Genomic DNA, 562,022 nt, shown 5'->3' on the forward strand with positions numbered 1-562,022 from the left:
CTCAGTTTAATACCTCAGGGTCTGGCTTTCTCAGGGGTCTGCAGGCAGGACCTGCTGCTGTTTGCAGATCATACCTTGCTCCTTGGTGCTCTTTGACTTCCAGGGTCTGAGGTCCAGCTTTGGGATCTGACTGCAGCTCACAAAGCCATGGGGGTATCTGTTAGCCCGGAAGATATTCCTTGATACTTTAGTGATGTGGGTATTGTCACATATTATTCGTGACAAGGAGATTTTGGCCAATGAACAGCGCTGGCGAGGACTGAAAACCCCAGGGTTCTGCCACCAAAACCTGCAGGAGAAAGAAGACAAGATTTTTGCCCTCTGCCTTCTTCACATTGATGACTCCCACAATATTAATTCTCATTAACATTCGTTTCTTCTGCCAAAACCAAATTTCTGTTATTCAAATCAAGAGCCCTGACTCACCAGCTGGATAATTATCGTGCTTTTCTTTTGGCCATGAACAGGTAACAAAGCTGCAATTGAATTAATTGTCCTCAGATGAGGCCCAGGTACCCTCTTTCAAATAGGAAAGGCTGCACAGACTGTGCACAGGCTGTGATTACAGCCAAATGATTGCCATGTTGGAACAAGCCCTGTAATTATTCAATTTTTTGGAAAAGGGTTCATTTCTCGCCAAGAAGAGAATTTCTACACGTGCGACAGACTATTTGACTCTAAGCTCCTCATCCTGGGGTTTGAGCTCGTTCTAAGTCTTTCTCAGCAGAACTGCTTCCCAGAAACATGGGTTGTGATCCCATTTTCAGGCAATATTGCTGGCAGGTACAGGGATCTTGCTTCAGAAAGCTTAAAATGGAGAACATAACTCATTGCTGCACCTGAAGCCCCTGAGCCACCTCAGTGAGGAGTAGGAATTCAGGTGTGTTGAAACCTCAGCACTGCTGAAGTGATTTTGGCTGTCAAAACTCCAACCCATCACATCCATCACAGGCAAAGACCAAACAGAACAGAGGGTTCCAGTTCAGAACTGGGGGAGGGAAGAAGAAATAGTGAGATATCTCTTTGCTGGGAAGGGATCTCAGCCCAGGATCTCAACCTGGCAGGGAGTAAGAACATTACTACAAAGAGAATGAAACTTTTGAAGGAGTACTGAAAAAAAAAGCAACAAACAACTGAAGTAGTTTTCAGATCTGCATGAAGGAATCTGCATAAACTCCAGCCTCCCTGTACTTTAGGGTTGGGTACCCAGCTCCCCTCTTACCTGTCCCCGTCACGAATGTTCCTGAACTGGGTGCCAATGAGACAAGCCATGAGAGGCCCAACTCGGCCTCCTTTCACAAAGGGCTCTGCAAGTGCCCCAATCCAGATGTCAATGTTCTTCGGTGTCCCATAGAGCTGCAGGAACTTCCTCGCCAGGTTCTGATTCCTCAACACTTGACCAAGTGACTTCACTCCAGAGGGCTGTGAAAGCCCACAGAATTTTCTCCAGGAGCTGTAACCTGCAAGTAGTTGGATGTCAGAGCAGATAGAGCAGTAATGTGCTACCCCCTCCTGGAAAGACTTTTCACCCTTTTTCCCAAAGCTGGGACATCGGTAGGGTACCAAAATGTTTAAAACATTTTTCTGTATTTCTGTTACAGCTACTGCCTCCCCGCTCCTCCAGAGCCAGTTCCTACTGCCTGGCCTTTCAATGCTGTTTTGTGAGAGCCATGTCTTTGCAGATGGGAGTTGTTCCACCTCCTTCCAGCAATGTTCTGCTCCACTCAGCAGGGATGTAACTGATGTTACCTTCACTGAAAGTGAACAAGATGCTGAAGGCCCCTCTCTCTGTACAACAGTAGAATGACCAAGTGCTTCTCCACAGCTGGTCCCTGTCCAGCCATGGGGACAAGCCACCCACTTCACACAGCCCAAGTTACTTCAGCCACCAGACTTTGCCAGCTGGACTAATTTTTCTGGACTGCAAACAGCCAAAAATCCACTGGGCCACAACTGATGCATAATTCTGCACCTTGTGGGGGAGATGAGATGATGCTGCAGCAAATACCTCGGCTGTATGCAGGATGTCATGGAATCATGGAATTATTTGGATTGGAAGGGATAATAAAGTTCATCTCATTCTACCCACTGCCATGGGCAGGGACACCTTCCACTATCCCAGAGTGCTCATCCAATGTGGCCTTGAGCACTTCCAGGGATGGGGCAGCCACAGCTTCTCTGGGCACCCTGTGACAGGGCCTCCCCATCCTCACAGGAAAGAATTTTTTTCTGATATGCAATCCAAACCTACTGTCTTATGTCTAAAAAACAGGGAGCATTGGGAGCAAAAGACACAGCATATAGTACCTGGATGACACCACTCTCAAACAATTCCGGGACACTGAGAATTTGCTTAACTAGAAAATTAACTGGGGAGGGTTTTGACCTTCCTATTCCATCACCACCTTCATGGATGTCTAATACAAGGGAGTACAGCACACATAGGTGGGCTGAGACCTAAAGCTAAACCCAAATTCATTAGAAATACATGTCACTCCCACCATGTCAGGTCTGGAAACACAGGATTTGTGGTTCTGATCAAGTTCTGCATGATGGTGTTCCTTAATAAGGCACAGAAAAAAATCACAACCTTCTGTTGTGGCCAAGGTAGAGCAATCCTGTGCGCTGATGATGCACCTGGATGTACTGCAAAGCCTCTCATTTGGCTTAAAACCCATGGATCCAGCTCAGTTTTCATCCCAGTTTCAAACAGGAGCCCTGTTGCGTCTCTCAGGATGTTGCTGACACAGCAGCTCTGGGCTCTTACCTCAACCTAACGACACTGTTGGGCAAGAACCCACCCAGGAGCCAGGTCTGAAGTGCAATCAACAATCTATTTCTCAAGACCATCTTGCAATGCCATTACACTGGTTTTGCTCCTTTCAGAGCCCTGAGAGTGGTTCTGAAATGCTTGGTTGTTGCTTTTCTCTGGGACACAGATTTAATAGAGAAATTATGATGAGATTTTCTTTACATATTGGAATCTGCTCTTCCAGTCATGCATGGCTGGGGTGGACCACTACAGATGGTTGCAGAGAAGTCAGAGGGGACTTACAGCCCTAATTCCACTCCTCCAAACTTGTTGCTGAACTATTTTACCACTTTTTTTCCCACTTGGACAATAGAAATGAGTCAGTCACTGAACACCAAACTCTGGTCTGTACAACTCCCCACATTCTTCTGTCTCCATGTCTCTCATGCAGCTTCAGCCAGGCTTTGTCTTCAGTGCTCAACCTCCACCCACTTACCTGGGGTTGTTCAGAAACAAGGAAAAGGTTTGGGAAAGAGCACCACAGAACCACTGAATATCCTGCATTGGGAGAGATGCATAAGGATCACTGAACCCAAATCCTGAGTAATTTCAGCCAAGCATGGGCTGGAGAAGCTTCTCAATGTTTAATCACAAAAATGCCTGATTTCCACTTGTTTTTCATTGTAAGCTCTGCTCCCACAGCTGACTTACCTGGAAGGCCGTGATCCCGGCTGCGCTGCATATTGAGGGCCGCTAAATCAAACCCAATCCTTTCAACCTGCTCAAAGAGCCGGTCCCGGAGCTCACCCACCACCATCTGCTGCTGCGTCATCAGCTTGGCCGGGTTGGCCATGAGGCTCCGGAGATAGGGATCAATCCCACCTGCAGAGGGGGGGCACAGGGAAACTGGGATCAATTACACCTGAAGCAGGGGCATGTGAGCAGTGCAGGGAAGCCAGTGTGTGGCTAAAAGGCTCCAGAGAGGTGAGCATAGCTTATATTTAATTATAAGCTTCTACTACATGAGAATAAATTTCCCTGCACTTAAAGAATTAAGAAGAAATACTTTGAATAATGTTCTTGGAGGCCAGAGCAATGAAGTGATCAGACCATTCTGGAACATAATGGGCTGCCCTTGTCTACAGGGGACAGCTCTGTTGGGACAACTCTGGCTGGTAGTAAAGGCCATTTAATACATTGAACACAAAATGCTTTTAAATTTGACTGAAGCAGGAGCTCATAAAGAGAAGGCAGGAAAGGAGGAATGAAATAAACCCCCACTGCAGAGCTGCAGAAAAGGATTTACCTTCTCGAATGATCCTCCAGATGGCAAAGAAGGAGGTTCTGAGTTGAATTTCAGGAGTTATGGGTCTGTAATATTCATCTAAGCGGACAACAGTTGGAGGGACTGAGGCGTGAGCAAAGCGAAAAGCCAAGGTGAATACATTGGATATCCGAGAATCCACAGATTCGTTGTAGCCCCGGTAGTGAGGAATAAACGTGCGGAACCTGCATCCCAATAGGAGAGGCAGGTAGTCCCTGTAGGTTATGATCTAGAGGGAAACAAGGAAAGGGTGAACTGTTTATGTCTTGGCCATCAGTTTCTGTGGAAGCAAAGTTGTTTTTCACGTTCTCTCTGCCACAACACTCTTGGCAGGTCAGAGCAACATAATAATAGGTTGGACTCAATGATCTCAGAGGTATTTTCTAATCAAATTGGTTCTGTGATTCTGTGAAGATAAAAGCCTGCCAAATCCTCCTAAATATTGGCTCTTTGCCACCGTTCCCATCAGGTAGGCAGAATTGCACCCTTTGTGCCTCAGATAGCAAAGATAACATCGGCAGATAACGGGGGTAGCACCACCCATAGGGAGCTCCCTGAGTCCTCCCACAGGAGAGACTTCCAACTCTGCTCTCATGTCTCTCTGTGATATTGAGGAGGCAGCACAATATAATTTAAAAAAAAAAAAAAAAATCTGTGTCAGTAGGAGAAAATGGATTAACTGTCTGATTACCGCATGAAGATGAAACCATTGATGTAAACACAATGATGCAGATGATGCTTTTTAGGACAATCCTTTGGGTGTTTGCCTTGCCCAACATATTTTTTCAACAATACAACAATATTTAAATTGACAGCATAAAAACATAAACATTTTGATATTCCTGGGTTTGTTTTGTTTTTGGTGTTTTGGGTTTTTTTTTTTGTTAAAGCAGCTCAGAATACAGGCTTCAAAGGAGGTGCAGTGCCTTAGGAAACCCGATGTCCCTTTCTCTCATAGGATCTAGCCTTTCCTGCCAGATGTAAAACCTCATCTCGCTTTGAGGCGATTCCTGCTCCAAACTGGAGGCTGGACGAGAGACTTTAGGAGCTCCCTCCCAAACACAGAAGTGTTAGTGTGACCCCAAGATCGCATTCAGGGGATGTCTGAGTGCAGCCCAGTACAAAGGAGATACCATGACTGGCTGTACCCACCAGCACGTGGGGCTTCTTCATGGAATCCCAGAATGGTTTGTGTTGGAAGGGACCTTTAAGATCATCTCATTCCAACCCTCTGCCATGGGCAGGGAATCATTGAGAGGAGGGGATCCACAACCCGAGGAATTTTAATCCAAATTTCCAGTACTACTTTTACAAGGTACAAGGCACAGTTAGAAAAGCTTTTCCTCTGACTTTTCTGTCTGTTTCTCAAACAAAAATGTGCCATTAAAAATCTCATCAAGTACTTTGTAAATTTAACAGTAGAGGGACATCAAAGATTACAGGGGACCCCTCTGTGCTTGTCATTTCATGTATCTCTGTGTGACTTTGCTTTGCTCGAAAGCAGATGGTGGAAAGAATTTGGTCCTTTCACCCCAAAATCCTGCACCCTTTGGCCACCCCCCATTAGCACAGCTCAGTGAACCTTGTGAGACTGCAGGCAGGGCCAGGACAGGTGGGATGATGGCTGGTACCTGGATCATGGCTCCCAGGATCTTTCGTGCCTCCTGGTAGAGCCTCTCATCATTCCAGTGGGGATTGAGGCTCCTCAGCTTTCCAGCTAGGCGGTTGTGCTCCCGCAGGAAGAGTGTGTGCATGCAGGCCAGCTCCAGCATCTCACTGGCACGGGTGTCACCTGGGAGGGGCACACACAACACTGGAGTGGGAATGTCACATTGGGAAGCACACACAGAAGAACTTTTAGATGTCTCAATATTTGTGTTGTGAAGAAACTGGGTAAGAAACACAGAGGAGGAGAGAGAAACCAAGGATTGGACAGCACCAGGAAAAAGTTGAATTTCTGCTGAGGCAACAAAAGACAGGTGCTGTCCTGACTGTGCTGAGAATCACAGAGAGATGGGGAAAGTTTCAGTGAAGGGCCGGGAGCATTAACTTAAAAAGTTAAATACAAGTAGGTGTTCTCCAGGCTCCCATATCAGAGACATTTGGGCAGAGGGAAGTCAAGATAGCCAAGGAAGCACTGAAAGTCAGAAGGTCTTTTTCAGACCAGCGGAAACTGTGGCCAAAGCAAGGTGACTGTCACAAACAGGCTCTCTGGGGAGTAAAAGGAAAATCAAAATGAGTCAACTTGGAGGAATAAATTACAAAGAGCATCACAATGAAATATCAAATCCTTCTTCAAACATCTGGGGCAGGAAATGCAAGATCAAGCAGGTGATGAGAGTACAGACAAACACTCAGAGAAAAGTAAATATGTCATATGTAGTTCCCTTGTCCCACAGTAAATAGAGGGATTTGCTCCTGCACTTGGCACAGAGCCCTTTTCATCCACTCTCAAAGGCTGCCTCTGAGGAACTGCGGAAGGAGGAACAAAAGCAGCACTGTGAGGTTTCCATGAGCAGAATGCATCCAGCCAGAGCTTCCAGCAGAGCTCTGGGAGGAAACGCTGAGCCCTGGGAGGCAACTGCACATGTAAAACTCCCCCATTTCTCAGGGACCGGAAAAGTCACAAATAAGACACTGAATTTTCAAAGGCGCTTCTGAAGCAGCCTGAACTGATGAATTAATGGGTCTGTTCCAGCCATGGAACAGGAACTGCTCCTTGCTGAGAGTCCACGGGGGCCAGAAGCCCCTCCTGGGAAATATCTGATGCTGCTGCCCATTCTGCTTCTCACTGGGCACCTGCCTTTGGCCACAGGTCCTGCGCAGTCCTCACCAAGGAGAGATTTGCACAGAGCAGGTGTACACATGGAACAACTTGTGGGGCAGGGGGATTGCTGTTGGAGCCCAGAGGGAGCATGAAACATCATGAGCTTTAAAGGAGGGAGCTGATGGATTCCAAGGACCATGGGGATGTTCAGAGGAACTTCGGCAGATATGAAAGGGGCCAAGGGAGTAGAAAGCAGCTCCACAGCTGATGAGACCTGTCATGCCCTCAAGGTTTCTCCAGCAGTGCCACAAGCAGCCTGGTCTGGCCAGAACCAGCAGGAGCCAGCTGGAGAGCCTTGCTCTCCGAAAGAAATAGGCCAGGGAGTGAGATACTAATTGATGAGATACATCAGAAGCATCCCTCTCTGGGGTCCCACAGGATTGTGGAAACCTTCTGGTCCTCAGTAGCAGTACCAGGAGAAGGGAATAGTGCTAAGGATCCATAGGGTCAGTTTTGTCTGTGAGCTGGGGTCAGAACATGGCAAAAGGAGGCAGTGGGGGAGAGGGTAGTGGCTGTGCAGGGATTTGGCTGGAGGGAAGACTTGGCTTTGGGAGCCTGTCTGGCTTTAGGAGACCATGCCCGGGACCAAAGGAGTTATTTTGGGTTGAAGAAGGGGTCAAGGGGATACCAAAAGCATGACAAAGGATGAATGTAGCAGGAGGGTGTCCTGATGGCCTGGCCTAGCCAGAGTGCTCCCAGTGCTCCCGCAACCTTCACGGTGGTAGAAACACACCTTAAAAGGCTGCCTTGGTCTAGTATCAGCCTCATTCTCATTCCAGCTGGGATGTGAGCTCCTCTCATAGTACAGCAGGGACATACAAGTTTTCCTGCTGTGACCCAGCACACACATGTTCCCATCCTGCTGGGATGGAGACAAGTACAGAAGGACCAGTACGGACCAGCCATTGCCTCCAGGCCAGGCTGTCATTGCTGTGACTGCTTGACTCTGCCATGGCAGTGGTTCCTAGGTCACTCTGGGCCCTACACCAGAGTTGCTGAGCACGGATGGGACACCTCCACTTCAGGTTTATCCTCACAAAGAAGACTTGGAGATGGTGAAGACCTTCCTCCTACCTGTCAGAGCCTGTATCAGTCTTTCATGATTACTCCATTCTATTTCCTGCTTAAATTAAAAAAACAAAACAAAACAAAACAACAAACAACTAAAGAAGGGAACTGGAGCTGGTGGAATTGTCTGCTCCAGATTCCGTGCTTGGGGTGCAGGCACACAACTCACCTGCAAAAAAACAAGGGATTCGAGCTGTGCCGCTGGCCTTGAGGCAAGGCTCCTTCCTCATGGGACCAAAAGGCATGTACGCCCTGCCCCTGTCTGTGAAGTTGTGGTTCACAGCCAGGAGGCCCCTCTGGCTGCTCCGGTCCCGCAGCCGCTCGGCCACGGCCACCTCGCTGCCGTACACCACGCTGCCATCCAGGAACGAGGTCAGCGCGTTGATCTGCTCCCGGACCCCCCTGCCCCCCGTGCAGGCGGCAGCTGAGCGGAAGAAAGGGAGGCAATCCCTCCTGTTGGTGATTCGGGGGTCGTTGGGTGGGATCTGCAGATAGAGAAAAGAAAATTCATCAGTCACTCAGGAGATGGAGCCAGGCAGGAACCCTCTCACAGGGTGTAAGCTTCCAGCATAAATCTTGAGATGAAGGGTCAGATTGACAGCAGAGATGCTGCTTTTGGAGCCCAAATCCTAAACAGCCTAGAGACACTTAGATTTCCCTAAAGTCCTATGGATTCCTATAGCTTTTCCCCTGAAAGCAAATATATTGGATTGCATCTTTAAGACTCAGTTTTCTTATATCTGCACCGTAGACAGCTGTCATCCAGAACTGGTCACCAGAACTGTTGACCCTTTCAGCACTCTCAAATGCATGTCAGGGAAATACTCAGTGATGTTCCATCCCATCATAGTTTTCCTTGAGAGAAATTAGGAGGACATGTGGGAGTCAGAGCTGCAGCAGAACTTCAAAGGCAGGAGAACAGGGCTGCAGGAGGAACATGGATGTGATTTGAAGAAAAGGAGGCTCAGGGGGGACCTTGTGGCTCTACCCAACTCCCTCACAGGAGGAGACAGCTGGGGGGGTTGGGCTCTGCTCCCAGGGAATAAGGACAGGAGGAGAAGGAGCAGCCTCAGGCTGGGCGTAGGAGGAATTTCCCCATGGAAAAGGTTGTTGGGTACTGGAAGGGGCTGCTCAGGGAGGTTTGGAGTTCCCTTCCCTGGAGGAGTCCAAGGAAGGCCTGGATGTGGCAGTCAGTGCTCCGGGCTGGGGACAAGGTGGGGATCAGGCACAGGTTGGACTGGATGATCCTGGAGGGCTTTTCCAACCCCAATGATTCTGTGATCTACTGGAGCAGAGACCATGATGTGACCCCTGCTAATGCCACAGGCACTGCTGGGAGATCTCAGCACTCCCTTGTCCCATGTAGAGAGCACTTAAATCCTGTGGATTTTCTGGGGTTTTGACACTCTCCAGTGTCTGTCTGTGACACTTTCTGTTTTCCAGGCATCACCTGTGCTACTTTTGCACTACAGCGCCAAAGAAAACCACATTGCTGAGGGAGATGGGCAAATGCCTGGAAACCTGGCAAAGGCTGTGCCTGTGCCTGAACCCAGAGAGAGACCCTGGAACACAGCACTGCCACCACACAGAGTGCTCTGTTTTCCTTGGCCTGTTCTTGGAGGATGTTCATCCATGGCCAAGGACGGGGAGAGCCACCAACATCTCCCAGTCAGAAGGCAGATGCCCTCTCCCTTCCTCCCCTGGAAGAAGGAGGCTGCCTGTACCTGGATGGGGAAGCAGGGAGGCTCCTTGGCACAGCTGGTGTCACAGTCTGTCTCACCACCAAAGGGGACTCTGGCTGGGGTTTCTGGGCTGAAATCCAGGTCGTGGTCAATAAACTGGCCCCACTGCATGAACATGAGGGATCTTTGCTGGTCCATCCGCAGCTGCTCTGGGGGGAAGCGGACAATCTCATTGGACACTTGTCGGACCTGCAGAGATGGAGGCAGAACATGTTGGTGGGAATTGATGTGTGTGAATGGGTGCATCCAGTTGTGGGGTCATCAGCAAAAATTCCCAGGGCACTTCTGTCTGTGCAGGAAGGTGTTACTATCACCAAATGCCCTTTGCTGAGCACTACACTGCTCTGGCTCCAGGCAGGGTTCTGAGCCTCCAGGCCAACCAACACTGTCCCTTGATGGACTTAAAAAAACAGCTACACAAGCCTGGGAAAGGGAGACAAAACAAATTTTAAAAGACCTTTTTTTCAATAGAAATGTAGGAAAAATAGCTCCAGGGAATTTCTGAAAGTTACCTTGAAGCTGTCCTCCCTTCTCATCCCTTCCCCAGCTGTCACTGTTCCCCCACCTTCATTTGTTACTACAGAAAAAGTGGACACTGTGCTGTGGAGGAGGATTAGGAAGTACAATAAATCCATGAAAACAACCCCAGCTCCTCAGAGCTGTTGTTGCAAGTTCAAGTGACCAGCAACCACCTCACAGTGTCCCTGCTCACATCCAGGTGCCGTGAGAGCCACAACCTGCACTTCACCCACCTGGGCACCCCCACATAGCATTTCTGATCATACATCTTTTGTTCCAGGGATTCCCTGGCTCACTTCATCCTCTGGCATAATTAGTTTTCAGAAAACAACAACTGCCACAAATCAAATCAAAAAAGGTAAGTAAAATAATTTGGCTTAAATGCACTCAATTTAAAAGAATATATTGTGTAATTCTGTATTCTTCCTGTGATTCTTTAGCAATTAGATTAATTTTCCTTTGCTTTTCCTGAAGGCATGGGACTTAGAAAGCATTTCTAATAGATCCCCCTGGATATTCTCAGACCATCATCCTGCAACTGGTGAATTTAAGCTACTCCAACCTGATCTACGATTCCAGCTGGTGGATGAGCCCTTTGATGCCTGCAGCCTGTCCTAGAACTGACAATCCCTAGGCCTGACACTGTATTCTAAGACTGTTACAAACTTTACCAGTGGAAGGGGGAATCCAGAGAAACGCCTTCCTTCTGTCCACCCACGGGGCATGGACACACCATCCTCATATTCTGCTGGCAGCCACCTGGCCAGGGCTCTGTTGGAAGCTCCTAGGGATGGGTTTCTCCTGTCAGAGGCAATGGAAAAACAGCAAACAGTTGGAGCCAAGAGCTTGTAGATATAGAGAAGCACGGACCCTGGAATGGGAGCACACTGTGGCTGGGGAATTGCTGCAGCTCTAAAAGTTTGGTGCTTATAAACCTTAGGATTAATAACAATAACAAAAATAATTATAGAATTGTTTAGCTTGGAAGAGAACTTAAATAATTTGCCCCAAGCCTCAGCTTCTCCCAGGCAAGAACTCAAGTGCCCCTGATGTCATCCAGCCTGAATAAAGGCCCTTAACCTCAGACTGTGGTTGGAAAACAAAATTGGAAGCTGAACGCCAGGGAAAAGGGGAAGAGCCTTGGAATGGAATTACCTATAGTCTTGAACAGAAATTGGGGAACTTGGACTGTGAGGTTACTGTGCTAGGTGATTTTTTGAAGGTCATTACTGAAGACGTCCTTGCCCATGGCAGGGGTTGGACTAGATGACCTTTAAACATTTTCAAAATCACTTTCAACACAAACCATTCTGTAACTCTATGATTTTAGTTTGATTAGACCATTAAAACCTTAATTGTAGGACTAACACGCTTTCTTTGGAGTGCATCTCCAAAGTGTGTTCTGTGGTGGCCTCTCACCCACAAGGGGTGGTAGCACTGCCCTGGGCAGTAGAGAGATAGAGCAAAGCAGAGTACACCTTCCCCAGGGCCTCAGGTCTGGATCAGGTGTAAGGGACCTGTCCTTATCCCAGAGCCCACATTCCCCCCTGAAGTAGGAGGAGGCAGGAAAGTCTCTCCTTAGTTCTTATACAACCCCCTGAAGGCTAAAGCACCCTGGGGCAGGAAGAGCTGGCTGAGCTCCTTCCTCTGCCTCAGCTGCTCCCTGGAGCTTCCCAGCTCTGTGTTTACAGGGAATGTTTCTGAACCATCCCTATAAAACACCTCAAGCTCTGCAGCTTCTCATGTCTCTCCCACATTCCCATTCAAGCCATGGGAGGTGCAGGAGTGCTCTCCCAGCCCATATGCCCAGATTTCCTCCTACACTGTGGGGGCAAGGGGATGGCTAGATCATGCCCAGTATGGATTTAGGTCAGGAAACCCTTGGAGACCCTGTCAAAGAGTCTGTCCTCAACATGGGGCTCCTCCTGTTTTGGCAAAGAGCTGATTCAGGTACAACACCAGGATCCTTCCAAACAGGACTGGAATTAACATCTCTACACATTACTAGGAAATACTGTGGAGTGTGAAACCCTATAAACAAGGTGCCTGTGTGGGTCATCCCTAGGGAAGTGGGTCTAGTTCTACTTATGGAGGATGCATCCATCCATAGAATGATTTAGCTTAACAAGCAGCCCAGATCACTGAGTGCCACATCCAGTCCTTCCCTGGACGCCTCGAAGAATGGGGACTCCACCAGCACCCTGGGCAGTTCCAATGCCTGACCACCCTTTCCAGGAAGAAATTCCTCTTGATGTCCAAGCTGAGCCTCCCCTGGTGCAACTTGAGGCCATTTCCTCTCCTCCTCTCCCATCCAGCCATCCAACAATCCATCCTCCTGCTGACACAGCCCCTCACCTGTTGTTGCACTCGCCAGTGATGGTTCTGTAGCCAGAAGAGGCACAATTTATTTTCTTATCCTGCTGGTCACATCCAGTGGCCTTGAAAATCACCCCCATCTGAGCTGGAGTCAGCAAGTCTTGCAGGGAACAAGGGAGAAAAAAACATGCTGGAACATCCTGGCCCTGCTGGGTTTATTCAGAAAAAGATTTTCCTGTACCCTTGTACCTCTACCCAGAATCATCTGCACAACCACAATGTGCTGTCTTTTAAATCTTCCAGCTCAAAGATGTGTCGAGAATCCTCTTTGACCAGCAGATGCTTTTTCTGGTTTGGAAAGCAGCAAACCTGTGATCAGATCTTACTTATAATCACGTTAGGCTCATGCAGCAGCAGAATGATTTTCTATCATTGGCACTTCCTCTCCTATCCCTTTTTATCTCCACCATAAAATACAGGCACAGCCATCCTAGGGGCTGTTACAAGTTTCTCCCCCTGGAAGCAGCTTCCAGTGTGTGTCGCCCCTGTTTGGAGCTGCCTGAAAAAACTGCCATCATGTGGTTGGGCTCACCATGGGCATTGTGCTCTGCTGTGCACATTTCCCTTTGCATGGGAGCTAAGGGGCAGAGTTCAAGAAGAAAAGTCTTACAGGATCACAGAATTATGGAATGATTTGGGTTGGAGAGACCTTAAAAATCATCTTGCTCCAACCCCCTGCCAAGGGCAGGGACACCTTCCTAAGTTGCTCCAACCTGGCCTTGGACACTTCCAAGCATGGGGCAGACATATTTCTCTGGACAACCTGTGCCAAGGCCTCAGCACACTCACAGCCAGCAATTTCTTCCAAACATATAATCCAAATCTCTCCTCTTTTCGTTTAAAGTGATTCCCTTTCTTCCTGTCACGACCTACCCATGTAAAAAGTCTCATCTTCTTTTTTTATAAGCCCTTTTAGGCACTGGAAGGGGCTCTAATGTCTGCCCAGAGCTTTCTCTTCTCCAGGCTGACCCCCAGCTCTCCCAGTCTGTCTCCATAGGGAAGATACTCCTTCTTGGCTCCTGCTGCTCACTCCACAGCCTATCCCTCGGAGGTTTCCTGGTCACTGCTGCCACCAACAGTCTGGGTCATAGCATGGTTTAAAAAGCCACTGGGCAGGTGAGTGAGAGGTGGCAGCCAAGTGGCCCTCACAGGGCTCTGCAGTCCTGGAAGGAGAGGCTGGAGCTCTGCACCGTCAGTTCTGCCATCACCTTCCAGCTCATCCTGTCCTGGAGCAAAACCAGAACACCCCATGATGTGTCTTATCCCATCGGTGCTTTACTGTAATGTTGGGAAAGTGTTTGAGGCTAGGCTAGATGAGATTTGGAGCATCTTGTGACAGTGGAAGGTGTCCCTGGCCATGGCAGGGGTGGCACTGGATGGGCTTTAAGGTCTCTTCCCACTCAAACCATTCCATGATCCCCATGAGTTCATATTTACATGGCAAGAATCCTCCCTGTGTGTGCCTGAGCTGTTCCTCCCACTGGCCTTGATTTGCCTCCTTCTCTCAGCAGCCTGGCCTGGCCTGACTCCATCACACAGAGGATGTTGCTCCTCCAGACATGCACTAAAATGTCCTCTCACATCTCCCTATTCTCTCTTTGGGCAGTGTTGTGCCCATGACGTGACTTCAGTGCCGTCTGAGGTCTGGCTGAAGAACTGCCTTCCTTGAGGCCAAGCTGCTGGGAGTCATCTCTGGGTTTGCTCATTCCCTACTCAAGCAGCAGAATATCTACCAAAGCCTTCTATGTTTTGACCCATTGGAACATGAACCTCAATACAGAAGAAGGAACCAGGGAAGAGCACAAAACACTTTCATTAATTGAAAAATCTCAAAATAATATTTAAGATGAAAAAAGAGCACAGAAAAATAACTCAGCTTTGCTTCACTGCAGCCACATGGGAGAGATTTGTCACAGCCCACCACAACCCCCTTTCCTTCCCTCCTCCCAAGCCCCAGCAACTAAGCCCTGTGTTTTCCTCCTCTGCCTTCCTCCCAGAAAAGGGGGATCCTACCTGTGACATTGAAGTCCCCCCTCACAGCCCATTGCAGCCTCTTTTTGAGCAGGCTCAGGGTGGTGTGCAGATAATCTGCTGCCCGGACAGCCGCTCGTGTCCCCTCCACTGGCTGCTTAAAATATCTCAGGAGCTCTGCTGGGGTCAAGGCATTGTCCTGCAGGTTCTTCTTTATGCTGCAAGGGACAAGAACTCAAAATCTGAAATGGGCAGGGGCAGGGATGCTGCAGTTGCACACATCAGGCATGGCATGTCCTAAGTCTGAACTGCTGGAGAGTCACTGGGAGAGGCCAGGACTGCTCCCAGCACCTTCCACAGAGCAGTAAAGTGACTTGCAGGAAGGGAATCTCTGAAACTGCCCAACTCCACCTGCCAGAAGGCAAATCACATCCATGAGGCACCAAATCTTGCTCAGCTGATATCCAGATCACCAATAGCTGTCACTGCCCAAAGGCATCAAACGTCTGCAGATCACCTTGTCCTAAAGCTGCTGGAGCCTCCTCTCAGCTGGAGGAGTTCCCAAGCCAAGGAGGGGATTCAGAGTGTGGCTGCTGGCAGAGGACAGGTATGGGCAGTTAGGAAGCTGGATACTCCCAAAGTACGGCTGAGAGTCCTCACTGCAGTGTCCAGCTGTTTGCTGCATCCAGGGGAGGAAACCACTGGAAATAAGCAGGAGCCTGTGCTGATCTCAACTCAGGGCTCCTGCTCAGAGCACCCTGAAGGGTGCAACAGGGCCCAGCAATAGCATCAGGTACAGCTGTGAAGGTGGGCAGCCCTGCCACAGGTTGCCCAGAGAAGCTGTGGCTGCCTCATCCCTGGAAGTGTCCAAGGCCAGATTGGACAGTGGAAGGTGTCCCTGCCCATGGCAGGGGCCTGAACGAGATGGGCTTTAAGATCCCTTCCAACCCAAAGCACTCTGTGATTCTCTCAAAACCGAGCTGGAAGGAGCAGCATGGAGGAAGTCACAGCTCTTGGTGACCCAACAGACCGGTGTAAAATCAGAGTGAGCAGACAAACGCTGGGTGACAGCCTGTTGTACTCCCGGATTTCCCCACCCCGCTGTCCCTGTGCTGCCGGGAGGAGGAGAGGCGGGGAGCTGCGGTGCAGGAGAGGACAGGGGACAGGGACAGGGGACAGGGGACAGGGGACAGGGACAGGGGGCAGGGACAGGGGACAGGGACAGGGGACAGGGATGCGCCACACCCAGCCAGGCTCTCACCGGTCCCGTGTGCGCTTGTAGGCAGCATCCACCAGCTGCCGGGCCTCAGCCACGCTGCTCAGCAGGGACGTGTCCGACAGCTCCAAAGGCACATCTGAGCAGGGAAAGGGAGGAGCAGAGGTGAGGGTGCACGCAGGCTGCATCTCTGCGCCTCCAGCACCCAGAGACTGGACACGGCAGTGCCGGAGGCAAGTGCTGCTCATTCTCCAGAGATTTCCATATCAATATATTCCTTAGGGGAGTCTGAGAGTCTCTTCTGGGCATGAAAAGAGTCCCTTGGTCAGTGGAGGCTTCAAACAGCCCCAGACAGTGAGGGGTGCAGGCACCATCTGTCCTGCCCTTGACCAGCAGAGCATTTTAACAGGTTGTCCAGAGAAACTGTGGCTGTCCCATGCCTGGAAATGTCCAAGGCCAGGCTGGACAGGGCTTGGAGCAACCTGGGATAGTTGAAGGTGTCCCTGCCCATGGCAGGGGGTAGAATGGGATGAACTCTAAGCTTCCCTCCAACTCAAACCATTCTGAGATTCTCTGATTCTATAAACAGCCCAATTTCCCCACGGCTTTCCCCAGTCTCTCCTGCAACCTCCTGCCGTTTTCACTGCTCCCCTTCCTGCCCTTGGGAGGAGCCCTCAAAATGAATTTCATCTCCATCATCTGCTGGCTGTGGGTCACAAAAAGGGAGGGGACAGGCCCTGAAGGCTTCTCTGAGTGACAGCACTTTCCTACAGTTTCTGGGAAAGAAGAAAGCTTCAGAAAATAGCACAAAAGGATAAATATCTCCCAAATCTCCCCAGTTTCTTTTAAATATCTTCCCAGATCAGCTCAGAGCTCAGCTCTTGGACAGTTCTGATGAGAAAAATTGTTGCCTGGACCACCATTTGAGACAAATGAACAGCAGGTGTGTGCTTTTTATAAGGATTTGACATTGCAAATTAACAGATGGAAGTCTGTATATGTTTTGAAGCAGTGATTCAGGGCTGGAAGAGGGGGACTGACTGCTCCATCCCCACACTCCACAGGCCCCGGGAGCTCTCTCAGGTGCTGGCCCAGGGATGGTTCCCATGGGCATGGACCAGTGCTGGGAACTGATCTCCTTTTACCTGATTTTAAGGAAGCAGGCAAGATGTGAACTAGCAAAAACCTGAAAGAGCCAAGATTGGTGCCACAGGATGCACATACAAACTGTGCTCCTTCTGGCACCTTTTCTGGGCTGTGCTGCTGCATGACAGGCTCTTCCAGACACAGCTTTATCTTTTCCACTCAGAAAATCCCCCGATCTGCAAAGTCTGAGGGAAGGACAATACCGTAGGAAGAGGATACAGATGCCTGGAACAGGCTGAGGATCACCAGCGACTCCAGGAAGCTTTTTGCCTTCATCCCTGCAAGAAATGTAAGTGAAAACCAAGAACACGTGGATACATCAGGAAAGTCCGAGCCAAGGTGGAGGACAGCACGGGTCCAGGGAGCTCACGGAGCATCCCCTGCCCAATGCAACACTTCAGGAGGGAGCACTGCCTGAGAGGTGTCCTCAGTGCCATGTGGAAAAGGAGCAGGCTCCTGTCACAGACACTGCCAGCACTGCTGGGAATGTGCTGCTTGGGACTTTGGAGGCAACACAAAGGGACCAAAATCTGCTGCCAGGGCAGCACGCAGAGTGTGCAAGGGAGATCTGGTGGGGGAGAGGGAAGAGCCAGGATAGCACAGCAGGTCCTCTACACCTCTGTTTCTCTGCCTTTAAGTTCCAAGAGTCCTCCTTGCAAGTAGTCATGTCACACAAGATGTCACATAAAAACATATTCTGTATTCTCTTTATTTCTGATTAGCCTGGGATTGAGGATATTCAGATTAAAAATTAGACCAAAAGTTCAGAGGAAATAATACTTCAATATTTAAAATGTTGCTACAAAAATCACCATGAGTGAACTGTTTGTGCTCCTCAATAGAAGCAGAGTGAAGCCAACCATGAGATGGGTATCACTCTATCCTCATAATTATAAAATACAGCATTTATATTTGCGTTTTAATGAGAATTCATTCAATTATGACCTAGCTGTTCCCTTAGCATGGGCTGCAGAAGGAGTGGGAAGTATTTAATGGCCGTTTAATAGGCGCTTGGGATGTTTTTCCCAAAGCTGATGCACTCACCTCCCAAGGCTGCTCCAAGCAATCAGCTCCCAGTATGACCCCGGCGCTGTGGGCCGAGCACCCGCTGTGAGGCTGCCCAAAGGCGCCCTAAAACGCCGGGCTGAGCCCCGTCCCCGCGGAGCAGCCTCTGGAGCACAGGAGCACAGGAGCACAGGAGCACAGCGCCCCAGACCTCCCTGCAGCTCCAGCCGCGCTCCGGCCCGGGCGAGGTGGCAGCAGCGGGAACCGCAGAGCTCAGCCCCAGCCCAGCCCCAGCTCCCCAGTCCCGTCCCCGGCAGAGAAACGAACACTCTGCGATAGAAAAGCGGCTGTGCCCGGGCCAGACTCTCACCTGCGATCCGCCGGCTCCTCCCTGGCCGCGGCCCCTCCGCGCCCGCTTTTATCTGCCCGGCGTTATCAGCAGGGGCTGCCCCGGGGCCCAAGGAGTCCCTGCCGGGGGCGGCCAGACCAGCACAGCGCTCACCCCCCACCCCGCCCGCCGGGGAGGCTCCTTGCCTTTAACTGGACACACGGTCTGATGCTTCATCGGAGCTTCCCCGGATTATTGAAGGTGGAGATGTGACCACTTTGTGGTGGTTTGAGAGTCTTGAGCTCTTCTGGGGGTGTCTTCCAGGGACGATGTTCCTTCCCCCATGGTGCTCTTCATCCTCTGACACTTTTAAAGTTCAAAGCAACGCCTTCCCCCTGGAGACACCTGCAGTGCCCAGCACTCCCCATCCCACCTCCCGACGTGCTCTGCCCCACATCCCCTGGGGCTCCATGAGAGCTGCTCCTTCTTCCTGTGCAGGAATAGGCACTGTGGGATGATGGTTTGAACAGGCATCACCCTCCAGCTGCTGGTCTGGAGCATGGGGCAGCCCAGGGGGGTCTGGCCTCAGCCCAAAGTGCTGTTGTACCAGGAGCTCAGCTGGAAAAGCATCTCCTCTGCCACGGCCAAAGCCCCTCTCCCTTTCCCAGACCAAAAGCATCTGATGGACAAAACCCTTGCCATGCTGACAGGGCAGAGAGATATTGGTGGATCGGTGGGGGATGTGTTTGAGCATGGAAGCAAACAGGGAGGCAAAGGAGCTGCTCCTCAGCTCCTCCACACTGCACATTGCAATTGTGTTTGCCCTCATGGATGAAAAGTCCTTGTACCAGCAGCACATACTGGGAGCAACCGAGTTCCTGCCAGGGCTCCCCAAGGCTGCTTGGATGAAGGTCTTCACCTTGACTCTGCCCTGCATGGACACCCCAGAACCCACAGTAGCTGTGGAATGGTGCAGTGACTCTGCAGGTGTGTCCCCAAAGCTGGGATCCACCATCCCCAAAGTTGCCTCCTTGCAAGTGGAACTGTGAACTGACACTGGTCCTGGCCCTTTAATGTTTTAAAGAAAATCAGCAAAGTAAATTACAAATCTTGCAGTGAGGCCCAGGTGAGGCTGATCCTGTTTGCAGACTGATTTTGAAAATCTGGAGAAATCCACCTGAAGCCCAGGAGAAAGCTGTGTTTGGTCAGCCTGGAGGGAAGAAGGCTCTGGAAGCCTTACTCTTGACCTTGACTGTCTCATGGAAGGGCTGCAGAGTAGAGAGAACTGTTCAGAGTGCCCAAGGATGGGACAAGAGGCAATGACACGGGCTACTACCAAGAAAATTCCCAACAGATGTAAGAAAACACCCAGGATAGTGGTGAAGTGCTGGGACAGGGCCAAGAACAGAGGTGGGACCTGCATCCCAGGGGATAATGCTCCTTTGAATGAGACCCTGAGCAACTTCCCCCAGCCTTCAAGGTGACTCTGACCCAAGAGACCCAGGAGGTGTCTCCAGCCCACCCCTTTCAGTGTGTGAGACAGAAGCAGACCACCTGCCTGCAGTCCCAGCTTCACCACCAACCCCAGCTCAAGCTTGAGCTCCAGCATCAGAACTAGTTCCAGAGCCAGACACAGATCCAGCAGCAACTCCAGAACCAGCAGTTTGCACAACAGAGACCACAGCACAGGTCTTGTGCAAAGGGGCAGAGCTGGTGGGTTTGCAAAGCCACACTCTGAGCCCCTCCCCTGCTGCATCAGCACCAGATAGAGGAGGAGGGTTTTTCAGAGGCTATGGACAGTTAGTGCCTGTCGGTGCTGATAAATGTGTTTCACAATGAGGAACTTAATTCAGAGAATCATAGAATGGTTTGGCTTGGGACAGCTTACAGACCACCTCGTTCCACCCCCTGCCTTTGGTAGGGACACCTTCCAACGTCCCAGGCTGCTCCAAGCCTTGCCCAACCTGGCCTTGGACACTTGCAGCGCTGGAGCAGCCACAGCTTCTCTGGGCACCTTGTGCCAGGGAAGCCATTTCTTCCTCACAGGGAACAATTCCTTCCCAATAACCCATCTATCCCTGCCCTCTGGCGGTGGGAAGCCATTCCCTGTGTCCTGTCCCTCCATCCCTTGTCCCAAGTCCCTCTCCAGCTCTCCAGGAGCCCCTTTAGGTCCTGGCAGGGGCTCTGAGCTCTCCTTGGAGCCTTCTCTTCTCCAGGTGAGCACCCCTAGCTGTCCCAGCCTGGCTCCAGAGCAGAGGGTCACCAGCCCTGGAGCAGCTCTGGGGCCTTCTCTGGACTCAGTAGCCTTCTCTGGACTCAGTCCAGCAGCTTCACATCCTTCTGCTGTTGGCCCCAGGGCTGGAAGCAGCTCTGCAGGTGAGGTCTCACCTGACCAGGGCAGAAGGGCAGAATTTCCCCCTCCCCACAGTGGGGCATCAGACCAGGGCACAGGGGGGTTCTGACACACGTGACTGGGGCACATCTATGACAGGGATCTGGAAGCAGATGACCTTAATGTTTCTCCCAGCCCTGGCCATTCTATGATTCTGTGTTGAGCTTCTCATCCACCAGCACCTCCAAGTCCTTCTCAAGGGAGCTTTCCATCCATCCATCCATCCATCCATCCATCCATCCATCCATCCTCTTCCCAGCCTGTACTTCTTGGGCTTGGGATTGCCCCAACCTGATGTAGGACCGTTTACTTGGCCTTGTTAAGTGTCAAGAGTTTTGCACAGCTTCACCTCTCCAGCCTGTCCTGGTCTTTTCATGGATCCCCATCCCCTCCCAACACAGAGCTTGGTGTCACCAGGACACTGCCCAGGGTGCCCATGAGCCCCTTTGTCACTGGGGAAGATGTTAAACACACCAACTCCTACATCAACCCCTGAGAGGCAAACACCACAACAAACTGCTCTCAAAAAAAAAAAAAAAAAAAAAAAAAAAAAAAAAAAAAAAAAAATTCTCCCTCCAACTGCTTCAGAAACCATGGAAGTGGGGGGTTGTGAGAGGCTTTGTCTCTTGAATGTTCATTTTGCTTGGAGACTGTGACCCTGCTCCCAGATCAGGGTGAATGGGAAAGGCCATGGGCCTGGCTGAGCCTTCTGGTGAGCACCAACACAAGCATCAAACCCTTGCACTCAGTGACCACAAGCTGCTCATCTGGAGAATAGAAACAGGAATATTGATGCCACCAGCAGCTCCCCCAAACAGAGGGGTGCCATCCACCTGGGCTGTGGCACAGCAATTAGAAGCAGAGGATGCAAAGCAGAACACCTGGATTATATCTTTACTTTTTTGTTTTGTTTTGTTTCTTGTAGCCTTTCATGTTTAGCTATAACAACTTAAGGATGTTAATCTTAAATCTTTCTCATGGAGACTTCTCTGAGCTTTGCTGTACAGCCTGTATGTTATTGGGGAACTAGCTGAACTAGGGAGACTTTGCTGAATGATGGGTCTGGGTCTATCACAGCAAATTTTACAGGAGGTAGAGACACAACACACACCCTGAGGTCCCAGGGGCTCAGCTGGGCAGGGAGGATGGAAGCAACAGGAGCAAGGGAGCCAGGCAGGCACTGGTTTCATGGGGCCTCTAGCTCTGGGCACACCCCAGAATGTTCCAGCTGCTGCTTTCCTCCCTAAAGGTTTTGTTCTTCAATTCATTCCCTGAGGAACTGATAAAAGCAATGACAGTTTCTTTCAAAAGACCTTCAACAACTCACTTAAGAAACTCCAGTTGGTAAATTCAGTTAGAACAGCAACGACTTCCTCCATGGGTGGACAGGCTACAGATAAATCTCTGGGTTGCTGATGAGTTTCATCACTGAGTCTGCTCCAGAAGCCATGGAAATTCAGCAGAGCTGCAGCACCTCATCCTTTCAAAGCCTTTGGTTTGTCCTTGCCCTGACTCCCATCCATCACAGGACATGGTGCCTCACTGTGGTATCAAGATCCTCATAGAATATTTCTCTCTAGGGAGTAGCAGCTTCCCAAACAAGTACTTCCTTGTCAGGGGAATCCTGCAGAATCCCCCCAAAATCCCAGAGCGATTTCTGGCACCTTGGCTGGATTCCCAGAGGCTCCAGGTGCAGGACCACACCCCTGACCCAACACTCACACACCAGTGAAGCTGGGAGTGCAGGGGTTGAGCCCAAGCACTCTGGGCAGCCTCATGCCCACGGCCCTCCCTGGTGTCCTGCATCCCCAGGGCTGCCACCTCAGCCTCTGCCCACACCTCATACCTGGGGCACCCACAGCCACATCTGTCCCTCTGAGAAGGGGATGCAAAAGGTGCAGAACATCCTCAAGGTGTAGGTGGCTGGTATAATTTCCCCATCCCTCTGAAGAAGCATCACTGAATCTTTGGCTTTTGTAAGGAAAATGTATATTTGTGAAAATAGACTTTATTATAATAAAATTTGATATTAAATAAAAACATACCATACACCACCACTCATGGCCACTGTGCTGGCACCACTCACGGAGCTCACGGAACTGCCCCGCTCAGAACAAGGACGCACTGGAACATGCAGAGAAGAAACACAGAGAGGGACAGAAACCATGGCATATAAAACCCTCCATGCTTGGCCAGGGCTGTGTCTCAAACGCAGGAACACACTGTCTCCTACAAGAACAGTGCAAGCTGCTCAGCCCCAGCCCTGCTCTCCCAACACTCTGGCTCGGGAGCAGCTCATAGACACAGCTGAATGGAACCGCAGAGAGAGGCAGATGGACAAATAAATAAATAAATAAATAGGTAGATAAATCAATCAATCAATCAATCAATAAATCGATAAATAAATAAATAATAAGGCGGAGTCCCCAGCCAGTGCGTGGTCAAGGTGAACCAGGCAAGAGCAGCTGACAGCAGCCCACCCCTACGCTGAAGAACCGACTCCCACCAGGGCATCGCTCCTTCCCCACCCCGGGGATCCTCATGCTGGAAGCTGACTGAGGCAGTGTGGGATGCTCCGAGGCACAGCTGCATATTTACAGGGTTACAGTACAAATAAGAACTCACTCATCAGCCCAGAGACAGCAAAGGGGAGTCATAGGAACAGAAAAGTGCAAATTTTCTTTGCAGGAAGTGAAGGAGTTGACACGAACTCCTTTGGAGCAGAGAAATACCAGGGTGTGGAATACAAGGGATCTCTCCTAAGGGGCTGGGGCTTTGCTTGGAAAAGCCAGTTAGCTAACTTACAGCCAGAATATGATCCTTAAAATAAAATATTTACAGGGAACCGGCACACCAAGGGCTTCATGGAGCAGGACATGCTGGGTCCTGGAGCTGAGCCCTCACACCCCGGAGCCACTTTTTCCCCAAGGGCTCTCAGCTCCCACACCCTCCAGAGTTTTCTTGATTCAACACACTTCCCTATGAAAATAATCAGCTTATTGCAGAAGGCTTCTCCTGAACTCTCAGTCTCTGGGGCTGTGTGGGCAGCCCCAATGGAATAAACCCCTTATTAGTTTTTCTTATTGGACCCAAGTTTTTTGAAGAGGTTTTTCCCTTTGAAGAAGAAGCCTCTCTTCTTTTTACTCTGCCCAGTAATTGGTGCATCACTGCAGGTGAGGAAGGCCAGCGATGCCTGCTCTGGACACTGATCGCCTGGGACAAGGCAGGAAGGTGCTGGCGAAGGAGGAGATGGAGAGGAGTTGTTCTGATCAACAGATCCATCCAGATTTAGCTGGGTGAGAATGAGAGAAAACAAAAAACAAAAGCACAAGTTAGAACTGCCAAAGGGAGATCACATCAACATAAACCTCAGGCAGAGAATCTGGCCTTCTCTCCCCTATGCAAGTGCAGTTCCACTTAGGAAGTTTCCAGTGGATTTAACTTTTGTACCTACAACCCAGACCTTTCCTTAGCTAAGAATTCCTGAAATTCCTGAACTTTGAGCTAAGAACAGGAGAGCACAAAAGACCCACTAAGGACACGGTGAAAGATGCTGCTCCACAGCTAATTGAGTAAATCAGCTCCTGAAAGCATGGATGGAGACAGGTACTGATGAATCCATGGATGCCTCAGCCATGGAGCTTGCTGGGCTCCCAGCATGCTCTAGGACAGAAGCTAGGACATAAACAAATCAAATTTCCTAAGAACAAGTGCTCTGCAAGACCTCCAGAAGATCAAGGAGACTGGCTAAGCCCTGAAGCTTCTCAACAGTGGCCGTGGTGAGAAGAGGAACTGGGGGTCCTGCAAACATCCAGCAGATCCAGAGGCAGGAGGGGCAGAAAGCCAAGTCTGGTGCTCTGCAGTGGTACCAATGGAGAAGGACATGGAGAAGTCTTGGATCAAGTGGCACACAGGAATGTTCCTGAGCCCCTGAGTGTTTGACACGGTTAATTGGGACCCACCAGTCTCAAATAGTGCTGTTTCCTTTGGGAAAGGGCTTTTGGAAATCAGAATGTGCTCTAGTCCTGGGCTCAGGACTTTCTTCTTCACAAAGCACTGAGAGGTTGGTTCCTAGCAGCAGCCTTCATTCAACAGTCTCCTCTCATGAAGCTTAGCTGTCCAGACAGTGACAGTTACCAATCTGGCAGGTCAAGCTTTCCCAACAGGCTGTGAAATTCCTCAGGGAAGAGGCTCTGGGTTTCTGAGGCCTAGGAGAGCCTTAGTTACTGCCTTCTCCTCCACACAGCTTTTCACAAACCAGCAGCTTCCAAGCTCCACCTGTACATCCTGTCTTGGCATTACCCAAAACACAGGGTGAGAGTGGCTGGAGCTGTGCCAGCAGAGTCCTCTGGACACTGGAACACCACACTCTCAGCATCCCTCTATCTGGGCCCCACTGAGTCCCTCACGGGTCTGCAGCACCCACAGCCCCTTGAGAGAATGTGAGATGGTGACAGTGGCAGCAGGACCCTCTGCCAGAGGTGGAAGCACTCCTGAAGATCAGACTCCAGCCAGGAACTGTGTAAGGATCCCAGCAGCTGCCCCTGGGCAGGACTGGATGTGCTTGTTCCTGGTCCTGCTCTGTGTCCAGGGCAAGCAGCTGAATAAGGCAGAAGCAGAGCCTGGAGCATTGCTGCCTCACTCTAGCACAGCCATGCTCATACCCTGTGGGGACTTTATTTAAGGTCTCCTGGGATGGAAAGTCAAAGCAGCCATGCTCTGTCACCCTACTGCTGGTTCAGCACCCACCTCCTTTGGGATCAAGAGCACTTGGTGGCTGTGATCTCTCCTCCCCTCACAGGTGGAAACTGTGCTGGTCCAGGCTGCTGCAGGAGTGAAGAACTTCTGGCCCAGGATGAACACAAATCTCTGCTCTGGGTGGGACTCAGCACCTACAATACCCATGGAGTCAGTCCTGAGTAGGCAGGAACACAGGGAGCTCCATCTTGGGAATGAATTTGTGACCCCTCCCAACTCCACAAAGCTGAGAATCAACTTCTGCCTCACAGCAATCACTGAGCTGTGCCAGTGCCGTCAGACTCTCCCTTACCTGAACTAAAGGACAGAGCTGCAACTCCTCTCTGCCTCTCTCCCTGACAGTAACCTATCCCACAGCTGACTTTTCCTGACTCGCACTCTCTGTTCACCTAAAAATGTTGCTTTCCAAGGCACTCCTGCAACACTCCACGTGTGCAGCACTGTCTAAGGCCAGCTGCTGTCCAGGACATGCTGCAGGATGTCACACATGCTGATGGATTGCCCAGGCTGGCCCTTGGGAAAGCTGCACTCTGCCTGCAAGGTCCACTGCAACCAATGCTGCAGCAGCATTGTCTATCTGTCTATCCTGGCAGCTCTCTTGTGCACTTGGTGCTAATAAGCCCAGTGTTAGGTCTGAGGAGTCTGGGATAAACTCAAAGAAATCCAGATGAACATATGCAGTCAGAAATGTAAGATTTATGGAGGCAAAGAGAAAAAAAAAAGGTAGGTGAGGGCTAACTTGGAGCCCACTCTCTTAGCAGGGAGCAAAGAAAGAATCCCCAAGTTTTGCTCCAGAAACTGTTTATGATTTGTGAAATGAAGAATCCTTGGATTAAATGCCCAAAAGCACTGGGATAGCACCAGAAGGGGCTCGCCAACACTCAGGGAGTGATGTGGAAGGGATGTAAAGGTCCCTGTGCAGCCAGAGCAGTGGATGCTCTGTCCATGCACCATTGAAAAACACTTTTTGGGTAAAGGTGGAACAGTTTCAGGACAGAAGTGGCTCCTGAAGTGGCCCTAGAAACAATTTCTCCTCTTCTCAGAGGTCTCTATGTGGTAGGAAAGCAACAGAACCAGCTCACAGATTCATGTGGTAAGAGAGAAATCATACTAACATTGGGGGTTCTTCTCTAAGAAAAAGAAAGGAAAAACTGCTCTGTCAAAATCCTTGTACAAATTATTAGAGTGATAAACACGAGTAATGTCAGTTTTCAGGGGTGGTTTTAGTGCTCTCTCAGGTGTTACTGATTAACACAACTTCTGGAAAACAAACATTTGAAACTAAGGAAAACAAAGACTGCTCCTGCTGACCCCAAAACCAGGGGTCTCACCCACCCAGCCCCAGAACAATTATCCACACAAGGTTGGTTTTAGGGACTAAACGTTACTATTTTCTTAAATGGATGGTGAGCAGGGGTTTTTCAGGACTATTCTCAGGAAGGAGTAAAATCCAGAAGGAAAAAACCTCAGGCTGAACATGAAGTGCACTCAGACTGAGGAGGATCTTGCAAAGGCCAAATGACACTTTGGCTGTTGATGTGACCAGAAGGGCCAAGCTGAATTACAAAACAGGTCCTTCCCAAACCTGAATATCCAGCACAGTCCCATCCTGATCCCCAAAATCACCAGATAATTGTTCCAACCAACTGCACTTCATGTGCTGAATGGTTTGTCTTTACCACAGAACCCAGGTGGCAGTGAATGGTCTGACATCAGACCTGAAAGTGGATTTGCCACCACAGCCCCAAACCAGCCTGTCAAACTACAAGCCAGAAAAGGAACCAACTCCAGGTGCAGGAGCCTTTGAGGTGCTGGGCGAGGTGGGAGATTGAAGGTCTCACACACTTACATGGTTGCTCTCTCTATGTATCATTCATATCTATCACTGGACTCTTCTCTTCCTCATTCTCTGAAGAAAAGAACCGTCCCGGGTGCGTAACACAGGCAGAAATAAATACATGAAATCAATTAGAATCAAACACTTTCTGAAGGTACTTTAAAATCAGTCTTTGACAGAAACTGCATCTTACTGATGGAAAAATATTCCATCAACAGGGACAGCATTGAAGCAGCTGCTAACCATTAGTGTTTTGGGCCCTGGCTGTGACCAGAACTTCTTGGATCCTCCTTTTTGTGCTGTTTTTGTTTGTTTATTCTAATCCCCAAATGTTGCCAGTTTGTAAGTTCAATTGCTTCACCTTCTCAGTTGCCAGCATTTTAAGATTTACTCAGAAATAATTAAAAATGATCCACCTTCCCCAGTTCAGTTTGGAAATAAATTGTACTTATTCTCAGGCCTTTAGTAGGGCAGCAGGGAGAAGGGAAGTGTGAAGAACAGATAAGGTAAGAACACCACATCCAAGAAGTTACAAGTGATTTAAAAATGGAGAAGCTTCTGTTGCAACTGGAACAGGCTGTAACCGAGTCCAGAGTTCTGCCATGGTGCACACAAATCCCCCCTGAGGTGCCAGGGCTCAAGCTGGGACTGGGAATTTGCAAGGGAGCCTGCTCTGCTAACAGCAAATTGAACAAGCAAGTTTTCCTTAACTCCGAGGGGTGAAAGAGCTACAGGAATTTGGAAAGCCTCAGGCACAGCTGTATCACTGGGAGAGTTCATACCAGCTCAGAGATGGATATGGAATATGTGTTCTACAGGAGGTATTTCTTTCTCTTGCCTGCCCCATGAGGTTTTCTGCCCACAGGCTGGGATGCTGTGATTACTGTGACAGCCAAAACCACCGTGGGGTCAGGTTCTGTCTCCTCAGGAATCACTAAACACACTTAGATGCAGTTAATTAATACCAGATTGGCTCTGAGCAGGGTAAATATACCACTTTTAGCAGGGGGCAAATGTGTCCTTCCTGTTTGGAAGCTGTTTAGACAGGTATGGATTGCAAAGCACAACTGGGAGGAGTGCTGGGGGTGCTGAGCCAGGATTCCCTGGGACAGGTGTCCAGGAGAAGCAGGGAGGCAGCAGGACAGGAGTCAGGCTGGCATGATGCAGAAGCAGCCAAAGCACAGTCATGCCTAGGGAGTTCAAGCTGATGCCCACTGAAATAAAATTGGTTTAATCATCATTGTCTGAATTTTCCAGTCCCCCAATTACAGACAGAGAGCAGCAGTTCATGAATCAGGAGAGTGCCAAAAGTACCAAATCCAACAGGCTCCTGCTCTATGCACCCAAAAGTCAAAGCCAGTGTAAGGGGAGGCTCCATTGGATGTCAGGAACAGAGGACTAGAGACAAATGGAAAGGTTTGAAGGGCAGGCAAGCCTGAAATGTGTCTATTCTATGTGGGTTGTTTCCAACACACCTGAAAAGTGCTTCTGTTTAAAAAAATGTCATGAAACACAGGAAAAGAGCTTCCAACCTTCAGCATGTAGGGATATGTCAGCCAAAGTGCTGTCCAGGGAATCAGTCACCCACTAAACTCAGCAGCAGAGAGCAGAGATGAAAGTGGGCTTGACTTTGCAAACCCTTCACACCTGCAAGTGGCAGACAAGGTCACCTGAACTTCCCCTGGTTTGCTGGGGCTGGAATAACAACCTCTGGAATCTGAAACAGGCCTGGTGGCTGCTGATTCATGCCAGAGGAAAGGGGAAGATCTGTACTAAACCACACTTAGAATGCCACCTTTATTTTACTGATTGAGGTCTCCTTTTGCAGCCTTTATTTCAGATGAGTAATTTGGTAAGAGTAAATAATTTTGAGAGGGGAACTGAAGAAAGAACCCCCATCTGCACCCCAGGGAGCTTAGACTTGGGTGACTTCAGGGCTCTTAAACCCTGGCAGTAACAGCTGATTAACCTGTGATTCCCCAGCAAGGACTAGTATCCTCAACAGAGAAGTACAAGGACCCCAGATCGCTGCTGAGGTCAGAAGATCCAACAAACTGCCCACAAACCTCATTATCTGAGCCAGGCTGCTCTGCCTGAGAAGGCATCAAGGCTGGAGTGCAAATCCTGTACCCACAAAGCCTGGAATGCCTGGAAGCAAGGGATGGGGCTCAGGTTAAGAGAGACCAGCATCTGAATATAGAGAGATGGAAACAGGAGGAGCTGAGCATGAAAAAAAGGCCGAGAAATGCTGCAGAGAGCAGAAAAGCTGGGATGGAGCCAGCAGGGAGTTCAAAAGAGCAGGATTCAGGGATTCAGGGACACCTAACTCCCTAAGGATGGCTCAAAACCAACCTGTTCTGATTCATGTGGGTCTGGCACCACATGACATTGCCAACAACCTCTCAAGGAGGACTGAAGGTTGAGCCCATGTGAGCTGGGACCAAGCGGGGTCCCTCCTGTTTCCTACTCCACAGTGAGACAGCACAGGTGGTCTAGGAATGACAAAGGAGCTGCTGTACTTTTAGCCTTAGCCCCTGACATGGCCCAAATCCCCCACTTCAGCCTTTATTCCAAGATCTCAGCAACACAATGCAAAGAGTTAATTTAATCTTTGAATTCCTTGATTCTGGGGAATGCTTTTGAAAATTCAGGATCCATTCCTCAGATCTGTTTGGGAAACTCCTCAGTATGTTTTGAATTTGTCCAGAAGCACCTCAGCCTGGATTAAGGTCTATCTAACTTGGGGTGGATGGAAGAACATTGGTGTTTGGGCATTGCTAATTCCAGAAGCCTTTGGCATGGATATAATCATACTTAATGAATTCCATGTGCCTGGGAGCTGGCTGAACTTTCCTTCCAGTCAGACCATTCAGTGGATCTAAACAATTTGCTGGTGGGATTTGAATGCTCCTTGCTCCTTGCCCACTTAACCACACTGAGGCCCCAGCAGGTGTTGTTCTTTTGTTCTGTGACACTTTCTGCACTACAAGTAACTCTTTGGGAAGAGCTCCCAGCACTCCCTTGGGATGAACAGGCTGCATGCAGTTAAGTTTAGTGATCCCATGGGTGCTGCATGCCATGCAATGACCTGGCACATCCAGACACATCCCAGCCTAGATGGCAGTGCCATGCAGTCACACATCTCACCTGGCTCTCAGCATGCAGTAGAGAAGCTTCTTTATCTTTTGAGTGGAATTCCTCAGCCGTGTCTCCATCCAAAGGGACAGCTTCCAGGAAGTTGGATGGGACAAGCCCTCTCTTTTGGTTCAGCTCTCCCTGCAAGATCAACGTTCAATTCTCGCATCATCTTTCCTGGAGAAATAAATAACAACTCGAGGTGCGGTGCCCTGCAGAGAAGGTTGTGTCGTGAGCTGAGACAAGTCCAGAACACACCCACGTAGGAAGAAAAGACCCACAGAAAATTCCATAACTCACATCCTTGCTTAGTTGTGGAACAATTCAGAGCACAGAAACACAGAAGAGAATAAAGGAAGAAGAGATGACAGCAAGTTGTGACAAAGGTGATTTCTACAAACTCAAAATCTCCACCATACCGGAATAAGACTGCCGCAGGTGCCCTAGAGGCCTTTGATTTGCCCTGGTATTTACTGATGTCTTTAAAGAATGAGGCAGTACTGGTACAATGTCCTGCAGGCATCCATGATCACAGAAGCCCAGAGCTGCACTACTGTATTCCTACAAATATGTATCCCAGTTCAACAGGAGGCAGCTAGGTGAGACAAAACCCACCGCAGCAATGCTGTTTGTCCAACACCATAAAAGGATAAAGCAAAACATTCCCAGTGATGCCCTCAGACTTAACCTGGAGCTCAACCTGCAGTCTGATGTGTGAAGGCACACTGTTTCCCATGCAGGAAGAGATGGATGATCCAAGCACCAAGGCTCAACTTTGGCACACAGCTGAAGGGCAGGAACAGACTCAGGCATGTGTCTGCTTACTTGGATCACCATTCCAGCCTCTGGCCCAAGTGTCCGAGTGCCTGGTGAAATGTTAGCTCTGAGCAGGTGCTGCTTCAGCTGGTGTGTGCATGGCAAAATATAGGCAAGGCTTTGGGAAACCTGCAGGCAATTGATGCCAAAAAATAAACTCAGAACCATTGGGACATTTAAAGGCCATGGAGATCTCCCAGGGCTGGAGCCCCTCTGCTCTGAAGCCAGGCTGGGATACCTCAGGGTGTTAACCTGAAAGAGAAAAGGTTCCAGGGGAGACCTCAGAGCTCCTTCCAGGGCCTAAATGAACTCCAGGAGAGCTGGAGAGGGACTTTGCACAAGGGACAGAGACAGGACAAGGGACAACGCCTTCCCATTGCCAGAGGGCAGGGACAGATGGGATATTGGGAAGGAATTCCTGGCTGTGAGTGAGCTGAGGCCCTGACACAGAGCGCCCAGAGAAGTGTGGCTGCCCCATGATCCCTGGAAGTGTCCAAGGCCAGGATGGACAGGGTTTGGAGCACCCTGGGACAGTGGAAGGTGTCCCTGCCCATGGCAGGGGGTGGAACAGGATGAGCTTTAAGGTCCCAAACCATTCCAAGATTCTGTAATATTGGATTTACAGCAGGAGAAATGAGCACCAGAAACAAGCTGCCCTGCACAAAGTAGAGAGGGGTTTACTTTTTTTTCCCAAAAGCAGAATACTTTGTTCCCTGACTTCTGCTTCCCTGCCACTCCATTAACTCCAACCATTTCCAGTGTAACCACAGGACCTTGCCAAGCCTGGTACTTACATAGTAGAATCCATCATCATCCATGGACCCAAAGACAGTGATAATGTCCCCAGCACTGAAGGTCAGTTCAGCCTGCAAAGAGCCAGAGAAGAGAGGTCACAGAAGAAGCACTGCCTGGGATTTCTCACCAGGAACACAGGCTCCCCTTGGCTTCTTGCCCAATCTCACTCCAAGGGAGGGAGCCTACTGTTTTAGTCTTGTAGGACCAGGATGCAGAAGGGAAACTGAAGCGGGTAACTCTGGAATTCACTGCTAGGGAAGCATTTTATAAATTAAGACAAGAGCAAAGCCCATTTTTAAACGGATTTTAATAAGGTTTCAAAATAGTACCTACCACCTTCTCTGAAAAGGTGCACCGAGGATAAGCTCAGACAGCACCACAAATACCTTCAATTTCTTTAAATATAATTAGAAATGCTGCTCCTTTGGATGAGCCTGTTCTGTATGCAGGACTCAGGGATTAGTCACTGGCAGAAATGCATACAGACAGGGAGGTTTAACCTGGACACAGAACAGGAGCACAGCACACAGTGACCCTTTGCTGTCATACCCTCTGTCAAGACACTCCAGCACATGCTCCATGGGGCACAAGGCTAAAGACAAAGGTGTCACCAGTGGAGGCTCCAAACAGGCTGAGTCCCACTCAAGACACTCTGTCATTTTACAAGTGTTAGCTGGAAGGGATCTACTTCCAATATATTTACCATATTATATCCCTAGTCCTCAATTTTATCTCTTGAGGCTGCAGATCACTCCCATGGAGCATCTCCCACAGAACTGCACCAGCTTGTTTCAGTAATTTGAGCTCTTGTCCAGAAAAGTTCTACAAGAGCAAATCACTGCAAAAAGTACAGTCATCTCCTTGGTGACAAGGGTTCAAAAAGTGTTTGGTGGGTGGATATTTGCTCACATTGTGTCTCCCTCAAGATATTCCACCATCCCTAAAGCACTCTGCCCTTGGCTGTCTCTCTCTGGGCAGGAAACACAGCTTGGAAAGCAAGCATTCCCTGAACTATGCCCTCTATTGGCCAGATACTCTTCGTAGAAGAAGGGAAAAGGATGTGAATCCAAACTCGATGTTTATGTTTGCTCAGAGCACTAACACAGCTAACATAGCTTGGAGAAACAGAGAACAGAGCATGTGCTCATCTCCTTTTGCAGAAAGGATTCTGCATTGCCCCCTTTCTACCTGGAACAGACTTATCCACAAAAATACTGTTTGGATTGTATCCTTCCCTGTTTAGATTATATCCCTTCCTATCCCTGGCACTGTCCAAGGCCAGGTTGGAAGGGGCTTGGAGCAACTCGGTCTAGTGGAAGGTGTCCCTGCTCATGGCAGTGGGGTGGATGAGACGGGCTTTAAGATGTCTTCCAACCCAATCCATTCCATGATCCTCTCATTCTGTATATAGGAATTGCTTGAAAACAAGAACTTTGCAAACTAGTCCATTAAACTGGAGCTAAATCTTTTTGCTTGAACAAAGACCTACACAGATACTTAACTCAAAATTCATGCTCAAATTAAGTGTCAAAAGTGCTTTCAAATCCTTAAGCAGGTTTTTCCTTTTTGTCTTTCCTGGATCAGTTACTACCAGTAGGAGCTGCTTCCTCTCACCCTAGATCTAATCGGTCTTGTCTGATCACTAAAGGATGCCATGAATGCTCAGAGTTTCACTGAGACTCTGATTGGACCAAAGTTCTGAGTGTCTTGGGAGAGAAGGAAAAAAGAGATAGGAGGAAGAAATCTCTGAAAGGAGGGGGCAGATGGTGGTTACCTCCACATCTGTGTTCGGAGAGCTCTCCTTAGGATTGTAGTCAAAGGCAGCCACCATCCTGTGAGGAGTCAGGAGCTCTGCTTCAATGTCTTTATGTTTCTGCCCTGCAGGAGAAAAATAAAATATTCTTAAATGGAAATGCTAGGAGAAAATCCCAAATCACAGCAACTCCTTCACCATTCTTGTAGCAGTCTGAGCAAAAAGAATAGTGGGAGAAACTGAGTAGAGAGAGACTTAAGAGGAATTTGGTAAAGCAGTTTTCCAATCTTCTTCATTGCCTCATAAGCACAAAGGTTGGGACATCCCCTCATCACGGTGCTCTGTCTACACATATGGGAATGTTTTATTTTACATTTCCTATTTACACACACACACATATATATACACACACGCATACACACATAGAGGACAGTTGTCTCTTTACAGTGTCTTGAAAAGGCATTTCTTCTCTCATTACACAATGTTCTGCTATTAAGCTACAAAATTTATCCTTCAAGGGCCAGGGACCAGCACACAGGGAAGTGCAGGCTTTGCCATCCACAACCTCCTGCCTATTGAGACCCATTACCTACTGACCTGTCCTGAGCCTACAAAAGCCAAGTCTGGTGCTACAGAAACACACATTCATGGCTTAAACCCTGCTTTGGGTCAGCATTGGATGGGCTGGCAAAAGGTTTGCAGCTTGGCCCCTCTGGATATCAACAGAGTGTGCACCACAGCAGAGGAAATATCCTCTCAGTGTCCCTTGGATCGTAGGGACTACTGTATGTGATGAGTGAGAGATTGCCCTGCTCCTCCCACAGCACAACAGGTGCACTCTCCCTGCAAGCATCCCCTGCTCAACCAAAGCATTCTGCACCCATCACAAAACACAAAAAGAACTAAAACCTTTTGTTACAGTGCTCTGAAGCAGCACCACAAGGTGTCACACTGGCCCTTGAACACAAAACACATCTGTAATTCGATCATGCATCACCTACTCCCCAGTAAAAGCAATTCTCACCTGGCTGAGACTTGTACTCCTGTTTGTCCAGCCCTGTTGGGGAAGAAAATACCTCATCAGTAAGAGCTCATCTCCAACAGTGACTACATGACACAACTGACAAACAGTAAAAAGAACACCAAGACAGCAAACAACAGAAGCAAACTGTTCATGCAACTCAAAGCCTACACCAGTAACCAGGACTCAGGAACATAACAAGAAGCAGAGGTCAAGCTCCAAACTATAAAAGACATCACTGTTGTTAAAAACTTAACACCAGCACAGGGATGGGCTCTCTTTCCACTTCCTAGCAGTCGTACAAACATCTGGGGGTCCTGAAACCAAGTAGTAAAAATTCAATGCAGTCTGTAATCCTATAGCAAAAATCAAAGAGGAAGCAAGTGGGTGACACAGACCTTTCTTGGAGCGTCTAGGTTTTGGAGGAGGGACGGTTTGGTGGCGTGGAGGTGGAGAAAATGTGCCAATTCCTTAATAAAAACACAAAAAAAAAGCAAATAAATAGACGAGAGAAACACACAGTGAATGGAAAGTGAGAAGCATCTTGAATAGTGAACAGAGGACAGAGGAGATGACATGCCTGCCCTGGGAGGCTGACAACAGGATTTCTGTGGGCAAAGCCCTCTGGGCCTCATATGTGGACTCAGATGAGGCATGATCCACATCCCAAATACACAGAGAAATCCACAATGTATTTATGTCTTTTAGCCACTCCACAGCTCACAGCAGACAAACTTTGCTGCTCCTTAGCTTTCAGAAGCAGCACTGTAAGGATGAAATAAAGCCTTGTACCATTAACACCTGAAAAATCCCAGGTCTCTAGCTAAAGCTTCTGCACTAAGTAGGGTCAGAACTGGATCAAATCCCAAATGAACCTGTGGAGTGCCCAGACAAACCCCTCCAAGGCATTTCCTTAGTTACAAGGCTGTGATTGGGGTTTATGGCAGCAGGAAAACAGCAGAGGTACAGCCAGCCCGACTGCCAAGGAATCAGAGATTCACTACTGTTGGAAGAAGACCTTTAAGACCATCAAGTCCAACCCGCACCTGGCTGCCCCCTCTTATCAGGAAGTTGTGCAAAGGAGGAAGGTTCCCCCTGAGCCTCCTTTTCTCCAGGCTGAGCCCCCTTCCCAGCTCCCTCAGATGGTCCTGGGGCTCCAGATCCTTCCCCAGCTCTGTTCCCTTCCCTGGACACACTCCAGCCCATCCGTGTCCTTGCCAAGAGGGGCCCACAACTGTCCCAAGGATCTGAGGTGCTTCCCCCCCAGTGTCAAACCCAGAGTCTCCCCTGCACACACACCTTATTGACTACTACCACCTTCCTCAAAACTTTCAAACCCATCACGTTTAATGAACTCTCAGAGTTATTAAAATCCTTTGCTCTTCTAAGGCTATGCAGTGGAGCAGGGCAGAGAGTGCCTTGTACATCCACCAAGGGACACAGGCCACCCACAGGCATCCAGCCATCTCTGGCATATACACGGGAGAAAGAGTATAGATGTGAAAAACACCTTACTTAAATCTTTTTTCTTCAGACATGGGAGAGGCCAAAGGACAAATATATTCAAGAAATCACACAGTGAAAGCATCAGGCTCCTTCAACCCCTGTGCTCTTCAGGATCAACTTTCCAGGGATCAACATTTAGGAGCTGGGCACTTGTCAGGCCTTCAGAATCATAGAATGGTTTGAGTGGGAAGGGACCTTAAAGGTCTGTTAGAGCAGGATACTGGGTCTCTCTCCATGGAAACAGGAAAAAAATGGATTGCTCCTATTTTTTCTTAAGTTTTTTTATTTTTAGGTTGATTTGGGTTTTTTTTCCCAGCTCAGGCAATGTCAGGGCTTACCTTTGCCATGACCAACACTTGTGCTGTTTTTCACTGCTGAACTAGCAGGGAAACAGGGACCAGCAAAACCAGGTGTTTTAATAAGTGGAGCAGATCCAGCAACCGGCACTGGCAATAGAGGGTGCACACAGGAGTGCAGGATGAGAGGTAGGAGGCATGAGGGACAGGCACTGGGACACCAGTGCTCACAGCAGGCGCAGCTCACAGTCACTCAGCCAGACTCAGCCTGAGCTGCGCTGGTTGCACATCCCAGGGCTGCTCCCTCTCCTCTCTGAGTACATGAGTCGGAAGGAACAGGAAAGTCTCTGCAGTGCACAAAGCACTGACCACATACTTCAGGGAGTAAGTAAGGAGGAACTCAACCACCAGGTCTGCTCCCTGTACACTCCTGTCTGGCCTACCTTGTTGTCTCACACCTTTCCTCCCTCTTCCCCATCTCCATTCCCAAGTCATAGATTCTCTCACCCAAGAGCAGGGTCATCCCAAGAGTTCAGTCACAGATTTTTAAAACAAAGGAGAGAACAGAGTGAAAACTCTTGTTCACATACTTCAGCTGCTCTTCAAACACTTCTATTCTCTTGTCCCTAGCGAGGCTCAGCCTTACTTTGTCCTGAATTCACACACCTCAAGCCCAGGAGCAGCTGCAAATGCTGCAGTGGAGTCACGGATGAACTGAGAGCTTGGAGCACTCACATCCAGCCAGATTCCCCTGCTGTGGAGCAGCCACTAAACCAGGCTGCAGATCCAGGGACAGCCCTCCAGATGGGTTTCGTGGCTGCACTGGCCACATACGACAGAGTGAGCTTCCAACATTCCAGAAAAGAGCCACAGGAGCATGGCATACAAGCACACACTGTACCTGGGCTCTCCATGTCTGCAGGAAGGAACCCCTGCTTTAGGAGCTGCTGCTTGAGCTCACTGCTCTCCACAGGGACTTCTGACACCATGTTGCACGGAATGTATCCCTCTCTTCCAGCACACTCCCCCCTGTAAAAACCATCAGCATCCTTGTCTCCATAAACCTGCAAAGGGAAATAGACTGTTTATGCTGTAGTGACTGAGCTGCACAGAGAACGAATCATGGAATATTCTGAGTTGGAAGAGACCCCCAAGGATCATCCAGTCCAGCCTCTGGCCCTGCACAGACACCCCGACAATCCCACCCTGTGCATCTCTGAGAGTGGCATCCTCCCAAATGCTCCTGGAGCTCTGGCAGCCTTGGGGCTGTGCCCATTCCCTTTCCCAATATCCAACCTAACCCCCTCCAACACAGCTCCAGCCATTCCATAAGGTCACCAGAGAGAAGATATTAGCATCTGCACCCCTACTTCATTCGTGAAGAAGCTGCAGATCCCCCAAGGTTTATGCTGCCCCTGGAACACCAGATAGATCCATAGAGTAGGAGATAGTTCACTAAGTTCTTACTTTCAGGATCTGCCCCTCCTTAAATGGGAGCTCCTCTTCTGCTGCATCAGGATTAGGGGACATGGAGACAGGATCGTAGTCAAAGAGAGCCACAAAGATCCGAATGCCATCATCTTTGCCAGAGCTCTCAGGAGCAGTGCTCCTTGGAGGGCCTGTGCACAGAGGGGACAGAGCAGAGAGAACATCAGCCCTGCCCCAGCCCTGCATAGCCCAGGCACTGCCTGCCAGCCTCTCCCCAGCCATTTCCAGGAGCTTCCATCTCTCCTGCTGCCCACTTCCCTCTCCGTTCCTGCTCACCTGGACTAGAGAGCAAAAGTTTCTGCATTTGACTTCTTCTTACGCTCTTGCTCCGTCTCCTGCTAGGAGCCTGCCAGGTGGCTGTGCTGCATGGCTCCAGGCCCCTGGAATCTTTATGACTGGATACCTGCAATTGGAACCACCAGAGAATTAGTAGCAGCCTCTGCCTTCCAACTCCCTGTACAGCACTCAGCCCAAACGCACTCCACAAAGAGCAGTGTATCCAAATGCAACATTCCTCTTCAGGGACACTCTAGAGCTGGAAAGACCAAGGGAGTTGGAAAACAGAACTGAGGACAGGCAGGTACCCTGCCAGGCACCAGTGACGATCCCCTCGGTGACGGTGAAGATGCAGGAAAGGGCATTTCGAGGGGAGGCAATGACATTACAGTCAGCATGTACACAAAGCTTTCACCAATCTGCTTATTGCAACAGGGATTTTCTTTTGGGTCCCACAGCCTCCTGCCGTGGGGAGGAAGACTCAGTGTGAAAAGGAATACTGCATAGGTGACACTTGGTCAGGGAGCAGGAAAAGCAGAAGCAGCTACAAGAAAAGCCACAGTGCAGCACAGAACTACAGAATCTCTTAGATATTCTTCCAGATAATCCTAGAGGAGGGTCCTTTCTCTGGACAACACTGAACAAAGCAAGATACAGGCAGGCCAGGGAAGCAGAGGGAAGCCAGCGCCACTGCAAGCTGCTTCAAAGCCAGAACAGGAAAAGTCACCCAACCCTTTTGTGCAAGGAGGTGCTACGTATCCCCTTCGAAGAATGTTCGAGCCTCCTTCTCCAGCCAGGTGACTTACAGTCCAGCTCCCAGCCCTGCTCCTCAAAATTGCTTTCACACCTCGGGGCTTCCTTCTCTTGGCAGAAGAATTGTAGGTGCCGGCTCGGAGACCCGGCCCACTCCATACCCTGCTCTTCCATCATCTCCAGCCTGGTGAGGTCCCTTCTGCCACCTGGGTGGGCAACCTCAGATTGACTGGGATCATCACTCCAGTCCCCCTGGCAGCTCTGGGACCTCTCTGGCCACAGCCTGCTCTCTGGGGAGGATGCACAGGTTGAATCCTGATCATCTTCAGAGTCATATTCGATGTCTATTTCCAGGCTCCTGGGGTTGGGGCAGTGTGTTGCCATCGCAGCAGGTTCTGTCCCCCCTGATCTCGGTGCTTTTTTCCGTAAGGTGCCTTGTCTGGCCCGGCTGAACGGATCCAACCCCTCCTTTCCACCAGCACTGCTGACAACATTCAGCTCCTCCCTGAGACTGGGAGCTCTGTATAACCCACTCCCCATTTGGCTGCAGTTCCCCAGCAGACGACTGCAGTGCTCTGTTAGATCGCTCTGTCTCTTCCTACTTATCTCAGGCCGACTCCGGATCTTCTCTCGAGAGTTATTTCCCTTCTTCTTGCTCCAAGAGGGACTTGTCCCACTCCCAGACTTTGGATCATTCTCCTGATAGCTCCAGTTCCAGTGTGCCTTCTTTTGACTGCAAGCCAGCAGGCCATAGGCAGGATTTGCATGGTCAGCATCCGCTCTGCTTTCCTTAGCACTGTGCTCCCCCTGCAGAGTCTGAGCAGACACATCCATGGAGGTGTTATTCCCATCTTCCTTTAGAAATGGTTCCCGGCTGTTGGGTGGTTTCTCTGTTCTTCCTGAATGGTAGGTTTGTGTTTCCAAGGAGTCTTGAGGGTCTGTCTTTTCTTCTGTAACACCCTTCTTCTCATCCTCATCTTCATCCTCATCCTCAGTCACTTCAGGGATACTGAACAACTTCTTGCTGCGGTTCTTCTGAAGCGGGAGCTCCAGGATCCTCTCCAGAATCTCCTCATCGCTGTCAGTATCACAAAGATCCATCTGTACCCAGACCCCGAGAAAAGCCACAGCCAGGACAAGCAAAGGAAAAAAGAAAGGAAATAAACATTAAAACAAGTGGCAAAGTGACCCTGATTCCCTCCCAGCAGAGCAGGATGGAGCTGTGGCTGCAGCAAAGCAGGGGGAAGGGGCAGAGGAAGCAATGGATCTTCTGGCAAAAGCAATCACATGAACCAGCAATGTGGCGGGAAGCGAGGAAGGCAAATGCATGGAAGAGCTCCCTCCCAGCCTCTCCTGTACACACACAGTTACCTGCAGAACCTGTCATCCTGCCACAGGAATGATTCCCCACTGCTTGGCACCCTCGGGGTGCAATAGGGGCAGGAGAGGTGCTGTCCCTCCACAGCAGAGCTGAGTGGGTTCTTCTGTCCACAGCCTGTGCTCACTCATGGAGCCATGGGTCCCCCTTAGCTCTGTCCTCTCCCTGGAGCACAGGGAATGGCCTTGTGCTGTAGGACATCCCTTGGAGATGTTGCTGCCTGGGCCCTTCCCATCTCCTAGCAAAGCACAGCCCTACTGCAAGTTCCTGTATGCATATCCAGGAGCAGAGTTCCCACAAAAAAAAAAAAGGAAAACCCCTTACCTCAAAGGGCCACACAGACATGAGTTTCACTTGCAGATGGGTGAGAGCCTACCAGGTTACAGAAAATTTTGGGGACAACACTGCTGAATTTTAAAATTTGTCGTGGAATTTAGGGGTTTGTTTCTTATTACATTAGCACCAACATATAAGGTAAAATCCCAGGTGCATAGTGTCATTTTGGTAGGAAGATACTTCTGGAGGTCTCTTGTTCAACTTCCCTGACAAGTTATATCATTATGTGTTCTAAAGGCGCTTACAAATAGCTGACAAAGCATGTGTAGCTACTGATGTTTTAATCTACAGCCATAAGCAGGTCTGTTCAGAGATAATTAAAAACTGAATCACAGTGTGGGAGAAACAAAGGTAGTTGCAAGCTGTCTACTGATAGTTCCAACATCTATAGCTTTTTCCAGGCAAATGTTGGTCTTGAATTATATTTATAACTGCTTGAAGGGGTCTCCAGAGGTTTCCAGTTCAGTCTCCTAATTGCAGCAGGACTGTTCCCAACAATAAATCCACATCTTTGCTTAGATGAGATTTGAAAACACCAAAGAATGGAGATCCTGAACCCTCTGGGGACAAGTCCCACAGCCACACTGCCCTCCTGGGAAAGAGGTTTGAACTCATCTCCGGCATGAACATTCCAAAAAACAGCTCATGATTTCTGCCTCTTTTAATGTATCATCTCCCAGAAATAAGAATACTTTGGTTCTCATCCTTTTAACCATCATGCAAGTAAGTTATAGGCAGTTAAAAAATCTCCCACTCGACTCCTCTAGACTAAAAGCCCCTCAATTTTCTCGAACTCTTCTTACAGAACACATGCTCAGGGCTCCTGCATTGTTAGCACCAATTAGGAATATGGAGAATCCATAAATACAACCATAAAATAAGTTCAGTAAGACTTCTTTTAGCTGTTTGCAAAGTTATGGCTTCTGCTTTCGAGTTTTAATATAATAAATGCTTTCAGCAATTAAACAACTTATTTGAGGATAAACATTTTAAAAGCAGCACCCCTCCGTGTTTTCATCCTCTGGATCCTTAAAGAGTTGGCTGAAGAGTCTTGAGGTAACAGAAAATTTAGCTAAATATGCAGAATCCTAGAAAACAGCCCTATTCCAGTCATATCCCCTTCAATACACAAGGCAGTACTGGGAGCTCTGCACCCTAAAGCTTCCTGCCCCTCATGCCCTCTCCCGGTTCAGCATCTTGTCATCCTCACACTGTTACTGCCAGCATAGAAAATAATCACTTTATCCAATCAAGAAGTACCAGTCTGTTCAGCTCAACAGGACATGAGCAGGGTGTGTTGGTGTTTCTTTTCAGAAAAAAAACCCCAACCAAATAAAAACATTAAGGCAAATAAAATACCAGGGAAAAAAAAATTACAAAGAATAGTGTTCTCGATTGCTCTTATTTCCTTCTTTCTCTTTCCAGGAAACTTGGTTTTCTTCCATTTTTTCCCAACAATCCCAACAACTGGAAGCCCTTCCAAAACCTTCAGAGAGAGCCCCAGCCCCTCCCCAGGCTCTCCTGATGTGTTGCGCTGCGGGTCTAATCCCTCACCTGGGAAGCAGAAGCCCCAAAAGAAGGAGAAAAGGGAATTTACTCCAGAGCCACTACATTGTTTGCTACCATGTAGTGCTCGCCAGTCCCATCCCTGCAGACCAGCAGCCCCACACAGGGCACCATCAACTACAGATGTTCTTCGGTCATGAAAAATTAAAGAGAGGGTGCTTTCCTGCCATCCAGGCATATCACATTTCCTGCAAAGCTTTTTAATGTCCCAGTCCCTCAGTGCTTTCCCTCACAGACATTCATCCCAACTGCTGTAATCTGTATGGTTACACACCAGTTCCAGGCCATGCAGTTGGAATCACATTCCTACAGGTACATTCAGACCAGATTTAGCTCTCTGAGCATGAGTTAAGCTGGTCACTTACAGCTCAGCTAAGGCAGGATTTCATTCCTTGCAGCATTTGAACTGTAAAGCCACAACTCTGCTCCTACATGCCATCCCTGGCTACAGAAAGTATCAAGGCCTAAGCCAAATAATCAGAGAATCAGGAAATACCCTGAACTGGAAGGGACCTGCAAGGACTGAGGCAAACTCCTGGCCCTGCACAGGACACCCCAACCTCAATTGTGCCTGAGAGCATTGACTGTTGCCTGTTTACTATCTGTGTTAAGAACTCAATCGATACTATTGATTTTAACCCTGGATTTTAAACATCACATCGCACTGTGTGTTTTTCCAATTAATTAAATCCTGGCTACATGCATTACAAACAAACACCCTTCCCTCTCCCAAAGAATTTGTGTTTTTACTACCTTGAGCCAACACTGGAAGTAAAAGCAGAGTAGCAGGACCTCGGGAAAGGCTCAGCCCAGCCCCTCCTCCTGTGAGTTGATGGCATGGGATGGCTGCATTGGCACTCCCCGCAAGCAGCACTCAGGACAAGTTACCTTTTCCCCATCCTCCTGGGAACATGGCTCTCTCTGGTCCCATTTCTTCTCTTCCAGAGCTTCTGAAGACAGCTCATCTTCTTCCTCCTCTTCCAAAATATCTGAAAGGTCAGAACTTCGGTTGTGCTCAGTGAAAAGTGTCAACTGTCGGCGGCCCATTTCTGACAGTTTTTCTTCTTGCTGTTGAAAAGCAGAACACATTTTCTCAGTTCTCCCAGACTCTATTTCAGCAACAAAGGAGATTTTTTTTTCCTTTCTCTGAACACATACACAGCTCAGGTGTGGTAGGAAAGGAAGTGGGCAGCACCCAAGGGAGTGACTGGCACGTGTGGACACACACAACCATCAGCCTCACTTCACAGCCTGCAGAACAGCACTGCCTAAGGCTGGAAAACTCAGGAGGTCAAGTACAGTTCACATCCACCCATAGGCACACACATTCAACCAAGGTTAAACAAACCTCTCTTTTCACTCTGGAGATTTCTTTCATCACCTCCTTGCCAGGAGACAACCTCAGGAAGTCCTGGCAGCTGCTCCCACTTGTGTTTCCATCTTGAAAGGTGTCCTGTGTCCCCTCAGCCTGGCTGGAGGAGGATGGAGGCTCTGGACTCAGGTGCTTCTTTGCCTCTCTCTCTGTGTCAGCACTGGGACCTCTGGGTGTCTCCTCGACAGAGGACACATGGCAGGTTTCTGTTTGGAGCTTCACCCCGCTGTTGGTGAGGCTTCCCAGCTCTGGTGCTTTGGTTCTTGGCTGCTCCATCTGGGAAAAAAAACAACAAATGTGAAATCAAGGGGAGGTGTCTCAGACTACTTATGCACCAAAACGGAGTCTTATGACCCCAAATTCTTTGGCCCTCTGATGTGTTAATTGCTGTAGGCATATGAATATTTTGGCAGGCAACTTGCAGCTGGGAATGCCGGCCAGCTCTGGGACAAAGCCCTCCCTGTCCTCAGGTCCCAGGAGACACACGGTGCTCCCAGTGCTGCAGTTCAGCAAAGGCCCATAAGGGTATTTACCGTAACAAGTTTCAGAGCAGCAAGAAGAACCCAAGCTATAGAATGAGGTTATTTCCCACTGTCACCTGCCAGAGGAATGGCCTAGACACCACTCGCAATGTTGGGTTGAGCTGGAGATGAGAACACGTCTCCAGGACTTCCTGGGGTGTGAAGGGGAATTAATGAGGAATAATATACACAGAGAGTACAACAAGGTCCTGATTAGGTCACCTAGTGAGAATTAAAGAAAGTTTACATCTGTATTCCAACCAGTCCAAGAAAACCACTGGGAGATGAAGAAATGGAGCTCCAGAAGCAAGTAGGATAAGGCACGTGGGCCTTCATCAACCACATCTTTCTCTAACCAAAGAAGCCTCCCTGCATTTTGCAATGGAGCACAACCATGTCCTTATGGACCAGGCACACTTTAAAAACACTGAAGGATCAGACCTCAGGGACATTGAGACATTGCAGTGTCAAGCTTCTCAATGTTCCCTGGGCTCAGACAAAAGCCAGCCAGGTCCTGATCGGATGTCTCATCTCGCAGCTCAGATTTCCTGCCCTGTTTCCTTTTGCTGACAGCCAAGTGAAGAGATACACCTCAAGTGAGAAGGATGATTTGCATCCTGGGAGCATCTATTTCACTCATCTCTACAAAGAAGGCAATGCAACCACCACAAGTGCAGCCATCTACATCAGACACCTGAATGTCTGGAGGCAACAACACTGGAAACAGGTGAAGTACAGTAAGAGGCTCACAGAAAAACAAGGAAATCTGGGCTGGAACTGAAACCACTGGCTGACACATCATTCTCACAGAAACCTCCTGACACACTACAAACATCTGAAGCTGGGACAAATCCACCAGGACATTCCTCATCCCTGGAAGTGTTCAAGGCCAGGTTGGATGGGGCTTGGAGCAGCCTGGCCTAGCAGGTGGTGTCCCTGTCACGCACCAGGTGATCTCTAATGTGCCTTCAAACCCAACCATTCCATGAATCTATGACATGTGGGTAAATGAAACCAGCAGTTCACCCAAGGTACTGTGCAAATGACCAGGAGCTGATCCAACTGAAATTTTGGACCCAACATCTCAGTTCTTCTTGGTATTGAGCTGGCCTTTGGGCTTGGGCCCACCATGTTGCTGTTGCTTCAGCAATTCTGAGAAGTCTCGGCATAACTCTGAGCCTTCACAAAGTCACACTGCCATGATTAATAAAGTTGTGCTGAATTTAACAGTTTGAAGCACTCCCATGAGTTCTGATGTCAAAAGCCAGAATAGGAAATAGATCCTTTTCCTTGATGTAATACATCCCACACCAGGAGGGCCCACTTCCCTGTGGTCACAGAACAATCATTCACCATCATTATATGGCCCTCAGGCATCTTCCCTGCTGTCCTAAAAGAACTCTGAAAGCACTCACCCATCCTACTGGGAATTCCACTGACCCACTGGGAACTCCAAACAGCCAGTGTCAGAACAGTTTGCCAGTTCTGCAGCCATGGCTGCCTCATTCTGCCATCCACTAAGGTGCTCTACCACTGTCTTGTGCAAACCCACCAGACTAGGTAAGGTTCCTTCAAGTCAGAGAGCACAGCAATGCCAGACTAACATGGGAACATCTTTTAACTCTGTAAATTCCTCCTTTCCTCACTCTGTTCCTCATCTGCTAGCAAACAGAATCAAGAGGTGAGATGCATCTTCTAGATACACAAGCAGCCAAAACTCACTGACAGTTTGCCACCGCTGGATGATAGCCCAGAGGCAACATTGTGTCACAGAAAGGTGCTCAGTGGCATCTTGTCCCACTCCTCAAAAAGGATCCATTGCCTTTCCCTGCACACCTGGCACTGGGCAGGAGATGTAAACACTTACCTGAACCTCTGTCCCTTCACCCAGCTGTTGCAATCCCAGTTCCTGAGAAGGGCCAGGCTCTGTGCCCTGCCCTGTGAGCACTGTGCCAGCCTGCTGGGGAGACATACTCAGGCATTTTTTGTCTCCCACAGTGTCCGACCCCTGTGGGGAAGTGCCTGGAGCCTGCACCAAGGAAGTACTAGGGGAGGGGAGGTGTGGTGGGGAAGAGGCTTTCTCTGTCAGAGGCCATCCTGAGCCAACAGGGCTGGAGGAGGGATCAGTCAATTTGGCATCTGAGCTCTCAAGAGGAATCCTCTGTTGGAGCGTGAGTCCGGGCGTGTGCTGTGGGCTGCGGGCAGGCAGCGAGGCCCTGGGGCGCCCCCGGGGCAGTCTGGAGGGGACAGTGTTGCACACAGGGTAAGTGCAGTGGGTGGATTGCAGCAGGACCGAGGAAATCTGAGCTGGAACTGAATCCACGGACTCTCCATACTGAGACATTGTCCTCACAGAAACTTCACGGCACACCTGGAACATCTGAAGCTGGGACAAGTCCACCAGGACACTCCCAGCCGTTGGAGAAGTAACTTCTATCACCTGTAAGCAAAAGAACAAGAAGAAATTATTTATTGTGCACAGCTCAGCCCTTCTGAGAAGAACAATTCCCAACTCAAAGTTCAGACAGAACCCAAAGCTCTGAACAGCAGCTGTGTGGAATTCCCACCCTTCTGTACTGTGCCTGGGAAGAATGAACAGTTAAAGAGAAACTGAATAGTCTACAAAATGTGAATATATTCACTCTTATTCCAGATTTTAACCCTCCTTGTTTTCTAAGCTCTAAAGAGCTTTTCCTTGACTACTTTCCCAGACTCCTCCTTTTCTTGACCTGTGAAGAGGAAAAAGCATTTCCACAACAGAAGAGCAATTATCCAACATAGCATCATTCTGTTCTGGACTCTGCTCCTTCAAACAACATCATGCGTGCACAAGGCCACAGGACGCTTTTAAAACAGAATGTCCTTGGATGCCCTGTATGAGTAACAGTACTGAACCCTGGGGTGTTTGTACGTTAAAATCATTCAATGGTTTGGGTTGGAAGGGACCTTAAAAACCATCTCACTCCAGCCCCTGCCATGGGCAGGGACATCTTCCACTTGGAGCACACCACGTTGCTCCAAGCCCTGCCCAACCTGGCCTTGGACACTGCCAGGGCTGGGGCAGCCACACCTTCTTTGGACAATCTGTGCCAGTGCCTCATTACCCTCACAGGGAACAATTCCTTCCCAATCCCATCTAGCCCTGCCCTCTCTCTGGCTGTGGGAAGCCATTCCCTGTGTCCTGTCCATCCATCCCTTGTCCAAAGTCCCTAACTGGCCCTCTGAAGCCCCTTCAGGCTCTGGAAGAGGCTCTGAGGTCTCTCTGGAGCCTCCTCTTCTCCAAGTGAACACCCCCAGCTCTGCCAGCCTGCCTGTAGAGCAGAGAGGCTCCAGCCCTTGAAGCATCTCCATGGCCTCCTCTGGACTTGCTCCAGCAGCTCCACATCCCTCTAATGTTGGGGGCCTCAGAGGTGGAGGCAGCTCTGCAGGTGGGGTCTCACCTAAGCATGGCAGAAGGGCAGATTCCCCCCCTACCCTTCTGCCCACACTGTGAGGATGCCAACTTCATGCTGGGATTACTACACCTCACTCCTCACATTTGAGAGAAGGCCCCAGATTATGGCCATGTACTTGTCCTTGTGCTCTGTCCACACCCTGGGGCCTCACTGTTTGCCAAAGGATCAGGCCAGTGCCTGAGCTGAGCAGAGGAAGCTGTTTTGCTGCTGGAGGGTCCTACTCCAAAATCTTGACAGATGTCTTTCATGGTGTGCATCACACAGCCCAAACAATATCCCTTCTTAGATGTTACTCTTCTCCAGGCCAAGGACTGTCACTGCCTCCTCAGGACACCTTCCTGGATCCAGCTTTCCATGTCTTAAGGTCTGACAATTAGTGCCACCCCTGCGGCAGCCCCTGCCACCTCCTACACAGCCAGTACCTTCTGTCCATCCGCGTACACGGCATATCCAGTGACCCGGACCCCGTTGGAAGATCCCTCAGCGTCAATGGTGACAGGTAACCAGCTGATAACTAGGATACCTGGTGAGGGACCAGCTTCTACCTGGACATCCAAAGGAGCATCAGGTGTGCCTGTGAGAGACCAAACACAATTTCCTTTTGCTTATCTGGCTACAGCATAAAGCTCAACCCTGGTCACTACAACAGTCAGGCCAGTCCTGGGAAATGACAAACAGAACCAAAGAAAATAAGGTACTCTAGTTCTGTGAAAGCTTTAATGCGCAGAAAACAGAACTTTGCAAAAGTAGCTGAGGCCAAGATGCAGCAACCCTTGGAGCAAGGTCATGGCAAACCATCTCCTCCCTGCCCAACCAGCTGCTCCAACCAGCACAGAGGATGTTTTCCCAGAGCAAATGAAAGCAAAAGGGATAATCAAATTTTAAAATAAAGGAAGAAAAACATTAACACAAAATAGTGCAGCACCTCAGGCTTTGGGGACCTAATCAACCTTGCTTTCCTTTGCCCCATGGCTTTCCAGCAAAGGACTAGCTGAGCATAGCCTCTCCATGTGCAGAGGCCTGCGGTACCTGCTAGAGGGGTAGTGAAGTGTATCACAGCTGAGTCCTGCTCCTGCCCCTCAGGCACCTCTTCCCAAGGAGTTTTCATGGGCCGGGCCTCCAGCTTGGCCACATACTGGGTGCTGGGCTGCAGGTTGCGGAAGGTGTACCAGTACACGCCTGGCTTGGTCACGTCACACTCCTGCCCGTTGAGATACACCCCATGGCTGTAGTTGCTGTTGCAGGGAAGCCACGTGACCTCTGCTGATGTGGCCGTGACACTTCTGACTTTCAGCATTGTCGGTGCCATGCCAAAATCCTGCCCCACAAAGAAAGTGCAGCGCAGTTTATCAGAGCTGCCGTGCTCCGTCACCGTCTGCACAGACACGCGGTAAGCCCTGGTGTGTAAATCCAGCTTTTCTATCACTGCTTTGGTCTGAAGGCCACTCTTCACATTCTGACGTAGCTCTTCATCCACATAGATGTTGTAGCTTTGTATCTCTGGGCAGCCAGCTGGCAAAAGAGGTGGTTCCCAGCCTACAACTATGCTTCTGGCAAGCTGCTTGATAAGAGTCAGTTTTCTTGGATAAGGCACTGCTGTGTGACTAATGGGTTCCTCCTGGTCCCCTTCTGCTCTGCTGGCCAACAGACTGATGCTACTCTCTTCAACGGAGAACTCACTCTTATCTCCACTGCTGGTGCTTGCACTGACCAAACTTTTCTCCTGGTATGAGCTATGGGTGAGATCATTCAGCTCCGGAGGCAGAAATGTCATGAGGTCATCATCTGCAACTTGCTCAACAAAATTGGAGGGGACTAGCCCTCGCCGGCCATCCATCAGCTCCCCTAAACAAAAAACAGGACACCTGTTACCACTGCTCCTGCCACTGAGCCTTCCAGATCAGCTGTGAGGACTATGGGACAACATCTATGCCAGGGCACAACTGCTCCGCAGTCAGAAGTGGAAAAAACCTCAGAAATGATTTCCTGATTTCCTAGGGCTTCCCTTGTTAGGTCCCAATGGACACAGTGAGGAAGCTCACTCCTCCACACATTTCAGAGCCAACTAAGTAAAAATTTGGCTTTAATTAGCTAAAGGCTTTTTCCTTCTTCATTATCCCATTCTTCCTCATCACAGTTCTTTCACTAACTTTTTTAGCCTTCCCAAACTATGCAGATGGATGATTTTACATCTTCTCCCAGCCATTCAGATTTGGGGTTTGCAGTAACTTCCTGAAGAAAGTCTATCTTTTCAGCTCTGTATTTAGTTCTGGCCTTCCTTCTAGCTTCCTCCTTTCTGAAGTTAACTCCTGTACTAATGGTGTCCCAAAAAGACTTGTGGGGACAACAGACACATAGCACTTGGTCTGTGCAGACCCATCAAACCATGGATGAGCAGCACATAGGGACAGCGCTGCGTTCCCCATTCCAAACCCTACCTACTGCAAATCAACTGAAATCAGGGAAAGCAGAAAGGGTTAGTAAAGAATAAACTTTTTTAAACAATAAACAAACAAATAAATTATAAGCTTGGGAATAGAAAGAAAGAAAAAAAAATGAGGCAGAGCAGTCACAGAGCAAGCAGTGCAACACACATGCATTTGTCTCAACTCTTGCAAAGCACCTCAGGAAATCAGGAACCATCACCCCTTAAGCAAGTGGCTCTATAAAGAAACCCCAACACAAATTTACAGTCCACAAATCTTGGTTTTGATTCCATCCACCTCTCAATCAACCAGGATCAAGTTTGCAAAAGGGCCAAAACAGAAACACTTTGTGGTAGCAGCAAGGGTCGCAACTGTAGTTTGGGTTGATTATTGTATCCCCTCTCTGTCAAAAGACACTGAGGCAATGGAGCCCATCACCTGCTGCAGTTCCTGGCTCACTACAGTCACTGGAAAGAGGGAAACAGCTCATCTGCAGAAGGGGCTGAACACGCTCCTCTCCATGGTGAGGGAGGAACCATATGGGAGTTGAAACCATCGGGGATGAAACCTGGAACTTGCTGAAAGTAGTGGCAAAATTTCCACTGAAATCACTAGACCAGGATCTCATAGCTTAGACTTAATTTATTCATAACATAAACAAAACTGGTTCCAACAGGATCCACTCATCCTTCTAAGAAACTATCTTTGGGCAGAAACCCTTTACCTTGAGGTTTCAAGGGTATTCCCTAAATTTCTTTCTCATTTTCTGGAGAGAGATCAACTCTCCACAGCAGTTCAGTCACATTTCATTTTACTAAAACACACCTTCAAAGAAGCCATCTTCATCCATGTCTCCATAGATGTAAATATATTCTCCAGCAGTCAGCGGAAGCTCTGCCTCTGGATTTTCGTTAGGTCCATCAAAAGGATTGTAGCTGAAATATTTACAGTTGGAAGATAATTTGCATAGGAACCTTCTCAGCAACATATTACAGTTGTGATGCTGACAAGCTTTCAATTCACTGGGAATGTATGCACTTTGGCAAGCAGCGAATTCCAGAGACAAAGATCAAGACTGTAGTTTACATATAAAAATATTCAATAACAAGTAATTTCTGAGGAGCAGAACAGATGTCTTGTGACATCCAAAGGAACAGGGATATGAAGATGCCTGGAGAAGAGTCAACAGAAAGGTGGTTTTATCAATGCACAGGTATATCTAGAGTAGGTGTCAAGAGGAGGGGGCCAGACGCTTTCCACTGGTGCCCAGAAACAGGACAAGGGGCAGTGGGCACAAACACACAGGAAATTCCACCTGAATCTGAGGAAAAACTTCTCTGAGGCTGAGCAAGCACTGGAACAGGCTGCACAGAGGTTGTGGCGTCTCCTCCTGCTCTAACCCCACATTTTAAACAGCACTCCAAAAACTTCACCAGCAAGAAAATTAGAAATACATTGCTGATACGACTTGGACTCCAGGAATTCTAACCGGCCTACCTAGGGATCCTCAAACTAATCAGAGGGTCTCATTCCACAGGAAAATGCCTCATGAAAAACCTTATCTTTAAAATCACCTACTGCCAATTCCTGCTCTTTACCCCTTAAAAGGGATTTCATCATGCTAAAGCAATGTTTACCTCTGTGATCTGACTGAGACCTTATGGGCCCAAGACTGACATGAAGACACAGCCTACATTTGACGTGCTCCTCACAAGCACGGAATCATCCCTGTTCTTCTCCTCCCAATTCCCAATGAAGAAGGTGAAGGATAGGTAATACATTGAACTGTAGCGACTTAGGCTTGACCATGATGGCTTAGTGAACAGCATGAACAGCAAGAGTTATTAAAATAATCTGGGTTTAATCTGTGCTTTTTTTTTTCCTTTAAAAATTACATCCAGAAACATTTTGGCCAAAAATTTCAGGAATTCTAAACTGAATTTTTCTTAATTGTTGGAATAAGATCTCTTAGGGAAAAGTTCTTGCACTATTCTGAAAAAAATAGACAATTCAATGAATATGTCGGGTTGAACTAATTTTCAACAAAGAACAATATTCAAAGTTTTCACACAATGCTGTTCATTGAACAGCTAGTGAGCTTAATGTGCTTTTATTTAGCTAAGGCTGGATTGTGCAGGAAGTAACAGGTCTCAAAGCATGGAATGGTTTGAGTTGGAAAGGACCCTAAAGTTCATCTCATTCCACCCCCCGCCACAGGCAGGGACACCTTCCACTATCCCAGGTTGCTCCAAGCCCTGTCCAGTCTGGCCCTGGGCACTGCCAGGGATCCAGGGGCAGCCACAGCTGCTCTGGGCACCCTGTGCCAGGACCTCCCCACCCTCACAGGGAACAATTCCTGCCCAATATCCCATCTATCCCTGCCCTCTGGCAGTGGGACGCCATTCCCTTGTCCTGTTATTCCGAGTCTTGTCCCAAGTCCTTCTCCAGCTCCCCTGGAACTCTTTATGCACTGGAAGGAGCTCTAAGGTCTCCCCACACCCTTCTCTTCTTCAGGCTAGACTCCCCCAGCTCTCCCAGTGTGAAAATCCCATGGAGAAATAAGATAAAAGATGTAACCTACTATTATCCACTCCTAACAGTGATGAATCCTAGAGAAGATTGTGAAGTAGGGATCTGTGGATAACCTGTTAAACTTCACAGAGCACAAGCAATGACCACTCAGTACCTGTATCGAGCTAAGAACACCTGGAGCTTTGCAGGGCCTTGGCTGCCTGGCTCTGGCATGAGGGAGATGCTGTCAACATCCAGTTCTTCCATTTCACTTGCAGTGTCCACCTAAAAATGTTAAAGATAAGATCTCAGCAAAGGAACACTCTGAGTGTTTGTACATAGTGAACACATCCCCTAAACTCGTGGCTGGCATCAGTCTGGCTCCTGGGCTAAGGACCATCTCTAAGAATGATTTTTTTTATGTGAGGAAGTAGTAATAAGAGCCAACAGCCCCAAGTTGGAGTTTCAGGGCTTCCAGTCAGACATTAACAAAAACTCCTTGCCCAGGTGGGTGATACAGCCTTGGGAACAGTTTCCAGGGCTGAGGGATCTCCATTCTTGAAGAACCTGTAGCCTTAGCTCAGCAAAGCCATGGCCACACTGATCTAGTGGTGGTGACAGACCCACTGGAGCAGGAGATCAGACTAGAGGCTCTGAAGACCTCTTCCACCCCACATATCCGTAATTCAGTTGTGTTGATTATTTCCTACCTCTAAATGGTAGCTGAGCCTGTGTGCAACAGAAGTGTCAACCTGAACAAAGGAGCTCTGTTGGATGTTGGGGTCTTTAACTATTTCTGTCCTCCCCAAGACTTGTAAATGTTCTGTAAGATGTCTGTGTTTAGACAGAGCTTTGATTGGAACTTTTGATTTTAGCTGGCTCTGCTAACAGCACATGCTGAATGAAGTGTAAGAGTCAGGGCAGGAAGCCTCCCTTTCCTGTTACAACCTCTCCCTTTCTAGCCAGCAGATCCTTCTGCACTTCCTAAACTGAAAGCTGCACCCTCAAGGCATTTGGTGCCTACTGGCAAAGCACCTTTGAGAAATTTCTCTCAGCTGTTTAGATCACGGTGAAATTTTGGGATTTTACATCCAGTGGCAACAGATGGTGTAATGTAACCCTTCTTCTTGAGGCAATGCACTCCCGAGGGTTTGTCTGAACTTGTGCCAATGAACCAACTCATGCTGCCTTTTTAAAGCAGACCTCAAGGCAAATATATTTTTGATGAAGACCCACTGCAGGCACCAGAACACAAAGTATTTTTTCTGATACATGAAGAGTCAAGAGCCAATTCTGGGAAGAGTTCCAAGCATCTTTTCAAGATACTGTAGTTCTTGTAATGCAATCCTGCCCTGTGTCCTTGGAGAACATCTCTAACACCCAAATGAAGGGTCTTAGCCTGGAATGTTCCCACAATTATGTGCTGTGGAACCACTCCAGGCATTGGCTCTTTTCCAAGGATCCTGCACTGATCTCTGCAGGCATCTATCTCTCCAGGGAGGCATGGTGGCTTCCAAGGTATCTCTTGAGCTAAAAAGTAAGCATTTTTTTCTGCTATAGAATTGTTAACAGTTCCATATCTACTCTTCCCCAGGTGTGACCTTCACTTTGTCTCTGAACATGGCACTTCCCTGAGCTCTTACACAGTGGGAGGCTCTGCCTAGCATTGAAGCAGCCCTTTGTTGTGCGTGTCCTGACCTAGGCACCTCAGCAGTTCAGTGGCTTTAGTGATCAGGAAACCCCAGAAGAGCAAAAGGTGCCCCTCACCTGGCCCTGCTCACAGCACTGCTCTGCCCTAAACTGTACGCTCAAGTGATGCATAGGAAAGCACATCAACCCCTGCTCAAGTGAACCCCACCACCACAAAGGGGCTCCTGGAGAGAAGAAGCAACAACCATCGAGGAGATCCTGGTGAAACATACATGCAAAGCCTGTTAGTTCCATCCCTCAGCACAAACCTGGCATCTTCTCATGGTTTCATTCACCAAATAACAGCTTAGTAATTAAAAACACCAGACAAGAAGTTTGAGTTCATCATTCACAGCTCATGCTAAAAATTCCAGTTTGTAGCTTTCATGTGTTTTAGTGGCAGCTTAGCAAGAGCTATCTCACACATCCCATCCCACTCCTTCTCCAAGCTCCCAGACACTGCCTAACCAGTTGTTTCCTTCATGGAGCACAGCAATATATTCAAATGAGCTTTACAAACATAGCACCTCAGGTCATCTCAGTGTTTTCATACAGTTTTTCTCTTGTTTATCCCATTTTCTTCAGGCAGCCAGAAGAGAATGAATGCAACCTTACTGGTGAATGCATATGACCTTACTGGGGAATGAATGCAACTTTCGTGGTGCTCTCAGCAATGCATTTATTCCCTTCTGGCTGAAAAAGCACAGGCAGCAGAGGGGACTCCCATACTGACCTCTGGAGTTGGGCAGGATTTTGGGCTGTTCTGCATGGATTCAGATTTTGAAGAGCTGGACTGAGATTCCCCTTTCTTGGATTGCTTCTGAGCACTGGTGGGAGCACCTGAGGAGCCCATGGTGGTGTCTGGCCCCCGCTGTGACAGCTCCAGCTCATCATTCCCTTCATTGTGAACCTTTTTTGTGCTCTGGTGGGTGAGCAAACCAGGAACAGCTGACTCTGCAATAAAATCAGCTGTCCATTAGTTACAGCCATAAGCAGGATACAGGATCAGCAACGAGCATCCCAGCGAGCAGCCCAAGTCTCTATAAACGTGCCTAGTTCAACAGACTGGACACCTGAGCTCTCCCTGGCCACACAAATGCCAACTTCTCTTTACAAAATGAACCAGAAGTATTTACCATAGGGACAGAGATGCCAAAATTGCACTAAACATTGCATTATCTCCTTTAGTCCTTTTCTTTTACATAAATATCAATCCATTTGTCAAAGCCCTCTCAGGCACATCCAGCAATTACCCTTCTCCCAGCAGGGCTGCGGGGCAGAGCTGCACAGAGCATGGGGCAGCTCCAAAGTCACCAGAGTGGAGGTGAGAAGGTCGATTTTTCCTGTTTGAAGCCGGAATTGTTGAAGTTCCTGTGACAGGAGGCTGAATTGCTCTGTTTGACTGCGACACTGGTCTTCCAGATCCTTCACCCGGGCCTGCCAGGAGAGAACAAAGTGAGGAACAAACCCCTATTGAAACACTGAAGTTCCAAACAGGATTTGCTTTTGCTGCATCTTTTCCCAGACTCCGAGGAGCCAAAGGATGTTTTCAAATCCCCTGCCTAGGAACAGTCACTGTAAACTGGCAGCCTCACACCTCTACTTATCTTAGAAAAGCTGAGGCTCATCATCTCTAAGGAAGCTGACTACAAACTCCATTAGGATTTATCCCTAAAATTCTGGGTTTGAACTTCAGTACAATCTCTCAGCCCTGTGCAAGATCAGATGAGATAGGTTAGAGACGAATAAGCCTTAAAAAGATTCAAAAGACTCTGCATGGTTTTTGAAGCATCATGTCTCCAAAAGGAATAGGTCTCCCACTTTTGTCCATCACTCCAGAGGCTCCAGCAAGCTCCCAAAACCTTAACCTGACCTCCCCACCATTCCAGGCAGGACTACCAACTGCCCCTCCAGACCTTGGCTCCTCCAGGAACTAGGAAGGGCAAAAAGCACATGGGCTCATGTTGCAGAACTTTCCTTTGATGTGGGAAGCCCACACATTTTCTCTCCTTTCCATCCTACATGGATGATTTACTCCAGGCAAATGCATGCTGAGGACAAGCTACACCTCAGCAAGATGAGGTGTCAAGGAGCCTCAGGAAACACTGTGGAGAGGGAAGGACACATTCCTGCTAGAGAACCATTTGTGTTTTCCCATATTATCTTTTTACCATCTCTAGAACTTCCCCTTACAAAAAACTGCTGATTCCTGGCTGTCTTTTATATCCTCACATTCCCTGAGGCAGTAGGCAAATCAATTCCCAGGTGATTGCAATTGCTCTTTTCCCTCCTCTCACTGTTTCTTGTAGGTAAGATGCACCAAAACAGATGACTGCACTGCACTCTTAAAAAGTCCCCATTCTACCATATGTATTTGAAGTATTTTTTCTCCATCCAACTCAAAAAATAAATGATGCCTTGAAATATTACATGAGACAGAAAGTCCGAGTTTTTAAGCAGCTCTAAAAATAACATTTCTGACCTGAAAAAAACTCTCTCTGGGGTCTCAGAGTAACACGAAACCTTTGTAGCTACTCAGTAAGGATTTAGAATGGTCATGCATTTTTATTTGACTGTGACGTATCTGTTTTAGGCATTTCAGTTTATTACTTGTTCCCTGCACACGTCCAAAGGTGCTCTCATGCTCTAAGAAAAGCCTGGTGAAGTCTCTCAAGTTTGGCAAGAACTATGTCTGAACTGAATTCAGATGCCAGGACTAATTTCCAGAAGTGTCTGTGTTATCCACTTGCTCAGAGTCAACTCCTTGTTTACTAAGTTACGGTGCACAGGATTCCTCTGCCATTTTGAGTGTTTGAATTTACTTACAGTTTGGATTTTTCACATAAAGACTTCTCCCCTACAACATTACATCTTAATATAGAAAAGAAATCCTAAACAGTAAGAACAATTGCTTTGGATCAAAGGACAGCTTCCTCAAGTCCAAAATCCATCCCTGATCCCACCTTGGGACAGAGCCTACAACGGACAGGTACAGAATGACTGTGGGACCAGAGGGGGATTTCCTGTCTTCTCTGGAGACACGAGCCAGCAGATGCATCTGGATATTGTGTTTAATAGCATCATAATAGTACCTCATCCTGTAAATTCATAAACCACAGTTTAAATCCATTTACACTGGCGGCCAAGCCAACAGTCTGGATAATGCACAGTTTAATTCTAAGACACCTAATTGTCAGGTGTCTTTTCAACCTGTTATTCCAAACAACATACAAACATGCCTTAAGTACTACTACCACATCATACACAAGGTATACTTCTAGCAGCTACTTGCAGGGGACCGCAGACAGGTAGGAAGCAACAGGTTTCCAGGGCAGTATTGGGAGGCAGGAGGATAAGGAAGAGAAGGCCCAAGGATGTGGCCAGGAGGTTCAGGGAACCAGCTGGAATCAAGCCCCAGACACAGAGAAGACTTCTGTGTCTGTTCCCTGCCCAGTATGGAGAGAAAGAGGAGTCTCCCATAACTGGGACTGGACTTCCAGAAGAGGCTGCAAGAGCAGGAGCAGAGCTTGGTGGAATCAGTTTAACCACCAACTCAAGAACTGATTCTCCACACCCCACCACCACCAGTTCAGCCTCATCCTCTAAGACACTCCCATTCTTGGCTGGTCTGTTCCATTTCTTCAGCTCATGCTCTCCTTTCAGATGTCTCTTGTTCCCTTTCTCCGTATCTTCTGCTATGTACTCCGGAGATCAGAGAATCTCCATTTGGCTAGAAGGTTATTCTACGAGTGTGCAGTCCTAGCTCCTGCTAAAAGCAGGGCTGATGCCAAAGGAATTAAAGGAACATCCATAACTCCACAATAATGTGGGTTCAACTTCTACAGGATGTGAGCAGACTCCAATAAAGTTCTTTCCTGAGAGTATCCACCACTTTACTGCTTTTTTGACCAACTTGTGGCTGACATTTTTCTTAAAAAAACTCTACTTCCAATCCTGCACCTTCTGTGCCAGCAGGGAATTCTGAGCCCACCACCAGGCATGTTTAGTCCCTGCTTCCTCTCCACCGTGTGCCTTTGCACAGTCAGTGTCACCTGTATTTTATCTACCCATTCCTCTTGAGACCCCTGCCAGATCAGAAAGTTTTAAAGATGTTTTCTATCAGCTACAAACTCCAGCACTTCTATACCAGCCTTCTTTCCAAACCACCTGTGAACAGGCCAGCTAGCACAGCTCCCGGGCTGGAACTTCATTAGTTACCACCTCTTCTGGGAAAACTATTATCCACAATCTCTGCTTCCCATCTTCCACCCAATTACAAAGCCAGCAGGACCCATTTTCGCCAAAACACTCATTTGCAATGGTGTCACCACTGCCTTTGTGGTTTGAAGGAAACATTTCACTCTTGGACTGCAAAGACACTTAAATGTGGAGAAGGAGCACAGTTGGACAATTCTAAAAATCTGGAAGTGCCAAAAAAAGTAAGCTCCTAATTCTAATTGGTAAAGAAAGCAAGGCACTTAAAGAGAAAAGCAGCTGCTCCATCAAACTTGTAGCGGGAGCTCCTTTAATTCCATTTATTTCTTGGCAGTAACACTCTTGCAATCTTTTCTAGAGTATAGTTAAAACAAGAATAAAAAGCAACTATCAAAGTCAGAACAGAGGGGAAAATGTCCTGTTTGACAGCATTAGAGAAGTACCTGCATGCAATCCAAAGTACTCTGGGAGCAAGAAGAAAAGTAAAAAGAGATATCAAACCACATCAGCAGTTACACTTCGACACTCTGCCAAAGATAACCCAACCCTCAGTCTGAATGAAATTGTTTTCTCACCAAATTACAGTGTCTGCCTTGTTCCATACTGAGATTCCCACCTCATTGGGAAGCATCTGCTTGCCAAACAAAAGCTAAATCCTACACACTAAATACATGAATAAGATAACCAGGCACTTTTTGAGAGCCTCCAAATCACACTGTGCTTTGAGATAAATGACAATATGCTTAGAGTGGCTGCTAAATTTCAAGCTCCCTTTTCTGAGCACATTTGCACCCACTGAAAAATGAATGGAATGGACATTTTGTGCCCAGACCCTTCCCCAGATCTGAGATCATGGAGTTCTGGGAATCAAAGCACAGCTCAGAACCTGGCTGTGACAGGATCTTAAGCAGCTGACAGCCTGCTCAGTCCTGCATCCTGTTCCTAGGCCAGGGAAAACAAGCAAAGTTGAGCTCTAGTCCCCTCATTTTCCAACAAAACTGGATTCCTAGAAGCAGGCTGTCTCCTTTTTTATCTGTGCAGTGCCAATGGCAGTTAAAATATGTCTCATGTACTTTGGAACCACTGAACTCCCTCACTCCCATGACCATAATGCTCAAGTTTTTCTTCCTAAGATGGTGCTTCTCTTTATGGCATTTCTGCACACACCCCATTCCATACTCTTCTCATCCCTGTCACTGCCTTATCTCAGAACTACAGAACACCTGAGGCTGATTGGCAAGCTGATCCAAGCCCTCAGCTCAGAGCAGGGCTGGCTGCCGAGAGCTCTGTTCAGTTCTGAATATCTCCAAGGAGAGAGACTCCACTTACGACAATCATGGGACAGAACTCGTCAAACAGGAAAATGGAATACACTCATTCTTCATCAATATCACATCAAAAAGCAATTCAAGCACATGTAAAAAAGACGATACATAGCACAGGTATTTTGAACCCCCTAATTATGCCATATGCTAATGTTCTGGAATGACTATGATTATAATTAAGTAATTTAAATGACTGTTGCTCTGCATTAAATTGGCTTTTAATGACAGTTCCTCTTTCTTTGGACCATTTTATAAAATTCAGGGTCAGGTTGAATCAGGCTGTGAGAAACCTGGTCTAGTGGAAGGTGTCCCTGCATATAGCAGGAGGTGGAACCGGATGAACTTTAAGGTCCCTTCCAATGCAAACCATTTGATAATTCTGTGATCTCTGTACCAGTAACATGAAAACAAGAATATTTAACTGATAAGACCCTTGCAGAAGAACATTACCTTCAAACACAGAATAAGAGGACTGTCTCTTTCTTCCTCTGCACAGGGAGATGTCTGGTTTAAACCTAAGTAGCTTCTCCAACCCTTCATTGAGTTAGTTCAGAAAATGTTTGGCAAACATCATAGAATCATCAAATCCCAGAAGAGTTTGAGCTGGAGGGAACCTTAAAGCTCATCTTGTTCCATGAGCAGGGACACTTTTCACTAGACCAGGTTGCTCCAATGGCCTTGAAACAGAACCACAGCAACATTCCCTCCCCCTAAAGGCTGCTCAGAACCAATCTAAACACCAGGTGATGTACAGCAGCACCTGTTTGAGCTGATCCCATCTCTGCAGCCAAATGGAGAGGTTCCCAAAGGGCTGTGGCAAGGGCACAAGATATAATGTCAAATCCTCCAATACTCCCCCAGCCTGCAACACTTCAATCCTGTTCAACAGGAGCCCAGCACTCTTTGGCTCTACCGCTCAGACACTGGCCAGGCCCCATTCAAAGTTGGTGCTATTTGCAGTCATGGAGCAATCCCCTCCATCAAGGATACTTCTCATCTGCATCAACAGCCCTGGGCTCCCAAGAACCACAGAGCTGCACAATAGTGGGCACAGGGAGTTCACTCTGACAGCCCTAACTGTTTGTCACCACTGGATACAGAAGCATGGCCCCAAGAGATCTTACTGTCTGGGGGTACAGTATGACCTTCTGCTCATCTCAGATGTTTCAGTGCTCAGAAAACCTCTGAGAGAGCAGAAGATGGTTCCCTTGCCACCACACCCAACTCAACCATCCGGCAGTCACTAAATTGTCACATCAAGTTCCAAGGTTCGGTGCTGCGCCTTAGCAGCTCCAGGAATCCAGTGTTTTCTCCAAAGTCACCCTGACAGACACTGAGCTCATGCCAATCAACCTCAATGCAGTGCTCAGCATATCTGCCAGGCTGCATCAGTACACTGTCAGCCACCAGTCAAAGCACATTCCCCGTGTGCATGTCAGAGCAAATGGGACAAGGGAGCTACCTCAAGCTTCACCACTCCTTATGCTCAGGTTTTCCTATTTTTACCTTATATTTTTTCTTATTTTTCCCTAATAAAACAAACAGAGCACACATACACAAGAGAAATTTTAAATCCCATGGACACAAGTATTCTCCTTTCACATGATGCTGAAAAAACGGAACAGGCAGATCTGAGTTTGATTACTAAATACACCTCTAAAAGAGTTTTTGGGCATGATCTGAAAGAAGTAACCTATCTAAGGACTGAGAAGGCCAAGATATAATTCCCTGAACCTTGACCCAAATATTACTTTCACTGCAGCAACATGTTGCATCTGATCAAGGCACTACAGCATTTTGCTCAAGAACCAAAAAAACCCAGGGCACCCAAACTGATACTATAAACAAAAGGTATCAAATCTGGAGCCACTAATCCCTCTTGTTTCTTTCTGTCTTACCTCTAGAAGCTGTACTGCTCCCTCATGTTCCCTTCTTGCCTCTGCCTGCGCCTAAAGAAAAGTAAGGAAGGGAGTAAATCAGAAAGTAGCAAACCTGAGTTCACTTCTATTATCATGCTACCTTGGTAGTCCATTGTAGACTGGAGCACCAGTCTGGTGAGAAGCTGCTGAGGGAGCTGGGAAAGGGGCTCAGCCTGGAGAAAAGGAGGCTCAGGGCAGACCTTGTGGCTCTGCACAACTCCCTGACAGGAGGGGACAGCTGAGGGGGTTGGGTTCTGCTCCCAGAGAGCAAGGGACAGGACAAGGGAAGTGGCATCAAGCTGTGCCAGGGCAGGGTCAGGCTGAATATTGAGAAAATTTCTTCACAGCCCCTGGCACAGACTGCCCAGTGCAGTAGTGGAGTCGCTATCCCCGGGGCGGTTTAACAGCTGCGTAGGTGTGGTTCTTGGGGACATGGGTCAGTGGTGGCCTTGCAGTGCTGGGGGAACGGATGGACTTGATCTTGGAGGGCTTTTCCAGTCTTACTGATGCGTGATTTTATGACTTACACCACTCTACAGTCTGGAAACATCTCTGGGTTCTGGACATACAGCAGTGAGAGCACAGGACTGACATTCACAAGGAAAGTCCTTCACTTTTCTCAGGTACCAGAGTTCACCTGGACTCAGACACTCTTATCTTGTAAACTTGTAGACGTAACTCACATCTACCTCCTCCATGCACACTTCCAAAGGAAACAAGGTGCAGGAGTCCATTCAGAGAGGAAAAAGACCCCTGTCACACCCCACGTACCTGCTGCAATCGCCGGACTTCCTCCTGCTTCTCCTGCAGGACTAGCAGTGCTTCCTTGTGCTCCACTTCCAGCTGCTGCCTCCGCTCAGCCACATTTCTCATGTGCTGCAGGACAAGGCACATACAGCTGAGGGGTGACACTACTGAAATTCTGTCCTGTGTTCTACCAACGGCCAGAAAGCCAAAACAGGGCCTGTATTTCATGTCATCATTGCACAAAGAAATTCCCATCACAAGGCAGAGCAACGCTGTCACAGAAAAGCCTCAAATCAGTGATGGCCACCTTATCTCCCACCCAAATCCCTGAAGCAGCCTTTCCAAAGCACCTCTGTCCAGGATCCTGCAGAAGCAGAATTCCCACTGGAAGCACAGAGACAAAAGAACGGTCAAAAAAGGCAACCAACCACTGCCATTCAAAGGCAGCAGTAGGTGTTTGGACAGTCCTTCCAGCCATGTGGATCTTACTGACCTTCAGCACCTGCTCTAGATTCTCCAGCTTGGTTTGGAGTCCTTGATTCGTCTGAATTACTGAATCCCGTTCCTGAGTCACTAAAACAACCTGCAGTTTCAGGTCAGCATTCTCGGATTCAACCTGAAGGGAAATGATTTTCAGTGAGCGCCAGCAGCTATAGGTGTTTCTTGTAAAAACAACAGAGACCACTTTATTTCTTTATTGCATTCTGTTGGCAATGATACCAAAATTAGGAACCTCCTCTCCCTCAGGTTCTCATTTAAAACAAATAAATGAGCATTTGTATCAGGCCTCAATGGTTAACACTTTATTTGCACACTGCTTCTCTCCCTAGATTCATCTCCTCTCCCATTTTGCAGGAGGAAGAGACTGGGATAGGAACAGGCTACATAATGAAGAGATAAAAAAAAACCAAGCACAAGATCTGTAAGCATTTTTAACCCTACATGGTAGGATTAAATACAGAGAACATGACAAAAAATTTAGTAGCCTGCTGAAATCATCTTTGCCTCCCTCATCTACCACAAGGAATTTCTAGTTCCAGGGTGCACTATGGCTTGGCAACTACCAGCAATGCAAGCAAAGACAAACATTTCCACGTTATAGCAGTTACTGAATACGCAGGAAGCCTTATGCAGGGTGGCAAATTGACACATGGGACTGACAAATGACTTTCTAACTCTTGTGCATTATATTTGTCCAGAAAAGAAGGTGGGAACAGAAGCCCAGATCAGCATATGACCATTACTGAGCTGGAAACTTGAGAACAGCATGTTCTTCTCAGTAGAATTTTGCAGAAGCCAATGCTGCCAACCACACAAAGACACTGCTTTTACCTGTCCTGCCCATCCAGCCTTCTCATTCAGCTGCAAGTTCTCTTCGGCCAGTCGTGCATTTTCACTCTGCACCTCCTGCAGCTGGATCTCCTGTCCAGAAAGAGCAGGTATTACACCAAGGCACTCTGTCTAATTCCCCCAGATTGTCCTGCAGAGCAGCTCCACTGCTCTTGCTTCCTGATGGTACAGGATGCTGGTGGGATGCTGCTTGAGGACTGGGAAGCAAACAGTAAGCAGCACTGCTCAAACAGAACCCAGCCCTGAGCCAGTTGATGGGGTTGGACCTGGATGACCTTTAAGGTCTCTTCCAGCCCAAACCAGTCTGTGATCTCTTGAACAAAGCAAAGCAGAAACTCAAGGGAGAAATCCAGATGTTCTGCTACGAGCTGCAAAACTTCCCTGGAATTAAGCAGGATTTCAGCCAACAAGAAGCACAAGACAGTGGGATGGTGTTATTACCATTCAATAACTTTCTAGAGTGCCTGCAAAAATGGTTAAGTATCTCCCCAAATTAGCAAAGGCCATGGAATTTCATACAGTGATTTGCGCAGCTGTACTCAGCCCACAGGTAGCTGAAAGACTAAATAAACAATCCCAGCCTTAAGGAGCCCCAAATTTGTGACTCTATTCAAATAAACAGAAACACTGCCGACTCCTTATTAAGAAGAACTTTAAAAAAACAGAGGCACACAACAGCTTAGCTTCTATTCTCCTGTTATGCTCATAACAGCAGGCAACAAGAACACTTACTAGTTCTTTGCATCTTTTATGCTTTTTCCTCACTTCATGCTCAAGGTTTTCACATTTTTTGCGCTTTTTCTTGAGTTCAACTTCCTGCATGAAACAAGCAGAAGAAGATCAGCAAGGCTACACTCTTCTAATGCACATGAAATTCAAGCCCAGCCTCTCAGACCCAGTGCTGCATTAGTTATTTCTATTTTATTACAAAAATCTCATTGTGACAAACTTAAAACAATGTAGAAACCAAGGAAGATTTTTCTAAAAGTTAGGAAAATCAAAAAATAAAACGACTATTCCTCTCTTCCCCAAGCCTTCAGTCTGGAAACAGTTCTGTTCCCACATGCATGGATTGTTCCTATTTATATAGAACAGTAGAGAGGACAAGGTGTCGCGGACAAAACAACAGAGCTGTATAAAATTTTCATCTTTAAACACCAGCTGTGCTATTTTAGCTCCTATTCTAATTCCAGTGACACCTAACAGAGCATAGACATGCTCTTGATCTGCAGCTACTCACTATCCCTCAGACTGACAGGAGCTGCTAAACCTCCCTGTGCACTGTCTTAATTGGTGGAATAATTCACAAAGGACACATTCCTCAACCACATCTGTCCCCAGTTCACATGAGCCTAAATCAAACACAGCACAGAACCTACTGGCATGTTTCCCTCTCTTTTGAGTGTGACATATTCCCCTGCCAGCCCAGCACCTGGAGCTGCCACCCATCAACACTCTGCATGCAGATGGTCCGTGTTTTCCTACTGATTCCCCAAGCTTCCCACTTTTGCAGAGCAGCTGCACCTAAAAAGACTTCAGTCCCCAAAATCTCTACCTGGATTGCACATGTGAAACTCCCAATGAAAATAAGAAACACACTCCGTCCCCCAAACCAGGTTCACAACTCACCAGCTGCTGTATCTGTTTGCTGCTTTCCTGGTTTGTTACTGCATTCTTGGGAGGAAAATTTTCATGTCCTTCAGAGGCAGGTCCCAGTGGTTGTACACCTGCTTCCACCTGAAAGCGGAAGAGATGCCAGAGAGCTCAGGGACATCCTGAGACTACAGAGCGCACTAAGGGAAAAGGGACTTCCCTGGCAGTACCACCCAAGAAAGCAGTGCTCCACAGGGAACTCCTGATCTCTGAGCTGCAATGCTTGACATGGAGAAAGCTGGACACCTCGCTGGGAATCTCCCGGGGCCCAGTGCCAACCAGCCCAGCATGACTGAAGCGCCCACAAGGAACCGTGGGCTCCTGGAAGCTCTCAGATCCAAGCTCCCATTTGTGCCTCACCTAATGACTCAATGAGAGGCAGCAGCAACACCTTTCACGGCCCTCCCCAAAGCAACACAGAGAAGAGAAGGGAGAACAAAGCCCACAAAGGGCAAAAATAAGTGAAGATGTCAGAATCTAAAGGCAGGGAAGAGTAGAGAAACACTACCAACAAATGCAGCATCCCACCTCTGCTGGTAGCTGGGAAGGGCTGAAATAGCAGCAAGCCAATGGCTTAGGCGCCACCACCAAACCAGATGAAAGGAGACACTTTCTATACACATCTGAACACGAGTTTCTAACAAAATGCCTTTTCATTTGGGTCACAGACAAACACACCGTAATCCTCTGAATTTCTGCTCTCGACTGATACTTGATTTTTGCTCTCCTCTGCCCAGAATAAGCCCTGACCGCAGGGCAAGGACTGAGACAAACAGAAGCAAAAGGGCCTTGATAAGATTTTAAACATTAACTGTAAATTTATATTTGATAGACAGATTTTAGGGACAGATCTTTGAGATCATCAAAGTAAACCTGTACTGTGAGGAAGCAGTAGGACTTGATGAATCTATCTCAGCCTTCAGCTGACCAACATCTCCTCTGACATGGGGCTCCTCATTTCACACTGAACACCTCCAGTGCTGACAGTACCACGGGATGAGGTCTGAGCTCCCTATACAGCCAGTCAATAGGGCAGACTCTAAGCACTATATCTAGGACGTGATTTTTAACCTATTTTTGGCTTGAAAAACATAGGTTTTATCTACATCTATATTCATGGCTCTTCTGCTGAAAGCCTGAGAGCTCCAAGAGCCCACACTCAAGCCCAGGCTGCCAAGGATGTCTCATGTTTTGCTACAAAGAAAATTCTGAAATCACCTCCCACGTGAACCTCGTTCCCTATCACCCATGGAATAAAGTTCACTGCGGAGTCTGGCAGTCTGAGCACCGAGCAGCATGTGGAAATCTTGGGATCTCCACTCAACCCTCGGCACCTCAAGGGTCCCAGTGCTTGGAAGCTTTCAGGTCTGCTGTGAAAGCTGTATTTAACTGCGGAAATGTTTCTGAGACTTTCCTGTTTTTCAATCATCTTCCTCATACTAAGTTTCAAACTGGTATTTTAGAGAATCTCAGAATCACTGTGTTTGCAAAAGACCTCCAAGCCCATCCAGTCCCAGCTGTGCCTATCCCCACCTTGTGCCCAGCCCAGAGCACTGAGTGTCACATCCAGGCCTTCCTTGGACTCCTCCAGGGATGAGCACTCCAAACCTCCCTGGGCAGCCCCACCAAAGCATGACCACTCTTTCCAGGAAGAAATTTCTCCTGATGTCCACCCTGAGCCTCCCCTGGCCCAGCCTGAGGCCGTTCCCTCTCCTCCTGTCCCTGTTCCCTGGGAGCAGAGCCTGACCCCCCCAGCTGTCCCCTCCTGTCAGGGAGTTGTGCAGAGCCTCAGGGTCCCCTCTGAGCCTCCTTTTCTCCAGGCTGAGCCCCTTTCCCAGCTTCCTCAGCCTCTCCTGGGGTTCCAGCCCAGGGTGCTCCATGGTACAGGATTTAGCCAAGGGACTTCAGCCTTCTTGCTTCACCAGTGCTGTCAGATTTAGCCTTGCTGACTTGTCAGCCAGAAAATTTTCTGGCAGTGAGGACAGACTCTCCTGAGTCAGACAAAAAAAGCACATGCATGAGAAAAGCCATCTCGTCTGACAAAACCTGCAGGATCAGGTGGAAATCAAGGTATGGAAGGCTCATTCAAGAAAGGTAAGGGCAGGGCAGAGGGGAAAAAAAACATCTGTGCATCCCTCTTCATCACAGCAGAATCTGGGGGGGGAAATGGGGGCCGAAATCTCAGACTATGGAGAACAAGGCTGAGAACCTCTCTGAAACTGAACTGTCTATAAGAACTATAGAAGCCAAGAAAATAAACAGTACCAAACCACCAAGACTACATAATATTCACTTGAGGGTTCAAAAACCCCTTTGGCATGAACTGAATCCCTCACTTCAGCAGGAACTGAATCAATACATCCAGCAAGTCATTTCTCCAACACTGCCTTAACATATAATACGTGGTAGATGGCAAAGGCCATGCTTTAAGAGTATTCCACAGTTTTAAGCATATTCCAGTAGACATCTACAGAAAGACAGACCAGTATATTTGACACTAATTCTGAGCAAACTGATAGAAATCGCATAAAAGGCAAATCCTTTTAAAAAACCCAAACAAACTTATATTGTGGCAACAGGAAACATATTCACAGATATGTGAAGAGTGTTTTTAAGATGTCAGCAAGTAAGTGGGTGAGGGAGACCCAGCAAGAACCTGCTTGGGCACTCAGCAGACATTCAGCTGCAGCCCTTTAACAGGTGTCTGTAGACACTGAGCCACCACAGGGCAAGTGAGGGTTTTCTCTTGGGTAAATATTCAGTAAAAATGAGAGCCCTGAAAGAGGGAGCAGGAACCGTGCTCTGCAAGTACTGATGCAGCAGAAACAAACAGTGATGAGGGCCTAGTGACACTGAGTGACTACAGAGACCAATGATGGTTTAATAAAGAATGCTTAGACAAAAAGGTAAAGAGATCTTTTGGGAAAGGAAGAGAAAACTTCATAACGCTATCATATAAATCAATGCCACAGCGTCCGGCATGCTGCTTCCCCAACACAAAACTGACAGAGAAAACACACAAAGGAGGGAGACAAAAAATGATGAACGCGGAATAATGGAAGAGACTGGAAAGAAAAAAAAAAAAAAAAAAAAAAAACAAAACCAAAAAAAAAACAACACGGCTGAAAGAGAGGGGTTTATAAATCCAGGAGTGACTTGGAGGAGGCGCACAAGGAATGAATATTCAGTGCATCCGCTGTAAGAGCTGGGGGGAAATAAACGAGAGCAGCTGGAGGAAAGATGCGCAGCCCGATCTCCCCCGGGGGATATGGGATTCTATCACACTGAAAACACGGGAAGAAACCGGCAGAGCCCCCAGGAGCCAAATCCTCTGGAGCCCGCGGTTTGGGGATCCCTGACCCTCCGCCCTGGGGCTGCGGGCACAGCGGCACCCGCGGACTGGAGATCCCTGACCCACAGCGGCACCCGCGGCCCGGCCCCGCGGAGGCCCCGGCCCGACCCGCCTCGCCCGGTGAAGCCGCTCCCCGGCGGGGCCTCGGGGCACAGCCCGGCCTTACCTGGCGGCGGCGCGGCCCCGTCCGAGAGCCCGCGGCAGCCCCGGCCCAGCCCCGTTGGGCCCAGCACAGCAGCCCCGGTGGGCCCCAGCCCGGCCTTGGCGGCGGCTGCGCGGCCGCGGGAGGGAGGGAGCGGCCTGAGGCGGCCCCGGATCTGCCGGGCTGAACCACTGCGGCCCGAGGGGCGGCCGAGCCCTTGCGGCACCGGGCGGGGGCCAATTCTGCCCCTTTGCTCTGGGGACACTCCCTGGAGCCGCCTCCAGCGCGGAGGGCCCCGATGTTGGACGAGTTCAGAGGAGGCCTGGGAACCGCTCCGAGGGCTGGAGCCCCTCTGCTCTGGAGCCAGGCTGGGAGAGCGGGGGGGCTCACCTGGACAAGAGAAGGCTCCAGGAGCGACCAGAGCCTAAAGGGGCTCCAGGAGAGCTGGAGAGGGACTGGGGACAAGGGATGGAGGGACAGGACACAGAGGGCAGGGATAGAGTTCCCGGCTGGGAGGGTGCAGAGGCCCTGGCACAGGGTGCCCAGAGAAGCTGTGGCTGCCCCATCCCAGAAAGTGTCCAAGGCCAGGCTGGACATTGGGGCTTGGAGCAACCTGGGACAGTGGAAGGTGAATGAGATGGACTTTTAACCGTTCCATGATTCTATACAGAAGAAATGTTACCTGGTTTCCTAGGTAGAAAAACACAGCCCAGGAGCCCTATGCTGGGGAAAAGGAGCAGGACTGAACTCCTGGCACGGGTCAGTGTCCCTGTGCTGGTGTGGGCTGCCAGCAGCATCCACGTCCCTCCTCACTCTGAGACCTGGTGCTGGAATCCATCCCTTTGGAAACCAGCACTGTGCCTATTTGCAGCAGATGTGAACCACAGGCCTCATCTTCTCCAAGGGAAGTTCCCTAAGAACAGCAATTAACTGAGAAATTAAATAGCCAAACGTTCTGATCGCTGACTCACCTGCGTCACCTCCCTGCGAGCTCTCCCTCCCAGCACTGGGTCTCCCAAGGGATCCTTGGGTCGAGGTGCACCTTTGACGCAGGAGTTTGTCGGTCTCAGACACGTGGCACCACTGGGCACGGCACTGCTTGAGCTCATTTTGGAGGAACGCAGGCATTCCTTGAAATTCTTGAGCGCAATCTGCCTCTGGAGCCGCAGCACCTCTCGCTGGGATTCCCGCAGCAGGCGGTCAAACTCTATGATGTTTAGGCAATGAGGGTCGTCCTGTGGGAAACCAACCATGGCACCGTGGCACTGACAAGCTCCAAAAGGTAGGACATGTCACATTTAACATGCAAATTCCAAAAGAGGAGAGACTGGGAAAACCCGGGTATTGTGGTACACACACATGGCTGATTCCTGGCTCTCCAAAGCCTCAAAACTTATTTTACATCTTTTATGCAAATACATTACTCCTCGTGAAGATAAAACCCAGACTGTGATGCTCCTGCAGCTCTCCCAGCATGATGTGCAGGGCTTTTCCAAGCATGGGCCATCTCAGCACATGCCAGCAGGGAGCGTAGTAGGATATCATTTCACAGCCAGGCCAAAGCAGAGCTCTCAGTTTTCTTTACTCCTTGGTGTGGGTGCTGGCACTGGGCTTTGAGAGGTTGCAGCAATGAAGAACATCTGGGATTTGGTCAGTTCTTCCTCAGGATATTTGGTTTCCTAACATTCTTTTAGGAATTTTTCTCCTCTCAGGACAGTATGTGTGATGGACACCTACCTATAGCACAAGGGGTCACTCCCATCCACTCACAACCCAAACACAGCAGCTTTTGAAGGAAAACAGCACAATCTGACTCTCACAAAACCGAGGAGAATATGTCACCAGCTTGTTTGATTCTTCAAAGGTTCCCAGATTTCAGGAAGCTGAAGAAACACGTACCAGCGTGTCCATACATACAAAATCAGGTTATGAAAACCTGTCTTTGCAAATCTGCTGCTGGAAGAGACATTGCTCATTCCCCTGGAAAGCTCCTAAGCCAGAGAATTCAAGACATAACTGGTATCCAGGACAAATTTAATCTGTTTCCCTGTTTGCTTCTTATTTGCCCTAAAAATAGCATGTACTTTATAAATGCAATTTGGTTACTCTCACGCTGCAAGGGGGAAACCGAGGCAGCACTAATGGGAGCTGATGATAGGTTCAAGAAGTGAGCAGCTGGGCCCTCTCTGTGCCAGACCCATGTTCAGGCTATCAGGGTAGTAGTTTTTCAAACAAAATTGGCTGGGGCTATGTGTAAAATCTCCCTTCCCCCACAACAAAAAAGCAGCCATTTCCAACAGACAGCCTCTGGAGGCTGGGGGAACAAGGGAGTAGGAAAAAAGCTCACTCCTCCCCTCAGTTTCTATTATACCCATCTTCTGCACCTGTTCTCCTCAGTCCTCCACTTCCAAGAATCCATGCCACAAGAAATTGCAGCCTGGATTTAGCTAAACCCAGGGTTTGGTTGGAAGCAGATCCCTGGAGTATGATCTCAGGAAATTATTTTATTCCATCCTAGCAGTCCTGGCTTTGCAAAACAAGGCCAATGCATTTGCAGCCGAGGGCACAAGGTTGTGAGTCCTGCTACTGCAAGGGAACTGAGTGGATCCATTTCATGGCTACTGAAAATTTTCTACTGATTTAAATACCCAAGATTCAAATTGATTTGGTTACAAACTCTAAGCGTGCACATCATATCTCTGCATAAAACACCGTTCATTGGCATAATGCATTTTGCATGCTGCAGACAGATTAGAGGAATTTGGAATTTTAAGTAGCTGGAAATTAAAATTTAATGAGCGGTTTACTTGGAAGAGAAATGGGAAAAACAAGATCAGACAGAATGATCTATATTGCTCCCTTTTCTGTGGATTCTCTGCTCAGGCATCAATGTCCCGGTTGCTGGTGCCACAGACAGGGTCACCTTCTGGGACAGGATGGTCACTCAGGTCACTCACGTCACCCAGGTCAGCCTAGGAAGGCAGTGACTGAATTTGTCAGCCTTGGGGGTTGCACCCATGTGCTTTTTCTTGGCCAGGAACAAATCTTGCTCACCCACTTCTGTCACATTCCTTTGCAATCTGTCACTGTCCTGTCCCTAGCCAGTTCAGGTTGCCCATCACACTCCGCTAGGAAAATCAGAGTGCTTTGGAAAGAGTCTGTTCCCCTTTCTGTGGGGGCCTGAGGTGAGAAATCAAAGGAATGGGAAGGAAGCTTTTTGCTGACACTGCAGAGCACAGAAAGACCTGGATAAGTTTGTCCTGTGGTTTAATGCCGGAAAGATCAATGCGGCAGCTCTGTATAAACATCAAATACACCCCACTGTACTAATCCTGACTAGATCTACATTAGGCAAAGACTGAGAATCCACTTTCAAACCTGTAGTTAAACTGAACATATGGGGAGCTCAGGGACAAAAATAAAGCTGTTTTCAGTGAGGAAGCATTTGTCGCCTAAATACTATGTGAGTAGGACAGATAGAAGTGCAAGTGTTTAGCTCAGCTGAGGGCAGGGAGGTAGGGTGGCACTTGACCACATTTGTGTTAGCAAAACAGGGAGAAACCAGCATGGGCCCAAGTGTTACTGAGGTCCTCTGGAGATTTGAACTGATCTAAACTGCAAGCATCCAGTTTGGGATTCAAAGATGCAACTGAGATGCCCAGAACAAGTTGCTTTCGTCACCTTGAGAGGGAACCATCTCACCCAGCCCCAGCTATTTGCAGAGGCTCCTTTCAGAGCCATCACAGAGTGATGCAAGAGCGACACATCTGACCAGTCCTAGATCTCGGGATGAGCTGAATTACCACTTTAACCCACCATTTATATTGGCATGGCCTGTGCTGATAGTGGGGGAAATGCAGATCACCAGCCCAGGAACAGACACCAACACTGGGGATGGTTTCATGAACACCCAGCCCTGCCTGGTCATTTGTAGCCTTTGTAAACATGTCAGGAGGCACTAAGTTATCACCAGTCTCATGTGGCTGTGACTTCTCAGAAAGCTGCAGCTCAAGGCTTGGCATCTAGACTGGTTTTTGGGAATATGCTGATTGGTTTCTCAAAGAAGTGCTTTAAAAGGAGGCCCTGCTTCTGCATCTTGCTTGCAGCTCAGCCCTTTGAAAAGTCACCCTCTGTCTGTGGCTTCTGGGGGGTTTCCAGGGAAGGAGTTTTAGTCACTGCTGGAAATGGCAGCTCAGTTCCATGAATTGATGGAGGGACAAGCAGGGTGTCCCCCAACACACTCCTCTGGAGAGATCTGGACAGTCTCTGCCACATACTCCCCAAACTGTCCCCATTCAGCTCACGTATCAAATCCCCTCCCCTATTTCCAGCCTCCACTTGAGACTAATTCACCACTTCCCGGAGCCTGGCTTCCATCACAGCAATTGCACTTGTACCCAGCCCCGGAGTGATGTCCACAAAGTGTCTCACCTTCCCTGCCAAGAGTTTAGCCTGCAGTTCCCGGCATTCCTGCTGCAGAGCTTCAATTTGCTTGTCTTTTGCCAGGAGAGCACTGGCTTGCTCTGTCAGGTCCTTTGCACGCTGGCGAGCAAATGCTTTTTTGCACAGTTCCAGGCTGGAGCCCTTCAGAGGCACTGGAGCAGCTACCTACACCAGAGAGCAGTGAGGTGTGTTTGTGTGTGATAACCACCACGCCATCAGCCTTTGGTGTTCAACAACCACCACCCAATCACCCTTTGGTGTTCCCTAACACAACTCCACCACCCTTTGGTGTTCAATAACCACCACCCCATCACCCTTTCATGTTCCTTAACCACCACCCCATCACCCAGCACAGGGAGTACTGTCAAAAATGCAGCCTGGCCCAAAAGGACAGACAGACAGAGACAGAGGAGCAGGACAGACCTATAGAAAAGTGGAAGAGGAAAGGCTGGATGAAAAAGTGGCTCAAAGAAGAGGTGGGAAGGACAAGGTACTCAATAGGTACAGCCAGCATGGGGGTTGCAGGCAGTGCAGAATTGGGGAGGGGGAGGAGAGAAAATCAGGATGAGGTAAAAAAGACAGGAGAAGGCAGCAGAGAGGAGGGGAAAATGGAAGGAAAGATGAGCATGGGATCAAATAAAGCATGGGATCAAGGACAGAGGTGGCCAAACCATGAAGAGAAACAGAGATTCCATGTGTTTCTAGCAGGAAAGACCTTCAGCATGGGTGGGCAGAAGATAGAGGGAAAGGCAGAGGCTAAGGAGAGCCCAGCCAGGACCAACACAGCCAGAGTGAACTGGGAGAAAAGCAGGACTGGAGGAAAATCAGTTCTTGTTCACATGCTCCCTGGGAGAGAGGAAAGCATAAGGTGGGGATGGCAGTGTGCTTAGGGGGAGCAGGGCAGGCAGGGACAGGCAGCTGGCTGAGTACAGGCTCTGCCCTGCCCAGGCAGGAGCTGAGGCTGCCTGGCACAGTGTCCCTGGGGTGTCCCCATCCTTGGAGTTGGCTCTCCCACTGGGTACCAGCCCCACAGACTTGGATGAGCAGCTTAAACCCTCTGTTCACCCCAGCCCTATGGGCAGTGAGGATACATCCAGTCCCTGGGTTTATCTAACTCTACCTGTCTCTGCCCAGTTATTTTCGTCTGCACAAAGCCTGACAATCTGGGAAGGGGATCCTCTGTTGCCAGATCAGGCACACAGAATCCTCTGTGCAAAGTTTTCTTCCCCAGGTCTTCCAAGCATCTCATGCACATGCAGAAGATGTGTGGCCCTGGCTCCACAGGACCTGGGTACCAAGCACTGGAGGGATCTGGTGCCAAATTAACCCTGGCCTTCTCAGGGCCCCTTCTCTGGTCCTACCTCCAGCCCACCCTACACAAGGCTCAGCCATCCCAGCACTTGCTGCTGTCAGGACACCTGGGCCAGCACAGGAGCCCAGCAAGTCAGTTCTACAGGAGTTGCACAGGCCCTAAACTGTCTCCACCCCGAAGTTTCACTGGGGAAACAAATAAAACAGTATTTGTATATGTGCTGGAGGGTCTGCATAGTATGTCAAATGGTTTCTCTTAACATAGTATCTGACAAGTCCATCTGTTGCCTTGCAAGTATCAAAACTCCATGACAGAAGGGCTACACAGTGCCTGGGGACAGAGAGAGCAGCAGTGCCAGGAAATCCCCCTACCTTCTCTCCAGCACAGCTTTCACTTCCTCCTTTCTATCCTAAATGACTTGAATTTCCCATCACAATCCCTGCTTTTCTTCAGAAAGGTGTGCCCAAGATCCCATACCCTACAGCCTCCTCCCACCGCTGCTGCACCATGTCACACACTCCAGGGTTCACAACAACCTGCTGTTGGGTTGGAAAAAGCAGAAGCCCTTTGGCTCGTGCAACATTTCCAGCGAGGTGTGGATGGGACAGAGTTGCCTCTCACCCCTTCCTGTTTTGCTTCACCGCACTCCTTTTCTTATTCAAATCCTTCCTGTTTCTTTTTGATGAAGTCAGATGAATTATTTTCATGACTTGCCCAAAGAAAGCTGAGTTAATTACTTTAAACTATCACCTTACAGTAAGAAACCAAGCAGGAAGAGATCCCTCAAACCCGCCTCCAAGAGGAGTAGAGAAGCTGGCAATGGCTGGGGTTGGCGATTCTTGCTCTGCTACAACATGCAAAGCATGTTTGTTGTAGGTTTAAGAAAAAGAGAAAGGAAAGGTCTTTCTAGCTCAATGGAAGCAGAAAACCAAAGGTCCTGGTGGTAATATGCTCTCCCAGCCCGGTTCCCCAACTGTGGCAGGTCCTGGCACCCACCACTCGGAGGTTTGCCTCCTGGAGCTTCTGGGCTCTCTCCTCCAGGCGCTTGGCGATCACTGCCAGCTCCGCGTTCTTCCTCTTCAGGTGCTTTACCTTCTCCTCTGTCTGGGGAAAACAGCTCCTGCGCTGGAGAGCAGAAGGAGAAGTTGGAGATGAAGCCTGCTCAGGAGCCAACATCCCTGCCTCTACCTGACCTACATAAGGCACACAGGCCTTTTCCCAGCCAGGGCTTGGACTATCTCTTAGAACTATCCCAACTGTTGAACAGCAATCTCTGTTGCCTCTCCAGTCCCTGAAACCTGTGTTTTCCTGGTATTTTTGCTAATGTGACCTCTTGGTCCCCAAGAGATGCCCCCCACCCCAGACCATCCCACATGGTTCCTCTCCATCCACAACATCCCTGTTGCAGGCTCTGCTAGGACTCAACATGTCTCCAGCATCAGGATATCCTGCTCACCCACCCTTCGGGCTTTCTCTTCCAGAGTCTTCCCCGTTTGTTTCCCCAGGATTACAGGACTCAACACATCCCTGAGGATCTGTATTGCACCACTACAGCAAGCTTATCTGTGTCCTTCCTGTGCTGACACCAAAGCATGAGCAGGAGAAGGAGACAAAGGAATTTATGATATTTGCAAAGCAAATTTCCTTTTTCTTCCTATTGATTCTGTTCACTCTTAATCCCCTTTTGTTTGTTATCTGTCTGTTCCAATAAGCTGCCACTTGCCAATGGCTCCTTCTCCCAAGGTCGAACCCAGATGTGTTGTGCTGTCTTTTCACATCAGCAGAAACGTCATGTCGACTGATCCTCACGATTATTTCCCTCCCTCCCCCTGTGAGAGCGCACCATGGGTGCCCGAGCTGGAAGGCTGAGGCTGATTTTTGAGAGTCAAATTTGACACACAGGCTTGTGCTTCACTAAAATCTAGATGACTGATAAGGGGTAACCCCTCGGGGTGCAGGTCATGCTGAATTTATGCTTTTAGTGTAAGAAAATTATCTAAAATATGCATTTTGGATAGGATAATATAAATGTGAAATGCTGAGCAATCAAATTTGCCCAGTGTGGCTGGGCTGCACCCTCCACAATGCAGGGCTGGATAAGGGGTGATGCTCTCCAGGGAGGATGCAGGAGGGGAATATCACCTCTTTCCTGAGAGTCCTGGCAGCCCACAGAGCGGGGGACTCAGAGATGAGGGAGGGGGCAGAAGGCAGATGCTCCAGGCTGTGGCAGCCTGGCTTGGCTTTGGGGTGCAGCTGGAGAGGATCCTGGTGCTGGGCTGTCATGGGAGCAGGGGGCAGTGCTGCACTGTCACCCAGAGCCAAGGCTGAGCGAATCAGTGTTTCTGCTTTTCCAGAGGAAACAGGAGCGACTTCTGCTCCCCTGCCCAGCTCTGCTCTGCACTGCGGGGAAGGGTCCAGCTCCAGCTGACAGCTGCAGCATAAAGGGACCCAGGGGACCCAAAGCACCCAGACCTCCTTTGTCCTCTGGCCCTACCAAGATTACCCTGTGAATTCAAGAAGCGTTTGGACAATAGTCCTGCACATGGTATGACTCTTGGGGATGGTTCTGTGTGGGGCCAGGAGTTGGACTCAATGATTGATTCTTGTGGGTGCCTTCCCACTCAGCACGGTCTGTGATTCTGTGATCTCTAAGAGTTGGCAGCAGACAGCAGCTCTCTGTGTCCAGGACTTCCTCCCCACAGAGCATCCCACAACAGTGTCTCCTGCTCACCAGCAAGCTGTTCTCTTCGGCCAGGCTGGAGCAGCGGTGCTGCAGGTCCTCCAGTGCACTCAGGAGCTTTGTGTTCTGGCTCACAAGGAAGCTGTAGTCAGCCCCACTCTGCAAAACAGCACAAAGAAGCAAGGCAGGGCTTCACCTGCCTGAGGCAGGGAGTGCAGGTCCTGCAAGACCACAGGGATTCACCACGAGCAATGGCAGAGGGGCCAAAGCCTCACAAGAGCCCCAGCCCCGTGGTGAGCCTGGCCTGGCTGTGCCAGTGGCTGGCAAGGTCAGGGTGCTGGTGGCAAAGGGTGGGATGTGGGGGCTGATTTCAGGAGGAGGCAAGGGGCTGCATGTCCACTGGGGGACAACTGGCCTTTGAGGCCACACTGAGGGTGACAGCTGCCACCTCCATATCTTTAAGAATTCTTTAAACTTCCAGCCAGGGAAAAAGCCCAGACCCTTCTGTTGTCCTGAGCCATGCACTATCCAATCTGGCTCAGGAGAAACAGAGCCAGCAAGACCCAGGCAGGCAGAATACAACCTCTGGCCCCCAGACATGTGTGCTGCTCCCCACAGCTAAGGGACCCAGTGGCCTCCAGCACCACATGGCTTTGGAGGCAACCAGAACTCCTCAACCTCTTCCCAACATCAGCACACATGTTTGGCCCAGGAGAGTGCCCAGGAGCCAGACCCCAGATCTTCCTTCTTCTCTGTGTCAGCCTTGGCTCCAGAAGAAAATGACATGCAAGATTCTTTGCAAACACCACCTTCATTTTGCCACCTCAAAAGCAGCAGCAGCAGCAGCTCTGCTGGGAGCTGTATATAGAGTTTTGTGGTTGCTGCTTCCTGCCGAGAGCAGCTCACCACAGGCTCGCTACCAGAGCCGGCTCCCAACAAGGATTTCTGGGTGTTAGCAAAGCTTGGAGCCAAGCTGTTGCTTCACAGCTGCCATATGGCAGTGCCTCGAGAAGATCCAGCCACATGTTTTCCCAGCAGCCAGGCAGGTCTTGCAGGACCCACTCCCAAAGCCCAACAAGTCTCCACTGAAAGGCTGTGACCTTCCTAGTGTGCACAGCTCTGCCCTGCAGTTTTCCAGCCAAAGCTAGGGAAACATCCCTCCCTCCCAAAGGAATGCTGCTGAAGGAGGTCGAAAACAACAACAAAAAATCAGAAGACGACACCCAGACCTTCCCATCAGCCTCATGTGGTGTCCCCAGCCCCATCAACCCCTTGAGACACCAGGATATGATGTGCCACAAGCTGACAGGCTTTTGGTAGAGTGGTTTGCAGATGCCCACCCTCCCCACAAAAATCCCAGTTTGTGAAACCTGGAGTGAAATGCCCCTTAGAAGGAGACTGTACTGCTACCCACATGTAGGAAAGCAAGAATACATCTTCCTCTATTTTTTTCCCTCCTAGGCACTCCAGGCCACTGCTCTTGGGGACATCACACTGCAGAACCTGGGTGCCCTCTCCTGCTCTTCAAAAACTTAGGGCTGCTCCAAGGAATGGTCAAAGAGGAGACTCAGGAACAAAGGAAATATCTGAACCCAGCATCCCAGGGATGCCAAGAAGCTCCCCTGGTAGCTATGTGCACAGCTCTGTGTCCAGTACCAGGTCCTGCAGCATCAGTCCTATCCCTGAAGTTTTACAGGGACAGTGAGGTGTCTCAGAGACCATTTCCCCCATCACCAGCTCCAGGAACAGCAAAGCACTTCCTCAGCCTGGGATTCCACATAGGGGCAGGTGACAAAGATGGGACAAAGCAAGGTGGGTTCATGGAGAGAGGGGTCCTACAAGTATCTCTTGTGCTGTGCATGGCAGCACCTCAGGCTGGTCCCCTGCTGCCACACCCAGAGCCAAGCAGGCAGCCCTGAGATGAAGTCAAAGTGCACTATCCATCTCCTTGCCACTGCCAAGAGACCTCAAAATTCTTGTCTGTGGTTGCCCTGAGACAGGGCAAGCACCAGGAGCCAGCAGCACTGCACTGGGATAGGAGCAGGAGAGCTTTTGAGGAGGATCAGATGTGCTTCTGCCTCCTCCACCAGCCAGCCAGGACTTATGACATCAGCAGCATGGGGTTTTCATGGGGGACACCTCCAGCATGGCATGGGGATATTTTGGGGACCTACATTCAAATTTCTGCATTTGAGACCCCATTTCTCTAGCCATAAATCATTTCATCAGGGCAGGATGCAAAGGCTAATCTCACTCCCACCATGCCAGGCTGTCTCCAGCTCAGCCCCGGTTTCGTGTCACAACTCCAGAGCCCATGACATGGTAAAGGCTGGCATGTCCCTTCCCATTCTGTGGATGTTGCAGCCTCCTCAGGCAAGGTGCCATGGAGCAGGAGAGTGTGGCTGTGTGCTCCAGGCTGGGGCCAGGCATGGGGCCAATCCTCTCCTGTGCCAGCACGTCCCTCTGCGGCCACAGCTCCTTGGGGCTTTGCCCAGACAGGCACAAGGGACAGCAGCAGCAAGAAGACACAGAGGCAGGAGATCCTTGCTGTGCCAGGACGTCTGTTCCGTTAGGGGACCTCACTGCCACAAAAGCTTTGCCAAACCTTCCTGTTGGCCTTGAGCCACTGCTGGCTGCATCAGCTGAGCCCTCCTCCAAGACCACGGAGAGCCTGGAACCAAAGGGCTGTCTAGACGTCATCCCACACTCATTAAACATTCATTTCCTATAATGAAATGGCTTTTAATTTATCAACCACTCTGCAGTTCCTTAAGGATCCCTGACTACACAGCACAGCCTTGCTGCTGGCTGCACTCAGGGCTCCCCTGGTGCTTTTCATGGGGAGCTGGAAGACAGTGTTAGGGAGAAGAGACACAGAGGCTCCCCCAAAAGTGACTCATTCAGATGAAGACATATAGAAGTGTCAGCAGGAGCTGGAATCCAAATGCATTCCTCAGTCGGGGAGGTTTTCCATGAGCGGAGGCAGAGCTGACACCATGGGGCAGCAGAGAGGGTCTCCAGACAGCCGCATTCCCCAGATCAGGAGCATCCTTGGCCACTAAAAAAAATAACCTAAAAATTAACGCAAGTCACGTGGCATTTTGCCACAGGGGAAGTTTCTAAAATGAGAAGAAGGCAGGAGCAGAACAGCAGGGATGCTGAGGGAGGAGAGAAGAAGGCACATGGCTTTAAAGCCTCCATTACAGGGGTATCAGCATCATCTGTCATCTCTTTTGGCAGGTAGAGCTCAAAGTTTCTCCAAGATGCATTGAGAACAGTAGAGAAAAGCCTCAGCATTGCAGCTGCCAGAAAACTGCTGCTTTTTCACCTGAAAACTTCAAATGCACTGGAGAGAGCTGCAGTGGCATTTGCAGGGAGAGTTGCCCAGCCAGGCTGCTAAATGGGTCATGCAGGCAAAATCCCTCTGGAGCACCCAGCATCCAGCACAGTCCTTAAAGTCCTGCAGAAAACTTGCAGAAGGCCATTGGGGGACAGTAAATCAGCCAAGCACTGCCTGCAGCTGTGCTCTGCAATGCGGCTGGGGCTGTGCCGGCACCATGGCACGGCCTGGCACCCACCGGCCCAGTGCTCCCCCAGCCAGCCCCAGGGAACAGCCAAAGTCTAAAACCAGCCTTGCTTTGAAATCCCTGCTGAAAGCCAGACAGGGAAGAGGAATTTACCAGGTGGCCCCATGAGCAGGAGGCCTCAGGTAGCCTTTGGAAACAGGCGGGCACACAGCTGATTTGAAAATAAACCTAATTTGAGGGTGTAGAAACCACACACAATTTGAAGGTGTATAAACCACTGACAATTTCAAGATGCCCTGACTTCTCCATCTGCAGCTGATCCAGGGTCCAGTTCCTGGGTTTGCTTTGAAGGAGCTACCTCTGAACACAACCCCCCATCTCTGCAAACACCCTTCAGAGTGATTTCCCAGGTGAAGTTATCCCAGCTCTCCTGCTATCTTGGATATATTAAATCCACCACCTCTCCTTCATTTGAAATCATTGTCCCCAAGCCTTCACCATGTCAAAGCCCTTCAGCTGTTCGTTCCACTTGACTTTAGTAATTAGTTCCTCAATCCTCTTCACTTGGAAATGAAGCCTGTCGTCGTCAATTCATTTTCTCCTCTTCCAGGCAATTTCAAGGGAATCAGCCACCTCACAGTACAAAGTTATTTTTCATAGGCTGCTCTTCTGCAGTGCCCTCACTGCATGTCAAAACCAAGACAAAAATAGCCTCACCTCCTGTTCGGTCAGTGAGCAGAGCCAGCCCCAGTGCTGCTGCCGCCGCTGGCACAGCCAACAGCCAGCACATCCCCACCCAGGGAACAAGGACAGTGCTGCCAAAGGTATGGGAGAAGTAAGAGACATGCCTGGGATGAAGCTTGGTTATCCTGCCACTCCTCTGACAGGCAGTGTGTCCCACTGTGTTTGTCCTGCTTCCTTCCTGCATTTTGCACTGTTCCTGGTTTCAGACACAAACATCTCTGTTGTGCCTTTGCCTTTAGGGCACTTCCCCACAGCCCTGTGTGCTGCCAACTCCCCTTTCCATCAGTCAGCATTTTCTCTGGCTGCCCATCCCTCTTCCAGCCTACTACTTGCCCTTATTTATGCAATTTCCTCGTTTATCTGATTTTTATCATCCCATGTAACAAATTCACGGAAGAAAAAATCTATCCAAGGCTATTAACTTCAAAAACCCTGCCTCCAGCATGAGGAGTGCTGGAGCCATGAATTGGAAGATATTGAGGAAATATTCAGGGGAGCAGTCACTATACATTTGCTGTTCCTCTGCATTTCCCCAGGCATTCTTTCCTGCACACCCTCTTACCACTGCCAGCTCTTCATATGCTCCTGACTGGGTGTTTAAAATGAGATGCAGCTAAAATTGGAGTCTCACAAAACCAGGTCCTCTCTATCTTTAAACCCTCTGTGGAAGCACCATTATAAATCCCAGGAACACAGACCCAGCTATTCCAAGAGAAGAATAATCAGCTCAGTAGCTCTGGTGGCCCTGGCTCACTGTCCTTTGATGAGCTCAGCTTCTCCAGCCTCCCAGCCAGGGAGAAATTAATGTTCCTGCAAAACTGAGACGGGGAGGAATGTGAGAGGAAAATACACTCCCAAGACAGAGGATCAGCTCTCCAAAATCCAAGGCTGCAGCCGGGTACGGGGTGCAATGCAACACAATTCCTCACCTTTGACAGCAAATCCAAAAGACAGGGGGATTTGCAAGGAGATGAGAGAAAATTACACTGAAATACCCATGGCTGCTGGGAAGGTGGCTCTGAAATGCTCCTGAGGTGCTGCACGTGTGATTCTTCATCCTTCACCATCAGACAGAAAATAGGGCAGGGAATTATGAGGAATGGAGGGTTTGGAAAAGCCATGGGGGACTCTGGCAGAGAACCCGCTCAGGGTGCAGGTTCTCATCTGGCTGAACACTGCTGGTATTGTCAGTTCTTTTGTTTGTCTTTTTGTTTGCTCCTGGCCCTGCTCTCCAGTGGGCTATGGAGACGTGTTCCTGCTTCCAGATGGCCATGACCTGCCTGGAGCAGAGGCATGACAAGGTCTGTGTGGCCCTGAACAGGTTTTCCCCAGCTGTGACCCAGCTCTCTCCGTGTTAAGCACAAAGTGTTTTGCAATCCCAGGTTGTGTGCGGCCACAAACTGCAGCTGATCCATCAGATAACCTGCAGCAGCACCAGGTTGTGCAACACTCCTCAAGTACAGGAACATCACCCTCCTCCTCTTTGGGCCACTGTGTCATCTCTGGCCACTGCTGTGTCGCCTGCAGGGTCTTTGCCCCCTACACACCTTGTGAGAAAGATAACTGTATTTCGTAAGATGAAAAAAAGGTACAAAGCCTGTTCTACCAACTACCCTTTGAACATCGGTGTACAAGTGTCTCCCGTGCCTCTTACCAGCTTCCAGAATGATTTGGCTAAGTTCCACTCTTGATAAAGCAGGAATGTGCTCCATCCTCACTCAGGGGACATTGCTGTTTCACTGCCCACATGAGGAAATGTGTGGAAGACAGGCTGTGCACCATAAAATATGGTCAGGCTGTAACATTCTGAAGCCAAGACAGCTAAGCTTTTTCCCCCACTGCAGAAATTTCTGGGTGCTACTGAACAAATAATTGAATCTGCAGAGTATTTCAACTATATAAAAAAATGCAAAATGTAAATGTGGGAAGCAATGTATGAAAACCTTCAGTGCAAACACAGAAAGACTTCGCAAACTCTGCTGCTGTGTACTCATGCACGTTGCAAATCATTTGAGCTAAAACATGGGTACTGGCTTACTATAAGATATTTTTGAAGCTTTTGGTTGCTTAGCTCTAAGCAGAGGTCAGTCTGCAGCTCCCAGTACAGCAGGCTTAGGCCCAGACCACTCTGAGGTCTTTGTGGAGCATCTGGACTCTTGATTCCATGTGTCAGATAATTCTATTTTGTGAACATGCAAAAAACCCCAAAAGCCCTGGTGAACAATGATAAAATTTAGTTCTTTCCAGGTTTGGTATTTGATGGCTGGAGTAGGGATGATTGTTCTCTGATATCTCATCTTTCCTGTAACAGAAACTCTAATCCAAAGAAACACTCCCAAGAAAGGCATGAGACTACTGTCTTCACCCTGGGAAGCCACTGAGCAGCAGCTCAGTAGATTCCCTGCCCAGACAGAAGAGCCACAGCCCTCTAAGAGGATCATGGCTTGTAAAGTCAACACCAACTCTCCTTCTCACCACAGAGCCTCAGCCGCAACATCCATGATCAGAGGTGTGCTTTGATTAAGTGGAAATACTCGATTTCTCACAATGTTCAGCTCTGAAGAGGTATATTTGCTCCTCCACCTAGCAGAGTACATCAGGGCTGAGGGGCAGATTTCATATGTACGAGTCAGTTTCTGCCCAGAAATCTGCACTGCAGTGTCTCACCCACTTCTTCCTGTTTTCCAAATCACTGGCTGCTTCCCAGGGGCCGAGAACACCTTTTCTTTTGGGTTGCATTGGCTAAAACCCTGCTCTAGTTGCCCAGGCTATGGCATGATTAGATAGGAAGAAATTGCTCCCTGTGAGGGTGGGGAGGCCCTGGCACAGGGTACCCAGAAGAAGCTGTGGCTGCCCCTGGATCTCTGGAAGTGCCCAAGGCCGGACTGGACAGGGCTTGTGGGATAGTGGAAGGTGTCCATCCCCATGGCAGGGAGCGGGACTGGATGGGCTTCAAGGTCCCTTCAATCCAAACCACTTAGATTTTATAATTCTAGGTTGGGATTAGTGCTCTTGCTCATCTTGGTCATGGCCTGACAATGGCCAGCAGCAACATGGTACGACAGCCCTGTCCCAAATTTGGTTTATCTCCACCAGCCCAGAGGAGCCAAGTGAGGAGGCATTGCTTTGTGTCCCTCACCCTCCATGTCTGACACAAGTGACCTGCTCAAGCCATTTGCACGTGTCTTTGCATAGAAGGCATGAGCTTAATCAGAAAAAGAGCTAAAATGAGCATTGCCTTCCCCTTCCTAGTCTCATTTTGCCTTGTTATCTATTCATTTCTACAAATAGAGAGGCACTGGCTCTTCCTGGCAGGCAGCTGCCTGAGGTGGCCATCTACAGTGCTGCAGCAAAGAGCACTAAGGCATTTGCATGAGGCTGAGCGCTGCCAAGCCAAGGAAAATTAATTTACTCAGATTTTGAGCATGATGGAATACAATCTTCTAATTGGGATTAGGAAATGGCAAGAACTGGCTCCATTGCCCAAGGTCTCCCTGTCCTACTGCCATCTTTCATTCTGCTGACCTACCTTTCCCAGTTAAGGGTGCATCTCTACACACCCTCAGACAGCTTTCCAGCCTGCCAATGGAAATTTTGAAGCTCTTGAAAGACCACAAATTCCTGCAAAAGGCACTGAGCTTATCATTAAATGCAGCTTGGCCTGAGCACTTGATGTGGAGGATATTTATCAGCATTTTATAATTCTTGCTGTGTCTCTGTTTTGTTTTATTAAGCCCCACTGGGACCAACATGTTTTTGTGGCTATTTAAATTCCTACTCACTGGAGGGCTCCTTGATTTAAGCATTTTCAGTTGGGTTTACGGATTTATTGAATATTCTCAGCTCCACATGACCTCAAGGGAAGCCGAGGCTTCGATTTTAAGAAATTCAAATCCAAAGCAACCTCTTGGGATTGAGAAGAAGTCACAAGAACCAACTCAGAGCACCCTAACTGTGCCCCTTGCCTGTGTGGTTCTGGGATAGGAACAAGGGGAATGGTCAGCTGCTGAGCTCATCCCTTCCATGAGTGATCTGGGGAGCTTGGGGAGATGAGTAATCCTGGATGGGAAGGATGCAGGGAATATGAAGAAAGTGAACCACCTTGATTCTCTTCCCTTGTCCAATGTAGGGCAGCAGGAGGGAGCCTTCCCTTCAGCAACCTACTCCAAAACCACCATGAGTTTTCCAGGGCCAAAGCAGATCCCACTGGAGCAGCATCCCCTGGGAGATGCAGGCAACTGAGCTCTTGTGGATGTGCTCTAAAATCCATCTGACAGCATTCTGGGAACTTTCCAGTCTCCAGACAGACTGTATCTGTTCCACTTTAACCCCATTCTTCCTACACAGACAACATTTTTCTCCTTCTCTGATATTAATTATTTGGATTGGTATAGGTAGGGTATATCCTACCCCTGCAGTGCCTGGAGATTCTCAGCAGGAAAGTAAGTCCACAGAAATTTTGGGAAGCAGGACCAGAGCAATTCCAAAGACCCAGGAGGAAGGATACACTTGTGACAACCCCCAGACAGCATTATCCAATGGGGCCATGGTGGGGCACACTGCCCTGCTGAGGAGCTGGGAAAGCCTGCAGTGCCTTGCAGGATGTGACAAATGGATGGAGAGATATGGGCACAAATCTCAACAAGGAAAATTCCCACCAGGTTATGGAGAACATTTCTCTGGTGGGATCTCAGCCCCTGGTGATATTCAGCACTTGCCTGGTCAGGACATGATCAGCCTCTTCCATCTCTGGAGCCTTTTGGAGGCAGGGGCTGGAGGGGAGGCTCCAAGTGTGTCCCCTTGTCCCATCTCCCTAACTCCAGAGTTCCTCTGCCAGCACCTAGATGGGAGAAGGGCAACAGCCCTCCACACTCTGCACTCAGGAAAGACCCAGGCAAGAACATCAAGATTAACTTGACCTACAGACAGTCTTAATGCCTCTCCACAGCCTGTTCCTGAAGGCTGAGCAGTGGTGGCAGAGGCTGGGACACACAGCAAGAGCTTCATCATAAAATCAACATCTTTAATCAACTCTGTCAGCGACAAGCCCTCAGGAGGCTCTTCCCCACACCAGGAGAGGCCTCCCTGGAGGCAGCTGTCCTGTTCACATTATGCAGCTCTGACATCCCAAGGACAAATGTCCTAAAGGAAGCCTGGCAGCACAACACACAGGGCGTGTCCCAGCCTGGCCAGGAGCAGCAAAGCTTTGGAGGGAAGCTGTGAAAGCCTGTCTTGGCCCCATCTCCAACACAGAACCTTGTCCCCAGGTTGAAGGGTGTCAGTCCACAACCCAGCAGCACTAGCAGTTGTCTGCTGGGGACAACAGCACTGAGCTCCCTCCTGGGGTTGAACTGTAAGCCTTTTACATCCCTAAAGCACTTGGCTCCAGGAGAAACTGCTCAATTTTTAATTTTTTTTTTTCCCAGGAAAACACAAGATAACCTTTCTGGAGATCATTAATGTTAAGGATGGTACTGCCATGATACCACCAGCACTACTGCAATGACATCACAGTGCCACTGTGGCACTGCCATGATGCAGCTGAGTAACACTGGTCCCACAGCACCATCACTCTGGCACCACCAGTCCCACCACAGTGCTGCCCCAGTACATGGTGCTATGACAGTACTACCACAGTGCTGCCAGAATGCTATGAGAAGGCTCCCAGCCAGCCAGGAGCCTCCAGGATCACAGGAAAACACTGAGTGCAGCCCATGGACCAAGGCAAACTGGATGGCAGGTGCTCAGCAGTCACCTCCATAGAGACCAGTGGGGGGGACCCACTGCAGGGATCAGCAAAGAACTGGTGCACAGCTCCCACCCCACAGGTGCAGTTCAGCTGCTGGAGCACCCACAAACACCTCTCTGAACCAGCCACCTTCCCTCCTTCCAATCCCAGCCTTCCCAGCCAGGCTCCCACCAGGACACAGCACCCACTCCCTCCCTTGCCAGCCGGGTCTCCCAAAGGAAAGCCTTCCAGGACACACTGGGCAGGGCTTGTGGCAAGCTGGTCTAGTGGAAGGTATGCCCATGGCAGGGGCTAGAATGAGATGGTCTGTAAGGTCCCTTCCAGCCCAAATCATTCCAGGGTTCTCTGAAGACAGTAAGTCTGGCACAACCAACTGGATTCCTGAGATACAAAAGAGGGGTGGGAGCAGAAATCCATCCCATTCTGATGTCCCATATTTTGACTGTGGTGCTTCTGGGGTCAGAGTCAGACCAAGGTTCAGTGTGGTCTTTCCCTAAGCATTACGATAAACAGCCCTTCAGAACAGACCCTTAACAAACTGTGCTGGAGTGAAATCCTGTTCTCCTCGGTGGGTTCCCGGGGGCGCCGTTTCTCCCGCAGGCTGCTCCAGGCTGTCTCCAGCTGGGCTCAGCAGCACGGCACAGCCCTGCTCAAAACGCCCCTGCCAAACCCCGATCAGCACTGGTTAGCTCTTCTCCCCTGTGCTCAAGAAGAAAAGGTCAAGAGCCGTTTTCTCCCCCATTTTAAACGCACCACAGAGATTCCCCAGATCCCGGGAGACCCCAGGAAGATGACTAATGTTCCCCATGGGAAAGGGTGGCAAGCTGTCCTAAACGAGGTGAGCCGATGAACTTCTGTGACCTAGATCAGGGCAGGGAGATCCTGAGGAAGCCTTTTGGGCCGTTTTTAGGGAGATGCTGCAGGGGCCGGGCATTGCACTGCCCCGAGGTGTCCGGGCGCTACCTGCAGGGACGGGTTCTGCTGCAGCCGAGGTGCCTCAAGCCCTCCAGGGCTCCCCAGAGAGGAGAGGGGATGCTCTGGAAGAGGTTGGCAGGGAATAATTTCCCTGCCGCTACCTGCGGAGCCATTGATGCTGCGGGAGCGGGGAGATGCCGCAGGGATGGCTCAGCCTTGGCGAGTGCGGGGCTGTGCCGGCTCCAGGTGGGCTCTGCCCAGTGCCGGCCTCGTCAGGGCTCCGGCCAGACCCGGCTCCAGCGTCTTCCAGGGCAAAGGCAGCTGGAGATCCCTGGCGAAGGGCGGCCAAGGCTCTGTTCCCTGGCGCGGGTGTGACAGCGGCTGTGGCCGGTGCAGCCCCGCGGGGATGGGTTTGTGGGGGGCTCAGCCACAGCCCCGCGCTCCCGCTTCTCGTGCCCGGCTCGTACCGAGGGGACATCCCTCCAGCTCTCCCCCAGAATAACAAACACAGCCCGGCCCTCGCCTTACCTGGGGGGCTCTGTCTGTCCGGTCCATCGTTGGCAGCGGCCTGGCGAGCTCGGGTGCGGAGTGACCCCGCTGGGGGTCCGGGGGGGGCACGCCTGGGGTTCCCGAGGGCTCTTCCCGGGGCTGGAGAGCTCCGTCCCGCTCCGAGCCCCGGGACAGCAGCGGGCATTCGGCCGTCTGTGCCCCCGCGCCTCCCCGCGTGGCCGGCTCCGGGCGGGCGGGGGCTCCGCTCTGCCCCGGTTCCTGCATGGCCGGGCTCACTCCGCTCCGCACAGCCCTGCCCGGGGCCGAGGGGGCCGCCGGGGGAGAGCCGGGGGCATCACAGCGGCGGCGGGAGCGGCCCGGGCCGCGCTGCTCCGTGCCGGGGCCGGGGCCGGGGCTGGGGCTGGGGGCGGCCACCGCAGCAGCAGCAGCATCCCCGCACCGGGGCTGGCTCCGGCTCCGTCCCGCACCGGGAATGGCTCTGGCCCCGTCCCGCACCGGGAATGGCTCTGGCCCCGTCCCCGCCCGGCTCGCGGCTCCCCGTTCGGAGCTGTCCCCTCAGCCCCCCGCCGGCCCCATGGCGCAGAGGAGGGGCCGGGGGAGCCGCCAGCCCCCCGCCGCGGCCCCGGGCAGCCCCCGGCGCAGCCGCCGCCGTGTCATCAATAGGGAGCCGGGCCGGGCATCCCGGGGGGGCCGCGCTGCGCTCCGGGCCGCCAATGGCGGCGGCTCCGCCGGTTTCCACGGCAACGCTGCGGGAGCGGCTCTGGAGCCTATTGATGGGGCGGAGGGGGAGGAGGCCGGGCACGGTCCCCCCGCACAGCAGTGCCCCCGCACCGGGCCCGGGGAGCCCCGGAGCCAACGGGATGGGGTTTGGGGACAGCACCGGCCCTGCCCCTGCTCCGCTCTGCCCCGGGACTGTCCAGCTCCGGCCCCAGATAGCCGGTCCTGGCCCCAGGACACCCAGCTGTGTCCCAGAGATGCTCTGCCCGGGGATGCTCAGCTCTACCCCGGCATGCCCGGTTCTGCTCCAGGGACCCCATGTCTGCCCCTAGAACGCTCGGCTCTGCCCCACGATGTCTGATTTGCCGCAAGGATGCCCATTTCTGCCCCGGGCGTGCCCGACTTTGCCCTGGGGATGCTCAGCTCTATGCCTGGTTCTTTCCCAGGCGTGCTCGCACACCTTCCGAGAGAAACCTCGGCACCTCCCGGGCACACCGGGCTGGAAACAACCCCCCTCTGAAAAGGGCTGGGCCTCACCTGCAGCACGCCCGGAACAAGAGGCAGAGCATGGTGCAGGCAGCGAGGGAGAGGTGGTTGATGTGATCCTTGGCGACAGGAGTTCACAGCATAACACCACAGCCAAGCGGGCACTGCCGTCTCTGAGCACATGGAACGGGCAGGCGAGTGCTGCCTCTCCCTGCCTCTTCCCTGCCGTGCTGTGTCTTTGATGAAGATCACATCCATACATCAGGCTGCACAGTGTTAGTGATGCTCAGGGGAAAGCCACTGGACACCCTGGGGGACATGTCCCTGCTCCCCAGCCCCACTCAATGCTTGACCCACTGCAGAGCAAGGTTTGTTGATCAATCCCAAACCCAAGGGGGATTGATGATGCCCAAAGCCCTGAGCAGCTGTCCTGCCTCCTGACATCCTTGTGTGTGGCAATAGCTCTCAGTCCCACTGCTGGTGCCTCCCTGTTGCAGCGTGGGGGTGGCATTTGGCATCTCACTTCTTTTGTGCGTCTTTTGTGCTGCTTCTCTTCTGGCCGTAGAGAGGCTGGGAGAACCTGCCTGGAGCCTCCTTCTCCAGGGGAAGTACCATGGGGGATAAGGGCACCTGTCAGACACCACTTTGTAGTCATCTCATCTGAGCAGCTTCTCCAGCCCATCCAGATGTGCAGATGTGTCACCTCTTCAATCCAATTCCACCAGCTGTGTGCCACATCTGCCTGAGCCCAGGCAGCACAGGCAAATCACCATCAGGACAGTAAACTCACAGCTGACTGCCACAGGTGTAAGACCCACTTGGATGAGCCCTGTGTGTGGGGAGTTGTCACTGGGTCTGGCAGAGTCTCTCTGACATCTGGGTGTGGTTACAAGTCACCTCTCACAGCATGCAGGAACTCTGCCATCCCGCCTGAATCCCAGATCTCTGAGCCCATTCCTAAGGGGTGTTTGTGTGTGGTGGGGGAAAGTCCCAAGCTTGTAATGAGCAGAAAATGCAGCCAACAGACCAAAAGGAAGATTCCAGAAAACTGATCCCACCTTCCTGTGTGTTCTGGTACTCATTTACCTTCAAACCACCAGTTTACGTGGCTCCTTCTGCTGCAGGAACAGGTCAGGGTAGATCTCACCATCTCCCCTCACTGCTCCTATCCCTTCAGTTCCTGCCCATGGCTGTTCCCCCAGCAAGGTACCAGGCAGGCTCTGCAGGTGCTGAACCAGTGTGGAAGAATGGCCAGGCACTGCTCAGCTCCCCAGCGAGACAGAACAAGCAGGTTTCATTAGAAGGAGGCAGCAGCAGTGGGAGGAGAAATGTGCCCTGATAAGATCTCATGTGGCTGGCTGCCTCCTCAGAGCCCTGGCTTGCTTTGTGCTTCCCCTGCCTGTGAGTAGGCTCTGCTTGGCTCATCTGGGATGTGCTGCCACCACTATCCCCCGAGCATCTTTCCCCTTGTCCCACTCATCTGTGCCAGACCTACCTGGCTCCATGGCACTGCTGGGACCTGCTGCCCTGGAGAAAGAGAGGCCAGGGATCCCCCAGGCTCAAGTTTGGATTGTCCACAGCCTTCAGTAAAAGCCCCAGTTAGGTGAAGTGAAAGGCAGGGTGTCCACAACCCCCACACCATTCTTGGGGAGAGGATATCTCCTGGGGTCTTGAGCTTGGGAAACTGGAGATGATCTTTCACATCTTGGCCAGCCTACAGCTGGGTAAGTCCTTAAAGTCTTGCTAAGTCCCCATAAAAAGGAAAGAGGAAAAATTCATCTGGGCTATTGAAGACTCAGTGGGTCAAGAGCTCCCTGAGCTGTGAGTCACTAAGTTCTCATGAGGGCTACAGGGATGGGCTACTCCAGATCCCCTTGGTCCTCCCAGTCACCCAGGGATCTGCTGTGGAGCTGCGCTCCCTGCAGAGGAGACCTAGAAAGATCCTTGAAACTCCCCCAGGACAGGGGAAACCACAGGCTCAGGGAAACGAAGTGATGACATAGAGAGAATTAAGAGAAACAGTGACATTGGAGAGCTCAAGATCAACAGCTCAAATGTGGTGAGATGACTAAAGATCCCAGGAGAGCCCTCCAGGAGCTCCCACTGCTCTCCAAAGGTCTCCAGGGAGCCAGGCCTGTGCCTGGTCATGCAGGGACAGGGATCAAGTGCATGGTGCTCCCTGTGCTCGCCGTCAGGGAACAGCAATGATAGGGCTGCTCCACAGTGGGAAGCAAATGGGAACCCAAGTGTGATCCAGAACACACAGCATCCTCAAACCCCAGGGAGCCATCCCAGAGCTGCTGAACAGGACAGTGGTGATGGGGTCCATGGACAGCCCCAGACAAGATCAAATGAACCAGGACAGGGACATAATCCAGGATCAGGAGGAGACAGAGCTGGGTCTACAGATAAGGCTCCAGCAAAGGTGGGTCCAGCCAGTTGCAGGGCCAGAGACAAACTGCTTGGTCTGGGCTTCACATGTGACTGGAGACAAGATTCTTACAGTGATAATCCAGGGACCACTGGGGAAATCAGACCCAACAGAGCTTTACCTACACAAAAGACCAACCAAGACCTGAAGAACCAGGGCTGACCCTCACTGATGCTCCTGGCCCAGCACCTGAAGGTCCTGCAGGCAATTAAGTCCAGTTAAAGCCTGGTGAGTCCTACTGAGGTTCTCCCCTGGTTCAGAGGATTCCAGCAGGAACTGGAGTGGGCAGTGGGAGCTCTGCTGTGGTTTCAGCTGGGAAAGAAGCACAAGAATGAGCATGAGGGGCCAAGGCAGCCCTGAGGGACAACCCCAGGGTGTGGGGACAGTGACGGGCATCAACACTCAAAGGCACTTCCAGGCTGAGGTGAGTAGTGGGTGCCAACCTATCCCCACCCTCTTTCCAGCAATTCCCTGGGAATAATTCCAGCATATGATCCCTCCTGTCCCTGTGCATGAGCTGTGCTGGTGGCTGCAGGGACATGCAGTGACACCACTGGGCACCTGCTCTGCCAGCAGAGCCCTCCTGACCCTGAGGTCTGATGTGTTCTAAAGTAGCTCCAAGGAGGAGATGCACATGGCCACATTCCCCCTGACCCTGCCATCCCCAGCAGCACACAGACACTGACAGGAAATGGCTTCACACTCTGAAGCAGCACTGTGGTGGAACCGCAGTTAAAAATAACCTAGAAAAGAATGAGCTGGGCTGGCCCTGACAGGGGTCACGGTGAGCCCCAGCCCTGGTAGCCCCAATGTGGTGTGGCGTGGCGTGGCAACACCAGTTCAGGCACTGAGGCTGTGTGGGAGAGCCTGGCAAGAGCCTGGCTGGGCTCTGTCAGTCCCTCCAGCCCTTCCAGAGCCATCTTGAGAGTGCTGGGATGGGCACCCAGACCCTGCACTGTCCCCAGAGGGCTCTGAGCCCCAAACCCCGCCCTGCTTGAGACATTTTTGGGTACGCAGAGCAGCATAGCCTGGGGACCACCCAGCCTGTGAGGCATCAACCAGGGAATGGAGGAGCACAGCAAGGTCCTATGGAGACTGGGAGCTCACCCCAACAGGGACAGGACACATTTCCTTGCAGGAACCTGCTAAAATGCCTTTGGGATGAAGGGAGGGCTTAGAAAAATGGAGAGTTTTATTTAAAAAACAAACAAACAAACAAACAGGAAAAAAGTAGCAGTTTCTGTTTTGCTGCTCTCAGCAAGAACCATGTTTCTAACCATCTCTCCCAGCAGTGACCACTGAGTAGTAGCTGTAACCACAATAGACCTTGCTCATGAAAATTGGATATTTATCCTTCCTAATACTTGAATGCACATTATTAGGAGTAAATTTTCAACGCTTTTGCACGTTAAAAATGTGCATTTGTTTTTCCCTCCTGGTGCTCACAAACCGAAAGCTGCTCGGGGCAGTCTGCTGTGGCTGCTTGGAGTTTTTTTTAGCCCTTTTTCGTTTTTACTGTTTAAAAACTTGTCTCCTTGTGACCATGACGACAGTTTTGATTTAATTTTTTTTTCTTCCTTGTCCCCTTTGAACAGCCACAAAGCCAGGGAACATGGGAAAGCTGGGACAGCAAAAAGTAAAACACTCCAGTCCTTTCTGGACAGCTCAGTGAAAGAATAATACCACAAACTGAGTGATCCCCCCCAAATGATCCCGAGACCAGCATAAGAAGTTTTACAAAATGTAAAACCTTCCCCCAGAATTTGGATTTTAAAAATTAAAAAAAAAAAGGTTTTTTAGGTTTTTTTCTACCATTTTTAGATGCTCTCTCCCACAGGCAGGACATAGGGAGTCAAAGACAAAGGGAAGATGCCTGAAAGGGTTTTGGGAACTGGTTTTTGGAAACAAGGATCAAACCTCCTCTGTGGAAGCTAGGTTGATTTTAGACCTCCAGGAAAAAGAGGCCAGGGGTGTGCAGATGGAGGGAGACTGGGATTGTAGGAGTATTTTTTGGCTTCACGTGGTCTTGTGACCATGGTTGGGGGTGCTGTGGGAGCTTTACTGGTGACTTTCCAGGGACTGAAGGGGACAGTCCTGTGTCAATGGGCTGAGATTTGCTGGCCACCACCCCCAGCTGTGGTGTCCCCAAGGCTCCCTGAGGCTCCCCAAGGCTCCAAATCTGGAATGACCCCACTGCATGCGGCCCTGGGCACAGCAAAGAGCTTTTCCCCAGTTCTGCATTTCCCAGGAATTCCATAAAAAAATCCACAAGTCAATATCAAAAAAGTTTTATTTAGCAGTCCCTCACCCCACTGAACCCAGCAATCACCAGGACCCCCACTTTGTCTCCCCCAGTGCACATGGCCACCACTGCCTAGCTCTTCTCAGGGCTTCACCATGTGGACAATGAAGATGAGGAGGCAGCATTGGAGGCTTTGCTGCCTACCCAGCGAGAGGCTTGCTCCAATGGGTTGAATCCCTTCAGTGGCACTCATGGGACATTGGTCTGGCAGCCTCTCCCACCCACGTGGCCACCTCAGGTGCCAGGGGGACACGTGGGGACGGGCAGAGTGTCCCCAGGAGGGCGGTGGAGCCCTGGGTGGGCCAGGCAGAGCCCGTCGGCCGCTCTTGGCCCGCAGCAGCTCTCGATGGGCTCGTGGGTCCAGCGCTGCTCTGTGCTCTCTTCTCCGTAGCCCACAGTACACTCATCCATAAAGTAGGAAACACTACACCCTGCAGTGCTGTTTAGTAGTGCTTTCTACTTTATGGGTGACTGCACTGTCTCTCAGTCGCTGTCGGTGGCCGTTGTCTTCCGGTATGGAGCTCCTTCCCCCACAGGGGCCACTGCCACGCCCCACGTGGCCTCGCCATGGGGCACCTCTGGCCTTGGTGTAGCCACGGATGTGAATGGCAGATCTGGTCTGGCCCCGGGAGAGCCAGAGAGCCTCTGGCAGTGTCACCATGCCAACCACGGGGGAGCCGTACCAAGCATGGGGGACATCCTTCTCCTCGGGGGGAGATCCTGCTTTGCCCGCCCATGTCTCTCCAAAACCCCCATCCTGAGCACAGGGGACATCCTCACCTTTTCCCCATAGGTGAGACCCTATCTCATACCCCATAGTCCCACCTCAAGCCCTATCCTGGGCACAGAGGACATCCTCACTTTTTCCCCAAGGTAGGGACGCCATTTAATACCTCATCCCAGTCATAGGGAACAGTTTTGACTCATTCCCAAAGAAAGGACACTACATCAGACTCCATCCTGGTCACAGGAATAAGCTTTTACTTGTCCCTCAAGGGGGGACTCCACCTCAGACTCCATCTGGGTCACAGAGAACCCAAATGCCTGGTCCCTGTTGGTGGGGACCCCACACCAAGCCCCATCACCCCCTCTCAAACCTCATCTGAGGCACAGAGGGTGTGTTTGCTTTGACCCTATGGGGACACCTCCACCCCATACCCCATCCCATTCCCAAAGGACCCCCTTGCCTTGTCCCCACAGGGGAGATTCCACCTTTAACTCCATTGCCGCCCTTCAAACCTCATCCCAGCCTCAGAGGACCCCCATGTCTGAACCCCAAGGGTGAAATCCCACTTCAAACTCCACCTTTGTCCCTCAAATCCCATCTGCATCACAGAGGGCTCACCATGCCGTGTCCCCATGTGGGGATCCCACCTAAATGGCACCCTGGCCACAGAGGGCTCCTTTGCCTTGTCCCCATGGTGGCGAGCCCACAGCAAACGCCGTCTGCGTGACAGGGACCCCCTGCACTGCCTTGTTGCCATGGTGGAGATCCCATGGTACCAGGTCCCTGTTGAAATGTCTTCATGGGGACCCTCCTTGTTCTCTCTCTTCATTTACTGAAGTCCCCTTTGCCCCATCCCCTTGCCCTGAGGCCACAGGAGCGCCCTGTCCTGGCACTCCCCTTGAGCCCCCCCTCGCCCCATCTGCCAGACACACGGAGATCCTTCAGGGGCCCCCACAGTCCTCCGGGATTACCTGCACATTCCCACGATTGACACCACCCAGCCCCAAGAGCCTCACCTGCCACACCAGTCTCCATGTCCACCCTGTCCCGTCCTGGCCGCCACCAAAAACGCCCTGGGTGTCACTTCTGCTTTGGGCACTTCCTGCCTCCACCCGCCTGCCAGCATGGCACCTCCTCCCCTGCCACCCCACTGTGCCCCCCTGGTGGGGAGGACCCCCTTACCTGTCACTGGCCCCTGGCACCCACTGCCCCCCTTGCAGTGGCACCAGAGCCACAGCTGCCAGTGCCCCTGGTCACCCCATGCTGCCCCTCCAGCACCACCTCAGCGTGTCCCCGGTACCGGGTCAGGGCGCGGGTGGCCTTGGCTGGGTGTGGGTGACCCCCGCAGGTGCCGGTGGCCCCCACCGGGCGTGGAGGTGAGTGCCAGGTGCTGGTGGCCCAAGGCAGGTGCTGGTGGTCCGTGCTGGGTGCTGCTGCTGCCGGTGTCGTGGGGTGCTGGCTGGGGAGCAATGGGCCCCTGCAGGGCGCGGGGCTGCTTTTAACCCCATCCTGCCCACGTGGCCCCACCACAGGAAGAGCCGTCGCTGCAGAGCAGATAACGGTGCCGGTCCCACCCAGCGCCGCCCCGCAGCCCGACCGCAGCCGGCCCAGCACCGGGCCAGGAAGCGCCAGCCGGTTACGCTCTCTGGGGCTTTGCTGCTGACAGCAACAAACATGTTTGTGCAAAAAAAAAAAAAAAAAAAAAAAAAAAAAAAAAAAAAAGAAAGTAAGGGAAAAAAAAAAAAAAAAGGTGTTTGCACAGGGTGACAGTAACTGAATCCACCTCCCACAGCTGCTCAGCTGCACGAAGGCCCCTGGCCCAATCCTAGTGGCAGGACCTCCATGGGAGCAGTTCCTGCCCACAGAGGGTCCAGCAGCTGGTGGCAGGAGCTGCAGGACTCAGGGGCTGCCTGGTCATTGGGGTGAAGCAGTGGGGACACAGGTGCCAGTGAGTCACAGGCCCTAAACCTTTAGGAAATACATGGCACAAGAGGCTTCCTGGAGCCTCTCACCACTTCAGGGCTCTGCAACACCAAACTTTCCCTGGCCTCAGGTTCCCCCACTAAGAGGGATATGAGGCCCTGGGAAAAAAACTGAAAGCTGGGTTTGGAAGTTGGCACATCCAGGTCGCAATGGCCCTGGTGACGGCACTGGGATGGTCCCGGGACATGGATGGTCCTGGGATTTTGCACGGCCAGCACCATCCCATCCCAGTGCCAGGGTAAGCCCACCACTAAACTAAATCAAAACCTAAAAATGAAATCCCCAAAAGTGACCATAAATGGGGCTGTGTCATTCCCTGCACTGGTTTTCATGTGCCTCTGCAAAAGGCTTCTTTTTAGGTCAATGGGATTGACTGTCAACATTGATAATCTGGACAGAAATGTATAAAGAAACAGTACTGGTGAGGTTTGCAGGAGCCAGGAGGAGAGCAAAGCCAAAAATGACCAAGCAGCAGCACAGGCAGAAGTGATTTGACTTGAGCTGCATGTGTGCGGATGGGAGCAGGTAAAGAAAGCTTTAGGAGAGAGGGAATTGGTTGGGAAGCCCTTTCCAAACCAAGGCTGAACTGGTGGAAGTTTCAGTGGAAAAAAACAAACAGAACCCCGTGCCTTGGGCTCCCAAGGGCTGCCCTGTCTCTCACCCTTCCCTGGCCCTGTGCCCATCTCCATCTCTTACGGTCACGGGGGTAGGTTCCCTGTGCTGGAGACAAAATCAGCAAGGAATGTAGGTGCTGTTGGTGATGTCTGTTTTGGCAGCTCTGAGTCCAGGAGCAATGCACTGCCTCGCCAGGGGCCTGTGGTAGGCAGCCACTCATCCATAGCAGACGCCACCACGTGCAGGCTGCGTCCATGGCGTGGCCTCCTGATGCCAGGTGACTTTGGGTGCCTCCCAGACTGGCCCTCCTGGGGACCTGAAACATGTAAATATCATTTTTGGTGTGAATCATGGAATATCCTGATTTAGAAGGGATCCACAAAGATCATCAAATCCAGCTCCTGGCCCCGCACAGGACACCACAACAATCCCACCCTGTGCCTGAGAGCAGATTGTTGCCAACCCAGAGACCATTCTGGAGACATCCCCCAGTGCCATCAGCCACCTCAGTGCCATGGGACAGCCACCAGCACTGGTGATGCCATCACAAGGGGTGAAAGCTCCAAAGGGTACAGGCAACCACGATCTTACAGCAGAGGAAGGAGCCTTTTGGGGGGGTAACCAGAGAGATTTGGCCACAGAGGTGCTGCTGAGGGACTTTCCTCCTGTGACCCAGGGTCAAGGCCATGCTTCTGGCTGATGACAAACTGGTCCCTGGTAAGTACTGTAGGCTGGGAGGAGGGCACAGGGTGAGAAGTCAGGCCCAGTGAGGACACCTGAGTTTAAGGCTGACCATGGGGCAAAGCAGGATGAAGATATTTCCCAACAGAGGTAGCTGGGGCAGATTGCACCCAAGGACAAGATGTCAAGGGAGAGTGAAGTATGTGGCCAGAGCTGGGGATGTGCAGGATGGCAGCAGGGAGGGAGCTGTGCCTTCCCAAAATGGGCTCCCCACCCAGCAGAGCCCTGCCCAGCACCTGCTTGTGCTGCTGAGAGGCCATGCAGGGGGGCCACAGGCACTTTCCCAGCAGAGAAGTGGGGGGGAGGTGATGCTTCCTCTTTCCCCAGCCCAGCATGGATGGGGGATATGACATTTTGGGTCCTGAGCTGGTTTCCTTCTGCCTGCATGGGTTTCAGAAAAGGAGGAAATCAGCAGATCTGGTTCCTTGGACTCTGACGAGGTCTCTGAAAGTCTCCAACTGATGATGAACTTACCACATTCCCCAGCCATTGGTTAATTTTACTGGCTGGCAAACAAGGCTGCAGGAATTCCTACTCCAGCCCTCTGCTCTGGATCATTTGGTCCTGATCCACTTGTCTGTCTGAAGGAGCTCCAGGAACTTTTTGAGGTCAGGGTAGGCTGAAACAGCTGCGCTTCCTTCCCCTGTACCTCATGAGAATATCCGGTCCTCAGCTTTCCCGAAGCCCCTCTCCAAACTCTGCCCACTCGGCATCTCCTGGGGGTTTGCTGATGGACCCCAGGGTGCAGCTCCCTGAGACAAACCATGCCCCCCCAAGGCACCACTTCCCAACTCTGCCCTCCCCCGCCCTTGTCTCAGGGCCCTGGGATGCAGGTCAGACACTGCCATGCACCCCAAAATTCCTGTGCCTGCAGCACTGCAGGTGCCTTGTTGCCACCCTGCAGCACTGAGGTCCCCTCTGCCCACAGGGCTGTTCCTTTTCCAGTAACTCTCCCAGTATCAGGGAGCACAGGGGAGCAGCAGCCTGGGGTTGGGGCAGCAGCACGGCTGGGCCCAGAGCAGAGCAGGGGGAAGGGCTCTTGTCGGGCTGTGCAGCCCAGGCGCTGCGAAAGCGCTGATATTTCTTATCGGCCTTGCAGCAACTTCCCCTCCTCGCCTGCGGTTGTGGCACTTGCTGTCGGCAGAGGAAGTGCTGCCCTCAGCCCCAGGGCTGGGAGATGAGCTCCTGCCGGCACCTCAGCCTGGCCTGTGAACCCCACTTGATGTTGGGGACAGGCGACTGCCCTGCCATGCTGGTGTGATTCCCATCCAACCAGTGCCCCATGGAACCCATCCATCCAGTGCCCCATGGAACCCATCCATCCAGTGCCCCATGGAACCCATCCAACCAGTGCCCCATGGAACCCATCCATCCAGTGCCCCATGGAACCCATCCGACTGGCATCTTGTGGAGGAAGAGGAGGAGGAACAGACCGGTCTCACTCAAACCCTCCCTGAGCCGCCTCCACTGCCCTGGGGCCGTGCCAAAGTGGCCGGGTGAGCCACTGGATGCACAGCCCAGCTGCAGCATCTCCTGGCCAGGCCCCAAAGGAGCCACAATGTCTCAGTCAGGCCACTGTTAACAGCAAAGCCTAATGACAGCATTCCCAATGCACCACATCCCTCTGAGAACACAGGACAGAGGCGTGGGGGCAGGGGGGGGGACACAGCTCCCTCTGCTCGACAGTGCAAAGGGTGACCTCCTAAAGACCCCCAGGACAGAGGGGTCTGAGCTGGGACGCTCCCGGGGAGCAGGTGCCGGGGACATTGGCAGCACCAAAACATCAGGAGCGCCAAGGACTGCCCCGAGAGTTTTTTGGATGGGAAGAGCATTGTCTGCCACCATCATGGCAAACCTCCAAGGAAGAACTGCAGCACCAGTGGCAGGGATGAGAGGCCACCTCTGCACCCACAAGAAGCTGCGGTACCGGCGTGGGCCGAGCCCCGTTTCCCCCCGGGCAGGGGATGAGGCCCCAGTGGGATGTTCGGGGAAGGTCCCCGAGCGCTCCCAGCCCCGCACCCTGCCCTGCCCCGCCGTGCCCCCGAGCCCGGGCAGGAGCGGGGCCGTTAAACGTGACTCAACCAGAAACTGCCGGCCCGGGGAGGCGGCGGGCGGGAGGCAAATGAGAACGCCAAGGGAAACCTCAAAAAGGCGAAGTGACGCGAGCGGGCGGGGAACACGGCGCTGGATTTGCCCAAATATGGACAAAATCGCGGCCCGGGTGCGCCAATGGGGGCGCGGGGCGGTTGGGCCGGGCCGGGGCCGCTCTGTCACTTTCCGCGGCACCTGCTGCCCCGCAGGTGGGGGAAGGGGGCCCCACAGTGCCGGGGCTCTGGAGAGGCCCCCAAGGCATCCGGCGCTGCAGATGGGCCACTCCTGTTCTGGGCATGGAGGATGCTCAGGACAGAGCCCAGCAGGGACACCGGGAAGGAGGGATGAGAACCACCGGGCTGGGCTGTGGATTTCCCGGGGCAAGATGGGCTCAGGGGGTGCAGGGCTGAGCTCTGTGGTGACAGACCCTGCTGTCCCTTGATCTTGACCCTCCAGGACAAGTGGCAGGAATAGCTGAGCATCTCCGAGGGCCAGAGACATGGAGGAGGCGGGGACAGGCACTCAGGAAGGATCCATCTCCCCAAAGCTGACACTGATGGCACCTTTCCAGGCCAGCTGTGCACTTCCAAAGCCCTCGCCAAGGGGGAAGGTGGGAAGGGCACGGGGACAGATTCTGCAGCCGCTGGAGAATATTCCCCTGTACCACACACCTAGGCTGTTTGGGTGCAATGTCCTTTCCCAAAACAAGTCCCAGGGCTCTGTCTGGGCACTCAGTGGTTCTTCTGCTACTGCCCATGCAGAAGGACCACGCCCTTGGAGGAAAAAAGCCCCTTCCAGCCCAGCACCAGCATTAGCCTGGGTGACATGCAGCTGGCCAGGAGAAGGGAAGGACAAGTGCCACTTGGCATGCAGCAGGAGGTCTGGGAGAACTGGGGATGGGAAGATACAATCAGATTCTCAAATCCCTCCTTGGTTCAGCTGTGGTCTTATTCTGCCATGTGCCCTCAGGAAACGTGCCCTCAGCACCCCCAGCTGCCTCCACTACCAAGCTGAGACTCCACTCTGCCCCTCCCAGCCCTTGGCATCTCCCTTCCCATGGTGGAGCAGACCAGGGAGGTGAAAGCTCTGTCTAGAGGAGGGTTAGGACTCCCCAGTGTACTCCAGAACCCCAACTCTGTGGGCAGACCCGTGGGTTTGGAGGTATCCACCATGAAGTAGTTTAGGGCTCTTTGCAGACAGCCCTGAGCTCACATGGGGTGGATGTTCCACTTCCAGGTGCCCTTTGCAGGCCTCTGTCAGGAACCCACTAGTCTCTCCCCTTCACAAAGCAGAGTTTCCTCCCTCCACTGCAGTTTCTGAGGGGAAAGCACCCAGAGGACCCATCATGCATCAGAGCTCCCTGTTTCCTTGCAGATCCCTTGAGCAGGGAGCACATCCCAGTTCCTTGCTCACCTGCCCTACCCCCCAGTACACCAGGGAGCCTTTGGGATGGGCACATGGCACCTGGGGCTGTTCCTGCTATGCTTTGAGGGCTCTTTGAGAGCTCTGCTACACCCGCCCCCAAAACTGCCCCCATCCTGCTGCTGCTCAGATCTGGTCCTGGGCCCCTCCCCTCCCACCACATCAGACACAGGGGCCTCGATACCCATGTGCCCTAACACAGATGTGACAGGAAGGATGGGGCACCCATTCCTGGCGTGACCCAGGCTTTGCCATCCTCACTACAGCAGCATTTCACTGCAGGTATCAGGACAACTCAGGTCATTTTTCCCATCACCTCCACCTGCCAAGGTCTCCTCAGCCAGTTTCTAAGGAAAACAGTCTTAAGCTGGGGTTTGTTTGGGGCTTTTCTCCCACCCCTACCAGCTGTCCCCAAGGGTTTTGACATCACTGAGGTTACCAGTTCCCCCAGGCACACAGGGTGGCCAAAAAAGCACCTCGGAAAGTCCAAGTTCACACTGGACTTTCCACACTTCACTGGCTCCCAGAGTGGAGCCAATGAAGCAGGTGAAAGTGGATTTAGGGTGAAGCAAGAATGATTCTCAGAGAGTAGGAACACCTCTCCTATCAGGAAAGGTTGAGAGATTGTGGATTGTTCAGCAGGGAAAAAGAAACTTCAGGGTTACTTAACTGTGGTCTTCCAGTACCTGAAGGGAAATTACAGGAAAGATGGAGAGGGACAATTTACAGTGGGCTGGGTTAGGTGGAATATTGAGAAGGAATTGTTCCCTTTGAGGGTGGGCAGGCCCTGGCACAGGGTACCCAGAAGAAGCCGTGGCTACCCCTGGATCCGTGGAAGTGCCCAAGGCCAGGCTGGACAGGGCTTGGAGGTAATTTGTAACCTGGGACAGCAGAAGGTGTCCCTGCCCATGGCAAGGTAGGGAACAACATAGTCTTTCAAGTTCCTTCCAACCCAAACCATTCCATGATGCTACTGCCAGCCCCAGCAGCATCTCAAGGTACCAGGCACAGAGCAGCCTTGGGGCAGAATGGGGGAGTCACCCTGCCTCAGACCCCTGGGCAGGGTCCAGTGTGCTCTCATACACGTTCCCCTTCACCTGGAGCCCGGGTGGCCCAAGTGAGAGGCCGAGGGCAGGGCAGGTCCCCGTGTCCGGGCAGCGCCGCAGGGGCCCCGCGCAGGTGGGGCAGGCATTTCCCGGCAGCTGTCTCCGCAGAGGCACCCAGGGCTCTGCGGTTTGGAAAGTCGCTTTTCTCGTCCGCAGGGAGAGCCGGGTATCGGTTCTCAAAACCCGCACGAAAATCCACTGGCTCGTGCTTCCTGCCCCGCTGCCGGGACTGCCCAGGCCCTGTGGCCTAGAGCTGCCAGGCTGCTCGGCGTGCCAAACCTCCAGCATTTTCGGGCCTGGCTGAAATATTTGAGCGTCATTTGGTGCAGGGGGAGGAGCTGTCCTGACTCATATCTCAGCTCCCAACCCATTGACGCTTTTCTCTCCCGATTCCCACTCCAGCTGCTGCAGCACATTTTTCTTCCAGTTTCTTCAACGTGAGAGCTCCCTGCCCTACTTTTTGCAGCGAATAAAGCTCCGCATCGTTTGCTTTTTTGCTGGTACAAGCCCCAGACAGCTCCGGGTCTGGAGTCTCACTGAAGGGCTGCTTTTGGATGCTTTCGGGAGCAGCGGATCACCGGGGCTGTGCAGTGTGGGATGTGGGCCCGGCGTGGGTGGATGAGGGAGCTGGCAGGGAATGGGCTCAGGGGCCAGCCTGGTGAGAGGCACCGCGTTCTTGGAAGCGCTGCAGGAACAGGAGGTGCAGCTTTCAAGGATCACCACCTTCATTTTCCTCACTGGAGTGCCTCCTTTTCACCTGCATTGCAGCTCCTGCCAGTCTTAACTCTATGTATCTTGGAGCATTTGGGCTTCTAGCAAGGGGTGAGGTCTCAGCAGGGTTTCTCAGTTTCCCCGAGAGGCACAGTGACAGTGCACGCTGCTCCCTGGGGACAATTTCCTAAGCCAAGTTCCTAGCCCTGAGTGGTGACTGCAACTTCCCAAGAAGCGAGATGAGAACCACTGAGCCTCAGCCCCACAACAACCCCAGCAAAAAAAGCCCATCCTGCTCAGGGTCCTGTGCAGGGCCCTCTCATCACTTCCTCTGCATCATGGGCCAGGGGACAAGGGTCCTGGGTCCTCATGTTGCTCCAGCCTTGGAGTAGCTCCGGTATGGCCATTCCCTGCAGCCAGGGGAATGCAGTTGGATTGAAAGGTGCCGTGAAACAGCAGAAAATGGAGTTGTGCTTCAGTCCGTCTCCAGCAGTTCCCCAGCCCCAGCACAAGACTGTGCTGCCACCGCGTGGCACTGCCAGCGTCAGGGTCCCCGGGCCGGCCGTGGCAGGAGGACGGATGTGTCATTCTAAATCCTCCCAGCCTGGCTGGAGCCAAACCCTTGCTCCCCAGACCCATCCATCCAGCTGGAGAAAGAGCCACCCACCTCATCCTCCTTGCCCCCTTCCGTTCAGAACATGTCAGGCTGGCCCAGCTGCAGCTTTCCCAGACCATTCTACAGGGGATAATTGCATCTGGGGAGATCCCAGGTCACCCTGCACCCCTCATGGCACATCTGGACCAAAATTGCCCTCCAGAGCCCATAGGTCTGTGCCCAGAATGCCTAAACCTGAGCATCCTGGAGAGGCAGACCCTGGGCTGCTGGGACAGTCACACCTCTGTCCCACAGGCCTGACCTACTGGGAACTCCTATCTTCTGCCCAGACTTCAACTCAGCAAGCCTGAAGCATGATTCATCAGGCAACTCAAGGGCTTTGATTTCACCAGGGATATGTTAAAGTCATGATCAACTCCCATTTTTGACTGCAGAACCAAACCTGCTGCTCCGTCTACCCAAGAGGAAGGTCCAACCCCCAGACCAAGGGCTGATGTGTTCTCAGCTCTTCCCACAAAACGTGATCTGCACCTTGAGATATTTGCTGGAGCTCAGAGTTCAGAGCCCAGCAAGGACTTGACTTGGTCCTGGTCTGCACTGAGCAAGTACTCATTACTTTAGCACGACATTGGCAAGGGCCCGATGCAAAAGGTGGCTTAAGGCACCTTCCCCTCCAGCCCCCCTGCGCTCTAGGCTTCTCCCACCACACATCTGCTCCAGATCTCCAAAGGAGGGCACCTCTGTCTGACCTTGGAACCTGGGACTCATTTCTCATGGCCAGTTCTACAAGGGCATCACCTCTGCACTCCTGGCAGTGTCACTCAGCTAGTCCTGAATTCCCTGTGCTGCAACTGCTCTCATCCCAGACCAAGTGTAATTTTCAGGCTCTTCTGGTTTTCCACTATTTGTCTCCAGAAAACAAAACATGACATTTCCAGCTGAGATATCTCAGGGGGAAAAAGGAAGGTTATATTATAGAGTACTGATGGACAACTGAGCTCTTCGTGATCGGTGGCTGCTGCTGAACTGAAACAAGACAAGCAAGACCCATCAGCTAAGGAGGTCAATTTCCTCAGGAGTTCAAGTGTTACAGACACTAACCTAACACTTGTAACAGTCAGATCCTCAGAATAGGAGGCTGGATGGGTTTCCATCTCTGCTTGTCCACCCCTCCCATATGCAAGGCCTGGTGTTCCCTCTCAACCACACCAGCAATGGGCTTGTCCTGCTCTGTCTGTCCTGGAGCCCAGCAACAGCCAGTGGATGGTCCTGGAAGCTCCATCCTGCTACCACATCCCTTGTACAGGACCTGCAGGCCCAGGGCTCTGTGACCTCCATGTAACCACCTCCACAGGAAGCACCGGCCATCACCGTTTCTGCTCCATCCAGCTGGGAACTGCAGGTTTCCCACAGGGAAGGACACCCCGCACAGCCAAGGCAGGATCTCCCTCTCGAGGCAGGAATGTGCACATTGCCAGAGCAGTGACAAGCGCAGGGTCAGAACAGTGTGGCACAGGCTGCGGGGGGGAAGGCAAAGGGGGGCAAGTGTGAGGCCCCCACCGTAGCACCCTGCAGTGGTGAAACCAGTGACACAGTGACAGCTGGACCCAGCCCGTACCAGGCAGTGGGTTTTATTGAACTATTTACACAGCTATTTCCCAAATCCTCTCTTTCCCACACCAACTGTAAAAAAGCTTGGCTATCACTATTAAACACCCTTTCCCAGCCCTACTCACACTCTTCCCCCTGTCAAGGCTCAGATAAATGTCTGTGGTGTGGTGGAGTCCAGGAGTACTGAGCAAGGGGAGTTGAGCCAGCACACGCCAAGTCCAGCCCCACTTCCCTACAGGATTTAGGATTTAGCTCAGAGGTTTTGGAGCAGTGCCCACTGCCTCTTCCACACAGCACTGGGACCTCCAGGCAGCACAAGGGCCCTTCAGGTTTTTATGGCTGTGTCCCGAGACTTGTAGGCCACGCCACGGCTCTTCAGCTCTCGGACGATCCCTGGAGCAAGGAGACAAACATATTTCAGTCTTCTCTTGGGATGAGGAGCCCTGGGAACTTCTGGTGGTTCTGTCATGTAGAACTGAACAATCGTCTTTGTTTCACAAAATCATGGAATATTCTGATTTGGAAGGAAGGGATGCACAAGGATCATGGAGTCCAGGTCCTGGCCCTGCAGACACCCCAACAACACCCCCCTGTGCATCCCTGGGAGTGTTGTGCAAACACTCCTGGAGCTCTGCTAGCCTTGGGACTGTGACCATCCCCTGGGGAGCCTGTCCAGTGCCATACCATCCTCTGGGGGAAGAACCTTTCCCTGATATCCCATTTAAACCGTAACCCCGGGTATTTCAGATGTGCCTGGGCCGTGTCAGAAGGCCTTACCTTCCAGCCTCATCTTTCCAGCTGCTTCTCAAATGAGCTGTCAGAAATAAGGAACCTGGGATTCCAGACACAGGCATAGCTTTCCCCTCAGGGGTTTGGGATTCACTCCTAGGTTAGGAGTTGACTCTGGGGCTACATACTGGGCAGGAACTCAGCTGGATGGATGATGCCCTTTCTGCATTTCAGAGATAAAGCAAATCCTCTGTGCCCTCCATTCCATTTGTAAACACACAAATCCACCATGGAATGAGGCTTTACTGCAGGAGGAAGGGTGTGCTCACTGGGATTGCCACAACAGCACTCCATCCTGCAAAACCCTTTTCTATGAACAAAACTCCGTGTTTTACTGGACCTGAATGGTTTGAAATGTGCTCACTTTTCAGAATCATTTATTAATCCCAGTTTATCCCTCTGATAGCCAGGCTTTAGCCAGCAGTTTACAATATAAACTCCTGGCAGGTGCAGGGCTGAACCCTGAAACACCCTCTCCAGTCCAGCACCTCCTCACAATCACCTTTGCTGATCCCATCACACTGGGCTGATCCTGTCCCACCTGGCTGATCCCATCACCTACATGGCATGTTCCCTGTGTAGTGTTCACACACAGAGCCCCAAACCCTGACTCCATCACACAGGTACCTTGGGGCAGGCGGCCGGTCACGGACACTGCGTAGACACCTGGCTTAAAGGTACCTGTGGGAAAGAAAACCCCGAGTTACCCCACGTGGAGATCCTCAACCTGTGCAGATGTCCCCTCACTGGCAGGCAGAACCCTTTCCACAGCCCAACCAGCAGCTCTCACTGCCCCCGAGAAGGGTTTGCAGAGAAGGGGATCTCCAGCTCCCAAATTACTCACTGATTCGCTGCCACTTGGAGACCCAGCTGTCCTCAGGGCTCATCATGGCGATGATCCTGTAGGAAGGACAGCGGTGAGGGGACGTTGCCTGGCTGTGTGACCCCACAGTGCCACCTGGGTGCCCCCAGGCTGCGGGGGGACTGCGGCCGGGCCCAGCCCCACTCACCCATCGAAGGAGGAGCTGGTGCAGTCATAGACCATCTCACGGTTGCCCTTCATCTGCAGATACGTCTCGCAGTTGTCACAGCCATCGTACTCGAACTGGTCGATGGTCTGAGGGGACACGGGTGTCAGGGACCAGGACCGGGCGGCTGCGGGGCCGGGAAAGGGGAGAGAACCCCGGCACGGAGGGCTCAGGCCAGGGCCGGGGAGCACCCAGAGGCTGCAGGAGGCAAGGGAGGGCCGTGGCAGGAGCGGGGAGGCCGGGCCGGGATCGGAGGGACAGACCAGGCCGGGGAAAGACCAGGAAGATCCAGGCTGGGGAGGGGGACCTGGGCCGGGAAGGGGGGCCCGGGATCAGGAGGGCCAACACGGGCGGGGAAGAGGCCGGGAAGGGCAGAAAGGCGCGGGCCGGGGCCGAAAAGGAGAAGAGCCGGCCCTGCCCCGTTCCCAGTCCCACCTTGACCAGAGAGCAGAGCAGGCAGGCCCGGAGGTGCCGCAGGTCCTTAGGGACAGTCTCCAGCGAGATGGCAGCCATGGCTGCCCGGGCCCGCTCTGCGCCTGCGCCGCGGCCCGGCCCGGAACGGGAACGGGAACGGGCCCGCCCCGGGAACGAGAACAGGAACGGGAACGAGAACGGCCCCAGCCCCGCCCCGGAAACGGGACCGGGAACGGGGAGCGGAACGGGCCCGCCCCGGCCCGGGGGCTCCTGTCACGGACGGGCCGGGGGTCCCGCATAAAAAACAAACACAGGCAGCAGACCGGTACATGGATAAATATATTAGTAAATAAATATATTTCTGAGCACATTAGCATATTCACACATCTTTGTGTTTATCGGACATAAATACACGGTTTTGCATATATATAAAACGTGTTGGTTTTTTTTTTTTTCCCTGTGTGTGGTATTTTTTTTTTCCCCGGGTCATAATTTATTCCCAAACCCCAAGAGCCAGGACAGACTCAGCAAAAAAACCCCAAACGAAACAAAAAGCAACAACAAAACGAACCGATATTCACATTTCCAAAGGATCTGAAGGATTTGTGCGGGAGGGGAGACGCCCAGCCAGCCTGACCATCAGCCTGATCTCCTGGGAAGGGGGGCCCTGGGGAAGGGCTGGGCCTTCAGTCTGGATACAGAGGGAGCTCAGGATGCTCTGGCTTCCACCAGTTTTTGGCTGTGACTGGATGCAAAGAAGGAAAATGAACTCTGCGTCACTGTAAGGATAGTGGAGAAATTCCATGGTGGAACCCACAGGCACTGAGCAATCAAAAGCATAACTCAGAAGCCAGAGATAAAGAACTGTGAGGAACCGTTCCCTGTTTTCTCAGATTCTGCTTCTTCCCTTCGAGGCAGCCAAGGATAGTCATCCAACCACTGAAGAGGATCTTTCAAACCCAAGTTCCTGGAGAGTTCCTCCCTCTCATCCCTGTGAGCCCCCACTGAGGCAGACCTACACTCCAGCTTTTTCTACGTAAACAGGAGCAGCAGCATAAGGTCAGGAAAGGGAGACACTTGGAAGCAGGCACTGCCCTGGCAGCCTGGTAATACTGCAGTGGGGAGTGGAGAGGGTGCATGAGTGCTGAACACTTTCCCAAAGAAGGTTGTGACTCACAAATTCAGGAATCTCCTCTTTTGTTAGGGGTAAGGAGAGAAAGAGAGGACTTTAGAGATGCACTTGGTCTGAGCAGTAAGATGCAGCCGTGCAAGCTCTCTGCTTTTCTGACTCCTAAAAAAAGCAGTGGGAGCACCCTGACTTCATGACCCTCCCCTCTCTTAAGCCTCTGAGCCCTCCAGGATGCTCAAGGATTTAGGGAGCTGGTTCAGACAAGCCTCGGACCAGGAGTATAAGAAGCCGTATGGGGTGAATCCAGACCTGCTCCTGGATTTTTACTCTAGTTTAAGACTGACTTCCCTGCACAGGAGAAAACTTCTGAGCTTATGTCTTCTGCTTGTGCTATAGGACAAGCAAGAGCCTGGAAAGGTCTAAATGTAATTCTGCTAGGTTCTTTGATGAAAGAAATTCAGCTCTTCCTTAGACTGAAATGTCCCACAGGGGCCTGGTCATAGGAGACAAGGAATGAGCACTACAAGGGACTAATTTTAGGTTTAAAACAGTGCTATTGGGTGATCACTTGACTGTCAGGGACTGATTAGCAGCTGGGACAAACATGCCTTTTTCAAGGATTAAGGGCAGGAAACCCTCTAAAAAGCTTTCCCACCAACAAAGGCGGCAGAGGATTATCCTGAACTGGGACTGCATCACCAGAGTGCTCTCTTGAGAAGCTGCTGCTTCCAAGGAAGACACGGGAAGCTTTATGGAGCAGACGGGAAAGTCTGTCCCAACATCAAGTTTCAAATTGTTAGGAGTTATCTTCATCTCTAGTGCTGTATCCTCACCAATGCTTCCCTGTGCTTGGAAGCACTTGGTGCCACAAAAATGTGCACTTCACAAGGGAATCTGATGGCTGATTCTTTGGCCTGACTGATGATTTATGGAAATGAACTTGACAGGAATTCTCTGCTGTTTGAAATCTACATGGGTTCTATATGTTTTGAATTTTGCAGGTTTTGTTTGAATGTCTGCAAATTATGAGATGTAGGAAATAAGAACTAGTGACATTCAGAAAACTCCAAAATACTAAGAAATGGGGAGGGAGGAGGAAAGTAATAAACCAGAGCCTGATGATTTCTCAGGTTTTCTCCCTGAATCATCAAAATATTGGAAAAGACAGAAAAATCCTTATGAAGGACTTCAGGAGTCTCCAAATATGAAGTTAAGGCTTGGGTGACAGATAGGGCTCTGCTCTGCATTTCTTATGGAGGCTATTGCTGGGAATTTTTGCTGTGTCTTGGGGCAATGATGAGAGGAAGGAGAGAAGCAGGAGCTACAGGAACTCCCGGATTTTCCATGACTCCTGTGATGGGGCATCTGACATATGTTTGAAATATGCTCTTTACAGGGCTGGCCATGACAGCTGTTTGAGAGTGGCTGGGGAGTTAAAGGGCGAGTGAGAGACTTGTTCACATTGCCAGATGAGAGAGTGGATTCTTTGCAAGAAAGAGTCAGACCCAGCTCCTTCCCAGAAATGCCGATGTCCCTGTGTCTTCCCCTCTCCTGCTGCTGGCAAACACAGCCAGTGGGAGGAGATGGTGTCAGCTTAGGGACAATGAGGTGACCAAAAGTGGTGGGAGCTCTTCGTTTTCACTGAAGTCAGAAGCAGCACCTTGCAGGGCAGCCCTGTGAGTGGTGAGATGGAGAATAGCTTGTTCCTGTGTCTGAAATAAGCATGGAAAAGTTGATTGAAGAAATCTGGCTTTTGACCTAAGTGAGGAAATGAAGTCAGGAGCTACCAGGCCACAGAAAGTAATTTCTGCAGCTTTTGGTCTTGAAGGCTTGTTTATTTTTGCAGTGCTTAGCAAAACCTTCTGTGGCATGAACACGCCAAAATAGCAGCTTGCACTCACTCGGTGAGCTCTCCCTGGGAGCCCTGCCCAGCTCAGAGCGATGCCACAGGATGACGAGGGGCTGCCTTTGCCTTCAGAGGAGACGGGGCCTGGAGCGTCGGGCTGTGTGTGACTGCCAGGCTGTGGGGACATGTCAGGAGACCACGAGTCGCCCGTTGCTCTTGGCAGTCTGTGTCTCAGCAGGGCAGGGCTGGGCTGTGTCCACTGCAGCTCCCAGCAAGCAAACAGGCCAGTGTTTTGTTAAACTGAGTGTTCATGGACATCCTGGACCTCCTCTTCAAATCCTGCCATTCAAAGAAAAGGAGAAAGAAAAGGGTGAGCTACACCTGGCTGAACATTCCCAGGCTCTGTAGCATTTGGGGTCTCGATCCTGCAATCCAGAGAACATATGCTGCAGGAAAAAGACACTAAGTGAAAACTACTAAAAAAGCCACTAAGCCAGTGAAACAGGCTCCCCAGAGAATGGTCCTGGCCCTGAGGCTCCCAGAACTCCAGGAGCATTTGGACAATGCTCACAGGCACAGGGTGGGATTGTTGGGGTGTGCTGGGCAGGGCCAGGGACTGGACTGGATGATCCTTGTGGGTCTCTTCCAACTGAGGATATTGCATGATTCTAGGAAACTTCTCCCAATTTTTCAGAGAGAATTTTCTGGCCACCTGCCAGCCAGTTTTTTCTTCTAAGGTGAAGTACAATAAAATCTTAAGATAAAACATCAAGCTACTCCTTATGTATTTCAGAAGAGGCAGGCTAAGGGCACCCCAGGATTTACATCTCTACTAGGCAGTTGCTTTTGAGGCTTTTTGATGTTTGGTGTTTGTGAAAATCTGTACAGTTGATTCAGAAATTATTAGAAACAGAAAATAACACCAATCCATATCTCAGAGAGCCAGGGGGCAACAGAAACTCCAGGCAATAAGAGCAGAGAGCAGTGATGCAAGATAGGAATGACACATGTTCCACAGTGTTTGAGAGGTTGCACAAATTGCTTCTGAGTCCAGCTCAGGCTCTTTCCCAGCCCCTTCTGCCTGGAGAATTATTGACAGGCAGGTGCTGGGCAGTTTACTTGGAACCATCCAACAAAAGGGCTGCCTAAAAAGGTGTACCCAAGTCACTGCTCCAGACAGCCCCATTCTTTCCAAGTCACTGCCTCTTGTCACACAAACCATGGTCCTTTCTTAGATGTCTCTCAAGCCTGCCGAGAACTCTTACACAAGGTGAGCATAGCCCAGCATAGGCATTATTATTCCTATTTCCCTTTTCCTGAATGTTTCTGAGATCAAAGGAAAGATGCCAACTTAGAGATTAATCGAAGGCAATTTAAAACTTTTCAGAACAGTCACAACAAATTCTTGTTGGTTATATATCACCAGCTGTAGGAGCAGAATCTTGAAAATTAAGTATGTGGGAAGAAAACAAACAAATGAGATTCTGCTTGGAAAAGTGCAGCTAATCAATGTGGGAAAATGAATGCACATGGTGTTACACATGTACACACATGTGCAAGCACAGCACAGTACCCGAAGACAGAGTTTAAGCATATTAAACTCTTAATATGCTTTTGTGACTTGAGTCACAAGTATGTGGAATAAGCCATTTCCAACTGCTTCCCTTATCACCAGCTTATGTGCATCCCAAAAAGAAACTGTCCATCTTCAAGCCCTCTGTGTTTACATGGCTTCAGTCTCAAATAGCATCACTAAAGTATTTTCTGAAAGCTGTGCCTGCATATGTCCCCTGCTTGTGCTAAGAAAATACGAACTGGGAGAGGTGGGAGAACCTCGGCTGCTGGACTGGCCACAGCAGGGCAATGACCTGGAGCACACCTGATGACACCATAAAAGTTGTGTTATTTAGGTGTTAGGTTTTAAGGGTGGTCTTTTTCTGTCCTCTAATCCCTTTCCCCCTCCCTAATAAAGATCAGAGATGTGACATGAAAGGGACTCAAGATGAGCAGGAGGGACGAGACGAGGAGGATGTCGAGAGCACTGCAGGAGGTGAGATTTCCCAGGGAGAGAAATCAAGAGATTTCATCAGCCTGTGCTGGAGTAATGTGGCTGTTCTGGGAGGCATTCTGGGTGTGCCAGGGTGGTTCAGGAAGCCATCCAGCTGGAATTCACTGCCAGTTGTCTATCTTCCCTTAAGAGAGACCATCAGCATTGCTCCAGGATTGATTCTCCAGGGACACAACTCCCAGGTGTGGTCTCTCCCAGGCAACAGAAGAGTCAGGGATGCACCTTGATGCAAAGCCTGCCAAGAACAGCTAATGGAGGTGCTCAAGGAAGCGGCATAAATTCCAAGATCATGCAAGGCTCTTTGGGATCATCCACAGCATTATTCCCTGCAATGCCAGTGCAAGGCACTGCCTGCACAAGTGGAATTTCTCCAGGGGCTATGGACCAAGATTCGGCCTCACCTGGGAGCTGGGTGAGGTAAGCACACACCTGGAGGGTGCTGCATCCCACAGAAGCACCAGCAGCTTCTGGAAGCCCTGGTTTAGGAATTTCCTGGGCCAGAGGGTGGATTTGCATCTCTGCATTTGCTACCTCTTGATCTGGGCTCTCAAAACCATTTTACTTCTGGCATCTACACCCCCAGGGCAACCAGCACCAGTTTCACTACACACCATGTGTTGCCTTTTGGGTGTTTTAAAGCTTCTGGTTCTCGTTTGATGCCATCAATTACTTTGTTCTAAGTACTCTCTTATCTGCATTCTCCTCTGCTCTCCTAATTTCATACCCTCTCTTTCATATCCTCAGCTAATCACTTCTTTTCCCACATTAAAGTCTCACTATTCTATTTTTTCAGAAAAACCCATCTCTGGGATTGTACCAGATACCACAGGCTTACACAGCTGCATAAAGGCATTTCCTGCTTGTCCCACGTAGTTCCCAGCCAGCTAATGACAATAATAGTAACAACAACAATAATGATAACAATAACATGATTTTTTACTTAAAAGTGGCTCTGCTCATGTGTGTCATTTTGTGTTACTTACAGGGGATTTGACCCACCACTCTCTCACCCGACAGCTCAGCAGCAGGAGATCCTCCTGTAACACCCTGTATCCAGTTTTAATGCTGACATCCTGATGGATTTTATGTTATACACTTTGCTATCTCCTCTCCTTGTCCAGGATATTTATGAGCTTGCTGGAAGGTTCAGACAGTTGGAGAACTCCACTTTTTTGCTTCTCCAAGTAATTCCCCTCCATTAATTCTGATCTGCACTCGTCCCCTTTTTTAGTGAGTTATTTACCTGTGAGAGCACCTTCTCTTTTATCCTTTCAGAGCTTCCTTCCCCTAAAAGATCTGCCAGGTGTTATCTCTCCCGACAGAAACTGGGTTGCCTCCTCCCCTAGTTCTCACATTCAGCCATGTGCCTACAAGTCAGACCCTGTATTTGAATTTTTAACAATTTGCTTGGCTGGAAAGTCAGGCTCATTGTTCTGTGACTTCAGCTATTTCCAGCTGATATTGCCCTCAGCTCTTCCTCCTGGCTCTGGGCATGGATAAGAGATTGCAGTCCACATTCAGGATTTATCAGCTGTGTGCTTGAGCCCTGCAGGATGCCCAGTGGGTAATCTGTACCCCCGGCAATTTATTACTCTCCACTCTATTTCAGAAGTGCTCAAATTGGTGGTTTCATTTGTGAGGGATCCTGCCAGGTGAGAACCTCCCCAAGCCCGCCCCTGGTGATCACTAATGCAATAAAAGGCTCTTCTGTTCTGCACTTACAGCCCCTGAACATCCCTCAAACCCGTGTTTACTCCCTAGGTCTGAAGAACCCCAAGCAGCCTTCTCCCTTCTGATGGAGCTGAAAACGTTTGCATTAATGGTCTATTTTACACAAGCTGCTAAGAGAAATATTCACTGGCTTGTCTCTCCATGGCTCTGCACTTCACTTGGCATCCAGCTATGTTCTGATTTCCTTCTCCAGCCACACCTTGGCTTTAGAAGAGCAGTTTCCAAGTGCCCTCCCTGCCCAGCTGCTTGACTTGCCCTTTTCTGGGGCTGTAAATGATCCCTGTGCCCAAAAGCACATTTTGACTGCTTATTTTAGCAATATTTTCATAATACTTTCCTGTCTATGTAAGCTTGTCTTTGCAGCCTGTGCTGACACAGTGTTGTAACCCTAATGCCACCCTCCTTTTACCTGGGGGCAACTGGGGATTTTTGTGTCACCCGTCACTGGACTTCACACTCTCCTTAGTGCAGTCTCTCTCCCATGCCACCAGAAGAGACGCACGCTTCTCCTCTCTGTAATTTCACCTAGGAATTACAGGGTCCCACTGTTTGCTTTTCTTTTAAACTGGGTTTCTGAAAAGTTTGTCAAAACTTTAATTTAAAGCTGGGCTTTCTAATTCATCCACTTGTATTTTTAGCCTTATGCCATTTATCTGGAGGCAGAGATGCATTTTTCCTTGGTCTCCTTCTCTGTTTTGTGTCCTGCTTGCATGGGATGTCTATTTCTCTATTGATTTATGCCTTTCCCAAGATAAAGAACCAATGTGATTATAACTCAGAGGTTGTGTTATGTCAACAAAATTTTCAGCTTGGTGGCTTTTCTGCATAAGTCCTGCACAAGATCTGTGCTCTGTCCTCTGCTCTTAATAAAGTTAAATCCCGAATCTATGCAGTCTTTGAATCTTGCAAGGGAATTCTGACTCTCTGACTGGCCCTGAAAGCAACCACAGAAGCTGCTGCAGTTAACAGACATAGATTCACAGCACTTTCAGATATATTGGTCCTTCTACCTGCTGGAATGAGGTAGGAAGAGGGAATGAAGGTTTGGTGCGATTGGCAAAGCAGATGGCACTGGCTCTGTGTGAGGGTCAGAGGGTCATCAGGAGGTGGGCACAGACTAGGGCCACTGGGACCATTTCCAAAGAGAAAGAAGCATCCCAGCATGGACCTTGCAATGCCTAGCACCCTGTGTTAGGTGCACAGACTCCTGCTCTTGGAGCCCTCCCAGGTTCATTTGGGAGCTCAAAGCAAGCCAGGAGGGCTCTCTCCATGTGCGTTACCCTGGGAGGGCATCGGCACTCAGAGCTCCCTGCAACCAGAGACATCTCTGCCCTGCTGCCTCCTTATCTCTCCAAACACCAGCATCCCTCCAGGCCTTGGAAAAACCTCCCTATCATCTATCTACAGTGTCAGGCACTTCTGCACCTGGGAAAAATATCTGTTCCTAGGAGTCTGGGAGGCCAGAAGGCTGCAGGGAACCAGGACTGTGCCCATCCAGCCTCCCCTGCCCCACTGCCTCTGTGGCACTGGGAGCCTGGGCATGGGCTGAGGCTGAATAGACAAGCACTGGGAGGAAGTTATTATCTCTGCGGCACAATGGGCACAGTGAGTCACAAGTTTAAGGCCAGTGTTTTAACAGAAATTAGACAGCCAGATCTGTGTTTGGTACCTAAATCAAAAGGATTTGCCCGAGGACCCGCAATGAGTCAGTGGCAGGGTGAGGAAGGGAGCCAGGCTCTGCTCCCAGCCAGCACCTGCCCCTGCTGACTCGCAGGTTGCTGCCTTCAGAGGACCTGAGAGACCAAGACCTGGGAGCTAAACTCGGGTTCTTTCAAAGACACTTGTCTCAAAGGCATTTTCCCTCTCTTTGTGAGAGATGTGTAGCAGTTAGGCAGACAGCCAAACTTTAATTGCATCTGATTTCCAAAAGACACTAAAAAGCAACTCCCACGCAACAGAGGCAGGTGAGAAATGAGGGATGTGCAAATCCAGCAACTCAATTAGTCTGTTCTACTACCCTGGGCCACACACACTTCCCTTCTCATTGATTCCAGTTAGCTGGGCTTGGCTAAAACAACTGGAGTCCAAAAAGCCTTAATGGTAACAACTCTGCCAGTAAGACACCCAGACTGGTGCAAGGACACTGAAAAAGGTGGTCCCACTCCTTCCTTTGGGAGCTATTCCAGCTGCTAGAGATATTTAATGAAAATTAGCCACCTTATTTCTCAGTTGCAGTACTTCAGGTTTTCGTGTACTCTTAAAAACACATGCTTATCATTCAGGCCATTACCCTCACAGGTGAGCTCTGGAATGCTCCTGCAGTCAGTGCTCCTGTAGGAAAACACATCAGGAAGGTACCAAGTGTCCTGGCAGCTGGAGTTCCTTAAGCAACACTCCCCCTCCCCATTCACCTGCTTGCTGCCAGGAGAGGCAAAGGCCAGACTTACCCTGACCACCTTGCTGAGATGGGCAGTGAAGACGGATACTCAGACTGTGTCTGGAGGTGCCCGTCCCTGAGAAATCTGCAGGAACTGAGCGGTTTCTCTCCCGTCCTGACAACCCCTCCTCCTGCTTCCTCAGCTCAGAGCTGGACTGTGGCACTAAACACTTCCAGAGTGGCTGGGAGCCACTGTGCAGGGGAGCGCTTGGGATCAGGGGCTGGGCTTCGGGAGAGCAGCGGTAGCCAGCGGGGTGGCCAGGAGGAAGGTGAGGGTCGCAGGCTCTGCACTCAGCTGAGTCCTTGGGCAGGAGAGCAGAGTTGGGCTCCAGGGGACATTTTCTTTTCCTTCGGTGATGCCTGCTCTGTAAGCTGTGTCTGGGAGGCAGCAGTGCAGGGGGTGTGCCAGCTACTCCCAATTGTCTGTTGGCATCTACACTGAAGTCCAACCTGTTTGGAGAAGCAGAGGAGGCATGAGGGGGCTCCCAACCTTCCTGGGGATAGGTTGGCTGTCCTGCTGGAGCTGCCTCCTGCAGCACAGCACTGCTTTCCAGAGGCTGCTCAGAGTGATGGCTTTTCTCAGTCCTCCTTTGTGTCCGAGCACTGTGGAAGGCAACCTTGGCCCCTGAGTACCGGGATTTGCGTGGCCCTGGCCCCTGCCCGGCCCGCCCAGGGAGACACTCCACATCCTGCCTGTAGTGGTGGTGCTGGTGGTGGTGGTAGTGGACATGGCTGAGCACCTGGGGCTTGGCTGGAGCAGCCCCCGTGGGCACCATCAGGTCCAAGGACCGGGGCCGCCTCTCCCTGGGCGGCTGCAGCTGCTCCTGGCCGTGGTCTGTGGCGGGGCCCTCGGAGCTGCAGTACACGAAGGGATCGTAGTCGCTGCTGAGGGAGCTGCGGAAGGTGGAGCAGCTGCCGTGTATGCCCTGCAGGCTGACATCCGTGCAGTTCAACATGGAGTCACTGGAGGAGCCGTGGCAGGGCCCCGAGCTGGAGTCACTGCCTGGCCCGTCGGCCAGGTACCCGCTGTGCTCCGTGAGATAGCTCTCCCCAGAGCCACTGCTGTTGTGCTGGTGCCCGTGGCCAGGCCCCCGGCGCAGGGTGGGTGCACGGTGCTGCTTCTGTGCCAGGGCTGCCTTGGGTGCCAGACAGGGGGGCTGAGGCTGAAGGGGACATGTCCTGTGGGGTGCCAGTGCCGGCCCACATGCAGAGGGGTTGGGGTGCTGCTGCCCCAGCAAGCCTGGGGCCAGAGGGGCCACGTGGCCACAGGCCAGCAGGGAGGAGGCTGGTCTGTAGGGCATGTAGTGGATGGTGCCAAAATCCAGCTGGGAGAGCTCTGGAGAGTGGAAGAAGGAGTTGCCGTGGGCTGGCTCTGAGGGTAAGCTCCTGAGGTTCCTCTGAGGATATGCGTGTGGGAGGTGGTAAAGGGCATGTCCTGGATGCTGGCGGAAAAGGTGGAGCCGCCGCCCAGGCTCCATGTCCTGAGGAACCAGCCTGGAGCTGGCAGCCATGGCCTGGTCCCCCGAGTCTCTGGCTGTGGAGAAAGAAGGGAGTATCCAGCACATGTCCCACAGCTCAGCTGCAGCAACCCTGGCACTGATGATCCACTGCCCTCCCACCATGGTCCCACATTCCCATCCATACTCTGCAACTCCTCGCTGCCACCACCAAACCACCCTGATGGTCTTGCACACTCAGCACTCTCCCTGCTGCCGTGACCCTCAGATCCCACCTTCCCTTCCCCATAGGTCCCAGGACGGGAATCCTTCCTCTTGGTGCAGGTCCCAGCCCAAGCCCAGCACCTCACTGTACCCTGGTCCTCTGTCCACTCCATGCACAGGTATACGAAGACCTGCTGAGCCACCTCCCAAGAGCAACTGGAGCTTCTGGGCACAATCCTGCAACCAACCCTGTCCCCAGCCAGGAAATGCTATGTCTGAGCCCTACCAAGAATATTGAACATGCAAAGTGGACACGTGTGGTGTTGCTGCAGCCAAGGGTCAACACACTCCCGATGGAACTCGTGGGAGCATGAGATGATCCGCAGTTCCTAGAAAGAAGTGGAGAGGAGGAGGATGAGCAAGGAAAACCATTTTCCAAGACTTGGATGGGTCCTTCTTGATGGAAGTGAGCCTGAAGGACACACAGATGTCTAACAGTGAGGGATCTGCAGCCCAGCTGTGCATGGAGGAGGCTGTGGAGCACCTCTGGTTCTGCTCTGTCAACACCCAGAGAGGTGCAAGTAGGGAAATTTCAGGCTGGGTGCTCTGGAGCAGCAAACCCACTTTTACTCTATTTCAACCATGGGCATTTTATGGGCATTTTACCCCACAGCCACAGCTGGAGTACAGATACTTTACAGCCCAGGGGCTATAAAGCCCAGGGGCAGGCACGCCTCCATGGATGCGGTCCCATCTCACAGGCCTCTGCCTCTTGTCATGCTCAGCTCCCACTGCTGACCCCCCGCCAGAAACTGGGAAGCCAAAGCTGTGTGTGCCACAGCCCTGCCCAAGCCCTACCTGCCCCTCGCTGAACTCCTCAAGGCAGATGGCGCAGACCGGGGCAGAGCTGCAGCTGCTGGCTGAGTCCCAGCGCGGGGCCGGCCGCGCCCGGGGCTGGTAGCGGCGCGTGGCCAATTGCCCGATGGCCTGCAGGGTCTGCTGCTGCACCGAGTCCTGCAGAGAGAAGACGGGGCTTGAGGAGAGATTCAGCCTTACTCTGCCCTCCCGTATTCAAAATGGGATTATCAGAAATTTGGGGATGATACTCATCTGCAGAGGTGACTTTCTGTCTAAACTGACTCAGCCAGAGTAGGTTTTGTCACCAGCAGGAGACATCTGGCCCTAGACATTCAAATCACTCAACAGTGCTGAATTTTTGATCCCCAAAGGATTGTCTCTCTATAGGACAAATGGGATAGTCTCAAATATGGAAATACATCTGACTCTGGGAGGACGAATATTTCATTTGTTAATTTCTATTAAGAATACAAAATTATACAATCATGGAATCTTGGAATGGTTTGGATTAGACAGAACCTTAAAGCTCATCACACTCGCTGCTATCTTCCACTATCCCAGGTTGCTCCAAGCCCCATCAAACCTGGCCTTGGACGCTTCCAGGGATCCAGGGACACCCAAAGCTTCTCTGGACAACTTTTGCCAGAGCCTCACCACCCAGGGCAGGGAAGAATTTCTTCCCAGATCTAATCTAAATCTCTCCTCTTAGTTTAAAACTTTTCTCCCTGTCCTATCACTATCTGCCCATTTCCCCTCCAAAAGGTATGTTTATGATTTTCCTGTACCCCTATTTGCTCAGACATGTCTGCTCCATGAGATCCCTACCTGAGTCCTGTTCAGCTGGCACTTTGTGCGGACAACAAAAATCAAAATGATGACAACCACAGTGCTGACCACTGTGAGAAGAATCCACACGTCGTAGTCTGGCTGTTGGATAAAACAGGACAGAAATTACTCTTGGTGGGAGTTAGAGACTAGGGGAACCCCCATCTCTTCTGGACCACCAGCCTTGGGAAATATCATCCCTGGCCAAGCACTTCCTCTTTGCTCTTTACAGGTAAAAGAAAAAACGGTTCAGTATTTTCTGCACTTCCGTACAAAAATGGAATATCTCTGTCTTGCAGCATTTCAGCTCCCTTGAGACAATGGTCTAAGGTATCACAAGATGAGAAAATCAAGACTTGGTCTTACTTGAAGAGACAGAGAATCAATCCCCTTGCCTCACTTGTGACAATATAGCAAAAGAAAGTAAGTAAGCTGAAAGTGCTTTTGAGACTTTACTTGCAGCAGATCTGAATGCTACAGACAACTCCTGCAACAGGCTGTGATCTCCATCCTTGAGGAGGAAAGCTCAGCCTCTCTGGGAAAGTCCAGCAGGTTAAGAGGGAGGATACAGGAGGCAGTGAGAATCATGTGTCTCTCACCCAAGCTGGTGGCTCCTTGACCTCTATCTTCACATGGGCCTCTCTGTTCTTGTTCACAACGCCCATGAGGAGCTCAGCGTCGTGACCCCTGATCAGGACCACAGGCTGGCTCAGGCCTCTGGGCTTCCTCAACTGCAAAGAAACAAACACAGTGAAGGCTGATCCAGAACACCCTGAAACAAGGTCGATCCCGGTCCCCCATGCATGTCTCTTCCTCCTGATGCTTCTTGAAACACTTCAGAGACTGACTGCTCCCACAAGTTTACACTAACCCTCTATGATGAATCAAATGGAAGCTTCTCTTTTACCAATTTTCCAGCATGGATTTCTTAATTTTCCCTGCTGGTGACTTCTCATGCACAACCAGCCATTAATTGATGTCTCTTGAGTTCCTTTTAAGCCCCTGTCCAAAAGATCTTGGTCCCTCCTTATCCCTGTGGAAGTGCCAACACTGCCAAGTGCTGTCTTCACCACAGAAATGCTTCCTCTGCTCTGGACCCATCCAGTTCCCTTCTTCCCTAAGGACATCCTCCTTGTTCCTGGTCAATCTGGCAGTTTTCCACTGTAGTCCAGCCATCCTGGAACAGGCTGGCTCAGCAAGTGTACAAGCATGCTCTCCTCCAGACTGACTGGATCAGGGTGGCCTTAAGACCCAGTAAGCCCTTCCCATACCCTGCAGGGATACCGGAGGAATCCAAAGGTCAGTGGACAGGGATGGAGAAGTGAATGGAGGTGCAGATGGTCAAGAAGATCAGAGAGGCAAGGCCAAAGGCTCTGAGTTGTTGATAGGATTTGATACTCTTGGCTTTGGTGTACCAATTGGGAAAGCTGGAAATGTGGGAGACAAGGCTTGGGGTAGGGATCAGAGACAGGGATTTGAGTAACCTTGGCATCAACTCATGGACCTGCATTTGCTGCTGCGTTTCTTTGGCACCAGAAATTAAGTTGCAAGTGCATGAAAAGAGCCACAGGGGATGGATCCAGCAAGGAGTCAGCCCAGACTCTGGATGAGGCCTGGCACCAGACTCAGCTCCCATCTGTTCCCTACCTAAATCTAGATGTTTTTCATATTCCTGAATTATCTGGATTGATTCCCTTCCAGAGACAACAACTGTGTTGGGGAAAGGGACCTTTGGAGGTGTCTAAACCAAGGTTAAATCTGCGCCAACAGCAAAGCAGGAGGATGTGACTTTGGCTTGAAAACTTGAGAAATCACCCTTCCTGAGGTACACTGGGCTGTCTGGGCTAGATGGGATGGGAGGAAACTTCCCAAGAGGAAGCATCCAGCTCCATGTAGAAAAGTTTGATTGACCAGACAATTTTAAGAGCATGGATGTGCCAGGGAGAGTGTGTGTGTGGGGTAAGAGCCAACACCCAACACCATTTTCCTAGGACCTCCCACTGGTGCCTAGGGAGTTCTGCTCTGAGCGCATTTCAGGATGGGACAGGAGTACTGTGTTTTAGCTGAGGGTTATCACTGGAGTCTGTACCTGATCAGCAGCACTTTCATCATCAGTGATGTCGAAAAGGATCGCACGGGCTCCACGCTCCCCTGCCAGCTTTGCCTGTCCAAAACAACAGAAGCTTCAGTGGACATTTTGTACTGTAACCTGTGTCCACACCTGCCACTGGATCTGTGTCTGCCTCCTGGGCTCTTTGCAGGAGAAAGAAGCATCTGCTTGGACTGAGGAAACCATGCCCACCTTGGTTCCTGAGCTTGCATTGGGCTGCAGTCTGCTCTTACCAGAGCCCTTCAGGTCACGGGTGGTTTCTTCCCAAAGTTGTGAAGGTGAACTAGTTGGTGGCCTTGCAGTCACAGCAACACACAAACCTAACTGTTCCCCAGCTGTCCACATGCCAGGTGCTCCCTTGTTTCAGAGCTGGATTTGCTAGGGATGGACATGCAGCCCTGTTAGCCCTGCTCAACTCCACGGACAGCAGAAACTCCGGCAGGTCCCCTGTCACCTGGCAGCACCAGGGCTGTCAGACGGCCTGGCTTCCACTCATGCTGCTCTCCCTGGTTCCCCCTGCTCATCAGAGAGAAGCTCAGGTGGAGCCAGGGCTGCAGGTCTGCTCTAGGATTAGAAGTTTGACAGCTTTCCCAGCAGGGAGGGACAGCTCAGAGACCCACCCAGCCAAGCACACATGCCACCCTGGTGAGGTAACCAGCCAGGACCTTGTGGGTCACCCACCTCCTCCCAGGCAGCCCCTGCAGCCCTCTGGGCAGGCAGCCCCGGGAGATGGAACCTGAGCTGAAGGCTGGGCTGGGCCGTGGCTGCTCAGGCGGAGCCCTTTGATCCCTGTGTCCAGAGCACCCGAGCAAACAGGAGCAGCATTGCCAAATCCTGGCTGGGGGCCACGTGGCACTGCCCTGCTCCCAGCTGCGCTGTCAGACACAGGGAGCCGGCCGGGCCAAGGGATGCACCATTCCCAGCACGGCCAAGTGGCACCCTCCCTGCTCCATCCCTGCTCCTGGGTCGTCTCGGCAAGGAGCGGTGGGCCTGAGTCTGGGTACAGGGATGGGAATGGTGCTGCAGATGGTCGGGAACAGGCCGAGGTGGAGGCTCTGAGCTGCTGATAAGATTTGACATTCATAGGGAAGCTAGAAAAGTCAGATCAAGGCTCAACACAGGGATCAGAGACTGGGGTCCTGCCTGGGATCAAAGGAATCTCATTCAGTGTTTGCCAGCACTTTCAGGGAGTGAGTTCCATCTGACAGTCAGGCTTTCATGAACAACAAACAGCTCTACAAAAATTTTATCCTGCTAAAGACACTGACTGTGGGGCAATGAACAACTGAGACTGGACAAGTGACTTTTCCCAACATCTTTCTGACTCCTATTGCAAAGGACACAACTTCTGGTGACGAGGAACAGGGCCCAGGGAATGGCTGGAGCTGTGCCAGGGAGAGTTATGGTGGGTATTAGAGAAAGGTTCTTCCCCCAGAGGGTGCTGGGCACTGCCCAGGCTCCCCAGGGAATGGGCACAGCCCCGAGGCTGCCGGAGCTCCAGGAACGTTTGGACCTCTTCCAGGCATGGACAGGGTGGGATTGTTGGGGGTGTCTGTGCAGAGCCAGGGGTGGGACTGGATGATCCTTGGGGTTCCTTTTCAACTCAAGACAATCTGTGATTCTGTTCAACCTGCTTGATACAATAATTTTCTCAAGTGTTTGCTATCTCTGCGCCATATCCCTTCAGGCACATGGCACAACTGAGCTCCCTCTTTGAGGACTGAAACACTTCTGGTGCAAATAGGTATTTACAGGATGAGTTTGGAGATCTCACCAGTTGTCAGCCAGCCTTACAACCACTGGTTCACTCAGAAATAAAAAAAAAAGCCCCCCCCCCAAAATTTACAAATTATGATCAGAAAGAAAAATAAATCACTTTGAATTGATTCCAGAGGTCCTTCCCATGCTTTCCTCTCCTCTAATGCCTTCCCTGCTGGTTTTAGCTTTGGATGCTGAAGCAGTGATAGAATTGAGGAAGCAGGGAAGTGCCTCAGGTGGCTGGTGGAGTTCTCCTCGTGATGGGCTGGCCAGGGCTGTCCGTGTGCAGGGCTTGGCTGGGTGACAGCTGAAGCAGAGATTGTGATAACACTCTGCACATGGCTATTTTTATCATCACTGATATAGCCCTGCAATTCCACATGTAAAGCTCTGCCCCAAGACACACTTGCCAGGAAAAACAAGGTTCCTGCTCCAGTCAGCACTAGCCACATCCCACAGCTACAACCCTGCTCCAGAGGAGAAGCGTGGTCCTGGGATTTTGAGGAAGAGACCTCAGCATCCCTGCCCATAGCAGCGGCTTAGAATGAGATGATGTTTTAAGGTCCCTTCCAGTCTCAACCATTCCCTGATTCTCTGATCTGTACCATGTTGGAGGGAGGGAGCTTGGCAGAGGCTTCAGGAGAATAGAGAAGCAGACAGCCAGGAATTTCAGGGGTTGGAAGATCCACGATATAATGCAGGGCCCAGGGATGTGGCCAGCTTAAGGAGCATCTGCTCCATTTCATGGCTAAACTACTCCTGTTTGTGGGAGAAGAACTGTGAGCCTGCCTCCCTTAGTAAGATTTTAGAGCAGGAACACCTGCAGGATGGTGACTGCTGTCACATAGAGCTGGATGTCAAAATCCAGTGTTGGATCTGGTTCTGGTAACAGAGCAGTAATGACTGATGGCCAGTGAACGCAGTCTACCAGGTGAACTGAGGATTTGTTTGCTTTGGGGGGTTTAGGTGTCCCGGAGAAGGGATCACGGTGGATGAGCAGAATGCAGCAATGCACCATGTCTTGTCTCCCCTGTGCCAACCTTTCTCAGATGATCCTTGGACTTGGTAAAACACTGGTACTTCCAGTGCTGTGATCAGAGTCTCAAAGATGAAGGACAAAACTAACGAAAGAGCTAGAATCCCAGAATCCCAAAATGGTTTGGGCTGGAATGGACCTTAACGCTCATTTCATTCCACCCCCTGTAATGGCAAGGGACACCTTCCACTAGACCAGACTGCTCCAAGCCTCAGCCAACATGGCCTAAGTTTTGAAACCTTTTAAGGTTCTGAAATGGAAGATGGGCCTTTGCAGCTGCTTTGTCCTCCTGTTCACGATCCTCCACAGCAGCTGCACTGACTAAACATCCTGGGGCATCCTGGCACCACTGTCATGTGACCATCACATTTAGATGGATGTGGGAGAGCTGGAGGCACAGACCTTTTCCTCATGTCTGTCACAAGCTGCCCAGGCCATTTTCTAGGTGTGGGGGAACTGACAGCAGGCTGACAACTCCATCACGCAGGCTCATGCCAACAGCTGGCACCAGCTCCAGAGCAGCAGCATCCCAAATTTGGGCTGGGCAACCTAGGAAGGGATAGGTACTGCTGCCTGGCTGCCCATACAGCCAGCAGGAACCAGCCCTGGGATGACAAATTCACCATGGCATCACATCCCTTTCCTTGCTTTTGACGCCACAGCCTCCATGAAAAAACCCTGCTGTGCAGGAGCAAAAAACGGGTCCAAGTTTTGCCTGCCTTCTTTAGCTGAGCTGCAGAGAGCACAGAAAAGGACCCTGTCCCCATCTCCACCACATCACCAGCAGCAGCAAGAAAGCAACAAGGCAGAATCACCTGAAGGCAATCCAGGTAAAGCCAAGAAGTGCTGAACCAGGGGGCTTTCATGCTTGTATAACACTTGTACAAGCACAAAAATAGCCCAACATTTGGTAGAGAGACAATCAAAAGAAAAAGCCAAAGTCATCCTTATCCATGCAACTAATCAGAGTCACAAAGATTTTAAGGCTTAAAATGACCCTTGTTCCTACCTGACTTCCTTATTTCCAGAGAATTGGACCAGTGACCTCAGTTTTTGGCACAAGAACTGCTGTTTCACTGAGGTGCCTTATCCAAAGACCTCTGAGATCTCCCAGGGCCCAAACTGTTAACAAGTCATGACCCACCACTAGTTCAGCTGGTCTGCATTTATCTCACTGCTCAGCATTGACTCTTCTCATGCCTCATCCAGTGAAGTATTACAGCATTATTTTTGGAAACAGAGCTGCAGAAGATGTTTTCTGTGTCCATGTTTTCCCACAGGCCAGAGAACACAGAGAAACAGAAATCCCCTCACAGGCCAGGGAGCAATGTGAGGCTGTTAAACATGTTAAACATGAGGGGCACAAGGCTGCTGGGCAAAGAGTGTGGAATGTTGGGTAAGGCCTGAGCGTCCCAGAGCTGCCAGGCCAGGGGGAATTGCACACCTTTTACAAAGTCAGGCAGTCCAAAAGGTCAAGGGATGGGTGTTTGGGATGGCTGGCACAGCATGTCTCCCAAAGGACCCCTTCTGCCAAGGACCACTTCTGCCAAGGAGCCTGCTCTGTCCTTGTCCTTTTATCCACTTCTTAACAGCTCTAGGAAAGAGCTACCTTGCTGCCTCCTCCTGCCCTTTTCTTTGCTGCACCACAGGTTTCACTTCCTAGGCTGATGCCATTTCACAGATTTTTGCACTTACCTTGTTGGCCAGGGACAGGCAGGGGTTGGGATCTCGATCCGGTTGTTCCAGCTTGACGATGGTGATGAATCCCGACTCTGTGTGTTCATCCTCACTGGTGTTGCACAGGGATAGTGGGTGGGACTAAGGGACAAAAGCAAGGGCAAACTCAGATCCTGGGGCTCAGCACTGCAAGGGGGCTCAAGCCCACCCTGCAAACCCTCTGGATCTGCCCAGAGGTGTAGGACCCCCTGTTGCTGGGTGTCACTATAGCATTGCTACATCCCATGGCCCTGCCCGAGCCAGTGAGGCTTTGACACAAAAGAACAGTCACTGCCCAAGCTGAGTGTCACCACAGCCGCTCCAACCACCACGGTCCCCAGAGCCTGGCTGGACTCTATGGAGCTGGAGACCACAGTTCTGTGGCCTCCAGCTGCACCCCACTGACCTCCCTGGCACTGGGCTTCCCAGGAAGGTGGCTGGTAGATATTCCCATCAATCCCAGGGTTATAGCCATTAGAAAAATTCAAGGAATGCTGCTGGCAGTGATGGGGGCACTTTTTGCTTCCTGTGCAGTGATACAACCCAGCACCAATTCCACATCCACAAGCACCCAGCACTGCAGAGTTGGGAGACACCATAAAGCCACAGAGCTGCTTTGGGTAGCACCAAGTTTAGGTGCTAACAAAACCATGAAAATAAGTTAAAATCATCAAATCCTAAGATGATAGCATGGAGACCAACTAGTTCTAACATTTAGTGCAAATGCCTGTGGCTGTGAGTTTGTATCCAACTCCTAATCATGTCTGGAACTGCTTAAAACCAAAGTAAAAGTGAAGGATTTCAGTGACATTTGAAATATTTTAAAATAAAAGTTTGTATCCTTTAGTCAAAACACAGGTCTAGTGGAAGGTGTCCCTGCCCATAGCAGTGGGGATGACTGGATTATCTTTAACGTCCCTTCCAACCTAGACCATTCTGGGATGCTACAATTTAGATTTCAGACTTCAGGACATCAAATAGAGTGAAGCTGTACCAAGCCAAGAACCACAAAGTCTAGAAATCCAGGTTTTCAGGGAAGCAATCGGATCGGTTATGGCTTGGATCAATGGGAAGCTCCCAAAAAGCCCCTGCTCCCTTGGAGCACTGATGGGCACTGCCTTGACCAACACCGACATGGCATTAAAGTGCCCGTGATCCCACTGGATTCACCCAGAAGGGCATCATTTTGTGCTCTGCTTGCCTGGTTGGGAACTTGGGCTAATATGTGATCATGGCTTTGGGTTAATATGTGCTTGTCACAGCCACAGAAAAACGCCAAACAGAAAATGCAGAATGTGTCTCAGGGTAGCTCCAACAGCTCAGAGGGACCCCACCCAAGCCTTCTCTGGGCTGCTCCTGGAGCCTGGGGTAGCTGGGAAGGACCTTGGAGTTGTGTCCAACCCTGGCTGTAACACTCACAGGACAGTGACAGTCTCATGTGCTGAGCAGCCTCTCTGTGTCCAAGATTTCTGGGCCTGATCCCAGCATTAGGGTGAGGGGCCCTGGCACAGGGTGCCCAGAGAAGCTGTGGCTGCCCCTGGATCCCTGGCAGTGCCCAAGGCCAGGCTGGACAGTGCTTGGAGCAATCTGGGATAGTGGAAGGTGTCCCTTCCCATGGCAGGGGGTGGAACAAGATGAGCTTTAAGGTCCGTTCCAACCCAGGCCATTCCATGTTCCATGATTAATGGTGAACACCAGGAATATGAGCAATGGGCCAAGCTACTGCAGCTCCAAATGTGCATGGGGAGGATATGGAAAATGCTGGCAGCTGCTCTAGAGCAAGACCCAGATGATAAATCTGGAGAAGACCTGCTGAGGAATGCTGGTCCCTGCACCTGAGACCCTTCCCACGTGGGCAGCTGTCCATGGAGCTCAGGCAGAGTAGTGGCCCCTTGTTATTCTGTGCTGTGTCCCTCACAGACACAGATCAGGCTGGAGTCTGAGCCTGGGAGTCTTCTGAGCACCCTGCAGTGCCCAGGTGCAGCTCAGGGCCATTGCTGGGGCAAGGACACAGGCACCATCCATCACTGCCACATACTCCACTCATCTCTGCTCCAGAGATCTCCTCCCTCTCCTCCCCTCAGCTCCTCCTGTTTGTTGCTGTACTGGCAACTCCTCTGCCAGCAGCACAGCAGCAAGACATAGCTCTTATTTTCTAAATCCTTCAATGGCATTTCTTGGCATTCCCACTGCCCCATTCCTGGCATTATGAGTGAGGGATCCCGGCTGCACATCATGCTCACAGGACAAGAGCAGACTCGAACAATAATCCAAGGATGATGTGGAAAAACAAGTATTATGAGACTTCTTAATGCAGAGGACTTGTGCCCCATGCATGTCTGTGGCTGCAGAGTCAGGATCCATTGCTCCCTCCTGAGCCTGTGGCTGCAGATGGGCTACCAGGCAGGGCATTCCCCTCTTTGCTGGGCTGGGCCCCTCTGCAGCACCAACTGCCACAGCCAAGGCTCCTTAAAGACCCTTATCTGATCTAGGAGACAACAAAATCCCATTGCTGAAGAGAGGGGGTATGTTCATACCTCAAACCAGAGAGGCTTCACACATGCTGCCTAAATGCCACTGCACTCCTGATCCAGCACTCCCTGCTCCCAGGGGCTCCCAGTCAGCAGAGGGACCTCAGGGGTTATTATGCTGGACCCCACAATGCTGTTCCAGCTGGGGTTCCCTGGTGGAAGTCACATTGCTGCTCTGCCAGATCCTTCTCGCAGGACAATCTGTGCCTGGGCCTGTGCTGCTGGGATCCATGGTGGTGGGCGGGGATCAGCGGGCAGGGACCCACTCTTGGGTGATTCAGCTCTGCAGCTCTCTCCACACCCTGGCCCTGGTAAGACACTGTCAACCTGTCACCCCTGGCTTTGTCACTCCATCTATCTCTGTCACCATATCCCTCTTGTCACACCTTCAGAGAGGACACAGAGCTCCTCCTCATCCCTATCTTCTTGCTATCACCTTTTGATTTCTTGTTTCCTTACCTTATGGCTTCTCTTTATTTTCTACCTTTTCTGTCCGCAGTGCCACTCCTAAAATACTGAATTTCACTTTTTTAACTCCTCCTTGCCATCTTTACCACTTTATTCCTACCAGCCCCACTACCTTCACACCAATCTGTCCTTCTCAGCATCACTCACAGGTTGCACTGAGCAGCAGAAACATGGGGAAAAGTCCTGGGGAATCAGGCATGAAGAGGTGCCCGATTTCCACTTGGGAGCTTCATGTAGAAAACAGGAGGAAAAAAAGTGACCCTGAGAGTCCACTTTGCTGCCTGAAGGCAGGATCAGCCAGACCTAAAACATTAAAGTGTCAGAGACACTTGCAGAACCTGTTTTCAAGACCTCCAAAAAGGGGGACTCCTTACCCACTCCAGGACTCCTGTCTTCTCCATACCAGAAAGTGTATTCCAGTGCCACACTGGAATTGGTTTTGCTCCAGCCTGAGCCTATGAATTCTCACTGAATCAACCATGCCCACAGAAAAGAGATTATTTGTGGTGGGTTTTTTTTCTCCCCAAGGAGTCTTTAAACATTTCTGTTCCCCTTTCTGTTCACCAAGGAGTCTTGAGGGACAAGGGTTGCAAAAGGACTCAGAGAAAGTCCTCAGTTTTCTCCATAAGGGAACTCAGAGCTCTTCCCATGCTTTCTTCTTGGGGAAGGAATCAAAATTTGATCTGATCTGAAGTGGCAGGAGAAATGTTATAACCACCCCATAGGATTGGCATGGAAAAGACAGGAAGAGTACAGGACAGGAGAGTGTTCATCAAAGGGCTTAGGAAAAATCCTGGACTAAACTTTTCACTACATTGACCATAATCCCAGAAAAAACTGCAAGCAGCAAATATCAAAATGCATTTGAAATAGAGAGCAATGCAGGGAATGGCAGATTGATAATCCTGACTTCTCTGCCAAAAGAAAAGCCAGGATAAATAAACAGGCTAATGAAGAGAAAGGAAGAACTAACAGAGCTTTGGAAAATGAAAGAGATGGTTCACAGAGCCACAGGACTCCTCAAAGCAGTTAGTGAGTGTGGGACTAAAGGCAGTTCCATGAATACCAGACTCTGGTGTCTCCCCTCCTGTTCTTCTGCAAGGTCAAGGCTATGGAAGATGATGGAATATTGTGCAGTACTGCCCAGGGAGAAGGACTTTGGACATGGGCCTGGAGCAACAGAACAAAGGAGGATAGCTTTCCACTGCCAGAGGGCAGGGATAGATGGGATATTGGGAAGGAATCCTACCCTGGGAGGGTGGGCAGGCCCTGGCACAGGGTGCCCAGAGCAGCTGTGGCTGCCCCTGGATCCCTGGCAGTGCCCAAGGCCAGGTTGGACACTGGGGCTTGGAGCACCTCGAGATGTCCTTGCCCAAGGCAGGGGGTGGGATGAGATGGGCTTTAAGATCTTTTCCAATCCAAACCATTTCATGATTCTATGATCTTGAGAACCAAAAAGAGAATAAAGTGGGGCAGTCCTTACCATGAACTCCCCATGGACAGTCCTAAGGCAAACTGTGTTGTCCAAATATTCATAAATCACATAGAAAATGAGAGGGATGGTGAAATGACCCAGTTCTTCAGTAACGCATAAAAATCCAAGTCAGTAAATATTAAAACTGTCTAGCAAAGGATCTCATGATACTGAGTGATGGAATGATACAAGATATTAAAAAATGCAGATATGAAAAAAATTATCCAGGTACTTTACACAGGGAGGAGCTTTAGGTGAGCCGTTAACGAACAGGAAAGAGCTTGGAGTCACTGTGGAGAGTTTTATGGAAACTGTTGTTGAATCACCTAAATCAGTCAAAAAGCAAACAGGCATTACTGTAAAAAAACAAATGAAAAATGAAAATCCACTAGATAAAGCTGCAGTATGTCAACATCTTAATTATTACAAGGAGTCCTGCTCACTCCATCTTAAACAGACTTCTGTACAAATGATTAAGTGAACAAGAATTCTTCAGCTTAGTACAGGTGGGATATGTGACAGACACTCATTAAAAATATGGAGAATTAATGGATCAAAACACCAGGAAGAGCTGTTAAATACAGAGGTGGGGACACAAGCCTGGCTCTGGCCACAGCCTGCTGCCGTCAGGGGGCTGCAGAGGAGCATCCATTGGGATTTGTCTGTGCTTGGCACGTTTTGGGGCTGCAAGGGAACTGCACACACGGAGTTTGGCACTCACCAGGCAGCACCACAGGCTGCACACTCCCCTCCCCACTAGAAGACTTTTACCATGAATATTTCATCTAGGAACCAAGCCCCAGAATATAGCTGGGATTCGTGGTCAGCGGTGCCAGAGAGCCAGGAGAGCATCTGCTCCCAGAACACCAGCAGAGCCAGCTGCTGCTTTATCTGTGGGACAGTGCTGTGACTTCTGGCTGTGTCCCAGCACCAATTCTTCCCTTCCTTTCACTAGTATTCCAGCAGGTGGAATCTAATGCAAGACCTTGAGGGAATGCTCATGCATGCAGGGCCAGGAGAAGGGTGTAAGGATTCTGTCCAGGACAGCAAGGCCTCTCCTATCACATTTGGTGGTACCTTGAAGCCATGATGGCATAGTCTGCACATGAACGGCATTAAATAGCATTTCACAGCCTAAAGTTTTGCTGGTGAGGGAGACTGATAGGCCATGAGACACATCTCTATCTGAAATGGAAATCTTATTTTTTTTCCTAATTCTGTTTAGGAAGTCGCCTCTGACAGGACCTTCCAGGGCAGAGCATGGTGCAGAGATTAAATTCTGCTCTCGCTGAGTCATCCCAGGTGGCTGTGGGTTCAGGACCATGGGTAGGATGGACCCTTCTCTGCAGCTGCAGAATTTCCTGCTCAGAAGCAGAAGTCATGCCAGGACCATTCCCCATGTCATGCCAGGACCATTCTCCACTTGCCATTGGTGCCACAACCTTAAGTGGATGAAATGCCTTGTGGAAAAGCTCCTTCACAGATGAGCTACAGCCAAAGCAGCAGTGAGGGATGAGCCAGGGGCCTATAGCACCACAATGGCACCTTTGGTGACACAGAGCATCTTGGACATTGTCATGCCACATCGATGCATCCATGGGAGACATCCACAGCCTACTGCCCTGCTGGCTTCACCCAGCTGTGTCACATCACTGTCACCCAGCATGAGCTTCTGAGGCAGGATATTCCTGGATTTGTGGATATGTCTGGCTCAAGACACCTCTTCCCTGCTAGAATTCTGTCAGTGAGCCTCTAAGCTAAGTAAGGTTTATATTCCTTTGTAGGTTTCAAAAGGCAAGTGGAAGTGGTCTCCTACCACCCTCTCCATTTTTGTTGCCAGCACTAGCCTGGCTGTAGTAATTACTGGGCAAGATCCTCTGCTGGGTCTACGAGCAGATGGAAACAGGGCACCTGAGACAGGATTCCTGTGGGAAGGAGCAGGGCAGATGTCTCAGCTCTAAAACCCAGATGTGAACCTGCACAGTGCATCTCCCAGAGGTGTCAGAACGTGGGCACTGTCCCAGCTGCTGGCACCAGGGACATCTCCAAGGACCATGCACGGCTGGGATGGAACAGGCCGTGTGCATGTCTCAGTCACTGCAGAATGCTCCTGAAAGCAACACTGCCTTCTTGGGACAACCCAGTCACCAGATCCTCCTCTCCCAGCCTGCCCCAAAGCTCAACCTGATAAGAGGTTGGAGCCAGGTGGGGATCAGACTCTTCTCCCAGAGAAGTAACAGGACAAGAGAAAACAGCTCCCTTGTGTGCTGGGAGGTTCAGGTTGGACATCAGTAAGAATTTTGTCACATCAGGTATTGGAAGGGGCTGCCCAGGGATGTGATGGGGTTCCCATCCCTGGAGGTGTCCAAGGAACAGCATTCAGTGCTCTGGGCTGGGTGACAAGGTGGATTACAGGTTGTACTTGATGCTCTTCGAGATCTGTTCCAACCTCAGTGATTCTGTGACTCTGTGAATAATACCGTGTGAATGCCTTTACTGCTGTAAGAAAGGCTCTTCCCAGTTTAACCTCAACTCTCCAGCTTTACCAGCTGAACAGAAGCCCCTCCTACCCCAAGACCATTCTACTCTACTCACAGAGACAGCAGCAGGAATGACAGTACACTACCACAGGCACAGGAGATGCTGCCAGGAGGCTGAGACAGTGACAGCAGAGCTGGAAAGTGCTGTGGGACACTGCTAGAAGGACATGGGAGGATGAAGAGGGACAGGGCAGGGAGATGAAGTGGATTTTAGCCATGAAGAAGATGGAAATGGCTGGCTGGAAAAGAATGCCAGAGTGTTTCAAGAGGCCCAAGGAAAAATTGCCACTTCCATGACGCCCAGGTATGAAGCTCAGCCATCAGGATGTGGGGATTTTTTAATTTACCTGCATAAAGTTTCAAAAGCTGTTGTAACAGCAAACACACCTTACCCACATGAGTCACAGACAAACACATTCACTGATAACAGGTGCATTATTCTTAAAGAGACTCAGGTCCTACCTCAATGTGCGAACAGCTCAGACAACCATCTGAGTCCCCTGAAGGAGTGGCCAGAGGTGGGAGAGGAGACAAAGGACCTACAAGGTGCCAGTGCTTGTGCCCTTACTCGTGCTCATGAGCTTCACTACCTTTGGCCCGAGTCAAGGGTCAGCAGAGCCTGAGGCCAACAACAAATCAGTCCCTAGTCAAGAAATGACGGTGTTTCCCTCTCTTTTCATTACCAAGCTGCTGAGCAACAAAAGGCAGTGCTGAATCCAAGAGAGATGTTTATTCAATTATCACACGTGCAGGATTAGACAGTTTAGGTGAAGTCTGGATCTTTTCTGTTGCTCTCTTCAACTCCCTGAAGGGACTTCAGAGCCAGGTGGGGGTCAGGCTCTGCTCCCAGGGAACAAGGGACAGAACAAGAGGAAATGGCCTCAAACTGTTCCAGAGGAAGGTCACGCTGGAAATCAGGAGGAATTTCTTCCTGGAAGGGGTGGTCAGGCCTTGGAAGGGGCTTCCCAGGGAGATTTGGAGGTGTCCAAGGAAGGCCCAGATGCAGCACTCAGTGCTCTGGGCTGGTAACAAGGTGCGGATTTGGCATAGGCTGAATTTGATGGTCCTGGAGGGCTTTACCAACCTAAATTATTCCCATGGGGCAAGAGAAAACTCTCAAGCGCCCCTCACTGACAGCTCTGCTGAAGATTGCTCTCCTGCAGACAGAGGAAGCTCCAAATGAGGGAAGCAAGTGTCACTTCTGCTGGCACAGCCACCATGAGGATTGTACGGAGTCGCAAGAAAACCTCTGGCAAAGTTCCATAACAACTACTGGTTAAACTGTCTCTGTCTGCTCTACACATCCATGCTGGAGTATCAAAGGCAAAGGGAGTCTGGTCAGCCCTGACTCACAGTACTCAATACAAGTAAAGGCAAGGGAAAAGCGCTGATGCTCCTCTGCCTCAAGCACTCTGCAGGCAGTCTGGATCTCAAATCCCACGGAGAGCATCCAACCCACGCTGACCTGCTCATCTCACACAACTTGGAGGGCCCAGCCTGTCCCCACTCTGGAGCCATCTTTGTCCTTGAAGACCCTCTTTGTCATGACCCTCTGTACTGTGCTGGCAGTGGCTGGGAGGTTAAAGCTGTCCCACGGAACTCACACAGGTCTTGTCCCTCTGCACCCCTTGAAGCACTGGCAAAGCCCAAGCTGTGCTGGCAGCTTTCTCACCTCTCCAAGCACAGAGGTCCCTTGGGACCAGATCAGGGGTGGCACAAACACATGAGGACTCCCACAACTGGTCCCTGAAACACCTGAGACAACTCTGAAAGCAGCTCTCCAGTGATGGGCCACATACAGAGATTCACCCGAGCCCAGATTGCATTACTGCAGCCACTGGATGCTTTTCCTCAACCACCAGCTTTTACAATTGGTTTCCAAGTTAAAACCATGACAAGGGATGCCAGAAAGAGCATTCTTGATCTTCTGGAAAGGAGAAAGCAGATCTAGAAGAGCAAAGACTGACAAGAAAATTCCTTTTGGGGCAAAGGCAAATTAAGCAACAACTTCTTCTGAAGCATCACACATCGCCAGGAGGGCTGAACTGCTCCTGGGCTCTCCAGAGGTTGATGTCGACTGGGAAATTCTCTAAAACTCTCCTGAAGATGAAGCTCAGCAGCATTGCTGCCTGACAATGTCAGGACTCTAGTGTGGCCCTGAACCAGCACTTTGGCCATTTCTGGAGAAACCAGGAACGGTCCAGGGAAGCTTTACCTGCTCGTGGATGAAATGTTTGTTAAGATTGCACATGGAGCTGTTCTCAGCAGGAAAACACCACAGGCAGGAGATGAGCTGGGAATGAAGGAGTCCCCGCAGGGGAAAGCTGCCGGCAGGAGATGGGTTTGGGGTGGAGCAGCCGGCCCTACTGAACCCTCCCGCCTGGCGCCGGGGGGCGGGGAGCGCTGCCTGCTCCCTTCCCCCTCCATCTCGCCGGGCTCCACCGCCGAGCCAGGTGCAGAACAAAAGGAAAGTAATGATTTAGTTATTGCTGCAGCGCCGAGGGTTTGAAGGTCAGCGCTCGGCAGAGCCGCCGCTGCAGGGCCAGGCCGGGCTGCAGCCAGAGCTGCTCCAAAGGGGCCGGCGCTGCGCGGGGCCGGCTCCTGCGCGGGCACATGAAAGGCCTCTCTCTAATGTAATAACTGACGGCCTCTCCAGTGCCGTTTGAACTGTTTACAGACTGAGTTAACGATTACAGGCAATGTGTACCTTGGCTGCCGACCAAAATTCTTACCCGCCCGTCAGATATTATCAAAGAGCCCTTCACTGCTGGCCTGGAGTCCTTCCAAAGCGCAGTGCCGAAATGCTGGGGTAGAGTAGAGTAGAGGAGGGGCCTTGGGTGCTCCGTCCTGAAACCCAAGACAGACACACAAGTGCTCTGGAGAGGTGTCCTGGGATCCGGGAGCCAAGTCACGTACAGACACAGGAAGGCCTGAGGGTTCCCCGAAGCCCCCCCAAACCCCTCGCCCAGGGCCCTTCCCCACAGAACACCGGCCCCGGCTGTGCTGTGCTCCTGCCAGGCCCTCAGAGAGGACTCCACACAAGCCACCAGCCCTGGCTGTCCAGGCTTCCCTCCCTGCATGAGGTCACTGCCAGCCATCCCCGGTCCTTTACACACAGCCCAGGTGGTTGTGTTAATGCTGGTGGTTACACAGCTTACAGCTCCTCCTGCCAAGAGCATTTTCAATACCCTCGTGCCTAAGAGTGAGGACAAGAACAAACCAAGTGGTGGGAGATTAGATAAAATCACTTCCATTGTTACTTGTAGCTGCAGAAATGCAGGTGTAGGTATGAGGTCTAGCTAGATTTGGGCTCGAAAACAAGCCCCATCTCTCTGGGGCAAATTGCACCAGGTCTGGAAATCCCGCTGAAATGGAGGGATGAAATAAAGACCTGCCAAGCTGCTCTAATTACAGCTGAGTAACACAGAGCCACATCCCAGGCAGCACTGAGGCTGCAGAGCAAACTCTGCTTCCCAGCAGGAAATTCTGCAGCTGCAGAGAAGGGTCCATCCTACCCATGGTCCTGAACCCACAGCCACCTGGGGAGATTCAGCGAGAGCAGAATTTAATCTCTGCACCATGCTCTGCCCTGGAAGGTCCTGTCAGAGGCAACTTCCTAAACAGAACTAGGAAAAAAAAATAAGATTTCCATTTCAGATAGAGATGTGTCTCATGGCCCATCAGTCTCCCTTACCAGCAAAACTTTAGGCTGTGAAATGCTATTTAATGCCGTTCATGTGCAGACTATGCCATCATGGCTTCAAGGTACCACCAAATCATTGTTTAAAAAGTGCTGCTTCAGTCCATCCCAGAGTTCCAAACTCCCAGCTACACCAGCAGCAGGAACTGATGCATCCCGTGCCTATCAAGAGCCTGCACAGTACTGGTTTGCCATCCTCCCAAAGCTCTTGGTACAAAAGGCCAGGTGATGAAACTATGAAGCTGTAATTAAAATTTTGCTCCTGTGTTCCTAAAACAAGCTATTTTTTCCTGCACAAAACAAAACAAAACAAAACCAACAAAAAAAAAAAAACCCCACAAAAAACCACATCTCTTTCACAGGCTGACAGGAGATGGAATTTCCAAGGGATGCTTTCCAGAGAAGGGCTGATGCCTTCACTCCATGCCGGTTCTGTCTTGAAATATGTTTTATGTCAGCAGGTCCTGGGCACAAGGACAAAGATTGAACAGCTAAAGGAACAAATTATTTGCTTTTCAATCTCACTCTGCACCGGCTTCCCGCTGTTTTATTGCTCAGATGTAGTTTTCTGTAGTACGGATGAGCAAGTGGCTGGTGGAGGACACAAGTCTCTCTTGTTGGACATTATTGTATTCACAGAAGACAGAAATGTAGATGCAAATACATTTGCTGTGATTTGATTCAATGAAACTTGCTGGTACAGTGCGGTACACAACAGAAATTGGTTCCTCCCACGCTTACTTGCTAAGACATGAGTTCAGGCCCTCTGGGATCTGCAATTCCCTGGCTGCTATGATGACATCACTGACATCTAAGGAGCTGCAGGAATGCCGAGAATGCAGTTCTGGGCTCCTGGGGATGCTGAGCTCATCTGCTGCTGCAGGAGGCACCAAAGATGGGGTGCCTACATCGCAGTCCTGCCTCACTTCCAAGCTACACTCACTGCTCTTCTTGAGGCCACACAGCACCTGAGCTGCACCAGTTTAAACAGCAAAAGTGAAATTGCTTGAAAATTTATTCTACTGATATCTTCAGATGCTAAGCAGAAAACAAGAATTTCAGCACAGGCCCAAGGGGTCAGACCCAAAACTGACATAATCCTGTGACCTGGGCAGGAACTGATGCCCAGGAAGTTCCACCTGAATATGAGGCAGAACTTCTTCCCTGGACAATGCCCGAGCCCTGAACAGGCTGCCCAGGGAGGGGGTGGAGCTATTCCAGACGCATCTGGACACAATCCTGTGCCCTGTGCTCTGAGATGAGCCTGCTGAGCAGGGAGGTGGGACCAGTTGACCCACGGTGGCCCCTTCCAGCCTGACCATTCTGAGATTCTGCGAATCTGACCCGACTATCACAAGCCAGTGGAGACCACTCAAAGAGTGGTTTTCCACTTGGTGTTCCACTTGGAATATCTTCCCAGCATTACTGTAGTTACTGATCTGGGAGTTGTACCCAGAGCAAGGTGGTGAACGGCCTGAAGGATTTCACGAACACACCTTCTTCCTTTTAGCTCGTTTATACTTGTTCCACAACATTCCCTGCAATTGATCTCAACAAAGGATTTCAGAGAAGTCAGTAAAATACCCTTGCTTGGACTGAAGATAATTTCACAGGAAGCTTTCACAGGTAACTCTGTTACCATCCTTGCTGCATCATGGGGGACTCCAGCCACCGAAGATCACACAATCCCAGAATGGTTTGGGTTAGAAAGGACCTTGGAGAGCATCTCATTCCACTCCCTGCCATGGGCAAGGACACCAGGTGGCTCCATGGTGTCACAGGTGTTCAAAGAGCTGAGCTGGCATACTGGAAGCAGCTTGAAGCAGGTAAGCATGAAACTCTTCCCTTAGTTTCAGCCTGTTGGGAGCTTCTGGAGACTCCACCATTCACCACTAAAGGGTAGAGTCTCCATGTGGAGGTTCTTAGGGACAGGGATGACAGAGGTCTTGCCCCAAGACTCAAGAGACTGAGGCCAAAAATGTGGAGAAATTTCCATTTTCAGGCATCTCTGCTGCTGTGTCCAGAGGAGCACAGAGCAGTGAACATGCAGGATGAAGGACAACCAGGGCAGGAAGTGAAATAAAGTCCCTGCTCAACAGAGTGAGATCCAGTGGATGCTCTACCCACTGTCCTCATTCAATAATTTGATCCAACACGCCTTTGAAAGTAATGAGCTCTACGAGCTGTTTTGCTCCAAGGACCGGGAAGGGAGCCACTCACAGCCCATTTGTTTGGGGCAGTGAAAGGAGGTGAGTTGTGACATCACCTCCACTGGAGCATCCAGCCCTCCCCATCCTGGATCTCTGCGAGAGGGAACAGAGGAGGATGAGTGGCTGGGGTAATGAGGACATCTGGAGCCACAGTAGGTGAGACTAAAAGAAGATCAGAAAGAAGAAAGTTCTCCTGGTTACTGGAGGGAGGTCTCTTGCTCTCATCCCTGGTTCCTGTAGAGGAGGAGACATGACTGATGGAGTCTCCATTGGCACCTGCCAATTCTGCATTTTCCTGTTTTTTTCTTAACAATGACACTTGGCCCCTGCCAGACAAAGACCACTGGGAGAGTCAAGCACTGTCTGAAGCTTCTGCTTTGGCTGCCCAGCACTGAAACTGTACTTTGTTCTATAAAAATGAGCCATCAACACCTTGAGTTCACTCATGCAGACTCTGGTTCCTGGGCTCCACTGCCTTTTCTTCTGGTTCTGCAGGGTGGAAGTGGTTGTTGCAATCACAGATTCTCCCTCTCTATCTGCTGATTTTCATCTTGTGGTGCTCCCACTCCCAAGGCAGGATGGCTGAGGTGGGTTTATTGCACAGCCATGCTGGAAGCACAGGAAAGAGCTTTTTGGTGTGGTACCTCATCCCTCTATGCCGTAACACTTCCACAGTCTTGCCCTGATGGTCTGGGAACATGGCAGGCACCCATCTCCCAGGGAAGGAGAGAGCTTGTTGTGCTGGATCCCATGTCCAGAGCCACGCCAGGTCCATGCAACATGGATTTGCAACTCTTTGCAGAGAGCACACTCTCTGTACAGCTGTGCCTTGCTGGCACCATGGGGAATCTGCTGGTGTCTGCTCACGATTCTGCAAACTCTGCAAGGGACAATCCTTAGTTCCTTCGTTACAGCTCACTTGATTTCTCCCTGATCCAGTGCAGTTGCTTTTCCCACCAATATTCCCTAAAGTCACACTGAACAATATGCATTTACACTGCCCAGTACACTGAGCCCTTGGTTTCCTCATGCAACTGGCATCTCTGTCACGGGGGAAGGACAAAAAGCCATTGTAGCCAAAACCTTAAGAGCCTGTCCGAATGGTTTCTGTGGTATTCGGAATCAGTGCAGCACTTGAGAACACAGGGATAAATCATTAACAAGTCATTATTGTTCACAGGTACTTTTGGCAGGAAACCACTGGGGTCAACTTGGACAAACTGCTGTGGGGTAGTGGGGGTGGCACTTTTCCACCAGGAGCATTCAAATCCTCCTCTAATACCAAGAAATAGGCTGGAAGTGACTTTCCTTGCTGAATTTAATCGAGATGGAGACCAGCACAGCCCCTCCTTCCTGCTCTTCTTGGCCTGAGCTCCCTCCCAGCTCTGTGATCAATCCCTCGTGTCTGCTCTCTGACAGTGCTGTTCATCATAGCTCCCCTCGCAGAGCGGGCAGCCTGACAGCCCAAACATCACTCGTCATGTACCAACTCCAGAATCTCCCAGCTCCCATCAATCACTTCTGCTACTGGGAGCTGGGGAATTCCCAAACACTGCTGCTTTTCCCACAGACCTGTCCAGGGATGGCTGTTTCTCATGCTTTGGAAACCTGCGGAGATGCTGCTTCTGTATAACTGTTATCAAACTCCCTCATCCCCAGCCAAACTCACCAGCTTGGTGGGCAATGGGGCGGATGAATCCATGTGCCATCTGCTCCCCAGGCCATCAGCACTGGCAGCAAAAGCTCAGAGTGGTTAATATCCTGGAGGCTGATCCATCCTTGCAGCTTTCAGTGCCATCAGACACTCCAGCTTCTATGGAAATTCTATTTCAACTATTAATTCTTGTTGTCATTCAGTTTCCCACTCAGTGGCTGACTGGCTGCTTGACCCCACTGCTATTTAGTTGGTGTAAATCAAGCGCCACAGGACACTTCCAGAGCACCACGATGTGGCAATTCCTCCGAATATGGGGATGTGGTCGTTTAGAATTAAGTAACCAAACAATTTGGATACAAATAGCTTAAAGGCTGTGGTGTGTTGGTCAGTGCTAGCTCCTACCTGGGGGATACAACACTAACACGGGGCTCCCTTTAAAGCCCTAAAAAATCTTCCAGAAGATGCCATGGATTCAGCTCAGCTGCTCAGGCAGTTTTGTGCCCAGTCAGCTTGGGATGGTTCGGTGGTGATTTTTTTTAACTAAGAAAAAGTACTTTCAACTCTGACATTTAAAAATTGCCTACTGTAAGCACAAAAAAATTTCTTTCTAAACTCACTGGCTTCTGGATAAATTCATGGAAGCCAAGAAAAACAGTCAGGTGACTGAATCCAGCTCCTGAGGCAGTCCATGTTTCCATCTTTCTCTAAAGAATATTGACTCCACAATTACAGACCCAGGCAGGGACCCTTGTACTGCAAAGGGACACAGCAGCTGCCTTCCAAAAGCCTGAGGCATGGTCAGATAATTCAGAACAGTTCTTCTGCCCAGCCTGATCTAGAAGGTTCATGACAGGGCTCCCATCAAACAGGGTTTAACAGGACTGGTTTTCCCTGGAATGATAACAGTGTCCAAATAAAATCCTTCTGAGTTTGCCATGGTAATATTGGCTGAGGTACCACCTGACCTACAATCAACATTTCAAAGACCTTCATGCCATGGAGCACCAAACAGATTTTAAATCCAGCCAGAAAAGTTGCAGGAGTAGAAGACTTCTCAGCCTACCATGGCAAACACAGGGGATCCCTCACAGATTATTCCTTTGCCTTGCATTTTGTCCTATTGCTCCCACTCCCAGAGATGCACCCAAGAGTTTTCACTGGCTCTGGACTGTCCCCAAAATCCTTCCAGCCCATCCCAGCTGGGCTGTGCCACTCTCTGCTGTCCTCTGCTTCTACAATCTTCAGGCTCCATTTCCCTGGTCCTTCAAAACCCCTTTCATAGCCCAGAACTGGGGATGAACATCAAGTTGATTATAAAACAATTTCTTTTGTTGATAGAAAATTCTTTGCAGGGCGTGAACAGCAGAAGAAAGAAAGGACTCCTCTGAACTGCGAGCTGGCTGGAAACCCCCGGAGGGCAAGAATCTGATCGCTCCTTTGAGGAGCACAGACCTGTCTGTACAGGCTGCAGGAGCAGGAGAGCTCTGTGTGTGCAACTCCAACAACACTCATCAGCCCCTGCCTTGCCTTGCTCGGGACCAGCCTCCAGCTCATGCATGGGAAATGGTTCTGCTCCTCCCATTTGCAGCCCTGGACAGACCTTGTCCTTCTCACCCTGTTAATCCTCTCCTCCAGAGCCAAATCTCTGCTCCATCACCTCCTTATCCACCTACCCCACCTGCCCTTCAGCAGCCCCATCATCCACCCAAACCCAAATTCTTCTCTCCTGCTGCTCAGAACCACCCTGTGCACCCTTCAGAGCTGCTCAGGAGGAAGAAATCCTCCATGCAACAACCCCAGATTTGGGAAGGAACATCCACCCACCTATTATTTAATATTTACCAGTATCCCATCAAATCCTCTGCCCTGAATGCAGCCATTCTGCAGATGCAATAGCAACACTTATAAAGACATCCTGAGAATGGACAGGACATGTTCCTTAGGAGCAAGGAATCTGCCTATCAGCACTGAGCTTGAGAAGATTGCCCAAAGGTTTCATGTTTTCCAGCCCTAGGAAGGAACATCATTCCTTGGGCAGCAAGTCCTGCTCTGGACCAGCTCCATCTGCTTCCCAAGAGGACCAAAGTCCTTTAGATTCAGTAAAATAACAAATACAGAGAAAAAACCAAAACACCAACAATGCAGAATGGTTTGAAATCCCTCTGACACTCTCTGCATCCTAGTACAGGTAATACCACAGGCCCATCAGCATCTCCAGAATCAGCTGTGCCATCCTGAGCAGCCCAACTACAACAGAACCATTCCCAGCACCATTTGTGTCCCACATCCAGGAAAACCCATGGGTGTGCTGGTTACCTGTATGTTTCCTTTCTCCCACTGCTCCTAAAACACACAGCCTCTCACGCAGTGCTTCCACTACTGGTATTTACATAAAATATACAAAGAGCTGCTCCCAGCGCTCAGTGCCAGCATCTGAGCAGAGAGGAGGCAAGGTCAGTGGACCTGGACAAGGGAGGAAGAAGGTGAAAGCCCCCATTCCTGGACCTCAGCATTGCTAGCTAATGTGTGCTGCAGTTCCCTTTATCCCACAGACTGCCAGAGTGGGTCAGGCCTGAAGGGAGCACAGAGGGTCACTGGTGCCAGGTCCCTGCTGAGGCAGGGCCATCCCAGAGCACAGGGCACAAGATTGTGTCCAGAGGGCTCTGGAATATCCCCGCTGAGGAGACTCCAGCCCCTCCCTGGGCAGCCTGTTGAGGGCTGGGCACTGCCCAGGGCAGAAGTTGTGCCTCCTGTGCAGGGGGAATTGCTGGGCTCAGTCCCTGCCCATGGCTCTGGTGCCACTGCTGGGCCCTGGAGCAGAGCCTGGGCCATGCTCGGAGCTCACCCTGCAGATATTTGTTGAGGAGTTTCAACTGGAGCTTTGAACAGAGAGCTACTACCAATAGAGCAAAAACATTTTGGGAACCTTCCCTGGAGCAGTGCAGGATCTCAGTCTCTGAAACCAGAGACCAACATTTCAGATGCTTGAGAAGGGGCTCAGGTGGATCCCAGAACAGACACCTTCCTTCAAAAGAGAAAGAGCCCCTTGGGTACCTCCTGGGAGGAGTATGGGGCTGCTACCTGGCATCTCAGCTCCCAAGAAGAGATGTGAAAAGACTCCTGGAGACACCTGGTGCATCCTGGAAGATGCTTTCATGGCTTCCATGAAAGGAGAAAAATAATTTCAGATCACTTCCTTGAAGGAGTCTGGGATTGCTACCCAAAATATCCAGTGCCTAAATCAGAGATGAAGACTCCTGGAGATAGTGTGTGGGATATCAGCTGCCTGGAGGAGATATGGAAGGACTCCAGAAGATGCCTGGGAGGTGTCTCAGGTAGATCCTGGAAGATGCAGATTCCACAAAAAGAGAAAAATCATCTCAGCCAGCTTCCCTTGAGCAGTCTGGGGCTGCTACCTGGGATTTTAGGTCCTGAAATCAAGACACCAGGATTCCAGGAATGCTACCACCTCGTCATCTTTGAATTACAGTGGTAACATGGTCCTCAACAAGGCTGGGCAAGAATTTCCATAGCTGCTGTCTGGCTGATTCTGGTGGCAGCCCCCAGCTTGGGGTTCTGCTCACCCCAGTGCCCTCCAGCCCACTCAACCAGAACAGATAGCTCTGGGGGAGATTTCTCATTCTCAGTGTTTTCTGCCATTCCCATCCTTTCTCGAAGAAGCACCTGTGCTTGTCCCAGCTCCCCTGCCACAGTAAAGGAGGCCTTGGAATCAGTGCAGCTTCCAGCTACCCAGGGTCCTGCTCCAAACCCAGGGTGAGGAAGACACCGGGATGTCCATCCCTCTCTTCCCCACTGCACCGTGGCTGAAGAAACTCCTGCTTGATTCTCGCCCTGCTGGCTTTGCTCTAATGGTCACTTGCCCACTCCACTGCCACTCACACCCTCGCTAGGCTATCCGGACATGAGGGGTCTGGCAGGGAATAGAAGGGAAAGTCAGCTCAGGGGAGCTCAACTAAAGTCTGATTAGGACTGTGATGGGAGCTGAGAAGAAAGTGAAGGGTGGGGAAAAATAGGGAGGAGAAGGATTGTTTCGGAGGAGAATAGGTCCAGAGCTCTGGGCAGTTTCATTACAGGAATATTAAGTAAATGAGTCAGAACTTGTGGTGCCTGAGGCTCGGGAAAGCTGCTGCTGGAGTGAAGGATGGCGAGGGAAGATGAGGATTGTGGCGTGCTGTCTGCGAGCGAGATCCAACCAGGACACAACAAGAGGAAACTTGTTGCCTGCTCCAACTTTGATGAGCATTTGCAGAGATCAAGCACTGCAGATGTTCCATCGCCGCCTCTGTCTGTGCCAGGTTCCAGCTCTGGGCCAGGCACTCCACGGAGCCTTTCCCAACCCACTGCACTTCCCAAGGCACTGGAGCTCCCAGAGTGCCCCACTCCAGCAGCATCCCCACCCCACGCTGATCCCTCCGGTCCCTACAGTCATTTTGCAAGTCAGATTTATGTATCTGTGGCTGGTATCTGGGGTTAAAATTTGTCCCTTAATTACTGCACCTAAAAAACTGAATATTGCACTGATACCACATGCAGGAATGCTCTGGGTATCAATAATCCCTGCAAGTGTTCCAGGCCAGGCTGGATGGGGCTTGGAGCAACCTTGGTAGTGGAAGATGTCCCTGCCCATGGCAGGGATTGGAACTGGATGATCTTTAAGGTCCCTCCCAAACCAAACTTTTCTGGTTTGATGAATAAATGTATATCACGTATGTGTAAATGTATATGTACATACATGTGTGTATATATATCTATATGTGTACATATATACAGATATACATCTATATGTATAAATATATATAAATATTTACCTGTACTGCAAACACAAAACCCAAGCCTGAAGTTAAGATGGGTAAACCAAATTTCCTACTTTCAAATTACAAAATAAATTTCATAAGCACCTGGGAAATTCAAGGTAAAGAAGTTAATTCAGATGTTGTTGTAATAACAGCGATACAGGATTAATACAGTGGGCTGCACTAAAATATATTTAATTGTATAAAACAGTTTCAAGGATCTATAGGTTGAAATTCCATGCCAGTATGGAAAAAAATTACCAAAGCTACCAACTGATGACCTCTCCATGGTAATGCCAGAGACCAGGAAAGGCAAAGGCGGGTGAGAGAGGTTACAAAAGTAGAAAAGCACAGTATTAACCACAGAATCCCAGAATCACTGGGATTGGAAAAGATCTTCAAGGCCATTGAGTCCAAGCTGTGTCCAATCCCCACCTTGTCCCCAGCCCAGAGCACTGAGTGCCATGTACAGGCCTTCCCTGGGCACCTCCAGGGATGGGGACTCCAAACCTCCCCGGGCAGCCCATGGATGACTTCAATCATGGCCATACCAGCAGGGCAAATTTTGTATTGAAGTCTGATCAAAAGACAGATTTTGGTATCTTTATGAACTTCTTTATGGAAAAGTCTGGAGCAACATCCAAAGCAGGTGCAATCCTGGATAGTGCATGGGGGAGGGGGGGGGGGGGGTTTAAGACATTATTTCTCTAATAGTGTCTATTATATATTCAAATTCACCTATTTGTAGGAAAGAAAAATAAATAAATACATTCTCTAACCATTAAAAGTCTAAGAATAAGAAAAGTGGTTGGAAAAACATTTTAGAAAGCAAATGAAAAGGAAAAACGCTTTTGGGTTATACAGAAAATATTAAGATATTTCCTACTGGAGACTTTGAGTAAATTTACACCATTGAGCCCAAAACCCAACAGTAAATAATAAATGAAAAAAGACCAGAAAGAAAAGGAAACCTCTGAAAAGTGGAACTTGAATGCAAAGGATGAGAACAGCAAAGACTGTAATTCTGGCAAGTTAAGGAGACTGGTCAAAAGAGAAAAACATGCCAGGGGCTCCCATACAAACAATAAAGCCTTTTTCAACACATTAGAAGCAGGATGTCTATTAGTGAGTCTCTGTGGCCAACAAATAACTCAGGGAATGAAAGATGCACTCAAAAAATACTTGCAAAAAAAGCTCCATGAATTGTTTGCATGATGGGGCACCACAGAGGAAGTCAGGAAGTTCCCATGCAGAGTGTTTCAGCATGGTCATAAATCACTTGGGTAAGGGTAAATTAATGAGGTGACAAAATTTGCAGATTAAACAGTATTTTTTTGAGTTATCTTGAAATCCAAATTATCCAGTCTCAGACTGATTGGGAAGACTTGCATGAAGGATCTCAGGCTACCCAGTGGATGGTTTATTGAGCAACATGATGCCAACAGCTCCCACCTCCCCCCATGCTCCTGGCCACACATTCCCCACTACTGATTCTGTCCTTGACTCCTCCATGAGCTCATTCAGCTCATGAAAGTATCAGAAAATGAACCCAGCAAGTAAAATTGAGCACTTGCTGCAGTTGTAATGAGCTGGACAGGTTTGGGAAAGGGAATCGCAAGGTCACAGTAAGTGAGGGATGAGTTATGGCACAGAAAGTAGGAGAGGGGAAAGCAGTAATTAGGGAAAAAGAAGAGCAAGTCCTCTTCAGCAAGGAGTTAGGATCAGCCCTGTGTGCAACTGCTGCTGAAATGGTTCTGTGCTGGGAGAGGGGAAATTCAGTACCAGTGAGGACAAAGGGATGCACCTGGGAACAATCATTTGAGCTGTAAAGACAAAGATATAGACTTTAAAATAGCTCATTAAACTTGGGGGAAATCCCGGAATCATTCTGGAACACTTTCTGAAAGCATCACACTGTCGGTGGGTACTGTATATATATATATTTTAAATATATATATATATATTCCTGCCCTACGCAATAAAGAAGATAAAGTTAGGCATTTGGGATATGCTGTCCGTGGCACACTTACAGCCCAGCAGTCCATTTGGTAATGGTGACTCTGTCTCAACATGGGAAAATATGAAAAAGGGCACAGGTAGCAAAAAAAGTGGGAAATATGTGTTTAAGAGGAGCCCAGGGTGCTCCACCCAGAAGAGTATGGCACATTGTGAAGTTGTGAATATCGGAAATTATGCAAATACAGATTAATTATTCACTATTCTTCATAATGCAAAGAGGAAGGTGTCTCCTCAAACCACTTCCAAGGAAAACGTGTAAAATAAGAAGAATTCTTCTCACAGGCTCAGAGTGACACTCCCTGATGGCAGATGATGTGGAGATATATAAAAGATCCAGACAACTACAGGGCAAGATCCATTCCAGCTAAAATCCACGTATCCTGCCTGTCATTTCCAGCCTGGATGACCTCAAAACTCCTGATGCTGGGATTTTGGGAGGATGGACCCACCATGATAATTTTCTCCTGCTGCGCTTTCTCTCCTGACTCCAAGCACCTGCCGTGTTCACTGTGTCCATGTGTAGCCCACACCTGTTGAGCTGTTTTGCTCCATCTCCGTTTTGAGACAACCCTAGAACCCCTGGGCTCTTGCATGACTCCTCTGGCCTGTGACAGACACTCACACTTGTGGTTCAAGCAGTTGACTCAAGAAGTCCCAGTCCTTTCTAGTAACTCTCCACCAAAGAGGTAAAACTCTGCTGCACAAAGAACAGCCTTTTGGAGAGGTTGTGCCTAACAGCAGGGATTGGATTCCCTGAAGAAAGAAGCATCATCTCAGGTCTTATTTTTCACTTCTAGGTAAATCTTTTTCTTACTTCAAGTAAAGGCACCTTTGGCTTCATGTTCTCCAATAAAAGTAAGAAAGTTATTACTTTAAAACCAGTAAAGCAAGTCTCTTGTCAGTATGAAAATCCTGACCCTAAGGAGATGAGGACAGAACAGGAAGAAGGGACCTCAGAGCACTTCTGGGAGAGATTCAGTGCTATCTAATATCATGGAATCCCAGAATGGTTTAGCTTGTGGGGACATTAAAGCTCATCCAGTCCAATCCCCTGCCATGGGCGGGTACACATTCCACTGTCCCAGGCTGCTCCAAGCCCCAGTGTCCAGCCTGGCCTTGGACACTGCCAGGGATCCAGGGGCAGCCACAGCTGCTCTGGGCACCCTGTGCCAGGGCCTGCCCACCCTCCCAGGGAACAATTCCTTCCCCATACCCCATCCAACCCGGCCCTCTGGCACTGGGCAGCCATTCCCCCTTGTCCTGTCTCTCCAGGCCTTTGTAAATAGTCTCTCTCCACCCTCCTTGTCAGCTCCCTTTGGGTGCTGGAAGGCCACAATTAGGTCACTCTGGAGCCTTCTCTTCTCTTGGCTGAAATATAATCCCAATTGATTACTGTTGGTTTATTATTGCTGGCAAAAATCCAAAGGCAGCAGAGGTGTTACAGAATTAAACTCTTTGCTCAGGCTTTCATACCTCCTTTAAACCTGGCTTCAGGCTTTGATGTCAAGTAACTAAAGCAATCAGGCAGTTTAGCAAGGCTGGGTTGATCCTGGGTATCTCTGGGGGAGGCTCTCTGAGAGAGGCAGTGCAGTGGCTCTCCTGCTGCCCTTGGACTGGCTTGGCTCACCCTTGCTCACCTCCCTCTGCAGCACATCTGTGAGGCCCCTGGACACCTCGGGAGCACGAAGAAGAGCGCGACAATCTGCCTGTTTGGCTCCAGGCAGGATCACACCGATACAAACACTGACCCAACACCATCTCTCTAAGTCTGAAGCAATATAGCCAGGCAATAAGAAGGAGAAAAAGAATTATCAACTTGACTTTTGTTCAGTTATCTGAATTTACAACCTTGATTTCTCATTTGAGCCTGAACTTCCAGTCAATTGCAGGTAAAAGTACATTGCATTCCCATGCTCCTGCAAGGCAGCCATCCCTCCGCTTCCTGAGGAGATTGCATCACAGTTATCCAGGATTTTTATCAAACAAGATCACGAACTTGAACTCTGAGGATGCAGAATAGACCTGAACACTTGGTCAGATCCTTTTAAGAGAACACATCACATCTGGCTTCAAGAGACAGTTGTTTCCTTATTTCTTTGATGTAGAACCTCAATTATTGGTTTTTGATACAAATCACTTTATAGTTTGAATCTTACATATACTCAATCCCATGTCTTTTTTTTATTGCTCTGCAGCACATCTGAACAGTGGCAAACACTGAGTTGATAACAACTGGATTGAATTTTCAGGGGGCTAAATTATTTCAGTGGAAGAACTTTAGAAACCTGAAAGAAGCTCAATTCCCACCTCAGTGGCTGATGACATCAAATTTCCAGGCATCTGGTCAGCAGCTCTATTTACAAGTGTTGTGTCTTTGGGGAAAAACTTAGTCTTAAGAGAGAAATTAAGTGTGCTTTTTTTGTTCCATTTGCTGCTCTGAGAAGCTTTTAATGAACTACCTGAGATGATAATATGATTAAGTGAGGGCTCTATGCACTGGGCACATGGGCTGTGCACAGAGGTCTTGATACCTGAACAGAAGAGCACAAGAAATGGGTTACCAGAGAAGGCAATTACTAAATGAAGGGAAAATATGGAGAGATGCTTATCATGTTAAAACATGGTTGAAAACAAAGCAAAACAAACCAGTGAAGCTCAGAGAAACCCCAAAGATCTCAGCTTACAGGTGCAGTCTGAATGGAAATGGCAGATACATTTTCCCTGTAAATATATCTGAGGGACAGTTCAGTTTCTGAATTTACTCTGAACTCTGGCAAAACAACACTGAATATCCAAATTTAAAGATGAAAAAGAAATTACTTTAAAACTGAATTCTTCTCCTCACCAGTGCTCACTGGGTGTTCACTGAACTGACCTTTGCAAAACAGAAAAAGTTCTACAGAAATATCTGGTAAACAGGATGTTTCAGTTCATTTTTTACCCCAACATGTTTCATTTCTCAACTGGAGAGAGAAAAGGTAGTTTGGTAGAGATTTGCTTAATGAATAATTCAGCTACATGTAACAGTCAGGCTTCAAACATTTCTGTGGACAAGACTCTACACACTGAAGTTTCCACAGGTGAAGAATAAATCAGAAATGCATTTGAGATGCTCATACATTGTTCTGTTCTCTTCACCCTACTCTAGCATTAAGTTTAATAATTTAATAACTACTTATTTAACTGGAAAAGTCAATCAAATAGAGGAACTTAGATTAGTTCATCTCACTGCAGATAACAAACACCAAGTCTTGCTCCATCATAAATAATGTCAAAAACAAGGCTTGCCAACCAGCTTTGATGTCTCTTCCACATGAGAAATGCACATTTTAGTGTAACCAGACAGAGTCTCAGACACCAATACAGTCCAAGAACAAAGAGCTCAGAAAATACAGAGGATGAGGGACTTGAAAGCACTGACTCTGAAAACAACCAAAGGTCAATGAAAGGACACTATCATGATGAAATAACAAATTAACATAGACTGCCAGACCGATATCATGGTCAAAAGGTCAGATGTGAACCTCTGGGTACGATTCAGATGAGGAGATCGAAGATCACAGGAATTGCCAGACTGGATTAAAGGAAATCCGTAACAAACACCCAAACTACGGACTGGTTTGCATGGCCACGAGGCAGCCAAACCATCACTGACCTCTCCAGGCAATGTGACCCCTCCACCAGGACACAGACAAGATACAATTCAATACAAATTGAATTCAAATCTCTGCTAACATACACACATCCAAAAAAAAAAAAAAAAATCTTCAAAGGTCTTAAGATTCAGCAGCTTTCAGCTGGGTCCCAAAGGATTTTTCAGAGAAGCAAAGGAATACTCCAACACCCACAGTTTTCCAGCCTACCTCCTTAAGACCATGTTCACACAGATGCTTAGTTGGAGTTTAGAAGAGATTAAAAATCTCCTGAAGTTCTCAACGTGGTCAACCAAATTAAACAAACACAAGGAAATTTGTCTTCATAGAAACATCAGCCTCACTCCCTGCATTCATCTTGTTTGCTCAAAGCTTTATGGCCACTCAAAAATACCACCAGTTTCATTCCACCTTTTTTCCCCTCTCACTTCAGAAGTCATGGCACAAGGGTCCCAGTCCTGCCATGGAAGAAGGAAAATGTTCCCAGCATTAAGCAGTGCTCTTTGGGATGCGCGCTTCCATGTGTATGTGTTCAGAACAGGAAACAGGGACAGACTCCTCATTGTGGGCTGACAATTCACCCCAAGAACAAGACTCCAGTGGAAGCAGGGAGAGTAGTTCATGGGGAGTTGTACATGTCCAAGCAGCCCAATTACTATCCTTTTATCTCCATTTCTCCTCTAAATGACAATCCACGTACACATTCAGGAGGCAACTCCGTCCAGTAATTCTCTCTCCACAGTAAGTGGAGGGGGCATCTCAAGCAATTTAGAGTAGTCTGCAAGCCCCAGTCTGCCAAATTTGGTAGCATTCCTAAAAGCATCAGCAATAGTATAGTGTTTTATGATATACACAGCCATGCAGACAACAGGAATGGAGCCATCCCTGGATAGGCCATTGAACAACTTGACCTTTGATGGAATTTACTGATGGCTGGAGGCACAATACTTGGGCAGTATCACAACATCTCCTGATACAGTATATTATGCAATTATCAGTATCACTGCACCTCTTTATTTCCCAGCTCATAATACAAATGGACAGAAGCCTCCTGCAGGGTTTGGTCCTGGGCAGTCAGAAGGAGATGTTCTGCTTGATGTAAGTGCCTGAGGAAACAAAGCTATCTGTGAAGGTCTGGGGGTCACTGAGGGGAAAAGAAGGGCTATTTTCTGGCTCCAGCAACACTTAAGTATACCGCAGGAAAACATGTAAGAAACCTTATTTGGGAAGGGGAACCAAAGACCCTGGAGGTCAAAAATTTAGCAGTGGGTCCTTCCCACCCCCTGGAAGAAATTGGTGCTGCCAGGGAAGTCACATTTAGGCACATGGTTAGAATAACAAGATGCCACAGCCCAGTGGTGGCTGGATGGTGAGATGCTGCTTAAGATCTCATGCTGGGGTAGAAGTCAACACTCTTACCAAAGCTCCCTACAGAATTTTAGGACCACAGAGTTAAAACTGAAAATCCCTCAGATGAACAGAAGTAGTTGTCCAGGTGTCTACATTGATGTGATCTGTACGTCACAGCTGACCAGGCCCAGTGAGCCACTCAGGACTACTGAAACACAGTAGAAATGAGAGATCAAGAGAAGAGAAGCTGGTTCTAATAACAGCCACCAAAATCTGGAGGGGAGAGTTCAGAGAAGGGACTGGAGCAAATGTCTTGTCTTCTGTTCAAGTCAAGCTGGGAGAACAGGCAAGATGCTCCAGTCTCTCTAGCTTTAACTTCCCCCTGGCATGTCCCAGGCAGATCGAAGCCTGCAGAATCACCATCTTGCCTTATCTTCCACTCGGCTTTTTAGAAAGAATGATTAGACAGATGTCAGTTAATCCTTCAGGCTGCAAAATCAAGAATGTGATACCAGGATTCCAAGAAACAGGTTGACCTGTAGAGGCAACAGGGCCAGGACTTGGCACCTGGAGAAGTGGATTTTCCAAAGCCCCTTGTTTCTGCAAGCTGTCCTTTGTGACATTAGCCCACATTTCTCACCTGTGGCTTGAGAGCTAAACCATCTTTCTGCCCCTGGAACAGCCAGAATTCCCAGCACTGGGCTCCATCAGGCACACTGCATTCCCTGGCTCCAGGGCTTGAGACAGAAACTACAGGACCTCAAAATACCTTCTTTGATATTAGCTGAACGAGACCTAAAATGCAAATCACAGAAACATGGAAGTGTTTAGGTTGGGAAAGACCTCTGGGATCATCAAATCCAACCATTCCCCCAGCACTGCCAAGGCACCACTGACCCACGTCCCCAGGTGCCACATCCACAGGGCTGTTAAACCCCTACAGGGATGCGGACTCCACCACTGCCCTGAGCAGCCTCTGCCGGTGCCTGACCAACATTTCAATAAAGAAATTTGCCCCAAAATCCAATCTAAAATGGTATCGTTGGAAAGGGTTTGAAGCTATTTTTGACTTAACACCTCCCAGTTGGGGTGAGAATTTATGATCCAGAAGTAGTTATCTGATTTATTAATCTGATATGTCTAAAGGAAACATATCCTTCTAAAATACACAAAGTACTTATGGCCATTCAGGGCACATTTAGAGGCTTCAATTAAATTTACAGTGTAGAGTAATTCAGCTGATGACCATAGGATTATGGCTGAGTGTTTTTCCCAGTAGTATGATGTCTCAGTCCTGTTTGTTCCAAGATAAATGTTTATGGTTGCAAACGATGATTTTAAGTATCTTTTCCAACTTGAATGATTCTATGATTTGACATCAACTGGTTTTCTTGGTGATTAAATATCTGATGTTTGCAGGTTACCTTGATGCATTCCCCAGACAAGGAAAGGGGAATATGTCAACAGATCTTCAAAAAATACATATTCTCTAATAAGTAAAGAATTTGTACATCTCCAAGCAGCCCAATTACTATCCCTTTATCTCCTTTTACTATCCCTTTATCTCCTTTTCTCCTCTAATTCTTTATTTCAAATGCAGGAATATCTGACTGTTATTGAGATACAGCTCTTATAAAGAGAAGATAACTGCTGAGAGCATGCGCTGTACTCAAACTTTCCAGAAGGTATCAAAGATTCAAGTTCTGCTGCTTGAGATCCGCACACAGAATTATTATCTCATCAGTGGAACACAGCTGAGGGAACATGAATGATGAGAGTGACAATGAATAAAAATGGTATGTTCAGTGAAGCTGGATAGGACTTGGAACAACCTGGTCTAGTGGAAGCTGTCTCTGTCCATGGCAGGGGGTTGGAACAAGATGATATTTACGGTCTCTTCTGACCCACGCCGTTCTATGATATGAAGGCCAAAGTGCCAAGGCTTCAAACACTGATTAACAGCACCAGCTGAAAACCATGTGAGATTTTCAATATTTGAACCTAAGGAACAATGCAGTGCTTTCTATGTGAACAAAGCACTGAGCTCCATGTCAGTGAAGGAGAATGAAGGAGGTAGTTATGCAGTTTTTCCATCCAGACTCACCCAAACAGAGCAGAGGGGGACTGGAAGGGCTGGTGCTGAGGGTGGTGGGGCTTGGGCTGGAAGTTTTCTGCAGGAGGGGTGAATGCATGGGTGGATTTGGACCAAGGGTCCATCCAGCCCAGCATCTTTGCATTGACAGTTGCCAACAGTGGGTTACTGAAGGAGAAGTAAGAACAGGACAAGCTTGTAGGGCTTCTGTCCTGGGCATTTTCCAAGCCTCCAACATTTTATAGACTCCCTGAGGCAAAGCTGGGACCAGTTATTTCATAGCCATCGATGGAGCCTTCTCTCATTCATCAGTTCCAGTGGTTTTTGAACCTCTGTAAACTTTCAGCATCCACAGCGGTTCCTGCAGCAAGAGATTGTACATGTTAATTGTACAGTGAGTGAAAAGCACTTCTCTATGAACCTGATGCTTTGTAGCCTCATGCGATGCCCCATTATTTTCATATGGAGAGACACTAACAGTCAATCCCTATTCATGACTCTGTGGATCTTCTCCATAGCACCCTTTGGCTGCCTCTTTTCCAGCCAGAAGAGAGCTAGTCCAGTTTGTTGTTCTTTGGATAAAACACATCTTACTTATGCTTCCTTTTATTCTTGTGTTTTTCTCCAAACATCTTCCAATACAGCTGTTGTTTTTTTAGAGCTGTGGGGAACAGGACTTCACAAAGGATTTAACATCTGGATGTACCTGGGATTTCCACAGGAGCTCAGAGAGATTCTCTGACTTATTCTCTCATTTTGACTGCTAATGCTCCCTTTGTCTTCATGACAACCACCATATACCAAGCTGACATTTGCATAGACCAGTCTGCTAAAATCACAAGACACAGCTGTGGCCATGGGCAAATCAGAGCCCAGCACCTGAATGTGAAGAAATGACTGATTCTCTACGTTCTCCTGAAGTATTTGGTCTCATAAGGTCGTGCAATGATTCACAGATGAACCTTGTCTTCATTACTTCTAGTTAGATCATGTATTGGAAAGCTCTTGAACATTACCAAGCATTCCCATTTCCAGGTGCTCATCAACACTTGGGAGAGCACAGCTACAGCACACACAGCTGTAGCCACTGGCTCCTTCCAAAGGGAAAGTCTGCCAGTTATTCCTTCCACCTGCTTCTTCCTTCCAATAATTATTTATCCAGGAGCCTCCTTGTTAATCCACATCTTAGTTTCCCTGGAATTCTTTGCATTTGAGAAATTCAGTCAGATCTGCTCAACTGATGCCACTGTTGACTCCTTCACATCCACTTGTAATGTTCTGTGTTATAATTTCTGGGCTTTTGTGGATGAATTGGAGCTCAGAGAAAAACTGGAATCCCATCAGCCACCTTCTAGGGATTTTAAACAAGAGTTCATAGACAAGTTAATAGTTCAGTGATTTCATCCTCCCCAGTCCCTGGGTGAATACCATCTGATCCCAGCGACTGATAGTGGAAATTGTGTCTATCTCCATCACCATCTCATCATCAGACATTGCAGCCTGAGACAGATGAAAGCACAAAGAAAATTGCGTTCATTTTTCTGCTGGGAGTTTAGCTGCCCTAAGCACAGCTTTTAGACTTTAATTTTTTATAGATCCTACCAATTGTCAGATGAGCTTTCTGCTTGTACTGAAGAGAATCTAGCATTACATTTTTCAAATTATTTCTCTTTTCACTGCCTTCATGTATTTTTAGGCTGTTTCTCTTTTTTTCTAATTTTACCAAATTTCTTGCTTTCCCAGGATGCTTTTATATACTTTCTTACTCTTCTGTTGGTATCCTGACATGCTTTTTTCATTTTTCAAGTATTTTTTGAGAGGTACATTTTATCTTAATTCTTACTGTAGTGTCCTCAAGCACCTTGATGCAAAGCATGTAACTCCTGGTTACCCTCTCAGATTCTTTTGAATTACCTTATTTGATTTCAGGTCACCCTTTTCTAAATTAACACACAACTGTGGATGATTTTTGGCCTCTTAACATCTCAGCAGGAATAAAGTACATGATAAAGTCACTGTCCCAGAGTGGCTTTTCAGAAGCAGGATTTTGAATGAGGGCATGGAAAAGGTCAAGGCCAGCATGGCATTCCCCAGTTTGTTCTGTAGAGAAAGCAACCATGAAAGATGCAGCCAGAGAAGAAGCATGAAGAAAAGAGCTGCCACCAGCTCAGGCCACAACCAGGTGCAACTGCCAGAAATGATGAAATGGTGGTTTCTCAACCAAAAACCAACAGAAGTTGTTTGATGATCTTTTTTAACATAAGGGCTGAGTGCTGTACAAGCATGTAGGGTTCATCCATCACTCAAATCTGACGTGTTTCTCTCATGGAGAAGTTGTGCAAAGTTTACAAACAGCAGCTTTTGGTCCCCTACAGTGAAAAATGAGAGGTCAGAGGTCCTCTGAAGGAGGCAATGGAAAGACCAGATTCTCTCTCTGAGGAGAGCGAAGTGTTGGAAGCAAATGCTGACAGGCAACAGCCTAAACCCTTCTGTGAATTGCTACTGAACAAGAACAACACATACAAAAAAAGCAATTAGAGTAACCATTATTTTAAACAAGATGAAAATTATTGAAGATTAAAAGAAGACATTTGGGAGAGCAGATGAGGAAAAAAAAAATAGCTGAGTGGGGCTATATGGCCTGAGGCATGTTATGTGAATGAGACCAGGTGAACCAGAGGGTAGTGGGGAGGACAGTGGCATTTTGGCACACTCAGACAAAGTGTCCAGCACTGACACTCAGGGACAATGTGAACACACTGCATGGCTGCAGGAGTACCATCCAACAGGACACTAAGGGAACAAAGGAACAGTGGAAGTACAGCATCACAAGCAGAAGAAAAGGAGCTCTTATCTCTTCAGTATCTTGGGGAGGTTCCACTTATTTTGGAATAGAACTGTCCTAGTAAATAAAAAGTTATTCAGATCATTTTGCAAGGAACAGGACTGGAGCAGTAACACAAACACAAACACTATCTCTCTACTCTAAAAAGTAGTCAAGGCTGGGTTTCTGGAGATGTATCTCTACACTGGATGGTCATCTAAAGAGACCAACTTGCCAAGATTTAACTTCTGATTCAAACTGACACACAGGAAACTACAAGTATTATCACAACTCACTCTCTTAGTTGACTTTCATATCCTTAGAGATGTTCTCTATATTTAAACAATCTGAAAGCAACATTTTGGTGCAGGATCTTGCAAAAAACTCAACTAATGAAAGAATCAGTGTTCTCCACTCACTCCCTCGAACTTGTCTCTTCTGTTCTGCCATGTGGTCATTACCCCATACCCTTTCTAGACAATGTCTTTCCTGTGACTGCGCTGCTCTCTTTTTCAGCTTGTTAACCTTTGTAAGGAAAACTGTTTCACATCTCTAACAGGACAGGAGTGATGTTCATTTTTTACATTAGGATCAACTCAATCCCAGAGTCATTCTCCCCGAGTTTCTGCAATGGACGTGTCCCTCCTACAGTTCTGCACCAACACACACACCATGGAAACACAGCTGCTGAGGAGCTTTGGAAGTAGGAAGTTCAAATCTATCCTTTCATGTAGTTTTGAACTAGAATTCACATACCTTTTCCCAAAAAAGGAGCAAATTTAATCCCCAAACTGCTGTACTTACATTCAGAAGTAACATGTCATAACCAAACTCAGTCAAAATCTTTTGTTTCAGAGTTTATGGCCAGAGGAATTTATTCAACTCCCCAGTCAGAACTGCTGTGTTTGACAATCCAGTACATCTCAGCCACTACCCTGATGCTAAGCACAGTAATAAGCATTAGATTAACCCATTTGATCACTGGAGACCAAATTACTGAGATGGAGAACAAAAGAGAGATCAAAGGGCCACTAATGCCTTTAACTAGCCCCTTCAGGGATGGGGAAGTGACGAGGTGAGAGTACATCCAGTACATCCGTTGATTTAGGCAGATGATTCAGATCTCAACATGCACAGGAAGAGGACACACCCCCAAAATTTCAGGTAATTTGAATGGGGTGGCTGCAGGGGGGAAGAATCTTCCACAGAAATCTGGCGGCACAGGAGTAACCCATACAACCTAAGCGCATCCAAACCAATCTTCTCTCCTTTGAACATTGACCTACATGTTTGAGCGCCTTGTTCTGAGGTAAGGCAAATCCTTGATGCTCCTAAAAACAAGATGAAAAGGTCCCAAGACAATTCTTGGCCAACTCCTGCCTGAGCTGTGCTGGCAGCAGGCCCAAAGCTCCGAAGCATGAGATGTGATTACAATTCCTTAATGCAGCCTGAAAGTGTTGTGGGCAAATGAAAGGCTGTGCAGCGCTTCCTGTTCTTTACAGTCACGGAAATAAGGGGAAAAATAAATAGGTATTAAACCTAAGTAATAAATCACAGAGCTCAAAGACAGAAGAGACCACCATGATCATCCACACCACTTCTGTCTACTTTACACCTGTCCTACTGCAGCCAAGCTCGAGACCTTGAATGGAGGGAAGACCAAAGTGTAATAAAATATGAATGTGCATTACTCAATTGTGGTATATTCCCCTGTACTGAGATTCATTTTGCATTTCTGTTTTGTTTATAACCCAAAATTTCACTTATTTGACCCTTGGCAATCCTTGCAACATAGACTGTTGGGATACTGAAGATGACAGACCTGAAGGTCAAACTACACTGTACGTTTCCCATTGTACTTACTTGCTACTTTTCTCAGTTCAGGTTAAAACTTGCTTGTTTCCATACTATGACTTTTGGGCAAAGTCCACAGAAAGCTTTTAGGCAAGGTTGTGAACATTTTAGTCTTTTAGGTATATTTTTGTCATGTTTCACTGCATGGAAAGCCACTGAGGTATATTAAACAAAAATGCATGTCAATTTTTGTCCAAAATCTAGCCTGATACAATGAAGCCCTCCTTGATCATACTGAGTTGGTGTTGTTTGTATTACTTTGACAATTCAGAAAGTTTTTGTTTAAAAATAATGGATTCACATGCAGTTCCGAACTTCCTCAAACCATAGGAAATGCCCACCAAAGCTTCCACTTGATGGAGGCACAGAAAAAAAAAAAAAATCTCTAATGGTTCAGAAACATTCTAAATTCACAAATTCAGCCTGGCTGCAGCCTGCAAGCACCACAAGGGCCTGTTTCCCTTCTCCTGTAATCTCAACCCTCTGCCAGCTTATCTTTGGGAAATGCCCACTTGTTCCCTGGATGTATTCCAGGGTATGTGCATGGCCAGATGTCCTCTACTGACTGTCACTCACTGAACCCTGTGGGTTCAGTCTCCTGACCACAGATCTCTGCTTTGCTCCAGTCGGGAGCCTCCAGATCTGTCACCTTTTTAGTACTGAAAATCTTCAGTTCAAGATGGATCTGCGCACACCGTCATAAATAATTCGACTGCAACTGCAACTACAAGCAGCACCAGATGGTACATTGGGAAGCTGGGAGATTGAGGTTTAAAGTCCTTTAAACTCCTTAAACAGGGAACAGTTTCCTGTCACATGTTTTCTGGGTGAGGAAAGGAGAAGACACACCATGGAAAGCTCCAGCTCAGCCTCTGTATATGCTCAAGAGAGGGGTGGAGGTTCAGAAACAGCCTCCAAGATCAACCTTTTCTAGCAGCCAACTCTGAGGTTCCTACTCTGCATCTGGGTTTTAATGGCTCACCTTCCAGTTACACTTAAATCCTGCACTGATAATGAACTAATCCACATTGTGAGTTACACTGGACACTGCCAACACTGCACTCATACTCTATGTCCAATTTCTAAGAGATCTGTTTGGGCCAAATGGTTTCTTCAACATTAGCAAAGTCCCTGTGCTGGGTGACTGCAGCCTTTTTGAATCACTGCTTTGTGTGTTCCCCAAGTCAGCTTCTAATTTCATAGAATCACACAATCATTTGGGTTGGGAGGGACTTTGATACTCAGCTGGTTCTGCCCCCTGCCATGGGCAGAGACACCTTCCACTGTCCCAGGGTGCTCCAAGCCCCGTCCAGTCTGGCCTCGGGCACTGCCAGGGATCCAGGGGCAGCCACAGCTTCTCTGGGCACCCTGTGCCAGGGCCTCAGCACCCTCACAGGGAAGAACTTTATTCTAATATCGAATAAAAACCTACTGTCTTTTGGATTGAATCCATTCCCCCTTGTCCTGTCACTCCAGGCCCTTGTAAAAAGTCTCTCTCCATCTTCCTTCAGCTCCTTCCATCAACTCTGTCAGGTCAGTGGAAGGCCATGATCAGGTAACCCTGGAACTTCTTTTTTCCAGGCCTTCCTGAGCAGTATCTATGTGCCAATGTGGGGTTCTTTTCTCTGTATGAGCCATTCATCTCAGTGTTTCGGTGCAATATCCTGTTAATGGTTTAGTCACACTTTTTGGTACTTAGACACCCATTTTTATTGTGCTGCAGTCAGGCCAAGTGGTTCTGCTGTTGATGATTCTGAGGCAGTTCTTGCACATTACTTAATGCTAAGTCAAGTCTATGTACTGGAGGACAAGCTGTTCCAAGAGGCAGAAACTGCTCCTTTGAACTGCCTCATATTGTGCTATCTGACCAGTTTATTCACATGTAATTTAAGTCCCCATTATCATTTGGTTCAACTTTCCCACTTCTTTGATCTCTGTCAACATTATGCACTCAACATCCTTTTGTTGATGCAGGAGCTGGGAGTATAGAAGACTACTAAGGTATTTACTTTGGTATGGGTTGGGAGTTTAAACCTCTGCAAGCACTGAGAGAGGTAATTCCAATTCCAAGTGCTCGAGCCTTGCAAGACTGGGAACACTCTACATCGTCCAGGGCAATCCCATAGGGGTCATTGCAGCAATTCCAAGGGATAATTATCACTGCTTTTCTGAACATCACGCTCCTCCTCTAACTGGATCTGTGATTGATTTTCTCCTTCTGAATGGTACATGCCACCTAAAAAAAGGAATGGTGATTCAGGCTCCTCCTCCAATTCTCACTCAGTCCATCCTAAATAGATCAATTTGAATGTTTTTTAAATAATTTACTTTTTGAGGGGGGAAGAGGAGGAAGGAGGATAATCCTTGGTTTGGGGATTGAGAGCCTTTAGGGAGCTTTTTCTGTGGGTTTTTTCAAGTTTGTTTTTATTTTCTTCAAGGTGTTTTCCTGCAGTGAGAAGTTAAAACAATGCACTCTGTGGTTAAGTGGAAGTTGACTTTCTCCTACAGTCCCCCCATTATGAAACTGCTTTGTACAGAAATGGAATAAAGTATTGTGAGACTTGCAATGAAATAATGAATGTTGGGAAAACTAGTTCTACATACTGCCTGCTCAGTGAGACTGTGCCACTGTTTTACACATGCACTGGAATTTTCTGTGTCAGCATGTGAAGGGATTGCAATTGCTGATCACTCTGTCCTCCCTGTAGTAATGTGAGGTTATGCATCTCTTTTTAAATATCATCAACAGGAACTCTTCCCAAACTTTTAACACTTTTTCTCAAATACCCTAGAAGTAGAGACTGTACCAACCCCTGCCACTCTGCACAGACTAAAGGAATCATCTTTTCCCCTGTGTAGAAGATGGGGGTTATACACACTCAAATAAAGAGATATTAATGTTAAGTTTTAAAAATGCATCCTTGAATCTTCATCATCCTTGAACTGTCCTAAACAAGACTGTAAGTGATTAACTACATCTTAAATAAAAAGGGTTTTTTTTCTTCCACAATTAGATTTGCACATGTTGTAATTCAAATTAGAAAAATCTTCTTTCAAGTATCTCCAGTGACTCTCCTTTTCTTTCCATTTCTTTCTTTTCATTCCTTATGTTCCTATTTACCTTCAAACCAACATCAACTCTCTCCAGAACCAAGTGGAGACTGAATCAAGGGCAAGAAGGAAACTGAGACTTATTCCTCAAAAGTCAGCCAATAGAGCAGCAAAAGTATCAAAAAAAGAAGCTGAAAAAACTCTATAGCAATCATGTGAAAGAGAGTTCATCTGCGAACAGCCAGAGGAACTGCAATTCCGAGGGCATGTTGAATCCTGAGCTGCTCATGCATTGTCCATTGTTGGTAAGCTCCAAATATGTTCCTTCCAACATACTTGTCTAAAAGCTGTTCTCTTTTGTCTAAAAGCTTTGGTTCCTCCATCTGCAATAAAGGGGCAGTTTTTGACTCCCATGGCACTTTTAACAGCAGTTCAGGCTCCTGCAGTGGCCCAGCAGAGATCACAGAATCCCAGACTGGTTTAGGTTGGAAGGGATCTTAAAACTCATCCAGTTCACCCCCTGCCATGGGCAGGGACATCTTCCCCTGTCCCAGGCTGCTCCAAGCCCCAGTGTCCAACCTGGCCTCGGGCACTGCCAGGGATCCAGGGGCAGCCACAGCTTCTCTGGGCACCCTGTGCCAGGGTCTCCCCACCATCACAGGGAAGGATTCCTTCCTGATTCAAACCTCCAAACCTAAATTTCCAGTTTGGAAACTGCCAGTGAGTTCCTCAGATGCCTCCTGTGTCCAGCAAGAGTTAATGCTCAGAGCAGGTGCTCCCTTGAACAAGCTGGAGCACCACACAAGCCTGGAGATGATTTCTGCAAGAAGTCTGAGGTGTTGATTTTTTGACCTATAAAGGCTTAAGTGCCTCTGCCTGCTTGAGAAATTCCTCTCCCTTTGCATCACAAGGCAGCAGCAGTGTTGGAGTGCCAGAGGAACACTGCTGGGGTTACAATGGCAGGGGTAGCAGCTCCCTGGCATCTTCCTGCTCACCCACTGGGCAACAATGGAAATACAGAGACTTCCTACAAAACTGCTCCCAGAGGCAAAGGCTGTGAGGGTGAATTCAACACTGGGGCTCTTTTATTGTACGTAAAGAGGATATTGCTAAAGATGTAACACACCACAATCAAAGTCCATTTCTGTAGGTGATCTGGAAAATAGGGCAAGGAGAAACGAAACAAGAAGACATTCTGGTAGAAGTACCTTTGGTGAGGCTCCATCGCTTAAGTGCAAGATTTTCTGTATTAAATTAAGAACACATTTCTAAAAATATATTGACCAGAGTACTATGAAGATAATTATAAGTCATAATAAAGAGAACCTGACTTGACTACAGGGCCAACTCTGCACCACTGATCCTTGGGCAATCCTATTCTACCTCTGAAGGAAGCGAGCATTGCTTTAGAAATAGGACTGGGCCATCCATGCCTTTCCTCCAAGCTAAGTTCTGCAGTTTGTGTCCTCCTAGACAGGCTGACTGCACCTTACAGAGTCTGACATAACCAAGACCTATCCAAAAATGCTGTAAAAGCCCCACTTCTTGACTCAGTAACTTTAAATGTACCATGTCATGTCCCTAAACTACAGTTGAAGAAGCAATTGTGCAGGTATGCGTGCACAGCCGTAAGTTTATTTATTAAGCAGGAGTTCCAGTGACATCAAAGTTAAGCACGCGACTTTAGTTTTTCAAGATTAGGATGTTGAGAACAATGTGCAAAATGAGATGTCCCAATAAAGCCTGATTCTGGTGTGTTTAATATCCCACTGTCTAAAAGCAAACTGAAAAGTATTTGTCCCACTAATTTCTTACTTATATTGTACCTGAAGAGTTACGCCCCCATTTCCCATTTTCTCTTTCCAGAGGTGAGTACCCACCGCACGATCAGGACCCTCACGATTCTAAACGTCATTTTACAGGCCAAGGTTCAATATTTAGCAGCAGAATTAGAAACCACAGCATGCGATCTGCAGGAGAGGTCACAGGTACAATTTGCTAAGCCCTCTCAGAGCACAGTGCCTGGCACCAGGCAAACATCCTGCTGCTGCAGGAGGCACAGCCTGACCCCCTGTTCCCAGCGCTGCCAGCTGAAACCAGGACTTCCCGCACTGGATCCAGCGGGATGTGGAGCAGGAGCTCCCCTGGGCACACAGAGTGGCTGAGTCAAGGCTTGAAAACACACCCAGGGCAGGTCAGTGTCTGTGTGCCCAAACTCAACAGGATGGATTAGAGTTTTCCCAGCCCTCTCCATCTGGATGACTTTTAAAGGATGAAACTGGACACTATTCACAGTTTTTTATTCCAAACACCTAGTTGGTGCTGCTGTGATGGCACAAAATTCCCACTTGGTATTGCTGCATTTGGTTAGAAACCTCCACACATCCCTCGGGAGAGCTTATCATCCTCCCATTTCCAAAAGGTCCTACTCTATACTTTGTGCTCAGTTGCAACACCACTGTAGCTTTTGTAAGGAATAAATATTGACTTTCCTGGACATTGCCTCACAACAGAAGAGGACCTTGAGTGCATTTGTGTCAGATTTTTTTTTTCAGCCTGGTAATATAATTTTATAGCAGAGATTTCATTCTAAGGAGTTCAAAAGGCATGGAAAAACACACTTTATTCACAAATTGTCCATGTTCACTTTCAGACAGGTGACCACGTTCTAAAGCTGGTTCAACTGTCCTTCTCTTCTTCAAAAACTACACAAAAATTATTTCTTTCATTTAAATTTCCAGATTACCAATTTAATTAAGACTTCAACATACCCCATTCGGAAAGTCTTGAAAAAATCCAGGAGAAAATGAAGACTTAATGCAGGCTATTTTGTCATTTTTTTTGTTCTCAAGAATAAAGCACCCAATCGCCAGGCAGATGAGCCACAGAATGGAGAGAATGCATGCCAGGTCTCAGAAAACTTAGCTCCAAACTCAGTGTGTGCAGGAGATGGGTCTGCTCAGTGAATGGCTCAGCTCTGGCTGTGCAGCATCTGCACCTCCCGCCCAGGTGTGGAGATACTCTCCCTTTAATAAAGGTCAGAGAACAGCATTAATTCATCTAGAAAAACACCTGGTGGTGACACCAGTGGAGCTCTTATGTGGGTAACATTCACCCTTCAGGTACAGGCAACAAGCAGGGCGAGGGATTCTGGTGGGCACAACCAGGATGGATTCTGGGGCTGAAACAAAACCCCGACCTCGGCAGAGGGTGTGGAAAACCTCATGAATTTCAGAGAAAAAAAAAATACTAATCCTGTCTTCTGTTTCACATCCCAACATGTGACTTGACACACTCAGCTTTATAACATCAATTAAGATAGGAAATAATCTCCGTGGAATCGGCCGACCACATCCACAATTCAGCAGTAACGAGGCGCAGCCCCGGCTCGGCCCCGAGGGAAGGCTCAGCCCTTCGCACGATGCCGTCCCTCGGCCCCTGTGACCAAACCCGCGGGGGCGGCACACGGAGCACGGCACAAACCCCCGTCGGGGAGTGGAGGCAGCCGGGAGGCAAAGGGGACAGCCTGGGGACAGGCTGGGGCAGCAGAGCGGGACCAGGCACCGCCGCTCTTACCTGGAGTAGCTTCCCTTCGGCCGGAGTCACCTCGGCGACGTTGGCGAACTCCCCCTCCAGGATGATGGGCTCCACCTTGAGCGGGATGACCCTGATGATGGCTTTCTGCGCCGCCGCCCGCTCCGACTCCACGGCCGCCGCCAGCGCCAGCCCGGTGTGGTCCAGTCCCGCCTGCAGGGTCGCCATGAGCAGCCAAGGCCAGAGGACAGCCAGCTGCACCTGGGGGCCAGCACTCATGCTACCAGCAGCGGGCTCCGGCCGCTCATACCGCTGGGGAACGCGTCCTCACCCGGCGGCGCCGCTCCCGGGGCTCCGAGCCGGCTGCGGGCAGAGCAGGGGCGGCACAGGGGGCTCGACAGCCGGCCCGGCTCGGTCACCGCCAGCCCGGCCCGGTCACCGCCAGCCCGGCCCGGTCACCGCCAGCCCGGCCCGGTCACCCCCGCCGGGGCTCTCGCCGCCGCCGCCGCTCCTCTCGCCCCGTGCCACGTGCTCAGGAGCCGCCGGGAGCTCAGACGCATTATTTTAAACAAACAATCTGAAAACAAAACAAAAAATATAATCCTAAACTGTGAGTGTCTCTCTCCTCTGGCAGATAAATCCAGAAGGGTCGGCAGAACGGGTTGCGAGCAGCGAGTCAGTCCGGGCGCGCAGGGAGCATCAGGAACTGCCCGGTCTCACGGAGAGGAGGCTCAGGGAACTCTCCCCAAGGACCTGGGGGCCTCCTGTCTCCTGGCCAAGAGCTGGGGACATCCACAGGTTCCAAACATCCATCCCAAACAGCCTCGAGAGACACCTCACCTTTCCCACAGCGTGAGCACAACCCTGAGTGTTATCTTGGTATCCTTCCCAGAAAGCAGGCAGGTAGTATTCCCTGGATTTACGGTGACGAGGCGGCTCGCTCCGGTGCCGTGTGGATCCCTTCTGTCTTCCTCATGCCACAAGTGCTTCATTCAAGTTCGGAAATCAGCTTTACTTTTCCCTTAGAAATCCACGCTCACGGTCTGACTCCGGTAGAGTTCTCAGAGACAATTAATAAAACACAGAGCTCCTCTCCATGGCTGGACGTTCCCAGGAAATAAAAAGGCTCTCAAACAGTACCGAAGTTCAGACACGAAGCCCAGCAGGTATCAGGCAGAGAGTTACAGCGTATCTGGTTTCTCTGGCACTATTCCTGTGCGTGCCCCAGTTCCGGTATGAAACACTTCCAAGCACACGTTAAAAGATTCCCTACTCAAGGCCCCACAAAATAAAATATAAAGCTCCACAATCTGCCCAAAGGTCACACGAAACGCATCGAGGAGTCTTCATAACTGGGAGAATTAAGGCAGAAAGTGTTTTCGATTTAACCGAAGTTACAGTGATTGCACGGCTCTGGAGAGAAAAGGGGATTTACAAGAAAAAAAAAAAAAAAAAAAAAGCTTTGCAAACCTGTTAGGCAGTGAGCCTGCTGGAGTCCGCAGGGGCTGGGCCGGGAGGGAATGCTGCTGTAAATCCCAGGCAAAAGTTATTTCCAGTAGCTTAACAAAACCATGTGGCTCTGATGATGTTTGGCTTCGGTCTTAAAAAAAAACAACAACAACTGGAATTTATTAAAAAAAAAAAAAAAAAATTAAAACAAAGAGGAAAACCCTCTCGCAGACACGCAGGTAGGTGCAAACGGAGCTCCGCAGCCCGAGAGAGGATCCGGGGAGATCAAAGGGAGACAATTAGAGCAGGCAGAGAGCTCCCGGGGCGGGCACGGCTGAGAGTGAAGTGTCCGGGTGTCACGGCCCGACCTGCGCGCTCCGGGAAGGTTCCCCAGCGCCGCGGCCCCGCAGCGGGGGCGGCCCCGGCAGCGCCGGCAGCGAGCGGAGCCGGGACATGGGCAGGGACCCGGGGGCGGCGGCGGAAGGTCCCGGCGGGAGGGCGGCAGAGCCCCGGGCCGGCCGGGCGCTCGTACCTGCGGACACGGGCGGGTGGAGCAGCCGAGCCGCCGCCCCCGCCGGGCCGCGGGCTCCCCCTCCCGCCCCGCAGCCGCCTGCAGCGCCCGGGCCCGGCCGGGGACACCCGGGGGCGGGGGACACACGGGGGGGGCGGGGGACACCTGCGGGGGGGGCGGGGGACACCCGGGGGACACACGGGGGGGGGCAGGGGACACCCGGGGGGGGCGGGGGACACCCGGGGGACAGACACACAGGGGACACCCGGGGGGGGCGGGGGACACCCGGGGGACACACGGGGGGGGGGGGGGGGGCGCAGGGGACACCCGGGGGCGGGGAACACCCAGGGGGGCAGGGGACACCGGCCCGGCCCCACCGCCCGCGCTGCCCTGCGGGGCGCTGCCGTCGCCCCCGCGCCCGGGGAAGCTCCAGGGCGGGCTGATGTCACAGGTCCGGAATTCCGCCGCTCGGGCCCCGCGGGGCGGTGGAGGATGCTGCGGGCCGGGGCCGCGGGCTCGGGGCTGCGGGAGGCGCCGGGGACACACCGGGAGCCGGGACCCGCCGGGGGTCGCGCCGCTGCTCCCGGAGAAGGGGCTCCGGGAAAGGGAACGGGGTGTGACACCCCTGGAATCGCTCACGGAAATGAATAAATGATGCAAACCAGGAGTCGGTCCCCTCTTTTGTGAACTTGTCGCTGTGCTGAGGGTGATTTGTCGTGACAGCCGCAACTGCTGAAACACGGAGCGTGTTTTCAGCTACAACACACGATCATCTGCAATGTAAAACAAAGAGAAAATGCAAATCGGCGCCCATTTCTGTTAAAAAACTTACTGCAGATTCAGTATAAAATGTCCAGTTATCTATTCAAATATCCATATACTTATCTAAAGATCAATACACCTATGAAATATCAATATACCTACAGCCATATACATATATGTGTATGTAAATCTAACTATATAGACATATAACTGTACATAATTATTCACATATATCAATATGGCTATATATAAAAATATAACTATCCTATAACCATAGGCATATATAACTATAGCTCTATACACATATATAAATATAGCTGTGCACACATATAAATATAACTATATACATAGGGAGTCCAGCTGGCAGCTGCTGCACATTTTCACATGCTCTCTCTTGTTCCTTCCTTTCCAAAGCACCCCCACTTGAAAGGCACATCTGCCAGCAGATGGAGATCTAGGAAGAAGTGGGAATGCTGAGTAAATCTGGGGCCTTGTGTTGTCCCCTGGCACACACATGGTGGGTGTGCTCCTAACAGGAACTAAAAAATACAGCTCCAACTGGAGAATTTGAGGCCTGCAGTTGAAAGAACAGTAATCCTTCTGTTCTTCAAGCTTTAAATATAAAGCAACAACAAAGCAAATTATCAGCAAAGTGATCCCATGCTCCAAGACCTTTGCCTTCCCTTCCATGGGTGCCAGTTGTCCAGCATTAATTACTGTAAAGCCTGGCAGGACCTGCAGGAATGTCCTGCTTGTGGCACACACACCTTCCCCAATTCAGGAAGGGCTTTATTCCCTCAGCCTTGTCAAGGCTGGTGCCAAGACCCTACAGAAAACTCAAGGTGTGATGGAGAGCACAAACAAGAGGCTCAATTTTTTTTTTTTTTTTTTTGTAAATGACCCTAATTCGGGGCAATATGGGGATATTTCCAGTGTCTGGTCAAGAAAGTGAACACACACCCCTAAGTCCCCACAGCAGCTCTGGGAATGGCACCCAGGAGAGTCTCTCAGCAGAGACATTCACATCTAAGGCAACTGCAGCCCTTGTTCTTTCTCTGTACTGACAAAGACACTTCGTTCCTTCCTTAAATGTTTCTAACTGATGGGTGTTATGAGCTGAATTATTAACTAGCCCCATTATCTGGAATCTACAAACACCCCTTTGAAGTGAGCAACTGCTCTTCAAACTCCACCACCAGCACTTGGGTGCACAGCTGGGAGGGAAAGAGCTTCCTACAAGGCTGAAGGTGGCACCAACTTTGGCTCTAAAATGTATCCAGAGGGCTCCTGGTGTCCTCTTATGTCTGTCTAATCTGTGGACATTTAAGTTACTTTTTTTCATTACTAGATTAGATTGTTTGGCCTCAGATGTTCTGCTGCTGTTTTTTCTCAGGTGTTACAGCAGAGATATCAGCAGGCTGGTATAAAATTTATTTTATGATTTGAGATTAAATATTTGGACTTCTATATCAGCTTCATCAGTTTGGTGAGTTTTTTCCCAGTTATTTCCAAAGTCATCTCATTATTCAGGGTTTCCTTTAGAGCACTGTCATGCTCAGCAAACACATCTGTGGACATTAGCTCCAAATTGTGACATCCAGGTTTCTGGCAACTCCCAGAACTTCATGTTTTAATTACTAATTTAATTAATACCTTTTCCATGGAAGAGGAATTAGTGTAAGCATCTCTGCAGAAGTGTGTTGGTAAGAGCACTGAGACGCTGTACAAGTGTAATATTTTAACTGTAATATTTGAGGATTCACACTGCCACCAATAACTAAACTATTCCTATCTCCCCTTTCTTTACTAGACTCAAAGTAGTTTTCTTGGCAATCTCTAAAAAAAGGTCAAATATCTTTTTTACCAAGGGAGAGGAAATTGGTCCCGCTAGGTTTTGCAGCTCAATCTGTCCCTTCTAGAGATTCAGTCAGATGCCGAGTTCCTGAATATTCCTGATCACACTAATGTTCTTCTTAAAAAACCTAACAAAACAAAACCTAACAAAACCTAACAAAATGTAGGAGCATCTGTAGACAGCAGGGAGAAGGAACTCTGCAGACCTGAGATATTCTAGAAACACGTGGTTTTATTGCAAGGGTCGTGGATAAAAAGGGCTTTGCCTTCGGCCACCAGCCTGGGCTGGAGGGAACCCCAAAGAGAGAGGGAGAGAGAGAGAGAGGGTGTGAGGTGGGGGAGGTAAAAAAGCTAAGAGGGGTAAGAGAGGTAAGAGAGTGAGCACCTTATTACAATACATTACATCTCTTTTTGTGTTGAATATTCTAATTTACAGTGACCAACCGGTGCAAGATACAAAACCTACAAATTTTGCATGCAGTTTATAGAACTACTATATTACCATATCATGCTACATTCTAAACTCTAAAGACTACTTTTCTTATCGACTTTTTCCCTGATGCCTTGGCAGGGTGGAGAGGGGGTCCTTTTGTTTTCTGTCCTTCAACCTGACTCCAGGTAATCACCGTCTTCCTGCCTGCCATGATCACATCTCAAAGCTGCCCTTCATTTCTATTTCACTCACAGGTTTTACATCTCCAGTATTTCTTACCAGGCAATCATATCCACAAGCCCTTCCTGTCCCATCTTTCCCAACAATAAAACCTAACAAAACCAAACCAAACCAAACCAAACCAAACGGAAGGAGGGAAGGCCAAAGGTCACTCAGTATTTCCCTGTAATCACTTCATCATAAAATAATAACTATTCTTTTCCACTCCAAAAGGGCATCTAAGCTGATGTAAACACTGAGTGGATGTGTTATATAATACATTTCTAGCTCAGGATTGAGGGTGCCAGCTTGAAACTCAAGCTCTTACAAAATTAAGCAAAACACGGAGTCAAAAAAGTGGAACACAAGAAGTTAGAGTACATGTCCTCACAGTCTGAACATTGTCCTCAGCCATCAAACTGGCCAGAAGAAATAAGCCAGAATCCCAGAATGGGTCAGGCTGAAAGGGACCACAGAGGGTCACTGGTGCCAGGTCCCTGCTCAGGCAGGGCCATCCGAGAGCACAGGGCACAGGATTGTGTCCAGAGGGCTCTGGAATATCTCCTGTCCCTGTGTGCAGGGAGGGCAGAGCAGGGCCCAGGCTCTGCTCCAGGGCCCAGCAGTGGCACCAGAGCCACGGGCAGGGACTGAGCCCAGCAATTCCCCCTGCACAGGAGGCACAACTTCTGCCCTGGGCAGTGCCCAGCCCTCAACAGGCTGCCCAGGGAGGGGCTGGAGTCTCCTCAGCGGGGATATTCCAGAGCCCTCTGGACACAATCCTGTGCCCTGTGCTCTGGGATGGCCCTGCCTCAGCAGGGACCTGGCACCAGATGTGTCCCACTCACAAGTCCTACCAGTGTGGTTCCTTCCAACCCTACTAATTCTGTGATTCTGTGAGTTTATTCAGTGTTAAATATATATACACACATATATAAAATATGTCTATCATATTAATAGAATTACATATGCATTATTTGACAGTGTTATATAACAATATTTCTAAAGACCTGTGTGAATATAGTAACTGAATACTCCAAGATAGTTTGGGAAGAGGAGAAGAGTTAGAGAAAGGGTATTTCTGAAATAAAAGAAAGAATCTGTCTAACCAAAAGGCTGATAGTCCCTGAATTGCTTTTCAACACAGAATAAGCTCCAGTCATTGAGCCAGCTTGTGTCCAGGATCACCATCAGCTTTCTCACCAGTTACCCAAGACATAGGACCTCAAAACCAAACCATCTCTCCCCAAAACAGGGGGCTCACACCCCTGATCCTTCAGTTCTCAGCAAGGAAATTTGGACCCCACACTCCAAACACCTTCAGCAACAGAAAAAATGTCCAGTATCTGAAGGAGCCAACAGGAAAGATGGAGAGAGAATCTCGACGAGGGATGGAGGGACAGTATGAGGGGGAATTGCTTCCCACTGCCAGAGGGCAGGGATAGATGGGATATTAGGAACTAATCCTTGGCTGTGAGGGTGGAGAGGCCCTGGCCCAGAGAAGCTGTGGGTGCCCCATCTCTGGCAGTGTCCAAGGCCAGGCTGGACAAGGCTTGGAGCAGCCTGGGATAGCGGAATGGTGTCCCTGCCTATGGCAGGGGTGAGATCAGATGAGCTTTAAGAACCCATCCTGTGATGTAGTTCTGGAGCTGCAGCTCAGGAGCTGTCAGAGCTGGTGGTGTTTGGGGCTGGCCAGCACTGCACACAGGGAAGGGGTGCCGAGGGAGATCCCACCAGCTCCAGCCCCAGCACAGGGACGAGTCCTCTCCTGGAGCCTGTGTTTGGTGCCGTGTCAGGGACACCCAGCACGGCCCCACTGCACAGGGCACTCCAAACCTTGTGTACAAGAACAGCAGGCACAGGTACACAAAGTGCGATTGCAACTTGTCAGGCACCACCAAACATAAACCAGTGAGGATGCTTTATAGCAATCAAATGTTACTAAATTACTATTCCACAGAAAACAGAATCTTATCGTCTGTTTATCAGAAACAATCTGACCATTTATCTAAATTTTTAATGAAAATCTTTGCCTTCAGTGTCAAATCTCAAAATATCTTCTATATAGGATTAATAGGACTTTTAAAAGCTTCCACTTCACCATCATGAATTCATCTGCACTCAATTACCTGCCAATAACATTTTCTTCCTGTTCAAGGGTTTGTCCACGTCTACAGGGGAATGACTCCCAAGGATGCTTTTGCCATTACAGAGTAGGTCTGAACGCTGCTGAAATGTTCCCTGATCACAAACTGACAGGGCACAGTCACCTCCAATGTCTTTTTTCTTCAGTAGAATTCATATAGATCAAACAGCCTTCAAAGCAGAAAGAAGGAGGAGTTTCAAAACCAGCAAGTCCTACCCAAGGAAAACCATGAATCCCATTTTAACAACCAGTGTCTGTACTCCTTCTTCTGGAAATAAATCAGAGTTAAAGGACATTGGAAAGGTAATTTCTTTTGACAAAGATGAGTCATATAAATATGATGAAGAGAAACTCAGGTATACTTAAAATACACGTTTATTTTGGAAGACATCTAGGTATGAAGGATTAGTCCTTAGTGCCTGATTATCTTCAGACTTTCTGGCTGAGGTAATTATTAATAAAAAGCTAATTTCATAGATGAATTAATGAAAACAGGAAGCCACAGGATCACCTACTAGGGGAGTCAAATCCTGCTGTGGCCTATGCAGATGTGGCAGCCTGCAGACAGCCATCACCAGTGGAGTGGGGGAAAGGGAGGAGAAAAGCTGGAATTTGAGAAGTTAAGCAAAGCCTTTCCATTAAAGGCAAGCCATCTTTATATTTTTGTGATCTGGGTTTAAACGTAGTTCCTTTCATTTAAATTTTTTTTCAGCTGTATTTTTTAAACCATGAACAAGATGTTTCACTTTTGCTCCATTGGTTGAGTATTGTCTCATGCAGCCAGGATTTTAGGTAAGATCCTGGTTCCCAATTCAACTGTCCAGGGATGGATGAGCTAATCCTGCCAAAACCAAACCAATAAGCCCATCCACACTGCAACTTCTTCTGCCTCTTCTCAGGGACCTCAGATTGCATCTGCTGTAACACAGGTCATCTTCTGGGATGCAATACAGGATATCACATGCATTTCAAACTGGAAAAAGTTCCCAAAGTGCAATTTAAACCCTTTCAGTTTTGCTAGATAGGACAAACAAGAATGGGACAGGGGCAGCAGTGAAACAATGAAGGGGGACAAAAGATGGAGAAGTCAGGACTGATGGTTTGCTGGTCCCTTAAGCTCAAGAGGAAAAATGGTCAAATTTAGCCAAAGTGGTGAAAGGGAAGATGGGAATTTCATTGGCAACCAGCCCTTTTCATCGACTGCCATGGCTAAACCAAAAGCTTTGGAGTAATTTTCTATCCCAAACATCCATTCTGAGATAAGTTTTGTGATTGTGACTCCCATCACTCTTATCCTTAAGTCCTGGCTGAAAAAGAAACTCATGATGAAAGTGAAGAGGACAAAGCTGGACTGGGTGAAAAATAAATATTGGAATATCAGTGGCCTGACTGGCTGCTGGCTATTCCCATCCTTACACCAACACGTTATCCTAGCCATAGCCTGGCCTAGTTGGATATGGTTGGATAAACTTGGATAAGCTTATATTTAAATAAATAAATAAATAAATAATGAACAAAATACAAAGGTTGATATTTGCAAGGCAGGAAACTGGATGATCAAGTTTGGGTAGGTCAAACCTTTTTCAACACACATAAGCATAACTTGCTTTGCTTGTCCTTTGTGAGGGGGAGAAAAAAGGATAAGCATTATGCTGTAGTAGAAAAGGAAACTCTTGCATTTTTACTTCAGATCTTTTGATATCTGATAAGACAGGCCCTCCAAGTAAGGAGCACTTTCCACTGGAATGATATAAAGCCTTTAGAGTAAGCCCTGTAGTTCTCTTTAATAAGGCCTTGGAGGTGGGGCCAGTTCCAAAAGTCACCATAGTTTTTCTCATTCATCAAGTGAAACTCAGAGTTGCAAAAGGCTGTCTGGGGAAAAAAAAAAAAGGTGGAGCTATTTGACAGTCTTTTCATAATGATAAAGAATATTTTTTTGTCCAGACAAGGACATTCTTCAAAGATAAACATACATTCGTTAACTAAGATAAATTCTGGTGAAGTCAAGTAAAAAAATTTTGAAGAACAAACCACTGCACTGGTGAGGACACCCACTATGCTGCTGCCCTGGAACCTCACTTGAATTACAGAACTGCTGGTTTCATGTTCAGGGCTTCTTTGAAATAGAGATTTGTAACACATAACGCTTTCCCTTTCTCAAGTGGATCTATTTTCACATTTATAGCCTTCATTCCAGACGTGCAGAAGCCTCCAGTTCTCTCCTGCAGTCTCCCCTGCTCTCCTCTGCTCCCTGGGCTCCCCCTGGAAGGTGCTGCTGTCATGGCAGGGGAGCTGCAGAACCAGCACAGCCACTGAGGGCTGGGGGCTGAACAACCCTGTGCTGGGGCTCGAGGATCCAAACACAGGCTCCCAGAATCCCAGAATTTGTGCTCAGTTTGCAGAGTGCTATGGCTTACTTTGATTAAATATTTCAAGAGGCACAGAGTAAAATAAATTCCAGAAATGTATTTTTACCCAAGTGATTTGAAGACTGATTTCTTTATCGTTGAAAACATTTATTCTAATGTACATTATATATTCTATCTATTCTGCATATACAGTATTTATTTTATATCAATTCTAATAAATATTAAAAGTATACATTGGAAAATTGATCTACACACACGTAGAAACCCTGTAACCACAGTCTTTACCGTTGTACTATCAGCCTTTTGATTTGGCTGCTTGACTTTATCATCACAGAAAGTGGATTCACATAAGAATGTGGATTTTACTGTGAAATTAAACACTGATTTTATTCTAAAAATCAACTTTGTAGATAAGGCAGTTTTCTGTAGGTATTACTTGGTGATACACAGAGATAATTTAAAAGCAAATTTATTATTTTCAGGACAGACAGTGTTTATAATCTGCAATTATTCTGAGCGAGAGAGAAATCCTTGATGAAATCAAATTTAATCCAATCTTGTTAATCAGTAAATGGAACAAGTATAATTTGAGATGGGAAACAATTCAGATAATTAACTTGCAATGCCTGGCACTTAAATGGGATTTTACACAAGATCGTTGCTATCATAACAGAAAAGGTTTTTAATATCTCTGCCTATTGCCATTTTTAATAGGATGTTGCTGTATTTTTGTGCTGTTTGGAGAAACAAACCTGGGAGCTGAACAATACAGAAAGAGCTGGTGGCCATCATTCCAAAGCAGCAGATGTAGAAATGGCTCACATTACCCAAAAGCTAATTTCTGAGCAGCTTTATGATGAAATCATAAAATTATTGAGAACATAAATTGAGAACATTCTATGATCTGTGAACAGAACACAATTCTGGATACTGCCAAAACCCCTAAATGATAGCTGCGAATCTCTCACTGCAAGCTCCAAAGTGTGTTTGCAAATCTGAGAAACCAACAAAAGAAACCTTTGAAGGGCTCCAGTGAAGAGAAAGTAATGGCAAAGGAGAAATTTCTTGTAGCTTGTTGGAATGGATCCAGGGAAAACAAACAGATACTACAGAAAAACTCAATCTTCTAAGAAAAGAAAAGGAAAGACCTGAAGGGGAAAAGTGCTTGTGGAATAGGAGATAAGTGTGAGACATCAAATCCAGATCATATGCTATTAAAAGCTACAAGTAAAAAGTCAAAACCACTGAAGGAAGTGTTTGCTGAGGGCAGAGATATCAAAGGGGAAGGTGGCGATTCATTTCTAAGATTTCAAGATTGAATCAAGAGTCAACAAACAGACCTAGGAGACTTCACTCACATGTTCTCGTCTTGCCCTGTTAATTGGACAGAAGTTTCTAAGCTCTTTTGTCTAAGATATGGTTGATCCAGTCCTACCCAGGAGAAATTACTGGCTACAGCCCATTCTCTCACCGGCTGTTATGAAATAGCTGACAGGGAACAATGATCTCCTTTGAGGACTATGGAAACAGGGATGAATGGCATTTTATGGAATAAATCAGTATTTACTGATAAATTACAGAAAAAAACTCAAACCCACAGCCCCTTCCTTCTTCCAAACAAGACAGATCAACCTTAAAATAAATTTGGTTTGAGTCAGAAAGGAGATGTACTTGGGCCCACAGAAGCTCTGGATGGACTCTGCATCTCAGCAAGAACATACCAGGGAAGGCACATGGGTGGTGGACAGAACACTGTCCTGAAGAACAGTGAAATGGGACAGGACTCTCCATTCCAGAGAAAATGCAACTCAGGGAACTTAGACAGAAGTGTTTAAAATCTTGGGCAGTGAGAGGGACATGGCTGGAGAGCCAATCACACCAAAGCCAAGTGGAGATTGAATGCAGGAGGCCCAAAAGAGACAGGGGAAGGTGGCTCTGGGCACAACAGCCCCACGGTGAAGTCCTTGGCAGTCATCTCTGTGCCACTGTCCGCATCAGTTGGGACAAATGAATTCATGGAAATTAAATCCACCAAGGGATATTAAATACAACTTATGGTTTATTAATTCCCTCAGCCTACACTGAATCACAAAATCATTTGGATTGGAAAAGCCTCCCAGACCACAGAGTCCAAGCTGTGCCCAATCCCCACCTTGTCCCCAGCCTAGAGTGCCATGTCCAGGCCTTCCTTGGGCACCTCCAGGGATGGGGACTCCAAACCTCCCCAGGCAGCCCTTTCCCATGCTTGACCACCCTGTCAGTGAGGAAATACACTCTGTTGGAAATATTTTGGGAATGCATCAGTCCCTGCTTGCTGTGCTCCTGCCTCCTCCTGGGGCACTGCTGTCAGAATAGACAGTGAGCTTTGGGGTGGGACTTTGGTCTGACCAAGGGCAGTGTTCTTATCTGCAAAGAAGAGATCTGTTAATTAGAGATTATTCAGACATTCACTAAACCCTGCTTTCTCTAAACTAGAAAAAATTGGATTAATTGGATAGAAATAAGCATGTGAAATCTAGCTGGAGGGGTGATAACACTAACACCACATTATTACAGACACCTTCCTCTTGAGACAATATTATTTTGTGGCTCTCAGTGTTCCAGTAAAGAACAAATCAATCATCACTTTAACTGAAGGCACAAAGGCTGCAGCTTTACCAGCGACTGTATTCAGTTCCACTCTCTGGCACAGAGGCTGTTAATACTGGGAAAATCTCTTACTCTTCCATTTCAGAACTGCCACATCCAAACAGCCTGGTGGGAATGCCCCATGTCAAGTACTGAACTAAGCTCAGAACTTTTGGGGAGAGCTCTCACCAGTCCAATGCTGGGGCTGACCAAGACCCCCAGGCACTTTTCCTGGTGGGGTCTGCACTCAGGAGGGGCTCACATTGGTGCTGAGGGCTTTTCACAGGTCCCAAGGCTACCGGCAAGCTCAGGAAATCGGAAAGCCCAGAAATCCAGCCCTGGGGTCCCAGTGCAGCAAGGACATGGACCTGTTCAAGCAAGTCCAGAGGAGGCGCTAGGATGAGCAGAGGGATGGAGCAGCTGTGCTGGGAGGAAAGGTTGGAAGAGTTAGGATTGTTCAGCCTGGAGAAGAGAAGGCTTTGGGGTGACCTCATTGTGACCTTCCAGGTGCCCCCTCCCTCAGCTCCCCCAGCCTGAAGGAACCAACAAGAAAAGACGGAGAGAGATTACTTACAAAAGCCTGGAGTCACAGAACATGGGGTAATGGCTTTCCACTGCCAGAGGGCAGGGATAGATGAGATTTTGGGAAGAAATTCTTGGCTGTGAGGGTGGGGAGGCCCTGGCACAGGGTGCCCAGAGAAGCTGTGGCTGCCCCACTCCTGGAGATGTCCAAAGCCAGGCTGGACAGGGCTTGGAGCATCCTGGGGTAGTGGAAGGTGTCCCTGCCCATGTAAGAGGTGGAATGGGATGAGCTTTAAGGTCCCTTCCAAACCAACCCACTCCATGCTTTTATGGTTCTATAAAATAAATGCAGATCCAACATGACCAGCATCAGATGTGTTCCAAGCTTGAAGTAGCACGTGCTACATAATTTCTCCAAAGATCTGTTGGAAATTGAAGAAATGCCTGGATCATTTCCAGGCATTGTGGGTAGGAATAGGCATCAAAAGGGGTTATTGCCAGCTCAGCTGGGCCAAAGGACACAAGACTGACACTCTCCAGCATCTCCCATCCCACTTGAGCACACACTGTATGGGAAATACCAAGGAGGCAATTTAACACCATCCTTCCACTGGGAACTTACAAAGTCAGGTCCAAAAGTTATGCTTAAAAGGAGCTAGTTACTCATCTGGGGTCAACAGAACTCAAAGCTGTGCAGGAAATTAGGGAATGCAGCTGTGCCTGTTCCTGCCTGATCAATGAACGCTTGGGAATGGGTCTGGATACAAAATCTGCAAGCTCTGGTCCTGTATCAACCAAAGGACTGATGAAAATGAAAATTATCTCTTTACTGAAATGAAGAAAGTCACTTCAAGAAGGGAAAATGGGAGAGACAGTGTTGTCTGCACTTCAACAGCCAGGTGGGATTAATGCCTCCCTGCCACAGTCTCAGAGGTCTGGCAGCTGTCAACTCTCTGCACACTTGATGAACTAATAGGCTCATTGGAAAGAAATTAATTGTCTTCCAAAGGCATCCATCTAAGAAAGTTGGAGTGGCTCAAGCTCTGGGAGGTGCCTGTTTCTCTCCACTGACTCTCTGTGCAATCTCTGTGCAAGCCCAGGCACATCCAACTGACTATTACACATTCAGATGAATCTTAGGCAAGATGAATCCTACAACGAGTTTTACAAGTGCATTACTAATGCAGCTACTCTGCTTTTCTCAAGGGAAAATGTGGTGCTCTTCATGCTGCGTTAAAACAGATGTTTTCAGCTGCTTTTTATTTTAAGAATCCCCTTTTGGCCATGTGAATTTTAAGCCCTGCATACAAAGACAATTATTTATCTTAATGGGGGTGTATCACACAGAGCACCACAACTGCTCTGAGGTTACCACTCATCATAAAGGTGATCATGGGCAAAAGAAACCCTTGGCCACTGATGCATTTGAAGACATGACTAGACTTGCAAGGTCCGGTGCGACTTGCAACTCCCATTTCTGACACAGCCTCCTTGACTGATTTTTTGTTTTTCTCTGATAATAAAGCTTCACTGCATTTCTCTAATCCAGCCCTACCTCTAGGAAAGGTTTTGCCAATAGTAGAAAGCAAACAGAACAAAATCCTTCAAATAATTATGATCTAAGAGACCCAGGTGGGCATCTTTTCTTTTACTGCTCCCACAGTGAAAAACCCAGAGAAAACTTCTTGTTGCTGAAGTCAACAAAGAAGTTTGAACACACACACACACATATAAAGAAACCTTTTAACAAAGTTCTACTTAGAATTAATTTACTGGGACTTCAACAGTGACATGAAAAGAGTCAAGAATGAGACTGAAAATATATTCTTTAGTGCCCTCATTTAGCAAATACATATTTGCAGTATCACTTTGGAAATGAGCTAATCTTGGTGCTGTGCCCTTAAGATGTGGACACAAGAAGAAATAAGCTTTCAGCATTCTGTATGTTAGAGTGTAGAGAAGGAAGGAGAGCAGAGAGATTAAGGGATACATGAAATCACAGAAATAAAGAATGGTATGGGTTGGGAGGGATCTAGAAGCCCATCCAGTGCCACCTCTGCCGTGGTCAGGGTCACCTTCCACTGTCCCAGGCTGCTCTAAGCCCCATCCTGCCTGGCCTTGGGCACTGCCAGGGATCCAGGGGCAGCCACAGCTGCTCTGGGCACCCTGTGCCAGGGGCCCCCATCCTCACAGGGAAGAAATTTTTTTCAAGTAACTTGCTTCAGCTTCTCTTCTGAAGAACAATAATATTTCAGTGAGACTGAAAATTTTAGCAGAACCATTTTGGACAAAAGGAAAAAGTCAAGACTATTCTACTTTCTGCTTTTCAGTGCATAAAAAAAAATACAACATAAAGAAGTTAGGCAAGAAAAAAAATGTGAGCAGAACAAACTACAGATTATTCTACACAATATTTGTGACTAATCTTTTGCCTCTAAAAACATAACCTGGGAAAACATGAGACTGAGAACTTTCAACAAGTCACCAGTTCTTTATTGTCCAAATTTTGCTTAATTAAAAAAATATGTATGAATGTTAGCCTAACAGTGACTAGTTGTGGATAAATGTTTTCCTCCTCACCCTTTAATTTCAGCAGGGACTGTCTGGAAATCAGCAGGCAATGCTCAAAATCTGGAAGAAGGACAGGCACACCAAACAGAATCTTTTTGGTTTAAAGTTTTGTCTTTCATTTAGACTTCCCACTTTCTATCCAATTCTCACTTGAGATATATGCACAACACAGCATTGCAGGAATATTTCTGAAAGTATCACTTTTAACTCTCTTTTTAACAAGCAAGTGCAGAAATTCTTTTCATACCTGATGGACCCGAGTCCTGCACTGAGCATGTACAGGGTTGGAGAACGGAAGCATCAGTGGGCTGAGCCCATTGTTGAAGCAGCCAGAGTGGGAACTCATTTATCTGGAAAAGTCTGAGAATCCTCCTGCCTCTGGAGTGAAGTTGTTAAGTAAAAGCATGGAAAGAAAGAGCCCTGGTGATGAAAGTGGCCTGAGTCTGCAGTGCTGCAGGGGATACAGGAGAAAGTGAAATGAGTGTTGGGGAGAGGACTTTTCCCAGACAGTGAAAGGCAGCACGAGGAGCTGAGGCTCCACAAAGTTTTGGAGGAGTGGGAGCAAGACCACCTTTGCTGCAGCCCAGCTGCCCCAGAACCAGGCTGTGTCCCCACCCTGAGCACATGGTGCTGCTGCAGTGGCAGGAGGGCAGTGCTAGTCCACCTCTGTGCAGTGCTCAGTCTCCTCCAACCTCAGCAACAAGTCACCAGTGCTCAGAAATGCACTTGAAATCTCAGTGTGCAGGAGCCACTAAAACAAGGCAGTCATACCAAAAGTGCTGTGTATTAAACCTGACAATATGGTAAAAAATCCATGGAAATCACAAAGCCAGGCTTTACCAGAACTCTAGTGCTAGCAGCTCCTGGACAACTTGGAGAAGAGCAATGTCCAAATCCTCCAGGTGACCCTGAAAGCACTTTATGACAAGGCATTTTGTCAAGAATAAAAATTTGAAGTCAACTTTTTTCTCCTGTCAGATCAACTAGTTCAGTTTAGACAAAAACTTTGCCATTTTGTAATTTCGTAGATATTCTCTTTATTTTTTTCTCTTAGCTTCCTCTCTTGTTGATTATTTCATTAAATTAGCTCATAAGCTGTGATGGTTTGATTCCTATTAGAGGCTGTAGTGAATTTGTTCAGACATTGACAGCAACAGCCAGGATCCCTGTATTCACTGAATTCCTACAAACACACCTGCATTTGTGCCTTTTCCGCAGAGATGTCCCATGCCAAGTACAAATTTCAGGATAGTTTACACCAAAATGGTTCATCCAGCAGCCAGGCTTTCTCACCCTGAGGTTCCCAATTCTCACTCTAAAGGAATTTTTAAAAATACCCTCACATTTACCTCTTTCTGTCCTCTGACAGGCCAAGTTGGACAGGTACAACCTGGTCTAGTGGAAGGTGTCTCTGCCCATGGGAGAGGGGTGGAATTGGATGGGCTTTAAGGTTCCTTTCATCCCAAACCATTCCATGATTCTATGATGGGAACTAACTCAAGATGGACAACTTAGAGTCATCATTCTGCAAGTTCACATTAAATCATTAAAAATCACTAAATACATACAACTTGGCCCTGAAAATCCATCAAGAATTAACATTTAGGACTGATTATTTCCTGCTCAGAAAGAGCAGAAAGTAAGTATTTTTATTTCAATCAGTATTTTTCCCATATATTTACAGAGAATGACCAGACATCTGAGAATTCCCTTGTTTATAGTTTACTTTTGGATAGGGAAATTATGATTGTCAAGTCTTAACATATCAACAAGACACCATCCAGCCAAGCTAGGAAGCACAGTTGCAGGACAGTTGTTGTTCCTGGATGTTTAACAGAGTTCCGTGTTGCAAGACATTTGGAACAGACTGACATTTTGCAAACAAAAATATCTTTTATCTCTCAAATTACCTCACATTTACAGCAAAGCCATGCGAAATCATCAGGACAGGGATTTATCAGCCTGTCAGAACTCGGCTGTGCATGAAATCCAGTTTGCCTTGTTCTGTCTTTCTAGAAACTGAGACTCCAAGGACGAAAGCTCCCTAAAACTGCATCCCATACAAAGAAAGGCCAAAAAAAATCAAAAGGCTGTGTCGTAGTGTTTGCTCTACCACTGCCCTGCAGTGCATCAGTCTGAGCAGGCTGCACTGAAGAAGTCTCTAATGACTCATCTTCGTCTTAACAATGTTAAATCTTAACTTAAATTCTTCCTAACTTGGTGTTGAGGTGAGTTTCTTCCCTTGTCAAAGTTTTGGTTTCTTGGTATTACAGGTGAAGTCCCACATATACCACATAAACCTCAGGAATCCGATGGCAATTCCTGCTCTTAAACAGTAAGAAAAAAAAAAAAAAAAAAAAAAAAAGGGATTGGGATACCCTGAGCTGTCCTAAAGGCAGATGGTGCTGCAGGAAGCAGGGCGATGGTGTCAGAGCAGCACACGGGGCTGTAAGGGACGGGCAGACTGACCCGGGAAACAGCACACCCACCTCCATGGAGAACAATCCTTTCCCTATCCTGGGTACACTGAGCAGCCACCAGAGCAGCTGTCCCCTCCTTCCCTCAGCTCCCCCGGCCCTCACAGCCCCGCCATGGCCCCCAGGTCACATCGCTCCTGCCGTGTGTCCGGCCGGGGCCCGGGAGTGGCGCCCGGAAATGGGAGCTCCAGTCTGATGAGGAGCAGCTGAGGGAGCTGGGAAAGGGGCTCAGCCTGGAGAAAAGGAGGCTCAGGGGGGACCCTGTGGCTCTGCACAACTCCCTGACAGGAGGGGACAGCCGGGGGGTCGGGCTCTGCTCCCAGGGTGTCGTGGTTTGGAAAGCAAAACGAGTGAGAGGCTCCAAGTCAGAAATATAATTTAATAAGAAGAAAGGTAAAAAGGTAAAAATGAAATAAAATAAATGCAATAACACAAAGGACCACTGACAGAGTCAGAATACAACCTGAGCAGGGTGGTGGGAGCAGTCCAGGTGAGGGGCTCTTCCTGAAGCAGTGATCCCACAGAAAGGTCTGGGAGCTCTGCTCCTCTGGGAATCCAGTGGGTCAGGGCTGCTTGTCCTGTCCCAAATCCCAGATTCTCTCCAGGTGGGAATGCTTGGCTCCTCCCCCTGGGCGGAGCATCTCCCAATGGGATGAGGAGTGTGAAGTGGGTCCTTGGTGGCCCATTAAACAGAGAGAGCTCCTGGAGGGAGTTCCCTGTGAGTCCTGGGCAAGGCATTGATGGGCCATGAGCAGAAGAGCCCAACACTGGAGTACTGCCCCACTTGGTTTCAACAGTTCATGAAGATGGTGATAGAATAAATACTTTGTGTACATCCCACACTACAACCCAGGACACAGGGAACAGGGACAGGAGGAGAGGGAATGGCATCAGGCTGGGCCAGGGAAGGCTCAGGGTGGATTTTGGGAAATTTCTCACTGAAAGGATAGTCTAGCCCTGGCACTGCTGCCCAGGGCAGTGCTGGGAGTCCCCATCTCTGGAGGAGTTTAACAGCCCTGTGGATGTGGCACTTGGGAACATGGGTTAATGGTGTCCTTGGCAGTGCTGGAGAATGGTTGGACTTGGCAACCTCAGAGGGTTTTTCGAACCTTAATTATTCTGTGATTCTAAAGCTGCATGAACAGCCTAAGCTCATTGAGACTGAAGCTTTGCACTGCTTTGGGCAACTTTTTTTTTGTTTCAAAGTATAATAATTTTAAACATACTGGAGGCTGCATGTAGCATCTTTCATCTAGAGACAATTGTTTTATCTAAGGACACACAGAGATACCTGAAGTCCCATAAACAAATGGCAGCACCCGAAGTTCACTTTCACAGAAGCTCAAGATCTTGGGAGAGAAATGTGTGACCTATCACTGAAAATGGACTGGACAGACACTCACACACCTGAGAAAGCTCAGAAATCCTTCCTGCTTGTGTCTCTCACTTTGAACTGTCTCCTGCACAGCACTCTCAAGGTTGACAAAGCCACAAGTCATCTTCCTCTTCTTCCTCCACACAACTGGCCGTTTCAGCGTTATCCATTAACACACCTGAGTAACCCCAGCCTTCGCCAGCCTGACCTGGCTTCTCACTACACAGAAATGTGTGTTTATTTTGTTCAGTGGCTGCTGAGATAGCGTGGCACATCACACGCAGCCCCAGTTGTTAATTCACCAAGGATTCCTGGCAGTTGGTGCATGGATAGGGAAGGCTTTGATGTCCCTGTTTGTGCTGGGCTCAGACCCATTTCAGCAGGTATCGATTACCTCAGGTTGAACGTGTTGGCAGCGATGGCTTTATGTTCCTGTAGTGATAACACTTTCCTCCATGCTTAATAACCAGGGAAGTTCAGTACCCCTCACTGGGGTAGCCAGGCTGATGTGACACTAGCCACAAGTGTCCCAGGAGCTTGTTACTTAATAAATATTACTTATAAATAATGATCTATCCTTTAAATGTGCATGGGGGAATTCTGCTGTAGTATTTTCCCTGCTAGGGATAAGATGCAAAGAGGTCACACCCACGTCCCAGCAGTCAGCCTTCCTCTGCCTCTCTAGATGACATTGGAACTTGCTAGAGACGAAAGTTAATAATAAATGGATTTTTCTTGTAAAAATGCTGCTCATGACTAATATTGAGCAGTGTTGCTGTGGTAGAGTACACACCACAGCTGGGACCAGCCCCTCCAGTCCAGGGTCCTGCCATGGGCAGTGCCAGTGTGACCACCCTGTCACACCTGTGGTGGCTGTAGTGGGTATCAGGTCAGACCCCAGCCAGACATGGTTAACGTGACTGACCACAGCTCAGACTGGACCGGGCAGAGCCTTGCCGAGGGTCAGTGGAGTCTCATCCTCAGGTCAGCAGTCAGGGATCCTGAGGTTCAGTACATGCCTGAGAAGGAATTCCTCAAAGCTGAGCCCTCATTTTATTGGGGCAGTGACTGCACATTCCATAGAGAGGCTACCCCTCTAAACTCTTCATAATTCTCACGTCAGTCGAGTAGTACCAATTCCATTTCACATCACAAATCTGTATCCAAGTGTTGGCAGGGCTATAATTTCACCAATTTATCTGGTTTCTAGAAAGAATCTCATTTAAATACCTTCTTTGTCTCAGTTTTACAACCTCCAGCAAAAGCAGCCTCCTGAGTTGACCTTGTGTCACTGTGAGGAACAATGATTCACATTACAATGTGACAAACTGTCTTGTTCTCCACATTTCTGATATGAGGCCTTTAGGTATCACCTGCCTGACAGGAACACCTGAGCCGAACTGAGGGAGTAGTTTACCAGGGATCTGCTGAATTTCAACATCCCTGGATCCTTGAATTGAGGACAGGCTTACCAGGAGATTCTCTCTAGCTCCATCACAAACTATGAACTGACCTGCAGCACCATCCAGCTGACAAAGCACAACTCTCCCACTCACCATCCTGCACAGAGGAACCACCCACACATACACCTGGAATAGGTGCTAAGAAAATGTCAGTGAGGAGTGAGGGGATCATAGAATCAAGGAATGGTTTGGTTGGAAGGACCTTGAAGCTCATCCAGCTCACCCCCTACCATGGACAGGGAAACCTTCCCCTATTCCAGGTTGCTCCAAGCCCCATCCAGCCTGGCCTTGAACACTTTCAGAGATCCAGGGGCAGCTACAGCTCCTCTAGGCACCTTCTCCTAGGGTCTTCCCACACTCTCATGAAACAACTCCTTCCCAATATCCTTGCCCTGTGGCAGTAGGAAGCCATTCTGTGTCCTCTCCCTCCATTCCTTGTCACAAGTCACTCTCCAGCTCTCCTGCAGATCCTTTAGACACTGGGAGGGGCTCTAAAGTCACCCTGGAGTCTTCTCCAGGTGAACAATTTCAGCTCTCTCACCCTTTCCTCATAGCAGGGAATCCTGCCTAACAATGGTTCCTTAGAAAGAAAACAACTTCTCCCTGAGTCCTTAGAGGTGAGGCTGGAAGGCCCTGGTTATCCTGGGAAGGACATACTCCAGGTTTGTTTGGAAGAGGGCAGAGGTGTCCTGTGCCCCACCTGTGATTCTGATTGTGAGAAGGGATATTAAATCCCTAATACACCTTTATGGGAAAAGATGGTGAGTAACAGCAGCCTGAAACCCTCTGGACAAGCAGAACTCCCCACAGAGGAAAGAAGGGGCCAAACCCAGCAGCACTAATATAGAGATTTTATTTTGACTGTATTGAGTTGTACAGCACATTTTGTTTGTCACAATGTCATTGAACTGATTGGAGAGTTTTTGGCCAGCACATTGTGATGCTGAAACTCAAAAGAGCTAAAAGCAGTTTGGACTAATGGCCTGAATGGGAGGGCCAGCAGTACCTGGTTTCTGGCTTCCTCATCACTTGCAGTCATTCCAACATGTGCATAACAGGAGCAAATCCAGTTTCATCTGCCAGGCCAATGGTCACGCTTCCATGTCCTGCAATGACTGCAAGGTACAAGGCAGGGGAGAATCTGAAGCAAGGTGCCTTCTCTTCCCAGAGCCATGTTGGTTGTTCCCAGTATGGAAAAGAAGCAGAGTCTAAGTAAGTACAGGGTCTTCAGAGGATGAGCTTCACTCACGAATTTACAAAACCAGAGGCTGACAAGTCAAAGTGCAGGAAACAGTCCTTATTTAATTCCTTCTGATGGAGATGACAAACCATTACCAAAAGATCTGGGAGATCACAATAGTGTCAAGTCCTTTGCCTTGCTAGCAGACCAATGTCCTCACAGGTCCTCCCTGCCACATACCGAGCTCCATCTCAGCTCCTGAAGTGCAGAATATATTGGAAAGAAAATCTACATTTCTGCAAGGAAATCCTCTACTTTCAAACTCTTCTGAGTTTGAAATTCCTGACTAGTATCCACAGATGCCTTACAGAGGAGGCAGAATGGATGCTCCCCGAGGGACCTAGGGATTACAAGCCCACAGAAGCCCACTTTATAAACTTTTCTTCCTTTCTAAACCCAGTTTCTTGTCCTTAGGATGAGTTGGGATTCCTGCTCTCTAGTTTAAAGGAAAAGCAGAGAGGCAATTACAAGTTGGCAACTCTGAACTTTGACCACTGTACAGGAGACAAAAAAAAGAAGTCAAATGCAAGAGGCATTTAAGGTAGCACTGGGGCAAGTCAGAGAGATTGTTTCCACCACTGAACAGATGCCACATGTCATGACTACTACTGCAGCTTGGCTGTACATCCTAAAGTGAAAAGCACAGACTGTAGTGTCCATGTCAGCCAGTGTCCTTCCCCACCCCCATTTTGGTATCAATGCTTCATTCTCCCTTCTTCGGGTTACATTAAGTGCACAGAAATATATAGCAGCATTTGGACTGAAACCCTCACATACACCAGACAGCACATTCCAGGAGGTAAAACAACACGTTATGGCCTATACCTTCAAGGTATCAAGTTTTCAGGATAAAGAGCAGTAGGAAGTGGAGAGCTGAGGGCAGAAAAGGGGAGGAGGAGCAACACAGGAACACAAGTTCTGTTTCCATGCCAGGTGAGGACCAAGGTGCCATTCCTGTGTTAGCACCAGGCTGTGACACGACCGCAGACAAAGCAAACGGGCAGAGCAGAAGTGAAAAGCCAATCTCCCATCTCCCCATGGTGCTGGGGGCAGGGACAAAGTCCAGTGCGACACCGATCCCAGCGTAGCCTGAAAACGGGCATGATCCGCTCAGCCCTTTTCAGCTGGAATGAATTTCTCTTCAGAGGCCAAGAGAAAATCTGTTAGTGATGGCTAATAAGTCTTGTTCACCAAGCTGATAGCAAATCACACTCACGGAAAGAGAATCTACAGATCTCCTCCAGGCTGAGGCCCTTCCAACACCCGCGGGAGCTTGCCCTCTTCCTTCTTACACAGCAGCCTGTCTTTGGAGGGGGAGGTGGTTCTAAACATGCCTTTCTATTGCTTTGGGGGGACTTTGCACAGGCAAGAGCTGTGAAAACATTGCTTTCCAGCCCACAAAAGGAAGAAGGTGTGATCCTCTCTTAGCCTTAGGCCATCAGGCCTACAACACATGGGCCCACTGGCTCCGGGGCAGGGACACAGCAAACTCTGATCTGAGCTCCTCTGCTCCAGCCCGGCAGTGAGGCTGCTGCAGACAGTGCATTCCAGCTTGGTGTTCAAGTGTTGCACCAAAGGCCTTCACAGTTACCCTGGAGGCAGAGTCACCCTTCAAACCCACAAGAGAAAAGGCTGGGCTTAGACAGGTCCCTTGTCTGGCATTCAGCTGGAAGCTGTGGCAATGGGTTTCTTCATATGTTGGCTCATGAGCTCCCTGGCACGAGACACTTGGATATGGTCATAACAGGAGTTACAAACGAGGACAGGGTCATACAACTGCTGATCAGGGATGGGCAGCTTCAGATGGCAGCAGGTAGCACAGAACACATTCCCACAGTTCCTGTCAAGGAGCAAAAAAAACAGTGAGAAGAGAGCTGGGACCACCACAGCAGAACCTGAGCAAGCACAAAGGGTCCAGGTCAGGCCAAAGCACCAGCCTGACTGAGGATTGTAAATGTGTTTCTTATACTGTGGTCAGCAGTGCAAGCAAACTGCTGGTGTGGACAGGGACTCATTGCTGTCCCATAGAGGAATCAAAGGCCTTGGAAAAACAGAAACAAGAACCATGTAGAATGAATCTCTGCAGGGAACTGATGAGGCCTGGCATGTAGTGGAAAAACCAAAAACCTTCTACTGGGAGCTGGAGGGAACAGACCTGGCAAAGGGCATTTTGTGACACCAGGCTGAGGAGAGGAGGGGCCAAGAGCACTGACACTTTTACCTGCAGTGGTGCCTCCGTTTGGCCAGCCAGAATTCACAGTCGCAGTTGAAGCAGTGTGAGGCCATGTGGTCTGGGACCCACCGCGTGACCTAGGGCAGACAGCAGTCAGCTCCTGTTTGTGATCACCCAGTGACAGCTCTGGGCAGGCTGGGGGTGGCTTTGGGCACACCTCGCAGTGAGCCTACCCCACCCGAGCCAGCAGCAGCAGAGCATGTGTCAATGGTACGGGAGGCTGTTCACTGCCTCACTTCCAGACCACTCTCTGCTGCTGGGCCCACCCATGTTAGCTGCAAAAAACACTCCCTCCCACTGCATCACAGCTCCATGATAGGACACACACCTCAGTCTCCTTCTTATCCACAGGCTCCCAGCTTGCTTCTGACAAACAGTCCTCACTGTGGTCAGAACAGAAATCCTCTGTGTCACTGCCATCTGATTCCTTCAGACACGTCTGCAAAACGAGATCATGTCACCAATCCCCTCTGCTGCTGGGCACACACTCAGGGCATGCCCTGCTCCACACTCTGTGCTGAGGGGCACCTGGGTGGCTCGCAAGCCCCCAGACATGGGGCAAAGCATCCATGATTTTGTAGTAGTTTTGTCCTCGAGCAGCAGAGGTATCTCTGGGTGGATGAGGACATGGCCAGGACAAGGACATGACTGACAGAGGAACAATCTTTCCCACCCCCTCCCAAAGGGATAGAGAGCTGTGGGCTGGAGAGGGAGGTGTGCAGGATACAGGGACCTGGCACGGGGTGTGAGCGGCCTGTACTCACAAAGTCATCCTCGTAGTCCATGGGGGGCTCGGTCGGAGGGGCACAGAAGTGGCGAATGTCCAGGCGCAGCTGCAGCTCCCGCACCTGCCGGCGCAGCTGCTCCACCTCCTGCTTGTAGCTGGCCTCGATCTGCCGCAGCCGGTGCTGGATCACGTCCGTGGGGAAGGGCAGCCCGTCGTCGTCCAGGTAGAGAGGAGGCACAGGAGAAGGACATTTTGGTGGCACGTGCTTGGGACCAGAGGCTTGCTTCAGGTAGCAGGGCAGCCACAAACGGCTGGGCTTCCCGAAATATGTGTTCACATGGCCAGTGCAGGCCGAGGGCTTCCCACTTTCCCTGCCAGACCATGGGCCGCTGAGGCACAGGCCTGGGGCCCGCAGGGGTTTACTGCTCAGCCTCTTGCTGCAGCAGCCATAGGAGAGAGGGTGTCTGGGTGTGGGCTCCCCATTGGGGAGTGATGTCACCATGCCTTGAAAACTGTCCCAGTTGGATCCCAGGAAGGAGAATTCGCTGCTTTGGCTCTGGGAAATGGTCTTGCGCCATTGCTCCAGCAGGAACCTCCCTGGCCGGCCAGGCTCCTCAAAGGGCATGCTCTGGCCAGCATCACCTCTGCCCTTGTCTGCATCTGGGCATGGGATATCCAGGGCAGGGCCTGAGATGTCCTGAGAAGGGGTGCCTGGTGCCAGGGACTCCTGGCTGGGAATGTCTTGGCGGGTGATAATTCTTTTGGGACAGCCTCCTCTGTTGGACACCATGCCACCAGACTTCAAAGGTTCCTGGGGACAGATTTCCAAATGCTTTCCAGAACTTGTGGAAACCTTGTCACCATTTTCCTGTCTGGAAGGATTTGGATCTGGACCTGTGCCATCCAGTTCCTCCGTGAGTGTTCCATTTCCCTCTTCCACCTCCACAGGGACACTGCTGGCAGGCACAGCAGCCTGGTTGCCCAGCTGCCTGCTTGGCCCTTTGTGCTCAGCACAGCTGCTGTCTTGCAGAGGAGGGTTCTCCTTCTTCTCCTCTCTGGGCCGTGCCTCTCCTGTGGCCACTGCAGCACCTTCAGCCTCCTCAGTACTGGTATGCCGGGCTTCCAAGCCCACCCGAACCTCCTGACAGTGGTTGTTCAGGTTGGGGTCACTGGATGTGCGGGTCAGAGGGCTGCTGGAGTCACAGGCTGAGAGCAGGTCATCCACAGATCTTGTCTTTGGTAATCTAGAACCCAAAAGCAAAGCAAATATCACAATAACCCCCCTGAAACTCCCTTGGTTTCCATCAAAACAGATGAGGGCAGGGAAATATTCCCCATTACAGTTCCAGGAGTGGCTGGAGAGGGGCAGTGCAGCTGCAGGAGCTGAAATGCACAACACCACAGTGTGGCCTCCTGCCTTTGAGGTGCAGCAGGGACCTCAACTTCTCTGAGTGGCTGGGGCACTGCTATAGAGCTCTTGTTCCCACATGGAAGATGAGAACAACAACAGGGAAACTACAAGAAACTACAAGAAGACAGGAAGATCTGCGTGTATGCAACACCCTGAGCCTGAAACTCTACGCTCTCACCTGTCCAAACACCTGCCACTGAAGTCCTGGCTCTGAGATCCAGGGGGCATGTAGATGTCCATGTCCTCCTGTCCCAGAGGATGTGGTGAAGAGGCCGGGAGGTACACAGCTGTCCAGAGGTGCAGGGCACGCACGTGGCACACAGGATGCAGCACCTGCAACACCACCATGTCAGAACCCAACGCTATGGAAAGCCCTCCAGACCCCTCCCCTGTGCCTGCCAGGGGAAAAGCCTGGAAAGCAGGGCCAGGAGCTCTACTGACCTGCTCGGATCCAGGCATATAGAGCAGGTTGTGGAAGTTCTTGTTGCCGGCCCGCAGCAGGGACCACACGGAGCACGTGCGCTTGTAGATGTTGTGCATCTCGCGCTCACAGGGGCTGTTCCCCAGGAAGGTCCCGTAGAGGCAGGAATATGTGTGCTGCACCAGCTTCACCTGTGGCACGGAGGGAGAGCCACACTCAGAGCCACGGGGAAAAGGGGGCTCTTGCCTACAGGGGGCACATCTTCCCCTCCTCTGGGATGGCTCATGCACTGCCTACCCTGGGTGACCTCAATGCTGTCCTTGCCTCCACACTGGGCAGGACAGGGATCACTTAAATTGAAGGGAAGGCAACACTCAATTGATACCAAATCCATCCCTCTGGAACGAAATTACTCTCTAGAACCCTCTCCTGCATTTTTGGTACGACAGAGATTAATTTTTTTCCCTTATTTTTTTCAAATGTTTCAGACCCATATAGCTCTGAGATATGCAAATCAAACCAGTGCTACTGCTGGCATCTGAATTCTCTGGGCTGGAAAAGGACTGGAGAAAGGATTCAGAAAAACCAGAGTATATAAACCCTCCACCGCCCCTTCATGGGAGAACAGTTTTAAACTAAAAGAAACCAGATTTAGATGGGATGTTAGGGACAGATTGTTCCCTGTGAGAGTGGTGAGGCCCTGGACCAGGCTGTCCAGAGAAGCTGTGGCTGTCCCATCCCTGAAAGTGACCAAGGCCAGGTTGGACAGAGCAATCTGGAGTAGTGAAAGGTGTCCCTGCCCACAGCAGGGACATTTAAATTCCCTTCCAACCCAAACCATTCTGGGATTCTATGACCACATCACAATCTCCCAGGTTCTGCAGACCTCTTCTCTTTCAACTCCAGTACTGTATAACATCATGATCTTCCACCTGTCTATGTTCACATGTATGCACATGTATTTCTTACCAGAAAAGCTTCATTAAATTCAAAGAGGCAGGGAAATTGCTTCAGAAGCTGATGAACAGCATCCAACCACTGGAGAAAAACTGGACACTGCTCATTCTGATCTTCCACCTTTTCCTGGTGTCCACAGCGATCCCCAAACTTGTGACCAAAATCCAGCCAGTCCGATTCAACGAGCACCTGGAAGCCCTGTGAATAAAACAAGGAACAATTGCAGAGACTTTGCTGAAGACACGTGGCAGGACAAAGCAAGCTCCATCCATCAGGAAAGGCTGGGAAGGAGGCTGCTGCAGTACTTGGTCTGGGAGCAAAGCTCACCCGGGTTGGAGGTTTCCAGACACAAACAGTTGTTATATCTATGCAGTAACTAGCTCAGAGAATTTAGAGTAGGGAAGCAGCTGAACTTTGAGCACAAGATGGTATTTCCCACAGCACTTCCCTGGGCTGGGCAGAGGAGTGAGGAACAGTTCACCCAAAACAGGCAGGAAGAAAACAGGGAAAACTCAACACCTACCACAACATCTCAGAAACACCACTAAGCTTATTCCCAAATGCAATCCTGCTCCTTTCCACAGGGATTCCAAGACAAAAGCTGCCTTTGAACAGACACTAACTGCAGCAGGGCACAATTCTACCTCCATGGTCCTGTAGTAAGGGTCCAGGAGAATCTTTGCCAGTGCCACAATCTGTGGAGTCCTGTCCCAGCCGTCAGAGCAGTGAACCAGCACCGGACGCCCTTCTCTGTCCACGGCACTAGAGACCAGCACTGCTGCCTTCAGCATGACAGACAGGTGCTGCAGCCACTTGGTGCTCTCCAGGGCTGAAAGCCAGCTGCAAGGGGAAAAAGGCAAGAAAATTGGTTGCATAGCTGTCCCCTGAAGGAAAAAATAAAGTACATTTTAACTTCAGTTTTCTTGGAGTCCTCAGTGAAAATCAGTCTTTTTAAAAACATGTCCCAGAAGAGCCAGACAGCCTAGAAAAAGGGCAAAGAATCCAACCACAAATTTAATATTTCTCAAACACAGCCACATTTTAGAAACCTCCAGAGGACACACACAACCAAGTGACACTGAGACAGTGCCACAATCCCTGCTGGATTAAAGGATCAAAATTAGCAGCATTCAAGCTAAGCGCTTTCCCATCCCTCTATTTTCTCAGGTAGAAACGTGGGATATAAAAAGGCAAAAGGAGTGAAACTCCCCGAGGTCACTGACAGATATGGCATCAAACTCAGCTACAGAAAAGTCACTCACTTGCTGGGGTCTGGCACTTGACTGCAGACAGCACGCAGGTACTGGAAGCTGTTCCGGATAGAGTGGATGTTGGCCATGCCCATGAACACGACTTCACAGTTGGGGTAATACTCTGATACGAGAGACAGAAACATTTAGAGAGAGCTACAGCAGCTACAGAACATTCTGAACTGGAAGGGACCCACCAGGGTCATTGAATCCAGCTCTGCTGCTACTGCCTCCATACCCCAGTGTGTTGACCCTCACGCACCAGTTCATGGAGTCAATAAGGTTGGGAAAAACCTCCAAGATCATTGAGTACAACCATTTCCCAGCACTGCCAAGGCCACCAGTAACCCATGTCCCCAAGTGCCACATCCACAGGGCTGTTAAACCCCTCCAGAGATGGGGACTCCCAACATTGCCCTGGGCAGCTGTGCCAGGGCCTGACAACCCTTAAATGAAGAATTTTTCTCCCATATCCAACCTAAATCTCCCCTGCCACAGCTTGAGGCCATTTCCAGTCATCCTGTGCCTTGTTCTCTGGGAGCAGAGCCCAACCCCCTTGGCTGCTGCCTCCAGTCAGAGAGTTGTGCAAAGCCAGAAGGCCCCCCCAGAGCCTCCTTTTCTCCAGGCTGAGCTCCTCTAGCTCCCCCAGACAATCATGGTGCTCCAGACCCTTCCCTAGATCTTGGTCTTTCTTGTCCTGATGGGCACAAAACTGACCCCAGGATCGGAGGTGCCTCAGCAGTGGCCAGATAAGGGGGATGGTCACCGCTCTGTGAGCACACACAGCTGGTACAGCTCAGATGTCATTGACCCATTGCTCACCTGGGCACACCTAGGCCCATGTTCAGCTGCTGCCAACCACCACTCCCAGGTCCTTTTCCACCTGGCAGCTTTCCAGCCACTCTGCCCCAGCCCAGAACATTCCAGTGGGGCTGTTGTGACCCAAATGCAGGACCCAGAACTTGGCCCTATTGAACCTCATCCAGTTGGCCTTGGCCTGTTGATCCAGCCTGTCCAGATCCCTGTTTGGGAACATGCTCCCAGAGACCAAGTGCCAAAATATTGCCCCAATCCCTAGCTGTGCCCTAGGAGCCACTGCCAGGCCCAAGAGGAAGATGATCTGGGATGTTCTTGCCCTTGGTACCTTCGCATTCGCAGCCACCTCCTTTGGCCCTGTTGGCCACGGCTGCCGTGTAGGACCTGGCATCGAGGATCAGCAGCTTTTGAGGGGTTCCCGCATTCTCCACGCCCGAACACGCTGTCAAGGACGAGTCTGCAGGGACACACAGGGCATGAGGTCCTGGCACCTCCCTCCCTCCCTCCCTCCCTCCACCCCAGTGCCACCGTGAGTAAGCCCAGAGAGCCACCCACACACCACAGTCATGGCACGATGGGGCCCAGGTTCTCCCCCTGGACACAGGGCAAAGTAAAGCCCTGCCCTGGGATAGCCCTGACAGTCCCTCTGTGGTGTCTCCTGTTCAGGAGGGCTGGCAGGAGCCGTCTCACCGAAGTCGGTGTCGCAGGGCTCGCTGCCATCGCTGCTCCCGGTGTGCGGCGCGGCGCCCGATGTCCTCGCTCCGGGGTTCAAGGCACAGGCTTTGGCAATGGATGTCACCAGGTACTCGTCGTCAGCGTTCCGCCAGCCCCACCAGCTGATCTCGGGCTGGCTGCAGCGTGCGATCACCGCCCCGTTGCGCACGTGTCTGCAGGGACACAGAGCCTGGCTGAGCCCCCGGGAGCGTGGGGCTGGCCCGGGGCACACTCCCTGTGTACAGCCACACCTGAGCTACTCCTGGATGCAGCTGCTGGTCTGCTGCAGCAACTGCTTTGTCTACAGCACTGACTCTCTCATCAAGCAGTGAAAGAGGGTAGGGAATTTCAAACAACCATTTTTCACCACTGCAGCACTGACAGAGAGGCTAAACCAGTGTCAATTATTATTTACAATAATATAGAATAATTTAGGTTGGAAAAGACCTTAAAGTCCAATCTCGGACTTCTATTTAGTTATATTAATATATCCTGTAACCTATACATATATAATATATAAAATAGATATTATTGTATATAGATAGGACAGTATTTATATATTAAACCAGAGAGAAGAACTTTAAATCATTATGGTTGTATTTTGGGAAAGTAATAGTTATGTCGTAGAATCATGGAATGGTTTGGGTTGGAAGTGACATGGAAGATCATTTTGTTCAACCCCCTGCCATGGGCAGGGACACCTTCTATTTGATTTTAAGGCTGTTCTGTTCTCTTCTTCTCTTTTTTCTCCCTTAAATTACAGACCCATTGTTAAACCATTTCACTTATCACCTCTAAGCTGGGAAGATGAGCTCCTTTGGCATCAGACCAGGGAGTTTCTGGGTGGAGGCCTGAGCTGGTGTTTATCAACAACCCCTAAATGTGAACCCTACCCTGGCTGTGCTTACTGACACCTGGCAGGAGGCCTGAAGTAGGAATCAGTGCATTTCTGACATGAACACACTGGTCAAATCATTCCCAACGGCCTGGAAAGGGGCTGTGAGGTGACAAAGCTGCTGGTGATAAAGAATGACCCAGAGAGTGTGAAATTTTATATTAATAAGTGAAGAGTATGTACAGATGATCAAAGCATAACCCCAGCTGTGACACAAAACAGTTTGGTGCAGATCAGCAGCCAAATCCCAAAGGATTTGAAGTCACTGAGGAGCTCTCAAAAGCCTCAGTTCAGTGCCCAAGAAAGCATGAAGGTTAAGGATGTGCTAACAGTTATTGGGAAAGGAATAAGACATAAAATATTATGGCTCCACATCTTAACCATCCTAAAATGACATAAATTCTTCTCAAAAAGGATCATGTTGTAGACAAACCAAGCTCCAGAGATGGGTGGCAGACATGAGCAAGCACTGGTATGGTCATGCCATGCTTCAGAAACACAAGTATTTCTTGGACAACAAACAAAACTAAGAGTGGACTCACAATCACAGTGCAATGTGGAACTACTAACTGGTTCCAACACTTGGTGACAGGTTCACCAAGGGACAATGAGATGGTCACCCATTCTCCCAAGTGGGTGTAGGAAATCTAAGATAGTAAATGCTCCAAAGATGCACCAGGAAAGATCACTTGCATCCCTATCCTGTTTGTTATGTATCCCTGAGGTGCTGCTCCTGCTGCCTGGTCCTTCTTGGAGATGGGAAAATGAACTGAGCAGCCCTGAACCAAACCCACATACTAACCATGCTGAGCCATCCCACCACCCCTCTTGCAACATATATCTGCAGACCACAGAGTCAAGGAATGGTTTGTGTTGGGAAGGACCTTGAAGCCCATCCCAACCTATTCCTGCCATGAGCAGGGACACCTTCCACTATCCCAGACTGCTCCAGGCCCTGTCCAACCTGGCCTTGAGCACTGCCAGGGATCCAGGGGCAGCCATGGCTTCTCTGGGCAGCCTGTGCCAGGGCCTCCCCACCTTCCCAGGGAACAATTCCTTCCCAATATCGCATCTAAACCTGTCCTCTGTCAGTTTATGTAGCTTCTTTAATGACATCTCACAGATAATAACAGTGAAAACTTTAAACTGAAGCCTTCCAAAGAAATAGCGTTCATATTGGGCCAAATCAAAACACTATGGGGACCCTTTACTTTAAGTGCTGCTCTGTTTTGCAAGGTGACTTGCAGAGCAGTCACTCCCAGGATATCTATTCCTGCCTTCAGGATTACTCAAGGATGGATAACAGAGAGCAGCAAAGGCTTTGTTTATAGTAGTAAATGAAACAGAGCCAAAGTGTGGACTTAAGCACCAGCCTGTGATCATTCAAGCCTGTTTGTGAGCCACCCACAGCTTCTGGCCTGTGCCAAGAAGCACTTTCCCAGACAGCGCCTGAGCACGTTTTTGGGAAAGGCAGGTGCTGTGCCAGGGACTGCTCGCAGCAGCAGCTTGCGGGGCAGGGCAGGGTGCGGGGCACAGCAGCTGCTCCAGGCAAATCCGCTGGTGCTGCCAGGGTCGCATTGAACTCACAAAACTCTTGGTAACACAAACCTCTGAGCACTGAACAACTGCTGGGGACCTTCAAGAGACACGGTGACCTGCTGGTAAACAAGGAAATGTGGCAGCACCAATGAGTGTGAAGCCATCAGCAAGCAGAAAATACAGCAGGTGCCAGCAGAGGAACCAAACCACAGCTGAGCTTGCAAAGAGCTTCCCAGGGCAGGGGAGTATCAGAGCCTGACTCTGACTTCCCTGCACATCTCCCCAGCATGAGCACAGGAACCATTGAAGGCCTTTTCTTACCTGGGAGTTTCAGGGAGGTTTTCCTCAAAGGAAAAAGCTCCTTTCTTGAAACTGGAATGGCAGAAAGTGCCAGAGAGTGTTTTAACTTACATGGAGCAAATTATTCTTTAAGGATCCTCAGTTTAGTTTTAATGACTCAAGACCCTTTCATGATCCAAAGCTGCAATATGAAGTGCCTCTGTAGTTTATCAGTTGAGTTTTTCCTCACAGATTCATTCTGTTTACAAGGCTAGAGCACATATGATACTGTCAGCACATGCCATTTAATCCCCAACAATCCTCCACAATGAATTAACACCTGGTTTAGTGGAAGGTTTAGGGGGGTTGAAAGTAGATGATTCCCAAGGTCCCTTCCAACCCAAACCTCTCCATGATTCTATGACCTCCTAAGTCTCCTCTCTGTTATTTCCTGGACAAGTCAAGGAGCTTGGCTTAAAGCACAAGAAAGAGCTTGGAGAGGGTTTATTGAGTCAAGCCTAAAGGTTCCCAACTGAGATGTGTGTGTGTATAAGTGCTTCATTTCCCAGATCTTTGGGATAAACTCCCGTCTCACTGTGGCAGGATGTGAAAGCCCAAAAGCAAGGCTCAGCTGTGGGGTGGAGCAGTGCCCGCTGTCCCCTGGCAGGGGATGCCAAGAGTCAGGAGGAACATTCTTGCTGCCACAGGCCCAAGATCTCCTCAAGATGGCTGAGCAGACAGAGCTAGAACTGCACGCTGTGCCTGTCTGCCTCTCTACTCAGCTAAATAACTGATTGCATCCTTTGCCTTGTTTTAGAAGTGGATTGTGCCTGGAGGCTCCTGCATCTCTCCTGCACATCTCCACTAAGGACTGAGATGGAGACCTGAATTTCTGCTTTGCTTAATAGCTAAATTATACTTTTTTTAAAGAAATCTGATAATGGGGGACCTTTGGTGTCATGCTCTGACTGTGATCCAGTGAGATCAGCCTTATCCAAAAGCTCTGAGGTCTATCAGAGTCCCTTGGGATGTAGGCACTCATCCATTCTCTCCTGAACTCTGAGTGAGGAGGAGGAGCTGAGTGTCAGGCTTTTTATTTCCACACAGCACAGGGCACTGCTGAAGCAGCCATGACCCTCAAGAACCCTCCTGCTCCCAAGACTTCAATCTTGAGGACAAAGAATAAAAAATGTGCATGAAAATCAGAGACACATGGGCAAGCACTTGCCCCATCTTGTAACATCACTTGTCAGCATCTTCTAATCTGATCCCAGGCTGCAAGGGTTGCACTCAGCTTGTAAATTACTGAGTACCATTACAGAGATATAAAGCAAGGAACAAAATAATTGTTAGAGTAGGAAAAAGACATGGCTTTGCCCTTGGGTAGGGAGGCACAGTGGGACAGGCTCCAGCACCAGGTCATTTTTAGCAAAAAGAATCACAAATACAATTAACTTCTTAGCTGAGTTGGCTACAGTGAGGGAAAGGCTTCATCCGATAAGCTGTACTCATTCCCACTCTGCTGCAGAACTGAGCTCTAGAAGGAACACAGTGCTTTGCCACATCCAACAGCAAGCCGTGAAGTGTGAAGATGCAGAGTTAAGGTACCCGTAAATTCACTGGTTTTGCTTCCTGACTTTTGTATTTTCCAATACAGCTCTGATATTTTAAGGTTTTTTATATTTGGATTTGGTAACTGCTAACACAGAGTCTAAGGCTACAAACCATAATGTACATTTTACAACAGCACAACTGCCAAACTTTCCATCAGCCCCCTGTTGGTTTCAAACAAATCAGTCTCCTGGGAGACACATTAATGAGGAACCAGCCCCACCCTGCAGACCCTGTTCCATTGGCTGCCTGGTCTCCTGCATATCTCTCTAGATTATTTCTGGAAGGCTAGTCAGGGAACATTTCATAGAATTATAGATTATCCTAAACTGGAAGGCACCTACAAGGATCACCAGTCCAACCCCTGACCCTGCACAGACACCCCAACAATCCCACCCTGGGCATCCCTGGGAGCTCCTGGAGCTCTGGCAGCCTTGGGGCTATGCCCATTCCCTGGGGGAAGAACTTTTCCCAAAATCCAACCTAAACCTCCCAGCCACAGCTGCAGCCATTCATTCCCTTGGGTCCTGTCTCTAATCATCAAAGAGCAGAGATCAGAACAGCCCCTCCACTGCCCCTCATGAGAAGCTGCAGACTGGGACATTCCCAGGTCTGCCCAGGCCTGCACACCCTGCTGAGCACAGAGCACCCAGCAGGCTCCTTTTGGCTCAGACTTCTTTTCAAAGTAGCAGCCGGACAAGGACCAATGTGTGGAAAGATTTTGAAACTCTGAGAGAACTTTAATTTGACCTCATCTTGCAATATCTCCCATAGGAGGCAAGTCACCCACACCTTCAAATCTAACAAAGCAGCAAAAGACAGTTCTGGAACACTGTTCTCTCTTTCGGAAAACACCCTGCTGCAGATGGTGCTGGGAGGAGCCCTGGGAGCATCATGTTTGCAAAGGATAAACAGCTCTCCTGCCATTCCTGTCCCAAAGCCCCTTCAAGACTACAAGGACATGGCAGCTGTCATGGACTTGGGAGAGGGAATTTGGGTTTGCATTTACCTGTACACCACCACAGGGATCCTCTTCCATGACCTGAATGAAGCCACATTCTCCAGCTCCTTGTCAGTGATCCAGACAGGGACCAGCAGCTTCTGGGGATAACTGGAACAAAGCCTGGAGAAGAGAAAGCATGAAAGGCAGGATGAGGACTGAGCAATCAAAAATCTGCCCCAGAGCAGCCCACATGCCCCCAAACTCAACATGCAGAACTTTGGCTCTTCCTCCTTGTATCTGAGGAGCAGCCTCAACAAGTGAGCCAAAACATGCTGTCAGGAATGAGCTGAGAGAAGACAACCTCCTTTTACCTCAGGCCTCACCTCTGGGCTCATACTAAGTATTATAGTACTTCCCGGTATGCCTTTGGAACAACCTCTGGAGAATTCATGAGGGTTTACAGGAACAGTCAACAATTTACATGTAGTTTTTGTTTTCTTGTAGCAGGTACACACAGAGCTTCTGGTAAAGAATGGCCTACCACTTTCTGCCTGGCAGAAGATGATACCACTGCTCAACTTGACACACTGTTCAGTGAGTAAGACAAAAATCTGAGCAGAAATTTAGCAGTGAGGATTGGGGGTATGCAAACAAAGTGACAGGAGTGAGACCTAAATCATATCTTGTTTGGTGCAGTGCCAGAAATCAAATTCTTATAGATACCTGAACATGTACCAGCAGTGAGAGAACTCAGAGCAGACAGTACTGCTAGAGGGCAGGTTCAGATGGGATATTGGGAAAAAACTGTTCCCTGGGAGAGTGGTGAGACCCTGGCACAGGTTGCCCAGAGAAGCTGTGGCTGCCCCTGGATCCCTGGCAGTGTCCAAGGCCAGGTTGGACAGGGCTTGGAGCAGCCTGGGATAATGGAAGGTGTCCCTGCCCACGGCAGGGGTGGGTTGGGATAGGCTTTAAGGTCCCTCCCAGCCCAAACCATTTTGGGATTGTAGCACACGAAAAATTCCAGGAGCGCAGTGGGGGCTTTCTGGCTTCTGCAGATTCTCCCCTGCCCCTGCTGCTCCCAGCACAGGCTGAGGGCAAGCTCATATTACATTACAGGCTGTAGGTTGGAGACAGACTCACAACTGGATGCACCGATGATCATGAGACAAACAGCAGAGATTTATTATGGCCTGTTGCAGCAGCCCTTTTGTTAGAGGGTAGAAATGAGCTGAGACACAGAATTCTTTTTTATCACAACATGAAAAGGGTCCTGGTTTATTCGTCTTTACAGCTCAGCCATCGTGACTCCAACCATTCGCTAACTCTGGCTGCAGCAAGCTCCTACTCTAGGTTTCCCTCGTAGCCTCTGACTGCTGGTTATTCCCTGCTAAATTAAGACTTGCAGGTATTAGCGTGCAGACTGTGACTGCAGGCTTTTACCTTGCTAGACTATGACTGCAGGTTCCAACAACAGGCTCTGACTGCAGATCCAGACTGACCTCACAGCTGTGATTCTCTCTCCTCAGGATCATCCTCCTCCTTTCATGATCCTCTGGTTCAAGATCCTCCTCTCACCAGCTAATTCACTCCCTGTCATCACACTTATCTTTATTTGATATAGCTGTATTAGCAGCAAGGCTGTATTGGGTAATTAAAGCAGTTGTTACTATCAGGGACAAGGTCACTTGTATTCCCTTTTCCTAAAATTTCCTAAAAATTTTCAAAATTCTCAGACTTAGACAACTGATTGGTTGGGGTCTCAGCACCACCCAGCTCCCTGGCCTGTCTGCATTCAGGATTGAATGGGATTGCCTGTGGTCCCTGTTTGAGTTCAAACCTGTCCTATCATTGCTCACCCAGGGCCTTGTTTACTTCTAGGCTGGTTGAGTTTGGGGGTCTGTTATAGCCAAATTTATCTTTGCAGCTACAGACCAGCTGCAGCTGTGACAATTCCCCCTTCCTATTTTATTAAAAAATGCAAAATGTTCTTTGTCATCCTCTGCAGGTGCCTTGCAGACCAGATGACAAAGACAACATGATGACACAGATAATAAACTTAGTTTGAATAGGATTCCACCCAACTCAACAAGCCTAGTCTCCTCCAGCCCATGATGTATCTCATGTATCATTGGAAATGTAATATTCACATCTAGGAGCTGTCAAACAAGAACACCAGCAATACAAGTTTTCAAGATGGCATGCCACAAGTCATCACTTAGAAGTTATAATTTTACAACTTTACACTACAAACAGTAAACAATTCAATTCAAAACCATTTCAGTTGAAAATACACATCCTTCTGCCACTGATGTCTCCAAAATATTTGAGTCTTGGGGTTCAAGTAGGGTGATGGGTAGATTGTCTTACTATTGACAATCTTCTGCTTCTGAAAAATTGTTGGCTTGCTAGGGTATGCTGTGAATTGATTGAAAAACATGAGAACACTCAAGACTTTTGAGGGGGCAATACATCAACCCCACACTCTCCCCCTTCATCTTAACAACTTAACAGGAACATAATTTAATCCTAACAAAACATACACTTTTCAATTAAATTAACATTACAATTAACATTACAATTCAATTACATTAACATTAACATTACAATTTAACTTACAACTGCCTATATGCTTCGCTATCACCCAGGATCTGCTAAGGAGCCTTCTTTTCACAATGAGGACTTGGAAGGCCTCTTCCAGATGAGGTGTCCATGTTTACCTCAAAGGAAAGGGGTTCAGCTTCTGCAAAGCCAAATCAGCTAGTCAAAGCAACTTGCTTTCAATTTCAGCACAGAAACACGTGGGTTTGATGGCACACTTTTCCTGCCAGTCAAGGCCATAGCTTGGCCAGAGCTAAGACTTAGATGGGAGGGCTTCCTTCCTTTAAAAGAAGTCTTTCAGTAATGACTCACAGAACAGCTGGCTTTATCATCTATCCTTAACTAAATAACCAATGATGTTATAAATAACTTGTAAATAACTGCAACTATGTACATATATATACAACTCTTTTCAAAGTACTATTTACCCTTTTGTTACAAATGAACCAATTCAAAACTACCAAAGGAAACATTTCTTTATTTCAGTTAGGTTTTACAGGTCATATCCTGGTATATGATTAAAATGACACATCTTTGTGTTAGTAATGTCTTTAACATATTTGATTCTTGAGGTTGGAGGGAATTAAGTTACTTATATAGCTATTGTACTATCATCACTCTACTTAACATCATTGCTTAATGGCAGCAGTATAAATAATGAACCTTTTCCTTTTGTTACGAGTTTTGAAATTGAGTCAGAATTAGTCAACAAAAATAAAAAAGGAAGGTGTTCATTTGCAGTCCACATGGACTAATCAACAATTCTAATTAATTTAAATATTTTTGGTGTGATTATGCATCTTTAATGTTTCCTGCAGTACCAATTATTTTTGTTAATTAGAAGTTCTTTACCTTAAGAAAGTTAATACTTTCTCATGTATAGTTTTTAACTTTTCTGTAATTGCAAATTACCTCAGTTCTGTGATTATTACCTCTGTATATTCAGTTGCAAAAACTGAATATTAAAAGATATGTTTAAATTCTGGTTCAAAAATAAGAAAACATGTAAATGAGTACTTTAGTGATAGCAGTGACAGACCTGCTATATTCAGAAACTTGCTATTGACTTCAACAGCAGTTGGCATGAGTAAAATATGAAAGGCAGTTGAAAATTATTTTCAGCTTGAAAATGATTTTATAGACATTGTGAATAAAAATGACAGATGGCAAATCGTCAGTCAGGAAACTCTGCAACTTTGCTAATGAAACACTTCTCTTCTACACCAGATTAGTACTTCTATGTTTGCTTTTATGAACTTAGAATGTTATTTTTAGCACCTTTAAAACAATGTCTTTGAATTTTAAAATGTCACAAAGTATAACCTAAGTGTTATGTTGCTATTTTCTGGAGTTATTATGAAGTGTGTTCAGTTAGAGATTGGGTTTTATCATCTGTATTTGCATTTGTAAGCATCAACAGTGTAAGGTGGGGAAGTCTAGATAAATATTACTATGAATATTATATGAATATAGTGTATAAGTTCATTTTGGAAACAGTTTACTATGAAAAATTAGGGAAAAACATTCTAAACTTAGTATGCCTTATAATAGGGCCTTCCCTTTATAAAACATATTTACTACGTTTCTTTTTGATGTCATCTCAATAATCTTTTAAGCTTTAGAGCTTACATTGTAAATCCGGGTGATTTGCTATAGATTTGTTAATTCTAGATAAACCAGAAATAGTCTACAGTTCTCATCCTTGAATAAAATATTAGCACAATTTTAAATGACTGAGAACAAAATTTAATTTAGATTTTGAAATCCTGTAACTGAAATTGCAAGGTTTTTGGAAGAGGAAAATAAATACCTTGATGCTTCTTTTCCTCTGAAGAGTAAAAAAAGCCTGGAAAATTACTGTGAGTTTTATACAGAAGTAAATTATAAATTAAACTAAAATCCTTAAATATTACACAATATTGTACTGAAACTTCATTGCACATTTGAAAAGAAAAGAGCCCAGTATTGTCCATCAAAGCATGAGGACTAAAGCTGTTGAAGGTACAAAGAAACCAACATTAGAATGGGTGCTTGCCTTATGGCAATCATTTCTCGTGTTCGATTTTTGAAACCCTTACCAAAAGAGCTTTTTTAATGCATCTCAATTCTGTGGGTATTCCCTTTGGGCTTGCTCTGCACACTGGGCACTTGTATCGCCATGGGCGAGTGGGCCATGGCAGGCTGCGGGGGGCTGTGGGGCCGGGACAGCCCCGCCTGTCACCTCTGGACCTTGGCATCTCTTCAACCCGGCTGTGCCCACTCAGCTGCACTGCTGTGCCCCACGGCCCCGCTCCACCGCTGCAGGAAGCAGGAATGGGACCTGCAGCAGCCGCCAGATGACTCCCTGGTCCTGGGAGTTTGGGGTGGGGCTGCTCGAGACACGCCCAGCATGGTGGTTCTTGGCATGGCTGTGGTTGGTTCAGAGGTTGTGTTGGGCTCCGGCAGCAAACTGTGGTGGTTCTATGCAATGTAATTGGGCACCCGCCCCAGGACGACTCTTGGCGCTGGGTGACCCCACTCGGCTCTGCAGCTCCCTGTGGCTGCTCACAGCCAGCAGGGCTTTCCAGTTCCTTGGGCACTGGCTGCCACAGTGCCTTTCATGCTTCTCGAGCCTTGGCTTTATGATTGCAGTGCTCCACTGTTCCGATGCAACTTTTCAATGGCGCTTCTGGGTTTTGGTGCGTGCAGTTCCACACTGGCATTTCTGACGTCGCGCACCACTTGACTTCCAGCTCCTGCCTGCGTGCCAAAGCTGTAAGTGGGCATGCCAGGCATGACCATGGTAACGAGGGTCGTGTAGCAAAGCGATGGTTCTTGCAGCTGGGGCACGGGTGGCTCCAGGCATTCTGAGGATGCACCCAGTGGCAGCAGCTCAGGCAGTCACAGCACGGGCAAACTTGCGCGTGATGCAGATGTTGCAGATGCCAGTGGCGGCGGGGGAGCTCCTCCCTCGGTTTCTCGCTTGTCTACTCTGCTGGCATACACGGGACGGCATTCACTTCCCGGGACGGCATTCGCTCCCCAGGATGGCATTCGCTCCCTGGGACGACATTTGCTCCCCGGGACGGCATTCGCTCCCCGGGATGGCATTCGCTCCCCAGGACGGCATTTGCTCCCCGGGATGGCATTCGCTCCCCAGGATGGCATTTGCTCCCCAGGATGGCATTCGCTCCCCGTCACTGTGCTCTGCTCTCTGTCCTTGGTGGCTGTTTCGGCGGGCAGCACCTGCGGCATCTCCACTGCCCTCTCTGCATCCCACTCAGCTTCCAACCACCACAGGTAGTCTGAAACAAGCCTCCTGTGTTTTATAATGTCCATTGCAGCTTTCAGAGCCTGTTGCTCATAATTTACCCTCTGCTGAAGTAAAGAGAGGGTCCATAGCCTAAAGACTGGGTTTTCTTCCAGCAAAAACCATCCTCCCATTTTCTTTGCACCATTCTTCTATTTTAGGAGTATATACAAAAGGAATCTGGATTTGAATGGTTTTTTACTTCCGACAACGTTGCTCGCTGTATTTTTGCAGCTTTTTTCACTGTAAAAATGCTCTTCTCACCTTTTTTGGCAGATTTTTTTGCTGTGGACAGGTTTTGCATGAGCTGTCCTCTGTCTCCCCTACCCTGCTTGTGGGAAATGGCTGTGTCCTCATGTCAGGATCATCACTTATTACATTACAGGTCGTAGGTTGGATACAGATTCACGACTGGACTCATCGATGATTGTGAGACAAACAGCAGAGATTTATTATGGCCGCCTCCTTTTATAGGGGTTTCAAAATTCCCAGGCTTAGACAACTGATTGGTCGGAGTCTCAGCACCACCCAGCTCCCTGGCCAATGATGTCCTGCATTCAGGATTGAATGGGATTGGCTGGGGTCCCTGTTTGAGTTCAAATCTGTCCTATCATTGCTCACCCAGGGGCATGTTTATTTCTAGGCTGGCTGAGTTTGGGGGTCTGTTATCGCTAAATTTATCTTTGCAGCTACAGACCAGCTGCAGCTGTGACAGGCTCAGACACAGGAGTGGGAGCGGGACCAGCTGAGTCTCTGCAGTCCAGGCAGGCACACATGGGTAGATGACAGGGAACATCAAAGAGCAGCTCCGGCTCAAGGCTATCCTACATCATTTAGCAGGAATGTTTCAGGGCAGATGGGGAGCAAAGTGAGGCGGGTGAATGGATCCAGCCAGTAAGCTCCAGAGCGTCTGGTGTTCCTGAGCCCAGGCTATTCCAGCTGATGGCAACAGGCACAATCCAGTATTAGTTTATGGTGCTAGTGAAGAACTAGCCACGCTGGAACACGGCACTGCAGTGTCTACACAGCTCCCCTGAGAGCCCCAGGCAGAAAGCAAGGGTGCCTAAAGCATAAAAACAACTGGGTGAGGAATTCAGGAAGCAAAATTAAAGCTGTCAGTTAAAAAGGTTAAGACCAGGCTGTCCATGGCAGGATGTCTGGGCTTGGACATCTCTGAAATGCCTCGTATTCCATAAGTAAAGGTGGCCAGGAAATTAGAGAAGCAGTGAAGCGTGACTGAGGATGCAGAAATGTGGGATAGGGTTAAGACCTGTTCAGGTCTGGAGGAACTTCTGGAATAGCTGTGTCTATACATGAATGGGCTTCACTTAACTGCAAACAGTTTCCTTGCACCTCAGATGAAACATGGGTGATATCTTAAAAGCACGGACTGGGGAGAGATAGTCCAGGAGAGGCTCAGGAGTGTATCTTCCAAGAGTTAAATCACTAAAACTCTGTAGCCTTAGGAAAACAGTAAGATAGAAAGCAATAAAATTCAGGTAGGAAACAGGACATCTTTAAGAAGTGAAACCGAATTCAAGCAGGGTGAATAGAAACAGGCAGTAAGGTCAAGACAAAGAGACATGTCTTTCTAGGCTAGAATTTCAGAGGAATACAGTAGAGGAAGTGAAAATCCAGGAAAAGTAACTGCTGGCTTAACGGTAACTTATAATTTAATACAAGGAAGAATATCTGTGGCACCCCAAATTTAAGAGTACAAGCTTTTTAAGAAGGCTGAAATAGGCTGAGCTTGTGAACAAAGTGTGGGCAACTTCCAGGGGAAGGTGAGGGTAAAGGTGTGATGCTCATAGTGACCAGCATCCACCAGAATGTGCATGGATAAAACCCCAAGCCTAAAGTTGAGGCAACACTACCAACCCCTGGAGTGACAGGAATGACATCCACAGAGGCTGGAAGAGAAGCAGAAAGGCTGAGAGGGCAGAAATTCCCATGGGAGATTTGTGCTGTTCCACACAGAACACACCAGTGTCTGAATCAAAGGTGACATTTTCAGACACACACAGGTGTTTCTTGGTGCTACCAGCAAAATTATACAGAAGTCTCTGACTCTTCCTTTGGACCTAAGCAGCTCCAAAGTAGAATAACTGAAAAATCCTTTAGTTACAGCATTCATCACTCAGTAGATTCAATGTTTTTAGAGGGGATAAGGCTCCCACAACAGCAACAATAAAAAGGGTAAGTTCGGTGCACTTGGGTTTTGAGTCAAAATGGCTCTTTGGGAGGGAGGTCACCCCTCGTGAGTGAGAGCTACCTGAAACATCAGTGAATGAGCAGATAGGGCAGATTTGGATTTTCAGAAGGGGTTTCTGAGATTTTTTGTGTGCCTGTGGTTTTTAACAGGTGTGTCTCCACAGAGCTGAAGTGGGGTAGCCTGGAAAGCCCCAGGGACCAGGCTGAGCCAGACCACCAAGAGAAACAGTCTTGAACTTCTGAGGTTTGATGGCAGGAGAGGGTGGCTGGAACAACACAGACACAGGAATCAGCACTTATGAACAAGGATCAATGGAGAACCTTCTTACCACAGATATAGCAATGAGGGAAAGGAATCATGAAATACCCTGATTTGGATCCATGAGGATCAAGTCCAGCTCCTGGCCAGGCACAGGACACCCCAACAATCTCATCCCATCCCTGAGAGCCTTGTCCAAGCTCTTGCTTCACATAAGGCAAACACATGTACCACTAACAGTCCTCACAGACTTACTGTCCACATGTTCCTGTGGCAAATCCAAGCAGAGACAGTAATTATCACTTGCCAGTGGTATGGATAGTATTAAAATATATAGAGAAGTGTAAAAAAGACAGAATTTGAATTAAGAGCAGTCTCAGAAACCAGTAGGAAATACCATCTGGCTAAAGGAGTAACAGAACTCCAGGCAACTTTTTCCACATAAACTCAAAGTTAAATAAAACCACAACAGTAAAAAGATAAAATCTGAAAATGAGAATCAATATTGGAGGAAAAGTGTTGGGGTTTTTTTTCCTTTTTTTGAAGGAACTACATGTGTACCAAACGCACCAGTACTAAAGCTGATACAAAGCAACTACCCTGGAGAGCCTGTGTGGACCATTTGGGCAATGCTGGAGTGATCCCATTTCCTTGGATATAAGATCCCTGAAGATGCAAGAACCAGGGAGAGACTGTGTAATAATTTTATTATCACTGCATACTTTTATCAAGACTGAAGGAGTGGTTATTATAAGCTTGTATTGCTCTCATTTTACGATGTCTGTCGCCAGGAAGGAGATAATACTTCCCAGATAAGGACATCTCGGAACAGACTTGAAAGACAAGGAACAAAGCCATTACCTTGGAGTATCCTGTCTTTAACAACACTGTTTTGCCAATGCAGGAAAATAAAAGATAAAAGGACTATAAACAGTTAAAAAGTAACCTGATCCCTGTGAACAGAGGCAAGTGGTTATGATCAAAAGCCAAGGCAGGATTTAAAGCTACACTCCCCAAGCAGCAAGAGAGAACCGGTTTGAGTTGCACAAGGCAATTACACCACCCCTGAGATCCCAGGATTTCTGCAGGAAGCTGGGACCTGCGAGGATCCCCAGGGAGGAACTCAGCAGGTGGAGGGAAGCAAAGCCAGGCCTACACCCAGCTTGCTGAGGTTTGTTTTAAGTCCTTTATTCCCTGGTTTGGTTGGAAATCAAACACCCGTCTTCAGAGAAGGTGGCTAATGGCTGTGGATTTCTGGCCAGGAAGCAAAGCACAGATGGTCAATGGAAGCTGAACTTCCTGAAATAGTCAGAGGGAACCACACCCCAAGATCCAGAGGGAAGAAGGCTTGACATACAGAAACTCTAGGGCAGGGACCCACAGGCTGCGCACTCCAAAACTGAGCAGTTCAGGACAACAACTTTTGAATAAACTGTAAAAATGCCAACAAAGTCATGTGAACAGTTCCAAAGCAACGACATGGTGAGTAGGGCAGAGGTAAAATGGAAATCACCCCCCGAATTTAGTGCTTGTGGCCTGGATTCTTCAGGAAAAGAGAACAGGCAGCAAGCCCCAAAACTGGGATTTCCCCAGTCCAGTGTGTCTGAGGTTTCTCATGGTCTCCACAGGAAACAGTGACCTGGAGCTGTCCAATCCATAGATAATGGGCATGCCTGGACTGGCTGGAACAGAGAGGAAAGGCTGAGGGATACCAGTGATTTCAAGACCAGGATTATAGGGAATATTCAAATAAGTATGTCCATCAAAGTTTGAAATCCCATTGGCTTAATGCCACCTGCTGCAAACAGTGCAGCTGCCCTTCTCCAAGAGTCCTGTGCTTCTGCAGGAATAGAAGACAGGCTGAAAACAATGATTGTTGGCAAAAGGTCTCTTCCACTGTGAGATTGGGAAAACTTTGTAGAGATCTCCACCCCAATGCCCACAGGGACCACTTCCAACACTGGCTTACCTGAAATGTGACACCCCAGTGATGGAGAACACCCCTGCTGGGGATGTGCCCAGCACACCACCATGTTCCAAAGGAATGCTCTTTTCCCTTCCACATAGTGAACCTCCCAATGCGCTCTGGGGCTGTTACCTCTTGTTCTGTCATGTGCCATTGCCAGTTTTACTCCTGTCATGAGAATGTCCTGCCAGCAGCCGAAGGCAGATCACCCTTCAGCTTCTCCTGCTCTCACTGAATGAGCCTCACTCATTCCCATACTCTTGAGCCTCCTGACAGCTCTCCACTGGCTCACCCCAGCTCCTCACAGAGCTGAACAACTGCCTTAGTGTATAGAAACTGTGGTTGCTATGTCAAACTGAGCATTTTAGAGAGAAGGACGGACCAGAAAGACAAACCCACAATGGATGGACCTCCAGACCCCCAAATGTCTTCCCTGAGGAATTAGAGCCATCATATATAAACTACCTGAGTCAGCATTTACAGTTCCTGCTAGCTCTGATGTTTGGGCTGTATTCCCTCTCCAATTCCATGATGTGAAAGGCAGAAAGAAAAGGGATCTGGCTCATACTCTGATCTGCCTGAGGACTGTCAAGGCCAGGAAGGAGGATTAGCTGGAGTCTGACTCACCCACTGTTCTGCACAGAGATTACCAAGGGAAAAGTAAGGCAAAAGGAGAGTGAGGAGAGTCTAGTGATGAAAAACTCACTTGTAATTGCTGTTGATATCAGAGACGCGCCAGGCGTTCTGCAGGTCGAAGCCCATCCTCACCAGCTCCATCTCAAACCGGAACCTAACGTGGTCCCCTGAGGAACAGAGCACAGGGAGTTATTGACAGCACAGAGGAAATCTGAATGTGTTTGTGGAACCCCACAGCAAACTGTCACAGGCTGCTGAAAGTCACAACACTACAGAAAGGTTTAGGTCAGAAGGGACCTGAAGCTCATCCTGCTCCACTCCTGCCATGGGCAGGGACACCTTCCACTATCCCAGGCTGCTCCAAGCCCCGTCCAGTCTAGCCTTGAACACTTCCAGGGATCCTGTGCCAGGGCGTCTCCACTCCCTGATTAAAGAATTCACCTTAACATGTCATCTAACCCTGCCCTCTGTGACTTTAACACTGTTCCCCCATGTCCTGTCACTATCCACCTGTATAGAAAGTCTCTCCCTCTTTTTTATAAGCTCCTTCAGGCCCTGGAAGGGGCTCTGAGGTCTCCCTCGAGCCTTCTCATCTCCAGGTGAATACCTCCAGCTCTCTCAGCCTGGCCTATAGAGCAGAGGGGCTCCAGCCCTGAGAGCATCTTTTTGGCAATGAGAAACTCCAGGACAACTGGATGGCAGCAGGGACTATACTTCAGAAGCCAGAAAGTCTTGTCCCTCACAGAGGTTCCCCCTGCTTGTTTTGTCAAATCAGATCTCATCTCAGGGCACAGAAACAGACTTGCCATGTCAAGGGGGTGTGTGGGCGCTAATTTAATCCACTTCTGCCCGTCTGGCAAACAGCTTCCAAAGTGGATGCCAGGAACCCTATGGCAAGGAGCACTGAGCACCCTAGGCAGTTCCTTCCTCCAGACTGCTCAGACACTGACTCAGGGTTCTCTCTCTTGTTTTAGCCTTGCCTCATAAATTCTGGATGCCTTTGTTGCTCCAGTGTCAAATCTTGTTAATAAATAAATACTGTATTGCTCTTCAACTCAGCCATATCCTGCAGAAACAACTTGCACAGGTGAGTTTACTTGTACTAAGCACTTTCCCTAAAGGAAACACAGCAAGTATCTCTGATTTCTGGGGTTTTGGTAAGGACACAGAGCTTACATTTCCCCTATCAGCTTCTCTTGGAATAGCTGTACTATTGAACCTCATCCCTCCATCTAGCTTGTCTTTGGACATTCCATTCAGGCTACTGCTGCTGTCCTGTAGGATCAGCTCATTTTTCCGTCTAAAGCCAGGTTTCTCACTCATTTTAATTCTGTTTCTAAACAGTTTCATCATCAATAAGACAAAGCAACTGCAAGCGAACTTTGTGTTCCCAGGGAAGGGAAACTCCCAGTCCACAGGAGGGCACCAGCACAACTCCTTTTTTCTCTGCATGGACTCAAAGACTTGATTTGCATCTGTGTGAGGATGAGCCAGAGCTCTCCAAAGACCTGATCTTGGGAATGTCATGGCATTTTTGGGTGTTGGAGAAGAGATGCAAATAGGCTAATATTAATTAGGCTGCCTCAAAACTGATGCTATTTACCACTCCAGGACAGGTCTCTATCATTGCGATGAGAGAACTTAAGTATAGGATGTTTTCTCACAAGGAGAACGGGAAAAGCTGCTTCTGTGTTGCTGGGTCAGAAAGTTTTTGGTTGTGTTTGTAACTAATTCCTTTCTCTGTGCTTCTTATTCAGCAGGATCTGGCCATCACCTGGATCTCTAGGCCAGTTGCAGCATGGCCCAGGATGACCAGACAGAGTTTATGAACAAGAGCTCAACTGCAGTGCAGTGCTGCTGGCCAGAACAGCAGGAAGAGCCAGGCCAGGAGCTCACCTGGACGGCAGAGATGTGCGTGTTGATCCTCCTCATCCACACACACCCCCAAGCACCAGGCATGGTAGGCAAATGCAAAGAGATCCTCTGGCTTGGCAGGGCGGGCGATGGCTCGAGTCAGCCTCTTCAGCCACTCCTGGCACTGCTTGAAGGTGGAGAAATGGCACCTGCAAACCCAAAGGCAAATCACTCTCAGTGGGGAAGTTCACCCAGCCAGGACTGAGCTAGGAAAAGGAACACAGCCCTAGGCCTTAGAACTCTGACCATGGATAGGTCAATTCTAATGGCAGCACAGAGGGATCCACCAGAATTGGTTCCAGCCTGCAGCAGCAGCAGTTGTACCACAGCAATAAACCAGATACCTGATCACTTTGGAGTCCTTGCAGACGATGTGAAGCTGGAACATATCCCGACACTCCACACTTTCCATCATCCTCAAAGGCACCTGCGAGGGAGGGACAGATGGAGGGCATGACAAGGCACACCAGAGGCCAGAGCAGTACCAGCAGTCATGCCTGCAGGCTCCTCATGCTCCAGCACAGTTACAAGCTGCTTCTGTGAACTACAATCCCACTCTCATGGTTATGGAGCTCCATGAGTCAGCACAGAGCTCTTCCATGATTATTATTCTGATTCTTGTTCTCTCCCTTGGTAATCTCCCACTTGGGGCCAGTTCCTGACTCAATCACATCCAGCCAAGCACAGGTAACTGAGCCAAACAACAGCTGTAGTTAGAGACAGCAAGTCAAGGCAGTGAGAGAAAGCCTCAAGCTCTCACTGCTCGACTTTGTGTTGGTGAGAAGTCTCGTTGAAACTGGCCTACAAGAGACCTCAACAGCCTTAAAACCACCAAAGTTATTGCTTGAATTTAAAGAAAACAGCAAAGGAAAGACCTAATTACTAGCCAAAGGAAAACCCCATCCTCACACCTAAATACAGCAGCAAAACAGCAACCGTACACCCAGGCCTGGCATGCTCCAAGAGGCATCTTCTTGTGCCACAACCCCCAGGGGTATTCCCACCCCTCCCTGCTCTGAAACCCTGCGAGAGGTGATGGTGCAGGCAGAGCCAGACTCACATTGATCACAGAGTCCTTGAATTTGATATGCAGGCGGTAGTTGGAGATGGCGATCACAGCATCATTGGCATGGCCCAGGTACTCCACCCCCTCACCCTGCAACACAGTGAATGGCACCTGGAAAGGAGACAACACCAGGTCAGATCACTTTGTGCACTGGAATTCCCAGAGCCACTCTTTCCATTGCCTCTGCAGTGCATCTCCCAAGGAACCACACCTAGCAAGGTGCTCCCCTGAGAGTACCACGGACAGCACTGGTTCCACTGCTCAGCCTCACACATGGAGCTCTCCTCAAGGATGCCTCCAGAGCCAGCAAGCACCTCCTGAGGGATCACCTGGGTGCCATGCACACCTGACAGTGAGGGGTGGCCTAGGGACAGAGAAACTGACTGTTCCTGCTCTTCAGAGAGGGGAAACCAGCCCTGGCACAAGAGGCATGGAGAGAGATGTGACCACAGAACAGCTCAGAGAGAAGCTGAAAGAGCCCAGCATCATGGGGAAGCACTGCAAAGGGCTGCCCAGGGAGGTGGTGGTGTCACCATCCCTGGAGGCATCCAAGGAGCAGCTGGGTGATCAGCATGGCGATCAGTCACAGGTTGGACTTGATGGTCTTGAGGGTCTTTTCCAACCTCAGTGATTCTGGGACTCTGTGACTGATCAGAAGCCTCTGTCCCAGGGCAGTGTCCCAGGGCATGTCTGATCCTACTGTGCCATTTAAACATAGGGAGCCCTCAGCAGCCCTGTGAGAATCAGCAGAACCATCCAGGTAAGCAAATGAACCAAAGCTGTACCCAGTTACTGCCAACAAGGCTTTCAGGGATTCTCTGTGTATGGTTATTTATATGACTAAGGAAGTTTGTCCTGATTAAGCAAGAAAACTTCATTAAAGTTACCTGAATTTCATTTTTAAAAATATCTCCATAATCAACTGTCTGTTACTCCCCATCAGTCTGGACATGCCATAGTTATTTTTAAAACACAGGATCCTGGCAGACAGTCAAGTCTGACTTTTCTTATATTAGAAAAAAAGGCAGCAGAACAGCCTAAAATTCACCAAGCCCCTTTGTCCTTAGCTAATCAGGCATCTCCTGTTGCCTGAATACCACCTACACCAGGTGATGTCGGTAACCAATTATGCAAAAAATGTCACAATGATTTATCATTTCAGACAGAGCTGAAACCTGCCAGACAGGGCAGCTGATGACAAATTCATTACACTGTAATTAGTACAAGTCAGACCACCTTCTCTTTATTTTGAAGTTGTTTCTATGGCTTGGGTATAAAAACCTGAATTTCCTGGATTTCAGACTTCAACTGGCAACTGTACTAAGAACTTCTCTTCTCTTTGTACAAAAATAACCACCTTAGCCTGGCATCTATCCGAACTCTCTTGAAAAATATTAATTATTTGCCTAAGAGAATATCCTCTCTTTATTTCTGCAGTTGACTTCTGCACGCTTGCCAAAGCTTTTTTTATCTGGCATATGTCTCTCCTGCTTATGTGGCTCTTTCACAAGCAACAGAAGGGAGACAGAACAGAAAGGGGCTGGTAAGGCTGCAAGAACTGACCAAGGGAAATTCTAGAATAAACCAGCAGGTGCCCCAATACAGCCTGTTATCAACTAATAGCATCCTTCTAAAGTCACAGGATCCTGGAATGGTTTGGGCTGGGAGTGACATCCCAACCCAAGCTCATCCAGTTCCACACCCTGTCGTGGGCAGAGACACCTTCTACTAGGCCAGATTCCAATCCCCATCCAAGCTGGCCTTGAACATTCAGCTTTACAATAAATTAACAATTTACTGAAGGCAAGTTACACTTGGGAGGGTTGAACTTTACTTCTCCATGCAGCAAACTAAGGCAGAGTCTGCTCTTCTCAAGAAGTCTCAATTCAGAGTCGCCCCAGCAGGTTCAGACCCCAAAGCCACAGCCATGCACAACTCCCCAGCCTGTGGCTGTTCGTTCAAGCCATTAGCTCTCAGTCCTTGTTTTCCCCAGCACTGTTTGCCAAGGCAGTGACAGTCTCAGAACAAACTCAAACACTGCAGCAAGAACAAGGTGAGCCTGGCTCCAGCCCTAGGAGGAGGATGACGAGCACTGGATGATGTTAAAGGAAGCACCAATTCCCAGCAGGGAATGCTGTCCTTACTGCACAGGAGCAGCAGCACCCGGGACTCTTCCCAGGGCTTTTTGCAGCAGGAAGCTGGAATCATATGGAGGTTCCACCTTCCAGCTGCCGTGCAGCAGGAAAACAACAGGAGCCAGATGTTTGAGGGCAGAGCAGGCAGTGCAGCTGCACACTGTGGCTGCACAGAGTGTGGCCCCCCTGTTCCCCCTGTCCCAGTAATCTCCCTAGATGCAGGCTGCAGGGCTGGGCAGGCAGGGACAGGGCCTTGGGAACAGCCAGCCTGGCCCCCACGCACAGGGACCTGCTGCTCCAAATGTGCCCCTGGCACCAGCACACCCTTGGGCTCCAGGATGTGCTGAGCTGGAGAGCTGCTCTGCAGAGCCCAGCCTGCCACCTCCCAGAGCTGTTTGGGTGTTTTTACTTCCTTACCTGCAGTGACTCCTCCTCCTTTATGAGCTCCTTCGGGGGGAACAAGTCCTTGGCCTGGATGTACTCCAAACTGGGAGGGCCTTCCTCACCCTGCATTGCAAACAGAGCACACAGTCAGACAGCCTCACAACACATGCTGTGAAAGCCAAAAATTGAAGATGCTGGATACTCTTGGCACTCCAGGAGCTTGGGGATACCTGTGCATGGAAATAGCTGTTTTGCCTCCAGACCCCAGCAGTCCCTCTGGCTGTTGCAGAGTGCCCACAATACAGTGAAATGCTGAAGCCTCCAAGTCCTGCCTCTTCAGCTGAATGATGTTTGGAAAGCTAAGCAGACACACCTTGGCCACAGGGGACTGATGTGACAGTAACTTGTCACATCAGCTGTTCCCGTTACCTGCTCCATGGCACCAGAGCAGAGACACCATGACACAGAGGGTTTCCACCTACAGTCCAGTGTCAGCCTACTCTTCCTCCTCTTAAAGACTGCTTTGTTTCAGGAGTTTTCTTTTTCACTCTCACACCAAAGAAATCTGGGAAGAGCCTGATTCTTCTGGAGGAGAAGATACAACTGTGAACAACCTACAACTCTACAACAACTGCATCCCAGTGCACATAATTCACAACAGGCACTACTGACTGGTGCCAACACCGAGCCCAGGGCAGCTGGACATGTCCAGCTTGCTCAGATGGATAACCCAGAAAATTCACAGAGGCCTCAGGATGGTCTGAGAGGTCACATGGAACCTGCACATGCCATCCTTGACAAGTGGAGTGTATGTCTCAGTTTGGAACATAAGAATCCTCATAAAATCAAGAGTAGCCTGATCTGGAAGGGATAAAGATCATCAAGTCCCACTCCTGGCCCTGCATAGGACACTGCAAATCCCACCATGTGTCTGTCTCAGCATTGTTCCAATGCTCCTTGTGCTCTGGTGTGAACTCTTGGTGACAATTTTCACCAGCCCTCACCCAGGCCCTGTCCCATCACTGAATTGCTGCCCAAAGGAGTGGCACCTGAACATTCAGCTGCAGATGCTCACTGCTGGGAATCCAGGATGGTGCTAATTCCACATGTATTTGGTGTGGCAATACTTTCTTCAGAAGGCTGCTTGTCCTCTAACTCTAGCTCTAGGCTCTAGCATTTACCAGGAAACACTGTTTGTTCTCTGCAAGCACTGAGTAATATTTTAAAACAACATCTTTCTGGATATGTCACCCAAGCCAGAATCCCAATTTCAACCTGAAGAAAGGAGATCCCAATCCTTCTGACTCAGGAGTATTTAAAATGATGCTGAATCCTCTTGTGCTACTGACAGGGGCTGAAGCCTCAGCACCTGAAGGAACAGCCTCAACTGAAGTGCTCCCTGGACCTCAGACAGGAACAGCCAGACCCCTCCCACCCCACATCCAAGGAACCTGCCCACATGTAACATGTTGTTACAGCCTTCATAAAACTTAGCATCAGCCCCAGCAAAGGCACTGCCCCTGTCACCATGCCGTGAAGGACACAAGGCACAGCACCATCTCCAGCAGCAGCCAGTGCTCACTGGAGACCACAGGAGGCCCAGCACCCCTCCTGCCAGCGGCTCACTCCCAGGCTGAGGCACCAGCCCAGGAGAGCACAAAGGGAAGGTGCATGCCCATGTGCCGGTGCAGCAGCCAGAAAGCAGAGATCCTCTCGCATCGTCACTTTGCAGTTCACAGAGAAATCCCAGGGAGCAGCAGGAACTAAAACAGGGCAGCCTGAGCTCTCCACCCGCCTGGGTGTCCTTGAGTCCCTCCTCGCCCGCAGCACAGCGCGGGCAGAGGCTGAGCATCCCCTCTGGCCACAACCCCATCCCGGGTACCGGCACGGTGGGGGGCAGCACCCTGCTCTCTTCACAAGCCTCCTGAAGCCCTGGGAGCCCATCTGGCCAGGAGTGTCCTGGGGGGTTGAGGGTGGGTCTGCAGGGAGGGACAGAGCAGGAACCTCCCTCTCGGTGAGGTAGGAAAGGCGCGGAGTGCAGGCCCCTGTCTCAGCACAGCCCAGCCCCAGGCGGGTCCTGCACAGCCGCATGCAGGGAGGAGGCGCGGTGCTCCCGGGGCTCGGCTGCTCCAGCACGGTCATTTCCCAGCTCCGGGCAGGGCGCAGAGCCTGCGGGCCCCACACAGTGACCAGGCCTGCCGGGGCTCGGCCCCGGCACAGTGACCAGGCCTGCCGGGCTCGGCCCCACACAGTGACCAGGCCTGCCGGGCTCGGCCCCACACAGTGACCAGGCCTGCCAGGGCTCGGCCCGCGGCGCCGGGCACTGCCGTGCCCTTGGGCCCAGCCGGGGTAGCGGGGACAGGCCACGGTGTCCCCCGGCGGCATGCGGGAAGGGGGATCCCCCCTCTCCCCGGGCAGATCCAGAGGATGCCTCCGCCGGCGTGTGAGCCGGAGAGCGCGGGTGGCTCACGGCCCCGATTCCACGGAGGAGAGAAGGGGAATAAAAAGCAGCACTTACAAAGCAGTTGAGCATGGAGCAGGAGACGCGGCCTGGCAGACTCATGTTCATTTCCAGAGACGGCAACGGGGCCGGGCGGGCACAAGCAGCATCTCCCCCCTCCGGCTGCGAGCTGCGGCCCCGGCACTGCGGCAGCGCTCCCGCTCCGCCGGGAAGGGCAGGAGCATCCCGGCCGCCGGGGCCCGAGCAGGTGTCGCCGCCGCGCCGCTGACAATGGAGGGAGGGCGGGCCGCGGACGGGCAGACTCCACCTCCCTCCCAGGGCCACCGAGCGCGGTTCTGCCATCTGAGCGTCTCCGCGACGGGCGAGACAGAAAATGGAGCGGGCCGGGAGCGGCATTCCCGGCCCAGGGCGCTGCTCCCGCCGGCACCCGCATCGTGCCGCACGGATGGCGGAGTGGGAGCGCCGGGAACAATAGCGGGAGGGCGGCTTCGTGCCCCGAGCCCTCCACCCTGGCACCGAGCCCTTCACCGATCCCCTCGCCCTGGCACGGAGCCCATTGACCCTACACCAACACCTCCACACCGGCACCGAGCCCTCTGCTCCAAGACCTCTGCCCCAGCTCCGTGCCCTCTGCTCCGAGCCTTCCACCCCTGGCTTTGAGCCCTCTGCCCACCCCTCAACCCCAGCATCAAGCCCTTTGCCCGGAGGCCTCTGCACCAGCCCTGACCCCCAGCCCTTCACTGCAATGCCGAGCCCCCAGAAGCTCAGCCAGGACCTGCCACTGCCCCCCTGAGCCTGCTCTCCTCCCACAGCCCTTCCTGCCTGGACAGAGAGAGGAGGACAAAGGGGCTGCCCTGCTGCATCTCACCACTCAACACTCCCAAGACTTTAAGTCCTCCTTTCCAGGAGCTCCATGTGTGCAGGCAGTAGCTGGATGTCCCTGGCTCCCACCAGCACCAGCCTGGGCCCTGGCGGGGACAAGGCTCCTCTCGCTGACTGCTTGGACACTGAGCTCCCTTGTGAAGTTTCTTCAGCTCCCATTGGCAATGCCTACATGGGTGCAGGAAATGCTGTGGTTGAGCACCCACCTCCCCAGCCCCCTAAAAGCTCCTCTTTACTACCTGCTGTTTGTTCATCAAGCCCAGGAGCAAACAGCTCCCAGCTCACAGCCTATCCCAGGAACCACAGAAACAGCTTCCTGGGCAAACCCATCTCCATTTGTACCATCAGCTGCTGTTCTGCCTCCACCGCTGAGCCAGAGAGAGAATATCTTTGTTAAAATGCAAAATGAAAACCTGACTCTTCATCGATCCTCAAAGGCCCTACTATCTGGTTCAAATCACACCAACTTTTTGTTCCCAAAACACAAATCCAAACAGAGCACAGCCTATAGCCACTGAGCTCCTCTTAGGTGTGTTTGTCCCAAAGATACTATAGACAGCTCTCCCCAGGAATACCAAGGTGATCTCAAAGGGTTTTTCTCAAGTCAGATAAAAGACTTCAGCATTTCTCTGCAAAATTGTTCAGAGTTAGATTATTCAGAGCTGCCTCGGCTAAAGAGACAGCTTTGTGACACCCAGACATGGTGTCACTTGCAGGGCAAAATTCAGTTCCATGAGCTCCCTCGCTGACAAAACAATTCCACGGATTCACAGGGTTACACCAGCTTTACTACTTGGAATAAAAGACTTAGAAGAACATATAGCCACACCTGGAGATAAACCATGAAACCCCATTTCACCCCTGCTCTGCCCCACTCCAGCATTTACACAGAGTACAGTGGGTGGATGTCAGGCATTGCCTATCCTTGGGCCTCCTGAACCAGCTGGCAGCCACAAGCCAAAACACAGGAACAGAGGGTTATGGACACAAACAGAGGGTTACACATAAGGACAGAGGGTTATGGATGAGGTTATGGATTTGTCTTGGCCAAAAGTCAGGGGCCAGAAAGGTGCCCTGCTCCCTGCAGGTGACCTTTGCTTGGGTCACTGGAGGGAATGCTGAGAAACCAGAGCAGCTAAAGCTGAAGGAACCTTTTATACTGGAGAGAAAATGTGGCTATAAACACTGTAAAAAAGCCAATATTTATTATTTTTCTAACATGTAGCAGGGGAAAAGCAACACAGCACCTCCAGAGAACAGCTGAAGTCCGGGAGTCTCTTGGGCAGAGTGTGAGCACACATTGCTGTTAAGTGCAAACAGCACAAGACCAGAGTTTATAACGCACAAAACCACAGGCAAGGTAGGTAAGAGATTTGCTCCAACCCACAGTGAGATTTTTAGGGCCAAGGCTCAGTTCAGGGCCTGGTACAGGCATTGTTTGCAGAAGGACCTTTGTAACCCCTCTAAGCTGCAGCTGTGCAGAGTTAAAGGGCTGCTCATCAGATCAGTACTCTGAATTTCCAACCTAAGCTGACCCGAACATCCACAAATAGAACTTCTGCTTTCACTGAAATATTTTTGCACTTTTAGTATCAGAAAAAGACTCATGCATGACTTAGAAACTTCTGCCCAAGCACTGAGCCTGGTGCAGAGCAGAAACCTCGCTCTGAAGTTCAGTGGCTTCACAGACATTCAAGAGGAAGTTGATTCAGACTCGGCTTTCACTTCCTTCAAGAATTCCCAAAATACCTGCCCTCCTTCCCCTCCAGTGACCCAGGCAAAGGCAGGAGTGGTGCTGGGCAGCACAGGACTGCAGAGTTCTCCAGAGTCCTTAGCTGGCTTAGTCAGAGGGATTTCCTAAATGCCACCTTGGATGCTTCCCCAGCTGGGCTCTGCTGCACTATCACAAACCACCAAGGAAGAGAAGGTTATTTCACAGAACTGGGGGCCTCTGAGTGTTCTTAGTGTGTGTGTTCATGTAGGCAGAGAGAGAAATCGCCCTCATTTTCTTCTAGCTACCATTCCAAGTGTTTCTGAATTCCAAGGAAGAGGAGCTGAATATAACATGGGCAGCATGTTCTGAAGGGCAGCTGGCAGTGATTTGCCACTAGCACTGCCCACTGTTCCTGTGCTGCACCTCTCACCCCTCCAGATATCCCCAGATCCACTCTGCAGGTAAACAGCTTGCAGCCTTCTCCTGAAGGTCCCAAAAGGGATTTGGAGGCTTGGAAATGACCCAGTGCTTGGCAAGGTAGGACTGGCACTCAAGGCACTGCAGCCTCCAAAGGAGATGATATTCCCTCTGGAGACATGCCTGCATGCACCAGGAGCCCAGCCTGCAGCACAGGGTTCACAGGGAACATCTGACCTCCCAAGGCCCATGGAATCTGCATTGGCAGCACAGGACAGGCATCAGGATGCTGAAATCTCTCTCATGGTCTAGAGCCAGTCAGCATCCTGAAATTAATGATTTTGCCAGTGGCTGGTCCAGCTTTCTGCAAGTTTGGGAAAGTGTGGGCCAGGGAGCAGCTAATTCCCACCTGGCCAGGTCCCTTCTAACCCAAACCATTACATGATTATAAGAGAAAAACTGCTCCTATTCACTGCAGGGCATTTCCAGCATATCTGACTCAGCCTTCCACAGACATGTACACCCTTCCCAACCCTGGCATAGCTTTATCCCCTATTTCTTTTTGGGACCACAAATAAAATTACTCTCTCCTTAGGCAGAAGGCACTACACCCATGTCTTCTATGGATTAAGGGTGGGCTTTTCCTCACCGCAGCAAGGGGCATCACCCCACAGATGGAGAGGAGGGAAGGCAAGGGCTGGCAGAAATCTGCATGTGCAGCCCTGTCCCTGGTAGCACATCCATTGCACAGACTGTCCTGATCCGCCTCCAGCTGGAGAAAACTGACAGAAGAATTGGCAGGAGGAGGTGACTGCCCTGGGAAGGGAATTCCAGGACACAAGAAGTAAGTCAGAGGGAGCCAAGGAAGCTCTGTCTGACATCAGGGGCTCCAGCAGCAGAGGGGCCATCAGGATACTCTACTTTAGATCCTTCCAGGTCTGAATATTATTTTCAGTGAAGATCAAGCTAGGAACTAATTATCTAAATCTTCTTTTCCAGGTGAGATAGGGAAGGGAGAGACTTGCATCATTTATCTCATTCTAAAAGTTAAAAATTATTCTCTTTCTGCCTGGCAGATGCCTCTATTGGGTGAGATGAGCTGCACTCAGGCACATATTTCTTTCTCTCTCCATAAACTGATGCTGGGACTGATGAGCTGTGGCCAAAGGCACTTCTTGTTCTGCCTCCCTTACTTCTGTTGCACAAAGGGCATCTTTGTTTCAGGTCTCCCTACGTAAATAGTTCATTTCCTCAAAGCCTAGGGAGGTTTGTGGGTGAACTGAAAGCTGCTGAGCTTGAGGTGGAAATAAACCCTTAAACCTGTGCAAAGAGAAGTTACTGTTTTATATCCTGTAAATCAGCACTGGGATGGTGGGTGTCATCTTTTAATCTGGATAGGATGATAGAAGAGCTTACAGATCTGTAATACTGCATTTGGTATTTGTTCAGAAAGGTGCCCAGAGGTGAGCATGGAACTGAATATGCAGCAAGAAACCTTTGAGGAGAGGGACAAAAGGACACAAGTCATGAGCTGTCAACTCCATGCACCAGCACGAAGGGACAAAGGGTGGCTGCAAATGCCCACCTTGAATAAGTCATGGGCCCCTCTGCAGGGTAAGAACCAGATGCCTACAGTGCCAGTATCCCAGCAGTTAGGAGAGGGAATGCTGCTGTGGGAGCTGAGCACTGAGCTGCCAGCACAGCACCTGCACCAACCCACCTGCCAGATTAGTTTTAAGTAATGTATTAAGGTATCAAGTGCTCCTTAGGGCTCCATTAGCCGGAGTTAAGGATTAAACCAGCACTAGTGCTGTCTTTAAGGTCATTCCCATCAGCAGCTAGTTTTGGGGGAAAGTGGAAAGAGTTGTGCAATCCATGCTGTTAACACTAGAGCAGGCATCTGGAGCAGCAGAAAGGGGAGAGCAGCTGGTGAGGCACCTCTGGGGTGCTGCTGACTAAGGGCAAAGCTTATGGGCCTGCCCTTGCTAACCACAGGGCACAGGTGCTGCAGCCTCAGCCTGCCATGAACACAGGGAATTAGGGAAGCACTCAGCATGCCTGCAGGGAACGGGGATCCAGCCAGCCCCGAGGTGCCCCTTAACCCACAGCCCACCTCTGGCCCTCCTTGTGGTTAAGTCAGGAGTCACAGCCCTCCAGAGAGGTCACAGAAGGACTCCGAGGAGCCTGTCAGGAGTTTCCATCAGTTCTCTGCCTTCAGCTGCTGACAGAAGCTCAGGTAAGGGAGTGGAGGTAAGTGCTTTTTTTCTACAGCTTGCAATTACAACTTGCTTTCTCTCCCTTGCCATGGGAGACAAAAAGCCCATAGTCTCTTCACAAAACAGTGGGTGAAATGGGAGGGGCTTTTGGTGGTTGGTTTATTTTTTCCAAAATGAAAAAATAACTTTCAAAAAAATCACAGGAGCATTTTAACAAAATATTTTTTAAAAAAACTTTCAGAAGGTCATTTGAAGCAGTTAATGTATCTTTGGGTACTGATACGGAGCAGGAAACCCTCTCCTGTAGAAGAAGCCAAACAATGATTACACCTAAGGGTGGGCAGGGTCAGGTCGGGTAAGGTCTGTCCAGACATAGGAAAGGAGTTCAGGGAAAAGAAAAGCTTCCATGTTTTAGTAAATCCAAGATTCCAGTCTCTGCACTCAAAAACAAAAGAAGCAGAAAAAATTAACAACAACAACAAAAAAAAACAGAACCAAAAAACAACAACAACAACAAAAACCCCCCACAAAACCACCACAACAACAAAAAACCCCCAAAGCCGAAAGCCAAAACAGGTTCAGGGAGGGGTGATGAGAACTAAACACGGCTTTGCTACAGAGAATTTAAAAGACTAGAGCTCTTCAGATGTCTAAGGGGAATGTGTGGAGGCCTACAGAAAGGCAGGAGACACTCACAGGCAGCACCACACTTTATTGTTATTCCCAATACAAGAACCAGCCAAAACAACGCAGGGCTGGTTCCAAAACAAAGCAAGAGGTGCTTGGCAGCACAGCTTTGACACAACTGCAAATCTTCACCTGGTTTTTAAAAGCCTGATGAATTCATAAAAGGAAAACCTACCAAGGGCTCATAAAACATCAATAAATTGTTTCTGGATTACCAAGTCCCTGAGCTGCAGGTCCTGCCAGGTGACAGCACACACCTGAGTCACTCCCCTGCGGGATTCACTGGCCCTGTCACTCAGGTGTCTGACCAGCCTTGCCCTCAGGGGGGCCAACCTGGCCTTTTCCGTGTTTCCTGGGGGGATTTTTGATACATTTTCCATGTGTTTATTCCCTTTTTTTCACTCATATCTGGATACATCTGCATCCCTCTCACCTCCCACCCAGAGAAGCTGTTGGGTTTTACACCTCCAATGTGACACCAGGGCAGCTCCAAGCTTAAGTGTGAGGTCCTTTATCAGGTTTTGATAGGCAAGGACTTTCACCTCCCCACCCCAGACCAAGTTCCTCCCCGTGCAGCACCGGGGATCAGCTCTTCCAGCAGGAAACACGGGAGATCTTGAGGCAGCACCAGGGAGCATGAGGACAAGGGCTACAGCAAAAATGCTGTGTATCTACTCAAGCTGAGAGCTCAGCTAATGCAGGGAGTACCTTTCCTTTCCGATTCCAGTTGTTAACAAAACACATCAGGGACAATCCCTCAGGAGACATCACCATTTCCTTGAGCACTCTGCCAGATGTTTATCATTTGTTTTTTCTAACGTGTTTAACCTAAATTTTTATGTCCTCAATCCGAATTTCCAGCTCTTTGTCTGTCTCTGCAGTTCTCCTCAGCACCCCTTCCCCCACAACACAAAGCTGGTGCTGATCCATGTCACTGCAGCAAGTTCAGGCTCTGCCCACATGCAGATCACCCTTCTTCAAACTACCCCCCTCAGGACACCCTCAGCATATCTTTCAACGTTTCCAGTCTCCAGCTTTTTTCCTCCCAGCAGATCCCTTGTATTTTGGGTTATTTCTTGCTGGAGGCATTAGAGGTCCTTTATCTGAGTTTATCAGCAATCTGGCTGCTTTGGCTGTGGTTCAGATTCTTTGCTACCACATTTTTCTGCGACTAATTCTTGTGAAATTTTTGCTCCTTTGGTGGCACTGGAGCTGTAATTACCATGGTGTGAAATCCTTCACTGAGAGGTGACAGAGGAATACAATGAGAAACCCCAGCAGTAAGTTTTAAAGAAAAAATAAATCAGTAAGCTACAAAAACTGGATGACTGTCAGTAGTCCAGGGAGACAGCAGGGGGTTCCAGTCTTTCTTAGTTTTTTTCCCAATATATTCCAATAACAGGTTTAGGGGTAAATATGTCCTATTAACAGGATCTTGATGACAGTGATAAATTCTCTCTATTATATTATTGTATATAATACACAATACTGTTCCACTCTCGTATTTCTTCTCCTACATTTAGCAGCAGTACACGATTTGGACACACAGAGAACAAGACCACCCATAGAGGACAGAGGCAAACCAGAATCATGGAATCATTAGGGCTGGAAAAGCTCTCTAAGATCATTGAGTCCAACCATCCCCAAAGCACTGCCAAGGCCACCACTAACCCATATCCCCAAGTGCCACATCCACGGGGCTGTTAAATCCCTCCAGAGATAGGGACTCTACCACTGGCCTGGGCAGCTGTGCCAGGGCCAGACTACCCTTTCAGTGAGAAATTTCCCAAAATCCACCCTGAGCCTCCCCTGGCCCAGCCTGAGGCCATTCCCTCTCCTCCTGTCCCTGTTCCCTGGGAGCAGAGCCCGACCCCCCTGGCTGTCCCCTCCTGTCAGGGAGTTGTGCACAGGATCCCATCTGAGCCTCCTTTTCTCCAGGCTGAGCCCCTTTCCCAGCTGCTCCTGGGGTTCAAGCCCCTGCCCAACTCTGTTCCCTTCCCTGGACACACTCCAGCCCCTCAATGTCCATCCTGTAGAGAGGAAATAGGACATGGACTCACCATCCTCAGACACCGTCCAAACCCTCCTGGTTCAATCACAGTTCAGTCTCTCCTTGTTCCTTCACAAGTCTCTCCTGCAGCAAAGAGGAGACAAGCAGAGCAGAAGTTTAGCTTATATGATTTTAGTTAAGAAGTCTAACTTACAGGAATGGTACCCCGGTGTGAACATAGAGGAGAAAAAAATCAAGACCCCTGAGGCCAGTGCCCAGTCTGTACCTATGCCTGCCAACCTCTGTTTTGTACCCTTTCCAGGAGCTGCTGGAAACCAGACTCAGCATTAGGAGGAGACACCAAATCCTTTTGGTCACTCACTAACACAGGACCCAGGACTTGTCACATAAGAACACAGCAGCCTGTGCCCCACAGGTACAAAACTTGCACTTTGGGGGAACACAGGAGGGACCTGAAGGAAGACAGACTTGGTCACTGTGATTCAAGGACCCAGGGAAGATCCTCCACAGGGAACTTGAGTGTTTGGAGAAGATCACTGTGGTCCTGGGAGGAAAACACCTCTAAATCCAATTGGGTCCTGCCTGGGAGGTGAGAGAGGGTGCAAACACTCCAAGTACCAGGAAAAAATAGCAGGTCCTTCTGCCAGCTTTGCCCTGCTTGAGGGACATCACAGGAGGCATCTGTAGGAAGGGAAAAGCAAAGCAGCATGACTTGAACAAGGTCCTGCTCCAAGATCTTTTCCAACAGGACCAGATGCTTCCACAAGTGATCCTGGGAGCTCTATGGAGGAGAAGACCCTTCCTCAAAGTTTTCAGGTGCCTCCAATACAAGAACAGTTGATCACCAACATCTCTCTCGTCTGCTCACATTTTGCCTCTGCTTTGCTCTCCCAGTCCCACAGAGGGGATGGAATTATCCGCAATTAAACACTGGGACCAGGGATGGGCTGAGCCCTGGGCACTCCTGTCCTGGTACCACTCACCTGCCTGAACAGCCTCCCACTGCCCCACCCCGGCAGTGTCCAAGGCCAAGCTGGATAAGGGTTGCAGCAACCTGGGAGAGTGGAAGGTGTCCTTGCCCATGGCAGGGCATGGGATGGGCTTTAAGGTCCCTTCCCACCGAAACCATTCTGGGATTCTCTGAGGCAACACAGAAATCTGCATGTGTGTGTCCCAATGTTTTTTAAATATTAAAATTTAAATATTTTAATCAGGGATCTTCAGTATTTCAGTGTAGCTTGAGGATGACTCAGAGCACACCAAACAAACCTGATTTCTGTCAGTCTCCTGTAGCATGTCAGAACTCTGGGAGTGCTCAAGGTCTTCCACAAATTTTGCTACCATTAATTTTAACCTTTCTCCTCCTCAGGTCAAATACAAATGCCAACAAATGCGCAATTAGAGATGATCTAAACATCTCACACAACACACCCCAGCTGGGAATCCCCCTCCTTCTGCCACTCAGGAATTGTGTTGGCTACAGAAGAGCTCTGAATACCTGCCCAAGGCTTTCCTTTGCTCAGGGATTTCCTTCCCAGCCCAGAATTAAGTCAAGTTTGACATCTACATGTCAAAGGGCCAAGCTGAATGCCAGCACCGAGGAGTCATTGCTGAGATGTGATTCCCACAGTGAGACAGCTGCTCCCACTCTGCTCCTGCCATGCCCGGGTTGGAATCATTATCCTTGGCCTTTCAGGCCATCTCTCAGTTCCTGCCATGCACTTGACAGGAAAGGACAGGATAAATGAATGGGAGGTCAGAAAGGATTCCAGACTTCTGCAATATATCTCTACATTTAATTCTTATTTTTATGGAGCCATGGAGCTGCTCTGAAGGCTCGAGCCCCTCTGTGCAGGAGCCAGGCTGGGAGAGCTGGGGTATTCACCAGGAGAAGAAGAGGCTCCAGGGAGACCTCAGAGCAATTTCCAGTGCCTGAGGGGGCTCAAAGAGAGCTGGAGAGGGTCTTGGGACAAGGGATGGAGGGACAGGATAAGGAGGAATGGCTTCCCACTGCCAGAGGGCAGGGATGGATGGGATATCAGAAAGGAATTGTTCCTTGGGAGGGTGGGGAGGCCCTGCACAGGGTGCCCAGAGAAGCTGTGGCTTCTCCTGGATCCCTGGAAGTGTCCAAGGCCAAGCTGGATGGGGCTTGGAGCAACCTGGGATAGTGGAAGGTGTCCCTGCCCATAGCAGGAGGTAGAATGAGATGGTCTGTAAGGTCCCTTCCAGCCCAAACCATTCTGCCATATTACCTTACATTTAAAAGTAGATCACCAAGTTCCAGGAAACTATGAAAAAAACCACCTACACTGGGAATCAGATTTCCTATGAAAACAGAAAAGGCCAAATACTGCACTATCACCCTTCAAACCAAATCAGTCTGGCTCTTTTGAACTATAAAAGCCTTTTTCCCACTACTTCGCAAATGATCTCACATATCAGACTTCACAGAGGAAACAGCCTCCAGCAGGAGGCACCAGGAGTCACTGCCAACTGGTGACATACAAGTGACATGAGAAGCATAATTAGTTTGTGGGTAAGAAAGGGAATAAAAATATTAACTATGCTTTTTTCACTAAATCTGAAGATACTTGAATTATTGACAACATTGAACAAGAGGAGTACTGTTCCTGCAGTGTGCTTTGTACCAATGTATCCAATCACTGCTAATGGCCAGTGCAGTTTCTCAGTTCCTTCCTTGTAGAAGTTAGTAATGACCAGAAACTGAAACTCTGTGGCTGCGTCATGAGTGAGGAGGTTCCTCCTCGCTCCCATCCCCCAGCTCTCTGGACAGCCAGTTCCCCAAGAGGAAGGCAGGACTCCTGGCCCTACAAGCTCAGTCTACTAGAATGCTGCTGCTCCTGCGTCCCCAGGGCCTTTCTCCTCCTGTGGGAGCAGGGGCAAAGCTGAAGGGCTTCCTGAGGATTTATGGAGTGAGAAACCACAAAAACCCAAGTGCTGCTTGTACCTCTGGGGACTCCAGCCTTACCCGAATGACAGTCGGCCCAGGCCACCAGGCAGTCTTCCTCAAGCACTTGTGCAGTTCCACATGCTCTTATGCTGGCATCTCAAATGCATCCCCCTGTTTCAGGGCAGGCCATAGCCCTCCTCCTTTCAAAGCATGCTGTGTCCTACTGGCTGCTGGCTCTGCCCCTGTGGCTTCCAGCCCAGGGTCTCCAGCCCTTGAAAAAGAGGTGGTAGCTGCCCACTGCACCCAGTAATGCTATCCAGCACCTCTCAGGGCCGGACCCATCAACTTCTCCTGTGGAAGTCAGGTTTGGCACCTGCTCAAGGAGGTGCTTCCCAGGCAAGAGGCTGGATTACCCCAAAATCCAGGTGAGATGGTCCCCTTAAAATCTTGGTCACAGGGGATGGGCCAGGGTTGTCTACCTGCTATGCCAAGGTGGAGGCTGATGCTCCAGAATTAAATGAAGACAGGACCAGGGTCAGAGAAAGCCAAGAGAAAAAGGATGGCACTAGAAAGAAGATAAAAGAGAACAATGGCCTTTCACACACAGATGGAATCACTGAATCACAAAATGCTTTGGGTTGAAAGGGGCCTTAAAGCTCATCTTGTTCCAGCCCCTACCATGGGCAAGACCAGGTTGCTCCAAGTCCCAATGTCCAACCTGGCCTTGGACACTTCCAGGAATCCAGGGGCAGCCACAGCTTCTCTGAACAACCTGTGCCAGGGCCTCACCACCCTCACAGAGATTTCCTTCCCAATATATCTAACCTAAATTTCCTCTCTCAGTCTGAACCCATTCCTCCTTGATCTGTCACTGGTTTCTGGGTGACAGTGCACACTGATAGCTCATGTTGAGTTTTTTCACCCCCAAGTCACCCCAAAGCCCAGAGCTTCAGGCTGTTCTGCTGTTGTGCAGTCACAGGAAGAGCATGGGGCCAGCAGCTGCCTGCCTTGCTACTGCTCACTGGAGGGAGGCACAGGACAGTGCTGGTGCTGCTGGTGGGGCTGAAGTGATACCACCTGATACACCTGGGGTGGGGGAAGTAGAGAAAATAACTTACTTCTCTTGAGCATTTTTATAGCTTGTAACCTTCTCTGGAACACTCTGGGAGACAAACCCTCAGATAATAAAGCCATTGTCAAAGTTGAGAACACTCATAAAACCCTTCATTTGCTCTCCTGTAGCCTCCTGCTTGCGTGACTCACACCACACTTCCTTATGCAACCGCACTGCTGCCTCCAAGGATCTTTGCCCCTCCAGGTGAGAAACAGAAGGGCAGGGACTGGAGCAGTGTCTGGAAACCTCTGTCTCTCTTCCTTGCAGATGGTGGAAGAGGCTGCTGTAAGAATCTGTCCAGGACCAAGCTCTGCTTGCATCCTCCAGGATGCTCATCCTTGGCCCTGGCCAGACTGTCACACGCACGAGGAAAGGACTGCTCATTTTCCAAACTGCAGCTCTGTACTGCAACACCCAGGTCCCCTCTCAGCTGCAATCCAAGCTAGGATGTGACAGGAACTGGGAATCACAGCAATCCCCACAAACAACTGGGCTGGAAAAACCCAGGAGAATCACTTCCTCTCCCTCTGCCTCCCCAGGTCTCATGGAGGTGCCACAAAAGCACAGTGCTGTGAATTTACAGGAACCTCTGAAAAAAGCTGAAAATTTTGCCTCCAGCACAGTGGGATTAACAATGGTGAGCTGGGCATAGGGAACATGGAATAATGAGGAATAGTGAGCCAGGCATGGGGAACACAGAATAACGAGAAACACCCGCTCCCTGCCATCACCTGCCAGCACAGCACAGAACAGGGATCCTGTGGGAAGGAGGGAGGGAAGATGCCCATTGAGGCACATTCACACATGGAGCTTTGGAAAGCTGGGAAAGGGAGCAAGAGCTGGCTAAGGCTTCCTGGCTGCAGGGGTGTCGTGGGTGCCCCAGGCGAGGTGGGTGGCCCCTGGCAGCTCCTCACTCCCTGCTAGGAGACTCGATTTTAATTGCTCGTAAAACTCCAGCCATTGTTCGCAGTTGGAGCGGAGCTCTCTGCGCTCAGCATCAGCCCCGGGCAGAGATTTTTGCTTTAATTTCAGCTAAAATTGTAGAGTTGGTCCTGGTGCACTTAAAGGGGAAGAACAAGTCCAATATTAAATAGGGGATGTTAGAAGGAAAAAACCAGGAAACCTATTAGCTTTATTATGATCCCAGATGAAACAGAAACAGCCATCTCAAGCGTCTGGACTAATTAGAGGCTAAAAATATAATTGTCAGACCCCACAGTTACATGCAAAGCAGATTGTATGGGCCGGTCTTTGTTATTTTAAACAAAATTACAGCTTAGAGGGTTGTTTCTAATGAAGGCCACAACCAGCTGCTCTTCAACAACACAACTCTTTTACTGCTGAATAACTATTAAAAAGAAAAGATCAGGCTACCAGAGCCCAGAAATGTCACAGCAATACCAGATTATGGTGACAAGTTGCCAAAGTATTCAGATTGCTCTGCAGCATGAAAGGATCCTAACTTAAAACCAGGGGGAAGGGCTGAATCTCAAAATGCACCTATGGATGAAGGGCACCTGGAAGTGCAGCTTAGATTATCTCACAGGCACCCCCACATGAGCTGCATAACGGAGACTGGCAAAATGTCCACTGCAAAAACATACAATAGCAGTGATGGCAGAGGGGACAGATCGGTGGCACTTCTGTCCACAGCACTGCTGGGACCATGGCTACAACTGCCTGAGCTCAGCCAGCACACTTGGAGCAGGAAGATCAATCCCACGTACCGATCCAAAGCAAGATCAGCTCACTTATGCAGATTAAAAACTCAAAGATAATAAAATAGAAGAATTATTCAATATACTGCACTATTTATGCAAAATATCAGTCCTGCTGACAAGAACAGATCTCAATCCAATTACTGGCAGATGAAGTTTCAGAATGGAATAAATTCCATCAAGCTTATGGGAAAAGTTGTGCTTTTTGTTGCCTGGAGTATTTAAAATGCCATTAAATAGTTGTTTTTAGTCCAGGTCTGAATACATGAATCTTCACAGGCTCTGGGTAAGCAGAGCTGCCCATGGTGCCCTCAGCACATCCCAACCTCCAGTTACTCTTCCCATGATCAATGCCTTGGGATTCCAGATTGAGTCTCATGTTCAAAGTTATGGAGATGTGGGATGGGCAAGAGGAATTATCCCAGGAGAGGGGGCTACCTGCCATTGCACTGCATGGCCCATCCTGAGTTCCAGAGAATAGCCTCATCAGGCCACCGCCTCACTCAGCCCATGGCACAGAACCACATCCCACCCCAGTTCACCCACAGCCACCAGGAGAAGGTCATGATTTGCAAACTCTTCCTGCTCATTCAACTCAGGAGTCAGGTCATGATTAAAATACCCTGGAAGCATTTTTCTTCATATTTTAAAGTAATCATGACCTCTTTGAAGGCTGCTGAGGCTCCAGTTGCATTCCAAGTGGGAACATCTAGGTTTCAAACGTAGGATTGTTCCCAAGAGCTCAGGCCAGGACACATAAATCAGCTTTCTGCAGGACTGCAAGGTTAGGGAAAGCTGCCATAGCCAGGAACGCTCCTGACTGCACAGCACCATCCTACAGGAGAAAAGCCCTCAAAAACACACTCACATGTGCTCAGTGCTGGGCTGGCTCTCATGCCCATTCCGAGGGCAAGTACATACAGCTGTACAGGGAGGATGCTGAAGGCCGGGATCAGCCACAGAGGGAACACAGTGACAGAGTATCCAGGCCTGTAACTGACAGCCAGGCACAGGGGGAGAGGGACAGAATATGCCTGTGCCAGCTGCAAAAGGAGGGCAGGGGATGTGTGTGAGGATAAGGTTACATAAAGCAACAGGACAGAAACCAGAGCCCTGCTGGGACAGCAAATCCCCAAGGAAGTGCGGAAGGAGCAGCAGAGCAAAGGAGAGAATGGGCAGAGCAAGTTCAGGATTTCAGGAGCACAACTGTCACAGAGTCAAATCTCCCAAATGGCAAAGGCAGGGAGAATAACATCCCAATCTCAGGGTTTTTGCAGCAGCAGCTCCAGGCTGAGATGAGGGACTTCACTTGGACTGGGCTGTGTCCAAGGGACTTATCATGGAAGTGGGGAAAAAAAAAATTAGGCACAGGAGGTGAGTAGGAGCAGAGGTGAGCTTTGCTTTTAACAGGGGAGAAACTACACAGCATGGAGTTATTCAGAGACAGGTGAGAAACTGAGCAAGGGGGAAAAAGGAATAGTACAACAGGCAGGAACAGACAGCACAGGGGCAGAGATGAGAGGACAAAACAGAGAACTTGTGCCTGGTGCAGGGAAAGGAGCAGGGTGCCAAGAGGAATGCAGAGAGGCAGGATGGCATGCTGAACCGCATTTTGTCCTTTCCCCTCTAAAGAAACAAGGTCCTCAGCAGTAAAAAAGAAGTGGAAAGAAGGTTAGAGAAATCAGAGGTGCACCTGGAGCAGCCACAGACTTAATGCCCAATAAAAGCAGAGCTCTGATTTAGCAAAGCCCAGAGTAGCTCTGCCATGAGCCCTGAGCCTGCACAGCTGTGGGAAAGCCTGGACGCAAGAACTGCCATGGATACACCACTGCCAAAAAGGAGAATGAACAGGAGAAGTTTTGGAAAAGGAAATACGTGAGGTGGCCTGGAGATCATAGAGGGTGGGAAGAGCAGTGCAGACCCTGGGGCAGAGTTGCTGGAGGGTAAAAGGGTCGCTAAGCAGAGGTCACTGGAGCAAGAGCAGCACTGGAGTACAGGCAGTTTTTGGGGTTCGTGTGGCTGGACAGTGTGGAACTGAGGACTACTGAGGGTGGAGAGAACAGAGGAAGCTGTAGAAGGAAGGATGCAGGAATGTAGAAGAGGGTGTGGAAAGAGCTGGAGGGAGAAACAGGCAAACAAGACTAGAGTTTGAGGGAGGAAAATACCACCAGAATTCAAAAAATGTTGAACTAGATAGGCCGGGCCAGGGATACACCTGGAGCCATGACCTGCCAGCCACTTCTGTGTCAGGCTCAGGGGACAGCTTAGCCTGGGGACACTGTCAAAGCAGTCTAATGACAACTTGCTTTGCAGAAGAGTGAAGAAACCAGGGAGGGGGAGATCCTTATGGTGCATCCAAGCTGCAGAACCATATCCCCAGCAGCATTTTTTGTCTGTCCCATCCTTTCCTCTGTCACATCTTGCTCAGCCAGGAGTCAGGAGAGATGGATTCACAGAGGAGCCAGAAAACAGTTTATATCATGTGCAAGATGGAACAAAATGATTTTAAAGTCCTTTTCAAACCTTGCACTCTGTGATTCTATGGGATGGGGGTGCACAGGCAGATTCTGACAGACCCCAGCTGGAGGGTCCAGCAGTGTCACCTAGATGCCATCAAGGTGTATGGGATAATGAGGGAAGAGAACAGAGCCCAGCATGTTGCCAGACCCCTAACAAGCACTGCTATCCATCTCTGCAATGATTTTAAGCATAATTAATTTCAGCAGCCTGCCTGCCTGCCAGCTGACTCTGCTCTTTACATTAATGATAGTGAAATCGGAGTTTCAAGGGGAACTCAGTGACAATAAGGAAGCAGAGCCAGGAGCAGGAGTTTCTCAGCTCATCTCCTCCTGAGGCTGGGGCAGGCGGTGGCACCAGGTGGCAGCAGCACACCGGGGATGGTTCCCTGCCAGGTCAGCGTCTGCTTCCTCCTTCGTGTTCCGCAGGGACGGGAGCACGGCCCGGCAGAGGAGCTGCCACCACCGAACCGATTCGTTCCCCATCCCAGGCAGCCCGAGGCAGATGCAGAGAGGGACAGACCCCTCGGTCATTTCCATGAGGGCACGGGGAGGAACCACAGCCAGAGAGCCCTGCTGCTCCCGTGCCATGCCCACCCCACTGGCCTTTCATCCCGAGCTGGCAGAGAAGGAATTCAAAGCCAAGGCTCCGAGCTGAACTCCCTAATTGTAGGACTGACAGAGACAGGAAGCACAGCTTTGGCAAACATTTCCAAAGTTCCCTTGTAACTCCAGCCTGTTGTTCTCCAGCTTTGTTTGCTTTTCTTTAAAAAAGCAGTTGGGACATTTCAAGTCACAATTAAGCCTTTATTCAAGTACAAACAATTGCCTGGTTCCTACCCAAAGCAATGCAGATGGACTCATCCTAGCTGCAATCCAGGCTCCTGCCTGTTCCTCCTGCATCCTGCAGCTCCGGAGAGAGGGACCTGTGTGCCCTGGGCTCCCTCTCCTGCTGCCCTGGTGCCTCCCTCCACACCGTGCACTGACATCAACTCAGCCTCAGGAAGGAAGCAGCAACAGCTTCAAGGAAATGGTGCCTGCACTACTGAGGTCAATCCCAAGTCTCCAGGCCAGAAGAGTGCTGTCTAAACTGGTCTCTGTGCAAACACTCGGTTCTCATTATGCACCAGAATTCACCTTTAACTTCCATCAGCTTGGGGAGTCTCTGACAGCCACAGTTTTTTCTGAAAGGCAAACTTTGTGACTGCAGAAAAAAACTGAGATATGTGACCCAAACACACCAGAAGGCTCTGAAATCCAAAGATAAAGTCATGAAGTGTGCCACTTGCCCTCCCTACAAATTTTCCCAGCCAAGCTCAGGGCCTTCCCAAGCACCCATGTCTCATATCCTGGCATTCAACATGTGGGTATTTTAAAATCATTTCAACCAAACAGCAGCAACACAACTTCAGCCCTGTTGTTATTACAAATGTAACTATTATTCTTTTATACAAGTGCATAAACAATACCCATGTGGTATGACTTTAGGAATCCTAAGGTTTCTGAGGCACATTCCTGCAGCCAGAGGACAGGATGGATGGGGGAACTATAGCCCTTGGAAAAGGGCAGGCAGGACACCTTTGTCATCTAAAGTGGTGCCTGCCTGCAAGGATCTGGAATCTCCCCTGGGAGTCAACAGAAACAGTGTCTGAAAGCAGAAAATACTGCTTTTATTCCAGGTGATCACATGTCCTGTAACACTACTGGGATTCACAGCCCTGCAACAGCCTTGCTTCTAGTTCCAGCTGAGGCTCCTCAGCCCTGGAACCACATGCTGCTGGCTGGAGGCAGACCCTAGGCCACCATTCACCACAGGCAAAATTTCTAAGAGGGCCTGTTTTCTCCAAGGGTAGTTTTCTTCCATGGGAATAAAATGAAGCATCTTTTAGGATCCCACATAAACACATATGTGAAAAAGCTATGATCGAAACCACCAGCAGGTCTGAAAGGACAAGGAAGCATCAGGATTTATTCTGTTGACTCACCCAGACCAAGCCCAGTTTCCCCAGTAGCCTCCTCACAAGAGGATCCTGTGCCAGGCCCTGCAGCACTGACTCTTGAAACGTGGCTAGGAACACTAGGAAGCTCTGCTGAACACTCCTCCCTGCTCCTGGGGGAAAGCCAGTTCCTCTCCGAAACTTGCAATAACTGTGCCATCATCACTTTAAGTTCCCAGCTCCCCCCTTCACAGAAAGAACCTCTAAAACAGAGCAACAAACATCTCCTCAGGGCTTTTACAATCAAGCTACAGAAGACCACAAGAGGAGATGAAAACCCTTGAGAGCTGTTATTAGTAAGTTAAGAGCTCACTTTCAATTTCATGTCCAACCTGAGCACAGTCTGAGCTGTTGGCTCCCATGGAAACCCTGGATTTGTAGGCACTGTCTCCTGATGGTTTGTTACATCGACAGTCAAGACATCCTCCTTCCCAAGGAACCATCTCAGGGCTTTGTGTTGTCACAGCTGTTCTTCACAGCCAGGCAACAAACTTGGAAACTTGGCCTTCATGAGGCTTTTCTGGAGGTGGTATCCCTCCCAAAACCAAGCAATACCTCACCTGGTGTTTAATTCCCCTTTCCCACCCCAAGCCTCCAAAGTTTAAGAAGGTTAAACCAGAGCCTTTGGTCTTTAATTTCCAGGTATCTGGAGCCTTCAAAACTGGTTTGCACTTCAGCAATGGAAAATCCCATGAAGCCTTGCACACTGACCTGCTTTCATTAATAACCTCACCTCAAAGGATGTGGGTGGGTCAGCAAGTTCAGCTGAGCTTAAGTGCTCCCATCTCGTGCTCTCTCTAAGCACGAGCTTAACTGCTTCTAAAAACAGCGCTGGCCATGCCGGCCACTCCAAAGGCACTCTTAGAAAGGGAAATCCCCAGCCAATCGATACAAGGGAAGAGAAGGCAATTTGATATATATAGCAAGTCCCCAGCTTATCTAGCAGCAAGAGCTGCTCAAATTCACACATGCTGTCCCTTCCCTGCTGGCAGCTTCCAGCAGGACAAGGGGTGAAGGTGCCCACATGCTGAGCTCAGTACTGAGAAGAGCCAGAGGATTTATTCTCATCTGCTGCAATTCACACAGGGAACGGAACCTGGGATTTCTTCCCCTTAATAACTGACTATAATAAAACTCATTAAGGATCAAATTCCTACCCCTACAAGGTTTAGGACAAGACTGCAATGCATCAGACTTACTCTATTTAACACAAAGACAAATCTCAGGAAGCATTAGGATTTTTATCATCTTTGCCCAAACACAAAGCAGTTCCCCTCCTCCTGACACTGCATCACCTACACGCACTGATGGAACCCCATGGTCACTGAAACCAGTGGCAGCTCTATCAGCAATTCCAGCTGAATCCAAGTTTTCCCTAGCACTGTGTTTTCACTCCAGACCATGCTGCCACACAGGCCAGCATGCTGGGCTCCAGCCCCACAGCTCTGGAGAACAGACAGAATGACAAGCTGGATTCACAGCACTCAGTGAAACATGCCACTTCCCAGCTTCTACTGCTCCAGTATGAACCCTTTGCTGTGGGATTTTGGGGGGTGGGAGGAAGCAGGAGTGGCAGCACAAGGGCACTGGTATCCCACCCACTGGGGTGCTGCTCCCCAGGGAATTCCAACAGAGGAACTGGCTGCTCATTCCGGCTTCAGTTTTAGGTACTTCGTCATTAGTAAAACATGCTGAAAATGTGACTTCCTCTGCCACGAGACCTATTGAACCTTTTCACAGAAGTCTAAGAAACTTCCTCTTGTATGTCAATAAAAGACAAGCTTACAGGAAGAACAGTTCCTCTCAAACTTCTGGGAATTCCTTTAGTAAAAACACCTATTGAAGAAGGAACGATGCAGTGGAACAAAGAGAAAGAGAGGTGGGGGATTTACTTGTCCATAAGTCTGTGGTTTATTATAAAACAAAACTATGAATCCACTTCAGAGCACAGAACCACTTTTACTTCCTCTTTTTGCCTCATTTAGCAATGGCAACAAAAGCTCTCTGCAGAGTCTCCTAACGAGCCAAATCTGCACGGAACCTCTGCATTCAAGAGTTTCACATTAAAAAATAATCTCAATTTTCTCTCCTTGCTGAACAAAACAGGCTCTGTCTAGGATAATCTTATCCAGCATCCAAAGGTGCTTAGCTACCCGCTTTCATTTGGAAAGGTAGACACGAGACAGCAGAGAGGGATCCATCTGCTCACTGGCATACTCGGAAGGGTGGCACTCCCTGGAGAGTCCCAATAGATTAACTTTGCAATTCCAGAAAGGAGAAAGAGCAAAGAACAGGGTAAGGAAGACATAATCTTGTGTCAGCCCAAGGAAGTGCAAAGGACAGCAGGGAGGGAGGGATATGAGTCGCTTGCTGGCACATCCCAGCCCTGGCATCCACTCCCCATGGATCTGCATCCAGCCTGTGCTGGCTGCTTGCCGGTAACGTGGCATTCCCTCGGGCAGCTGCCTCCAATATGTCTCCAGGCTGCCCTATAACAACCACAGTACCTTGGATACTGGGAGCTACTGGCTCCCCAAGGAACACTCAGTGGTATGAGTCAGCCACAGGCACCAGAAAGGACGTGGCCAATTCTTCAAGCCATAGCAGGCCCATTCATTCATTCATTCAGTTCTTCTAATCATCTATGGTCTCAAAGTCCTGCAGAGGTTTCCCTGCAGCCCCTGCTCCTCCCTACATCCGTCAAATCTCAGCCTGAAGCAGCTCCACTAATTACCCCTTCCTGCACCAAGACTCATCCCTCACCTTCAGCAAGCAACAAAGCTCCTCTCCAACACAGTTCTTTGTGCTCCCAACCAGCTGTGGGACACAAAGGATCTGCTCTTCCAGGGCAATAATCCCCCGTATCATCACATCACACAGAAACAGCCAGCATCCCTGTGGAATGTTTATGGCAAAGATGAACTGTGCCCAGGTCACTCCTCCAAAAGACACTGCCCCAAACTACCCCTGGTGTTCTCACCAGGCATGGCAAACACCCACTCCAAGCATCCCAAGTGCCAGGAGGAGCAGAAGTGGAGCTGTCACAAAGCAAAGCTACTGCAGCAACAGCTTTGCTGAAGGGATCGATTCCCCCGCGGGCAGGAGCTGTTGACACAGCCCTGAGAGATGGTGCAATCCAGCAAAGCTGCAGGGAACACCTGAGACTTGCTCTTGATTCCCCTATGGGATTTCTGCACCCACCTCCAGTGCCTGGGAGTCTCCCACCACGGCCCCTTCCCTCACCATAGCAGTTCTAAAGAAAGATCCTCTATTCTATTCTTGCCATTATGTGCCCTTTCCCACAGGTTCAACACCCCCAGAAAATAGGGACTGCACAGCACAAACAGGCAGTTTTCCTTAGAAATCAAGGGACTTTCTCTTCCCATAGGCAGCTCTATCCAAACATAAAAGCTCAGGGCACAGCAGTAACAGACATTCAGAAGCCAGGGCAATTTCACCTGAGTTTTGCCTGAGTTAAGAGGCAGCAAGACCTTGAGCAGGGCAGCAGTGCAGGAGCTGGAGTGGGAACAGGAAGGATATTGTTATCCTGGGTATGATAAAACTCCCCCAAAGTAGTAATAAAATTACTTTATAAGGGCACTGTACCTTGTGAGCTTGTAGCATCAACCAAGGCTGGCAGTGTCAGAGCTAGCATCAGTACCAAAATTCCCAATCAGCTGCTAACCAATCAGTTCAGCTAGGCTACAACTTCTTCAGGAAGAGCCACTGCTGACCTCAGCTCTTGTCCCTCTCCCTGGACATGGTGTTATTCCCTCTTTCTGCAGAAGGGAAAGGGGCAGCAGGCAGAGTCCCTGGCACTTTGTGGAAACCAGATCTAGAGGAGATGTTTCCTTGCTGCAAGCAAGATGAGAATTCTTGTTGCCCAGGCTCCCTCTCACTGTATCCACTCTCCCCTGGCTGGGTTTGCACACACATCCAGGCCTCGAGATATCACCTGATTGTCGGAGGAGGTATGTAGACACAGGGAACCTTCTTTTCCCAGAGAAGTTACCTCTTGTGAAGGGGTGGATATGAAAAGCACAAGCCAGGACCTCTTGACAGCAAAATATTAAGCACTAGCACTTTCCAGGAGCTGCAGATCTCCCCTCCACAGCAGGCAGGTGATGAAGAGCCCAGTGCAGGTGAGACAGACTGTTTGCAGAGGACTGAGAAGAGTCTTGTTTAAGAGCACAAAGGATCCAAACACACAGAATGAAAAGCTGATACCCCAGAAGGAGGAGCCAAAGTTAATCCCGCTGTCCATTGGGATTGGAGGGAAATGGCTGTCCTGGAGCACACAGACAGACACTCATCACACCAGAACTCAGCAGCAGTTCCCCAAGTCACAAGGACCACAGCTTTTAAAAAAATAAAGCAGCACTGAACTATAGCATCAAAGGAAATAAATCCCACATATAGAGGACATAAAAGTCTCAGGCTGTAAGAAACCCTGCAGCAGTACTGGAGAGGGAATGTATGGCTGACAAGGGTCCAGACCTACCCAAAAGCATAGGAAAGTTGACAAGAGGATACAAATCATGAACTGTACCTCAGCACAACCAGAGGAAACTTTAACACCCCAGGCCACTGGGAATGTACCACAGACACAGCATCCTCAGTGGTACATAAAGCAGCTTGAAAAACATCTCTGGTGTTTCCAGAGGAGCTCAGCAACTCCCACTTTGGTGTGTTTCTTCCCACCAAATCCCCAAATACCTCACAGCTGTTCTTCCACCACCCAACACAGACTCCGTCCTGGCACATACAGGCTGCTCCATCCCACATCCAACTCCAGCCTCCCCAGGCCTCATGCCTGAAGAGACTCATTTCCACTGCCCCAAGCCTGAACTCCAGGGCAGCATAAACATTTTGGCCTGTATCCACATGCCATGGGCTTGCTCCAAAGTCTTCAGCAAGAACAGAACATTTTAGCCTTTGGAAGTTCAGTCTGCCATTTGGGAAGGAAGGCAGAAGTGCCTCTGCCTCTGGCTGCAGCCCCGACCTGGGGGAGGCAGGAAGGGGGTGTTGTCTGGTTGAAAAGCAGAAGTGAGTATAAGCCCAAACGATGCTGACTGGGGTGAAAAGTAACAACTTCAGGGCTCCTCACATCCTCCTAAAGCTCCTCCTGAGCACCCTGGGTCACGAGGCACCTGCAGGGTGATGAAGCTGCCAGGTGGTGCTGGCAGCCAAGCTGAGCTGCAGGAAGCATGGGCACAACCCAGGCTCCAGGCTGGCCTCCAGCCACGCCCTCCCAGGGCACCCTCGCTGAGATGTTCTTCAAACTGGGTGCAAGTGCCTCATGAAAGAGATACTAAACAGGACAATGGCTGCTCTCCTTCCCATTAAAACAGGTCCCACCTGGCTCTGCCACACTGGTGGCCCTGAGTGCTATGTGCCAGTCATGCTCCTGCAATAAGGAGACTTCTGTTGAGTCCTTTGAAAGATTTAAAAAAAAAATTGATTGTGAATCCAGGCAGCACAGTTGAAACAACAGAGACAACTGAATAGATTCATGCTGGATTGCCACAAGGCATTCATCCACTCGGGGGAAGCTGTCTACTTCAACAAGTTTCTAGAATAAAACAAACCAACAAAGCCCTCTGAAGCTTCCAGAAGGAACAATGCAAACTGCAGCCCTTGCTCACTCGGAGCAGTCCTTGGTTTCAGCAGGGAACATCAGGGAAAGGCTGGCAGAGCCTAAGCAATTGAACTGACTTTAGAGTAGAAAAGCTTTAAGGGTCCTTACCATAAAGCTGTTACCCACAGGCAGTGCCATGTCCAAGCATGTTCTGAGAACAATTCCACAATTTCATTTTGCAGTGAAGAACTGGTCAGGTTGGAAAAGGAACAGGGACTCCACTTCCCAGCCAGTGCTGTTCTGACAGCATGAAACGGCAGAAAGCTGAGCTCCAGAGAACACCCCACTGCAATTCTGGGCTTAAGTTCAGCTATAAGACTTTGCCCCCAAGCAGATAAGTTGTGAGCCATCTCTACCTCTGTCCCTGCTGCCAGCACAGGCTCCTCCAAAGCAGGGAGGAGCTCATAGTGGTCAGCAACCTCAGCAAGAATCACCAGATTTGGCTCCTGCTTCATCTCAGACAGTGGTACCCAAAACGTCACCTGTACTTTGCTATTAGAACATTCCCACCTATCTTATTTCTACCAAACCCATTCCCAAGGCTTAGGAAAACCTCAATCCTAACTGCCATCCTTCCTGTGAAGGCTGTGCCTATCTCTGTGGTGGGATCAGACCCGCACCCTTGTAAGAGACAAAGCAGTGTTTCTGTCCGCCAGGAAAACAAATGTTGGCAAAAGCAGAACTCTGCTGTGGCCAGAGCCAGCCGACCTTCCTGGGTGTGCAGTGCCTGAGATCAGCTGTACCACACACACTGCTAAGCAAACACTCCACCTAGAAGTGAAGCAACAGGATCCACGAGAGAAAGCAGATCAGGAATGCTCTCCATCCGAGACTAAAGGGAATAAAGAGCCTACAAATGCTCACAGCATAAAAGGAAACCTCTGAGGCCAGAAACTTGATACATGTTGAAACAGAATATACCGACATATAACTCTCCTCCCTTGGGATAAGCCATGGGCAGGCTTCTCCCTCTTGAACAAGAAATTTGAGGGCATCTCTCAACTGAGAAAGGGCAACACAGACAAAGTAATAAGTAACAACAAAGGCCTTATGGCTGTTAAAGGTGGGAACTGTTAGTTAAGTTCTGCTGATGCTCTGTCCCGGTAAAGTTGCCTCTGTTGGGAAAGGCCGAGGCTGCTCCCAGACCCACCACATACAGATCACTGCACAACATTGCAAAACACACTCCAAAAAACTATCCTCACAATTCAATTCCCACCCCACCGGGAAGGGGCTCCTCCAGCTCTGAGGCAAACCCATGTATGTCAGAATGACCAGAGGCTGCACATCAAACCTCAGCACATGTGTCACAATCTCTCAGCAGCCCAGGACTGACCAAACTAGAGAGAAAGGAAAGAAAGTTGGAAGGAAACAGGTAAGAGGGAATGTGTGCAACTCAAAGAGGACTCCAAGAGCTCAGGATCTGAAACAAGGGTGCCCCACTATCAGCACAGGCTTCCTGGCAGGAACACGGGCTCATTTAAACAGGATTCAGCCACTGAACATGTTTCAGATTCATTTCAGCTCACATTCCCAGAAATGAGCCAGTTTCCCAGTGCAGCGCCGGCACATCCAGCAACACAGTACACTGCTGCTGCCAGAGCCTCCCAGTCAATCCCCCCCCTGAGGCTCTGGCTGAAAAATCAAAGCACCTTGCACCACAGCAGTTTCCTTCTGGGCAGAAATTCAATATCTCAAGGGAAAGTATCCCCCTTTCTTTGGATACAGCTCTGGGCCACAAGGTGTGGACACAGTTGTACTCATTGATTTGAACAGGACAGGGACCAAACCACCCTGGAAAGTAGGCCTGAGCAGGCATTTGCTATTTATAAGCTAATCATCTGATCCCTCCGGAGGGAAATCCTATCCTTTGGGGCTGTTGGGAGTTTGTGGAACTGCAGGAGCGTCAGAAAGGAACAGAAGGGAAGCGATTACATTGGCCAGGAGTGTGCGCCAAGTGACCAGACAAAATTCCTCCCTGCTCCCTCACAGCCTCAGCATCCTCCCGAAGAACAGGCCAGGGACTACAAGCAGGGATTAATCTATTATGCTGATTTTCTAAGAGTAAAGTAATTTTTAATAGGTCTCAACTCCATTCATCATTATCTAAAAAGGGCCCTGAACTAGTTCTGCAAAGAGTGACAAGTCTCATAGTAAGAGCGAACCTGAAACCCAAAAATACAAGGAAACTGGCTGGCTGGAGCTGCCTTGGAAGGGGAAAGGTATGAGCTTTCATAAATCCTTGATAATTACTAATTCCTTGGGGGAGCGTGCCTGTCCTGGGAAGTTGAGTGTTATGTGCAAGTATGCAACATTGGTTTTTTTTCCTTCTATTCACTTTTCTCTCTGATAAAAATAACCTGGGTTAGATGACACTGCTGTATTTTCTCATGAAACAATGCTCAGTCATTTCCAACACCACTGCACACACTCAGCACAATGACACACACTCCAAAACAGTCTCAGTTCTCTCTACCCTCCTTCTTCGTCACCTACCAAAGTATTACTGAGAACAACACTCTCCCTCCACTGACAGCAGCCTCTGAAACAAACCGGACAGCAAAGAGGAATGGAACTAGCTCTGTCTCAAACAGCATAGACTAAAACTACTTCTCTTGGAGGAGAAGGCCCAATTCCCAGAGTAATCCTCACAAACAGGGCAGACTAGTCATCCAGGCCTGGCACCTGCCTCCAGGTGAGCAAAGCTCAGTGAGACACAGGCACCAGGCTGAGAAAAGGCTGCTCACATCATCCCTGTGCTCCCCCCAGTGCTGGCACAAGGGAGACTTTGAGAAGCCCCACATAAACAAAAAACAAAAGCAGGCCAGTGCATATTTGGCAGATTGAGATCACAATAAAAGCTGGCACAGCAGCATTCTCCAAAGTCTCTGTGGCAAGATCTGCCCCTAAAGCTTCCCTTGATTTGGGTTTTGGGCTTGTTTTGTTTTGTTTCTTTTAGCTTGTTACAACCGAATCTGACAGGTAAATTACACTGTTATTGAGATAGATGGGCTGAAAGGACCTTGCCACAAAACCCACAGCAGTGACACCTCTGAGAAAATTTCCCATTTAAGGCTGTTGAGAAAAATCTGTCACAGACAGATAAACAGATTCCCAAGAATGCAGCAAAGAAAAGGGGAACTCAGATGTTCCTAGAAATTTGTAAGTGAGACTTTTACATTTATTTCCCAGTTTACTTAGATGTCCATCTTCCAGAACACTCGCTGAAAGACACCACAGCCACCTCAGAGATGCCAAGCAGAGCAGACCCCAAACTCCTGAGGCTGTGAGCCCTGCTGCTTTTATTAAAAAAAGAAAAATATGGAGCCTCCATGTAAAAGCTGGCAGCCAATATAAAGTCATTGCTGACTTACAGAAGGAAGTTTGTTCTCATGCTTGCATCTCTATCACCTAAAGATAAACATTTTGGATTCCACATACACATCCCCAGACCATCCAGACTGAATTCCCAGTGTCCAGCCCCTGTTCCCCATAAGCAGATGCAGACTAGCCAGATCTTCTCTCAAGTTCTTGCTGGAGGAAGCAGATGGAGTACTCCCAGCACCACATGGCAGCTTTTTTCACCTTTAATCCCACCTCATACATCACCAAACTCTGCTTATCTTTCCAACAGCTTTGAACCACACACAAGCACCAAACCTGGGCAGAGCAGCTTTTGCACCAGTGTGCAAGCTGAGTTAGCACTGTCTCTCCTCCTCAATGAGGTACCAAAGACCACCTCCAGCCCAGCTCCCTGTGTTCAACATATTTATGAACTCAAGCAAAATTTCCTGCTTCCCAGGACAGATCCCACTTCTCCCTCGTTTCTCTGTTCCCATTTCAAACTCTTCCTTGAAGTCTGCTTTCTCTGGTAAAACACGCGTGGTCTCCCCAAAGTCCAGTGCCAAACTAACCAGGCCACAGCGTGGGATTCTCATTTCCCATTTTCTGCTCAGCACTCTGAGTTGCTCATGCAGTTCATTAGCTTTAAGCTGTCAGCTTCCTTCAAGTCATTACCAAAATCACCGTCAGGATCCTTATGAGACAGTTAACATAACGTGCCCAATAACATTCTAGGAACTCCCAATTTAACTCGGATTATTATTTTGAGTTCATCCCACTTCGGTAAATTCAGCAGGAAACCTCAAAGGCATCGCATCAGCTGCTTTAGGGAAGCCAATGTTTACAACACAGTTAGCTGAGGGGGTTCTAAATAAATGTCAAACCCGCATCACCATCTCCACACCAAACTCCAGCCCCCCGCAGTTCCAGCAGAGAACCAGTTCCCACCCAATACGGAGGCACCTGCTGGAAACAGCCGTGCGTGGCCTGCAGCGGGGCACCGGGCAAACCCCACCGCAGGCCAAAAAGAACCAGTTCGGTGCCGCTACTCGGGCTCTCTGTGGCACAAGAACCTCCCACCCGCCAGCCGCTTCCAGGCGGGACGTGCACGGCCCGGTACGGGCGGGCAGGAGAGGGAGGAGAGCCACGCCCGCAGCCTGGGCCCGGGAAGGGCTCGGGGCCCGGGGAAAGGCTCGGGGCCCGCGGCAGGGCCGGCCCCAGCGGGAGCCTCGCGCCCGGCTCCTCGGTCTGACTGCCATCGTGCCTCCCCCCACCGGCGGCACCGCGGAACCTCCGGTGCAGCCTGGCGGGGCCGCCGCCGCCTCCGCGCTGCTGCCACCGGGCGGTGCCGCCCCTCGCGGACAGGCCCCGGGGAGGCCACGCTCACCGGGAGGCGGGGAGTAGGAGCGGGGCCGTGGCCGGCAGCGGCCCGAGGAGCGGCGCCGGGTGCCGGGGAAGGCGGGAAGGGAACGGGGGCGGGGGGGTCCCAGGCAGCCCAGGCCTCACCTGTCCCGGCGGGTCCCGCCCGGCTCCGGCCGCGCCGCTCCCGCCTCTGCCGCGTGCAGCTCCCGCCCGGCCCTCCCCGCTGGCCCGCGCGCCCCGACCAATCAGCGCTCGGCACCGCCGGCGCCACCGACCAATCCGCGGAGAGAACGCGTCCCCGCCCAGCGCCACCGGCCGCCAGGCCACGCCCGCCCACCCTCCCGCCAGGCCTATCCCGTGACACGAGAGGGGGCGGTGCCCGGCGCCCGACGACCAATGAGAAATCACAGCGCGTCCCGCCGCAGCCAATCGGCGGGCGGACAGTGCCGTCCCTCAGAGAGGGCGGGCAGGCGGGCGGCGGGAGAGGGGGAGTGGCCCCGGTTACAGGGACACTCCCTCAGAGGGCTCTCGGGGCCCGATGGGCCTCGGTCCCGGGCAGCGCCCAGGGGAACAGCCTTTGGGCATCGGTGGAGCGCGGCCGTTTCCAGTGCCTTGGCCGGGACAGGATAGCGCGGGGTCGCTGCCTCCGGGCCAGGCCCCGCCGTCGACGGAAGCCACCTGAACGATCAAGGGGTCGTGAGGCCTTCCCCGTTCCATCGCCCCGCTCAGCCTCGGGCAGCTGCTCCTTCTGTCTGCCTGGATGTGCCTCCCCCGGGGCTGGAAGGCCACTGCCCCTCGCCTCGTCCTTGCGTTTCCCGATCCTTGGCGTTACTTCTGCCCTTCACATCCTCGGCCTGCCCTGCGGAACAGCCCCGCTAGTGTAGTTAGGGGGCAATCTCAGGCTTTCTCACAGCCCAGGTTTTACATTCCAGGATCCTGTGGGCTGCATCACAGAATAGTTGAAACTGGAAGGGACGTATGGAGATCACCCAGTCCAACCCCCCCTGCCGAGGCAGGGTCACCCAGAGCAGGTGACGGGAACGCACCGGGTGGGTTTGGAATGTCTCCAGAGAGGGAGACTCCACGCCCTCCCTGAAAGGCTGTTCCAGTGGTCTCAGCTGCCAGCATGAGGTGCAACTTCCCGAGGAAGTGCCTCTCTGCAGCCTCTGGAAATGATGAGCTGAACCCAGCCCCAGTCAGGTCTGGAGGGTTTGAGAGTGTGCACAAAGGGATGTTGGTCCTCGACAGAAGACAACCATCCCTTGCCTGGTGCCAGCTGTGAGCGGAGCTGTCCCGGCCCTGGCTCTGAGAGGTGCAGGAGGGAGCTTCCTCCTTGTCCTGCAGATGCTGAATCCTTGCAAATGCATTGCCTCGGGCGATTTCCCTGGGAAAAATGTGTGGGAAAATCGGGAGGTAGGCGATTGCAGAAAAAGCCTCTGGGCTGGAAAATGAAGGAGGGAGCAGCACCTTGAGTTGGCAGTTGGGCAGGAGTAGGTAGAGAGATGATGGAGAGGAGGCAGCACTTGGAGGGAGTGGTGGGACAGCTGGAGCTCTGATGTGGGGCAGATGGTGCCATCCTGAAGAGGAGCTGCTCCAGAATGTGCAGAAAGAGTCTGGAGAGCATGTGAGCAACCCACTGATCTCTGGGATGCTGGACAACCTGCTGACCCAAGGGGTTCTGAGACTGTAAGGTGGAAAAGGATCAATGCAGGATTCCTTGGATAAGGCTTCACTCATCAAACACTGTGCTTTGGGAAGGGCACCAGGACCAGCTAGATCTTCACTGACAGCCTCAGGATGGTGGAGCAGCTGGGTCTGAGCTGACTCAGGTGAGAGATGAAGGGCCGTGGTATGCTCCTGGCCAGAGCCTCCAGTGGATGCTAGTTTTGCCTGGGGAGTCAGCTGTATCTCTGGAGGCATCAGCACCCTGACTCTTGATGGGCACAGAGCTCAGTGAGTTGGTACAGCCTATGGCATCTCTCGTACCACCAGACACATACCTGGATGTGCCCCTGGGATGTCTCTTGATTCCCTGTACCCTTCTCATGTAGGAAACAAGAGCTGCTCTCACTTCTCCCTGCTGTCTCTCTCACCACAGGTCTGACAATGCTTCCCTATGCTCCCTGAGCAGATGCCATCGCAAGAAAGGACTACAGTGTTCTGGAAACTCTACCACTTCTCAAGCCACTCATCTCCTGCCATGGTGAGACTCTTCACCTTGCACCTTGTAACTGCCTTTTGTCTGTACCCCAAACCTGGTACCTGGCCAGCAGGAAGGAGTGGGGAGAAATCCCCCACTGATCCTGGGCTCGAGCTCATGGCTCGGTCCAAAGGTCTTGTGTGCTGATAGCTGGGGCCAGACTCCACCCCTAGCTGGCTAGTGGCGCCCAAGGAGCTCGTTTCAGTAGCTCGTGACTCTGGAGCTTATTGGTCTGATGTTCTTCACAGGAAAAAAATAATACACAGAGAGCAAAACTGTTTGAATTTAGGGGGATACAGATAAAAACTCAATGCCAATGCAACCCAGCTCCTAAGAGAAGCTGAGAAGGGAAGGGAAGGGAAGGGAAAAGGGAAGGGAAAAGGGAAGGGACAAGAACAGCTCTGCAGAAATGCAGCAAATCTCCAAAGCAGTCCCTGGTGCCCATTCTGCTAAGCAACTACAGCCAGACCTGGAAAAAAACATCCTCAGTCTTCTGCCTTCCCTCCCTTTTGGGGTCTCCGAACAACCCCAAACTAAGCAAACTCATCTCAGGAAGGAGGAGACACCTGGCTCTGGAGCAGCAAAAGCAGATTGTTAGTGTTTCTACTGTCCACACACAGAGAGTGTGCCCGTTTGTGACAGAGATGATATGTTACCCCCATAGTCACTTCTGCCCTGTCCCTGGCTTTGCCCATTGTCCAATAAAGGGATTTTTGCAGCAGACACTCTGCTCCTCTGCCTCCAGCCCATGGTGGGTGAGCATTATGCTGCCTCGGGAGAATGCAGAGCAGGTGGGAGGGGAGAAATTGTCAGGAGCTCTGCCTTTGGGACAGCCTGGGCAGACAGGCTCCTTGCTTAGGAAGCAGATTCCCCCACTCCCCAATCCTTAGACTGCCCCAGGCATAGAGCATGGATATGTTTCCCCCTGGGAGCCAAGGTCATACCTTCGTCTCACGTGCATTGCTCCCACAGATTGTCACATTAGGGCCCAGTCCAGCTGTCATCTCCCACCACCATCCCTGCTGCCAATGGAGAACCCCCTCCTATGCGCCCCACATGTGCCCTGCTCTCCACGCTCACACCCAACCCCTGTTCTGCCTTGGCACGGATTCAGCTTTATTGCACATTCTGCAAAGTCACAGCCAGATCCATGGAAGAGTCTGGGAGCAGAAAAATGAGAGGGTTCTTCTCCCTTTCTGTTTGCCTGACATCCCCATGCAGGCAATGTCCTGAGCCTGTGCCACCCTATGTCCCTCCAAGGTGGCAGGAGATCTCAGCAGGATGCAGGTGCCTCTCTGTTCTGGCTGCAGGAGGATCAGGATGGACAAAGATCTTTCAGGCAGGATGAGACTGCAGTGAGGGCAGCCAGGCCCAGCTGAGCCCATCCTCAGAGCCCAAGCCCTGTGTCACTGCCCAGAGCTCCTCAGGAACCACATGGTCCTTGCAGAAACCCTGGTCCCCAGTGCTACAGCTGTGGCAGGAAATTGAGGACAGCAGTGATGAATTCTTCAAATTTATCCTGATGGACTATGTGGCCTGCACCTTTAATATACTGGATTTCTGCTTTGGGGAAGAGGCGTTGGATCTCTGGGTAGTCTGTGGAGCTGCAGGACAAGGGAACATGCCATGATCAGAGGTCCCTCCTGGTGTCTTCCCCCACCCTCCCCAAGCAGAGGGTGATCCCAGGTATGACTCCTTCCCTGTTGGGAAAGCCCAGGGGGCCTCCAGGTTGCCCCTCACTCCAGCTTGTTGGTGTCACCGGCTTCTGGAGGAACAGCCCTTGCTCAGGACCTTCCCCCTCTCGGGAGCTCCTCCCACCTTTGGCAGCTGCAAAGAGCACAAAAGGTCAAACCACAGGCCTGGAATCACTTCTCTCCAGTCTCACCTGATATAGGGCGAGTCGGACCCTCCTAAGAAGAGTGCAGGACCAGGATACGGCTTGTGGAAGACAGGGAAGTTCATGAGATCCACCAGGTGCCGGGAAATAGCCTCCAGGTTCACCCGCCACACGTAGCGGCCCTCCACCTCCACCAGGTTGGTGAGGAGGAACTGTCTCAGCTGTGGGAGCTGCCATGGAAAGGGATCATGCGCTCTTCAGTAAGAGCAACAAAGCAGGATGTCCTGGCACCCTCCATCCTCCTGCATCTCCCACAGGATTTCCCACCTTGACCACAGGCTGCAGCTGGTCATCTGCCAGCTGGCGTGCTGCTGAGCGGGACAGCCCCGCCGGGACCTTCACCTCCTTCATGGCCGAGACGTAGGCAGAGAATTCGGACACGGGGGCAGTTGAGCCAGGACCAATGTCTACAGAGATGAGGCGCTCCACCAGGTCTGGCTGGAGACACAAGCAGAGCAGATCAGATGCCAGGATCTTCCAAGATCTCCCCAGTGGGAGTAGGCACAGGGCTCCACTCCCAGTCAGATTGCCTGGAGGCTCTTAGCTCGCTCCTGTCTCAGCAGAGACCTCCATGTGCCCCTCCCAGAGTCGTTGTGCTTGGCACAGATCTCCAAGCTTCCTCACAAAACGTGCTGGAGGGACAGGGCAGAGCATGGGCTGCTGGACATAGATTTGCTCCTGCTCCCGTAGCCTGGCTGTATGGGACAGCACCCACCCTGATACAGACAAGTCCCTGTGAAGCTGAGGCAAGGCTGGCACCAGTGAACAGTCTCAGAAGGTGCCATCCCCTTCCTACAGCCCCCCCTAGAACTACCTGAGGCTGTGTCCCCACTCCCACCCCTGTGCCTCCTGACCCGCTGCAAGGCCAGCGTCATGGCCGTCTTCCCCCCCATGCTGTGTCCCACGAGGATGCACTTGGTGATGCCCAGGCGGCTCAGGAGGTGCTGCACATCCAGGCTCATTGCTTCATATGTCATCACGGGGCTGTGGGGGCTGCTGCCATGGTTCCGGGCATCCACTGTCAGCACCTGCCTGGGCAGGGGCAGCGTGTCACCCCAGGGACTGCCCACCATGACTCCAGACCCCTCCCTGTGTGCTGTGCCTCCCCCCACCCACTGGGTCTCACCTTGCCACTACCACGGCGGACCAGTGTCTTGGCCACTGTCTGGAAATTGCCATGGCTGCCAAAGAGCCCGTGGAGCAGGACGAGGGGTGGCTGATCCCTGCGACCCTCCACCTCCACATGGGCCAGGGGCACTGCACTGTAAGGAGACGGGCATGGGGCATGGCCAGAGGTGCAGGAAGTGAGCCTGGTCCCTCTGCCCAGCCCTGGTGAGGCACATTTGGAGTGTTATGTCCAGTCCTGGGCTCCTCAGAAAAAGGGAGAACATGGAGTTCCTGGAGTGGGACCAACGCAGGCCGTGAGGATGAAGAAGGACAGGAGCATCTCCATGTCCAGAAAAGGCTAAAGGAGCTGGGGCTGTTCAGTGTGGAGGAGCCCCAGCTGAGAGGGGCCCTCAGCCCTGGGTGTCCCTGGTTGTCCCTGTGTGCAGGGAGGGCAGAGCAGGGCCCAGGCTCTGCTCCAGGGCCCAACAGTGGCACCAGAACCACGGGCAGGGACTGAGCCCAGCAATTCCCCCTGCACAGGAGGCACAACTTCTGCCCTGGGCAGTGCCCAGCCCTCAACAGGCTGCCCAGGGAGGGGCTGGAGTCTCCTCAGCGGGGATATTCCAGAGCCCTCTGGACACAATCCTGTGCCCTGTGCTCTGGGATGGCCCTGCCTGAGCAGGGACCTGGCACCAGTGACCTGCTGTTATCCCTTCCAGCCCGGCCCAGCCTGGGGCTCTGTGGAAGCGCGGGCAGAGCTCGGTCACGGGCAGGCGGGGAAAGGGGCGTGGCTATAGGGGGCGTGGTCACACAGCCCACCGCCCGTGTGGGCACCACGATAAAGGAGTGCGGCTTCCGGGAGGTGTGGCCAGCCCCCGTGTGACGGCCACGCCCCTGCTCACAGGATTTCCCCCCCCTCCGGCACCCCTTCCGCCCCGCCCGGGCGCGGCCGGAGCCTTACGTGGCCACGGAGCGGGCGGCGGCGGCGGCGGGGTGCGGGACGGAGCGCGGGAAGGGCGGCGGGGCGGGGGCGCGGAGCAGCCGGCGGAGCATCATGGCGGCGGCGGCGGCGGCGGCGGCGGCGCGCGGGCCCTGACGCGCCGTGGGCGGGCGGCCCCGCCCCTGCCCCTGCCCCGCCCAGCGTTGGCGGGCGCCCCCCCGTGGCGGGACGGCGGCAGCGCGCGTGCGGGGCGGGCCGGTGTCGGTGCCGCCCCCGCGGAGCGAGCAGCGGTCAGGGGGTCGGGCTTCGGGGGAAGGGAGCCGGGCGTGGCGGCTCCCCCCGGCCGCTGGGGTTGCGCGGCTCTCTGCCGCCCGCTGCCGCCCGCAGGCACAACGGGACCGGCCGGTTCAGCGCCGCGCTCGTCGCCCCGGGCCGCGCTTCCCCCGGGCCCGGCCCCGCGCTCCTGCGGTGGCTCTCGCCCCTTTGTCCCTTTGTCCCTGGCCGCTGGAGCGTGGCGGCGGGAGGGAGGGAGGGAGCGGCCGGGCAGGGCGGCCTCGCCCCAGCGCGGCTCCCGGGCGAGGAAGCGCCTGGCGGCCCCCCCGGCGGCCTCAGACTTTGCACTGCAATCAGGGAGTGTCCCTGCGGCGTCCAGCGGCTCCCTCCGCTGCTCCTCGCCCCGACCGCTCGCCGAGAGCTGCCCCTGGAGTGCGGGGGACAGAGGGTCCCCACCCCGGGCACGGACACTCGGTGCGGAGGGAGGGGGCTGCGCTGAGCCCTCTGTCCCGGCCCGGTACCCCTCGGGGGCTGCCGCAGCGGGGTGTGCCCTGGAATGCGGTGTTCCCCCTCCCCGCGCCCACCTGGACTGTGCCGCACATCCCAAGGACATTCGGGTACCAAAACAGGACACGTTTATTGACAAATGTAACCGGTACAGACCACGCGTAACAGGGACAGGCGGTGCCGGGCCAGCAGCAATGGGGGGGACACAGCAGGGGGGCACCGTCCCCGTCCCGTCCTCATCCCGCCCCATCGGCGTGGCGGGACCTCGCCGGGCGCCGCTTCTCCCGCCGGCCCGAAACTGCCTCGTGTTTAACCGAAACCGTCTCTATTTACACAGCCCGGCCCTGACCCCGCAGCCGTCCCCGTCCCCTCCTTCGCGCCCCCCCCCCCCGCCCCGGCGCTGCCGTCCCCGGGCCCCAGGAGGGCAATGAGAGTCCCAGGGTGGGTGGGTGGGGGAGGGATATCGAGGGGTGCCGGGGGACCCCGGGGGGGCTCAGACATAGTTCCTCTTGTCGTAGCTGGTGACGGCAGAGCGTGGGGCGGAGTAGGCCACCTTGCCCGTGGGGTACCTGTCCTCTTTGGGGGGGCAGGAGCAGCAGAGCAGCCCCCCCCCCAGCAGCAGGAGTGCCGAGGCCGCCCAGCCCACGTAGAGTGAGGTGCCCAGCTCCCGCTTCTGCGACTCGATCACCAACGGGTTGTAGAAATCCCGGATGATGGTGTTGGCCGACCAGCAGACAGGGATGAGAGTCATGATCGCAGAGAGGAGGAAGATGACGCCGGAGACGATGGTGATCTTGGCTTTGGTGCTCTCGTCCTCCACGCAGCGGGTGCACTGGGCGCCCACGATGGCCACCATCAAGCCCAGGACGGCCAGGATGATGGACACCACCAGCAGGGCACGGGCGGCTTGCAGGTCCTGCGGCAGCGCCAACATGGAGTCGTAGACCTTGCACTGCATCTGCCCCGTGCTCTGCACCACGCAGCTCATCCACAGCCCTTCCCAGAGGATCTGGGCCGTCACGATGTTGTTGCCGATGAAGGCCGACACCTTCCACATGGGCAACGCGCAGCAGATGATGCTGCACAACCAACCCAGCACGGACAAGGCCACGCCGCCGATCTCCAGCCCCATGGACATGGTGGACGGTTCAGTGACGCGCTCCAGGCGATGGCGGAGAAGAACCCACGGACCAAGATTGTCGCCGCCGCCACCCACCGCTCACAGCCAGGGGATCGGCTTACACCTGTGCACCCGTGCTATTTATACGGGCTGGCCTCGGGGTGGGGTTTCAGTGCTGGCTGCTGGACGCTCCTCTCTGCTCCTCCGTCACCGTCACCTGCGTCCCACACCCTCCCCTTTGTTTGCAGAGATGGCGCCGGGTAACCAGAGAAGGGCGGGAGGAGGAGAAATGCCACCTGCTGCAGCCATCCCCTGGTTTCGGCCGATGAGTATTGAGAAGCGTCACTACCGTGCTCATTCCCACCAAACACCTTCTGTGGGCCTGGAAATCCCAAGGGTTCACCTTTCCCCCACGGAGGTGTGGCAGGTCAGGGTTTGTTGATTTCTGTAGTGTTGTCAGTGCTCACGTTTAACTGGGGTTCGGTGAGCGTTGGGCACCTTTGCATCACCGTGCAAAGTGCAACCCCTTTGCCATGCTGTGAGGTTTGTGTCACTGTTCTATGGGACCTGTGGGTGCTCCCGGCCCCACAGGAACCCCTCCAGCCTGGCCTCTCCTGTTCCCACCCTGCTGGGCTGGAAGCACTGTCAGAGATCCTCTGACTGACTGATAAATATCTTTACTCATCCTGCACAAGTCTTGTGACCTTGAAGGAAGCAGATAATGCACGTAACCACCCCAGCAACATCACCCCGACAATCTGAGCTGGCACCCAGCAAAGGGAAAAATATCCCAAGGAATGAGCAATCTCTTCAGACCTGTCAGGAAGAGCCCCTGGCTATGGGGTGCATGTTTTCCCCCCCAGCCTTGCATGCTGGGGGTAGTGCCAGAGCTTCCAGTCCCCCTCCCCCAGGAATGTGGTTGCTGGACACAGGCTTGCTCCTACCTGTTCCCTGCCTGCTCCAAAAATCTCCTCTACAACTTATTAACTACTCAAGAGCACGGTGGGATGCTGGCAGCTGGCGCTGTACAGCCAGGAAAGGGAGGGGGGAGCCCAGCAACTGCCTGGCTGTACCCCACAGTACCATGACACCCCAAAGCCAGAGGGGTTGGAGCTGGGTGCCCCCACAGTGTCCCAACAGCCAGGGTGGTTGTATTTGGGTGCCCCACAGTGCCCTGATACCTGGTATCTTGTGGGTCACCTTTGATTGCCCTGCAGCACTCCGAACCACCATAGCCAGTGGGGTCAGCCCACTGATATCTGATAGTGATACCACCCTGATACCCCATATATAGCTGGGTCAGCTGTTGTCACCCCATGTCACCCCGGCACCCTGTATGCGCTTAGCTTGACCTCCAGCCCCCTGCAGCACCCCATGTCTGACCTCCACCACACTGTGGCGCCCTGATAGCCCCATATCCAGCCTCTGCCAACCCATGGCATCCTCAAAATACCCTGTACTTTGCTGGTTGAGCTTCTGCCACCCCACTGTACTGTGATCACCCCCCCAAGGACACCCAAAAAGGACACCGCCAGGGTTCTGTGCCCTTGTTGCTGGGGGTGCTGGGGGCCTCGGGAGCACCTGGGGGTGGGTGTCCACAGTCCAGTGCTGTCACAGTGACGGTGGGCACAGGGCCAGGCCTGCCGAGCTGCCAGCAGTGAACAGAGGTGGGGCCGGGCTGCCGAGGGCCCCCACGTGTGCAGGCAGGGGAGAGCCTGCGGGCTGCGGGAGTGAATGCACGGGTGAGCACACACACACGCAGGTGCACAGGCACACACAAACCACACACACAGGTAAACAAACCACACGCACACAAACCACACACACACACAAACCACATACAGGCACACAAACACACACAGGTACACAAACCACACACGCACACACAGAGGTACACAGGCACACTGGTACAGGTACACACACAGAGGTACACACACAGTTTGTGTACACAAACACACACAAACCACACACACAGGTGCAGGCACACACACACACACACATTCACCCCCTCTGCCGGCAGCAACGCCCCAGCATGCAGCCGCACACACAAACACAGGGACACATAGACACATGGATAGATACACAGACAGACTCGAACACACAGACACATAGAGACACACACATGGACAGATAGACTGACAGACACACACAGAGACTCACAGACAGATTCAGAGACACATACAGACTGTTACCCCAGCCTTTTAGAGGGGCAACACGTTGTGACGTGGGAGTGGACCTTGACAGAGGACAGCAGGCAGCAGCTTGGTGAAATATGGAAAGCTCTTTATTATCTGACTCCAAAGGCTTATATACATTTTGTACAGAGGGCCAAGATTGGCCCAAGGAGGTTACAACCTCCTGACTCCATTGGTCAATATGACCATCAGTCAAGTTCTCTCTCAGAGAACAAGAATGCAAAACATACAGATAATTTCTAAGAATACTTATTGTTTACATGAAGCAGCGTGAGAAAGCTGCTGCAAAGACTCAAACACTTGAAACCAAGAAATTCAGGGACGACACACAGACCTACAGACACATAGACATTCAGACAGACACACACACACAGACTCACAGATACGCACAGAGGTGCAGATTTGCATATACAGAGACTGACACAGAGGCAGAGGTGAACAGGCACATTCTAGTGGTACAGGTGCACACATACACGCTCTCCCACAGTTGACGCATGGCTGTGGGGCTGTGGGTAGGGGTTCCCCAGCAGGGTTCTGGGGTAGCAGGAGACCCAGGCAGGGCTTTAGGGTGTGGGAATATCTCAAGCAGGGCTTTGGAGCAGGGTTATACCCCAGACAGGGCTCTGGGGAAGGAGGGTGGCACCCCAGACAGGGCTGGGGGGGACAGGAGTAGGGGTAGGGTTATACCCCCAGGTCTGTGGAACAATGGGAATACTCAATACCAAGGCATGGCGCAGGGGCGATAACCCACACAGGAGCTCCAGGAAGTAGGAGGGAGAGATACCTCTCAATAGGGATATGGGACAAGGAGGATGCTCCAAGTAGGGTTGTGGGGCAGGGAAAGAGTGGGATACTCAAAGCAGTTGTATGGAGTAAGTGCTACTGGGGCAGAGGTGGAGTGGGACGGGGCAGTGAAACACCGCAGCCCCTGACCCTGTAATCAGAGCCCCACGCACAGCGTCCCCACTCTGTCGTCCCAAATTGCGCAAAGTACAGGCTGCGTCCAATATTGTGCAGCCTGGGGCAGCTGCCGCTGCCTGACGCACAATGGATTAAGGGGCAAATCACCGTGGCTTCGGGGTGCCGGTCACCCCCAGCTGGACGCATTATTGCGGTGAGCAAACAAGCTCACCGGTGTTTACTGAGGAGCTGAGCATCCCTGGGAGATTCCTGGGAGCATCCCTTTCCCAACTGCTGCATCTCCCGCCCCGGTGCAGTCCCTCTGCACTCCCACACAGCTGGGAAGGGATGAGGAGTATCCAAGTCCCTCGGGATGGGGACAAAGTGTGGTGGCTGTAAGAACACAGCGGTGACACGGGGACAGGTTTGCTCCACTGTGATGCAGAGATGTTAAACAAATGTCAGACCCAAAGGTCACGAGAGCATCACCGGTTTGGTGGCCCCAAAGGACGAACACTTCCCGGGGGTGCGCAGGAGATGACGGCAGAAGCTGCCTCGGGCACGCGGGGCCGCGTCCCACTCACGTGCGCGGATTTGGCGTGTTCCCCGCCGCTGCGGTCGGGTGTGCCGCGCGTTCCCCCCCCGGGGGAGCGGGGCCGGCCGGTAAATGCCGCCTCGGCTGCTTATATTTCAGGGGTTCCTGGCCAGGACACACAGCAGCCTATTGTTTGAGCCTCTTCGGCACGGCGAGAGCAGGTGAGGCGACTCCGAGCATCAATGGCAGCTCTGTCTGCCGGCGAGGCGAGGAGGGGGCTGCAACACACGGGGGCTGGGGACGGCGTGGGACTTGGGCCAGCGGGATGTGGCAGGGGGCTGGTGGTTCGCTGGGGGATGCTGGGCCATGACTGGGGCATCCCCACCCCGACGGCTTGACCGGCTTCCCCGGGACTTTGCCGTGGCATCCTGCTTCCTCTGAGCATCATCGGTGGGGACACCCCCATTGCACCGCCTGTCACCCCCTTCCTGATTCATCATCTCCCCCATCCCTTCGCCAACCACCTTGGCAGCACTTAGGAGTGTTTTCCCTGTTGGGAGCCGTTTGTTGCTCAGAAACTGGACAGAATTTTGACTTACAGAGCGACTTCAGGCCGAAGGTCACTTCTCTCCTGCAGGGATTCTGCAGGTCTCGGCGCGTGGCTCCCCTCTCGATAAGACTTTGCTTTCCCATAGCGAGAAACAACCTGACTGTGCATATTTGAGTCGGTCGGAGGGGTTTATGTTGGGCAAGGATGTTTTTTGGGAACATTCAGTCTCTGGGCTGTCGGTAACTAATCCTCGGCCTCCGGCGGGGAGAGGCTGCCCCACTCCTCACAGGCTGAGCGGGAGGGTTGTTGGCTGTGCCTTGCTTGGCAGATGTGAAGCCACAGATCCCGGTGGATCATCATTTGCTGGCAAGTCTCACCTGCAGTTTTGGGACCTTGAGGTAGCCAGGTTGGTGGGTCCATATGTGGGTCCTGGGGATGAGGAGCACTCGGCTCAGTGGTGTAGGGTATGTGAGGTGGGACTATCACCTGTGTCCCGGGTGGGGATGTCCCCAAGCCCTTTTTGGCAGGAGATTCATGCCCCAAGCCCTCTCTCTGTGGGGTGTCCTCTGCCCTGGGCAAGGTCAGGGTGACACAGCCTCTGCTGTGCACCCAGCAGTGCCTGGCATTGTGGTGACACTGTATTTAATGTCACCTCCCTGCCTGGGAATGGCCTCACTGCCCAGCTGAGGGGCTGCAATGTGTCCCCATGCTGATGAACTCTGGACAAATGTCAGAAGGTGTTTCTTGATGGATGTTCCAGGACAGGAGCTCTGTCCTCACCAGCTCTCTTAGTGCAGTATAACAGGGATGGGAACCCAGGCTCTTGCATGTCCTTCAAATCCCACTGGATTTGGGGCAGGGCATCCATACCTGTCTGGGTGCTGGGACAGGTGCTGGGTGGTGAAGGCTCAGGATGGGTTGAGTGTTGTTGAGCAGCCTGTTTTGGAGGACCTTCCTGCTAAGCAAGTGGGCTTTGGTCCCACTAGGACATGTGCCTGTGCCATGGCTCCTTGCAGGTGACACTGGGGAAAATCTGGAACTGGAGTCCTGCAGGATGCACTGGGAAAGAGCACTGGGACAGGGCTGTGGGGCTGGTGTTCATGTGGGGCTGGTGTCCATGGAGTGGTTGTCCTGGATGGCAAATCCTGAGGCACTTGGTGGTCCCACCTGTGCTGCACCACCATCCTCGGGCTCTAGGGGCTCTGGGGTCGGCTGCTGCTCCTCTGCACCGAGCCGGTGTCTGTCGGTCCTGCTGTCTGGCAGTGCTGGGGACATGGGGCTGGCAGTGATGTCCAGGTGGGTGTGTCACTGGGGAATGTGGGGAAGGGCACAGGGGCTGCCCCTGCATGGCAGCTGCCAGGTAGAATATATGTCATGTTCCAGCATTAATTACAGTAATTGGCTGTCAGAGGCTGTGCTGGTGCCTATTCTGCCTCTGAGGGGGAGTATGAGCAGCTCAAGCTTTGACGTTCTGTGTGCGGGGGAGTCCCTATCCCCACCTTGCCATTTGTCCCCAGCCCAGAGACACGTCCCCATGTGCCTGCAGGGACATGGCCCCTGTGAGCTACCTACACACGTGGGCATGTGCCTCTCTCCAACCCCAAATAATATGGTGGTTACAGCAGCTAGCTCTAATGTGAACGCCTCAGGCAGAGTCTGGCCTCGGCGGGGATGCTCTGGAGCCTTGTAGATTAAAGGGAGTCCTTGACCACAAGGCTCTGGCTGTAGGGTGGACACACTGGTATGTGAGCAATGTGGGCATTCCAGCAGGACAGAGGGATGGAGCCTGGGCAGCTCCTCTGGTACAAGCCGGACCCTGACCATCCCCTTAGGCTGGGGTCTGCTGTGAGACATGGGTGACATCAGGCATCCTCCTGGCACTGCAGTGCATGGACCACCAGGCTTGTCCCACTACACTTGGACATGATGCCCAGGAACATCTTGGCATGAGCAATAGCAGCTCCAGAGTCCATCACACCAAGCAATAAGCACAAATGGTTGGATTGTGATAGTAACACCAGTGCTCGGGAAAATGAAGATTATCTCAGTGCCTCTTACCTTTTCCAGAGGCCCAGGATTAAGTTGGGGTGATGAAACAGCACAATGTCCGTCTGTCTGTGCTGTCTGTCTGGTGTTGTGCTGCACCTGTGTAGGGACTTGGAGGGAGCAGGGAGGGAGCCTCTGTGGAAGTCGTGGATTAAAGGAGGACAGGTGAGCATCAGTATGGCATCAATGTTGGCATTGGTGCTGGCATCAGCACTAGGACCAGTGGGTATGGTACTGGAACAGCTGGAGGCCACATCTGCCCCTCACAGCCCCAATTCAGCCAACCCCACCACGCAGGCAGTGGGACACGGGCAGAGCTGGGGCTGAGGGTGGCTGTGTGAACCCTGGCTTGGCACTGGAGCACAGATGAGCTGGGTTTGAGGTCTGGCGCCCTGTTGCCCCAGGCAGTCTCCATGGGGAACTGGCAGCCGCTCCAACCAGTTTGTGGGTCTGGGCAGTGACACCTCCTGCCCAAAGCCTAACAGAGGACTAAAAAGTGCTGGTACAGATGCCAAGGAGCAAACAAGAGCCACTTGTATCCTGCTGGGCATGGAGCCCAGCAGCCAGAGGGGACAATGTGCTGCTCCCCCGGCATGGGGCCATGGGAGGCCAGAAGCTGGGCTGATGTTGGAGCAGTCACTATGAACTGGAGAGAAAATGAGGCATGAAGACGTGAAGGGACCCCATCCAAGTGAAGGAGTAGAGGATTCTGGAAGTGATGGCAGAGATCTCCCGGTCCCTGGACACTGACTTTTCTCCTTTAGCATCCTGGGCTGAGCCCCAGTGCTGCCGTGGGCATGTCCTGCCTTCCCACAGCAATGGGATGCACTCCTGCACCTGGGTGGCCTGATCCAGGTCCCCTGCATCCTCCTTCGTGGGAGCAACTGGGATATTATGTGTCATCACTGCAGGAAGAAATACAAGTGGAAGAATCCCGGGAAACTGGTTCTACCCCTCCATCTGGTGCCGGCGGCAGGCCGGCTGCTGCGGCGGTGCTCCTCCCTCGACAAAGGCATATAATGCCTGCCATGGTCCCAGCAGCCTGCACTGCAGAGCGGGAGGCGGGCAGGGGAGCAGGCAGTGAGCAATGGCCTCCATGGGGATGCAGGTGCTGGGCATCGCCCTGTCCGTCATCGGCTGGTTGGCCTCCATCCTCTGCTGCGCGCTGCCCATGTGGCGGGAGACGGCCTTCGTCGGCAACAACATCGTGACGGCCCAGATCCTCTGGGAAGGGCTGTGGATGAGCTGCGTGGTGCAGAGCACGGGGCAGATGCAGTGCAAGGTCTACGACTCGCTGCTGGCCCTGCCGCAGGACCTGCAAGCCGCCCGTGCCCTGCTGGTGGTGTCCATCATCCTGGCCATCCTGGGCACCCTCCTGGCTGTCACCGGCGGCAAGTGCACCAACTGTGTGGAGGACGACACCGCCAAAGCCAAGGTCATGATCCTCTCTGGCATCATCTTCATCATCGCCGGCATACTCATCCTCATCCCCATCTCTTGGTCGGCCAACAGCATCATCCAGGACTTCTACAACCCTCTGGTCTCTGACTCACAGAAGCGGGACCTGGGCTCGTCCCTCTACGTGGGCTGGGCGGCCTCGGCGCTCCTGCTGCTGGGCGGGGGGATTCTGTGCTGCACCTGCCCTCCCCGCGGAGAGAAGCCCTACTCTGCCAAGTTCACGGCTGCTCGCTCGCTGCCAGCGAGCAACTACGTGTAGGAGCCGCCGCGCCTGCCTGGACCCCCCCGGACCTCCCGGGACACGCAGCCTCCCCGACCGGGCTGGGACTGGCCGGGCTCGGGGGCGCTGCGAGGGAGGGCAGACAGAGGCGCCTTTGTTCCGCGGGGATTGAAGCCGGTTTTTTAATCTCGGTTGAAACAGGGGACAAGGAGATCCTGTCCTGGATGCCCGCGGTGGGGGTCCTGCTCCCCCCGGAGCATCCAGCTGAGGCATCTTCTCCGAGACATCATCTGATCTCTTCCCGGGGCATTTCCCGGCTCCCGGTATCGGGGTGTGCCGTGTGGTGACACAGCTCCCGAGAGCCCGTCCCGCGGGCGGCACAGCGCTCTCTTTCCCCGCGTGGAGCTCCCCGGGCCGTGTCTGTCTCTCGGGGTGGGTGGCGGTGTCGGTGCTGGGAGGGGCAGCGAACTGTCCCACCTGGTCACAGGGACGTGGTGGCTGTGCAAACCCCGGCAGGGTCCTGAGGGGTGACAGGGGCTCTCACCTTCCCGTTCCCTAAATTTTGACTTTGACCTACTTTAAGGGCTCGGAGCGACCGTAGAGAGTGTGATTTCTCGCGGCAGCTCCCCAGGGCGGGGGCATCATTATCCTGGGAGTGGGAAGGCAGCGGCCGGGCTGGGAAAACCGGTCGGGGAGGCGGGAGCGGCCCCCGCACGGTGGGGGGCGACTCGGACCCGAGCCCATCCGTGGCCCCAGAGCGGGGTGCCCGGGAGGGCGGGTTCTCACGGTACCACTGGCTGTGCTGCCGTCCCTCCCCGTGTCCAGCCTTCCCGAATTAAACGGCAGCTGCTCAGACCCCGCTGGGCCTCGTGTTTTCTACCCTCTCCAAGCCCGCCTCGGTGGTGCGGCGGCCCGGTGCTCCCGTGCCCCGGGCTCTCGTCCTCCTGAGAGATCGGCCTCGGAGCTGTCCCACGCCTGACCCGCCGCGATCTTCCCCCTGGAGCAGGAGGAAGGCGGCGGGCGCCGGCCGGGGCGGGTCGGGACGCGCTGGCCCCGGGGCCACCCCACGGGCGCAGCTGGGAGCGCCCCGGGGCCGGCGTGGGCAGCGCCGGGTGCTTTGCTTATCTCGCTTTCGGCACGGCAAGTGCTCTTCTGGCTTGGGAACATCCTTCTTTCCTACCTCGGGGTTTGTGGGGATGAGGGGCGACTCTGCCTGGCTCTTGGTGTTTCATCTGGATCTGGGGACTGGAGGGCTCCCAGGTTCCCAGTTCCTTCACTAGGCACGGTAATGGTGGAAAATATGCACGTAACCCTGTGGTGTTGGTAGCCAGGTGGGAACGTGAGCACAATGCTCTGTCGAGCATCCCTGGGGACCCACGGAGCCGCCGCTTGTCCTCCTACAGGCGGTCACGCACCCTGTGTCTGAGTGCCTCGTGTGGCCCAGGTCCTGCTGGCTGAAGAAGGGTGCCTGGGATGGCTCCCACCATCCCAGCCCCAGGCTGCTTGAAGCACGAGAGCGGCTGAGATTTTGGCCCGAAGGGTCTTTCATGGCCCAGGGGATGCAAAAGTCCCAGTGCTGGGTGTCCATCAGGCTCCCGAGGGATAAAAGTGCTGGATAAGGAGTGGGGATACAACGGGACAGGAGAGACTGGAGAAACTGAAACTGGGACAGGGGAAATGATGGTGAAACCTCTGGCAAGAGCCGCAGGGTGTGCCGGGCACAATCGATACCTGCTGAGTTCAGGGCCATAAAACCCTGCTGGTCCCAGCCGCCAAGCGTGGCACAGACACCCATGGGTGAACTCTGCTCCGTGAGGGGCTGAGTTGGATTTGGGCTGAGCCAGGGTCACAGTAGTCACATGTGACCATGGTGGAGCTGCCAGGGTGCCCAGCATGTGTCCCTGTATCAACCACCCCTTTCACAGGGACACCACTTGTGGTGACCCCCCTAGCCCCTCACCAGGGTTTGCCCTCTTGGCGCTGCTCCTGGGGCTGCTCCAGGATAGTATTGCAGAAGGTCCTGAGCCCCAGACCTGGGATTGTGCAGAGCTGAGCTCTGACCCATTTCCATTTTCTCCTGGAGAGGAGACCCTGGGTCCAAAGGGCACTGTAGCATAGCTGTGAGGGTGAAGCCAAACCAGAAGCAGGCAGTGCTGAGTGGCATGGGGAGTTGCCTTCCCTGCCAGTGCCTCTGCCACGAGGCTCGTACCCTGGGAGGCTGAGCACTCATGGTGGAGTGGGATGTGGGGTGGGCACTAGGGCATGGCCACCAGCGCAGGACATGAGGTGAGTGTGGGGGGGGTTGCACTTTGGAGCACTGGGGGATGGGCACAGCGAGCTCCCCACCCTGCTCCCCAAAAGCCATCCCTTCCCTGACACCTGCCATACCCTGGGAAGGGGTGATGGCAGAGGCTGAGCTGTGCTGTGGGGACAGTGTAGGGGCCAGTGTGACACATGGGGGGTTCTTATACTTTGGCCTGCTTGGAGCCTGGGTTCTCAGTGCCACATGTGTCCCCACCCTGTCCTGCAGCAGTGCCCCATGCCACTCATGTCCCCATGCTGTCCTGCAGCCATTTTCACCCTGGTGGGAAGCAGTACACACCACACGAAGCCCATGGTGTCTGTGGCTGAAGGCTGTGCCTGTGACACCCATGCCTGTTCCCACAGGAGCTGTCAATAGCGATGATGACAACGCAGACAGGAGGACTGGTGACGGCCACACTGGGCTGGCTGGGCGCCATCCTCACCTGTGCCCTGCCCATATGGAGGGTGATGACCTACATGGGCTCCGGCATGGCGGCGGCCCAGATGGTCTATGAAGGGCTGTGGATGAACTGCATCAGCGAGAGCACAGGGCAGATGCAGTGCAAGGCCTACAACTCCATGCTGGAGGTCACCCCTGAGGTGCAAGGTTCTCGTGCCATGGTTCTCACCTCCCTCTTTACGGCCTTCTTTGCCTTCTTCATCGCTCTCTTGGGAACTGAATGCACCCGCCGCATGGATGACAATGACAAGAAGAACAGGTTCTCCGGGGTGGCAGGTGCCCTCTTTGTCGCGGCCGGCATCGTGCTGCTTGTCCCTGTCTCCTGGATCGCCACCACCATTCTCAACAACTACAACCCTATGGGGGTTGACAACATGAGGAGAGAGCTGGGGGCTGCCATCTACATCGGCTGGATCTCCAGTGCCCTGGAGATCTTGGGTGGAGGTATCCTGTGCTACTTGGGAACCCAGTCCCAGCAGGACCCCTACTCCAAGAAGTACAATGTAGTGAAAACCTGCGGCCCAGTGGGCTATGCCATGAAGGAGTACATGTGAACCACTGTACCCAGGTGCCAGCCCAAGCCAGAGCACCACTGTCCCTGTCCTGCATCCCTGTGCCACCCCCTGCCCCTGCACTCCCTCCTCCTGCCCATCCCCATGCTGGCTGACCCTCAGCATGGTCCCCCCATGTACCCTTCCCCAGGGCAGGGACAATAAATATTCTGGTGCCACAAAGGTTGTCTAGCTCATTTTGAACAGCGCGGCGTGGGGAGGATGGTGGCCCATCCTGGGGGTGCTGTGCCCTGCCAGGAGCTGTGTTCCAGCGCCTGGAACATCCCCATCTTCCCATGGGGATCAGCAGTAGCCAGCCAGGGTGCTTCTGGCAGTTCCCTGCAACAGGAAACTGAGGCAGGGAGAGGATGCTGAGAGCTAAGAGAGGCACAGGGGGACAGCAGGTGCTCTGAGCCCCCATGGACTGGGAGGGCACCCCAGAGAAAGGCTGAATCCCCTCTCCCAGGCTCTTGGCCACCCACCCTGGAGGATGCACATTCCTATTGCTCTGGGAAAAATGCTCAACAGGCAGACAGCAGGGACGGGGTTTTATTGAACAGGCAAGTAGTGCAGAGCTGGGGCCAGCCATAACCCCCAGCTGCCCAGGGAATCAGTGCTGGAGACAAATGGGGAGGTACCAGTAGGACAGCTACTGATGGGCACAGGGACCCCAAACATGGGGGACAAAGCAAAAGGGTGACAAGAGCCACGGGGAGGGCGAGTATGGAAGACGTGGGATGCCCTGGGTGAGGGACAGGGACAGACACAGCCATTGCCTCACACTGAGGAACAGCTCCTGAGGGGAAGGATGCAACCTGTCCTCCAGGAACATGGGAACAGGATGAGCAGGAACAGGTCTGAAGGAAAGGAAAAATGAAAAAAATCCAAATATTCCAGCAAGAGATTTGGGTAAAAATCTTCCCAAGGGAGCAGTGGAGGAGGAATTGTGGAGGCAGCCCAGCAAGGGGCTGGGGGAACAGGCTGGGCAGGCAGTGCTGGGTGGGGAGCACCCACCAGCTCCCCAGATCCCTTCCAAACTCATTTCCCCACCCAGACCATTAACTAGAAAGCTGTGGGAAAATGAGAGATTCAAGCAGCTGTTATGGGATGAAAGGCAGATGTGGCACTTGGAAAACCTCTCCAGCTGGGAGCCACCTTGATATTATTGCTGCTTTGGCTTTGGATATGGAGGCTTTTCTACCTCAGGGATGGGTCAGTCCATAGGGAGTATGAGGACAGGAAGCCACGAGACACAGCAATAGGGACCCACCTCCAACAGTCTCCAGGTAAAGACTCTGGGGGTGGGAGATGAAGAAGGATCCAGATTTTGACCATGAGTGCTGAGGTGGGTGAGGTGGAGAGAAGACATCCCAGACTGGACACACCTCAGAACAGCCATGTGGGTCTGTGAGATGTCATGGTGAGCGTTGAGGTGTCGGGGTCAATATCTGAATGTCAGTGTTAAAGGTGGTGCCCAGGAGACCCCGATGAATCCAGAAGACTCTCCCATGCTGAGGAGGAGGACAAGGGCACCAAACCCAGATCTCAATCTCAGAGAAGGAACCAAGGAAGGGAATGGGGAAATTCCCCCAAAATATTGCCATCCCCAGTGGCTGCCCTTCTGCAGGAGGGGGTCACTGGGCTCGGTTTTATAAGGGGTCAAGTGCTCACCCCTCCCTGAGCCATGCTAGGTCTCAGCCCTCCTCGAGGTGGGGGACAGGGCACTTCTGGTAGATGTAGACCACTCCAGAGATGTAGCCGGTGCCCTGGGTGCTCTCCTCCTCACTGGTGGCTCTCTCCCAGTACTCCACCTCCTGGGCCAGCAGCTTCTGCCAGGCCCCGCTCCGCTCCAGCTGCCCCAGCGCCGCCTCCAGCTCCGCCTTGTACCGAAGGTTCGAGGGGTTGCTCCTGGTCGTCAGGCACAGGAAGCCGCCTGCGGGACGGGAGACAGGTAACACTGACACGGGGGGTCCCTCTCCGGGGACAGCATCCCCTGGAAAGGGTGGGGACATGGGGAGGCACTGAGAGCCTGCCAGGAGTCAGCAGGCAGGGGATGGGCACAGACAGGGCACGGACAGGACAGCAGGCAGAGATGGGCAGGACAAGGGGGCAGTAGTCAGGGGATGGGGCAGGCAACGGGCGGGACGTCGCGTCTGAGCACAGGCTGTCACACACCACAGCTGTCACTGCCACCTCCTACCTCGTCTCGTTGGCCAGACCTGGCAGTGGGCAGGGTCAGGGCCCCCGGTGCCATCGCCCGTCCCTGGCAGCGGGGACAAGGCCAGGTCCCCGTTCATGGGGGCATCCACCGGGGCCCGGTGTCCCGTCCCATCGCCCCGGGGGTCCTGCAGAGAGGGGAAACGACCCTCCTCCCCCCCCCTTACCCGGCTTAGTGACCCGCAGCAGCTCCGGCAGCACCGAGATCGGCACCTGCCCCTCGCCCAGGGCCCCCACCACCGTCACGGCGTCGTAGTGCTCTGCGAGGACACGGGACGTCACCGGGGAGCCCCGCCCGGTGCCGTCCCCTGCGGGACACGTGGGTGTCCCCAAAGGTCCCGGGGGTCCCCCTGCCCCCGTTACCTGCGGGCGCGGGCAGCGGCTCCCTGCCCAGGACGCAGAGCCGCAGCTGCTGGTACAGCCCGGTGCTCCGTGCCCGCTCCAGCATCCCCGCGCTGCCGTCCACGCCGTGCAGGCAGCGGAACCCGCGCCGGTGGAGCTGCGGTGACAGAGGCGGCGTCATCCCCATCCCCATCCCCGTCCCGTCCCGTCCCGTTACCCCAGGCCCGCCCGGCCCTCCCCGTCCCGCCGGTACCTCCCACGCCACGAGCCCGGTGCCACAGGCCACGTCGAGCAGCCGCGCCTCGGCGCGCGGCGCGGGGAAGGCGAAGGCGAGCGAGGCGGCGGCGAGATGCGGTGCCCGGTACTCCAGAGCCGCCACATCCTGCGGGGACACGGCGGTCAGCGGGGACAAGCCGCGCTCCTCCGGCGCTCCCGTCCCCGCCGTGCCCCCGGTACCTGCTCGTAGCGGGCGGCCCAGCCGTCGTACAGCCGCAGCCTCTCGGGCAGCGAGGAGCCCCGGTGCACCGCGGCCACCCGCTCCCGGAGCGCCGCCGGCGGCCCCATCCCCGCACCGCCCGCGCCGAGTGACCCGCGCCGGGCCCGCCTCCGCACCCATTGGTCCGCGGGCCCCGCCCCCAAACGCCCATTGGCTCCGCCTCCCGCTCGCGACGCGTCCCCAGCGCCTCATTGGCTTCTCGGCCCGCCCGGGACACGCCCCAACGCGCGTGTCCTCATTGACTCCCCCCAGGACACGCCCCATGGAGCGCGCGACACCGCCGCGGCCACGCCCCCGCGCTCCATTGGCTCCGAGCGCCCGTCTCGGCCACGCCCCCGCGCTCCATTGGCTCCGAGCGCCCGCCTCCGCCACGCCCCCCCTCCCCATTGGCCGCCGGCGCTGCCCCTCGGGGCGTTGGGAGCGACCACGTGCGCCGGGAGGGGGCGGGAAGGGCCGGTGTCCTGGGCTGACCAAGGGCCCGAACGGTGGCCAAAGGCCCCGGGGAGGGGCCAGGTGCCCTGGGGGATGACCAAGTCCAGGGATGGTCACACCAAATGCACTGGCGGCGTGACACCGAACCCTCACGGGGAGCGGATCTCACCAGGAGCTCCAGGGCCACCATTGTCTCCCAGCAGTGCCCACCGTTTCTGCTGCTCTGTCACCTGCAGGGGTCAGTTCCCATTGCATCACTCATGTCCCTGGACAGGTCACCTCCTACTCCGCCCCAACGCCGCGCTGTCACCTCCATCCTGCACCCGCATCTCCCTCCTGCACTCGAGCCCGCCGTGTCCCGCGGGGTGTGCAGGAAACACCCCCGAGAACCAGCGCGATGCACGGGAAGGGGCAGGGTGTCACCTCCGGATCACCATTCTCTGCAATGCCTGATCCAGGTGCCCAACATTTGTGCTGTTCCATATCCAGTTGGTTATCTCCCGAAGGGCTCTCCCTGGGAGGTCACTGCGGGACGAAGGACAAGCCACAGCTGTGCCCATCGCCTCTGGCTGTTTCCAGCAGCGAAATTAGTGATCCAGCCGCTAATTAGTGACGGATTCACCGCTAATTAATGACGGGAAGAAAATCGGTGACCTGACAGAGACGGTGGCCACCCCGAGGCGGCGTCGGTGGCCTCGTCACGTCCTCTGCGGTCCCCGTGTCCTGCTGCTCCTGTGCCTTTCCCTCCCCGGGGACCTGCCCGCTCTCACAGCCGGGGACGGGCCAGCCCCGCGGCCGGGCAGTGCTGGCCGGGCCCTGGAGAGGGAGCCCTCCACCCGCGGGACGGACCCCCAGGGTCCCGCTCGGGGGATTCTGGTGGAGCGGCACAAGACAGGTCCAGGCTGGGGAGCGGCCAGGGCTCGGCCCCGGGACAGCAGAGACCCGCCTGGGGACACGGCGATGGGCCCGGGCGCTGTCCCCGGGGCTGCAGCCCCGTGACAGCTCCTGACGCTGTTCACACGCGTTTTGTCCCCTCTGCTGCCACCATCGTGGGCCCGATCCTGTTCCTCGTGCTCGGTGTCCCGGGAGGGCTGCAGCCTCCGGCAAGGGCTCCCACAGCCTCATCGGGGTTCCCACACGAATTGAACCTTCCTCTACAAACCAGTGCCAGGATGCACCACCAGCCCCCCTGTCCCGACTCTGCTGGCCCCACGGGCCGCTGGGCCTTGCCTTCTGCAGCCTCGATCCCACGGGTCCAGCTCCAGTTTACCGGGGCTTTCCCAAGCATCCCCTCCCGCAGCCGGCTGGCTCTGTCACAGCACAGCTGTGCAAACATCTGCACCCCGTGCCACCACCCGGCCCAGGTGGGGTCAGCCCCGGCCCTGCTGCCAGCACTGCGTGTCCTGGGCTGCCCTGCCCCTTCCAAGGGCGGGGAATAGAGGTGGCAGCAGGTTGTGGCAGGTTGGAGTGTCCCGTGGCTGGGGCTGGTGTGAGGCTGGACTTTGTTCTGACATGTGGCCTGGGGCTGGCCGGCTCCCACTGGGTCAGAGGATGTTCCTCCCCGATGCTGCAGCTCCTTGGGGTGCTGTCCGTGTGCCCTGCCTGGGGATGGGGGTCTGTCTGTGCCCTGATGGGCTTCTGGGACTCTGGAGCTCAGCTCAGTTGCCCTGTTGGAGTGTCCCCAAAGGGACATGTGAGTCCTGATGGAGTGTCCCCAGGGGAGGGGCTGAGCCCCCCGAGCCCAGAGATCTCTGCTGGGACCTCACCTGTCCTCCCTCCCTAAGGAGCTGTTGCAGGGGTGGGAGAGTAGCTTAGGTGGGTCCATCGCCTTCAAATCTGCCACTGAGTTGGGACAGCCCAGGTCTGTGCTGAGTTGGGACAGCCCAGGTCTGTGCTGAGTTTGGGCCAGGCATCTCCACGGTGGGCAATGTCACCTGGCACCAAACCTGCCAGCAGGTTCTCCCTCTGAGCCTTCCTGGACCTCCAGGTGAAGTGTGTGGTGGCATTGGCACCCTGAGCAGGTCGGTTTGGGAAGACAGGTATCTGCCAGACAAAGCTGGAGTTTCCTTTGGAATGGAGAATGTAAACCATCCCCCCACCCCCACCCTTTCCGATTACAAATTTGCAATTAGAGGCTTTCATGCAAAGATTTGGGGATAGAAATAGCAGTTCGTTACTAGTACGTGTAACAAAGCAAACAAAACCAACAGCTACAGCATTAATAACAAAACAGTCTCAAGAACCTTGAGGGCTTTGCTTCACAAAACCCAGGGCACTTTGAACTCGGTGCAGGACTCTGAGAGCACCAGGCTGGAGCAGTGGAGAGCCCCGGGCTGGTGGCTGGGAGGGCAGGGTGTCCCGGCAGGGCAGGGGGTGCAGGGTCACACTGCAGCAAAAACAGCAGTGCTGGAGAAGCCGCGATGGCAGGGCAGGGCTGGCCCAGCTCCAGCAGGGCAGGTGGAGGAGCTCAGGATTCCAGGGCATGCAAGGAGATGGTGGTGGATTTCCCAGGACCGGACACTCTGGTGACAGTGAACTGCTCCCGCAGCCAGCAGCAGCCTGGCCATGTCCTCTTCAATGCCAAGAGTGAAGCTGCCTCCAGCTCTGTCCTTTACTTGCCCCAAAACTCGCGTTACTTTCGGCTCCCTCCGAACTTTCGGCAACCTCTTTGTCTTGGTTCCAGCACCCTTAAGCACCCAGTACTTAGTTTCCCAGTAACTTATGGGGAAAAAATTCTTTAGAGTGAAAAAGAACAAACCTAACCCCCAACAGCAGGTGGGCTTGCATGGCCCAGGGCCTGTTGCAGGGCAGCCCTGGCACATCCTTGGCACATCCTTGGCTCTGGACTGATGCTGTCCCCCTGCACATCCCAATGATGTTGGAATGTCTCTAAACTTCTTCACAGGAGTGAGTGACAGAATGATCAGTCCCACGGCCTTGTGTGCCTCAGAGACTTTCTGGGTGGCGCATTTATCGTTACAATTTGGGACGGCACAATAACGACACGTAGAATTCTGATTTTTTTCAGACGGCATTATAGCACCAGTTTATTAAGAGACACAGACTCTTTTATACAGTGTTTCGGTACAATCAATATGATTGGTTATTGAGAGCAACACTCCTCGACTGTCTTCTTACAAGTAAACAACAAGTTAGAAAAACACCAGGTGTCAGGAGGATGGGATCTGCAAGGATTGTTTTGGGTTCCTCCTTATGATTTCTCAGGCCAGACTGAGAGAGTTCTGTACTTGGCTTTCTCACAGGCTTCAAGCCACTGCCTGGAGCTTAAGAATCCATGCTCTGACCACTGTCAGTTCCTACACCCATACAGCCCCTGGGCCCAGTTGTGGTGTGTATGTCCCTGGGGCAAGGGTACAGAGGCTTGGAGGGGGACAGTCATGGACTTGGCAGCTTCTGGCTCAGAAAACTTTAGGGACAGTCATGGTAACTGTCACTGGAGGCTGTTAGAGTCATAGGGTGCATATCTGTGCATCTGTCCTGACTGCAATTTCTTGGTGGTGCAGGAGCCTACCAGCACCAGGCAATGTCCTCAGGGCATCCCAAGACATTCCCAGCTCTGGGAAAGAGCCCTTCATGGTCCCCTAAGCTCTCTGCTGCCTTTCCTGAGCTGGGAAAGCGTGGACAACCATCCTGTGGGGCATTCGAGCCACACGAGGTAGAGGTGGAATGCTCTGCTGGGTGCAGAATTGGGCAAAGCAAGGAAGGAAAACCCTGTGGGATGACAGCCAGGTGGCATCTGGAGAGCCCGTGTGGGGCAACAGAGGCAGGAGGGAGGTTCAGGTTGGATATTAAGAAACATTTCTTCCCAGGAGGTGTGGTCAGGTCCTGGCACAGCTGCTCAGGGCAGTGGCCGAGTCCCCATCCCTGGAGGGGTTTAACAGCCCTGGGGATGTGGCACTTGGGGACATGGGTTAATGGTGGTCTTGAGAGTGCTAGGGGATTGGTTGGACTCGCTGATCTTGAAGGGCTTTTCCAACCTCCTTTGATCTTTCCATGGCCAAGGAGGTGACAGACAGCAGGGCAGTGCTGGGGTGGCTGGTGGGGTTTCACACACCCTGGATGGGATTGCTCTGCACTCACATCCTTAGAGGACATTCTTTCCCAGTGTCCAAACATGACTGGAATCTGTCCACTTCTCCCCTAATCCCCATCCCTCTGGTGTTCAAAGACTGTGGATTTTGCCCCCTGAAACCCCACTCAGCCTCATGAGCCCACCTGGGTTGCTGGGCTCCTGCCCGACTTCTGAATCTGTAAATCTCGGCGTCGCTGTGACTGATGGTCACAGGGCTGCTGTCACCAACCCTCCTGCCCTGGTCCCATCGCCCGCAAGGCTCCGGGCCAGGTAACAAGGAGGGGCTGAGCTGTAAATCAGCACTGCCGGTGGAGCTGGGCGGAGATCAGAGCAGCTCACCGAGCTGATTCAGGAGCCTCACAAGGCTGGGAAGAGCTGTTCTGTCTCCACGACCCCTCCGGGACCCGGGGTATTCCCTGACTGTGGCTGTCATCCCGCAGGGCACTCACTGGCCATGGCCAGTGCCCAGGGCCAGCAGCAGCAAGACGCCCCTGTCATGCTGAGAACATTCCCTGGCTGCTGTGCTCCTACATCAGTCCCAGCCTCTGTACGTGTGTTACCTGCATCCCATCCTCCCTGCAGCCCCAATGTGCGGTGCTCCCCTCCCTCCTGCACCCCCAGTGCATTGTGCTTCCATCCCTCTTGCATCCCCAATCCTTGGTGCTCCTTTTCCCTCAACTCCCAGTGTATGGACTCCATCCTCCCTTTGTGCTCCTGGCACACAGAGCTCCACACTCCCTCTGCCCCCGGGACACAGGAGTCCCATACCAGCACATCACAGGGACATGGTGCTCCCACACTGGTGACATTCCCATTTCTCCTTATCCCCATCTCAAATGCCAGTGGCTCCATTCACAGGGTGTGCTCTAGTTGTAGTTCTCATCTGAGCTCAGCCTCTTCCTCACCTCTGAGGAGCCCCACAAATCACATCCACACCCCCAACTCGTGGACCTCATTCTTTGTCTCCTTTCCCCCTTGTTCCCTCTTGTCCCCATTGTCACCTGCTCCTTTCGCCTGACTGGGGACTTCACACCCTGACCATATCTAATACACCCAGTGACTTCAGGTCCCACCACTACAGGTCTGTTGCTCTCTCATGCCCTATCACTTCCCGGACCCACCTTCTATCCCTCACAGCCCTTCCCACAGCCAGGTGAGCTCCCCCGGTGCTGCCTCCCTGTTCCCATTCCCACAGGCAGTGCCATGACATCACTGACCTTGGTGCACCTCAGGCTGGTGACTCAGTGTCCCTCCTGGGACAGCACCTCTGGAACTCATCATCCTTCGTGGAACAGCACCCTCGTGACTCAGTGTCCTTTGTGGAACAGCACCCTCGTGACTCAGTGTCCTCAGGTTCATCCCAGGAGCTCCCTGTTCCCACCCACAACGTGACTTTCTGGTCACATCCCTGCCACTCCTGGGATTCCAGGTGTGGATGCGCCACAGCCCCCTGGCTCTGTGCAAGCCCACCCGACCGTGTTCCCAAATCCCCCCGACCACCTGCCCTGGCACCGGCCTGGCTACCCAGGGCATTCTTGTGAGACTCAGCCCCACTCCACATCTCCTCCCCGGGACTCCCCTGTTTCGTCCCTGCATCCTGGGAAGTGACTGCCACCTCCTGGGAAGAACAAGGGACAGGCTTGGGTGAGATCCAGGAGGTGGAATTTGAAGTCAATAAAGCCCAGCTCAGTAATAAGGTGCAAACTTTCTCTGGAACAGGAATTAATGAGTGGATGAGTGGCTATAAATAAACAAAGGATTTCTTGTGACTTGTAAAAGATGACTCAGTGCTTTAGGGAAGGCTGGCTGATACCTGGGCAGTCTGGACCTTACTGGCTGAGGTTCATCCTGATGATCCTAAAGCACTTCTGGACCTTTGGTGAGGTCAAGCCACCTCAACTCTGTCTGCACAAGGGCTGAGGTGGTGTTTGGGTATCTAAATCCTAAAAAGCAGTTTGCAACTTCCTCCACCAACTCACAACTCTATGAATATTCAGGAAGGAGGATGGGCTGCTGTGTCCAATTGCTGTTATCTGTTTTATCCCCAGGCTCTTGCATATTTCCTGGAGTCCAGTCCTTCCTTTCTCGGGGACATCCCTGAATCCCAGCTCTGTTGTGAGCCCAACAGATTGCCACTGGCAGGAGGGATGGAGAATCCCTATGCTGCTTCATTCCCTGCCCATCCTGCCCAAATGAGGATTTGAGGGTGGGTCCCTGTGAGAGTGGAGCCAAAGTGCTCAAAGCATTATCACTTTCTTGAGCTGAGCTGAACCTGAGCTGAGCTTTGCCAATTCCAGCTGGAACAAAATTACCAGACTTGGACCATGTCACATGTCCAGGGAAAGCAAGCTGAGAAGTTACACAAGTGATTTGGAGTGAGAGCAATGGAATAGGAAGGTGTCAGCGGGTTGGGTGATGATGACCATGGACTGAGAGTTCCTAGAATCCTTGAAAGGTTTGGGTTGGAAGGGACCTTAAAGTCCAACTCGTTCCTCGCTCCTGAGCTCATCCATCCTAGAGCTCGATGACATCTGTGCTTGTTTTTGAGATGATGTCAACCAATCACTCCTGGCTGTTGAGTCTTGCCCTCCCTGTGCCGAGCATTTCAGCTCTGGAGGACTTTGCTGGAGGATTGCATCTTTGGATTTCCTAGCTGGAGCTGCTCCTCTGAATGCTCTCCAGCCGATGTTGATCCAAATGACCTGGTTAGGCAGGCTAGTGGTGGGTCTCTCTGAACTGACAGTTGCAGCTGGAGGAGGGTGTGCAATGAGTCTTGGAAAAGGAGGAAGGCAGAGCAGCGAAGCGAAGGCTGCAGGCTGGAGCTGCTGCGTCACAGCTCCCGGGAAGCACAAGTGAGGGAGAGTCCTGCGGGAGTGCCCGCTCCTGCGGAAACAGAGTCAAGGGAGTAAGTTCAGGGAGTGGCCAGGAATCTGGCAAAATGGAAATCTTGGGAATTATCTCAAGAACAAGGAGAAGGAGTCCGGACAGCGGAAACAACTTTAAATCATTTGAGACAGGGTAACAGGAGTGTGTGGGCAGAGGCAGCATGGCCTGCTAGGGGTGACTGATGGATTTTCCAGGCTCCAAAGGGAAGGTGAAGGTGACCCCTGCTGACTCAGGGTGGTCCCTGTGGTTCTGGGGAGGCTGCTTGGTCACCTTCCTTTTCTACATTTAGTGAAGAGTGCAGGTAAAGTACTCCCATAGGGCTAAACTCAGCCTAGGCTGGGCTGGAGGCACAGGGAGCTTGGATAAATCCTGTATTTCCAAAAGCCTGATGGCACTTTGAACACTGGCTGAAGAAATCTCATCTATGGATTATCTCAAGTAACAATTAAACTGAGAGCTCACATGTGTTCAAAGTGTGGGTTCAACTCAAGTTCATGGAAAAAAAATCCCCCAGGGATTATCACAGTCAAAGGCTCAGCTCTGGCTCAGGAGGTCCATGAAAACTGCTGTAAGCTAGGCAAGTATTTGAGGCTGTGTCACCCTGTGTGGGTGCTGTGTTTCTGCTTTTGGGGGTGAAGTGCAGGGGAGCTTTGGGCACTGCCGCCCCACCCCCTCAGAAGAGGGCAAGGCAGGGAACCTCCTCCTCCAGCACTTGGAAAGGCAGCTGGGAAGAACACGTGTCCAGCCCTTGACTGCAGGAAGGGGTTTGGTGCTGTTTCACAGGACCACAGCTTTCCTGGGACCATTATAATGTGTGTGCAGTTGTGGTTCCCACAATCCTCAACACCCTTGAATCCACAGCCATATGAGAAGCCTTGAAAGACCAACTCAAAGTGAGCCTGACTTGTTGAAGAAATGATCTTTTTAAAAAAGACACCTCACAGCCCATCTCATTAAGGGAGATACCATAAGAGGAAACTCTCAGGCTGACCCTAGTGGAGAGCAGGGGCTGGAGGAGCCCCACCAAGGCTGGAGAGCAGGACTAGGACCGGATCAGGATCAGGATAAGGATCAAGGTAAGGAGAAAACTGGTCTGATCAGCCTCAGCAAGGGAAGAACAATTGCTCTGCTGCTGGGACATGGATTTGGGGGTCAAGATGGCACAAAGTACCAGTATCAGAGAAGACTTCTATGCCAGGACACAGGGAATGGCTTCCCACTGCCAGAGGGCAGAGATAGGTGGGAGATTGGGAAGGAATTGTTCCCTGGGAGGGTGGGGTGCCAGAGAAGTTGTGGCTTTCCCTGGATCCCTGAAAGTGTCCAAGGCCAGGCTGGACAGGGCTTGGAGAACCCTGGGATAATGGAAGGTGTCCTTGGAAGGGCTTTGAGATCTTTTCCAATCCAAACCATTCCATGATTCTGTGCTTCTAAGCCACCCAGGTCATGCTGGTCACTTTCTACCAGTTCCTGAAGCCTTGGCCAGTGTGGGGGTCCTTGCTGTGACCTCCCACTCCCTGGTCAGGCGTGCAGACCCCCCAGCCCCGGTGCCTGCAGGCTCTGTGTGCAGCACAGATGCTCCAGGCTGTGCCAGATCCTCTGTGTTTCTTGGCCCCCGGCTCCTTGGCCATCTTGCCAGGTATGTAACTATCCCAGCTATTTCCTGCTGTACTGCAAGGAAAAATGAAAAAATTAAATCATCCAACCTTTGGCCCTGTTTGATATATATCCAGGCTGCAGCATTGCAGACAGATTGCGTGTGGTGGCAGCACCACCAGCACCCAGTGCCCTGCCTGTTCCCTTTGGCAAGGGGAGCACGAGGGGCTGCCACGGACGTGGCCTGGAGCCAGCTCCCATCACAGCCCAAGTGATTTATGGCCTGCATTCCTGCTCCTGACAGGCACATCCTGGGATGCTGTGCTCCTGCACTGCCTGGAAAGAGGGACTGGGGCTGTCTGGGGCCGCCAGTGTCCCCTGGAGCTGCCCTGACCTTGGGAGAGAGGGGCAGCTCCCACCAATGCTGCCGATGGAGTCTGGGGTGAGGAGGAACCTCCCCATTTCCCAGGGATTCTTTATGTTTTCTGTCTCATGATGAGAGTGCCGGGGGTCCAACATCCCAGGATTACACTCCATAATCCCAAACTGGAAGCCCTGGCTACCCTGTTCCCAGGCTGGTATGGGGGCTGTACCAGAATGTGCCAGGCTGTTGCTCAGCACCTTTGCTTCTGGGGCTGAGCTGGGGCTGCTGGGCTTGGCTGCAGAGCCCAGAGTGTGTTCCTGAGACCCTGAGTCCCCCGGGATGTGCAGCTCAGGGCAGCACAGCCCAGCAGCTGCTCTGCTCCTCCTCTGGGACCACGAGCACTGAGGGGATTTGCCATCCCTGGTCTTGTCCTCAGTTGCCCTCAGCGAGTCTGGCTGATACTGGGGGAAAATGGACACTGCAGTGGGGGCAAGGCGAGCACTGCAGACATGATGGCCACTGGGTTTGCTGGTATTTTGAGCTGGTGGGAGCAATAGTTTCCTCATGCCCAGACATCCCTTGGGAAGGCCAAGCCAGGCTGGAGGCAGAGCTGTGTCTTGGGTGCTTTGAGGCTGAGGGTGGGATATAGGACAGGGTGTTTCTCCATGTGCCTCCAGATCCAATCCTGCCAGCCCCTGGTGACAGGGGCTTGGTGTCCTGTTTCCTCCTGGCTGGGCCTTCAGCAGCCCTCCTGCTTATGCAGGGATGTCTGCACTTATGGGACTCAATTCAAGATAGAGAATTGCCTCAGGTGGCCTCCTGTGGCCAGAGCTGGGAAGCACCTGGGATGCATTTTTGCTAGGGTTCCATGGCTGCAGTAAAATCTAATCCCATCCTAAGCTGCTCTGGGACATGCTGGGATGTGTGGGATCTCAGGCCTCTGTCTCCCCAGTCTGTGGGATCCACCCCAGGCTGGCAGTGCTCTGCAGAGCTTGGGTGCCATAAGGACCCCACCAAAGCACCCTGAGTGCCATCAGCCCCATCCCATTGTAGGCACAAACCCATGCCCCTGGCTTCTGCCATGGACCAGTTCTCCAGGGCTGTGTCCAGCAGGCTGTCCTGGCTGTGCTAGGTATTTTGTTATTTTTTCATCTTTTTTCCCCAGCAGAGCAGGCAAGCCATGGTCTGGATTCCAGTTTGGCTGTAATTGTGCTGTTATCTTTCTCTCAGCGTCTGGTTTCACTCATGCTAGGGGTCTCTGTGAGTGAATGGATGTTTCCATTAGGGCTGTTCCAAAGCCTCTGCCCTCTCCCACTTCCCATGCTGCCCTTGTTGACCTCTGCACTTCCTTTGGCCCCAACCCCCAAGCCCTGCAGGGCAAGAGTTCCTGGGAAGCACCTGCAGTCCTGAACCTGAGTGCCCCAGGGGCTACTGTCCCCTCAGGAGGGCACAGGACACTGGCTGGGATGATGAGCAGGACCATGGGGTAAGGAGGAGCCAGGCCCCAGCAGGGAAGAGCCCCTGGAGGCTGCTCTGTTTCACCTGGGTTCGCTGCAGTGCAGCAGGACCAGAGGTGACAGCTATGGCTTGCAACACAAGTTGTCCTGATGGAATATTTTTCCCTTATGATGGTCACAAAATGTGGGACTAGAGAAGAGGGTGAGGCTTTGCTCATGGACATGTTCAGGACTTGACTGGCCCCAGGCAACATCATTGCCTTGGACCTGCTGTGCTGGGGTGAGTGGGGCTGGGCCATACACTTCCACAGTGCCGTACTCCCACCTCAGCCACTCTGGAATTTTCTGATTGTACACAGCAATGCTTGTGACAGTCCCTGAGGGGCTGAAGGCTCTGAGAAATGGCACCAAGCAGGGCTGTAAAAGAAGGTCCAAATCATGAAGGAGGTTTGCAGAAGAGGGGAGGACAAGATTCAGAATGGGTCTGCCCTGGGATTTTGACCTCCCTGCTGAGCTCTGAGCTGTTCACTGCAGGCTCTGGTTAAAGCTGGGATATTTCCCTGGGATGTGACCCTCGTTTGGCTCTGGCACCTGACCCAGCACCAGGATGGTCCTGACTCATGGAGCTGGTGGAGCTGCACATCCTCTCACAGGTGCCAGAGCAGGTCGTGACAGGCTGATCCCAGACACAGTGCCTGGTGCCCCTGGGATGGTCCCACTGCCCCATCATGGTGAAGACTCTTCCTCTTCTCCTGATCTCAGGGTCAATCCCTGCAGTTTGATCAGACCCTTCAGATGATGTTCCCCATGGACCAGCCTTGGGAACCCAGGATTCAAGGGCTTCACTTTGCTGCTCTCACATCTCCCTGTTCAAGAGCAGCCCAGCTTCTCTGGTCCCAGTGTCCCCAGGGTTTGGGAATGCACCCTGACCCCCTCCTAGGATGGCTGATGGTCACACAAAGCAGGACACATCCCTGTGTCCCTGGCAGTTCCAGGCATTGCTCCACATGCTGGGCCAGAGCTGGTGTGACACTGCTTGGGACACTGAGATGCGTGTGGGTGCTAATCTTTGGGGCCATCAGGCCAGGCACTGAACCAAAATCCAGCTCTAATTGGCCTTTTCCAGTAATTCTTCCTGACAAAACAATTAAGTTTCTCAGGCAAGAGATGTTCTTTGCAAATGTTCTGTGCCAGATGCTTTTGCTTTTTTTATCTGTGGTATTTAGGGATCTTTTCCTAATACTCACTCATTATTTTATGAGGCACAGACTGGTTCTTCCTGCCCTTTTGAAGCTCAGTATCACACTCATGTTTGTTTGTTGTCTCAGGGCTTCCCTAACTGTATGTGAGGGGGGTTATGTTTCATTAAAAAAAAATTAAATAAACATTCTTGATTTGTAAAGGGCTGGGCCCTGTGAGACAGGGCAGGGAATGGGATGGGCTCCAGCCCTCCCAAGCCTGCAGAGGCTGCGTGTTCTGCAGTGGGACTGAGGTCAAAGCTGGAAAAACTTGCAAGGCAGGATCAAAGAGCAGGGCCCCTGCCAGGCATGTGGAAAACATGAGCTGGGGGTGGCTGCAGTTGGCACATGGGCTGGCACTGCCCACATTGCCCCCTTCATCCCTGCCCACCCCTGGAAGTCCTAAGGCTCTTGGGGGCCTCACGGTCCTTTGTCCCCTCACCTGGGAGCTTTGTGACTCCGCCTTCCTGCCATCCACTTTTAGTGGCTCTAATTCCTCATTGAAGGGAGCCCATCCCTTACCTTCGCATCCTGGGCCTGCTGAGGCTGCACAAGACGTGTTGGAATTCTGAGGAGCTGCTCTGCCCCGTGCTGCCCACCCCTGCCCTTCCTCTGCTCCCAGTGGTGTTTGTCCCATCCCCACAGCCCTCCCACCCACACCGGTCTCAGGGCTGGTGTTCCTGCTCCCAGGAAAGAGACGAGCCCTGGGGAATGGTTCAGCACCGGTTCTGTTGGCAGCAGCACCCCAGGGAGGCTGGCAGCTCTTGGAAGTGGAGCGTTGGAGGAACAGGAGAGCATCTGGATGGGGTGTGGTGTAGGGTGGCCCCAGCTGGGGTTTGGGGTGCCTCTGTGCTCCCTGTGGGGTGACTGGGCACAGTGCTGGCCATGCCCTAGTCCTAGTGGTCTCTGACATCTCACCCAGTGACTGCTGGCTGCTCTTACAGAGGATCTGGGCTGGGCTGGGTGTTTTGTGATCAGTGAGATCACAGGTATTACCTTGCCTGGCCTCTCCGGAGCCCGGAGGGTGTTTGCGGATGCTGCAGAGGGCAGGGTGGGGTTCTGGGGGAGAATGTCAAGGGTGCACAGCTGGTGTGCAAGGTGGGGACCCAACGTGACTGGCTCCACAGCAGGTCCCAGCCCTCCTCTGCCGCCAGTGTTTCCCCACGGGGAGGGCACAAACAGCTCTGGGCAGGAGGTGGCGACTCCCTCCTGTGTGTCCATCACTCGTGGCCCGGGGTCTGTGCTGGGCGGAAGGAAAACCCGAGGTGTCCGGGCTGTGGCAGGTGCTCCCGCGGCTCGGGGTGACCTCTCCCGGTGGGCCCCGGCCCAGACATTCAGTCACTGCACGGATCTCCCTCCCTGTGCCGCGCACACCGCGGCGGGGCAGCCCTGGCTCGGGGCTGGGAGCGTCCAGCTGCGGCCGCTGTCTCCTCCGTGCGGGGCTGCCAGCATTTCCAGCCCAGAGACAATCGGGCTTTATTTCCCTGCCACAGAGGAAAAAGAATAAACATTCCTCGGGTTTGTTTTCAGGCTGCTTTGTGGAATAAATCTCAGACTGTTGTTGTCTCCCCGGGCTCCCCGGCCCGCGGAACTGCCTGTTCTCATCCCGTGAGTCACCGGCGCCTGGCGGCACCTCCGAGACCCCGTGCGGCTGCCGGGGCTGCTCCGTGCCGGCTGTGCCGGGGACACCTGGAGCACAACTGCTCCGCATCCACGGGGAGCTCAGCCTGGCACCGCCGTGTGTCGGGATCCACGAGCCCCCCGGACACCTCTGCAGCCCGGACAGCCCTGGCCACCTTGTCCTCTGGACCTGTGTCCGGGTCTGGCAGCATCTTCGAGGGGAAGGGGCTGTGCTACGGGACAGGGGAGAGTGGAGAGGGGAGCCAGGGGCTATTCCTATTCCCTCTGCCCCGGGGGGAAGGAAATACAAGGGATGCTATGGCCTCTGTCCTTCCACCTGTGGGAACGTGTCAGCAACGCCCATTTAGAGTGGTGGGATCTACCCCCTTCACACGGTGCAGGAAGCTTGGTATGATGTTGACCCTCACTCTGGAGATGTGGCTCCGTGGGGAGGATGTGTCCACAGCCCTGCCCTGGCTGATCCTCATAGACACATCCTATAGCTCTGGGAGGTGTGTTGAAAGGGAATGGTGTGTGGAATGTGTTTGGAGCCAGGTTAACACTACTGCTGATGCACCAGTCGGGTCACTTGGGGGTGGCACACAGCCAGTGCTGGACTGGCACCTCCTGGAGCAGCAGATCTTGGTATGACCAACAAGCAGGGATGACCCACATCACCCCTAAAATGTGCCCAGTACCAGTGTGGCACCTAAACCTTGTCAATGGTCCTCCCACAAATGATCCCACCGTGGAAGACCACAGAGGCCCCGGAGCACGGTGTGGGCAGAGGGCTGAGCCCAGGCTGGGTGGTGCCTGCTGTCAGTGACCTGTGGTGAGGAGCTGAGCCCCTTGGCACAGGTTTGGGACACCTGAGTGTTGGAGCGGGGCACGAGGCAGGATGGAATAGGGGAGTGTCCAGTGTGTGCACAAGGCGGGATAGTGACCTCAGCCACAGCAGCGCCATGCACGAGTCCCAAAAATAGTTGGGCTTAGAAACACAAAGTCTGCTTCCGCTGTTGCCCAACACTTGTTGCAAATGTAGTGGCAGCTCAGTCCAGCGAAACTATGGCCAGAAACAGCATGAGTTTCGGCAAATAAACTGGCTCCAGGAATGAAAGTGGCTGGAAGGGACTGGGGGCCCAAGGCTGCCAAAAATGTGGGGAAGGATTCCGAGGTGAATAATGAATAAAAACCCCAGCCTCAAAGGTAAAGTTTTTAAGTGCCTCACATGGAGGGAAAATGAGATGAGGAATGAATGAAATGGTGTTGCCAGGAGGGGCTGTTCAAGCCCTGAAAGAGAGGCTGGATGAGCACTTCGACCCCCAGGCAGCAGAGGCTCAGGGAGATGGCTGGATCAGCCCAGGGGCAGGACAGGAACTGACACATCGCTGATGGCCCTGGATTCCAAAGGCAGCCCTGCAGGCAGCCCTTCTCTCATTAGACAGGGTCATTTAGGTAATTACAGATTGCAGGAAAGGCTCTAGGAGGGAAAGTCATTCCTTGGAGATGCTGGGTAGAGGCTTAAGGACTTTGTTGTGCAGTTAGCAGCACAACTTCTTCAGAGTTTCTACAAATCAGACAAGAATTGGTCTCTGCACAGAGCTCTGGGCACTGTCAGGGTAAGGAGTGAGGGGACTCTGCTGGTGACAAGTGAATTCCTGGGCTCGGTGTGGGGGATCCATAGGCACTGGAGAGCAGCACGACTGTGCTTGCCTTGGCCATCAATGAACAGAGTGTTTATTTGGACATCTGAAAGGTCAATTTGCTAAAATTCGAAACAATTGCTGGCGTGACCAACTAGGACTGTAAATTTAGAGTGGGAGGTGTTAGCAAAAACTGGGACTCATTCAAGGACATCTCAACAGTGCCCCAAAAGCCATGATTTCATAGCCCAAAATAATTCTCCCAGGGAAGAAGCTGTCAGAGGCGGTTTGGACGTGTAAGTGTGGTGGCCTGCAGCTGCAGGGGGAGGACCATGCTGCCCGAGTGCTGCAGCAGGTGGGGACCAGGCGGGGGCCTGGTCAGCATCTGGGGCAGAGGCAAGGAACTGAACGAAGGCCAAAGTGTTGACTTTGTTTTGCTGCCTTAGAGAGAGTAGCATGCCTTCCCCTCTTCCTCATCTTTCTGCCTCTGCCATGATTTCTGGAGGGGTGACTCATGCTGACAGGCAGCGTCGCATGGTGGGGAGGATGGTGGTGTGGAGCTGAGTGGCAACTGATGGGAAAGTGATGGGAAAAGAGACATTGGTGGCATGTCCTGGAATAGCAGGATGATGGCAGCTGGTGAAGACATCAAGAGGGATCTGCCTTAGAGCCACCAGAGCATCCAGTGTCCTGGCTGGACTGCTCCATCTACCTGGGAGCGGCTCCAGTAGATTGATTGTGGACAGAAGCAGGAAAACGCTGCAGGAGTGGTGATGGAATACCCAGGGTTGGCAATTCAAGCAGAGCCCATCCGGCCCATTGGACACTCTCATCTGTCCTGGAGGAGACAACTCCAACATAGAGGTTTCTGCTGAGAGCCTGGTGTGTGTCAAAACCCAGGGGTCCAGTTCATGGGCTGGATAAAGAGGAGCAACCCAGTGGGGGATGAGGAACAGGGAGGCCTCCAGCGATGTACGGAACTGCTGGTGGTAGGAGGGGAAGCCAAAGAAATCAGTGAGCTGTCACTGGCTGATGGCAGTGAGAAGCCTTTGAGAACATACATTTAGGACAACCAAGTGAAGCCAACCCTAAATCCCAGCTCTACGTAAAACAAATGGGGCCTAATCCTAAAAAGCAAACCCTCAGTGTCCAACAAACTACTCCACCCTGTGCTGGGTCAAAGCAGAGAGACACATTCGATCCTGGCAGGGTAAAGTAATTAAATCTGTAATGAGGGAGACCGGGGTAAAGCAATTATATCTGTAACAAGGGAGACTGTGCAACCGCAGACCAACAGGCCCGGTTCACTGATATCCTGGAGCTGGGAATGAGGTGCTGGAAGAGTCCCTGAAAAATGCTGACATTGAACAAGTCTTGGAAAGACTGGACAGTGCCAAGGGCTTGGATACCTGCCATGAGCCAGGACTCGATGGCCCAGGGAGGGGGCCTTGCAGCCGGACGTGGTTGTCCACTTGTCACGGACTCTGGTCCCAGGGGCTGGGAATGAACTGCAGGATACAGGGTGTGGTTTGTCCCACTTGCTCGAAGGAGCCTGGGCGGTGATGTCACCATTTTTATAGGTACTTGCACATAAAGATATTTCCTGGTGGGGAACGCTTTGGGGAGTGTTGACAATTGTACACCACGGCTCACTGGCTGCAAATCTAATTTAGACAAACTCAGTCTTGAAACAAGCTGCAGTTTCCCACTCTTTGAGGGTCACCAGGCACTGGAGGAGATTCTAGATCCTGGGTGGATTCACCGCTGCCTGGAAGATTTTTCTGTGAGTCAGGCTCCAGGCCAGGTTGTAGAGTAGTTTTCCAAGTAAGCTTTGCTGGCGAGGATGAAATCAAGGTGTTCATCCCATTCCTCTGTGGCCCTTGTGGAGAACCAGCTGGAGTGTGTACCACTGCTTAGAATCTCAGAATCACTGAATCACTGAGGTTGGAGAAGCTCTCTGAGATCATCGAGTTCAAACCACTCCCCAAGCACTGCCAAGGCCACCATAACCCATGTCACCAACTGCTACATCAAAACATCTGTTAAACCCTTTCAGGGGTGGTGACTCCACCACTGCCCTGGGTAGTTCCAGTGCCTGATCACTGTTTCTGTGAAGTTTTCCCCAGTATCCAGTCTGACCCTCCCCTGGCACAGCCTGAGGCATTTTTCCTCTTGACCTGTCCCTGTTCCCTGGGAGCAGACCCTGACCCTCACCCTGCAACTGCCCCCTCCTGTCAGGACTTTACCCTTTGGCAGAGGGCACCAAACTAAGAAAGGAGCAGGTGCTCACAGGAAAGTGGGTCCAATTCCATGTCCAGCAGCAAAGAGCTGCTTAGACTACAGGCCACCACAGAGGACCGTGAGACCTGGATGGGGGTGGACATTGAATATAATACAGGAGATGGACAAGGCAGTGCAGAGGAATGGAGGTTGTTATGGGATAGAGATCTCAGCCACAAAGGGTGACTGTACAGACAGGCAGCAGACAGATGCTGGGGACAAGGGTACAGCCAATGGCACTGACACCACCTGTGTGTCTGCAGGAGGAGCTTACTTTGTGTGTGAGAAACGTTCTCCCACCTGCCTGGAATCACCCAGGGGATGGCACAGACAGGATCAGGATCTTTTCCCAGAACACTCAGGATAAAGTTGGATGCTTGCTGCCCTTCTGCCTTGGGGGCACCCCTGTGGTCCCACCACTGCCCACTCCCTCCTCCTCTGCTCCATCCTCCCCAAACCCAAAGGAGAATGTGTTGATTCTGTACACCTTTGTGGCTGGGGCAGGTTCCATCTCCACCTTGTGGGTGCCCCTTCCTGCAGGAGCTCTGGGAAAGGGGAGGGCTCTGAAGAGGCCATTTTCATGATGGAATAATGCCAGGCATGTTGCCTGGTGCCATTTGCACAGCTCATGCTTTGGCCGGTCACCAGAGCCATCCAGAGCTTTGTTTCTGTGGCACTCATTCAACAGGCAGGACAAAAATAGACACTGAGAGGAGAGCAGATGAGAAACCACATCCTGAAGGGGAGGGGATGTGTCAGAGCAGTGCACCTGAGCCCCAGGGCACACTTTGTGAGAAGCATTGGATCACGGGCATTGGATCCACAGCACTGGATTTCAGACTGGCACCAAATCACCCCAGCTGTGGGGACATGGACCTGTTCCCCATTCCCCACTCCCCATTCCCTATTTCTTATTCCCTATATCCCTTGGGGATGGGACCAGATGAGCCTCAACTGCCAGGAGATGGTACCAGCTGCTTTGAAGCTCTGCCCAGCTCGTGGGAAGATGTTGTGGCAGCATGGGAAGGGACTGTGTCTCTGAAGGGTTCCAAACTAGGGGTGCCCCAGGGGACAAATGTTGGGGAAGATGCCTTTCCTCCTAGCACTTCCCAGGTTTGTGAAGGATTCCTGAGGGGCTGGGCTGGTGGTGGCACCCATGCTGGCTCACCCGTGTGGAGGCAGCTATCCACCTGCCCTTGTTCCTGGATGAGGGAGCTGTGCTTGGGATGGGACTCGGGGTGGTCTTGGTGACACCCACTGAGGCTGAGCTGCCCAGGGTTCAGGCTGCAGCACTGGGTCCCTGCCCAGTTGGGGCACTCAGCTCCCCACCCTGCACCTCCCTGGGGAGCTGCTCCGCAGCTCCCATCCATCCCCTTCCAGCCTCAGGAGAGGTGTCCGCTGCCCACTCTATCTCACTGTCTGGGAATTTCTCCTGAGACTTTGTCTGCATTTTGCTGTCCTTATTTGCACCTCTTTGGGCTCATTTATACCTTTACATCTCCTCTTCCCTTTGGTGTGTCCCCTTCCCTCTGCCAGTTGTGCTCAAGGTGTCTCCTGCACCTCCTCTTGGTGGCCCTGGGGCCATTGTCCAGCCCGGGTGAGGGGGGCCATCCACCATGTGCCTCCCTCCCTGCTGACCCCATCCCCAGAGCTGATCTCTGACCCCACCTCCACCCCCAGCCAGTTCCTCCCTGCCCTGCTCCATGCTGGCCACCAGGTCCCCCACCCTGTGGGCTTGTCCCTGATTTGTCCCCAACTGCAGCCCTTGGTTTTGAGCCTGTTTTTGGCTTTTCATCTGTTCCTGAGCTAAGGCCAGGGCCAGCTGGGTACCTGAATTCCCAAAGTAGGTGCAGCCTCTATGTGTTTGTCTGTTTCTCACCCCCCCCTGCAGCTCTGGGGTAATGCAGCACATCTGGATTCCTTGCATCCAGCCCCCATCTGAGGTGCCACATCTGGATTCCTTGCATACGATTGCTCTCTAACAGGCTGTGTCTGGCTTCCCAGCATGTGATTCCTAGATAACAAGTCACTCCTGGATTTCCTACATGTGATTCTTGGATAACATGGCATATCTGGATTCCTTACATTCAATTCCTGGACAATATGGCACATACACTTGCTGGCCAAGGCTGGGACTGGAACAAGACTTTCTCTTTACAGTTTAAAGGATTTATTCTTTTTTTTTTCTGGAGAAAATGAAGCTTTGACCTGAATTCCTGGCTGCCTCACAAAATCTCTCTTCTACCTCAGCTTTGGCTGCTCTTGGCTGGGAGCCTGGCTGGAAAACAAAGATCCTATCTCCCCCCACCCCCTGGGCTTTGGGACTGCTGGCGGTGGACATGCTGCCCCTCGCCAATCAGTGCTTACAATAATATTTTTCTCTAGGATTGAGCTTGGAATAACTTTGTTTTGACATAATCTGAACTAATGTCTCCCCGGCAATGACAGTAAACACTCGACAATAAGTGTCAGTGCAGCCCTGGAGCTCTGCACAAGGAGCTCCAGCAGCTGGACATGAGGGAGAGGGGACAGAGCACAGCCTCAGGGAAGGGTCTGGTGATGGCAGGGTGGACCAGAGCCCCAGAAGTCCACTTCTCACCCTTCACCCCCCCAGCCAATCCCTCACTCGCTCTGCAGAGGGTGATGGAAAATGCAGCCCGGGGCTGTTGCTAATCAGTTCCTTGGACACTGGGAATTATTGTGTCTGCACTGGTGGCAGGTCCAATTTAAACGCTGTCACTGCACTATTAATGGTCCTGGCATGTGCTGACTCCAGAGCTCAGCCTGGGACTCAGCAGAAAGAATGTTTGTGGAGCCCAGCAAGAGCCTCTGAGCTTCAGTCCCCGTCCTGTGCCAGCTGTGCCCTGATTCCAGGCAGGGCCAGTGTGCTTGGGGTGCCCTGTGCTGGCACAACAAGGCAGGATTCCTCCCCATGCCCTCCCTCCCAGGAGAGGGCTCTGAGTGGTCTTACCTTCATGAGGTCAAAGTAGCTGGACATGAGCATAGACCTGGACATGGGGAGCTGGGCATGGATCTGGACCTAGGCATGGATCTGGACCTGCACATGGATCTGGTCTTGGTTCTCCATAGGGAACTGGCGTGGAGAATTCTGTATGGACATGATTCTGGATCTGGACCAGGACCTGGCATTAGCCCCGGGGTGGTACCTGGGCATCTGAGCTCTCCACATGTCCCAGAGTCTCTGGTGCTGCTCCTTTCCTGTTTTAATTCCTGCACCGTGCTGATCCCGTAATCCCATCTGCCATAGAATCCCTGATCACAAACAGACACTTCTCAGGCCTGTTGTGATTTGTCTGTCCAAAGGCTGAAGCCATGGAAAAGTCTGTCTCTCTCCCTTCCCTGGAGGGCACAATTTCCCTGCTCGTTCCCATCCATCCCAACTGCACCTTCTTATCTCACCACATCCAGAGTGAAAACCAGTCCTGAGAACTTCCTGCTGTTTCAGTCTTGGGGATGAAGGAGATCATCCTCCCTCATCCCTTTCTCCTGTGACCCAGAGATCCCTCTCTGCCTCTTCACAGCAGCAAAAAGCAGTGACTTCCAACCCCAGGGATAAGGACACCTGAGGGCAGGTGACACCACTGAACCCATCCCTCCCTCAGCAAGGTTTGTGCTCCCTGGAAAGGCACAGCTGTAGTGGGAGACCCACTAGGGTAAGCAGGACTTCAGGCTCCCAAACACAGCTTTCCTGGGGACTAGCAGGCCCATCCCTGCTCCTTCCTGGGGACCATGGGTGTTCCCACAGCTCAGGAACTGGTTGTTATCCCTGCCTGGCCACTCAGCACTACAGCATGGAGTTCAGAACACCAGTTCTGAACATCTCCTGAGGGATCTGAGCTGGTTTCAACATCCTCTCCCTGGGCAGTGTGAAAGCTGTAACTCCTCTGGTTATTCTGGAAGATCACAGGTTGTCCACTGGGGTTTTTTGATGGATGAAACCATATGTTGATATTGGGGCAAGGAAAAGGAGCTGAGGAACAATGTGTAGAAGACTTCTGAATGTCAGTGGAGTGAGCCCTGGAGGACTGGAAGATGGATGGATGTGCCTGATGTGATTGGTGCCAAGGACAGCAGGAAAAGCCTGCCCTGGGCTGTGTTTCATGCAAAGAAAGCAAAGAGGAATTGCTCAGGGTGGATGCTAAAGAAGCACATTTTAGAACTGCAGATCCATTACCTGTTCCAAGTGGTCAGGGCAGAGGTTGGGAGTTAAGGAGCCATGTCCATGCTTTGCAGAAAGGAGCTTTTCACTGTTGATGTCCCATCCCTGGAAGTGTCCAAAGCCAAGTTGGACATTGGGGCTTGGAGCAACCTGGGACAGTGGAAGGTGTCCCTTCCCACATCAGGGGGTAAGATGGGATGACCTTTGTGGTCCTTCCAGCCAAAACATTCCATGATTCTGTGAGGTTGCACCCTGTGTCCTGTCTGAGTGCATGTTCCCAGCAGGAGGAACAAGGGAGACAGGCAGACTGGGACAGTTTGAGCTGAGGTTCCTCTCATCAAGGAAGTGGTGGGCTCCCAGAAAAGCCTGGGACCTGTCTGGGTGGCCTTATTCATCCCTGTCTCCTTTTCTTTCGTCTTTGTCATGTTCTAGGAATCCTTTTATCCATGTGTTTGTTTTTCTTTCCCTCTCCTTGCAGATGCTCAGTAATTCTTTGAACATATCAGATGGGTTTGTGTATCCCTGTTCTGTGGATTCCCCACAGAGGAAAACAGGCACCTCTGGAGCAAGTTGCACATTGGCCTGAGGTCATGTCTACGGCAGCCTGGCTAAGTCCCTCTGGAATTCTTGCTCTGAGTGTGGGGCAGGCGAGGGAGGGTGATGTTGCACATGGGAGCAGTTTCCAAAGCCAGGAGGGATCGTGGGTGCTGACAGGAATAAACACTGCAACACAGAAAGGATAAGGGAGCGGTGGCTTGTGAGTGCAAAGGCCTGGGGCCATGGTGGAGCCATGGACAAGTCTGGCAGCTCCTTTGGAATAGTGTATTTGGAGACCTTCCTCCCCTGGATGCCTTATGGAGCATCAGATGGTGACTCAGAGTGTGGATTTTCCTGCAGGCCCATCTCCCCTTTGAGGCCAGCCTGGGCCAGGAGTGTCCAAGCATTCTCTGCCCAGGGTGAGTGTCAGACACCAAGTCCTGAGGGTGCCTCTCATTTGGTGTCTTGCTCATACAATGTTCCCTTTAAATGTCTGAATGAAGATGTACCCCAAAGCCAGACTGATCCCTCAGAAAGCCACAGGCACACAGGCTCTCCAAACAGTGCCCAAAACAAGCCAGTCCACACTTCGTGTGTGCTGTGTCATGTCCCAGACCTGAGGGACAAGTTTGTGATGGATCAGCCAAGGATTCTTTCCAAGTGCCCAATCCTAGCCTGCTGGGAAAAAGGGAACCTGCTTTGAGATGTGGGCAGCCTCACTGTACTGCTCTGCAACCCAGTCCATCTCTCACACTCTGACCCTTCCTCCCTCCTTCCCAACACCCAATTTCTCTCTTGGGAGGGAGATAAATTTCTCCTTTATCTCCCTTCTAGGCTGCTGCTGCATCATCCATCACCTGCTCAGGGCAGGGACCACCTGCCCTGTGTGGATGGAGGACGTGGTGGTCACTGGTACTCAGGAGAAGAACTCTGAGGTCCCTCCCAGGACTTTTTCTTGGAGCAGGGAGGACTCAGGGCTGTGCTGGGGCTGGGTGGGATGTCAGAGGAGTGAGTGCATCACTGTGTGTGGAGAGCCAGGAAGGTGAGTGTGGTCCAGGGGACAACAGGTCACAGGATTCCTGAGGTGACTTCAGGAGGGACCCACAGATGGATCTGGAGAGACAAGTCTAGAGCTACAGTGGGGAAGCAAAGAGAACCTCATCACAGTTCTGGTGCAATAGACTTTTTTTCATATTTACTCTGAAGACTTCCATCTTCATGGACTTTCATATTTTTGGTGGCGAAACACAGAGATTCTCCTGCCTTCCATGCTGAGCAGACTTCACTGTCCCAAACAGGTGACCAAGAGGAGGAAAAGTACAGATCTGCCATCCCTGCCATCCCACCATCAGTGCCAGGGGTGGGGCAGGCTTGGGGCTGGCTAGAGGCTTCCAAGAGTAGCTCTGTGGCCCCCTCCTTTCCATAGCCACATGCCAGCACAGGCAGAGCAGAACCCACTGTAGCAGCTGGGGTCCCCCAGCACCCTGGTGACCTTTCTGCAGGGCTTTTCCTCTCCTGTGTCCCCGAGGGAACAACGTGAGAAGCATCCAGCAGCTGCCTCTGCCTGAGTGCAAAGGAGGCCTGAGGACACAGATGGAAAGGGGGGAGCAGAGGGAGGCAGCACAGAGGAACAATTGAAAAGAGGAAAAAGGAAATCCTCCTGGAGCTGTGAAAGTGTTTTCCCAGACTGTCTGGCCGCTCCAATGACCTCATTCTCCGAGGTGCTGTTAATTGGGCTGGAGAACAGGATGTCCAGCCCTGCCAGCCCCTCTGCCCGGTCACCTGCATAGCCCCTGTGCCCAGCAGCCCTCTCCAACCCCACCCTGTCCCTGAGGGGGTTCCCAGTGCCCAGGCCTGTGCCAGGGCTCGTTAACCAGGGTTAACAAGCCCCAGATTTCCATGAGTTCATCTCAACTGTTTATCCTGGAAACCTCCTCTGCAAAAGCAGTGATGCATGCACAGATCTGGAGTGGGGACTGGCACCAGAGTCCTGGGAAGGGAGAGAGCCTGGCCTTGAGTTCTGTGACCATCCCTGGGGTACAAGTGGCTCCTGTGATGGAAAAGGAGCGAGGGACCACTCACAGAGGAGCAGGAGGCAGCAGCTGGGTCATGGGTGCCTGGGCTGAGTCGGAGAAGCAAGACGGTGCATCAGATGTGATAAGGAACTCACTGGGCTGTCCTGTTCCATGCACAAAGTTCCAAGGGGATGTCTCTTGCTAGGTCAATATTTTAACTGAGATAAAGGAGGTCTGAGTAATGGATCCCCTCCAGGATCATCTCTTCTATAAAGCTGTGGGCACCAATGAAAGCTTTTCTCACATCCTTCCCTGGAGAAATTTTATGGGTAGGAAGAGAAACCCATAGAGCTTTGTTCCTGACACATATTAAAAAAAAAAAAAAAAAAAAAAAAAGAAAAAAAAAAAAAAAGAAAAGAATTACAGACTCATTGAATGGTTTGGGTAGGAAGGAACCTTAAAAATATGTTGCATATAGGTAAAACCTTACAAAGGGAAGGCCTTGTAAAATCATGACTCAGGCTTGTTACTTCAGCTAAGTAAAAAAGGACGATTAGAAATTTACTCAGCTGAATTAGGGGGTGGGAAAACGTTATGTAACTATTGAGTATTCACATCGTGATGTATTGGTTGAATTATGTTTGTTATGATTTGAAAATATGTAACTGATAACCTGCTACCTGCTAAAAAGTGCCTGGTTTTTACAATTAAGCACCTCTCCTTTGCACCTGCCTGGGGACTCTGTGTTACTTCAGATCCTCACCTCACAGCTGGAGCCTGAACTAAGATGAACTTATTACAACTCCCCGCCATGGGCTGTGACACCTTCCACTAGCCCAGGTTGCTCCAAACCCTTTCTGACCTGGCCCAAATCCTTACAAGCTCCTTCATAAAGCCACTAGCTGTCGTTCAAATTCTCCTGCTTCACACATCAGGAAGGAACGAGGGACAGACACAAGATTGCATCAGCCTCGCAAAATCCAAACACCAAGTAAGTACTTGGGAGCTCTTTTATTTAGCAGAGGAATTAAAATAACGAGACCCAAAGGCTGGGAGTTAAAGCAAGGCCTGCTCAAGTGTGGATTAGTACATATTTCAACACTGACCATGACTGAAACTAATTGCAGAGAGCAGAGGTTGGATTCTGCTCCATAGGAAGCCTGGCTGCCTTTCCAGCAGGGGGGCTTAAGCCAAGAGATCATTCCTGGCTCAGTGGTCATAGGACAACACTCTCAGGCCCTTGGTGTCCAAGTCATGTTCAGGTCTCATGGCCTTGAATTTGGTGCATCTGAAAGATGCCAAGCACAGATCACTGCCCTGCAGCTGCCTGGTGCCTCCAGAACAGGGATCACCTCCCATCTTCTGGGCTCCTTCCCTCCCCAGGAAAAGTGAGGGTATTTTTAAGGTGGGAAAAAGTTTCTGTGGGTTTTATGTTCCTATTAAAGAGGGCATTGTCAGAGCTAGACCCCTGGGACAGGGGCTGGACTGGGAGAGCTGAGCATGTAAAACATGACTGAAAGTACAAAGTGTCCAAATCAGGGTTTTTTTAACTTTTGTCTTTCAATAGTTAAAGGAGCTTCTATCTGCCATCAACATTTCTGATAAACACTTTCCAAAATGCCAAATGCCATGTACTTGTAGCTTTCTCTACAGATAAGAGTGGGTTTCCCATGGCATTGGATACTCTGTTCCCACTCCCTCTGGGAGCCTTTATCATGGTTTCAGTGCCATATTTGTTGGTTCCAAACTCCAAAAGGTCTTGGCATCTTGGTCTGTGGTGTGTTGCTCTGGGATCTCAAACGCCAGGGACTGATAATGGCATTCTTTTGTGGTGGAATCTCATCAACATTTCCTCCAGGGCAGACAAGGGCACACAAAGCCAAGGAGTCCTCCTGGGAGATGTTCTGTCAGCCATGAGCCGTGTCCTGACTGCAGTTTTGGGTTGGAATTACCATTTTGGGTGAAGCAGGCTGCAGCACAGCTGGCAGCATTCGCAGGCTGCTCACACCCGTCAGGATAATCATGGAGTTGTCCACGTCACATCCATGCAGAGCCACTGCTCTCCATGGACACAGAGTCTCATTTCCTTGTCTCCATTTTTGTTCCTGGATATCACTTTGCAACCCCCTTGTACGACTTCCTGGAATGTTTTGCAATTAAATGCAAAACACTTGGGATTTGACACAAATGAGGGCAATGAAGACAAGATTTGCAGATAAATAACAGATGCCAGCTGGTCCCTCTGGCCCCATACTTAGGTTTTTTTGCAGGATTTATTAACCTTTCCTATGACAGTCTTTGTGCTTTATTTTTTGAGTACCTTCTTTTAATCATAAAATCCTAGAGTTGCTAAGGTTGGAAAAGCTCTCTGAGATCACTGAGCCCAACCTTTCCCCGAGCACTGCCAAGGCCACCAATAACCATGTCCCCAGTGCCACATTGACACATTTTTTGGAACATTTCCAGGGATGGTAACTCCACCACTTCCACAAGAGTTTTGGTGGTTGCTGTTGTCACGTTGTTATGCTCACATTATTCTCTGGAGTTGGGTAATCTCTTCCAAACCTGGAAAGTTGAGCTCCGCTCTTGCTGACCTTCAGAATATCTTTTCCTTAATGGCTAGTGAGAGTTTTTTTTCTCCACAGGACTTGATTTTGTTGCAAGAGTTTTATTTTTTGACATTTGTCTTATCTTTACCTACTTTATTTCCTACTAGTTTTGCTATTATTCCCCTTGGAAATGGCTTTAGGTTGAGACTTCAAGCCCCCTTTATTTCAGAATACTGCTGTTTTTTCCTATGGGATGGCTTTAGCTGATGAGTTATGACTTCATCTCCATTTTTTAAACTACTTGGGAAGCAGCTGATGTTAATTGTTGAGTCTTCGTGATGTCATCAGATTGTATTTGGAACAGAGTTTCCATTATGCTCTGTCTCAACTTGAACTGCAGATTCTAAGAGTGAAGTCTTGTTGTTTTGCTCTCCAAATTTGTTTTAAAAGTCTCTTGCACTGCTGATGAGTCCATCTCTTCCTTAAGGATGTCACTGAAAGCATTGTTTTTAGGCAGGAGAGTACTGACCTCTGCATCTGGTTATGTGTTGTTTTGAGACATAACTTGAGATCTAGATTCTTTGCTAATAAAATCATCATCTCAAGCAGAATTTAGAGCTGGCGTATTTTGTCCTAGTACTTATGTTTTAAGTTTCTCTATTTCTGAATAAACAAACCAAACCTGAATATGGTATTTCTTCTCTTTCCTTTTTTTTTTTTTTTTTCCATTTCCCCGTTTATTTTTTAGTTTAGTTGAGCCAACAACTTTACATGGGTCCAGCCCACGCTGTTACTCACCTCTCTTGCCTAATCTAGATCTGAACTAATTGGAAACAGCCTCGCTTTCCCCTGATGAGCTACTGATGCCTCATTAGTGATGTTTTTGACTCCAGCCCTGGGACACCACTCCCTCTCTCCCCTTTCCTCACCAGAGTGTTGGTGGGCAGTGGTGGTCACCCCTGGCTGGGGAGGGGCTGGTGCTCAGCAGATGCTCTGGAGATAATCCAGCTCTGAATATCACAAACTCCAACATGTGCACAGGCAGGAGCCTCCCTGGGCTGGACCTGGATGGAAATTGCTCAGAGTGGCTTGGGGAAATCACCTGGATGGAGAACTTTTGCTTTAAAGCAGACAGACATCCCCTGGAGAGAAAAATGCAGGGGCAGGGCTGGTTTCACCTTGGGGTCCGCGCCCTTTTTCAGTGTAACTGGTGTCTTTGCTGGTCTAACACAGAAGTGCTGCATGTGGCACTGACAACAGCTGCTGATGGACCCTCCAGGCTCCAGGAGAGCATCCAGGTGCCTGCTTCATCCCCTGATGGAGGCTGGTGTGGAAAGACCCTGCCTAGATGGGGATCTTGACAAGGGGAAAGGGCAGGGTGCCTAAAGAGGGGTAGTGGATAGAAGGGCTATGCTGGGACTCTCCACTGGGCTGCTGGTGGATTTGTTGGGCAGGAGTGGGGCTGGGACATGTCTTCCTTCTGCTGGTGCCCCCACTCACCCACGTTCCCCTCATCCTGTGGTCATCATCTCCAGGAGATGTTCCAAAGCCTGCCTGGGATCTTCTTGGCCTCTTGCTTGGGACTATGCAGAATCCCATGAAAAGTGCACTGGGTGCAGGAGAGAAAAAATCCCGAGGTCCAGAGGGATGGCTGAAACAAACATCCAGGTCCAACAAGAGATGGGCTGCTCAGGCTTCCTCCCAACTCAGTCTGCTTGTGTCCCTCGTTCCTGCCCACCCCTCCCATCCATCCCTCCAGGAGACACTTGTGGGCACTGAGGAGGTGCTGGCAGCCTGTTCCCTGTTCCTGGGTGGCTGCTGTGGCATCCCTATGGCACTCTGCCCTGTTCTGCTGATCAGCCAGGCTCTGCAGCCCTGGGGAAAAGGGATGAGATCCTGAGGGTTTGGAGCAAAAGTCATTGAACCAAAGATTCAGAGAATCACAGAATATCCCAAGTGGCAAGGGACCCCCAAGGATCATCCAGTCCAACTCCTGGCCCTGCACAGACACCCCAACAATCCCACCCTGTGCATCCCTGGAGTGGTGTCCAAAATCTCCTGGAGCTCTGGCAGCTTCGGGACCGTGCCCATTCCCTGGGGAAGCCTGGGCAGTGCCCCAGCACCCTCTGGGGAATGAACTTTTGCCTGATACCCAGCCCTGACATAGCTCCAGCCGTTCCCTGGGTCCTGTCACTGCTCACAGGGAGAAGAAATTGGAGCTTCACCTTGGGAGGAAGCTGCAGCACCCAGTGAGGTCTGACCTTAGTCTCCTCCAGCTGAACATTCCAAGTGACCTCAGCCAACCCTCGTGTGGCTTCTCTCTGAGAGAGCGGGTGGGCACAGCAGCATGTCCTGGGGTGGCTCTAGTGGGGTGCAGTGACACTCCAGCCTGCCCTGCCCTGCCCTGGCAGAGTGACAGTCCAGCCTCTGCTGCCTGGCGCTCTGTGGGCAGCTCCCAGAGCTGCCTGAGCGGTTCCAGATGTGCCGGTGGTGGGTGAGCAGCTGTGCGCTGCTGCCGGCAGTGTTTGGAGCGGCCGTGTCTGGGGCTCGGCGTGGGGCTGAGGCACAGCCCTGGCACCCCTGACCCCCAAGCGCTGCTGTCTGTGGGGAGCCCCCTCGGGTGCAGAATGGGCCGCGCCTCCCTCCAGATGTTCCTGTGGCCCCTGACCCCCTATTCCGTCGCAGCAGGGCCTGTCTGGGTCACAGAAGGAGCTGTTGCGGCTGCCGGAGCGGATAAGAGGTGGTGGTGCCGTGCGGCCACGGACACAGCGCGGCTGCTGTCCGGCACCACGGGCAGGACATCCCTCCGGAATGTGCTGGGGGGACACAGCAGCAGGAACACACCAGCCATGGTCCGAGCAGGGATGGAGCATGGAGAGCACAATAGAGGGAAAGGAATTTTAACACAGACAGAGAGAAACAGGACAAGGGGGAACAAAGAGGAAAGGTTGGGGTTAGATGTCAGGGAGAAATCCTTCCCTTTGAGGGTGGGAAGGCCCTGGCACAGGTTGCCCAGAGCAGCTGTGGCTGCCCCAGGATCCCTGGAGGTGTCCAAGGCCAGGCTGGATGGGACTTGGAGCAACCAGGGATAGTGGAAGGTGTCCCTTCCCATAGCAGGACATAGAACGGGATGAGTTTAAGTTCTATTCTAACACAAACCATACCATGATTCCATGATTCTCTGGTGTCAGTCTATCCTCTTGCCCATGAAGGGCTAAGAACTCCCAGCTGCTGCTGGGCTGCTTGGCTACCTATTGCCCATGGACAGTGTGGCACCAGGGTGGGGATAATATTGGGGGGGGGGGGCACGTTCTGAAGGGCTCAGGAAGAAGCTCTGGTGTCCGAGACAACTCAGGGACCATTAGGATCCAACAAAAGTCCCTTGTAGCTTCAAACCATGGAGTCCTGTGAGCAGGACACAGAAATGTGCAGGTGGTGCCTGGGCAGAGCACAACTCCTCTGCTGTGGCTCTTCCATGTCTCTTGAGCACTGGCTGCTCACTGGGCACTGCTGCAGGTGCACCTGAGCCAGCCCAGGCTGCAGGGACCCTTTCTCTGCTTAGTGAGGACACCACACCAGAGTCAGGCATGTGCCTATTCCCAGCCTTCACCTCCCAGCCCAGCATCCCTCAGCTGCTGCCAGCCCTGGGACCCCAATGTGACCAGGGCTGTCCTCGGGCAGCCCAGAGCCAGCCCTGTGTCCCCACCCTCCACACTGTTATCAAGTTCCTGCAGCCTTTCCCCGCTGCCCGCCCGGGCCCTCTGCCAGCTCGGGCTGGGATGGAGGTGCTGGCAGGTTCCCGGGGGTTGATCCCACACTGGGGACACCATTGCACCAGGGCTGTTCCTGCAGACCTCTGACAAGCAAGATCAGGACCTCAACCCTCTCAACAAGCTTCTGGTGCTTTTGGGGCAGCAGGATTGGCACATAGGATGAGGAGGCCACTACCTGCATGAGGAGACCTTGGGGCCCAGCAGCCTTGGAAACACAACTGCCTGGAAGAGGATGAGTCTTTGCACACTTTCCATCTTCCCACAGCCCATGTCTGGCTCTGCAGGAAGCTCTTCCTGCCAGGGAATCACCCCAACTATCAGGGATTGTTTGTGGATGAGAAACTCTCTAGCAGTGAATGGTACAGGATGGACAGTGTTCAGAGAAAGTGAAGATGGATGGGATGGGATGGGATGGGATGGGATGCCCAAATTGTGCCAGAAGGACCAAGCACTGCTGGGCCATCTCCAGCCCCCTAAGGAGCTTCTGGCAACATGGAGAGGTTGGGCAAGAGCAGGTGCTAAAGGACACATTCTTCATGCTGAACAGAAATGTGGGGAAGAAATAGATGGGAATGACAGAAAATACTTGGGGAAGACACTGTGGGATGTGTCTGGTCCCAGCTCTCTGGGGATGGGGCAGCACAGGGTTTGGATCTCAGAATTTGGATCCCAGGATTTGGATCCCAGAGTCTGGATCCCTGGGCACTGCCAAATTTGTTTTGTGGGGCAGCAGAATGACAAAATCATTTAGTTTGGAAAAGACCTCTAAGATAATTGAGTCTAACCATCCCCAGCATTGCCAAGGTCACCACTAACCCATGTCCCCAAGTGCCACATTCCCAGGGCTGTTAATCCTCTCTAGGGGTGGTGCCTCCACCACCACCCTGGGAAGCTGTGCCAGGGATGGAGAGCCCTTTGGGAAGCTGGAGAGCTGTTGCTGCTGCCCTTGGGTTTCTGCTCAAGGTCACAGAAAATCCCAGTGGGAGACCCCGAGTGACTTCTACCAAAACCTTGTCACCTGGAGTGAGTCACACATGGGCTGAGGACCCAGGTGCTCAGTTATAATGAATCATGCAAAATAAGCAGTTTTCAATGAAATCGTTTTTAGTAACTTTTTTTTTTCTACAACTGCTGATCAAAATCCAAAGTATCCTCAGAAAATGCACAAGACACAATGACAACACAAACCTGGAGCACACAGGTCACTTTTCCAATGAGTTATGCCTCTAAACTCAGGGGATAAGGTTTCTGCTGGCTAGACTCCCTGCACCTGGGTTGTGCCAATGGCTCCCATCCTCCCATGGCTGGAAGGGACTCAGCTCACCTCCAAACCCCCTTGATGCTGGGGGCTGCCCTACAGCCTTGCACCTGGTGTCCTTGCTCCTCCTGGGAAGGAGTGGTGACTCCTGCCAGGGGCTGAGGTCCAGGCAGCCTCGTGGCACAGGATCCTCCCATCCAGCTGTTCAAATGTCAGACTACTCCAGGTCACTTCTACAAGGAGCTGGGAGAGGTGGCCAAGCCCTGGGATCTGTGCCACAAGCTGGGAAGCAGAGACCAGCAGGACCAGGGTAGTGACTGTCCCTCTGTGCTGGCACTGCTGAGGTGCCTCCAATCCTGGGGGACAGTTTTGGGTCCCCCACTACAGAAAGGATATTGAGGGGCTGGAGCATGTCCAGGGAAGGGAATAAAGCTGGGGAAGGGTCTGGAGCACCAGGAGCAGCTGAGGGAGCTGGGAAAGGGGCTCAGCCTGGAGAAAAGGAGGCTCAGGGGGGACCTTGTGGCTCTGCACAGCTCCGTGACAGGAGAGGACACCTGGGGGTGTTGGGCTCAGCTCCCAGGGAACAAGAAGTAAGAGGAAAAAAACTCAACTTTTGCCAGGGGAGGTTTAGGTTGGTATTAGAGAAAATTTCTTCATGAAAGGATGGTCAGGCCCTGCACAGCTGCCCAGGGCAGTGGTGCAGTCACCATTCCTGGAGCAATTTAGCAGCCATGTGGACATGGCACTTGGGGACTTGGTGTAGTGGTGGCCTTGGCAGTGCTGGGGAATGGTTGGATTTAATGATGCTAAAGGGTGTTTCCAACCTCAATGATACTGTGATTCCATGAATGGCTTCTCCCTGCTTCTCAGCTCCACCATCTTGTGCCACCCTAACCCTACAGCAGCCCTACATCACCAACAGGATACAAGGTCCCTTTGTCTTCAACAGCACCAGGGCATAGCAAGGATATTCTCTGCCCCTGACCTCCCTGTAAGGACGAGGTGTCCCTTTGGAAGGTGTATGTCTTGAATGCTCCCATGTGCCTTGGCAGCCTTGGCTTTGCTGTTTTTTGTGTCTGGGCCCCTTCCTTATCTCTCTCCCCCACCTCGCTCAGTACTGGCTCTGGTGTCCTCGGTGCCAAGGCTGCCCCGTGCCCAGCCCAGTGGCTCAGGAACAATTGGAGGAAGTCGTGTCCCACAGAAACACTGAGATTTCTGCTGGAAGTGACAACTGCTGGGAGGGCTGGCAGGGGATGAGGCCACATGGGGACTGGCAGGGTCTCAGGCCTCACAGCAGGTCTGTGCCCTCCTCGCCCCAAATTCAGCCACTGCTGGAGGGTTTAGGTGTGGTGGGGAGCTGGCTGGGCACACTGCAGGGTGCAGGTGACTCTGGCCAGCATCCCACAAGAGGGTAACCAGCTTTCTGTGGCCATGGCAGAGCCATGTAAGGGAGAGGAGCAGCATATCCCTGCTCTCACACACCTGCCCAGCATTGGCAGCCATGCAGCACACACAGTCACAGAGGCACAAGGATCTGCCTTAGTGCGAGTGCTGCCTTGCCTCAGGACACAGAGTGCCCCAGGGCTGGGCGTGGCAGCACCCAGACATGCACCAGAGGGACCATGGCCACCCATGTGTGCAGAGAAGAAGGTGGTCACACACACGCACAGGTCTGAGCCCTAACCCAGCAGTCCAGAGGCTCCGTGGTTCTCCAAGTGTCATCTCACTGCACCTCAACTCCTTCTCCATGTGCTCAGGACTGGAAGCCTTCAAATCCCTGACCAAACTTTTCCACTCTGCTCCCTCTGATGCCCAGGTGCTGCAGGCTCACCTTGCCTGTGCCAGCAGTGCTAGCAGAGCAGGCAGCCTGTGCCCGAGCTGTGCTGGAGCACTGCTATCTGTGCCCGCACCATCCAGGGTGCTTGGGGAGGGCAGAGGGAGTTCAGCTGGGGAGGACAAACTCCTTAAATGGCTGGACATGCAGGCAGCTGAGGCTTTCCCAGGCAGCCAGGCATTCCTGGAAGTTGGCTCCTGGTGCCAGAGAACAAGTCTTGGAGAGCTGCACGGGTGAACCTTCCTGAAAGGAGCTGCCCTGTGCCAGCTCTTGTCCCGCCATGGGCTGTCCTGGGGTGGCTGCTGTCCCTGCACATCCCTCACTTGCTCCCACGATCCCTGCCACGAGCTCAGCTCCCAGAGGAGACCCAGCTCTCACCCAGGCTTTGCTGTTGCAGATGGGTGGCCCAGAACCTCCGTTATCACTGTCCCAGTGCTCTCTGGCCCCGTTCCCTGCCTGGGAGCCCGTCCCAGGCGCAGGCTCGGGTACCTGCCAGCCAGGACATCCCGTGGCTGATAATGTCACAGAGCTTGAAGCCCTGTAGCTCCTTCTCTTGCCTTGTGTCCTCTTGGCCTCACAGCAGCAAGGTGGAGTCTCACACCCTTCCTTCCTAGGGTGATAAAAGTAGGTGTCTCCCGTTTTAGTCTTCCCATGACTTGGGAGCAGTCCAGCTTGTCTCAGCCCTGCTTGGGATGCCCAGTGTGAATCCTCCAGTAACCCATCCCAGGGGGCAGAGACATCCCCAGTTCCACAGGGGCACTTAAAAGGCACCTAATCCCCACCTGAGACCTTCCATGGTAGTGGCCAAGGTCTCGTTCCTTTGCAAACTGTGATGAATCCCCAACCATGGAGTCCCTCCAGTGATCTGAGGCCATGTAGAACTTCTGTCCCCTCCTCTGAGTGCTCCAGATCCTCCCACCCAACATCAGCAGCCACTCCAGTACATAGCTGGACAGAAGATGAGACAGTGGGCAGCCTCCAGGACCTCAAGGGATTTAATGGAGGCCTGTGGACAGCTCCACACTGTGCTTCCCCGGAGAGGGAGAGGACAAAGGCACATAGTGGACAAGAAGCAGCACAGAGGTGACAAACTCCATCCCTCAGGATCCGGGAGCTCAGCCTTGGTCACCCAAGCATGCTCTTGACCCTTTGACACAGCCAGGTCTCATCGCTGGCTTCAGGGCAACACCTGCAGACAGTCTTTGCCTTGGAGGCTTCCCCCAGACACTCCCCTCTCCCTACACAGGCCCATGGACCTCTTTAAGTGCAAAACCTTCTTGCAGCATCACACTGGGCCTGTTTCCTGACTCCATCTCTCTGTGTTGCTCATACCTGGCTATCCTGAAGCCTCTTGACCCACCGTATTCCTTATTGTGCCTCTTGTTCTTCAGGGATTCTGATGACCTGGCTCCAAAAATGTATTGCAGGGAGCTCTGCTGGCTGCTGTGTCCTGTCCCTTACAGCCCAAAGGGTCCCATGTCACCTCCTTCTCCTTCAGCCTTCCTTGCTGTCGCCTTGTCCAAAAAAACCCCCACCTACCCCCCAAAACGAACTTTGTTTTTTTTAGGAGATGCCAAGTCCATCTGGTACAGTCTATCCCTGATAAAGAGCCCTCCCTCGGGGCCTCTTGGGACCAGAAATAGCGCCGGGGCTGGACCTGCCCGAGCAAACATTCCTCCCCGCACACGCACTCCCGTCTGCCTCTCGCTGGCAGCGCGGCCACCCCCGGGGAGCGGGGCTGGGGACCTTCCCCACGGCCCCTGGGGACCCTTCCCCACCTTCCCCACGGCCCCTGGGGACCCTTCCCCACCTTCCCCGCGGCTCCTGGGGACCCTTCCCCACCTTCCCCACGGCCCCTGGGGACCCTTCCCCACCCGGGGAGCCGCACATCCCTCCGGACCCCGCCCCGAGCAGCCTCCGCGGGGCACGGCCCGCTGTTCTGCAGGGAGAATCCCCATTCCTGACAGCGTGTCCCGATAATCCCCGAGGGGCGGCTGGCAAAGCCTCGCTGATCCCACGCCAGGCTGACCCGGCCGTCGCTCCGGGCTGGGATTTGCTGCTAATCCCTCCCGGGAACGGTCACCGCTGCCCTGGGGGACCCGCTCGGTCCCGGCCGCTCTCCGGGGAGGCGATGGGGCACTGGGATGTCTCCCTGCCCCGCTGGGAGCTCCGCAGGGCTCTGTGCTCCGAGGACAGCCGCAGGTCCGGCCTGGAGCTCAGTGCCAGCCCGGCTCCCCCGGCACTGGCACCTCTGCGGATCTGCCAGTGCTCCAAGGAGGAGCTGTTTGTTTCCAGCCCTTGCACCGCTGCTGGGAGAAAAGCTGTTGCATTTCACACGACAGATGCTGTGCCCTGAATCCTTATTGTCCTGCTGGTCCTCCAAAGGATTTTCCATGACCTCTTAACCCCTTTGTCTCGTGAGGGATTCCAGCACTGACATCTGACCACAGTGGGTTGTGTCTTCCCACATTCCTGCTGAGGCATAAGTTCCTTGCCCACCCTGCTGTACCTGTGACTTTCCCTCCCTGTCACTTCCCAGGGACCCAGTTTTTCTTCGGCTTCAAGAGGGGCTGCCTGGTGCAGTCAGTCCCTTAAAGGATTGCAAACACCCCTCTGCAAACAAAGACATGGAACCCTCATGTACTGCCCATCAAAACGCATTTGTGGACATCACAAAGTATCCCCTGCAGTCCCGTGGCTCCCAATGCTCTCTGCTTCCCTCTGTAATCAGTTCCGTGGCTCTTCCCAGACCTTCCATCCTGCCCTCCCCTGTGATGGGTGGGAGCTGAGCCCAGCCCTCTGTGGGGGCACACCAGGACACTTACAGCCTTCCTGCTTCTGCCCCAGCTCCTCTGTATCACTGTTTTGGGGGCTGTGATCACCTACCAGACCCTCCAACTGCCTCTAGGCATGGAGGCCCAGCCTGTGGAAAGGGGAATTTTGACCCTCAGTCTGCAAATGCGGGGCCAGAGCCCCTGGTCCACACCCTGCTCCTGCCAAAGTGGCTTCACATGTGGCTAGGAAAATGCTGCTGCTCCCAGGGCACAGTGGCTGTTCTCTCCCACCGCAGCCTGTGCCATCTGCAGCCAACATTAATCATGTTTTTCAGCCATTAATAATTTCTAACATTAATCATGTTGTCTTCATGTTGAACAGCGGAGGATTGGGACCGCGAGAACTCTCTCACAAGTGATGGGCCTCAGCTCAGCTGCTTCTGAGAGCTGTCAGCTGGCCAGAGCTCCGCTCCTCTCCACGTGTGCCATGTGGCTTTCGTATTGTTTAGTCTCTGATTGAAATCTGGGGCCGGCTTCAATTACCTGTCTCACAACAGCCCAGTGCATTGACACAACCACTGCCTCTCCAATGACATCACGGAGCCCTCTTGTTCACTGGAGACCGTCCTGCGCTGTCATCCTGCTTGTCTCTCAGACACCCACCCCTGTCCCAGGGAACACCATCCTTTTACCCGGTCTGGGGCTGCCCTGACTGAAGTCAAGCTGGCAGGACTGCGCTTGTGGAGAAACAGATGCCTGAGACATGATCCTCATCCTGCTTGCAGAGCACCTGCATCTCCTGGCAGAAAAGGTCCAGCTTTGAAGGCATTCCTTGGGGTCATTCCCCAGAACCCCCCAAGATTTGGTGGGAGGGGGCCTGTGGAGGGCTCTAGACCAGTCTGATTCACAGCAGGGCTGTCGCCAGCACTAAGTCACGGTGGCTGTGGCTTTGTCTACCTGAGGTTTGAAAGCCTCCAGAACCAGAGGTCCCCCACTTCTTGGGCCCATGTTGGGGCCCTTCCAGAGTCAACACTTCATCTGGAACAAACACCTCAATCTTGGCCACAAACTGCAGTCTCTGTTTTCCTCCCAAGGGCAGGGAAAGCTTTCTCCTGTGCTGAGAAGCACTTTCGGAGGGGCATGCAGTCCCTGTTTCACTGCCACAGCCACATATGGACCTTCCTTTCATGTCAGAAGGAAGGATTTCTGCACATAGTGATGCTAAGCACAGCTTTTCCACACCTTTTACCCAAAGCTTGTGTGGGAAAGACTGTCATTCCTTTGGCAGAGGGACAAGGGCACAGCTTTCTTCTGTCAGGTTCCCCTCCAGTTCTCCCTGGAGATGGAGCTCCTGGAACTGGTAGAGTGGCTGGAGCATGGTACCAACTGAGCAGCTGGGTCAAGGGAGATCCTTTCAGGGTCTGGTGCACAAACCAAGTCTTTTTTCCCCCAAAAATCTGACATTTGGAGCCTTGTTTTTGTTGGGACATAGAATGACCCCAATACACAGTTTGTCGTGTCCACAGATTTTTTTAGAAGGGTGGGGACGCCTGGATCCAAAGCTGGTTGCCCTGACACCCAGGTCCAGGGAATTCCTGGGAACGCTGACTTCACGCTACTCCTCTTGCTGCTCTGTCCTCCAGCCAAAACCCGGGCCAGCCATGGGAGCTGAGCTTCTCCTGGAGCGGTGAGTGAAGACCTGGGGCTCGCAGACTCCTCAGGCTCTTGGGCGGCTGCCTGTGCCCCAGGCAGCTGCTCCGGAGGCAGAGCATTGCCAGGCAGCAGGTCTGGCAGTTTCTTGGCAGTGTTCAACTGCAATCAAACTGTCTCCACAAAACATCTCCATGAGCCAGCACATTCCAATGGAGAAATGTCTTGTCTAAATGTTTCTGACCAACTCTCGTGCGGCGGCTTTCTCACTTTTCCTCCTGGCTGTGTTTCTGAAGGAAAAACCACTTCAAAGGCATGGCCCTGGCTTGGGATGCTGTAGGTGTGACTGTGATGTCTCAGCCTAGGTCCAGACTCTTCCCCTGGGGTTGGATGAGACAGAAAAACCCTTACCAGTGCTGGGTGGCCTGAGGAACCCTAACTGGGCACAAGAGGAGCATGGGGTGGGTGTCTCAGGAGTCAAAGAGCCCCATCAGCCCTTCCTACAGTGGGGTGAAGTCTGAGAAGCCACGAGGTTGGGCTCAGTATGTGCACATGGCCCAAGAGCTGAGGTAATGCTTGGCTGCAGGTGAGAGCCAGCCTTGAAGTGTGTTGGACATGTAGAGGGCAGGATGCCCTGTCCACAGCAAGACACATCCCAGCTCTTGGTGCCAGGGTCTTCTCTGGTGGGCTGTGTTTGTTCCCAGCCTCTCACTGCAGTGACAGCTCCTCTGCATCCACATCAGAGGGACTTGGAATTTCTTCCTCTGCTGAGAGCTCCTAATGGTCATCAAACACCTGCTGCTTCTTCAGAGATGTCCCTCAGCCCTGTTGTCACTCCTGGCATGGGCAGCAAAGCAGGACAAGGTGTCTGGGTGCCTGGAGGCTGTTGGAACAGGTGTCTCTCAACTCAGGAAGGGGTGATCCTGCCCACACCAACCACAGCAGGGAGCAGGAGGCAGCCAGGACCCTCCAAGGGCATGTCCCAGCCCTTTGGCATTGGGGTACCTAGACAGGAGGGGAGATGTCCCCACATGGAGAGCAGTTCCATGATCATAATCAGGCTGATCAGAGAGGCACATGGTCCTGTGGGGTGGTGAGGTTCACTGGGAACATGAGGCCCATCAGGAACATTGTGAGGTTCATTGGGAACATGGTGAGGCTTACTGGGAACACAAAGCTCATCAGGAACATAAGGCTCACTGGGAATGTGAGGCTCACCGGGAATACAGCAAGGCTCACCAGGAGCACAGTAAGGCTCACCAGGAGCACAGTGAGGCTCACTGGGGACACAGGGCTCACCAGGAGCACAGTGAAGCTCCCCATGGACACAGTGAGGCTCCCCGGAAATATGAGGCTCACAGGGAACATGTCAAGGCTCACTGGGTACACAGCGAGGCTCCCTAGGAACACGGGCTTACCAGGAGGGTGACCTCAGAGTGAGGGTCACGAGGCTCCCCATGAGCAGGGCGAGACTCCCCAGGAACATGGTGTGTGCTCTCACAGCACACGTGGGGCTGCACGTGGCTGGCGGGGTGCAGGCACAAGGTAGGGGCTGCATGGAGTGGGTGTGAGTGCTGGCCAACATGTGGTTTGTGTTTCCAGTGTGTGTCTGCTGGTGCTTTGTAAATGAGGTGCACTTGGTGCTGTGTGTGCTCACTCTGGCATGCCAGGGCCGGTGCTGCTTGCTTCCTTGGCCAGCTGTGATTTTGCATAACAGGGCCTGTGTTCAGCACCCCGGGAGGCTTGTGCTCATGTGCTCACGTGCATGTGTGCTCCATTGCACAGCCAGCCTGGGACCCTGCTCCTTCTGGAGACTCACTTGAGGCTGAAAGCCGTCTTCCCCATGTGACTGCCATTCCTAGGACAGTGGTCTGTGCTCCCTCGCTCCATGAGCTGACCCCACTGGGATTTGTGAGGGGAGAGATGCTCCCCCAGTGCTCCCCACCGTGCCACACTCCCCAGGGAGCTGACCAAGTGTGAGGGTTTGGGTGCTGGTGAGCAGCTGAGCCCAGCAGACAGTCCAGCCCTCCCCAGCACCCTTCCTGCATGTGAGACCTGAGCAAAAACACCTGGAGTTAATTCCTAGAACAACAGAGCCGTGGAAAAACAAGGTGTCCAAGGCCTTGCATGGTGACTGAGATGGTCACTTTCCCCAGGAAGGAAAGGTGGTCCCATGGGAGGGCTGGCTGGAGGAGGGATGCTTGGAGCTGGATGAAGTGCAGGGAGGCTGCACTGGGCATCTTGCCATCACACCTGGGTCTTGGACAGAAAGGGCCAGGCTGGGAATTGAGCATCCACCTCGTGGCTTTATGGAGAGGCAGAAACACCATCTCTGTGAGAGTGAAGCTGCTTTCCAGCACTGGTGAAAGTTTAGCCATCCTGAGCCCAGGCTGTGGGAAGGTGAGAGGAGGCAGAGATACACTAGAGTAACCCTGGAGAAAAGCCCCCAGCTCTCCTGCACCTGCACAGAGAGGGCAGTTGGGCCAAACCCTCCCAGCTCCCTGGGCTTGGGGCATGGTAAGGCAGCCCCGAGGTATCAGCCAGTGACGTAGCACAGGGAGCACCTGCTTCTCCAGGGCCAAGGCAGGGGGACAGTGTGAGGACACAGCAGGTGTTGGCTCCTTGTGTACATAAGCAGGAGGAGCAAACCCTGCTCTGGCAGGAGCAATCATGACACCCACCAGCTCCTTGTGCCTGGGTCAGGAGGAGAAATAGAGCATTTGCACAGCATGACATATTCTGGGCTGCCTGGCCAGGTGCAGGTGACATGGAAGTGTTTTCTCCTGACTCAGTCAGCAGGCAGGCTGCCAGGGAGCAAACCTAGCAGAGCATGGACAAACCATCCCAGCACAGCTCAGTGAGACCAGGGACAGGCCCTGGAGGAGCACAGAGAGTGCCCAAAGAGCCAACTGCTGCACTTGTATAAAAATATGAGCAATGGTGAAAGCAGCAGGACGTGGGAGGGATGGTGGTGCAGAGCACTTCAGAAAGAAGGATAGAGAGAGTCTGGCAGTCAACATCCTTTTATTCCTAGTTAAATAACAGAGCACGTCAGATGAGAGAAAGTCATTAAGTGTCAAGAGTCGGATTTCGAGGAGCTCAGTGCCAGGTTTCCCAGCACTCAGCACTACAGCCGGGGCCAGGCTTTGCAAAAAGCCAGATCCCATTCAGAGCTTGCAGCAGGGCTGGCTGGGGCTCCCCAGGGACATGTCTGGATGGATTTGTGAGGGAGATGAGTGCCTGACCTTTATGGCTCTTCTCTGAAGTGCCTGATGGTGCTGGTTGCTGCGGGGCTGCTCCCTGGCACTGACCCTGCAAGGTGCATCGTGTGGTCCTGCTGGGTGACAGCAGTCCTATCACCTGGAGGGCTGCAGTGCTTTCAGCCCCTCATCTGACAGGCTTTTCAAGCCGGAGACTGACAGATTGTGGGTTTTCAGCTTCCTGTGGGAATTTCTAAGTGCATAATCATTGTGAACATCATGAAAAGCATTTTAATAGTCAGAGAATACCATCTGGATGTTCACAAACAAAGGCAATATAAATCCACCACTGACAGCACTGAACTCAGTGCTTTTATAAGTATTTCCAAATTGTTTCCCAAATTATTTAAGCAAGTCTTTCCCCTAATGAAACTCAGAAAAGATCTTAACATAGGCAAACAGTACAGACTGAGCACAACAGAGACTTTATACAGAGGGATTAGAACTTAGGTCAGATGTAATCAAATGACATCCCCAGCATACAAATGCAGTCTGTGTTCAGAGATAGGAGGAATCCCAAACACTTCTGTAATGGGAGGAATAAATCTGGAAGTGCCAAAAGGGAACTGGGGGAGAGGAGGGGAATAACTCAAACCAGTTTTTGTGGGTGTGAAAGCCTTGCGTAATGGTGCTGAGTACTGTGGGGATTATTTGAGAGTGTACAAGAGCGATGTGCTGGGTCTGGTGGCAGCTGCCTCTGATGTCCTCACAGTGGGGGACATTGGGAGGGGTATGGGAGGGATATTGGAAGGGGTATGGGAGGGATATTGGAAGGGAAGATGGGAAGAATAGAGGCCAGCCAGCATGGGGCTGCTTTGCAGGGAGGAGAAGGGTGCTAACAGCCTGGCTGGATGCTGGCTCTGAGGTGATGTGCCAGGAGAAACTGGCAGGGCTGGGTATGGTGTTTTCTCCAAAGTAGAGATGAGCCTTCATTCCGCAGGCTTTGGATCAGAGGTGCATAGACCAGCATGAGTTGGGCTGGATGGTGATTGCCAGGCTTTCCTGATGGTGACATTCACAGGACTGCTTCTTTCCTGTACAAAAGCTCTGGAAATCAGGCAGCAGCACAGATCCTGACCTTGGAGGCCTGATGTCCTGGAGTGCACCTCTTGACAGCCCAAGGCAGTCACGGAGCCAAGGGCTTTGTTCAGCAGGGTCCTCTGTGGAGAGGAACTGGGAATGGAAGCAGTGGTCCAGAGCCAGTGGAGGCCACACTGACAGCAGAGCAACCCCAGACATGTTGGGGACAGTCCAAAGCAGATTGTGAGGTGGCCACCAGTGGGCAAGAATGGCCACCAGAGAGGAGATTTCACCAGCAGCACCTGCACAGCTGCAGCTGGCACATGGCCGTACCCTGAGGACAACAGTGCCTCTGTCACTCTCAGGCCCCTGGCCAGACTTTAGGTCCTGGCAGATGATCTAGAAACATCTGCTTTTGCTGTTTTTTCCTGATCCAGCTCTTGCAGAAATGGTTGAGGGCCCTCCAGCCAACAGAAATCTTTGGGCTGTGGGTGAGGGGTCCAAAAACAGACCATGGCATGTGCCTGGAGGTGTGCTTTTGTAAATGTGGCAAAAATCTGTATTGCCCTTCATCCAGGAAGAGCACCTCTCTGCTTGCTGGAGAAGCCTTGGCTGGAAAGTGGGCAGACCCCAACTCTGCCTCCTCCACACTACCTTGGAGCAGAGGACACCCCGCTGTCCCAGTTCCTGTATTTCATCTGAATTCACCTTGCCCTGTGGTGCTGAGCAGTCTTTTGAGTGAAAAAATGTCACGTTTATCTGTCACTCTGTCAGGCCAAGTTCTCAATGGAAATGGGTTTGGAAGCAACAGAGCTGCTCTCAGAAGGATGCAGGAAACAAAATCTGATCTCTCCTCTGTGACAGGATGCCTGATTGTGACAGGACACCTGCTGACAGCTGGATGCCTCTTCCACCAGGCCTCCTCTACTGGGATGAGCCTTTCCTCCTTGCCCTTACTGCTCTGCCAGGAGAGCAGGGCTCAGGACAGGAGCACAGGAGGAGGACATGGCATGAGGTTACTTGGATCCTGCTCCTCCCCATCTCCCGACCTTGTGCCAGGGTTTGCTGTCTTGATGGGGCTTGGAGGCAGCTCCAAGAGCTTGCAGTTTTCCAGTGCTGTGCCTCAAGTTTCCCCTTGGAATCATGAATAGGATGTGCCTTGTGCTCAGCCTGTGGGTCCAGCACCATCTCAGCATTGGACTGAGACCATGTTTGGTCTCCTTGGATGTATCAGAGAGATCCCAGACATGGAATAAAGTGTTTGCCCAGACGTGCTGCTGAGGGCAGGCTGCCCCACATGGAACAGGCTGCCAGCTTGGGGGGTGCCATGTCCTTGTGTGGCCCCTAAAGCACCATTTCTGTGGGCCCCAGCAATGAGCCTGAAAACCGGAGCACTCCTGCCTGGATAAACGGGACAAGTGGTGGTGCTGCCAGTGATGGGGTATGGGACAAGCTGCCTGTTTCCTTTCAGTCACTTTGTTAACATGCCCCTAAACCCTCTTGCAGCCAGAAAAAGCATTAGTCACCCTTACAAAGTCAGGATGAGCTGACAGGAATAACAAGAGCCTTCGTCTAGAGCATGTCCATGCCAGGCAAAATATTTTGGCCGGGACTGCTCTGTGCTTATTCTGGGGAAGGGACAGAGGAACCTGATCAGCCTGTGCAGAGGGCAGTGGTTGTGTATAACACTCCAACACCTGGCCAGCTGTGGGACGTGCTGGTGGTCACTGGAGCTGGCCCTGCCCAGGGCCTGCATGGAGCTGTAGACAGGGACTGACATGGCAGAGAGGCTGGTGAAGGAATTAATCTTCTGGGGTGCAGTGAGATGAAGGACTTTGAGAGGCAATGGTGTGACCTCCCTGCTCATCAGGGGCTCTCTGGGTTAGCTTATGGCCAACTATGAGCTGGTGGACATTTCAGAGGGGACCACAGCTTGGGACCTCCTCCATCCCACCTCAGCACTGTCCATGAGGCCAACAGCCTCTCCCACGAGACAGAAGAGGCACCAGGCTGACTGCAAGGAACCAGATGGCACAACCCTCTGGGAGACTCCTGCCCCGTAACACAGCCTGTCTGTCTGCTTCAGCATCACCTCCAAGAACCAGGGAAGCAGGGCAAGCCAGGACCTGGATCCTAGCCGACGAGAGGAGAGATGAAGGGAGACGTGAAGCCGATGAGTGGAAAAGGAGAGCTGCGAGGATGTGGCCGGGGGTGGCTGCAGACGGTATCGCAGCAACGTGCTGGCATGGAGCGGGGGCCAGGCCGGAGTTAAACATTGGGAACATTTCTACCAGACAGGACAATTACACACTGGAGCTGCTTGCCAGTGAGGCCCCATCACGAGTGGAACTGATCCCATAAGATACTTCTAAGTTTAGAGTAAAGGAGCCCTCTCCAAGAGGGGAGGATGCGAGACTCAGTCCCGCCCGTCGCCGCCAAACCACACTCCCCGGAGGAGCACTCACGAACCGCTCTTGCAACACTTGAGCTACGGCTGAGACACACATTCCAGCCGAAACCCCTGTTTGCAGTTGTTTATACATCGCTCAAAAAATATCCTTTTGGATTGAATTTGTTCATGCTTGATCTCAGCCCAAAAAAACGAAGAATTATTTGGGGATGGTTTGAGCAAAATCTGTTTGACTGTTTCTGTGTTATGTAAGCATCAGAATAAATATGTTTTCCTATTTTCAAACATTTTCCTCATCCTTACTAGCTGTCAGATAGCTCAAAATCAGCTTCATGATTTGGAGGAGTTGAACTTAGCCCATGCCTGGCTCTCAGTGAGGGACCAGCCTGTTCCTCAGGAGTGAGAAAACCAGGAGGGACTACAGCTCTTACATGGGGTGCTTGACATCCTTAAAGGTGATCTCCAGGGGCATTGGGTCTCAGCTGGGCATTTTCCAAGAGTGTTTGATGAAAAGGGATTGGCCGGTGCCAAATGAGCGCTAAATAAACAGGTGTTGAACAAGGCTGTGGAAAAGGGCCGTAAGTTTTTGTGAGAAGTGGAGGTGAGTGCTGTTCACAGACCATGTAGCAAGAGGAGAGCTCAGTCTTCCCACCACCCACCTCCCAGCTCCAGGAGAGCTCATACTCCTCAGGTTGTGCTGGAGCTGCTCCCTGCATTTTTTTTTTGTGCCGTGCTCATTTATTTTGGTGAGTCGTGGTTTTGGTAGAAGAGAAGTGAAGGAAAAGGGCTTGCAGCCTTGGAGACGCTCTTTGACTCCAAGATTATGCCCAGATGCAGAGAGATGGCGGGTGATGGGTACTCCAGGAGGAAGGCCAGGCCTTGGTGAGGTGAATGAGTCAGATGTTGGGAAGACTTTTGCCAGCATCATTGGGGTGGGGTAGAGGTGTTGGAGATGAACACAGAAATATCCTTGAAATCCAGTTTCAAGGCTGTCCAAGTTTCAGGAGTTCACACTAAGCCAGTGGAGAGGTGACCTTGACCCAGGCTCTTCAGACTTCAGCTCTGGAGGAAAGGATGAAGAGGCAATGCTCACCCTGTGATGTGCCCCAAGGAATGAGGTGTTTGGGTCTCGCTGCTCCCCAGTGTGAACAGGAATTAAATACCTGAATACCCAGCAGAGACTGGGTTATCATTCCTCACCCAGCACCTACAGAAACCCAGGGAAGTCTGTCCAAGTGCTGGTTCCTAACTCAGGGCAGTTCAAGGAATGGCATTCAGGCAACTACAGACAAAGTGCAATAGCAATGAACCCTGAGTGCCAGGAACAGGCACTCCAGTGTCCTGTCAGTGTTGTGTGGAGAAACCATGGGAAAAATGAGAGGGATCATTGTGAGCTGGGAAATTTTCAAGAGGATCAGGAAGCTGATAAAAATCCTGAAGCACAAAAGGAATTAAGTTAAAGTCCTCCAGCTGAATTTAGAGGCTGCTTCAACATCTGTACAAGTCACAAAGGCCTCACAAAATTTAAGTGAAGAAAGAGGGCAGGAACAGGGATCACTTTAGTCCTGTCAGCAGGGAAAATGTTTTGAAGCCATGAGCAGGGAAAAAATTATATCAGGAGAATTCTGGAAACATCTTTTATTTTGACCAAAGTTCCCAGCCTGGGCTCTGGAGAGGCAGGGAAAGGCATCCACAGGCAAGGGGAGATCTCAGTCCCTCCAAGGGAAGACCATGAGCATCCTGGAGTTACCGTGAGCCAGAGCTGGCTCCTTGGAGCAGTGGCATCTCTTGGATCCACAAGATCCCCTGACACCTTCCAGCACCTCTAGTTTGGCTACCCTGGTGAGAAACTAGGATCTCCAGGGCCCTGGGGCAGGAGGAATGATTGAACTGGAGAGGGAGTGTTGAACATTGGCCTGGACTGAAATGGAATCATAACTTCTGCCTCCTTCCTAATTCCATTGGAAGATCCTTTCAACGGCTTTAGGGATAGAAAAGGATGTGTGAGTACCCCCAGATTCGCTTTAGGGCAGCACCTGGAAACCCAACTGTGTCCTTTTGACAGTTCAGTTTAACCAAGGTGATTTTGTGCTGAAGTAGAGAAGCAGTGCTTCCATGATCCGTCCCACAAGCAGGGAGAAATCCGTCCTTAAGCCATCCCAGATGTTTGTAAAGCAGACATGGGTCTCAGTCCTGAGGTAGCAGAAGGAAAAGCGCTGGAACAAAATGAGACGTTAAAAAAGAAACTGCCAGATCCACGTGGTGGAGCTGAGACAGCTTGGGGAGACCAGGAATGCAGCAGCTGCTCTGTCTGCTGGAGCAGACGATTTAACATGGAAGCTACTGCTTTCCAGAAGTCTGGAGTGAAACAAATGTTGTACTGGTCTGCAAAAACAGCAGCAGCAACAATCCTGGGAATAGTCCGGCTACTTTTGTGCAGGAAAAGGCAATGGAAGGAACAATTCTCCAGATTCAGATCAAGCCACTCAAAAGGACCTTGAGACCCTACTGTCTTTGACAAGCTCAGTGTGGGGGACAGTGGGAAAGTCATGAGGGTCAACAGAGAGAGAAAGACAGCAACAGCGCACAGGTGTGTGAGCTCTGCAGCACAGAACATGGAGACAGGGAACAGAAGCTGACCATGAATCAGTGAGCTTTCCCAGTGAGGAAAGCCAACCGGTGTGCTGTGGTAGCCAGCTGATGTGCTGGGGTAGCCAGTCGGTGTGCTGTGATAGCCAGGTGGTGTGCTGTGATAGTGAAAGCATGACCAACATCCACAGGGAAGATGTGTGAGAAGAGACAGAAAGGTGAGGCTGTTCCACCTGGAGGAGAGAGGTAGAAAGGAGGATCTAATTGTGTTTTCCTCTGCCTGAAGGGAAGCTATAGAGGAGACAAAGCCAGACTTTCCTCAGGAGTGAAGAATAAGGAGGAAATGGGCAACATGCAGGAGTTGCAAATAAGGATGGACACAAAAAGTGTGTGCAGCCTTGGCACAGGGCCCAGTTCAGGTTGCTTATGGACAAGGCTTTGAGCCAATGGATTCAGCTTTAGAATTAGACCCACTCTGACCACAGCTGACTGGAGGCTTTGGATGTTACTCCAAAAATCAGTTATTCCAAGAAAATCAAGGAAAATCACTCTTCTCAGCCTGTAACACTGCATTGAGCAGGTTGGCACAGCCACATATGGGGAAACACTGCAGTGTGTTCCCTCTGCTTTAGAGTGGGATTGTGCAGCCACTGGAGAGCACCCAAAATTCCTCTCCAACTCTGGAGAAGCGTATCTGTGTTTGATGAAGGTGGGAGAGCAGATGATCTGCACATCTAGATGCTCTCTCTACAGTGTGGTGGGCTTCTCACTGTGAGGAACATCAGAGCCCCAGGCTCTCAGAGGCTCACAGTGGGGCTGCCATCCCATTGTTAAATCACTCAAAGCTTGTGGTGACAGACAGAGTTTCAGGAGATGCTCCATCCTGGGAAGAAGAAGGAAGGATACGGTCCCCAGGCTTGCTCTGCTTGGTGTGTGCTCAGTGTGCAGACAGAGGCTCTGGGAGAAGTCTAGCAGAGCCTGAGGAGCACTTCACACTTCTGAGAAGCACAGAACTATCTCCCCACTGAAGGACACCTCCAGACTTCTTTCCTCATGTTCAAATTTCTCACTCCTTAGGTATCATTACGATTCAGGATGACTCAAATCACAATATGTAGAACTCCAGTTCTTCGGAGGGCTTATAGCAAAAGCTTATTGAAAGACAGACTCTTTTATAGAGTGTTTTGGTACAGTCAATATGATTGGTCATTTAGAGCAACACCTCTGCACTGTTTCTTACAAGTAAATAACAAGTTAGAAAAACATCAGCTGCTAAGGGTTTTCTACCTTAACAGCTTTCTACCTTAATGGTTTTTCACCTTCCAAGGATTGTTTTGATTCCTCCTTATGATTTCCCAGGCCAGTATGATAGAGTTCTGTACTTGGCTTTCCCACTTCAGGCCCAAGCTACTGCCTGAAGCCTAAAAATCTGTTCTGACCACTGTCAGCTCTCATACTTGGACAAGGTTTCCACCCCATCACCTTTCCCTTGCAACCCTGGACAGGAGCAGATGTGTGTCCCTGGGCACCCAGCACAGCACAGCACCCGTCTGACCTGCACAGGTTGTGCTGGTGACATTCTCACTCCCATTCAGACACTGGGATGGCCCCAAATCCTCACACACATCTCACATGTTAACTGTTGCTGCTCTTATCTCCAGGATCAGGACCATATTTTTCTTCTCATTCCAGGAAGGACAAGTTTTAATAGGCCTGGAATTGGAAACAGCTCCCTTTGCTTTCCATGCTTCCCACTCGGTTTTCATGTGGGGAGTTGTTTACCACAGTCTTGCAGGTGGAGGCAGATGGCTGAGGTGACAGTCCTGGCCTGGGGGCACAGCAGGGGAGGAGGGCTGGGGTAACAGTCCTGGCCTGGGGACACAGTGGGGCTCCTGCTGCCCTGCACGCCCACCCTGGCCCTGCACCCATCCCACACATCCCGATTCTGCTGGGGATGCACAAGTGAGCAAAGGGAGAAGGAAATGTTCTTCTTCCCCGGCCAGAAGGGACAGCCCTTGGGACTGGAAAGGACTAAATCTCAAGGAAAAAGTGTGGAACACATTCTGGTCTCCATGGAGGGGACACCCAGAGGTGGCTGAGCTCCCCAGTTCTTTTCCTCCAGGGGCAATCACTATGACAGGTCAGCACAATGTCCCTATATCCTGCCAGAGTTGCTCAGGGGCAGTGGTGATGAACCAGGGAATGTGGAAGGGGCATGACGCCTGTCCTGTGGGTGGTGACCAGGTGAAGGACTGGCTGTAGGGTTGGGCATGAGCTGGAAATGGGTCAGGGACATGCTGGCAGGAGTGGTACACTCTAGGGGTGTCACCCCCTTGCACAGAATCCCTTGCCCATGCTGGGGTGACGATGGGGCAGCAAGAGGCACAGGGAGGACCCTCAATTCCCATGGCTGTGGGACACACAGCCTGGTCAAGGATGCCCAGAGTTGATGGTATTGGGAGAGGCTGCTAAGGTGAGATGTGAAAAAGAGGCAATGAAGACAAACTGTGACATGCTGTGACAAAACCCAGCTCCTACTGGACTGAAGATGATGGTTCCTACCCGGAGTTATGCAGGAGGACAGGGACCCTGTGGTGTGGCAGCAGGTGGAGGGAACAGTGAAGTTCATGACAGCCATGGAAAACTGTCCTGGCTTTAGAGGAAGGGAGGCATCTGTGGATGAAAGCTGCCTGAGCACACGGCTGGGCTTGGCACAGGAAGAAATGAAAATTAACAGCTCATGGATAATGATATGTAAAAGCAACTCCATAATTCCTTGGTGTCACAAAGCTTTTCTATAGGGAAATGTCCAGTCAAGAGGACGTGGCTCTTGTGGAAACTACTAAGTGCTGGAGGGGGGCTTGGGACCACCCTGGTCCCATGTTCCCATGAGCACAGGGCAGAATTGGATGTGATCAAGGGATACTGACCCCTGCCCCAACCACAGAGTGGGCTCTGAAGTGACAGGTCCCACTGGTGACAAGGACAACTTCTGCTGGTGTGGTGGCCAGCCTCTGCTCATGCAGCCCAGTCTGCGCTCTCTCACCTGCCAGAGGTGTCCAGTCCTGAGCCCTGTTCATGGCACCAGCCTGGCCTGTCTAGTGACATCTGCTCCATGGATATCTCTGCCCAGCCCTGCCCAGAGGGTGGTACAGTGCAGGAACATCATCCTTTCAGACACATTTTCCATCCATCTCTCACCTTGAGGGGTTCCACCAGCAGAGTTGTCCGGAGAAGTCCCCGGAGTTCTCCCCTAATTCTTCCCTTCATACCCCACTCCTGGTGTGCTTTGTGACCAGGGTCCAGCTCTCCCACCAGCATCATTCCCCTCCTGCATCCGGCCCACCCAGACTTGTTGCTGTGGCCACAGGCTGCAGTCAGGCTTCCTGAAGTCATGGGTTTCACTTCTGGATGTGTTCCAAGTCCTGATCCTGGAGGATCTCTCAGTCCCTCCTGCCTTGCACAAGGTTTCTTCTGAGCACAGTGGTCCATGTGTTGTTCTGGGGAAGGTCCTGTGACACTATCCCAAGCTCCTGAGCTCGATGCTGCTTGCCTGACATCCCCCTGGAGCTAGCAGATGAGCTGGGGTGGACAGAGAGGGGCGGGGTGGGTCAAGCCCCCAGTGGGCTCTTTGCCCACTGATTTTGGTTTTCTGGGTTGCATCCACAGAGCTCATCACAGACTGGGCCAGGCTGACCTGGTGCTCTGGGTGGCCTGCTGGTCCCCTAGGTGTGACAGCCAGCCAGCCCCTGTGTGACAGTCAGGAGGCTGTGACACAGCTGCTCCCTCGGTCCAGGGCACAGACAGGGGTTGTGTTTGCAGCAGGAACTGACCCCCATGAGCACAGCCTGTGAGATCTACGAGACTGTATGGCTGAATCAGGATTTTGGAGCAGTCCCCCCCATTTAACACGCACACACACACATCCTCCTTCTACCTGCAGTACAGCCAGGGATGTGTATTCTTATCCTGAATTTGTCCCAGTGACTTCCTGCCAGCTCCTCTGGCCAGCTCTGCTCTCGTGAGAGTTCCTGCAGAGCCCCCATGGCTTTGCAGGGGTGGAGAAAGAAGAGAGCAGCCTGTGCCAGGGCAGGACTTTGTGCACAGCCTCATGGGGACCATCTCAGACCTGCCAAGCTTCCCCCTCACTCCTGCTGTGGGCACTGTTACCAGCTCGTGCTCAGGGCCACCAGCCCAGGAGGTTTTGGAGGCTCCAGGCTTGCTGAGGGTCTGAAGAAGATTAATGGAGATGGTGCTGGTGAAAAGTCCTGCCACAGTGGGGTAGTGCTTGTGGATCAGGTGAAGGAAAGGGCAGTGGGATGATGATCCTGGTTGATGCTGGTGCATCCTGGACCTGCAGGGACCAGCAGACAGGGTGACCCCAACTAATGACCTCGTGCCCTCAGTCCTGGCCTGGGGAGGTGACCACAGTTTGGAGGACACTGAGGAACAGCCAGAGCTCTTGGCAGCCATTGTGCAGCCAGAACAATGATTGACGTCATTTTTATTTAAGAGGGAGAAGGGAAAAAAATTGTGAGCAGAGGCCTGTAGCCCTGGGAGAGATGGAGTTTATTTTTCCTGCCTGCTGCTTTCTCTCCTGCTCCCCCCAGCCCTGGCCGTGGCACAGCACATTCCTTTGCTGTGATCTCCTCTCTCCCATGCAACAGCACATTCCTCCCGTGCTGGCTGCTCCCTTCTGCTCTGGCCACCCTGGCCTGGCCGATGTGGAGGAGACAGTGGCCACTCCTCCCCTGTGCCTGTGCCCTGCTGGGTGCTCTGCTTTCACCTTTGCCAGAGCTCACACTCAGACACTGTGTCCATGTGCTGCCTGCTCATATCCAGCTCCACTCTGGGCACAGGTGTCTGTCCAGGTACAGGCCTCTCCATCCCAGGACAGAGTCCAGGAGGGATGGTGGAGCCTCATCCTCTGATGCCTCCATGGCAGGTGCACTGAGCCTGTGGCATGGAACCTTCCAGGGGGGCTTCCCACACACCAATGGGCTTGGGGAGCATGGAGTGCCAAGTAGGGCTTGTTTTCCCTGACTGAGTGGAGCAAGATCAGCCTGGGCTTGGGGTCATCCCTTTGGATCCCAAACAGGCAGGAAGGAAGGTGTCTGCCAAGCCCTGTGAGCAGTGGGGAGGTGAGCTAACACCTTGCAGGGCTGAGTTCATGGGGCTGGCACAGCTCCCAGCGCTGGGGCCATCGTGGGCAGGGCAGGTCACCCCAGAGGGTTGAGTGCTGCAGCCATTCACCCCAGGGTCATTGTCCACTCTGGCCAGCACTGGTGTGGGGTGAGAGAGTCAAGCTGTGGGTGCTGTTGACCAGTGCATCCAGCACATCTACACACCCGGCCCCTGTCCTCTGCTGGCCTCACTGAGTTTTATTGGAGCTGCTGGGAGCCCAGCCATGGGCATAGATGCTTGTTTTGTAGCATTTCCCCAGTGCAATCAGACCAAATGATGTTACCATTCCTCAGAGGATCCCCCTTTGATCACCCCAACACCCCTCCCACGACTTTGTCCCATACTCAACCACAAAGGAGAACAGCAGCACCCCTGTGCCACCCCCGGGATGTCACCCCAGAGCTGGGAAAGCTCCTTCCTCCTGTTTTTTTTTTACCTGTGCCAGAACTGCCTTGCTCCTCCTCAAGCTAGAGGCCACAGAGGAGAGTTCTGGGGCCTCTGATGAAGGCTCTGGGGGGGTATTGCAGAGCTCTGGGTCTGGGCAGGGCTCTGGGAGCTGGACTAGACCACAGGGCTGAACGGGGCCATATGTGCCCCATCTCCTGCCAGACTGGGCTAAACCAGGGTTAACCAGAGGGGCGGCTGGGAGCTGCCACATGCCAAGAATGTTTCCAGACTGGGGAAGGGCTGGACATGAATCACCCGGTGCCTCTGCCAGATGCTGTGTGCAGGCTGGGCTCTGCACTGTGCTGTTCTGCAGCAAGTTTGGGGATCCTGTGCTGACCAGGGCTCCATCAGCCTCACCAGCATCACCTGCTCAGGTGGCTCCAGCCTGATTTTGTGGCTCCTGGGGAGTCCCAGCTGGATGTGGCAGCCTATGTGGCAGCTGGATGTGTGTGCATCAGGCACTGCTTGTTTGGGAAGCCCACGTGCAGATGTTGCAGCCATGGACTTGCTCCTCCCACCCTGCTCCAGCTCTTTGTCTCCATCACTTGTGTGAGCCTGAATTTTCACAAGTTGTAACTCGGCCTCTGGAGATCTCCAGGTCTGTAGCAAGGTACCATGGCTGGCACCAGGACTCTGCTCAGCCCAGTGCTGGCTCTCTCACTGGGCAGCTTGTCCCTCTGCCCACCCCAGCCCAGTGTCTGTCAGTGTGGGGGATGCTCTTCCCCCTCCTTTGATGGTCACCAGCATGGTTGTGCTGTGATCCCAGGGAAACCCAGCAGCTCAGGAGGTGGGGACCTGCAGCCTTCCCACAGCCAACAGGAGAGCCAGTGCTGAGGAAAGGTTTGGCAGCCTGGGGAGCTCCTGTCCATACCCAACATTGCTGGGATCCTGCACTGGCTGCTCTGGAATGTGGGTGGATGGTTCCACATCCAAAGACACACACCTAAATGCATCCCATAGCCAAACCAGAACTGCAGCCTTGGGAAGATAGGCAGTCTGTGCTGCTCTAATCCAACGACAGCAGCCAGAGTCTCGCCACAACTTCTGTCCTTTGCAGATCCTTCAGAGCAATTGTGGGAGGGGATTAGGGCTAAGAATGAGGCAACTTTGGACTTCTCAGCAGCCAGAAGTCCCCCAGCACAGTCCCTGCGGAAACTCCTGGTGCACAGATATCTCTAATTCACCTGCTCACCATGTGCAGGGAAAGGGTCTGTGCACCAGACTGGCCACAGGGACATCTGTGAGGCAGTGGCTGAATGGAGAGAGTAGGTAAAACACAGGGAAGAAGGACAGTACTCCAAACTGCTTAGGGCTAAAATCCTCATAACTCCTTCTCTTCAGAACATCTCCATTTCCATCTGAAAATAAAGAAGTTTCCACTTTCACTTCCTCCTTGCTGGAGCTGGGAACACTGTCCCCGTGAATGGTGCTGGGGTGGGGGTCCTGTCTGGGATGCAGGGATGTTCCCTTTGGAAGCAGCATCATTCCCTGGCTGCACCAGGAGTGAGCAGTGCTGTGCTGCTGCAGCAGGACACGTGTTCCAAGCCTTGTGTAAACCAGGCCTGACTTCACTCCAAAGTTTCTGGTCAAGGATGTAATCTCAAGGGCAGTAATTTTCCCTTGCTTTCCCAACACTTTCCAAACGAGTACATCTGAAAGCCTTGACTCAAGGGTTTCAAGGAGCTAGGCTGAGCACGACACACGGCCAGGGACGGGCTTAGAGGCTCAAGAAATAAACAATAAAAGGAGCAGAACTCAGAACATCTGGCAGAAAGTAGGAGCATGTTCCACAGTCTGGGTGTCTGAAGGATAAATGGGGCTGGAGCGAGTCACAGCTCCTTTCTTGTCCATGTTGGGAGCAGGGCAAGTGTAATATTTATGGGCTTCAGTGATGCTGTGACTGCAACATCTTGGCACTTCTTCTTCACCAGCTTCAAGGGGAATAGGAACACATATGTGAAAAACATGTGCTGGGGTACAACAGTCCAGGCCCAAATGGCAGCAAACACAGGGAGGGAGAAGCTCTGGGGACAAGCTCAGCTCTTACCCACAAATGAGATGGAGTAGACTCCCTTGTGCTGAGGGATAATGAGAAGCTGTGAACCTTAGAGAGCTGCAGCCACTTGGAGAGCACAGAAACCAGGCAACAAGGAGCCTGGCAAGCAAGGCTTCCCTTGAGGTGAATATGGAATATGTGGGCCTGGCCAAGGAAGCTGTACTGAGCTTCTCAGTGCTGTGCCCCATGGCTGGATCCTGCACCTTCCTTGTTTTCATGGGTCTGGATGAAGCAAAAATTAAATAAAACCAAATCAAATCCTTAAGGATCTGTATCAGAAGAAGCATGGGCTCTGGCATGGAAATCTGTTAGCCAGTGGTTCTGGTGTTCCCTGCCTTGGAATTAAACACGTGAGTGGCCCCACTGGTTTCACATAGAGAGGAGTGAGCACTTAAGTGCTTTGCTGGATGAAGGCCTAGGAGAAGGGAGGGCTGGACTCCAAGTGGAGCTGGGCAGGAAGGAGCCTACGCACTCTGCTGCAACGATTGAGATTTCCAGCCTGGACACAGGGAAGCAGAACAGGCAGAGTGTGGAAATCCAGCCCCAGAGTTCCAGGCAGGGCACGGGCTGGAGCAGCATCTTGGACAGCTCAGCTGGTGTTCCCTGGGTGCCTGTGATGGGCTGGGGAGCTCTGGCTCTACAGAATGATGGTCTTGTCATAGGGCCATGGCAAGGTCCCCACCTCTGTGAGTGCCTGCACTGTGCAGAGGGGAAGCTGTGGGTGCCCTTGGTCTTGGTAGTGGTACTGACCCATGGCCAGAAGTGGCACTGACCTGTGCCCAGCAGTGCCCATCTCCTGATGACCCTGGAGATGAGGTCCTGGGCTAAGAGGAAAGGAGAAGGAGGAGGCAGCACTGCCCTGGGAAAGGAGCAATGTGATTTGTGTGAGGGTGAAGGAAGATGATCCAGTGTTTGCTGAGGTGGCGCCAGGCCATGATCAGGTGCTTTGGATGTCACCCCATCCCTGCACCCAGAATGCTTCTTGGAGCTTCAGGAGATGGACCTGGAGCGACACGTCTCTCACAATTCCAGATCTGGGGCAGGAGTCTCACATCTCTCCCACAACCTGAAGGATGCTCTCTGCTGAGCCTGTTCTGGCAGGAGCACCAGCCTCTTCCCAATGCCCCCTACCCAGACCCCAGCACACCTCCAGCTATGCCAAGGCCATGGACACATCCCATGCCAGGCAGGAGATGCCATGGCTGGCTCAGCCCTATGCCTGCTCTTCCTGGGAGCCTGGCATGATGGAACCCTGCTCCTGAACCACAGCTCTGCTCATGTGGGCCAGGAGAGGCCAAGTCACTCCCACAGCAAGGCTGGGGATGGGTAGGACACTGTGCTTGGTGCTCTCAGTGGGGGTTGTCAGGTTTGTCCCTGTGGAAGTGCAGCAAGGGCCCAAAACCATGGAGAGCTCCTCCACAAGAGGTCCATGAGCTCCTGAGTCCTCCTCAAGAGTGGGATGTTGCCTGTGTCTGGACACTGCCCACGGAGAGCTGGACAACAGCTCCACTGACACATCCAGCCTGGCAGGCACCAGGACGGCTGTTCCCTCAACATCCACACGGCCAAGGGATGTGTAGGGGAGGAGGGAACGGCTTCCTTGCAGCTGGGACTTGGCAGAGGTGAGCTCTCATGCCTGGTGCTGATACTCAGATATCATCTCTGGTGATTTACGGCTGGAGCACGCAAGCATTGCTTTGGGAAGATCCTCATAAATAGCTCCGGCGTGACAGAGGGCTGCTGGATAATGGAAAATAGAGGGACCAGCCCCTGTCACAACTCTGTGCAATGTCTGGTGTTAACCCTGTCGTGACAGCAGAGAGGGGCACACAGCTCCAACTCTTCCCTGTGGAGTCAGGGCCTTTGGCACCCCCATGCCAGGGCTCACACCTCATTCCGCTGAGCTCTGCTGGTCATGCCTTAGGTGCTGCCTTTTCTTATCCACCACTGCCACATCCCTCTCTTTCCAGCCCCCTCTTGCATCCCATATGGATTTTGCAACACTGAAGTGGAACAATTTCCATCTGAAGGCTCTGCCACCTGTTACCAAAACTCACTGAAGCCTGGCTTTAGAGGAGCTGGCTTTCCCTTGAATGCCAGACAGAAATCATGGAATGGCTTGGGTTGGAAGAGACTATAAAACCCATCCAGTCCCACCCCCTGCCATGGGCAACGACACCTTACATTACCCCAGGTTGCTCCAAGCCCCATCCAATCTAGCTTTGAACACTTCCAGTCACTGTGTTTGTCCTGTTATGTCCCTCTTGAAAGCCTTCTGCTCTGAAGGTCACCTCCTGTTCCCTTCTGCCACCAAGGAGGGATCGTCCTTTGCAGGACTTGCACAGGACCTGTGTCTCCCTGCCCAGGTCCCCACTGAGCTCCCTGTGCCACCTCTGCAGGCTGATCCTGTCCCTGCACACCCAGGCCAGGACTCATCCAGGTGTTCCCAGCCTTGACATGGGCATGGACCTTCACCTGAGTTCCTGCTCATGCTGGGGAGTCCTGGGGAGATCCCACCACAGCTGAGCCAGAGCAAAAAAAGGAAACCGAGATCTGAGCAGTGGAGAAACCATCAGCCTTCCTTGCACTCCTCAGAGCAGCCCTGCTCACCCCTTGCAGACATCTCCCCCCTCCCAGCACAGCCCTGTGGCTGGTGCCAGTGTCTGGGCCGTGCTGGGAGGGAGAGGAAGCCCGGGGAGGGGCACATGGCACATCTCCTCCTTGCCAAGGGGTACCCAGTGCCCGCTGGGCAGGTGCCCAGGCAGCCAGGCCGGGCTGTCAGTGCTGGCTGCAGCACTCGAGGACCAACAGATGGGATCCATTAGCAGAGATTATTTCGATATCTCCAAAGGGCTCCGTCACAACCCATTAAACTTAGACAAGCAGACATAATGAGGGCTTAACACAGGGCTGTCGGTGACACGCCTGGCAGAGCCCGGCACCAGCAGAGCAACCCATCGGATCCCGGGGTCCAGGTGTGTCCGAGTGGCCGCAGCCCTGGTGTGCGGGTCTCCTTTCGTCCCCCATGGGCCCCCCACTCTTGTGTGGCTCCAGTGCCTCGGGATGGGGGGACTCGGACTCTGCTCCAGGCCCACCCTAGCTCCCTGGAGAAAGGGGAGGCCAGCGCTGTCCCCGTGCTCTGGCGCTGGGCTGACAATGCGGGGTGTGCATAATCTCAGTACTGATCCTGGGAGCTCCCAGTGGCTCTGGCTAGCTGGGATCCTGGGGTCCCTCCAGCCTCGGGAGCCCCTGTCCCCCATCGCTCCCCGACAGGCACAGATGGCTCCGAGTGCCACACGGTGCCATTGCCAGCGCCTCCATCCCGGCACAATGGCATTCCCAGTGGAGCCAGGATGGTGCCGTGCCATGCCAGGAAGCCCTTGAAGCCCTGGTGCTGCTCAGCTGTGTCCCCAGTGCCGCTGTCCCTCTGAAGGGACTAATTTCTGCTCGTTTGCTTTCTCATGGCATGGCCGGTGCCCTGGGAATGCTGCGCTCTAGAGGGAGGTCCCCCCTGGCAGAAAGGGCTCTCTGCCCTCTTCCGTGGAGGGTTTGGAGAATGGGCTGTCCCAGGAGATGGAAGTAGAGCAGGACATTCCCTGGGGACTCCCGCAGAGGAGTGGATTTGTCTTCATTAACTCTGGAACTTAAAGCAACCTTTAATCTAACAGCAATTGGCAAACATCAGAGGATAAAGGGCTAGAAGGGATTGGGTGGAGATCCACTGCAGCACCAGGACAATTTCCAGTCGGGAATATATCCCTTGAACCAGAACACTGCAGGAGTTGGTGCATCCCTGACTGTGTTCAGCTGGAGCAGCCTGGTCTGGTGGAAGATGTCCCTGTCCATGGCAGGAGCTGGATGGGCTCTAAGGTCCTTCCAAGGCAAATCACTCTGTGATTATGATTCCTACTCCCAGCACAGAGTCCTGGGCTACTCCAATCCATGAGGACACAGTTCCTGTCCTCCAGGTGCCTCAGGGAGTTACTGCCTGGTGCTTCCCATTCCTGGTTTCTGCAAACCCTGCAAAGCTGTTCCCACCAGCACATGCCTTCTGCTGGCCTCCCCATGGGGTTTGTGGGGCTCCCCAGATTTCGGTAGGGAAGGTTTTGGAACCAGCTCAGGTTTCTCAGTCTCTCTAGATCAGTGCTGTGGTTTCAAGGCAGCTCTCCAAGAATTCAGCAGTGTTGAACAGGATCCGGATGGGATGGCTCAGGTATCTGAAGGTATGTCAAGCCTCCACTCAAGCATTTGACAGTGTTTTCCATGACCTCATTAGGCTGAGGCTCATTAGCCTGCTCTCCACAGAAACTGGAGCTTCTCCCGGAGAACTGTGGGCCATTCTTTGTTGCCAGCACAGTAGGTGGGTCATGGCTCAGAGTGCAGCTCTTTATGTGCCATTACATGGCTGGGTGCTGCAGTCTCTAATAATGCTATTTCTGGATTGCAGTGATGCTAATTGAGAACTAGTGTGTCATTAATTATACAAAGGACTTGATGCCAGTGCTGGATTGTATCTCTAATTTCTGGAACTACTGTCCTTGTTTGTTTGGTTTGACAGCTCCTAGCACTCAAGGTCTTGCATTATTTGACATTTCATTCCACAGCCACAGTGATTCCAGGGCAGTGGGTGCCTGGATTTGCATGTCCTTTATCCTGATCCCGAGCAGAGCCAGCCTGGGATGCCTGGAAGGGCTCCTGCCCCTGAGCATTCTTCTCCCACACTGACAGGACAGGGGGTGTTACCAGGCTGGGGCTCCACCTGTACTGGGCTCTGCTGCCACAGGGCACTCTGCTCATGCCAGGGAACACATCCTCCTGCAGTTCCCCTCTCCCTCGAGGCTCCTGATGGCTCTGGAGGGAGCATCAGCCAGCAGAGAGGCTTTCCCAGGTTTCTTTCTTAACCTGTCCCCTCTGGTTTGTTCAAGTAGTCCCAGTCCCAAAGCTCCCAGTGTGGCTCCAGGGGGAGGAGGTGGCAGTGGCTGAGCAGAGCCTTGACTTCCCTGCAGAGGAGCAGCCCCTGCTGGGGGTTATCCCAGGGAGTGACTCTATCCATTTCTGTACATTTCCAATGGAAATGAACTGAATCTGGTCTGGGATGAGCCAGCAGGCTCAGGGAGTGTTGCTGGCTTGCACTGGTGTGTGGGTGGGAGACCAAGTGATGCCACCAGGGCAGCAGGTCTGGGTGGGCAGCTCAGGCAGCTCCCAGAGGGCTGAGGCTCAACCTTCCCTCAACTATTTATTTTATTTCTTTAATCTGGAGGATTTGCCTCTTTCAAGTCCCTCATGGAGCTTTTCAGGACTTTGGTTCTGTTCTTCTGGCATCTTTCCCTGTAGTACAATATGATCCCTGTGAACTCCACTGCCTTCAACATCCCAAATATTTGCAGTATCTTTTTGTGAAGTATTTTGGATGCACAGCCCAGCCCCAGGGAGTCCCAGGAAGCACCTTCTAGATGAGGCTTTAGGAACACACATGCAGGAAGGCTGGGCTTTGTCCAGTGGAACCAGTGAGGATCCAGATGAAAACACAGGAACATCTGACCTCTACCACTTGCTCCAAACTCTTTCCCTGGCAGGCAGAGCAGGACAAGCCATTTTCACACCAAACTCAATCCCAGACTGAAGAGTTCCCTTCTTCTTTGCACAGAGTGGCTCTGCAGGGCTTTGTTATCTTTGTCTCCCTGTTGCCAGCTGGTTCTTCTGTCGGAACTGCTGCAGTGCCAGAGGGACATTTTTAGCTGCTCTTATGAAAGGACAACGTGATTTTCTAAAATTACATGTTACCCATTATTTCCTAAGCTTCCCCAGGCCTGTCCTCTCCTCCCAAGGAGGGCACTGGAGCCAGGTCTAGGCGTGGAGTGGGCAGCTGGGGTAAGTTCCCCCTGTGGGTTCCCCCCGGATCTCTGTACCCATCTGAAGGTCAGCGCAGTCCCACGCTGCCATCTGGCATGTTCTCCCCCCCGAAATGTTTCCCAAAACAGCCTCCAGCAGGATCTTTTCCATGCTGCCTCTGTGTCCCATACTGCAGGATCACCCCACATCCAGCTCTGACGTGGTTGTGCTCAACACGAGTTTTTCCAAAAGCTCCTTTCAGCTGCTTTTCCTAGCCTGCATCAATGGTCACCGAGGGGATTTTCCAGTCCCTACATGTACCATTGCTTGGGTGCCCACAGGGAATCCTGCACTGAGAGATTTTCCTCTCTCTGAGGTCTTTTCTTTTCTTTTCTTTTCTTTTCTTTTCTTTTCTTTTCTTTTCTTTTCTTTTCTTTTCTTTTCTTTTCTTTTCTTTTCTTTTCTTTTCTTTTCTTTTCTTTTCTTTTCTTTTCTTTTCTTTTCTTTTCTTCTCTTCTCTTCTCTTCTCTTCTCTTCTCTTCTCTTCTCTTCTCTTCTCTTCTCTTCTCTTCTCTTCTCTTCTCTTCTCTTCTTCTTTTTTCTTCTTTTCTTTTATTTTTTCTCCCTTCCCTTCCCTTCCCTTCCCTTCCCTTCCCTTCCCTTCCCTTCCCTTCCCTTCCCTTCCCTTCCCTTCCCTTCCCTTCCCTTCCCTTCCCTTCCCTTCCCTTCCCTTCCCTTCCCTTCCCTTCCCTTCCCTTCCCTTCCCTTCCCTTCCCTTCCCTTCCCTTCCCTTCCCTTCCCTTCCCTTCCCTTCCCTTCCCTTCCCTTCCCTTCCCTTCCCTTCCCTTCCCTTCCCTTCCCTTCGTGTTTCCCCCCAGGTGTGATCTCCAGGCTGGCAGAACCAGACTGACTTTGTGGGTGTTAAATGACAATTCCTCAGCCAGCTCACTCAGCTTTGATTTTGAGATCCTCATTAATTCCTGGGCCCAATTACAGCCCTGAATACCCCTCAGTGCTGCCTTTGATCACTCAGCAGCCTCCAGGTTGCTCCACATCTCCAAAGTTTCATTCTCTCCATGCTGCTCCTCCTTTCTCCCTGGCACCTCGGTGCTCTCTCGATTCCCACGGCGCTGTGTCAGCCTCTTCCTTCTTTTCCAGGGAAGCTGTAGTTGCCCCTGCATCCCTGGCAGTGCCCAAGACCAGGCTGGATGGGCTTGGAGCAGCCTGGGATAGTGGGAAGTGTCCCTGTCCACAGCAGGGGGTGGCACTGCGGATGAGATTTGAGGTCCTTTCAACCCAATCCATTCTATGATTCCTTGATTCCATGATTCCCCCGCAGTTCTGTGCCTCCACACTTATCCTGGCAAAGAGACCAGTGAGGGGCCCCAGGAGAATCCTCTGCCCCGAGCTGATCCCAAACCACTGGCCCAGATCTCATGCACAGACTATCCCAGGAGGTCTGCAGCGCCAGAGACACCTCTCTGGGAAGGGACAGTCCCTCTGCTGGGAAGGGAAGCGACTGCAGTGCCCAGAGGGAAGATGAGGAACTGCAGCCCCTCCTGGAAAGTACAGCAGGATTTTTGCAGTATCTGGAGGGAAATTTCTCAATTCTCACTTGTAGGTTATCAAGTTCTTAAAAAGTCCATATTAAAGATAAGCATGATGCCAGGATGTCCAGTGACAACTCTGCAGCCATCCAGGAAAAATAAGGTTGGAGAAACAAATGGTTTCCAATGTGTTTTCCTGGGGTGTGGACTATGAACAACAACTGTGCCCATCCTCAGTGGCTGCATTACTGAGAGATGAGTGTTTGGTGGCTGATGATGTCCACAGAGGGTGCTACAGTGTCCCCATTGCAAATGGATGATCCCAGAGCTCTCATCCACCTCTCCAGCTCTCCACCTTTCTGTCAGCTCTATATAACCCAGCCAGGGTTCCCACTTTCCCTGTGAGGCGCTTTCTCTTGCTGTATCGACACAAATACATGGCCTTATCAGCACTGCCTTCATGGATTAGGTGCAGTAGAAGTCAAAATCCTCAATCTGCTGTCCCAATAGGATCCCAGAATCCAACAGTATTAAACTCTGGGCTGTCATGGTGAGGACCACCACTATTTTGAAACTAGTTTGTGCAACATCTGTTCAGAATAGTTTGAGATTGCATTGAAATATTCTCAAGAGTATTTCAGCCTCCATCTGAGGCTTAAGAAGGAATAAAAAGTGCACACCCTGATGTCAGATGAAAGAGAAAGCCCTTTGCCTATGGAAGGGAGGTGTGTAATTGCAGAGACATGAACTGGATCTGTTTTTAATCCTACTGGACAAATTGAGCACTCTCAAGTGCAACTTCTAATCTCAGTCCCACTCGGCTGTGTCGGAGTATGGCTGAAGGTGTTTTTCAAGTGTTTAGGAGGCTTTCCAAAGACAACAGTGTCATCTGGAGAACATCAGCCTGCAGGCTGGTTGCTGTGAACGGGACGCTCTTTGAAAAGCTCTCAGTGCTGATGCAAGTCCAGATGGCTCATGTTGAACCTGGGGCTGGGCCATATGCAGAACATGCCATGAGGTTCCTGTGGCTCCACCGTGCTCAGCCTGTGACCATAGCACAGGAGTGATGGCCCTTCTTTCCAGTCCCACAGGACTTCCCTGACTCACAGATGTGCCCAGATGTGTCTCTAGGTGCAGCCTGCACCCCTCCAGGTGTCCCACATCTGTGTGCAGTGCACCTTCCCTGTGTGCAGCACTGAGCTTATCCCTGTCCTGCAGCACAGCACCAGCAGTCCAGGAGAGCAGGAGCACCATGGGGATGGCTTAGCATGGGGACGTCCTCCAGGGACACCCTTGGACTTGAGGACCGTGGGTTCAGGTGCTCAGTGTCAGCTCAGACAGGGAAGAAGAGCAATGTTCTCTGTCCACTTCTCTTTTCCAGTGTCCACGTCTAGGACATGGAGCTTTCCCTGCCTTTCCCTCCACCTTCATCCCTGTGACACCCCAGCCTGGGGAGGATCCCATCCACCCACAGCTCCTTCCCCATGGTCAGCACTGCTCCTGCCTACACCAGTCCTGCTGAGCACAGCTGGAATTGAGGTCAGCAGCCACCCCTACATCCTCTAAAACCCAGGGGCTGAGACAGACCCCTGGGGGACTTCCACAGCTCCCACTACCCCAAGGAAAGGCTCAGAGTATCAGCATCCTTGGGCTGTGGGGCCAAGGGCTCGATCTGGCTGCACATCAGCATCACACAGCTGATCCTTGTGGGGAAGAGGATCTGTTTCTCTCCAAACAACTCTGAAGAGGCTTTTTCCTCTGTCCCGCTGATCCTCTCAAAGGCCTTACACTTGGCACAGCCCTACTGTGGTGCGTTCCTGGGTTTCAGTTTTCCTTTTGCTGCTTCTGTAGCTCTTCCAGAGGTGAAGAGGTTTGGAAAAGCTGTGGGTAGAAATGGAAAAGTGCAATGAATACATATCCTAGACACATTGGATTTTTATGGCCCTGAAAAGTGGAGGGGAAGAAAAGAAAAATGGGTGGATATTCCTGTCTGGAAACTTCGAAGCTGCAAGTAATAGGGAGGTGTTTGAGGAGATCAGGAAAACTGCCACAGCGGTGTGGAGTTGTTTCTGACTGCAGTGCACAACCTGCTACTTCAGAGAGCTCAGACTCCGGGTCTGGCCAAGATCAGGGGTGATCAACTCTGCGCACCTGGCATTCCCCCGGAGCAGCAGAGCTCTGCTTTCCAACCAGGACCTGCATCCAGAGCACGGCAAGGGAAGCGAGGCACGGAGGGTCTCAGGTCAGACCTGCTGACCTCCCTGGGCTGGGCTGGACATTGGCCCAGGAGCATCAATCAGCTGGGACACAGCAGTGCTCGGCACCAGCACAAGGAGCCTCTGGCTGGGATTAACCTCACGTCAACGGAATGCCGACCTGCATTTGGGTACCCAAAATAAATCACACACTGGGGAGCAGCTGAGTGAGAGACAGATCTTTGCAGCTTTCTTTCCTGTTTACATCTGTTCTGGTGTCACTCCCTACAAGTGTCTGGTCCACGTTTGCAGAGGAAGAGGCTCAGAGGAGCACACATGGGCACCAAATGCTGCAGCTGCACAACTCGTGGTCAGGCTCCTGGGGAAAGACTCCCAGGTGCAGTCCCAGCACTACTATCCCCATGGAAAGGTATAGAGTGGATTATCTGGAGCCTCTGACTCCTTTGCTGTAGCCAGGCTGAGTGCATAGAGCTACCCCCAGCACCCCTACCTGGATCCCACCAGCCTTTGAGCTGTTTGAGTTTCCCTGATGCCTCCTGGGAGCAGCATTGGCAAGTGCTGAGGGATGGTACAGAGTTGCTCCTGTACCCAGATAAGGGACAAGTGACAGTGTTGCAGTGCTGGCAGATGCCATCAACTTCCTTGGAGCAGCACCTGGAGCTCCCTGTGCCTGTCCTGGTGCCACAGCACCATCGCTGGGAGGAAAATGTTTGGCCATCACCACAGCACCTGGAGCTCCTCCAGCTCCCTCTCCCAGGGGGGACCTGGCTGTATCCAAATCCAGCAGCAGTAATGGGTGGAAGAGCTGGATATGAGGATGTGGCTGCTGCCATGGAGAGCAGCAGAGGCAGGGTTCCCTAACAGAGATTAATTCAATTTTATGAGCAAAACTCTTATATTACATTAGTAAAGTTAAGACATTCTGTCTCCTTCCTAACAAAATAAACATTTTTGGCAAAGCAAATGAGTGTTCCTTGTCTAAGCTCTGCCTGGCACAGTCCCTGTCCCCAGAAACTACAGCTGGATGCCCACTGGCATTGTGCTGCCCCTGCTTCTCCCAGGCAGGGGATAACCCAGACACAGCTTAGCAGGGGTAGAAATGAAGCGCAGAGAGCTTTCATCTTTCCCAAAGCCCATCATGGCCTCTCCATGATGCCACTCCCATGGTCCAGCAGGGTCTGGCTGAGCTGACTCCTTACCATCCTTCAGAGGGGTGGTGTCTTTTCTTGTCTTCCTTCCAGCATAAGGTGCTGACAGCTAAAAATGTCTCTTTTCCCATCTGTCACAGGACCTGTGTTTGCTGCATTTGTGTCTTCAGCTCAGAGAGGAGCCTGTTCTTGTTGTTAGGGTGATACCCACCCCATGAGTATCCAGGAGGGCCCTGCAGTGGTGGGGCAGGGCTGTCTGCACACAAAAGTTACACCAAGTGGCCACCAAGTTTCCCTGGGGACTGATCAGCTCTGCTGAGAAGCCCTGGGCCAGGTGGGACATCCTGGGCAGCCCTGGTTTGTTGTCGTGCTGCTCCAGACTCAGGCTGTGTCTCAGGACTCCTGAGGAGGTGGAGAGCTCTGGGACTGGAGCACGGAGAGGCCCCGGGGCTGAGAAAAAGGAGGGCAAAATACACGAGAAAACAAATCCCTTGCTGTGGCTGCTTCTCCTAATGAGGAGCAGGACTTTGCCCAAGCCTGAGGGCACAGAGGGAGGGCTGAGCAGAGCTCCACTCTCTCCCTCCAGAGCTGGGTGGGGAGTCAGGCAGACAATGCAGTGATCCCCGGGGCAAAGCCCTGATGGCTGTTGCTCCTCGGAGCTGCTTTTCCTAGAAAGCAGTGATGCAGATGGGCACCGTGTGAGCAGCGCTGCTGAGGTCTCTGGCGTGGGGGGAGGACAGGGATGAGCTGCCAGTCCAGGGAGGTCTGGTGGGTCGTGCAATCGTCCAGGCTCCGCTGCCTCCAGCCAACACTCGGGCTCATTGGAAAGTATTTCTGAATGGTTCCCAGCCATGGTTCCCATTTTGTTCTGTTTAAATTTTTCCTCCAAGACAATCTCGGTTGTAATTGTTCTCAGATTTAGGAAACTGGCTCTTCCTGAGACCAGAAAGCACCGTTACTGCTTGGGACAGTATCCCTTATCCCTCTTGCTCACAGTGAACTCTCTTGAACCACATTTGTGCCTCAGGCTGCTGCAGCCTCCCAGGCCAGGCTGGGACCTCATTTGTGCTGTCCCTGTGAAGTTCACGCAGCTGCCATCTTGTACTGGGCAGAAACCTTTTGGCTTCAGAAATAAACTGGCTTTTGGTGAGCCCCAGGTGGCAGGGAGAGCCTCTGGCGGCCCTCTGATGAGCTGTGGCTTGGATGTTCTCCTGTGGTGCTTTGTGGATGCCTGTCCCTCTCCCCAGGAGTGACAAGGCCTCTGCAAAATGACTCCTCTGGCAGGAGCAGGAAGGAGCAGAGATCATCTTGTGCAAGTCTGCAGGGCCCAGGCTCTGCTCCAGTTCCCAGCAGTGGCACCAGAACCACGGGCAGGGACTGAGCCCAGCAATTCCCCCTGCACAGGAGGCACAACTTCTGCCCTGGGCAGTGCCCAGCCCTCAACAGGCTGCCCAGGGAGGGGCTGGAGTCTCCTCAGCGGGGATATTCCAGAGCCCTCTGGACACAATCCTGTGCCCTGTGCTCTGGGATGGCCCTGCCTGAGTAAGGGGGGGGATTGAACTGGTGACCTCCTGTGATTCCTTACAAACTCAGCCATTCTGGGATTGTGTACAATATCCTGAGCCTTCAGCAACCCCAACCTGAGCTTCCCAGGCTTTGATTACACCAGGAGCAGCTTTCCTTTAAAAATGCATCTTGCCAGGATCTGGCTGCAGGATCTGGGCTAAACCAGCTGATAAATGGACTGAGGGGTATTTTACTGCTGCCTTTGGTCTCCTCATTACCACACCAAACCAGCCCACTGCTCCTTCGATGGCTGCCAAGCTCCAGACAGGGACCTTGAGGGTGGCTGGAGCAGAGGCATCAGTGTCCTTCCAGCCAACACAGGCCAGTGGATATCAGGAATCAGTGCCCAGTGTTTGGAGCCTTGTGTCTGCGCTGGTGACTGGGAGCAAGACTTTCTCCTTCAGTCCATGGACACAGAGGTGCCTGGTGTCCCTTGCAGCCTCAGGAATGGCTGACCCAGGAGGCTGCCTGTGCTCCCCTGCAGCACCACAGATGTGCTCAGTGCGTCCTCGGGGGCTGCTGCAAGGATCTGTCCATCTGCCCTGCATTTGGCAAAGGGGATGGGAAAGAGCTGCATGGAAATAGAGCGGAAAGGTGGGGAAACAGGGACAGAGGCTGGGCTGTAGCATGGAGAGGAACTGGGAGGGAGGGCAGTAAGAGAATGTGCTGCAGGATGAGCTGTGGCTTGAAGGCAGGTTCTGGAGCTGGTCCAGAGACTGTGGCCTTGCTAATGGAATTTGCTGGAGTGTCAAATGGGGGAGATAACAGACACAGAGAATCACAGGCTCATGGAATCACTGAGCTTAGAAAAGCCCTCCAGGATCATCGAGTGCAGCCTGTGCCAGATCCCACCTTGTGCCCAGCCCAGAGCACTGAGTGCCACGTCCAGGCCTTCCTGGGACTCCTCCAGGGATAGAGACTCCAAACCTCCCTGAGCAGCCCCTTCCGATACCTGACCACCCTTTCCATGGAGAAACCTCTCCCGGTGTCCACCCTGAGCCTCCCCTGGCCCAGCCTGAGGCCGTTCCCTCTCCTCCTGTCCCTGTTCCCTGGGAGCACAGCCCGACCCCCCCGGGCTGTCCCCTCCTGTCAGGGACTTGTGCAGAGCCACAGGGTCCCCTCTGAGCCTCCTTTTCTCCAGGCTGAGCCCCTTTCCCAGCTCCCTCAGCTGCTCCTGGGGCTCCAGCCCCTTCCCAGCTCTGTTCCCTTCTCTGGACACACTCCAGCCCCTTGGGGTCTGCATTGTCCTGAGGGCCCTGGACTGGACACAGGACTGGAGGGGGCTCAGCAGGGCCAGCACAGGGGACAGGCATTGCCCTGGTCCTGCTGCCACTCTATCTTTGACACAGGCCAACATCACAGGCACAGAGAATGATCAAAATAGCCTGGAAGGGCTGGGAAAAATATTAGGGCAAGGTCAGGTATCTACACAGTGCCCCCAGAAGTGTCCATGAAAGGTGAATCAGGAACAGCAGAGCAGTGTGGGAACACAGGAGTCACCACCATGGCCTTGTAAAGGACAATCCCTCTTAGCAGCATGGTCACAGTGGGCACTGGCTCGTCCCCATGCCATTGAGGGGGCACTGCCAAGACCTGGCATTATCCTAGCCCTGCTTACCCACAGACTCCGTGAGGGGCTCTGTGGGCAGAGGAAGGACAGGTGGAAGGAGAGCTGGTTTTAGGAGAGAAGCATGAAAATGCTGGGCTTGTTTAGTCTAGGAAAATGAAGGCTGGGAGAGAGCTAGTCTATAAATACATCTGGGAGTAAACAGCAGGAGGGATCAGAGCTATTTAGGCTGGAGGAGTGTGCTGGCAGAGGAGCAGATGGCTATCAGCTGGCCGTGAACCTGGTTACGCTGCAGAGAGAGGAACCATCCCCTCCTTGCTAAAGGCAGCCCTGGGACAGCCTCTCCTGGGGTCAGCCAGGGCCAAAACCTGACCCAAAAACTGTGGCCCAGCAGCCTTGTCAAAAATCATCTTCAGAGGCTTCAGCACCTCCGTGTCTCCATGGAAAGGGACCCCCTTGGTGGGCTCCTGGGAGAGTCACCTGCTCAGAGCCCTGGGTGCTGTCAGAGCTGAGCTCACATCACGTTCCTGCTGCTGGGAGCCGGGAAGGAGCTGAAGGCTTCAATTCATGGAGCAGCTGTGGGGCTGGGAGGGCTGTGGTGCACCGGAAACTTCAAAAAACCCTGGTGTAGATCCAGCTTGGCCCTGGCCCAGTTTAAAAAAACAAACAAACACAACATTTCTGGTGAACTACAAACCCTGGCACGTGGCCAGGACTGCAAATAGCCTGATTGGTTTCAAGATGGAGCTTGGAAAATTTATGGGGAGGATTTACCCGGGTGGGTGCCTGTGGTAGCAGGAATGGGAATGGGTCCCTCAGGAGCACTTCCCAGGCTGGCATTTGACCTGTGGCTGCAGCCTGGAACACCAGGTCATGGACACCCTGCCATGGCTGGGGGGTTGGTGTCCTGGCCACCCTCCTGCAGGACCTCTGTGCTCCCTCCTGCTCTGCTCCACAGCCACAGAGACTGCCCTTGGGGATCGTCGTTTGGGAAGCTGAAAGGGAATTAATGACTGCATGAATCTCAGCTGTGCTGCCTTGGAAGGTGATGCTGCAGGAGGATCTCCTAAGCTGAAGCTCCAGAGGGGCTCAGGGTCTCTGCATAGCTGTGTGAGAGTGATGAAGGGCACCATTCATATCATTCCCACTCTCCTTGGTGCCATTTAATCCTCCACATCCCTCCTCCCATCACTGCTTTGCAGAGCCCAGAGCCTCTTCTATCCCATTTTCCTTCCCTGCATGGTCTGGGATCAAACCTTTCCTCCCTGTCTCTCAGTGCCCCTGCCTCAGGGGCTCCCTCAGCAGCCCTGCCTGTGTGGAGGGTTCCTGGTGCTACTCACTCACCTTTCACCCTTCCTGTCCCTCCAAGCCCTTTTCCTAGGACTGGTTTCCTTATTCCAATTCTCCTTTCCTCTCCTCCCACCACAGCCACATTCTATGGGACAAGGATAAGAGCCTTGGTGAGGGTAACCACAGGTGCTGTTGCCTCCTATGCCAGGATTCCCCAGAGCTACTCTCTGCCCATGACAAGGGGCAGGGGTGAGGTTGTTACACTGCATCCATGGCTCCCAGCAGGTTTTTGGCTGGAATGCCACAGTCCCATGTACTGATTTGTCCCCAAGGCATCAGTACCCAAAGCATCAGTGACACAGAAGGTCTGGGGAGAGCCACTCACTGGCAGAGAGACCCTGCCCCAAATCCTCCCCCTTCCTGTCTTGGGTCAGGCTCATGGAACTGCCACTCACTTTCCTGGGCCATCATTACCCTTCAGTATTGGTGTTACTCAGGTTTCCCACTTTTCCCCATTTCCCCATCCCATGTGATGACATCCTGCTCTGTTCCTGCTGCCCAGCCCCTTTGGATGGGCAGTGGGAGTAGAGAGCAGGGCACAGCCCTTGGCAGGGGGTGCAGATTTTGTTACACAATGTGCACACCCAGCACAGGTGTTTGCACCTGGGAGCCCCAAGGAAGGAGCTTTCTATAGCATTCCTAGTTATACCCTCTCATGATGTGCTCCCAAGGGAATTCCCACCCAGCCCCCTGTGCAAGGCCAGGAACTGGACTTGATTCTTGTGGTCCCCTTCCAACTCAGGACATTCTGTGATTAGGTTGCCCAGAGAAGCTGTGGCTGCCCCTGGATCCCTGAAAGGGTCCGAGAACAGGTTGGACAGGGCTTGGAGCAACCTGGGATAGTGGAAGGTGTCCCTGCCCATGGCAGGGGGTGGGTTGAGATGGGATTTAGGTTCCCCCAACACAAACCATTCCATGATTCTATGATTTGCTACCCGCAGATTTTTCCATGTGACCGTTTTGCTGCACATTCCTTATCAATTTCCTCTTTCCTCTCAGCCCATTTGGAGGCTTTGTTCAGTTCCATGGCTCCCCCCTTCCCTGACCTGGGAAGCTCTGAGAAGCAGGAACGAGCTGTGCTGAGGCTGGGCAGTAGGGATGGCTGCTGGGAAGTGTTTGAGGAGAGATGAGAAGCATCGCTCATGCTCGTGGGACTCAGGGCCTCCTTCCAGCTGCCTGGGCTTAGAGCAGGTTACAGTTCTGGGAAATGGGGCCCTTTTCCAGTGTCAAATACATGGTGCTTTGGCATTCCCAGAGCACGGGAGATGTAAAGCTGCTCCCTGAGCACGACACCGCTCCTCTCTCCACGTCACGGCTCAGCCCCCTGGGACCCCTCCTCAGGATGGGCCTGCCTGTGCTGCATTCACAGCTCTGCAGAGTTCTCAGGAACAGGATTTACCCTGACACTGAAAGCCTCTCTCCCCTATGTGGAAATAAGGATTTATCTCCTATCAGCTCTCAAGCTGCCCATAACCTGTGGCCATGTCCTTCCATTCCTGGGGGACCTTCAGGTATCTCTGTCCTCTCCCTTCTGGATGTACTCAGGTAATATTCAGTGGAGAGCAGGGTATCAAGGGGTCACAGCCAGGTTTTTGAATCACTAGACTGCCACTGGGCTCTGCAAACCCTGGCAGGGTGCAGGAGCCTTGACCCTCCATGTAGAGGACATAGTCACCCTCGGGGACACCCTGACACCTTGCCCTAGGCTGCTCAGGCATCATAACCTGGCTTCAAACCTCTCTGGGTCTGTGCAGCACTGGAGGTTTGGCAGTGCCAGCAGCACTGGTGGGTGCCCTCTGCTGCAGCACCCACTGCCCAACTGTCCCCAGCACTCCCAGCTCCTCTGGGCTCCTGCACACACAACAGGACCCTGGACATCCCAGGCTCAGGGTTTGTCACAAAAAGAGTTCTCTCACCTCCGTATTCTGGGGCTTGTGAAGTGGCATCAACCCAGGATGTTCCTGTGCCCTAGGGTGCTGCAAATCCATCCCATTGGGGGCTGGGCTGGATGTGTCTGCTCACCTGAGTCTGAGTTGCTGCTGTGCTTTGTCTGTCCAAGGTGGCTCTGCTGCATCTAATTAGTGCTGTGCTGGCCTCACCTGCTTGGGAAAGCAATCACTTAAAGCAATCACTTGGTGTGAGCAGCTTCACCTCAGGGCTTTGCTGATGATAGTTCTGCACTGGAGCTGGGCAAGGTGGTTTCAACCATCCTGGGACCAGGATGCTGTGGTAACACTGGCCAAAGTGGTTTTGACCACCCTGGGAGCTGTGGGAATACTGGCCATGGCACTGCCAGGGAACACTCTCTGTACCAGATGCTGGTGTGCTCTGGGCAATGGGCCACCTTGGGTGCTGGCAAGGGCACAGTCCTAACCTTATCCCTACCTCTAACCTCAATCCCTGCCCCAGCAGCACTTCCCTCTTCTACAAAACTTCAGCCTCTCTTCTGAGGTCCCATCCCACCTTAGGCACCTGGACTAGCCAAACACCAGCAGGGCACGAGGTAGGCACAGGAGAGGCAGCAGTGCTCAATGCTCATCTTTGTGTGTGCCTGAGGACAATGCCACCCCTGCCGTGGCTCTCTCTCAGGACAGGCCAGCTCCATCCCCACACACCTGTGACAGACACAGGTGCCATGAGGTGCTGGCACTGCCACCACCCAAACCTGCCTGGGGTGTCCATGTAACACCTCTCAGCTCGAGGAAGTCATCTGCTCCTCGGAGCCAACCCCCCTTTGTTATGTGCTAAGATGCAAAATATTTTAATCCACGTTTCTCTTTCGCATTTCTTTTCTTTCCCATGCTGGATTCCTAGAAGACAGGGAATTTATGGTGTGAGTCTGCTCCAGCCGCAGAGAAAACCCAGCCAAGGTCAACACCACGAGACAGGCAGCCTCTGCCAAGGGGGGAAAGAGAGATTGCTTAGTGCTTGGCGGAGGAGGAAATCAAACCAAAACCCTTCCAAAAAAATCGAGATATAAAACACCCTCCACCCCAAAACCCTTTGGTGGAAAAAGACCAAAAGCTGTAAGGACAGTGCCTGCATTTCCCCTGCATGGCCCCCGCCTGGCCCTGCTTTGCCTCACCCCAGCCCTGTCCACTGGCACTGTGCAGGGAGGCCAGCAAGCAAGGCTGCAGCCAGTAGCACGGGGATATCCCTGTGGTGGCAAGGGGGCATCCCTGGCTGTGCCCAGCTCCAGCCCTCACCCAGAGCTCCAACACCAAGGCCAACTCTTGCCACCATGTTCCAGGAGAGCTGCTGTGCACCGGGGCTGCTCCTGGGTGGCTGTTTGGTTTAGCATCCCTGCCCAGCATCCTTCCTCACATCCCACTGGGGCCGGATGCTGCTCCGTGCCTGCGGGGACTGGAGATTTCAACTGCTCGCGGTACGTGTGCTCCCAGCCCAGCCTGGCAGCCATGGGGAATTTGAGCCATCCCATCCCATCAATGCCGTGCTTTGGGGTGTTTTCCAGAAAACACCCTCTCTGCCCTCCCTGGGGTGCGTGTGGGACTCCAAGCACCCACGCCAAGCGCAGCTGGAGCGACCCATGTGTGTGTCAGGGAGGCTGCACTGTGGGACGGGTGCTGCCACTGCTGCCTCTGCTCATGGCAGGGCAAGGAAAATGGGGAAAAGGGCATTGTCCGTGGCATGGACCATGGACAGGGCTCTGGAGATTGGGATGGTGCCCACAGAGCTTTGCCAAGGGCAGCCGTTCTGGTCCTTTCAAAAACAGCTCCAGAGGGGAAGGAACAGACTGTTCTCCTCTGGTGGCAGACAGGATATCAAATGGGCTTTAGTGGGGGAAAGTCAGGTTAAACACAGGGAAAAGCAGTCAAAGCAAAGCAGCCGGAGCAGCTCTGCCAGTGTGGAAGTGCCTGGGTCCAGGGCTGGGGTGGGGTGGGATGGCAGAGCACCCACGAGCCTCCTGGACCCTGTGCCATTCCTCTTGGATCCTGTGGGCATCCCTAGGCATTGGTGTGGGCACCAGCTCTGCTCCAGTCCCAGCCTGGGCCATCTGCTTCTTCCCCCTGATCTCCTCTGCTGTGCCCACATTTCTTTTCCATCACCCCTTCCCCACCTCCTGGGAGGTGGGACAGGGTTTCTGTCCTGGCCAGGGAGATGCAGGAGGTAGTTTTGTCTGGAGGTGACGGGGTGTGGAATGAGGCAGTGGGGAGGTCCCACAGCCAGACCAGCAGTGGTTGATCCCACACTCCAAGGGTCGCTGTGCTGGCACCATTCCCAGCTTCCCTCCCTGCCTGCCTTTACCCCCTGCTCATGTTAAAGCCTGGATTTCCATCCCAGTGCCAGGCATGTCCTGTGCAGTGGCTCAAAGCCACTCTCCAGCTCATGGGACCTTGTTGAGAAGGTTCAGCCTTGCCAAGGCCAGGCCAACCTCAGCTCAGTCCTGTGTGGTGTGTGGGACATTTCTGTGGCTGCCACATTTGCTTGCTCTGGACCCTTGTCACCATCCAGGGACTCAACCAGAGGGTGTCCACAGCTTGTGGGCCCCTATGTGGCCCCAGCCCTTGGAGATGGTGCCTGTCCAGGACAGAGGGGCTGCAGAGCCCTGATGGGCAGCATGATCTGCTCTCCTTCCACATTGGAACTGCCTTGTGCTGTTCTCCAGGGCTTGTTTGGGGACAAGCCTGGAATGACCCACCCAGCGGGATTTCCACAACATGCTCTGAAACACGAGCTCCATCATTTATCAGAAGTATTTTGGGGAAGTCAGGGGACACTGTCCTTCCTTTCTGCTGGGAAAGATAGAAGGAAGGGCATGGAGCTAGTGGAGCTAGTCCAGAGGAGGCATCAAGTTGATCAGAGAGATGGAGCAGCTCTTCTATGAGGAAAGACTGAGAGAATTGGGATTGTTCAGCCTGGAGAAGAGAAGAATTCAGGGTGATCTGATTGTGGCCTTCTAGTTCCTAAAGGGAATTTACAGAAAATATGGAGAGAGGCTATTTACAAGGGCCTGGAGTGATAAAAAAAGGGGGAATGGGTTAAAATGGACAGAGAGCAGGGCTTAGATTGGATATTAGGAAAAATTCCTCCCCATGAGGATGGTAAGGCCCCAGCATAGGTTGCCCAGAGAAGCTGTGGCTGCCCCTGGATCCCTGGAAGCACCCAAGGTCAGGCTGGAAGGGGCTTGGAGCAGCCTGGGATAGTGGAAGGTGACCCTGCCCATGGCAGGGGTGGAATGAGATCAGTTTTAAGTTCCTTTCCAACCTAAACCATTCCATGATTCTTCAGCTCTCCTGGGACTTCACCATCATCCTTCTCCCTGCTCAAGCCAGGGCACACACAGGAAGAGTCCCAGCTGTCCCAGACTCCTCATGTACAAGCTGTGTTTCAGGGCTGGGGGTGTCCTCTGGCCATGGGGCTGCTGAGGACATGGGGGACACTGCAGGGAACACTGCAGTCCTGGGGAAGAGCATCAGGAGCTAAGTAAACAGCTGAGTAAAGCCTCTGCCAGCTTCTGTCAGGCTCTGCTGCTCGTACCTATGCCCTGCACCCAGCTGAGGACAACCTGTGCCCAGGGGTTGGTGCCAGTTGACCCTCGAACCTTATCCAGGGGAAAAGGCAATGACTCATGCTGCTGGTTTCCTCTCCGAGCCCCTTCTGCACCTCCAGGCCTCTCCCTCCCACTTCCACCCTTCCTTGGCAGGGAAGGGTGTGAAATACCCAGTTTATCGCAGCCCTGCTCCCCAGGGATTGCAGTGCTTGTCCTGGGCAGGCGCCTCCCTGCCCCACACCACCCACCCCACAGGGATGGGGTATTGCCAGGCCATGGGGCTCATCTGGCCACAGCCTTCCTGCTGCTTTCTGAGCACTCTGGGCATCCTGGGCATCCTGGAAACCCTGTGCATCCTTGGCATTCAGGGCACTCTGAGCGCCTTGGATACTCTGGGCATCCTGGACACCCTGAGCCTGAGAACCTGCTTTCAAAAATTGGTCTTTTGGGAAATCCTCAAACTTAGAGTCTTCCTTGGCCATCTCCTTAGGGAAACCCCTCTGGCACAGCCAAGTGCCTGTAGATGCCCTACAGCTGTGAGTTGGGGTGAAAATTGGTTTCCCCAGCTGGTATTATGTGCACAAAAGCAGCAGGTTTGGTGGCAAACACACACCACCCATCTGGCCAAGTGTGCTCTCTTGTCCTGGGAGTTGCTTGTCACAGGAGTGTCTCATGGTGACTTCTCATTCCATGCCCATTCCCTGCCTCAAGGAGAAGGCAGCAGAAAATTCCAGCAGTGAGATTGGTGTGGTCTTGACACAATTCATTTAGGGAAGAAAGAAGAGGGTTGTGGTTAAAAGTTTGATGGTTGAGACTTGGCTTCTGTCCCTGCTCTGCCACACTTCAGTCCCAGGGAGTCACATGGAACCCTTGGAAATGCCATGGACCAAACTGCCTCCCACTGCCTTGGAGTAGTGACACCAGCACCGTCCCAGCTGCTGGGCCACTTGGGGTGACAGTCCCTGTGTCTGCCCTGGGCCGAGGAAGGGCCCATTCCCTGTGTTTACTCCACTGGACTTCAGGAGCTGACTGATGTCTCCCTGTTTGAGGCCCCCTCAGCCCGGCTCCATTTAAGGGGCTTAGGAAGAATTGAACATTGCTGGAATTCTTCTCTTGCTAACTTTAAACATTCATTACTTTAAATGCTAATCCCCTGGGATTATCCCATTGGAGAGAGCAATGTAAAGCAACGGGGGAGAGAACAGAGTGTCTTCTTGCCCACTGAACACCACTCAACAGCTCTTTTGGGGAGGGAAGTGTGAAAATGCCAATGAAAGCTTCTCCAAACCTGGCGTGATTTTTACACCTCAGTGTGGACTCTCAAACAAGCCAAGTCTGAAGTCTCTTGTTCCAGCTGGTTTTGAGTCGTACATGTCCAAAGTGTCTCTGTGGAGCAAGAGAGGGAAATGTGTATTTTTCCATGTGTGTGACTCAGAAATGACTGAACCCAGTTGGTTCCAATTTCTTGAAAAATCCGCTTTTGGCTTGAACCCAAGAGTGGAAACTTTCAACCAAAAAAGAGTTGATTTGAGCTCTAAATAACATGAAAAAAGGCTTAGAAGGGAAACTGGATTTCAACCATCATTATGGCAATCACTTCTCATGGCCCTCTGACAGCAACAGCGGAGCAAGTAGTGAAAGTAATTCCCAAGGAAAATTCACTTGCATTCCTTGGGCAGATCGGGATTGGGCTGCAGATACTTTGTACAGGCCGTTCACGAGCGGGAGAGGGACCAGCCCTTGGAACGGCCAAGGAACAGGAGAGCTCAGCTCCAAAGGGATGGAGGTCAGCCCTGGGCCTTGGCACAGGGCAAGGCTTTGGGACAGAGGCACAGTCCTGCCCACAGAGACGTCCTTTGCTCCCCTCCAATTTGTGCCTTCTCTGCAAAATGCCCTGTTCAGTCAGGGAAGATTTATTTATTCCCTGAGAAGTGCCGGCATAATTTGAAGCCACAATTAATTAAAGACTGCTGCGGTCTGCTTGCAAACAGGAAGCGAGGCAGAGAAAAAGACACAATCTCTCAAAAACAGACATGTTGTGAATTAGCTCTAATCAGCCTAACAATGATGGATGCACTCCCCCAGTGGCTTTCATCTGTAAGCTGATTATGCTGATGGTTATGAAGGCCCTATGCTAGATTAGGATGAGATGGACAAGCTGATAGCCTGGGTTTCTCCTGCCTTTCGAGGATGCTGGATCTCGGCATGGCGACGCTGTCCAACTTGGCCATGGTCACACCAATAAATCAATGACCGGGCTATAACCAGTGATGTGGCTCCCTGGCTCTGAAGAGAGGCCAGCAGATTTCCCTGAAAGGAATAGACTGTTTATATTTGGGGAAAAAAGTTCCTTTAATTGGAATGCAAGCCAGGACCACGTGTTGCAGGACATCGTAGTATGGCACGGAGCTGCAGGCGGGGAGGGCTCACTGCCTCTGAGCAGAGCCAACTCCGAGGAGAGACCAGGTGGCTTTGGGCTTTGTCCAGGCCAGTTGCAAACATCTCCAAAGAGGATTTTCACCCTTGCTGTGCAAATCTTTCTTTTTCTTCACCTCATGCTGGATTTTCTCTCATCACAACTTGTGCTGGCAGCCCCTGGATTCTTTTCACACCCCTAAGGAGAGTTTGAGAGTTTGGCTCTGTCTTTGTTACTCATTAGGCAGCTGAAAACAGCAATTAGAGAGTCCTTTACTGATGAATACCTAACTGTCCCCTAAGGCACCATGTGCTCCAGTCCCTTCCCATCCTGGTGAGGACAGAACTCACCCCAGCACATCATTTTTTATGGCCATCCCAACCCAAAGTCCCATCAAGAGTAGATCTGGGCATGGGACAAATTCATGAGGGTAAAAATGGCTGTGGCTGGAGTCACCCCCAGGTTCCTGCTCACAGCATGTTAACCAAGGACCCAGCTCAAGGGGACAAGGGCCTGGGCAGGGCTGGGGTTAGGGGAGGACACGGCTCATGAAGAAACATGACTGAGGCCAAACCATGAAGAGAGGTGTGTGCTGTAGCAGGAGCCCATAGAGCTCTCACAGGACACCTGGTAGTGTGAGAGGACACAAGGGATAAGTGAGGGCATGGAGTGACCCCTGGGATGGGGATGCCATGCAGAAAACCAATCTATCAGTGAGGATATTCCAGGATCATGCTCAGAGGAAAGGGCTTTGAGGGTTGATGTGCTGAAGTTTGACTGACTTTGGCTGCAGTCTCTGCTTTGGGAGGAGAAGTCTCCAGGACTAGAGACACTAGGTGGAGAGAAATGGGCACATCCAGAGCACTGTGGCTGCCTCCAGACTGGGATCTGCAGCTTGGAAAAAAGAGGCTGTGGACAGAAGTTCCTGATGATTTTCAAGTCCACTTGGAGACTGCTGGAGTTGCTGAAGACATCATGGAGGAAAAGTGGTGGGAGGTCTGTCCCCATTCCTTGGGGACCTGGGGCAGAGAGTCCCCATGGAGGGATGTCCTGGCTGAGCTGGGCTCAAGGGGCTGTGAAGCAGGAGCCCAGCAGAGCCCCAGGGGGCTTTTCCCATTGCTTGTGCCCAAGTCCTTTTTAGGCCCCAGAGCAAGCAGTCTGCACATGTCCCTTGATCACAACTGCCCATAAATCTTGCTGTCACTGAGGGAACCTTTCTCTTCCAGATATAGATTGGAGAGCAAATGCTACTGGCTATTCTGGGACGTGGCAGCTGATAGATGGCTCTAGGATTTACTATTTTAGACTTGGACTTTGCCGTCGGGGGAACACGATGGAGAAACCAGTTGTGGAATGTGCACATTGGCCACGTAGGATTCATCTGAAACAGACTGATGAATAACTCCTGCCAGATCAGCAGTGCAGGTGGAGGATTCCTCTTTCCCGTATTGGGAGATTTTTAGGGATTCAAGTCAACTGAGCTGAAGAGCCCAGAGGCTGAAAGTGCTGGAGGATGACAGGATTTTCAAGACAAAGGTACAAAACTTGTACTTCTCACGACAGTGTTTTGCCCAATAAAATCACAGTGAGAATGATCAGAGCTTAGTGACACCAGGTAAATCTTCAGGGAAAAGTGGGTCTGAGGTGCTGGAAGTGCCCAGTGGAAATGAGAACTGCCAAAAGTCAAGCTGAGCTGGACCTTGGGAAGGTACAAATAGTAACAGGCTCTGTGGCTAGGTCAGTAAATGTGAATGGAGAAGAGTGGAGATTAAAGGTGATCTCGGAGTGAGCCCACCTTAAATACATCACATTTCTTGTGACATCAACTCAGTCATCACAGAGTGGCTCAAGACAATGTCCCCAGGAAACTAAAGCCATGGTGATCCCAGCCCACCCACCCCAATCCTAGAGGAACTGGTTCCAGTTGAGCATGGCTACCATGGGAATAAGTGTGGACTGGGGAGGGCCGGCAGGGGTGGGACTCTTCAGCCACCACCAGCACTGGGACAGGTCTCTTTGGAGCCCTGGGAGTCTCCTGTGCCTGACTCAGGGGACTGGAGGAGCTCCCTGGAGAGCTAGAGGATCTCACTTTTAGGTCTCTGCTGAGGCATGCTGCTGGAAGAGGCACAGAAAGATTCAGGATGGTCAAGAACACCTCTGGTGCCTCAGGACAGTAAGGTAAGAGCTGGAACAAACTTTCCAGAAATGAAGTGTGGGAATAGGCAGGACCATAACATGGAGTGTGCTTGGTCTGTGGTACTGTGCTGCTGGGAGGCAGCAAGGTCTGGCCCATAACATCGTGTGGATACTGAATCCATAGATTTTATTAGTGCGTATTTTCTCTCTGGGGCTCGTGAAGCACATGGAAACACTGAACTTGGAAAGGCCATCCTGAGGGAGCCCGCCGAGTAATGAATTTTAGCTGTTAAGGCAATAAAGGGGAACACTTGGACATCTTTGGGAAATCCAGGCTTCACCAGAATGAGCATTTTGTAGATGTTGGGAGGAGAAGATCTGTTCTCAGTGGGCAGAAGGGAAATGAATTCTTGCTCTGGTTGTAAATAAGGTGCAACCTCCTCCCTCCTTGGACCAGCTGAGCTTTGTCCCTTGCCCTCAGCTTTAGCCTTTCCAGCACTCCAGAAATGATTTCCAGCTCACCAAGACTTTCAGTGTTGTCCCACCACAGACTCAGCCCAGCTTGCCCCAGGGCCCAGGCCTGGTCCCGTGTGGCCCCTGCGCACATGGACATCGCCTCCAAGGAATGTGCTTTCTTGGGTGGAAACTGTGTCATCGGAGAAATATTTCATATTTTCATTCGTTCGCATTCCCCAAATGAAAAATGAATCGCGAAGTCTCATAAATAAGGAGCTGAGTTTCTCATTTACATATTTCTGTGGTTCTTGGAGCAGAGGTGGCCGTGGCCCTGCCAACCATGTCCTAAGCCTTCCCCTCGTGCACCTTGGCTCCCACTGGCAGCTGCCTGTGCTCCCTGGAACGGGAGAGCTCGGACCAGCCCCGCGTCGCTGAGGTCACTCTGCCTCCTGCCAACATCCCGTGCAGCTGCTGGCATGAGCAGGGCAGGGAAAGCTTGGGGCCTCAGAGAAATCCCATCTCCAGGCAGGTTTTTGGGACGCAAAGAGGGGTTTGCATAGTGCAGGAGGGGGAAAACCCCATGGCATGGTGCCAGCTTGGCTCTGGGGCCGAGATGGTGGCATACCTGAGTGAAAAGGGGTGAGTGGAAAAGGGGTGGCTGGAGAAACATGAGGGATGGAGCAAATGGGAGAGTAGAGGGCAGGGATTGCAGGGGAGGAGAAGATCACAGACCAAGTGCCTCCTTTGAGCTTCAGCATCTGGCATAGGCAGGTTGGAGAGAGGAGCAGAAACTCTGGGTATCCCCTGTGAATTCCCCCAAAATGTTTGTAGCAAGCTATGTTGGGACTTCTATCTGGGGCAGATGTTTTCCTCACAGTTCCTCCAAAGAGGCCTCCAAGGGGCTCCAGTGGGTGCAGGGCAGCAGGGTGCCTGGATGCACCAGGAAACCATCCCAGCATGTTGTTCTGGACTTGGGAGGGGCATCTCCTCTTTAGGATGCTGCCGACCGCCAGCTGTGCACACCAGCAGCCTGACCTTCTCCTGGTGCACTCCTGGGTTTGGATATGGGGCTTGGCAGCTGGAGACTCCACAGGCACGAGCTGTGGCCACAGCTGTCCGTGCCCAAACTCTGGGCCAGGGTTGGAGTTTCAGGTGGGCCATTTCCTCCTGGCACAGCATGGGAAGTCCAATTGGTGTCACCCAAGGGTTAATGGCAATAAACTGTGCTGCTAAAGGGATCTTCTGGTTTCAATTTAAATTAGCATTTGCGTGTGGATTATACTCAAGGATGTTCATACTCACTTAATAACCTTCTCACTCAGGCACCGCAGAGATGAGTGGTGCCAAAGCCTGGGGAGGAAGGGCAATGTTTAACACCTGTCCCCCTGAAAGGTGACCCCACTTTCCCAGGCCTCAGGAGCAAAGAGAGCTAGACATCTGGCTGTGAGGCCATAGTGATATCCAAGGAGGAGACAAGAACTCAGCAGAGCCCCTGTGCTCGGGAGAGACATGCCCATGAGCTCTCCATCGAGTTCTTCCAGAGTGGATCAAGAGCAAGGGGGATGGGGTGGCCAGAGTCTCCCTGTCCTGCTGCAGAACTCCATCCATGATAGGATGCCCGAAGCTCTGGCAATGCCTTGTGTGCGACATGGATTATGCACACCAATCCACTGGGAGAGGAGCAAGTGGACCCTGCTTAATCCAGGGAAGCCCAACACCAGCATTGCTTGTGCCATCCACCTGGCCCGGGCACACACAGAGCCTGTGGCCTTGCCTTGGCTTTCACCTGCTCCTCTCTCCTGTGGGGATTCAGTCGTGCAGGAAAATGGGTTTGGAGTAGGCACATGTCCTGCAAGGTTGTCTAAACATAGCCCAAGAAAAGAGGAATGCGGGGCAAGGCCTGGGCACAGCAAAAATAGCCCAGGGCCTGCTGCTCACAGCTCAGCATCCTTTGGGACAGCCAGGTCCCAGGCATCTGGGCAGGCACAAGCAGCCAGGGCTGTCCAGGAGCCAGAGACCGTGCCAGGCTGGCAGGGACAGAGTGTGCAGTTCTCCCCAAGCCTCCCCAGCTGTGCTGGGGCTTGGGGCACCAGTGGCCCTGGAGATCCTGAAACTCAGGTCAGAAGGGGCTGTAAGAACACCAGGAATGTGCTGGGTGTTCCTGCTTGCTCCTCATTCCCTGCCCATTCCTTGTCCCTGCCTCTGTCCCTGGAGGAGAGCAGGGATGAGGTGCCCCCTGCCCAGAGCCTCCCCAGAAGACTGGGGAACGTATGGGGGACATTCTTCCAGACACTGGTGGCGATCCTGGTGCTACAGGAAAGGAAAGGAAGTCATGGTGTCATGGATGTGCAGGAGAGAGAACTGCTGGGAGCCCCAAACAGACAAGGAGGATTGGCTCCACCAGAGGAGAGTGTCTTGGCCTTCCTGAAGTGTCCCAGGGTACAGCTCCTCCCCTTTATCCATCTTACAATGGGCCTTGGACCTGTTCTCAGCCATGGACACAGTCCAATGGACACGATCCATGGGTGACTGGCCCCAGGTGTCCCTGTTCGAGCAGGGGGCTGGAGATGACCTGTAGAGCCCTGGGCAACCTCAGCCAGTTTGTGATTCAGTGACTTTCCCTCTCTTCAGCCACTGAACATCTTCTTCTCAGAGCCATCTCCCTTCTCCCATCCCAGGTTCCTGGAGCACTGACCAGTTCCTATCTCCCCATCATTCTGTGCTTGGCCAGAGAACACAGAGGCCACGTGGCCAGTGATTGACCCTCCCCAAGGTCTGTTCAGCTGGGCTGGCACACACGTTTCCTTCAGGAGCATCTGGAGGGATGTCTCCCTCAGTTTAGACACCTGTGCAGATGGTCAGCAGGTCCCCATTCCCAGTGACCTCCTCAGGCTGCAGGGTCCCACCACACTGGGGACCCTCCACAACCCTGAACTCCTGGAAAGAGCCCTGTTGGTTTGCAGGATGCAGCAGGCTCTGGTTCTGCAGCTCCACAGCTCTCTGCTCACCCGATTTGCTCTGTGGCTCTGTGCCCGGGGCTGCACTCCATCTCAATATTCAGATGTGGGGTTGATGGCAGCCTGGATGTGCATCGTGCCAGAAGGGACCTGATCAGATTAGGTGGTCCTCAGCAGAGCAGACAGGGTCCTCACCTCCCTGTCTGAGACTCTTTAAAGAAAGCAGAAAGGAGGAAAAGGGAGTTTTTAACATGAAACATCTGGCGAGTTGTTCTGCCCTGCACACCAGGATGGGAGGGAAACATATCCTCCAGGCAGAAGTGAGGGAAGAGGAGGTCTCTGGATATTTACAGCAACAGGCATGACTGCAGTTGGACCAGCTGTCCCTGTGTACTCCCTGTCCTCTGTACCTGTGTCCCCCAGGATTGCCCAAAGCCATTCTCAGGACGTGTCCTGTGAGCTCAGGGAGGGGGACAGAGGCTCTGCTGTCCACAGCCACCTGGAAAAGCCTGAAGCCACCTAAAGACTAAACCAGGGACAGACCTGCTGGCCACTACCATGAGCTGGCACCAGGCAAGGTCCCAAGTTTCCTTTGTAGGACAGAACTCAGCACCCAGGGCGAGAAGGAGCCAGGAGAGTTAAGCAGGGACAGGCTGTAGGAGACTTAGAGAACAAAGCGTGCCTGGGAGGGAGCGCTGTGAAATACTTGGGAGGCTCTCAAGGAAGCTGGCAGCAGAGCAAGTTCAGATGGACTCAAACATCGTTCCCACCTGGTTTGAGAGTGGGCCAGGGATGGCGGCAGGCACTGGGCTGGGAGCCTGCAGTGACCCAGACTAATGCTCCCTTTTATCACCCGGCTTTAAACATGCTTTTATGATGTGCGAGAAGGGGGCAGATGGTTCTCTAATTAACTCGAGAGTGCTGAGTTGTGAAGTGCTGCGAGGAAAAGCAGCTCCAGCAAAGATGGCAAGGCGAGTCAGCAGAGCAGCCCATGGCTCTGCCAGGCAGCACTGGTGCTGCCCAGGGGCAGATGCCTCATCCCAGAGGCACTGCCTGCTCCCAGCACCCCAACTCCGGAGGGGCTTGGCCGGCCATTCCCTGGGAGAACATTTACATTTACCCTCACAAATGCCACCTGAAAACCTGTATCTCGTGAAAATGATGCTGATCCAGAGGATGTTCTCATGCAGAACCCTCAGGGGAGTTCATAGTGTCGCTGTTTATTCTTCAGTCTCATCTTGCTCTTTGTTTGTGTATTTGGCTGCTTTTTACATCCCCCTGGATTAAGACGGGACAGCAGTGGCCCTGCAGCCCCTGCTGTGGGTGTCTCATCCATCTGCACCTGTGGAGACCTTCCTGAAGCCACCACACAACTCCCCATCCTCTCACCTCATCAGGCTGGAGCTCCCCAGATCCAACACTGGAGCACCTCTGGGACTGGAAAACACCTCACCTAAGCAATTCCAGTGGACCTAAAAGCCTGATGCTTATCAGTTTTACCTAAACCCAGTATCTCTGTGATTTCTATCCCTGAAACCAAAACTAAATTCCTAATAATTTGGATTCAAAGTGAAAAAGTAAAACAGGCCCATTTCAGCCTGAAATGCAATGGCTGGGTCTGCTTTATGCGTTCAGCCCTGAAATACAATACACTTCCATGCTGGAACAAAAAAAACCTCACAAATTTTCCTTTGAAATGATGAAATATTTGATCAATGCTCTATTTGCCTGCAGCCTCTTCAGCGAGCAGCTCACCTGGCCCGAGGCAACATTCTGCAGTCAAAGATTAATTGAATTAATTAAATTGAAACACTATCCACGTGCTAGTTACAAATGACGTCTTAACTGGCCGAGTAGAGCCAAAGCATCACCGTGAGCAACAGGACCTGGGGGGCAGCACAGAGGTGAACCTGAAAGCTTTCAAACCTTCCATCCCTGCCCATCTCTGAGGGTTTTGGCACATGGGGAGCAGCAGCTTCAAACACTGGCAGGCAGGAGCATGAGACGGAAGGAATGGCCTCCTTCATCCCCTGCTCCAGGGAATAAAAGAGAGGAGGATGCTGAAGCCTCTGTTATCTCAGCAGGAATGAGGGACTTGAGGGATGGAGATGACATCCCTTGAGGCAACAGGTGAAACTTGGCAGCTAGGAGGAAAATTCAGTGCTGGTTGTGCAAGAGGGACAGTTTGGAGGAAACGGGTTGTTTGTGTCTGACAAACATTCTGGGATTTCTGACATTAGGAAAAAGCCCCAAATTCCAGAGGCTGCTGATGGACGCGGGCAAAGAATGGAACCAGAAACACTCCAAAACCCGGTGGGAGAGACGAGGGGTGCATCTGGCAGCAATTCCCAAACTCCCAGTGCCCTTCCATGAGGCTCGTCCCTGGCACTGCCCAGCACCGAGCCCAGCCCTCCGGCAGCCCCTTCCCCAGGCTGCCCGAGCTGCCGGCGCGGCTGCTGTCCTCAGCTGACTCCTGTTGGCCGGCCTGCCGGGAGGAAACAGCGTGCGCTGGGGCCGGGCCAGCGCCGCGCTTGTGCCGGGGCCGCTGCCAGAGCGCGCAGCGAGCGGCCGAGCCCCGGGGGCTGAGCCCCGCGGCCGCTCCCAGCCCAGACACGCCGCTGGGAACCGGGACGCCGAGACCTGCCAGCACCGGGCAGCGGCTCCCAGGGCTGCTGGGAGCGGGGCCAAGCCCCGGCAGACGGACAAAGTCACGGCTGCCCCTGGGAAGCTGAGACCTGGAGTGGAGCTCGGTGGAGAGAGAGAAGGAATTCAGTGAAATGGCCCCAAAAAAGGCTGCCCATCACCCCAAACCAAGGGGCTTCTCTCCTCCAGCGGTGTTTCTCTCCTCAAGCTCCAGGAGAATGTAGCAACACGAGGCTCTGCATCATCCTTAACACGCCCCTGGGAGAGAGACAGAGGCAGCTCCTTGTGGTCCCTGCTGGCTGTGCCGGGCATCCCTGGGGGCTGGAGATGTGGGGAGCTGCAGGCTGGCGGTGACCTGGCTCCCCTTCCCAGCCTGGCCCTCATAGGGTGGCACAGGACAGGTCAGGGAGGATGTTCCCACCACAGGCACTGCTGAAGAGCAGGACCGTGCTGACCCTACAGCCATTGGGAGAGGCAGCCAGGGCTGGGCAGAGACCTCTGAGGGAGGATCCGGTTCTGCTCCTGCTGCTCGAGAAGGGAGATTGAGGAACAGCATTGACTTGAGAAGAATGAACCAGAGATTGGCCAGGAATGCACTGGCAGAATCCTGCAAGGGATGCAGCTCTGGAGGAGTACCAGGAGGTGTGAGGGAATCCTGGCTGGTGCTGGGATGAAAGCAGGAACCTCCCTACTTCCTTTGCTCTGTTACAGCTGCCATTCCTGATGTCAGCCCATACAGGGACTTTTGGGCCACCAGCACCTCTGCTTGGAGTCAGCAGCCCTTGCTCAGCCCCTGACCCCTCTGCTGTCTCTGGCACAAGGTCTCAGTTCTTCTTGTTCTCTCTTTTCCCAGCTCTGAGAACTGGTCCCTTCCATCCCACAGGGTTTCTGACCTCTCCTCCTCACTCTCCCATCTTGGACCAGATCCATATCCCTTCCTTGTTGACCACCCTATCCCTTTCTGATTCCTCCTTTTCCATCTTTCCCTCAATTTTGACACCTGGTTTCCTCCTCCTTGGCCACAAAATCTCTCCTGTGTCTTTGACCCTGCTGCTGCAGGTCAGGCTATGTGGCTCCAAGTCATGTTCCAGCTCTTCTTGCCCTGGCCCAGCCATCTTCTCACCCCACTCCCTGGTCCCCTCTGCCTTCTCCTCCTGTCCCCATACCCATGTTGTTGTGGAGACCCCCCAGCCTGGCAGTCTCCCAGACCCACGGCCTCCTGCATCACTTCCCCAGGTTCCTCTCTGGGTTATTTCATTAACACCATCAAACCCCACAGTCACCTTTCCAGCCGCCAGGACAGAGCCAGACCAGCTGTGGACAGTGACCCTCCATAGCAGCAGGTGCTTTACCAAGAGGGAAAATAATGGGAAAACTGCAGGTCCCTGGGCAGCCCTGGGAATGTGTCTGTGCACCAGCCTGCACAGACGTACCCAGCTGCAGCCCTGGGCAAAGCACTTTTTTAGCTTTTTGCAGGATTTCTGTCATTTCCCGGCAAAGACTCCATCACGTTCCAGATCTCAGGATTGCAAGGCTTTTAATCACACACATGATGCCTCTTTGGGAGTCAGATAAGGAGGCTGGAGGTGACTGCTGAGCCAGATCCCCACCTCGACAAGTGTTTTGTCACAGGGAACTCATCTCAAGGTCACCCCATGGCTGAGCTGGTCCCTTCCAGCTTCCAGGTCACCTCAAAGCAGGACAGGCCAGTGTCCCCCGACCTGTGTGGGGAGTTACATTTCCTTGCAAGGGGCTTTTGCGGAAAGAACATCTTGTGTGGATCCACAGCCTTGTTGCCATCAGCAAATGCATCACTCCCCCCTCAGGTTCTCTAATCCCCATCTCCCAGAGTCCTGTGCCTGAGGGAAGCTCATATTTCACATTGCTGAAAGACAAGCTCTGAGCCCTTCAGGATGCACAGAAAAGCCAGAGGCATAAACCCTATGGCTTAAAAAGCAGAAAACAAAAAAACCTTACCCAGTATGTGCTTTTTTTTTTTTTTTTTTTTTTTTTTTTTTTTTTTTTTTTTTTTAATAATAATTCTTAATTTGAAGCTCTGCTCTTGATTTTTGGTTTCTGAGTCATGGTCAGAATTATCAGGGCTCTGTGAGCTATCAACTGGCATTTGCAGGGTGCACTGGGAGGGGAGGGAGGCAGCCCAGCCCTGCCTGCTCTGTGTTTCCCCTCAGCACCACAAGGATCTGGCTGTGAGATAATAGAGCTCCGCTGCCTTTTCCTCAGGGCCCCTCTGTGCTGCAGACACAAACTGGAGCACAGGCAGTGTCTAAAGTTCACGTTCTGGCTGAGTGTAACCAGTTACATCTCTGTTCTTAGTTGCCCATGATTTGCTTCAGTTTTCCCCTTCTGGGTTGAGATTTTCCAGCCCCACTCCATGCACAAAGAGGGTTTTAGAGTCTCTTTGAACACACTTTGGCCATTGCAGAGCACACAGGCAGTGGAAAGCAATATCTCCATGATAAACATACCCTGCTTTTTTTCCTTGCTTTTGAGAATACAAAGCAACCGTCCAATTTTTAAGCAGATCTGCTGCCGAAACTGCTGGGGGTCAGAACTGACATCTGGCAGGGAATCGGCGCTGACCGTTCCAGTAAACACTGAGTCTCCCTTGCTGAAAGCTACAGCCACTCAGGCACAGCACGTTTTGCAGTGATGGTACCTTTTAATCAACACTTGGAAAGGTCCAGACAGTGGGAGCAGGATGAAAACAATCACTTGAAAGCTCCGAGGGCAGGTCAGAGCTGGGGATGGAGGCAGGCAGAGGTTTCACACCCAGGCGGGGAGCGGCGGCCTGGAGTTACCTATGGGCAGCAGATGTTCAGCTGTCCTTGAGAAGGACAATGTGAATGAGATGGAGGGAGCCAGGACCACTAAATCCCTCCTTGGCCAGTGTCAGATCAGAGCTGTTCAATGATACATCACTGAAGGCTTCCCAGAACTGCAGAAATACCAGAGAGAATTGGATATAAATCATAGAAGGATTTAGGTTGGAAGGGATGTCTGGAGGTCCCCAGCCCAGCCCCGGAGCAAGTGCACACTCAAAAGCTGGGTCAGACTGCTCAGAGCCAATGTCCAAGCGTGCTTTGAACACGTCCAAGGATGGAGATCCCACCACCGCTGTCCTGCAGCTGCACCACTTCCAGCACAATCCAAACTTCACGGGCCACATCCATGGCTCTCCCCAGTACCTGCAGAGCTGGTTATCCATGGGGGAAGGGCAAAGGGGTGAGAGAGGCAAAGCCTGCAGAGAAGGCACTGCCACAAACGTTGCTGTGACCAAGGCAAGGAGAGCTGGAACGGGGCTTGCAGCCAAGTGCAGCCTGCAGTGAGGGGGACATGGATACAGGGTAGATATAGGGGGCCAAAGGGGGACAGAACCTGACACCAAAACTGGTGGAAAGATGAAAAGGGAGAGCACCTTGGGGGGACAGGAGAGGGATGGGTTACCAAAGAGGAGATGGATCTGGTCCTGGTTCTTTATGCCCAGCAGAAAAAAGAAACCTGTGATGAAGTGTTTACCAGGGGCTGGGGAAGGTGTCTCCTCTTCTCCTCATGAGGAGACTCCAATGACAAACATTCCCAAGAGATCTCAAATGGCTCCCTGGTGCTGGAAAGGTGATGCTGTTTCTGTTGGTTGTGTCAAGGAAGAGCATCCCCCCAGGGCCCTGGGCAGCTGCTCCCTCCAAGCAGCATCCTTGTGTTGGCAAAACCTCTTCCCATAACAACCGTGGGAAGAGACTGCCAGGGAAAGAGGAGCTCATGGAAAGTTAAGGATAGGCGAGGTATAGATGGGACCACAAGAGCCTTCAAACCCAACAGACAAAGGGATCTGGCAGGGACGGGCTGCCTGAGCCCCTTCTGGTCCCCAGACAGCCCCTGCAGAGCTGGCAATGCTCCTCCTGCCTTGACAAACACCCCAGCACCAAGTGTACAGAGACAACTGGGAAAACCCAATCCTGAAATTTTCCAGGGTCAGGGTGGACAGAGCTTGAAACAATCTGGGATAGGGGGGGCAAGGGGGTTGGAACCAGATGATGTTTAAGGTCCCTTCCATACAGGCCATTCCATGGTTCTATGATTCTAACCTAGGATCCTGCCCATGACAGTGGAATAAGTCCATGGTGGCTTCCAGCCTCACACCTGGGACAGGATGGCTCCCTGGCTGCCCCCAGGCGTGTGCCATGTGGGTGTCCTGTGGGGCTGTGGCATGGGCTGTGCATGGGCTCCAGTGTTCCCCCAGAGAAGGTGCTGGGGGATGCAATGGGATGCACAGGAAAGATGGAGACCCCATTCCCAGGCCACGCTCAGAGCACCCAGAGATCCCCAGTGGTTTAACATCAGGAGAGCCATGAGGACAACAGTGGGCTGGTGAAAACACCTCTGAGTGGAGGATGTGGCAAAACAAGAAGGCTTCACTTTCTGAAAATAAGGCTGAGCAGAGACTGCCAGGTACCACAGAGCCCTGTCCATGCCTCACAATCCTCCTGCCTCATGTCCTGTGAGGATTTTCTCTGGGATGTCTGACAGACACATTTCTTTTCTCTCTAGTTGGAGCTTCCTTTCTACAGCATATCCAAGGGTGGTGATCTCTTGGTCAGCAGTAACCAGTGGTTAACCAAGGCAGGAAAACCAAAGGATGGCCAGCACAGGAAGAGGCAGCTGCCCTGTCCCTTCATCACCTTCACCACTTTCCTGGCACACCCCCAGTCAGGGAGCATTTACTCTGTAGAGACACGGGAGGAATGAAAACTTCAGGCCCTCACGATCGCGGCAAGTTTGGCTGTTTCTAAGCCACGTACCAGCCTCAGCTTCTTCCCTGGGACGGTGAGGAGGCCGCTCGGTGAGGCGACCTGCCCCTCGCACATACCTTTCCTTTGAGCGCATCCCCCGCAGAGCCCCGGCACACCCCGCCAGTGCCGTTTCCTATGACAACGGCATCAACAGCGCTCAGAGCGGGCTTGGGGTCCGGGGGGCCGGGCAGGTGTGGGGCTCCTCGTAGCTATGGCAAACGGGTGTTTACTTCTGTGTTTTGCATGTCGGTGTTACCCCCGGGACAGCTCCCCGCGCGTGTCACAGCACCGTAAGGCTCTTTGGCATTTCCCCCAGCAGCTATGTCAGCGTTTGGGGGAGCCGTGTGTAACCGGCATCTGCCACCGACCGGCTGCAGGAAGCTCCATCCTTCCCGGAGCTCCCGTGGCTCCCGGGAACTCCTGTGCTGGTACAAGCGGGTGCTCGCAGCCCTCGTCGTCTGTTTTCTCACCCCAATAATGCACCTGGCAGCAAATCCCACAGCACGGGCCCCGCCGTGGGAGGCGTTTCCTGCCTTGCGCCTTTCCCATCACACCGCGCCCGACTTTGTGCCTTCCCCGCAGTTCGGACACTCTGCGGGCTCGGGGGAACGAGCGGGCGGCTCACGGAGCGCTCCGGCCAAAGCACAAAGGCTTTGGATGCCGTTCCCCGGCCTGAGTGCCAGGGGCGGGGAGATCTTGCCTCACATCTATTCTTTCTAGGTACAAAACACGCTTTCAAAAGTCGGAGCCGTTTCGCTGGCGAGGGCTGGGAGCTGCTCGGAGCCGGCCGGCTGCCCCAGTTCTGATTCCCGGCGAGGCCGCTTTCCCAGCCCTGCTCTCTGCATGTTTTACATCGAGGATCCATCACCCGGCCAGCCCCGCCCGGGGTCCGCATCCCGCGGGCCACATCACAGCCCCGAGGCTGCTGGAGCCGCCGCAGAGCTGCCGGTCCCCGCATCCCTCTGCTCTCTGCACTGGAGAGCTCGTGTTTAACGAGCGTGTGTTTTCGCTCAAGCATTACATCACCTGGCAACGCCAGCGGCACTGACAGACGGACGGACGGACGGACAGACGGACGGACGGACGGGGCCAGCCCGGCTGCTCTGTCCCTGCCGATGCTCGTCCCCTGTGTCGTGCCCCGTGTCCCCAGCCCGCAGCCCTTTGCCCTGTGCGGGTGAATAGAAAACCCGCCTGCGTGCAGAGCCCACCGAGGGGCTCATGCAGAGCCCCCCTCCCCATCTCCTCGGTGTGTCCCAGGGCCGGGTGTGGAGGGCAAAACGCTCCGGAATTTCCACCTCCTGGAATTCCTGCGGCCGTAGCCATCAGCACTTTCCCTAAAATAAAGTGGGAAGTGAGATAAGCCAGACGGGCAGGCTCCGGAGGGCCGGTCCCCAGCGTGGATTGAGCTCACACTTCTCTAAGCGGGCGGCCAGGTCGGGCCTTCGCACCTCGCAGCCGCAGAGGAACCGGGTGGGTTTGCTGATAATTGGCTGCCAGTTTCCGCAGCGGTGGAAGGAGCGGGGGGAATGGGAAGAACGATGACAGGGAGCCCTGCGGGAAGGGGGTGCAGACACGGCATTTCCTGCACGGGCCCCACTCCCAGCACGCTGGGGACACGAGGAGTCGGGCACTGGGGGGAGCAGCATCCCAAACCCCTGGAGTGCGGGGAAAGGGCGGTGCTGGACCTGCAGTGGAGCAGGTGGTTTTGCATTCCTTGCCCTTCATCTGCACAGCAGATTCTTGTTCACATCCACACGGATTCTCCCCTTCTGCTCCGGCCTACCTGCAGTGTTCTATCCACTCCTGGGGTCCCCAGCATAAGAGGGACATGGACCTGCTGGAGTAAGTCCAAAGAGGTCCACAAAGATCCTCCAAAGGCTGGAGCCCTTCTGCTCTGGAGCCAGGCTGGGAGAGCTGGGGGGGCTCACCTGGAGAAGAGAAGGCTCCAGGGAGAGCTCAGAGTCCAAAGGGGCTCCAGGAGAGCTGGAGAGGGACTGGGGACAAGGGATGGAGGGACAGGATAAGGGGAACAGCTCCATATTGACAGAGAGGAGTGAGAGTAGATGTTGGGAAGAAATTCTTCCCTGGGAGCGTTGTGAGGCCCTGGCACAGGGTGCCCAGAGAAACTGTGGCTGCCCCTGGATCCCTGGCAGGGCCCAAGGCCAGGCTGGACGGGGCCTGAAGCAGCCTGGGACAGGGGAAGGTGTTCCTGCCTGTGGCAGGGGGGTCGAACGGGATGGTCCTGAAGATCCCTTCCAACTCGAACCATTCCATGATCCTGTGACTGATCCCACCATTTAACTCCCTGCTGCCCCAGCCGCTGCCCAGGCCCTGTCCAGAGACACACCCCGAGAAGGGGCTGAGGAGTTCAGTGGGGACCCGCAGAGCCCGGGTTTGGGCTCAGGGCTGATGGAACCCGGAGCCCCTGAGGGGGCTGGGTGCAGCTCATCCGCCAGACCCCTCCCCATCCCCGGCTCTGGGGGTCGCGGGGGCCGCGCGTCCATCACAAGCCCCGGCCGGACCGTGTCCCCAGGGCACCCCTGGCCGGGAGGGGACCCCCAGGGCCCGGCAGCACGTTTTCCTGCACAATGCCCGGTTTTCCCGTCCTGCCGGCGGCCGCACACCCCGCGCCCGCCACCTAACGGCCACGGCCGGCGGCCACCGGGACCGGCACGGGATCGGCGCCGGGATCCGGGCACTGGCACCGGGCATCGGGCCGGTCCCTTCCCTCGCATCCCCCAAAATCCTGCTGCACCCCCGGACACCCCCGTCCCTTCACCCCGCCCATCCGCACCTTCCCCCCCAAGACCCTTTGGGGCCGGTGCCACCTGTGGTGTCCCCCCGGTGTCACCCGGGATGCGAGAGCACTCAGGTGCCAGTGGCGATGCGACACACATCCATCATCCTGAACCCCCTTGGCCCCCACACCGGTGGGCGCAATCCCCCTGTCCTTCCCCACTGCCTGCCTTGGCAGCTCCCCCCTCTTCCAGCTTTTTTGGCAGAGACGCACCGGCTTGGAGAGAGCAGCGAGGATTAAAAAAAAAAAAAAAAAAAAAAACCCAAAAAAAAACACCACCAAAAAAACTCTTCGAGCAGCCAGCCCAACCGGCGGGAGAGGCTCGTGGCCTTTCCTCATGACGTAGTGTCCTGTGCCTCTCCCCCCCCTCCTTCTCCTTTTCTCCTCCCTCCTCACCCCCCTCCCCTTCCCCTCGCATCCTTGGGAGCAACAATTAAGCAGCTCTGGGATAAAACACACAGCCCGCGGGAGCACGGGGGCATTGCTTCAAGACATGGCAAGGCAGGCAGCTGCACCCCTCCTCCCCGGAGTCCTCCTCCTCCTCTCCCTCTTCCCGGCTACTCAGCAAGGAGGTAAGGAACGAGAGGCTCCTTTCCGTGCCCGGCCAGCGCTCGGGTCCTGCCGAGACCCTCCGCGGGCACCGGGGCTGCCACACCCGCACCCTCCGGGCAGCCCCTGGCCTGCCCCTGGCCTGTCCCGGCTGCCCAGCCCCGGGCAGGGACAGTCACCCACCTTGCCCTGCCTTGGGGACATTCTCGGGGGTGGGTGAGCGGGCACCCACCTCCACCGAGGGCGCTTTGCTGGCCAGAGCGATGGGCGGTTTGTGCCGTGCCCGGGTGGGATGGGATGGGGTGGGATGGGGTGAGATGGCATGTCACCGAGGGCGGTGACACGGGGCAGTCGGTGACGGCACCGCTGCACCAGGCACTTGTCAGGGGGAAGTGCGAGGGGTGTCCTGCTGAGAGGCTTGGGGGACATCAGATGTTTGAGGACATGAGGGGCTCGGGGACATGAGAGGTTTGGGGCACGAGAGGCTAAGGAAAATGAGAGGTTTGGAGGCACGAAAGGCTCAGGAACATGAAGACAGGACGCCAGGGGTGGCCACCAAACTCCCATGGGACTTAGAACTGCGAGGAAGCGGGGGAGGTGGCAGCTGTCACCCCGCGGAACGATGGCAGCGGGAGCCGGGGGCGGTGGGTGGTGGCAGCATCCCGCAGTCGCCGTGTGCGAGCTGTCGCTCAGTGTGTGGCCGTGACAGCCCCGGGGCTGCTGCAGCTGCACAGCGGCGCGACCCGCCCGAACGGCAGCCTGGGGGTGCCGGGGGACCCTCACACCGCCCTCATCGCCCTTGTGCCACCAGTGCCGGGTCCCTGTCCCAGCGCGGTCCCGGGGCTGTGTGACAACCCAACCGGTGCGGGACACACGGCCGGGGCGAGGAGGTGACAGCCAGGGCAGGGCTCTGTGTCCCAGCCGTGTGACACAGCCCGGCCAGGCAGGGCTCTGTGTCCCAGCCGTGTGACACAGCCCGGCCAGGCAGGGTTCTGTGTCCCAGCCGTGTGACACAGCCCGGCCAGGCAGGGCTCTGTGTCCCAGCCGTGTGACACAGCCCGGCCAGGCAGGGCTCTGTGTCCCAGCCGTGTCACACAGCCCGGCCAGCGCAGCCGATGCCGGTCCGGCCACCAGCCCCTCTCTCGGGGTCAGACTCCAGGCAGGGAGAGGAGCCGAGCACAGTTTCAGAGTCCTCATGGCAGTGGCCAAACTGGGCAGAGGGCTTTGAGGAGACGACAGCAGCACCAGGGAAGTGACAATCACCCCCGGAGAGCTGGAGGAGAGCGTGCCATGGGCACAGCCATCATCAGCCGCAGGGTCGAGGCCAGGGCCGTCATGCGGGGCTTGTTGCACAGGGAGGATTGAGCACCAGAGCAGGAGAGGGGGCAGTGCCAGGGCTGGGTGGGCACCAGGGCAGCCACAGGCTGGCCACCTGTCACCAAGGACAGAGCTCCATCTGCCTGTGCCCTGCAGCTCACAGGAGCCTTACCTTGGGCTGGCTGACCCTGGCTGTGCAGGCAGTGGGACCCCAGAGCCAGGAGCTGCCTAGGAAGTTGAGCTGCTGTTGGTGCCTAATCCTGCTTGGGGTACTGGATGGGATGTGCTAAGTCCTGGGCACTGGCCGTCTCTGGTGGGGAGAGAGATGTGGCTTGCTGATCCAGGCTGCCTTTGTTCTGATCCTTCAAGCCATGGCCAGCTGGGCCAGTCTCTGGAGGACTTTGAATCCCTGAGACCCTGCAGCAGTTTGGGATTGTTGGCCCCACTCCAGGCCCCAGCTCAGTCCCCAGGGGTGTTTGCTAGTTTGGGAAGTAGCTCACAGAGGAGGTGACCTGACCCTGGAGATGGTCCCAGTGCAGGTGGGACACAGGAGAAGGCTCTGCCATGGAGAGCTGGGTAGTGTATCTGGAGCCTAGTGTCCCACCCCTGCTCCTGGCACACCAGCCCTTGGGGACAGAGCTGGCACAGTCATGGTGGCATGGTGAAGGGGGATGCCAGGGGTGCTGGAGATGGTCAGGGCCATGTCCTCCAGCATTGGCTGCCAGTGCAACCTCCAAATCAGCCTGGCAGGAGAGGGAACCCTGAGACATCTCAGGGTTGAGGGGTTTACACCCAGACTGTCACCTCAGAGTACTCAGGAAACCCCCGGCAGCAGGTCAGGATCAGCCCCTGGTGATATGCCCCTGGGGAGCAGAGCTGTGCTGGCATCATGGGGACCTGTACAGCCAGATAGGGGAAGATGCTGTGATTCCCTAGAGGTGCCAAGTGCAGCCTGGCCCAGCATAGGGGCCCTCAGTTCTTCCTGTGTGGAGCACAGGAGGTTGGTCCCCTGGCAGTGACACCCCCAGGAGAGATAAAAGGGACCCTGGGGAGGTCCCAGCCCTTCAGGCCCTGGGCCCACAGGGAGCAGCTCGAGTGGATGCAGAGGGGCAGGCACTGGGTGTGCTGGCACCCAGCCTGGGGCTGTAGGGACCCTCTGAGGACACCCAGACTCCCCAGGGCGGGGCTGGGATGGTATCTCCCCTTCCCATCTGGACCCTGGCCCGCTGGGGCTGCTCCCTCCCCTCACAACTGGCAGGGTGCAGCTCATCCACCAGCACTCGGAGATGAAAGCTGGAGCTTCAGGGGGGCTGGAGAGGAGCCAGGCCCCGGCAGCAGCCCCCCCTCCCCCTGAGCTGCTACCAGTGAGCTCGGCCCGGGATGCAGCACAGCTTCAAAGTCGCTTGGAGACTGAATGTTTCCATAACTTTCTCCCAAGAAAAAGAAAACAGAGGAGTGACGGAAGAGGGGAAATGTTGGTGGTTTCGCACTGAGGCTCCTCCGGGAGCGGGTGCCCATGGGTGCAGAGAGGGGGTGAGGTATGAGAGTGTCCTGTGGTGCATTCTCCATCCTGGTCTTGGTCTCAAAACATATGGAATAGATAAATCCTCTGCATTTCTGGCTTGTGAAGGGAGCTGCAAGCAGTGGTGCAGATAGAAATGGTGCAGCTGATCCAAACGGGATCGGAAGCAGCTCTGGCAGCAGAACAGCATGGATATCCACACCTGTGGATGGAGCTGTGGGGGAAAAATGTCCCATTCCCATAAATGAGGAGACTCCACACCAGATCCTGAGCACCTCCATGGCTCACACCCTGACACAGCTGGGGCTGCACAAGTGGCTGCAAATTCTCTGGCCTGTGGATTGAGAAACCATCCCTGGGGTGGGATGCAGGCTCACAGCCAGCCCAGCCCAGGAGACAGGCTGGGAGCCCAGGAAAATCCCCTTCCCAGGGTCCTGGCAGGCTCAGAGCAGAAGCAGCAAAGAGCTCCTTCAGCGCTGGGAAGTTGCTGACTCAGTCTCCCCTTCCCTGATGTGCCAAGGGAATGGGTGGAGAGGACAAATGGGAACACATAGACCCCAAACTGTGCTGAGGACTGCTGGCCCTGAAGCTGGGCAAGGACAGAGATGGCCAGAGAGCAATGGCCAGAGCCCAGTGTGGTCATGGTGTCACCAGTGTGTGGGCTGTCACCAGCACCTGTGCTGGGTGGTGCTGCCGGGGGGAGGGACTGGAGATCTGGAGGGACTGGGAGGATCTGGAGGGACCCCCTGGCAGTGTCTGCCAGCCCCGAGCTGGATTCTAGAGGAGCAGCATGTGAAGGAGCACCCAGGGCAGTGCAGGTCTGGCCATGCCTGGCAGCAGATGTGGTCAGGGAGAGATCCTGAAGAAAAGGTTTGTCCCCCTAGAGCCACTTGGCACTACCAATCAGCCACCCATCCCACTGTCTTGGGCCATCCCATCTCCTGCCAGGCCTTGCTGACCTGCCTGCCCCCCCCACCCCCCAATCTGGGCAAGGAGACGGCAGATAGACCCTCCCAAATGTGTTGGGCACAGAGGCCTGTCTCTGGGGTGGTGCTTGGGGGATGCCTGGGGAGGGGGCAGTGACGGCATCACCACAATGAGACCCCCTTGGCAGGACCCCCAGTGCCCCAGGACAGTGATGATGAGGATAAAAGGCTGAGTTGGGCAGCTGTGGCTGTGGGCAGGTCACACCTGGACATTTCTGTGGTCCCCACACTGGGGGGATACTGTGAGAAATCCTTGTCCCAGCTTCCGTGGGAATCTCCATCAGGCAGCACTGGCACAGAGTGACAGAGGTAGGGGTGGGTGGCCTGTTGTCACCGTAGTACCAGGGATCTTGCCTGCTTTTGGGGGGCTGAGGCTGGGGAATATGATGGGGGCCAAGTATCCCCTCGTGGGTGGGGACAGTCCCTGGTTGTGCCACGGCTGTCCCTGGCAGTGGCAACAGGGCTGGGAGGGAGAGCTGGAGGTGTGCGGACACTTGGAGTTTGTTTGAAAACAAGGCAGGAGTTGGAGTTGTGATTGTCCAGCCTGGGGCGGGGAGGGGGGGGGGGGGGGGGGGTGTGATGTGCTGTGGCCGGGGAGTGTGCTGGGAAAAGGAGCCGTTCTGTCACCCCTGGCTAGGAAAAGGAGCTGATCCGGAACTTCCTGGCTGGGGCCAGGCTGGGCCAGAGGGCTGAGCTCGTGTCCCCTCCTGTCCAAGGGACGCTGGTGGAACCTTGGGACAGGATATAGGGGGCACCAGGCCTGGGCCCCATTCTCTGGGGCTGCGTGATGGGTCCTGCCATGGCTCCTCCCCCTGCATGCTGCATCCCCAGGGATGTCCTGTCCTGCCACTGAGTGTCCCAACATCTATGCATGCATCACCCGGAACCCTTGTCACACACGGGGATGTCCTGACACCCTAGTGCATCCCTGTGGGGGACTGGGCATCTCTGCCAGGTGCCCAGGATGGACGGGACATGTGAGCAGGGTGCAGGGGACACCCTCATCCCTGCCACTGGTGGGGCACAGTGCAGGGGACATCCCCAGAGTTTGCTCCACATCTGCGATGGAGATGTGCAGCACAATGTGCTCTACCGTGGTGTGCCAGCCCTGCCACCTGCCAGCCCTGCCACCTGCTTCTCCCCCCTGGGCGCTGGCACTGCCCTGGCCAGCCCCTGGGCATTGCCCAGCCTGTGGCGGTGCTGCCAGGGCTGTACACGCACCTCCCGGGCCGCTGGGGAGACCACTGCAGGTCCTCAGGTCCCAGCGATGCCCTTGCAGGGTCTCCAGTGCCGGCGCCCCCTTGAAGTCCTTCCTCTGTGGCAGCACAGGCAGCGGGGCTGGCTGCAGCTTCCCATGGGGACCGTGGTCACGGCAGCCCCCCACACCCTCCTGGCAGCCCCCCTGCCTGGCTCTGTCCTGCAAACCCCAGCACAACCCCTCTCCCACTGCCAGAAGAGGAGCTTCCGTCTGCACTGCAGCCCCCTCGTGTCCCCAACCCATCTGCAAGTCCCCAGCCCACCCATGGCCCTGGAGGAGCTGAGGGGCTAGCCAGGGTGGTCTGCAGCAGACATGCCCCTGCCAGTGCCCCAGCCAGCCAAAACACCTTGTTGTGGCCTGTGAGCGTGAGCTGAGATGACCTGGAAAGCGCTGGCACCTGGGTGGTGACCTCAGTGTCACACGGACAGGCAGAGGAACACAGGGAGGGTTCCTTGGGTCTCAGCAGTGTCCCCCCAGTCTGTCACTCCAGGCCCACTGGCCTGAGCTGGCTCTTCCCATCGGCACCTCAGCAGACGGGACACATCCAAGGATCCTTGGGGCAGCCCCAGGGGATGTGCAAGTGTGGCTGGGACCAGCAGGGACTGTGGGGATGGACTGGGACAGCCCCATGTCAGTGGCCAGGCCTGGACCCACCCCCCAGAGCCACGTGAAGCTGGAGGTGATGGAGACAGCCCTGGCTGTGGGATGGGGCAGGAGCTGGGAAGCAGAGCTGGACAGCAGCCAGCCCCTTGTTCCTCTCTCCTTCCCATGCAAGGCTACGTCCTGCTGACACCTCCACTGAAGTGCCATGCCTGGGTCCCAGCTGGGGCACCTTGGAGCCTGGTCACCATTGTCACCCCAGGAAAACAGGGATGCAAGGAAAAGCAGGGACCCACCTTCGATCTCCACATCCCAACTCCTCTGCAGGGAGCAACAGGGGGAACAGGGGGAGCCCCTTACCTCCCTGCCTTCGACCTCTGGGGGGATTTTAACAAGGGTCTCTTCTCTTGCAGGGGTTCCTGGTGCTATCCCGGGAGGGGGTGTCCCAGGAGGAGGCTTTTTCCCAGGTAAGGGGGCCCAGGCACCATTGGGAGGGGGCATCACCCTGTCTGCAAGGATGGGCAGGTGCCTGCAGAGTCCTTGAATGCCTTTGAGACATCATGGAAGGCTGGGGACCTGCCAGCCAGGAACAGGTGACATGGGGACACCCTATCTGGCTGCTCAGCATGGACTCTGCATCAGCCTCATGGTATGGGTACACGATGGGTGGCAGTGCCAGGCTTACCCTGCGGGGCCCACAGCCCAGGGCTGGCACCTACACCCTGCTCAGCCCTGGCTACAGGAGGTGCTCAGAGATCACAACATGTCCCCAGAGCTTCAGACAAAATCCTGGGGACATCCCAGGGGGGATGGCCCATGCCCTGACACCCATGTGATCCTCCCCACCTCCCCAGGGACACCCCTGGGTGGGTGCTGGGTGATCTCAGGGGCAGTGCTCAGACTGTGCCCTTGCTCGCAGGTGCTGGAGTTGGAGGTTTGGGAGCAGGTGAGTGCTGGGACCCCCTCCCAGGCTGTGCTGGGCTCAGGAGAGGGGCAGATCTGCCTTGTTTGGGCAAGGGATCTGCCACGAGGCTGGCTCTGTCCCACGTGTCCCCCTGCCCGGGGATGCTCGGAGGGAGGATGGCTCTGATCCCTCTCCCTCCGCTCGCTCTCCCCTAGGACTCGGGGCTGCAGGAAAACCTCCTAAACCAGGTAAGAAGCCTTTCCCTGGCTCTTACCGCCTCCAGGCACACCAGTGGCCGGTACATTTCTCAACCATGGCTGCCCTCGCGCTGCTCCCCCGCTGGCCAAGGCACACCCTGCCCTGCCGCACTAATCCTGCCACAGCCTCCAGGAGCCTCTCTCCCACACCCCGCTTCGGCGGCGCCCTCTGCCCCCAGGCCCCCCAACCCACCCTTTGAGGGTGCTTGCTGCCTGTAAAGCTACGCCATAGCTGTGGGAGGAGATGCAAAGCTGGGAGCCAGTGTCCCAGTGGGAAGCTGGCAGTGCCTCCACCTGCCTGCCAGCGGGGCCAAGCAGCTTTTGCAGAGGCTCCTGCAGCCCACGCTGGGCTTTGCCTGGCCTAGGAATGCTGGGGAGAGGGAATCACCAGGAGAGAGGGGAGATGCTGGCAGGAGGATGCGCAGTTGGAGAAGGCACAGCTGGAGGGCACAGAGCCCGGGGCAGCAGGGACTGAGTGTGCCACATGTGGGGCCAAGGGAAATCATGGAATCACAGAATGGCCTGAGTTGGAAGGGAGCTTAAAGCTCGTCGAGTTCCATCCCCTGCCATGGGCAGGGACACCTTCCACTATCTCAGTCTGCTCCAAGCCCTGTCTAACCTGGCCTTGGACACTATCAGGGATGCAGGGGCAGCCACAGCTTCTCTGGGCACCCTGTGCCAGGGCCTTACCACCTCCAGAACAGAGAATTTCCTCCTAACATTGAGTCTAAATCTCTCCTCTTTTGATTTAAACCATTCTCCCTCGTCCTGGCACTCTCTGCCCTGTGCCTGTTGATCCCCATGGAGAGATGCTGCTTCAGGCAGACCCTGGGGTCCCCTTCGTGCCCACCCCAGGGGTTCCTGCCGCGCCCCCGGCCCCCTGAGTGGCCTGACTGCGCAGTGGGAGCTGCAGCCCGAGGCAGGGGCCGGCAGCCTCCGTTTGCTCAGATTTCAGCTCGTGGAAAGAAAAACAAGGCCCTTTATTTCGGTGTAATTAAAACCAAACGCGGGGCGGCCGCGAAGGCCCAGCCGGAGCGGTGTCCGCGCCCAGAGCCAGCGGCACTGGAATTTGCGCCTGGAGGGAGCGAGGGCTGATGAGCCCCAGATGTTGGAAGGCAGCGCTGGCCAGAGACCCAGGGACTCATTCCTCAGCCATAAACATTTTGGTTCCGTCCCCTTGTGGCCTGGCAGGGTGGGGGGTGGGTGAGGCAGAATGGAGGACCCAAGTGCTGGCGAGGACATTTGTCACCCGTCCCTGTGCCCATCCCTGGGCCGTTGTCCCATCATCACGGTGCCACAGGGACTCCTCTGTCCCTTTGGGTCTGGCCACTCCCCACCTCACCCCACTTCTCTTTCTAGGGGTCGGAGGACTTGGGGGACTCGGCCCCCTTGGCCTGCAGCCAGGTGAGCACTGACCACCGTCCACCTCTGCTCGGGGCCATCCCTGGGGCAATGTCCCCAGAGACCCACCTTGGGGACAGCATATCCCCTGTCCCCATCTCCACAGCTCTCCAGAGCGTGCTGGGTGGGTCCCATCTGGGCTGGGTGCCCTTCCCAGACCCGAGGGGCTGCAGCTACCCAACAGGCAGCCCTGATGTCCCCCAGCATGATGACATCAACCACAGTGGGGTGACCCTGCAGGAGAGGAGGACCCTGGGGTCCCTGCAGGGCCAGCAGCAGAGGGACAGTGCCTGCAGGTGGTCAGCCAGGGGCTCCAGGGGTGTCAGCACCCACTGCAGGGGTGTCAGGTGCTGTGTGTGCCAGGTGGGATGTGGATGGGAGCACCAGTTTGGGGCATGCAGGACAGGGCAGTGCCTGCTAACGCCGCCTCGCCCAGCCTAACGCCAGACCTGGCACTGCCACGCAACCCCCACAGTTCACCACCCTCTGTGCCCACCGCGAGGGCAGGACACGCTCTTGGCAGCCGCTGTTAGGGGTGCTGATGCTGGTTGTTCTCCCCACAGGTGCTGCGGGTGTGTTCCCGGGAGCCGCCTTTCCCGGGGGGGTGTTCCCGGGAGCCGCCTCGGCCGCGGCGCTCAAGGCTGCTGCAAAAACTGGTGAGTGCTGGGCAAGGTGGTGGGGTCTGGGGAAGGTGACTCCCGGTGTCCCCTGGCAGTCTGGGCCAGGACAGATTTCTCCTGGAGCCGGGTCTGCAGGCAGGAGCTGATGCTCTCACTGGGTTCCTCAGTGACGCGGGGGGCCAAACCTGATCCCCCAGGAGCAGAGACCACAGAGCACTCTGGTCCGTGTGCCCAGTATGGGGAACACACCCCTGGGACTGCATCAGGGTGTCCCCTTCACCCCTCAAGGGCTATCCTGAGCTTGTCCCTTCTCTGGCACGGTTCCGGCCAGCCGCAGCCCGGTGGTGGCACCTCCCCCTGGTACACCCCTCTTCCCAATGCCCCCAGGTGCTGGCATTGGAGGCGTGGGTGGCATTGGTGGTCCTGGTGGCCTCGGGGTCTCCACAGGTAGGACACACCCCTCGCTCCCAGCAGGGCCAAGCCTGGGGCAGAGCTGTCCCCGGGGTGGGCAGGAGCCGGGCCGGGGCTCAGGGCTCTCTGCTGCCCGCAGGTGCCGTGGTACCGGGCGCGGTGCAGCCCGGCCTTGGCGCGGCAGGGAAGCCCCCTAAAATACCAGGTAGGTGACGGCCCCGGAGTCGGGGCCGGGGCGGGGAGCGACTCCGTCCGGCCCCTCATCCATGAATTTCTTTTGCCTGCAGGTGCTGGGCTTCCTGGAGCTTTTCCGGGCGGCGTGCTCCCCGGCGCAGGTGAGTCCCCACCGGGGGTCCCCACTCCACAGTCACACCCCAAACTCCCAAGTGGTCCCCGCCCAGTGCCAGCACCCCCCGCGGACAGAGCATCCTGCCCTGCCTCCCGCTGCTCCCTGCAGCTTCCAAACCCCTTGGCTGAGGTCACAGTGACATTTCCACCGTGCCAAAGGCATGGGGGGGACCTGACACCTCCATCCCGTGCCAAGATTGGCGGGAGCAGGCAGCACCAGCACTAGGAGAGGAGCTGGCACAGCCACCAGGGCTGGCGGCGTGGGAAGGAGGGGGAGGAGGTGGCGGGAGAGAGGAATTCCTCAGTGCAAAGTAATTTGGGGGAGGAAAACTTGTGAAAACAAGATGTTTCGACACTGTCCGAAGTGTGTTGCTGGTCAGGAATGTCTTTTCCATGTCTGAAAACGCTCGAGTTATAATGAAAGACATTTGTAAGAGGGGGAAAAAGAACCCCAAACCAAAAGGAAATTCAAAATCCAAAAATCCAACTGAAATGACTGCAAGGCCAAAACACTGTCTGCTGCCCCTGGAGGGCTGGAGAGCCCTGTCTGGCCACAGGCCAATGAGCATCACCAGGGCAGAGAGCATTTCCCAGGTCTGGCTGACACTTTGCTGTCACCAGTGCGAACCCTCTTGAGAGCCTTGTTCCCTGCAGGCTCCAAATCTGTTCCACAGGCAGCTCCAGGCCTGGAGCAAACCCGTCCTGGCAGCTAGAGGTGCAGGCAGCTGGCACTGCTGCCCCAGGAAGCCCCTGAGGATGAGGGCACCCTGGGTGACCAGAGATGGGTGACAGGGATTTGGAAGCTGGGAGTGGGGGTCTTGGGTACCAATGACATCCTGAGGCCCCAGCTCACCCCTCTGGTCTCTGCTGCAGGTGTTCGCTTCCCTGGTGTGGGGGTGCTGCCCGGAGTCCCCACTGGAGCTGGAGTCAAGCCTAAAGCCCCAGGTAGGGCCCCTCGATCCCCTTGGAACACTGAGGTGGGTTCAGGGCTGCCTCCAACTTGGCACCACAGCCCATCCTTTGGGATCACAGCCCTACAGGGCACTTGGGAGTGAAGCCAACCTACAGCTGAATCCACTTAGGTTAATTTGAGCCTCCAGCAGCAGCCCAGGGCTCACATAGGTGTCTTTATGTTTCCTTTTAGGAGCTGGAGCCTTTGGAGGAATCCCTGGTGAGTGTCCTGTCTCTCTTGCCTGTCCTTCTCTTCTTTCCCAAGCCTGTTCCTCACAGCCATGGTCTCCCCACACCAGAAGATGCCTCAGGGCTTCTCAAACCACCCACTCTCCTCTGCTGGGGTGCTCTGGGGCACTCGCCTCCCTCCAGGACTGGTGGCAGCCATGGTGCGGGCTCCAGGTGAGAGTCTGCTGTTGGTTTGCAGGACTGGGAGGTTTTGGAGGTCAGCAGCCCGGTGTCCCTCTGGGGTATCCCATCAAAGCTCCTAAGCTCCCAGGTAAGCTCCACAGCCAGCAGAGTGGCTTCACTGCAGGTGAAGGATCCCCGGCAGTGTCAGGAGAAGGACCCGCCGTTCCTCAGGGCTGAGGCATGATGCTCACAGGTCCCCTGGACCTGGCAGTGCCTGTGCTGGCCCTGGGACAGCAGGATGGAGCCAGGGGCTCTGCTGTGTCCTGCCTGTGACAGCCCCATGGGCAGCTGCTGGGGTGATGTCCCCAGCTCATGTGGACAATGCTGTGCCTCTCTCCAGCTGTTGAAAGGTAGGAAGGGTCATGTTCTGGGGACACATTCTGGGCCAGGCCACCCTGGGATGTCCTTGCCAGCTCCTGCTGGCACAAGGCACAGCCCTTACAGGGACAGTGTGATTTCTGTGGCTCCTAGGGTTGGGCTAGGCATTTACCTGGGCCAGGTGCCCTGGCTCCAGGAGCTGTAGCTGAGGCCACTTGGAGGCTCCAGGCAGGTCTCCCTCCCCACTGCCCACCTAGGTGGGGCTCAGCCCCAGCCCAGGTCAGCCTGGGGGAGCTCAGCACCCCTTTCCTAGCCTGGACTGCTCTGGACACCTTCCCCTCCCAGCCGTGTGCCGGGTCTGCCTGTCCCTGGGCAGCCATGCCCATGGAGAGACAGTGGCAGGTTCTGTGCCTTCCAGGGGCCATGCTGCCACCTGACTGCTCCTCAGTGCATCCCAAGGAAGAGGGCAGCCACACCTGGGCAGAGCTCCCATCCCTGGGGTGCTGGGGAGTGCATTGGAGATTCACAGGCATTGCACACAAACAAGTTGCTGGAGGTGAGAGGAGCCTACCCCAGGCAGCACATCCCAGCCCTGCTCCAGCCCCAGCAGCTCTGCTGGCTTCCCCCCAGCAGGGCCTTTGGCCACAAGTAGTGGCAGGGTTCCCTGGCCTACTGTAGTGTCCTGCAGTGGAGCAGAGTTACAACCCTTAAGGAAACTCGGCCCCCTCTACCAGCAGACCCCATCTGGCTCCTGGCCCCAGGATAGAGACCAGGAGAGTGGGGGTGTCTCCAGACCTTCCTGGGGTGCTGGGGGATGCCAGTTTGTCACCTCTGAGGGCTTGGGGCTGGCAGTGCAAGGACAGACTGTACTGCTGGCTGTGGAGGCTCTTGTCTTGGTGCTGCAGGTGGATCCAGGGCTGCCACACATGGGGTGTCCCCTGCAGTGTCCCCGCTGCAGTAGGTCCAGATTGAGAAGGGATGAGAGGACAGTGGGACAAATAACATTTTCAGTGGAAAGTCATCTCTTTAGATGACTTGCTCCTGTGCTGTTCCCACTCAGGAGGTGGCCCTGGGGTCACCTACCATGCTGGAGTCTGAAGCTGTGGCTGAGCTCAGGGTCCCATTGATGCTGCAGGGATGGGGACCACTCCCCAGTGTCCAGCTATACTTGGGTGACATCAGTGTGTGCACAGCCCTTCCAGTGTATGCATCAGCCTGAGCGCCCTGGCAGTGCTGGTGACATTCCCACGGGCACAGCCCCAGGGCAGGGGCTGCCTTCCCATCCAGCTGGGGGTGGTGGGGAGCTGGACTTGGACCCAGCAAAACCCTTGGAGACCCAAGGCTTGGACTTCTGGTCACCCCTTTCCCAGCTTTAGGGTGAGCAAGATGCTGCTGATAAGGTGCCCCTGGATGGGCAAGGGTGGCCCTCAAGGTGGGAGACACTGTGAGCCTCTGCCTGCCAGCACCACTGTGCTGGTGCGGGACCCCATGAGAGAGCCTGGCAGGATGGAGAGAAATCTGGTCCCCATATGCTGGCTGTTGGGAAGGGATGGTGTCCAGTGCTCAAGAGGATGCTGTGCCATGAGTAATTGCATCCTGGCTGCAGGCAGCCACATCCCTGCCCATGGCCCCCTTGCTGGAGGCACCCCTCATCCTGTGTGCAGCTCGAGGTATCCCCCCAGGAATGTGGCAGCCCATGGCCTCGGACTGCTGCCAGCAGTGACGGAGATGTGAGCTGCTGGCTGCCAAGCCCATGGTCCCCACGGTCCCCACTGAGTCAGGGACATCCCCGCACCAGTCCAAGTGCTGGGATCCGGCTCTTTTGCAAGGAGACATTTCCCTAGCTGCAATGTTCCAGCTCATAGTCCCTCCCCATCCCTTTGCACCAACCTCCTAATGAGGTCACGTTTCAGCCGAGGCTCCCAAGCCCTGATTCCAATTAAAACCTTTCCTTCAGAGCTGGCCAGGGTGCAGCCAGCTGGGTACAGCTCTTGCTGCTGGGCTCCCACGGGACCCCTTGCTGGAATAGGGTCATGGGAGGGTCCTACACAACCAGCTTCAGGCGTCACAGCCCTCGGCCAGGGCTCAGAGGGGTCGGCTCTTTCAGTCACTGCTTCCAAGGTGAGGGAGAACGGCATCTTCTGGCCCAGTTCCACCATGGGGGTTTGTATCCCAGAGGATTCATTGTCACAATGGATGAAGCCCCCAGGCTGGTGCTCCACAGCCCTGGCAGAGCAAGGCCATGCTGTGGGGCAGAGAGGACAGGGCCAGCAGCAGCCAGGTGCTAACCCCCCTTCTCTCCTCTCCTCTTGTCCCCAGGTGGCTATGGACTGCCCTACACCAATGGTAAGCTGCCCCGTGGTGAGTGCCTGTGTCTTCACTCCTTGTGGCTCCACTGGCTGCCACCGTGACCTCGTGGCTACCGACCCTCGGGGTGGTGTCAGGGATATCCCACTCCCAGAGTGAGGGGGTTCCTTGGGGGCCTTGTGGCTTGCTCATGGTGGCTGTGGACCTGCCTGGGAACTCAACTCTCCCAGCATCCCTGGGAGCTGTTAATCCATCCTGAGCCACTCCAGCTCCAAACAGGGATGTTTGAAGTGGGATCTCAAGTGGGGAGGAGCTGGCTTTGGCATTCCCCCGCATCCTCTGGCGCCAGAGGGAAGAGATCCAAGGGAGTAGCTCCATCTGTCTCGTTGTCCTTCCCTGGCTGGTGCCTGACCTGGCTCTGCCGCTGTGTTTGATTGCAGGCCTCAGGGCTGCCGGGATAGGAGCCGGCCTCCTGGCAGGAAAGGCAGGATACCCCACTGGGACAGGTACACTCCGACCCTGCAGCCTCAGAGGCGGGACTGGCACGGGCATGGCAGGGGACCGCGCAGCCTGTCCCCTTGCTGGCCCCTGGATGGGTGTTGGGCACTGCCCCGGCTTCTGGAGACTGCAGGGACAGCCTGGAGGGGAGCAGCACCTCCCACAGGAGAGGAGGACAGATGCTGGCAGGAGTGCCCAGTCCCCAGGGTCCCTGTGAGGTGGGGGAGCTGAGGTGGGAATGATCAGGACTTCAGTGGCTCAGTGCCCGTGTCTCTCCGCAGGGGTCGGAGCGCAGGCGGCAGCAGCAAAGGCAGCAGCGAAACTTGGTGAGTCGCCCTCTGTGGCACAAATGCCAGCCATCTCCCCATCAGAGAGCTGCTCCCTCCCCTCCCTCCCAGCCCCGGGAATGCTGGCTGTGTCCCCCTGTCCCCGCATCCTCGGCTGACCGTGCTGTTCCCTGCGACAGGAGCCGGTGTCTTGCCCGGGGTTGGCGGCATCCCGGGAGTCGCGCCCGGCGTCGGCGTCGGCGGTGTCCCAGGAGTTGGAGGTGAGGCGAAGGGAGACCTCTGCCCTGAGGCTCGGGGAGGGTCTCCTCCCCTTATCCCACATCCTGACTCTCTCCCGCTATCCCGGCAGTTGGAGGACCGGCAGCGGCAGCAGCAGCAAAGGCAGCGGCAAAGGCAGGAGCTTTTGGTGAGTTCCTGCTGCTTCGGACAGATCTCGGGACAGGGAAGAGCCGTGCATCGATGCCAGGGGCTGTGTGGCACCACAGTTGCCCTGGCAGCCCCTATCCCATCCTCTGGGGTGCTCTCTGCCTCCTGTCCCGACTCCAGCAGCTTTTCCAGCAGTGATGAAGGGCTGATGGGCACCTCGGGATGCAGCAGCCTGGCACGGGGCAGAGCATGCCCATCACATGTGGTCCCTCCATGAGATGTGGGCTTGCTGTGCCAGGTGCCAGTGGGGTGGCCGGTGACACGGTGTCTGTGCTGAGCTGTCCTTCCCTAGTAGAGGGATGCTCCTGTTGATGCAGATCTCCACTGCTCCCCTCCTTGGCTGTTCTGAAGGAGAAAAGCAAGGAGCAGATCACACATTCAGGGAAAATGTGCCAGCCCTGGGGCAGCTGGCATGTACACCCACAGACCTGGGGAACCTTGGGAGTCGCCAACATCCTGGGTGGCCAGGCCCTTGATGGGGGTAGGGGGCTGGTAATCAAATTCCCCGGTCCATCCCAGCTTCCCTGAGGAGCTGCTTTAGGATTAGTGAAGAGGCCAGCACAAAGGCACTCCTGTGACCATTGGACAGATCGTGTCACCACCAGTGGCAAAGCGGGATGTTTGCAGGGGGTCTGATTACTCCACTTCCCTCCAGGTGCAGGGGCAGTGCCCGGAGTCGGAGGTGTCCCAGGCTTGGCACCTGGCGTTGGAGCTGTCCCTGGGGTGGTGCCCGGCGTTGGAGGTATCCCTGGGGTGGCAGGTGACTGTTCCAGGAGCCCTGTCCCCACGGCCCAGCTCTATGGGGCTGTGGTGGCTGAGGGTCCCTGTCTCCCTTGTCCCCAGGGGTGCCGTCGGCAGCAGCAGCAGCAAAGGCAGCTAAATACGGTACGTGCTGTGCGGGGCCTGACCCGCCAGGACCCCTGCCCGTCCTCCTGCCCACCCTGACACACGGGGGATGCCCAGACACAGGGTCTCCCCTGGGATCACTGCTGAGGGGCCATGGGGTATGCTCAGCCCAGCTCCTGGCTGTTCTTCCTGGGCATGGTTCCATTTCCAGGGCAGGACCTTTTCCCCCTCCAGGGTTTCTCCAGGTTGTCTCGTGGGAGTGAACAATGAGCCCTGATGCATGGCTTTAGATTTAACTGAATTCTTGCATTTTGTAGCAAATATAGTTCCAGCAGCTGAACTGTTCCATGATCTGATGCCAAAGGGCTCAGTGTTGCTGCCATTAGGGCAGAGATTCCTGGCAGAGGGGCCAGAGGGGTTCAGAAGCACATCCAACTGGGTCTTGCAATCCCAGCCCTGCCCCACTGGGATCTCTCTTGGAAGAGGCCGTGGATGCTCTGCTTTCCAGGCCACGATGACAAGACAGAGCCATGGCAGGTGCCACCTTTGAGTTCCTGCTGCAGCCAGCTCTGACTTTTCCCCTCTTGTTCCCGGCAGGTGCCGGTGTTCCCGGTGTCGGTGTGGGCGGTGTTCCCGGTGTCGGTGTTGGCGGCGTCCCCGGCCTCGTGCCCGGAGTCGGAGCTGTCCCCGGGGTGGTGCCCGGTGTTGGAGGTATCCCTGGGGTGGCCGGTGACTGTTCCAGGAGCCCTGTCCCCATGGCCCAGCTCTATGGGGCTGTGGTGGCTGAGGGTCCCTGTCTCCCTTGTCCCCAGGGGTGCCGTCGGCAGCAGCAGCAGCAAAGGCAGCTAAATACGGTACGTGCTGTGCGGGGCCTGAGCCCCCGGGACCCCTGCCCATCCTCCTGCCCACCCTGACACATGGGGGATGCCCAGACACAGGGTGTCCCCTGGGATCACTGCTGAGGGGCCGTGGGGTATGCTCAGCCCAGCTCTTGGCTGTTCTCCCTGGGCATGGTTCCATTTCCAGGGCAGGACCTTTTCCCCCTCCAGGATTTCTCCAGGCTGTCTTGTGGAAGTGAACAATGACCCCCAATTAATGGCTTTGGACTCATTTGAATTCCTGGATTTTGTGCAAATGCTGTTTTCCAGTATGAGACCTGACACAAGATCTGGTGCCCCAGGGTTCAGTGTTGCTGCCATTAGAGCAGGGATTCCTGGCAGAAGAATCCCTCCCTATGGTCATTGTCATCTAAAATGTGGTGGAATGTTGGGATCCATCAAGTGGCTCTAACTGGGTCTAGCAAGACCCAGGTGTCCAGCAGACAGAGCCACCCCAACCTGGAGCTTGTGCACATGGAGGATGCAGAACTGCCCCTGAGGTTTCAGGCAGAACTGGCTTCCACATGCTGCTCCAAAAGGCAGAGCCAGCAGTTGTTACCTGGCCAGGTCCCATGACCTTCTCCTCCATCTTCACTGCAGAGCCCTGGGAGTCTCCAGGAGGAGCCATGGTCAATGGCAACTCTCCTTTGAGGGTTAAACCACTGATGCCGCCCCTGTCTTCCGTTTCTCTTCCACATGCCCAGGGAAGGATGAGATTGAGGAATTCAGGAAAGAAGTCAGCAATGGTTGCCTTTTGCTGTGCTGCCCCTGCTGAGCAGTGTCCCGTGAGGACGAAGCCCTCTGACACTCAGACACTGCAGAAGGGACCTGATGCTTGCCTATGTGGCACTAATGTGTCCCAGCTGGTCCAGGCTGTCAGTGCCCTGGGCAGCTCCCCAGTCTGACCAGTGGCTGGGCTCCCAGCCCTCCCAGACACCTGCTGGGGAGACTGAGCCCTTCTTATCCATGGCCTTTCTGGCTGCAAGGCTTGATGTCCCTGTGACAAGGAGCACTTTGGGCTCCAGTGAGGATGAGGGTCATTGTGGTCCCTGTGCCAGTGACTTCCTGGCAATCGCTGGCAGAGTCACAGGGCTGATCCCAGCCCTGCCCCGCTGGGATCTCTCTTGGATGAGGCCGTGGATGCTCTGCTTTCCAGGCCACGATGACAAAACAGAGCCATGGCAGGTGCCACCTTTGAGTTCCTGCTGCAGCCAGCTCTGACTTTTCCCCTCTTGTTCCCGGCAGGTGCCGGCGTTCCCGGTGTCGGTGTGGGCGGCGTTCCCGGTGTTGGTGTTGGCGGCGTCCCCGGCCTCGTGCCCGGAGTCGGAGCTGTCCCCGGGGTGGTGCCCGGTGTTGGAGGTATCCCTGGGGTGGCCGGTGACTGTTCCAGGAGCCCTGTCCCCACGGCCCAGCTCTATGGGGCCGTGGTGGCTGAGGGTCCCTGTCTCCCTTGTCCCCAGGGGTGCCGTCGGCAGCAGCAGCAGCAAAGGCAGCTAAATACGGTACGTGCTGTGCGGGGCCTGAGCCCCCGGGACCCCTGCCCATCCTCCTGCCCACCCTGACACACGGGGGGTGCCCAGACACAGGGCGTCCCCTGGGATCACTGCTGAGGGGCCATGGGGTATGCTCAGCCCAGCTCTTGGCTGTTCTCCCTGGGCATGGTTCCATTTCCAGGGCAGGATCTTCTCCCCCTCCAGGATTTCTCCAGGCTGTCTTGTGGAAGTGAACAATGACCCCCAATTAATGGCTTTGGACTCATTTGAATTCCTTTATTTTCTGCAAATTCTATTTTCTAGCAGCAGACCTGACACAAGATCTGGTGCCCCATTGTCCTGACATTAGGGCAGGAATTCCTGGCAGAGGGGCCCTTACTCTGGGTCATTGCCATCCAAACTGTGTTGGAATTGGTGGGATGGTGGGATCCATCAATTATAACCACCCCCAAGGAGCTGAGTAGAGATGAGGGACATGGTCAAGCAGCAGAGTAGTCTGGAGCTTAGGCCTGGAGAAGAGGCAGAACTGCCCCTGAGGTTTCAGGCAGAACTGGCTTCCACATGCTGCTCCAAAAGGCAGAGCCAGCAGTTGTTACCTGGCCAGGTCCCATGACCTTCTCCTCCATCTTCACTGCAGAGCCCTGGGAGTCTCCAGGAGGAGCCATGGTCAATGGCAACTCTCCTTTGAGGGTTAAACCACTGATGCCGCCCCTGTCTTCCGTTTCTCTTCCACATGCCCAGGGAAGGATGAGATTGAGGAATTCAGGAAAGAAGTCAGCAATGGTTGCCTTTTGCTGTGCTGCCCCTGCTGAGCAGTGTCCCGTGAGGACGAAGCCCTCTGACACTCAGACACTGCAGAAGGGACCTGATGCTTGCCTATGTGGCACTAATGTGTCCCAGCTGGTCCAGGCTGTCAGTGCCCTGGGCAGCTCCCCAGTCTGACCAGTGGCTGGGCTCCCAGCCCTCCCAGGCACCTGCTGGGGAGACTGAGCCCTTCTTATCCATGGCCTTTCTGGCTGCAAGGCTTGATGTCCCTGTGACAAGGAGCACTTTGGGCTCCAGTGAGGATGAGGGTCATTGTGGTCCCTGTGCCAGTGACTTCCTGGCAATCGCTGGCAGAGTCACAGGGCTGATCCCAGCCCTGCCCCGCTGGGATCTCTCTTGGATGAGGCCGTGGATGCTCTGCTTTCCAGGCCACGATGACAAAACAGAGCCATGGCAGGTGCCACCTTTGAGTTCCTGCTGCAGCCAGCTCTGACTTGTCCCCTCTTGTTCCCGGCAGGTGCTGGTGTTCCCGGTGTCGGTGTGGGCGGCGTTCCCGGTGTCGGTGTGGGCGGCGTTCCCGGTGTTGGTGTTGGTGGCGTCCCCGGCCTCGTGCCCGGAGTCGGAGCTGTCCCCGGGGTGGTGCCCGGTGTTGGAGGTATCCCTGGGGTGGCCGGTGACTGTTCCAGGAGCCCTGTCCCCATGGCCCAGCTCTATGGGGCTGTGGTGGCTGAGGGTCCCTGTCTCCCTTGTCCCCAGGGGTGCCGTCGGCAGCAGCAGCAGCAAAGGCAGCTAAATACGGTACGTGCTGTGCGGGGCCTGAGCCCCCGGGACCCCTGCCCATCCTCCTGCCCACCCTGACACACGGGGGATGCCCAGACACAGGGTCTCCCCTGGGATCACTGCTGAGGGGCCATGGGGTATGCTCAGCCCAGCTCTTGGCTGTTCTCCCTGGGCATGGTTCCATTTCCAGGGCAGGACCTTTTCCCCCTCCAGGGTTTCTCCAGGTTGTCTTGTAGAAATGAACAATGAGCCCTGATGCATGGCTTTAGATTTAACTGATTTGTTGGATTTTGTACCAAATCCATTTTCCAGCATCCGATCTGTTGCAGGATCTGGGCCCCAAGGGCTCAGTGTTGCTACCATTAGGGCAGAGATTCCTGGCAGAGTGCCCCCTGCCCAGGGTCACTGTCCTTCTAAATGTGTTAGGATTGGTGGGATGGTGGGATCCATCAGGTATAACCACTTCCAAGGAGCTCCAGTGGGTCCAAGCGTCATGGCTAAAGCAGCAGGGTACTCTGGAGATTAGGCCCAGGTAGGAGGCACAATTGGCCCTGCAGTTTCACACAATATTGGGGGTTCATGTTCTTCTCCAAAGGCGGAGCCAGAACTTACCTCAACAGGTCTCAGGACCTTCTCCTTCATTGTTACTGTTGAATTCTGGCAATCTCCATGAGGAGCCTTAGGAATCTCCACAAGGAGCTATGGACAATGGCAACTCTCCTTTGAGGGTTAAACCACTGATGCTGTTCTCTTTTATACTGTATAGAAAAAAATCCCTCCACATGCCCAGGGAAGGATGAGACTGAGGAATTCAGGAAAGAAGTCAGCAATGGTTGCTTTGCGCTGTGCTGCCCCTGCTGAGCAGTGTCCCGTGAGGACGAAGCCCTCTGACACTCAGACACTGCAGAAGGGACCTGATGCTTGCCTATGTGGCACTAATGTGTGCCAGCTGGTCCAGGCTGTCAGTGCCCTGGGCAGCTCCCCAGTCTGACCAGTGGCTGGGCTCCCAGCCCTCCCAGACACCTGCTGGGGAGACTGAGCCCTTCTTATCCATGGCCTTTCTGGCTGCAAGGCTTGATGTCCCTGTGACAAGGAGCACTTTGGGCTCCAGTGAGGATGAGGGTCATTGTGGTCCCTGTGCCAGTGACTTCCTGGCAATCGCTGGCAGAGTCACAGGGCTGATCCCAGCCCTGCCCCGCTGGGATCTCTCTTGGATGAGGCCGTGGTTGCTCTGCTTTCCAGGCCACGATGACAAAACAGAGCCATGGCAGGTGCCACCTTTGAGTTCCTGCTGCAGCCAGCTCTGACTTGTCCCCTCTTGTTCCCGGCAGGTGCCGGTGTCCCCGGTGTCGGTGTGGGCGGCGTTCCCGGTGTCGGTGTGGGCGGCGTTCCCGGTGTCGGTGTTGGCGGCATCCCCGGCCTCGTGCCCGGAGTCGGAGCTGTCCCCGGGGTGGTGCCCGGTGTTGGAGGTATCCCTGGGGTGGCAAGTGACTGTTCCAGGAGCCCTGTCCCCACAGCCCAGCTCTATGGGGCCGTGGTGGCTGAGGGTCCCTGTCTCCCTTGTCCCCAGGGGTGCCGTCGGCAGCAGCAGCAGCAAAGGCAGCTAAATACGGTACGTGCTGTGCGGGGCCTGAGCCCCCGGGACCCCTGCCCGTCCTCCTGCCCACACTGACACACGGGGGGTGCCCAGACACAGGGTGTCCCCTGGGATCACTGCTGAGGGGCCATGGGGTATGCTCAGCCCAGCTCTTGGCTGTTCTCCCTGGGCATGGTTCCATTTCCAGGGCAGGATCTTCTCCCCCTCCAGGATTTCTCCAGGCTGTCTTGTGGAAGTGAACAATGACCCCCAATTAATGGCTTTGGACTCATTTGAATTCCTGGATTTTGTGCAAATGCTGTTTTCCAGTATGAGACCTGACACAAGATCTGGTGCCCCAGGGTTCAGTGTTGCTGCCATTAGAGCAGGGATTCCTGGCAGAAGAATCCCTCCCTATGGTCATTGTCATCTAAAATGTGGTGGAATGTTGGGATCCATCAAGTGGCTCTAACTGGGTCTAGCAAGACCCAGGTGTCCAGCAGTCAGAGCCACCCCAACCTGGAGCTTGTGCACATGGAGGATGCAGAACTGCCCCTGAGGTTTCAGGCAGAACTGGCTTCCACATGCTGCTCCAAAAGGCAGAGCCAGCAGTTGTTACCTGGCCAGGTCCCATGACCTTCTCCTCCATCTTCACTGCAGAGCCCTGGGAGTCTCCAGGAGGAGCCATGGTCAATGGCAACTCTCCTTTGAGGGTTAAACCACTGATGCTGCCCCTGTCTTCCGTTTCTCTTCCACATGCCCAGGGAAGGATGAGATTGAGGAATTCAGGAAAGAAGTCAGCAATGGTTGCTTTGCGCTGTGCTGCCCCTGCTGAGCAGTGTCCCATGAGGACAAAGCCCTCTGACACTCAGACACTGCAGAAGGGGCCTGATGCTTGCCTATGTGGCACTAATGTGTCCCAGCTGGTCCAGGCTGTCAGTGCCCTGGGCAGCTCCCCAGTCTGACCAGTGGCTGGGCTCCCAGCCCTCCCAGACACCTGCTGGGGAGACTGAGCCCTTCTTATCCATGGCCTTTCTGGCTGCAAGGCTTGATGTCCCTGTGACAAGGAGCACTTTGGGCTCCAGTGAGGATGAGGGTCATTGTGGTCCCTGTGCCAGTGACTTCCTGGCAATCGCTGGCAGAGTCACAGGGCTGATCCCAGCCCTGCCCCGCTGGGATCTCTCTTGGATGAGGCCGTGGATGCTCTGCTTTCCAGGCCACGATGACAAGACAGAGCCATGGCAGGTGCCACCTTTGAGTTCCTGCTGCAGCCAGCTCTGACTTGTCCCCTCTTGTTCCTGGCAGGTGCTGGTGTCCCCGGTGTCGGTGTGGGCGGCGTTCCCGGTGTCGGTGTGGGCGGCGTTCCCGGTGTTGGTGTTGGCGGCATCCCCGGCCTCGTGCCCGGAGTCGGAGCTGTCCCCGGGGTGGTGCCCGGTGTTGGAGGTATCCCTGGGGTGGCCGGTGACTGTTCCAGGAGCCCTGTCCCCATGGCCCAGCTCTATGGGGCCGTGGTGGCTGAGGGTCCCTGTCTCCCTTGTCCCCAGGGGTGCCGTCGGCAGCAGCAGCAGCAAAGGCAGCTAAATACGGTACGTGCTGTGCGGGGCCTGAGCCCCCGGGACCCCTGCCCGTCCTCCTGCCCACCCTGACACACGGGGGATGCCCAGACACAGGGTGTCCCCTGGCATCACTGCTGAGGGGCCATGGGGTATGCTCAGCCCAGCTCCTGGCTGTTCTCCCTGGGCATGGTTCCATTTCCAGGGCAGGACCTTTTCCCCCTCCAGGGTTTCTCCAGGTTGTCTTGTAGAAATGAACAATGAGCCCTGATGCATGGCTTTAGATTTAACTGATTTGTTGGATTTTGTACCAAATCCATTTTCCAGCATCCGATCTGTTGCAGGATCTGGGCCCCAAGGGCTCAGTGTTGCTGCCATTAGGGCAGAGATTCCTGGCAGAGCGCCCCCTGCCCAGGGTCACTGTCCTTCTAAATGTGTTAGGATTGGTGGGATGGTGGGATCCATCAGGTATAACCACTTCCAAGGAGCTCCAGTGGGTCCAAGCGTCATGGCTAAAGCAGCAGGGTACTCTGGAGATTAGGCCCAGGTAGGAGGCACAATTGGCCCTGCAGTTTCACACAGTATTGGGGGTTCATGTTCTTCTCCAAAGGCGGAGCCAGAACTTACCTCAACAGGTCTCAGGACCTTCTCCTTCATTGTTACTGTTGAATTCTGGCAATCTCCATGAGGAGCCTTAGGAATCTCCACAAGGAGCTATGGACAATGGCAACTCTCCTTTGAGGTTAAACCACTGATGCTGTTCTCTTTTATACTGTATAGAAAAAAATCCCTCCACATGCCCAGGGAAGGATGGGATTGAGGAATTCAGGAAAGAAGTCAGCAATGGTTGCTTTGCGCTGTGCTGCCCCTGCTGAGCAGTGTCCCGTGAGGACGAAGCCCTCTGACACTCAGACACTGCAGAAGGGACCTGATGCTTGCCTATGTGGCACTAATGTGTCCCAGCTGGTCCAGGCTGTCAGTGCCCTGGGCAGCTCCCCAGTCTGACCAGTGGCTGGGCTCCCAGCCCTCCCAGACACCTGCTGGGGAGACTGAGCCCTTCTTATCCATGGCCTTTCTGGCTGCAAGGCTTGATGTCCCTGTGACAAGGAGCACTCTGGGCTCCAGTGAGGATGAGGGTCATTGTGGTCCCTGTGCCAGTGACTTCCTGGCAATCGCTGGCAGAGTCACAGGGCTGATCCCAGCCCTTCCCCGCTGGGATCTCTCTTGGATGAGGCCGTGGATGCTCTGCTTTCCAGGCCACGATGACAAGACAGAGCCATGGCAGGTGCCACCTTTGAGTTCCTGCTGCAGCCAGCTCTGACTTGTCCCCTCTTGTTCCCGGCAGGTGCCGGTGTCCCCGGTGTCGGTGTGGGCGGCGTTCCCGGTGTCGGTGTGGGCGGCGTTCCCGGTGTTGGTGTTGGCGGCGTCCCCGGCCTCGTGCCCGGAGTCGGAGCTGTCCCCGGGGTGGTGCCCGGTGTTGGAGGTATCCCTGGGGTGGCCGGTGACTGTTCCAGGAGCCCTGTCCCCACAGCCCAGCTCTATGGGGCCGTGGTGGCTGAGGGTCCCTGTCTCCCTTGTCCCCAGGGGTGCCGTCGGCAGCAGCAGCAGCAAAGGCAGCTAAATACGGTACGTGCTGTGCGGGGCCTGAGCCCCCGGGACCCCTGCCCGTCCTCCTGCCCACACTGACACACGGGGGGTGCCCAGACACAGGGTGTCCCCTGGGATCACTGCTGAGGGGCCATGGGGTATGCTCAGCCCAGCTCTTGGCTGTTCTCCCTGGGCATGGTTCCATTTCCAGGGCAGGATCTTCTCCCCCTCCAGGATTTCTCCAGGCTGTCTTGTGGAAGTGAACAATGACCCCCAATTAATGGCTTTGGACTCATTTGAATTCCTGGATTTTGTGCAAATGCTGTTTTCCAGTATGAGACCTGACACAAGATCTGGTGCCCCAGGGTTCAGTGTTGCTGCCATTAGAGCAGGGATTCCTGGCAGAAGAATCCCTCCCTATGGTCATTGTCATCTAAAATGTGGTGGAATGTTGGGATCCATCAAGTGGCTCTAACTGGGTCTAGCAAGACCCAGGTGTCCAGCAGTCAGAGCCACCCCAACCTGGAGCTTGTGCACATGGAGGATGCAGAACTGCCCCTGAGGTTTCAGGCAGAACTGGCTTCCACATGCTGCTCCAAAAGGCAGAGCCAGCAGTTGTTACCTGGCCAGGTCCCATGACCTTCTCCTCCATCTTCACTGCAGAGCCCTGGGAGTCTCCAGGAGGAGCCATGGTCAATGGCAACTCTCCTTTGAGGGTTAAACCACTGATGCCACCCCTGTCTTCCGTTTCTCTTCCACATGCCCAGGGAAGGATGAGATTGAGGAATTCAGGAAAGAAGTCAGCAATGGTTGCCTTTTGCTGTGCTGCCCCTGCTGAGCAGTGTCCCGTGAGGACGAAGCCCTCTGACACTCAGACACTGCAGAAGGGGCCTGATGCTTGCCTATGTGGCACTAATGTGTGCCAACTGGTCCAGGCTGTCAGTGCCCTGGGCAGCTCCCCAGTCTGACCAGTGGCTGGGCTCCCAGCCCTCCCAGACACCTGCTGGGGAGACTGAGCCCTTCTTATCCATGGCCTTTCTGGCTGCAAGGCTTGATGTCCCTGTGACAAGGAGCACTTTGGGCTCCAGTGAGGATGAGGGTCATTGTGGTCCCTGTGCCAGTGACTTCCTGGCAATCGCTGGCAGAGTCACAGGGCTGATCCCAGCCCTGCCCCGCTGGGATCTCTCTTGGATGAGGCCGTGGATGCTCTGCTTTCCAGGCCACGATGACAAAACAGAGCCATGGCAGGTGCCACCTTTGAGTTCCTGCTGCAGCCAGCTCTGACTTGTCCCCTCTTGTTCCCGGCAGGTGCCGGTGTCCCCGGTGTCGGTGTGGGCGGCGTTCCCGGTGTCGGTGTGGGCGGCGTTCCCGGTGTTGGTGTTGGCGGCGTCCCCGGCCTCGTGCCCGGAGTCGGAGCTGTCCCCGGGGTGGTGCCCGGTGTTGGAGGTATCCCTGGGGTGGCCGTTGACTGTTCCAGGAGCCCTGTCCCCATGGCCCAGCTCTATGGGGCCGTGGTGGCTGAGGGTCCCTGTCTCCCTTGTCCCCAGGGGTGCCGTCGGCAGCAGCAGCAGCAAAGGCAGCTAAATACGGTACATGCTGTGCGGGGCCTGGCTTGCTTCCTCTGCCCTGAAAAACCTGGTTGGATCCTGAAATGCATCTCACTGGGTCTAGCAAGACATGGAACTGCTCCCTCTCCTACCTCACTTGGGTCTCTCCTGGAAATGGCTGTGGATGCTCCACTTTCTGGGCCACAATTCTGAGATAGAGGCCCTGAAGAAGAGGCCCAACCTTTCAACTTTTACTGCTGTGTGATCTGACTTCTCCCATCTCACTTCCTGCAGGTGCCGGTGTTCCTGGCATCGCTGGTGTTCCTGGCGTTCCTGGCGTTCCTGGTGTTCCTGGAGTTCCTGGAGTTCCTGGTGTCCCTGGTGTCCCTGGTGTCCCAGGCGTTCCTGGTGTGCCTGGGGTTCCTGGCGCTGTGCCCGGTGTTGGAGGTGAGCAGCTGGGCTGTCCACAGCTGCTGGGCGGATGGTGGCCTCGGCAGTGTCCTGACTGTGTCCCTTGTGCCCCACAGTGGGTGGCCCAGCAGCAGCGGCCGCGGCCAAGGCTGCAGCGAAAGCAGCGGCGATTGGTGAGTCACCAATGTCATCACTGTCACCACCAGCTCTTCTTCCAGGGAGGGAGGAGGTGTGTTGGCACATAGGAGAAGTGGGGACACCCCGGTGCTGTGGAGGTCAGTGGGATTCCTGCTGTGGAGTCTGCCCCCTCGGACACATCCCTGAACCTCTCTGCAGGAGCAGGACGTGTACCTGGCGTTGGTGTACCTGGCGTGCCTGGAGTGGGCGTGCCTGGAGTGGGCATTCCTGGAGTAGGCGTGCCTGGAGTGGGTGTACCTGGTGCTGGTGTTCCTGGTCTGGTGCCTGGGGTCGGCATTCCAGGTGAGATGGTGCCCAAGGGATGCTCAGATGTCCCCAGCCGTGCTGGCCCAACGCATTCCTGACCCTCTCACTCCCTGTCCCCCAGGAGGTCCAGCAGCCGCTGCCAAAGCAGCCGCCAAAGCAGCCAAGTACGGTAAGCCGGGATCTCTCTGGGGTTATCCCACACGTCCTGTCTCCCACTCATCCCCACCCCAGACTGCTCTGCTGTCGAGGCTGAGGCCCAGCAGTGCCTGGGGTCCCTGGGGGTTGGGGTGAGGGATGGGCTCCCCAAAGGGCTGAATGTGGGATGAGGTTCTGCCTTTGTCAGGGCTGCTCTCCAGAGAGCTGAGCCCGGTGGAGTGTCCAAGTTCACCATTCAAACACCTTCTCATACATCAGTCCATCCACACCCCATTCTGCCCACTCAGCCACACCACCACCACCTCAGGGTCCATCTGTCCCCTTCTCTGTCCATCCATCTGTACCTCCTCCATTCATCCAGTCACTCCACATCCATCCACATATCCATTTCACCATCCCTTCAACTATTAGTGCATCGCATCATCCCTCCTCCATTCATCCCTCCCACCATTCATTCAACCATTCCCCATTCATACACACATCCTGTCGCAGTAGAGATGGACAAGACACCTATTTCTTTGTGCAGCAATAGCCCATCTTTATTCTTCACAGCTCATATTTATATGTTTTTCTAAGACATTGTGTTTTATTCTAATTGGTTAGTAACTTATTGTAACTCAGTTTGTTGGTTAGTAAGGGCTAGTGTACATGTCCATCAAAAACTTTCCTAAGTATGTTTACATTCTGGTCTCCTGGGAAGATGATGTTTCACAAAGATAGAATCTTTCTCCTCACAGGTGCAAATTGGTTCCATCAGGAATAGATTGATATGTAAGCTGATTCTCACTGTTACAATTCCTTTCTCAAGGGAACTTATCAGGCTAGCTGTTAGCTGTACCCAGCTGAAGCAGCAAGGCCTGAACCATTATTTTACAAAGCCTTTCATTTGTAAGGTTTTACCCATATGCCACAACATCCATCTCACCACTCCTCCGTCCATCTCTCCATCCCACCACCCATGTGTTGATCTCAGAATCCATTAATCCATCTTACCATCCATCCAACCATTCATCCATTCTACCATCATTTCAACCGCTCCTCATCCAGCCACACATCCATCTCACAATCCATCCACCCACTCACCACGTTTCCTCCCAAACTGAAGTCCCAGTCCTTTTTCTCCTTGCAGGAGCAGGTGGCCTGGCTCCCGGCGTGGGTGGCCTGGCTCCCGGCGTGGGTGGCCTGGCTCCCGGAGTAGGTGGCCTGGCTCCTGGAGTAGGTGGCCTGGTTCCTGGTGTCGGAGGTGTCCCAGGTGAGAAGGAGAGAGGCGAAGGTGGGGCAGTTCTGGGGGCAGGACAGGCTTGAGGAGAACTTCAGCACTACCCTGTGGGGATGCAGACAAGGCCTGAGGGTTGGCCTCTGCCCAGGTTTGCTGTGATGCCTCCCCAGGTCACTAACCCCCCCTTGCTGTCTCTGCCCAGGTGTTGGAGGTCCAGCAGCAGCAGCCAAAGCAGCAGCCAAGGCAGCCAAATTTGGTGAGTCAGCCTGGGGAGCCCCTCAGTGTCCCCGCCAGCCCTGGTGTGGCACTGACCAGTGCAGGGTATGCTGGGACACATCATCCCACATGAGCACGGGGCTCACACCTGCTGCATCACCCTTCTCTCCTCAGGTGCCGGGGTTGGAGGGGTGCCAGGTGTAGTGCCTGGCGTGGGCGGAGTGCCCGGAGTGACACCCGGTGTTGGTGGCGTGCCCGGCTTGGTGCCAGGGGTGGGAGTACCTGGAGTACCCGGGGCAGGTACGTGCTTTCTCCTGCCCTGCTTGAGGACAGTGGTGGCTGGGAATGCTAAAAGCCACCAAGCCACACGAAGGGGTGGCAGGAGGGATGCGGGTGGGATGGAGAGCGGTGGCACAAGTGCATGGTGTGGGAGTGACTGTCCTAACCGTGGTGTCTTCACTCACTTTGCAGGCATCCCCCAAGTAGGGGTGCAGCCTGGTGCTAAACCTCCCAAATTCGGTACGTACCCCTGCTGCCCCCTGCCCCAGGGCCACCTCGGACTGTCCCCAGGCACTCTCCTCCTGTGGCCATCGGGGAGCTGACCTCTCTTCCTGTCCCCTGCGTGCTCACTGTGCCCCAATGGCCCAGGCATGGGAAGTGGTGTGCTGTTACCTATGGATGCAAAGTGCCACCTGTACCCTCTGCCCTGCACTCACTTGCTGAGGACAGTTTTCTCCTTCATGTGTCACACAGGGGCTGAAGCCCCTCTGGGTGCTGAGATGGGTGCTGGGGACTCCCAGCATGGGTGCCAGGGCCACCCCAGCAGGTTGGGCAGTGGCTGGGGCTGCTCTAAGCTGGAGATGCCAGGCTGTGGGGGAACAGGTGTTAATGGTGTCTCTCTGGCAGGTGTTCCTGGGGTTGGAGTTCCAGGGATTGGTGGCGTCCCAGGTAAGTGCTGGCAGGAGCTGAGCTCAGGCAGTGGGGATGTGCAGGCAGAGGGATGCTTCCCTAGAGGGGTGGAGCTGGAGTGATGCTCCCTCTGGTCAGCATGGAGGGAGCAGGGCTGCCCGAGGAAGGATGAGCACACTTGGGACTGGGTGAGGAGCGGGTCAGACACTGCCCCACTGTCTGTCCCTGCTGGTGCTCACCCAGGCTACTCCTTGTAGGTGGCCTCGGAGTTGGTGGGCTCGGAGTTGGTGGCCTTGGTGAGTGATGCTGGTTCTGGGGTGGGGCTCCCCAGGGTTGGGCTGCGGGGAGCAGCAGGAACAGCCGAGTGCTGGCAGGGCAATGAAAAGGAAAGGGAGTCTGTGGGTCACTTCTGTCCCTTCCTGGTCTCACAGGACAATCCCACCCCACACTGTCATCGTGCTTTGTGCCCCGTCCTGTTTGCCACCTGCCCTGTTCCCAGGGGGTGATCCAAAGGGATTGCCATTGTTGAGCAGGGACTGAGGGCCACAGCACCAGCCTTGCCCATGCCATAGGAACAGGGGATGGTACTGGACCATGTGCCTGGAGATGCAGGTCCCTCCTGGGACCCTTTGGGCCCTCCTGAAGGGTCTGGCTGTGGCCCTGGGGCCCAGACTGCACTGGTGCCCCCCTCTGACATAGGACTCTTGTATCCAGGAGCTGCTGGGAAACCTCCCAAGCCAGGTAAGGGACAGTCAGAGGGGCTGGAGGAGTGACTCCTGTCCCCATCCACATTCCCATGGCTGTGCTCACCCTCCCCCACCCTCTCTGGGCCTCACGCACCTGCAGCTTTTGGTGCTGGGGGGCTGCAGCCAGGTGAGTGCTGCAGTTTGGGGCTGGTGTGGGAGTGTATCCCCATCCCTGCCACACTCATCCTCGCTTGCTGTCCTCACGCTGCTGCCATTCCCTACTGGCCTGGGAGAGCACTGGGAAGCCAGAAGGGTGCCAGGGTGGGGACAGCAGTTTTTGCATCAGCTCCTGTTGCTGGCATAAGCAAGAGATCCCAGCCAGGCTGTCCCCCGTCCACGTTAGGGTGGCACTGCTGTCACTGGCTGTTGCTTTTTTCCCAGGGGCTGGAGTTCCCGGCTTTGGCGTATCACCGATATTTCCAGGTACCACCTCCAGCTCGGCGCCTGTGTCAGTGCCTGGCCGGCTCACGGGGCCACGGGCTGGGGAGGGACCCCGGGGGCTGGGGAGGGACCCCAGGAGCTGGACTCAGCTGCGGGGCTGGCTCGGGGGGTGTGGGGCACAGAAATAGGGGTGCCCCGTGGGTGCTGAGGGCTTTACTCTCGTTTCAGGTGGGGTCGGCGGCCTGGGATTTGGTGGTGAGTATCCATCGTCCCCGTGGGGCGTTTTGGGGTGGGGGATGCGCATCCCTGCGGGGGTCCCGCTCACCCCGTTCTGCCTTCCCCCTGCAGGGAAGCCCCCCAAGCCCTACGGAGGAGCCCTGGGTGCCCTGGGCTTTAGAGGTGAGCACACGGTCCGCCCGCTCCTGGGAGGCGGTCCTGCCCCCCGCCGCTGTCCCACCGCTGGCGGCGTGCGGGAGCGCAGGGAGCGCTCACCCCGCATCCCCCGGGGCTCATCCCGCATCCCCCCGGCTCACCCCGCACCCCCCCGGCTCATCCCGCATCCCCCTGGGGCTCACCCCGCATCCCCCGGGGCTCACCCCGCATCCCCCCGGGGCTCATCCCGCATCCCCCCGGCTCATCCCGCATCCCCCGGGGCTCATCCCGCATCCCCCCGGGGCTCATCCCGCATCCCCCCGGGGCTCACCCCGCATCCCCCCGGGGCTCATCCCGCATCCCCCCGGCTCATCCCGCATCCCCCCGGCTCATCCCGCATCCCCCCGGGGCTCATCCCGCATCCCCCCGGCTCATCCCGCATCCCCCCGGGGCTCATCCCGCATCCCCCCGGCTCATCCCGCATCCCCCGGGGCTCACCCCGCATCCCCCGGCTCACCCCGCATCCCCCGGCTCATCCCGCATCCCCCCGGCTCACCCCGCATCCCCCCGGCTCATCCCGCATCCCCGGGGCTCACCCCGCATCCCCCCGGCTCATCCCGCATCCCCCGGCTCATCCCGCATCCCCCGGCTCATCCCGCATCCCCGGGGCTCATCCCGCATCCCCCGGCTCATCCCGCATCCCCCGGCTCATCCCGCATCCCCCGGCTCATCCCGCATCCCCCCGGCTCATCCCACATCCCCCGGCTCATCCCGCATCCCCCCGGCTCATCCCGCATCCCCCGGCTCATCCCGCATCCCCCGGCTCATCCCGCATCCCCCGGCTCATCCCGCATTCCCCGGCTCATCCCACATCCCCCGGCTCATCCCGCATCCCCCGGCTCATCCCGCATTCCCCGGCTCATCCCGCATTCCCCGCAGGCGGCGCGGGCTGCGCGGCAGGGAAGTACTGCGGGAGGAAGAGGAAGTAACGCTCCATCACCCATCACCTCATGAACTTTGGTGCTACTGCATGGTCCAGAATGTAAATCCGAAGCAAAGCTGAGACACCCCCCTCCTCAAGCCCCGGACCCCCCCGTCCATCCCCGGAGGGACCCCGCGTTCCGCGGCCGCGCCCGTCCCCCCCGCCCCTCGGTCCCGGCAGGGAGCGCGGAATAAAGTGCGGGGAGCAGCCGTCCCCCTCGGTGCTATCGCTCCCTGCGGGATTTAGGGGGGCCTGGGCTGTGGCGCCCCTGGCCGGCCCCAGAGCTGGCCCCCGGAGGAGCCACAGGTGGAGGGGCGCCCCACAGTGCAGGGAGGGAGGGAGGGAAGGGAAGGCCGGCGGCGGGGGCTGTGCGGGGAGGGATGGCCCCGGCAGCCCGGCCCCGCCCCGGTCCTGGGGCTCTCCCCGCTTTGGGGGGGGCTCGGTCCCTTCAGGTTGCTCACTTTGCTATAACTGGGTTGGACGCCCTATACAGAGGGACTCGCTTCTGACAGACTAATAAAGGACAAGTTTTTAAAGGATTCTGGCTCCATCCTGTGTCCCGTGTCCCTGACCCCTCCCGGCGGCAATGGCGCGGGGGTTCGCCCTACCCCGGGGCACTGCACAAGCCTGGAAAAATGCTGGGTCCTGGCTTCAGGGGTGTTGCTTGTCCCCCTGCACGGTCACAGCCCTGGGAGCCGTGGCAGGGGTGGGGGGACAGCCTGGGGACCTACAGGGCTTGTCCATGCCTTTTCCTACAGTAACAACCCCAGGCCCCGAGAGGAGCTCTGTGCCCCGGCCGGGGGTGTTGGGGACATCTCTGCCCTCTCCCAGCGGGACAGCCTCGGGACAAGGTCTCTGCTCTGGCTCCCAGTGGGGGAGCAGAAAAATGTCCATGCCTTGTACCCTGGTGACAGCTGTTTCTGTCACGGCCAAGGGGGTGACACCCATGGTGACATTGCGGGGAAGGAAGGGGACATCCATACCCTGTCCCACAGTGACAGGCCCGGGAGCCAGGGTGACGGCCATGCCCCTTGCCGTGGTGGTGGCCTGGCCATGCAGGGAGAGGTCCCTGCTCTATCTCGTGGTGACGTGGGGAATGGCAGAGGGGTGACATCCCCACGGTGACACCCCAGGGAGAATGGGGACAGCTGTGCCCTGATCACAGTGCCCGCCCGGGGCACGTGGGGACACCCGTGATGGCCAGTAGTGGGTGTGGCAACACCCATGCCCTTCCCGTGGGGCTGGCCACAGGAAAAAATTGAATTTTTTCCACATTTGGCCAATTTTTCCCTAAAATTTGATGGATTTTCTTGGGGATTTCGGGGTTTTCTCTGTGGATCTTTTGTCTCTTTATCCCAAAATCCCAAAAAAACCTCAAAATCCCAGGAAATATTTGGAATCCCAGGCTGGAAGGAGCTGCTGATTGCGTCGTTCTCCCACCTCAAAAAATTCGATTTTCTTCCTCTTTTGGGCGTTTTTCCCACTTAAATTTATGGGATTTTCTCCCAGATTTTGGGGACGTAGCTGGGGACACCTGGCCTGGCTTAGCTGGGGACACTACGGTGTGTGGGGACACCGGTGATGGTCACGAAAGGGTGAGGACGGCCTCATCGCCCCGCACGCTCCGCATCCCCCGACCCCGCCCCTGGGCGCGGCCACGCCCTGCCGGCCACGCCCATCGCACAGGCCCCGCCCACCAAGCATCACCCACGCTGGCCCCGCCCATCGCCCCAACCCCGCCCACAAGGCCACACCCACGCTGGCCCCGCCCCCGCTCCCCCAGGCCCCGCCCCCCAGCCCCCCGGCCCCGCCCCGCGCCCCCGAGGCCCCGCCCCGCCCGAGCCCCCTGGCCGCGCAGGCGCGGTGCAGGCGCGGCGGTCCCGCCCGGCAGCCGCAGCGGCAGGGCCGGGGGGGGGGGGCCCGACCCCGCACCGCCACCGCCACCAACACCGCCACAGGCCCGGCGCGGCGCGGCGCCGCCCAGCGCGCCTGCATGAGGTTGATGCTGCTGTGCTGCACCTGGAGGGACGAGCCTATGGGAGAGGACGAAGGTGCGTGACCCCCCGAGCCCCCCCGGCCTGACTCAGCGCTTCCGCTGCCTCTCGGGCCCCGGGACCCCCAGCCCGGCCCGTGCGGGCCCTCTCGCCAGCCTGCGGCCTTCCGCATCCTGCCCTCATCCTGCCCGCAGCCTCCGGCCAGCCTCATCCTCCCCGCTGTCCCTGCATCCTCCTGGGCATCCCCGTCCTGCACTCCTGCACCCCCAGCGCTCCCCGCCCAGCCCGCATCGCCCCTGTATCCCGAAATGTGCCCGCAGTTCATTCTTCATCTTCCCCCTGCACCCCCTCACCCAGCCCGCATCGCCCCTGTGTCCCTCCCTCCGTCCCTCTCTGGTCTGCATCCCCTTTGCACCCCGACATCCCGTGCCCCCTCATCCAGCCTGCGTCCTGCCCACAGCCCCCCTGCATCAACCTGCACCCTTGCATTCCTCTCTGAAATGCCCCTCCTGCACCTTACATCTCCCGTGGCCCCCGCACGTCCCCTGCCCTCCCCAGCCACTCTGCATCACTCCTGTACCCGCAAATCGCCCCCTGCACCTCTCACTTATCTGTCACGCATCACCCACTGCATCCACTACACCCCTAAATGTCCCCCTGGACCCCTGATCCAGTCTTCCTCACCCCTGCATCCCACCCTACACTGCTCCCCTAGCCTGCATCCCCCTGCACCCCCATCCAGCCTCATCCTCCTCACACCCCCAAGTGTCCCCGTGCAGCCCCTGTTCATCCTGCATCCCCTCTGCACCCCCAGGTCTTCCCTGTACCCCCAGTTCAGCCTGCATCCCCCCCTTCCTTCCTTGTACAGCCTACACTCCCCCCTGCACCCCCAAATCTCCCCCATCCTCCTTGTCAAGAAGTCTCTCCCCGTGTAGCCAGCCTGCATCCCTATCTGCCCCCTCCCAGCACCCCACATCTCCCTCTGCACCCCTGTCCAGCCTGCAGCTCCCCATCTGCCCTACACCCTCACACTTCCCCATCTTCCCCTGCACAACCCACGTGCCCCTCCTGCACCCCTCATCCCCTCCAGCCTGCCTCTGTCCTGCACCCCACAGTCCCCCTGCATCTCCCTGCACCTCTAGATCCCTGTTGTACCTTCCTGCCCCTCTGCACTTGCTGGGTCCCTCATTTCTCCCCACACACCCCAAGAACTTGGCACCTCCAGGAGCTCTGCAGCCATCCTGCACCCCTCTGTGTCCCTCCATGCACTGTGCATCCCCCAGCACCCTCTGCACCCCTCTGTGTCCTCATGCATCCGCCAGCATCCATCTCTGTCCACCTCATTCATCACCCAACACCCATCCTGCATCTCCGTGTGTCCTCCTGCATCCCCTGGCACTCACTCTGCACCCCTCTGTGTATCCTCCATTCATCCCCCACCCTGCACCCTCTGTGTCCCTCAGGACCCCCCAGCACTCATCCTGCTGTTGCCCCATGCACCCAGCACCCATCCACACCCTGCCATCCTCCCTGGATCCCTTGGCACACCCATCCTGCCCCACTTCACCCTCCCTGCACCCTCTGCCCCCATCCTGCTCTCGCTGTGTGTCCCCATCCCAGCCCTGGGCCGTGGGTGCCACGACCTTGACCCATGTGGGATCGATGGGTGGGGGATGGAATTCACCATCCCAGGCAGAGAGGGATTTAATCCCAGGTCTGCCGTGGGTGGCTGGGGCCGGCTGGTAGGGTGACAGCCCTGTCCCCTCGTGTCCCCTGGCTGCAGGGAGCAACCTGCCGGTGTGTGCGAGCTGCGGGCAGGGCATCTACGATGGGCAGTACCTGCAGGCGCTGAAGGCTGACTGGCACGCCGACTGCTTCAGGTGGGACCCGCCGAGGGACAGCGGGGACGTGGATGGCCTTGGGGACACTGGGATGGCATCAGGGGCACGGGGATGGATGTATCATGGACACTGGAATGGATGGCCTTAGGGACGTCAGGCTGGCATCAGGGACGGTGGGACGGTGCTCCCTCCTGCTCCAGCTGTGGCAGGGATATGAGTGAGGCCGTCACAGTGTCGCTCCTTGGAGCGTGGCTGTGACTCCTGGCACCCGTGGGGTGCTCTGGCTGACGCCAGGCCTGGTGGCAGAGGGCTCTGCTGCGTGTCCCTCGCTGTCCCCTCCTGCCGGGTGACAGAGTGCGTGTGGCTGGTGTCACCCGCCCCCCTCCCTCCCTATTTCCTCTTTCACTTGAGCCCTCCCGGCAGCTCCAGCCGTTGGAGCTCCGAGGAGAAAGGGTCTGGGTCGGGGGGCACAGGGGTGCCCGGGGCCTGACAGGATTCCCTGTGGGGCTGGGGGTGCCCAGGGTTGCCCCGGGGTGTGTCCCTGTCCGGTGGAGGAGGATGCTGGCGGCGGTGCTGAGGAAGAGCCGCGTCCTGAGCGCCGGAGCCAAGTGAGTGGGAGTGCGATTGATGAGGGAGCGGATCAGGGTGGGCTCTGCGCCCCGGGGAGCCCCGGGGGGCTCAGACTGTGTCCCCCATGCTCGGCTCCCCCTCTCTGGGCCGTCTGCCGGAGCAAAGCCACTGCGGGGCTGCAGCTGGATCCGGTACCCGACGGGTGAGCGGCTTCCGGCAGCGCTGGGCTCGCTGAGAGCCCTCCTGCTTCTACCCTTCCTCCTCTTCTTCCTCCTCTTCTCCCTCTCCCCTTCTTCTCCTCCTTCTCCCCCTCCCCTTCCCCTTGTCCTCTGTTTCCCCCTCCTTTTCCCTCTCCTTCTCCCCCTGCTGCTCTTCCTCCTCTTCCTCCTCCTCCTCTCCGCCCTCGCCCCCAGCCCAGGGGAGGTTTCATGCAGCGCCATAGGGCGGGGGAGTCCTCGCGCGATGACGTCATGGGGTGGGGAAACTCCGTGCCGTGACGTCATCGCTGGTTGGTATTCTACTTGCGTGGCCCGGGGCGGGGGCGGGGACTGCGACAGTCCCCGGGCACCCCGCGGCATCCCCTGCAGAGTGTCCTGCAGCAACCCCGCACCCTACAGCACCCTGGTATGGCAAATCCCCTGCAGGAAATCCCTTACAGCTCCCCGTGCACCCCTTGAACCTGCCCCCCTCGATGGATCCCCTGCCTTGCAGCCCCCTGCACCCCTCCCACAGCATCCCCTGCATCCACTCAACACTCCCAATAGAAAATCCTCTATAAACCCCGTTCTGGGCCCCCCAGCCACTCCTACACCCTCACAGAAATCCTCTCTGGTACCCCCTGTGCCCCTCTGCACAGTCTGATGTGGACCCCTGCCACAGTATCCCAGAACTTGACAGGCTCCTCTGCACCCCCGGGCACACCCTGCTGTTCTCACCCTCATTATCCCCCGAGCAGCTCCCCCACCCCCTGTGCCCCTTGCAGATTGTCCCAAGGCTGGCATGTCCCTGGCCAGGCTGGTGTGTCCCTCTGGCTGTCTGTGCCAGGGTAGGGAGTTTGTGACCAAGGGGGCATGTCCCTCTGTCCCTGACCATGCTGGCACATCTGTCACCTGGGTGGGACATCTCTCTCTGTATCTGTGACCAGGCTGGTGTGTCCCTCTGTGTGTCCATTGCCAGGCAGGTACATCCCTGACCAGGCTGGGACATCCCTGTGTATCTGTGCCAGGCTGGTGCGTCTGTCACCATGGTGTCATGTCCGTGGAGAGTCTGGTACATCCCTTTGTGTATCCATAACCAGGCTGGCACATGCCTCACTAGGCTGGCACATCCCTGTGTATGTCTGTGACCAGGGTGGGACATCCCTCTGTCCATGATTAGGGTGACATGTTCCTCTGTGCACCCATGACCAGGCTGTCACATCTGTGAGCAGGGTGACAGACCTGTGACCAGGGTGGGACGTTCCTCTGTATGTCTGTGACCAGACTGGCCTGTCACCCTAGTCATGGATAGAGGGACATGCCCTTCTGTGTATCTGTCACCAGGGTGGGATGTCCCTCTGTCTGTGACCAGGCTGCCACACTTGTGACCAGTCTGTCTCATCCCTCTGTAAGTCTGTGCCAGGCTGGCACATCTGTCACCAGGGTGGCATGTCTGTCACCGATATGGTACATCCCTCTGTATGTTTTTGTCCAGGCTGGCACATCCATGCATGGCTGGTGCATCCCTCCTCATTCCGCTCCCTGCCCCATGTCCCCTCCCCTGTCCACTCCAGTGTCCCCACATGTCCCTGCAGCCCCAGCCTGCACTGTCACCCCCAGAATCACCTGCTGTCACCCTGGAGATTGGAACATATTGTTGCAGTGGCCCTGCAGCTACTTAGGAGGTGGGGGAAGCAGCTTGCCCACAGAGCTGTGGAGTGGGAGAGCACTGGCTGTACCCCAGGGTGACAATGGGGACGAGGTGACAGGAGGGTCCCTGTCCCTGCCGCAGGTGCTGTGAGTGCGGGGCGTCCCTGTCCCACCAGTACTACGAGAAGGATGGGCGCCTGTACTGCAAGAAGGATTACTGGGCACACTTTGGGGAGCTGTGCCATGGCTGCTCCGAGCAGATCACCAAGGGGCTGGTTATGGTGAGCACCACAGGGTCCCCAGGGGTGGGACATGGAGCCTTGTCCCGTGGCTGAGCTCCTGGGGAGCAGGGGAGGTGGGGAAGGGTTGCAGACCCCTCAGCACCACTGGGCGTGGTAGGGGTACCCTCTACATTTTAGGGGACCCTGGAGGGCTATGTTGGGGTTGGGGGATGCAGGGAAGAAGCTCAAGGTGGTGGGAGGTGTTCCTACAGCCATCCCCAGCTTGGTGGCACTTCTGTCCCCACCATCCCATGGCTCACCCTGACCTTCCCATGGTCCTGGTGCACCCGTGGGTGCTCCTGGCCCCACCTTGGTGCCTGGACAGGGGGTCCTGGGGCTGATGGCATTGCCCACAGGTGGCCGGGGAGCAGAAGTACCACCCCGAGTGCTTCAGCTGCCTCAACTGCCGCACCTTCATCGGGGATGGGGACACCTATGCACTGGTGGAGCGCTCCAAGCTCTACTGGTACGTCTGCTCTGGGGGGAGGACTGGGGGGACGCATCCCCGGCACCCCCACCCACCCTCCTGCTCTGTTCCCCACAGCGGCCACTGCTACTACCAGATGGTGGTGACACCGGTGATCGAGCAGATCCTGCCGGACTCCCCGGCCTCCCGCATCCCTCACACCGTCACCCTTGTTTCCATCCCTGCCTGCTCCGATGGCAAGCGCGGCTTCTCCGTCTCCATCGACCAGGGCTGTGGCACTGAGCACCCCCGCACCGTGCGCGTCCGAGAGTGCGTCCCTGTCCCCTCTGCCACCGTCCCCTCCCCAGGGCTCGGGCATCCCATGCCCCTGGGATCCATCCCAGGGACGCCTTTTGGGGTGGGAGGAAGCGGGGTGGGGCTGGGTTGTCCCCGTTGTCCAGGGGTGGCCTGGGGACCATGGCGGTGTGTCCCCAACTGCAGAAGGGTTTGTGGGGGCTGTGCTGGTGTGTCCCTGGCCATGCTGGCATTGCCTCGTGTGCCAGAGTGGACTGTGGTACCATGCATGACCCTGTGTGGTTGGGTTGCCTTGTGGAGACTGTGCCAGCATGTCCCTGTGCAGGAGGGAGGGTTCCAATGGAGTCTGACACACCTGTTTGGACTGTCCCAGCACACTCCCATGATGGTGACAGTGTTGGAGGTCTGACCCCACTGTCCCCATAGGGTGGACCCAGACTGCATCAGCCCTGACATGAAGAACTCCATCCATGTTGGTGACCGCATCCTGGAGATCAATGGGACCCCCATTGGCCACGTCCCCCTGGATGAGGTATGGTCCCACTGTCACACCCCAGCCAGCCCCACTGCTGCCATGTCCCCAAACCCACACCATCATCATTTCCCTCCTCAGATTGACCTGCTGATCCAGGAGACAAGCCGCTTGCTGCAGCTGACCATCGAGCATGACCCTCACGAGCCCCTGGGCCGGGAGCCAGGGCTGGAGGGCAGCCCCCTGCCTGCCCCATGCAGCCCCCTGTGCTCGCCAGCCCCTGCGCCCTGCGGGGACCCCACTGCCATGCGCCAGCGTGCTGTCACGTAAGGCCACCCCCTGCCCCTGCTCTTGCTGGGACCCCCCCCGCACACTGACCTTTGTCTGTCCATCCCACAGGAGGAGCTGCAGCACGGACAAGTCCCCGGGCTCAGGCTCCGTGGGCTCTCCCGCGTCCCAGCGCAAGGACATCGGGCGCTCCGAGTCCCTGCGCGTCGTGTCCCGCGCCCACCGCATCTTCCGCCCCTCTGACCTCATCCATGGAGAGGTGCTGGGCAAGGGCTGCTTCGGCCAGGCCATCAAGGTGGGACAGGGGGCATGAGTGTGGGAGGTCTCAGCTCCCCAGGATGGAGGGGGCATGGCTGAGTCCCTACACTCCTGGCCAGGTGACACATCGGGAGACGGGTGAGGTAATGGTCATGAAGGAGCTGATCCGCTTTGATGAGGAGACGCAGAGGACCTTCCTCAAAGAGGTGAGGGTCCCCTGTCTTTAATTCCCCAGGTTGAGGGAACATGAGGGGATCCCACCTGGGCACAACCCCTGGTTAGGGGTGACTGAGCCCCATGGGTGCAGCCCTGCCCGCTGAACTTATGAGCAGTGGCTCTGTCCAGGGGGTGTCAGAGCCTTGGGGTGTCACGGACATGCGGGCTGGGGGTGTCTCCTGCAGGTGAAAGTGATGCGCTGCCTGGAGCACCCCAATGTGCTCAAGTTCATCGGGGTGCTCTACAAGGAGAAGAGGCTCAACTTCATCACAGAATACATCAAAGGGGGCACCTTGAGGAGCCTCATTAAGAGCATGGTGAGCAGTGGGTGGAGCAGGTTGGTCCCTCATCACCCCAGTGGGGCTGAGGGACCCCTCTTGGTTTTCCATTCCCTGGCAAATTTCCCCCTCCTGCTACCCAGGACAGTCACTACCCCTGGAGCCAGCGGGTCAGCTTCGCCAAGGACATCGCTGCTGGCATGGTAGGTGCCTCCATGGGATGGGTGGGAGGGACGGGTACTGGTGGATGGGAGGACCACGATGTGGGGATGCCCCTGCTCTCAGACCACCCTTCCCACAGGCCTACCTCCACTCCATGAACATCATCCACCGCGACCTCAACTCTCACAACTGCCTCGTGCGGGAGGTGAGTCCCACCTTGGTGCTGGCCTCCCCTGGCCTGGCTGGGGCTCTCAGTCCCTGTGTGGCCTCCCCCCCAGGCCTCACCCCTCCCTCTGCCTCCTAGAACAAAAGTGTGGTGGTAGCTGACTTTGGGCTGGCACGGCTGATGGTGGACGAGAAGAACCAGCCTGAACATCTCAAGAACCTGAAGAAACCGGACCGCAAGAAACGCTATACAGTGGTGGGGAACCCTTACTGGATGGCCCCTGAGATGATCAATGGTGAGGGGAATGTGGCCAGCCAGGGCTCTGTCCTCAGGCAGGGGATGCTTGGTGGGGCAGGGACAGGATGTGACATAGCCTGACCCTGTGTCTACAGGGAGGAGCTACGATGAGAAGGTGGACATCTTCTCCTTCGGCATTGTCCTGTGTGAGGCAAGTGCCCCTGGGGCTGGGGTCTGCCATGGGGCCTGGGTCTCTCATGGTCACTCCTCCAACGTCGGGGTGTCCCCTCTTGGGGCTGGGGTGTTTAGAGTCTCTGCCTTAGGATTAGAGCCTCTTCCCTTGGGCTTGAGGTCCCCCTAGGGCTTGAAGTCCTCATTGTGTTTGGGCTCCCTCCTGGGGCTTGGACATCTCCCCCTTGGGGCTTACGGGTCCCTGTTTGGGGTTGAGGTCTCCCCTCGGTTCTGAGCCCGCCCATCTCTGCTGCTGCCCCCAGATCATTGGCCGGGTGAGCGCTGACCCCGATTACCTGCCCCGCACCACCGACTTTGGCCTCAATGTCCGGGGCTTCCTGGAGCGCTACTGCCCCCCTGCCTGCCCCCCCAGCTTCTTCCCCATCGCCGTCTGCTGCTGCGACCTGGACCCCGAGAAGCGGTGGGTGACAGAGACCCCCAGGGCTCCCTGGGGCAGGGGACAAGGTGGGGACAGAGCCAGCAGAGCTGGCACGTTTCCCCCTCCTCGCTCAGGCCGTCGTTTGCCAAGCTGGAGCAGTGGCTGGAGACGCTGCGCATGCACCTGGAGATCCACCTGCCGCTGAGCTCCCAGCTGGAGCAGCTGGACCGAGCCTTCGGGGAGATGCACCGGCGGGACGGGGGGCTGCCCATGCCCCCACGGTAGAGCCTCCACCCACATCCTCTGCAGCCACGGGAGAAAGGAGCTGTGCCTGTCGGCAGCCGCTCCTGGGGCTGCCCCACCCCGGGGCTGGATCCCCGGGCCCCCGGACGCGCCCCCACCCTGCTGCCCACCCCGGGGAGCCGGCTCTCCCCGGGGCCGCATGGCCCTGGGCACCCCGCACGCTGTAGCTCTGACCGCCAGGACCAGCCCGGCCGGCCGCACCGTGGGGACAGTCCCGCGTCCCCGTGTCCCCCACCCTGGCTCACCTCCCCTTTGCACAGCGGGGCTGCCCCGGACAGAGCCACAGCCTCGCGACCGTGCCTTGGCTTTCCGTGAACTTGCACTGCGACACGGGAGGGCAGCTGCGGCCCCCCTGGGCACCCTCGTAGCAACCCCCCGCCCTCGGCCGGCCCCTGAGGCTGCTCCTGCCGGCACCCCCGGCCGAGCGAGGGGTCGTGGGGGACGGTTCCATGGCATGGGGACAGGCACGTAGTGGTCCCTGCTGCCCCCACACCTCTGCTGCCCGTGCTGAGCCCTGACCACGTAGCTCCGGGGACGGTGCCGGGTGCTGCAGAAAGACGTGGGGCTGTGGCTTGTCTCGGTCTCCCTGGCCCAGGGGGCCTGGGGGGTTACGCCACGCGGTGCTTTTCATGCTCTTTATTCAGGTTCATTTTTCTGTAAGATATTTAAAGAGAAGAGTTTGTATTATTTTTTCATACAACGTAGCGTTTGCCATTTGTCACTGCCTCGGTTCTGCTTTCCCGAAGGGATCAAACTGTGAAGCCTCTCCGTGCACTTTTGCCCGGGAATCCAAGGCGATGTCCTCTGTGGAGGTGGGAAGGGAGCTCAAACTGTGATGTACCCCGAGCCGTGAGTCAATAAATCCTTCCCCGCTCGCTGCCCGGCCTGTTGGCAATCGCTTGCCTCCCCCAGGGGGGCTGGGAGCTCCTGGGAAAACTGAGGCAGGAGGAGACAGTCCCTCTGCCCAGGGTGGGGCTGTGGCACTGGCTGTGGTGGCACCCGGTGGGGGCGGTGCTGTTGTCGCCTGTTGTGCTGTCCCCACTCCATTGTGGGTACCCTGAGCCCTGAGAGTGGTGCCATCCCTGCCTATGTCACAAGGGCCCCCCAAGCTCTGTGGCCCCTTGTTGGCCTGGTGGCCATGCCCACTGTCATGCCAGGGGGGTGACAGGCAGGTGACAGAGCCATGTGACCGTCGGTGCAATGGAGCTGCTTTGCCTTTGCTGTAAAACTAGCCCCAGAGAACAGTGAAGTAGATCATACTGAGGTAGCCTATGGCCCTCCCATGCTGTCCCTCTGTCACCTGAACACCTTCCTGAACCAAACTAAGGTCCCCAAGGTGGGGGAGCTCCATCCTTGGGGGATGCTGAGCTTTGGAAGCTGGAGAAGATCTTGAACCCAATGAGCTGAGGGGGGAGTGACGGGGAAGGGATGGGACTGGGGGGATGTCCCCAAGGATGTCCCCAGTGATGCTGCAGCTGGGGAAGGAGCCTGAAGGGGTCCCAGGGTCCAGGCTGGAGCCCCTATCAGGAAACCTCATGGTTTATTGTTCTGGAGGGATGTAGTGACAGTGGCTCTGTCCTCCTTCCTGTGGTGGCTCCTGGGCTGTTCCCCAGTACCTCAGTGAGGGACAGGGACCAACACCCTGCCTGGTGTCACAGGTTGTCACGCTGCCCTTGGTGGCACCACACTGTCACTGGTGACACCCCACTGTGCTGATTCTTTGCTCTGGGAGCAGGACACTCACTCCCTGGGAACACTGCGAGGAGGGACTCACTGTTGGCATCACACCCGGGCAACACCACAGACCCCAGTCCGCTGCTGCCACAGGGGAGCAGGACCCGGGAGACCTCCAGCCCTGCAGTAGGAACCCCCAAACCCCCCCAACCCCTCACACAGCTGGGTGCTGCTGGGGTGTGGTGTGCCTCCTGGTGCCAGGGATGCCACACCCACTGGGACACTTGCTGGTGGGGGAAAGAGCCAGCAGCTGGCCCCAACAGCAAATGGCCACTCAGTCACCCCTGTGACCAGCAGCTCGTCCCAGACCAAGCCACCAGCTGGGACACCCCATCACCAAGCAGGGAGGTGTCTCTGGCACAGCTGCAGTGGCCCTATGCTGTCACTGTCACTCGAAAGTCCCCTGCAGAGGTGTGCAGCACCCTGTGCCCAAATCCAGTCCTGGTCCAGCCTGACCCAGTGCCCATAGGAGGGGTGGCTCATCCCATCACCAGCACCTGGCTGTCCCCTCCAGGCATCCTCTCCCAAGAGGGTCAAGGCCACCCAGACCATGTCACGGGCCACCAAGAGCTGCCATTGCATCCACTGTCTCCTCCTAGGTTCTGTGCCCCTCCCCAGGGATGTCCCTGGTAGGTCCTACCCACACCTGCCCCCAGTTTGGAATGGTGGCACGTGGGGAGCCAGATGTCCCCACCAAGGGGGTAGCCAAAGGTGCCGGTGGCTCTGGCAAGGACACACCGAGAGCTCCAGCCATGAACCATCGGTTGTGGGTTTGTCACCTTCCTCATGGGGAAGTTTGGGGCTCCAGGGGAGAGGAAGAAGGGCATGTTCTACCAAAATCCTGGAAAGGTGGGCACTGGTGCTACAGGGACCTTTCTGGGGAATGTCTTGTGACAGTTAATGGGCAGAGGTCCTCATAAGGCTTGAGATGTTCAAGGAGAAGAGGTGCTGGGGATCAGTCAGGACACCCAGCTCCACAGGGATGCATGGAGATGGAAAAAGATTCCTGGGATCCCACCAGGGTGCCCAGCTCTGTAGGGTGGGGTGGAGCTGGAAGGGGTCACTGGGTCTGGCTGGGGTATCCATGCGGACATGGGGTCTGGTCCCCATCCTTGGCCACAGCAAGACACCCCCACAGGAGGATTTTCCAGTGGTGAGCAGGCCATGATGGCTCTGCGATCCTCTGGAACCCTTTCCAGCTCAGCCCATTCCTCCTTTGAGCCAGAGGCTGGACTGGAGACATCCTGGGATCATTCCTGTCCTCCACCTCTCTGATGCCCCATCCTGCATCTGGCACATGGCTCTGCAGGGTGTCTTGTCATGGTTGACCCTGTCCCCAGAGCCACCTCAATCCCCTGGGTACAGGATCCCTCCCTCTGGCTCAGGAACAGGGGCTTTGTGTGGTTCTGGAGCAGTCTGAGCCCTCCCTCCATGATTTGGTGTCACTGTCACACCTCCCCTCTGCAACCTGGGCTAGGGTAGGAGCCACCTCCTTGTGTCACACATGTCACTAGGACTTCGTGGCTCCATGGGGAACATCCAGATGCCCAAAACCCTGGTGGAGCTCCGAGGCCAATAGTGGAGGGGGGTCAGTACCTGTCTGCCTCAATTTCCCCCATAGCTGGAATGGGCTGTGGGATATGAGGATGAGAAGAAGGGCTGTCACTGCAGCTCCTGTCCCCCCAGCTCCTGTCCCCCCTCCAGTGTCCTCTGGTCCTGACAGGTGAGGCTGGCCAAACTCAGGCAAGAAAATCCCATGGGACACAGACCCAACCTGATTTATCAGCCAGGAGTTTTTTTTTAAGGTCCACATAAACGTGGCATTTTTAAACACAGCCCTGGGAATATGGTTCTGCCATTCTGCCCCTCTCTACCAGCTGGGGACATGTGGAACCCATCCCTGACCCAGCTATTTGTCCTGTGGGGACACAGGCACCTGGGAGGGGACAGCTGGGGGGCCCTGAAAGCCTCAGCTGCTTCTGATTGGAAAAATGGCTTCTCAGTCCCACTGCCATCCTCCCCCAGCTCCAACACAGGCCCTTCCCAGTGGGGCTAAGTGATGAGTGCTCCTGATTCCCCAGTGCTACCAGGTCCCCAGGCAGGACCAGGGATGGACAGCATCAACTGATGAGTCCTTTGTGAGGGATTTGGGAGCTGGTGACACGTGATGAGCTGTGGGAATATTCAGGTGGGCAGGGCTGAGGTGGTGGGACCACCTGGTTTGGATGGCTGTGACACTGTCCCCACTGCTGTGACACCATCCAATAGAGCTCATCCTGTGTCCAAACCCCTCTGAAGGGCTGGCATTTCCCCAGACTTGGGAAATGTGGACCCTCAGAACCTTGCAGCACCCCTACTCTGAGCAGGAGCTCCCTGCAGAGACAGCCCAAGGATGGAGAAACACTGGTATATGTCTTTGGAAAGCTGTGGGACCCTGACGTGTAATTCTAGGGAACACCTGTGTGTGGGTTTGGGCATTTGAAGGCCCTGGCATGTGGGTTTTGCATTTGAGGGACCTCAGACTGTGGGTTTGGGGGCTATTGGCTGTCCTATGAGACTCAAGCACACGGAGCAGCCCAGGCGTGGGGAGCCCTTCTGGGCTCAGACCGAGGGAAAGAGGCCAAAAGGCAGGAGTTACACCCCAGGTTTTCAGGTTCCACCCTGAGCACAGACCCCCTCAACGCACCTCATCCCTGTGCTGGAGCAGATCTTGGGGAGCACCGTGGGGTGCGTGATGTGGCTCATCCTTTTCACAGTGTGAAAAATTAGTTTATTCCCAGCTGGGAGTCTGTTTGGCTGCTTTGGAGAGTGGAGAGCAGAACTTCTGCCTGTGGTCTGGTGGCTTTGGGGATGGACCCTTGGGGCTTTGTCCCCTGGGATGTGTCACTAAGAGCAGCAGCAAGGTGCTCCACTCCAAGCCCATGGCATTCCTCGGCCCAACCACTGCACTGGGAAGGCCCCAAAACAGGACCTGTTGCAAGAGCTAAAAATAGAGGTTCTCATGGCAGATGCAGGGAAGCATCGGAACATGTGGCCTCTGGACCTGCTGGCAGCCCAGGACAAGACTGACCCCCAGCCCCATCCCATGCCTGGCTGACCCCCTGTGGTATCCATGATCCCAACTCTTCCCCCCCAACCCTCCTGTGAACCTTCCTGGGCAGCCCAGGCCCCAGGCCTGTCTCCATGCCGGGTGATGCCGGGTGCAGGCAGCGAGGAGGTTAAGCTCCCCACGCCTGCCGGATGCAGCATCCTGGGCTGGGCTCTTTCCATCTTGTTTTGGTTTGGAGGAATAAAAGCTTTGGCAGCAGCAAAGCCACTTCCCAAAATAGCTCAGCCTCCCATGGTAATTATAGAGCTCTGGGCCCCGGTAGTGAGTGGAGACTTCCCAGGCAGGCCGGGATCTGGGATCACTGCTGCTTCCAGGCTGAGGGACCCTGGGGTGCCTCGGGGACCTTGGGGACCTCTCCAGCTGTGCCACCCTCCCTGGGCATCACCATCACTCTCCTTTGTGTCATCTCCCAGACAGGGACGTGCAGCCCCTGTGTCCCCTCCTGCTCTGCAGCTGATCCCTTCAGCTTTTAATGCTCTGTGTAAAGCCCAGGCTGCAGTTTCCCAGCCCCGATGGGCACTGGGCTACCGGAGTGGGGCCGTGGCTGCTCCAGGCTGTGCCCTCTGGCCAGACCGAGAACACCCGGCTCATCCCGGCAGTGCCCTCCCACCCCCGCCGAGCTCAGCCTTGCTCCTTGAAGGGCAGGGAGAGCCCGGGCTGAGCTCCTGGAGCCCCCGAGCCCCTAATCCCCGGTAATCCTAGAGGAAAGCGCTGGCTGTGGGGATTAGGGATGTAAACAGCCACCCTCACCTGCCTGCCCCTGCCTGCCCCTACCTGCCCCCTGCCTGGACCCTCCAGCCAGTCAAGATGAGGTGCTGGAAGAGTGAGATCCCTGCCTGGATCCCTGAATACAGGGTCGAGTTGGCCACCGGTGCTGTCTGAGGCTGTGTTGAGCCTGTGATGGTTGTTTATGGGAATAAAGGGAATGTGGAGCCATCTAGACACGCCTGGATCTATAACGTCAGAGGGAAAGAGATTCCAGGCAGTGACAAGGTTGGGGACAAGGCTAAGATGGTCCCTGTGAAGTCACACAGCTTCAGTCAGAGCCTGACTGGGGCTGGATCCGTCTCTTCCTCCTGGGGAATTACCACTGGCTTTTTTCATGGGCGAGGAAACTGAGGCAAGGGAGGAGAAGCCCATGAGTGGATGCGCTGGGAATGCATGGGACTCTACCAGCTCCCTGGGCTGGAGTGGGTTTGAAGTGGGACAAGGACAGCCCTGAGGAGCAGCTGGGCCGGGAGACTGAACTTTGGGGAGGGCTGAGCTCTGCCAGTTGCTCACCACGGGGAGCAGCCACCGCAGCCAAGGCTCTCCCGGCCCCTTTCACGGCCGGAACACGAGTGCCCTGGGCAACCCCGCCCGCGGTGCCAGCATCCCCCCTGCCCTCGGGGACACGGGGACACAGCCGCGTGCCACTGCCACTCACATGGGCCTGGGGCATCCCGGGAAGGCACTGCCGTCCCTGAGCTTGGCTGGGGGTGGGGATGGGGACGGGGGCACGGCCAGCCGGGTGTCTGAGCCCCTTTGCCAGCCCAGCAGCCAGCGGCAGGAGGGCTCAGCAGCAGCCCCGGGAAGGGCTTTGAGACGGATAGGCAGGCTGGGATTTTGCAGAGGGAGCACTGGGAGACTGGGATTCGGTGACCTGTGCCCAGTGCAGTCTCCAGTCCCTGGTACCCAGCAGCTGATGTGGGATGTGCGGTGCTGGGGTGTTTTCCCAGAACCCAACACCCCCTAGGTGGTGCCCAGTGCTCCCAAGAGCCAGTGGCTGGTGTGCAGCCCAAGGCCTCCTGCGCAGCACGTGGTACCTGAAGGCCAATGCCCGGTGCTGGTGACACTGCCAGGAGGTCACTCGCTGTCACAGGGGACATTCCCTCTCACCTGCACCAGTAACTGGTGCTGGAGCCTTGTACCCATTGCCTGCACCTTGGCCCTGCCAATGCCCTGCACCCAGTACTGGTGCCCTGCCTGTGCCCTGTCCCTGGTACTGCTGCTCTGTCCCTGCTGCAGTGTCTCGTTCCTGCTGCTGGTGCCACAGTGCGGATGGTGGAGCCCTGTGCCACCACCCCGTGCCACTGTGCAGCTCCAGTGCCCGGTGTCCAGTGCCGGGTGCCAGCTGCCAAAGTCAGTGCCTGGGGCCGGTGCCACGTGTTGATGCCGAATGCCAAGGCCGGATGCTGATGTGCGGTGCCCGGTGCTGGTGCCCCGTGCGTGGTGCCAGTGCCCGGTGTGCGGTGTCTGCTCCCGGTGTCAATGCCCGATGTGCGTTGCTCGGGCCCGGTGCCGGTGCCGGTGCCCGGTGTGCATTGCTCGAGCCCGGTGCCGGTGCCCGGTGTGCATTGCTCGGGCCCGGTGCGGGCGGTGAATGCAGGTGCCGCTGCCGGTTCCCGTGCGCGGTCCGCGATGCCGGGCGCTGTTGCCGGTGCCGGTGCCCGGTGCCGCTGTCGGTGATGCCGAAGGGCCGCCCCGCCCGCCCGCCCCGCCCCGGGGCCGCCCCCGCCGCCGCCGCTGCTATTTCTGCTAATCCGCGGCGGGGCCCGGCCGTGCCCATCGGCAGCCGCCGCTCCCGGACGGCGCCCGGCGCCGCAGCCATGGTAAGGCCGGCCCGGGCCGGGCTGCCCCGCACGGCCCCGCACCGCGGCCCGGGCCCGCTGCCGCTGCCCTCGGTGAAGGTGACGGTGCGGGGGCGGAGCGGGCCGGGCCGGGCCGGCGGTGCCGCAGCGGAGCGCGGGGGGGCTCGGCCGGCGGGGCAGCACCTGCCCGGCCCCGGGGGCGGCGGGCCCGGGGGAGGCGGGGGAGGCACCGGGCCCTCAGCGGGGCAGCCGGAGGGCAGCGCTCGGGAGAGTTACCTGCGCGTCCCCTGGTCCTGCGCTCCCCCCGCGGGTGTCCGTGCGTGGGCAGCGGGGGCTCCGTGCCGAGCATCGCTCCCCGGCTCTTGGCACGTCCCCGGCCCCGGGCGCCGGTGGCGCTGCCAGCCTGGCCGTGTCCCCGGCCGGGACCGTCACACTCGCGGAGCCGTCTCTGCGCTCACCGGCGAGGTCCGGAGCCCGCGGCGGCTCGTTCCGCATTTCCCGTTGTGTCTCGCTCCTCCGCGGTGGTGGCGGGTCCCCAGGAGCCGCTCGGCCGGGCCGTGTCCCCGCGGGGACCTGGGGCTGTGTCCGGGCTGGGGATGAGGACGGAGCTCGCGTGGCACCGGCTGGTGGCCGCGGGGACAAGTGGCCTTGGCGGGAGCGCCGCGGGCGCGCTGCCCCGGCACCGCCGTGGGAACCGGCCCGGCACATTCTTTCGGGGCCGGACGCAGCGAAAGCAGAGGAGGGCGGCCGGCGGAGCGTGTCGCAACGGAGCGCTTTCCCGGCAGGCTCCGGACTGTGCCTTTGGGATGCGCACATCAGCCTTGGGAACATCGCTGGGGGACAGCAGTCACGGCTGGGCTCCCTCCCCCTGCCCGTGGGGTCAGCGGGGGCTGGAGGCGCTCCAGAAGGGCCCGCAGAGGCACAGCCGGTGCTCCTGCTACCGGTGCCACATTCCTGTGTCCCCAGAGCGGTTCCCAGCTGGCCTGGAGGAGCAGCACCAGCACCGGTTCCTCCCCGAGCTCTGCTCCCGGCTCTGGGAGGGTCAGGACTTGCCCAGCCCCAGGTGCTGAGGTGCTGTCTGCTTTCCAGGACTGGCCTCGCTGTCATGTCTCGGCTCCCAGGGAGTCACTGCCCATGGTCCCATCCTGGGGTCTCACAGGTCCTTCAAGCTGGAGGATTCCCTGCAGGAGAGGGACTGGAGCTGCTGCACCAGGGGCTGTGGCCCTCATCCCCCGGTGGTGCTCACCTGCCTGGTGGTGCCCCCTGCCCTGAGCCGGGACCCACAGCTCAGCCTGTCCCCGTCCTTAGGGTGCCCAGCACCCTGCTCCTCTCGCAGCTGCCGGGAGACTCGGTTTCCCATCTGGAATGCTGCGATGGGTGGGATGGCAGAGCTGGGCGTACCCCAATTCCCCGTCGGGAGCATCCCGCGCATCCATCCAGAGCCGACACAGTCCGGGTTCTGTCTCCCTGGGAACGAGCCGGCCTGGTCCCGGCAGCGCTGGGCTTCCCTGGGGCCTGTCCTGGGTGGGCTTCGTGCCTTTGGGACAGCGCTTGTGCCCGGGATGCTCAGCCATAGTGAGGTGGCGTCCTGGGTGTCACCTTTAGAGGGCTCGGGAACGCCTGTCAGCCCGGCATGGGGACCTCGCCAGGGTGTCCCCTTCCTTTCCCTGCAGGAGCAGGCTGGGAAAACACCTCCCGTGGGAACGCGGTACCCGTGGAACGACGCTCAGGGGCGGCCGGTGGCTTTCCCAGGTCAGGCTTTGCCCGGTGTCCCCTCGGGCTGTCACCGCGCGGGGACGGGGCGATGCAGAGTGACAGGCGGGGACGGGGCGGCGTGTGTGGCCCTCGCTGGGGCTGCGGGGCCGCTGGCAGCCCGGGTGTGAGGCCGGCTCGCACTCAGCCGCGTGTGTAATCTGCTTACGGGGGCACCAGCACAGCCCCGGGCTCTCGCTGCCGTAAATCCCCCCCCGCTCCTGCCGGGAGTGCGGCTCGGGACCCGGGATCGCGCCTGAGCTGCTCTGATGCATCTCGACACACATCAAGGTGAATCACCGTCCCTGGTGACCCCGAAGTGACAGCTGGGGAACCCTGACTGCCACCCACGGCTCCTCCTGGGGCACTGGTAACCCTTCGTCTCCCGGAGATGAGCCGAGGCAGGAATGCTGGAGCTTCTCCCTGGGATTCCTGTGGTGGGCACCGTCCCAGTGCAGGGCTGGATCCTTCCAAGCCAGGCTCAGGTCGGGCAAAAGCTCGGAGCCGCACGGGGAAGCTTTAACTGTTGGGTGCAAAAGTGTAGGAAAACGGGGTTTCTGACCTCCAAGAGGCCGTGGAACCCTGCTGGGGTGCGGGAGAGGACGTGGTGGGCACTGGGATGGAGGGGCACTTTGTCCCGGGACGGAGGGAGTTTCATCCCAGGATGGAGACGGGTTTTATCCTGGGACAGAGGTGTTTCCAAGGACTGAGTGTCCTCCTGGGCTGTAGCCAATCTGTGTGTTCAGCCCAGGGGTGCTGGGGCTGCTGGTGGTGATCCTGCAGCCCACCCGGGATCTCCCTTGGCCAACGCTGGCTGGTCCCTGAAATCTGCACAGCCGGGCAGGGGCTGGGCCTGGCTCTGCCCGGGGGTCCCTCTCCCCGGCCGTGCCCCTCGCAGGGGCCGTGCCTGGCTCCCGGGTGCCGCGGGCCACCGGCGGGGCCTGCCCAGGGTGGAGTTATGCTAATGCCGCTCCCCAGCCCTCGGTGCAGCCGGTGCCGCTCGGCATCTTCTGCTGGCCACGGGCGACAGCGGCTGTGCCATGGCCACCTGCCCCGAGCTGCAGGCGGGACAAGAGGTACGGGGGCAGCGCCCGTCCCCGGCGCGGCCAGAGAGGGGGCAGAGGGGCTGGGCTGGGGGCACGGGCTGGTCCTCTGTCCTTGGGACAGCCCTGCCGGGGGCCGCACTTGCTGCAGGAACCCCAAGGATGAGGTGCAAACCTCAGTGCCGCGGCATTGCCGGGGTCATCGCCCGGGGGTGGGGGACGAGGGCGAGCCCCAAAAGGCTGGAGCCTCAAAGGGCTGGAGCCCCGGGAAATGGAGCGGCAGCAGGGCTGGAAGCGCTCGCCGCCGGTGGTGGCATCACCTCCCGTCCCCGAGTGTCCCCGGCCAGGCTGTGTGTGCTGGGGGCCGGCGCTGAGGCCCCCAGGTGAAGGGCGGTGAGGAAGAGGATGCTGCGGTCACACGGAGCCGCCGAGCACTCGGGACCTGCTGGGGCAGAGGGGAGCGCGGGGGTCCCGCAGCCCCCGCCGTGGGTCACCTGCTGTCCCCCAGGCTGGCCCCGTGTCCCCGCGCTGTGGCCGCGGGGGCAGCGGGAGCGGGGCCGGCCGTGCGGAGCGCTCAGCCGGGGAGCGCCCTGACCTTGTTTCCAGCCCGCTAACTCCGCGCATCTCGCCTCGCCGCCGGCACCGCCGCCCGCCCCGCCAGCCAGCGGGGACACGGAGGGACCTCTCCTCCAGTGCCGCTCTGGGGGGGCCCTGACCACACCTGGGAGCCTGCAGGGCCACGGGCTCCCCGGCCCCTGCGTGCCTCTCGGCTGGGGTCTCACTGCCCGTGGGGCCGGGGTTCCCCGGCAGTTCCTTGAGCCCCTGGGGACGGTGATGCCCGCTGGCAGCAGGGCTCGGTCCCACGGGAGCCGCTGCCGGACGTGCCCTTGGGAACGCGCCGCCTCCCGCCAGCGCTTGTAAACAGGATGCGGAGCCATCCCGATCCCGCCGTCCCCGTCCCCTGTCCCAGCCCCGCCACCCCACGAGGCGGCAGCTGGGGGCGGCTGTCTCTGTCCCCCCGGGCCCTGCCCAGGGCTGCTGCCCGCGCCCCCTCCGGGACGGACAGACCCGGGGGAAGGAGGCGCCGGGGTCCCGGTCGTGTCTGTCGCCCGGGTCCCCTGGCCTGCTGTCTCCTGGGACGGCGGGGACAGGAGTTCCTTGTGCCACCGCCCGCGCTGACACCCCGTGAACGGGCGGCGATAACGGGCACCAGGGGACCCCCGCCCACCGTCTGCCTTCCCCTGGCTGCAGCCCCGCTCGGGTCACTCCCCAAACGCTCTTCATCTCTTCTCGGTGTCTTTGCTTCCTCCCGTCCCCCTCCTTGTCCTCCTGGCAGGCCATGGGGCACAGGGGGGTCCTGGCTGCCCCAGAAGAGCCCGAGGAGCGGCGGGGTGCCCAGGGGGAACTGTGCCCAGCCCCGTCCCCCGAGTGCCAGGAGCTGCCTGCCGGCCCCACACCGCAAGTCGTAAGCGCCCGAGGTGCAAGGGATCACGGCTGTCCCCACTGCCACCCCCATGGCTGTCCCCGTGGCTGTCCCCAGGGTGGTGGCTGGTCCCCTGGGGTGGCCGTGTCCCGTCTCTCCTCCCATCCCTGCCACCTTTAGGCTGCGTGTGTCTGTCTGCAGCGGCTCGGGGCTTGTGGGGCTGAGCTGGGTGCTGCCATCTCGGTCTGGCATTGCCACCACCGGTGTCATCTCCTCCCTTGGTTCCCAGATAAAGCGCTTCCTGAAGGAGGACTCGGATGAGGCTGAGCTGACCCAGTTCCTGCGGGATTGCCCACCAGCTGACAGCTCCAGGAAGGTGGAGGCCCCGGAGGGCCGGCGGGAGCCTGGCCACCCCCTAGGCAGCGCGGCCAGGGTCCCCCCAGAGGAAGGCAATGATGAGAGGGACGCCAGGATCTTCTCCCGCTCTCGGCCCCCGGATTTCCAGCAGCACATCGCCGCCCCCCCGCCCCCCAGCCCCAACCGCCCGCGGAGCCCCTGGGGGCAGCTGGACCCCTACGACTCCTCCGAGGTGCAGGACGTGTCCGTGGGGAAGGGGGGGACACACACGTGGGGCAAGGGGCTGCGGGATGGAGGATGTTTTCATCTCGTGAACACAAAGGCTTCTGGCAGGCATGGCCTCATCCCCTGAAACCCCAACCCTGAGAATCTCTTTGCGGGCAAGAGGAATGGGGGGGGGGCTTTCCAAGGTAGGAGGTGGGCAGGTGGTGTCCTTGTCCCATGTCCCCTCTGCCCTCTGCAGGACGACAAGGAGTACGTGGGCTTTGCCACGCTGCCCAACCAGGTGCATCGCAAGTCGGTGAAGAAGGGCTTCGACTTCACCCTCATGGTGGCAGGTACGGGGGCCCAGCCGGCCTGGGGGTGCTCACCCCACTCGGGATCCCAAACACCCTGGACTGGGGAGGGGGATACCGGCTGCCCCCCCTCATCTTTGTCCTGCTTTCTCAGGGGAATCTGGGCTGGGCAAGTCCACCCTGGTCAACAGCCTCTTCCTGACGGACATGTACAGGGACCGCAAGCTGCTCAATGCTGAAGGTCAGGGGGGACACTCATGGCGCAGAGGGGCGTCCTGGGTGACCTGGGCAGTGGCAGAGCCCAGGGACGCTACTGGGGGCTGCAGCCGCTCTCCCTGCCCAGCCAGGCTCTTCTGAAATGATATGTGTTGTGTTGTGTTGTGTTGTGTTGTGTTGTGTTGTGTTGTGTTGTGTTGTCAGCTGCCCACTGGCAGTGGGGACTGCTCCCAGGCAGTGGGGACCCCCCTGAACAGGATGGGGATCCCCCACTGGGACTTTTTTTCCACAGGAAAAACAAGCCCTGTCTTGTTGGGGATTGGCTGGACCTTCAGCATTTCTGGGAGGCTGGGGACAGTCAGGGCCTGGGGCACAGTGCCAGTTCAGCTGCAGCCAGTTCTTAAATTAAAATGGCCAAAACTTGCCTAAATCCCCAGGAGTTAGAGGGGTTTGTTTGATTTGTTTCCATTGCTTGGAGAGAAAGCCAAAACACACAATGCAGTAGGAGCATCCTTGGAGATGGAGGGACATGGAGAGTCCTGGGGTGAAGGGGCATGTGCAATCTGGAGCTGTGGTGTCACCTGAAATGCTCCTGCAGCAAGGCCCGGCCCCAGCAGACCCCTCTGCTGCCTGAGCTGTGGTCCTGGGGTGGCAGTGACACAGCCACCGAGGGATGGGTGCACGTCCATGGGGATATGGGGACCACAGCATGGAGCATCCACTCCTGGGCTGGAGCATGGCGTGTGTCAGGGCTGATCCAGCTGGGTCACCAAGCCCCCAGGGTGGGGGATGACACCCAGGGGTTGCAGCATGTCCCCATGTCACCTCCACCCTCCCTGATGTCCACCCCGGTGACACCTGTCCGTCTCACAGAGCGCATCACGCAGACAGTGGAGATCACCAAACACGTGGTGGATATCGAGGAGAAGGGGGTCAAGCTGCGCCTGACCATCGTGGACACGCCAGGCTTTGGGGACGCTGTCAACAACACCGAGTGGTGAGTGCCATGGGGTGGGAACTGTCCCCAGGGCGGGCAGGATGATGGGTGCCATGAGGCAGGGGTCTTCCCAGGGCAGACACCCCGTGGTGGGTGGGATGCCCATGGCTCACTGGGCTGAGGTGCTGAGCCATGGGAGGTGTTGAGCTGGGGGTCCACAGAGAGTGGGGGGGGAGGGGGGGTGGGCCACAGAGGACTGACTCAGTGTCATCTTGCTGTCCCTGCAGCTGGAAGCCAGTGGCCGACTACATCGACCAGCAGTTCGAGCAGTATTTCCGTGACGAAAGTGGCCTCAACCGGAAAAACATCCAGGACAACCGAGTGCACTGCTGCATCTACTTCATTTCGCCCTTTGGCCACGGGTAGGGGCAGCCCTGCCCGTGCTGCTGGGGGGCTGGGCAGGGGCTCAGTGGGACGGGGCTCACGGGGCTCCCCCCGCAGGCTGCGGCCCCTGGACGTGGAGTTCATGAGAGCTCTGCACCAGCGCGTGAACATTGTGCCTGTGCTGGCCAAGGCTGACACCCTGACCCCTGCCGAGGTGGAGCGCATGAAGAACAAGGTGAGGGGGAGGTGGGCCAGCTGGGAGCTGTCCCAGCAGGTCTCTGGGCATAGGGGTGCCCTGGGGTGTCCATCCATCTCCTGCCTGGAATTTGCCCTGGAGCATTTTCCAGACTTGAAGTGCTGTAGAGGACCATGGCCACCATGGTCTCCATGGCCACCAAAGACACATCTGCCAGGGCTCAGCTGGGGGTTGGAAGGACTGGGGGATGTCTATGACATCTGGTCAGGGGGAACAGGCTTTTGGAGGCCATTGGCCCTGTGTGGTGCCTCCCAAGCCCCTCTTGAGGCCGGAGCCCTGCCCTCAGGGGGTCTTTGTCTCCAGATCCGGGAGGAGATTGACCACTATGGCATCCGCATCTACCAATTCCCTGAGTGTGACTCAGACGAGGATGAGGAGTTCAAGCTGCAGGACCAGGCACTGAAGGTGGGTCTGGCTCCTCTAGTTCCATCACTGGAGGGGCAGAGCCCCGTGGCCAGGAGGACACATCACCCTGGGGTGACCTGCAGGACTCTCTGGGGCCATGCAAGCTCTCCAACATGGAGGGGCTGGCACATATCTCATTACCCAGACACGTCACCAAGTTCCCACGGGTGACACCTGCAGCTTTGTGGGATGGGGCTTGGGTGAAGAAACCCATGACATGACCTCTGCTGTCCCACTGGGGCGCTCCACAGCTGGGCCTTTGGCATATCCTGGCAAATGGTACCTGAGGAGGGCACGTGAAGGGATGTGGGTCCTGGCAGGTCACGGCAGGACCCTGCTGACCCCCCACACCCTTACAGGAGAGCATCCCCTTTGCCGTCATCGGCAGCAACACGGTGGTGGAGGCCAAGGGCCGGCGCGTCCGCGGGCGCCTCTATCCCTGGGGCATCGTGGAAGGTAAGGCTGGGCTGGCCCTGGCAGCCCCCGGCCTTTGGGGACGGGGACACGATGTGCCCATCGTGGCCCCGGGGCTGGGGACAGGCCTGACCCTGCCTCCCCCACAGTGGAGAACCCGTCCCACTGCGACTTCGTGAAGCTGCGGACGATGCTGGTGAGGACGCACATGCAGGACCTGAAGGACGTGACGCGGGAGACGCACTACGAGAACTACCGCACGCAGTGCATCCAGAGCATGACCCGCATGGTGGTCAAGGAGCGCAACCGCAAGTACGGGCTGGGCTGGGCCGGGCCGGGCCGGGGGGCTCCTCTCTTTGGGGGGACCCCACACACTGCAAGGGGCGGTGTCGGCGGGGCAGGGCTGTGCGAGGGTCCGTGCCAGGAGCCCTGGAGCTGTGCTGGGGAGCCCCAGTGTGGTGAGGGGCCTCTCCTGTGTCCTGGGGCCAGGAGTGCCTGGGAGGGGGATGCTCCAGCAGTGAGGGGGCCCTGCATCCCCCCAGGCTGGGTCTGCCTTAGCTGGAATACTCCAGCAGTGAGGGGCACTCTGTGACCCCGGGGTGCCTGGGGGGATGCTCTGGTCGCAAGAGGGACCCTGCATCTCCCCCAGAGCTGTTTTGAGGGATGTGTTCCAGAAGTGAGGTAGACCCCATGTGCCCCCAGGGCTGGGGGCCAGGAGTGTGCTCTGGCAGCAAAGGGGACCGCGTGTCCCCTCTGGGCTGGGTGTGTCTTGGGGGATGCTTCAGCACTGAGAGGGATCCTGCATCCCCCTGGGGCTGGCTGTGGGGGGATGGTCCAGCAGGGAGGGGGCCCTTGCATCCCTGCAGGCTCCAGCACCAGAGCAGGAGCCCGACAAAAGCCGGTGCTGGGGCTTTGCTCGCGGATCAGCCAAATTCATGGCACCTACATCCACTTCAGCCACCCCGAGGTGCTGAGGGAGCCCCCCAAGCAGGGTCCCCGATGGGACCCTCCAGCCGCGGGTTGGAGCAGCGTGGGAGCGAGTGGAGGCTCTGTGGCTCCCGGGGGGCTGGATCCGCGCCTGCGGCTACAGGCACCTCTCTAGGCACCTCTCAGTGTCTCTCCCTGTGTGCCCCGGGGCAGGAGCCATCCCTCCGTGCTGAGGCTGTGCTGCGGGAACTGCTCCACCGACTGAGCCGGGACCAGCCCCCCTGCCACCCCCTGCCACCCCCTGCCACCCTCTGCCACCCTCTGGCCCCTCTATAAAGTGCTTGTTGGTACCCAACACTGTCTTGGTCCTTCTGTGGCCGTGCAAGGGCCAGGCAGCCGTCCTCGGGGCGAGCTGGCTCCGGGGCCACCCCCTCGGGTCCCGCACAGGCTGCTCTGCCAAGGGACGCCGTGTGCTGCTGGTGTCACCCCGCTTCGCCCAGCTCTGGGGGATGTGTCACTGTTCGGTGGCACTAAGTGAGCCCCCGAGGCTGCCCGAGGGAAGGGTCCCCTGGTCGTGCTGCCCTCCCGGGGATGCGATTTCGGGGTGCTGAGAGCCTTTGCTGCTCACCCTCCTGCTGGTGCCCGGCCCCAGCCTGGTGTCGCTGCCAGGGCTGTCAGGAGCTCCGCGTGCTCCTCACATCCCCCACGGGGAGAGCCGAGACAACGGCAGCGTCTTCCAAAGCGGCTCCCGAGGCGGCCAAAGCCTGGCCCCCGGCACAGCGGGACCCCGCGGGGCGGGGATGTCCTGCCCTGTCCTGTCCTGCCCTGTCCTGTTCTGCCCTGTCCTGTCCTGCCCGTGCCGCAGCCGTGTCCATCACCCCTCCGCCCGGAGCACCCTGTGGCGGTGGCACGTGGCAGCACACGACCCTACCCGCTTGTCACCCGCCGGGGTGGCACGTGGCGTGCACGGGGACGGCTGGGAGAGCCGGTCCCTCCCAGTGCCGCGGGCGTGGGACGAGCATTGACCGGGCTGGCCCCGGCCCTGCGCGGTGCCCTGGCCCCGGGGGGATGCTCGCGGCTCTCCCCGGCAGGAGTGGGCTTGAGTGGCGGCAGAGCTCGCGAAAAGGCTGGGGAGCATCCTTGGGGCTGGCAGGGCCGTGGAGTGCCCGGAGAGCTCATCCTGACACCAGGGGACAGAGGGGAGATGCCGAGGTTTTGATGTTTTAAAGCAGCAGGGAAAATACTGGCCCAAGAGAGCCCAAGCACAGTGGGATTCTCCCCAAAATGGGCGGGTGTGGAGGAAGTCCCTGGGCCCGCCTTGGCTGATGGCTGGCAGGCTGGTGGTGCTGAGGGCTGGAAAAAGCCACTCTGATGGTGGCCACAAGGCCTAGGGGCTGTGCAGGAGGTGCTGGGGACCTGCAGGGGTTGGGGCATCCACGGAGGAACGTCCCCGGGGGTCTGGGGCAGCACCCTCACCTCCTCTCTCTGTCCACAGCAAGCTGACCCGGGAAAGCGGGACAGACTTCCCCATCCCCGTGATCCCCCCGGTGCCGGACGTGGAGACGGAGAAGCTCATCCGGGAGAAGGATGAGGAGGTGAGTGCGGGCTGGGCTGAGCCCCCCAGCCCCGTCCCCGCTCCCTGCAGCCCCGGCGATGGCACAGCCGTCAGGAGCCGCCCTTCCTGCAGCGTGCCGGCAGCTGCTGCTCCAGCCGGCAGGGGCTGGAGGTGCATTCAGGGGCTCCCCCCTCCCCGGCTCTTGGCGATCTCAGTGTGTGTGCCATGCTCAGCACCAGCCCCATTGGCACGGGAGCTGCGTGCCTGGGGCTTGGCACCGTCCCCCATCGCGTTCTGCTCCCTTCCAGCTCCGGCGGATGCAGGAGATGCTCCAGAAGATCCAGAAGCAGATGAAGGACTCGCACTAGCCCGTCCCTCCTCCTTCTCCTCCTCCTCCTCCTCGTCCTCCTCCTGGCCCCGATCAGAAATGTTTACATCACGCTCCACCCGCCCGGCCCCGCTGCCAGACTCGGTACCGACACCCGCCCACCACCTGAAGCTGCGGCATCGCCTTATCCAACCGCCCAGCGCCTGCGGGGACACGAGGGGACAGCGAGGGGACAGGGCACCCGACCCGGGGTCCCCTGCTCTGGTTCCCCCCCACCTCACTGGGAACATCTTGGCCCCCTAAGCTTTGGTTTCCCGTTTCTCCACAGCTCTGGGGAGGGACCTGGCCAGCCTGGTCTCCACAGCGTGTCCCTTGTCCCCGTGTCACCCCGGCCTCCCTGCTTTACAGCCTTTATGCTCAGCTTGGCCCTGGCTTAAGGGAAGAGGAAAGGGAGGCACTGGTGGCAGCCCCCCAAAGGCCCCAGCTGCCCCCCTGTGGGGACCAGGGCTGTTCCCCTGGCCTTGGCTGGCAAGGAGGGACAGCAGCTCCTGGGGACCACAGGGGACAGAGGGGTCAGAGGGACAGCTGCCATGTCAACAGCAGTGCTGGGGACTGAAGCTTGTCAGTGTCCAGCCTGTGTCCTCACCCTATCCCCACTGAGTGACAGCAGGGCTGTGGCACGGGGAGCAGTGGGGAATCAATGTCCCCAGGGAAAATCCCTTGAACCACGAGTCAGAGGCTGGGCACCCTCAGCCCCCCATGATGTTGGCCCTGTAAAGCAATAATGAGTGACCTGTGCCCGTGGCACCTCTCACCCCATGGCAACAGCACCAGCCCTGGCTGGAATTTTGGCCCCTGCTGCCACTTGCTTGTCTGTGGTGTCCCTGCGTGTCCAGGATGTCCCTGTCCCTGCTGCTTCTTGGCACAGAAGCCCTGTGTATTCTCCAAGGATAGCCCCATCCATGTTGCTTTGCAGCAAAGCACTGCTGCGTGTCCCCATGTCCCCCGTGGTGTCCCCATGTTCCCCACCACGTCCTGGTTGGTGCTGCTGCCCTAACAGAGCACTGCAGCTTGTCCCCCCCAAGACTGCCCCCATGTGTCTTGCTTTCCCATAGAGAGATGTTGCATCCCTGTGTCCCCCCAGGATGTCCCCAGCCATGTCACCACTCTGCAGGGCTCTGTGTAGTGTCCCTGTGTCCCCAAGGATGTCCCCAGGTGTGTTGCTTCCTGCAAAGCCCGACTGTGTGTCCCCAGGGTGAGCCCTGGGCACCTCTCACAGCATCCCTGGGGAGATGGATCCAAACCTCTCCTCGGTATGGGAAAGCCCACGGGGGATGGTGAGGATGCAGGCAGGATTGGGAGCAGTGGGATCACTGGGGATGGTGAGATCACTGGGAGCAGTGGTAGCAGTGGAATCACTGGGAGCTTGCTGGCCTGGGGATGTGTCCTGTCCCCCGAGCTGGGTGGGGTGTGGCTGGAGGGGACTGGCTGGGGCTCGGGGGTGGGGGCTGCAGGGTGCCAGGGCAGCATCTGGCATGTGCCCCCCATGTCCCTGTGCCAGTGGGGATCCAGTGGCCCCCTTGGGCAGGGCCCTCTTGGGCAGGGCCCCGCAGGGAATATTTAGTGCTTTCCTTTTTTTAATCTCGCTATTTTCTTACAGAAGCCCCTCCCTGGCATGACAGTCCTAGAGGCGTTTATTAACGGATCAGAGAGTATAGGTTTATAAATTCTTATAGAGTAGTGGAAATATTTTTATCCCTCCACAACCGTTCTCAATAAATATGGCTGACCTGGCTTGTCTGCAACCCAGTGTGGCTTCCACCAAATGGGGCACCCCGTGGCCCCGGGCATCCCACGGCCCTGGGCATCCCACATCCCTGGTCATCCCACGGCCCTGGGCATCCCACATCCCTGGTCATCCCATGGCCCTTGGCATCCCACATCCCTAGTCATCCCATGGCCCTGGACATCCCACCGCCCTGGTCATCCCACATCCCTGGACATCCCACGTTCTGAGGCTAGTAGTGGCCCACCCTGTGACCTCTTGATCCCAGTTCCTGTCCCCTTGGAAAAGGCTCAAAATGGATATTGGGAGGGGGTTGTGCTGCACTCACAGGAACACCCAGCTTGAGATGTGGTGGGAGAGCCCCTTGGGATCCAACTCTGGGATGAGGGGGCACAAGGAATGGGTCTCCCCCTCTCACATGCCTTAAAGTGCTGTGCGCTTCTGAAGTGGGCTGGGATGGGAGTGGGGAGGGCAGAGCCTGAGCAGGGGATGGAATTGCCCTCCATGTGCTGCCCCTGGGCACCCTTGTGCCCCCTGCTGTGGGGGAGCCCTGCCAGTACACACCACCTGTCCCTGTGCCCAGTCACCCCAGTTTGGGTTCCCCAGAAGCTGCTGGGGTGGAGGAGCAGGAGAGGTGGGCAGAGTAGCACAGGGATGGATGGGCTGCAACTCCAGCTCCTTCCCAGTGGGCATCATCCACCTGCACCCCATTATTCCACCCTGCACCCCAACACCCCATCCCTGCTTCTGCATCCCCTCCCTCTCTCCCCACAGAGCCCTTGGGCTGATCCAGCCCAGCTGAGTGCAGGGTCAGGGACAGGGCCATCCCAAGGGCCAGCACAGACTGGAGGGGGGTGATGGAGGGAGGGAGGGATGGCTGGCTGGCTGTATGAATGTCACTGTGGAGAATTGAGGGTTCTGGTGGGTGACAAATGGGACATGACCTGGCCATGGGCAATGACAGCCCAGGAAGCCAAGTGTGTCCTGGGCTCATCCCACCTGAGTGGGCAGCAGGGGAGGGAGGGGATGCTTCCCCCTCTGCTCTGCTTTCCTGAGACCCCTCTGCCTCCAGCTCATCCCAGCACAGACATGGAACTGGTAGAGCAGGCCCAGAGAGGGCCACTAAAATGATCTGAGGTGGTCCATGGTCTCTGCTGTGGAGGAAGGCTGCCTTGTGGGACCTGTCAGCCCCACCCCCTGCTCTGCTGCAGCCACTTCTCCCCTTGCTGAGGGTCAGAGCATGGACCTCACCTCCTTGGGGTCCTTCCCTCCTTTACCAGCACTGCCTCAGCCCCACCTTCCTTAGCCCAGGATGCTGAGCTCCATTGTGGCTGATGCCAATTCCTGCTCTTCACCAGGCCAACCCCCCACCATGAACCCTCTTATCAACATGGGAATGGAAATTGTTTGTGCTTCCTTGGCTGGAAGCAGCTCTCTTCCCAAAGGCTGGGATACACAAACCTCCCACATCCCACCACTGCAGCTCCAAGAAGGATCCCCTGGCTGCCTCTCCCTCCCCAGAACAGCCAATAGAGCCTCTGCTTTTGGCCCCAGACTGGCTGATTTACCCGGTTCCCCTTTTCCCAGAAGATAAAACCCAGCATTGATGCTCCAGTGACAGCCCCAGCTGTGCCCACCCTTCCCTGGACTCCATTCCATGTGATTTTCATCACACCTTTAAAAATAAAAAGCCTCAAACCCACTCAAGCCCAGCCTTCCCAAGGCTGAGATTGTTATTTCCACATGGCAAATGCTTCCATGCAATTCCCCAATGTCCTATTTTTGGTTTCTCACCAATCCTGGCACTGGTTGCAGTATCCATGCTGGAGCTCCAGCTGAGCTCAGAGGAAGGTTTCTTAGGGCAGAAAAAGAAATCTCTCTCATCTCTCTTCCTGTGCTGTGCCACCCATGCCTGACACCTAATGAGATCTCAGGTGGCATCAGTCCTGTTGTTTCCCTTTCCCCTTCCCTACTTATTCATTTGTTCCTTATATATTAATGATATTTTTTCCTCTGAGAGAGCCCTTGAAGCCCCACCTTTTCCCATCTTTTCAAATCCAGAAACCAAGGCGCTGCCTCCAGTTCTTTCCCCTTCTCTCGCACCTCTTTCTCCACTTGTCACATCCATTCCCGGCTCCGCCTCTCCCGGATCCAGGGGAGCCAGGAGCAGTCACTCCTTTTGCACTCATTCCCGTCTCTGTGGATCCAGGGGAGCCAGGAGCAGTCATTCCGATTGCACCCGGCTCTGTCTGCGTGCCCGGGAGCTGCTGGCTGGGGGTGACAGCCCTTCCCCTCTCCTGGCAGCTGTGATGAGGGTTTGGGATGTGGTGTCTGAACACATCCAGTGGATGTTCCTGATGGAGCAGGTAGTCTTGGATTCGCTGCTCAGGTCAAGAGGAACTCAGAGAAGTGAAACCCCATTGCTGCTGCTCTACCTTTCCTGTAAAGGCAGCTAATACACCACTGAATTACCTTCCAGCCAGAAAATGGGCTGCAGAAAATGGAGCCTCCAGCCAGCTCCAGCTCTTCCACGCCTTTTCCCACTTCGCTGTTCCCCTTTCCCCACTTCGCTGTTTCCCACACTTCGCAGTTCCAGCCAGTGTGGAAAGACCAGACCAAGAGCTTGATACATTTCTCAGGCTGGGAGAGCTGGGGGGGCTCACCTGGAGAAGAGAAGGCTCCAGGGAGAGCTCAGAGCCCCTTTCAGCGCCTAAAGGGACTCCAGGGGAGCTGGAGAGGGACCTGGGACAAGGGATGGATGGACAGGACAAGCAGGAATGGTTTCCCACTGCCAGAGGGCAGGGATAGATGGGATATTGGGAGGAAACTCTTCTCTTTGAGGATGGTGAGGCTGTGGTGGGCACACGAGAACATGACATGAACAGATGGATATGCAATTACTTGCAGAAGAGCCCACCTGTGTCTGTGGATTCTGGGAAGCTCCATCAGATGCCTTTACTGACATGTGATGTTATTTCTGGAGCTTCCCTGGAAAACCTCAAGTTGTGCTGTATTTTGTGAAGATAATGCCCATTCCACGAGACCCACCAAGGAACAGTGCTGAGAGGCTTGGGAGCAGCAGCTGTTCCTCCCCTCGGTGGTGATGTAATTGATGATGCCAGTAGGAAGCACGGGGACTGAGCAGAACGGGCAGGGAAAGGCTGTTCTGACACTGACATTCCCCTGTGGAAAGGGACAGAGTGCCTCTGTCCTGGCTCTCTGTCCAGGAACACAGGCAGAGCCCCTCGGTGCCGGCTGTTCTTGGAGAAACAGCACCATCTATTTGCAGCGCGAGAGGAGAGGGGACAAGGTGGCCTCCGGGGCTGCGGGACTGTGCCCCTCAGCAGGACTGGGGATCCCACCCCGGAGCAGCAGCTCTGCTGTCCTGAGTCAAACCGGGACATTCCTGACCGCCAGAGCCTCCTGCAGCCTGAGGGTGACACCTGGGGCTTGCTCCAAGGTCAGGGCAGGATTTGCAGGAGCAGGGAGGGGAGAGGCTCCAGGCTGGGGGTTCATCTCAGGTTTGGGTCTCTCTTTCCCGGGTAGGCTCTGCCCTTCTGCTCCCATGCACGGACAGGAGGACACCCACCCCAGGGGCCCCACAGGACTCAGCCACTCCCCACATTTCCCCATCACTGGCTCAGACAGGCTCCAGCCCCTGGGGCATCAGAGGTCCCAGGAAGGTGTTGGCCCCACAGCACCAAGGGGGAGAAGGCCAGGCCAGTCCAGTCCCAGCTTTGCTCCAGGGGCTAAAGCTGTCCCTAACCCAGCCCATTTCCACCTCCAAACCCAGCTCAGAACCCCTCAGGATGGACTCCAACTTGTTCTGAGTGACAGAAATGACCTAGGATCACCTGTTCCAGCCTTACCACAGAACTGGGAGAAATGAAGAAGATATGATTTTTTAAACCTGCTTGGAAAAGGGTACAAGGGTACAAGCCTGGGGCTCTCAATGCTTCTTCTTGCGACGTTTGGTGTTCATTCTGATCAGCTGCAGCCCCTGCTTCTTGATGTCCTCCCGGCTAGGGATGTAGTCAAGGTCTTCCTCCTCAAAATCCAAGGTGTCTGGAGGGGAGAGTGGAGAGAAGGGGCTGAGGACGGTCTGGAGGCCACCTCTGCTGTGCCCGTGTCCCTGGGAGAGCTGGCACATTTTGTCGGACTTGTAGGACCCAGGGAGTCCTCATGGGCTTTTCCATCCCAGCATCCCAGGGTGACCTCTTGGACCTGGTGGTGCCACCACTGTGACCCATCTCCAGCGCTGCTGGGGCTTCCCATAAAGGTCTGGAGCTACAGTGTGGTGGGCACAGCTCCTGCTTTGCTAAACAAAGGTGGTGATCTGCCAAAAGCTCTTTGCCTCTTCCAGGAGCACTCACAGGCAGAACCAAGCACTGATTATTCTTCACAACCAGGTGATTTTGAAGATAAGGGTGTCCCCTCTTGCCCGACATTTCTCCTTGTTCCTGCAGTGACTTGGTGCTTATCACGCCACCATCTGCTTTCCTTCTCACCTGCCTAAAACCACTACCCATGTCTGAAGTCTTGTTAACAGCCAAGGTGAGCCTCAAGACCTGGAGGCAATTTGTGGGCTGGTGTCTGCTGGGCCAGTGGGAGACAGACGAGAACTCCTAAAAAGTCACTGTGGGACAAATCCCCACTGTGCTCTCCTACCATCTTCCACAGTGTCTTCATCCTCGAAGGAAATCTTCAGGTTCCGTGTTTCACTTGCAGTTTTTTTCTCCAGAAGGTTCCTGACCTTGGCAAAGGTCTGTGAAAGGCAGCCTGGGTTAAATGCTGGAGGGTAGGTGGGTGTTACAACCCAAGGGTGCCACACTTGAGGTACCCTGTGGGTGCCCAGTGCCATCCAGGGCTGAGCTGCTCCATGGATCTTCCCTGTGGCCTTGCTGAGGAAGGATAGGTCGGGTGGCCACCTGTGCGTTCCCAGGGGCACAGAGGGCCAGAGCCCCCGTACCTCGCTGCGCTCATCAGTGCTGTCCTCAGGCCGGGCTGCCACCTTCCCCTTCAGGAACTTCAGCTTCTGCTCACAGTGCTTCAGCTTCTCCTCCAGCCCCACCACCGCAACAGAGTCCTCCTAGGGGAGACAGAACCACCTTGGTGGGGACAGCAAGGCCCTGGTGGCAGTGGTGGCTGTGCCAGGTGTCCCCGTGCAGCCCTGCCTGCGTGGCCCTGCTCCCCTGGTGCCCTGATGTACCTGGCCAGGGATGACGATGCCCTGCACACGGAGGAACAGGTTGTCAACAATGTTCTCAAACTCGATCAGGCGCTTCTGGTTATTTAACATGTGGGCTTGCATCTGCTCCAGCCGGGTCTCTTCCTGCTTCAGGTTCTCCCTCAGCTCTTCTTCCCGCAGCCTGGAGCCAGTCACACTCATATCACACAGCTGCAGAGGGGTGCAGGGGCCACCCCAAAGCTGCTCCAAAAGCTGTTCAGGTTCCCCTACCCCCAGCTGCAGCCCAAGCTCCATGCTCTTGGCAGCACTTCCCATTGCAGGCAAGGAGAAAGGGAGCTCTGGGACCCCAGTGGGAGCTTTGAGTGCTCTGCCAGAAGCAGAGCTGGGAGCTCAGAAATCCTCCTGGGGTGGAAGGAGAGTGTGGCTGCACTGAGGTGGAGGTCGGGGTGCCTGTTGGGACACGTTCCCCCCAAGGGTGGTGGCCTGGTTGGTTCAAGTGCTGTGAGGCCAGCAGTACCTGGTGGTGCTGATGGGCTGCTCAAACTTCAATTTAGCCTGCTTCAACTCCAGCTCCTCTAGTGTCTTCTTCAGCGCCTCCTTCTTCTCGTTGCATGCATCGATGTGCTGCTCCAGGTTCCCCAGGGATTTCCTCTGGGCCTGGATGGTGCTGGGGATGTCCTGGCCAGGGGAGACACATGGACTCAGTCCAAGGTGCTCCTGCTGGAAGCAGGGCCTTGGGAGGAGGGTTACAGCATCATGGAGCTCTGCAGTCTCTGGTCATGGAGAGGGGCAGCTCCATGCCTGCCTGCAAGGAGGGGCTTTGTGGGGCTCTAGGGAGAGGAGAGCAGATAACTCCACAGGGAAATGGGGGAGCAGAGAGGTCACAGCTCCCCAGCACTCCAGCAGCCCCAGGTTTTAGAAGTGATGAGTTTTCCATTACCCAGAGGGAGGAGCACTTCAGGGCAGCCTTTGCCTTCTCCATCTTCTCAGTCATAAAGGCCTCACGGTCCATCATGGCCTTGGCAGCCTCCACGTCAGTACCTGGGGTGGCAGGGAAGGAGCAGGGCAGGATACTTGTGGCTGTGCCCACATCCCCCCCACCGTGCCCCCTGCCAGGCACTCACCCACTGTTTCCGAGGAGCTCTGGTCCTGCTCTGCAGAGAGCATTGACACAGCTTGCTGCAAGGACAGTCACTGTCACCCCTGGGGGTTCAGGAGTGTGGGCTGCCCCCTGTGCCCAGCCCTGCCTGCCCCACTGCCCCAGATCACCTGCCCCACACTCCCAGATCACCTGCCCCACCCTCCCAGCTCACCTGCCTCTGCTGCCTTTCGCTCTCCTCCTCACGTCGGAGGCTCTCGATGTGCTTCTTCTGCTCAGCCAGGGACTGGTCCCTGAGCTGCTTCTCCACACGGACCTGGGGTCCTGCCTTGGCCATGAGTTTCTGGAGCAAAACAAAGGGAAGAGTTGCTGTCAAGTTAGTTGGAGGTTTCTACAAATTGGTTGTTAGGTTCAAGTACTGGTTTAGATTGAGATAAGGAAGAAATTTTTCCCTGTGAGGGTGGTGACACCCTGGCACAGGCTGCCCAGAAGAGCAGTGGCTAGCCCTGGATCCCTGGAAGTGTCCAAGCTCAGGTTGGACAGGGCTTGGAACAATATGGGAGAGTGGAAGGTGTCCCTGCCCATGGCAGGGGGCTGGAATGAGATAAGCTGTAAGGTCCCTGCTAATGCAAACCATTCAATGAATCTGAGATTTGAGCTACTGGGATGCCCAGTGTCAAAAGTGACCCAAATCCATGCAAATAGGCTGTGAAGGAAGCTTGGCAAGGTGGGCTGGGGTGTGGGACACATTGCCTTTACCATGGCTGGTACTTCAGACAGGCTGACCCCAGCCCCAGGGGACAAGAGGGAGACCTGGGAGGACCTATGGAGCCCTCTGGGTGCTGTGGGCAACTTCAGCTCCATCTCTTTTGCCCCTTGCTGAAGGCTCTCAGGCCAAGGTACAGGGTGCTGTCTGTGGATGCTGGAGAGTGGGAAAGGGCCCAAATTATCTCACCTTAATGGAATCATTGGCTTTGAGGTTATTTTGGGCTGTGAGCTCCTCGTGGTACATCACAGTCATCCCACACAAGAGGTTCAAGTATTGAGGCAGGTACACCAGCTCCTGGCACACAGGGAGGCACAGCATGTCACCCACTGGTGTCCCCATGCCATGACAGGGCACGGAGGGGACCAGCAGGGTGTCCCCTGGGACACAGCCCCTTGGGCACCCCATGTCTTTGCAGGGAGAGCAGGTGGGTAGTGAGGAGGAGCTCACCCTCTTCAGGACCTCCTGCAGCTGCAGGTAGAGTTTGGTGACAATCTCTCCACTGTGAATTTTCATGAGCATCTTCTCAATGTCATTGCCCAGCTGGCGAATGGTCTGGGGCAGACATAGGGGGGAAGACACAAGGTGACTAGGTCTGCCATGCCTAGTGCCCAGCTGGGGGTTCAGGCTGGATTAAAGCCCCCCATGGGTGTTGGCACACCAGGAAGAGCTCCTGGGTACCTGCAGCTGTGGCTCTTGCCACTTAGGATCTGTCTCAGCATCCTGCAGCTCCTGCAGGTGCCTCTGGTGCTCATCTCTGGCTTGGCTCCACTGTTTCAGCTGGTGCTGTAGCACGTCACACGCCTTCACCTGCTTATGGACTTCGGCCTCAATCTTCTTTATGATCACCTGGATGTGCATGAGACCATTTTCCAGGCTGGATGCTGCAGGAGTAGGGTGTGCTGCCCACTAAACTCCCCGTAAGATAGAGCTGGGGGACACTGAGATGCTGCTCCAGGATATTGTCACTGGTTTGACAGGATGGGGTCCGGTAGAGCTTTGCTCTGGGGGCTGGCTGGGGTAAGGCAGAGGTGGGTGGACAACTGCTGATGGCACGGCTGGGCTGGGCTTAGGGGCTCTGCATAACATGGAGCAGGCTGAGGATCAATAAAATCGACCAGGGCCCAGATGGGGATGTTGTCAGAGAGTGGCGGCACCATTCTGTCCCTGCAAGAGGCCCCTGGGCAAAGGCAGTTCCATGGGCACAGTGCCTCAATCTCCACGGGTTTATAACCAGGGCACAACCTTGGGACAGACAGTGAAGGGCAGGGACAGCATTTCTCTGCCAGGGATGCAACTAGACCCTGTAGGAACCCAGGCAGTGCCAGGGACACGTGAGTGGGACAGCCAGGAGGTCTGCTGGGACAAAGGGGCTGCATGGATGGGTGCCATGGTGGAAAAGGACCCATGGGACCAAGATGGGAACACCCCAGTGTCTCTAGAACTGCCCCAAGGGGCTGTCCTGGTGCTGGCACCATGTCTCTCTGCCGTGCACGTTCTTCCCAGTGTCCCCAGAGCCCCAGCCCCTGCTAGCAGCCCCTGCTCCTGGCCCTGCCCTTACCTCCAGGTTCTCAGTGAGTGAAACGAGCTCCTGTCCCTCTCCGAAAGCATCCTTAATGGGGAGTTTGTTATACTGTGGGCAGGGGAGGGACAGAGATGCTCATTGTCAGCCTGGGAATGACACCCTTTTGCAGGCCTGTGCTGCCAGTTCCTGGAGGAGCTGGGGGTGCAGGGCCAGCACTAAGCAAGGGTACAGCAGAAGGGACCAGCTTGTACCTTCAGGACAAATTTCAGGATATTGGAATCCTCCTGCAAAGCTGCCTGCAGGCTGGGGAGCAGCTCCCTGTCCTGACGGAGCTTTTCCTCGCAGGACTGAGCGAAAATCTTCCCGCCCTGCTCTGGGGGACATCAGGCAGCCAATGGCACCACGTGGGATGAGGGGGCTGTGACCTCCCCGTCCCCGAGCAGCCCAAGGCAGCACCTTGCAGGCCCACGAGGACATTCAGCTCCTGGCTGCGCTGGCTCAGGTCGGCCTTGGGGCCCCGTGTCCTGCCAGGTGCCTCCATCCCTTGGCCCACCATTCCCAGATCCCTGTGGGACAGAGGTCAAGGCCCTGCTGCCCCGGGGAGGTGCCGCAGCGTTGTGACCGCAGGGTTCCACTGTGGAACTGTCACCGTGGCACTGCCAACTGCCACCGGCCACACGGCTCCTGCTCAGCCACAGCCCAGCCCCCTCCTCAACATTTCTGCAGGGAACAGGTTAATTAACAACTGATTAATGAGCTCTTGGAGAGGGGCAGAAAAGCATTCCAGCTTTGTCTTCCACTGTCGTGGCAGCGGCAGCTGTAGGAGACCATTCTGAGCCCCACCAGGAACAGGACAATTTCAGGGCAAACACACGAGCATGTGCATCCAAACACACCAGCAGCGCTCTCCTGAAGCTGCCAGCTTATTTAAATGCCCACCTATTTGGAAATTCCAGTTAACTAGCCAGTAAATGGTTGTGCAGGGAGTTATGCTCTCGTTGGAATGGGCAAAGACAAGCCAGTTACCAATCCTGAGCTTTATTCTGATGCTCACTGTATGTTCTTGCTGAACTACAAACATAACAAAAAATGCCAGCATGTATCTTTATTTGTCCATAAAGAAACTTAAGCACCCTCTACCAGAGAAAATCCTTAATGTTTGGATTTGCAGAAAAAGACTTTATAAAGAAATTGCCTTCTTAGCACCAAGCTCATGAATCAGCTTAGATTCGGGTTCTGGAACTCCAGATCTTTAACCTGCTGCCATCCTGTTGTGCTCAAGGTGTTAAACACAGCAAACCAAGAAATTGAAGAACTGTGAGATCAGGTATTACTGATACAACATATCCTCTGAGGCTCTTGCTCAGCATCTCATTTGCATATTTATGAATTGCATGTTAGTGCTAATTGCCAGTGACAAGCTAAATATCAACATGATCATTTTCAGTGCTTCCTGAAGTGTGCCTGCAGAGAGGGGCATGTGAAGGCAGCAGCCCAGGGTGGTACCAGGGGGAGCTGCCTGTGCACACAGAGCTCTCCACACCAAGCCCTGTCCCCATGGCATATCCCATCACTATCCCCCTTCATTTCCTAGGCAGCATTTATACCCCTGGGAACAAACAAAGCATTTCAAAATGGATAAAGTGGTTCAAGAATCTCTTTTTCACTTGCCCTCAGCAAAACTTAGGCTCTAGAGAGGGAGAGCCTCCCAAAATACTGCTGAGGGAATTGATCCTGGCCTTGCACGGGTGCACAGAAACCGGCTGCTGCCGAAATCCACTCCCAAGGGGCAGCCTTAGACTGAGTCTCCAGCCCTGTAGCCATCTCACATGCCAAACCTCCCCTCCTCCAGCCGAGAAATTCCAGGAAATTCACAACGAGTTAAAGGTGCAGAGGAAAGGTCAGCAGCACCCAGCTCTGTTTAATTGTCACACAAGCGGGGAGTTTCTGGAAGGCAACAGCAACCGAAGAGCACCACGCTCACCTGGGAGAGATCTCCCTGGCTGGCCCACAGCTCCTCACCTGCTGCCTGCTATCTGTAAAGAAACAGGAATGTCATATTAAAGACTCCTCAAATTCCTGCTGATTTAGCTTTTAGTCACTGAACCGTATCTGCTTTGCCTGGTGGTTTGTATTTTTAGTATCTCCTTTGCCTGTTGTTGTCCTCTCTTCCCCTTTTCTTTGAAATACCCCGGTTCAACTTCAAATCATTTGTTTAACACAGCTGCAGCAAGATTTAACAGAATTAGCAAGAACTATATCCCATGCCTCAGGAGCTGGCTGGAAATTCCGTGCATGGATTAGAGAGCAGCAAAAAAAAGGACAGAGGATAAAGGACAGCTGCCAGAATTGTTCTGTTGCACTAAAAAGCAAAGGAGCACACACAAACAATTCCTGCTGGGAATTACTGTCCAACAAAAGCCTGTCTGGCTCCATGGCCAGAGGCTACCACTGCCCATTTGAGATTCATTTTATCATGTGAAAGCAGCAGCTCCCAAGCACAGGCGACTCCCTCAGCCTACAAAAGCATTGCCACAGCCAGGGATATCTCCTCTACTATTAACAAAAATAAGTATCTTATTTCTTTCTGTATCTATAATATATAAATAGACGATAAATTGTTTTTATTAATGTAGCTAAATATATTCTACAAATAAGTTATTTGGAGAACATCATCTCTATGTCAGCAAGTGCTGTTACAGCCAGTGAAGAAATTCTTTATGAATGGTCCTTTGAAGTACTTTAATTATCAAGCAGCCAATTATGGAAGCCTAAATCAGTTTTCACACTGCCAAGAGACTGATACTTAGACATGATCCACACTTTGCACCTGTTTAGAAGTGAAAATGCAGCTCTCTTTTCTTAAGGTCCCTCTCCTCACATACAAAGCCACTCCTCAGTGACCAGTGCAATCTCCCGGTCAACACTGACAACCTGAAGGTACAAACAATTGGCACCAAATCACTCAAACACTCTCAACAGCAACCCTGAAACTAGAGCAAAGCCAGAGTAACCTCCTACCACACCCTAACTCAGTCCTTATTAGTGCAACTTTGACACAAAATCTTCTTACAGGCAAAGACATCTGTAAACCAAGCAAGTGTAAAATGATAAAAAAACCCCAACCCACACTGCATGGAAAAATCTCAAAGGATTAGTGTCAGAAAATATTTGGCAGCAAGAGATTGGAAAAAACCAGGAAGGCCTAACAGAAGAGTGGCTACACCAGTCACTGTTGGGGAGGTTGTTGACGCAGATCTGCCGCAGGAAGGTTTTGTTATTCAAGCTTTTCATCTCCTTCCTCCACATCCTTCAGACTGAGCACTTCCAGGGATCCTTTCCCTTTGGTCTCGCTGCGGATCAGCTCGTCAATCTCCCTGAAGCAGCCTGGGTCAATAAGGCACACCTGGAATGTTCCACATTTCATCAGTCAGCCCAGAATGTTTGAATTTCATCAGCCCCTACCCAAGGCCTAACATTCGCTTTCATTAAAACAATCTTGGTTAGTTACTGAGGATGACTCTGAAGAGTTGACAAGCTCTGTCTGGCAGCAACCTTTCCACAGAGCTCTACAGTTCCAGTTCCCCATGCTGGACACGGTTTTTGCCAGTTGGGATTGCTGGATTCTAATCTATTTGTATGAAGATTTTAATACTAAATTTTGCTTTACCACACACTGACTTAAAAATAAAAAAAAATTAACCACTCTTAAAATCCAAACTCAAGCCACCAAATTAATAACTGTAACATTCCACATATGAAAGAAATTTATCAGTGTTGCAGGATGACCACCGCTAAGAGGAATTGCACTGTGCACTCCTCAGCTTGGAGCAGAAACCTCTGGATACCAAAGGCTGCTTCCATGCCCGCATCACTAGGATTGTGTGAAATAAAAATTCACAACTGCAGCTGATGCAGCATCTCTGGTAAGCCTGAAGTTTATCTTAACAACTTCACTTATGAATTAATCTCCTGGTAAAATACACATGTAGCCCAAATCAAACCTGAACCTCAGGGACTGCTTTTTGCTTACCATTTCCAGCTGTTCCTGGAAGTCTTCACTCTCAGTAACTTTAATTAGTGGTTTGAGCTTCTCTTTCAGCTTCTTGCCCTCCTTTGCTGGCAGGATAAACCTCAGCCTCATGTGAGCACGTTCAATCTGCATGGTCTCCTTCAGCTGCCTGATCACTTCCAGGGCCTGTTGGACAAGAAAAAGAGCATTTACACACCTGATTAAAACTCACCACCAGATCCAAACCTTGAACCTTTCCCCAGCTTCGGAGCCATCTCTCAGTGCTGATCATTGCTACTCTGCTGCAGGGAGGTTGCTATCATGCTCTTTTGACAGATTACCAAGAAAATGCAGACTTCTTGTTGTTTGTGATCACTTTGAACAACTTAAAAGCTGTCTGAAATAAAATTAAATATCCATACCTCAAAACAGCACCAACCCATGTGGCTCAGATGCAAACCTGATATACCACCTCAATTAGCGTAAATCATAAACCTTTTATTTATTTTCTAAGTGTTCTGCTCACTGCTGTTTTTTTTCCTTTCTTTCTCCCTTCCCTGAATTCTTAGCAAATTGCCTGAGTTTCAGGATCTGCTTCTGTCCGGCCCTCAGCTGCCAGATGGCTGAGTAATCCCTGCATGGGTCTCAGATCCTGGGGCTCTGCTGATCCCTGAGGAATTACACTGGATGGCACCACCTCGGAGCAGGAGCTGACAGTGCGGGAAACTCACCTGCTGCTTTGTGCTCTTGTTGGGTTTGACAGAGTAGTGAATGTCCTTCATGGCCCTTTCGATGAGGATGACTGTGTAGGGCCGCTTTGTCTCGGGGTTCACGCACTTGTCAGCCACGATGGTGGCGATGTCCCGGAACATCTGCTCCAGCTGCGTGTGCCGCTCCTTGTCTGACACCTGCAGCTCCCCTTTGGATAAGATCTGTACAACAGGGAAATGGCTTAACCAACATCGTGGATTTCAAGAGTGACAAGTCGAGTAATTTTAAATTTGACAGCTGCTTGGAAGCTTGGGTGAGAAATGAAGGGCAGCAAACAATAACCAAATTAATAATGTGGATCATTACAACAAACAGCAATGGAAAGGCTTCAGACAAAAAAACTCACCGAGAAACACTAATCTGCAGTAAGAGAAGCACAGCTTTCAAGAATCACAGAATATCTTGAGTTGGAAAAAACCCCCAGGGGATCATCCAGTCCAGCTCCTGGCCCTGCACTGGCACCTCAACAATGCCACCCTATGCATCCCTGGGAGTGGTGTCCAAATGCTCCTGGAGCTCCTTGGGGCCGTGCCCATTTCCTGGGGAGCCTGGTCATTGCCTAGCACTCTCTGGGGGAAGAACCTTTCCGTAAAATCCAATCTAAACCTGCCCTGGCAGAGCTCCAGCTATTCCCTGGGTCCTGTCCCTGTCACACAGAGCAGAGATCAGAGCGGGCCCCTGGGAGGAGCTGCAGACTCTGATGAGGTCTGACCTCAGTCTCTTCAGGCTGAACAGACCAAACGCCCTCAGCTGCTCTTTGCATGGCCCCTCCAGGCCCTTCACCTTTGTAGTTTTCTTTGGACTCTGACACGTTTAGATCTTTCTTACATTGCTGCACCCAAAACTGCCCCAGCACTGGAGGTGAGGCCACCCTAGCCCAGCAGAGCAGGGCAATCCCTTCCCTGGGCCAGTCGTGGATGCTGGGCCTGGTGACCCCAGGAGAGTGATGTCCCTCCTGGCTGCCAGGGCACTGCCAACTCAAGAGATTTACTGAAATCTCATCACCCACGGCAAGTCCACAGTTCATATCCCACCAGTAAGGACTAAGAAATTACATCTGTTACTAACACCTAAGTGAACTCTCCAATGTAATCAACTGTCCCCTTGCTTTCTCTGCATTCTTAATAACTTATCATATGTGAGGAACTCTTCAGTGCTGGTTGTGTCCAGACACATTGGTGCATGCAAGTTGTGCGTTAGACAGCATTCTTTCCACCACATGCATATGCCAAATTTAGAACTATAAAAGACAGCTACTGCTCCTTTTTACCCATCTATTAACCCTATCACCTACAGCAGCATTTTACAAACCCTTCAGTACAAACTGACCTAAGTGTGTGACTAAATCTTCTAACATCTTTTATGAAGCAAAGTGTGTGAAACCTACCATCTTACAGATTTCTGTTTGGTCATCTGTCCCAAATGCTTTAACCAGATCTTCCTTCTTTGCCACCTGGCCTTTGGAGACATTGACAAACACTGTGTGTGTCTGCAGGACCTCATCGAGATCTTTCTCCCTAGAGATTGAGACAAATGTAGAAAACTCAGAATAATCCCAGAATGGTGCCAGTTCACCCCCTGCCATGGCAGGGACACCTTCCACTGTCCCAGGCTGCCCCAAGCCCCAGTGTCCAGCCTGGCCTTGGGCACTGCCAGGGATCCAGGGGCAGCCACAGCTGCTCTGGGCACCCTGTGCCAGGGCCTGCCCACCCTCCCAGGGGAGAATTCCTGCCCAATATCCCATTTATCCATCTCTGTCCTCTGAGGTGGAAAGTTTGAAACCGTTTCCTGAATGTGATTTCAGTTTGAAACCACTGCCCCGTTGTCATGGCACTCCCTGCCTTGTCCAAAGCCCCTCTCCGGCAAAGCAGCACTGCCAGAAGCACAGCTGTGTTCAGAGAGGAGAAACAGCTCCCGCTGTTCCGGGCCGCACCATCACAGCTGGAACCTTCCGGCACAGCGGCGTCGCTGCCCGGGCAGGGGCACAGCGCTCCGGATACCGGCCCTGCACCTCCTCCCGGGCTCAGAGCCGGGCACCGGGGCAGCCCCGGGTGACTGCCGAGCCCCCTCCCACATCCCGGGCCCCCCCCGGTGCTCACCCGGGCTCCCCTCCCGCGCCAGTCCCCACACGGGGTGCCCGGGTACGACCCCTCGCACCCGGCTCCCCACACGGGCCTCTCCCCGGGCCCCGCGCCGGGCCCCAGCCGCCTCCCCGCCGGCTCCTCGGGCACTCACGCTCCGCTGCGCCAGCCCATGACCTTATTGCGGTAACAGGCGATCTCGAAGCGCTTGCCGGCGCGCCGTGCCCGCACCACGGCCACATTGGTGAGGCGGATCTGGTTGGTGGGGGTGAAGATGGACATGGCGGCGGCCGCTCCGCCCCCGGCCCGGCCCGGCAGTGAATGGCGGCCTCCGGCGCGGGCGGAAGGGGCGGGAGCGGCGCATGGCGGCCTGAGGGAGCCGGCGGTGGGGTCAGGCCCGGCCGGGCATGGCCAGATGGCTCTGTGTGTGTGTGAGAGAGAGCCGTGAATAACCGTGTTTGTGGGGTAATAACTGTGATAACTGTGTCCGTGGGGGTGATAACCGTGAGGGGATATGTCATAACTGTGTTTGTGGGGTAGTAACTGTGTGTATGGGTTAATAACCGTGAGGGGGGATAGAAATAACAGTGTTTGTGGGATAATAATGTGTGTATGGGCTAACAACCGTGTGTGAGCGCGGTTATAAATGCGGGAGGCTGCTGGATGAGGGTGACGGCCGTGGGGGTGTTTATTAAGGTGTTTATTAACCGTGAGTGGTGTACGGGGATAGTAACTCTGAGGTTGGGAGTGTCTGATAATTGTGAGGATGGTGGGATGATGGATAACTGTGAGAGGCAGGGGAAGGTGGGGTAATAAACGCGAGGGGTATTTGGGGGAGACAGAGGCATTAATCGTCAGGGGAGGAATAACCACCAGGGTGAGGGAGGCGTGTGTAGTTGTGTAGGGGATAATAGCAAGTGTGTCTGCTACTTTTGGAGCTAAAATTCTCTTGAATTTATTTAGTAGCATCTATTGCATTTGAGGAAGTTGTATAGAGGTTAAGGGAACCCCTATAGCTAATTTGGGTAAAACTGGGAACACTGGGCAAGTGTTCTTGGCTCTTCTCTTTTGTGAGTCTCAGTGATCCTGGTGGAGGGGAGAAGGGCATCTCCTAAGCCTTTGCTCTGGTAACTTGAGTAACAGCCAGTACGAGTTTCCAGCCTCTTGGAAATACTTGTATTCTGTGCTCTTGACTGATATCTATTAAAACAAGTTCTAAGCTGCAGATGACAGTAGGAGGGTGTTAGCTGTGTTCCTCAGTCAATAAGTGTCACAAACCAGCCTTTTTGGAGTACCTGAATATTCCATATGAAATAGATATTCCCAGACACCACACAGATGCATTCTCGGCTGTGCCCTGGATGTTCTGAACCAACCAGAAACATCTCAGTGGTTCCTAATCAAACTTCACTTGCATCATAGAATTCTGTGAAAGTGTTTCCAATGGAATCAGTTTAATTATGCCCTTAAAACTCTCTTTGTAATCAGTGTGACGTCTAATGTGTGTAAGCAAGGGTTGCGTTCAGCAGAAGGTTTTGTGCAGGTGATTTCTCCTTTGGACTGGAGCTTTCTTGTTCCAGATAGCTGCATTTTTTGGGTTTCTGTAAAACTGAAGCCAGTATGATCCACCGGGTGTTTCATAAGGACTTTTTTCTTTCTGGCACTTGACAGCACAAGTATTTTCTGCTTTTCCTTGTAACAGAGCCGCCCTATTAAGAAAAAAACCCAGAATTTCCCTCTGACAGAATAGCATAGTGTGGAATGCTAGCTTGGAGCTTGGTTGACACACCTGAGGAGATGAAGGCTTCTTGATTCGATTTTAGTGCCTTGTCTTTAGCCAGAAGCTGTTATCTGTGAAGCCTGGGCAATAGCTGATGATGTGAGGCTGTCGGTACTGTGTGATTACTTTGTGTGTGCTCATTCCATATTCACTCCGTAGGAATCTGTGACATTCCAGATTTAGATGTCTCAATGGATTCGTGGAGCTACTTCCATGCTTGCCTGGTATCCATATGGCTGCACAGATTTTACATCTATTCTGCTGTTGCTTTTGGGATCAGCCTTTGGGCTGTCGTTCAGTTCACCACCGCCAGAACCCAAAAAAAGGTAACTGAGCCTGTCAGCACTTCTCTCTGAGAAGACCCCAGAAACCTGGGAGGAAGTGAGTAGTTATGGGATAAAGACACATGCTGTGGGCCTGCTGAGGGTATTGCAAATCTCTAATGCAGTTCAGTTGTCTGGTTATGGTCCTCAGCAAGGATTTTTTGTGTCTGTGGCTCACTAAATGCTCTTGTTGCTCTGATGTTGGGACAGAGCTCAGCAGGACAGTCCTCACACTGTTCCTGGGGGAATGTGTCCCCCTGATTCACTCTGTCACTCCAGGTAAACCCCTCTGCTTGTGCCCAGTGTTTGCACCTTCATGTTTTCATGATGCTAATGACAGAGTTGGGCTGGTTTTGGGATGGGAGGGAATTAGGCCATTCAGGAATTGAAAACCTTCTGATGCAGGTGGGTAGAGGTCTGCTGCAGGACTTGGGAGATTCAGCTGGATCCTGTTACCTCCCAGACAAGTGTGTATTGCAGGATGGTGTAGGTCAGGAAAACAGGTCCTGTTGTGTTTGTTTGGGTGTGAGAGGTACCAAAATGCTTTGACTGTTGCTGAGATCGGCCTCAAATTTGAATTTGAAATGCTCTTGGTTTGACAGCTCTTGGAGAAGGGACTGCATGTGACACAGCTCTTGTTTCATAGGGTGAGAAATCCCATGGGAATCCCTCTTCCCCCGAGGGAACAGCAGACAAGCTGGGAAATGGATGTGCCCCCCCTCAGGCACAGGAGGTCCATGTTGCTGGAGTGAAGATTTTCTATGGCTCTCAGACTGGCACAGCAAAGGTATCTGTACTTTCATTGCACATCTGTGAAATTGCTTTGAAATGTTGTTGGGATCCGAGGATGTTGCTTGGGTAGAGATCTGGGAATTCATCAGCATATTAGCTTGTTATAGTCATTGCCCAATGTGCAAGAGAAGTGAAAAATTAAATAAAAATAACAATTTTACTCCTCCCTTTAAGCAAGGCATACAGTAGAGATTGATTATAAAGCTAAAAGTTCACTTTTGCACCATAATTTTAATTTTCTAGGAAGGCTTCATAGAGGGAAGTGCTGGTTTTGGTGCTTTCTCAAGAAGAAATGTAATTTGTGTGTGTAAATGTGAAGTGATTAGTCATTATAATGTTGTAACTCTCAGCCAATATACTCCATTTTTGTTTTATTTTGAGGAATTGCAGTGCCAGTGTCCAGGCCTCCTGTGTCATTATTCTTCCTGTGCTAGGAGAAGTCTTGTGGCTGAGCACAACAGGGCTTGTGTGGCTTGAAGTAATTGATAACTTCCTATGTTTCTTTGTTCAGAGATTTGCCAAAACTCTGGCTGAAGCTGTTACTTCCCTTAATTTGCCTGTGGAAGTCATTAACATGGGAGACTATGATCCAGAAGATGGTTTAGTAGAGGAGGTGGGTATGGCATAAACACCCGTAATAAGTACAAGTTTTTCCTGGGGTTGTCAAATCTGTTTCCCTCTTGTATTTCTCTCCTGTTGTTCTGGAAATCCCCAAAGCTTTGTGTTGAATTGCTTCCCTACCTATGCAAATGTAGTCCATCAGCCCTCAGCAGAAAATACGTACATTTTGAGAATTTCAAAGCAGCAGTTGGATGTTTTGCTATGGTTTACAGCCAGTTCTGTAACTCAGGGGTGCACTGGGTGAGAGTGGCTACCCCAGGTGCCCTGTCCACCTGAGCAAGTTTCAGAACCAGAACAGGAGGGTGGTGGTGCCTCTGCAGCCTTTAGAGGCTTTTAAGTTAGAAACCGCTTGTGAGGTGTATTTGTGTGGAATGATCCTTGGTGGGTTTTTCTTCTGTGAATATTGATAGTTGCTACTTGAGCGTTTTAATTAATCGTAACAAAAAGTTTTGGTGGGAACTGTGTGCTGGGAATTCCTTTGGGTTTCAGTATGAATTGCCAGCATTTGATAGTGCCTCTAACACACCTGTAAATGTGAAGTTGAGGAGTGTGAAATATTTATCCGTGGGGCACTTCCCTGCTGAAGGAGTTGGGTCAGGAAGCTGCTGATGGGGCTGGATGTCCACTTTCGTTCTGCAGCTGTGTCCCTGTTCAGCTTGACCTCCCTCTGCTAATTTAAGGTGCTGTGCAGATGGTTCAGCACTCTTGGGATTGTCACCTGCACCACCCCACTCCAACAGGAGGTCTTTTGATTTCTCCCAGCTGCCTGGGTGTTGTAACTCTGCTTTAAAAGAAAGCTATGGAAAATGCAGTGATTTTTTTTTTCTCTCTCTTGTCCTATTTACATGACCAGACAAGCAGCAGGAACATCTGTGTGTTCCTGGTGGCCACCTACACCGAGGGGCAGCCCCCAGAGAGTGCAGCCTGGTTCTGCAAGTGGCTGGAAGAGGCAGCCAATGATTTCCGTGTTGGGAAAAGCTTCCTGCAGGGCCTGAGATACGCTGTGTTCGGCCTGGGGAACTCGGCCTATGTGGATCACTACAACACAGTGAGTGTCCCTCGAGCTCCCTGTTTGGCTCCTGCTCCTTGAGAGCCTCAGCTTCATGAAGTGCTTCAAACCTGAATGAGGCTAGTGGTGTGTGTGGGCATTGCAGCTGTTGTGCTGGCTGGGTGAGGCACTGGGTTTAGGGCACGGGCAGAATCTCAGAGCTACTGAGCTTGGGGAAAAAACCTCCAAGATCACTGAACCCACCCTGTGCCTGATCCCCACCTTGTCCCCAGCCCAGAGTGCTGAGTGCCATGTCCAGGCCATCCCTGGGCACTTCCAGGGATGGGGACTCCAAACCTCCCTGGGCAGCTGTGCCAGGGCCTGGCCACCTTTTCATGGGGAAATTCTTCCTGATGTTCACCCTGAGCCTCCCCTGGCCCAGCCCGAGGCCATTCCCTCTCCTCCTGTCCCTGTTTCCTGGGAGGAGAGCCTGACCCCCCCGGCTGTCCCCTCCTGTCAGGGAGTTGTGCAGAGCCACAAGGTCCCCCCTGAGCCTCCTCTTCTCCAGGCTGAGCCCCTTCCCAGCTCCCTCAGCCTCTCCTGGGGTTCAAGCCCCTTCCCAGCTCTGTTTCCTTCCCTGGACACATTCCAGCCCCTCAATGTCTTTCTCGGGGTCAGAGGCCCAAAACTGCCCCCAGGATTAGAGGTGCCTCAGCAGTGCCAGTGCAGAGTCACTGCCCTGGTCTTGCTGCCACACCATTGCTGGTACAGGTCAGTGCCATTGGCCTTCTTGGCCACCTGGGCAGTTCAGCTTTGAAGAAATTGGATTTCAAATGGGAAATGAGTCCCACAGGCACTGTAAGGTGTGGTAAGAAATTTCGTAAATCCTTACTGAGTTCATTTCCCAGCTTCGAAATCTTTCTGCAATCACCTGAGAGTACAGCACTTTAAGCTCTTGCTGCCTTTTAAACTTGGCTCCTGTTTATGATGCGGGTTTTAGCTTTATTCCCTGATGGGAACGTGGCAGTGTCTCTGCCTGGTGATGACTCTCATGTCACACAGAAACATGACATTACTTGTCACAGGTTGTGTTCAGAGCTGGGGCCGTGTGTCACACGGGGCCATTCTGACCGACAAGCACCACACAGAGTTCTGTTCCCAGAGCCCACCCCTTCACCCCAGGGGTGGCAGAGGGATTTTCCAACGGAGTCTGAGGGAGTGTGGTGCTTTGCAGGCTGCCCTGTGTCAGTGCTGAGCCAGCACCTGAGAGGGACTCCCCAGGTCTCTGCCATGGTGCTCACTGGGCTGATCCTTGCTTTTCTGGTTGGCTGCTTGTATTTGGCCCTGGTTTAATTTCGTTTCCAACCTTTCCTCCTGCCCTAGGTTGGAAGGAGGATGGACAGGTGGCTGTGGATGCTCAGTGCCAGCAGAATCATGACTCGGGCTGAGGGGGACTGCAATGTCACCCAGAGCAAGCACGGCAGCATTGAGGCTGACTTTGAGGCCTGGAAAACCAAATTCCTGACTCGGCTCCAGGGGCTCTGCAAAGGTGAAAAGAAGCCCTGCAGTGGGAAGTGCAAGAAAGGGAAGTGCAAATCTTCAGGGAAGCACAGCAAGGAAAGCTCAGATCATGAACATGGGACATCAGAACATGAGAATACTGAGGTACAGCAAATCCTTGAGGCCTTATTTTATTTGGACTGTTTGACTTCTCCCCTTCCTCCTGCAGACCGGAGGGCTGCTGTGGGAGCCTGCTATTTGTTCTGGAGCAGGGGGAGAAGAGAGCTGAGATCCCATGGCAATAACAAGTTGAATGAGCCATCCAAAAGAAGGACCAAAGAATTAGTGATGGACCCAGGCTCAAAGGCATTTGTGTGATGGAGTCTTGCTCCTGACTGCGGTCAGATGCTCCAGAGAACCAGGCTGAGTTCTCAGCAGAGCCTTTGCCTTGTCCTAAGACCAAGGCTTCGTTCAGTTCCCTGTGAGTCATTAACCTGCTTCCACTTCAATCTGGTGAAGCTCACCTGTCTGCCTGCATCTCAGGGTTTTCCAAAGGCAGCTGAGGTGTGTTACCTGAGCACACCCTGTATGTCCTTTGTGTGTGTCTGCCTGTAATCATTTCTCTCTTCTGGAGTGTTTATTGATTGCAGATTTTCACTAAGAAATCCTCTCTATTGCTCTCCAGTGCAAGACCCAGAGCTGTTATGGCACTTTAATTCTCCCTCGAGCCATTTACTATGGGTTGCAAGTTATTGCTGGGTTGAATTTTATATAGGAAAGTAAGTGGTTCTGGCTGGGTTTGGGAGTGCTGGCTGCTGCAGAGCAGGAGGAGTAAATCTTACTGTCAGCAAGGCACTTGAGTTAAAGGGGGTCAGGGTTCCATATCCATCCTACAGGTTTTTGGTAGGCTATTGCCAGTTTTCAGTGGTCTTTACTGATGAGGAGAGCTCATTTCACTGGTTAGCTTAGCCTTACATTCAGCAGTGAGATAAATTTTAAATTTTTTTCTCTGCTCTCTCTCACAGGCAGAGGAATTTTTTGAAACCAGTAGTGAGGAGGAAGCTGGAGGCACAGATTCTGTCATCGACGTTGAAGATCTTGGCACTATCATGGGCCACATGAAGAAAGCAAAGGTACTACTGTTAGGGGGGTATGGAATGGTCAGGTCTTGGTCAGCTGAGCAGCTGGATTGATTAAAATGTAACTGGCTGGATTTGAATCTGTAGGGTTTGGTTAGAGGGAGAGTAAAATACAAGCTATTGAAGAACCTGTCCCCACAATGAACATCTTTGGAGGTGTGTTGGGGCTGTCACACAGCTCCAGTTCCTGCTCCATCCCAGGCTCTTGCTGGGTCTGTTCCCAATGGCTCTCTTGGTGTCCCTTTCCTGTGCTGTCTGAGCTGGGATGTGTCACACTCATCTCACTCACACAAAGGACTAGGGATAGGGAACAGCTGCAGGGCCTTGCTGTGCTCCCCACTCTTTGCTGGCTGAGCAGTTGTTGGTCAGGATGGGGAGGGGTGGCCTGTGATGTGCTCTGAGCCCATCTGCTGACCCCCTTCACTCAGTGACCTTTGCATTGTGCTGTCATTGCTTGTGCACACTTGGGCTGCTGTCCATGCCTTTCTCACCAAACTGGCCTCTCTGTAATTACACCTTCCTTACCGTGGGTGTGTCTGCACTGTGAGGCTTCTCACAGCTCTCTCCCAAAATGGGGCCCTGGCACAGGGTGCCCAGAGCAGCTGTGGCTGCCCCTTGCATCCCTGGCAATGCCCAAGGCCAGGTTGGACGGGGCTTGGAGCAGCCTGGGACAGTGGAAGGTGTCTCTGCCTGTGGAAGGGATGTGGAATGATCTCTGAGATCCCTGCCAATCCACATTACTCTGTCTCTATGAAAACACAACAGTATCGTTGGTGTCTGTGCTGAGGTGGCACTGCTGGGCCACCTGAAGCCAGGCTGTGGCCCACAGGAGAGTGTGTGCTTGGAGAGCAAGAGCTCACAAAGGGAGCATGGGGATCTCTGGTCCTCCCCTTAGGGAGGGAGGAAGAGGTAAATCGAACCCAGGTGTTTGTAACCAGCTCTGTGAGCAGAGGAGCTCCAGTGATGGGGCAAGGCCGGCTGCTGTGGGAGGACTGTCCCAGAACTGGGGTCGGCCTCTGCACTGCAGCTCGTGAGGGAAGGCTGGGGAATCTTCTGGCTTCCCTTTGGAGGGAGAAAGGACCACAGTTCCTCATGGGAGAGTATTGTTCCTGTCTCCTCTCTCCTACGCTCACCACTAGAGGTCAGCGGCCAAAAGGGAACCGCGGGTGCTGCAGCAGCTCCTGGGCGGTGCTCCAGCCCTGCCGGGGCCGTGGTGACACCCAGCAGTCGTGTGAGGAACTGGGCACTGAGCTTTCCCTGACTGACAGAATAGAGCAACATCATGATCGAGGAGCCGTGTAATCCAGGAAAACCACATATCATAGGCCAGTTTACAAACAAAAAGTGAGCACAGCAATAAAATACTCCTGCTGTTCACTGGAAGAAGTCAGTGCTGAGGTCAGTGTGGTGTGTGTTTGTACACAGGCAGGGGAAGTTCACTGCTGTCTGTGCCTTGACTGAGGCAGGATCCAAACTGCTTTTTCCTCAGCCTTCCTGGTGCTCTGCTGGAGCAGGGAGAGGCCTGGGTGTTGGATGTGCTTGTGTTCTGCAGTAACTGTGACTGTGCAGATCAGGTTGCTGTGGCTGTGACCCAAGTGCCACCCTCATCTGAGGGGCAGATGCTGTCTGTGAGCACAGACACTCACTCACCTGGAGCTGGAACTTGCAGGTGTTGAGCCTTTTCCTTGGAGGAGCTGGAACTTGCAGGTGTTGAGCCTTTTCCTTGGGGGAGCTGGCAGAGCTGTTCTGCTGTGAGAGTTGAACACTGCCCTCCTGCTGAGGGGGCAAGTATTGGTGTGGGGCTGAGAGCTGAGTCTGAGTGTGCATAAGGGCACCTCTGTTGAAGTCCTGTCCCCTTTCTAGGCTCTGAGTCTGCACTGAGAGGTTTCCTGTGCCAGGTGAGTAGTTCTCCCTTTGGCCGTTTTAGCCATTTTCCCTCTGAGGGAATGTTGACCTGTGTCAAATGGTGTGACTGTTGTTTTACCCTGAGCTATCCTGTTGTCCTGCAGGACTCCTTGCCCACATACCAAGTGCTCTGGGCTTTGGGATCTGATGTAGTCACACACAGGTGGGCAAGTCTGAGAGAAACTTGAGTATCTTCAGGGTTATATCACAGAAAGTTCCTCCTCCTCAGAGTTCCTTGGGTCTGGAATGTGCCTGACACTTTTCAGCAGGAGTTCTGTGGGTTCCGAGTGTTGGGTATTCACCCCTCTGCTTATGAGATGTGGAACAGCAGGTCCTGCCTTGTGCATTGTAGTTAATTTGAAATGCTTTTGGGTCCCAGCTCTCATCACTTCTGCATGGATTGGTTCTTGTGAGACTTGCTAGCAGGTAAGGCAGCTGTGCAGGCACAGATATCAGAATTCCTTATTGTTCTACCTTTTCTGGGATGGCAGAGTGAGGCTGTGGAGGTGATGGGATCTAATAAATGCTTGCTCACATCTCTGCATGTGATCTTAATTTAATTTTCATCTGTCTTTTGTTGTTTGCCTTGATGGAAATCAAGGCTGAGATTTGTCTTACAGCTTCCCCCCCCTCCCCCTCCACCCCATATTCTGCAGGTTTGTAAAGTATTGTCAAAGGGTACTGGCAGGTAAAGGCAGGTACTGGATTCCTGCAGCCACTTTGACCAGGCAGATGGATTCAGGAGTTCCAGGGGAATGCCAGAATCTGCTGGGTTGAATTATAGCTGTTACAGGCTGAGTTAGAGAAGAGATGGATTTTTAAAGAGCTCTTAAGTGTAAAGTTACACAATTCGTGGTGATGGTACTTCCTGCACAGAGTCTGAACCCAAACTGACACAAGGTTGGGTAGATATTGGATATATATTTAACTGTATTAACTGGTAGCTGATCTAACAGCAAATTCCACATGAGTTTACCAAATCTCAAAATATGTGCTGATGGTTTTTAATGCATTTAAGAATGAGGTGGGCTTTGGAGTTTTGCAGTTGTGGTGCACTTTGCCTGTCCTCCCGAGTTCCTCCCTGATGTGGATTTGTCAGGGAAAGTGAACTCTGGTGGTGTTTGTGGCCTGCAAGATGCCATTAATCACGGGGACACCAGTCCTTAGTGTGGATTATCTCCCTCAGCTGAGAAATCAGCTGAAAGATGACAGATCTGTAGGTAACAGATCCATCTGCACTCATTCCCAGGGAAGGGAATGACTTTATTAACCTTCACATTTATGAATTTCAGGCATGAGTAATAGCAATAATAATATCCTTATTCCTTGTTTGATGGGTTTGGAAGCAATCAAATGAGTATATTTTGTTGACACAATTTTGAGATTAATGCTCATGTTTTCTACAACAAGCAGTGTAATGATGCTGACAGGCTCATTTGCAATGTAAAGAGAGAGAGGGGAGTGATTGGAATACACCAAGGGTTTCCACAACCAAACCCTGCCCTAGAGTGTTCAGTTTGTGTCCCTCTGTATTCCTGGGCCCCTTTGGCACTGCTCCCTGAAAAGTCACCCTAGGTTAGCCATTGGAAATCTCACTCCTTCCAGTGTTTCCTGTGAGCCCTTGGAGCCTGGGGCTGCTGAGGAAGCCCAATCCTTGGAGGCTCTGGGTTAAGGAACTCTGAAGGACGCTGGGTTTGGTTGCAGTGGGGCAGTGGGCAATGAAATATTTAAGGCCTAAGGTTTACAGACCAAGGGTCATGTACAACTTTCTACTACAGATAGGAACTTTTTAAAGGAGGGGAGAATAGTCAGTGATATGTTAACCAAATGGAACAAAATTTGGGTATGTAAATTTCAGTTAAAACTGACGTGGACAGCTCCAAAACCTTCAGCTTTTAATGGGTGAAGGATTCCTTAATGAAAAATATGCCCTTATCTGCAGCAGCTGCTCTGGGCCAGATTCTGACCTGTGCTACTCTGACTCAGAATTCAGTGTGAGCCTACATTTTAAAATGAGCTTTAAGAAATTTAATTTAACTTTTTGGAGACTACTTCTGTCATTAACAGCAGGATTTGCCATAGGGACACTTCACCCTTCTCCTTTGCTGGGTTCAAATCTTTTTTTCTCTAAACCCTTGCTAATGGAAAGGATTACAATTGCTAAAAAAATTACAAGAGATCTTGAGGCTTTACCCCCAAAATAACTTTAATGCAACTTGTGTTACAGGTTACGTGTGGTGTGGAAGTGACCTCCTTGGTAAAGGCATTTGAGAGCTCTGAGTGTTTATTTGCAGCCTTTTCCTGACCACATCCTTTGGTGGGGATGGTCAGGACTGACCGTGCAGCAGCACAGCCCTCCTGCTCACCATTTCTCATCAACTTTGTGCTGCATTTTTTGGGTGGTTTTCTTTTTGTTGTGCATTTTTTAAGTTTCATGCCTTTCTAATGACAGATTTGAGCAGACTTCCACAAATTCTACAGATCAATGCAGCAGAGCCCCTCTGCTCTGGAGCCAGGCTGGGAGAGCTGGGGCTGCTCTCTTAGAGAGGAGAAGACTCCAAGGAGAGCTCAGAGCCCCTTCCAGGATCTGAAGGGGCTCCTGGAGAGCTGGAGAGGGACTGGGGACAAGGGATGGAGGGACAGGACACAGGGAATGGCTTCCCACTGCCAGAGGGCAGGGGCAGATGGGATATTGGTCAGGACTTGTTCCCTGGGAGGGTGGGCAGGCCCTGGCACAGGGTGCCCAGAGCAGCTGTGGCTGCCCCTGGATCCCTGGCAGTGTCCAAGGCCAGGTTGGACACTGGGGCTTGGAGCAGCCTGGGACAGTGGAAGATGTCCCTGCTCATGGCAGGGGTGGCACTGGATGGGCTTTAAGGTCCTTTCCAACCCAAACCAGTCCAGGACTCTGTGGTTTTTTTGACCACTTGAAAAATTGCTGTTGAAATGAAATGTCCTTTTAGTCCAGAACTCCATGGAAAAGAAAGAAATGGAGTGGGGAAGTCCCTACAGAGCCATTTAAAAAAGAATCTGCAAAAGGTGGCAAGAGTGTGGAAGGACATGTGCTGCCTGCTCTGCCTGTGAGAGAGCAGAAGAGACTAAATGGAAAATATTACTGGTTTGAATTTGGGCATTTTGGACACTTGTTAAACTGTGTTAACTGAGTTTCAGCTGGGATTTTTGTAGCACAGAAGAAATAAATAAAATGTGAAAATATAGCTCAGTTTTCAAGTGCAAGTAGTCCCTTTTGGGTGGACACAGACACATTGTTAGTTTTGACTCCTTTGGTGCCTGGCTTGTCCAAGGAAGTCTCCCAAATTAAACAAACTCTGGCAGGGTCCCTCAGTGAGTTGGAGCTGTGCTTCAGCAGCACCTTGTAAAAGCTGCCCTACAGCAGAGCAATGCTGCTGGAGCTCAGTGCAACACTCTGAACCTCCCCTGCAGATACATTGGAAAGTTGTGACCTGGGAGGTTTCTTGTCCTTGAGGACTTGGACTGATGTTGAACCTACAAGAAAATGACGTTGGTGGGATCATTTTTGCCTCTGCATTTCATGGAAGATGCTCAGTACCCTTTCAGGCTGAGGCACTTGGGTGGCAGCAGGAGCTCCTGTCACTGCCTGCCTGCAGGAGTTTGGGATTTAAAATGCTGCTGTAAATGTCCAGAAATCTGAGCACTGACTTTTCAGAAAAAGAAAGTGGAAAATTCCCTCTGTGAGGATGGAGCTGCAGGTCTGTTTTGGTTTTTTTTTTGTTTAGTTGGGAGCTTGGAGCTGCTGCCTCAGGATAACACCAGGGACCTTCTGTTATCCTACAGATAGGGATAAGGCGGGAGATTGGGGGTTCACCTCCTTATTTAAAATTCACAGGGGTTTCTACATTGGGAGAGAAAAGTCCTGTTTCTGAATTTGGCGGTTTTTTTGTATCAATCAGAACTTCTCAGGGATTTTCCCCATTTTGAAGGGAACCTACAAAGAGAATGGAGTGCCAGGACACAGGGAATGGCTCCCAGTGCCAGAGGGCAGGGCTGGATGGGATGTTGGTGAGGAATTGTTCCCTGGGAGGGTGGGCAGGCCCTGACACAGGTGCCTGGAGAAGCTGTGGTTGCCCCTGGATCCCTGTGAGTGTCCAAGACCAAGCTGGACATTGATGTCCCTGCCATGACAGAGGGGGAACAGGGCGAGCTTTAGGGTCCCTCTCGATTCATTCCGTGATTCTGTGACTCTAGGGCCACTTTTTGAGAGCACCTGCCCCAATTTTCCCTTCTGCCCTAGGCAGCTGATGTTTCAGTCATGGCCAGGTGCTGCATTCCCATCCCAACTCCTTGTGCTGCTCTCAGCTCTTTGTGCTTCACTGGGCAGTGCTGGGGTGGGTGCGTAGCCTGTGATTATGTAGACTCTAACAGTTGTTTTTAATAAGATTTTTCCGTCTGTTGGGCTGTTTGCTGGTTCACAGCTTGCTCACTCTGAGTTCTCAGTTCTCCTCTCTGCTGCAGGAGCTTCAGGCCATGTCTGCTGGTGACTGACAGCAGCGAGGGCAGGGGTGCTGTGAGATTGACAGGGTGTTCATCCCTGGGCTCAGCAAGTTGCAGCTCTGTCTCTGCCTGTCACAGCTGAATTGTGACAGCCACAGTTGTGTTTCTGCAGGACAGTCCCCACAGTGCAGCCTCTGCTCTTGTGCTTGTGTTCAGGGGTGTCTTTGTGGAGTCCCCTGTCCCCTTTTTCCCACGTGTTTCAGCCTTCCAGGAAGGCTGTTTTGTAAGGAAAGGAGTGCCATTCCTGCAGGCAGCCTGGTGTCCCATCAGCTCCACAGATCCCCATGTGGTTGCTGTCAAGAGATGCCCCTGCCAGACGAGGCTGAGTGAGGGGAGAAGCTGCCAGTACTGCTGGCTGTCCTGCTGCCCGTGGGGCATTGCTTCCAGAGCTCTGCTCTGTGAACTTTAACTCTCCTTCATGTAATTCATGAACTTTAATAGTTCATTCTCCAGCCCCTGGGGAAGTGTTGTTAATCCTTCTTGCTGCCAGGCAGCTTTTCCTGACAGCCTGGCCAGCGTTCCCTCAGTGCTATTCTGTTAGTGCTGGCTCCAGCCCTGGTGTGTTTCTGTTTGCTTAATGCTTGTGTTTTTCATTTGGGAAAAGATCCTGGAGCTTGTAGATGGATGAGGCTGTAAATCATGGCAAGGCCAGGAGTTCCCTTTGTCTGACCACTGGGAGGTTAAACAGGAAGGTTGAGTCATAATTGGGTGTAAATTTTTTTTCTGAGAGTAAAGCTTTTGGGGGAGTTTTTTCTCCCTGCCATGGCACCTTAGTAAATAGAGCCACGAGGCTAAAAGTGCTAAATTAATTTAGGGAATCGTAGAATGGTTTGAGTTTGAAGGGACCTTAAAGCTCATTTTGTTCTGTGGGCAAGGGACACCTTCCACTGTCCCGGGCTGCTCCAACCCCCACGCAACCTGGCCTTGGGCACTGCCAGGGATCCAGGGGCAGCCACAGCTTCTCTGGGCACCCTATGCCAGGGCCTGCCCACCCTCACAGGAAAGAATTTCTCCTTAATATGTAACCCTAATTTCCCCTCTGTCAGATTGAACCTGTTATTTCTTGTTGTGTCACTCCAGTTCCTGATGCAGGGTCCCTCTCTGGCTTCCCTGTAGCCCCTCCAGACCCTGGGAGGTGCTGGGAGGTCTCCACACAACTCCACTTCCATAGGCTGGACAGCCCCAACTTTCTCAGCCTTTGTGTGGAGTTTCAATGCCTTTTTAAATTTTTCTCCCCACTGCACGATCAGTTTGAAGTGTTTGATGGATAAAATGGGAAACACAGGGATGTCACCTGGACATCTGGGAGAGAGCACTTCAGAGAGGAGGACAAGTGGCAGTAGTACATCCTGGTGGTCACCTTTGGGGGTGGCTGGGGCTGAGTTTAGAAGGCAGATTTGGAAGAAGCCCTTTGGAACATTAGCACTGGGATTTGTCCTGGGGCAGGGAATGCTGAGGCCCTCACTTGTGTCAGGAGCTCTGGGTCCATGGAAGCTGTGTGTTTTCCTTGCCTTGGGAATGTGCTGTCTTTGTCTGTTGTGCTGCCTATGTGAGAGGGAAAGGGAAGGGATTCCTTTTCCCCTCAGCTGGAGAGAAGGGGATCATACCTGAGGTTCTGCCTTTATTCACAACCAAACCCCTCCAGCCTGCAGCAGAGCTGTGCTGAGCCTTCCAAGGAACTGGGGTGTATCCAAACGTTTTCCTCATCTCTAGGCTCACTCCTTTGTGAGCTGCACCTCCAGTTTTTGGCAGTGAAGGGCCTGAAAAGCTGGCTCTTGTCACTGCTTGCTTGATTTGTTATGGGAAGACAGTGATTTGCCTTGGATTTACTGCAGAACTTTCTACTAAATAACCACAACTGGAGAAGTTTGCTCTGTGCAAATTTAACTTTTTTTCCCTCCTCTCCAACCCTCAATAACAGGTCTGAAAGGTTTATTAAGCAAATAAGTAAAAATCCCTGCACAGTGAATTCCATTTCCCACCAGGTGTTTGTGCAGCCAATCCCCTGCCAAAGTGAACAGGTCAGGTATTGCAGGGCAGAGAAAAACAAAGCATGGTTTTGTTTACAGGCTTTCACATCAGGATGTGGGCAGGGAGAATTGTGATTCTCTCTGTGAGGGGAAAATGAACTGTATTTCTGCCCTGCCAGGAAGGAATTGGATGTTGTTCTGTTGAGGTGCTTTCCTCAGGTGCTGCAGTGACAGGGAGGTAGAAATGCAAATGTTTTCCATGCAGAAGGACTTTGTCTGTGTTTGGAGGCTCTCTTGGATGGGGTCTCTCATTTGTATTAAATCAATGGCTGCATTTTTAATATTAGGATATGCTCCACAGTGGAGATTTAGTTGTGGGAGGATTGACCTGGCCTGAGGTGGTCAATCACAGGCCTGTGGTGTTCACGTGTAAATCCTGCTCAGGACTTCAAGGAGCTCTCAAATCACAGGATGAGGGAGTGATTTTGTTGGGAAAGGACCCTAAAGCTCTTCCAGTTCCACTCCCCTGGTTCCTTCAGCCCAGATCTCACTCTCTGCTAAGGTAGGGCCTTGCCTGGAGCCTGGGTTAAGTGATGGCTTGTGGCAGGACCAGCTCTTTATTTAACACTTGGAAGATGAAGTTCTTGTCTATTTTCTCCTTCCTTCCTTATGCATGAAGCTTTCCCAGCAATATTAATATTTTACTGTTGAAGAGTCTTGCTGATAAATTAAGATCAAGGCTCAAGGAATGAGCTTTAAAACCCACTAAGTGACAATTAATTATTAGATGTAGGCTTCCAAGGGAGTTTTGATGTGTTACAGAAATCAATGAAGTTCTGCCTAAAGGCTCAGGAAGCTGAGAGGAAGGAAGTAGAAGGTAGATACAGCTTTCTCCTTCAGAAAGGACCATGTTGTGGTACTGTTTGAAAAATATGTTTCTGAGCAACATCCCTGAGACTGTGAGCACAGTTTTATCCAAAATGAATAGGGAAGGTAATAATCTCTGTCCCTGAATATTTTACTCTCCTATTTCCTTCTCAAGTATTAGGAGCTCTATTTTGTATTTGAACCTCTGTGTGTGTGGGATTTAATATTTTAATTCATTTTTCTTTGGAGGCACCTTTTATTTTCTGTGATGTTGCTCAGGTCAGAACTAGTCTGTTTATGTGCAGGAGCAGCCAGACTCCTCTCTCTGTTTGTGAAGAGCAGTTTGGCGAGTCAGAATGGCTGGTTTCACTAGTGAAACTGACAGTTGGTGGGGAAACTCAAACTGGGAGCATTTCCATTAACTTTTCTGTGGCTTTGGCACAAAAGAGGCTTGGATGTGAAATAGGCTCAGTGTTGTCAAGACAAAATGTCCTCTGCTGGTTTTTGTTTGTTGTTTATCCATAACTCCTTCAATAAAAGCCATAAAGGACTGACAGATTACAACTTGCATGAAATATCCAAGTAATTATTTCCACTTTGATGCATCTTTATGCAGACATGAAACAATAAATACCCATAAAGTCTCAGCAGTGACACTCACACAGCAGGGGAGTCACCACTTGTTACGTGCCAGGATTTGCTTCTCCTGCCTATGACTTTATGCCAGTATCGGGAACTCCTGCCCAGGGCTTAGCTGTGCGTGGAAGTAGCTGGAAGCCAGACTTCCATGGGCTACTGCTGGAGGGGGTTGTGGGACAGAGGGAGCAGGCTTTTCCTGCAGGCCTTTGTTTTGGCTGAATTTTGGTGGTGCAGGTGGCTCCTCTGCTCTGTGAACTCCTGGGGGCTCTCCCTGAGCTCTCCCAAGCAGTGGCACTCCAGGCACTGGAATGGTTATTGTTGGTTTGGTTAACACTGGTTTGGTTATTGTGAGGTTATTGTGCACTCATTAAACATTTGGGCTTAAAGCCTGGAGTCACTCTTGGATGAGATTTCACACTCTGGCTGTTAAAATATCCTTGGGAATTTTATTGTGTCAGTGGGAGAAATCTGGTGTGCTGAGGGGTGTTCATTTTCCAGTTTACTGTCCTAAGTTACTGATGGAAAGAGGGATGAGATGCAGGACTACAGGGAAGCAGGAATTGCTCTGTGGCACTTGGCTCAGTTCAGTCCAGCAGGTGCGTGGCTGTGCCCTAGTGTTTGAGATGATGCCTGGCTCTAACTGGCTGTAATTCCTTGTCTTCCAACAGAGAGAGCAGGAGCTGGAGGAAGGAGCTGCTGGAGCTGGGAAGAAGGAAGAGGCTGAGAGGAGAGAGATGATCACCCCGGCCCTGAGGGAGGCACTCACAAAACAAGGTGGGGCACAGCTCAGAATCTTGGTGCTGACTTGGCACAGAGCAGTGGGAGGGGGGGCTCTGTGTGGGAAAGGGCCGCCCTGGGGACCTTGTGGCAGGCCCAAAACACAGACAGGACACCAAGAATGGCTGGGCCTGGAAGGGCCTCTGGAGATCTCCCAGTCCAACAGCACCAAGGCAGAGGCCCCCAGAGCAGGAATGTGTCTGAGGGGGTTTGGGATTGCCATAGAGAGAGACTCTGGGCCTGCCCTGGGCAGCTGTTCCAGAGCTCTGTCGCTCTGGGAAGAGGTTCTTCCTCATGTGGAGGTGGAATTTTTTGTGGTTTAGTTCATGGCCATTGCTCCTCATCCTGTCACTGGCACCATCCTCTGATACCCCTCTGGGGATATTTTATCGATTGATGGGATCCTTCTCAGCCTGCCCTTCTCCAGACTGACCAAGCCCAGCTCCCACAGTCTCCTGACCAGGGAGATGCTCCAGACCCCTTCCTTGTGGCCTCCACTGGACCCTCTCCAATAAGCTCCTGGTCTTGAGCTGTGGAGCCCAGAACTGGACACAGCTCTGCAGAGATGCCTCACCTGGGCTGAGCAGAGGGGCAGGATCACTCCCTGACTTGCTGGGAATGCTCTTCCTGATGCCTGTGCTGGCTCCTCATGTAGTGCCTGGAGCCCCCAGGGTTTGATGTACCTGCTGGGGCAGCTTGAGAGAGGTGCCAGTGGTCACACACTCTGCGGCTCCCACAGTGTAGGTTTGTCACGGAATATTTAAAGATCAGCTTTGCATCTGTTTTGCATCTTAGTCCCTTGCTTTTATCTCAGTTTCAAACTCTGATTTGTTGCTAAAACACTGTTTCCAGAAAAGGAAGTAGTTCAAACTAATTTTAACCATCCACTAGCTGTTTAGATCAGCAGCTCTCCAACGAGAGCAGTTGTAGTGGATTTAATGTCTTTTTTTAAAACAAAGGACCAGCATGAGGAGAGCAAGTCTGGGCCCTGCAGTTCAAGAGCCTCAGCTGGGAGTGGCAGAGCCAGGAGGAGATAATGGGAGCTTCCTTTTGCTGCTCACATGGAGACTAAAGGGAGTTTAGTCTGATTTCTTTTCTCTCTTGAGGTGGAGTGTGCTTGGTTTGCTGCTAAATCAATATTATAATGACATTGTTAAGGTTGGAAAAGGTCTTTAAGATCGTCAAGTTCAACCACCAACACCACGCCCATGTTCAGCACCAAGGCATGACTCAAATACCACATCCTCACATTTATTTGGCACTTCAGGCATGGGGGTTCCCCCACTGCCCTGGAGCTCCTGAGAGTTCTCCAGTGTCACTGAGAGCTGAGCTCTGGGGTATGGCACATCCTGGGCAGGTCCAGCTGTGCCCCCCAGCCCTGCTGCTCTTTGGCCTGAGCTTTGCAGTGCCTGCAGTGTTCTGCCCAGCTGTGGCTGCCAGCTTTGCTCACTGGGTTTGCATCAGCCCTGGCACAGCTGGGAAGCAAAGAGCCATTCTTTAACTGTGTGAGGAAAGACTCAAGGGCTCAGCAAGGACTAGCAGAGACTTTGCCTTCTCGTCGTGGCCCTCAGGGAGCTGCTGCTGGCTGGGACCAGTGCAGCCTTGGAGCAGTCCGTATTACAGCCTCAGTCCCAAAGGCTGTGGTGTGGTGGTAGTTACTTTGGTTTTGTTTGTCCTGCATTTGACTTTGTGTTGTTTATATTTTACTTTGTTTTGTGTTTAAGGTGGCAGCCTTTTGTTTTTATTTATTCATTTATTTAGTTACTACTAAAGGAAATGGGGGATGGGGGCAGTGCTCTGTGCTGGCCCTGTGCTCTCTGTGGTGGTTGGAGCATTTCCCCTTGGCTCAGTCTCACTGTTCCCTGCTGGTTTGGGTTTGGGTGTGAATGGAAACGTGCTTTTGTACAAAGTGGCCATTTGCAAAATAAAGCACTGCTGGAGGGAAGGTCACCTTCCTACCATAATTCTTTTGACTCGAAGGCTCCCCAGAGAGCTCTGATTTCCTTGTGACACTCCAGGGACAGGAATTCATTATCCCAGTAAGTGGGTCCATATTTCTCCCTTCTTGCAGTGCTCATGGTAGTGCCAGTGTTGGAACCACTGATAGGATCAGCTTACATAAAGCTGCACTTTCAAAGACCCTAAACTGCTGTGTCCTTACAGCCCAGATGCCTCTCCCAGCTCTCCCTCCTCTGCTGCTCACCAAATTCTTCAGTGGTCACTCAGCTGTGAAAAAGAGAAGCTGCGTTTTTTTTTTTTTTTTAATGTCATATAACATTTTTTCCTGTAAATAACACACCAGGAAAGCTTCATGGCTACAAAAATAAAACAATTCCCTTCTTCCCTCAGCATCATTCCCCCTAAAATAACAAGTGCAGTGTAGTCAAAAGATTATCTCATTTATTTTGCACCAACCGGTTTCTTTGGGTGTAGGCTCAGTGTCTTTTCAAGAGTATCCCTGAGGGCATAATTAGCCCAGGAGAAGGAAAATGAGTGTTAGTGCTTCAGGGAGAGCTGTTCTTTGATACGGCAGTTGCATAACAGAGATTTTCCTTGGCAAAGCATCTCCTTAGACCATGGTGGTGCTCACTGTGGATTCACCTTCAAAGCAATTTACCTTCCTGGAGGTAAAAGGAACAGTGCTTAAGCAAAGGTTTTTATTTTAGCCCTGGCATTGAATATTGGCTAAATTTAGCCTCCCCATTGGGTTGCAGAGGTGTGAGCCCTTGGAGCTGCCTGCTTGCAGATGCCTTGATAACAGGTACTCAGCAAGAGCTGCTTTTGAAAGTCCCAGCCAGAGACAACACAATTCCAATTCCATCAGTGCCCGGCCCTGCCTGAAACACCACCACAGCACTAAGGCTTTGGTGAGTGCAGTGGGGGAGAGGCTGGCAGTGCTTGTGTGTTGGTTTGCAGTGCTCCTGGTAGTGCTTCAGTCATTCTGTATTCAGGTAGCCTGAAAGAAATGAACTGAAAATAGAAACAAACTTTCCATGTTCACATTTCCTGTGGTGCTTAGTGAATACAGCCCAATTTTGGGGTTGCTTATAAATTTTTGACACAATCACTTCTGAGCTGAAAGTTGCTTTTGCTTGGCCTGGGTGCCAGGAGGATTTGGTATAGGGTGAAGGACTGGTGAGCCTTTCCAGTGTTCCTGATTTCTCAGGAAGTGCATTTAAATCCATGGTGAGCTTTAGAGAGTGTCTCAAGCTGCTGTTTCAATAGGAAAGATGAAAGCAGAAAACCACAGTGGGGTTTTCTTTTTCTGTAAAACAAACAAAAACCAAAACACCATTCTGTGTGTCAGGGAGGGTTAGGCTGAATATCAGGAAAGGTTCTTTCCCCAGAGGGTGCTGGGTGCTGACTCCCCAGGGAATGGGCACGGCCCTGAGGCTGCTGGAACTCCAGGAGCTCCCAGAGATGCACAGGGTGGGATTGTTGAGGTGTCTGTGCAGGGCCAGGGGCTGGATTGATGATCCCTGTGGTCCCATCCAGACAGGCTGTTCATGACTCAGGGACTGACCGTGACTTTGTGCTCTGCTGGGGTTGGTGCCATCATTAGTCACAGCTGCCCCTGGATTTGCCAAATATTTTATTGACGCTGATGGTCTGAATGAAGCCAACCACGTCCTGCTGGATGCTGGCAGCTAGGAGAGGGGTTGTTCACTGCCTGCCTGAGCTATTTGCAGCTCAGACATGATGTGTCTCAGTGCTGGCCACCTCCATCAGCCCTGTCACATCACAGGGGTTGTTCAGCAGCCCCAGGTCGTCTCTGACGAACTTCCCTTAATGGGGCAAGAATGGAACAGGAGCAATGAGCCCAGAGCCCTGAGAGCTGGGTGTTTGCTGAAGAGGCTCCAATAGGGAATGGCTTCTCACTGCCAGAGGGCAGGGACAGATGAGATATTGGGAAGGAATTGTTCCCTGGGAGGGTGGGCAGGCCCTGGCACAGGGTGCCCAGAGAAGCCTTGGATCCCTGTGAATGTCCAAGGCCAGGCTGGACACTGGGGCTTGGAGCAGTCTGGGATAGTGGAAGGTGTCTCTGCCCATGGCAGGGGTGGCACTGGATGGGCTTTATCCCGTCAGGTCAGACCACTTCGAGATTTCTGAAGCTGCTTATGCTGTGTTTCTGCCATGCTCTTTGCTTTGCTCGCTCCTGCTGTAACAGGACCAGACAAATCCCTGCTCTCCCTGCCCGGCAGCACAGTGGGAATGGGTTAATGATGCCAAAGGCTGACCCTGCTGACATTGGATAAATTATTCTGTCCCATAAGGACAGTTTTGCTGCAGTTCAGTTGGTTCTGTCCTTACTGGTTAAGGAAGGCTACAATTTAGCCCCAGGGTTCCCAGCACACCTCTATTTTACTTGTCTCCAAAGACCAGTGGTGCATTAAGAGACAGCTCTTATTTGAAATAGTCTGGGCTTCAGTAGCCACTTAAACTGTTGTGCTCTGACTTTGTGCTGCAGCTGAAGCTGTGCTTTGGCCTGTGGCTTTTAGTGGGGAAGGGCAGGCAAGAGGCTGACTTCAGAAAAATACTGAAGGCTGGGTTTTCAAGTGCTCCCAGCCTGGAGTTGAGATTTTTAAAAGCTTTGATGGCTTTTGCTGCCCTTCTTGGGCTGAGGTTCCCAGTGCCTGCAGCTCTTGTGTCCAGCTCAGCCTGGCTCTCTGTGCTGAGCCATTGGAGTGTCCAGCATGGGGAAATGGGATCTTAAGCCATGGCACAGACACATGACAGAGATCCCAGGGTTTGGGATCTGATAGACTTTGGGAGGAACTCCAGGTGGCACTAGCAGCCCGCTGCTGACTCTGAGATTGGTGACACTGCTGCAGTCCCCAGAATGTGCCACAGAAATCCAATACTGGCTGTGGGCAGATTAAAAAATAACTTTGCTAACTAACAAATTACTTGTGGCGAGCAGAATAAATACAGTGACCAAACCCAGGCACAGAGAAGATTTGATCAATTCCTTAGGAAATGTCTGTAAATAAAGGGCAAACGTGGACGTAAAAGGAAAGAGTCCAGGCAGCAGAAGATGCTTAAGCCCCACTGTGTGAGAGCTGCCAGGAGCTGGTGGAGAGCTGACTGCAATTCTGATGTGGTGGCACAGCTGTAGCACCTGGGCAGGAGCAGAGGAGATGAGATCATCACATTTAGAGGGCTGATTTTTCTCTCATGTGTTACCAGACCTGGTAGAATAACCCCATGTGTAACAGAGGAAAATAAAAATAAACACATTTATAACTGAGGTGCATCCTTTTTTGGTTTGTTTTAGATTCTGGCAGGGCTTTGGGGGAGTATTGGGCTTTGAAATTAAGTCTAAGCTGGAACAAAGTACAGGATATGTTCAGGCAAGGGTAAAATTTGCTGTCCTTTCTTCGTAATGTGACACTCGCTGCACACAAAGGGACAGTTCAGACAACTGGAAATGTGTGGGAAAGAATGTGCCCTGAATGACTGAAAAATATCTCAGGAAAACAGAAAAGAGATGCAGCTCACAGCAGTCAGCAGTTCTGTCTGTTACCTTTTGGGTTTGTTCTGGGTGGTTCAGGAGGAGATTTGTGCAGGTGGAACCTCCCATCCCACACTTCAGCCAAAGCTGACCCTGAGGTACAGCTCTTGAAAATGCCAAGTGCTTGCAGATATATTGAGTTTTTCTGTGAGTAAAGAATTGCAGAATCCCAGACTAGTTTTGGTTGGAAAGGATCTTAAAGCCCATCTCATCCCACCCCTGCCATGGGCAGGGACACCTTCCCCTGTCCCAGGCTGCTCCAAGCCCCAGTGTCCAGTCTGGCCTTGGACACTCACAGGGATCCAGGGGCAGCCACAGTTTCTCTGGGCACCCTGTGCCAGGGCCTGCCCACCCTCCCAGGGAATAATTCCTTCCCAATACCCCATCTGTCCCTGCCCTCTGGCAGTGGGAAGCCAGTCCTCATGGGAATGGCTAAATCACCAGTTGGATTGGTTGATCTTTGAGGTCCCTTCCAAACCCAAACCAGTCCATGATCCCTTTTTGAGAATGTTCTGTCTTAGTGATGCTTTTGGGCAAAAGAGCCAGATAACAGCGGACTCTGCTTCATCCTCTCTGGTGTTGATGCAGGTGAGAATAGCAGTGGTCCCTTATGCTGTTTCTGGGAAAGGCATAATTTGACAGGAAATGATGCCTTTGGCTATGGGAGGATTTATATTCCTGTGCTTCAGAGGGAAAGGTGCTTTGGATTAAAAGAAACATCTGGGTCTAAGGGAAAAGCCAGGTTTTGAGGATCCTTGAGGTCTCTTACAATTGATCACCTGTGGAGGCTGGAATTTGTGGTAGCTCCTGGCACTGCCACCCCTTGCCAGTCTCATTTTCCTGGCTCTAGGTTGCCTGTGCAGCAACTGAATCCCTTTCACTGCCCCCAGGAGGCTTTTACTGCGTCTTAAAAATGTTCAAGATGTTTGTGTTGTGTACAGTGAGAGGGATCTGAGGCAGCTGAGAGGCCAAACCTCCCAACCCTTTGGGAGGGACAGGATTTGTATTAATGAGGGACAGTCCTGCAATCCCTTCCCCTGTCCCACTCCTGCTTTCAGCTCATGGAGAAATCCTTCCCAAATCATGAGCTTTTTGTACATTTTAAAAGACTTTTTTCAAACAAAGACACAATCTAAAATAGGTCTTGATGGACCTGGTAAAAATTTCTTCAGAGTTGAGCAGTTCTAGGAATGAACCTGGAGGTATCTCTTGTAATGCTTGAGCAATCTGAAAAATTCCACTTCCCAGACTCCCCTTCTTTCGAGATTTGTATAAAATACTGATATAATCTGAACAGGTTTCCCCTCACCAGGGAAATTTCTTCTTGTTGTTGTTATTATTATCATTACTATTATTATTATTACTAATATTTTTAATTTCCAATATTCTTTTTCTTTTGAGGGTGACTCAAGTACAGCACTTGTGTTTCAGTGTGGATAATGGTCCTTACAGGTGGGGGGCATGGATCCTGCTGTGTCACTGACTTTCAGCTCTGGCCCTGTTAAACTGTACTCCTTCAGAACTGCAGGAAATTGGGAATTCTTTCCCTGTAAACCTTCTGATAGTGTGAGACTGCCGTGAGCTGCAGCTCTAGCAGATAATCACTGCCTCAGAGCAGTGATTTTATTGCAGGAGAGTTCTGGATAGCCCCACACAGAGGTGTCAGTTGTACTTTGCTCCTCTCAGGGCAGCCTTCTGACAGCCAGCAGACTTTGGGAGGCACAATGAGGCCTTGGAGTTGCTTTTCCCAGCTCCCAATGCCTGCACTCCTGGGGAAGGATGGCTTGGTCTTCTCCCCATGGTTTTTGGAGCTTTTTCAATTATGGATCTCCTCCTTTCTTTCAGTATTGGATCTTTTGCTTTGGAATTTTGGGTCAAAGCAAACTTTTGGTGGTGCAGAGATCTGAACCAGGAGGTGTCAGCCAGGCAGGGATTGTCCCCTGTGCTGGCACTGCCAGGGCACTTCCAGTCCTGGGGTCAGTTCTGGGCCGTCAGGACAATGCAGACCCTGAGGGGCTGGAGCATATCCAGGGAAGGGAACAGAGCTGGGAAGGGACTGGAGCCCCAGGGGCAGCTGAGGGAGCTGGAAAAGGGGCTGAGCCTGGAGAAAAGGAGGCTCAGGGAGGACCTTGTGGCTCTGCACAACTCCCTGACAGGAGGGGACAGCCGGGGGGGTCGGGCTCTGCTCCCAGGGAACAGGGACAGGAGGAGAGGGAACGGCCTCAGGCTGGGCCAGGGGAGGCTCGGGGTGAACATCAGGAAGAATTTCCTCATGGAAAAAGGTGGTCAGGCATTGGAAGGGGCTTCCCAGGGAGGTTTGGAGTCCCCATCCCTGGAGGTGTCCAAGGAAGGCCTGGACATGGCACTCAGTGCTCTGAGCTGGCACAAGGTGGGGATTGGGCACAGCTGGGACTTGATGACCTTGGAAGTTTTTTCTAACTTCAAGATTTCAGTGTGTGTGGGTTTTGTTCTGGACATTTTTCCACTTGGGCATAGTCTGCAATCCTGGAAGGCTGCTCAGCTCGGCTCTTAGAGATGTTCAGAGAGTGCAGGTGGTGCAACACCGCTCCTGATAGGGACAGTTGTGCTTGTAGAAATTCAGCTGATCATCTCTGCTCTTAAGAATAACAGAATTCCTCAGTTATGGACATAATTCATCCATGTCCAGGAGCTTGGAAAGATTGGATGTGTGTCTGGTGCTGGTAAACTAGCAAACCACACCTCGAGCACCTGGATACTGAAATCTTTTCTGGGAATACAGACAGCAGTGTCCTGGCTCAGTGCTGAGAGTTCAGCTGGGTTCCTCCATGAGTTCTTTGAGTTTCAGAGAAGGGACTTTTGAGTTTTTATTTCCAGGATGGAGTGGAAATACTGCAATGTGGTTTAAAGAGCTGAGCACAGTCCTGCCCAGCCTCTAGAACAATCAGGAGCTGTGACTTTGGCCATCTCTTCAGTTCCATGTCCCTCTGTGCTCTATTAAACTCCAGTTGGCCTGTCAGGGTGAGCAATCACCACATGTTCCTCAGCCTGGTGTTACTGCCTGATAACACTCATTTCACCCCAAAGGTTGTTTAAAAACCTAATTCACGTCTATAAAAGTGACATTTAATTTCAGCAAAGTTTGGCAAGCTTCTAGGTCATCTACAATTTATCATCTAGAGCAGGATCAACTCATACCCAGCCTTCAGATGAGGTGTTCTTTCCTTTAGAGTTGAGAGCTGAGCTGATTACTGTGAGCCTGCTTATAATTGAAGGAATCCTTTGCATATTAGACTGTGGAAATAATAAATAGATTGGTTTGTTCAGCTTTAGTGTCTGAAGGTACACAGGGCTGGGGAGCAGCAGGTTCCATCAAACACTGGATTGTTTGGAAGGTGCTGTATCCAAATATCCACTTAGAGTTATTGGTCACGAGTCACAGCCCTAAAAAGCAAGGGGGGAATGTGTTCACAGGGACTCCTGGTACCCAAAGCTCCAGACTTGGGGCCATCAGGAGGATTGGATTCCAGCACCATTGGACTTGGCAGAGCCACAGGGAACGTTGTGGCAAAGCTGATGGAATATTGGAGCTGGCCTGAGCTTCCAGAATGGAGGCTCAGCAGGAGCTGAAGTGTGGGAACAGGGCTGGAGACCCTCAGGCTGGCTTTGATCACATTTTTTCACATGTTTAATTGGAACCTTTGCAGTAAGGATGTGCCTGTCCCTCTGTGCTAGCATTGCTGAGGTCACACCTCAATCCTGGTGTCAGTTCTGGGCCCTCACTGCAGAGAGGACATTGAGGGGCTGGAGCATGGCCAGGGAAGGTAACAGAGCTGGGAAGGGGCTGGAGCCCCAGGAGCAGTTGAGGGAGCTGGGAAAGGGGCTCAGCCTGGAGAAAAGGAGGCTCAAGGGGGACCTTGTGGCTCTGCACAACTCCCTGACAGGAGGGGACAGCCGGGGGGTCGGGCTCTGCTCCCAGGGAACAAGGACAGGAGGAGAGGGAACGGCCTCAGGCTGGGCCAGGGGAGGCTCAGGGTGGACATCAGAAAGACTTTCCTCATGGAAAGGGCTGCCCAGGGCAGCGGTGGAGTCCCCATCCCAGAAGGGGTTTTACAGCTCTGTGGATGTGGCACCTGGGGATATGGGGCACTGGTGGGGAACGTTTGTCTCGATTATCTCAGAGAGGTTTCCCAGCCAGAACAGTTCTGTGGTTCTGGGATACTCCTAGTTTATTGCTTAACCTTTTTGTCCTTTCTTTTGGCTCAGACTGCTCTGCTGCCTCCTTCCTAGCAGTGCATCCAGTGCTGAAGAAAGGCTTTGCAGTGTTGTGGAGTCTCTGTCCTCCTCCAGCAGGGGTGGAACAAGTGTCCAGCCTTGGTCTCTGGTATTTTCTCTCATTCCCAAGTGTCAGAAGCATGGCATGGCCAGCACCCAGTGCTGGGTGACCACACTCCCAATTCCCCACATGGTGCTGGACCCCAGTTCTGTGGCTTTAGGAGTTCTGCACATCTCTGATGCTCCCTACTGTCCCCACAGCTGGGAATCCTGGCAGTGACAGAGATGAGTAACCCCTTCTCATCCCCAAAGCTGCCTGGTATTTGTAAGACTGTTTTGATGTTGAACATGTACAATTTTCTGGGCCTTTAAAGGAAGCTGTGGGTGCTCCAGATGGTGGAAGTTGATTTAAGGAACTTAAGAGAAAATGCTGGAGCTCTGGAGCTTGGCACCTTGCTCAGTTCAGCTGCTTCCTCTCTTCCCTCAAACAACTCAATAGCAGATCTGGGTGGGCATGTCCTATTTCCAATGTAATTTTTCTGCAAAACCCATTTGAAAGCAGCCATTTTGCTGTTACTGACAAGTGATCTGTGAGAAAATAATCTTATATGACTGCTGGTGCAGGATTTGGAGAAATGGGAAAAATAAGACTTGGGCTGTGCAAGGTGACAGCAGCAGAGTGTGCCTTAGACAGCTGTATTAGGAGGAGGAGGAATGCAGCACTTTTTCAGCTCTCATCCACAAATCCTGTAAGGACACACAGTTTAGCAGGGCAGGGAGGTCTCAGCTGAGATTAGACCTTGCTGGACAAGCTGTTTGCAGAGAAAAGCTGCAAAAAGAGGCAAGACAGAGCCGGGGCAGGGAGGTATTGGGTTCCAGGCATGTGCAGCTCTATGTGTGTGGAACCTGCCCCTGGAACCTGCACCAGCATCTTCTGGGTCTCAGCCAGCCTGAGGTAAAGGTGTCCCCAAGACTGCACGTGCCTTTGAGGCCTGTCTTAGAAGGGCTGTCACAGAATTCCAGGATGGTTTGGGCTGGAAGGGACCTTAAAGGGACAGTGCAGGGACACCTTCCAGTATCCCAGGCTGCTCCAAGCCCTGTCCAGCCTGGCCTTGGATACTTCCAGGGATCCAGGGGCAGCCACAGCTGCTCTGGGCACCCTGTGCCAGGGCCTGCCCATTCTCCCAGGGAACAATTCCTTCCCAATATCCCATCTATTCCTGCCCTCTGGCAGTGGGAAGCCATTTCCCCTTGTCCTGTCCCTCCATCCCTTGTCCCATGTCCCTCTCCAGCTTTCTTGCAGCAGAGGTCACTCTGCCTGTATATTTCCAGTGTGAGGAGATGGATCAAACACCATCAGGTGGAGTGGGCAGAGGAGCCTGGGCAGGTCCCTGCTGGGTTTGAATGGCAGGAGCAGAGCATTGTTTGATTCCCTGGTAGCCCTGTCTGTGTGCACACAGTTTAATTTCTGCCTGCTGCAGCTGGTGTGGCATCTGCTGCTCCTGGCTGGCTCAGTGTCCTTGCAGGTGTGAGGGACTTTTGGATGCAGTTGCTCTTGCTGGGATCTTGCTGTGCCAAAGCTGCTCAGGGACAGATGAGCAGGGCAGGGCACTTGTGCTGCTGCTCTGTGGAGGAGCTGAAGGCCAGTTTGCTGAACCGAAGGCTTTTTCCCTGTTAAGTTTGTGCTGGTTGGCAGGAAGAAGACTTGACAGCTAAGTTTGATGTTTTTCCTTCTCTTGAAAGTGTTAATAAGAGCAGCAGTCTGCAGTAGGCAGCTGAGAGGTGCTGGGTTTGGGAACAGCCAGACCAGTGACGTACGAATGCCACTGTGAGGGACACAGTGAGGCGTCTCAAATCCCTCTTATTTTTATGCTGATTTTGAAGGGACTTTTAATCCTTTGGACATATTGGCCTCTAAGCACTTCTCTCAAAGAGGAATATAACCCCACTCCAGCAGTTTGGGTAATAATAGCACTTAGTGCTTAACGAACGTGCAATTAATCCTCCTGGACCCATTGGAATGGAATTGTGTTGATCTTGGCTGGGGAATGAGGAGCTGATCTGAGCTCAGCTTTCCTTTGGATGTGGAGGATCAGCTCCCTCACCGTGGCTGCCCCAGAACCAGTGGAGTGGAATTGATGAAGCTCAAGTAGGGTTCAGGCTGAGCCCTGGTTGTGTTCCCCTCCTGTGCCCTCCCAGCTGCAGTGGGAATCAGCTCCTGTCCTGCAGGCTGGGACAGGGGTCCTGGGTTCTGAGTAGGAGGCTGTTCTGGGGTCATGGCCTGGGGCCAGGGAGATGCTCCTGGTTTCCTGTCCTGTTCCTTGGGTTTCTGAGCTGTCCCACAGCCTGTGTTGGCCAGCCTCTGCCATCCAGTCCATGCAGGAGTCCCCTGGGCACCCTGATTCAAACCAGACTCAGCAGTATTGGTACATGTCCCACTAAAAGAAACCATTTCCAGTTGGCTGAGGTCCCTGGGGTGGCACTGCCATTGCTGGGGGTGTCACCTTGGGCCCAGTGGGGAAGAGCAGCATTGGGTCCATGGCGTCAGTCACTTTGGGTACCACTTGGTATATTTTTGTATATCAATTCTTGCAGACTAAACTCAATTGTTTGATGATCTGTGCTTTGTTTTCAGGTTATAAACTCATTGGGACCCATTCTGGAGTGAAGCTCTGCCGATGGACAAAGGTATGCTCTGTCTCCTTTTCTCATTTCATAAGTAAAAACAAAGCTAGAGGCTTGCTCAGGTATTCCAATTTCCTGATGAAATGTCATTTAAAAATGTGGTGTTATTTGCACAAATCCAAATTCCATCTTCCAAGCTGTAACCTTGCATTTCCTGCTATTAAAATCCCTCTGCAAAGAGTGAGAATACAGTTGTGGCACAGAGCTGGGAACATCCTTTTCTGGTTTTTCCTGTTGTTCTGCTGCTAAAACATCTTCTGCCTACTGAAATCCATGTGAGGGAAAGGTGGGAAGGTTGTTTCCCTGGTGTGAGGTTGTGGAGCAGGGATAGAACTCAGCCATTGCCATACCTGAACAGGCACATGAGGCTGTTTGAAACCCCTTCCTGGGGGTGAGTTGTTACAGTCAGGGCTCCCCTGGTTCTCAGCATTTATCAGATCAGATTTCCATGGGAGATGTTGTTTGATTTCACTGTTAATGATTTCCCTGCTCTGTGGGGTGTGTGTGGATGTGGCTGTGTACAATGCCTGTGGGTACAAGCACAACTGTGTGACGCAGCTTCCTTCCAGCCCTCCACATGGCTCTTGGAGGAGCTGGAACTCAGTAGCTTTTCAAGCAATTTCCAGACTTAAAAACATTCCCAACAGAGGTACAGAGCCCTGGAGGGCAAACTGCAGCCCCTTAATGGTGGACGTGGTTTCAGCTGTCCTTGGCAGGTCACTCTGGAGCTCGCAAGTCTCAAATGTTGTACATTTGGGGAGCAACATTGATCAGAGAATCATTAAGGATGGAAAAACCCTTTGAGATCATCAAGTCCAACCATTCTCCAGCACTGCCAAGGCCACCACTGACCCATGTCCCCAAGTGCCACATCCACAGGGCTGTAAAACCCATCCAGGGATGGGGACTCCACCACTGCCCTGGGCAGCTGTGCCAAGAGCTGAGCATCCCTTCAGTGAAGGAATTTTCCTCAATACCCTGAGCCTCCCCTGGCCCAGCCTGAGGCCGTTCCCTCTCCTCCTGTCCCTGTTCCCTGGGAGCAGAGCCCGACCCCCCCGGCTGTCCCCTCCTGTCAGGGAGTTGTGCAGAGCCACAAGGTCCTCCCTGAGCCTCCTTTTCTCCAGGCTGAGCCCCTTTCCCAGCTCCCTCAGCTACTCCTGGTGCTCCAGACCCTTCACCCACCATGTTGCAACTTCCTGCACCCTTGAGCATCCCTGGATGGGAACCTCTGCAATCAGCACCTTGTTAAGATGGCAGCACATCTGTAATTCCTGTGCTGTGGCAGTGATCAGTCCTTGCTATCTGAGCTCTCCTTTGCTGCATGATTAACTTTTTTTATTTTTGAAAGAGCCCTTTGGATGCCATCCCAGGGTGGGCTGCAGAGAGTTTTCATTGCAGTGCCTGGCGTCAGTGAACTGTTTCATCAAGAGCCTTGTTCTCCTGAGCAGCATTGAAAGCCCACCCTGGGCTGTCAGGAGTGCTGTAGCATTCATTGATCCCACTGCTGCTCTGCTAGTCACCCATTTCTCTCTTCTATCATTTTTAGTGGCAGACATGATCACAAAATGTTTAAAGAAAAACTTTCAAACCTCAATGTTGTGACTGAGAAAGCCAGAGAACCTATTTTTATGAAAGACCCAGACTTTAATGCAGCACAGTAAAGCCGTTTCACAAAATAAATAGCAGCTCTGTGTGCTTAGATGGGCCCACACTATTTTTGGCTTAAGCAGGAATTGAATGTAAAGTCTTGTAATAAATTGAGCTGAAATTGGTTCCAGGCAGTGGCTTTGCCTCAGGTTCACACCAGTGTGTGAGAGTCTTCAGGAGCCTTTGTGGAGATTGGTATCAGAGGAAAGCAGGAGCAGGGCTGGCAGGATCAGTATTAAGTAGAGTTTCACAGAGGCATCTCAGATGGAAAAGATTGGGTTCTGTCAAATTCCAGAGAAAAACAGAAATCCTATTTGTTTCAGGAAGGGTTTGTTTGCCTTAGGAAAAGCCAAATATATAACTTGCTCTCCTGAATTTGCGAATCTCCTGAAGTCTCTATCATTTGAAGGATGGGTAGAATCAACAGCATTTTCCATGTCATTTATTCTTCTACCTGTACAACCAGCTAGATATTAGCTGTAGGTTTTTCCGTGCTGCTCCTTTCTGTTGGATCACCAGGACTCTTCAGGAAGAGGAAGGCAGATTACAAGCTGCTGTGTTATATTTCAGATTGCCTCTTGAGAGTAGTAAAGTTTCTTTCTCATTTTTTATTATTTGACTGAGCTAATGAAAGACAGCCTTTTCTGCAAGAAGCCTGCACGTTAAATAGGAGTTGAATCCTGTTGGGAAAGCTGCTGTGGCTGTGCTGGGAAGGGAAGGGAAGTGCAGCATCCTGCTGGAGCCACTGTCGGCTGTGAATGAGGGTTTATAAGGTCAGGACATTTATTTAATTTAGTGCTGCAAGAAATACTCTGCCAGATAAATGAAAAGAATGGAGTGTTCAGTAGGACAGCCTTGAAATGGATCCTTGTTGCTCCTGAGTGAGCTTTTCCAGGAACACTTCCTGCAGCTCAAGAGGCTTCACCTGCTCTTCATGGGCTGAGTCTGAAAAGCTGCAGGAGAGCACATTGTTGTGCTGGGGTCTGCCAGAGAAGGGACTGAGTAGTTTAAAGTTCTTTCTCCTCTAACACAGGAATGAGTTTGACCTCCTAAATGTGGTCAAGCTGCATGCAAAGAGTCACATTTTATAGAGAGCTGGGAATTTCTCAGGGCAGGTGGCACTGGTGTCCCTCAGCCCTGCTCAGGGCATTGCTGGACTTGGAACTGAAGTCACAGGTGGCTGAAGGGAGCAGATCCACAGCTGTGCCCTCAGTTTGGCTCCAGAGGGGGTGTTTGGCTCTTGTGGTTTGTGGGTGGGGGTGTGTGTGTGTGTTCCCCTGTCCTCAGTTTGGCCGCAGATGGGTTTTTAACTCTGGTGCTGTGTTTCCCTACCCTCAGTCGATGCTGCGGGGCCGCGGGGGCTGCTACAAGCACACCTTCTATGGCATTGAGAGCCACCGCTGCATGGAGGCCACCCCCAGCCTGGCCTGTGCCAACAAGTGTGTCTTCTGCTGGAGGTAAGGCACCCAGGGCTTTGGCCAGGGTGGGGGCTCTGTGGGACACAGCCAGCTGTCCCTGAGCCAGCTGTGCTCTGAGGAGTTTGGGCTGGGTGTGTTGTGTGAATGCCCCCATGTGCTGAGCAGTGGCAGTGTCTTTGGAAACGGGACCATTTTCCATATTTAAAGTAGCTTCACCCCCACCAATTCCATTGCTCTAAACAAGTGAAAAGCGGTCACTCATTAGCTGTTGCCTCCCTAAAACAGCAGCTGATAAATCCTAGAATCACTGAAGTAGAAAGAGTCATTGAGGATCATCCAGTCCAAACTGTGCCTGATCCCCACCTTGTCACCAGCGCAGAGCACTGAGTGCCACCTCCAGCCCTTCCTTGGGCATCTCCAGGGATGATAAACCTCCATGGGCAGCCCCTTCCAGTTGTTGACAATGCTTTCCATGGGGAAATTCCTCCTGATGTCCAGCCTGAGGCCGTTCCCTCTCCTCCTGTCCCTGTTCCCTGGGAGCAGAGCCTGACCCCCCTGGCTGTCCCCTCCTGTCAGGGAGTTGTGTAGAGCCACAAGGTGCCCCCTGAGCCTCCTTTTCTCCAGGCTGGACAACCTGTCCTCAACTCAATGACTTCCCGTTGGTCAGGAAAGTATCCCCTTTCCTCAGAGACTGACTTGGTGGTGAATTCCTGAAGGAAAGGAACTGTGCTGGATCCAAGCTGCTCTAGCACTTCTCACTCACTCCTGCCTGGGCTTCCAAGGGAGGTGTGTGCCAGGCTGGGGGAGTGCAGGGTGGGATTGGGAAGAGAGGCTGAGGCTCCGCAGAAATGCCAGCAGTGACGTGAGAGCGCCTGGAGTGGGAGGACAGGGAGGTTGTGTTTTGAGCTCTTTTGTTTTCCACCCTGCTAAATCATCCCATGGGAGCTGTACTTCTTCTGGGACTTACACCTTACCCCAGGCTGCCAATACCCATTCCATCCCCCAGACTGGGAGATGGTGGTCCAGCATCCCAGTGAGTATTCCCTGAGCAGCCTGAGCCAGTGGAAGGTATCTCTGCCATGGCAGGGGGTGGAATGACATGGGCTTGAAGGTCCCTTCCCACCCAAACCATTCTGGGATTCTGTGATAATATTTCCATGCAAAACCAGCCAAATTCCTCTGGGTGCCTCTTTCTGTCTTTCATAGTTGTCACGTTTTAATAATGCAGATATTTCATGGGAGCATTTAAAGGACTGCCCTAACTTGTAGGGCTCTTGAAAGCTGTCTCCTATGTTAAATATGAGCATTGGACACTGAGCATCTTGTGCAGTTTGCATTTGGGAGTCTGTTCCAAAGTGTTCCTTGGTGCTCTGGATGGGCTTTCCTCATACCCTGGCTGTGAAGGAGGCAGCAAGTGGCACCTTTAATGTGCAGCTTCTGCTCTGCTTCAGAGCAGGGCAGTGACCGGGAAGGAAAACCTTCTGCTCATGTCTGTTTTCCATGTGGTGTGCGTGGAGTCCTGCAATGGGACTGTGCTGGGAGGGACATTGCCCTGCCTGTGCTTGTCCCTCTGTCCCCACACACAAGGTACATCCTAAAGAGCAAACAAGAATGTGGTCAGGATGAGGGGCTTTGTTCCCAGCATTGCTCCACAGAGCATTTCCCAGTTTCTCTTCTAAATGCCCTCATTCAGGACTTTTTGGCAGCAGCCTGGATGTGGAATAGGTTGAACCAGAGTAATCCAGAAAGTGTGAACTGGAGAGTGCAGAAAATGATAAATGAGATAGTACAGATTTATCAATAATTGATAAACCAGTCCATTAGTATAGAGACCCAGAGAAGGTGGCACTGTTCCTCATATGTCTAACTCATCATGCTGTCACTGTCACCTGTCACTTCAGAGGCATCTGGCAGCAGCAGCCTGATGACGACTGCTACAGTGCTGATTTTCCTGATGGCTACAACCTGAATCACTGAGTGGAAGGAAACAGCTTCCCAGGGCATTGAGCTCAGAGGGTTTAGCATTGGTTCGTTTATTTCCCTGCTGTGGATGAGGTGGGTGGCAGGTGTTGGACTCTCCCATATGGAATGCAGCTGGCTGTCTTCAGGCCTCTCCAGGAAACTGGAAGGTTCAAGTTGGAAAATGTAAGGCTCAGTTTGAGGCTCATCCCAGGACCTTAAGCTTGACTTAAACCATAAGCACTACTGAAAGAAGATTTCTTTTTGGGGATTTTCCCAGCTCCTGTGCCTGGGCTGCTGCAGCCTTCCTGTAGCTGTGAGAGGGATCTTCCCTCCCTCCATGCCACACCAAATCCCTGCTGATCCTGTGCCAGCCCAGCTCCCAAGCCCTGCAGTCAGGCCTATCTGTATTTTTTGTTTTATCTCCCACACCTTGCAGGTTGTTCAGCATGTGAGACTGAAGTGGAACTGCAGGCTCTGGTGGCTGGGCAGGATAAACAAGGCAGCTCCTGAGCAGCAGGCGCCATCTGTGCTGGTGCAGACATGTGAAATCCCAGTTCTGATCTGCTGCTGGCAGAATGTTTTTCATACAGGTTTTGTGTTGGGCTCCTCAGCTCTACATGCTGCCTTGCAGATAAGGCTGCTGGGATTCTTTCTTCTTGATCTCTTCTTTCAGGATGTTGACATTTATAGATTCTGCCAAGGTTTCCAACTGCACAACCACGGCGCTCTCCCCAGATGGCTGTAGGAAAGGCCAAGGAACCTGTTTATTCTCTCTTCCTCAGTTTGGCAAGAAATGCTGCAATTCAGCTGCTTTCCCTGGGAATTGGATATCACTGGAGTTGGCTGGTCCTGACTGACACATTTTGTCCCCAGCCCAGTAATCATGGAATCACAGAATGGTTTGGGTTGAGGCATTAAAGGGCATCAGTTCCAGCCCCTGCTGTGGGCAGGTCACCTCCACTAGAGCACATGGTTGGATCCAGTATCCAAACACCCTCAGAAAGTTCAGGGTTATTGTCAGAGATGTGGCTTCACTCTGCACTAGATGCTCTCCTTGTCCCCCTTGTCCCTGAGAGCATTCACACTGCCAGGCCCCCTCACTGGCTTGTGCTTCCCTGCCTGTCCCCTTCAGAGAGGTTGGGGATGCAGGATTATGTGGCAGCTTTTTGTGGGGACAGGAAAAGCAGACTGGGAGATGGGAGCAGCTGGAGCTGGGCCAGGGCAGGGTCAGGCTGGAGATCAGGGAAAGGTTCTTCCCCCAGAGGGTGCTGAGCACTGCCCAGGCTCCTCAGGGAATGGGCACAGCCTGAGGCTGCCACAGCTCCAGGAGCTCCCAGGGATGCCCAGGGTGGGATTGTTGGGGTGTCTGTGCAGAGGCAGGGGTTGAACTGGGTGATCCCTGTGGTCCCTTCCATCTCAGGATATTCCATGATTCTCCAAGGTGGATCATTTGGTGTCCTCCCAGGCAGCACTGAGGCTGTTCTATCAAAATCATTGAGGGGGACACCCCACAGCTTAATTACTGCAACATCCCCAGTCATAATCCTGTCCTCCAAGGGAGTCTGTCACTCTCCATCCCTGCTCCCAGCTGTTCTCACTGGGACTGTGTCTCTTTCGCTTAATTGCCTAAATGGAAATGTGCAAGTGACCAAATCTTTTAATCAATTAGAGCAAGTGTGGGTTCGGAGTTCTGTGACATCTCCCTGCAGCACAGGAACCAGGCAGACCTGATTTGATGAGGGTTTTTGGCTCAATGTCCAAAGCCTAATCAATTATTGTGGAGACATGGAACAGCTAAATAAGATTTAAATTAATAGGGTTTATTACTTTTGCATCTGAGGAGGAGGCAAACCAGACAGAGTGAAATATCCTGTGAAGAAATTGGCTCGTATTTCTTCTGATGTAACTTTAATGCTTATACCTGTGCTTGGAGGTTTGAGGTTTTGCTTGTAGACAGCAACTGAAGTTGTGTTCAGACACTAAATCAGTGGGTGGCCAAAAGCCAGGCATCACAGTAAACCCTGCAAAATACAGAGATTAAAAATTAATAATCTCTCATAGGAGAAGTACTTAAGGTCTTTAAAAAGTTAAGAAGAAACTGAAAACAGATGAAAACAAAAGCTTCTTCTCAGTAACTAACTTGATTCTAGAGGATAAATTCTTTCCCCAGGGAAATGGGGAGTATTGATATCAAAGGGGTGGACACTGAAGGTTTGGAACACCTGGAAGCTGAGCCTGAAAGCTCGGAGAGTCTCTGTGTTCTCCTGGACTTGGACTTCTTGGAGGTCCTGGGGCTTATTACAGTCAGCTCCCAAATTTATGGCCTCAGTAGTGAATATAAACAGATTATGGGCTGTGAAATGTCCGTGCTGGGCCTTAGTTATACCTGCAGGGGATGGTGCCAGGTCCAGCAGTCACTGATATGGGGCAGTGACTGGGGGCTTTGAAAGTGAATTTGCACTTTTGACATCCAAGTGAGTTTTTGAATAGTGTGGGAAGCTGTGCTAGCAGGGTTCAGGGATGGGATGGGGTGGGATGAGATGGAGTGGGTGGACACAAGCACAGGATACTGAGCATCACCTGCCTTTCAGGAGATTCTGCTATTAAAAGAGGGAGCATCTCAGAGTTGGGATGAGCTTTTCAGCATGGGACATCTTCCATCTTTAAGGTTTCAATTGGAAGAGAATCACAGAATTCTTTTGGTTGGAAAAGCCCTGAGTCCAGTTGTTTCCTCAGCACTGCCAAGGCCACCAAACCCTGTCCTCAAGTGCTACATCCATGGGGCTTTTAGACCTCTCCACCACTGCCCTGTGACAACCCTTTCCATGAAGAAATTTCCCTTAATATCCAGTCTAAGCCAGCCCTGGCACCCTCTGATCCTGTCAGCCAGTTTATCCAGCCTGCTCCAGGGTGAATTTACCCATTCTAGGGAGAGCATTTCATTCAGATTCTTGGTTTTGGTCTCTGCCCAGCCCAGTCTGGGCTCCTCCTGTTGCTTTCGAGAGGTGTAGAAGAAAAGGTACAGCCAGGTTTCAGATTGTACCAGCAGGAACATTAAACGTGGTTGACGTGTGTATTGGCCAAGCTTTTTTTGTGGTCTCCCGCTTTCTCCTCCTGTCATTCCAAGGAAAGTCCTTGGGATCTCTTTTGTGTGTCCTTTCCTGGTCATGGCTAATGTTTTGCCTTCCCCTTTCTGCTGATGCCTCTGTGTTTTTGTTTGCAGCTGGAGACTCACAAGGCTGCAGAAGAGCAGATTGATTCTGTTGTTCTGTCTTCACTTTTTATTGCTGCAGTTTGCACTTCTGCCTTAATAGGGCTTCCAAAACTGCCACTTCTGAACTTCTTTTCCCTTAAGCTCTTCTCCTCTGGAATCTCTCTGCTGGTTCTCAGGTTTCATTGAGACTGCTTCTTGAACTCTTCTTATTTTTATTCTGCTCCTGCCCTCCCTGGGAATGGTATGCTCTGTCCTCTCGTGTCACTGCCACCAGCACTCCTTCACCTTCCTGTTCCCCACCAGGTATCACCCTGAGTCAGTCGATGCCTGCAGTAAATGTTATTTTATACCTGAGCTGCATCTGCCCTCAGAGCTTCTTAATAACCATTTGCAGAATCTATAAAGCAAAAGCTGATTTATTAACATAGCCCCCAAGGGACTGGGGAGACAGATCACAGCCCCGGCGAAGCTGCACCTTCACAGGACTCCCAGGACCTGCCAGGGACGTTGGGAATGCTGTCCCCTGCTCCTGGAGGATCAGAGGTGGGCTGACACTGCAGGGGAAGCAGGATGGCAGCAGGCTGGGTGGCTGGGAGGACTCCAGGGGAGCCAGCAGGAGCTTCCCATCGTGTTCTCTGCAGTCTGAGGGGCTGTGGCACTGAGGTGTCTCTCTGAAGGAGCAAACCAAACCTGTTTCACACCTGGAATCTCTACTAAAATCGAGGTTTTCTGCTGTGTGTGGGTTTGGGTGAGATTTCATTTTACTTGCGTTATTTTGGGAAGGAAGGAATCCCTGACACAAATTCCTGCTCAGTACTAGTGTAGCCAGTGAGATGGATGATGGGAGGTCACAGAGCCTGGAGGGAATGGGAAGGTGACTATGGAATTCTGTCTGTGCTGGGGACTGGGGAACAATCTCCTGAGCCCGAGGCATTACTGCTTTATCCTCCTCTTGGCAGAGCGCCTCCCTTTTGCCAAATAAGCCGCTCTGTAGACTTGACTTGGTGTGTTTATTAAACAGTGGGATGTGTTAAAAATGCAGGGCCTGTTGGACACTAATAGCTGTCCAGGGTGCACCCAGAGCCTATTGATTTCCTGCCAGCTGGCCCTATTAAATATACAAGGTACAAGTTTTGCAGTTAAACATGGAAGAGTTTTATAAATGCCTTTTATAGCTGACATTCAGAAAACTTTCCATGTTGCCAGATGAGGAAATAAAGGGGAAATTCAAAACGCTGTTTTGGCTTAAAGGATCCTTGAGGTGGTGAAGTTTGAGAGCAGTGTTTAGATCTTTGCTCCTGAAGTGGATGAAGAAATGTTTGGGCCAAAAGACTGATTTTATTGAGCCTGGGTTTGGAGTTGGTGTTTTAACACTGTCAGAGGGTGCAGCTGCAGGTGTTTCTCACTTTGAGAATCCCAGAATCCCAGACTGGTCTGTGTTGGAAGGAACCTTAAAGCCCATCCAGTGCCATGCCTGCCATGGGCAGGGACACCTGCCACTGTCCCAGGCTGCTCCAAGCCCCAAAGTCCAACCTGTCCTGGGACACTGCCAGGGATCCAGGGGCAGCCACAGCTTCTCTGGGCACCCTGAGAAGCTTCACCTCACGGGAAGGAATTTTTTCCTGCTATCCAAACCAAACCTATTCTCTTTTGGTTTGAATCCCTTCCCTCTTTTCCAGAAATCATTGAGAACCTTCAGTGATGACTGGACCAGACCCCTCATCCTGAGAAGGCACTTCCCACTTCCTTGTCTCTCAGTTAAATGCTGGGAGTCTTGTCCTAATCCCCTGGAGCTGGAAGGCTGAATGCAGCTGTAACCTCTCAGGTGTCCCCAGGGCTGACTTCCAGGGATGGTGGAGAGGAGTGCAGGAAGCAGAGGTCACCTGGCTGGAAAACGGAGTGTATTTTGCTTGGCTTTGTTGTCCTGTCCAGAGGTGAATTAATCCAAGAGCTTTTGGGAAAGACCCTGCACGATGTGCTGCTCTTAATTAACTCCGTGGGCTCTAGGGGGAGTGGTAGGGAAAAACTGAAGGGACTTTTGGAGAATATTTTGGGATGAAGCAGGAAAAAATGGAGAGAGAACAGGGAGGTAAAACCACAAAATTTCACTGACTTCTTTAAGATGATATTTAAGGCCTGGCTGATCCTCTCATCCTAATAAAATAAGAGATGAGGAGGAACTCCATGGGTTTTCCAGGTGCTTGGGTTGATTTACCTGGGTTGGCTTTTGCTGTTTTCCAAGAAAACAAAATACAGGGACAGTGATCCTTTCCAGACAAGGTTGGCTTCCCAGCCTAGTGTGATCCAACTGTTCCTCAGGTGGAAGATCTGGGATTTTTCCCCTGCAATCTGCTTGGGTCAGGGGGATTAAAATCTGGGAGGTGATCCAGATCCCCCAGGAATGCATTCCTGGTACAGTGCAGGCTTCCTGCTGTCTTCAGGGGGTTTGGAGGAGCCTGTCCTCATCTGTCCTGGTACCAGAGCACCACACAGACGTTGGGGTAGAAGGAAATCCTCTCCTCAGGGTGGTGCTTGGTACCTTTGAAATGGAACTAAAAATGGCCTGGGGCCATTCTCCAGAGCTTTGTGCAGCTGTGAGCAGAAGAGGATGCAGAACCAGTTTCCCTTCCTTTACAGAGGTTTTTGCAGACATTATTTTAGCTTAGAAACCTGTAACTTGTGCTTGAAAATAGGTGTATAAAGTTTAATATTATCCACAAGGCCCATTCTTCCTTCTGGGAGCCTGGAAGGAGAGGGGTGTGAGAGTGGTGTTCTGAGGTGGCATCCAAAGGTTGGGGCAGCAGCAGGCAGTTGCTGGGAATTTCTTGTTGTTTTGCATGTTGTTGATGCCAAAGTCCCCAGCTGGCAGGTGAGTTGTCCAGGTGGGTTCCAGGTGACAGTGGGTGACTGTCCCCTCTTCCCTCAGACACCACACGAACCCCGTGGGCACCGAGTGGCGGTGGAAGATGGACCAGCCCGAGGTGATCCTGCAGGAGGCCATTGAGAAGCACCAGAACATGATCAAGCAGTTCAAAGGTAACTTCTCCTCTGTCCCCACCTCTGATGCTGTTAGAGGATAACCAGCAGTGACATCTTCAGAAGAAGTGAGAATGTTCTGGTCCTATGGGAAAGAGGCCTGAGGTTCAGGGTATAATAAAGATAGGGGAGAAGAAATTACTGTGGCACATGTAATGTTTTCTGAAGTGAGTCTCAGCCACTGAGTATGTGCTGCTGCCTGGAGGGAGTAGGGTGGAGTTGCCTCTGGTGCATCCTGGTAGTTGTCAAATGTGTTCCCTTGGTGTGCACAGAGCCTTCTACAGTGGTTAAAGCCAGCCTGGATGATGAGGGATCCTGGCTCCTCTGGAAGAGTGAGGGCAGGTAGGAAGCAAAAGCAATCAGCCTCTTACCTGACAGAAAATACACTGCCACTCTTAATACCCAGCTTTGTGTTAGCCCTGGAACTTCTGGGTTGCATTTGTCTCATTAATAATGAAACAGCAGCAAGCAGGGGATTTTGATTTTCAAGAATTATTCTGTACCTGTGTTTGTGACTGAAGCTGCAGTTCCATAGCACCTCTAGAAACCACTGCAGCTTGCTGCCCACAGAAATTCCCTGGGAGTTTGATATTCCGTGTCTATAACTATAGAGAAGGCTGGGGGTTTTATATCCCAAATGTAATGATCTGATTGCTCTGCCAAGGTCAGCTGTGTGTGCTGGCAGGGCTGGCCAGCTTGGCAGGGCAACTCCAGGGCTCTGCTCTCCCCAGCTGCCTGTGAACACCACAGATGGAGTGGAACAGCCATAAAACGTGCAAGATGAGCCCTAGCCTTGGCTGTCATTTTGGGAACCCAATTGTTTAATTTGGCTGTGCTCAGAGAGAATCCAATGGATCCAGGATGTGACAGGCACAAAACCCTCTGTCAGAAGAGCGGAGCTGTTCTGTCTCAATCTCTGCAGTTGGATAATGGGTGGAAAAACAGCTCAGGTTAGGGCTCCATGGGCTTCATTCTCCTCACTGGCTAGTTTAGAGCAGCAGCTCCAGGGAAGCCTCACTCCTGAGCCTGGGGTTTCTTTGGCACTGTGTCAAACATCCCCTGCCCCAGGGGATGGTGGTACTGAAACACCTTCAGCAGCTTTGCAGGGGAGTCTGGGGAGGGTGAGAGGCACATTAAGGGCAGGGCTTTATATCAGGGCACCTGAAGAAACATCATGGTTGAGCCAGTGGATGCATGGGAGGGTCTGGAGCCTCAGGAGAGGCTGAGGGAGCTGGGAAAGGGGCTCAGCCTGGAGAAAAGGAGGCTCAGGGGGGACCTTGTGGCTCTGCACAACTCCCTGACAGGAGGGGACAGCCGGGGGGGTCGGGCTCTGCTCCCAGGGAACAGGGACAGGAGGAGAGGGAATGGCCTCAGGCTGGGCCAGGGGAGGCTCAGGGTGGAGACTGGTAAAATTCTTCACTGAAAGGGAGTCCAGGCCCTGGCACAGGCTGTGCAGGGCAGGAGTGGAGCCCCCATCCCTGGAAATGTTCAAAATTCATGTGGATGTGGCACTTGGGGACACAGTTTAGTGGTGGCCTTGGCAGTGCTTGGGGGAATGTTTGGACTTGATCATCCTGGAGGTTTTCCCCAACCTCAGTTATTCTGTGGTTCTGAGCACTGGGAGGTTCTGTAGGAGATCCACATCCTTAGATTGGTCCATGCTGAGAGTCCCACCTGTCTGTCATCTCTGTCCTCAGAACAATGGACAACAGATTTGGTTTCTGTTTAGGAGGGTCAAGTTACACATCAAAATGAGCTTGTTCAGCCAGGGTGGGGCCTGGAGGGATCAGAACCCTCCATCCCTGGAGGCTTTCAAGTCTCTGGAGAAAAGCCATTATCCCTCTGGACTGAGGAATAACCTTCTCCTTCCCTGACCCTGCTGTCTTCCCAAAATGGCTTGAGGAGAGGGAATGATTATGGGTAGACTTTTCGGCATCTGAAATACTGCTGAAGTGTCAGGGGGCCTGTCAGGACATCCCAATCCTCTCTTTTTGGAGCCTATTTTCTGTTAAACAAATTCATAAATATTACTCAAAATATGCTTGTGCATCTGAGCACAGTTACCCTTGACCTGGAACTGTGAAAGGAGAAAAAAGAAAAGCTCTGGACAAGAACTGTGCTGTAAAGTGGGAAAAGAAACCTGGTTTATTTTTCTAGTGATAGATGGCAACATTCCTGTCCTGGCTGCTGTGAGTCAAAGGTTTATTAAGGAGAAGAAAAATCGGTAAGAAAAGCCCAAGAGCTCCTGTTCCATTTAGTGAATTTTACATCCTTCTTCCCTCAGGTGTGTGGGGAAATGTTGTTAGGAAGGAAGCAGCAAAAGCCGAATTGAGTAGGAGCAGTATGAGTGAACTGAGCCAGGGGCAGGCAAAGATTCAGCTCTGGCAGGGCCAGAGTCCCCAGCATGCGGTGCCAGGGCTGGAGCTGCCTTGGGCAGGAGCAGGAGTGGCTCCTCCAGGCAGCCCAGCAGCTCATCACAGAGACCAGAGATGTTTATTGGGATTGATTTTTGAGAAAAAAGCCGGAGAAACCTCAGGAACCACCTACTGGAGCAGTGAGGTGGCCCAGGTTGCTGTGAGGAATGGAGGTGTGTTGTGGCTGGGCTCTGTCCCCTGTGCTGGCACTGCTGGGGCATCTCCAAGAAAGGCAGCGAGGGACTGGAGTGTGTCCAGGGAATGGAACTGGGGAAGGGGCTGGAGCCTCAGGGGCAGCTGAGGGAGCTGGGAAACGGGCTCAGCCTGGAGAAAAGGAGGCTCAGGAGGGACCCTGTGGCTCTGCACAACTCCTGATAGGAGGGGACAGCCGGGGGGGTCGGGCTCTGCTCCCAGGGAACAGGGACAGGAGGAGAGGGAACGGCCTCAGGCTGGGCCAGGGGAGGGTCAGGGGGATATGGGGAAAATTTCTTCACTGAAAGGGATGTCAGGCCCTGGAACAGCTGCCAGGGAGGTGGTGGAGTCCCTGTCCCTGGAGGGATTTAAAAACTGTGGAATGTGGTGCTTGGGGACTCAGGTTAATGGTGACCTTGCAGTGCTGGGGGAATGGTTGGATTTCATCTCCATTTCCCAAAATAAATGTGTCTGATCCTGCAGCACTGGCTGGGCACCCATAGGGACACCAGAGATGCCCCAGCAGGGCTGAGGTGTTGGACCCTGCCCCCTGATGTAGAACAGTCTGGGCTTCTGAGGAATCAAACCATGGGAAGTTAGGACTCTTAGCTAGGGAGTCCTTAGGGCTGGAGTATCTGGGGGTGCTGCTCAGGTACTTCCCTGAGCCATTTGAATAAATTGATGTGCTCTTTTCAGTCCCAGTCCCACAGCTTTGCAGACAGATACATCCACACACCCATTCCATGGGCCAGAGAAACTGGTGACCTCATCTGGTACTTTATTCATTCAAGCCATGGCAGTAAAAATGATATTTACTTTGAAGGAACAGAGTCCTTATATCCCTTTATCCTTTAGGATACCCTACAGGATAGCCCTGTATACTCTGGGTGCCTTGGGTGATGATAAATCATCTTCTGCTTTAGTATTGCCACAACTTGTACTGGGTTTGGAGAGCACAGCCATTAAAGCCTCATAATTCTCTCTTGGAATAAATGATGGAGAGACACCTCACTGATAGGGAGCGAGGCTGGGAAGTTTATTTGATGGATACATTTTTCTGGGGAGTGACTTGTAAATCTCTGTGCCCTTGCAAAGGGCACAGACAGGATGGAAGCATAACTCAGGAATGGGAGAGTGGGAGTCTGATAATACAGGGAAAAAGGCAAAGAGAAATGCATGGCCTGTTCTAGGAAATCCTCAGAGTACCCTTGAAATACCAGCATGGATAGAGCAGGTCCCTCATCCTCCTGTCCCCCAGGCTCTTGTGGTGCTGCTCAGGTCCTTACAAGGGGTACCAGAGTCAGCCCCGAGCCTCCCCAGGGTGCTGTGCCAGGTGGTGCTGTCCTTTCCCAAGTTAGTGCCGCAGCTGGAATCAGCTTTTCCAGGGAGATGTGCTCTGCTGGGAGATGATGGCAGGAGCAGAGCCATAGGGATTTAGGACAGTCCCTGCCCTCCTGGAATACACAGTCCTGGGCAGTTTATCCTGCCTGGCTGGTGATTTGTGTGCTCAAATGGTTGTGTACAAACCCACTCCCTCCTCTGGGTGGTTGTGCTAGGTTTGGTGTAAACTATTTTGGGAAAGTTCCACTCAAACTTTAAGGGACGTTGGGATTTTTTTCTTCTGCTTATAAAGCTGGCAAAGTAATTATGAGAGTCCAGATGCAAAATGCTGAGAGAGAGAAATTAATTAATTCCAAAAGTGACTTCCAGTAGTTTTAGGAATATGAAACTTAGTCCTTCAATCTCAGTGTGTGCTGGAAATGCTGCTTTCTTCTCCAATAAAGCTCTCATTTACTGCTGTCAGGTTTCTATGGAATAACTATTAGTCCTGTCACTTCCTCAGGACTGAGCCTGGCTGTTGAAAATGCACTGAGCCCTGCTCTGATTCCAAACCAGCTTTGCTACGTGAGGCTGGAGCAATATCTACAAACACCTCTTTTATCTGGGCTTTGCAGCAGAGCTGTAATTTTCTGTACTGCAGCGTCAAGGCAACAAGAGGAGAGCTGAGGACCTGGATTCACATGCCAGGCTTTGTTTTTTATCTTTAAAACAGACCAGCCCTCAGTCTAAAGCCTCAGACAGGATTCGAGTACATCAAAGCACGTCAAGAAAATGTGAAGTGACAGATTTGGAACAAAAGCTTGTTTGGAGGCAGCTGATTTCATCCAGGGTCCTGAGCACCTGGTCAGGTATGGGTGGGCTGGGGGAGCATCCAGCTCCCTCTCCCTCCCGTGGGCCTCAGGAGTGGGACTCAGGTGTTCTTTTCACATGGATGCTACATTTGAGCTCCTTGTGTTTTCCTCTTCCTTCTGAAAGGTCTCTGGCTGTTCAGGACCGTGCCATGTGCTGGGCTTTGTTTTGATCGCATCCTCTGTGGAACTGCATATTCTGTGTTTCCAGTCTGGGTTTAGTCCCTTGTTATGTTTGGGGAGCTGTGCTTGGCTCCTCCATGAGCTGCTTTTCCTGGAGGCCCATGGGGACCAGCAGCAGCAGAGTCCTGGGCTGTTTTCTTGAAACACCTACTTGAAGTGGCATTGAGCTGCCCTGTTTGTGTCTCAGCATTCAACAGCATCCCTGAGGTCCCAGCGGTGGAGAGCTTGGCTCAAACGTTTAATCCTGGCTCAAGTGTTACCTGCACATTGCTCTCAGCAGTGCCCAGACTCTGGATGCTGCTGCTTTCCAGCTGCTGCAGAGCTGCTCCCTGGGCCCAGGCTGTGGCCTGATCCCCTCTGCTTTGGGAGGGTTCCAGCTGCTCTTCTCAGCCCTCCTTGTGCCAGAGTGTGTTTTGGGTACAAATGTTTGGGAGGGGGATTTTCTACAGAACCACAGAAGGATTTGGTTTGGAAGGGACCTTAAAATCATCTTGTTCCAAGCTCTGCCATGGGCAGGGCCGCCTTCCTCCAGACCAGGCTGCTCAGGGCCCCATCCACTGTTGATTTAGGGCTGTTCTCTCCTTTCCAGGTGTGTCAGGAGTGAAGGCAGCTCGCCTGGAGGAGGCCCTGGCAGTGAAGCACTGTGCCCTGTCCCTGGTGGGGGAGCCCATCATGTACCCACACATCAACCGCTTTGTGAGGCTCCTGCACCAGCATGGCATCTCCACCTTCCTGGTCACCAACGCTCAGTTCCCCGAGGAGATCAGGTAGGAGCTGCAGGAAATTCCTACTAAACTTCTGCTGAAACATCGGAGTGCTGACCTGTGTCCTAATCCCATTTAGTGGCCCCTCAGAGCCAGCACGAGCATTGGCAATGAAAAATCCCCCTCAGCATCTGATTTTAACCTCAATCTCCCCATGCTCCTTCTCATCCCTTTCTCCCCCTCAGTCTCATTTTCTTTTCTGTACCTCCTAAACAAACTGATTGCTTGTGGAAGCAGAGAAGGTGGAATGTGGCACCTGTGAAGATGTGGCAGGAGGGGAGCAGTGAGTGAGCTGTGGTTTGTGCCTCAGGCAGGGATAACTTCTGTCTTTCTGCCAGCCAGTGCAGGGCACTGAGCTCAGAGATTGCTTTTCGGGGCTGATCTTCTGACCCCAGAAGAGCAGCTATAAAGGCTCAACCTAAAGCTCTGTCCAGCCCAGCATCCCCAGCGGGATAAGGAGGGGTGACAACCACATGTTCATCAGCAAAGTGGGATCCATTTAACCTCTCTCAGAGGGACTTGAGTGAAATCTTCCAAACACTTTAATGAACTCTTTCAGAATCTTTACAAAGGTAAAGAATCACTTCTTCTGATATTTTGGAGCAACCAGGCTGCTGTTACCAAAGTCTGAAGCAGTGTAGCAAGGAAGTGCAGCATGTGGGGAAATGCAGCTCCAGCAAGGCTGGGACTCCTCAGAATCCCAGGAGTTCAGAACAGCAGCAAATCCAGCCCTGGAGCTGTGGGCAGGGTGGCCTTGGTGTGTCACCCAGTTCATTCCAGCTCCTCCTCTGTATCAGTGCTCCCAGGACAGCTTCCTTTGCACTCCTCGTGGTCTGAATCTGGCACTGAGGGAGGAGCACAGGCAGTTTGGGAATGAGTAATTATACACTACAAAGGCATTCCAAATGATTGAATAATTGTGTAATCAAGTTACTTTAAGTCATGTATTATGTGCCTGGTAGATAGAAATTGCTCTTTCCTAAATATAGCAGGTTAAAAAGAGAGCACACACTCTATTTTGGAGCTGCACTTTTCGGATCTGCTGAATCTTTTTAAAAAGAAACAAAAACGAAGGGGATAAAATGCTAGTCTTGCTGTCTTAAAAATTGCAACTGATCTTTGGCTCATCAAAGCAGATGATTTGCTTAATATGGGAACTGAAGTACGCACCCAGCTCACTTCTGTGCTGTCAGCAGAGGAGCTGTCATTAAAAAGTTCATCCTGCAATAGGCAGGGTGACCTCTGGTGCAAGAGAGATGAGAGGGACTTGGGACAAGGGATAGATGGACAGGACAAGCAGAATGGCTTCCCACTGCCAGAGGGCAGGGATAGATGGGAACTGGGGAAGGAATTGTTCCCTGGGAGGATGGGGGGCCCTGGCACAGGGTGCCCAGCAAAGCTGTGGCTGCCCCTGGATCCCTGGCAGTGCCCAAGGCCAGGCTGGACATTGGGGCTTGGAGCAGCCTGGGATAGTGGAAGGTGTCCCTGCCCAGGGTGCAATGAGCTTTAACATCGCTCCCAGCCTCTTCTGGGAGAGGGCAGCGTGGCCTGGAGTGTTGCTGGATTCAGGACAGGGGCTTCAGCTGGTGCCCTCTGTGCCTTCCTCTCCTCCTCCTCCTCTCTGGGCTGCAGCTTCACCTGCCCCAGGCTGACAATGAACTGAGGGAGGTTTTACACCAGGTGAGTTCCTGTTGAACCCATACCTGGCTCCTGTCCATGATCCATGGCTGTGAACAACCCTCATGTGTGAGTTTGCCTTTATGATCAATAATAATACCCATAATGAGCAGATGATTATTAATGCTCTCCAGCAAATGCTCGTTTTTGATGTTGCTGTTCCTGGTCCTTTTGGACTCTGTCCTGCCTGCCTGGTGAAGCCACCTCAGAGCTGGAGGCCTAAAGTCAATTTATTTCAGTGGCACAGGTCAGCTGTAGATTTCAGGTCAGGATTTCTGCCCACGTCCATGTGTAAATGCCATGCATTTGGTCTCCTGGATTTCACCTCAGGTGTCTGAGCTAGCTTGGCAATTCTTACTCAAAATCCATCCTGGTGCCACACAGCTGGATTTGCTGCTATCCTGCACTGGAGCTGTGTCCCAGGAATACCAGTCTGTGTCCTTGATCTCGGTGCACCCATGGCTGCCCTCTCTCCTGTTCACCCTTTTTCCCCTGGGCTTGATTCCCAGCCATGCTGAGCCCTGTGGACCATTCCTATTTGGAGCTGAAATCCCTCCCTGGGATCATTTCTTGCTCCTTCATTTCCCCCATGCTGACAGTGAGTTGGGCTCCTGCCTGTCCCTAGATTTGAGAAGAGATGATTTTTCTCAGCCCCTCTTTTGAAAAGCACCTGCTCCTTCTTCACTAGGGCTCCTTTTAATTAAGCAAAGACAGCATTGAGTAAATAAAGAGTTTGGCTCAGTATTCCTGGAAACTGAGCACTTCAATCCACTTAGGCCCAGAACATTTGGTCATTTTGGAGTCTGTGGCTTTGGGCTGCCAGTCCAGACAAACTTGTTTACAAAACTGAGATTTTTTACCTGAAATGTTCAGTTTGTTCTGGATTATTTAATTTTGCTGTCTAAATACACACACAGAAAATATGTTCCAGTGGATGGTTGAGTGTCCACATTAAGTGGATTTTTTCTGGACACAAAGTGCCCTAGTCAGTCCCACTCTGGCCAGTTCTTGTCCCTCTGTCACTCTTGGGTGACAGTGTATTTTTAGATGCCATTGTTTGGCAGCTGAACAATAGCTTCTGATTTCTTGTCACCTTCTCTAGAGAACCAAATGAAGCTGTGACTGGTGCCTGCTCATTACAAATTTTGACACAAAACACTCCCCAAATGCTGCTCCCAAATGTTGAGAGCTCTTTGGTACACTGGATGCTGCAGTCCCCAGGGTGGGAGATGCCACCAGGGGTGGGTGTGTTACATTCACTGCATTTGTCACTTCTGTCAGTGGAAAGGGTTTGTCTCCGTCCTGGAAGTGTGTCCCCACCCCTGGAGGTGCCCAAGGAAGGCCTGGACGTGGAACTCAGTGCCCTGGGCTGGTGATAAGGTGGGGATTTGGCATAGGCTGGGCTTGGTGATATTGAAGGGCTTTTCCAGCCTGAGTGCTCTTGGGATTCTGAGGGACCTCCTTTCTAGGTTGTTCTTAATCCCTTTGATCCTTTTGCTGATGGACTGTGGTGTTGCTGCTTCTCCTTTATTCCCTTGGCATTTATGGAAGGGATCAGACTCCACCCAGGCTCTTCCCACAGCACATTTAGTCCCTTCAGGAGTTCCCAGTGTTGGGCTCCCAGGTGGGACCAGCACTTGTGACCGGAAAGGCTCTTCTCCAGGATTTCTGTGGAATAAAAGCTTTGGCAGTGGAAAAAGGAAGGAATAGTGGTTTGTGTGGGGGTTTATTTTCCAAACAGCTTTGTGATCTCTTCAAAAATGTCATTGATGATCCTGCTGCAGGTCAGGGGAGTTCAGCATGCCCAGCAGTAGGAACTGGCTGAATTTAGAGTCACAGAATCCCTGAGGCTGGAAATCAGGTCCCAGCTGTGCCCGATCCCCACCTTGTCCCCGGCCCAGAGTACTGAGTGCCACGTCCAGCCCTTCCTTGGACACGTCCAGGGATGGGGACTCCAAACCTCCCTGGGCAGCCCCTTCCAGTGCCTGACCACCCTTTCCATGGAGAAATCCCTCCTGTTGTCCATTTCTCTTGAATGGGATTGTTTTCTCATGGGCCATATAGGTCATGGGGAAAGGGCAGAGCTTTGTGGATTGCAGAACCTCTCCATGTCTCACTTGAACCCCTTCCTTTGGGAAACCTTTCCCAATGTGTCACAGCTCCACTGGAGTGAAATCTGTCCTGGTGCAGGGAGGAAATGACAATGAAATTGTCAGCCAAGGGCTGTATGTGTGAGTTCCCAGCCTTGGGGGTGTTTGTTTAGGTTTTAACACCTTGCTGCTGCTGGTGGTCACTTGGCAGAGATGAACTTTCCCTGGAAATACTGTCCAGTTCCTGTTCCTGCTTTTATAGAACACAAACTTCAGCAGCAGTTTTGTGAAAACAGCAATTCCCTTTTCCATTTGCAGGAGGCTGGAGCCTGTGACCCAGCTCTATGTCAGTGTGGATGCCAGCACCAAGGAGAGCCTGAGGAGGATTGACAGACCCCTCTTCAAGGACTTCTGGCAGAGGTTTCTAGACAGCTTAAAGGCCTTGGCTGAAAAGGTACTCACTTAAGAATGGACTTTTAAATGGCCTTTTTCTTCCGTCTACACTTTGCTGATTCACTACACTTTTTTTTTTTTCTTCTCACCTTACCTGCTTCTACTTTCTGCAGAAGTAGAAGACTTGAGAGGCTTTAAGATGGACCATGGAGTGGGTTCTGAGTGTGTTGGGAGTATATTTCCATGGTTGGGGCGTTCAGGTGTGTGAAGTGCAGCAGTTTTGAGTGGTTTTCCAGAGCAGAATGTGCGTGACAAATGGGGCAGTAAACGCTGTGAGTAAAAGGTGCTGTGAGGGATGAAGAGATTATCAAATAGTAGATTTCCTAACAAAGGGGTTACACTAAATAAAGGCTGCTGAAGGAAAGCTGAAAATTCAGGGAAGAGTTGTAAATCCCCTGTGTTCCTTTGCTCTGGTTCTCAGAGGCTCCCTTGAAATGGAGCACATAAAGGACATTTAAAATGTATATGCTAGAGTTTGGTAACTCTGTCACCCTCCTGCTGCAGAGAAATCTGCTTTTTTCTGGAAGATTGACCCAAACCATGGAATCTGAGCATAGCAGCAGGAGGGGGCCTTTTCCCTGTGTGTGTTGGACTCAGCTGAGCAGTGACCTGGGGCCTTGGGGTGATGTCAGCTCAGGCTCTGTGTGACATGTGGGTTTTGGAGTAATTAATGAAGCTCTTCTGGGCCCAGCAGCAGATTAATGGATAAGAATAGTGCCTCACAAGCATGTGTGCCTCTCTTGTTCCTGCTCCTGGGCTCTGATGGAAGCCAGGGCTGTGTTTACTGATCTGGCAGACGTTGACACGTTACCTGCTGGGACGAACAGCCAAGAGAGACTGTTGCCTTTGAATAATGAGGTTTTGTTGGAATAATGAGTTTTCCTGCCTTCTCAGATGACAGTGTTGGACCATTCACTGCCAAATTAACTTAGATTAGTGGATCTGTGAGACCCAGAGGAACTGAGTGGCACTTTCTGCTGCAAAGGCATGTGGGCAGAGTGCTCAGGTGCTTTGTGTGGGAGGTACAGCTCTCTTGTGCACAACCTCAGGCCAAACTCTGAGGGTATTGAAATCAGGTGCTAACTAAATTCCCTGTGAGCACGGGAATCTGTGGGAAGAAGGGAAGCTAAAATGCTGAAGGCACCAAAAAATACTGAAAAAGCCTTTTGGGAAGTTGCTTTTGCCCATCATTTCTTTCCTGCTGCCTCTCTTGACCTTGAGTGTTCATTACTGGGAGAAGTTTCTTTGCAAACAATTGAAGGTGAAAGTATTGGCAAGTGTGTCCATACAGCTAAAAATACCCTGGTCAAGGTGAAGAGGAGAGGAGAAAGCAGCTCCACTAGCAGGTGCATTTTCTCCTCCAAGCAACCGCACTTTGAAGGGTCCTTGAAACACTGATAACACAAGAGCCAATTAATGGTTGTTCCAGTTGGTAAAACCCTGCTCTGCCAGCCCTGCTCAGCTGCATGAGGCAGCATCACACGTGGGGACAGCAGGAACTCTTGGGGAAGCTGCTGTTTGTTGGTTTTCTCTTAATCCCAGAATCACTGAGGTTGGAAGAGCCCTCCCAGACCATCGAGTCCAAGCTGTGCCTGATGCCCACCTTATCACCAGAGCACTGAGTGCTGTGTCCAGTCCTTCCTTGGGCACCTCCAGGGATGGGGACTCCAAACCTCCATGGGCAGCCCCTGTCAAGGCCTGGCCACTCTTTCCATGGGGAAATTTTCCCTCATATCCAGCCTTAATCTCCCCTGGCACAGCTTGAAGCCATTTCCCTTTGTCCCCTGGAAGCAGAGCCCGAACCCCCAGCTGTCCTCTCCTGTCAGGGAGTTGTGCAGAGCCACAATGTCCCCCCTGAGCCTCCTTTTCTCCAGGCTGAGCCCCTTTCCCAGCTCCCTCAGCTGCTCCTGGTGCTCCAGCCCCTTCCCAGCTCTGTTCCCTTCCCTGGATATGCTCCAACCCCTCAGGGTCTGTACTGTCTTGAGGGGCCCAGAGCTGACTCTGGATTGGAAGTGCCACAGCAGTGCCAGCACAAGGGACAATCCCTGCACTGACCAAACACAGGATTCTGTTACCCAAACCCCCAAGTGCTCCTGGGCTGCAGCACCTCTCTGTTCCCCTCCCAGCTGCCCTGCCCTGAACTCGAAGGAGTTGTTCTGTGGGACTGTGAAATATGCGAGGTGGTGACAGCTAAAGCACCTGAGAATTCCTGGGAAAGACAGGCCCTTTTCCAGGGTGGGTGTGGAATGCTGCTGCATTGTGTTGGGAGGGTGATGTTAATTCATCTGGAAACAAATACAAGTCCCAATTTTTCCCAGTGCCTGATGAACTTTCCAGGCTGATTCAGTCCTTCCGAGGCCGAGAGGAGCTGGCACTGCTGCTCATCTGAGTCATTGCTGAGCAGTCATGGGCAACTTTGAGCTGGGCACACTGAAAAATAGATGTGGGCAAAGGGAGTTTATAGGAACACAGGCTGTACCTGCTGTGCTCACCCTTGTGGTGTTTGGGAGATGCTGGTCCTGCTTGCTCCCTGCCTGGGGCTGCAGGGGTGGGTGGTGGAAAAATAATCCTCTGGTTTGGTAATCCAGACTGAGAAGTGGGAGAAAGGAAGAGGGAAGGACATGGTTTTAAGTGTGAAAGGAGAGAGGATGTTTGGCTTGGCTGTTCTCTTTCCTCCAGTCGAAGCCCAAGTCTTGTTAAATATGGGAGGGCCTAGACAAAGATGGGCTTCAAACCTCATGGCCCAGTGAGGTGGTTATAGAACCTCAGAATCCTGGAATGGTTTGGGTTGGAAGGGACCTTAAACTCACTTCATTCCAGCCCACAGGGATCCATTCCACCAGCCCAGGCTGCTCCGGGCCCCATCCAGGCCGGCCTTGGCCCGGTTGTGCTGATAATGGACTTCATGCTTTTGACTGAACTTCTGCACAAAGTTCTTGAGCCTTAGTAAAAGACTGAATTTAATAACAATTTGTTTCCAGGATGATCTGACAGCCTCATCCAACATGTAGGGGGATTAGTTGCAACATCCATTTTCAAAGGAAGCTCAGGAATAAAAGATAAAAAGCTTTTGTGCTATTTCTCTCTGCAGCAAACAACACGAACCCTCCCCTTTGTCCACTGCTACTTGAAGCAAGTTTGATCCTTTGTAGAGCTGCACTCGTTCAAATGATCTCCATGTTAAATTTTCTGTGCTGAGAAGCACTTTTTTTGAGAGGAGTTTGTGTAAAACAGCAGGTGGACTCCCAAAGGCTCCCTTTGTTTCTTGTCCTGAATCCTCTACCCCTGAAATTAAATGGAGAGGGAAAGACATGAGCATGTGCAATTTAGATTGTGCCCTTCCCAAACACCACATTTGAGTTTTGAAGCCTCATCCTCTGACAGCCTTGATTTTGTGAGAGTGATTGAGAGGTGACTTGTCTTGATAGACAAGTGCTTGGAGCAGGCACTGAGGCTGTGAATCCTTATCATCAGGATGAGAAATCTCTGCTGAAAGATGTTTCTTCCAGCCATTGCTGCTTCCTAATCCATATCCAGTGAGGAATGGGTTTACAAAAGAGTGATGAGGGTCCAGCTCAGGAGGGAAGAAGGAGATTTTCCATCCCTGGAGATTTTAGTATCAAGTTGATTTTTTTTTTCCCAAAATACCTTTAACCACATGTACTGAGCAAGAAAACAACCCATGGTCTGTGGGCTCTCATCCCCCTCAGTCAGATTCGGGATCCTTTAGTGTTTGGTTTGTTCTATTTCACTCAGGGTGACTGGACCAAGTTCTGTAGGCTGAGGAGCTTTGGGAATTTGTCCTGGTTGTTGTCCATAAATCACTGAGTGTTTCCCCAAGCAATAGGGATGTTGGCTAGGACAAATGGGAATCCCCTGCTGAGAAATGGAATGGGGATGCAATGATCCAGTGTGACAAAGTGCTTATGGATTTCTACTCAACCCTGGGAAAACAGCTGGGTAGAAGATGGTGATGGACAGAGCAGCACATGTCCTATTCATGGTTCACATCCCTTGGCAGCAGCTCTGAGGGGGCTTTATGCCTTTGTAGGACCCCGGGCTGGGTCAGGCCTGAAGGGAGCACAGCAGGTCACTGGTGCCAGGTCCCTGCTGAGGCAGGGCCATCCCAGAGCACAGGGCACAGGATTGTGTCCAGAGGGCTCTGGAATATCCCCGCTGAGGAGACTCCAGCCCCTCCCTGGGCAGCCTGTTGAGGGCTGGGCACTGCCCAGGGCAGAAGTTGTGCCTCCTGTGCGGGGGGAATTGCTGGGCTCAGTCCCTGCCCGTGGCTCTGGTGCCACTGCTGGGCCCTGGAGCAGAGCCTGGGCCCTGCTCTGCCCTCCCTGCACACAGGGACACCCAGGGCTGAGGGCCCCTCTCAGCTGGGGCTCCTCTCCAGGCTGAACAGCCCCAGCTCCTTTAGCCTTTTCTGGACATGGAAATGCTCCAGTCCCTCCTCATCCTCACAGGCTGTGCTGGCCCTGCTCCAGGAGCTCCTGTCCCTGCTGTGCTGAGGATTCAGAGCTGGACACAGCACCCCAGAGGTGCCTCCAGGGCTGAGCAGAAGGGCAGGATTCCTCCCTGACCTGCTAGGAATGCCTCTCCAGACCTGGGGTGAGCAAAACAGCTCTTGAACAAGTTGGCTGCTGCTTCATGGGTGTCCATGGGCTTGCTGAGCTCTGGGCTGAAGGTCCCTGTTGTCACTCATGCTCTGAGGAGCATCTTCCAGCCCTGTGTGGTGTCACCTCCTCTGTCTGTACCTCCTTGAGTTCCTCATGATGAATCCTGTCCCGTGCACGGGCTGGCCTGGCAGGACTTGCTGTGCTGCCAGAGCCAGGCAGGCAGAGATCAGCTGCTGGGACCTGCAGGGGCTGAGTGCCAATGTTCTCTCAAACAGTCTGGAGCCATGCACAGAGCAGGAATCAGCCCTGCAGGTTAATGGGATGGTGTGGCACTGCGGGAACTGATGATGGAGGAGAACCTCGTCCTTCCTGTCCTTCCAGGAGGGTCACAAAGCAAAGGAAGCAGCTCATTGGCACTGCCAGGATCTCAGACTGTGCCTTTGGACATCACACACAACACTGCTGCAGATCTGGAGTCTAACCTTGCCCTCACTCTTTTTCTGCTTCGAGGGGATGAGGATTTCCTGGAGAACCAGAGTCAGGGCTCGCTGGGAGAAGTGGAGCAGACACTTGGGTTTTTTCCTTTATTAAAAAAAGATCAAGAAGCGAAATTATTCCCTCTGCCTGTGCTAGGATATCACACAATGGCAATGCCTAGGTTCGTGACTGGATATTCCTTGGTGGCAGGTGCTAGGAATGGTTTATCCAGGGGAAGATACAAAAACATGACATAGAAAAACATCTCCCATTATTGTCTCTGGGTCTGCATTTTCACACTGCTCACAGGTAGGTCCTGTTACATTCCTGGGTGATGAAGAGACCAGTTTGATATTTAAACATTCCCAGCCTTGCATCTGCTGATATTTACTTAACTCTTTTTTTTTTTTTCCAACATTATCCTGTCTTCCAAGTTACCCTTGTCTTTGTGTTATTACAAACAGCATAAATACATCGAGTTACATCCTCAGCAGGTTTTAGTGCTGATTATTATGTAATAAATGACAGGAACAATTGTTTTTATGGAAAGACACATTTGATTTGCAGGGAGATGATTTATGTGGCTCCTGGGGGAGGGGAGCCATGTCTGATATTTCTGAGCTGAGGGACTTTATAAGGAGAATTTAAATGTAAAATCTGCAACAGATGTAGAATCAGTAATCAATTTTGCCACTATAAATTTAGAAGAATTTTGCTCTTCTGCACAGTAAATGCTCTCACCAGCTGTGTTCTTGTTTTAATCGGATTGTTAATGAGACTTGTGGTGAAAGCCTTTGGCAATGCAGCCTGAGGAGTGTGACACAGGTATGATGTTAATATGGAGTTATTGCCTCTGAAATCCATCCTGTCCTTTCAGTGTCCTCACAGCAATCCAAACCAGGCTTCAGCAAGATGCTTGGCTGCTGAGGGAATGAAATCTCATTTCTCTGGCAGTGCCGGTCCCTCCTGGTTTGCTTGCAGGCAAGGAAGGGGAGAAATGTTCATAGCCCAGCTCCAGTCAAAGGCATGTGTTATTCCAGCTGTTGCTGTCCTGTGTGTGCTGGAGTGGCAGAGGGTGAGGCTGGGGGAAGGGAGGGTTCTGTGGCCACCCAGCAAGCCTGAGGCACAGGTGGGGGATGGAATCTGTGTTCTCTCGGTCCGTGATCCCAGGTGAAGGCCCTCCTCCCATTCCTGCCTGGGCCTGGCACTGTTTGCTGCTGGCTGTGGCTGCAGAAGGTGCCCAGTGCCACCTCGGGGTTGGGTAGGGCACCCCTGCCCCCTCCCATGGCCCTGGAAAGTAGGAGTAACAGGACCCTCCTCCTCCTCCCCTTCCAGCTGCACTCATCCCTTCCCTCCACAGGCAGCAGACATTCTCCATCTGCCCCAGCTTTTCTGCTGCTGAACATGTAGGGAGCATTTGCGATTCTTACCCTCTGTTAAAGAGCATCTCTCCTTTGCCTTGAGCTCTTCTAGAAGCTGCCTGAGAGATGTCAGCCTTGGCTTTTAGGGAACTTGGTTCAAACCAGTCTCTGTTCCCCTTCCAGGTTATTTATTACCACCAGCCAAGGGCTGTTCCCTTCCCTGGCTTGGCTCTGGGAGCTCCCAGCTCCCTCAGCAGCCTCCGTGGCCTTGGGGACATTTGGTCACATTTTCATTCTCTGGTTGTGAACTAGAGCAGTTTTCATGGATGGGCCTCCTGAGGAGGCTGAGCCTGCGTGTGTTTTTATGGGAACTCTGCAAAAGGAAAGAACAACCCTAAAATTCTGCTTTAGGCAACAAGGGAAACTTGGGGTTGCACTTTGCTTTCAACTAAGGTTTTATTTCAGCCCATAAAGCTGAGCTAATGGTGCTGAATGGCACCGATTGGGCCTGTGCAGGGCAGGGCACTGTACTCCAGTTGCTAAATGCATTAACTGGATTTCTTTCCTCACTCATTGATCAGCAACAGCTCTCACACGAGGAGTCAGGTGAGAAGCATTTATTGGGTTCACTGAATCCATTCCTTTGGATCCTTGCATTTGACATTTCAGGAAAGACAAGTTGACAAAGCATCTGCGGGAGTGATGTGTTTGCTCATCTGGGATGGGGAGTGCATAACTGAGACAGAAGCACTGCAAGCAAGGAAGGGGATTTTCTAGGAATGTGGTGATGGTGGGAACACACTCCTGGGTTTGGGAAAGGCAAAATCAGGAAGACATTGCTTTGGAGAGAGGAGAAATCCTTTCCTGAAGGGTGACTGTGATGGGCTGTGTGCAGGAGTGCTTGGATGCCAGGGCTGGAATGCTGGATCCAGGTGTGCACTGATACATGGACACATGGACAGGGTGCCCAGGGCTCTTCAGTGCCACATGTCTTATGGGTGGGCTTGGAGAAATTCTCCTGCCACAGGGTGAGACCCATGTGCTTGGCTTCAAGGGGACTGGACCTGATTAGTCCATTTGGGCCTTCAGGGCAGGATCCTGCAGCAGGAATGTGGCAGCAGAGCTCTGGGCAGGGCTGTGCCTTCAGTGCTTCCTCACTGATCTCCCTCAGCTCCCAGTTCAGCTCCTTTGGGTCACAGTGACTTTGGGCAATAAACAGGCTCGTGCCAGGGAGTGCTGCTTCCCTTGTTCCATGGGGATGTGGGTGCCTTGGCCCTGTTCCTGTCCACCCCCAACAGGCCATGGGGAGCTGGGAGCTGGTGGCTCTGGCCATGTGCTGGTGGCTCTAAGTGCTGGCTGTGACCTACCAGACCACATGGCACATCTGCAGTTTCCGTGGCTGTTCCAGTGACCCCTCTGGAGGTTGTTGACTTGCAGGTTGTGCACTTGGGAGCCAAGTCCTGCGTATTCTCCTTGGGTGAAGCTACTGTTGGATTTGGCAATGGGAGAAGTGCAGGAACTGCAGCACAAGGATTCAGAGTCCCCTTTGAAGCTGCAAAGCTGCTGGGACACCTTTCATTGAATACCCAGAAATTAATATAATTCTGATTATAATGTGGTAATTTATAGAATTCACCAGGAAAGAGGTGAACCTGTTGGAGCAGGTCCAGGGGAAGCCATAGAAATGCTCCCAGACTGGGAGGACTGGGGGTGTTCACCTGGAGAAGAAAAGGCTCCAGGGAGAGCTCAGAGCCCCTTCCAGAGCCTAAAGGGGGCTTTTAAAAGGAGGGAGAGGGACTTTTACACAGGCAAAGAGTGACAGGACAAGGGGCACAAAATTGGTTTGGTGCTAGAACTGAATGAGATGTAGTGCAAACCATCTCTGTAAGTGCTTAGTGCTAAACCCAGCAGAGTGTTTGGGGGTGATGAGCCCTGGAACTGGAGAGTTGATGATCCGTAATAAATACAAATAATAGAAAACAACTGTTTACAGAGCTGTACAAGTGTGTGTGTGTGTTTGCATCATTGCTTTTATGTCCTTCTAGCTCATGGTTGGAATTTGCTTAACAATCCTGGGGACTCTGATCTCCCTCTGGCCTCTCGGAGTCCAGCTTGCTGTGGAAGCAGTGGGATCTGAAGGTGTTTCATGGATGCTGGATCTCTGAAGGAATGCTGTAATTCAAGGTGGTGGAATTTCAGGTATCCCTTGGGCAGGCTCCTGCACTGTCTGTGAATCCACAGACACTCAAGATTTGAGCAAATCCTTCATTGTGATTTTTATCATTGCCCTGCTCTGCTCCAGCACCTGCAGGAGTTCTCTCAGCCCCAGCTCAAGCTCACCTATTTACAAGAATGGGCACTTAAAATGTTTAAAGCCCATAATTGTAGTTCTTTTAGAGCTCAACTCTTGAATTAAGGCTTTACAAGAGCACTGGGTTTGCAAGGATTGCTTAATCAATAAGAAAAATTTATGTTAGACTCCTTGTTTACACTGCTTCTTGTGAAGTGAGCTGGGCAGGATTTTCAGCAATCCTGGTGGGGCTTTCAGATTTATTTTTAGATGATTTGGACAAAACCCAGAAGAAAAATATAAATCATTTGCTTCACAGCCTTCAAGAGCGTTTTTTAACGAGGTAATTATGTTTTTATGGCAGCTTAATCTCTGCTTTCATCACTAGAAGTTGCATTGCTGGTTTGTTATTCCCCAGGATAATGAGTGTCACTATTCCCGTAAATAAAGTCACCCCTTCCTAGGCTGTGGCTGAGCTCCTGTCTGTGCCACCCTCACAGGAACAATTCCTTCCCACTATCCCATTTCACCCTGCCCTCTGGCAGTTGGAAGCTGTGCCCCCTGTCCTGGCACTCCAGGCCCTTGTCCAAAGTCCCTCACCATCCTTCCTGTCGAATCATTCAGGTGGTGGGAGGCCACCCCAAAACTTTCCCTCTTCCAGGCTGATCCTGCAGTTACTCCCTCAATCCTTCAGTATTACAGGGTTATTTAAAATACAGTTTATTCTCCTTTTCTGTATCCCCTATTGCTGAGCAAAACACAGTGATTTTGAGGAATATTCTTTCAGGCCACTGGGAAATCTCAGTGGGAAGTTGTTTTCCTGGCTGAGATTTCCAACGACAGAGATCTGTGAGGAAGCATCCAAGTCTTTGCTGGGTGTATAAATAACTGGGATGGCTTAAAACTCCTGAGCAGCTGGCAGTGCCATGGGGCAGGCTGGGTTCTGGGCCTGGATCTGGAGTGACTCTGGGAAAGTTCAGTTCTTGCCTCAGCCCCAGCCTTTGCCTAAAGTGTGGCTGGCTTTGAGCTGCTCTTTTTGAGCTGCTTTTCTCCTCCATTTCCTTTTTGCCCGTGCCACTCTCAGGCCCTTTCTAGATATTTCCCCGTCTGTGTGTTAACAGACTGATGTGTTGTTGGAGGCCAACTTCTTCTTGCCACACAATCACTGAGGCTGGAAAAGCCTCCAGGGAACTGAGTTCAGCTGTTCCTCCAGCACTGCCCAGGCCACCACTGACCCTGTCCCCACATCCACTCATGTTCTGAACCCCTCCAGGGATGGGGACTCCACCACCTCCCTGGGCAGCTGTGCCAGGGCCTGACATCCCTTTCAGTGGAGAAATTTTCCCCATATCCCCCTGAGCCTCCTCTGGCCCAGCCTGAGGCCATTCCCTCTCCTCCTGTCCCTGTTCCCTGGGAGCAGAGCCCGACCCCCCGGCTGTCCCCTCCTGTCAGGGAGTTGTGCAGAGCCACAAGGTCCCCCCTGAGCCTCCTTTTCTCCAGGCTGAGCCCCTTTCTCAGCTCCCTCAGCTGCTTCTGGGGCTGCAGCCCCTTCCCAACTGTTCTCTTCCCTGGACATGCTCTAGCCCCTTCTTTGGAGGGGCTGTAGTTTATTCTCTAGTGTTCTTTAATATTGTCCTTCTCCTGCCTTCACTGTGCTGCTGAGGTCTGACTGTGCCCTGAGGTGACAGGTTTGTCTCTGTGAGGTGACACCTTTGCCATGGTGTGCCTCTCCAAGACCACCAAGACCTCCCTCATTCTGCACAACGAGCCAAGACTGTGACACCAGGTCACGGAGCATCAGGATGTGACTGTGCAGCTGTGTGTGGGACATTTTGGGGAATGTGAAAGGAGAAGAGGCTGGGGGAAGTCCCAGATTTTTCCTTCAGCTCTTCCCCCTCTGAAGCCTCTTCTTTCCCACACCTGACCAGACACAAGCACGTCCTGAAGAGCTCTGAGGATGTGGCACTTGGGGACACGGTCAGTGGTGGCCTTGGCAGTGCTGGGGGAAGGGCTGAACTCGACCTTGGAGGGTTTTTCCCCCCTGGGCTCTGCTCTGTGTCCCCCAGGCCATGCCCTTGCAGCAGGGCCTGTCATGGGACAGTAGAGGAGGAACCATGGCTGTGGTGAGAGGGAAGGAGCCGGCCATTCTCCAGAGCCAGCAGCTCTGAGGGGAGGGAGGGAAGGGCTGGAGCCAAGGTCAGGGCTGGCTGAGCTCCTGTCATGAGGCAGAGCAGAGCTGGGGCAGGACAAGGCCCTGTCCCCTGGGATGTGCCTGGCAGGTCCCTGCTGCTGCTGCAGCTGCTGCTGCTCCAACCCAGGGACAGAAAAGGTCCTGATCCTGCCTGTCCTGGGAGCCTTCACAGCAGCATTCCCTGTCAGGCTGCTGCTCTGAGTCTTGTGAAAGTCACAGGGACTCAGGCAGGAACTTGCTGGAGCTTTTCTGCTGCTGGAATTTTTGTTCCCACTCCTGGCCCAGGCTGGAAGCAGGCAGTGCTGTCCCTGTGGCACAGAGTGGGGGGCAGCACCCCCAGGCTCCTGCTGGTGCTTTTCCTGGCTGTTGGGAGTGAAACATCCACCCTTTCCTGGGAAAAGAACCATCTCAGCCTGTTTAACAGCAAGCTTGAAGTGGGTTTTGCTGCTGGTTTGATAGGATCTGTTTTCATGCTGTTCTATTTTCAGTTCCTTTGCATTGAGCTTCTTTTTCCCTGGGTATAAATTTTACATGATTCCTTGAAACTGCACTGGTAATATGGAAAAGAAAGAAATAATCACTGGAATGTTGTTTGTGCTGATTTCCAAGGTTAAGTGTGTTAAAACCAAGTCCATGGAAAATGGATAAAGAACAGTCATGGTTTGGATTTACTTAGGAACAACATTTTCAGCTCTCAAAACAAGGCTGTTGCTGTACTTTGTTTTATTTCTAGCGATTTTTCAATAATCTGATTAATTTCTGCTGAAGTGTGAAGCAATAAAGTAGATTACAAGCAAGTACAGGAAGAGTGAATGTGGAGGGGAGTGAAATCTGGTGTTTTTTTCTTCTCAGTTTCCAGTCCTGATCCCTCATTCCTGGGCTTACACATCAGCAGGGCTGTGCAGAGGCTGAGGGGCTTTTCTGGTGTAAAATTCCAGATTGGGAATTAGTGCTGATGAGTTCATCTCACTGCAGGACTTTCTTGTTCTTTCCAACCAGGATTTCAGAGCTAGGGGAACAACAGGGCAGTGGTGTTGGTTGATAAAAAACCTGATGCAGACCAAAAGTCCAACTTTGCTGTTTTCCCAATTATTATTCAGGACAGTTTTCATCTTATCTTCAAGGCCTTGGAAGAACAAGGAATTTCATATGGAGATCAGGCTTCGCTCCTCACAATAATTATACTTCAGAGAGACAATTTTGGTTCTTACACATTTATATTAAAGCTGAAAGAATTAAAAACTGCTTTAAAGGGACTGCCTTGGGCTCCAGGTTCAAGACAAGATGCAGGACCAGTTCTCATCATGTAGATATCACCTTGTAATTGTATTTTTCCTGATTCCCTAATGAGTTTTTTTTCCTGATTCCCTCACAAGGAATAGGAATGGCTTTTGCATGGAAAAGTAGTGCCAGGTTTGTGTTTTGGTTTGCGGTTTACATTTGGTTTTTTAATAAGTTTGAGGTTATTTTTAGAAGCATCCCGGGTTCTTTGGCATTAGCACTCAGATCACAGAATCATGGAATCAGTTGGGTTGGAACGACTTTAAAGACCATCCCTTTCCACCTCCCAGCCATGGGCAGAGGTGCCACCCACTCCATCTGCTTTGAGAGAAGTTTCTAAATCTCAGCTGAGAAAAATTGAGCACTTAAAGAGATATTTTTGTGCTTAGACATACCTGAAAACACAAATCTTGGGTCATTTCTGAGCCCTGCTTTAAATACCCATATTTCACATTTTTGTTATACCCATGTAGCAAATGATTTTCTGATGGTTTTATGCAGTAATAAACTTGGTTTATCCAAATCCAAAGAAAGCCTCACTTTTGGAAGTGTAGTGTGACTGAAAACTCAAGGCTGACTCTGAAAATCAGAAATGTCTCAATTCCAGTTAAGCTTAGAGTTTACAGTAACTTTTGGGTCACTGTAGGCAGGAAAACACCTGTGATCCATCTCCCATAGGGAGAGAGGGCCCAGTGATCCATCTCCAGGTTTTGAACCTTCAGAAACTCCAGAATCATGGAAAATCCACATCCCCAAGTACTTGAGTATCAGTAATTTGGTTTTGCTTTTCCTCACACCCAGGGAGAAGGCAAAGAAGGTCCTTAATATGAGGTGAAATGTGCAGGGTCCAACGAGAGGGTGATATTGGCAAGGGTGGCTTTGTCCCCATCCTGGGGATGACGTGGGGACAACTGGAAGTTTCTGGAGCTGAGCCTCAGGTGGAGCCTGACTTCTTAAGCACTGAACCCGCTGCTCTGAGCTTTGCTGGGGTTTCACAGCAAAGTTAATGTGTTAATTAGCCTATGCTAATGAGGACCTTTTTAGCACTGGAGACAAAGGCTGCACTTGCTCTCACCTGGGTATTAATAGCAGCTGCTGGAACAACGCTCAGTGTTTTAGTGGGTTCCTACACAGCAGAGCCTGCTCACGGTTTGCTTTCATGATCATTTGCCTGAAGAAAGGAAGCTGAAAACTTCTGTTTTCTGTGCTGAGTTCAGCTGTGAGGGGGAAAAAATCTCTCCTGTGCTGTGCAATGTGCTCAGCTGAGTCCTCCCCAGCCCTGTGACTGTCACAGGAGGTGGCACCTCCGGTGATGGATGGACCCGGTGCAGAGAGGAAGGAGCCTGTGTGGGGAGGGAGGCTCCTGGTTAGCAGAGGAATGGATTCATCTCCATCCTTCCAAGGACACTAAGCCTTCCTGATAGTGCTCTGGAGCATGATGGGTCCTACAGAGTCCAGAGAAGGCCATGGAACTGCTCCTGGGTCTGGGACACCTCTGAGGTGCCAGGCTGAGAGAGCTGAGGATGTTCACCTGGAGAGGAGAAGCTCCAGGGAGAGCTCAGAGCCCCTTCCAGGGCCTAAAGGGGCTCCAGGAGAGCTGGAGAGGGACTGGGGACAAGGGATGGAGGGACAGGACACAGGGAATGGCTTCCCACTGCCAGAGGACAGGGTTGGATGGGACACTGGGAAGGAATTGTTCCCTGTGAGGGTGGGCAGGCCCTGGCACAGGGTGCCCAGAGCAGCTGTGGCTGCCCCTGGATCCCTGGCAGTGCCCAAGGCCAGGTTGGACACTGGGGCTTGGAGCAGCCTGGGACAGGGGAAGGTGTCCCTGCCCATGGCAGGAGTGGAATGAGATGCACTTGAACATCCCCCCAAGCAAATCATTCCAGGATTCTGTGATCTGCAGAGCTCCTGGGAGCTCAGCAGACTGGATTTGGAGAGGCAGGAGTGACCTCCAGCCCTTTTAGAGGGGCTCTGTCTCTGGGCTGAACTGGGGGGCTTTGGAAAGCCGTGGAATCTGGGGGGTGTTGGGATCTGAGATTGCCTCGAGCTGTGTTTTGGATCTTTCCTCCCTGGTGAGGTTTCTGCATAAAGCAGCTCCTTTATGGCTGTGGGGAAGAGATTTTGGCTGCAGGGGCTTTTTTTTTCCCGATCCACATCCCTGTGACAAGTAATTTCCAAGTGTGAAAATTGCTTTGATATCTTTGTTCGGCGCTGGCTCACTCAGGAGCAGTTGCATAACCCGGGCAGGGGCACAGTCTGGGGAGCTGGGAAGGGGCAGCTCCCGGGCTGCTCCCACCCCGGGGAGCTCGGGCTGGACTCACCACCCGTGTTTGGGCTGGTTTGTACCACGATCAGAGCGGGTCCTGCCAGCTCAGGAGCTCTGAGAACGTGTTATGAAGGGAGTTTGCAAGTGGATCCTTTCCTTGAAGAGAGGAAGAAAATCCTGATGAAAGGAGCTGCCTTTGAAGTGGTTCCCGCTCCTCATCCATTGCTGGAAAAGGGGTGTGAAGTTGTGTGAAACAAAGGGCAGGTTCTATTTAGTGTTTGCACCATCATTTCCTCCCCCCAACAGTGCTTTTTGCGTCCAGCTGTGCTATGTTTCTGTTGAGAATGTTGAGATTCATTAGCTGCAAAAATAGGGATTTCTTTGGAGGAGTCTGTGGATAAAATGGTAATAAAATAATTTTATCTATACCTAAGAAATGCATGTAAGTGTTCAGGATACCTGAGCCTAAGCCAACAGCTGAAACAAAAATCTGTGTGTAATTCTATTTACTTCCAAACAGGGAGACATTGTTTCTCTGCCTGAACAAAAGAGTGACTTCAAGTGACCAGATCTAGGGTGAGGGCCTTGGAGATGTTTCCCTGCTCCCCTTGGAGAAGGGAGATGGTTTGCTGTCCTGGCCAGAGAAGGGAGATGCTTCTGCTCCCCTTGGAGAAGTAAGCTTCTCCCCTGTCCCAGCCAAGCCTGTGTCCCTCCAGCATCCTGCTCTTTGCAGGTGATGTGTTCCCTCTTCCTCCTGGTATTAGACCTGGGCTGTTTCGTGAAGAATAATTACATTTGATCTAGGAAAGGATGAATGTTGAGGAGGAAGAATTTTAAAAGAAATGATAAAAAAGAAGCAGCCCAAATCCCTCGTGGTTATTGGAGCGGGAAGGGAGCACTTTGTCAAAGTGACACCGAGTCCTCTGTTTTGGTGTCCTGGGCTTGGGCCAGGCCTGAGGCTTGGCCAGAGCTGTGCCTTTGGGGCTGGGCCAGCAGCAAAGCCTGCATGGGCAGCACAGGTCCAGTGTGACAAGCCTAGGAGGATGTGAGGATGGCTTCCAGGGGTAATGTCCCTGCCTTGGGAACAGGCTCCAGAATCAGTGGTGCCCCTGTGCTCCAGGCTGGGCACTGGGCAGCTGTCCCGTGGGGAGCCGGAGTTGTCCCGTGGGAACTGTCCCATGGAGAGCTGTCCCACTATTCTCCAAGCTGCACCAGGGAGCTTCCCAGTGCCTGGTGTGCTCCAGCAGGAGCTGCTGAAGGGGGCAGGCATGCAGCAGCCTGGGAACTCCTGTGGAGATTCAGCCGAGCCTTTGGAGGGAAGGAGCCAATCGAGGTGATCCCAATCGTGACTCTGAGCTCTGGCCACTGACTCTGGGTACTGGTGGTGTGGGACTGGGGCATGAGACACCCTGAGACAGAAGGTTTGGTCTTCTTCATGAAATCACAGAATGTCCTGAGCTGGAAGGACCCCCAGGGATCATCCAGTCCAATCCTGGACCTGCACAGACACCCCAACTGCCCCACCCTGTCCATCTCTGCCAATGCTGTCCAAATGCTCCTGTAGCTGTGGCAGCCTCGGGGCCAGGACCATTGCTGGATGTGCTTGAGACCAGGATCTCAGGTCCACCCAACGGAAGGATTCTTTCTCCTCAGGATCCTCCCCTAAGCCTGGTTAGTTTGTGTTTCCCTGGTGCCCTGTCCTGACACTCAAGGGCTGCTGTGTTCCTTGTGGTAGCCTGGAAGGATTTTAGCAGGAATTGCCCAGAGGGAAAAGGCTGAAGTTCCCCTGGCTCATCCTGCCCTTCTTTGCCCACAAGAGTTTCAGGAACAGGAGGCTGAGCTAGACTCACCCCACTGACTTGCATTTTTGGGCCCTCTGGAGCTGCCCCTCCCTGCCAGGCTAGTCTGCGTAAAAAGAGGTACACCAGACCCACACCCTTCACTGCCACCCATCTGAAAGGTGGTTCTCACACTTAACTCCTTTTCTTCTGTGTTCTCCTCATGACTGGAGTGGAGTAACGGCTGCTTTTCCTGGAAACACGGAGTGTGGAGCATCCTGGGCTGCTTTTATATCCTGATGCTTTAGATCGTTAAATTCTCACGGCTTAAGCTCTTTATTTCTTGTTTTGCTGTGCTTATGAGAAGATCTCCTGGGGCCCTATTGTACAACAAATACAAATAATCCATGAATAACACAGGCTGGCTGTTTGTACTGCTGGCAGTCTGCAAGGATTGCTCCCAGATAACATTCTGGGATACTATTCATTTTGATCTGTGCCTTCTACCAGCATTTCTCTGCTCAACAACACTGCGGAGATGTTGTCCTCTGAAAAGAGGCTTCACCAGATTAATTTCTGATTTTTCTACCTGTTGGCTGTCTGCCTTTGGCAGAGTTTCAGTTTCCTTCCTTGCTTTCCCTGCCCAGCTGTGGTGAGTTCATGCAGGTTTTGGGATAGTTCAGGTGTTGGAGTGGTGCACACACAGAGACTGCAGTTATTCCTTGTCAGTGCTGCCATGGGAGGAGAAGCCCTTTAAATTCACTCATAGCATGTTTAGTTTTATGAAGTCCTTGACCTTAAACTTCTAAATGAGCTGGGATGTGAATTGGAGAGTAGTAAATGAGATTTAAATGGGAGAAAGCCCCACTTCCCTGCCTGGGAGGATGTGCTGCCTTTGCTGGGGCTGTTGTGAAACAGCACCAGTTATGTTAAATACAGACTGGTATTTACTGGTGCCCTGAAGCTGCTGCACTTGTTCCCCACTGGGAGCTGCCCTGTGGGGAGCCAGTTTCCATTAATTGGTATCTGATCAGTCCACAGGACTGACAGGGTGTGTACACTGTAGACTTTCCTCCTTAGATCTTTTCCCTCTGGTTTCTTCTTCCCCTGTTATGTGCAAACCCTGTGTTTATTTTTCTGTATTAGCTCCTCTACTGTTCTTCTCTCTTCAGTAATTAACAGTTGATTTCCTACTTGTCTCTTGACCTTTCTTTTGCCAATCCATTCAAATCACACTAATTTCTTGATCTTTAAATATCTGTTTAAATGCCATGGGTAGAGGTCAGCTGGTTTAGTTCTTGACATATTTGGAAGCAGATGCTCCTGCTGTTCATTTGTTTCTTTTCTAGTTATTTCTTAGTAAATAACCTGGAAGGTTTCCATAGCAAATTGGTGTGGAAATGACTTTTCCCCTGTGGAACATGCAGAAATGAGTGGTAGGTGAGTGATACCATGATTTTTATATGGAGGGCAGAATTCACTGAGGTGGCAGTCACAGGCTCTGAAGGACTAAAATGTTGCTTCTCTGGGCACCCTGTGCCAGGGCCTCCCCACCCTCACAGGGAAGAATTTCTTCCTCCTGGTCCCGTCACTCCAGGCTCTTGTCCATGTTTCTCTCTCCATGTTTCCTGTCAGCTCCTTCAGGCCCTGCAAGGTCACAGTGAGGTCACCCTGAAGCTTCTCCTCTCCAGGCTGAACATTCCCAGCTCTCCCAGCCTTTCCTCCCAGCAGAGCTGCTCCATCCCTCTGCTCATCCTGGAGCCTCCTCTGGGCTCCTCCAGGTGCTGCCTGTGCTGGGCCCAGGGCTGGGGCAGCTCTGCAGGTGGGGTCTCACCTGAGCACAGGGGCACAATCCCAATCCCTCCTCTGCTGCCCACACTGGGGATCAGCATTTGCGTTTTCCACTGCACAGTGTGTAGGGGCAGCAAAGGAGTTAATCCAAACTGCAGATTTGCCAGAAAATTGCTCTATAAATAAAAATAAATTCCAAAAATAAGTGAAATAAAACATCAGTAGAAGATGAAGGGGAGGGGAAGAATGGAAACAAGCGGATGTGAGAAGTGGATTTGTTCCATGTCCAAGTGCTTGTGTTGAGAGGCCTTTTGTCACCAGTGACTCCTTTGGAGAGCAGCCCTTAGAGGGCAAATCAGAATAGCTCCAAGCAGAGAAGTTCTGGGAGTGTTGTCTGCCACCTTCCCAGGAGGAAGTTGGATCTGGAAATCTCCACAACTCCCTGACAAGAGGGGACAGCCGGGGGGTCGGGCTCTGCTCCCAGGGAACAGGGACAGGAGGAGAGGGAACGGCCTCAGGCTGGGCCAGGGGAGGCTCAGGGTGGATTTGGGGAAAATTTCTCATGGAAAGGTTGTCAAACACAGGAGGAGGCTTTGCAGGGAGGTGGTGAAGGAGTTTAACAGCCCTGTGGATATGGCACTTGGGGACATGGCTCAGTGGTGGCCTTGGCACTGCAGGGTCAAGGTTGGACTTGATGTCTTGAGGGCTTTTCTAACATAAAACATTCCATGTTTCTGTGAGAGCCCCCAGTGCCAGATGATCCAGCTGGGTGCACTAAAACACCTGTAACTGATAGGGAGGTTTTGTGCCTGGGGAAGCAAATCTGAGAGAGACATTTCCTGCTTATTTTGTCATTAAGTTAAACTCCTGTACAAACGAACTGCCTGTGATATGAGGTTTGGCAGAGGGAGGATTTGTGTGGCATGAGGTGGATCAGCCCAGGTGCTGTGGAGCAGATTTCCTGAAGGAACAGGTTTGGTCTGGTTTGGTTCAATCTCTACGTTCTTGGAATAAAAGAATAATTTCATTTCTTTTTCCTGTTTGAATCTGTGGGCAAAGCTGGAATATCTTCCTTGGGTCAGAATGGGATGTCAATGGGATTTTGCCTTTGTTCCTGGGTCAGAATGGGATGTCAGTGGGATTTTTCCTTTGTTCCTGGGTCAGAACGGGATGTTGATGTGATTTTTCCTTTATTCCAGCAACAACGCACTGTTTATAGGCTGACCCTAGTGAAAGCCTGGAATGTGGATGAACTCAAAGCTTATGCTGACCTGATATCCCTCGGGAAACCAGACTTCATTGAGGTCAAGGTGAGCTGCATGGAGCTGTTTTAGTTTTTCCAGCAGATTTTTCCATTGTTTTGTCCTCATTTTCCTCCTGCCTTTAGTCTAAACTTTCTGAATAAGTAAAATTCTTCTAAAGTGATGCATAAGAAACTCCTCTCTTGCTTTTGATATTAGTGAATAATAATTCATTAACATTCAGGTAATGTTTTCTAGTATCCTGTGTGTGCTTTTGGAGGAGGTTTCCCTGTGCTACTAAGCAAACTCTGTACCAGCCAGCCTCGATTTCTGCCCGACAGAATCATCACTCTCTGGCCTTTTTTTGTATTTCTGTGAAAACAAAGATAAATAGATATTCTTTCTTTATATCAACTAACAGTTGAAACATAATATTCCAGGTTAAGCTGGTAGTTTGGGGTAGGGTTCTTCCTATTCTGGTCTCGAATTTTTCCAGGGGAAAGGTAAAAGGTTCAGTGATGTGTTTGTGTTTGGCTGGATTTGAGAGCTGCAGCAGGATATGTGAGATACTGCTGTAGGGGGTTTATCCTGGGATCAATCAATTTAGTAGAGACAGAAAAAAAAGTTACCAACTTGCAAAAAAGGCACCTTCCCAAGTGCTCTGAGCATTTTCTCCCAGCAGCTCCTGCAGAGCAGCACAGCTCCCTCAGCTGTGTGTCTGTGCAACTCTGTTACTCCTGGACTCTCCTTTATCTTCTCTCTTTTCCTTCTCTCTTAATTTTTTTTTTTTTTTTTAATTTTTTAACCTTTTTTTTTTTCAAAATTTTAACCTTTTTTTACTGCTACTATGAAGAAAAAGCCTGGATTTTGCTGTGGAGGTTTGATACCTTCTCTCAGCATGGGGAGAATGTCTCTCTAGGTGTGCTGCTGAAGTTGGGAGCGTCATCCCAGCTCAGGTTTGGAGTTCAGTTTGGGGAAAACCCCTCAGTTTTCCACCTTCTTGGGTGTCTCCTTGGCTGTGCAGGATCCTGCCAGGGAGGGGAGGGCAGGGATGGGGCAGAGGCTGTGGGGCTGGTGCTGCCCAGGCTGCTCTGCTTGGTGCACTAATGTTAATTAGTGAGATGAGGCGGGTGCCAGTTGATGTTTCAGCACTGGATTCATCCAGTGGGAACTCTCCAGGGCAAACATCTGTCTCCTGCTAAGGCATGGGCTGCTCTTCCCTCTGCCTCAGTGTCACAGTCCTGCTTTCCCAAAGCTCTGCCCTGGAAAAATCCTGCCTTGCTCTGCCAAGCAGATGAATGAGTGGTCACAGGTGTACTCCTGGTGCTCTTCTACCTGAGACAGGGATTTATCTGCATCTCTGAACCCTGTTTGTGGGAGCTGGGACAGGGGTTTATCTGCATCTCTGAACCCTGTTTGTGGGAGCTGGGACAGGAGTTTGTCTGGATCTCTGAACCATGTTCTGTGAGATCTGAACACAGCTCCCCTGTGAGCTGAGACAGGGAGGGGATGGGTGACATTCCCAAAATCCAGTAGTGGGATGGTGGCACTGGGGGTCCAGCCTCACATTGTGGTGGTCACACAGTATTTGGGACTTGGCAATTTTCCCAAAAAGACTTGGTATTTTTGGTTAAAAGTCATTTTTTGTGTTCCTTTGAGAACGAAGCATATTTGGGATGTGGATAGGCCTCAGCATTCTTTTCTCCAGCCCCTCAGTGTGCCAGAGTAAAAAGCCAAGGACCAGGTGGTGCTCAAAGCCAACCAACAATGGGTGATGAGATTGTGCAAAGCTCTGACTGACAATGGGTCTGAGCTTGGGGATTTTTTGGTTGAAGACTTGGGATAAATGACGTCCATTTCAGATGAAGGGAGCTAATCCAGTTTTGCTCCAGAGAGGCTCACAGGGTGGATGGAGAGAGATTTAGATTCTTGCAGGGCTTAATCCTTGTTCTCATTTCCATGAGTGCCTCACAGTGCTGTAACTCTGTGGGACCCCATTCTCTCACTTAAGCCAGTAGTAAAGAGAGACTGAGTCATTAAAAATGCATCAAACTGATTTATTGCCTTAATCTGTTCTAATGCCAGTGTGTCACTGTCACACTTGTACAGAGCTGATGTACAAGCTCTGTACTTGTATTTGAAGTCTGGAATGTGCCAGAACTCGTTTTCTTGCCATGGTGCCCTCTTTGGGTTCTGAAAGTCAGAGGTTTGTTTGATGTGCAGCATTTTTGTGTCCAGGGAAGGAAACAGAGCTGGGAAGGGGCTGGAGCCCCAGGAGAGGCTGAGGAAGCTGGGAAAGGGGCTCAGCCTGGAGAAAAGGAGGCTCAGGGGGGACCTTGTGGCTCTGCACAACTCCCTGACAGGAGGGGACAGCCAGGGGGTTGGGCTCTGCTCCCAGGGAACAGGGACAGGAGGAGAGGGAACGGCCTCAGGCTGAGCCAGGGGAGGCTCACGGTGGATTTTGGGGAAATTTCTCACTGAAAGGGATGTCAGGCCATGTCACAGCTGCCCAGGGCAGGAGTGGAGTCCCCATCCCTGGAGGAATGTGATAGATGACTAGACATGGCACTTGGGGACATGGGTTAGGGTGAGCTCAGCAGTGCTGGGTCAGTAATTAGACTTGATCTTGGGGATGAATTCTAGAATCACAGAATGGCTTGGGTGGGAAGGACCTCAGAGCCCATCCAGGGCCTGAAGGATGCCATGGGCAGGGACACCTTTGACTATCCCGGGTTGCTCCAAGCCCTGTCTAGCCTGGCCTTGGACACTCACAGGGATCCAGGGGCAGAGTGAAGCTTTGTCACTCAGCTCACAGCAGCAGTGTGAACTCCAGCCTGAGCAGAGCCTTCCTGCTTCCCCCTATCCCTCAGAATTTAAGGAGGAAACCCAAATCTGCCAGGCCGCCCTTTGTCCCAGGGTTGTCCATTCCACAGTGTCTGTGGGCAGGACTCAGGCACAGCTGGGATTGAAGTCATGGCACAGAATCTTCCTAAGCCTTTGTGAAAGTTTTCAGCCACTTGGAAGCTGTTTTCCTGCTGATTTTCCTGCTGATTTTGTTCATGTAGATGGATAATCTTGGTGTCCAGCTGAGCTCAGGGTGCTGGTCTGGGTTCAGCTCCTGCTCTGGTGCCTGAGGCTTGGCTGCAGAATTGAAATGACCGAGTAAATGTGTGCAAGGAAGGGCCACAGGGAAGTGTCTATCCCAGTCTGCTCACTCTTGTCACATTAAACAGGAAAGATTATTTAATTGCTTAAAATAATGAAGAAAATGAGCTGTGCCTTAATGAGTTTTTAATTGCATGCAGCAAGAGGTGATTGCCCCCACCTGTCAAACACCCATTCAGGATCCTTCTGCCATCCCAGCTAGAATTTAGATGAAGAGGTGGAGCTAAATCTCCCCTTCTGGTGCCTGCTGTGAATAGACCCAAACAATGTATGATTTCCACACACCTGAGAAAAGACCATCATTGGCCACTTGCTGATAGAGAATCACAGAATCCTTTAAATTGGGATGGACCTGCAGGACTGAATCCAACTACTCGCCAACACTGCCAGTGTCCCCCCCAAGTGCCACATCCATACATCTGTTAAATCCCTCCAGGAATGGGGACTGCACCATCTCCTGGCCAGCCTCTTCCAAAGACTGACCACCCTTTCCATGAAGAATTTTTCCCTGATGTCCACCCTGAGCCTTCTGATGTCCACCCTGGCCCAGCCTGAAGCCATTCCCTCTCCTCCTGTCCCTGTTCCCTGGGAGTAGAACCTGAGTCCCTGTGCGGTCCCCTCCTGTCAGGGAGTTGTGCAGAGCTACACGGTCCCCCTTGAGCCTCCTTTTCTCCAGGCTGGTCAGTCACAGGTTGGACCTGGTGTTCCTGGAGGACTTCTTCCACCCAGGATAATTGCCTGGTTCTGACCCTGGAGCAGAGGGGGTGATTCAGCAGTGGCTGTTCTGCTCTTGATCCCCACATGGCTCATTTGGAGAGCTGGGATGAAAGGCTGGGTCTTGTGTTTGAGTTCAGCTTTCCCAGGAAGAATTGTTCCCACTTCCAGGGAAGCCCTGCAGATTTCCAGGCCGTGCAGCACCTCTTGGCCCTCAGCCCCATGGGTGTGGGGTGTCTGGAGAGTTGCTGGGAAGTACTGGGACTATACTGCACAACCAACCATCTCCAGCCCTCCCTGCAGGCTGAAGTGACACAAAGGACTGATGGCTTCTGTTAAATCAGCTTGAAAGTGATGATTAAAAGCAGCCAAGGAGTTGAATCCTGGCTGAATCCACTGCAGCAGGAGCAGACATGCATGAGGCCTTGTGGCTGTAATTTGGGGAGTGCTGCTGCTCAGCTCAGGAGCATTTTCATTGCAGAGACTGCAATCAACAGGGCATTGAGGCTTTTTATATTTGTCTGGGGTCATGGCTGCCCCAGATTTTAAACAGTGTCTCCATCACTCAGCAGCTTAGCCTACACTTTGTTCTCTGTTAATTTGCACGAGACTCAATTAAATTTATAATTTGTGGGCTTGGAGAGAAGAGAATTGTCTTGTTCAGTAATTAAATTGGGAAGTCTGGAGTGTGAGTGGAGAGACAAAGCACTGTCAGCTGTAGTTGTTTCCTTCAGAGCCCTGGGGATTGAAAGGATTGCTGGCTGTCTGCATCCTGGGGCAGGAGCCAGGTCCTGGGGGCAGGAATGTGCTTCCCTTGCTTCCCACAGCACCAGCAACCACCCTGGCACAAGGCTCTGGTCAATCCAGTTGTGCTTACTCAGCTCCATTTACAGCCCTGGGCCAAGCACAGGCAGCACCTGGAGCTGCTGGAGGAGTCCAGAGGAGGCTCCAGGATGAGCAGAGGGATGGAGCAGCTCTGCTGGGAGGAAAGGCTGGGAGAGCTGGGAATGTTCAGCCTGGAGAGGAGAAAGCTTTGGTGTGACCTCATTGTGACCTTCCAGGACTTGAAGGAAGCGTGCGGGAAACATGGAGAGAGACTTTGGACAGGGTCCTGGAGTGACAGGACACAGGGAATGGCTTCCCACTGCCCACTGCAAGAGGGCAGGGATAGATGGGATATTGGGAAGGAATTGTTCCCTGAGAGGGTGCTGAGGCCCTGGCACAGGGTGTCCAGAGCAGCTGTGGCTGCCCCTGGATCCCTGGCAGTGCCCAAGGCCAGGCTGGACAGGGCTTGGAGCAGCCTGGGACAGTGGGAGGTGTCCCTGCCCATGGCTGGGATGGGACAGGATGGGCTCTAAGATCCTTTCCAACCTAAGCCATTCCATGATTCTATGATTCTGTGAAATCCAGAGCGTACCCAGCACAGTTGCTTTGGATTCATCCTGGCAGAACCACCAAGAGCTGAGATGCTTTTCAAAGGCTTCTGTATTTCAAGGTACTTGGCCAGAACTCTGTGGATTAGGCTGCTCAAAGCACCCCTATTAAGCAGGTAATTAAGAGGCAGCATCGTTGCCATTCCTGCCGCAGGGAGGTTGGGGAGAGAGCTCTGGGTGAACAATGGGATCCTTTCCTTTTTAATTCTTGATGTCTTAATAACTGTCTTCATGTATTACTGCAAAGCAGAACGTGACCGCCCTCATCAACTCCGCATGGGTTTTAAGTGCTATCAGCTGTTAATTAACTCCAGTTTGAAGAAGTTGGGGAAGTTGAAAGCTGCTTTCCTTCGGTGTGCTGGAAGCTGATTCCCATTGATTTGTGCTGGGAATTAATCAGGCAGCCAAACACTCACTTATTCCATTTGCCTCTGTGCTTTCTTTGCTTGTAAATGATATCTTTGTAGTTTACTGAGAGCATGAATCATGTCGGAGCTTCTGAAGAATTTTCCCTCTCTGTACTCATACATTTTTCATGCTGCTCAAATCATAATCTGGATAATGAGTGTGGGGAGAATATTGCTGTGTGTCTCCAGCTGAATGTTGGGGATCTAAACCCCTGATTTGCGTGGCTGGTTGCTCTGTTATAACACTGACTAATAGAGAATGAACATGTTTAAACTCTGGGTTCACACTTACAGAGCTGGGCTAAAAAAGCCTGAATGTACATCCCTGGTGAGCACTCCCTGGCTTGTGCCCTGCCAATCTTCCTCTAGGCTGGCTCTGAGTTACGGTGCCTGGGCAGATTAATGGGGGGATCCCTCATAAATTTATGGTGAGAAAGTAATTGCTTCCAGTAGTTGTATAGTTCCCAATTAGCAACAGGCTGTTGCTCCTGCAGCCCTGTGTGTGCACTGTGCTCTAGTTGAAAGTGTTGGCAAAGATGTGTCTGCACATTCCATGTCCAGGGATATGCAGGTAAATCAGGGATTGGGAGCATGGTGGCAGCTGAGAGCAGGTGCCATGGCCATGCCGCACATGAACCTGGATGCAAATTTGAAGGAGGTCAAAGTGTTCTTCCCGAGAGGGAATCATGAGCAGGCCAGACACAACAATCCATACAACTGTGTTGTAAAGGCTGGTGCTTGATGGGAGTTTGTGACTGGAGTAAAAGAGCTCAGCCCAAGAGCAGAGGGGCTGGAACTAGGCAGAGAGCGGCAGAGGGGCTGGGTGGTGTCTGTAGGAAAAGTCCTTTGTTCTGTTTGCCCTTTGGGTACCAGGGTTGACCGTCCCTAGGATCTGGTGTGTGATCTCCTCTCAGCAATGGCAGATTAATTGCTGGGAAATTGACAGTGAATTATTTGATTGGGAGGAATTGACGTGGATTATGATCCTGGCTGTGAAATATTTTCAAGCAGACATTAAAGGACACCCTATAGTCAAGCACTGTCTGTACTCCAAGTGGGTGACACTGAGTGTTCACCACCCACTGACCTGCCTGTGGTTTGGGGCAAATTACAGGGAACATTCAGTGTTTTACAGAGTTCTGTTCTGTTCTATTTCTCTTCTGAAAGAGTTGTGTCATGCACTGGTTAAAGCAGAATTCAGTGAATTTTGTCGGGAAGGAAGAAAGGAAGGAAGGAAAAGAAAGAGAAAGAAAAAGAAGTAAAATGAAAAAAAGGAAAAATAGAAGGGAAGAAGAATGAAAATAAAGAAAGGGAGAGAAAAAAGGAAAAGCAAATTTGAGGTAATGACTGAGAATAAATCAGTAATTCAGTTGACGACATCTCCCAGTTAGGAGCAGCTGGTCCCACAGTGGTGAGGGTGGATAAAGAAGGCCTGGACACAGCAGTCAGTGCTCTGGGCTGGGTGACATGGTGGGGACTGGTCACAGGCTGGACTCAATGATCCTGGAGGGCTTTTCTAGCCTCGGGATTCTGGGATTTGGAGCCTGAAGGTGGTGGATAGGGTGTGGGAGAGCTGGAGGTGTTCCACTCCGTGAGAAGTCCCCCCAGAGCAACAGTGTTCATGTCCTGGCTCTGTGTGGGGACAGAGGGACAAGTGTCCTACCCCGGACTCTCCACCCATTCTCAGCTGTGGGGGGGGTTGTCTTGGATTTTGAGTCCAAGATTCCCCTGATTAGGCTCTTTTTGTTTTTCAAAGTCCTGTGCCAGAGTTAGAAAGAAGAGTGGAACTCACAGCACGGTCTTGAAAGGTGTTTATCAAGTTTTTTATCTGAAGATCAGCGCACCGCCCAACACCAGGCTTAGTACACTGAAAGACACTGCTGCCAAGAGCATGAGAGCTGGTGTCCATGGTCTCTTAAGGACTTCTAACCCAATTAACTCTTGAAACGTACTATATTTTCAATTTTGTACCAATAATTACTACTAATTCTAGATATGCAATTCTCTACACCACCTGCATTCTACCAATGTCTTTGTGCCACCATCACAGCAGAAGATGAAGTTGAAGAAGAGGAACTTAAGACACCACCCAAAATTCTCCATCTTGCCTCTATCTACTTCCATTCTAAAACCCCAAAACTACAAATTTTCACCCTGTGACAAACTAAACTACTATCTAATTTAAATTGTAGTTGTTCTCTTTTCCTCAATAAGTGTTGGCAATTTTTCCCATGGGCTAAGGTCAAAGGCAATGCTTTCCTGGAGTCCCAGACCCCCAGGGCAGTTTGAGGGGTTTTCCCCATGCCCTGGACTCCAGCAGGGTTGGAGCAAGAGCCCCATTTGTCTGAACACCCTGGGATCTGCAGGGGAGGTGTCCTTGAACTGTGTCACCTCTCAGGGTCAGTTCTCGGGGTGCCTCCAGAGCACAACCTAAAAGCTGCTTCCCAAAGCTCCAGTGCTCCCACCAGGGAGGGGCTGAGCTTTGTATCAGTCTCTGCTGTGCCCAGGGGTGCTCCCAGTGCCCATCACCTCTGTGTGTATGGGATGGGTACGGCCTGCCAAGGGACCTGCTGGATTTGGGTACAGATACTGGAGGACATGGCAGAAATCACAGCCTGGGCTTGGAAGGAGGAGGTCCAGAGGTTCCTTCTGTATCACATGGACAGGATCTCTGGGAGTGTCCCACTGACATGGCATTGGTTGTCCATAAGACTCTTCCAGACTTGTCATGTTTCCAACCACAGTGACCTTCTCCAAGGTCCCTTGGTCACTCAGGAGCATCCTGCCTTTAACTCCTGTTAAAGCAGCGTTCCAGGATCGAGCCCAGCCTGTGTGTCACTGCTGGGGAAACCTGGCACAGTGCCTTGGGGATGTGTCACTGCAGGAGGGGCCCATTTTTGATGCCATATCTGAATCTGTGACCTTGCCATGGGATCCAGCGTGAGGGGGGCAGAGCCAGCAGCTGCAGAGTTTGCTGTGGCCGGCACTGCCAGGGCTGGGGAGTGCTGAGCTGACTGTCCTGTTTCCCTGTGTCCCCAGGGTGTGACCTACTGCGGGGAGAGCTCTGCCAGCAGCCTGACCATGGCCAACGTGCCGTGGCACGGGGAGGTGGTGAGCTTCGTGCAGGAGCTGGCGCGGCTGCTCCCGGAATACGGCATCGCCTGCGAGCATGAGCACTCCAACTGCCTGCTGATGGCCCACAGCAAGGTGAGCCTGATGGGTCACACCTGCCTGGGCTGCTCTGGGGAGGGCCAGCATCAACAGCCTTGTTCTCCAGAGTTACCCGGAATTGTTTAGGCTGGAGAAGCCCTCTGGGGTCTTTATGTCCAGCCCAGCAGTGTCAAGGCCACCACTGACCCATGTCCCCAAGTGCCACATGCATGCCTGTGTTAAACCCCTCCAGGGTTGGAGACTCCATCCTGTCCTGGGCTGCCCATTCCAAAGCTTCCCAAACCCCTCCAGTCAGTGGCCAGGAGAATCCATGGTGTGCCCCAGGATTCCAGCCCTTCACACCCCTGGATGCCACCTGGACCCAAGGGATGCTCTGTTATTTTCCTGTTGGTCTTAGCCAGAATCTCGAGAGGCAGAATCACCACATTTGAATCAGAGAACCACAGAATCACTTGGGTTGGAAAAGCCCAACCACTCCCCCAGCACTGCCAAGGCCACCAATGCCCCATGTCCCCAAGTGCCACATCCACAGGGCTGTTAAACCCCTCCAGAGATGGAGACTCCACCCCTGCCCTGAGCAGCTGTGCCAGGGCTGGACAACCCATTCAATGAAGAAATTTCCCCAAAATCCACCCTGAGCCTCCCCTGGGCCAGCCTGAGGCTGTTCCCTCTCCTCCTGTCTCTGTTCCCTGGGAGCAGAGCCCGACCCCCCGGCTGTCCCCTCCTGTCCGGGAGTTGTGCAGAGCCACAAGGTCCCCCCTGAGCCTCCTTTTCTCCAGGCTGAGTCCCTTTCCCAGCTTCCTCAGCTGGTCCTGGTGCTCCAGCCCCTTCCCAGCTCTGTTTCCTTCCCTGGACACACTCCAGCTCCTCAGGGTCTTTCTTGTCATAGCAGCTTCTCTGGCAACTTCTACCAAGGCCTCAACACCCTCATGGTAAAAAAAAAATTATCTTGTATCCAGTGTAAATTGACCCTGCTGCTGTTTAAATCCATCAGCCCTTGCAACAGGTCCTGCTAGAAAGGTTTGTCACCATCTCCCCTTCAAATACTGGAAAGGAAATGAAATGAAATACAAGTGAAATGCAAAAAAAAAAAAAAAAATCATTTTAAAAGATGCAGGAAATGAAAAATAATGAGTACATATTTGCTCTCTGAGCTTCAGAAAAGATTAATAGAAGGACAACAAAAAAAGATAATAATGTGCCAGCTGGGCACCTGATGAAATTGTAGATTCCTGGAATGCTTTGGTTTGGAAGGACCTTAAAGCCCATCCCATTCCATGGGCAGGGACACCTTCCATGATCCCAGGCTGCTCCAAACCCTGTCCAGCCTGGCCTTGGACACTGCCAGGGATCCAGGGGCAGCCACAGCTTCTCTGGCCACCCTCCAGGGCCTCAGCACCCTCCCAGGGAGGAATTTCTCCTCAATATCCAATGTAAACCTACCTTGGAGTCTGCAAACGGAGCAGCTGGGAAGGAGCAGAGAAAACCAGGACACCTGGCACTGGTTGTGTTTGATCTCACCTTAAATTTGCTTTATTTACAGTCTCACTCCTGGCTGTTGCCACTGGCAACTGTTCCTGAGAAAGTAAAATCTCCTTTTACATTGTAAGGTCCAGGAAAGCAAACAAACAGATTGCAGAAACCTTTTTGAGGCAGAATTTAAGTAAGGAGAATTCTTTCACCATTAGCAAGGAGAATAAATTGGTACCTGCCCAGGAGGAATTCAACAGCTGCTTCTCCTTCCACAGCCATTAGCAGAGGGTGTCTGTGGGAAACAATCTGTTGTCGATGCTAAAATAGCTAATAAAAATAAATTTATTTCCATTAGGGTTTAATTTTTGAGTTTCAGGCTCTAGTGGAGAATAAAATCTGTCAGTGCCTATTATTTGCAGGAAAACCTGTGCTCTGTGATTGATCAAACTGGAGTGAGTAATTGCAAAATCAAAGGGGTCTTTAAAAAATTAAGGAGTTGCAGGAAGAGTGTAATAAAAATCATTAAGAAATGTGATTTATTTCACTGTGTTTTCCTAGGTCTGAGTTTGGAAGTGTTCAAACAATGCTCCTGATAAATTTAATGCTGCCATTGAATGCCAGCCTGTAGGAAACAGTCTGGGAATGTCAGGAATAATTCATCCTGCAGCTGCTGCCTGGGATGGATGGGACTCATTGATTGGCACCTGCTTGTGATGAGTGACAGCTCAAGACTTGAGCTCTGAAGTCTCTTAAGGGCAGGAATTTAGGGAGAAAAGAGATTTTAAAGAGAGCAGGGTTTTTGTCTGGTGTTATTTTCTCTCTCTGGAGGTCACAGGGTGGTGCTGAGATGGGAACTGGGGCACTTGGGGGCCTTCAGGGTCCTAAAAGTCTCTCATTCAGCCTCCAGGTCTCTTCCCACACACAAATCCCTTTTCCCTGCTGGCCAGCAGTGGGTTCTGCTCTCTGGGAGTGTCTGCAGATACAGGGCAGGTGCTTGTGGGAACCCTCAGCACCCTGGAATGATGGGTCCCACTTTAACCTCAGAGAGCTTTGGATCCCAGGGGAGCTCAAAAAGTCCTGAGAACTGAATCCTCACGGCAAGATGTTTGATTTGCACTTACCCTTCCCAGAGCCCTAAAGATGACCTGAGAGAACAACCCCTGTGCCCTGCACCCCATGCCCTGAGCATCCTGGGATTTCCGTGGCATTGGGGCACTGGGGGACAGGTCCTCAGAATCCCAGACTGCTCTGGGTGGGAGGGACCTTAGGGCCCATCCAGTGTCCCCCTGCCCTGGGCAGGGACACCTTCCACTGTCCCAGGCTGCTCCAAGCCCTCTCCAGCCTGGACACTGCCGGGGGTGAGTGGGTCCTGCTGGAGCCTGAGGGACAAGTGGGGACAGCCAGGGCTGAGTGCAGCTTTCCCTTGGCTCAGCTTGGGCTCACAAGGGTGGGAGCTCCTCTTCCCTGCTCTTCCTGCATCCTCCTCCTGGCTCTTCCCTGGTTCCCATCTCTCTTTGGGAGTTGCCTGATGTTTGGGCTCCATCCTCTTTGATTCTCTAGCAACACTGCTGAATTCTTGAGTAATTCTCTTTGCTTTCAAGTAAATCCCATAAACCATGATCACAAAAATGGGATTTATGGCATCACTTTGAACTAATGGGCTGAGATATCCACACAGGAGCAACTTTTTAATGGAAGAGTTAATTCAAGGGACCTTTTCCAGAGAGAGGCCCGAGGCTGCTGCTGTTCCTGGTTGGGACAGTCAGTGCACCCTGAGGACCAGACAAGCTCCTGAGAGGGGGGAAGGTGCTGCAGCTGCCTTGCAGGGAGGATTTCTCTGAAGGAAATTCAATATCTTGGTCATTTCTGCACTAAACCCCTTGGCTCCATGGTGCTGGATTTGCTTTCCATGTGTGTTCCACCCTGTCCTTGTCTCGAAGCATTTCCTGGCACTTCCAGCCCATTTTATTCATTAACCCTTTCCCCCTCTGGAGCAGGTGGTTATTTTCCAGATCTCTGGGGCTTTACAACAGTTTCTGGCCAGTTCAGTCAGTGTGCTGCTGCTGCTCTCAGACTGGCTGAGGGACTTGGATCCCAGAGTTCTGGGGCAGAACAGGAGGGTTCCATGTCTGAGCATCCCTGTCACTCCAGGGCTGATTTCCACATCACTGAGCAATGCACAGCTCAGGGAATGCTCCTGGAATTCCAATGCCTGCTCTGTCTGGAGGTCTCAGCTCACAGGGTGCCATGAACAGGGCAGGCTTAGCACCCTGATGCCATCAGCCATTTCTGCCTTAATTAATCTGATAGGCCTGACTTAGAATCTTGGATTGGTTGGAGAAGCTCTCCAAGACTATTAAGTCCAACTGTGCACCCAGCAGTGCCGCCATGTCCCCAAGTGCCACATCCACACACCTTTGGGACACTTCCAGGTATGGGGACTCCACCCTGCCCTGGGCAGCTGTGCCAGGCCCTGACCACCCTTTCAGTGAGTAAATTTTCCCTGATATCCAACCTGAACCTCCCCTGGCACAATCTGGGACTGTTTCCTCTTGTCCTGTTACTTGTTCTCTGGGAGAAAGGGCCAAGACCCAAACTCCCTCCAGCCTAAAGCAAAGACTTACAGAAGCAGAGTGTCCATCCCTGGATCCTCATGGTGCAGCTGTGTACTCCAGCCCTCCCTTGCCTCACCAGCTGGATTCTTTCCCTGTTGGAAGTGGTCTGGGATAGTGCTGTGTTCTCCAGCATGGCTGGGTCACCTTGGCATCAACAAAGGGAGAGGCTTTTGGGCACAGCCCTTCAATAAGTTCATTTCCCATATCCAAATTCCCCTCTGAGGATGGGGAGGCCCTGACACAGAGAAGCTGTGTCTGCCCCTACGTAGTGGTTTGAAAGCAAAACAAGTGAGAGACTCCAAGTCAGAAATACAATTTAATAAGAAGAAAGAAAAAGTAAAATAGAATAAATGCAGTAATACAAAAGACCACTGACAGAGTCAGAATACAACCTGAGCAGGGTGGTGGGAGCAGTCCAGGTGAGGGGCTCTTCCTGAAGCAGTGATCCCACAGAAAGGTCTGGGAGCTCTGCTCCTCTGGGAATCCAGTGGGTCAGGGCTGCTTGTCCTGTCCCAAATCCCAGATTCTCTCCAGGTGGGAATGCTTGGCTCCTCCCCCTGGGCAGAGCATCTCCCAATGGGATGAGGAGTGTGAAGTGGGTCCTTGGTGGCCCATTAAACAGAGAGAGCTCCTGGAGGGAGTTCCCTGTGAGTCCTGGGCAAGGCATTGATGGGCCATGAGCAGAAGATCACCCAGAGGGAGGGGCCTGGGAAGACACTGCCCCACCTGATTTCAACAGTTCATGAAGATGGTGATAGAATAAATACTTTGTGCACATCCTACACTGCAACCCAGGACACTCTGGATCCCTGGCAGTGTCCAAGGCCAGGCTGAACAGGGCTTGAAGCAGCCTGGGACAGTGGAAGGTGTCCCTGCCCATGGCAGGGGTAGAACAGGATGGACTTTAAGGTGCCTTCCCACCCAGACCACCCCAGGATTCTGTGTGGCTGCAGCACTGGGGGTGTCATGGCACCTCCAGGGCAGGTGTTGGGGACAGGGAACAGCCTGGCCAGAGGTGCCCATCCCTCTCCTTCAGCCACAAAGTCGTCCCACCCAGGAGGAACTTGGCCTTTTCCTCCTGGTGTTGGCACTGCCGGGCTTGTCTGGGCCTGGGAGGCTCCAGAGCTTGAGAGAAGGCACTGAATTGTTCAATGCTGAGCATCCCGTGCTGAGCATCCCAGCTATATTTAGGGAGGAAGAGGAAGCACTTCACTCCCAGCTGCACATCCCCTGACAAGGGATAGATCAGGGACAAAGAGTCCATCACGTTTAGTTCCTTCCTGTCTCAATCCTTCGGAGAGTGGGAGCCATCTCTGGGATCCAGAGACAGCACCACAGGCAAAACCAAACTTGGGAGGCTGAGGGTCACAAAGAGGTGGAACATCCTGGGATCTGCAGCAGAGCAGGGGATGGGGTGGAGTCCAGGTGTGGACAAGGTGACCCCATGTGTGGACAAGGTGTCTCAGCAGCCAAGCAGCCTCCTTAGACCAGGCATGAGAACAGAATAGTGGAATTCCTGAAGGTTTTCTCCCTTTCCCTTGTATCCTGGCAGCAAGAAGGTGGCTCTGCTGGGCTGAATGTGTCAGTGATTATAAGCAGCTCTCCATTGTGCTGAAGTAATCCAGCTTTGATCCCTGGGAATGGGAGCTGCTGAGATTGAGCCCTGGCTCCATTGGCAGCTGGGCTGTTCTGCTCGGCAGTGGGAATAACTCCCCAGGGTCAGGGGGATCAGCACAGGCTCCGTGGGCCAGGGCACTGCTGGGCACAGCTCAGGGCAGTTCAGGCTGTCCCACTCTGGGAATCCACAACAGTGAATTCCATCTCCAGGTATTCCATGTGCTGCCTCTGGGGATGTTCCCTCTGCGCTGACTCCTCTGATTGCTCCTGAGCACGGGCTGGAGTCACTGAGGGTGGCTGCAGGGCTACTTGTTATTCCCATCCAGAACTGATGGGAATTGTGGTGCTGGTAGCTGTTCCCACATCCCGCCTGAGAAGCTGCTGAGGGATTTAAGGCTTGGTTATTCCCAGGGCTCTGTCCCTTTGCTGGTTTTCCTTCAGCCCCATGGCTGAAGGAGAGATGTGGAGAGACTCAGCTGTGTGTGCCTGGTGTCTCATTGCTTGTGGAATCAGAATCAGGAAATGGTTTGGGTGGGAAGGGGCCTAAACCCCATCCAGTGCCACCCTTCCATGGGCAGGGACACCTTCCACCATCCCAGGCTGCTCCAACCTGGTCTTGGACGCTTCCTGGAATCCAGGGGCAGCCAGAGGTTCTCTGGGCACCCTGTGCCAAGGCCTCCCCACCTTCCCAGGGAACAATTCCTTCCCCCTATCCCATCTAACCCTGCCCTCCTTCCTCTTAAAGCCATTATTCCCATCTCTTACCTCATCTATAACTTAAAAAGCACCTCAATTCCTTCCCCCTAAAGTCTGAGGTCGGGACAATAATTCAAAAGGAGAAGTTGGCAGATTTTTGCCAGGGACTGTGACCCTGTTCAGAGTAATTTCTCATGATATTTCTCCTTGTTTTGCTGAGTGACTCCAGTTCAGTCACTTTCCCTGTCAAACAAAGGGAGCCTTAAATAATTGTGAGCCTTAATGAGGTGAGAAAGGGGGTCATAATTCTCCCAGCAGTGGCACCAGAGCCACGGGCAGGGACTGAGCCCAGCAATTCCCCCTGCACAGGAGGCACAACTTCTGCCCTGGGCAGTGCCCAGCCCTCAACAGGCTGCCCAGGGAGGGGCTGGAGTCTCCTCAGCGGGGATATTCCAGAGCCCTCTGGACACAATCCTGTGCCCTGTGCTCTGGGAAGGCCCTGCCTGAGCAGGGACCTGGCACCAGTGACCTGCTGTGGTTCCTTCACACCTGGCTTAGCCTGGGGTTGAAAGTTTCCCCTCATTCCTGTCCCTCTTGTATCCCATCATTAACGCCTGCCTGGAGCAGTGCTCCTTACCCTGGGGGATCTGCAGAATCTATCAGCTTTTTCCTTGCTGTGCATCCGTGCCACATCTGTGGGGAGCAGTGGGTGGTGGCACCCTGGGGACCAGAGCTCAGGGGCTCCAGGAGCCAAGGGAAGGCTCCTGAGTAACCCCAGTTCTGAGCAGAGCCCTCAGGGAGGGAGAGTTTCTCTTTCCAGCCAGGCCAGGCCAACTGAAGGAGCTGTGACACTGATTCCAGCTTGGAGAAGAACCAGGGGAGGGGTCTCAGCCATTTCTCCTTTCTATGTATTTACCACCCTGAAGGGTTCCACAGCAGTGAAGAATTCCTTAAAACACCTGCCCATATTAGGCTGGGATCTCAGGGATGTTTAGAGTTGGCTCACCTGTTATATGGATGCTGTGAAACTGCTTTGAGCCTTAAATCTTTTGTTACCCATGGAAGAATCACAACATTGTTAAATCCAAGCTGTAAATCTCGTAGGCAGTTGGAGCTGTTCTTCCTCACTCTGGGTTTGGGATTTATTCCTCAGCAGGAGCCATTTCTCCCCATGACACATCTGCCCCTCTGCCATTATGGTTCATGGCTGTGCTGTCACTGCACTGAAAATGATGATTATTGATTGATCTGATTTGGAATGGATCCCAGGTTGGTTGTTCTGGTGGGAATGGGGTCACGGGATCATGGAATGAGTTGGATGGGAAGGGACCTCAAAACCCATCCAGTACCACTTCTGCCATGGCAGGGACACCTTCCACTGTCCCAGGCTGCTCCAAGCCCTGTCCAGCCTGGCCTTGGGCACTGCCAGGGATCCAGGGGCAGCCACAGCTCCTCTGGGAATTCCATCCCAGCCCCTCCCCACCCTCACTAGGGAGAATTCCCTCCCAGTATTCCATCCAACCCCCTGGCAGTGGGAAGCCATTCCCCCTTGTGCCTTAAAGGCATTCCTGGATCCTCTGGTTTGGGGTTTGCCCTTTAATTTGCTGAGTGTTCATGGATCAAACCTGGAGGGAGCAGAGTTTGATGTGAGATCTGACATTGTCACCTCCCACCTCCCCACCCTGGAGGCAGCTCAGCTCTGCAGAGCCCAGATCCTCCTTGGGATCAAGAGTTTTCCTTTACAGGTGACATGATGTCTCCTCTGCCATTGTTTTCCTGGTGGCCTCACACATGTCCCCACTTTGGCACAAGAAAAATGAGCCTTGGGCGCCCTGATTTATTCCCAGTGCTGTGACTCTGCAGTGTCCCCTCCTGGCTCTGGCTCTAGCAGGGACGCGCTGTAATTCCATGGGCAGGGATGGAGGATCATCAGCCACGGCTGATTGCAGAATTTCAGGGGTGTCAGCAGTTTTCCCAACCAAAAAAGCTTTTAGCTCTTGGGCACAAAGTCAAGTGCCATTTGAAGTGCACAGCCATCAAGTTTGGGGGGGAAAAAATCCACAAAACCCAAGGAGCCAGTCTGTTTTCCCTCTTTTTTTGGATGAAATGCGTAATAAGCTCTTAGCTGAGATAAATCCTAATTGAGGCTTCAGCCGAGGCTGGGGCTAAATGAGCAGAGCAGGTCTGGGAGACAAATGCAGCTTCAGCTTGTCAAAGGGAGCCATTCTTCACATGGAAAGAGGATTTGTGTCATTAAACCTCTTCATCTCCCCTGTTCCCAAACACCGCCCTCCTGCCTCTGTCCAGAGTCACCCAAATCCATCCCAATCCCTTGGCAGATGGCTCTGGTGCTGCTCCTGGGCCATTGTCCCAGGCTGGGCTGTCCTGGAGTCACAATCCCACGCTCAGGGTTGGGGTGACCTTGGTAAGATCCTTCACTGAGGAGCACCTGGGCTTAGCCCCAAATCCATGCCTGTTCTCCAGGGCTCTCGCAGCTCCCCACACCAAGGGCTTTCCCATGGAAGTGTCAGCTGGCAAGGGCAGGAGGCCTGAGAAAGCTTTGAGAGGCATTTTAAGAGCTTCCCTCCTGGAAAGTTGGGCTGAATTGGGGTAGATCTCGTAATTTGAAGGCTGCAGGAAAGCATCCAACAGTGCAGCCCTCATGGAGATACCACAGGATCCTAGGATGGGTTGGGTAGGAAGGGATCTTAAAACTCATCCTATCTCAGCCATGGGCAGGGGCACCTTCCCCTGTCCCAGGCTGCTCCAAGCCCCAATGTCCAACCTGGCCTTGGGCACTGCCAGGGATCCAGGGGCAGCCACAGCTGCTCTGGGCACCCTGTGCCAGGGCCTGCCCACCCTCCCAGGGAACAATTCCTGACCAATATCCCATCTATCCCTGCCCTCTGGCAGTATGAAGCCATTCCCTGTGTCCTGTCCCTCCATCCCTTGTCCTCAGTCCCTCTCCAGCTCTCCTGGAGTCCCTTTAGGCCCTGGCAGGGGCTCTGAGCTCTCCCTGGAGTCTTCTCTCCAGGTGAGCACCCCCAGGTCTCCCAGCCTGGCTCCAGAGCAGAGGAGCTCCAGGCCTGGGAGCAGCTCTGGGGCCTCCTCTGGGCTTGCTCCAACAGGATGAGGTTATTCCAGTGCTGAGAATTCCAGAGCTGGAAGCAACTCTGCAAGGGGGTCTCACAAGGGCAGAGTAGACATGGAGAATCAATTCCCTGCTGGCTCGGGTACTAATCCACTTGAATTCCTTTTGTTTTCCTATTAAAGCTATATCCTACAGGAGCCTCTGGATGGCTTTACCTGCACCTCCATGTGGTGTGAAATTAGAAAAACACCAGCTGGGGATCCCAGTTCATCCCCACCCAGCTGCTCTCAGCATAACCTTGGTTTGGTGTTTCCTGGTTCCCTCACAGTTTCCTTTCCTCCAGTTCCAGGTGGATGGTGAGTGGAGGACCTGGATCGACTACAGACGTTTCCAGGAGCTGGTCAGGGAGTACGAGCAGAGCGGCGGCTCCAGGACCTTCACAGCGGCCGAGTACACGGCCAGGACTCCTTCCTGGGCCCTCTTTGGGGCCAGGGAACGGGGGTTCGACCCCTCAGATGTGAGATTCCAGAGGAAAAACAAGGCACGGGACATCTCGGGGTGCTGAGGGCTGGGGCTCGCCGCACCCTGGCCTTCCCAGGACTCCATTTCGGGCTGACACTGATCTTGGATCCATCCACCTGGATTATCCTGATGTTTGAGGAGGGAGTTGAGCCTGGATTTAAACCTTCCCTCCTGTTTTTAGGGCTTCCTGGATGAAAATATTGATAAGTTCTTATCTCAAGAGAAATCAGAACTGATTCAGCAGCAGTGGGTGGGGGCAGTGCTGGGTTCTCCTCAGTGGGAATGTTTGGAGTGGGATGTGGGGCCAGAGGGTTCCTTGGACTCCTGTGCAAGGAGAGCCTGGCAGCAAAACATTCCACCACCCTAAGGAAAAATGCCAGAGGATTTCAGCTGCACAAGGTTGGATCAGGACAGGTGGGGCTACAGCCAGACCTGGATCCAACAGCTGATCCCTGAGGGGAGTATCATTTTAGGGGCTTTGTTCTGGTTTAAACACTGGTGCCATTTCCTGTAAAAACCCCATTGCCAAGAAGCCAAAACTTGGGAATGGATGTAACAGCACCCCATGGATACCAGCTGCAGCTTCTGATACCTCTCTAAGTGTCTTCCAACCTCATGGCTTTGGGAATGAGGTTTAGGAGCAGTGTTATCCCACTGCCAGCAGCCCTAAACAACAGGTCCAGTCCTTCAGAGCCCTGTCAGGCTCCAGCTGGGTGTGCCCAGTGTCCAGCCCGGTGCTGCAGATGGAACATCCTTGGGATGGGGATTCCATTTCTTTTTAAAAGCAACCTCTTTTCTTAAGCTGTACAAAGAATTTCTAAAGCAGAAGGAAAATAAAGGAGTTTTGCCTAGAGCACCTCTGGTGTGTGGCTGCTGAGCAGGGTCTGTCAGGGAGGGTGAGAGATGGATTGGAAGGAGATGAGAAGCACAAATGTTGGATAAGAGCTCCTTCCTAACAGATGTGGGGTGGAAGGGAGAGCATGGGGTGGGTACATGGGTGATGGATAGTGGGTGCCTTTCCTGAGTATATTTTTAAAATATCACAAAATCCTGTGAGGGTCTGGGTGGGAAGGGACCTTAAAGCCCATCCTGTTCCACCCCAGCCATGGGATGGGACACCTTCCACTGTCCCAGGCTGCTCTAAGCCCCATCCAGCCTGGCCTTGGACACTTCCAGGGACGGGGACTCCAAACCTCCCTGGGCAGCCGCTTCCAGTGCCTGACCACCCTTTCCATGGGGAAATTCCTCCTGGTGTCCACCCTGAGCCTCCCCTGGCCCAGCCTGAGGCCGTTCCCTCTCCTCCTCCTGTCCCTGTTCCCTGGGAGCAGAGCCCGACCCCCGCGGCTGTCCCCTCCTGTCAGGGAGTTGTGCAGAGCCACAAGGTCCCCCCTGAGCCTCCTTTTCTCCAGGCTGAGCCCCTTTCCCAGCTTCCTCAGCCTCTCCTGGGGCTCCAGCCCCTTCCCGGCTCTGTTTCCTTCCCTGGACAGAAGACTACAGTTAACCCTGGACCATCAGCTGGAATTTTGGGGTCTGGTATGTTTGGTTTCCACCAGGACCCAGCACATTCTCCTCGATGGATCCTGGCCCTTCAGCACCTCTTCCTCTTTCCTGAATTCCCTCCATCCTGCACCCACCTCCCTGACAGAACCCCCCCAGTCCATCCCAGTTCCCTGCTGGCTCCTGTGAGCATTGGCAGCTCACAGCCCTCGCTGGAGTTGAGGCCTCTCCTGATCCTCCCTGTGCTCCCTTTCATCCATCTTCTGATCCCTCATGTCCTCACACTCCCTCCATCCTTCTTTATCCTCCATGTGTCCCTGCATTCCCTCCATCCTCCCCCACACCCTCCCTGTGTCCCTGAATTCTCTCCCTTCTTCTCCCTGCTCCTCCCCACTGCTCCCGGCCGTGCGGGTGGCACGGGGTAGTGCCACGCCGTTCCCATGGGAATTGGCCCCTGCCGTGTCCTAAATCGGGGCTTTCCCCTGCCCTGTGGGAAAACACAGGCCCAAGTGCCAGGCAGGGACCAGGACACCCACCTAGGCCACATCTGGACGCTGCTCCCAGAGCAGCTGGGGCAGGATTTGCTCCTGCAGTTCCACTGGAATTGCCTCGTGCTCAGAGTGAATCTTCCAGTGCACAAATCCATCCAGGAATGGCTCACACCCAGCACTCCAGGGGGACAAGAGAACATAAGCCCCCAACACACAACCCTCTGGCTGTTTGGGGACACAGGGAACTGGGGACCTGGCTGGCCCAGCTGGAGCTCCGGGATCCTGCACTGCCCGTGCTGGGAGCAGGGATCGCTGCCCTCCACCAGCCCATGCTCCTGTGCTGCCCTGAGTATATTTGACTTAACAGCTGTAATTCCAACCCATTTCCCATAGGTTTTGGTCTGGATCACAGCCCATAGTGCAGCTGGGCTGCAGGGGGTTCCCATCCTCCCTCCTGCCCCTGGTGCTGCCCAGGACCCCCAAAGAGCTGCTCCCCCCTCTGGTTCAGAGGTTTCTGCCCAAAGCCAAGGCACAGAACGTGTCCTGCCTGCCACTTCCAGCAAAGGGGGACCTGGTGCTTCCAAACCTAACCTGGAGACTCAGGTTGTCTGTCCTGAGGGGCAAAATGTGCAAAAATCATTTTACCCCCTTAAAGCCAAGGAGAATTTGAGGAGCCCTGAGGACTCCTGTGCCTGGTCCGGTTCTCTGTTCCCTGGCACAGCCTGGATCCCTCCCGGCTGCTCCATGGGCTCTTCCCAGCTGTGCTCCTGCTGGATCCTGACTCAGGGGCTGAGTCACCCGGGGTGGGGGCTGTGTTTCAATTTTGAATGAGGATAAATATATTTGTTTCCAAAAAACCTCCAGCAGGAAAACATTCCCCCAAGCAGAGCATTGTCATCCATCAGCTTTGGCTTCATCTGGCTCGGCTCCTAAATCATTTATGATGTTGGAGCTGCTGCTGTGCCCTGAGGGGGAAGGAAGAAGAGATGGGAATGAATCGAAGGAAGGGCATCGTCCTCATTTTGTCACCTGCAAACTGAGGCAGGAGCTGGGACCCAACATAGCCGGGACATTTCTCCTCCTCCACTATGGGGAAGGGGAGGCAATAAATCCCAGGGAAATCTTTCTAAGGTAGCCCTGGCCCTGCTGAGGCTGAGCTTTCCCAGAGGTGGGAGCTCAGCAGGTCCCCCCTCTCCTGAGTCTCCTCCCCCTACCCCAGCCCAGCAGTCGGAGCAGGACTGGAGGTGGCTGGTCCCAGGTCCAGCAGTGACATTTGGGAGGAGGGGACCCAGCCCAGCTCCTTCTGCCGGGCCAGATCTTCACCCCTAAATCCAGGAGCAGCAGCACAATGGAACCAACGAGAGTGGAGGAGATTCCAGCCCATGGACTGCAGGGGATTTTTGGCTGTCACCACCCAGTGCCTCATCCCTGGTGCCCAAGTCCAGAGGGGGCCTGGAGCTGCTCCAGGGCTGGAGCCAGGCTGGGAGAGCTGGGGGTGCTCACCTGGACAGGAGAAACTCTAGGGAGAGCCCAGAGCCTCTTCCAGGGCCTAAAGGGGCTCCAGGAGAGCTGGAGAGGGACTGGGGACAAGGGATGGAGGGACAGGACACAGGGCATGGCTTCCCACTGCCAGAGGGCAGGGCTGGATGGGAGATTGGTCAGGAATTGTTCCCTGGGAGGGTGGGCAGGCCCTGGCACAGGGTGCCCAGAGCAGCTGTGGCTGCCCCTGGATCCCTGGCAGTGCCCAAGGCCAGGCTGGACACTGGGGCTTGGAGCAGCCTGGGACAGGGGAAGGTGTCCCTGCCCATGGCAGGGGTGGCACTGGATGGGCTTTGAGGTCCCTTCCAACTCAAACCATTCCAGGATTCCTTGGGGCTGGGTTCTTCCTCAAGGATGTAGTTCCACCTTCTTCCCATCATCTTTCAGGACAGGCTCAAGGCCTTCTGGAGCTGCTGAGATGGGTGGATGCCTCTCCTGGGCATGGGGAGTCAGACCCCCAGGGCACAGTGACTGGGGGCATCTTCCAAATACAAAATTTTAAACCAAAAACTCCCCATCTCTTCAGGACAGACCAAAGTCAGTGAGAAGGTTTGCAAGGAATTACTCCAGGAAGTAAAAAAAACAAACAAACCCAAAAAACCAAACCAACCAGCCGAACCAAACAAACAAAACTCCCCAAAAGCCACCAAAAAAAAAAAAAAAAAAAAAAAAAAAAAAAAAAAAAAAAATCCCAAAACAAAACCCAAATAAACTCTTGAAAAAATTCTGAAAGCAGCAATTACTTGTTAAAAATGTGGTGAAATCCTGATGGGAGAAATCCTCCATCCCCTCCCTGTCTCTGCTGTTCCATCACCAGGAGTTTTAGGGATGCTGATAACAAAGTAATCCTCACCTCTGGGGCACCATCTGGGAGATCAAGCACTGCTAAACTCCCTCTCTGTGCCAGGGGCTGGGCTGGGCTCAGCTGTTAAATCATCTCAATGCTGAACACGGGTAGGTTGGGAAACAGGGAGAGCATCAAAGGCAGCTTCAGAGCCTCTTCCCCTTCCCCTCCAGGGAACATCCCGGCAGCTTTCAGGGATTTGGGGGTTCCCATCCTCTCTCAGTCCATCTGGACTGGGGGCAGCTCTTCACACACATCCATCACAGCTCCAACCGTCCTGTAGCTGAAAGCCAGAGCAGTGGAGATGTATTTGTTTGTGAAAAATGAGGTTTACTTTTTGGTAAATTTTAAGAAATATGTTTAATAAAAATTAAGACAATTAGGAGATAAAAAAAGTCAAGTACGGTTGGCTGGGTGAGTTGGCATTCAGCCAAATCCACACTTTGCTATTTTAGAGACATTTGTTAAATACCTTTTTTATTGTACTAGTTTATGAATGTTCATATTTTTCCATAAACTAGTTTCTGTATTTTAGGAACTGCTTTGTATGGCTTCTCTTTGGGTTTGCTTTTTTAGAGTATGCGTGTTTTGTGGCTGTGTCTTTATTATCACCTTCAGCTTGGGCTTTGCTTTATGCTTTTTTTAGGTGGTAGATGCTGATAGTTGGTTATTAATATATTAATATTAATATATTAATAATTAATATAATAATATTAATATATTAATTGATATTAATAGCAGGGTCTTCTTTATATGTTCACTGGATATTATTTTGACCAAACAGACAGTTTAAGCATACTACATCAGTTACTACTACTACGCCAAATTTTCTAAAAGCAGAAATAAAAAAACTTATATTCTATATTCTTACCACAACATTGTTAACCATATAGCACACATTTTGCGAAAAGCCAACTTTATAATATATATAGCTATAACATGTTTGAGCCTGGAGGTTTCACTTGGACTCTCGTTTTATTTGCTTCTTTCCCAGGCTCAGGCTGGGCAAGTAAAACCTCACCTTGACTTTTCTCTTTCTGACTGACCCTCACACTTCCCTGTGACCCAAGGGCTGCTTTTCCCCTGCTCAGCCACCAGCACGGGCTGTTGGTAGTGTTGGGATGATGGAATTTTGGGCAGACTTGTCTTCCCCAGGGAATGATCCCTGGCCCCAAGGCTCCAGGAGCATTTGGACAGCACTGCCAGGGATGGCCAGGGTGGCGTTTTTAGGGTGTCTGTGCAGGGCCAGGGGCTGGATCGATGATCCCTGTGGGTCCTTCCAGCTCAGGAGATTCTGTGACTGATTCTGTAACTGTGACACCACAAAGGAAACACCTGCAGCTCCTTTCTCAGGTGTGGGATGGCCCGAGGTGCTCATTAAACCCTCCCAGGAGCTCCTGCAGGCAGAGCTGTTTCCATCTCCCTTCGTGTCTCTGAGGGACATGAGCAGCTCCCAGAGGCAGCAGTTTTTCTCCTCTGCAGACTGAGATCCCAAACTTTAACCCAGGGAGGAGCACTTCTGGAGGAATGTTGACAGGACTCACCTGCCCCACATCCATAACAGGTTCCCAGCTCACACTGGCTGCTTCCTCTGGATGTTAGTACTGAAATCACTTTAACTACGAGTAGTGCTGAATAAACTCAGAAAGATTCATAGCAGGATCAGTGTGAGACAGAAAATGAGTGTTCATGTTGTTTAGAGATTTGATATTATTTTTTATCAACAATATTCAGGATTTTCTAGGCTGTTTGCAGACTTCACTCCTCTTTTGATAACACAATGTGAGGTTTTGATGTTTCTTATCTCCCATCTAAAGCCTTCAAGGCTGTCAGGGATCCCCCCGGGCTGTTCCTCTTCTCCTTTCCCTGTGCCTGGAGGCCCTGGAGATCCCAAACCTCCTGCACAGGGCCTGGCAGCTCCTGACCCGCCCTGCCTGGCAGCATTCCCTGGGAAGGTGGGAGGGTTCAGGGGAAGGTCTGGCTCTGTCCCTGGAGGGTTTGTGACCTGGACAAGCCCCAGAGCGACGAGTGTGACCCCAGTGCTGACTGAGAGTGAGGAGTTGGGCTGGAGGCCTCCAGAGCTGCCTTCCATCCCAAAATAGCTGAGGATTGCTCCATGTAGGATCTGAGCTTTGCCCTAGGCCATCCCAAATGTCCAGCTCCTGGTTCCCAGCACAGCCAGCCGTGGACTGGGGGGGTTCTGCTCTCTGTCCATAATAGGAGCCCCTGAGTTCCTCCTGCAGTGAAGGCAAACCTGCTCTGCTCTTTGCACCTCAAGGCCACCAGAACAGGACCCTTTTCTCCTCTCCCATTGGCTCTTCCCACAGTTTTAGGGTGGTTTGGCGGGATATCTGATTTTTTCTTAAAGATCTTTAAGTTTTTATCCAAAATTCAACTTTCCCCAAGGCTTTCTGTGTCTAATCAGCAAATATCACCCAATTATGTGGGGATGAAGCCATTATGTCTCCCTCAGCAAAAAACCTCCATCTCCTTTTCCCCCAGGGGCAGGAGAGGCCTTCCCTCAGGATTATGGGATTAAACAGAGGTTTAAAACAGAGATCTTGCTTTGTTACTTAAAGAGCTTAGTCTGAAATCCCCTCCAAAGTGAGTGGGGCTTTGCAAACACTGAGTAAGGGATTGGAGCTGATCCCTGCCCTCCAGGCCAGGAGCTCCAGGTGGGATCAGCCCTCAGGGAGAGCCTTGGAGCACTCCTGGTGTCCTTCTTTAGGGCTGGTCCCCCCTGCTTTTCTCCCGGGATGTGCTTTGGCCCAGCTGGATGGGCCCCTCTCCTCCCGGGATTCCAGCCTTGGGGGAAAATCACAGCACTGCCTTGATCCACGGGATTTGCCATTGGATGTGGCTGAGCTGCCCCTCAAAGCATCTCCCCTCTGCCTCAGCCCACCCTGGAGAAGTCCCAGCACTCCCAGGAGGTCCCAGGGGTGGTTTGGATGGAGCTGCCCACACCCAGATCCCACCCGAGGCTTTCCCTGTTCCAGCCCTTCCACAGCCCCTGGGGGCACAGCAGCCAAACATCCAACAGCTCAAAGGAAGGTGGGAAATGATGTGGCTGCTGTGTGTACCTGTTCCATTTATATTTATAGTTATTTTTATTTATCCATTCTCCCAAGGCATGAGAGCTACAGAGGTGCTTGGAAAAAGCTCTCTGGGTTCCCAGCCAGCAGAGGAGCTGCGGCTGGGATGAATCCATCCAGTTCAGCCCAAAACACCCCAAAAGCAGTTCTGTCTCCTCAGCAATAATTTAATTTGCCATCTTCTGCCTCTAAAATTTGTGTGCACTTCTGGCCCAGTGTGCTTGTCACACACTCCAGGGAATCACACCCAGGGTATCTCCTGATGGAAGGAGGTGGGGATGGCTCTGCCTCCTTCTTCCTCCCAGCCAGAGCCCAAATCCCAGCTGGAGCTCTTCTGGGTACAGGTGGGAATTCTTCAGCAGCTTTTATCTCTTAAAGAGGGTCAGGAACAGAGCTGGGACATTTATAGGCCTCTGTCATGGATGGAAATTTGGGAGGTTCCACCAAGGGGCTGGAAAGCCCTTCCCAAGCTTTTCCTCCTGTTTGTGTTTGTCTTTCAGTTCGTGTTCCCCAGGACTGTCACTTGTATCACAAAGGATGCACTTTGGGGGGATTTGGGGGAGTTTTCCAGTGTGTTGAGTTGTCACTGGTGACTGGAGAGTCATTTGGGGTTGGAAGGGACCCTAAAGCCCATGGGCAAGGAGCCTTTCCACCACCCCAGAGTGGTCAGAGCCCCACCCAGCCTGGTCTGGGATGTTCCCAGGGATCCAGGAGCAGCCACCAAACAACAAAGAAAGCCAATGGAAATATCCAGGCTGGAAACATTGTCATTCCTGTCACTGTCAGTCCAGGACACTGCTGTGGTGGCAGCTGCAGGGACCCCTCAGTGGCCTGTGGGTGTTGAGCCCCAGTTAAAATTCCATCTGGGATGGTGCAGGGATGGGATCTGTAGCAGCTGTTCCCAAAGATGCAGCTGGGAGCAGGACCAGCATGGCTGGGAAGCCACCACAGCATCGTCCCAGAGCATTCCTAAAGCTTGGGGGAACATTCCTGGCAGCTCCCAGACAATTCCACCTTGAGTTTTACCAGACTGGACACCACTGGCTGTGTGTTAGTGCCAGAGCTGCCAGCCCAGCCCAAGGCGAGGCTCTGCACATCAGAGATTCATGGAAGTCTCCCAAGGTTTGGTGCAAGGTATGTGGGGGCTGCTCTCCTCCCTCCTGCTCTGCCGTGGATGCAACATTCCCAGAAAAACTCCAGGGAAAGTGTGTGTGAGTGCAAACCAGGGCAAGGCAGGAGGAGAAGAGGAATTCAAGGAGAACTGCAGCTCCCAGAAGGCTGCCCTAAAAGAAGGCACTAAGCTGGGATGAATGATGCATGAGATAAAAGGCTGGGCACAGCAGGGAGGGGGAAGGAAGGGTGGTGGAAATGGGGAAGTGGATGAGAGAGATGAGTGGAAGAGCCAGAAAAGCAGGGACAGCATTTAGCAGGAGCAGTTTTGTGTTTGCAAGGGAAAAAAAAAATCCATGAAACTAAACCAAAAACTTTGTGGCAAAAATTCCAGTGAGCCTCAGGGAGCATCATGGAGGGCGGGAGGGACTGGTGACATGAACAGTGTCACTTGGAGCTGCTTTCTGTGTTCCAGAGGGAGAACAGGAGCCCTGCAGGGCCAGGTGCCTCCAGCCAGGCCAGCAAGGGGTGGATTTCCTCTCAATGGGCTCCTTTGGGCTATAGGAGTGGGAAGAGAGAGGGAAAACAAAGGGAACTGAGAGCCCTCGGGCGCTTGGAAATTGTTAAATTGAAAATGTTTAATCTTGTTAACGGTGTGGATTTCTGGGAGTACGGGAATATGTTTGTGTGCAGGGGCAGGGGCCAGGGAAGGGTTCCCAAAGCCCCCTCTTGTCATGGACCTGAGCCCAGGAGGATGGGGATGGACACAGCACAAGGGATTTTGGGAGGCAGAGCAGGGATTGGAGTCTAAGGGCTGGGAATGAGGGTCAGGAGGGGACAGGAGGGGACAGGAGAGGACCAGCGGCTGGGGGTGGCCCTGGGCAGGTCCCTGCAGAGGCTCTGCAGAGAGGGGCTGGGGGAGCTGGGCTAACAAAAGCTGAGATGGGGAAGGTGAGGGAAGAGCCAGGGCTGGGGCTTTGTTAAAAGTCTCAGAGCCAGAGAAGGAGCTGCTTGGCCAGGAGGAGGAGGAGGAGAGGCAGTGCTGTCCTTCCCGAGGACAGGGAGCTGTGTCCTTGCAGGGCTGTGCAGATGAGGCTGTAAATCTGCCGTGCAGTGCAAGCAGAGGCAGCTCCAGGATGTTCATCAGCTCCTTTTCCATGGGCAGGAGCCTATAAACATCCCCACAAAGCCTGGTGTCACTGTGGCTGCAGGTTACCTGGGGTCTCACCCACTTCCCATGTGGATCCAGCCTGGTCCAGAGGGTTCCAGGTGCTCCTGGAGGATGGTCCCAGTTCCCTGAGCCCCAGCCCTGCCTGCTGGACCCCACTGCCCTTGTGTGCCCTGGTCCTGTCCCAGTGTGGTTCAGCCAAGGGGTGGATCCAAACAAAGCAATGGTATGAGACTTTAAACCCTTGGCCTGCATTCATTCTGATGCCTTAAGTTTGAGCTTTCCTTCATTTCAGGTTCTGTGGTGCCCAGGGGTGCAGCTCTGAGCTCACAGTCAGTGTCACTCAGCTCTGCACACAGCAGAGACACAGAACAAATCCTTTTCCTGCTGCACACCAAGGACAACTTTCAGGCCCAAAAGCACAAACAAGGGTGGGCTGGAGGGAGGAACAAGAAGGATGACAACAACCAATTGTCCAGTTACAGCTTCACAACCTGAAACTGGAATTGGACAATTAAACCCCAATATGCAAATAGACCAAAACTTATAAAAATGTGAGACCTCATGACTGTTTGTCCATTTTGTGACCATTTTGTGTCCATTTCATGCCCATTTTGGGTCTACCTTGGGTGAAGCCCTGGCCAGGTGCTGTCCTGCCCAAGGTAGATCCTTAAAGGCCTTTCTTTACCTACTTTATTCTCCAGCTCTGTTCAGTCTCTGTTCCAGGTCAGCCTTCCCAAGGCATCAGTTCTTGTGCCCTCAGTTCTCCCTGGAATTCTGCTGGCCCTGGGTTTGTTCTGCTGCTGTTAAACCTCGAACACCAAAGCCAGGCTTTGGGAGCAAGGGCTGTGATTCCTTGGTGTGAGTGAGAAAGCAGCTGCAAGAGTCGGGTCTGCCTCTCCCCTCTTTTCAAAGCCCACCCTGGAGCCCCTTGTCCCATGGCTGGTGGGAGCAGCCCCTGGGCACAGCCTCTGGGATCCATGGATCCCTGCAGGGCCATCACCCCGGGGCTGGGGGGCTCTTTGCCACCTGTATTCCAGTTTTGTGTCCAGGTTTGTGGCACCAGGACAGGATCCCCAGCCCTGTCTGGGCTCTCTCTGCCTTTCCCCGGCTGCAAGAATTAACAGTGGGGGTCAAGTGGAGTTAAGTGGCTGTATTAATTATTCATCAGTTCCTCAGGAAGGGAGGGCACAGCACGGCTTTACTTCTGTCTGAGAGTGCTTTGGGCAGCCCAGGAGCTGGGCTGGGCAGGGTTTGCCCTGGGACCGAGTTTGGTGCTTTGCTGGGTGGGGTTGGAGGCGCAGCCCCCCGGGGCTGGGCACAGCACAGGTACAGCAGGTACAGCACATTGTGCACAAATAAACGATGGCAAAGCTGAGCTCCCCTCCAAACCCAGCCCCAAAGGCAGGAGGGCTGCTCGGCCCCAGCTTCCCTTCAGTGAGAGCTCTGTGCCTTGATTAAAAATGCAAAGCCTTTAGTGCTAACACTCATCACCCTGACAGGGGTTTGTGTTAACTGCGGGATGAAACTCCAGTTAAAGGCGCAGGGAAACGCAGCCAGCCAAGCTCAGAGCTGCAGGAGTGCTGAGAGCACAGGAGTGATTTCTGGGAGAAGGGGTCGGGCTCAGTCCTGCCCTTCACCCTTCCCCCTGCAGTCTGTCAAGTGCCAGCAGCTTGGGGAAGTTCCCTTTTCTCTGTGCCTTTGCTTGAACCGTTTTCTGCCTTTGTCCTCTGCTTCAGCTCTGTGTGAAAACCCCGTTAGAGCCAGGAGGGGCAGGTTTCCCAGGCTCCTGCTGCAGGTGGAAGCAGAGCCTGTTCCAGAGGCTGCTCTTGGGGCCTGGCCAAGGGATGAGACCCCCGTGTCCTGGCTGAGCCTGCTCTCACCCCACCGAACTGAGGGACAAACCCCCAGCCCTGCCCAGCACAGCCCCTCTTTTCCTGGGCAGTCCAGCTGTTCCAGAGGTGACCTGATTCCCTGGGAAATGGACGGAGCTGAGCCCTTAATCCCCTCCAGCTTGGGTTTGATGTGCTTGCAGCAGCAGAGGCTGAGCCAAAAGCAAAACCCTGCCCAAGGTCCCGGGGCCAAGAACCAACTTTGTGGAGTTCTCTGCCCCCCATTGGATCAGCCAGCGGGAAAGGGCTGGAATGATAACCCCAGCCTTGACCTGGCCCTGAGCACCACATCAATGAGCTGAGGAAAGCTTTACTGATAACCTCGCACTGGCAGGGCCTTGAAATCCAACAAAACCCAGGGAAAGAGGAAAAGCACTGATGGAGACTTGGGTTGAAAAACAGAAGTAGTCTTGCTAGCACATGCAGAGAGGGGAGGAACCCCCAGGCAGGGAAGGAGCTGCTGTGAACACCTCACCCCAGGCAGCTGGGGCTCCATGGCAGACACATTTCCTAAACTTGGATTTAGGGAATTCTTGATGTCAGCTTTGTCCTCCCAACCACATCCTCCTGTGCAGAGCCCAAGGAACATTCTGCAAAATCGAATGTCTCCCCTGCTTGGAAAGAGATGCTTCATGTGGTGCCTGGGCTGAGCTGGGAGGGTGAGGCTTTGCTGGGAGCTCAGCAGGCTCAGCCCACACTGAAACCCAGAGAGAACCAAGTGGGATAACCAGGAGAGGGTAACTAAGGAGAGCCAAGAGAGGCTTAGGGATGTTCAGGATTATCAAGAGAATCCTGCTCTTCCTGAGGTCCAGGACAGCCACCTGAACCCACCAGCTCCTTCCCCAATCCCACAGTGTCCTGCTGATCCTTAGGAAGGTGACAGTTGGAGAGCTCTGTGAGAAATGTGGCTTGGAACAGGACCAGATCCTCCCAGTTCCCCCTGGAGAGGTGCAGGGAGCTGGGAAGGACAAAACTGGACCATGAGGAGCCCCCCACCTCCTCACAGGTGCTCTTTGATGGCAGCTCATTGTCCCCCCTGATGTCACCGATGATGGCAGGGGCAGAGGGGTGACAGCCACATCCTGGGTGTCCCTGGGACACATGACCAGCACCTACAGCTGCTTCTTGTGCATCTGTAAAGCCAGGGAGTAGCCCTGACTCACTGCCCCTGACTGCTGCTGCCTGGGAACAGGAGGAGAGGATCGAATCCCTCGGGAGAACAGGGAAAGTCTCTGTGAGAACTTAAAATCCACGAGGAGCTCTTGTCCCATGTCCAAAGTGCCACACCATCAGCAATGCAGAGATTTTGGGAATGGGAGGAATTCTTCAGGGGAACCTTCACTAGGAAGAGAAAATTGGTCCTTTCTCCACCTGAGACTCCCAGAGGTCTTGTCCAGTCCTTCCTTTCCTGTCATTTTTTAGTACCTTGCTCTACAGGCTCAGGTCTGGAACCACCCCAGGCTTCTGCTGCAGGAGCAATGTCCCAGCCCTTTGGTTTTCCATCTTTTCTCCTTTCCTGATCCCTGGCATTGAGCAGTCAGGGCCCTGCTCAGACCACAGGCTCCAGGGAGGGTGAAAAGCTGGACAAGGTGACCCAGGGTGGCCTTTGCTTTGTGTGGGTGTCACCCCTGCCTGGGCTGGCACTGCCAGGGGGATGAGTTTGATGAGTCTGATGAGTTTGATGAGTTTAGTGAGCTGGGATGAGCTGCTGCTCCAGGGAACCCCACGGGAGAGGATCCCAGATGGAAAACCAGGCAAATCTGGGAGTGTGGGAGGATCCTCACAGCCCCTGGAATGAGCAGGAGCCCAGCAAGGCTGAAGAGCACCAAGGGCAGGGGATGCAGGTAAAGCAGGGAGAAGCTCTCATCCCTTCTCCAGACCAAGGACTCCCTGGCATCTCCCCCTCCCAAGGACCCCTCTGGAGCCCCTGGATCGGGAGGAGGCTGCAGGGGGCAGCTCTGGCTCACTGCTGGTCTGTCCATCCAGGCTCCATCTCCAGCAGAGCCTCAGGGGGTTCAAAAGTGATGTCTCCTCCCTGTGATCCCCCAGTCTTGACATTCCTTCCAAAACCCAGAACTGTTGTGTGCTGCCTGCTTTAAACTCTGCAGTTCCAAACAGCTGCTCCTTGGTTTTCCTAAGCAAGGCTCCCATTTTCAGAGCATTGGAAATCCTGGATCACAATATTTCCCTGTGCATGAGGTGTTTGCACACCTCACTTCTATTCTATTTCTTCTGTGCACTTTGCTTCCATGTGTTATTCCAATGATCCTGCTGTGCCTCAGGAGCTCCTGAGCTCTAATAATAATTGTAAGGGTAATAAAATAAATCATCCTGGTGCTACCTGCATATGCCTGGTTACTTTCCTTGCATTTCTAATAAGAGCTGGACTGGATCAAATTTGGGGTTTGGACATTTTCCTTTAAGCTCTCCATATCTGTCACTCCCAAACCAGTCACAGCCCAAAGAGCTCAGCACTGCCCCATGGCCACTAGGTGCCATCAGCCCGTGATAAGTGGCTGAGGGTCCTCACTGAGGCATTTTTTAATGGGTGAAATCCCAAGGGATTAAGGACTGGCTGTTCAGAGACCCCCGGCTGTGACAGTCACTGACTGAAGGTGCTGAGTCAGCACTAACAAGCTTTGGATTGCCAGGGTGGGAACACCCAGGAGCTGGGAAGGGGCTGGAGAACTCCTGAGGGAGCTGGGAAAGGGGCTCAGCCTGGAGAAAAGGAGGCTCAGGGGGGACCTTGTGGCTCTGCACAACTCCTGACAGGAGGGGACAGCCGGGGGGTCAGGCTCTGCTCCCAGGGAACAGGGACAGGAGGAGAGGGAACCTCAGAGAAGGCTCAGAGTGGATTTTGGGAAAATTCCTTCACAGAAAGGGTTGTTCAACCTTGGCACAGCTGCCCAGGGCAGGGGTGCAGTCCCTATCCCTTGGGGGGTTTAACAGCCCTGTGGATGTGGCACTTGGGGACACAGGGCAGTGGTGGCCTTGGCAGTGCTGGGGGTGGTTGGACTCGGTGATCTCAGAGGAATTTTTTAACCACAGTGACTCTGTGATTTTGCAGTTTGTGCAAAAAAAGCCTTCAGGCTGTGTGAGTTTTTCAGCCATCTCTGGCCATGGCAGTTTTCAATTTTAAAACAGAAAAGCAGCAAAAATTTGGGAGGAAAAAGAATCCTCAGAGCTGCCTTTGCAGGTGGCAGAGGGACACGGGAGGGGTTGGTTCTTGTCCATTTCCACACCAGGAGCAGTGGCTGAGTCATGAACACCATCCCCAGAGCAACAGTTTGGGACTGCAGCCACATCCTCCCTGCTCTGCTGGAAATGATGGATTGGAGATGTTCAATCCTCACCTGGAGGCACAAAAATATGAAGTCTGGGGAGGCTGATGTGCTGGCTGGTGAGGTCAGGATGGAGCTTTATCCATCACAGCCCTGAGACTCCGGGCTCTGTCACCAAGGGGCAGAGGAAGGTGGGTCCTGTGTCCATGGAGAGCCTGGCCCAGCCAGACCCCTCCGACCCCAGGTACAGCAGGAATTCCCTGACCAAGCCCTGCAGAAGTGTGAAAACAAAACCTTCCAGAGCTGAGGGGATTTGCTCAGTCTCCAGTTGAGGAAATGGCAGGAGAAGGAATATTCTTACTTTTTCCTTTCCCTTTGGTGTCCCAGAGACAGAAAGAAGGAAGCATCAAGGCCTTACAGCTCCTGGGAAAGTGTTTTTTAGGCTTAATAAGAACGGAAAAACCCATCCATCAATCCCTTCCTGCAGCTCCCAAGCTCTCAGCCACACCAGGATTTATGAAGCAGAACATTTGTGATGTGTTCAAATGCCTGAGTCCTCCAGAGCTTCTCTCTTCGTTCTGTATTTTTGGGATGAGGAAATAAAGCCCTGGCAGGAACAAGGGGGGAACTGCACTGAGCCAGCTCCTAGCCAGAGCCAGCCAAAATCCTGGAGACCCTGGAGTGAGTCACATTTGATTCTTCTCTGCTTGTTTTTGCCCTCTGTGCCCCTCCTGGTGCTGCACAGCTGCTTCCCCTGGGGGATTGAGCCTCCTGGGGAAATCCAGGATCACAGATGGGCCCCACATCCTGGTGCCCACGGGCTGTGTGCTGAGGGGCACTCCCAGCCCCACACACCCAAGGCAATGCTGGAGAGTCTCCAGGGGGGGTTTGGAGGGGTTTAATGGCCCACCAGGGTGTTCCTTTGGAGAAGGGATGATTGAACCACAACTGAGGGAGCCAGGAGCTTCCCATGAGGAGTTTGGTGTGGAGCTCTCGAGGTACTGGTGCTGGGCTGAGCTAGCTTTGGAAGAGAAGAGGGAAGGGGGGCTGTCCCTGCTCGGCAGAGCATCCCTGGGTACCCTGGGCCTTTGCCAGGGATGGGCCAGAGGGTCCCTGGGAGGAGAAAATGCCTGGATGAATGGACATGGAAATAGGAGTGGAATGTAGAGGCTGCACTGTCTGTGTCCTGGGCTGGGTGATAAGGAGAGATCAAATGGATCTAGAAAAGCTTCCTTGGCTGCAGGAATGGAATGAAAAAGAAAAAAACCTTTCACTGGAGGGGATTACCTGCTCCTCCTTGGAGCATTACAGGGAGCCCCTCCTGGGAGCTGATTCTCCAAGGGGTAAAACCCCTGGAGCAAAGTGCTGTGCCTGGGTCCCTCCCTGGACACCCATCCTGAGGATCAGGGTTCCAGAGTGGCCTTCTCCAGCCCTGCCCCCTCCTGTGCTTCCCAACGCCTTCTCTGCTGTCAGGCTGTGCTGGGCAGCCCCAGTTCTGCACTGTCCCTCTGTGCTGCTGTGTCCCTGACACAGGGCAGGGGCTGGGCAGGGCTGGGGCCTCCCTGCTGCTGGTTTCTCCTCCTTTTCCATGGAGCAGCCTGCTCCCTGTGAGGCCCCTTTGGATCCCAGCTGGCTGCTCCTGCTCTCCTCCTCAGGCTCCAGCCACTGGCTCCTGGTCTAATGACTGCTCAGCCAAACTAAGCCACGGTCACTGGCAGAAATGGGATTTTGGGCAAAGCTGTCAGTCTGCCTCCAATCCCACTCCTGCCGTGGCTCAGGTTCCTGGGATGGATCTGCAGGAGCCTGGCCAGAGGCTCTGGAAGATGCTGGTCGTGCTGAGGGACTTTCTCAGAGTGAAAACCTTCCATCCTTGGAGCCTGAACTGTGTTTGAGGTATTTAAATATCCTGAAGTCAGGTTCTCTGTAGCTCAGATCTCACTGGCAGCCCATGCACAGTAAAGCCCTGCATAAAAGGGAATTTAAGCTTCCTAAACCACTCTTGAAAATGTCTTTACTTGCACTTTTATTGCTGTTTCCCTGGACCCTCCATGGCACATTTAATTTTCTGCCTCTCCTGGCATCTCCAGGCCCCTCTCATTCGAGGTGTTCAGTATTTTCCTCAGTGCTGCAGTCTCTGAGCAGCCTGATCCCTCACTCCCCTTCCCACCTCCATCCCATCAAATCTTCCTGCCCCCTTTGGCTCACTGGATGTTATATCCTGACTCCAGCTGCAGCCTGTGTCAGCCCCCAGGAGCTCTGTGCTGGGACTCCAGAAATCAGGGAATGTTTCAGGAGCTGAGGCAAAAAAACGCTGTGGGTTTTTTCCTGCTCCCCTGAGGCTTTTCCAGGAGAAGCTTTGCAGCCAGGTGTGGGTGTTGAGGAGCTTTGGGGGTGCTGGGGCAGAGCCTGGGGAGCAGCAGGACACAATTCCTCACAATTCCTCACAATTCCTCACAATTCCTCATAATTCCTCTGCTCCTGAAGGGATCGACAGCCCCGGCTGACAAACCCTGGGTGTCTCTGGCAGCACTCCATCATTTTGATCTGGATTTTGACACCATGTCTCTCTCTCCAGTCCTAACAGAAGGGAAAAGGAAATTATGTGTATTTGAACAAATCACAGCACTCTGACAGGAGTCAGGAGCAGTTTTAATGAAGCGGATTTGTTCCCTGTCTCCTTCCCTTGGCTGGGAAATTTAACTTTGTCCCTTTAAATAACAGAAATCTGTGATGTCACATCTAATGCTCCATCAGTGTCTGTAATGCCATCAGTCATAGGAGCAATAATATGACATAGATATTTTTTTAATGATAAATTGCTTCTATCATTCTGAAAAAGAACCCATCTTAAATGGATTGAGGTTATGCAAAATAATTCCTTTGGATTAATTTGGGGTTTTTTTCAATTAAACTGAAGTGAGGGTAGAATTGGCTTGCAAATGATGTTTGAAGTGGGAGATTGGGAGGGAAGAGCCGGGGAGCTCCAAACCCAGGCACCACATCCACGAGAGAGCTGCTGGGGAGGGGCTGCTGAGGTCTCTGAGTCTCACCTGGTCAGGGCTGATCTCTGCTCCCTGGGACAGCAACAGAGGGAAGGGCTGGAGCTGGGCCAGGGCAGGGTCAGGCTGGAGATCAGGGAAAGGTTCTTCCCCCAGAGGGTGCTGGGCACTGCCCAGGCTCCCCAGGGAATGGGCACAGCCTGAGGCTGCCACAGCTCCAGGAGCTCCCAGGGATGCCCAGGGTGGGATTGTTGGGGTGTCTGTGCAAGGCCAGGGGCTGGACTGGTGATCCCTGGGGGTTCCTGGGTTCCTTCCAGTTCACTGATTCCATGACTGGGACTGTCCTCTCCACACATTTCCTCAATCCATTTCCATTTGATGCCTGCTCAGTCCTCATTCCTGTGAGATGCCCCTCACAGGAACAGCCTCAGCTTTGGGATTGGTTTCCCTTTCATTTCTTCCGAAGTTTTTCTTCTTTTGGTTTTTTTATTTGTTTGTTTGGGTCTTTTCCCTTTCCTTTTCCTTTCCTTTTCCTTTCCTTTTCCTTTCCTTTTCCTTTTCCTTTCCTTTTCCTTTTCCTTTCCTTTTCCTTTCCTTTTCCTTTTCCTTTTCCTTTTCCTTTTCCTTTTCCTTTTCCTTTTCCTTTTCCTTTTCCTTTTCCTTTTCCTTTTCCTTTTCCTTTTCCTTTTCCTTTTCCTTTTCCTTTTCCTTTTCCTTTTCCTTTTCCTTTTCCTTTTCCTTTTCCTTTTCCTTTTCCTTTTCCTTTTCCTTTCCTTTTCCTTTTCCTTTTCCTTTTCCTTTTCCTTTTCCTTTTCCTTTCCTTTTCCTTTCCTTTTCCTTTTCCTTTCCTTTTCCTTTGCCTTTCCTTTGCCTTTCCTTTCCTTTCCTTTTCCTTTCCTTTTCCTTTCCTTTCCTTTCCTTTCCTTTCCTTTCCTTTCCTTTCCTTTCCTTTCCTTTCCTTTCCTTTCCTTTCCTTTCCTTTCCTTTCCTTTCCTTTCCTTCCCCTTTCCTTTCCTTCCCCTTCCCCTTCCCCTTCCCCTTCCCCTTCCCCTTCCCCTTCCCCTTCCCCTTCCCCTTCCCCTTCCCCTTCCCTTTTCCATCTGAGCTCATGTGTGATGTTGCTACCACTTCATTTCTTTCTTCCTAAACTGGAGGAACTGGTGCCCTCCACCTTTCCTGGCATGACTCCCAGGGGAGGTGGGGGCAGAGCAGAGGGATGGTCAGGACTGGGAGTGAGGAGAGGTGGAAACTGGCACAGGACATCTGCCCAGGAATTTCCACGGTTGGTTCCACCTGGGAAATGTGTTTTCCATGGGTGAAGGGGGTCCTGGCAGGTTGGTGCCAGACAGGGTTGCACTGCTGGGATGGCCAAATGCAGGCTGGAGGTGCTGCCTCTTTTCCTTTGAACTTGAATTCCTGCAAGCCAAATAAACCCTGCAGGAGCAGGTTTGTGTTTTTAGCAGCCCCAGCTCTGTGCAAAGCCAAGCTGCCACTGGAACTGCCAGGAATTACAGAGGAGTCATGGAGCTGGAACCTGCTCCTGTACTGGTTTTTTATTATTTGTGGCAAAGTCCTGAGACTTTTTGTCACTCACTGAACAACCACAGGAGGAAAAACGCTGCTGGGGAGGAGGTGTTTGTGAGGGCTGTCCTGCCGCTGTCTCCTTGGATAATCCTTTGGAGAGAGGAGCAGGTTGGGAATTCCCCTCTCTGCTCCTGGAGCAGGCCAGGGGATGATTCCTGAGCTGCCCCGACTGGGGGATTTCCTGCATGCAAAGATGTGCTCATCACTGGGGATGCTCCTGCCTTGGAATAGCCTCTGAATCCTTCTGGAAAAACATCCCAACTTCCTGCACGAGGGCCCTGGGCCTGCGGCTCAGGAGAGCCCTGGGCCCAGGCTGAGCTTTGGGAAGGGGCTGGGAAGGAGCAGCAGGGTGTCCATGGGAACAAGCCCATCCCAGGGGCTTCCCAGCTCCTGCTTCACTTCCCATCTCCTGCTGATCCTGGGCCTCTCACCCCACCCACTTCCAGAACCCCTTTTGCCCTGGGAGTCCTTCCAGGTCTTTCCTCAGGGTCACACTCCCAGCTGAGGATGACTCCTCTGGAAGTCTGGGACCAGGCTGGAGGGACTCCATGGGGAAGGTCCCTTGTCTGAGCTTCTCTGCCCAGTGCCCCTCCTGGCTCTCAGGGAGTCTCTCCCCACCTTTCCTGTCAGCTCCCTCAGGTCCTGCAAGGTCACACTGAGGTCACCCCAAAGCTTCTCCTCTCCAGGCTGAACATTCCCAGCTCTCCCAGCCTTTCCTCCCAGCAGAGCTGCTCCATCCCTCTGCTCATCTTGGTGCCTCCACTGGGCTCCTCCAGCAGCTTGAGCAGGAGTTCCCAGGGAGCTCCACAGGTGGACCCTGCTTGGAGGATCCCCTCTGACCAGCAGCTCCCCAAACCACAACTCCATGTGTGTCCAACAGCATTTACCAGAATTCCAGGTGTGTCCAAGGGCATTTACCCCAATTCCAGGTGTGTCCAAAGGCCTTTCTCCTGCAGGACAGCCCCTCTTGTCCCCTCCATCCCTGAGGAGATCCTGCCTGGCCACAGGGTGACCAAGCAGCCGCTCAGTGGCCAAGCCAAGAGTGACACTGGGACACTGTCACCTGCCTGTCCTCTCCAGTTCATCCCCATCCCTCTCTCCAGTTTGCTCCCATCCTGTCACCTCCCCTGCCCCCTCAGGACCTGTCAGGACTGTGCTATTCCCTCATCATCCCAAAGAGATGGTCCATTGGCTGCTCCCCTCCTGCTGCTCCCCCAGCACAGGGCATGGCCGGCAAGGGCAGCAGCAGAGAGGATTCCCAGAATGTGCTGAGGCCACAGGAAGGGTTAATCCACATTCTCCAGCACGGAATTGAATGGATGTAATTCCACACATGATAATGGGAACCTCTCCATGATGATACTCGTTGTTCTCATGTCCTTGTCCTTCAATTATTTGATTCATTCACATTTAGGATAAGTACAGGATTAACCCAAAATGAGGTTTTAGGCAGGAGAAGCTCTTGCTCTTTGATTTTAATCTAAAATTCACTCAAACAATTCCCTCTGCTGATTGAGGGGAGGTGATTTAGGGAAGGATAAAGGCACAGAGCAGCCTGGGGGTGGATGGGTCTGGGACAGCCACAATGTCTGCTTCAAATAAACCAAACACATCTCCCTTCTTTTCCCTACCAAGACCCCTTAATAAAATCTTCCTCCCAAGTTTAGGAGTTTAGCAGTTGTTTTTGGGGCAAGTGTTTTTCTTGGTTTTTTGGTTTGGTTTGGTTTTTTCTGCCTCAGGCCATCTCCTCTGCCCTGGGGTCTGCACTGGGGCTGATGAGTGTGGACACCACATCTCCCTGCAGGCCAGGCATGAAGTGAAGAGCCACCATCCCATCCCATCCCATCCCATTCCATCCCATCCCATCCCATCCCATCCCATCCCATCCCATCCCATCCCATCCCATCCCATCCCAAGAAACTCGTCTGCTCCTGCTGGGAGGTGCTGGAGCAGGAGTGATGCAGCCCTGCCCTGGGCAGAGCTGTGGGGAAGGGGCAGCACAGACACCTTGGGGTTCTGGGCACCTCAAGGGGTCCCGGGTGGGGCTTTGCCTTTGATTTGAGGGTTTCTTTGCAGGCAGCAGAGCAAACTCCAGTTGGTATTTGTGGAGAGCTGTCCCCATGGAGGGCCAGGCATTGCCTGTGCAGGGGACAGGGTGGCAGGGTGACAAAATCCTTCCTTAGGGGACAGGGTGGCAAGGGTGACAAAATCCCTCCTCAGCATGGTTCCCCCCGTGCCCAGGTGGGGATCAGGGAGGTGACACTGGAGTTGATTTTGCAGTCCCTCCACCGAGCTCTGCAGGGCACCTGGAGCAGTGAGGTTTGCTCATCTTCCCAACATTTCCCTGGGGGAGGGTTGGGCATGGCCAGGCAGCCCAGCAGCATTCACCCCATCCCATCCCATCCCATCCCATCCCATCCCATCCCATCCCATCCCATCCCATCCCATCCCATCCCATCCCATCCCATCCCATCCCATCCCATCCCATCCCATCCCATGCCGGCCCTTTCCCCAGCACAGAGCAGGGTTGCTCCCGGCAGTGTCCCCTCCCGGAGCCCCAAGGAGGCCATCCCTGGCACAGGCTGGTGTCGCCGTGCTCGGAGGATGACGCAGAGCATCGCCATGGAGACGGGAAGCCAAGGTAAGGAGCCAGGGATGCTCCTGGCACATCCTGGGAGCATGGACCGATCCCGCAGCATCTGCTGGGGCAGCGCGGGCAGGGGACAGACATTCCTGGCTGCAAACACGCCCTGGCATCACTGGCAGGGCTGAATGAGGTGTTTTTACTTGAAGTGCTGCCTCGGCTCCGTGTAGGACATAAATATTCCATTCCAGGCTGAGCCCTTCCTTTCCCCGCTCCTCGTGTGCCCTTCCCGGGGCAGTGACACGATCCGGCAGCTCTAAATCGTGGCTCTAAATCGTGCCTTGCATTTCAGGGAAGAAAAGCTGCACTTCAAAGAGCGCTTTAATGACTGTGCTGAGCCCCCGGAGCTGCTCCCAGCCCGCTCTGGGACCGCGGCTCTGCCAGCGCTGCCAGGGAGCTTCGTGGGGCAGAAAGGAGCCCGAGGGCACGGCAGCCTCTGCCAAGGCCCCGGCGATCCAAAACCCACCCAAAATCACAGCAGAGGGAAGCACGGAGGAGCTGGAATGTGATTGAAACCCTCCCTGGTTTTTAGGATGTCATGGAATCACAGAATCATGGAAAGAGTTGGGTTGGGAGGGATCTTAAAGCCCATCCAGTGCCACCCCTGCCATGGGCAGGGACACCTTCCCCTGTCCCAGGCTGCTCCAAGCCCCAGTGTCCAACCTGGCCTTGGGCACTGCCAGGGATCCAGGGGCAGCCACAGCTGCTCTGGGCACCCTGTGCCAGGGCCTGCCCACCCTCCCAGGGAACAATTCCTGCCCAATATCCCATCCATCCCTGCCCTCTGGCAGTGGGAAGCCATTCCCTGTGTCCTGTCCCTCCATCCCTTGTCTAAAGTCTCTCTCCATGTTTCCTGTCAGCTCCTTCAGGCCCTGCAAGGTCACAGTTAGGTCACCCCAAAGCTTCTCCTCTCCAGGCTGAACATTCCCAGCTCTCCCAGCCTTTCCTCCCAGCAGAGCTGCTCCATCCCTCTGCTCATCCTGGAGCCTCCTCTGGACTCCTCCAGCAGCTCCAGGTGCTGCCTGTGCTGGGCCCAGGGCTGGGGCAGCTCTGCAGGTGGGTCTCACCTGAGCACAGGGGCACAATCCCAATCCCTTTCCTGCTGCCCACACTGGGGATCAGCCCAGGGCTGGAGTTTCTGGGCTGTTCCCAGAAACATGGATGGGATGTTTTCATGAATGGCTGTTTTCCTACTCTTGTGAACTGGGAGCCAAACTCTGTCCTCCCCACCGGGGCACTCCCCCAGCCAGGGTGGGGTGCTGGGACCGGGTCCCTGTGCTGGGCAAGGATCCCATTCCTGGGCAGGGGCTGCTGCCCCTGCAAGCCCCTGAGCCCGGTACCAGCCCCTTTCCTTGGCTCTAGGTGAGCTGGAAAGCCTGGAGAGGCCAAGGAAATATGGAAACTGCTTGCAAAGCCCCTTTGCTATGTGACTGATCTCTGAGGGAGGGGGCTATGCCTGGGCCCAGGGACTGAGGTTCTGTGGTGCTGAGGGTTCCCAGCTCAGAGCCAGGTCTGCCTCCCACACTGCCAGGGCCACCCAACAGGACTGGTGGCCCCAGAAGAGGGCTCCTGGAGCTGGGCATGCACTGGTTTGGCCACACTAGATGGAGAACTGGTGGTGGCACATGAAAAACCACACACAGGGGGATGTGGCTGCTGGGTCTTGTAATAAAGCTTGGCTCACTCCATCCTAAATGTGGGCTCTGTGTCCTCCTGAAAGAGCAAAAGAGAACAAAGGCTGTGACCCCAACAGCCTGAAAATGCATCAGGAATAGGGAATGGGCAGGGTGGCCTCTTTGCCGAGGCTCTCCTTGGCTTCCCTTCCCCTCCTGCCTGGATGGATACGACTGGGCTGGCAGTTGGGAATTGCTGGGATGGAGGTGTGGGGCAGGGGGGGCATGTCAGGAGCAGAGCAGACTGCAGGGACAAAACCTTGGGGGGAGTTTAGTTGAAGGTTTTCCTGATTTGAGGCAATTTGGAATTTTCCAGCTGTGTCTGGCTCAGCTGAAGGCAACAAAAACCAGTCAAAAAACTCTGTGGGCAGCACAGCCAACAGGACCTGCTTTCCATGGAGTTATGGCCTTAAAGTCTTCACCCAGCACTCTCAGCTCCTTCCCTCAGACCCCACCAGCCTGGCAGGAAAACTTTCCTTGGAGAAAGGATTGTCCAGCCCTGGCACAGCTCTCTCAGGGCAGGGGTGAGTCTCCATGCCCAGAAGGGCTTAAATCCACGTGGCCTTTCCCAACCTCAGTGAATCTGTGATTTTAGAGACTGAAGCCCCATGTTTGGGCTGGGCAGTGATGTTGTCTCTGCTCATGACAGAGCTGAATTTGTCTCTTCCTCTCACAGAATTTATTTTGGGCTTATTCAACCACTTGTCTTGAAACCTGCTGGAAGAGCAGATCCTTGGGATCTGTGCTCCAGGATGAAATGGAGGTTGAGTTGGGCAGTATCTATGGAAGGGAGCAGGATGGACAGTTCAGGGATTGGGGCTCTGGCTCCATGACCGTGGCTTTTCCTAGGCTGCAGCTGGGAGCAGCCAGAGAGGAGCAGCAGCTGTTAAAGCTGTCAGCTCACATCTCCTCAATTCCTCTTTTACATTTGGAAAACCTAACCCAGCCCATCAATAAGGGCTCTTCTGTTCCCACTGTCAGTTAGAGGCTGATTTATATCCTGAAATGGGATGATTTAGGACTCATTTCCCATTTTTCTCCCAAGCTGCTTGCCAGTGGAAGTGGGGATTCCCATCATTTGTCCATGGACAATCTCCCCTGGTCCTGCTCAGCCCTGGCTCTCAGCGTGTCTTGCACAAAATATTCACCCACCAACTGTGCAAACAAAAAAAATCCCTTTTTTCCATATCTAGAACCTAGATACTGCTTTTTATTTGTCGTTATCATATCCCCTTACAGCAGACCTGGTAAAGATTAGTCTGATGCTGATTTCTGCCTTTCAAACACAGGTGAAGCTGGGGTGTTTTTTTTGCCAGATTTACAGCTTTTGAAAGGGTCTCTCCTAGGAGGCCAACCTGGCATTGAGCAGGGTCAAGACCAAGCTGAAGTCTGTCCTGGGCTGGGCAGGATCAGGGAAGGCAGAAGGCTTTGATGGGGAAAAGCCACATTCATGCAGCAGGCATGCAGTTTAATTCACAAATCTGGGGGAAAAAAAGAATAATTTGTAATTATCAGCTCCCCCAGTTTTTTGTTTGTTTCCAAATTCCTTTTGAAGTTCTCCAAAACAATCCCCCTGTGCAAGCAAACAAGGGTTTCAAAGCTTTGCCTTCAGATTCAGGAGACCAACCCTCTGCCCATAGGTTTGCAGCCTGTTCTATTCTCTCTGCTTTTTATCTTTATTAAAGGGCTGTAATTTGGGTGATTCATTGTGAATGCAGCCGGCAATTTCCTTGGCCTGACACAATTTTGCACTTGGAGAGGCCATTGTCTGCCCAGAGCAGATCCCCGGGGTCCTGCTCCATGCAGCACAGAAGGGTTATCACAGAACCCCCTCTGGGAATCAGGAATTCATTAATTCCATCAAGGGCGGGCTCAAGCCGGCAGGGCTGAGCACTGAAACCCCCGACTGTGCTCTGGGAATGAGGAAGGCAGCAAGGGGCTCTTCTAACCCCAAACCCAAAGCAAGTGAGGTGGTGTGGCTGCCAGAAAACCTGATGGAGTGAGACAAGATGCATCCTGGCACATCACAACCTGCAGGAACAGCAGAAGTTAACACTCCTGGGCTCAGGAATGGCAAAAGTTAACATTCTTGGGCTCAGGAAAGACAAAATTAACGCTCTTTGGCTCAAGAGTAGAAAATTCAGCTCTCCCATGAGCTCAGCCGTACCTGCTTTTCCAAGCAGTCTTTTCCATCCTAGGAAAAGGAATGGAGCAGGAACACAATGTGGTGTTTGGATGAGCTCCTGCCCAGCTCCTGAGGGATGGGTTTGTGCTACCCCACTGCCTGGGTCGGGGGTGATGTCCTTGCCCCCTTCCCACTCCTCCTGAGGGCACCAGACCCCGGGCGTGGGGAAGGGAGTCTGAGCTGCTGGAAACAAGAGGTGCCTCGTGCAGAACAAGCAGGGGCTGGGGGCTCTGGGCAAGGCAGGTGGAGCCAGGGGCTGATCCAGGCTCTGCTTCAGCTCCTCTCACCTGAAGTGCCTTTCCCTCGGTGCTTTTTGGAAGTCTCTAACTCTGTCTTTCCATCTCATCTGCACAAATCTGCTGTTTCCATGAGAAACAGTCCTGAGCACCCTCAGGGACAGTAAAATCAGTGGTGCCACTTCCATTAGGAAAGCAAAACCCACCAGGAGTGAAATGAACTCTTACAATGCAGAGGGAGTGATGCTGCACCCCAGCAAGCCCAGCTGGCATCTCGCTCATGCAAACACCAACTCCTGCTGGGGCTGAACATCTGCCCAGCTGCAAACCCTCCCAGAGACCTGGCCTGAGGAGACTGGCCCAGATGGGGCCACCTGCAAGATTTAGGGTGGAGGACAACTGCAAGATTTAGGGCCTGTGGGAGAGAACACACGAGAAAACCTTCCATGACCCAAATTTCACATTAATGGTGTCCACTGAACCCAACACTGAAACTGTGGCAAATGAGGGGTTTGAGCTCACTGCACAAGGAAGATGTGCTTTGTTGTGGCCATGGATCTGCCCGTTCTAAAGAAAAGGGAAAAGTGAATATTTGCAGTCAAAAGCCAAAAAATTCCACGATTCCAGGATGGCATCAAGCTGAGGTTTGAGCTCACTACACAAGCAACATCTCCTCTGTTGTGGCCGTGGTTCAGCTCATGCTAAAGAAAAGGAAAAACCAATCGTATCACAGTCAAGAGCCCAAAATTCCACAAGTCCAGGATGGCATCATAAGGTTCATCTGCCCCTCACCACAGACTCCCAGGCTGACAAAAGAGAAGGAATAAATGCAAGGTTCATTTCAGAAACACGAGGAGTCAGCTAAAAACACAAACAAGGCTGAGGCTCTTCCCAAAGTGGAACAGCTCAGCCTCTCCAGCCTGGCCAACTGCAAGCCTGAGCCTGACTGTGTTTGATCTGGGAATCAGATTTAGCCCACACCATCCCAATGAAAAATATCACACGTGGTCTGCACTTCAGGCTATGTTCCAATATCTGAAGGAAGGGATCTTTTAATTGAAAACCTTAATGTTTCTCGTTATATTTAAAATT

At 52.7% G+C, this 562,022-nt stretch overlaps 16 protein-coding genes and 2 long non-coding RNA genes across 29 annotated transcripts in view; 8 read left to right on the forward strand and 10 right to left on the reverse strand.

Annotated features, from left to right (window-relative positions):
- The window catches only part of LOC310917267 (eosinophil peroxidase-like), a 19,522-nt gene extending 1,105 nt beyond the window's left edge, over positions 1–18,417 (reverse strand). The window contains exons 1-13 of the mRNA XM_083875359.1: positions 18,317–18,417; positions 17,145–17,219; positions 15,841–15,934; positions 14,622–14,797; positions 12,588–12,708; positions 10,904–11,033; positions 9,696–9,902; positions 8,141–8,456; positions 5,708–5,868; positions 4,059–4,305; positions 3,464–3,634; positions 1,223–1,460; positions 75–289 (exon numbers count right to left, since the gene is read on the reverse strand). Coding sequence (XP_083731485.1) covers positions 75–289; positions 1,223–1,460; positions 3,464–3,634; positions 4,059–4,305; positions 5,708–5,868; positions 8,141–8,456; positions 9,696–9,902; positions 10,904–11,033; positions 12,588–12,708; positions 14,622–14,797; positions 15,841–15,934; positions 17,145–17,217 — 2,149 coding nt within the window. The 5' untranslated portion in view covers positions 17,218–17,219; positions 18,317–18,417. The remainder of the gene's footprint in view (positions 1–74; positions 290–1,222; positions 1,461–3,463; positions 3,635–4,058; positions 4,306–5,707; positions 5,869–8,140; positions 8,457–9,695; positions 9,903–10,903; positions 11,034–12,587; positions 12,709–14,621; positions 14,798–15,840; positions 15,935–17,144; positions 17,220–18,316) is intronic.
- A 4,252-nt stretch (positions 18,418–22,669) lies between these two features.
- On the reverse strand, positions 22,670–89,201 carry TSPOAP1 (TSPO associated protein 1; the record flags this gene model as incomplete). Its single annotated transcript, XM_083875328.1, has 30 exons — positions 22,670–23,958; positions 30,409–30,537; positions 32,007–32,078; positions 33,782–33,885; positions 34,785–34,817; positions 35,180–35,251; positions 37,485–37,647; positions 38,051–38,202; positions 38,348–38,474; positions 39,080–40,201; positions 43,269–43,448; positions 43,729–44,028; positions 46,141–46,713; positions 48,151–48,302; positions 48,758–49,573; positions 50,980–51,089; positions 52,841–52,950; positions 55,088–55,308; positions 55,608–55,791; positions 61,793–61,843; positions 62,585–62,689; positions 63,054–63,176; positions 63,893–63,982; positions 64,643–64,726; positions 65,540–65,647; positions 70,029–70,292; positions 73,489–73,665; positions 75,809–75,937; positions 77,544–77,651; positions 88,956–89,201. The coding sequence occupies 30 exons, from the start codon at positions 89,199–89,201 to the stop codon at positions 23,737–23,739; spliced, it is 6,327 nt and encodes a 2,108-aa protein (XP_083731454.1). The 3' UTR covers positions 22,670–23,736.
- A 17,299-nt stretch (positions 89,202–106,500) lies between these two features.
- On the reverse strand, positions 106,501–108,888 carry SUPT4H1 (SPT4 homolog, DSIF elongation factor subunit). Its single transcript, XM_083875508.1, has 5 exons — positions 108,749–108,888; positions 108,296–108,402; positions 108,130–108,185; positions 107,913–107,966; positions 106,501–106,889 (listed from the first exon to the last, which is right to left on the reverse strand). The coding sequence occupies exons 1-5, from the start codon at positions 108,824–108,826 to the stop codon at positions 106,822–106,824; spliced, it is 363 nt and encodes a 120-aa protein (XP_083731634.1). The 5' UTR covers positions 108,827–108,888; the 3' UTR covers positions 106,501–106,821.
- Positions 108,889–109,620: 732 nt separating this feature from the next.
- RNF43 (ring finger protein 43) lies at positions 109,621–167,952 on the reverse strand (the record flags this gene model as incomplete). Of its 2 annotated transcripts, none has more annotated exons than XM_083875509.1 (9): positions 109,621–112,041; positions 117,949–119,472; positions 119,886–119,988; positions 120,458–120,613; positions 121,283–121,384; positions 121,882–122,013; positions 123,372–123,446; positions 127,882–128,004; positions 167,716–167,952. In XM_083875509.1, 9 exons carry the CDS (start codon positions 167,950–167,952, stop codon positions 111,998–112,000), a joined length of 2,496 nt encoding a protein of 831 aa, XP_083731635.1. In that variant the 3' UTR covers positions 109,621–111,997. The 2 variants fall into 2 exon arrangements, with proteins under 2 accessions (XP_083731635.1, XP_083731636.1); XM_083875510.1 differs by lacking the exon at positions 167,716–167,952 and adding an exon at positions 137,131–137,355.
- Positions 167,953–189,286: 21,334 nt separating this feature from the next.
- MTMR4 (myotubularin related protein 4) lies at positions 189,287–251,145 on the reverse strand. Of its 3 annotated transcripts, none has more exons than XM_083875342.1 (19): positions 251,074–251,145; positions 230,381–230,454; positions 219,977–220,066; positions 217,419–217,535; positions 216,703–216,785; positions 216,341–216,507; positions 214,515–214,611; positions 203,552–203,665; positions 198,195–198,391; positions 197,833–197,961; positions 196,701–196,812; positions 196,083–196,278; positions 195,451–195,636; positions 194,502–194,672; positions 194,239–194,393; positions 192,687–193,893; positions 192,251–192,361; positions 191,911–191,999; positions 189,287–191,529 (listed from the first exon to the last, which is right to left on the reverse strand). In XM_083875342.1, exons 2-19 carry the CDS (start codon positions 230,381–230,383, stop codon positions 191,352–191,354), a joined length of 3,402 nt encoding a protein of 1,133 aa, XP_083731468.1. In that variant the 5' UTR covers positions 230,384–230,454; positions 251,074–251,145; the 3' UTR covers positions 189,287–191,351. The 3 variants fall into 3 exon arrangements, with proteins under 3 accessions (XP_083731468.1, XP_083731469.1, XP_083731470.1); XM_083875343.1 differs by lacking the exon at positions 251,074–251,145 and adding an exon at positions 246,334–246,535; XM_083875344.1 differs by lacking the exon at positions 251,074–251,145 and adding an exon at positions 245,304–245,434.
- A 3,076-nt stretch (positions 251,146–254,221) lies between these two features.
- ABHD11 (abhydrolase domain containing 11) lies at positions 254,222–257,166 on the reverse strand. 3 transcript variants are annotated; one of them, XM_083875284.1, is made up of 6 exons: positions 257,095–257,166; positions 256,153–256,288; positions 255,881–256,058; positions 255,294–255,464; positions 255,015–255,196; positions 254,222–254,733 (listed from the first exon to the last, which is right to left on the reverse strand). In XM_083875284.1, the coding sequence occupies exons 2-6, from the start codon at positions 256,269–256,271 to the stop codon at positions 254,595–254,597; spliced, it is 789 nt and encodes a 262-aa protein (XP_083731410.1). In that variant the 5' UTR covers positions 256,272–256,288; positions 257,095–257,166; the 3' UTR covers positions 254,222–254,594. The 3 variants fall into 3 exon arrangements, with proteins under 3 accessions (XP_083731410.1, XP_083731409.1, XP_083731411.1); XM_083875283.1 differs by lacking the exon at positions 257,095–257,166 and having other exon boundaries at positions 256,153–256,505; XM_083875285.1 differs by lacking the exon at positions 257,095–257,166 and having other exon boundaries at positions 255,881–256,054; positions 256,153–256,362.
- A 1,141-nt stretch (positions 257,167–258,307) lies between these two features.
- CLDN3 (claudin 3) lies at positions 258,308–259,365 on the reverse strand. The gene has a single exon (XM_083875382.1). The coding sequence runs from the start codon at positions 258,989–258,991 to the stop codon at positions 258,347–258,349; it is 645 nt and encodes a 214-aa protein (XP_083731508.1). The 5' UTR covers positions 258,992–259,365; the 3' UTR covers positions 258,308–258,346.
- Positions 259,366–266,286: 6,921 nt separating this feature from the next.
- LOC310916999 (claudin-4-like) lies at positions 266,287–266,916 on the forward strand (the record flags this gene model as incomplete). The annotated part of the gene is made up of 1 exon (XM_083874930.1): positions 266,287–266,916. One exon carries the CDS (start codon positions 266,287–266,289, stop codon positions 266,914–266,916), a length of 630 nt encoding a protein of 209 aa, XP_083731056.1.
- A 2,223-nt stretch (positions 266,917–269,139) lies between these two features.
- LOC310917244 (claudin-4-like) lies at positions 269,140–270,195 on the forward strand (the record flags this gene model as incomplete). Its single annotated transcript, XM_083875329.1, has 2 exons — positions 269,140–269,163; positions 269,545–270,195. 2 exons carry the CDS (start codon positions 269,140–269,142, stop codon positions 270,193–270,195), a joined length of 675 nt encoding a protein of 224 aa, XP_083731455.1.
- A 532-nt stretch (positions 270,196–270,727) lies between these two features.
- On the reverse strand, positions 270,728–273,884 carry METTL27 (methyltransferase like 27). 3 transcript variants are annotated; one of them, XR_014591421.1, is made up of 7 exons: positions 273,208–273,323; positions 273,005–273,133; positions 272,773–272,908; positions 272,577–272,669; positions 271,864–272,125; positions 271,463–271,703; positions 270,728–271,049 (listed from the first exon to the last, which is right to left on the reverse strand). XR_014591421.1 is itself a non-coding variant. In XM_083875346.1 (6 exons), the coding sequence occupies exons 1-5, from the start codon at positions 273,867–273,869 to the stop codon at positions 271,887–271,889; spliced, it is 618 nt and encodes a 205-aa protein (XP_083731472.1). In that variant the 5' UTR covers positions 273,870–273,884; the 3' UTR covers positions 270,728–271,703; positions 271,864–271,886. The 3 variants fall into 3 exon arrangements, 2 of the variants coding, with proteins under 2 accessions (XP_083731472.1, XP_083731471.1); XM_083875346.1 differs by lacking the exon at positions 273,208–273,323 and adding an exon at positions 273,849–273,884 and having other exon boundaries at positions 270,728–271,703; XM_083875345.1 differs by having other exon boundaries at positions 270,728–271,703.
- Positions 272,067–298,297, forward strand: LOC310917258. Its single transcript, XR_014591422.1, has 4 exons — positions 272,067–272,143; positions 295,512–295,620; positions 295,931–295,989; positions 296,405–298,297. It is a non-coding gene; the product is annotated as an uncharacterized lncRNA (long non-coding RNA).
- Positions 298,298–352,871: 54,574 nt separating this feature from the next.
- LOC310917345 lies at positions 352,872–365,746 on the forward strand. 2 transcript variants are annotated; one of them, XR_014591432.1, is made up of 3 exons: positions 352,872–353,079; positions 353,639–353,721; positions 365,264–365,746. It is a non-coding gene; the product is annotated as an uncharacterized lncRNA (long non-coding RNA). The 2 variants fall into 2 exon arrangements; XR_014591433.1 differs by lacking the exon at positions 365,264–365,746 and adding an exon at positions 354,161–354,330.
- Positions 365,747–367,424: 1,678 nt separating this feature from the next.
- ELN (elastin) lies at positions 367,425–399,933 on the forward strand. The gene is made up of 48 exons (XM_083875172.1): positions 367,425–367,912; positions 373,986–374,039; positions 374,492–374,518; positions 374,692–374,724; positions 376,093–376,137; positions 376,698–376,790; positions 377,142–377,201; positions 377,305–377,370; positions 377,453–377,500; positions 378,387–378,458; positions 378,658–378,684; positions 378,892–378,963; positions 381,513–381,539; positions 381,941–382,006; positions 382,280–382,324; positions 382,465–382,545; positions 382,635–382,691; positions 383,367–383,471; positions 383,555–383,596; positions 384,155–384,268; positions 384,370–384,411; positions 385,681–385,794; positions 385,896–385,937; positions 387,211–387,366; positions 387,450–387,491; positions 388,805–388,960; positions 389,044–389,085; positions 390,355–390,510; positions 390,594–390,635; positions 391,948–392,103; positions 392,187–392,228; positions 393,498–393,635; positions 393,737–393,778; positions 394,031–394,183; positions 394,264–394,320; positions 394,484–394,627; positions 394,713–394,760; positions 395,877–395,999; positions 396,169–396,222; positions 396,357–396,482; positions 396,654–396,701; positions 397,089–397,130; positions 397,349–397,387; positions 397,806–397,832; positions 398,219–398,260; positions 398,447–398,473; positions 398,567–398,617; positions 399,530–399,933. The coding sequence occupies exons 1-48, from the start codon at positions 367,834–367,836 to the stop codon at positions 399,577–399,579; spliced, it is 3,414 nt and encodes a 1,137-aa protein (XP_083731298.1). The 5' UTR covers positions 367,425–367,833; the 3' UTR covers positions 399,580–399,933.
- Positions 399,934–401,550: 1,617 nt separating this feature from the next.
- On the forward strand, positions 401,551–409,901 carry LIMK1 (LIM domain kinase 1). The gene is made up of 16 exons (XM_083874931.1): positions 401,551–401,623; positions 403,350–403,446; positions 405,967–406,105; positions 406,462–406,571; positions 406,650–406,841; positions 407,253–407,358; positions 407,440–407,624; positions 407,698–407,881; positions 407,964–408,050; positions 408,246–408,377; positions 408,482–408,541; positions 408,640–408,705; positions 408,805–408,961; positions 409,059–409,114; positions 409,398–409,555; positions 409,648–409,901. Exons 1-16 carry the CDS (start codon positions 401,566–401,568, stop codon positions 409,796–409,798), a joined length of 1,938 nt encoding a protein of 645 aa, XP_083731057.1. The 5' UTR covers positions 401,551–401,565; the 3' UTR covers positions 409,799–409,901.
- A 7,297-nt stretch (positions 409,902–417,198) lies between these two features.
- SEPTIN4 (septin 4) lies at positions 417,199–429,519 on the forward strand. Of its 2 annotated transcripts, XM_083875291.1 has the most exons (12): positions 417,199–417,250; positions 421,737–422,036; positions 422,268–422,361; positions 422,474–422,560; positions 423,409–423,532; positions 423,760–423,894; positions 423,974–424,091; positions 424,416–424,517; positions 424,877–424,973; positions 425,081–425,243; positions 427,354–427,453; positions 427,722–429,519. In XM_083875291.1, exons 1-12 carry the CDS (start codon positions 417,248–417,250, stop codon positions 427,779–427,781), a joined length of 1,383 nt encoding a protein of 460 aa, XP_083731417.1. In that variant the 5' UTR covers positions 417,199–417,247; the 3' UTR covers positions 427,782–429,519. The 2 variants fall into 2 exon arrangements, with proteins under 2 accessions (XP_083731417.1, XP_083731418.1); XM_083875292.1 differs by lacking the exons at positions 427,354–427,453; positions 427,722–429,519 and adding an exon at positions 426,072–426,154.
- A 3,957-nt stretch (positions 429,520–433,476) lies between these two features.
- LOC310917245 (coiled-coil domain-containing protein 183-like) lies at positions 433,477–438,646 on the reverse strand (the record flags this gene model as incomplete). The annotated part of the gene is made up of 14 exons (XM_083875330.1): positions 433,477–433,592; positions 434,196–434,292; positions 434,497–434,616; positions 434,737–434,896; positions 435,233–435,393; positions 435,656–435,756; positions 435,840–435,894; positions 436,029–436,157; positions 436,770–436,877; positions 437,031–437,135; positions 437,262–437,429; positions 438,142–438,213; positions 438,357–438,478; positions 438,562–438,646. The coding sequence occupies 14 exons, from the start codon at positions 438,644–438,646 to the stop codon at positions 433,477–433,479; spliced, it is 1,599 nt and encodes a 532-aa protein (XP_083731456.1).
- A 481-nt stretch (positions 438,647–439,127) lies between these two features.
- SBDS (SBDS ribosome maturation factor) lies at positions 439,128–445,293 on the reverse strand. The gene is made up of 5 exons (XM_083875404.1): positions 445,124–445,293; positions 444,276–444,405; positions 442,849–443,049; positions 442,139–442,303; positions 439,128–441,511 (listed from the first exon to the last, which is right to left on the reverse strand). Exons 1-5 carry the CDS (start codon positions 445,249–445,251, stop codon positions 441,383–441,385), a joined length of 753 nt encoding a protein of 250 aa, XP_083731530.1. The 5' UTR covers positions 445,252–445,293; the 3' UTR covers positions 439,128–441,382.
- Positions 445,294–445,323: 30 nt separating this feature from the next.
- On the forward strand, positions 445,324–535,538 carry LOC310917294 (S-adenosyl-L-methionine-dependent tRNA 4-demethylwyosine synthase TYW1-like). 3 transcript variants are annotated; one of them, XM_083875400.1, is made up of 16 exons: positions 445,324–445,434; positions 446,909–447,075; positions 447,719–447,859; positions 448,376–448,477; positions 449,339–449,533; positions 450,857–451,138; positions 451,999–452,106; positions 462,692–462,797; positions 475,202–475,254; positions 478,237–478,355; positions 486,419–486,528; positions 492,096–492,273; positions 496,356–496,491; positions 515,750–515,860; positions 524,550–524,717; positions 534,517–535,538. In XM_083875400.1, the coding sequence occupies exons 2-16, from the start codon at positions 446,941–446,943 to the stop codon at positions 534,736–534,738; spliced, it is 2,166 nt and encodes a 721-aa protein (XP_083731526.1). In that variant the 5' UTR covers positions 445,324–445,434; positions 446,909–446,940; the 3' UTR covers positions 534,739–535,538. The 3 variants fall into 3 exon arrangements, with proteins under 3 accessions (XP_083731526.1, XP_083731528.1, XP_083731527.1); XM_083875401.1 differs by lacking the exons at positions 445,324–445,434; positions 446,909–447,075; positions 447,719–447,859; ... (2 more) ...; positions 450,857–451,138; positions 451,999–452,106 and adding exons at positions 453,517–453,781; positions 453,820–454,010; XM_083875402.1 differs by lacking the exons at positions 445,324–445,434; positions 446,909–447,075; positions 447,719–447,859; ... (2 more) ...; positions 450,857–451,138; positions 451,999–452,106 and adding an exon at positions 453,382–453,510.
- Positions 535,539–562,022: the final 26,484 nt, after the last annotated feature.

This window comes from Zosterops lateralis (genome assembly GCF_965231275.1).
Source record: "Zosterops lateralis genome assembly, chromosome: 19".
Classification (NCBI taxonomy): domain Eukaryota; kingdom Metazoa; phylum Chordata; class Aves; order Passeriformes; family Zosteropidae; genus Zosterops; species Zosterops lateralis.

Excerpts from the sequence above, each read along its gene's own strand:
- SUPT4H1 (XM_083875508.1), bottom strand. The coding sequence starts at position 108,826 with ATGGCTGCCATCTCGCTGGAGACTGTCCCTAAGGACCTGCGGCACCTC. Across the intron at positions 108,403-108,748 it reads TGCTCTGCTCTCTGGTCAAG|ACCATCGACCAGTTCGAGTA; the intron begins GTGGGACTGGGA and ends GTGTCCCCTCAG. Across the intron at positions 107,967-108,129 it reads CTCCAAGTGGCAGCGAATCA|GTACCTTTAAGCCAGGTGTC; the intron begins GTGAGTAATTTG and ends TCTTTCCCACAG.
- MTMR4 (XM_083875342.1), bottom strand. Across the intron at positions 198,392-203,551 it reads ATCCCTGTGGTGGTGTACAG|ACACGTGCGCAACGGGGCGG; the intron begins GTAAATGCAAAC and ends GTGTCCCTGCAG. Across the intron at positions 194,673-195,450 it reads AATTTAATGAAGCTTTTCTG|GTGAAGCTGGTGCAGCACAC; the intron begins GTAAGAAATACA and ends TCCGTGCCACAG.
- ABHD11 (XM_083875283.1), bottom strand. The coding sequence starts at position 256,313 with ATGCCCCATGCCCGTCTCCTTACAGTGCAGTGCCCCTGGCCCATGTGG. Across the intron at positions 256,059-256,152 it reads TCCGCCGTGGTAGTGGCAAG|GCAGGTGCTGACAGTGGATG; the intron begins GTGAGACCCAGT and ends GCCCCTGCCCAG. Across the intron at positions 255,465-255,880 it reads TGACGCTGGCCTTGCAGCGG|CCAGACCTGGTGGAGCGCCT; the intron begins GTCAGGAGGCAC and ends TTGTGTCTCCAG.
- CLDN3 (XM_083875382.1), bottom strand. The coding sequence starts at position 258,991 with ATGTCCATGGGGCTGGAGATCGGCGGCGTGGCCTTGTCCGTGCTGGGT.
- METTL27 (XM_083875345.1), bottom strand. The coding sequence starts at position 273,315 with ATGGGGCCGCCGGCGGCGCTCCGGGAGCGGGTGGCCGCGGTGCACCGG. Across the intron at positions 272,670-272,772 it reads GCCGCTGCCCGCGCCCGCAG|AGCACTACGACGCCGTGACG; the intron begins GTAACGGGGGCA and ends GTGTCCTCGCAG. Across the intron at positions 272,126-272,576 it reads GCTGCGGGTCACTAAGCCGG|GCGGCTTCCTGTGCCTGACG; the intron begins GTAAGGGGGGGG and ends CCCGTCCCGCAG.
- ELN (XM_083875172.1), top strand. The coding sequence starts at position 367,834 with ATGGCAAGGCAGGCAGCTGCACCCCTCCTCCCCGGAGTCCTCCTCCTC. Across the intron at positions 382,546-382,634 it reads CGGTGTCCCAGGAGTTGGAG|TTGGAGGACCGGCAGCGGCA; the intron begins GTGAGGCGAAGG and ends CTATCCCGGCAG. Across the intron at positions 393,779-394,030 it reads AGCAAAGGCAGCTAAATACG|GTGCCGGTGTTCCTGGCATC; the intron begins GTACATGCTGTG and ends CACTTCCTGCAG.
- LIMK1 (XM_083874931.1), top strand. The coding sequence starts at position 401,566 with ATGAGGTTGATGCTGCTGTGCTGCACCTGGAGGGACGAGCCTATGGGA. Across the intron at positions 407,359-407,439 it reads GCCACGTCCCCCTGGATGAG|ATTGACCTGCTGATCCAGGA; the intron begins GTATGGTCCCAC and ends TTCCCTCCTCAG. Across the intron at positions 408,051-408,245 it reads AGAGGACCTTCCTCAAAGAG|GTGAAAGTGATGCGCTGCCT; the intron begins GTGAGGGTCCCC and ends TGTCTCCTGCAG.
- SEPTIN4 (XM_083875291.1), top strand. Across the intron at positions 422,362-422,473 it reads CTTCACCCTCATGGTGGCAG|GGGAATCTGGGCTGGGCAAG; the intron begins GTACGGGGGCCC and ends CTGCTTTCTCAG. Across the intron at positions 424,092-424,415 it reads TGGAGCGCATGAAGAACAAG|ATCCGGGAGGAGATTGACCA; the intron begins GTGAGGGGGAGG and ends CTTTGTCTCCAG.
- SBDS (XM_083875404.1), bottom strand. The coding sequence starts at position 445,251 with ATGTCCATCTTCACCCCCACCAACCAGATCCGCCTCACCAATGTGGCC. Across the intron at positions 444,406-445,123 it reads ATGGGCTGGCGCAGCGGAGC|GGAGAAAGATCTCGATGAGG; the intron begins GTGAGTGCCCGA and ends CTCAATCTCTAG. Across the intron at positions 442,304-442,848 it reads ACAAGAGCACAAAGCAGCAG|GCCCTGGAAGTGATCAGGCA; the intron begins GTGAGTTTCCCG and ends CTTGTCCAACAG.
- LOC310917294 (XM_083875400.1), top strand. The coding sequence starts at position 446,941 with ATGGATTCGTGGAGCTACTTCCATGCTTGCCTGGTATCCATATGGCTG. Across the intron at positions 447,860-448,375 it reads CTCAGACTGGCACAGCAAAG|AGATTTGCCAAAACTCTGGC; the intron begins GTATCTGTACTT and ends TTCTTTGTTCAG. Across the intron at positions 478,356-486,418 it reads AAGTGTGTCTTCTGCTGGAG|ACACCACACGAACCCCGTGG; the intron begins GTAAGGCACCCA and ends CTCTTCCCTCAG.